At 42.8% G+C, this 576,716-nt stretch overlaps 16 protein-coding genes and 1 long non-coding RNA gene across 32 annotated transcripts in view; 7 read left to right on the forward strand and 10 right to left on the reverse strand.

Moving 5' to 3' along the window:
- The window catches only part of cpt1ab (carnitine palmitoyltransferase 1Ab (liver)), an 18,169-nt gene extending 14,894 nt beyond the window's left edge, over window positions 1-3,275 (reverse strand). For both annotated transcript variants that reach the window (XM_086163030.1, XM_086163028.1), the window contains exons 1-2: window positions 3,120-3,275; window positions 90-254 (exon numbers count right to left, since the gene is read on the reverse strand). In XM_086163030.1, the coding sequence (XP_086019156.1) occupies window positions 90-230 (141 nt within the window). In that variant the 5' untranslated portion in view covers window positions 231-254; window positions 3,120-3,275. The remainder of the gene's footprint in view (window positions 1-89; window positions 255-3,119) is intronic.
- A 3,070-nt stretch (window positions 3,276-6,345) lies between these two features.
- LOC147224873 (uncharacterized) lies at window positions 6,346-30,656 on the forward strand. Of its 2 annotated transcripts, none has more exons than XM_086163008.1 (14): window positions 6,346-6,588; window positions 17,445-17,518; window positions 18,218-18,303; window positions 18,429-18,468; window positions 18,564-18,644; window positions 19,664-19,771; window positions 19,874-19,983; window positions 22,098-22,146; window positions 24,409-24,529; window positions 25,263-25,357; window positions 25,605-25,670; window positions 25,822-25,921; window positions 26,316-26,468; window positions 26,543-30,656. In XM_086163008.1, exons 2-14 carry the CDS (start codon window positions 17,453-17,455, stop codon window positions 27,973-27,975), a joined length of 2,508 nt encoding a protein of 835 aa, XP_086019134.1. In that variant the 5' UTR covers window positions 6,346-6,588; window positions 17,445-17,452; the 3' UTR covers window positions 27,976-30,656. The 2 variants fall into 2 exon arrangements, with proteins under 2 accessions (XP_086019134.1, XP_086019135.1); XM_086163009.1 differs by having other exon boundaries at window positions 6,361-6,470.
- On the reverse strand, window positions 29,901-34,572 carry uevld (UEV and lactate/malate dehyrogenase domains). Of its 2 annotated transcripts, XM_086163011.1 has the most exons (12): window positions 34,395-34,572; window positions 33,260-33,344; window positions 33,096-33,161; window positions 32,836-32,999; window positions 32,603-32,744; window positions 32,429-32,523; window positions 31,999-32,104; window positions 31,662-31,832; window positions 31,385-31,549; window positions 31,119-31,206; window positions 30,841-30,964; window positions 29,901-30,653 (listed from the first exon to the last, which is right to left on the reverse strand). In XM_086163011.1, the coding sequence occupies exons 1-12, from the start codon at window positions 34,434-34,436 to the stop codon at window positions 30,489-30,491; spliced, it is 1,413 nt and encodes a 470-aa protein (XP_086019137.1). In that variant the 5' UTR covers window positions 34,437-34,572; the 3' UTR covers window positions 29,901-30,488. The 2 variants fall into 2 exon arrangements, with proteins under 2 accessions (XP_086019137.1, XP_086019138.1); XM_086163012.1 differs by lacking the exon at window positions 34,395-34,572 and having other exon boundaries at window positions 32,831-32,999; window positions 33,260-33,333.
- A 109-nt stretch (window positions 34,573-34,681) lies between these two features.
- On the reverse strand, window positions 34,682-40,120 carry spty2d1 (SPT2 chromatin protein domain containing 1). The gene is made up of 6 exons (XM_086163010.1): window positions 39,622-40,120; window positions 38,689-38,806; window positions 37,065-38,582; window positions 35,610-35,763; window positions 35,449-35,526; window positions 34,682-35,367 (listed from the first exon to the last, which is right to left on the reverse strand). Exons 1-6 carry the CDS (start codon window positions 39,682-39,684, stop codon window positions 35,274-35,276), a joined length of 2,025 nt encoding a protein of 674 aa, XP_086019136.1. The 5' UTR covers window positions 39,685-40,120; the 3' UTR covers window positions 34,682-35,273.
- Window positions 40,121-41,364: 1,244 nt separating this feature from the next.
- Window positions 41,365-52,683, forward strand: tmem86a (transmembrane protein 86A). Its single transcript, XM_086162589.1, has 3 exons — window positions 41,365-41,489; window positions 46,826-47,090; window positions 48,138-52,683. The coding sequence occupies exons 1-3, from the start codon at window positions 41,469-41,471 to the stop codon at window positions 48,563-48,565; spliced, it is 714 nt and encodes a 237-aa protein (XP_086018715.1). The 5' UTR covers window positions 41,365-41,468; the 3' UTR covers window positions 48,566-52,683.
- Window positions 52,684-53,911: 1,228 nt separating this feature from the next.
- On the reverse strand, window positions 53,912-77,247 carry LOC147224877 (immunoglobulin superfamily member 22-like). 4 transcript variants are annotated; one of them, XM_086162591.1, is made up of 26 exons: window positions 76,535-77,247; window positions 68,467-68,638; window positions 68,016-68,150; window positions 66,861-66,997; window positions 65,977-66,076; window positions 65,815-65,851; window positions 65,382-65,553; window positions 65,002-65,115; window positions 64,713-64,875; window positions 62,800-62,912; window positions 62,545-62,707; window positions 61,568-61,852; window positions 61,334-61,458; window positions 61,111-61,252; window positions 60,751-60,958; window positions 60,564-60,652; window positions 60,187-60,489; window positions 58,385-58,558; window positions 57,947-58,075; window positions 57,567-57,863; window positions 57,408-57,496; window positions 57,084-57,276; window positions 56,664-56,966; window positions 56,158-56,306; window positions 55,882-56,062; window positions 53,912-55,795 (listed from the first exon to the last, which is right to left on the reverse strand). In XM_086162591.1, exons 2-26 carry the CDS (start codon window positions 68,594-68,596, stop codon window positions 55,728-55,730), a joined length of 3,999 nt encoding a protein of 1,332 aa, XP_086018717.1. In that variant the 5' UTR covers window positions 68,597-68,638; window positions 76,535-77,247; the 3' UTR covers window positions 53,912-55,727. The 4 variants fall into 4 exon arrangements, 3 of the variants coding, with proteins under 3 accessions (XP_086018717.1, XP_086018718.1, XP_086018716.1); XM_086162592.1 differs by lacking the exon at window positions 76,535-77,247 and adding an exon at window positions 70,497-70,619 and having other exon boundaries at window positions 65,382-65,550; XM_086162590.1 differs by lacking the exon at window positions 76,535-77,247 and adding an exon at window positions 70,497-70,619.
- A 37-nt stretch (window positions 77,248-77,284) lies between these two features.
- Window positions 77,285-232,255, forward strand: b4galnt4a (beta-1,4-N-acetyl-galactosaminyl transferase 4a). The gene is made up of 20 exons (XM_086162593.1): window positions 77,285-77,510; window positions 131,458-131,570; window positions 164,038-164,136; window positions 173,180-173,275; window positions 175,425-175,515; window positions 177,325-177,425; window positions 189,208-189,275; window positions 205,368-205,446; window positions 220,680-220,746; window positions 222,277-222,441; window positions 222,586-222,695; window positions 223,095-223,195; window positions 224,947-225,020; window positions 225,126-226,638; window positions 227,067-227,440; window positions 227,544-227,697; window positions 227,782-227,854; window positions 228,672-228,825; window positions 229,133-229,259; window positions 229,795-232,255. The coding sequence occupies exons 1-20, from the start codon at window positions 77,369-77,371 to the stop codon at window positions 229,907-229,909; spliced, it is 3,816 nt and encodes a 1,271-aa protein (XP_086018719.1). The 5' UTR covers window positions 77,285-77,368; the 3' UTR covers window positions 229,910-232,255.
- Window positions 232,256-234,526: 2,271 nt separating this feature from the next.
- Window positions 234,527-275,841, forward strand: abtb2b (ankyrin repeat and BTB (POZ) domain containing 2b). 2 transcript variants are annotated; one of them, XM_086162595.1, is made up of 17 exons: window positions 234,527-235,962; window positions 259,891-260,040; window positions 262,980-263,190; window positions 268,783-268,935; window positions 270,217-270,382; window positions 270,495-270,584; window positions 270,703-270,804; window positions 271,008-271,104; window positions 272,089-272,224; window positions 272,885-273,162; window positions 273,249-273,427; window positions 273,527-273,632; window positions 273,770-273,872; window positions 273,964-274,051; window positions 274,175-274,243; window positions 274,735-274,848; window positions 274,933-275,841. In XM_086162595.1, exons 1-17 carry the CDS (start codon window positions 235,056-235,058, stop codon window positions 275,161-275,163), a joined length of 3,180 nt encoding a protein of 1,059 aa, XP_086018721.1. In that variant the 5' UTR covers window positions 234,527-235,055; the 3' UTR covers window positions 275,164-275,841. The 2 variants fall into 2 exon arrangements, with proteins under 2 accessions (XP_086018721.1, XP_086018720.1); XM_086162594.1 differs by having other exon boundaries at window positions 273,249-273,632.
- Window positions 275,842-277,798: 1,957 nt separating this feature from the next.
- On the reverse strand, window positions 277,799-465,392 carry brsk2a (BR serine/threonine kinase 2a). Of its 6 annotated transcripts, none has more exons than XM_086162599.1 (20): window positions 465,120-465,384; window positions 357,414-357,508; window positions 336,862-336,947; window positions 330,846-330,986; window positions 317,301-317,417; window positions 311,649-311,682; window positions 310,286-310,354; window positions 308,737-308,883; window positions 302,115-302,146; window positions 300,642-300,806; window positions 299,543-299,640; window positions 297,880-298,030; window positions 297,650-297,715; window positions 290,646-290,706; window positions 288,500-289,259; window positions 288,371-288,419; window positions 287,373-287,496; window positions 286,210-286,390; window positions 284,310-284,399; window positions 277,799-278,268 (listed from the first exon to the last, which is right to left on the reverse strand). In XM_086162599.1, exons 1-20 carry the CDS (start codon window positions 465,211-465,213, stop codon window positions 278,246-278,248), a joined length of 2,583 nt encoding a protein of 860 aa, XP_086018725.1. In that variant the 5' UTR covers window positions 465,214-465,384; the 3' UTR covers window positions 277,799-278,245. The 6 variants fall into 6 exon arrangements, with proteins under 6 accessions (XP_086018725.1, XP_086018728.1, XP_086018726.1 ...); XM_086162600.1 differs by lacking the exon at window positions 277,799-278,268 and adding an exon at window positions 278,487-278,807 and having other exon boundaries at window positions 288,500-288,707; XM_086162597.1 differs by lacking the exon at window positions 277,799-278,268 and adding an exon at window positions 278,487-278,807.
- Window positions 465,393-481,843: 16,451 nt separating this feature from the next.
- Window positions 481,844-488,833, forward strand: ldha (lactate dehydrogenase A4). Its single transcript, XM_086162604.1, has 8 exons — window positions 481,844-481,966; window positions 483,839-483,964; window positions 485,457-485,574; window positions 485,662-485,835; window positions 486,173-486,346; window positions 486,519-486,636; window positions 487,510-487,633; window positions 487,732-488,833. The coding sequence occupies exons 2-8, from the start codon at window positions 483,839-483,841 to the stop codon at window positions 487,894-487,896; spliced, it is 999 nt and encodes a 332-aa protein (XP_086018730.1). The 5' UTR covers window positions 481,844-481,966; the 3' UTR covers window positions 487,897-488,833.
- tsg101a (tumor susceptibility 101a) lies at window positions 488,107-497,249 on the reverse strand. The gene is made up of 10 exons (XM_086162603.1): window positions 497,012-497,249; window positions 496,257-496,344; window positions 496,092-496,157; window positions 494,739-494,902; window positions 494,476-494,602; window positions 493,978-494,035; window positions 493,657-493,751; window positions 490,901-491,103; window positions 490,558-490,797; window positions 488,107-490,453 (listed from the first exon to the last, which is right to left on the reverse strand). The coding sequence occupies exons 1-10, from the start codon at window positions 497,051-497,053 to the stop codon at window positions 490,364-490,366; spliced, it is 1,173 nt and encodes a 390-aa protein (XP_086018729.1). The 5' UTR covers window positions 497,054-497,249; the 3' UTR covers window positions 488,107-490,363.
- Window positions 497,250-498,061: 812 nt separating this feature from the next.
- Window positions 498,062-500,658, reverse strand: LOC147224883 (tumor susceptibility gene 101 protein). Of its 4 annotated transcripts, none has more exons than XM_086162607.1 (7): window positions 500,528-500,612; window positions 500,109-500,230; window positions 499,795-499,879; window positions 499,492-499,557; window positions 499,249-499,412; window positions 499,066-499,168; window positions 498,062-498,456 (listed from the first exon to the last, which is right to left on the reverse strand). In XM_086162607.1, exons 3-7 carry the CDS (start codon window positions 499,805-499,807, stop codon window positions 498,338-498,340), a joined length of 465 nt encoding a protein of 154 aa, XP_086018733.1. In that variant the 5' UTR covers window positions 499,808-499,879; window positions 500,109-500,230; window positions 500,528-500,612; the 3' UTR covers window positions 498,062-498,337. The 4 variants fall into 4 exon arrangements, with proteins under 4 accessions (XP_086018733.1, XP_086018732.1, XP_086018734.1 ...); XM_086162606.1 differs by having other exon boundaries at window positions 500,000-500,230; XM_086162608.1 differs by lacking the exon at window positions 500,109-500,230 and having other exon boundaries at window positions 500,528-500,658.
- LOC147224884 (uncharacterized) lies at window positions 498,877-499,066 on the reverse strand. The gene is made up of 2 exons (XR_015107335.1): window positions 499,012-499,066; window positions 498,877-498,953 (listed from the first exon to the last, which is right to left on the reverse strand). It is a non-coding gene; the product is annotated as an uncharacterized LOC147224884 (long non-coding RNA).
- A 71-nt stretch (window positions 500,659-500,729) lies between the features above and the next one.
- Window positions 500,730-518,445, reverse strand: LOC147224885 (GTPase HRas). Its single transcript, XM_086162609.1, has 6 exons — window positions 518,130-518,445; window positions 509,069-509,216; window positions 507,211-507,389; window positions 505,203-505,362; window positions 503,557-503,681; window positions 500,730-503,428 (listed from the first exon to the last, which is right to left on the reverse strand). Exons 2-5 carry the CDS (start codon window positions 509,177-509,179, stop codon window positions 503,562-503,564), a joined length of 570 nt encoding a protein of 189 aa, XP_086018735.1. The 5' UTR covers window positions 509,180-509,216; window positions 518,130-518,445; the 3' UTR covers window positions 500,730-503,428; window positions 503,557-503,561.
- Window positions 518,446-522,287: 3,842 nt separating this feature from the next.
- lrrc56 (leucine rich repeat containing 56) lies at window positions 522,288-532,537 on the forward strand. The gene is made up of 12 exons (XM_086162611.1): window positions 522,288-522,453; window positions 523,107-523,194; window positions 523,959-524,019; window positions 525,418-525,514; window positions 525,765-525,962; window positions 527,958-528,129; window positions 528,197-528,418; window positions 528,614-528,681; window positions 529,858-530,000; window positions 530,632-530,816; window positions 530,999-531,341; window positions 531,557-532,537. Exons 1-12 carry the CDS (start codon window positions 522,289-522,291, stop codon window positions 531,693-531,695), a joined length of 1,881 nt encoding a protein of 626 aa, XP_086018737.1. The 5' UTR covers window position 522,288; the 3' UTR covers window positions 531,696-532,537.
- A 4,772-nt stretch (window positions 532,538-537,309) lies between these two features.
- LOC147224887 (dual specificity tyrosine-phosphorylation-regulated kinase 4-like) lies at window positions 537,310-543,543 on the reverse strand. Its single transcript, XM_086163672.1, has 8 exons — window positions 543,471-543,543; window positions 541,216-541,379; window positions 540,769-540,905; window positions 539,394-539,534; window positions 538,692-538,830; window positions 537,722-537,806; window positions 537,454-537,626; window positions 537,310-537,384 (listed from the first exon to the last, which is right to left on the reverse strand). Exons 1-8 carry the CDS (start codon window positions 543,541-543,543, stop codon window positions 537,310-537,312), a joined length of 987 nt encoding a protein of 328 aa, XP_086019798.1.
- Window positions 543,544-564,646: 21,103 nt separating this feature from the next.
- rassf7a (Ras association domain family member 7a) overlaps window positions 564,647-576,716 on the forward strand; it is a 20,930-nt gene continuing 8,860 nt past the window's right edge. Inside the window, exon 1 of the mRNA XM_086163046.1 lies at window positions 564,647-565,070. The gene's annotated coding sequence lies outside the window, so the exon portion shown is untranslated. The remainder of the gene's footprint in view (window positions 565,071-576,716) is intronic.

The raw sequence follows: 576,716 nt of genomic DNA on the forward strand, positions 1-576,716 counted from the left end.
CATTTATTATCCCAGTAAATGTTCGACTACAAATATCTATCATCCTGTTATAGAGAATTCTCTGCTGTGTGCACTGAGCGCTTTTTCACCTTGAAACGAATGAATCTTTTCTTCCAGGAGTGAAGCCCAGACAGGTAGATTTGTCGCAGAGCCTCATGGCACAGTTGCAGGTCGATGCCATCGGGGGTGACAGTGAACTGAAAGGCCACCGCCTGGTGAGCTTCTGCCATTGCGGCTACTACTGCACAAGGTCACTAAGGACAGGGGAATGAAAGTCAAATGAACATGAAAAGGCGGTACACCATTAATCACCCCCGTGCCCCCTCCCCACTCCTCTACCTGTTGAAGGGCCTGTTGAGCTGAAATTAAGTAAGAACAATACACACCCTGGAGGGCAATGAAGAATCTTGGGTGGTGAAGAATCAGAGGGCTCTTTCAGACAAAACTCTCAAATCATCTGTCCTTGTTTGGAAATTGCACAGCTTTATCAGAAATTTATAACATGGGCTGTAACTAGTATGAGAATATAATGATTTCCATCAACTTTAAGACCTCAGCTGCTTCATCCAGGAGTGGATGAAGCAGCAACGCCTTCATTTGTCATTACTGTCAAACTTGTCTAACAAGTCCACTTTATCTATAACTAAATACACATTTCATCCCCTCAGCAGTGTCCCCTTATTCCAATTTACTCATAACTGCTCCTTTCAGTCAAATGGCTTCCTCTAATGGGGGTTTGCGCTACTACAATCTCTGTCAAATCCTGCTCCATCAACTTCTCATAATTCCTATTCAGCCTCTGACCTTCCAGAAAAATAGCCTTAGTGGTGTGTTGTCAAGTGACATCACACACTGTGTCCATACCCTGTGTGACATCACAGCTACCATGCAATTTAACCCTCTTTGTGACAACATAAGACTTATTAGATTGTTCACAGACGGCGTAAAGGAAAATGCAAAACATCACCAAAACACTACCCGCCCCCACCACCAACACAAAGTTTACAATCACGGAAAAGCTTTACATTGCAAAGTGCAAGTTTTTAAGCTTGGTTTTCTTTTCACAAGGAAGGTCTGGTTTTAAATTGAGGGGTGTGTTTTCTCTGCCCTTATCCTGCATTCGAGACATGGTTCATGTTATGACACATTATTTACTGCTGTCACTTTCAGATCACAGAGCGGAGGCACGACGTTATACAGCTATTGCCCAAACGCACCACAAACGCACCACAGTTTCTGTAGCACAGAAAAAAGGATTCAGCAAGACGTATCAGCGTTTCCATTAAATATTCAAAGCGATTTACGGGGTTCCGTTCAAAGGAAGACCCCTTTTATGTTCATGGAAAACACTAACTTACAGCCTCAATTCAATATGTGTATACTTGAGATTAATCGTTTGGGCAATGACCACATTTCACCTTTTTCTGGGGCCACAGAGGTTTTATTTACAGTCAATGTAACAGCACTGCAGTACATGACTGACAACAAGCTGGATGATGACAGAGGCAGTGTGAGGGACCTGCTGCTGCTGATGCTGCGTTCACTGACCAGTCGGAGATTTCAACGTTACATGACCAATTTTGATCGATTGTGGCTATTTGACACTCGAATACGGTCCGTATAGCGCTAACTCTCGAAAAATATGTTTCTAACACCACGTCAGTAATAATTGTCCTGAAATAAGTGTTCTGTTATTTTCAATTGGTATGATTTCCGTTGTGGACCGGCGGTTATAGCATCGTGCCTTAATATGCAAGTATGTGGTATTTTGAAATGTAAAAAATGAAATATATTGATCTAAAATATCACTTATTTCCACTAGGTGAATACAAATCAAACGGGGGTAAACGCCATTTTAGGCTTTTCCATCGTCAGGCGGAAGAGCATCGGTTATACAGAGTGTCAGCAAGCTACTACCGCCCCCCCCCAGCGGCTCTCTGTCATCACATGATCCACCCTCGGCTGCAGAAAGTAGGGGAAAGGTCGCAGTGTTCTGCCGCTTGGATACCAGGTAAAACTGGAAATAGTAGGCCCACTCCCAAACGTAATCGTGCAAACGAGCGCATCCCATTGTGGTTACGCGGAACTTTGTTTGGAACAGCAACAGACCATTTGTATTCTTCCAAAAGCGTGAGCAAAACACCACGTCTAGGTGTCTGACGTCTCTGGGAATGGCAACAACCCCTACCCACCCCATCGATTCTTTACGTTATTGAAAAAAAACAACTCATATTAAACTCTATTCTTGTAATACGCCGCCCTAAAACGAATGTAAAACTCTTAGCTGACAGATACTCTATATGCACAACACATTTGACTAGTGTTGTATCGAATATCCTGCCCACGTGGTCTGTGTGAAATGGGGTCACTAGTGTGAACATCAGATGTAAATAAACTAATAAAATGCTTCATCTGTTCGCCTATTTTATTAATCGCCCTTTTGAATTGAAGTGGGGAGCATCGTAGCGTGGCAACAACAGAAGGGACACTGTGACAAAGTGTCTTTTATTGACCTTCACAAGCATGTGACAGCTACAAGTCAATATCAAGTTCACATCACTGCTATCGGACCAATAATGCACAATTGGGTGCGTTCATAGTGCAGAAAAACAGCCCGGTATTTGTCACCGATTGATATTTACTTGCACTTTTGCCAGCATTGGCATCGACAATCTCACCTGCGGCATTCAAGTTTCCGTGTGATAGTAAAACAAACTATCACTGGTATAAAAGGTAAACAATATAAGCAAAAGCTTTGGTCGGGGGAAAAAATATGTAATGACCGTTCAAACAGACGGAGAGCGGAAAAATACTTTCGACTTTGATGATCCAAGGTGAACCCCCGGTGGAAAAAAAATGACTTCTATGCGATCGATGTCAACTCACAGGTAAGTCTTTCGTTAACGCGCGTCATTAAACGCGTCAAGGTCTGACACGCTGCGATGAAGAGAGAAACCAACAAACTTGAGACGATCGCGTCAACTTTACCAGGAATTAAGCGAATCCTTTTACAATCAAAAACCCCAGCAGCCATTTTTGAAGAGCTGTTTTCAACAACCGGGAGGAAATGAGAAAAATACAGACGCGTAAATAAATACAAAAATAGGACGACTACTCACCGAGCTTTCCTGTGAGTCTCGCAGAGCGGTTGCTTCTGGTCTAGCAATGACGTGACACTGGATGATAGCGCGGGCTGCTAACGTTTTATCATCCTACATGAATGAGAGCACAGGCTTGCATACACCGCCTTCTCTTTTGCTACGTCATATTCCATCTATCGCCGAAACAGCGTCATCTTGCGGACGGTTGTTTTGCTGCAATGGCTTCACCAGGCTACTGTGGAACACTCAAGTTCCTCTTACGTCACAGGGCACACAGGGCCTGGGATACTGAATATCATCCCAGATTCATAGAAAAATGCATTCAAAAGGCGTGAGCTAATTATTCAGAAGGCCTCTGTAAGTAAATCCATCTATGCATCTTATCCTGTGCTAAGGGTCACGGGGATGGATGCAGGGCACATGCTGGTCTGGTCGCAGGTCAGTTGCAGGAGCGCATATATAGACAAACAACCATTCACTCAATCAGAGTGAGGAAGTAAATCCATTGAATTATTGTTGGAAGTAGGAATCCATAACACTTGCCTCACCTGCAAGGCCCTCTGTATTACAGGTGATCCCCCGCACCAGTCTCACAGCTTCTTCACTCTGCTGCCATCAGGATGGAGACTGCGGAGACACATGCAATCCAAGTTCTGCCCCCCCCCTCCCCACACACACACACATATCATGTCATCAAGTATCTGCCATAGGAACTCTTTCATGGACTCACTTACACAATCACTTAAATGAAAAATGCACTGTAAAACTGTTGATACAACTGCAATTTCAAAACTGCTATCACTATTTTCTAACTCTAACCCTAACTGCACCTTAGCACTCCTGTCACTTTAAAAATCAAACCCTACAATATCTACCTGAGTATAAGTTGTTGTTGTTCCTTGTTCTCTGTGTTATTTATATATATTTTTTATACTTCTGCACAACGGGTCTTAGAGTAACGCTATTTCAATGCTCTGTATGAGTGAACATTTGGCAGTATTGACAATAATGTTGACTTAAGATGTGCTTGGCAAAAAAGTGTAGAGTAATTAGGGGGTAGCATTAGCATATTTGTGTGGCTCTGTTTTCTTTCTGGCACCAATACATCTGGTGGACTGGAATTGCAAACAAAAATTTTACACAAATCTCTCCGGCCAAGAGTACAGCACAGAGTACAGTTGTGTAGTACTTAAAGTTGGTGCAGTATATTCTGGCATCTTTTCAAAGCTGCAAATATTTAGACGTACCCAGTGTTATAGTGTGTGTCTGTGTGGCACCTGTGAATTGCATCCAACATTTATTTAATCAAACTTGACAACATCATTTATTAATACAAAGCAAAAGGTGCAGTAATATGTAGAGCGTGAGAGTATACATGAGGATAGGACGCAATAATTTGTCGGTTGTCAATTTGATTATGTAGACCATACATTAATCACTGTTGAATAACCTAACCTAAAATTATGATGATGTCCGAAAGTAACCAGATGAATATCCACAGTGTGTTTCTCATGATGAAATTGATTTATTAATGATTTTTTTATTTATGATAATTCATATTTGTTAAACATATCAATGTAAACTGTTCCCCCACTGCCTGCATGGGTTCCCCAGCTTCTACCACAGAGATAATACGTCTTTTTCTTCTTTTCTTCGTCTCCTTTCGGCTGCTCCCTCCAAGATTCAAGATTCAAAGTGTTTATTGTCATATTGTAGTATTTTAGTCAGGGAAACACTTGGGTGACAGTAAAATGTCTGTTTAATGAGAAATAGCTGTTGTTGGCCACAGCCATGCCACACAAGCTTGCAATACAACTAACTGTTCCTGCTCAATTCCAGGTAAAAGCCCACAGAATTCATTGCACCCCAAACCACACCCACAAAATTCTCAGCAACCTCAAAATCACACAGAAAACAAGCATCAACATAAATGCCAACAGTCGTGACTTGCTACAATATGTACAGTGTGAAAACATGTTTCCCTATCCAATGAAATTCTTACTTTGCTGTCACAGTGCATTTGAATTTGTACTGACAATAAATAGGTATTGCTATAAATATGAACTGTGTTGGCAATGCAAGTGAAACATTGAGTGCAGCTTGGTGTGCAACTAACAAAGTGCAGGTGCAAGGGTGAGTACAGTTTAAGTCAGGGGTGGGCAACAATTCGGGCTTGCGGGACACATTTCTTATCTAATTTTTATGGCGGGCCAACTAGGTATCTAGTAAATTGAACAAAATCAAAATTGCAATTTAAATATTTAAATTCTTTGGCATTTCATTTCAACTTTAAAATCATTAATGATCATACAAATGTACCAATATCATTTTGTTTGTAATCATCCATACACAATTAAGCAAAAGGAAAAAATAAGGAGTTTCTAAATTCAATATTGATTGAAAATATTTATTAAAATATTCAAAGAAAAAAGTTTGGCGGGCCGAATAAAAAGCAAAACGGGCCGGATGTGGCCCGCGGGCCTCAAAGTGCCCAAGTCAGGTTTAAGTAGTACATGTGCAGTGCTGTATGTAAAGTGCAGAAAAAGGAGAAAGAATGTCAGCTGATTGGTGTCTTTCAATGTCCTTCTACACAAATAATTCACTATCTCTCCTCTGTGCATGTCCAACCCATCTCAGTCCAGCCTATCTGACTTACTCTCTAAACATCTAGCATGTGCGGTCCCTCTGATGGACTCATTACTGGTCCTATCCATCCCCCTCACTTTCCTCACGAACCTCAATATTTTCATCTCTGCCAAAGACAACCTCAACATGTTAATTTCTGTCAGAGATAATACATGCAGTGGGTTAAGTGAAGACTTAGTTGTCTGTATGTGAGGGTGAACGTTTGTTTTTATCCTCATCTGACTTTGATTGACAGGTGACCTGGCCAGGGTGAACCCCGCTTTTCCAACTGTACCAACTGCCATGAGCTGCAATCCTCTTTCATCAGCAGAGGGCGCCAGATATCATTATTTGAGAAAGAATTTGCTAAATGAGTATATTGTTTTTTGTTTTTTTTTTAACTTTACAGATGTTAAAACGGCGTGTGTAAAAGTTGTCGCATCCTAATTGAAGAAAATTAATGAGCAGGCAGAGTAAATGAAGCAGAAAGAAGTACAAAAACCTCAAATATCAGTGATTAGCATCCTGTCAGCGGCTAACAACGGTGCCCAATCAGAAGTTGTCGTGCGCCCCCCCGCTTGCCTGTTGTCAGTGAAGCGCCGCTCGGCCCGGACAGGCACACAGCTGCGGCAGCCACAGCATGTGCTGCCCGACCGGAGGACTAATCCGCCTCTACCCGCATCCATTTCAGCTGGCGGAGCCTGTCGACGGACCGGGGCGAGCCTTTAGCACGGAACCGGCCAGGTGACCAACCCTCACAACCCCCCTCCTCAACGGAACCGGGGAGGAGAGAATGAAAATAGTATATTGGGGCTCTACTTGTCGGTTCAGCGCAGCGACAGAAGGGAAGTCATACCTAAAGGTAGGAAACGACGACGACGGTTTGCCTCTGAACGTTAGCGTCCAGACGACTGAAGACCGTAGAATATACATAATACTTTTTATCAAAATTAAGCTAAATGGGTTATAAATACATGTAGCCACGAAATAGACGCATCCGGCTCCTCTTTTTTGGCTTTCTTTCGTGTTTTTACAACTTAAAATAAATCCGCTACTCAGCCGCGAACGGAAGCCCTAACGGCTCCCTCAGCTGCGGTTCGTCTCAAACGCCGAGCCGAGTTTTGATTTATTTTTTGTACTGCACCCAAAGCCAGATGTCCCTCACTATATTTGGATAGCTCAAACTCACCCCTCTGTGGCGGGCATGGTGAGTGAGTGCTTCTTTCTTTATTTTATTTGATTTTTTTAATTACTCGTCATTCTTCATTGGCTTTTCCCAGCTGTTGATACCCCACGGAAACCCCGTGGCGAATGCGAGACGTGTCTCAGGTAGCGGAGACTAGTTCACTGTCAGGTCTTAAAGATGCAATGTGCCTAAATCACTCATTTAAGAAAAAATCCTGATCCAGATTAAAACCAAGTCCACTGAATCACAACTGCATGCCAAGATATTCAGAATAAGACAGAAGCAAGCACAGATGCTCAAGTATCCAGAATTAGGCCATACTGCTCATACTATGCACCCCCCTTTTTAAGGTTAACTGGCTGTCTCCCTATTCCATTCTGTGTGTGTGTGTGTGTGTGTGTGTGTGTGTGTGTGTGTGTGTGTGTGTGTGTGTGTGTGTGTGAGACAGCCAGCCAGGGAAATACTCTTGCATGTCCCATCTTTGTTCCCCCTCACCAATTGTCTGATGCTTATCCTGTCACAGTTATTGTTAGTGTTTTTGTTTTTTGCGAGGTTACATGATATTTGTTCATGATATCTTCAGCCACTTTCACAAACATTGGCACACATCATAAGTTCTTTTTCTGGTTGTAGTATTGCTTGTGACTCACAGCACTATACACTGTTGAGTGATGAAGATGCCCTGGATTATTCAGCATGAGACTCAAGAATACAAATGTTGTACTTTGGTCAGGTGTGTTCCCGGATGGAATAACCTTTCAGCAACTCCTCTTATTCTCGGGCATGTTTATCCAGCCCGGATGGCCCAGAATTTGAGCTTTGATTACCACAGATTCAGTCATGAAAGCTGCTTACCTGGACCCTGATTCAGAAGGAACAAAGTGAAATATCAACTTTTGGCTGGGAAAGGGCAGTCAGAAATCAAGTTGGTTAAGCTCTTCGCTCATGAAGTCTGATGTTGCTAAAACACCTGAGAACACACATTTTGTTTAACTTTCCACAGGACTGTACAGATTCTAGGAGTGGATGTATGTCAGCCAATCTGCTTCTACGGCCCCATATAAAGCCTCATATAGTAATTATTTGCTTTCTACAAGTTGTACATACAAAGTTCCAGTCCATCTACAGGCTCATAGAAAGGCCACACTAAAATAGCAGTCGCAGCTTGTAACTTGTTTGTTTGTCACTCTGTCATGCAGGTGACTGCATTGCTGCTTCACTTGGCAGTGTGTCTGTTTCTTTTATATTCTCGTTCAAACTACAGCTCAGAGTTGTTTTGTCTATTATAAGTAGTTAACCTTTCCTGCCACAGATGAAATCATCATCCTTTATGACTAGATCATGACATCACAAAATGTAGTCACATTTACCCCAGCTGTTTGCACTGGTGTTTTTATCTAAAATAACATGAATCATCACATGTGAAGGAATCCATGTGCACAGTCTCCCAAGTCTGATCATCAACAGGCTCGATCAGGATCCACACTTCGGACTGAAGAAACCAGTTCAAATACACCTTTTTGTTGAAAGTCTTGAATCACTTGAATGTGCTAATACACAATGAACTGAATGCTCTTTTTGGTGATAAGGATATGAGCCCCATGTACTCAGAGAATCATGTGACTGTCTTTATTTTTCATTGATGCTCTTGAATGGGCTCTATTCAGCAGTACTAATATTTTTGGTACTGTGATGAAGATAGTCCATCCTTTTCATTTATTTTGCACTGTAAGCTGATTCAGGGCATGAGTCATTGTTAGAGTTTTATCATGTCTAAACACTTTTCAGTTACAGGTTTGAGCATGTTCATTTGAAATGATATTTATGGGAGATTAATACAAATCCCTCTTTTAAATTATGAATAGGAGCTCTATGTTTATATCAGTAAAATCACCTCAGAGTGAAGGCTTTTCATCAACCATAACAGAAATGTATTGTCACCACAGAATTGTGTCTTCAGAGATGAAGTTTTGCCTTTGGCACACATTGGAAGTGAGACAGTCAGACAAATGTATCACAGTGCAGAGAGAGAGAGAGAGAGAGAGATAGAAAGAAAGAAAGAAAGAAAGAAAGAAAGAAAGAGACAGACAGAAACATCTCACCCTCACATTCACAGATGCTATTTTGAGTTTCTAGATCACAAACCAGTATGTTTGGACGTTTTGCAGATGCTGACAACATTCACACACAAAGGAACATGTTATTTTAATGGATGTTAGTAGCACCTTTAAGGGGGTACTTTTTTGAAAAAACTAAATGTGTTTAAATGTTTTGGCCCATTTACATTAGCAGGATAACTGGAGAAGTGGCATTCTATGGTTTTTACAAACGCTTAAAACCAAAATATGGTGACTGAGCTTTGCGCTAATACACAATACACAATTGAAGATGTAGGAATGAAAAAAGAAATTATGAATTTGCTTCCACTTGCACACAAATATAGGTTTGGATATTAATTGTTAGTGTTCAGTCAATATCTGGATGTCCAATCACATTCATTTAAATAATAACAGGATATGACACTTATCGTTGTAATTCATATGTGTACATTTCTTCCCCTGTATTAACATTAGTCCTGTTTATAATAGACTGTCATGAGTTAAAAACTGAAACTCCCAAGAAAATCTGAGTCTATGGAATACTATCCCAGATTGTCTGTATTTTGGAATTTGTATAAGGACTAAAATCGTCCATCCTGGAATTTCCCCTCAATGACATGCCTTTCGCTTGCATCATTTTAGGTGCCACTTCAAATTTGTTTTGCTTAGAATGCTTAACCTCTTCTTGTTGAGCCATGGTCAAATTATGTTTCCCCTGCAGTCTAAAGATTTCCATGCACCATAATCCTCTTCCACCGCCTATAAACATTAATTGAACATGAAAACTGTAATGACCACAACTGCAGTGTGAACCAGATGAACCTTGCCGAATTTCTGTGAAGCTCTTTAGAAGAGCTGACTTTGGCAGAGGGATGTTAATACTGTGTAACATGACCTATTAGAGTTCCCTCAGCCATGTTAGATATTTCTTCTCTTTTACACTGGAAAATAATTTAACGTCATGATAATTCAACATGTGTCGAATTTTCAGCTTAACTTTTGATTTTCACTGTAATAGTCTTGATAAGAAGACATAAACTTGAAGAAGTCTCCACATTTTGATCTTGAAACAAGTTTTTTTTTTCTAATATAGGGCGTCTTTTTTTATTTTTCTTTATTGAATTATGGAAATTGATATGGCCACAGCATTAATTTCAATGTGACTGATAAATGGGAAGTTGATTTTTTTTCTTTTTTTTTCACATTTTTATTTTCAAATGTACAGAGATGAGAGAGGTGATAGAGTTGCACGATCAAATCCGAAAAGTTTAGCACAATTTTAAACAACGAATATTGATTCAAAATATATCTCAGCTGAACAGAATATTAAATGTTAGCTCTATCTTTACCCCCGTTTTGGACAAAGCAAAGGCCTAAGGGGCCTCCCCAAAAAGCATATAAACGGGCAGAAGCTACTCAATTAAACAAATGGAATTCTAACATGTGAACAAGCTCATACAGCATGTCAGTTGGAAATTGGCTAGTAAATTCATGCAGATTCATCCAGACAAATGTTGCGTCCAGTGAATGAGTTGCAGTCCTTTATAACTTTTGTTTACTTTAAAACTCTTTACACAGAGAGGGTGAAACAGCTCAGAACAGACGACCCCACCATTACCATGCTGTGCTTGCAATGAACCACATAATGCTGGTGTGTAACCACTCCGCAAAGTCAATTTAAAGTGTTCCTGTAATATATAAACAAAACAATGTTTTTTGAATGTGCCGCCATGCAGTTCTTTCAGCCCCCTTACACAGATGTTGTTTATATGGCGCTGCCAATTTGGGGGCAGAGCAATCCGTTCCACCATTCTGCCTCCATGAACTTTTATACAGATGGCAAGACCTAATGATGGAATATTATTCCTGGCTTGGAAACCATGTAAATGTGGCTTAGGTTTCACTGTAAAGGTGGTGCACATTTAGGGTGTCTGCTCTAAAAACTGCCACCTCCATCAGTCAGTCTGCTGATTGCTTTTCCAACATTTAGGTCACTTTAACACATAATTCTTGTTGTCTCTTTTTCTGATCGCTGACGTCTTGTTTTGCTTCTTGGTCCTTGCCTTAATACATCTCTCACCTGAGCTTGGTGCTACAACCCTGTTCCTACTTCTGCTGCCTCAAGAATGTTTTTTGGCCTAATAAGCACTTATTCAATTCCTTGGGATTTTTTTTTTTGGACTCCTCACCACCAGTCACACCTACCACTTCTAACAGACTGTGAGTAATGGACCTCAACTCACTGCCTCTACCATAACTCTTATCACTGCTAGGAAGAAGAGCCATTTATGAGAAAGTTGCTTTTCTAGCTTGGTCTTGTGGTTTGTGTCCACGAATAATGTTCCCTTGACATTTCTGCCCTTCTCATACCACCCCTCCAAAACATGCTGCCCGTCTGGGAAACAAGGCCTCTCCGGCTGTCCTGCCCAGCACTCCAGCCCTGTGGTGATTGTTATATTTAGACAGTCCACTACTCTCCCCAAGGTAATCATACGAAGCCCAGGGACTCCTCAGGTTAACAAAAAGCTTGATATACAACCTCCTTTCTAAAGGCTCCAACTTGTTTCCTTTGTCAAGAGGGGGAGCCATTCAGGTGATTGTAGGTTGGGTTGTGTTGGTTTATTTTTGCTTTATCATCACTTTTAGGAAATGGATAAGGCAGAGTGACAGTGGCAACAGAGTGTAGGACGACAGAAAAGCTCTTTGGAGACAAGAAGCTATTCTGAGCTGGTCTACCCCCCGCCCCCCCTATCGTCTAGTGCATGTTTTGCCCCAGGGTCACACAGTCTCTCTGTTGATATTATTTTCTTTGCATAAACACAAACACAACAGCCACACAAAAGAAGCCAGGGAAAATTGAGAAAAGAGGGTCTCAGATAGCAGAAAAGACAAAGAATATCCGATTAAGGAGCCTGGCTAGTTGTCAAGGCATCCCAGTAGCTTTACAGTGACTCTTGTTGACCTAATTTGGTATCATTCATCTCTTTGTTTACTCCCAGTTTACAGTAACTCATTGGATACTAATACCCAGTTTTGAGTAGTTGCTCTGTGTTTGTCATACTTTTGCTGGGTCAATAGTCACTTTGTACGAATCCCGAGAGGAACTGCTGGGCTCAAGGAGACAAACCTATATTGCCCGGGTTTTGTCACATCTGAAAAACATGCTTTTGGGAGATACTATGACCCTGTCATGGTACCTTCATATACATCCCTCAGGATATAATATGCAGCCAATCTGGAATATCTGATGCGTATTCAATCCAAATTTTCATATATACCTGGAAGATAAGGTGAATTAAACCACTTCCTTCATCAGGATAACATGATAAAGTAAGAAGGCAACAATTTTCTCCCCCACTGCACTGTTGAAAGCCCACACTTTGTACTTTTACCGTCACAAGTCAATGCTCCAAATCAGTCAACCACAGAGGTTTATCCTTGTCAACATTTACTCTTGGTCACTTTAGCCCAAATAATGATCCATCTCTAAACCTTACATTTTCAAGCTAACCAACCAGACCCAATACAACCAAACTCACTGCAGTGACCAAAACCACAAAAGGGAAATGATGCATCGTTGATATAGGGTCACAGAATGGTAGCAGGTATTTCAAGGGGAGGCATGATACTCATAGTGTGTGTGTGTGCGTGTGTGCGTGTGTGCGTGCGTGCGTGCGTGCGTGCGTGCGTGCGTGCGTGCGTGTGCGTGGGCGGGCGCGTGTGTGTGCGCACATGTGTGTGTGTTTCTTATTTGCACTATTTTCTCACCACTACTTGGAGGGTGTGTATTGCTGGAACATATTGTAATAATTTTATCAAAGGCTTCCTCTGGAACGTACCAAGTGAAGATCTCTGTCACTCGTTATCTCCAGTGTGTCCGTTATGTACAGGTCAGAAAAAAATAAAAGAAGTGCAAATAACAATTCTAAGCAATTTTTACAGTCAGATATTAATTATTTAGAAAGTACCAGACTTAAATAAGGCTTTTGTTTTGGCCTTTGTTGTGCTCATTGATGCCAGAAATACTTTCAGCGTTTCCTTGTTGATGGTGACTGTAGTTAGTGCCACAAATATGAAACAGCGATCATGCAATAGTGGAAGCTGCCTGACAAGCTTTGTCACTTCAGAACACAAGGAAAACTTTGCCTCAAATTTGGCACCGATGATTCATTTTCATAAAACCTTCAAAAAAAACCCAAACATTTCCTCCTGACACAGCAAGTGCCATCACTCTTCCGTATTTCATTCTCTTTAGGACACACGTTTGCTTCCATGCACACTGTGTGGGTCTGCCACCCATTAAATGCCGCTCTGTAGCCATCTGGGACTTGAGACTGTCATGTGAAAATTAGAGCCATGTGTTCTCTTAGTCTTCCTTTCTTTCCCGAGCTGGAAATACTGCCTGTTCTCCAGAATCACTGTGTGTGCAGCATGGCTGCAAGATCCTACATTGACTCAAAGCAATGTAATATTTATGATAGAAGTCAAAATAAGACATAATGCAAAATGTGTTTAATGACTATAGAATGACGATGACATCTTTCTGTTTTTGTAATGATGCTGGGCCTTTGTTAACACTCATTTTGAAATATGGATGGCATGGAATGTAGGCATATTTCAGACTGAGGAGGACCCAGTTTCACAAATAATAGGCATGTGGACTGTTGGTTTGCTGTTTTCAGATGTGAATATTTCAGAACAGTGGATGGTGTCCTCATAACCCCAAGTAAGGCTATGTCTGCACAGGAAAGATGGTAAAATTGGTAAAAATGAAGGATATGGGCAAGGCTCTGCGTGCCAGTGTGCTTTGTGAGGTTATCCAGGGTGAACGAGTTCATGACCCAAGCTGGTCCAACTGCAGCATTAAGCTCAGCCAAGAAGATCACCCAGTGGTAAATAGGAAGCAACTGTCATCCTTTCCTTTGTCATGCCATCAGCAGCCTGCAAGGTTGTGTGCGCCTGGCATAAATTGACCAGACCATAGCAAAGGACACTGTTTTTATTCTTATTTAGATGCTTATCTCCAGCTCTCGGACTCCACCCACATTTCCTTTTGTCTGGCAGGCTGCTGACATAAAATTTTGTAGCCAGATGAAGTTTTTCGGAATGATTTCGCCCAGCAAACCCTCAACTGCTAATTGAGATGTGGCTTGCATGCAGAGGATCCAGGGTCCATGATTAGTTTACAAGTAATCTCAGACTTGCATTGTTACTCCGCTCTCAATAATCCTTTGCTGTAAATCTCCTGCTACTATATCAGGTTTTTTCTACGGACCCAAGAGGGATGGGTATTCAGAAATTTATCGATAATGTTTTTTTAACTTGTGTTATATCGGTCTTAATCACTGAATGAATTTTGTCTGGATTAACAAAGTAATTTAGATATTAATAATGTATGCAAAATATAATATCTATTAAACAAACTGCCTTATACTTTATAAATGATCTTGTCATACATGATGGTACATTATTCATACATCTTATCACCATAACAAACCTTCAAAGTGTAATCCAATTATTCTTTTTATTTCTGGAAAACAGTAGCTTAATCAATAAAAAAATCATTTTCAAATTAATAGTACAACAAACATTATTTTGGGATTAACAACCAAGTCAGATCATGATTCTATTTGATATACTCACTATATTCAAGAAAGAATAAATGAGAAAACAATATGTGACGGTTTGCAGGAGTTACCTGAGTAGTTCTGTAACTGCGCTCAGAGCTCTATGGGTACGACAGTATAATAAGTGTATTAAGCCATAGCCCTGTTTGTGTGTATCTTAATCGATTTCATGCGAGAGGGTCAGTGACAACCAAACCCAGTCTGAACATATCAGGCAGACAGAATGTGTTGAGGTATTTTGTGATAATCAGTCAAATACACTTCAACTGCTGCATCTCTTTTTAAAACCAGGTTATTGCCTGAATGCTTTTCAGACCGTTTGCGGTTACAATGTTCCTCTGACATCTTATATACGCAAGCTAAATTTAAACCGTTGTTTCACAATAGGATGTGATCTCACCAAGGCCCCAGACCCATGTATCATCATTGTGGTTTGTGACTGAAGTCTGCCAACCCCCCTGACTTGGACTTAATCTTGCCCATCTTTGCCTCACTATCTCCTCATGTTGACCATTACAGGAAGGATAAGTTCTTTGCAGAACCTGTTGTGTCTCCCAACCTAACGGGAGGTTTTAATTTAGAAAATAGTGGGAGTAAAAATTGAAACTTGTTTTACTCTGGAACCTTATTTTTCTAATTCCACACTCCAGGATCCACCTACAGTTGTAATGCTGTTCACCTCCCACTCAGTGACCTTCCATCAGGCTTAGTCACTTTTTCTTACAACAGCATCCTACATTTCTGCCCATCATGTGAACACGGCTAATCAAACTACATTTCTATTTGCTTTAAACTGCAAACCGAAGAGACAGCCCCCTCCCCCCATGTCTTACAAAGCAAATACCGCTAATATTTTTGAGAACTATGGTGTCACCCACATCTTTCTCACTCACAACAGAGAAACAGGTCAAAATCATTTGACCTTAATGTCAGCCGAAGGATGTCATTGGATTTTTGATATTTGGTTGTCACCCTCCTTTCTCGAGCTCTTGCTAAACCTGTTGAAGGAGTGGCAGTCACAGTTTCCTTTTCTTCCTGAACCCTACACAATACTATCTGTAGCCAGAGACTCAACACAGGAAGTAAGCAGCTTGAACTTTAAGATGAAGTGCTGTGGACTTTTTTACACAAATTTGCCCAGGGGACAGTTATTTAAAAAACACTTACCGTCTTCCCTAGTGAAGCTTGCATTGGGGAAAAAAACCCCAAACAAACCAGAAGTGCCCAAAACATTGTCTCCAGGTTGGGTCTTGGAGTCTGTAACATGTGGTCATATTAAAGATAATTCATCGGAAAAGTGTTGCCATAAAATGAGAAGAGGTATGTTGATGGTGACCCGTTACATAAACATAGCCATGATTATTGGTTCTCTTCTATCCAGCATGTTAGGCAATGATTATATTCTTTAGTGCCATCAAACTGCTGGGAATGATTCAAATGTTCCAAATGGAACATGCGTGAATACACCCTAAACTCTTCAAACTCTTGCAAATTGTTTTGTGTTGCAATGTAGTTGACAATCGAAGTAACAGTGGCTAAGTATGTAAGTGTGTGCACCAATTGTACTTTACATCGTTTTTTTGTTTTTTTTTTTGTATCCCAGTGAAACCCATCAGTATAAATTCACTTTCCTTTGAATAATATTGTCTGTTTTTGACTGCTTCTTCAAACAAGCAGTGAAAAATGCTGATGCCACAGCGAACCTGAAAATAGCCTTGCCTGAGGTATACGAGAAAGGGAAAATTGTCAAAGAAAGCATAGTTCATTTGCTCGGTGGTCTGGTTTCACTGACCACCTGTTGGCTCAGCTGTTGGCTAGATTGTTGGGTCTACCATCCAGAGACTTGGAACCTGGTGAAAACTTGAGTTCCACAACTCACTCTCTTACATTTGACAAGATTATATGAAGACAAAAGACATTTAACACAAACACTGTCTTATTCAGGATGCAGCAACTTTTTCAGGAGCGCAGACCCATTTTTTTACGATTTTACGATCAGTTTTCATCTAAGATTAACCATCATTCTACTTGTCATTTTTCCTGACACTTGTTTTTTCTGAATGAATCTGTCTGGAAAAGTGATGCCGTGAAATGAAAGTAATCTGGCAGCATAATGACTTCCAAGAAGACAGCAAGAAGGCCATCACCGATGGCAGCTGGCTGATGTTATCTAATAATGATTTCTGATATCGAAGTCTTCTGTACGTGTGTTGAATAGTGGACAGATTTTTAGTAGAGTAATAGCAGCAAAGGAACAAAGCAATCGTGACTGACATTCACCATAGAACAAATAGGTGTTTTAATGTAATATCTTTATTTCTGTTTGAGCATTTATAATAACAAAGGCTGAGTTGTATCACTACTGACTTTGACATTTTCATTGCGTTTGTCTTTCTGTGTTTTATTTTAATTCCCATATTGTAAAGGTTATACATGTAAACAGACCCGCCTCAAAATCTGATGCCTTGCAAACAGCCCCAATAGTCTGCCCACCAGTGCTGCCCTAATCCAGGTTCAAGCTGGGATTTATGAAGGCAAGACGTCACATACACAAGTGTAAATAGTCGAAAGATTTTTGTAAAGTAGCAGGTGTGATGACACCTGCCGCTCAAGGAAAGACAGATGTATAGTGAGAGGCCAGGCAGTTTTATCTACTGAAAACATAACATTCAGTTCCTCCCTTTCTGCAAAAATTATTTAATTTGGCCACATTCTTACGTATATGTAGATTATGTATCAGGACCCCCTCTATTCAGAAGAAGGCCAAGAATTGTAACCAAACCCTATACCCTTTCATATCTTTCAGATTCTGACATGAAGAAAGACATAGATACACTGATAGCAGAGGAACGCGGTGAAATAATTTCTAAATATGACAAGGTAAGTGTATCGGAGTATCAGTGGGGGTAACTGTGACTTGAGTTGGTAGAGTGGCTGGAAAGTTGGCGGTTTAACTCTTAGCTCTTGCCTGCATGCCAAAGTGTCCTTGGGCAAGACATTGAACCCCGAGTTGCTCCTGATGGCCTGGCTTGCGCCTTGCATGACATCTCTGCTGCCATTGGTGTGCGTGCGTGTGTGTTGAATGGGTGTAATCCAGTGTTAAGTGCTTTGAAACCACGATGTGCTTTGAAACCACAAAGCGCTATGTGAGTGAAGACCATGTACCATTGCTGATGATGATGTTACATACCCGTGCAGGAAAGTTGTTCATCTGTCCTTACATGGTTCATGGAAGTCAGAACAGATTATAATCAACAGGCACTGGACTGGTAAGGGGACATTAGGAATAATTGATTAATTACACAGTGACTGGGAGCAAAAGGGCCTCATGAACTGAAGTGACGTTTCCTGTAAGGAAACATTTTAAATAGAGAATATCTGCATGTTGAAGAGCTGAACCTCTTTGCCCTTTTTAAATAAAAAACAAATAGTGCTGTAGAACAGAAAGAAATATGCCCCTGTCATAGCCTGTCAGCTGGCTCTATGTTTTGCGTTCAACAGGTTTTTTTTTTTTGTTTTTTTTTTTACAATCTGTGGTGTGTTTGTGTGTACGTGCGCGTCCATGTGTGTGTTTCACAGGGAAGGCAAGAGGGTGTCAGCATTGACCCATGGGAGGATGCTGACTACAGCATCTACAAGTTCACTGACCGCTTTGGCTTCCTGCAGTAAGTTGTTCTTCTTATGGTCTGTTATCTTCCTTGTTGTGGATTAGAGTTCTTGATACATGACTTCTGTGGCATCATCTTTGTTCTCTCACATTTCTTGTGTCATTTTTGTATTGTTGTTCCAGTGAGAAAGAACTACCAACACCTACTGCACTTGAAGAGAGGGTATGGCTGCCGTTTGCTTCCTGACTTTAAACCATTCCCCCTGTGCCCTTTCCCACTCTTTTTACCACTTTAATATCTATCCTTCTCTTCCCCAGCAAAAGCATCAGGAGATAGAGCGAGTGGAGAAGTGGCTAAAGATGGTGAAAAACTGGAACAAGTATAGGAACAGTGAAAAGGTGTGTTTCACACATTGCACTGGGCCATCTTAAGGGTGCATTCAACACTGCATGAACCACACATGACATCCTGTGATGCATTAATTATAGCTACCCCAGTATACACAAGCCAAATGGAAGATGACTAGAAGTAGTAATTATAAATAGTACAACACACATCATAAGTAGTTGAAAACATGATGTTCTGTGATTTGCTTTTTTTCTTTTTTGGAGTCAATGGATTTGCAGGAAAATCAAATGAATTAGACAAAAAATAGGATTTGTGTATTTTCCCTGTATCTTGAATTAGCAATCCTCTTGAGTAAAAAAAAAAAAAATTGCTTTTGCTTATAGATCATTTGTCTCTATGGTTTCCTTCCTGACTATGTTTGGAAGCGAGTAGGGCACTGATCATTGTTGTGGCTCATTGAGTAGAGCTCAAGATGCAGTATTAAAAAACAAGCAAAAAAACCTCAGTATTGGGGTGAAAACTCAGTTGCCCCTCTCCTCTCCTATAATTTCAGGTACATTAGACTCAATATTCTCATCATTGTTCTGAGCATGTAACCAGAGAATACAGATTTATCAAATTATAGCCGTGACTGTTATGCACTGTGGATAGTACACTGTCACATTATGCAGAGTGAGTGGAGTTTCCAGCAAAAAAGCTGTCAGACTGCTGGTTTTGCCTTTACAAAGGACCAAGAGTCTTAACATAGCTAGCTTTTCTTCTCATTTTATACAACTTTGTGGTATAATTTGACTGTAACTGTTAATAATTTGTTTTCCATTCCCTCTTTTAACCACAACCCATTCCTTTATTGGTCTCTTCTGTCTGGTCTAGACTTTTCAGACAAGTCCATAAGTACGTGTGATAATTCCCTGTCAATCATGAGAGTTTTAACACAGCCATAAACCACTGAGAGCAGCTTTTATATCTGACTCTCATAATTCTGGTTGTTGAAATGGATACAGCTCTTCATGGTTCTTAATGAGAGTCCCTATTTTCTCCTCATATGTCTTCATCACATCTGTTTCAGCTGATGAAGCGGGTTTACAAAGGCATCCCCCTCCAGCTCCGAGGCCAGGCCTGGGGTTTACTACTGGATATTGAGAAAATCAAAGAAGATAACAAGGGAAAATATGAGGTAAAAATTGAAATCTGACTCATTAACAATATGGGAACTGAGAAAAGGTACATTTTAAGTCTTGGCCACTTTGTGCAACAACGTGTTTTTCTTTTTGTACAGAAAATGAAGCTGCAGGCCCGCAACTTCTCTACGGAAATCAAACAGATAGATTTAGACGTCAACAGAACCTTCAGGAACCACATCATGTTCATGGACCGCTTTGGGGTCAAGTGAGTCATTGACTTTATCAGATGACTGAGAACAACAACTGTTTTCTTTTTGACATAAGAGTAAGAAAGTCAATAACTAAATATTACCAATTTGTATCTTGTCACTAATTATACTTGAAAAGAATTATGATTTATGATGAAGAGAAATGAAAACAATAGGACGTGATTTAATTGATTAGGTCATTCCTTTTTTTTTCTTTTTTTTTTCGATGTATTGCATCATTGTCACCTGAAAGTGTAACTGAGATAAACTATGAAATTTAGCTTCCAAGTTGTTTTTTCTTTAGTTAAGCAGAGACACTGCTGATTTTCCTTCAGATCACATGAATCCCCCCCTGACTTGATGCTTTGAAAATAAGTCATGAGACACTGTGGAGTGAACTTTCACGACAAATGTCTTTGGTTCTTTGTATTTTTGGACCTCCAGAGTTGTCAGTTTTGTTTTCTTTTGTCACCACCTATGCTAAGATTTGTCCATGCTCAGTCTCGGGCAGGGTGTGACCTCTGACTTAAACCTTGCCGTGGCCCCCAGCAACTCACAGGGGTACACAAAACCCAAACGGTGGTTTCCTCCTCCTTGTATTTTATTAGCCTTCCTGTCAGTGCAAGAAGCCCCACAGGAAACAGCATTCATACAGAAATGTGCACGGACATCAAGTGGACATACCAAATAATGCCCTCGCTTAGCCCTGACACAGGCACACAGAAATAATACCACAACACACACATTAATAAATTAAAAATAATGATTAATAAGAGAGATGACCCTCAAACCTCGTGGTTCTCACTTCCCCACTCTGAATGCCTCTTGTGTTTATCGTCACTTCAGTGAGTGTTTGACAGGGGACTCTCATCTCAACTGAATGTACTTCCCCCCCCTCAGTTCAAAGCAAGGGAGTCCAAACAGACCAAAACACAGCTCCATCCTGCTTGGCTGCCCACTCTTTCCCCGCATGTCGACAGCTGTCTCACCCGCACCGACTCACCCTGACAGCTATTTAAAGCTACTTTCCTGTCTCTGTCAGAGTCTATAGGACTTGTATTTACTATGGAGACATAGAGGGGAAACATCCTCTCATGTTGGCTTTATGTTTGTTAGTAGGCAGTACTTCACCGACACCCACACATGCACACAAACACAATAGCTGCCAAGTGTTAACTATGATAATCGAAGCTCCAGATGCATTTAGTAGACATAACCCCATGGTCATAGATACCTCACTGCATTATTGCTAGTTATTGTGAAGGTAACATTTCTTTTTCTTGTAACTTATTCTCTCATTTCCTGCTACAGGCTGGTGTCCTACTGTGACAAATTCCTGTGTACATTGTACTTTTGGCGATTAAAGATAATTCTATTTCGGATTAAAATAAAATGCAACAAAAACCCTGTTCACATATGGCAGGATATCTACATGGCACTGAAAGAATGAGGTTGGACTTTGTTTAAGCCTTTAACTACTTGACAAATCATGAACAAAACCGGACTAATTTTGCCCTGGCATTAATAGGTAGAGCAAATGAGAAAAAGATACCTTGAACAAATACAGGCAGTGTTTCAAGGTAATTTACCTTGTTTCAGAGATCAGAGTTCAAATATGTATTGACACACATCCTATTGGTATGATAAAGTACCAGCTGTACAAACAACATCTTTATTTTTATCACAAAATTTCACAAATGTTCAATTTATATGGCGTTATATTTGAGCCTAAAAAAACAATCAAGGAGAGTTCTTTTTTAATGAATTCTTGCCAATCATAGTGGTTTCGCTTATCATGCAGCACATGATCCTGAAATGCAAAGCTCGAAAGCTCATGTGTCTACCTATTTACGGTATTAGAAGTATTTGTGCACAGATTTAGAGAAACCCTGCTGCAATGACACCGTTTAGCCCTGGATTGTCACCCTGCTGAGAGTGATATTTGCAGCTCTTTTGAATCTGTCAGTGTTGATTCATGGGATTAATTTTGGGAAACGGTTGTTTTGGCTTGAGACATCATTAGCCATGTGGCCTCAGGCTGTTGTCATTTAATCCACCCCACTGTATTAGACACAGTTTCAGCTTGGAATTGTGCATGTGTTTTAACTTCCAACTCTGTTCCCTTTTCTAGGCAGCAAGCGCTCTTTCATGTACTGGCGGCCTACTCAGTCTACAACACGGTAGGTCTGTGTGCTTGGATGGCTTTGTATATTTATAGATATGTTTAACGTAATCTGTATAAATTGACTTCACAGAAAAATACAGTGCAATAGTTTGTCAGTTGAGTATATTAAACAGCTATGGAAAAGTGCAGGCCAGGCTTTCCAAACCCTACCATTCTAGTTCTTTTTTAGAGCCTTGGGTGAGATGTTTTATTTATGACTGTGGCTCTGCCTGCATGTTCAGCAACACAGACCACCAGTGAAGTCATGGCTATACTCAGGACTCACATCTTATGAAAAAACGTCCTTTAACTCATGATGGGCTTAAACTGCCAATGCTAATGACTGAATAGATTTCTGACAGCCTTAAACAAAGTTATACAGCCTGATAAATGGTGAAGTGAATACATACTTGTGTCTTTGAAAACCCCTTTTTAAGTTTCAAAAACTTTTAAGGGAAGTGGTAGGATAATAGACTTTCAGACCAGTCAGTTAACCATATCAGCTAAATACTGTTAAGTCCATCAAGCAATGACAAAATCCACGGACCATTGACCATAGAGTTGAAGGACTTGTAACATGCACATTTAAACCTCTCAATGCTTGGTTTGTTTTGACCTACCATACAAATACTAATAGTGAGACTAGCAGTTTAGTAGAAATGTTCCTGTTAAATCTAGTTTTCAGTTTAAAGATCCCCTTCATGCATTAAGACAGATTTACTTAAAGTACAATATGTGTCTGTACTGGTTATTGCGGTGTTAAATGTTTTGAAGATGTGTCCTGATTCATCATTAAGTCCATTTTGATTTTTGATCACTTGGAACAACATCTGCCAAAAAATTTGATAAGCAACAGCGTCACTATTTTGTCACAAATATCCTGCTTATCTGCATATAGAGGCCCACTTTGACCAAACACAGAGGAAATGCGGACTTTGAGCTTTACTTTGTTGACCAGTGACTGTGTGTATATCCCAGTTATTGCTGTAAAACATGCAAATTTTCACTTCAAATGTTCTAAAATTACATAGAAAAATAATTAGGTTACTGAAACCTTTGACCCAAAGTAGACACCAGCAGTGTAGTTGGTACAAATAAAGAAATTATGTGTTGAACTCCTCCTTCATTACCATCTACTTTCATAGTTTGTGGAGTGCTTTCACACTGATCTCAGGGAGAGCACCCGATACCAAAGATTTCACATCTGTGTCACAGTACCTTTCCAAACTATTACTGCCTAAATCATGGAAGAGGGGAATCACGAGCCAAACTCAAAGTTCTCAGTGAAGTTTCTGACAGATTATTCAGGCTCACTGAAATGACAGACTACAGTGCGATAGGACGGCGGGAGTCCTTGTGGGGTGCGGGAGCTATCTGTATCAGAACATTTACGAAAATGCAATGAATATTGTTGCAGACGTATGCGTATCTTTTTATGCATGCACGTTTTATTAACTTGTATGGGAGCCTCTTGGTGACTACCGTCTCTGCTGTGTTGAACAGCCTCTGAATGAGCAGGCGCTGACTTACCTACAGTACATCTCTGAACACACACCACTACTGTCCAGATCTGTTTTTCTGTTTCGGACCAACCGTCAGTTCCTGTGTGGGAGAGGTGTTTCAGCCAAAGGAAACTGGCATATGCTATTCCCTCTTTTTTCTTTTTTTTTTTTTTTTTTTTTTTCCATTTCCCTGTTCTCCCAACCCAGCTCATGAGAAACTGGGTCAGTGGGAGAGCACAAGAGAGAAAGGGAGGGATAGAAATGGGGGGATGTTTGTCCTTTCACATATGTGACTGTAGAGAAGAATTTAGAGAATGTTTAGTGTAACCTCCGTGTTAGCCTACTTTAAGTTTATTGTTTTTTCCTGAACGCGTAGTTTGAACGGTCCGCTTTCTGTTTCCATAATAAATCGGCCTTAATATGGACACGGAAAGCGGTTGTGTGTATGCCATCCTTGCCAGGGGCGAATAGCCAAGTGTAAATCATAGCATTATCATAGAAATAAGGAAACTGGCTGTGATACAAGATGTAGACGTGGTCTTACCAAGGAATGTATATCTGACTACAGTAAATATTTGAACAACCTTTATCAAAACGTTTATATCTTAGCCGCATGTACCGTGAGTCTGTTTCCCATGAGTGGAGCACAGCGACGCACATCCACATCAGACATTCAGGTGTACCCCCACCCTTGCGTGCCATATTAAATAATGAATAATTTCACTCGTTTGCAAATTCTGCTCTAATTGAACTCGTCTCTCCTGTTACATTCCCAGGAAGTGAGTTACTGCCAAGGGATGAGTCAGATCGCTGCCATCCTGCTGATGTACCTGAATGAGGAAGATGCCTTCTGGGCTTTGTCTCAGCTCCTGACCAACAGCAAGCATGCCATGCATGGTGGGTTTGGAAAGGGGGTTATGCACATTTTGAAATGTAGCTATGCAGACATGTGCTCAAATTAAGTTGAACAGTGATGTATAAATACATGCTTAGCAGGATATAAGTGTTTTGTAGGAGTCTACAAATATTTTCAATACTGTTTTTGTAAATGGCATTCCATCGCTGTGCGTCCACAAGATCAAAAGTTGACTCAGCCTGCTTTTCCAGTGACACATTCTGGGAAGAAGACACTATATTTATGTATAAGACTAAACTATGTAATCTCCACCCTAAAAGCAGAGAAACCCCTAATTATAATTGGTCATTGTTTTAGCTCTTTTTCATTAACTTGGCTCAACTCAGGGCAAGGTGATGTAGAAATACCTGTAGATTACAACTGCGTATTTGGATATGAATACTATTTTCCTTTCTGGTAAAATAGTTATGGGAGCCACATGACAAAGAATTTATGATTAATAATTTAGTTTAGAGCATTATTTGACAGCACTTTTCTGTACTTTCTTTTGAATTCACTGAACATATTCCTGCTTATTTCGGTGAGATTTTTTCTTGTTGCCCTCAAGCTACTTTTCCTCTGTCTTGCTAATTTTGAGGGAGGTAATTGTTACTAATTATCTATTCATTGCCACCACCATTCATCTTGTGTTTAAGTAAGAGTATCATTTTAGACAAATATTTTTTCTCTACTATCAAAACACACCAGCTGATATATTTGTTTTGACTGTGTCAGGATTCTTCATCCCAGGATTTCCCAAACTGCAGCGCTTCCAAGCGCATCACGAGCGCATCCTCTCCAAAATGCTGCCCAAACTCAGGAAGCACCTGGTGAGTTTTGATGCTTTTCATACAGCTGATGCTTTCAGTCTACGCTGGAGGTCTGGAGTTGAATTATTGCTTGGAAGGGCCCTGGCTTGTGTTCTATTTATTGCTACATTTTTAATTTTTTGATTAGATTTATATCGCTAAAGGCCACTTGTTCACCATGCTAGTGCAGAGTTGCAGGTCTGTATGAGATTTATAATGGCGAGGATTAGGCAGTGATTCCCTAATGAGACTGAAACCTTCCCCTCAGGAAAAGGAACAGATGACATCTGGGATTTACACCACCAAATGGTTCCTCCAGTGCTTTATAGACCGAGTGAGTGTTTTCATTCCCTCAGTTGCGCAAAGACCTCAAACTACTTCTCATATGTAACCACCAATGTCATCAGTATTTCTGAGCCCAAAATCACATCTGGCTTTATCCCATCATTTATTAATCAGACTTACTGCTGTGTCTTGCATAACAGACCCCCTTCACCCTCACGCTGCGTTTGTGGGACATCTATATATTGGAGGGAGAGAAGATGCTGACTGCCATGGCATATACAACCCTCAAGTTACACAAGAGTGAGTATGAGGCTGACTTGTCTTCCGTGCCATGCTGCACTGAATGAGTCAGGGACACCGGCTTCATGCCTGTGGCTGCTGTTGCTACACCAGTGAGTGTTACCTTGTGGATTACATCTCAAGCTGCCTCTTGGTTGGCTCTCTCTGCACTGGGTGGCTTACATAATGCAAGCGGTCGGTTGCTGCGGAGAAGATTTAAAGACTGACTTTTCATTGGCCGCCTGTGCAAGCATCACCACAGCACATTGGTTGCTTTAAGGGGATGCTTTCAGCTTTTGTTTGAACACACTTGTGTCCTACTTTGAAAAGTTTAACTCGCCACTGACCTTACGTCTGGTCTCCTCCGTCCCTCGAGTTAACCTGCCCGCTCCCTGTGTGGTTTGTGTCCAAACAGAGCGCCTGATGAAGTCTCAGTTGGAGGACCTGAGAGAGTTTCTGCAGGAACAGCTGGCTGCTTCCTTCTTTTTGCCTGATGATGTGGTGGTTGAACAGTTGCAGGTTGCCATGACTGAGCTACGCAGTAAAAAGCTGGATCAGCCTGCTCCAGGTGCAGTTTTGTGTCACATTATCTATCCCTTTCTCCTTCATGATGGGTTTCTAATCTTTCAACTCCTCTCATAGCCAAGTCAGAGGAGCTGCCAAAGAAACCCCTCGGTCAGGAGAGACCAGTTCTCATTTTCCCTCTGCAGCCAGACTCTCCCCTGGAAGTAAAGGTAGATCTGCAGGCCAACAGCCAGTCCAGTACTCAGGCATCACAGACAGATTGCACTGTCATTCATCAGACCACCTCTCCTGCTGAGCCCGAGGACTCAACCAGCATCAGCAGGTCAAACACACCCTCCCTGCCTTCGCCTGACCCAGTTGCAGCGCATGAGCAAGAAAAATCATCTCCCATAACGCAGAGTAATAGGCCGCCATTGCCTCCCAAACCAGGGAATCTCTGCGCGGACAGAGGTTTTATCAGAGACGTTAGCGATTCCGTCCCAGCTGTAAGCCGAACGGAAGATTTGGGAAATCCGAAGATGCAGCCTTTAGATGCAGAAACCCAGGAAGAGTCTCTGGATTGGCCTCCACCGTATGATCCCTCTGCTTTGGATCCCCTTACAATGCACACTGTGGAAGAGATATTGGACCTTCCAGACCTGCCACCACCACCATTATTTTACTCCAATCAGAGTAATCAGAAGCCCTCTGACAGTCACACATCCTCTCCACAGGCCTGGACCTACTCTGAGACCCAGTGCTGCTCCTCTTCCCAACAACCTCCCCCGCCTCCAGCCACACAAGTGAAACCAAAACTATGCCCAAAACCCCACCTACCACTGGAGTCGACACAGAAAAAGGCTTCGGTCTCAAAAACGTCCTCCCCCCATGCTTTCACCACGTCATCAGCATCATCGGCATCCAGGCACCCTCTTTCAAAGCCGACCAAGTTCCCAGTCTCTCTTTACGTCCCAGCGTCTGCCGGAGACAGACGGCCTTCAAACACCTCCCAGTACGACAACCTGTCTGAGGCGGACGAGGAGGACCGCTGCCCGGACAGGCTGAGCTCCACGCCCGAGGAGGGTCCAAGCTTGCACTGCTATCCGCTGCCTTCCTTTGACAGAGACTACGACCCCACCCTCTACCCCCTGCCTCCGCCTCCCGTCTTTATCCCTCCTTCCCCTTCTTCTCCTACTCCACTCTCACGGCCGGCACTTTCCAGTTTGCCTCAGGAACCAGAATATGAAGGAGACGTCAGCTGGGTGGAGGATACGATCATCCCCCCTCCTCCGCCTAATTTCGCCGACAGACTCAGTCCTTTTCAGTGCAATGCCACCACCTGCTCAGACCAGCACAGAGCCGCCTCACCCACCACCTACTCTAAGCCTTTCACTCGGGGCCCCAGGGACCATTCTGCCTTCCCAGCACCACTGCTGTATACAGGCTCCCCCCCGGGCCACCCGCGGCCCTCAGGACAGTCTGCAGTTGGGGTACCTGTGATCCGAACCAGCCCCGACTTCTGCAGGGTGCCTCAAGGTGCGCCGCAACTGCCCAAATCAGTGACCTTTTGAATTTGGAGAATGCTCCTTTGAGTATGCATCAAGACTTTTTATGTATAATTAGCCATTTTACAGTCTAAAGACCTTTAAAGGCCAGTAGCTTTCCAATGTCAAAGATTTTTTTATGTGTGTGTTCGAGCGCGCGGGTGTGTGCGTGTGTGAAGGAACTTTTTATTGCTTTATATAGGTATCAGTGATGCTTTTTGGCAAGGATAGTTATCTTTTCTAAGTGTCAAACCTCTATTCAAAACCGTTGTCCGTGTTACTGTTTGCTGCAGACAAAGTGGGTGAGTAACCCCAACAGTTTGTTGTCATTTTTACGTTTGTGACACCAGACTTTGTTTTGTATTTGTATGAAAAAAGTGTCAAAAATACTGCCATTTCTTTCTGTCCAGTCAGTGTTTCAGAAAAGTGTCTTAATGTGACTGCAGTGCACTGAGGGCTTCGACTCTCACAAGGGCTTCTGTGGGAGCAGAACAAGGTCACCTTTGCTGAAGCACCCGAAACCTCTACATTTGTATTGCATTGACGGCGAACAGTGAGCCGGCTCACATAGCGTGCCACATAGCGCTGAAAAACTTCTATAGCAAAGTTTATCAACTGTATCTGAAGGTCAGTGGACCATAACACAATGTTGCACCGAAGCAGGTTGCAAACTTGAACTTGTGAATGAACTAAGTCGTGGCCACCAGCAGCAGGGATGTCTTGGTGCAGCACATCACGGTTGTAAATACTGAAGCGAGCATCATTCTCATGTAGTACAGTCATTCTTTCCCCAGGAAGGCAGCAGTGGTCACTCCCTGGGTTGCTGCTTTTCTTTTTTGGTTACATTGTAATTTTTATGACATCAGTTCACGAGAATTGGTTTCAGTGTTGTGTTTATCCTAAGTCATTTCACAGCTCTAATGCACCACACATGCATGGATCCAGGCTAATGATGTTGAGAAGACTAACATGGGACAAAAGAGTTGTCAATAGTATAAATGTTCATATATGAAGAGTAGCTGCCCAGTGGTGAAAGTGTTTCAGACAAGACGGTAATTCAATCTTCCTCCTCAGTTAAAAGGTTTCTGAATACAAAGCAACTGCCAATCACTTCATGGAAATTTTTTGTTTTTTGTTTTTTCCTGGTCAGATGTTTCATCTTGTGCATTTTAATTCGATAAAGAGAAATGGAAATTGAGCCATACTGTTACTGGGCCTTTGGGACAGGGCATCGTTCCAACACCAGAGGGATGCTTTTATTTCCTTACACAAATATATTTCCACGACTTGAGCATAATCTGCACTAAATCCCAATCACATTCACGGATGTTACTGATGTAAATATGCCAGCATTCTTTCTTCACAAAAGTCTTGTTGGCTTTTTCTTGGAAATCGATGAAAAGCCACCAAAACTGACAACTTTGATGAAGGTGTGTTCCTCCTTGGGTAATGTTGCAGCCATGACAAGGTGTTTTTAGAATCTGCCTGCTAGTTTGGACAAAATTGAAGGAATAAAAGACAACTGCTTTTGTAGAAGTAACCAGGACGTACAGTATGTCAAAACCAGTGTCTCACAGCTTTTTGTATCCTTACACCTGTTTCTCTTTTTGGACTGACTTTCTCATTGCAAAGGTTTTATAATTCTATATTGTTATTCAGTCATTTTCTAGTGCAATTACTGCAAAAAAAAAGTTTTGATTTTCATAATCGGATTTTCATCCTCCAGGTTGTTAAAGAGTTTTGGTCTGAATGCTGCATTCATTTATGGAATAAATTCATTCCCCAGGAATTGACTATTGAAAGACATGTTTGCCATCTGAACTTGATCTGTCGTGAACTCTGCTTCAGATTGCCCCAGACATCAGCCTGACCATAGGTTCTCTTTCAACTGCATTGTCTTTTTTTATAAACTCACAGACATCTCTTGTCTCATTTACCACAGAGAAGCCTGATCTCTTTTATTGACTTTTATTAAACATTCATTGTGTATCACTGTACCATAGTTATGCTCCGGCGGTGCGCGGGCTTTCCAAAGAACATTTAAAGACAACCAGTCCCACCCCGCGAAAAAAAAAGCTTTAAATATAAAGGCTAATAAGGTATTTAAGATGTGCTTTAGGCACTGATTCCCACAACCTTCATTTTTTCCTTATTTGTGACCACTTCATTACAGAAGCAATCAAGTGCATCAAGGAACAAGTTCATATTTACTATATAAGTCTTTACCATTCATACAAATGAAGATTTTACATCTATTTCAGATGTCCCATTTTATGTATCGTTTGTGAGTCACTTCATATGCTGTCAAAATAACAAATGTATATATATATATATATATATATATATATATTCAAGATGGGTATTTTTCATAGCTATAAACTTTTCAGTATAAAGCATTTAATTCAAAGTGCATTTAGCAAGATACTGTAGTATCTGCTGGTGTTTACTCTGCTGGTGTTTACTCCTGAGCCGTCACTACACCAGTGAGCGGCACCCTCCGGCTGGACTGAGTGTATTTGTGTGTGCTGCCATCCAATCCCTTATATCCTCAGCTGACCCATAAGGTTTGACAGGGAGCTGACACTGTCCATGAGTTTGGCGTCGTCCTGCTGTCCCAGTGTGGCTCCAGCCAAGCGTGTGGTACCGTTGGACCCGAGGATACACGGTAGACTCAAGAAAACCTCCTTGCTGATGCCCCCCCAGCCCTGAAGCAAGATGAGACAGCAGCATGAAACATAGAGCCAAACATCCACAGTGACATACAATTACATACAACATACAAAAAGTGAAATCACTTCATAGAAGCAAGATTCAATGAGATGAGACACAACTTCATCATGTGACAGGATGAGTTTCAGTAGATGTACTGTCGTGCTGTCTGGGCTGCGCTACCTGGGCCAGTGTGGAGACGGAGTGGATTTTCTTCTTATCCATCAGGATGCTGTTGGTGATGTCGGCCAATGATAAGCCCACCGACCACGAACGCTGGCCTCGGTTCTTCATGATGTCGAACGCTCTACAAGAAATGCTTGGGCTGTAAATTACATAGTAGCACGTGTATATAATGTACATATGCTACATTTCTGTGGTTGAACTAATTATTGATCCGTTGGACAAATTGTCAAAGTTTTAAAGCATATTCTTTCTAAAATATTCATTGCTGCTGGTACCTGTCTAACAATGGTTTAGCAGAGCTGGATCCTTGGCTGATCTCTGGCACCCTGGCGAAGCTCATCTGAGAGTTACTCATTACTGCTACTGTAAAACAAAAACATAATTATGGCACATGAGATTAAGAAGCAGAGTAGCATTAATATCTGAAAGAAGAGAAATGACAAAGGCTGGGAATTAAGAGAAACCACACTGGGGAGAGATGGAGATGTTGAAGAGCATGTGATCTTGTCTTTAAATATTTAATGGTTCCTTTCTGGCTGACCTTTATTGTCTGAAAGTTCTCCAATAACCCAGGCTTGTCTGTGCGTGTTGAGCTGGATATCCAGGACGTGAGTGAGCCGCTCTGAGTCCAGATTGCAGCCGGCTCCAATGACCCTGGTCGGTGGGAGGCCACTCTGCCTCCATGCGACGTGGCTCATGACGTCCACTTGAGAGGAAAGGTTGACAAGCTTGAATTTACAAGTCTTTTTGTGTCTGTGTGTGTGTGTGTGTGTGGGGGGGGGGGGGGGGGGGGGGGGGGGGGGAGGTCTTCAACTGACCTGGTTGGGAAGCGATGAGCATGACAGCATTTGGACTAAAATGGGCCACACTTGGAATGATTCCTCTGTACAAGTCAACGTTGGTTTGAACCACGCTGACATAGGACTGCTCGCTGCTCCAAGCATTGGCGGTCACTATGACAACCCTGGAGCCCGCAGAGGCAGACAAATCTAAATAGAAAAATTAAAAAGGCATGAATGGTGTCGGGCCAAGAAGAGATGAGTATAAAGAAAGGTCAAAGTGCAGCAAAACTCTAGAACCTGGCGGCCATTCTTAATGCTCAGTCTTCCAGAGCACAACGACCTGACCGCTTGGACAGTGAAGAATGTGACACACCTCTTGATACCTCAACCTTGGGTAGACTGAAAATATCCAGATCGGAGCTGCCGCCTTTGGTGGAACTCTCAGCGACGTCGATAAAAATAAGCTTGTCCACAACACACTTGATGGAAATGGAAAAACACAATCAACTCTCAGCTTTAGAGGAATGTTACATCCTGCCTCAAATACTCAGTATCAAAGGACTAGTGTTTGCGAACTAGTGACATCTAGAGGCTCACTTAAGAACTGTAACCCCACAAATCCAGTACAAGTTCAAAATAACAACACGGCGGCAACAATTCCTGGCAAAATATAACAAGTACTCTATGTCAACCAAGTACAAGATGACAAGGGAACCATCTTCAAAAACCATCTCTTGTCTCTTGGATGGAGTAGGTAAGGGGAGCAGGTGAGGGGATATGATATTTTGGAAATAAGAGATTACCTTCGCCAAAATGCTCATCACTGACGCCATTCCTAAATCACCTGCCCCGATAACCGAAACTTTGTTGACGGGAAAATCGTGATGTCTAATACTCCCTGACAAAGAAAAAGGATTATAATTATAAGTAGTGTTTATGGGAGCGCAGAGAGTCGGGCTACATGTCAAATCAAGCACCGTCGTTGAGCTGCAATTTTGAGACGTAAGCCAGAAGCTCATGAGGGTCTTTGCCGTCCCCTGTGGCCTTCATGGACAGCGGGGGATCCTCCTGAAACTTGGCAATCATCTCCTTCAGAAGAAGAACTACGGATGACTTGGGCTGTTCAAAAACAAAAACGAAGAGGAATGAAAATGTGACATGGGAACCACAAACACAGAATATCGACGGACTGTAAAGTAGAGAACCTTACAAAGTCCCAGTTGTGAAGCGCCGGCAGATATATCCTTCCCCTGGCGTCTACATGCTTGCCTTCCCTGATCACCATGTCTGTTGTTGGCCTCAAGAGACATATGGGTGGGGTGAAGGGGAACGAGTCCAACAGCCACAGCTGAACGGGGAAGTTGTAGGAGCGGCCTTTTAGGATAAAGCGACCGAGTTCAGTACAGAAGAAGGACAACATATTACAAGTACGGTTTAATCCATCGTGAAAGCTCTGAATGTGAATCTTACCGTCATGCTGGACGGGAATGTTACCCACTAATTTGAGAAGCTCTTTCTGGGAGCCATCATTAAACGCTGAAATTTAGATGGAAGAAAAACACACATGTACACTATGGCTGGGGCATGTGGGAGAGAAACCAGAGGAAAAGTCATCTCAAAAAGAAACAACTCACTGTACGTCCCCAAGGACGGGATCATCCCGGGAAAGAGACGATCAATTTTCTGCAGCTCGTTCACAGCAACATCGTGAAATTTGTACTAAAATAAGCAAAATTAAAATAAAATGAAAAAAATAAATATATAAAACTCACATATGATTTGTGAGCCATGTAAATATAGACTGCTTAATGGGAAATGTACATCTACAATAATCTACAATATGGACTGTTAATCCCGGCCAGTAACTTAATGCTTTTGATTGATCTTTTGTATTGTTTTGACATTTTAAAGGAGGAGCTCAGTTGTGATTTGAGTATTTGCCCAGTATTGGTCCATTTTAATCAGCTTACATTGCAATTTCACAGGTTTAGCAGAATCAGCAGCAATATTGACGAATGTGCCCCAGTATGGGAATTTTTTTGAAGTTGATGTCCTGTGTCTCAGATGAATACTTGCTGAATAGAATAACATTTTATGTGAGCAAAACTGTAATAAAGGACAGAATCCACTGCCAAGCACTTAATTGAAGCACAGATTAGAACCTATGCTGATACATAAAAAACATTTGTTTGCTATGTTCAAAAATCAAATGCTTCCGAGAATCCTAATGTCTTATGCGACACACGTGAAACTTTTAACATTGAATTCAACATGAACGCTATCGTCGGCCTATTTTTAACATTTAATCCCCCTTGCAGAGTGCAGTCTGTTCCTAAGGTCAACTGACTGACAGTTGGATCTTTCATTTTATTGTTTTTTTAATTGAATGTTTAGGTTGTCTACTAGAACTCAATTTCTGCCTCCGTTCCGACTCTTGTGAAAAAGTGATTGGCACTCCCCAGTTTGCCGGGAGTCGTCATGACTGAGCCAAATTTCAGGTGAATGCGGCCGAGAAATTCAGCGATTTCGGTGACTCTACATCGCCTAACTATACTTTTAAATCAGTATCTCGTTAGAAAGTAAAGCGAGAAATAATATTGTCCTTGGCATTGAGGCACTTTATGACTGTCACAAACATATGCGGCACAACTGGTTTGGCGAGTTGGAATCCTTCGGTGACAGAGAAGCTAGTTCTCGTTAACATGCTAGTGGTTTTTAACATCGTTCTCTCGTCTTCCTTTCAGTGTTCCGTACTCCTTTTCGACTGACCTTAGACAGGATACGCTGAATCTTCTCCGAACTGAGATCCATCTATACAGGTAAACTAAGACCGCTCTCCTTGCCGGCAATTTCACGTCACTACCCCGATTGTTTACTTCTGACTTTACAAACTTCCGCGAACTTTCTGGAGCTCCATCAACAACTCCCGCCTACCTGCAAAGTCAGCCACGGTGTCTGAGAAGGGACAAACTACCCCCGAAACCGATTTGAAATAAAGCGAAGCCAAAATTCATAAAAACACAGCAAACAGAATTCAACACATCATACAACACAAATTGATTTTCTTTTTGCTTCATTGGAAATACACAACCGATATGTGATTGTCATACTCAAAAGATAATAAATAAAAGACTTGATACATTTTTTTCAAATCCTTTTAAAGAGAAACAACAGAACTAATTTTTTTGTCCTGCATATTACTGATTTTATGATCAAGGTTTGTGTGTGGGGGGGGGAGAAAATGCAACATGTTCTGTTCAAAAATAGCATGTAATTAGCGTTTGACTCTGGATGTCATTGTTAGTCTAAAAATCACTCGCTCACACTCATGTCAATTTGTAACCTTGGACTATGGTAGTGCATTCTGCCGGGGTTATAAATAACGGGTGGAAGGAGCTAACTTTAAATTACCTAATGACTCATGCTCGCAAGAATTGTGCATTTAAAGTCTTCAGAGCACTATCTGGTCGACATAGACTTTTCAGTTTTTTTATTTCAGTCAATTTAGCGTCACTCCATTCAGCTGTAGTCCGAGCACAGGGTGAGAATGGAGAAGGCAACATAGTCCATGTGTGGTGAGGTGGACACAGTCAGTGGGCCGTCCTGCCTGCCAGCAGGGCTTCGATTCAGCCAAATAGTTCAAGGGCGTCAGCTCATTTTTTTCCTCTTGGCATTTTTTCTTTTCATCTCCTCTTCCTCTTTTCTCTCTTCCTCCAGATCTTCTTGTACAGCCAATCTCAGACTGCCGTTGCCAAGCACAATAGTAATGTTAGCGCAGTAAATATGGTTGCTTAAAAGAATTCGAAGCGTATTGTCTACTCACCTCCGAGCCTCTTCTTTCTGCATGTCTTTCCAGCTGCTCTCCATGAATTTAAGCGCATAGTCACTCTCATCTTTGTATCTAAAAGGGTAAACAGGACATTTTGACATTTTGTTGACGTTGGTCACAAATACACTGAAATGGCCTGTGGGTGGGAGGCTTACTTGTTTCGATCATAACCAAAAATTTCCCGAATGTGTTTTGATACTTCCTCCTGATCATCGCCACTGTCGTCAATGAAATCATCCATTTCAGAGTCATACTCTTCTTCCTCGTATTTTCTCTTGTAGGCAGAGGTGATCGGCGGCAGCATTGTACCTGGGGGGTAGGCATGTAATGGTATGGTCAGCATGTTCATTTCAAAATTTTACCTATACTAAAACTTGAAAGTTTAAACAGTCACCCTAATGCTAAAGGGAATGAAATTTCAGCCCCTATATCCCAGTTTAAAGCACTGTGTAGGGCTCTGTTGAAACTAAAAAGTCTTGGCATAGATGTGAGGCTACAAAAATGCAGAAATATAATCAACCAACCTCTTGTACACTCACCCTTGTTACCAAATACGCCAAACTATTTGTTTTTTGTCTTTTTTTTTACCCCTCACTACGCTTGACCACCTGGCCTTCCAACAGGAAGTGCAAGTAATTTGTGCAGCAGGTAAAATGATAAAAAAAGAAAGTCTGAGTTAGTCAGAGCAACCACATACTTCAATTGGAAAGAAGTCTCTCGTTAAAATATTTTTCTTCTCAATGAGCGATAAACTGCCAATGTGCTTTCAGGAGGACCAAAGAGGAGATTTGTAGATGTGGAATAAGAACTTGAAGTTACAGAACAGGAGGCAGAGGACAAAGTTAGATGAGGGCAGATGAATCGCTGTGGCGAAGAGCCGAGAGGAGGAGGAGGCGGTGAGGTGTTAGAAAACGGACCTTTCTCGTTCTATGAACAGCTATGTCTTACAATAATGCAGCCTCAAGAGACACCATGGAAAAATATTCAAGAGGGATAGGAAAGGCGGTGAGAGATGGAGATAATGAAACAAATAAAGTGACCCGAAAGCTAAGATGAGGAATTATGATGAAGCGTTTGCTGCCCTTGGGTTCACTGTGACTACGGTGGGAGACAAAGAAAGACCAGTATGTTTACTGGGTCTAAAAATGTTGGCAGCGGACAGCATGAAGCCAAATGAATTAAGGCATCACTTAACGACATTACACCCCAATTATGCTGATAAGCCGCTTGAGTTTTTTCAGCGAAAACATGCCCAATATTGGCAACAATCATCCTGCTTTGTGAAAGCTACTTCAGTAAACTCGCGAGCACTGTTATGTTATTACATTTTAAGAAAGTTATTCTTTGCTGCAAGTTGATATATATTTCTTTTTCTTTTCTTTAATGTTAATAAGAATACAGTGTTGTGCAGGGGTGTACATATAGCAATTTTATAGACAAATGTGGTTACCGAGTGTAAACGCCCACATTTAAAGTGTCCACTTGTGATTGGTGGGGTCTCGTCTGAACAAGGCATAGAGGTTGGGGTTAAAATCCTTGCACAGAGACCACCAGGGTGTGGTCACCTTTAATCACCACCAGCCAGATATATTTGACTTTTTTTCTTTTACCTGGGGGTCTGTTCATAGGTCTTGGCGGAAATCCCGGGTAAGGTGGCATGCCTGGTCTTTGTGGCATGCCTGGTCGAGGAGGCACTCCTGGCCTGGATCCACCAACGTTCTTAGACGATATGGTCTCTGAAACCACTGTACACTTGGGTCTCCCAGGTCCTGACACAACATTGCTTGTGTGTTGTCCAGGTATTGGTCGACCGGGTGCCATCCCTGGAGGTCGGGCTCCACTGCCTCCAGGGTGACCCAGTGAGGTACCCCTGCCTGGTCTTGACTGTGGGATACCCCCTACTTTTGCCTGAAGTGTTCCTCCAGGCCTTACAAGAGGTTGGTTTCCTGATTTTAGAGGGGTGCCTGATGAAGGTCTGGCAACTGAATTACCACTTGGTTTCACTGAATAACCTCCGGGCAATTGGGGATCACCTCTTCCTGATTTGTGGCCTCCAGCTGTTGGTCCCTGCCTTACTGGGCTTTCTTGAACGGGCCTGTTCTGTTGGAAGTTCCCGTGTTGAAATTTCTGAGCAGCTGCAGGGGGAGGTCGAGAGCCAGGGATACCTGAAGGTCTTCCTGGAACTGATGATGATCTCTCTTTTTTCACAATAAGGTCACTTGAGATGCTGGATTTGTGGCTGGATGAAGGTTTAGGGGGACCATGTTTGGCTGAAACCTGAGAAGATGTGGGTTTTAATGAAACTTTGTTCATGGCACTGGATGAAAGGTTTGTTTTCGATCTCTCTCTTTCAACATGAGACATCTTAGGCCTTTCTTTCTCTTTGTCACCAAAATGCACCTTTGGGGTGATTCCTTTATCCATTGGCGCTGAGTGTGGCTTCTTCTTTATCCCACATGGCTGGGCTGGTCTTTCTGATGAGTTCTTCTGTGCTTTGGAATTTTTCTGTTCCTTTGCTGAAGTACTTTTTCTTGCTGAGCTGGAACTCGACTGAGATTTGTGGTCCTTTTCTCTCTCTGCCTTTGTGTCTTTATCCCTTCTCTTAGCCTTCCGCTCCATCTCTAATTCTTTTATCTCGTCAGCTGTGCGTAGCCGCTCTTCTTTTTTCACAACCTTTGGTTTCAGCTCAACTGGCTCATACTGCTTCTGCTCCGCTAATTTGAGCAGGTCTGCAAAGTTCATTGATGAAGGAGGCTTCGGTGGTCCACTAGGTTTTTTAGAGGAGGGCTTGCTGCTACTTGTAGTAACACCATAACCGAGGATTTTGCTAGGCCTCAGTGGCTCTGGCTCCTGCTGCTCCTCCTCTGAGTCAGTCTGTTCATATTCATAATTATCCTCATCATCCCCTGGATCGCCTGAACAATTTCCAAATCCGTCTGCATTCATAGCTCTATCTCTTTCCATTTCCTGCTTTGTTCTCCTCTTTTTAGGAATATCAACTACAGGGATCCCATTGTAACCTTTAAAATTGTCTTTCGTCCTGGAAGCCATGGCTCGTGCTTTACGATCCGACTTCAGCTCCACTCTCTTGGCAAGAAGCTCCACCTTCTGCTTCTTCATTTCCAATTCTGAAATGTGTAAACAAATGTAACTGGATTATCATCAAACCACGTGTACACTTTATACATTTATATACATATATATAAAAGGAATATGTGTACTATATATCAATACCCTTCTGTTTGGTCTCAATCTGTTTTTTCTTGAGCAGCGCAGCCACAGCAGCTGGATTTACACCTTTTGACCTTGGGTCCTTTTTGGGAGGGCCAGCTTGTAAACTGTATCTCTTTTGCTGAAAATACAACACCACAAACAAATAGACATCACCAAATATGGTAAATACTTGAAATCCCCTTTGCTGTACACAAGAATCCACATGAAAAAAACAATACAGCGTAGCACCCTTCCTATTAAGCAGTCACTCATTTGTACATCATTGTGCTGTGGAATTGGTCTACAGCATCACCACAGTGGACGTTGACAAGTGAGAAGCACTGATAGGAAGGGCAGCCTACTTGATCTGGACAGAGTCTGGAGGTGGGTGAATAAAAAAAGAACGCGTAAGGCCAAAGGGGCTGATCTGGGGAAGGACAATATGGCACAAGCCATTGGACTGTTATCATTGCACATTATGATAATTAGTATGATGATCATGATTGCTCTTATTCTAATGGTGATTATTATTAATACTACTAGTGGTACTATTGACTGTTTTATTGCGTTACGTTTTTGTTAAATTTAGTGTAAGGCTGTCTATTATTTACACATTTGCCGATCTTTCATCTCCTCTGTACTTGCTGCTGAACCATAGAATTACCCCTTTTAGATTCAAGAGGCTCATTTCACTCAATTTTCGAAGGAATCGTGTTCGACACTTCAGTAAAGAAACAAAACAATCTTAACAGTGAGAGCCATCCTTTGAATTAGTACTTATTTTGGCTGAAACATCTTCACGTTCTTCGCTAGCAGCTAAATTAGCCGACAGTTAAATTATCTGAACCTCGCTGACAGATGAGCTGGCACTTGTGATCCCACAAGGTTGCATATGGATTCCAATTTTCAGTCCTGTCTGAGAATGTTGGATGCAAATAAGAGTTTTTTACTTACCTGTGTGCAAGTTCCGCCCTGGTTTTGCGAGGCGATGTTCAATATATTATCGAAGTCCATCATGTTGTCAGCAAGAAGATACTATAAACTTGCCTTCGATGCGCTTCGAACAAAACTCCAAGTGTGCTAAGGTTTATCTTAGCATTTACCCCAGAATCAACCTAGGTTTCAGGTTTTAAAAACCACTTATGTAGCTATAAAGAAATCAATTTGCCGAATAATGTACGGTGATTAAACATTTATATTCAGCACTTTGACAGACTTTGCCTCATCAGCCTGTGTTAGCAAAGTTAGCTAACCTAGCGTTGAGCAAACCAGGCTTATATTAGCCAACCAAGACGCCTGTAAGGCAAAGCTCCTTTTTATACTAGTAAAACACAGCGTACTCGAGCAAGGTCCATCAGTGAAAGGCATGTTGACAAAAAAAAGACAGAAAACTAAGCCTACTCATGATAAGATAGACTAACAGTACGTAACAGCGAAAATTAAAGGGTTCTGAGTGTGGTCTGAGGAAGTGAGACGTTCACCGTTACGTACTTCCGGTTTCTCCCTGCGCTCCGACAGTCCGCGTGGAATTAGTCATCGAACTGCAATACCATTATTCGCATGGGACTATTTCCTCAAAAATTACGATATATGAGGTGATATTACCTTTTTTTGTATCCATTATGAGTGTTTTAGTTTGTAAAAAAAAATGAGCCGTGAAAGAGGACATTTGGATAATGACATTAAGTTTGCAGGTCTGTGCTGTATAGTTTTAAGACAAAATGATCGAGATGAATTGAATTTAAGGAAAGATATCCTAATTCGGAACGAAAATGGACGAAAGTACTCAGGGTGACTGGTCCCGTTCTGGCTTTCCTGCTCACCGCACGATGTCGCCATCAACGCGGATATTGAAGTGATCGACTCCAACGAGAACACTCCAGAAACCCCCTGACACACGCACACACTGTGCCCTCCACGTCTGGTCGATTTGCAGAATGAAACATTCACAATACAGCGTTATGGTCTAATCTACTATTTTAGGATGCTCTACAACAACACTACAGGAAAAATATCCTTCCACAACGAGTGCCCCACATACATGATTCTATTTCCCCATTCCTTTTATATGTAACCCAAGTTTAGTGGAGAGAAAAAAATAGAAATCTAGCAAAGCGAACGTCGTATAGTTGTGTAAAACACCGCAGTGAAATAAGGGAAGTTTGAAAACTGTTTGGGGTGAAGTTGTTTTTTTTATGTATATTACATATCTCAATTATCATTACACTTAAGAATTGCAGAATCAGTGTTTACAGAACCAGGTTTGCTATAAGCTGTGGTGCTTCCCGATTAAAACGGAACAGCTAATCACATCGAATAGTTAAGAACAGTGGACTGGCAGCTGTTCTTCATTACAATATTGCAACGAAGCATCTCACAATGGTGGATATCACGTGCTTTATTGGATTTCTAAAGTCAGTGTGGTGCCATTAACACTGAATTGTTCGGCGAACAATACAAAAAAATCTCGAAACAGGCGCCTTCAACAACGTCCACGTCTCTGAAATGTAAATACAGGCCATCTGCTCGGAGATGTAAACAGCAATCTGGCTCCTCCTATATCTGGGCGTCCCTGACATCTAGTCCCGCCCACTAAAGGCCCGTTCTCAGATGCGATTGGTCGACATCAAGAGTTTTGACGCGTTATGGTTGGCCTTTCGCCGCCCACCGAGTGTCGGCCCGCCCACTGGAGAGAGGACAAAACAATCGGCATCCCTTTCACGGCAGAACACAAACCAGCCCATAATAACTGTCCTAAATATCCCACACATTATTCGCGACACCCTCTTCGCCGAGGAGAAATGGTTTCTCCGGTTACCGTGGTGAGTATCAGCTCTGAACCGACCATACTCCGTCCTGAAGACTCATAACGGATTATCTAAATGTTCCTTAACTAAAATTACATACTTGTAAAGGCGGAAGCATATTAATTTTTGACACCCATGACCCATTCTATGTTTTCTCTAATTTTATTAGCATTTTTTTGGTCGCCTTGTCGTTCAGCATACGGTGTCTCTACTTAGAGCGTCTTCGTAGGCCGGCGCATGCTCTGTATGTGATACTCGTATAAAACGAGAATGTCTGTTAGCTTATTTGAAGAGGCTTGGACACAATGCATACCCTGGCTAGCTGGCATTGCGTTAGGAAAATAGAAAAATAATGGCATGTCTGTGTTTTGTTTTGTTTTGTTTTGTTTTGTTTTGTTTTGTTTTGTTTTTGACAGCGGCGCCTTCAAGTAACTGACATATAAACAAACGTCTAACGGCAGACTCAGAAAAAAAACTGTCATGTGATTACCTTTTGCCCCCCCCCCTCTCCTGGGGACCTGCGGTGACGCATGCGCAGAGCGCTGCTCTCCCGTGGTTGACTTTTCTACTTCAGTGTATCAGGGCTTCCATTTAATCCTCTCTCTATTATTCCCATGGAGGGCAAGTCAGTGATGAAAAAAAGGCAAAGACACATAAACAAAATTTCTGAATAAATCGGGACAGTCACATGACTAATTTAGCAACCCTGTACTTGTAGCAATTTGACAGGCATGAAATTAAACACCGTTATGATGTTATAACTGCTCCTGACCATACCCTGGTGTAAATCCTGTGTAATTACTGACAGGGGCCTGGGTGGAGGAATGCTTGCCATACAGAGTGGTCACCATGGTGACGGCGATGCTGTAAGGGTGTCGGGATACTATTGAGAACAAATTTTGACTGTTCTCAGTCATGACCTTCGGTTTAAACACTATTCATTCTCTGCCTTGCACTGTCGGTAAACTGGACTATGAATTGTCTGCTGCCGTCCATAATTAGCCAGAGTGTTTTTCTGTTTTTTCATATATATTTTACTGTATATTGCTTGCTCACGTAAAAACAAACAAAAAAAGTGGAGTATTTACACATAGATCACTTGTTCAAAATGGTAATTTGGGAGATGACCTCCTTTTTTGTAGGTTTACTATTGCCTCAGGCATTTTAATGATAAATTGAATGATAATGTCATTTTAATTATTAATAGAAACATGGCATCTGATGCTACAATGAAATAATATTGTAATGCCTGTGACTTGCATGCCTGCTATCCTGCCAGACTCATGTTACAGTCCCTCTCAGCCAAATTAAGTACACAGGTCTCCTGTATGTTTCCTTGTATCATGTTTCTGACACTTCAGCAGAGTATGAGTCATAACGACTGAGTAGAATTCATTCTGGAAGGATATTATTCAGGGTTTCCACACAGGACTTATATTTGTTCATAATTAAAAACCTTCTTCTGCATAATCCAGTGGTCAAGTGGAGATTACAATCCTCACCTGATCACACCCCTTCCAAGCAGGCAATCTCCACTGTCCTGCAGGATTCACCACCTATAATCCCACACGAGGCAAATTTTGGGCTCACAAACTTGTCAGCCAACACTAGAATCAGCTTAATCTAAATCAGATGAAGCTTATAAATTCCCACAGGGAATAAATTTGGTGGCCCAGAGAAGCTCGTGATCTAATAATCTTTCCTCTTTTCTCTATTACATTTTTCTTATTATGATTTATATTATTGGATGGTTACTTCATCAGCTTGACACAGCTTGAACAAACATGTCTTATTCAGTTTTGCCAATAATGTAATACAATATTTCAGGATTAATCTCCCACTCCCCATAATATTCAGTCAGTGATGTAAATATATATTGTATTGCCAGTTCAGAGATGTTGTCACATAAATGGCATGTTATGGAATTGAAAAAAGGAAATTAGCACATAATTGGCACTCGCTACTTAAAAAATTGCTTCGTGTCGCAAAACTTAGTTGGTTATAGGTAAGTCCTTTTTCAGTGTCATTTGGCCAAAGTACTCAAAGATCATGAGAAGTAAAGTGCAGGGGTTCAGACTTTAAAAATCTCATCTCATTCATTAACCATGGCAGTCTATATATTGTTGTTGTTGTTGTTGTTGTTGTTGTTATTATAAATACCGGGCTGGAAAATAAGGGGCTGTTATATCCTCGGTCACTCATTCCAAATAAAGCCCCCGTGTTTGCTGGTGACCATGCAAATAAAGTCAATCATTACCTCTATCTTTGGGGATTGAGGCAGGTGCTTACTGCCAGGCTGCTGTATGTAACACAGTATTTCTAACAACCGCCTTTTTCGATAATTCTGTCTGGCACATTATAACACAGACATTAATATAATTTGCTTCACAAATGAGTTAGTATGTTCTGTCCTTTCATGTTGTTGACACAGCTGTCTGTCACACACGGATCACAGATGTTGTTAACATCCCCTCAGCCACTTTGACGCCTCCAGTCAGGGTGACTGGAGTTTACAGGTGGGATGTTGAGTGTTGATTAAAATAGGAAAAAAAAGAAAACGTGATACATTAAATTGCTGGAGTGATACCATTTGCAAATCAAATTCAACCGAGTATTAAGCTTCTTGATGAGGCAATTCAGACAATTGTATTTCTTCACTGTGTTTTACAGGAGAAAAACATCAGAGAGCAGCAATATATATTTATCCTTATTATTTAGCAGAGTTGTTTCCCATGTTCTCAGAACTGCATGCCCCCACTTTTTTTCTTTCTTGTAATGTAGTGCTGTCTTTGTGTAGACATTTTTAAGTTTACACAAACAACAATGGAAGGGGAGACTGCAGTGCTCCAACACTGCAGGAATAGGAGTAAAGGTTATGGGAATCTCTAACTTCCTTCCACCTCCTCCCCTATAATCTTTATACCCTGTGATTGTTCAACCCCATTTGAAGCAAAGAAAATATTCATATCATATGACTGTTTTCCCTACAGAAAGCAAACTAATTGTGATCTTTGTTCAGACTTCCCCTCTCTGCTCTTTATTTTTTGTATGGATCGGCCTTATCTGTGTAAGAGCAGAGCTTAACATCAACCTTTTGACAGTAAAACTATTGACAGTAAAACTCCAGTATCTCCGAAATAGATTTGTGATATCGTCTAGACTGTGGTTTTGAGATCTGTATGTGAGACGGAAAATTGCTCACACACACAGATACACAAGTGCCATTCTATCACCCTTATTTATGTCTCTTTTGTTTTATCAATGCAAAATGCATAGTGCAAGGCTTGCATATAGGAAGTGGCTATCAGTTAGGAAATCATCCCGGGCAGCTTGCTGTTGGAAGAAATTGTCGATGTGAGAAAACAGCCCGACTGTAAAAATGTTCTACCTTGAAATTGAACCTGCTGTGGAAAACATTTTTGTGCCTGTTTGGGATGCAGTGAAAAGTTAACAAGACAAGTCCAAACAAATACAATCAGCGGGACAGGAAACTCAGGAATATCAAAACTTGTGTGTTCATAAACCTTGTTTTGAGAATCCAGTTCAAATGACACAAAAACAGGCTTGTAAACAAATATGGTTAAAAAAACATATTCTTCAAGGCATGTAAGACATCTGTTTTTGGATATACTACTATGATGGTGGCCCGCGATGCAGGATCAGTGTGATGTATTAGTGAATAGTGGCACTGCGTTCTGGTTTGTTTGAGTTTTATCTAAATATTTGTCAAATAGTTGTATAAAATACAATGAAACTCTTCCTCATGATGTTGGAGATATATTCTGTTACCGGTAATGTATCTGTGCTGCGTATTTGAGACATGTCAATATCGAGAAAAAGGTCGCAGCATGTCTTGATGGTCATCTTTTTTCCCCATCAGCTTTATAAACATCTAATCCTGTTTTGCCCTGTGTGTTTAAATGTGGTAAGGATGATGGATGACTTACAGCATCATATATGCCCAGTCTATTTAGGTTCCAAGTAGATCAGTAGTGAACTGGATTTTGCCAGCTTTTTTGTCATGTGAGTTCTGGGAGCGCAAATTGTATGATCCATAATGGTTCTTCCTCTAGCTCCCCCTCAAGCCCCCTCCCTGAGAGCTTTACTTTCCCATGCATTCTCTACTTTCTTTTCTTCTGCTCCACTTACTCCTTTGTGAGGAGTGCGGTCGTCACCGGAATTCGCGTCACTTTGATGTTTCCTGCAATGTTTTCAGTGAGGGACACAATTGACCCCAGGAATATAGTCATTTTGGAAATGGAGTTGCTGCTCTTTGGCTTTTGTGAACCCCCCGCTCCTCCAATTGTAGCCTCTTCATTTTCCACTCCGCTCACCATGTCCCCTCTTTTCTCTTGCCCATTGCTCTCTGCCCCAGACCTTGTGATTGCCAGAACTCCAGGTGGATCCTCATTCCAGAGGTGTTGTGAAACCTCTTTTCTGGTGTGTGTGTGTGTGTGTGTGTGTTTGCGTGAGAGAGCGCAAACAAGTGGCCCTTGTCTGTTTAGACAGAAAGGAATATGGACCGTGACACGGCAGGGAAGGAGAATTGGAGACTTGAACATGCTAAACAGATCTCAACGAAATGAGTCAAAGGTGAAGAGAGGAAAAGAGGAGGAGGTTACAAGGAGTCAAAGGGATAAAAATGCAAGATCATCCTTTGAATAATGGTTTTGCTGCTTCTGCTGTTTTCACTTCAGTTACAGAACCCTTGCATGTCTGACAATGACCACAGTGGAGGCTATTTTTCACTCAGAACCCAAACCTAACCTCCCAAATAAGGAGAACTACTTTGCTTCAAAAACGCTGATTATTTTAGGATGTCTTTTTTTCCTGTTAAATTTGCTCTTACTTTATCCTTTTTTACAACCAGTTGCTATAATGGAGGATGATATGTTGCGTAAAGCTAAACATGAGTGCACATTTACATGTTAACCGCATATGATTATTAAGGCCTCACTTTAAACTCACTGATTCCTCATACACATACATAAATACAAAATATTTCCCCCAAGTTGTAAAGGATTGAAGTCCTACTGCCCATGGTTCATCCATGATGGGTTAATTGCAGAGAACTAATTTCCCTACAGGGATGAATAAAGGATCTATCATTATTACTTCCTTTATTTTAAATGATTGATGTTCTTTGTATCACTAGTGACTCATATCTTTTTTGTCAGTATTTATAACTATATTTTTTCCAGTCACTTGCACTTACTTGTTGGCAGTATTGTATTTAAAGGCCTTATTTTTATTGAAATGCTGATATGTCCTCTATCGTGTGATAAGAGTACAATCAAAATGTCAACAAGACACACGTGTTACATAATGATGTCAATATTTAACCTTTGCAGGTCAAGAGTGAAGGCCCCAAGTTGGTGCCGTTTTTCAAGGCGACCTGTGTGTACTTTGTCCTCTGGCTGCCGACCTCAAGTCCATCCTGGTTCAGCGCCCTGATCAAATGCCTGCCCATCTTCTGCCTCTGGGTGTTTTTACTGGCCCACGGCTTCAGCTTCCTCGGTGCTCGCTCCAGTGCCCGCAAGATCCTGGCTGGCCTCATCTTCTCTGCTCTGGGTGATGCCTTTCTCATCTGGCAGGAACAGGGCTACTTTGTCCACGGTGAGGGGGAGATGGTGTACGTCTCCGTAGGCAGTGGGGAATAAGTCCGACACTTTTAATGGCAGTTCGGTTTCTTTTGTATTTTGATGTAAAAAATCAAACAAAACAAAAACATGAATTTCTCACACAATATTTCTTTACATTTAAATTAAATTACCAGGTTAACAAACACTTCTCAAAAGACAATGGGGATTCGTAACTGCTTAATCTAGACAAATGTTGTCAAAACATCTAACCTTAAAATGCTGGAAGTCAAGGAGCAGGCAAGATCACAAAAATTTATTGTAGCCACGACAAACATCGAAGGCACTGAAAGAGGCAGTTGGACTACACATGGTAAACATGAGGGCAAGAAGGTCCTGAGTTCTAGCATGATAAAATTATCAACAGAAACTATCAGGGTGTCAAAACAAAACTTCTGGAAGGTTGATAAAACATAAGAGTATCCAAAAGAGGCTCATAAAATTAAACACAGAATAGCCAAAACAGGATCCATCAGTATGGCTCAATGTCATGGAGATCATGAACAAGGTGCTGGGGAAAAACTAAGTAGACAACAGGGCCGTCAGGTGGAAGGATAGGGTAAGGCCAAACTCAAAACCTGGAACTTACATAGCAAACCTAAATGTGACCACCAAACAAGTATCATGCTGTACAGTACAAGTAATTGTGTTTATGAGGTTGTATTGTATAGTGGCTGGTTCATTTATCCATGATTAAAAAGGATCCTCTTAAACTAAGCTGGAGGTCCCAGAAAGAAGGCAGACATGTTCTTCCTGTGTCAACATGGATCACCGTACATAGTCCAGCTTCCTCCCACAAACCAAACACCTGCGACAGGTCAAGAGAGTACTCTGAATTGTCCGCAGATGTAAACAAGTGATTGAATGAATGGTTGTCTGCCTGCATATTTGGCCCTGCGATTGACCGGGAACCGGTCCGGGGATTGGTTTCAGCTGTCCTCACTGCAACCCAGTGTTTCAGCTAAGCTATAAAGATGAGAATAAATGAAAAAATTATAAATTTAATGTTTGTGATTCCCCTCAGGTCTTCTGATGTTTGCCATCACCCACATCCTCTACTCGTCCGCCTTTGGGATGAAGCCCCTTAATGTGCACGCTGGTCTCGTAATCACCGCCGTTTCCGGTCTGAGCTACATCCTGCTGTATCCCTACCTGTCCGGTCCTTTCACCTACCTGGTCGCGGTCTACATCGCTCTGATTGGCTTCATGGGCTGGAGGGCCATCGCAGGTCTGCAGCTAGCCAACGACCTGTGGACCTGGACCAAGCTATCAGCTTGCCTGGGAGCTGTGCTCTTCATGGTGTCTGACCTCACCATCGCCGTCAACAAGTTCTGCTTCCCCGTACCCCATTCACGTGCCATCATCATGGCAACCTACTACGCCGCCCAGATGCTTATAGCCTTGTCGGCTGTTGAGTGCCAGGATGTTGAGGTGGCCAGGAAGAGGTCATGAGGTGCCACAGTATGCAGAAAGGCAATAGTCGCCCCCCTCAATCCGCGAGTGATCATGAACACATATCACTGCCAGCCAGATCCCTAATCCTCAGCCTCATCTCAGTGTGGCAACGCCACACACCTGTTACCATGGCAACGGGTCAGACGCAGCCTTCCAGTGTAGTCTCACACCTCTTACCATGAAGCTGTGGTAGTATTATCTTCAGACTCTCCCGACAACAGTCCTACCTTCCTCAACAGACATTAAGATGCCTCTCATAATCAGTTATTATGGAGACCAGTGTAATAATATTAACCTGAGAAATAGGGTTTTATTTTACTCGTGTTTTAAGTTAGGGGCAGCATGTCATTGGGGACCCTCCCGTGTTGTATGTGGGAGAGCGATTGTGTGCGTGTGGACGTGTGTTTGATTAACACTCTTACCTCGCTTCCTTTGCTGACACACTGACTCCCAGCATACACATGTGCTCAATGTGGTCCAATAATGCAATTCAACCTTTTTTGAATATTCCTAAAGGTTTTTTTTTTTTTAATCTTTTTTCTTTTCCTGATGCCTGAAAAACCTTGTTAAAAAGGGATATTTCATTTTTCAGTTTGGCTTTCCACCCTCTGCTGCTCTGTGTTCCTCAGATTTAAGGGTGCTATTTTCTTTTCTTTTTTCATGAAATCAGCTGATTAATTCCTGATTTATTATGTGCAGTCCCTTCCATTTCATCAGTGCTGCTTTTTAACGGTTGCCATACAACATTTGCCATCAGACTGCTCCAAGTCCTGCTGTCATTTTAGCCCAGAATGCCCATAAATTCCTGAATGTGCAGAAATCCTAACCCTAACAGAAAGCAAAACACTAAGGGGAAGAGGCACTGCCCTTAGGTAAGATTTCCTGACTGAACAGCAACTCTGCATTAATTCTGTTACGATTAGAAGCTTGTTATTGGCACTGTTCTCCCGCCACAAATACAGACACTCGAAACTTTATTAAGCACTGTACCCTTTGGTGTTCAGTCCTCTGGGCACATTACAGTATTATACTTGTACACACACCTGACACCTCCAGCTCCTGCCGGGTGAGTTACGATGGAAAGTCCACAGTTTTTTTTGTTATGCTACCTGGACTCTGTCAGCCCCCCTGCTATAACTGGCAACGACGGCCGAACAGAAAGGGCTAAAATTCTTATTCAGCTCTGTTTATATCTTGATTTCTTTTATGGATATTATAACAGCACATACGCAGGAGTTGACATAAATATGCATCCACGCTTAAACATACATTGGCCAAAATGTATGTAAAAAAGCAACCAGAGACAAAGCTTGTCATGAGATGGAACAGTTATCCCATTAAACCCAATAATACTCTTTCATAGCTCCTTATCAGCTTTAATCCCACTAAATCCACTGCATTTCATCCAGGACAGGTCATCCGATCCTCCATCCATCACACGGTAGCCCTTCCATTTCACCCAACCTGAAAACCTTTATAGCTTTACCGTGTCTTTCCAAGTATTTATGAGGACTGCTGTATCTGTCTTCAGATGTTCACATACATGCATGATTTTTGAGTGGTGCCTGTGTCTCCTGTGTGAACGTGCACGTGGCACACATAGGAACTGACTCGAGGCCAGAAATGCTTTGAGCGATCATTATTTGAAAAGAACACTGCTGATATCTTTTCACGCGGCTTCAGTACACTCTCAAACCTGTGTCCACAGCCCTGCAGAACGGCCTCTGTTGGCTAAGCAGCCTTTTGTTCTTGGCACGACTTCGAGTTAACTCTCATTCACTTCATGTTCATCATTTTCAAATTAACCTTAATCTAGGTCCCCTCAGTGGACATGACTCCGTTAGCATATTACAGCTTTGTGTGTGTGTGTGTGTGTGTGTGTGTGTGTGTGCGCGCGCGCGTGTGTGTGTGTATGCCTTAATGATGAAGCTCACTAACGATTTGTACAATGCCACTGTGCACATGTAATTACAGAGTATTAACCGCTTGCATAAAATTAGCTAATAGGTTTGTTATTAGGACGGCCAATTACCGTGTAAAACAAACTGGGGTGGAAGAATCTCCAATTCGCTAACCCCAGGAGTGGTCAGTGAAGCACTGTCATGCGCACAAAAACGGACCTTTAGTCACCATGACAAATCTGCCGGTAGACTGTGGTGTTAGCACTCATAAAGCTTTCATGAATATAATACATATATGTGTGTGTGTGTGTGTGTGTGTGTGTGTGTGTGTGTGTGTGTGTGTGTGTGTGTGTGTGTGTGTGTGTGTGTGTGTGTAAGCAAGAGTGCAAAGTTCAATAGGAAGATTCAACCCAAGGAGATATCACAAACTGCTGTTTTGCAATTCCGTCTCCTTTTGGCCCATCAGTATAATCTTTCTGCTCCGTTAGTGAAATGCACTCTGTCAGTCCGTCTGTATAATCATGTGGTTCCTCGCTCAGCGGTGGTCTCAGTCCCTCTTTCTTCATCTTATTCGCCCAGTCATTTCAGCATAAAGAGAGGCGCTGGTAAACAGTGCGCTGCCTTAAGTACAAACGTGACACGAATGACAACCTGTTTTTCTAAAATTCCCCGCTGTATGAAGCCAGCTGATATTAGTTTCCATGTCAAAATGGCCCTAAGCCCAGTGACAAGCTCTACTGTTGAGTATTTTGGACGAAATTTGTTCAGTAAAAACCCCCTAGTCCAAAAAAAGCCCTTGATTTAGGAACTAAAGTCGCTATTCTGAAAGCAAGAGATAAATGATTGCCTTCAAAGCAAGTTGAATTTCAAAAAGGAAACCTTACGGTTTTACACATAATATTCCCATTGTTTCTCCTCCATTATATCAATTGCTTCTATTTTAGTCAGTACAGACAACCAAAGCAAACAGGAAACGCATTTCACTGTGTGGAATTTCTCCGATGACAAAGTTGTCAGCAGTGGAACCCTCTCATGTATCAGGCAGGCCTTTGTTTTTTTTAGGGGGGGGGGGCAGAGGACCCCCTCGTGGGTATTGAAGTGCTCTGGATTCCTACTGACGGAGCAGGTGGGATGATACTCTTGCTGGAATTAGACGAGGAGGTGAAATACGACACAAAGGGGAAGACCTCCCCTCCACCCCGTTTCCATAATTCCGCACAGCTCATTATCTGCCATCCGGCCCCAAGATGGCGGGTAAACAGGTGCACCACTTTACCTCAAGCCTGCCAGCTGTCCCGTTGTTTGGTGCTTTGTATACGCAGAAAGACATTGAGGGCCAGCATGGTGTGTCTGCGCTGTGAGAAAAGAGACAGAGCCAGTAGCTTCATGCAGCAAGAGGAAGGGGCCCCTGGCTGGTCCTCTGTATAAGTCAGCACTTTTTTAAAAATTGGCATTTTTGCCCGCCTTTTTCTTCTTTGCCAACCCCCTCCCCCCCAACTGTACCAAATGTCAAACCTTTGCTGGCTGTGTGTTTGTGAGCACACACAGTTGACATTAACAAAGCTGGAACATTTATGTGTTCACACATGCGCATAAAAACTAGGTGTATGATGGAAAGTTGCATATATACTCATATGTTTTCGTCCAATTAAACATGAGCTTATGAGTAGTATGTCAAACAATTCCATCTTCTCCTCATTGTTTAAACCACTCTGTTAAACACTGCACTTTTCTGCACTCAAAGCAAACAATCAGTCACTTTCATTTTAATAGCTGTCGCCTTTTTCTTCTTTTTTCTTCACGTTTTCTGGCTCATTTGAGGAGAAAACATTACTGTTAAGCGGCAGTTTTGATGTTGATCATTGAAGCACAAGAAAGTGACACGTTGACGTGAGAATCAGCATTTTTATCAAAAATGTATTAATTGCTCTTGAAGTGTTACAAACCTCGCATGTGTTCAAAAAAGTTATTTTTCATCGGATCGGCCAGTCCCCGAGGGGAAACGCTACCTTTGCTTTCCACAAAACCCTTTCTTTATTCCACTCGAGGCCCATTTTTATTTTTATCCTATGATATATTTTCCCCGGTCATTGATTTTCACTTTGTATTACATTTCTTTAATGGCTGTAGAGATGAAATAGTTTCTTTGCTGTAGTGAAACTGCAATGAATGTGAATATATCGAAGAAATAAATGCAATTACAATGCAACTTAACTTCCTTCCATGTGTCTCGGCCTCTTCTTGTTTGTTTCCTGGAATCTCGACCCAGAACCCCCCCCCGCTGAAGCTTCCTTTCTCTTCCCTTCACCATCTTCCTCAAGCCTTCACCCTTTTGTTTGCAATTTTCTCCCCAATTTTCCTTAAAAACACATAGTTTATTCAGTTTGTCGGCGAGGGAGCCTTTCCAGTCGTCTCCAAAATGCAAGCCATTCATTCACTGCCAAGGTCTCACCATCAAAGAGCGCCACTCTCCATCGAAAATTAGGCATTTCTGAAATGACCTTTCAGCTGAAATTCTGCGCTCCGATGAGACAATCTTCAAATAAAACTGAAAGGAGTGCAGAGAACATCACCGTACAGGACCTTTGCACTAGCTGAAAAGCGTGCATCGTGTCACGTCGAGCCAATGCCAATTTCAAAGGGTCTGAAATGCTGGAGCAGTGTGTTCCCTTTGGTGCAGCCTTTAGTTTCCACCCTGAATATTCAGGTTCCACAACGAAATACTTCCCACTTTGTGTGCGGGAGCCGGGGAGTGAAGGTACTGGCGGATCTCAGTTTAAGTGCCAGTTGGCGCTCAACTTATTTGAAACTGCAAGCTGATAAATCCAGTCCCCCGGTGGCTCCATTGACATGGAGATTTATTTATTTTTTGACGTCAGGAGAGCTCCTAAGTGGACCACACGCCGGTAGTTGTTGACGTTCAGGAAGTCATCATCACACACTTCTGTCTGGACGTACCATTATATTTATTTGCTCCCAACTCACGCATTGTAGTTTGTAAGGGAAAGGGACTTGCTTTCAAGTTTTATTTGGAAAGAAGAATATTTTCACATTCGCTGAAAACGTCTTATATGTCATCTGCTAACATTACACGTATTCATGTAGTCACCTCATGTCTCTGTTCTTCACACATGACCCTGTAATTTTTTCATTATGAATGTACTACGTTTGGAGCAATTCTTTTTTGGTCTAAGTAGAAATATATAGGCCTTATGTAATTTTAAAGTTTTGTCTCTAATGAAAGAGCTTAAAAACAAAGGGCTTCTATTTGTCCCCCTTCTGCTGATCATTTTGTAGACAATATATGCAACAGTAGTAGATGTGAATTTGAATAAAATCCAGGTTGTTCACAACTAACACAATCCAAAAGAATAGAAAGTGAAATGAATGTAATTCCCAAGTAACCATTTAAGTAATGTCTTATCTCTTACCCCCAGGTTATGGTCAAGCCACATATCCCTACCCGTCCTCTCTGAACTGCCACGTCTGGGCAACTGTCCACCCCATCATTCAGAGCCCCCGGCTGGCGATAGAACCGGTCTCGGCTCTTGGTCTTGGCTCCTCAGTGGTGGAACGAACTCTCGAAAAAGGTCAGAACAGCGGGGTGTCTGCCCATCTTTCGCCGTGAGCTGAAAACATACCTCTTCACCGAGCACTACCCTACTAATCGCACGTAACCTCCCCCTCAAAAACAAACAAACAAACAAATGGTTGAAATGAATGTATATATGTATATGGTTTCGAGATGGCTATTTTATTGAGTGTTCACTTCTGACTCCCAACTGCTTGTACTTCGGATCTTCGGTGACTGAATTGCACTTCTTGTAAGTCGCTTTGGATAAAAGCGTCTGCCAAATGACTGTAATGTTATGTAATTTAATGTAACGTAAGTAAATGAACTCAGTTGCTTTCCCAAACTGTAATAACATGTAACGTGTTTTAGTTCCAGGCATCAACCTTGAAAACATGACCAAACCAATATGAATTGTATTGTGAACACTGTAATAATCTTGATACGCCAACGGGCAAAGAAGTCTGTCCTCTGTCAAAGAGGTCATCATTTCATTCCCCCAAAAATGATCTGATTCCAAAGACTTCACTTCATTTTTCTTTTATCCTTTTTTTTATTAAATGTCAGCTAAAACTGAGAGGGTATTTCAAGACGCAGCCCTTTAGATGTAACAGTGAAGAACCTCAGATGACTTTGATTTAGCGCTTAACCTCATTGTTTCATTTCAAATCCAATCATGTGGCAGATTATGGAGGCAACAAAAATGTGTCACTGTTCTAATACTTTTCTGGCTGCACTCTATGGGCAGTAAATTCCATCTTTTCATTCTTTTTTTTCTTTCATACTTGTGCACTTGTTCAGAAGTCCAGGGCCATATCAAAGTCCAAATCAAAACTTGTGGCCAGAATTTGATACATAGGTTTAAAAAGTGATCAGGACATTCAAAAGATGTGTTGAATTTGGATTAAATGCATATTTTAATGCATTTAATTCAATATAAACAACCAAGGATGTAATGAACTTAGAGACCATCCCTTTGTAGTTACTACCGAGGGAATTTTTAACATTCATATTACCATACAACTTTACAACTCTGACTAATCACTTCTTCCTTTTGTTTTCATTAATAAAGCAGAATGAACATGGTGACTAATCACTTCTTCCTTTTGTTTTCATTAATAAAGCAGAATGAACATGGAAAAAAAGGACATTGTGAGCGAAACCCATCCAAACGCCTGTTGCAGAATAAAAGCCTGACCTCTAGTGTTCATTTTGTGGACAATCGTTCAAGAAAATGGACACATAAGTTGAAGGGGAAAAAATAAAGGGTTCAGAATATTGAAGTCTCCTAAACAGTCCTCAAGAGAGGTATGTTCAAACATTTTAATTTTGTATTTGTATTTTTTTTTTCTTCTCCAACACAGACACAAAGCAATATTGAATGGAAGATTTCTCATCATTTGTGGTGCGGGGGAAGAGGTTGGGTGTATTTCGTATTTTCACATATTCCTAAATCGGACTGGGACCAGATTTTTCTCAACACGAACAAATGAATCGGCTGTTCTACGTGTGACTGTTAAAACACGGTAGATTCACTGGTCAGCAGTTGAGATTTTTTCATTCCTGTGTGGATGTTATTAGCTGTGAGGCCCTCATGAGGATTCAATCTGAATCTGAATGGATTGATAAAATAAAATGAATTGTTACAGAATTGTTGCAGGAATCACACGTTCAAGTTGCACCTGAATTAGTAAATGAGCTTCTCCTGGTTTGCCTGCTTGTTTAGGCTTTCCAGCACCCCACTGTCATCCTCGTCTAGACAGGACGGCGAGGGGGAAAGAGAATTACTTTACGAAAATGAACCTGCAGCGCGACTGTTTTAACACATCCATGCAGCTTACCAAAGACCGCCAGGGTGCACGAGCACTTTGCCGTCCCCAAAGGGTTCTCCAGCACCAGGGTGTACGTTCCGCCATCACCCGCTTCGCAGATGGGAATCACCAAGGTGCACACTCCGTTTGCGGTGCTCTGCCACAGACGGGGGGTGTCGAAGATTTTCGAGTGGCCCTTAAACCAACAGGCCTGCACATTGGGAGATGGGAAATTGGAAAATCGCTGGAGGTACAGTATGCAAAAAAGGGAGACGTTTCTAATCGTAATTTCAGCATCTGGCATACCCGTGGCTTTGGCAGGCCCTGGTAGGCGCAGCTCATGGTGCAGTCGTGGCCTCTGACCACAGCATGATTCTTCAGCGGCAGCAGGAAGGAAGGCTTCACCTGACGCGGGGGTGAAGCACTTTTCTTCGAGCCCAGGCTGCTGACACAGTCTTGGACAGATATATTTACAGACATTGTATATTTAAATATGTTTATATCAGTGACGTGCAGTGAGGTTCGTGGCTGGTGCGACACTGACGTCATTACCGCACGTCTCTTCTTCATATTTGAATGGTAAATATGAATTTTTTGGGGGGGATTTTGAGAAAAAAAAACTAAAGATGGTGAAGCTAGGTGGAAATCACTGAATAAATATAACCATTTAATTTATTTTTTCATTTTGCATTTTTTTCTTTATGTGATGACAGGTGAGGCCCGGCCCCCCCCCCCCCGTCTCTACTGACTGCACGTCACTGGTTTATATGACATCTGCAATTTATACGCTAATACCAATCAAATGAATGCACCTCTCTCCTTGGGGATGATGAAAGGATCCTTTGTGTTTAAAGGCTCACTATCTCCAGTGGAGTTACGCGCTATGACTCTGAAGTAGTAGCCTCTGCCGGGGAGCAGCCCGGTGACCGTGTACTTGCAGCTGCAGACGCGTTCGGCCATGGTGAACCACGAAGACGTGCCCGTGTCTCGTTTCAGGATTACATAATGTACTCCCTCGCCATCGTCGCTCAGGTCTGGAGTGTGATCCCACTGGAGGGTCACCGTCCCCGGGACCTCCTCCACAAGGCGGAGGTTCTTCGGGGGTCGTGGAATATCTGACGGGAGGGAGAAGCAGGGAAACAAGGGTGTCAAGAGTGTCTATGAAGGCAGAGGTGAATACATGATTCGCTGCTCATGCGATCCAAGAAACAACATTTAAAGATGATCTCCACCTTTAATGGTGACATTCACATCATAATGAGCATCTCCATAGTCGTTCCTCAGGTAGGCACGATAGATGCCGGTATCTGACCTCTGGGAGGAGGGGATGAAGAACTGGGAGTGGCTGTTGCTTTGGGTGATGACATGCTTTCCTTGAGCGACAACGCCATCCTTGAACCAGGTCACCAGTGGGGGAGGGGAGGCCTTCAACGACAGGTTGATAAGTTATTGTGATTTTCCTCAGCTTGAGATACATTTTGTTGCATTTTTAAACTCAGAGATACGGCCACAGAGCCTTGCTACGTCAATTCAGACGGAACTTAATTCAGACGCACGGTAAAGCTTAGGTGGAGGCAGAGCGCCGCTCCTGCCTGGACTACCATCTGGTTCTTCAATTTCCCTCGGATATCAAACCTCGGTGGCACTGTGTGAGGGGGAAAAGTAATGAACAGGACGGAAAACGCAGAGAAAAAGATGAGAAAAATAGGCATTACCAGGCGGGGGCATGGCCAGGACCCCCCCGTCCAGCTCAGTCAGCTCCCCCAGACCTCCTTCGTTGACAGCTCGGATACGAAAATGATATTTCGAATGTTCCTGGAGTCCTCCCACCGTGAACGCCGTACCGCCGATGGGGATCTTGGTGGCTTTTGTCCACTCTTTGGACTCTTCAGGGCGGAATTCCAGGATGTAGCCTGAGGGACTATCCCCCTCCCCTGGAGGAGTCCACCTCAGAGAGATGGAGGAGTTGGTGGAGTCACACACGAGGAGGTTCCTTACGAGGCCCGGAGATCCTAGAAGGAGACGATCGAAGTCTTACTCAAGGTATCCAGCAAAAGAAAGAGAGGAAAGCTGGAAGAGGAAAGAGGGGACTCACTCATCGGGTCTTTAGCCAGGAAAGCATTGGAGACAGCGCTGGGACTTCCTGCCCCCGCCTTGTTTACACAGATCACCCGGAACTCGTACTCCGTTTCACCCACCAGCCCGTCCACCACGCATCTAGCATCTAGACATAACAACAGACCCGACCGTCAGAGCGCAAGGCAGGATCACTCGGGTCGGATCCTCTGCCTGGTCACAGCGCCGCATGAGCCGTGATACACCTTGACATCCTCGCTCGTTCATTTTTTTAAACACTCACCTGCGATTCTGTGCCTTTTTCAATACATTTCAAGGTGTGGGAATACCACAAGACTTCAAACACCACTGAATTATTCATTATACCGTATTTTAAATCACCAACATGGCGCTGCAATCGCCTCAGCGTCATTGTCGGCAGTAGCTGACGCAACAGTGCCTGTTTTTCCCCTCAGACCTGTGAGCGGCTCCTTGTTGACTCGCAGCCAAACACCGCTGCCCTTCTTCCTCCTCTCCAGGTTGTATCCCAAAATTGGGGCTCCTCCGTCATGGACTGGTGGGGTCCAGGTCACTGTCATGGCATCCTTGCAAATATTGGATGCCTGCAGCTGGGAAGCAGGGCCTGGAGGCTCTGAATGGGTGGATTCAGACACATTAAAAAAATGAAAGACAGTGAAATTTAAATATTATTTCAGTACCATATAATAATGTGTCTATGACTGTAAACCCCTTTCATTCCTTTTGGCTGCTTACTTCAGGGGCTGTGAATCATCTAACCCAGACCTGGGCATTTTACAGCCTGCAGGCCACATCTGGCCTGCAAAACTACTTTCTTTGAATATCTTAATATTTTCAATCAATATTGAGTTTAGAAAGTCCTTTTTTTTGTCTTATTTTGTATGGATGATTACATACAAAATAGTGTCAGTACAGTTATATGATCATTAATGATTTAAAGTTGAAATAAAATGCCCCAAAAATTAAATATTTAAATTGCAATTTTCATTTTGTTAAATTTACCTGATACCTTGTTGGCTTGCGCATAAAAATTAAATTAGAAATGTGGCTCGCCAGCCAAAATAATTGCCTACCACTGATCTAACCCTATCCTCTCCTCCCAAAAAACTACCTTTATGTGCCCTTTCACTCCATCCATAAATCCCCCCTTAAGCCTAGCAGTTCCAGCCTCAGCATCCCTCCTCTGTATGTGTCCAAACCACTTCAGTCTGACTTTATTTCCAAAACATCTAACATGTGCTGTCCCTCTGATGGACTCATTCCTGATCCTATCCATCCTCGTCACTCCCAAAGAGAACCTTGACGTCTTCACCTCTGCTCCCTCCAGCTCCGCCTGCCACCTTTCCTTCAATGCCACCGTCTCTAAACCAGACAGCATCTCTGGCCTCATCACCGCCTTTAAACACCTTTCCTCTCATTCTAGCTGATACTGTTTTATCACACATCACCCCTGACACTTTTCTCTACCCATTTCCAGTCTGCTTGATGCCATTTCTTCACTCCTTTCCACACTCGTCATTAGTCTGGTCTGTTGATCCCAAGTACTTCAACCCCTCCACCTTCATTTTCACCCCCTGCAGCCTCACCATTCCACTTGGGTCCCTCTCATTCACACACGCATTCTTTCTTAATTTTCATTCCTCTCCTTTCCAGGGCATCCCTTGTACTGTCTGTTACTGCAGACACAATCAGTTCTGCAACCCAGTTAAATTAGTTGCCAAGTATTCAGTTAAAAATTCAGAAAAATGATTTCCAGGAAAAGTTAATCTTCATCTTCCGACATGTGAATGCTCACAGGCTTCTTTAGTTCTTTAACCATAAGAATCCTAAGCTGATAAATATGGCTCTGTTTCTGTGTTTATTAGACATTTGAGATTGCATCTCAGGGTTTGGGAAAATAACGTTTTCCACTGTCTTGTATTCAATCACGATTGATTAATCAAAAGAATTAACGGAAATACTATGGGAATTAAGGGATAAGGGAAAGGATTATTGGGCTTGGATTTTATCACTTCCTGGATGCGAAAGCATGACGATGGCTTTTAAAACTGAATGATACCAAAGGTTTCAAGACAGCCCTTTATTTTTGTGCAACAAATTCAGACAGTAGATATAAGTCCACAAGGACAATTCTCCATTTCCCCTCTCTTTCCCATTCGACATTTTATAATGTTTTTTTAACAGGATGATAGAATTCCCCGTGACGATAACAACGACTCCCGTGTTTAAATGAACGCTCACCTATGGGTTCTCCTGCGCGTGCCTCCTCCGTCTCGAGCGGATCGCTCATCCCCTCCGTGTTGACGGCCCTGACGCGATATTGATACGCCTGTCCCTCCTCCACGTCGTCATCACCGAAGACTGTGGCGGAGGGTTCTACCTCACCCACCCTGAACCAGGACTTCTTACCCGCCGCCCGACGTTCAATCACAAAGCCGCTCAGCTCCTTTCCCCCGTTGTCTCGGGGCGGCTTCCACTTCATCTTGATACACTTTCCTGAAAGCTCCAGAAACTCCACCTTCCCTTGTGGAGGCTTGGGATGATCTGTCGGATGTTTAACGTTACACGAACATATCAAATATGCACCGCAGTACTTTAAATTGTACTTTTAATAGTACCGATTACGTTGAGTTGCACGTTGGCCACTGCAGTCCCACACGCACTCTTCAGACGAAGGACAACTGTCCCACTGTCCTCTCGCACACATCTGAGTGCACAGTAACATTTTAATGGACTTCTGCATCCTGGTGGTGTTCTAACTTTGAGAAGGATAGAAATGACCTCCAAGTCCCTCCCATCCCCCACCTGCTGAGCACCAGCGTGGTACACTCGGCTGTCCGCTCCACCTTTGTCCTGTTGTCCTCCATGATCTCTACGCCATCCTTGTACCAGGTGATCTTGGGTGTTGGTTTCCCCTTGAAGGGAATCCGAATGGTAGCGGTCTGGCCCGCCTTCACCGTGATAGGCTGGCACTCCAGGGAGTCCAGCACGGAGGGATCGATCTCTGGAGGGTCTGGGAAATACAACTTTGGCATTAATTTTTCGGATTTTTTTTTCTTTCATCTTTTCATTTGGGTGTTGATTTTTTTTTAATGATAATCAATCAAGTGAGGAGATTTAAAAACATCCTCTGATGAACTGTGAACAAACACAAACTGACGGTACCTGCAACGGTGAGCACAGCCTCACTTTCTGCTCCTTTGGCTCTGAATATGTACTTGCCCCCGTGGGCATCGGTCACACCAGTGAAGACCAGCTTGTGGACGGCCCCCTGTTTGACCACCTGAACCCCAATCTGATCAGTCATCTGATAAATGCCACAAAGAAAACAATTATTTCTAATGTTTATCGTTCATTCTCTTGGTCACTAATCGGATTTATCTTTTACCTCCCGTCCATCTTTCAGCCACACGCCATTCACCTTCTCGTCGTCGAGGACGACGCACAACTCTGCGGACGAGCCTGTCAGACACCGGGTGTCTGACATGCCGCTTTTAACCGAGGCAAAGCGCTCTGTCGACATAGCAGGAAAATGCGGGGAAAACAAGATTAATGTTGTTGGGGGTTGGATTTGAAGACACATCCGATACACACAGACACACACACACACACACACGAGTACCATCCACGGTGAGAGTGGCAGATGTGACGTATTGGTGTGTGTCATTGTCCTGAGTGCAAACAACCGAGTAATCTCCACTGTCGGTCAGCTCGCAGTCCTCGATAATGACCTCCGCCCTTTTCCCTTCTCTCAGGAAGATATATCGGGAGTTTCCGGTGATGTCCACGCCGTCTTTCAGCCACTGAACGTGAACGTCCTTGGAGCTCATCTCGCACTCCAGCAGGGCCTTGCCTCGCTCCTGCACGCGGACATTCTTCAGGTTGCTGCAGAACTTAATGGGAATCCCTGTGATGGTGCAGGAAAACAAAGAAAAATTGGTGTTTTTTGTCCGTTATCCAGATGTGCTTCATTCATTTCGGCCTTTCAACCCCATTTAAAGGTGATTCATCAAGAATCACACTGAATTAAAAAAAGGTTTTATGTGAAGACTAAGACAGGAGGAGGATTTGAAACAGCACGACTTATTAGTTCTATATATTTTATCGAGTAATAGATCAAGCAAGAAAAAGAAGACTTTGCTCGTTCTGGATGGCAGAAGTGAACATGGACTCAATTACTTTGCTTTTGTTATCTGGAGCCCAGAGGACAGACCCATGTCTTTGTGATGATATTTACATGTCCCCGCTCGCACCTTGAACAAGTAAGCATCTTGTTATACGGGGCTGTTATAAATGAGCTTGGTTTCGAAGGGGGATTTGCTTGGAACATTTTCAGCCCAGCGGTAAAGAGGTAAGATTTATTACGCCGGCCATATGTCTTCATTTGGAAGATCGAGTGAAGATGATGCTGTTTATAATAGGGATGAAGGATAGAAACGTCGAAACAGGCAGTAGCTACCAGTCAGGTATGAAGGTGGGGTTTCTGCGTTTGTCTCCTCGGAAATGCCAGGAAGGAACAGCCACTTTGGGAAAAAGAAATGAACCCCAACGAAAAAAACCTTTCTCCGATAGCGACCCCGTGAGGTATTTTTCCCGTACGGGCGATGAAGAGCGGCACAGTGGCAGTGAGGTCCCCGATGCTGACGGTGTAGGCGCCGGTGTCACTGACTTTCACGTCTTTAATTTTCAAGGTGTACGTCAGGCCGTCTTCAGACACGGACATATCAAACTTCTCGTCTCTTTTCACCTCTTTTCCTTTTACCTGTCAAAATACAAACCCCAACCCCCGATTCAGATGCTTCCTCATTCGCTTTCATTTGGATTTCTCACACGGATATCTTTTTGGTCAACTACCGTCCAGGTGAGCGGCGCGTCCGTCCTCTTGGAAAGCCGGATTTCAAACACAGCTGTCTGCCGCTCTGTCACCTTCATGGGCTTGAAGTCAGACAAGAATTTCAGCGGCTCATCTGAAAAATAAATAGAGAGAGAAGGAATTGATGATGAAGAAATAAATAGAAATACTGACATGCTTATGTTCTGTCTCGGTCAGGCAAAACTGACTTTTGATCCATAAACGTATATATCGTCACCTTCTTGAGACAACTGTTTCAAGAAGAAAACGTTATTTCTTTACCACTTTTTGGCTAAATCAACACCATATTCAACATATGGCTCAGTTTTTGGAGTTTTGCAAAAAAATGACTAGTGTTTATTTTAAGAAGGCGATGATACGTTTGTGGGCAAAGTCTGTCGATGATCTGCTGACTGGGTTGGGCGTTCAAGGCCTGAAACCTGCGGTCAGCAACATGTCTCTGGCAGCAGAACAAGCACGTGAATGATTGTGGCGAAGGAGGAAAATGGTAGCTGGGGAGGTTGCTGAGGAAACATTGTTTGCTTGTTGATCAGCTATGTAGCACAGAGTGGGGGGTTTCAAGGATGCCGGATTTCGCTGTCAAGCCTTCTGTCTTCGTCTGTTGTTGATAGTTTCTCTACAGCCTGAATTTAGCTTCTAGGTGTGTTTCACCTAGGATCTTGGCACAAGGGACAGTAACAGCTTGTCCTGTGTATTAATGAATGTGTATATATATATATATGTATTCATTTTATGTGATTGCAAATTTGTTTTGATTTTTTTTTACATGTTTAAAATTAATTCTTTGACTCTAGGTCAGAAGCATGTCTTCTCAACTCAAAGCAACCCTGACCTTTCACATTTTTGACATCAAATTTCAGACACAGATATACATTTCATAAGAATGAGGTGCCGCAACCTTGACTTTTTTTTATGATATTGCATTCAGAGGATCAGGAAATGAAAGCTAGGTAACCACAAAACACGCTGCCTCTGACTACAGTTATCACTTGTTGAAGACTAAAGAGACATACACTATATGGTCAAAAGTATTTGCGCGCACATCCAAATAATTAGAATCAGGTGTTCCAATCACTTCCATGGCCACAGGTGTATAAAATCAAGCACCTAGGCATGTAGACTGTTTTGACAAACATTTGTGAAAGAATGGGTTGCTTTCAGGAGCTCAGTGAATTCTACCCTGGAACTGTGATGCCACCTGATACCAAGGACGCCACCTGTGCAACAAATCCAGTCGTGAAATTTCTTTGCTCCTAAATATTCCACAGTCCAGGCAATATTCCACATTCCCTGTTTGGGAATGACGGCAACTCAGCCACGAAGCGTGACTCTGAAAACTTCAGCATACCAAGACATTTTGGTCAGTTCCATGCTCCCAACTTTGTGGGAATAGTTTGAAGCTGGCCCCTTCCTTTTCCAACATGAACATTTCCAACATTGTGCACCAGTGGACAAAACAAGGTCCATAAGGACATGTATGACAGAGTCTGGTGTGGATGAACTTGACTGGCCTGCACAGAGTCCTGACCTCAACCTGACAGAACACCTTTGGGTTGAACAAGAGCAGAGACTGAGTGCCAGGCCTTCTCGTCCAACATCGGTGCGTGACCTCGCAAATGGACTTCTGGAGGAACGATCAAAATTCCCACAAACACACTCCTGAACCTTGTGGACAGCCTTCCCGGAAGAGTTGAAGCTGTTCTAGCTGCGAAAGGTGGACCGACATCATAGAAATGGGATTTCACTTGAGTTCATAATTGAGACAAGGTAGGTGAGCGAATACTTTTGGCCATATAGTGTATCTAGTGCACAGAGATCCAGCGAACAAGAAACAAAGAATAAACAAACAATAAAATGAGAATAAAGAATAAAATGAGGGTAGTTGTGCACCTACCTATGACATTGAGCTTGGCTGACAGCTTCTTGTCTCCGACCTGCAGAGAGTAGGTGCCTATATCGCCGAGGCTGACGTTGGAAATGCACAGCATGTGTTTGGTTCCCATCTGTTTTACTTCATATTTCCCATGAGAGTACTGAATCCTTAATGGTTCCGTGCCCTGAAATCGGAAATCAGATGTTTGGTGGGAGGGGGGGGAACTCCCATGCAGTTTTTATTTCACCTGAAACACCTGTAAACAAACATGGATGTGTAAAGACACAATAGACGGGTAGCTTTTCTTTACAAGAAACCACATCATCTTGATGTTCGGATCTTTCAGTTCCAGGATGGTGTCAAACACCACATTGGTGTCAGGTTTGGTACTGATGTCCTCCATAGGTTTCAGCACACGTACCATCTTGGAGAGAGCGAGAGAGGGGGGGGGGGGGGAGAAATAAACATTTAGTCACAGATTCGTAGCAAAACACAAATGTGACAGCACGGCGCTGCAGGGTATTTCTTCCCCTTCGTTTTGTTTCATTGCAAGGTACCTTCATTGTTGTGAAACATTAAACTCTATTTTAAGATGTTTTTTTTTTTTTTTATTATTATTGTACCCCCATTCTTTCCTGCCTTATCTGATCCTGCAGTAAGTGAGCATGTTGCGGGTACGACGGGCCCCACCTCCACCTCAACTTTCTTCTTCATCTCCTTCAGCTTCCTGAGGATGCCTCTGAAGTCGGTGAAGCCGTACTCCGCACAAATCCGCTCGTAGTCCTTCTTGTCAGCGCCAGCCAGGATCTTTAGCATCTCCTCCTCTGTGGGAGGCTTCTTCTCCTCTCTCTTCTCCACACTGCTGCATCAAGAAAAAGTATGCACACATGCACCGGTGAGCGCGTGCATCGACATCTTGACATTTGTGACGACAACTTAGAGGCACACTCCTCTGGCCCTTAGGCAGCACTAGTGCGCGGTGAAGCTCTTTAGATCTCGTCCTGCAGATATTTATGGATGCATGTAAAAAGTGATGCGGGGGCGGATGAGAGGGAGAGAGAGAGGGAGCGCTCCATCAAACACTGACAGCCTTGACTGTCGAGGCTAATATTAGACAACTTACCGTTTCTTCAGCATCTTTTTGAAGTCCAGAGCTGGATCTAGAAACACAAAGTGAGAATGTGCATCTGAGAGATTGGACGTAAAAAAAAAACAGCGCATTGCTTAAACTGAAAGCTTTTTCATAAATAGGGAGGGTTAACACATATCGAACGGTTAGACTTACTCTCCGTAATAATAAGAGATATTGAGTAGATTGCATTTCCATGTTCGTTAGAGGCAATGCATCTGTAGACATCCGCATCCTCCAGGCTGGCATTTTTGATCTTAAGTGGAGCAAATCACATCATCGCGGGTAGACTGAGTAGATTCAGGTGACTCACTTGATGCTCGAAGGGATATTAATGAAACACGCAAGTGAATAGATGAATGTCTTGTATTACTAAGTGATGAAGGCGCAGCCACACACATCAGGCTCTTCATTATTATCGCGTCGCGTCAGAAACGGCTGCAATACCGAGTTCTAACAGGGAGAGGCAGCGCAGTGCCAGTAATTCAACGTTAATGTTAGCACCGCATCTAAACAGTCATCCTTTACTAGAGAAACAGATGGCAAGGAGAGATGCATATGTCTGCACCCACAAGTTAATTGCTTTATAGTAGCTATTTAAGCTTCGCTTAAGTTCCCCGGCTGGTGAAGAGGAAGTACTAAAATATCCAACCCAGAGTTGGTTCTGAATGATGGGACTATATATTTTCCTGTCCACTAGTCCCTTGTGACGCTTGAGCGAAACGTCAACTATCATCGCATCAACTGGGGAAAAAAAAAGCACAGCTACATAAGATGCTACATTTGATTATTGTGACTGTTAAAAAGCCACTTTAAAAAGAAGTTCAAGTAACAGTTGCAATTTGACAAATATATCTATATACTTGTATTGTTTCATATTAAAATTATAATATTTTATTAATTATAATACTAATTGATGAAATGTAGGCAAACCAAACAGGTAAGCTCATTGCATTATTTAAAACAGTTAAGCTGGTGACTGCATGCTGGGATCACACATTAAGAAGAAACAGTATGACTGATGCATAAACATGTCATACCTTGAGTATATGCTGATTGTTCATGTTGTCATAGAAACACTTTGTGGTGTCAGACAGTGGACAGCCACTGGCTCGTTCCCAGGTAACAACGGGTTTTGGGGCCCCGGTCACCTTTGCCTTGAATACCCCGTTGCCCCCTGTGAATAAAAAGAGCAGACGTATTGAGTTTTTTTTTTACAAACGGTCGAGCAACATTTGGGTTGGATCATATTTGACCCAAGATTTATTACAAGCTCTATAATTAAAGACCGCTTTGTGACACAGTTACAGTTTTCAAGGTATCAGAGTTTCATATACTGTTCCGAGAAGGATCACTCGCGCGTTCCCTGCGGCCTACATACCGCCCACACGCCTGCGGCATATGCTCCCCAGTGGGAGTAAAGATTTTTGGGAGACTGTGGGATTTATGGAACAATCAGGAGCCATCTTTATTTGTCGGCATTACCGCGACACTCACAAACAAGGGTAGTGCAGTCACAGCGTTCTGAATGATGTTAAAAACCAGCCCATAGCATTTTTCAGGCTGTCTATATAATGACTATTTCTATGGCAGGGGGTTTATTGAAAACCAAATTCACTGAGATCAGTAGAAATGATTGCGGCCTTCATCATTTACTCTGCAAAGTCCATATTGCGATTATTTTAACAAGCTTTTGGGAATCGGGCATCATTTTTAACTGACACGGTGAATGTTTCTGTCCCATTTTTTTTCCCACGGCTAGTCGGCAGCATTCGCCATTCAGTGACAGGCTACCCTTGATTCATTTCTGCATTACTGAATCACAAGTCATCAGCTACTGCAGAACTGTGGCCCCTGCTCAGAAGCAGGAATGTTTTTTTGGCTTATCATCTTGTCTTCTTGCTTTGTTAGGTTGTTGTCAGGGCTTACGGTACATTTATAGTCTCCGTCCAGGGAAAACAAATGACTATCTTACGTTTACATGCAGCGGTAATTTGTTTTAACCTTAACCTCGTTCCCCCGCGGAATAAGTCTGTGTCATCAGGAGTTTCCAGGCAAACGGTGCATCTATAATTAACTCGCTCATAATGCTGATCTCCAGGGCCGACAGTTGTTTACAGTTCAACGGGAGCGGATTTATAAAGGGAGGGGGGTGTTAGCCCCCGACTGAGATGAAAATGGGCGGTTCACCTCACCCTCTTGGGCAGTGATCGGGTGCGGTTTCTCTTCGAAATCTGGGACAGATTCTCCCTCCGGGATGCTGGGGGATTTCTGTACCTGGCTGAAGGACTCCACCGCAGCTGAGGTCCTACGCTGGAGCCCCGAGCATTCTGAGGGCGCATGAAGGACACTCGTGTTAAAAAAAAATAAAACACGATCGCGTGCAAAAGCCCTAAAACTGGTCATGCTGCCTCATGTGTCACTACTGTTGAGCATATTGGCTTGATTTACATTCACATAGAGCGGTAAATTATCTTTTTCTCGTTTAGGTCCGCATTTAGGCCAGGACAGGATTATTATTTAGTCCTAAAAGCCGGAAATTCAGATAGTGTCCGACGCTGTGTGCGGGACTGGAAAGAGAGATTTCACTTTGCCCTACTTTCGGCTCAGCTCGAAGTTTCCCACCATCCGGAGTCCCCGACAAACCTTGAGAAACTTTTCTCAGCTTGGTAGAGCTCACAGAGGATGAAAGGTTGGAGGCGCGGTACATTTGTCCGATCTGCCGTCCCATTTCCTCCGATCTGCCCCCGGTGGCGCGAGGATATTCGTCCGCCATTGGGATGATTTAGCTCCCGGACCGTGTCTGACTTTTTGACAGCTGTAATCGAAGATGTAAAAAGAGACAACTTACGATCGCAACGGACAATGATCATTTGACATTTTCATCCGCCGGGTCTTGTTGAGTGCGACATCTTTAGAGCCTCAGTATATTTTCTCCAGAAGATAAGAGGGACGGGAGGAACAATCTTATCAGTCCTCTTTGAATTTACTCCCTGATGCAGCACAAACTGAACTCAGATAGCAGCAGAGGATGTGCAGAGCACAGATCTGGTATGTGTACTTGTATGTGCGCAAGCACAAACATGCTCCCGGTCTTTTGTCTCACTGGTAATTGGATTTATTTTTCCAAAGGTATGCACCAAAAAAAAAAAGAAAAAAAGAAACTCACCCCCATTACTCCGTTCATCCCCTACCCTTCACTTGCACTATCATCTCCCTTTTATTAGTGACTACCAGTCTTCTCCCTCAGCCCGGCTCATAAAAGATCCAATTAAAACTGCAATCCTTACACCTGCTGCGCAAGATAAAGCAAAACGTGTACGTCGGCGAGCTCTCGCTTTGTATCTGGACTTCTTTGTCATGCCCCGAGATCATGCCTTTTGTGTGTGTGCGTGTGTGTGTCAGCTGCTGTGTGCCTGGATATATCTGCGTTCCTCTTGGCACACACTAAACCAGTCGCCACATTTTAAAAGTTTAAAAGCCCGGCAAGCGCCTCGTCTCCTGCTCATTAAAAAGTGTTACTGGCTTTACGTTCTTATGAAACTCACTTGGAAAACTTCATTCAATCCTTCTTTTCTCCCTTTCAACCACTCCCTTCAGGGGTCACCATAGCAAGCTAACCTACTCCATCCAAGCCTATTCTCTGTATCATCTTCTCTCACGCCAACTAACTTCATGTCTTCTTTCGCTACATCCATAAATCTTCTTGTTGGTCTTCCTCTAAGCCTCCTGCCTCGCACTTCTAACTCCAGCATCCCCCTACCAATATTTCCGCCATCCCTCCTCAGTACATGACCCAACCATCTCAGTCTGACCTTCTCTCTAAAACCGCTAACGCAGGGGTTGGAAATAACTTTGGCTGGCGGGTCACATTTCTTATCTAATTTTTATGCGCGGGCTAACTAGGTGAACACAATGTAAATTGCAATTTACATATTTCAATTTTTTTGGTATTCTATTTCAATTTCAAAATCATTAATAATAATAGAAATGTACCGACCAACATTATTTTGTACGTAATCATCCATATAGAATTAAACAAAAGGAGAAAATAAGTTTCTAAATTCAATATTGATTGAAAATAGTTGGTAAAATATTCAAAGAAAATACTTGGTTGGGCCGGATAAAAAAGCAAATGGGCCAGATTTGGCCTGCGGGCTGTAAAATGCCCAGGTCTGATCTAACGTGTCCCTCTGATGGACTCATTCCTAATCCTGTCAGTCCTCGTCATTCCCAAAGATAAACTCAACATCACGCAATGCCGAGTGAGTATATTCAGTGAAACACCGATTTCTTTTTTTCTGGGCATCAGGAAAACCCCCCAGAACACTTAACTCTGTCATTCATGCGTGAAGGAGAAATGCATATGTAACATGGGCTTTGCTATATTAATGAACTAATTAACTGTATAGTCTTTGATACGCGACAGATTTGTTTTTAACTTGAGAATCGCCCTACAAGCTCCAAACGCTGCAAAGGTTGCTGTGTCACAGCAAGTCGGACATCTCTATTTTCCTCTCCTTTCCTTTTTGCTTCGTGTCCTTGATTCCTCCCCCAGCTCTGTTCTCTCAGTATCCAGCACCACAAATCACAAAGCGCCCCCCCCCCCCCAACCTCTCTCAGCACTATTATTTCAAGATGATAGAAGGAGAGCGGGTAGAACCCCACTTACTTACAGCAAAGCCACGAACTTCGTTTGCGCCACAGGTTTCTGCTTCCTCTTCTCCCTGCCCAAATGTCTCCTATGAAGTTTTGTGTCCACAATGTGCTTCCCGCTCAGTTGGGTTCCTGCTTGCTTAGTAGCCAGTGGTTTTCTGGGCTCCTTTTCATGGATGAGCCAAAACTAGGATGCTCAGCTTAATCACCTGCTGGGTCTTGTCTGTGTACAAATAAGGCTCTGATCTGGCTTGGGCTACACGAATATGTTGGCTAATATTTCCCAGCAGGGGGTTGCTTGAGGGGTGTTTTAGTCTGCAGAGGGACGTCTGTTAGAACATTAACATTCTCCATTTGATGATGGAGGTTTTTGAGCAGGCTGCCCCTGAAGCAAATCTTCATATAATAGTCAGCGCCATTGCAGTGATATTAAATGCATAAAATGAAAATGCAAACAGTGTACATTATCATTCTTAGTCAGACTGAAAATTTTTATAATCCACTTCCTGATCTAGGGGTGCTAGGCCTGGTTTAGCATCACCATTTAGCCCTTTTCAGTCTTACACACATTGTCCCATGTGTTGACATTTTCCTGCTTTTAACAAAAAGGGGTTCACGAACAGAATATTGACTTGCTGCTTAAAATATACCGACTAAAGTCAGGTGCCACTGAGACCAGAGGAATTACGATTTCTTTTTTGATATATTTTACGGGCTGGTACTGTGAAAGGGAAACGAACGGCAGTTACTGGGATGTATACAGATTCAATCCGAATACACTTCCCAACTGGAACAGGGAAGTAAAGAAGTTATTGAATTCATTTTTTTGTGAAATATTTGTCAAAACTGCTCCAGAATGAATGGCCGCTAATGTCCTTCACTACAAATCTACTAATAACTCATGACCGGCTGACTGTCTCTCATGTACAATTCGATTTGTTTACATTGAACAAATGAATGATTAGATCATGCTGCTTGTTGCGAAAATGATAAAAAGTGCTTTTATTCAAAGTGCACAGTCATCACGTGGTTTGGAGCCAATAGACAATGGTGTCAAAATTTTCAGCCAAATTTACTTTTTAATTGAAAATCTAATGGATGAAACATACATAATCGATGAAACAATAAACAGACAGAATGAATACTTATAATAATCTATCACTGTGCCAAAGAACTGCGTTACAAACGTTCTGAAGGAACGGACGAGGGACTGGACCTGAACCAGGCTGTAAATAAAGTGAATTATCAGTCTCTGTTCAGCGACTTCACAGAGGTACAGAAGACAAACACGCTCCGGCTTACTAATTGTCTTATTAAGAGACAAAATGATAGGACTATGTGAGACAAGGCCACGTATAGACGCAAACGATGCTCGGTTGAATAAGCCCTTTCTCCTCAACGCTGCGGCCTTCAGAATGCAGTTCAACGGGAATTGAGCGAATGTTGCTTAGTTAATGAGCTTGAAACAAGCCCAGCATTCAAGCGCCACTGCAAATGAATATTTTATTGCAGGCTTGGATTACTTGTTAGGAGCATCCTCTCAAAGGTGGCAGTGGGGAGCACTTAGGTGTTATTGTTTGGTATCACTGAAGGAGCGGCGGTATGCAGAGGAGGAGGAGGAGATAGACATACAGGGCCCCATTGGCAGTTCTTGCAACTAATCCTCTTTGTGCAACACCTGGCTGGCATACTAATGATGGAGAAATGACCTAGATTTCACTCATGGCACATTCATTCTCACTGCAGAAAGCAACATTTAGTTGGTTGGGTTTTCTATTTTGTGTGACTGCTATCTTTCTGTTGCTGCAAATTCTGGAAAAGAGGACAAGCGTGTTTATTCAATCTCGATAAAAGGCAGACTCTTAGCCACAATAGTCAATTTGTTTTTGAAAATGGCGACGCCCTCAGAACAAACACTCAGAGCACACCAAAAAAAGCTATTTTTAACCGCTGTAGTGTCAAGGCACTTCACAAGCTACCGACGGCAAGGTGATCTTGAAAGGATGGCAGAAAATGCTCCTTAGAAACATCGAGGTGGACGAGTAGAGGTTTAGACCCGATTACGGACAGCAGTTGTAAATCGTTGCATCAAGCGTGGATGTGTGATGTAATATTATCCCCTTAGAAAATGTTGAATTTTCCAATCGGCTCAAGTGTATTAACAGGAGAAACTTGCAGAGTCTTCTTTGGAAGAGCTAAAAGTTTATCACATATACTTTACACATTCATTGTGATAAGTGGAATGTTTTCTAGATGAAAGCATGGGATCTCAAAACAAAATAAAAAGAACAAATAATGGGGTCAAGAACTCACAGCCACAGGTGTCTACCACAATTTGTTGAGGCATAAAGAGGCTTTTTTTTTTTAATCCCAGTCATTTCAGTGATTATCTTTTGGGACAAATAAAGGAAAAAAAAAGAACTTATTGTGAGCCTTCCCCATCTGTGTGCTTTCCTCAGACAAATGACTTTGTAGAGAATCGAAGCGTTGAATATTCTCTTATATGGCTGTTGTTAAACACAATGAGCAAATAAAGGGGGAAAAAAAAAAGATTTACATCATTATGTAGGAGACCATGTTTCCCTCCCAGATATAAATTCAGTGGGCAGAGTGGAGGAGCGAGCTATCGCCCCCTGCACCTGTTTGGAGAGGTGGAGGCTTAGACGCAGGGGAAAAGTAGAAATGATCTTGCTGGAAGCAGGATGTAAGAACCCCTTAATCCCTGTGACATTTTAGCCCAAATCTCTTGTTTAAGCGAGCTGCCCAGGAACAAAAAAAAAAAAAAGGAAGGCTGGAGGAGTGGGGGAGAAGCGGCTAAAAGAAAGGGGGACAAAAGCGTGCGAGCGGATAAGCAAAAAGCAAAGATATTTTTGATCTTGAGATGAACAGCTGATGAAGACGACAGATGCTCCTCTCCGATCTGTCACCTTCTCTCTTTAAAATGCATGCAACCACGGTCTAGTTATGCTCTCCGTAGGGTAATTTCCATGTAAAGCCTTACCCCGCTCGCCCCTGGCTCCACTGACACTGTCTGACACCTGTTCGAGCCGGCAGGGCATCGGGTCTTCTCCGGGGGGCTTGTAATGTCCCGCGATACAGCTGTTCCTCTACCTTTATCGGTTCCTCCTATCGACACTCTCCTCCCTCATTCCGATTCAGACCGGCTCCTGCCGGACACACTGACACCCGGACATCTCTGGAGGCGCCAAAGTGTTTCTGCGAGCAGGGGAGCGTGCAGGGTGTGATTGGGGAAGTGGCTTTTGTCAGATTTGAACCTAAAACAGAGATGTGCATGTTTTTCTTGTAATACAAAACCAATTTAGAGCCAATTTACTCTCCTGTGTTCTGCTACTTATCTACAAAAGAAAGCACGGGTCTTGTGCGAACCCCCCCATCCCCCTTCCCCACTCACTCAGCTCTGAAAGCCTCCTGGCCCTTCTGTTTTGAGAGGAGGAGGATAAAAACTGTCCACGAAAAAGCATTTGATTTCAGTCTTTGGATGACTTTCAAACCCAGAGAGAGAGTGTGTGTACGTGTGTGATGAAATACCTCCAATTTTCCAGCAACAGCCTGTGCAAGGTGAATGGCGTGAAGTTTTAGGTTGGGGCGTAAATAATGTTTGCCAGAGGTCATTCAGTGAGTTCTCATTTCATTACAGCCCAGATGAATGCCTTAGCATTTCATTTATGCTCAATGTTTGCTCTGAAGATTACAATATTAATCCACAGAGGCAGGGGATTACGGTTTACGGCGGGGACTGATTCAGGAGGCGCAGCTGGGACAAATCGAGGTCATAGTCTCATAGGCCAGGTTGGTGTCTTTTGATCCTCTCTCTAGATTGTTAATGGAATCACCGGCTCAGCAGATTTGCACGTGGATGTTTAGTCATGTATTAAACCGAGGCTAAACCACATCTGTGATAGCGCGTCATTCTAAAGTGACCCTTGAACTAGAAGAATAACACATATATATTTTCCTCTCTGACTGTTTGCAACTTTAAACTTATCATCTTTAGCAACAGGCAAGTTGGATCTTCATGGATTGAAACTTTTCATACCTTTTTTCAATTTGACGCCAGAGTGTACATCAGAATCAGATTTATTGACCAAGTATGCTTACGTAAACAAGGAATTTGGCAGTTACGCAGCGCACTTACATGAAGGTAAACAAAAACTGCGCAAGAACATCATAAACAATGGAAAATTTCCTTAAAAGTTTCAGTTATATCACTCATCAAGCGAAAATGGGTCCGTCCAAAAAATGCAACTGAATATTATCACACATAGGATCATTCCTGTGTGTTAACCTGCTCAATTTGAGTGACAGTGAGTGGAAAAATTGTAGAAATCAACTTTCACATGTACCTTTAGTTTCCACATTTAGTCTCCACATCAACTCATCAGCTCCCTTCTTACTGAGAAGAACCAGAACAAGGCGTTTTGAATGTGGATGTATATAACACACTATGTTGTATATCACAAAGGCTTGCACTGCCTTCTCCCACTTTGCGTGATTTTGGCCAGACGGGGGCGGCCGAGCGCACGTCCTCCACGCAGGGTTGTCACCGGCACTGCGCACACCCAGTTTTGCTCACATGGACTCGCTTTGCAGCGAGCATTCGGTATGAAAAGAGAAATTAATACAAGGATCACCGGCAGATATAAATCGGTGATCTCTCAAGAGGAGAAACCTCAAAAAAATTTCAATAAAAAATGTATTGAAAAATAAACAAATAAATGAATGAATAAATAAATATTAATGATAATAATGATACATTTCACTTAAGGCGCCTTACTCAACACTCAAGGACACCATACAGACATGTACAAAATAGAGATTTAAAAGAAAAAATAAGAGTGATGAAGAGGTAAATGTAAAAAAAAAAGATAAACATACAAATAAATAAAATATACATCTCATTTAATCGCCTTACTTGACAATCAAGGAAACCATAAAGACATGTACATATACATAAAATTTATATTTAAAAGAGATAATAAAAGTGATGAGGTAAAAGTAAAAAAAGATAAACCTACAAATAAATGAAATATACATCTCATTTAAGCGCCTTTCTCGACGCTCAAGGACACTGTACAGACATGTTCATATACACAAAATTCAGATTTAAAAGAGACAATTAAAGTGATGAAGAGGTAAAAGTAAAAAAACGATAAACATACAAATAAATAAAATGATAATCTCATTATGCGCCTTATTCGACACCATACAGACATGCACATATACACAAAATACATATTTTAAGGAAACAATACAAAAAAAACAATGAAAGTGACAAAGTGGTAAAAGTTAAAAATAAATAAATAATGAAAACAAAATAAATAAAAATTCAATGCTTAACAAGTTTCAGGCTATAAGCTCAGCTATTGGATGCCGGATCACACTAGTACCAAGTGACGGTGAGGGCTCTCGCCACGGCCCCGCCCCTCGCCAAGCCGCTGGCGGCACTCTGATTGGCTCCTGGACCCGTCACTCTCCCATCACTCCCAGGGTAGGTTGCTCCGCAACATTCAGCTGCTCAATTGATGGGCGTCCTAGGCGGTGCGGTGGACGGAGATACCCTTGCGTGGCTTTCTCTCGTAACAAAACAAAACAAAAAAAACATGTTCCGTCCCGGAGCCGGCCGCCGCTTCTCTCCAGGGACCACCTCACCGGAGCGCGGCCGTGTTTCCTCCCCACGCGCGGGGACCCGCGGCTCGGAGCAGACTGTTTGCGGCGTTTTGTTGGAGAACAAGCAAACCATGAGACAATAACAACACACGGCGTCGCACCGCCGCCAGCGACGGATCACCGTTTTTTTTTCCCCTGCCAGTGGACTTTGAGCGGGATGCGGCTCTCTCTCCTTCTCCCCTCTCTTTCCTCCCCGCGGGATCTGAGTCACACGCACGGTGGACATCGCGGCTACTTTGGGACCGTCGGTAAAATGCACCTGCCGTGAAATACCAGAGCGCATGGACATCATCACCATCCGCTGCATGTGTGTGTGCGTGTGTTGCCCACGGAGCATCCACAGTTTTCATTCCACGTCGTGTTTACTCACCGCGGGGCTCCGGACCAACCCGAGCGGGAGGATGACAGCTGATCGCCCCTCCTCTCCTGGGACTTCCATAAAAACGCGCTCCGTCTGACTCCGCCGCTTTCCGGATCCGAAGCTCCGCTCGCAGGAGTCTTACACGTGTGTGTTTATTCCCCCGTGAAAATATCCACTACCGAATGACATCTCAACCCCCCTCATCAGCAGTCAGAAGACTTCATCTTCCCGATCGGATTAAATGAAACTTATCCATCTCTCCTGCTTCGCGCACGCCGCTTTCCCGTGGAAACGAACCCTCCTCTTCCTCTCTGACACAGAGAGACGATCCTTCACCGGAGGAGAAATGAGCAGCATCATCGCGGTGTCAGCGAGGGGATTGAGCTCTGGGGGATTTATGTAGATTATCGCCAGACTGCTATTTAGTCCCTTCGGTCACACTCCTTTTTTTTTTTTTAAACATCCACAAGAGAAAGAGACGCGGGGAAGAGAAAGAAGCAAAAAGGAAGAAGGAGGTGCGCACTATGAAACTCGCAGGAGTGTTTGGACACCGATCCGGGAGCGACCCATCCCCTCCCTGATCCCCCCCCCACCCCGGGGGATCAGCAGACGCGCTTCCCCGTGGACCGTGGGGGGATGCTGCCGCTGTGACCGGGAACGGACGCGCCCCCTCCCCTTCCCTCTCCTCCCCTCTCTCTCTCTCACCTCCTATCCCAAACTCATCCGAGGACAGTTGAGGAACTCTTTGTGACTTCCCCTCACCTGTTTTTTTTTTTTTTTTTTTTTTTTTTTTTTGTTTTGTTTTGTTTTTGTTTTTACTCACCGGAGGATGTTTCAGCCAGCATGCTGCGCTTCCCCGTGAAGAAGATCCGGAAGCAGTTCAAGCTCCTGCTGCTGCTGGTGCTGCTCACCTCCGCCGTGTGGTTCACCTACCTGCACATCAACCAGGGCAAGACTATCAAACTGCACTTCAACTACGGGAAAGGTAGTTTTGTTCTGGGGGAAGGGTGGAGGGATAGGGAGGGTGAGGGAGTGGGGCGACCTGGGGGAAGACAGGAGTAGATCTTTTTGTGCCCTGGAGAATGTTTAAAAATTCAAAAAAAAAGAAATAAAATAAAAAAACACATCCCGGCACAGGGGACTCCTTCGAGGGTATGATGTAACAGGGAGGCAGATTATTTTGCCACCAAGCGTAGCCACGGCTGCACTTTGACTGGCCTCAACATGGCAGATTAGAGGGGATTTGCAGTCATAGGAGTCAGTGACACACGCAGACAAAAACTTCATTGTTACCGTTATTTGAATGAATCTGTGACCCCTAAACTGCCGATCCGCTGAGGTTTTCACGTGGTGCGATGCGCGCCTTGCAGATTCGCCGCAGGAAGCGGCCGTCAAGCCGTCTTCATGAATTAATTGCAGGCCAGAAAAAATGAGCAACAAGGTCAATCCCAAGCCAAGCTAAAAGTCACCCCCCCTGGTCCTCCTCCTCCCCTTCCGCTCCTTAAGCATAAATAATCAAAGGGCTTTTGACGAAGGTGGCGTCGGAGGTCACAGGCCTGGCAGTCAGACCGGGGAAAATGTTGTGATGGGGGCGGGTGGACGGCCGGATCTCCACCTCCCCACCTGCTGCTGTCGTGCCTCCCGCCCCTGCACTCATAGGCTGAGGCAGAGGTGCTGTTGAGCACCAGGTAATGTGCCATTACCCACTGCAAACCTCAACGCGGTACGGTTGGAGTATATCAGCCGCGGCTCTCTGTGTAAAGTGATATCCGATGACTATGATGCCCTCGATGTGAGCCAGTGCACGCGCTCACACACACACACACGCACACACACACACACACACACACTCACACACTTACAGGCACTCAATGTCACACAGGGGATCATCATCTCATTGTCTCTGATCTCAGCCGTGGAGATCTCCCAACAGCAGACCAGGTTTAGTTTTCAGAAGACAGGACCCGAGGCCAGATGTAGAAATATTCCCGTACCATCATAAAACAAGCAGGAGCCACTTTTTTTTCCAAAAAAAAAAAGAAAAATGAGATTTAAAAAAAAAGGATTTGTGGTACTTTACTTGAAACCATGTGTACTCTTACTTTTTGTTGCTGCAGGCGGAGGGAGCAGGAAATAACACCAATGTGACAAATGAACAGGGTTTTCTGTGCAAAACATTTTAGATCCAAATCAGATTCGGTTGAGTGCCCTTTGTACCTTTTTTTTTTTTTTTTCTTTCGCAGAAGCTCATTCATTGACTTTACGATTGAAGCATCATGCGTGACTCCAGAGTGACTATGGCTGGAATTGTGATCAATCAGTAGCCGCCACTGCGAGGGTCTATAAATAGTCCGAGCCCCGCGCCTGACGAATGTGTGTGATGACAGCGGCGGTGGCTTAGATGCTTCCGGTGGGTCGTGCCAATGCACACATTGACTCGGGAGAAGGTAGTTTGCCTCCCCACCACCCCTCCCACCCCCCCCCCCCCCACCACCTGGGGCTTGCATGCTTGCGCAACTGATGTGCTTCGGTGCCTCAAACTTGACCCTATCTAATTCATTCATTCATTCATTCATTCATTCAGTCATGATGTAATCCGCTTATTATGTACTCAAGAGAACCTGGAGCCTATCCCAGCTGTCAATGGGAGAGACGGTGGGGTTCATGCGGGACCTGTCAATCACAGGGCCGCGTAAACAGAGAAAAACCCAATCACCCTCTCATTCATGAGCGTGCGGCAATTCAGGCTCCCCTGCTGAACTACTGTGTGTTTTTGCATTGTTGGAGGAAAACGAAGAACATGTAGGAAACAAACTTGGATATGGGGAGAACATGCAAACTTCGCGCACACAGGCGTCCTGTCAGAATTGAGCCAAGGACCCTCATTTTTTGAGGTGGAAGCATTAACCATTCCGCCACCCACAATTCCTTTTAGTTTCTTTTATTTATTTAATTCTTTTTTAAAATCCAGCTTTTATGTATTTTGATTTTGTGGGTGGGTCCTAAAACCCCTCCTCGGATCAACTTCTCCAATCGACATTTCAGCTTCATGCTCGGCGGGGGGAGGGGCTGCTGTTTTTTTTCTCTGCGCTGTTGTAACCACGACAGCGGAGCCTATGAAAATGAGCTCATTAGGATTCTGTTGGAATCCACTCATGACTCTCCACGGGAGCGGAGGTTTTTCTTTTTTTTCCTTATTTTTTCGTCCGGTGCCGTCGCAAACAGGTACTGGACAACTGAGGGGGATTTTGAAAATCCGACTGAATTCTGATGCATTTGAACCAGTTAGCTCATTCACACACTCAGACAGGGGAAAAGTAGTTAAAGGCCACTGATGGAAATAGTAGGGAAACAACAGTTATCCTAAGAGAGTTGGGAATTTATGTTCCTACCCTATAGAAGTAGAAATTCACAGCAGGCAGGAATGTGAAGGTAATGTAGTGGATTGTCTCTCACCCTCAGTCCTCTTCTCCCCCTTTGCGAGCACAATCACTCAGCCTGTTCAATTTTGCTGTCAGAAGTGCAAATTTGCGCCAGCTAGCCAGGAAATACAATACTCCCTTTATTTTCCTCCTCCGGTGATTTGGACTCAGGGCCAATTGCGCGGCGATGTAGTCGCAAGCCTTCTTTTCTTTCTTTCTTTTCCTTCTTTAAGTGTTCAGCTAATCATCTGCCTTTGTGACTTTCCCACTGCCGTTTGATGGGGGGAGGGGGGTTCATGCTGACCGAGCTGTTAATTGACTGTCTTCCATTTAGTTGGCGTCTCAGCGGGTCAACTCACTTAACCTCTGATAAATAACGCGTTCCCTCGCACATCAAGGGGTTCCTAAGTGACATGTAGCCATTACTACGAAAGGGCTGATATGAAGTGTGTAAATATTCATACCGAGCTAGCAGGCGTCTCTCTATGCAGAGAAAGTATTACTATTCATTGATTTATTGTACAGAGGGGAGACAGGGTGAAATATTGTCATTAATTTTTTTCTTTTCTTTTGTTCTGAGTCTTATTTGAACGGGAAACGACACATTTTCCAAACGATTTTTCTTCTCGATGTCAAACCTTGGAGTTAATATGGTAAACAAGGGTGGTAAAAATGACAGGATGAAGACAGAGGGGGCCGTGAAGGTGTTTCTGAGCCCTTGCGAAATATCAGTTTTCTTTTAGGAGGAGGTTTGTTGAGATGCTTCACAGATGTTGATTTTCAACATGATCATTTTAGGATTACCAAGACTTACTCAGCCCACCTGCGTGTGTGCGTGTGTGTGTGTGCGTGTGTGCGTGTGTGTGTGTGTGTGTGTGTGTGTGCTGGTTGACTGGGTGAGGCTAAACTCCAAGAGGAGGCCTTCACACTTTGAAGACACCCAGGTAAACACAGTTTTGGCCCAAAGCAAGTTGAGTTTATTCCTCAGAACCACTAGACTAAATATATATATTTATATGTATATCTTCCTCATAGTGCTGCCTGTTTTTCCCAAGATGTATAAAAGTTTGTAAGACGGTCACGGTCTCTTCTTTGAACCAGCTTCGAATAGAAATGTTTGCGTTTCTTGGCCAGCCTAAGTTCAATATTTAAGAAAAAGGTCTAGCTGCCTGAAAGTAGACACCCTTTCAGACTATCACATACTCTATTCAAGTGGTGTGATGAACGTGCGAGAGCTCAGAGATCATTTCCAGACGCTCTCATTGGTGCTTCATATGTTGGCAGGCTCACGATTTTATGCCGGCGAATTATTCGGACAGACCGAGGATGATGAGCAATCCACTTGCATCTTAGTGATTTGGGATTTGAGATCAGGGGAGCCGCGCACCAGCACCTTCACGTGTTCATGTTGAGCAAACAAACACGGGAGACTGTGTGTTTCACTTACATAGCCCACGTGTTTTCCTACAAAGAAACCTAATTATAACACGCCGGGCAATTCTTGTGAATGTACATTGCATTTTTTCCTTGTTTTTTTCCTGGACATTTATTCTACCTTTATAAGTGGAGGTGGCTGGGCGTAGGTGTTTTGATGGGGAAAGCCAAAAAGGTATAATTAAATAATTTTCCGAACGCACACTGGCTAGACTGGCCTTATTTAATCTGAATTTCAATGAGGAAATGTGTTGGCAGGCAGCGCCGCCGTGCATATTAGATGAGTGCCACATTTATGTGGCCACCCATTTGCACAACAGCCCCCCTGTTTTCTAGCATCAACAGGTCCACTGAGGAGGAGGGGGCCGACCGCCACATACAGTGCCCTATTGATCAACTATGATCTCACATGCGTAGGTACACACAGGAAGCGGCAACCACCCTAACATAAATACCTGGCCACTAAATCGTAATAAACGTGTGAACAAACACAAACGCTACATGTCGTCACTGTTCTGGAGGGATAAAGAGGGTGTCTAAAAGGGGAAGACCCACGGGCTTAGATCCATCGGTTGCCGGGTTGCCCAGCGGGGCCAACATATGGGGGGATTTGAGCGTGTGCTTATGGGCTGGTGGGATGCGTCAGTGTTTGTTTTATCATGGCGATTCCATTTGCAGGTTTTTCTGAAGCCGGAAGGGTTTTGGGAATAAAAAACACCCTCAGCTCGTCGCTGTTTTCGTATGAATGTCTCTCACCGGGAAGGTGCAAACTCACTTCACAAAACCCCTTTACACCCACATCTGAACACTCGAAGAGTTGCAGGTCAAGTTGGATCCGGCCCGTTGTCGTGTCTCAGCAGCAACACCTTCAGGCTGCCTCGCTGTCATGGTAACCATGCCCTCTGATGACACTCCCCCTAATTTTAGCTCTTGTGGTTCACACGGCTGGTCAGCTTTTACCTAAGCTCGAGCTGCTCTGTCTGGGAAGTAGCAAATCACCATTTTGTCGAAGTTTTTAAATATTTATAGTGTAGCTTTAGATGCTATCATTTATTCATGCACCGATGAATATTGTCAATTATGATTTTAGATTTGTGAATAATGTAGCCGTCAGGTGCTTGCTTCTACCGCGTAATAAAACTGAGTAGGTGTAAACGGAGGAAGGAAGATAAACAACCTACATGCTCCGTAAAAAAGGTAATTTGTACAGTAAGTTTTTAATTCTTGGCTCTCTTGTAGCAATGGTAGTCCCGCCGTGGGCGCTGTCAACATGGCGAGAACACCGTGAACATTATTCCAGTAAATGCTCCCTTTGTTAGGTGACATAGAGAAAAGGTTCTCTCTGCAATGTAAAAAAGCATCTCCGCTTATTCAGACCATAGATTTCCTTACTGAGACTGATTCTTTGCCTGGGCACAATGGAAACTCTTCTGATATCAATTTTATATTTTTTATTTCCAAGTTGAAGTTGTTAATTTCTTTTCTGATCATGAAACTGAAAGCCGCAATCTCATTACCTCCTTGTGCAGGTCGACCGCCATCGCGAAATGAGGAGACGTGACAATAACCAATCCAAAGTAACCGCGTTACGTGGAGGTCAATTCGTTTGACGCCAGCGTCTCTCATTCAAACGGCTGTGCATGTGTGGATGTCAGGCCATTGTGAGGTGGTATCTCAAAAGGAGGCGGGGGAGGGCGGGGGTCTGTTAAAGGCTCAACAGTGAATCTACCCCAATGCTTATCTTCCCAATCCGGTAAATCTCTCTCTGTAATTTCGCTGTAAGGATGAAGGTTGTCCCAGTAACGACATGGGCCTTCATCCTCAAAATGCCTCGATGCCGTAGGACCTGTCTATTGGGACTGAAGACAAGGGAAGGATTAGAGAGAACAAAATAATACTTTGTCATCTACTTATGCGTGTCCTTTACACACAGCTTGGAAATAATGTCTGAGGAAGTTTGACCGTCCGACCGCTGTTGCAAGCCAGGATGATCAGCCATCGCGACCAGCTGTGAAAGTAACCCCTTTTTATCAAATCAAATGTTTCCAAAATGCATTCCACCAAAATTCCCACTCTTTTTGACCGCGGCTCAACCGGCAGCTATCAGAGGTGGCACGTAAACATCACTCAGAAATACAAAGAGGAGGGCAAGTGGTTGTGCAGCCAGTAAAGATTGTGTTAGCATGGAAGCAGAAGACATCAAAAACAGGGTGGGGGATGGGAAAGGGATAGGAAATCTGACAGTGTCTTGGGGGGGGCCGATCTGATCGACATCCGGCCGCAGACATCCGTAAAGTTAGAAGGGAGTTGAACCGATCAATAATAGCTGAAGAGCAGTTTCTTTTCTTTTCTTTTCTTTCTTTTTTTAACACCCCCCGTTTTCCCCAACTAAACAAACCGCCCTTCCAGCTGGATGAGTACAGTCTGCTGGACTGTTTACAAAGTGCTGCATTCATTTCGTTTCTAACCGAGTGCCAGAATCCCCTCAAACGTCAATGGTCTCCTGTTGGTTTCTTCACCAAGTTCAACACAAAAGGCTTGTATTAGTCGCTCGCAGGTGACTTTTCTCGGTCTTTTCACACATGCAGACCAACGTCAGTCGCTGGTCCGTCCTTTTGGGTGCGAGACCATGAACTCGACGGTTTGACCGAATTATCGGCCGAACTGTAGGATTGTTGGCGATTGTATGAGAATGACAAATTTTCCTTTCGGATTTTCGAGGTTTTGCTCGTCTGTTTGAGTGATGGCGTGAAATATAACAGCCCACGCCGCCATATTTAGTTTCATTAACAGGTGGCGCGGCTGCGATTGTCGTGCATCTGGTTTTATTGTCACATAGCAGCTATTTTAAGAAAGCGGAAGGAGGAAGGAGTGTCTTTGTCTTGTACTAGCAAGAAGAACAGTTGTAATAATTGTCTAGGAAGCGCTTTTACACCGTGACGGTGCTTTTCCCGTCTCATGCGCTACACATGAGATTTGCACAGAGCATCGGGGAAGGGGCTTTTTTTTTAAAGGTGAGCAGGAAAGCTGGGAAATCTGGAGTCCCGAGTGTGTTAACCCCGGGGTTAATGAAATTTGTGTTGGCCTACCTAACAAGCCACCATCAAGTTACCCGCTGTGTCTCATCCAGATGAGAGTCCTGGCATACTGCCACCGTTCCGCCGCAGGAGATTTGTCAGCGCGTTGAGAGTGAGCGAGCGAAAAAACACAGGGATTTAGTGTAAAAAAGATGGAAGTATGTTTGCGGATGTAGCGTTTTTCTCCCAAAGTGTCGCATGTTTGCGAGCGCGCTCTCTCGCGCACCCCACCCGGATCCCGCTGCCGTCCGCACTTTAGGCCCAGTGTTTAGCTGAGCAGAAGAGGAAGCAGCTGAATGTTGGCACGGCGTGCCCGCTGGCACGCTCGTTGCAAACAGGGGGAGGAAGGGGGAGGGTGGCGATGAGCATTTGGTGGAGAGAAACAGTGCCGAGGAAGGACACCCTGCTCGCACAACAGGTGGGACTCGGAACAGGCCGCACCAGGAGAGGAGGTGGCTGTGACTCCCGATGAACTAGTCCGCATCTTTGCGTCTGTGCTTGGTCAGCGGCTAATAATGCAGCAATAATACTGTAACACAACTGAGAGCGGTTTTCCTCAGCGCAGACACCTGGTATTTCAATGTACCGGAACAGTGGTGAAAGCAGAGGGCGAGCCGACAATGGTTTTGAAAATGAGAAGGGATGCGGAAAGGAGAGGAGACGGAGACGGAGAGACAGATGTCGGGTAGGGGTATCAACCGCGGATGAGCGTGATCCTCGTCGTGAAGGGATTCGTCATCCTCCCGGCGCCTGGGCTCGGATCCGCTCCTTACCCCCCACCCTCCGCAGGAGGATTTTCTTTCAGGTTTTTTTTTTTTTTTTTGTGTGCGGCGCTGGGCTGCCTCAGCCCCGGTGTTGCCTTACTGTAAGCGATCCTGAGCTTGCGGGGTTTCAATCAATCATCAAAGAGTGAGCGTTCACGCGCGCTCTGCTGTCGAGAATGAGCTCACCGTGGCGATGCTTAATGGAAAAGGTCACCTCTGCCCGAGGCTGTGCCGGTTTGAGCGAAGACACAGAAAGTATCAAAAGGCTAGGGACAACTATAACTAAGAGGCTGAACTTTGGAGACGGACCCACTGGTTTTGAATTGTAATTTACTTTGTGGATTTTCCTTTTTTTTTTTTTACAGCTCTGTTGAACAGTCATCGAAATGGACACATTCGATACAAGAGACTAAATGACCGTGAAATGCTCGTCCCAATGTGCCTCCCCCTCTATTTTCCTCCAAATGCGTTTTTCTTTTGAAATCAGCATTGCGCACAGTCCCTCTTTTCATTTGCGCCCTGATGAATATTTACACATTTGTGGGACCAGCTCCGGGGGTGGGATCGGAATTCATCCCCGCACATGAAAGCCAGCGGTGGCAAGAAGGCGAGTTTTTTTTCCCCTCGTATCTTTTTTGGTGGGCGGGGCCGGGCTTCCGGGAATATGTACACATACGGAAAGAATAAAACACATCGACAGTGAGCGTCTTGGCGGACTGGTTCCCCGCTGTTCGGCAACAGGTCTGGTGTGAACCCCCCTGCTGATGGTATTGCTTATGTGAAACTGTAGGGGTGCTTTTAGTGTTTGTCTTGGTCTTGCAGGTGTATGCCTCCCCACCACTACCACCCTGACAGCTTTCCTTTTATCACACTGCAATATTTCTCACCAGAAGACACACACGGGGAGTACAGGTTGATGTGGTCCATCACTGTTTTTACTCCAAGCGTCTGATTCCCTATTCACGAAGGCTGGTCGCGTCTCTCTCCGAGGCCCCTTCGAACAGTGATCCCTTTTAAGAGGCGAGGCTGGTCCGGAGGAGACGGACGCCGGAGGAGAGGGAAAGTTTTTAGTTTACTCTGGATCTGTTTACATGTTTATACAACTGCGTATACCTGCTTTAAACGGCGCCCCCACTGGTGTGCACTGAATTTTAAAATCTCTTGATTAATTTCTCACACCAATTCAGGATGAATAGATGTCCGTTTTTTTAGTATTCTGTGTGCCCGCGCTCTCCGTAGCGTATCTGTGCACTCTTGTATGACTCCCAGTCCAACAAACACAGTCGGTTGAAAATGTTTGGATAAGAGCTCAGTTTTGTAGTTCTGGCAGTTGCAGTGTGGACTTGCTATGGGCCAAGTGAATGTTACAAAGAAAGCTGTGACAGAAAGTCAGATGCAGCCTTTTTTTCAAAAGTAATTTTATATAGTACTATATTATTCATTGTAGTATTTGCTTTTTGAAGCTCCTCTGATAATTTCCGTCATCATCACATGTTTCTGAACCACACAAACCATAATTATATCATTATTCATTATCTATAGTGCTTGTCCTGCACTCATGGTCACGTGGGGGAAGATGGAGCTCATCCCAGCTGTCTTTTGGCAAAGGACGGGGTTCACACACTCTACACAAGTCTGGGCAATTAAGATTCTAATGCATGTTTGTGGGCTGTTGGAATCGAACCTGGGACCTTCTTGTTGCGGAAGTGCTAATCACTGTGCCACTGTGCTACCCATCACTATTATTATTATACTTAATATTATTATTATTGAAATACACTACATGGACAAATGTATTTGCTCACCTGCCTTGACTCACATACTGTATGAACTAAAGTGACAGCCCATTCCTAATCCATAGGGCTCAATATGATATCCGTCCACCCTTTCCAGCCAGAACAGCTTCCCTTGTTTTGGGAAGGCTGTCCACAAGGAGTGTGTTTATGGGAATTTTGATCGTTCTTCCAGAAGTGCATTTGTGAGGTCACAAACTGGCCTGGCTCTCAGTCTCCGCTCTAGTTCATCCCAAAGGTGTTCTATCGGGTTGAGGTCGGGACTCCGTGCAGGCCAGTCAAGTTCATCCACACCAGACTCTGTCATCCATGTCTTTATGGACCTTGCTTTGTGCACTGGTGCACAGTGATGTTGGAAAGGGAAGGGGCCAGCTCCAAACGGTTCCCACAAAGCTGAGAGTATGGAATTGACCAAAATGTCTTGGTATGCTGAAGCTTTCACAGTTCCTTTCACTGGAACTAAGGGGCCGAGCCCAGCTCCTGAAAAACAACCCCACACGATAACCCCCGCCTCCACCAAAGTTTACACTTGGCACATTGCAGTCAATCAAGTACCATTCTCCTGGCAACTGCCAAACCAAGACTCGTCCATCAGATTACCAGATGGAGAAGTGCGATTTGTCACTCCAGAGAACTTGTCTCCACTGCTCTAGAGTCCGGGGGCGGTCTTCTTTACACCACTGCATCCAATGCTTTGCACATTTGGTGATGTGTGGCTTGGATGCGGCTGCTCAGCCGTGGAAACCCATTCTATGAAGCTCTCTGCGCGCTGTTCTTGAGCTAATGCCACATGAAGTTCGGAGGTCTGTAGCGATTGACTCTGCAGAAAGTTGGCCACCTCTTTGCACTATGCGTTTATGTGGCCTAACACTCCATGGCTGAGTTGCTATCGTTCCCAAACACTTACCTGTTCTCATAGTACAGTTGACAGTTAACTGTGGAATATTGAGGAACAAGGAAATTTCATGACTGGATTTGTTGCCCTGGTGGCATCCTATCAGAGTTCCAATCTTTTCACAAATGTTTGTAAATCGTCTGCATGCCGAGGTTCTTTATTTTATACACCTGTGGCCATGGAAGTGATTGGACCACCTGATTCCAATTATTTGAATATGTGAGCAAATACCTTTGGCCATATAGTGTATGTCTCTTTAGTCTTCAACAAGTGATAACTGTAGTCAGAGGCAGCATGTTTTGTGGTTGTCTAGCTTCAATTTCCCGATCTTCTTCTGAACACACTATCGTAAAAAAGTCAAGGTTGCTGCACTTCACATCGGACCCATTCTTATGAAATGTACATCTGTGTCTGGAATTTCATGTCTAAAATGTCAACAATCTATCTATCTATCTATCTATCTATCTATCTATCTATCTATCTATCTATCTATCTATCTATCTATCTATCTATCTATCTATCCATCTATCCATCTATCCATCTATCTGTTTACTTGCCGGTCAATTAATCCGATTGTGTTCAAAATCATGGGGAAACCCTTCATTTCAAGAACAACTACAATGAATACCGGTGTTATGGAACGGTATCTGAATATCACCTTGGTCCGATCACTTCGTATTGCATGACTGCGATTGTTCCACGTTATCCTTACTATCTAAATCACGTTTGATAAGTCTCCAAAACCTGTTTTAAATTCCAACGTGATCTTTAAGTCCGTTTCTGCCGGCTTTGCCTCTTGCACATCATATCTTGGAATATTTTTTTTTTGTCTATTGAGATAACACCAGCTACCAAGGGCACTGCTATAAATTCCTCCTATCTGAACAACAAAAAAAATAAAAATAAAATTCAAGGCTGACATCCTGAGACTTTACCCGATAGATAATAAACCCATCATGTTACCCAGCGAGGATTGTTGTGCAGCATTTGTGATGGTGAGCTAACATCCATCCCTGGAATAGGAAAAGAAGCCTCTATAGCGAGATGAACTGAAGTGAAGTGGGGAGAACAGTTTGGACTGAGGACAGAAAAAGGAGGAAATATGAGTGGGCAGGCCGTGGAGCCGACCTGGGTGTCACATCTCGAGGCGCGCCGCCGCGGGACTGGATAACTGCGATGTTCTCCTTTTGATGAGACACTCATCTGTGGCATTACACGTCTAATTTTCTCTTGTCCTCTCCTCCGCGATCCAATCGCCTGTTTCACTTTTATTCGGACCTTTTTCCTTTTTTCTTCTCGCTGCTGAAATTCCCCACTTTTTCAGAAAATGACACATCTGTCATTTTCATATTCATTTATTTATTTCTCATGCAAGTGTAGTGCATGATCTCCCTCAGGGCGTATTCGACACAGAGATTTGCCTTCCTTTGAGAGGCAAGATGATGTGGCTCCATCCATCGCATTAAACACGCCGCTTCAGCCCACCCTGTGGATTGCAGGAAGGTTCTTCTACTGGCGAGGATTCGAAGTTTGATCCCAGGATTGTTCTCAGTGTTTCTGCCACATAGACTTCTTTATTATTATTCTGCATATCGCTAGTGTCATTTTTTCAAGATTTTCAGAAAATACACAAAAAAAAAAACTGAACCATATGTTAAACAAAGAGTTGATTTGGGCAGAAAAATAATTTTTGTCAAAAAGGTGAGAATATATGAGTGTATTACAAAAAACCAGATCCGTTGTTCTATCTTTAATATATGCCAACCTATAGGGCAATACGAAAAGTCCTTTCTTTTGAAGCTCAACAAAAAAAAGAGTAACACCTCAAATGAGGTAAAAGTTTGGGCTAAAAGAAAACAAAACAGATATTTAAAGTGCTTGAATGCATCCCTGGAGCAGGGGTCCGTAAAAGGCCCTCAGGTTATGTGTCAGTCAGAATCTGGCTCTCGAGTTCACATTCAGAGACAAAAAAAAATAAAAAAAATACTGAACTCCCTGAGGACTGAATTTTCAGTGGTAGATAAATTCCCCAGACAGATTCAGTTTGATGCTTACTGAAAATATCTCCAATCCCTTTTTCAAAAAATATTAGATTGGCAGTGGTTTTGTAGTCTGTGAAAAGTATCATCTAACAGGTAAAATAAAAGCATGGGATTGAAGAAAATGAGACAGAGCAGAAGAGTTTCAGTCATTACTCAGTTACAAAACAGTTCTATCGTGCCACCAGCCAGTTGGCTGCCGCAGTTTCTTATTGATTGGTCACATGGTGCAATGAAACGTCAGCAGTAGCAATGGACAATGGCATTTAGTCATTGTCAGAACTGAGTATTCTTAGCATCCCCCCCAATAAGACATTTGGGGGGATAAATATGATGTATATAAGACAAATAAAAAAGATGGAATGACAGCACAGCAAAGCAACTCATAAATTAGTGCCTGAATGGTTGGATATCTCTATATGTGATTGAGAGGTTAAACCCCACCTTCACCCAGCGTCAGCTGAGCTTGACTAAAGCTTGGCTGAAGCCCCCAAAACCAGTAAAAACAGTACAGAGAAAACATTCAAGAATAACATAATAACATTGCAAACGTTATTTCAGTGAATATTAAATAACAACTTCTCAGTTTATTATTACTAAATCCCCTGTATTACCGAAGTGACACCTGAGATGTGAGGATGAAACTTGATGAATAGCGAAATTAAAGAGAAAAAAAAAAGACATTTCAGTTTGCACATGCAAACGCCAACCAGTTTTCCATGGAGATCCTTAAGTCCTTGCACTTCAGTGTCCTTGAGCAAGACTGCAGCAGAGCGGATGAACCAAATACGCTTATTGTGTTGCCCTCACCGTTTTCAGTGGGGATAGTTCTCCTCTGTTGGTGGTCCTCACTGCTTCATCGGTGATACCTGGTCACTTACATGGCTGCCTCAGAAGCTTTCCGAGCATCCCCATAGATGCCAGTGCGCCAGTTGGATTCTCCGTCGCTTTAAAAATGTTCTTGGCACAGATGACATTATGCAGATAGTGAAATTAAAGCTTTCGGGAGAAAATAAAAAGAAAAGAAAATGATTTCCCTCAAGTAGCGCATCTGAAGCGAACCACTCTACTGATTCCTGAATTGGGTAATGACTTTCAGTGGGCTCGAGGGCGGGGGTGAGTGGCCAGGGAAACCCTTACTGTATGCTTTACAACAGTGTTTGTGCCCTGGCCACTTGAACTCTGATGGAGAAAATTACTGTGTGTTTGCGGTTACACCTTCTTATTTCCATTGTTTTTTCCTCTGATGGTGCAAACATTTGCCAATCAGCTTTCCACCGGCCTGCTTTTTTTCATTAAATATCAAATGCAGACACATAGGGGTGGATGTGAAGAAGATGAAAAGTCATTTCCTTCCTTCCTTCCTTCTCGACGACTTGTCTGTAAAAAATCTAATCACACACTAAACCGGATCTGTGTAAGTCTTCAATCAGATTATAACTCAGTTAAATAACTAAGAAGGTAAAATGCCTCAGCTGGTTAACGTCAGTGGGAGCGCAAATGTACATTTTCATCAAAGCATTTTATAAACAGAACTATCGCATAACTATCGCAGCACTGGCTCAGAGAAACTTTCCTTTTTTAGTACCGCTATTTCAGTCTCAGTCCAAGGTTCACAGATACACCCGTTGGATGAGTCGCTTCGTCCCGTTTTTATTAGAATGCTGCTAAGTTGCTGATCAGAGTTTTCAATAATCTTTCAAATTAACTGATACTTTCCTCATCATTTCCCTGGAGGTGTTTTTACAGCACAGGGGCTCTGATTCAGATGATGGCTTGCAGATATTCATGTGATTCCGCTGTAGTTTTTATGGGTAATTCTTCGTAATAAGCCGGTTGGTTGCTATTTTACGCTGTTCTTTTTTCTCTTTTCTAGCCTTTTCTAGAATTTTTTGTGATGGACCAAAACAAACACTCACTCACACAAGTGTATATGCAAAAGAACAAAAAAAAAAAAAAAAAAATCAGGATTTTTACCATACAATGGCAAATTGATTCACAGCTTTTTTTCAAAATTTTATTTATTCATATGTATATATAATATATACGTGTTTGTGTTTGTGTCTGCACTGCAATTTAGCATTTTTTAGGCCGATATTAAGGGAGAGAAGTAAGATGTGGCCTTCTGCAACCAGAAAAGGTGTTTACACTTTATCACAGTAGCAGTAATAGGAGGATAATTAAGATAAAATGTACTTTTTAACCAGTTCTGACTCGTCAAGTCCCTTGTTTGTTGTGTCACGATGGAAATCCAAACCCATGGGACATTAGAGTTCATAAGTAAGTGTGAAGTCTGTGTTTGTTTGTTGTCCAGAGCGAGAGTGAGGCGTGGCCTCTGTGTTGGTGGTCTCCTCCCTCTGTCACTCAAACCCCCTAACATACACACACACACACACATACACACACACATATGCAAGCAACATACTGCCCATCATTGTGTGTGTTGCAGTGACAGTAATTCCTATATTTGATGTCTTTGTAGGATTTAACACCTGAGCCCAAATGATGTCCCCACCGGTTTTGTTAGGATCCTTGCCCCTAAAATTCATTGCATGTACACACACACACTTGCTGGCATATATGCTGGCACACATGCCTTCCACTCATTCATATGCTACCAGGGATTCTTATTTCCCTGCCATGGGTCTATTCCTTCCGGGGTTTTGAGGGTCTGCACCTGTGGGGATGGTCTCTCTCTCTCCCTCTCTCACACACACACATACACACACACACACACACACACGCACACCCACAGACACTCATAAACAGACACTCTAGCATTGATGGAGCAAAAATTCGGAATTTCATTCTAAGAAAGCTAAACTCAGTAGCATTCACAGTGGCTTCCTGAGTGAGTAAAATTATGTCTTTGCTTTGAATTAGAAAGAGTGGACATGAGGGAAGGAAAATAGCATCTGTTTTTCGTTGCAACACAAGTCCAATTTTAATGATGACAAATTCAGACTTTTCAGAACCTTTTAAGGCCTGAGAAATCACTAACAGATGTTTTCTTCCTTTCTAAAGAGAATACAATTATTTCTGTGGGTGTCTTCTTGTATATAATATTGTCACGTACATATTTGGTTGTGTGAACATTACCCCATAATATCAGCCGGTTCTTGCTAAACAAACAAGAAAAGAGTTTACATCAGGAGTCAAATCAGGCTACGTGTCACATAATTCGGGTGCATGACTCTAGGGTTGCCGCAGGTGTGTGTGTGTGTGTGTTTGTGTGTCTTTGCGCACAGAAGCTGTTACATAAATGACAGTGAAACTACCTGAAGACTATATCAGCTTTCTGCTGCAACATTTTGCTGTCAGCGGGTTGACTCACACAGCCGCCTTTGAGTCAGCCCAGTCTGACACCGCATCCTGGTGGACACGACACACAACACACACAGACACACACACACACACACACACACACACACACACACAGACACACACACACACACACACACACACACACACACAATGCAAAAGTCGCTCAACATGAGCAAAAAAGGTGACATTAATTTTTACTGCCAAGCTAAAGTGCTATTATCGGTTAGCCCTTTCACCCCAGACAACCATGTAGTGTTTTGTAGGGGGAGAGACCGAGGATGGGAATCGTGCTCACTCTGATTTGGATTAAAAAAATGCAATTTAAATTACCGCTGTAAAGTGAAAGTAAAATAAAGTAAAATATTGTATCTAAAATTCAGATGATAGATAGTCTTGCTTGTTTAAAATTCTCCTCGAGTAGTAATTCGCTCATTAATTCGGTATCTCAACAAGTTTGTTTAATTGTCTGTTGTTCAAAACCACCAGAAAATGCTTGAAGTAAATTGGCAACTTTGGTCAAATTAAAAAAACAGCATGAAACCAAGTCGCTTGGAAATAATCTCAAAAACACAGTGCACAAAGTGATAGAAGAAGACAGGCTGAGTATGAGAGAAATAGCTATGGAACGTTGTTAAAATGTTAGAAAAATAATTTAGAAATTATATAAAAGGTCAGATCTGGACCTCTTTTACTGGTGCCTTTGAAGTGGAAAAATAGAGAGATTATGCTGTATTAATAACACAATGGCCAAAATGGGGAAAAAAAAAACCATCGAGAAAAATTACAAACATCAATGAATCAATTCAGCCTAAGCTGTTTCTCCCATTTCTTCTTCTCTGTGTGTATGCGTGTGTGTGTGTGTGTGCGTGTGTGTGTGTGTGTGCGTGTGTGTGACAGCCATTTTTGTGTTCATGCTATCCAGCACAACACACTCACACACACACTTACAACACAATCATATAGCCAGATAATATTATAGAAATGCATTTTCTTTAATATTATTATAATTTCATAATAGAGGGGATCACGTTTCTACACCATACATATGAAAACAAACACTATTACACTCGAATCTTGAATTTGAATTCATACAGCACCACAGTGTATAGCGGTCAACAAATCTGAATAGCAAAAATAAAAAGAATAAAATAATAAAAAAGTTTGTGATCAGCCCAGAGCGTTCGAGCCGCTCTCCGGTCCCTCTGGTGTTTCCTTCTTTAAAACACACTCTCTCTCCCAGCAAGCCTCGAGTGTTTCCTCTTCACATTCCTGTGATTCACTTAATTGCGAGTGAGGCTGAATTTGGTGTCGGAGGGTTTCAATAGTAGACAGACACATGCAGTTCATGTGTGTGTGCGTATGTGTGTGTGTGTGTGTGTGTGTGTGTGTGTGTGTGTGTGTGTCTGTAAAACACCCTAACATCCCTGGAGCTTGATGTGCAGTGTATAAGCAGTAAGTAGTATTTCTCTCAGGGCTATCTGGGGAATTAACACATCAGGATGTGTTTGTAGCCCACTCAAAAAAAAAAAAAAATCATGTAATTAGACTCCTCTGTGTTCCTGCAGGCATGCATGTTGATGTTTCTGGGGTTAAGAGACGTGACTTTTAATGACTCTCTTTACAAACTTTCTTTTCCTGCCCACTGGGATGATGGGATGTACACCCGAGCAACGATCGATATTAGTGGCTGTGTTACCCCGTTTGAAGTGATCTTTTTCGAAATGTCATTAAAGAAAAAAAGAAGAGAGTATGTGATAATCGGGTTTTGTTGATCATGTTTCCTGCGATGTTTATGCGCTTGCTTCCCCTTCCTGTGCGATATTGATACACATGTGTGAAATGTTCACATTCTAATTAAAGGATTTCATAACTATGTCATTACAAATTTCAGAGTTGTCTCCAGCTTATCACACTCTTAACCATGCACAATAAAGAGTGTTCACTGTAGTGGTCATACTTTGTTTAAACATACATTTTCCTCCGTTTTACCGATGGATCGTAAATAATCGTCTTGCTATGTTGAGTTAATGTGCAAGTACGCTTGAATTGTAGAATTGTCAGTATATCATCATCTTCACGTCACCTTGTCCTCGCCACGGCCCGTGCTGTCCAGAGACCAAGATAAAGAATATAACCGGGGGAATCAGCAGAAATAGCCCTTGAGTCACGTGACTTCATTGTTCAGTTTGTCAGCAGGTATTTTATAACTTCTATATTAAGAAGCTCATTACCTCGTCTCAGCAAGGTCTCTGCAGTAATTAATTTGTTAATATTAGAATGTGTGAGCATGTGGATGTGTGTGTCTTAGAGCAGTTTTAAATCAGTCTGTTCCGAGTCTTGGGCTTACGGCAATATCAGATATGTTTGATACCATCGCAAGTCCTTCAGTCTTACCGATGATGAAATGCAATCAACAACCAATAGATGATCTCCAGCAATACCGGGAAAAGGAAGCCCAGTAGACAAACGATCGCCAGCGAAGTATAGAAGGCAGAGACGGTATATCTTTGCGGTATGTTATGAACAGGAATGGCGATGGATGTCCTGATCAATATGGACCGTCCAGGAAGAGGAGTGGAACAGAGGAGAAGGAAGAGAGATGGACTGAAATAGCAGAGGGCTCTGCAAATGTGTGAAAAAATTGGTTTGGAAACAATTGCTGAATCAATCAAGTTGTAGTTTTCCACGAGTGGTTTGCAAATTTTTCAGTCTTCAGATGTCAGACCCAAAGTCTTTGTAAGACTTCAAACTCTGAAAGTCTTGGAATTCTTTTGACAATTCTATTCTGCGGGTTCTAGGAGGACAGGGGAGGCAGCATGGCCCTCCTCCTCGGGTCACTTGTTGTGTCCTTGTGTACCAATAAGGAATATTAACACTGTTGTTACTCTTCTTATGTCTGGAAAGTTCATCATTAAGGATCACAATTATGTCGTGTTCCACAGAACAGGGTTCCCCCGTGTAATTTCTCTGTTTCCCATGAGCGAGGCTTGCATTATTACCTTGCTTCATAAACTCAGAGGACAAGTCACTTGTTAACCGGCCTTTGGCCTTGTCACACGGAGAACTGCGCAAAATGCTGTCAAAATATGCACACCGATAAAGCGGCGAATATTATTGTCATATTTTAATTCCCCAAATTGCCCACTTTGAAAATATAATGTGTCAGCACAGCTGCCAGTTCTAATCATAACAAGCACATTTTTTTTTTAATGCCTTTATGCAGCTTCTGAGTCTGCTGGATTTTTTTGACAGAGAGGATGATGCACCAAACAAATGCACCCCCTTCTATCTATACAGAGGCATCTCCTCTCCATTCATTTCTGTCTCAATCTTTTCCCTTAATCTTTGCTAGGCAACTGTTGCTAGGCGCATTTTGTTTGATGGTGAAAAGTCTCTTAAATAAAGTGCCCGACGCGACATTCTGCAAGCTCTCCTGTTCTGTCTTTTTCCCCACAAAACATCCTACATACTCCCAACCTTTTTCTGAGGCTCTGTGAATTCCCCCTGACTAATAATCCAAAATTTATCATTTTGAATTTTCGCTTTTCTCTCTAAAGCCAGGTTTAGCAGAGGCGCAGAGGAGTGTGTGCACCGATGTGTGGACTCTTAGTGGGAGCAGGAGGGCTGGAGGTTTTGCAGCGTGGGCTGCAATGTAGAATAATACGCCAGTTGAAAAACAACATTTTCCTTTTTTTTTCCAGGTGGCACTCTGGTTCCAGACAGGTTCCTTATCTGCACTTCATTTACACTCTGAAGTGACGGGTTGAAGGGACTCGCCTTTTTGCGCGTTAAAAGGATTTATCAACAAACGTTGGTAGCGTAGACGTTCCCCTTAATCCTCCCTGCCTGCACGTCGCTGAATGACATTGGGGTTTTGTGTAGATTATTGGCACCTTTTAATTAATAACTTGTCATCTTCACCGTGTTCTTTCTGAGGTAATCGGGCCCACTCGCCCCGTCTCTTCCTCCTCGTGTGTGAAAGTGTTTAAACCGAACACGTCAGTGTGAGTGTGTTTGTGTGTGTGTGTGTGTGTCCCCGCTACGCCTGGTCTTAATGTCTGAGCTTGGCATCCACACAAGCGTGATGCGTGATATTGACTCACATAAAGTGAGAAAAAGCTCTGATTTCACTGCCGGGACTGCAGGAAACCCAGATGAAGTCCAGGACTGCTGGGGAGGAGGTCAGGGAAGGGGGTGGGGGATGGTATCACGTTAAGACATGGTACGGTCCGGTAGTCCTTTATTTTCGGTCGGTGACACTTTTTTTTTACCAAGTCAAGGTCATGAAATGAAATTTATCATGGGCTGTTGATCATCAAGGAAACCCATATTTTCATTCATGCTTTTTTTCAAGTTCTGTCCTTGAAATCTTAAACCAACCGCACTGCGTTGCACGAGCCCGCCGGCTCAGTGAGTGGCTAACAGAGCGTCGATGGTGCAGATAGACTTGTTGATGCTAAAGGCGGAAGCTGAGGCCGGGGCTAATGATTCCCGATCTCACAGATGCATTAAGGAAGTCATTCTTAGGGTTAGAAGGAGAGACCTGCAACCTTTTGAGGCCAAACAGAAGTCTTTTGGGGCATCTGATCCACCGGTGGATACTCATGGCAACTACTTTAACTTCATTAAATTCAAATACTTGTGCAATAGTCGTGGAAAACTCACTGTGTTAAACATTCCTTTTCCTGATGCTCTTCTGGACTACTCTGAATAAGTAAATCAGAGTCTGCTAATGCAGGCTAGTTTGAGGATGAGGCAAAGTTTGAGAAATCGAGCTCCAGACACACACACACACACACACACACACACACACACACACACACACACACACGCAGTGATTCCCCTGTCATTCGCCTTGGCCTGCTGTGTTTGATTAGTAATTCCAGTCATGATAGGAAGCTCGCTGTCCTGTGTCACACCAATGCACGCCTTCGGGGGGATTCATTGGAGAAGTGTTTCTTTGCGGTGCTTTATTTTACCCCCCACAACGGAGGTGGCAGTACAAATCAATTGCTTTGAAACCAGATGAGCTGTAATTCAGACAGGAGCTAGACATCTTTGCGGTATCCCGTCTGAGACACGCTCGGTCGAACCATTTGACAAAAAACAAACGAACAGGATCTCAGAGGGTGTCTTTTCACCGTTACCCCTGATTTACACCGCCATAACACCTGTTTCAAAGTTCATAGTGACATTTCAGCCCCTCAGACCGACGGCCATTTCGTTTCCAGCTGCAGATTTGGCTCAGTTGTTCAATCTGTGCCAAACTAGGAGCTTAACACCGACCCGGCATGGAAGGGAAATCTGGATTTAGAGACAGCTGTAAACTTGAAAATGGAAGGAGTGTGCATGTGGCTGAAGACGAGAAAGCTCTGCAATTGGTGATTGGTCCTAATTCGTATTCATCTGCTGAGCATCAGTGATACCAGTGAAGTTCCTGCAAGGACCTGAAGCGATTTAAACCCCCCCCCCCCGGGCTCTGCCCGCTGCCACCAGGCAACAGAAGTATCCTCAGAAGTTAAAAACACACCAAAACTCCACAGGCTGCAATACTCCTTAACCCAGCTCCTTTAACATAATGTTCTGTTGATTTATTATTTAGTGTTCGTAACATTTATTTTTATTAGGATATAGATTCTTTCTTCATTTAATTCTTCCAAGTATTATGTGCATCATCCGTGGTGTCTTGCTGAGTGCCTTAATGTAACGAACATGAAGTCATTAAAGCAATGTAGCGGAATTATTTGCCAAAAAAAAATAAAGAACAGTTAGGGATGAAGATAATTCCTCTTCTCATGCAGTCAGTGCTGCCGGAGTGCTCTTTTATTGGCAAATAATTTCCGTCTGCTTATTGCCAGTGTTATGAATCCATGCATACAATGTTTGATACAGTGTTTAATAATTACTAACATTCTCTGGGGAGAACCCGCGAGTGCGCCGAGTGCGTAAACACGGTGGGATTGTTTAGAACGGCAGACGGCGACTGACCGATTTTACGCATTCAACATCTCTGCTGAATGGCACTGGCCACGTAGCATGAGGGGCCACTCCCAAACCAAACATTAGCCCTGTGTGTACGTGTGGAAATAAAATTCAGGAAGTATCTCACAGGATAGACCAAATTGTTGGGAGTAAATAGTCGTGTATGCAGCCCAGCAGCACATCTTCTATATAATTGGCTGCGTGCTTGGGGTTTGTTTGAAAAACGGAAAGGAGGCTGCTGGAGAGCGTTATTGGTTGTTGTAAATTGCTACCTCTTGGTCTAATTTACCTGCTGCATTATTTTCTACGGCCTTTTCATATGCTGGATCTGCTGAAGGTTTGTTCCACTTGTTTTAGAATGTCAAATCCTCTGTTGTTTTTCACATAAACTCAATATTTTCAAGCCCATATTTTCGAGATTGTTGGCGTGAGAGCCCTTCTAGTGCCCCTTGAATAGAGACCATCCATCCATCTGACCATCTATTATCTATTGCTTATCTTGCTCTTAGGGTCATGGGGATGCTGGAGCCTATTGAATAGGGACTGTATAATAAATATCTATTAATTCCTAATCGCTGACGCCTCACAGAAAGAGATTCCCTGGTTTAGTTCCAACAGAGGTTATCTGGTTTCCTCCCACAGTCCAAAAACATACAGTATGTCGCTATTTGTGACCCTGCGATCGACTGAGGATCGGTCCAGGGTGAACCTGCCTGCCACTCAACGACTTGAGTGCAGGATAGACAGTATAGTTAATGAATGAATGAATTTGGTTGATATTACCAATCTGTAAAGTGAGGCTGGTGAAACAAAAGAGAGATATAATGACTACTCTCAAATATAAACTGCTCCAAAAGGTCCAAACTGGGCATAATCGTACACTGACAATATGATTAGGAGGCGAACGGACTCCAGTCTAGACGTGTAACCTCAGGGGCTTTGTCTTTCAACCTTTTCCACGTATAATGCTTCACAAAACCTATTTTCATGAGAACTGAGCAGCCCTTTTATCCGTCAGTGACAGCAGAGGCACCGCAGAGACATCCATGCCGCCTCACTTTCAAAATTCCAAGCTCTTTGAGGTCACCGCCACTCTGATTTGGAGACATTTAGACCCCCTCCTCACTCCTTGTCTCCTACCCCAACAGATCCTCAACTCGGAGAATATACTGGAATTTTTAAAACAAAGGTCACTGCTCGGATGTCAACTTCTTCCAAACATGGTCATTATTTTGGTACACTGTCTGCAGGGTCAATTCTTGGTTGCACTGTGATTTCGATGTGTATGTAAATATCGTAAATGTGCCGGGATTCAATCTACGCTACGTGATTCAGAGCCATTCACATCTGTTCTAGTTGTTATTTGTAAGAGGATTATTTTAGCGCAGCGAGGCAGCACTGGCCCTTTTTGACTCATGGAATTACTTAGTTCTTAGGGAAGTCGTTGTAGCATGAAGGACTTGAAGCCATGCCAAAGATCTGCACCTACAGTATATTAATAGAGTTTCTGGTAGCTAGCCGTCTCCAAAATTTATTTTGCTTACTTACAAAAACTGTCACTGGTAATTATGGATTGGCCATTTGGACAGTTTATACCAAGAAATTAAGTTGTTTCTTTGTAAGAGTCTGCACAATTCAGCGTTTGTTGTTGTTTGGGTTGAAAATCCTATATAGTTGATATTTTTGACTAGTTGAGACTTCAGGCAGCAAATTCAAAGCGCTCTTTTTGTTGTTATCGTAGAGCAGATATTATCATCGATATGTTTGCACAATCTTTCAGCTGAAAAAGGGAAAAGCCTGAATTCTTAACAAGGCTGAGCGAGAGGAGTTGTGAAAGTTATATGTGAGTTTTGGGGTTCTCCATCCTAGTTCGCTCACCTTTCGGCAGCAGGACCGAGACATAAAGGCCGAATCGAGTGTTGTTCATTGGACCAGCTACATGTGTTCGGACTGTGGGAGTGTTCGGTCCTTGTCTAGGGCTCTGAGACCGAACAAAAGGTTCGGAACAAAAGTATGCAGACACAAGTTACAGAGATATATCATGTATTTATTAAGAGCACACAAAAAAAAACACAATCGAAAGCGTAAAGTGCTTGACTCCTAGCATCTCTCCTTGAATGACATTATGGCCAGTATTAAAGGGCCACCACCCTGGCCGCGCCCAATAGGAAACTGCGGTCAATTATCAAAACGCTCCCAGCTGCTTGGAATTGCAACATATAAAGAGGGAAAACAGTGTCATAGAAGAAGCCGCCAAAAACACACAGCGACCCCAAGGGACTTATAGGAGGAAGGCGGACTACCCAAAGAGAACCTGTGATAAGAGACCCCTCAACCTCCACAAGAAGGAAAGGTTTCAGAATGTGAATATGAAAATTATCTGCTTTCTGCTTCTTTACATGTTGGATTGGAGGGAAGGAATATTGGTCACAACTTATTTTTAAAAGTTTTTTTCTCCTTAAAGGTGAATGAGTGTTGTAGAGAGTAGCTTTACCAGCACGATCGCTACTCGGGGTTGAAGTAATGTACACATTCCTTTTAATTAGACACAATTGTTTATTCCATTGTCTTCATGTGTGCTTGTGCTAATACTGAAACATCCCACACAATGACAATTACAAAAAAGGACTTGGGCGAAACCCCAAACCTCTAACAATTCACTTCTGGCCACCCGGGCGCAAACACACAACGCTGACCCTTGTTACACTTCCACTTGGGTTTATGGAGATTGCTTGTGCTTTTCATGACCGAACAATGGGCTTGAGTGGCATCCTGAGAGTTGGAGCAGGATTAGACCTAACCTCCGAGGGCTCCCGCCAAAGCCCCTTTTGTGTTTGTTTGTGAATAGGAACATGGAGCAGTGAGATTGTCTGTCGGCCTGCCAGCCAGCCGTGTCCTACATGCGGTCTGCATCTTTTACTCCATTTAGGGGAAAAAAAAAGCATCAATTTGCGTCGGTTGTGAGTGCAGATGTGCTCTCGTGGCATTTAGGTGTTTTTTTTTAATTTTATTTTTTATTTTTTGTGTGAACAAGCTTAGATACAACACTTAATTTCACATTAGATTTAATCTGCCACTCCTGCCTAATGAATGAAAAAAAAAAAACTGTCTGCATCTCTCCAGTCTTTAGCTCTCTAATATTTTTAAATGCAGCATGGATTGTGAGCTGAGGTGATGGATCCGCTGAAATCACTAACGCCACCCATGCACCCTATCATTTTGGGCTTTTTACATTTGAGGAGTTTGCAATTGATCAATGATATCAGTGCATCTCCTCTTTCCTGTTCCACTTTAATGATCACTTTCAATTGGACAAAAGCATCCGGCCATTTATTTATTTATTTATTTTTTTCCCTCTGAGAAAACACAGAGGGAATCAGTGAATCATAGCAATCAGGGCTGCTGCGTAATTGGCTGTCTCAGACAGTAATCATGGCACAGCACTCTGATAATAACAGTGCATCTCCTGTCCCTGATTGTCTATGGGTTGTCTTGGTAAGAAGCCATCTTTCTCCTCCCAGTCATTTTTACAGTGAAGGGACTTTGGGGGGCGAGGGCTTCACCAAAGGGTGCAGCTGCATACAGATAGAAAATCCCCTCACTTTCAATTCTTTTTGTGTGTGTGTTTGTTTGTGTTTAATTAAATCAATCCATTTAGAGCCTAAATAAAGATCAGGAGTTTTAAGGTTTAACAAGCGATTTAATGCCTGTTAGCTCTTTTACAATGTTTCTCAAAGAATTTCCATAAATCAAATGATACAAAATCAAACCTCAAAAAAAAAATGGCTGAAGTTCTCACCAGGTGAAAACAGCACATTTTTCTATCAAGTTAATAAAATCTTCCTATTTGCCTTTAAAAGTTTACCTTGAGTCAAACCAGGTCATCAGCAAACTTCCCTCCGTAAGGATGTCCTGAGGCGAAATGAATTTAGCCAAGGGCAGCCATATTTGTAGTTCATTAGTCTATCACAAAAAAAAAACAAAAACTGCCCCGTGGGCGGCACATTGCTTCCATCTTACAGCAAGGAACAACCAAAAGCATGCAGTAGGTCTTTTGGAGACCCCAAATTGCCCAGATTTGTGAATTACTGAATGGTTGTATATATGTGGCGCTGCGAGCCCAATGACAGATGGGGGATAGATGACCCTGACCGTCAGATTGGGGGCGTAGATAATGATTAAAACTGCTTTTCTTCTGTGTTGCATTGATTTATTAATCCATTTGAATGAAAACGGTTTGAATAATGATCTTTTGGCCACTAATTAAATGAACTTTAATACTTAATTCAGGGAAATAATCGCCCGCGTTGTGTTAGTCTCCGTGGATTCTAAAGAAATTCTCAGGCAAACACTGTACGTGTACTCTCATGCACTTCAATTATCTGTGTGAAAGCGTGTGCTTGATCACAAGCTCTCGCCATCCTCTCGGAACCTGACCCGCTCTTCGATGTCAAGTGTTATCTCGGCCAGGGTTCTGTGAGTGGTCGCTCCATTCATCCCCTGTAGTGGGAATCTGACATTATCTCTCCATCATTAGACCTCCTGGTGGACGCTTTGCCTCGGACGAACAGGTGCGAAATGGACTCTGGTTGTGCTGCGCAAACACATCCATCCTGTGGCAAACGCGTTTGCGCCGTCTTGCGGAGAACGCATGAGCGAGTGGTTGTGGATGCGAGTTAAAAATTACAAGGAGCATCGGAGTGAAAACACAGCGATGCATCGGGGTAGATTTTTTAATTTGACAGATTACCCACGAGTTTAACGCACCGTGCCGTGTAAATTTTTTTTCCCCCGCGTCAAACCGTATCATCGTGGTTTGTTTACTTGCTTGGAGCGAGGAGCCTGCAGCCCCTGCGTTTGTGTTTGCTCGGTTGCCCCCCCCCCCCCCAACCGGTGCCCAACCGCCTTTGCACAGATGAACACAAAGTGAGTTGAGTCATGGGTGGAGGTGCAATTGGGATTAAGATCCCCAATTAAACATGCAGCACATCGCTGCTTTCCTTGATATTTGTCATGTCCCTCCAAACATGGCCGTCATTCCGATTTGGTTTTGTGTCATGGATCGGCTCCCACTCTCTCCCACCCCACTCCCGCCACCCCCCACCCACCCATTTAACCGCCAACTGAAGTCTGAAGCACTGCCAGTCTTTGTGCATCATCATTACTACTTGTTTTTGGTTGATTTAACCCTCAGGTCAGCCTCGGGCAGTTTTAAATTTGTGTCTCCCATCTCTCTCCAAAGGCTCAGGTACTATTTTTTTTTTTCCCATCAAATCTTCCTGCCGCCGTATTATTCACCCCGCTGCCTGTAAACGCTCAAGCAAAATGTCGGAAATTACTCTTTTGCATCCCTCAGCATGTCCTTTAAGCCAACGTCCGCTCCTCTTCCTCTCCTCCCTTTCCGTTTTCTCCCCAACCTGCTCTACCGTTCGTCGCTCCTTTCTAGCGTCTACCCCCACCAATCTCAAGCTCACACCTTTGCATTTGCACATGGTGGACCCGGGCTTATCTTTGCTCTGGCAAACATTCATTTGCCGGCACTGTCCTCTTCTTCTCCGTTCGGTCTTTTTTTTTTACCCTTACCCGCAGTCCTTCTCACCTGTCCGTGCTCTTCTCCTTTCTCCTCTTCTTTCCAATTTCCTCTGCTCAAATGAGATGTTGTGTACCGAGGAGTGTGTACATTCCTTATCACCGGCTCCCGTCGGGGCATTAGGTAGGGGAAATGGCCTCGTAATGAAACAGAAAGAAGTACTGTGCAAACACACAGTTGCCGGCTTTCGTAGGCATTTTGTGTGCGTTTGCCGGCGCGCCGGCACACGCATACATGTGCTTGTGTGTCGATTCTACTGAGTGGCTGATTAAGGTCATCCTCCTTCTCATCTCATTACTTGTGCCTCTCTCCTCACCGCCTCAGTCACTTTCTCCTTTTCTGTCTCTTGCCATTTATCTCCGTTCATGCCTCCTACTGTCTGTTTCGCGGTTTGTCTTTCTCGCCCTGCATTATCTCGCAGGGCTCGCCGTTCATTTCCTCTTCGGTGGAGGTTTGTCGAATGCAATTGGCGCTGATGTTAATTTGATCACAGGAATTTGTCTTTTGACAAAATACGTATTAAGTCTGTTGTTAAAGCAACATAATTACTTGCCTCAATAAGTCCGGTGGTGAATTTCAAACTAAGCCTTCCGATCTTCCCTTTCACTTCGCATTACCGCTCTCCGCTGCAGGCCAGGTGCTTTTTCCGAGGTTGGATTCACTCACCGCTCCACGAAACCATTCATCATCTGAATTTCTCCGGTTAGGAGCTAAAATATAATAACCTTGCAATATTTCTTTGGCAAACAATGAGAAGATTACGGTTGCAAAGCATCGGTACTAATCCTGAGATGATTTCATAATATCCATCAGTAAATGGATTGTCGTGATGGTATTGCTTCCAAGTTTTCTTTTTATGTACTTTGTTATGAACTGTTTGGAAACGCCTCACACACAGGTAACATGTGCAAATCTGATGAAATGAGCAGGGAGGAGCGCCGAGCCGGTGTTATTATCGCCCGACAGAGATGTTGATAGCACTTTTTTAAACAACTGTTGGCAGACATATTAACTCGATACCGCAGTAAAAGACACATAAACATGTCGGAGAGTGTAAACCTGCATTCTTGACGGGCTATTTAACCTGACACACCGCATCTCCTGCTATCTAAATATTAGCTTGCATGATGTTGGATAATAAAAACTTGACGACGACAATGGCTAGTCTCCGCTTTAAAGGGGTGGTATTGGAGCAGCCGATCCCTTCAACATGTGAATCGGAAATGGGTCCGCTTATTCTCGTAAATCTCTTAACTAATGGTTTTGGAGATATGCAAATATACCCCCTTGACTGAAGTCACCCGGGATGTGTTTTTGGTTCTATTCATCATAAAATACAAAGTCTAGCATTCTATGATCAGCCTTCATTAAGTATTATCAAAAAAAAAACAAAAAAAAACGGTAATGATGTGCAAATTGCATGATAAGACGATATAATCCTCAAACAAATGAATACATTATTCAGATTAAAATGTTGTTAAACAATTATTAATCAGTTCTTCCGCAAGTGAGCGGGGGTCTTTCAGCGGTGCTGTTTATACCCACGGTAAACCCCGGAAACGCCAGTTACGCAGACAGGAGGTTGGACTACCCAAGCTTAAATTGTTTGCTTTAAACAGAATGGATGGCTGCTGAGGTTCGGCCATGTGAGCTAATTGGAATGGCGGGCAGGAACCGGCTGAACGCAGCAGGCGGGAGGCCGGCGTTAGACAAAGATAACTTGACACAAGACAAACACGGGCGGGAAAAAAAAGCAGGTGGCCCTCTAGCAGAGAGCGCGCTGGAGGGCCGGGGCGCCGAAACTGCTCCTCTATGATTAGAAAGAAGGCAGGTGTATGGGGTGAGGAGTGTGTCGAGCTGATAGCACCTAGCTGAGCCACGAGCACGCACGCACACACACACACACACACACACACACACACAAAGAAACAAACAGCAAAGATGTACATTCAGAGAGGGAGGGGAAAACAGAAGAGAACCCAGGGATATGAAAGCTATCGGCCGGGGCAACAAGGCATTGGATCTAATGTACTTCGCTGTTAACATTTTGTAACTACTGACTAATTAACAGTTTGGGGAGTGGCTCTTTCCAAATCTGCGATCAGTGACGGTAAAGGTCAGAATATCAGGTTGTTCCAAACAGAAATCCTAGACAGCCCTGCAAAAAAAATCTTTACTGATTGATGGAAAGATTTTTAATTTGTATATATTTATATTTTTCTGTATGGAATCAATCCTGAAGAAAGAAAGAGTGGAGTTGGCGTAGACGCTAATGCACTCGGTCAATTGAAGAGCCTCTCTACATGAAAGCTGTTTGATTTTGAAGATGACGTCGCTGCTGGAAATGTAATTAGCTGGCGCGTCTGCGACTCGCTGTGCCATTATTGCACAGCACCACTTCTGTCATGACACCGCGTTGCTAAGTAAACAGCTGTAACATTACTCCTTATTTACAACCCGCCATTGCCCACACACTCTCTCAACTCTGCACCTGCTAACCATGCAAAACCAGGAATTGCCTATTCCTTTATATATATATGTATGTAATTGAAATGGAAATAAACAGAACACTGCAGCTTATACATAATGTAGAATAAGAACAATTCTTTACCCTCGCAAGAGCATAATGTGCACGTTTTCCACGTGTCTGTTTTCCACCTCTGTCCCGTTTACATACCCGACTCTGTGCTGAGGGACTGTGACCTCTTTGCTCCAGTGTTCCTCCTGCATAGCAGATGAGTATTTACAACAATAGAACAACACACACGCCATCCTTGTACACTGCTGCACTTGTACACTTCCTACACTGCTGCTCTGTCTGGAAGGATAATCAAATGTCTTGTGCACGAATGAAATTTTTGCTGTTGACAAATCCCTGTTTAACACATAGAAAGTACAGCTGATGTATTTGGACCAATGACACACTTTGCTCTTTGCTAGGTCTGTCTTAATACAATGATAGCATGAAAACTTGTGTTAAACCTGCGCTACACATGTGCTATACACAATTCATAGCAGAACAAATATATCAATAAAGGTAGGTTACTGCATCATTCTCCTTCATTCTGATGTTGGAATGATATGTGACCCAGCATTCACGAGCCCCCCGACTGTAATTACTTTATCATTACTCTGTGACGATGGGAAGATTGAAAGGTTCAAACATCCGACGACCTTTTTGATAGCTTTTATACTTTTGAAATTCTCCTCAATACAATTTCGACTTTCGCCTTTTGTGAATGTTCAACAATGTTGTTTTTTTTCTCCAGGCAGCTGGGCGCCAAAGACTTGTGAGGGAAAAAAAAAATACAGAATCTGAATCAGAAATTCTTTTTTGACCCGGGAGGAAACTTAGTGTTCTCAGTTGCCTTATACGGTAAAGAAGTACTCATGAATAAACTAAGATAAAACAGACCTAAATAAATAAAGATAACGATAAGCCATAAATAGTGTCTAGAAATATCAATAGGTAGAAGATAAATTGTTTAAAACAAGCAAACTACAACCAGATACAAGTAAGAGTATCAAGATCGTGTGCTGTCATAAAAAGTGTCAGGAACTGTTTTTTTTTTCTGGAAAAAAAAAAAAAAAAGGTTTTTGAAGACAAAGATGAATGACAGTGACCACGGCGCTGCTGGAGCCGGGGATCAGTATGGCACGGCTGAGTCGATTTTAGAAGCTACGTTGCTACCTGGAGCTGGGCTGCTCTTTCATTAAATGATATGCCCCTTTTTGCCCAACATGACGGGAGCTGAATGCTGTCATGGCAACTTGGGACCCGATCTGCCAGGTATTGACCTGCATCCATGAATTAAAATAAATAATTAAAATGAAAAAAAAAAATGTTTAACTGCTAACTGCGCGGGTGAGCACTGAATCATGTATGTCATTAAAAAAAGAATTAATTAGTTGCCTGTTAATGGGTGTTGGGCTCTTGAAAGCCAAATGAAGTGAGACAGATGTTCTTTCCCTTTTGGCATCTACTGATTGTTCTTCATGCTTGAAGTCGGCTGATAGCCTAATTGGATAAAGTTAGGCTGGGACTGTTTAATTCTTATCAAAGTGTGTCAGATTAGAGACTCAGGTAGTCTTACTTTCAACATGATACCCTGCGACTTCAGGCTACTTATCAGAGGTTGGGATTGAAAATGCTCTCCCAACAATGCCAACAATACGTGGATATTTTGCAGAGCCAAACTGCGTTAGTCGTCCCTTCTGAATTTGATTGGCAGGTGTGTGATGCTATCTGATCACTGATCAGTGGCAAATCAACAAATAGCACAAATACTGGCTATTGATTTAGCTCTGTTGGACTCCCCTCTTTTCCCCCACTGCTCTGAGTGGCAAATATCTCATCTACTTACTTTTCTTTACACTTTTTACACTTCAACATTTAGAATAGTATTATCGTCCCATATTCTAGTCAGTATTAGTCTGATGTCAGCTGTACTGAAATATCTCACAAGCTAAATTTAGCTTGCTCATCACATATTGAGTCAAAATGATGCAAAAAAATTACTATCAGTGACTGTAATCTTAAAAAGAAAAATGTTTAGAAATCATAGAGTGATTGACATTCCTCTTAACTCCGGATTCCACAGTCTACAACAGCGACGCTGACACGAGCCACTAGGTATTCATTAGTTATAAGGGCAATAAGTTACAGCCAATGTCAGAAGAAAAAAAATTAAAAATAAAAATGGCAACAGAAGCCATTGTAGAATAGCAGTCTGGCAGCATTAAAATTAACAGCCCGGTCTCCTGACACCTCTGCCTCATCCAGCTGTGACTGTAAATCTGTGAATCTGAATATTCTCCAGACCAGCAGAGGATTAGGAGCTGAGCCTCTCCATAGGGAGCAACCTCGGCAGCTCTGTGAATTGAAGCAAGATGAAATTCATTATTGTATTGGAAATATCAATGGGATATCAGGTGGAATTAATGAAATTTATTGAAATTTTTCCAGTATGTATAATTTGGATACAGAAATGCTGTGGGGATTTAACTGCTTCTCATTTCTCATATAATTTTCCATGAATCAATGACTCAAGTCAGACCCTTTTTCATGTACATTGTGTAGGGCACAGTTATGTCAAACACTAATATCACGCTACCCCTCATCCAAATAGAGGGTGTTTCTGGGGTCAAATAACATCATCGTAATCCTGAAAGCATTCAGGAACTTTCTGAAACTAAGCCAGGAAACAAAGAAGGGAGTAAATTCTCCACGCTCTGGAAACCCCTGACTGTCAATGCAACACTGTTATGATTACTGTTGCAATGTGATATCTGACATATAATTTGAGTTAATTATATACATAATAGATCGAAATAATTATGATAAACAGAAATGTTTGCCGCATATGCTTTGTGCTGCTCCCGTACACCGTTCCAAAAAGCCCTATATAACTATATTCAAATGTATTTGTATATGCGCAAAAAACAGAAAAATGTGTCAAGGATAAACAAATAACCAGATTTTTTTAGCTTAAATCATCTTGTGTGTGTATGTGTGTGTGTGTGTGTGCGTGTGTGCGTGTGCGTGTGTGTGTGTGTGTGCGCACTGACAAAGGCAGGATCCTCTCCATTCACTCACTATAGCAAAATTGCCAATAATTCCCTTATTTATGTGTAAACCTCCCATGGCCTCCGATCATTCTCACATGGAAATGAAAAGAAGTGGCGCTCTGAGATTTTAAACACTAGAAGAAAAGCAAAATTATCAAATCATTTAGTGCTGAAAGCCGATGGAAAAAAAACAATAATGAATGAGCTGCCAGTAGCAATAGATTGCACAGTCGCTACTACTGTTGTTATTATGCACAACCGTCACGCGCATCTCCTCTCATTAACAGCTACTCAGGGAGTGATCGAACAACACCTGAAATCTCATTGCTATTATGTGAGCCACAATGCATCTGATGCGATTCTGCCAAAAATAAATGATAAGGGCACAAAGTTAATTGAAAAAATATAATCCAATAAAGACCCAATAAATAAAATTCCCTCTCATTATTTTTTATTTTTCTGTTAAACTCCGTGTCTGATCCTCTAATACTGACCTCCATACAAAAAAAAGTAAAAAAATAAATAACAACAACCCCTGTGTGCGTTTTCACGTGTTTTCGATCCAAAGAGCATCTGAGTGCATCTCCCCAAACCCCCACCTGCTGCAACTCCATCCCTTTTGTTTTCATGACCTTTGCTGTGTTTTACGGTGCAGCATGAATTAAAGTGCGATAGTCATCGTCCCGTGCCTGTAAATGCCATGTGCACTTGCTATGTAAAGAGGAGTTTGAGTAAGATTGCGAAAAGGTGTTTTTGTCTGTCATGCACGTTACTGGAGTCCCCTGTGTCTATTTAAATTAATAACCACATTTTATTCACTTCGGTTGGTTCATATCCCCTGAGTGAACGCTTTAGGGATGCGACTGCCTGCAAATGGAAGCAAACGTTCATGATTACAGAAACAGATTGTTTTCTTGAAAAGTAACAATCAGAAAAGCAACCAAATCAATAAAACTCAAAAAATGAAAATCATCTGGAAGTTCTAAATAAAAAATAATACATTGTTATCTGGAAAGCAGTTTCACTATATAAACCTTGGCTTATCATTTGACCTTTTGTGGCCGTAGAGGAACATGCAATATTAATTGCAGCTTGAGTTTGATCCATCTTGTTAGTGTTTCCGAAGATATAACCAATCGATGAAGTCTTTGTGCTTTGCTTCATACACAAAGAACCTCCTGAGGGTATACGCACACGCGGTATTGAACAGACGGTATGTGGAATCAGAAAACACACCAACAGATGTCCTTGTGTCGAAGCTGTTATATTGTACACACAATGTAAATTTGTAAATGCGTTTCCATGCACACGCTATTGTTGATATCGAAGTAATACCCGTTCTTTTTTGTCTTTGTTTTTTGTCAGTCAGGTGTGTAAATGCTTGTGCAGCATCGTGACAGGGCTGCTCCCACGATGCACCTGACCAAAACCTTTACTTTGTGTAAAAATAAATAAATAGATGTGTGATATTGTGCAGATAAAGGTACTAAACCACATTTTTGTCATTATAAGGAAGGTAGACGGATTGAAATACATATTTGTTTCTTTACAGCGTGTAATTATTTGTAACATGAAACAGAATGTTTCGTGGAATTCAATATGCGTTCTTTTATTAGGATTTAATCCACACCCTTTGGCCAGACTCCAGTATTCTGTGAGAATATGGTGCAATGATGGTATAAGAGTATAATAATAGATATACGATATTCCAGATAGTGGAGAAAATGAGAATTTGTGGAAAAAAGTTACAAAACTCGATTTAGTGTCTATAATTGAGTCCAGTCTGTATATAATGAATGGATATATAGTAAATGAATATGGTTTTGTGAGGTCATCTCCGATCATATTAAACAGCATCATCTTACCAGAAAAGTGCGGTCAATGCAGCAGAATAAAACTGATGAAAAATATATGCTTGAATTATATATTTGTCTTGAAAAAAGCCAAAACAACCAAAAAAAAAAAAAAAATTATGGTCTTTCAGTTAGCCTGAGGGTGTTTTAGATCACAGAGATGAGAGAAGAGACCGCCTAAAATGTCGGCAATACGGATTTAAACCAAACTGACACACTAATGTCATAAGAATATCAAGGTCATGTCCAAATGAGGTAAAGTGAAGCAATGACCCAATTACCTTGACAGGCCAATTTGAAACCAGTAGCCTCTAATGTGGTTGGTGCCAGGTGGACGGCTCGCCTCGGAGAACACATTCAATTCCATCCATGCGCTTAAAACAATAACAGTTGATCAAAACACTAAAGAAATTGGTAGAGAAAGAACGATACACACTGGCAAGTATAAGATGGAAAGATTGTGCAGGTTAATATGAGCTCAGGACTCAGGGGAGGTGCTGCTCTACCTTCACCATAGGTGTAGTTACCAACAGGAAGGCAGGGTGCGTGCTACTAATATCAGAGATTGATGAATGTATCTGTGCCTCAAGATCCTGCTCCGGTCAGCCCGGTTGCCTAAGGCAATGTTTATTTTACATTAAAACCTCCCACAGGGTGAATGACTGGTTGCCCAGGGAAACAACGGCAATACTCCGCTCTGGCAGGAGGGTAGAGGAGGCTGTATCTTTCCTCATATTAGCCGGAAGCTTCGCTCCTTCTAATTTAGCCATAGCTGGTTGGTCCGTACTGTATGTAGTAAAGACAAAAATAAAACTTGTAAGGTCCTTTGAATGTGCTTTAATTAGTGGTGGAGGTTTTGCAGAAACACTACACTTCATACTGTATATTTAAAAATATTAATAACCATCAACAGGCGAATACATTTACCACTATGAGTTATTTGTGAAATGTATCATCTAAAAATAATGATCACGTATGGAAAATATTGAAACAGAAATAAGAGATGACTAAACTGCAGCTTGATTAAAGTCTGCTGCTGGAAGATGTTAATCTGACCGTGGGATTAGGAAACATCTTTCAATGGAATTGATTTCTGGTGCAGTCGACAAAGATATATAGAGAGCAATTGCCAGTAACATCCCTGCCATCCCAGATCTCGGTAAATGTTTCCCCCCCCAAAAAAAAGAAAAAAAAAGAAAAAAATGCCCGTCGTGATTTGATTCAACAGCATATCTAATAGTTCTTCCAGAGATAAGTTTGGATATAGTTTACGCTTCGTTACACGACCACCCGCTGCTTTCTGAATGTTGGAAAAATAAATCACTATCTCTTACTATTTGAGTCTCAGCAGTGCAAGTGTAAGAAGCCTTTAGAGATTACAAATTTACAGTCGGTCGGGATCCTGAATGGACGATACTTCGAGGCACTCTTTTTTTTGTTCCACGTCTTTTGGATTACAGACTTCAGGAAGTAGCAGGAGCACGAGAACCGGACTCAAAGAGCGTATGTTGCCGTTGCATCATATGGATTTTCCAGGACTTGCCCCGAATTTATTTGAGATGGAATATACATTTCATTTTTCCAAAAGACAATCAAGGTGTGTCAGGGGATTGGATAACACAGCAGATCCCGCTCCAGTTCCACGCGTGTCTGACGATGATCAGTGTTCCGACTGTTTTGAAATGCACCTGGTCAACTTTGACCTTCAAAACAAGCGTTCATTTCACTCTGAGAAATACTTTTGGAGACCAAATTTTGGTCCTTCTGCTCTATTTGCGTTATCTCTGCTCTGTGTATTTAAAATTCTGAGGCTTTTCATTTATTTTAAAAAACGTTGGAACCTTGTATCTGTGTTGACGAGTTTGATCAACAGTCTTCTTTTTCTCTCTGCTGTTCCTTTCAGGGTTCGCCACAGCAAATCCATCCATCCATCCGTCCATAGTACTATCAAGAACACACATTATATTGTCAGTGACAGTAAATATTTCCCAGCTATTCCGATCCCTTCTCTCAGTCATTCGCCAGTCTCTTTCTCTTAATCTTTCTGTGCTCATTTTCTTTCATTTTGATTTCTGCTCCTCCACTAACTGGTGAATCATTTATTTTTTGCATCTAAAATAAAGGGTTTAAAAAATGCAACAAAAAAAAGGTGGATGAACAATAGCAATCATTTACGTGCATCTCTAAATTTGTCAGTCACATGAGAGATAGTAGAAAATAAAAACCAGTGTTACTGTTCCCGAGTGAATTGAATCTTCTTCCTTTAATAGTGAACCCATGTTGGTTGGTTGTTGAAATTTTTGATGCTGTTACAAAGAAGCCAGTGAAATGATTGTGCAATGAAAGGATCACATATTAGAGATTTAAAAGGAAAAAAAAGAAGAGTAAAACAGTAGTTTTTGATTTTATGTCTGTGAGATCTTTTTTTTTTTCTTTTGTAATCAGAGACATGGAAGCCCTCCAGCCGTCTGACTTCAGTCCTTGACACATTTGAGCGGGATTCTTAGTTTAGTTTGGAAACTCATAGATCGAGGCCTCGTCTGTGCTCAAACACAGAGTAAGCTCCGCGTCTGTTCAATTAAGCAGATTAAAATGGGTTTGTTTTACGCTGCGCTCGCCCTGGTTGTGCCGTCTCCCATGACAATCGCTCAGAAAGCCGAACCATCAGATTTCTCTTCCAATTACTGACCAACAAGTAGCTTTAGTTTGATATATTTTGTTCTAGATTTTTTTTTTTCTTCTTTGACAGGCTCGTCCTGTTTGATGTCTTTCATGATCATAAATTCACAGTTGTTTTGGTTTTACATCAGAAAACTGATTATTACATAGAAAAGTTCACAGGGTCCAAGACGCGGGGAGGGATGAGTTTACAAACCCACTTTTCAATATGTCGCAGACAAAAAAAAACAATGGACTCATTCCTTCTTCCATTAAAAACTGAGCCAGCGGATGAGATAAGTGACATGGATTCCCTCAGCCTGCTATTTATTATAACTTTGTAAATATGTGAAATCATAATATTTGTATGAAAGACAACCAGATAGCCGGTAGGAAAGAAAACAAAATAAAATACTTTTTGTGATTATAAAGAGCAGCAGATTGAGTCCATGCATTCTACATGGTTGTTGTATTTCAGTGACAGCTGTCAGTCACAGTACACTGTAGCAGAGCACTGACTTCACAGCAGACCCTTTGTTTAACCATCTAAACTTTGGGATGTAAATGTGCTCAGCTGTTTTTGCTGGATCGGTCACCACAGTAACACGTATTGCTTCCATTTGACACGTTGCTTTGGCAGCTCCATGGCAGCTGGACATTTAAAATTCGCATTTGGCAATATAATTCATAACGCTCCACAACTATATAAATATTGCCTGATCAAATCTAATGCCGTTTAGTTGCCTGGCAACAGAGGCTAACCGTACTGCTGTCATTTTATGCGCTGAGACTACTGTAGTCGCGGTAAATGTCAAGAGTATGACACCTGCACGCTCAAAGAAGGGAGAAAAGCTCAAACTTCCATAAAGCTACCTGGAGTCTGAAATGATGGCTTTGTGTTTCATCTCCATGACCGATATTTCAGTAGTAGAGTCGCAGAGAAAAACTCAACTTGTCCAACACTGAAATTTATGAAACAAGGACAGGCGTTTTGTTAGGGGTGCAGGGCTGAGGAGAGTATATTCCAACCAAGATTTCAATTCTTTCTGGACACAGTAATTTTGCCGTGCTTATCGTGTACAAGCTTCCGTTGGAGTCGCCCAATGGCCGAGCGGTAGCAGCTTGACCAGTGTCTATGGGCGGTTGGGAGGAGAAGCAGCAGGGATTATATTGCCAGGACTACCAGTTAACACATTCAAGATGGAAAAATACAAACAATTGGAGAGGCTTTTATGAAATAATTCTACAGACATGTTGTACACACTGCACGTTGTGTCTCCGTTCCCTTGTTAAGAGTTGGGGATCCGGCTGCATTCTAGGGTTTTGGTCAAGATCAGTGAGTGAGCTGATGGCGGCTGAGCTGCTGTAGGTGTGGAAATTCATTAGTTCCGTAATTCTGTGCTGTCACTCAAGTTCCATGTGATTCTCTTTACTCAGTTAAACAGTTCTTTGCTTAATCTCAACTTTGGCAATATTGAATCTGTGTGTTTTATCTCAGGAAAGCCTAATCCCGTTTGCATTGCCGTAATTGGACTCTTCGTTAATGAGACGCTGACGGTGCAAGTTCCCTTTTTGGCTCTCGATCGGCGAATAATGAGGTTTACGCGCATTGTTATGTTTGAGCAGCCCACTCTTAAGCTTTTCATGAAATTAACACTGACTCCAGCCATGTTGTTATTTTTGGCCACTTTTTATTTTTCTGTGAAGACTCGCCAAGGTGTACCCGCGGGTCCAAGGGCAAAAGATGGTCGACGGTCCCGATCAACTCGAACCAAAAACCCTAAAAATGATCTGCGGAGGTGACCCTCGGACGTGAGGTTAGACGGTGGGCGGGCGAAAGGAGTCTGGACATGATAGAGTGGCTCCATTTGAGGATGTCGCCGGGTCCCGGGAGTGAGGACAGCCAACCAAGACAAATAGTGGTCCGGCCGGGTCCCTCGCTGCCTCCTATAAGACCCTCAGTCATAAATAGCTCGGACCGCAGCACAGGATGGAGATGGTATGTCATCAGGCGTGGTCCCGGCCGGGGCTCTGGCTCCCTGACGAAGAGGGTATTTATCACTGTAGAGTGATAAGGCAAGGCTATTATTGTTTCAGCCCTCTCCCTCCTCCTTTTGCTCCCACTCCTTTTTAACGCAACACATCATCTCCTCCTTTTTCTTCCCCTCGCACTTAGTCCTCCCTACTTGTTCTCTCTCCTTTATTTTCATTTTTTACCCCCACACCCTCCGCCATCCCGTCCCCACCCTTGTTTTTTCTCTGCGTTTTCCCTTGACTATCGTTCACACCCTTTATGTCTCTCAGCCGCCCCCCAATCCTCTTCTATCTATAGCTGCTTTTCTCTGCGCACAGGTGATCGGACTGGAGACACAATGACTCCTGGGGATGATGATAATCAGATAGTCGGTACATAATGACCATACTGGGGTTTGGCGCCGAAGCAATATTCAAATATTAATCGGCTGCGGAGCCGATTCGAGAGGAGAGGGAAGTTATAGAAGAAAGCGTGAAATGAGACTGAAAAAAAATGAGAAGAAGCATACATTTGTCCAAAAGGATGTGCAAAGAGTTTGTTTTTCTGTTTTCTTGAGCTTTACTTATATCATTGGATATTATAAATTCCTTTTATCCTTTTTTCTGACTTCCTGCAAAAACAATGCTGTTTTTTTTTTTTTTTTTACCTTTTTTTATTATTATTATTATTGCAATGCTTTTCCAATCTCTCAAAGCTTTGTGGCACCCAGACTTCAACTCCCAGGATTCCTTTTTTTGTTATCCTCTCCAGATGCGTGCGTGGCGCAGCAGCCAGTGCCGTCTCCTCTCCCTTTGTCTCCCAGCGAAGCAGCTCGGCTGTCAGGAAAACGGAAGATGGATGACTTATCACAGAAAGGTCGCCGCTGGCGCTCTCACCTCATTTAGATGCTCTTTTCATCTACGGCTCTTGCCAGCAGCATGCCGGCACATTAGACTAGCGTGAAGACCATCGCCGTCCCCATGTCTGTGTTTACAAATAAACGCTGATGAGCTCAGAAAGGGAGCAACCACCGCGTGCCTCGCTCTAATTCTTCCCCAGTGACACATCAGCTGTGACAGTGGTGGTTCTGCTGCATGTCAGGGTAGCCTTCTAATCATCGGCGTTTTGATTTGAGCAGCTGTTTCTTGGTATCACTAGCAGTGGGGATTGGTTAGTGGTATGTTTGTGTGTGTGTGCGCATGTTCGCACAGCATATCTATACTCTTTGGGGTGCAGTTAACACCCATCAGGCTGAGATGTTGAGCCACTATTAGCATTAACGTGATACGATGCATACGTAACTGTTCTAAATTGAGACTGTGCGCTTGTACATGTCAATGTGTATGTTATTATTTTCATCTTTTGTAATATAACATAATGATAATGTCTCTGCTTTCTACCATTGTCTCCTTAACGACCCAGTATGGAGCCAAAACAGGATTTTTGGCCTTCAGACCGCAGTTACTGTTCAGATGCCATAGGCCATGAGTAGCAGTAGGAGACAGACAGCCATTTAGAGGGCTGGTTCAATGCAGATGGATTATTGTTTCCTCCTCCGCCTTTGGCTATATACCAACCAGATGGAAATGGGACTTGATAAAATTAACAGAAATGTCCAATGGTCCAACAGCAGGCCAAAAAAATGATCTCCCATGCTCATTCAATAAATGATGGAGAAGAGGGAAAAAAAGAAATGTAATTTCACAAATTCTATGCAGCCGCCATTGTTTTCCCTTGTTTATGCAAATACAAATTTCCCTGTTAATCTGCAAATTGGCAGATGTTTTAAAATTTTAACTTTCTAGTCATAAAAGTCCTGGCTGGGTTCAGATGCTGACACGGGTGGCTCTTGCTTCCAGATGTCGCAGATGTTGTAGCTGTGAACGTTGCCATTTGATTATTTAATTTCACACCACATTTTCTGCACCGTGAGACCTTTATGAGCTGAGTTTATCAGATAGTGAAGGAGAGAGGCAGCTTGATGCAGCTTCTATCACTAAACTTCACCCCCAAGTCTACACGAAAAACATCGTTTTTTTATTGTTTGTCGTTAGGTTTCAAAACAATACCCTTTATTTTATGTGCACGCATGTGTGTTTGTGTGTGTGTGTGCGTGTCTGGGGGTTATCCCATTGTCCTCCAGGCACGCTGTTAATCTTTGAGTGCTTTGGACCTTTAGGCTTTGATTTTATGTTTGTCTCTCTCTAAGGCATTCTGTTTTTTTTTGTTATTTGAATTTTCCCAAGTGGCTGCCTTACTGAGCTATTAGCTGAGTGCAAAACATTACAGAGATGCTCAGTGACGAGGAGAGGGAGTGGGACCTCTATACCCCTGACCCATATTGTGGTACATTAAGCATATCTGCGGTTTCTTTCCCCTACATACGCTCAAGCCCACAAACACACCCTCTCTCAGCCTCATACTTTTTTTTCTTCCATTTCCCCAGCCTTCTTCTCTGGCTCTCTCTTCGTCATACTCATTTTGTCTTTATTCCCCTCATTTACTAAACGGCGTTTTTCTTTTCGTCTTAATGCACTCTCGCTTCTCCTCGGAAGGAAGCGAACTGAAAGCCGGGGAGTTCAGCACTCACGGGCAGGTTGTTCATCAGTGTCACAGCAGACCCGCGCTCAGCTTCATTACCGACTGGCTAATGGCACAGATCACTGCGCTTTATTTGCTATAATTAGCCAGCACCATTTGCCCATCATTGCCTTACTACACTTATGCTGGCCTCTTGCCTTGCCAACATTCCTACACACTCGTATGTATGTATGTGTGCGTGTGTGTGTGTGTGTGTGTGTTCAGCCATCCTGCACATGAACGCTTGGTCGTTGAGTCCAAAAGAGTCATTAAAAACCTATACCGGCTCATCCGTTTGACATCCTCCATTGCCTTGTGTCAACCCTGTCTCATAACGTCTTGCCTGCTCGCGGCAGGAGACGCCATGAGCCTTGTAAAACTTTATAAGGTCTGTGCTTGTAAAAAGAAATGTGAATGCATCGTAGAAGCAGTGAGAGAGAGAGAGAGAGAGAGAGAGACCCCAGTTAAGTGCTGACTGAGTAATGACTGACAGGCCAAGTGAATATATGCAGTAGGAAGTGGTTGTAGTTATGAATGTGGTTTCTTCTATGCTCGTCAAGGGCTCTCTTGAATCCACTTGAACAGCTATCTGGTTCTTCCAATGACCTTGACACAGTTGTCGAAAAATTATCCATCGGTGAGCATGTTTCGCTGTAGTGTCGGACCTAGTGTCGGATGTTTACGGCCCCTTGGACATGTTGAGGACAATTCTATAAATGTTATTTTTTCATTATTTTTCTATGTGATGATTAATAGGGTGCTGCAAAGTGGCGCAGTAGTTTGGTGCAGGGTTTGATCCGACTGCTCAACTCTAGAAATTTCCATAAACATGACAACCCTGGCACCTATGAAGACCAACTGAATGTCAAACCAACTGCACACAATTTGTTAACAATAGGTATCCCGATGCTGCTATTCTGCACTTGTACTGTCATATAATGTTCTTTTCATAGTATTACATCCCGAGCAGTCTAGTCCGTATAATGTATATGCCAATTCTCTGTCTATATACATTACATTGTGCTCATTTGTGTCTGTTTATCTTCTGGACATTGGGGTCTGGTGAAACACAGTTTTGAACTGTGCTATTACGTCACTAACTGCATGATCTGATTAACAATAATGTTCACTTTGACTTTGACTTTAACTTTGATTCCATCAGGGGACCTTTTTGTGGAGAGCGGATGTTCTCCCTGGGTCTGAGCGGGGTTCCTCCAATTTCCAACCATCCCAAAGCATTCAGCAAGTTCACCGGAGACCCTAAATTGTCCAGACATGAATAGGGGGAGTGAATGGTTATATGTCTATATGTGACCCTGTGATGGACTGGTGACCAGTCCGGTCCGCCTTTCACCCAATGACTGCTGGGATCCAGCTCTCCCGCGATCCGGAGTGCATGACGAGCGGAATATATATGAATGAGTAAAGGAATTCTTAAATGTTGGTGGTTACATGTTGTCACCGTTGCGGTTGACACTATACACCATGAACTTCTAGTTCACCCTGCCTATTTATTCTTTGAACTTTCCACAAATGGCAACACACCCTTCACACAATCTCCCCTCTTTCTCCCTCCACCCCTTGTGTTCTTAAAAGCTGCAGCATCTAGTTTTGTCCCATGCATTTTTAATCATGTTTCTCAATTGAGCAACCAAGGGGGGGGGGGTGAAGGAGGGTATTTTACGGTGCTTGGGATGTTACCCCGAGCCCGACTTACGTCACAGAGAGGCAGTCGGCGTACTCTCGCTAAGAGGTGGCGGAGGAGATCAGCCTCATCAAACATTTACAGCGAGCATGTTGTTGCTGCACACGTGTCCACTTAATGACTCCTCATTCTTTTCTCCTCTGCATACCTACTTCCCTGTCAGTGGCCCAAAAGGGAAACTTCAAGGCTACATTTTAACAGCATGTATATTGTGAAATAGAACAGATGAAGGAGATTAATTTGCCGTCGGATGTCAGAACTGTCGGGCCCACTTCAGCCATTTGAAAAAGGACAAATCAAAATTCAACCATGCCAAAGAAGCAATAACCACCATGTCTTTATTCAATAAATAAAGTCTTTCTAATTATCAACACCCATGAAATAGTTTCATTGCAAGACATCCTGATGGTTACCGAATAACTCTGTAAGTAAACAGCATGAAGGCGCCCTCAGTCCTGCTGCCCTGTGCTGTTGAAACACGCCTGGCGTTTCTGCGTGGGAGTGTTTTCTTGCACAAATTAGACCCCATGGTACCAGCAGCTAAGCCTCATTTGAATTGTTGCTGACCGCTAACTCTTTTTCTCATGGCTACCTTTAGCATGATAATGTTAGGACAATTTGATATTCTATAGAATATATATTTAAAAAAATGGATGGCATTTATGGCATCCTCACCAGCCTGCACAGGCTCCAAAGGGCCTTTTTAAATATTCTATGCTGCATAATTTAAGGTTTAAGGCGCTAAAGGCCACAGGTGCCTCAGGGGGGGTTGTGTCAGATGAGGTCAAAGGGCTAAGCTGAATATGAAGAAATGCAGTTGTAGTTGTACACAGAGCACAGCCAAATTTGACCACTGCATTTAAACCAACATGGATGCACCATGAGCAGAAGGCAGGTACAGAACAGCAACAGGGGAGCAGTTAGAGGTTCAGTGTCTTGTGCTCAACCACGCTTTGACATGACAGACTAGAAGGAGCTGGAAATGGAACCAGGAATGTTCGGTTCCAAGGACGACCGCTCTAACTGCCAGTGCCACGCCACCCGTGGCTCTCAGTAATCTGGCAAGGTCAGGGTCACTTGTATGAACTTGCTTTGTAATGTGACTGATCACATGTATAATTTATTATTTCTGATTATAAAGAGCAAAAGCAAAAGAATGTTATTTTTGTTTTTCAGTTATTCTATAACTGGACTTTTATCATATTGTCTTTCAGAGTCAGTGGGTTAAAACAAGCCTCCGTGTCTAAGTCCAAAAATTATTATCTTACATTTAAACAGCTGTTGATCCATGTTTGCACTGGATGTGTGCTGGATTTTCCCATAAAGGAGATTGTGAAGAAACTTGTTATTAGATAGTAAATACCATGGTGACACCACCTGCTGTGGAATTCAATATTTGCCCCTGCTTCAGGTTTAATGCGGATTTTGTCTTGATGGCGTGGTTTGCGAAAACTACCCACACGGCCGCTGTGAAGGTGATTTCTGACCTTTCAATACTCAGCAGGAAAAGGAAAGCCTTCTTATTTCATGTGAACACTATTCTATTGTATTCCTCCCTGTTTCAATTCTCCCCTCCCATCTCAGCTCTTATGCTTCTATTTCCATGACCTCCTCGACAGCATGGCGGCTCTCATCTTTCTCCTCTTCATGCGCAGTTCGACAAGCTGCAGACTCGTATGGAAAGAATATATCACTGTGAAGGGATGATTTTAATGCGGATTTCTCCCAAAGAGCTTCTCCCCGAGTGTGTTTTTTGACTGAGGCCAGTGACCTACCATCACGCGGTGCCACTGCAGCGGTTGATTGTCTCTGAGAATCTCAGACTGTTATTGTCCTGACATATAAATGACTTTTCATGTCCATTATAAACATCTGCGGGTACAGGAACAGATTTTCAATGGAATAACAGAATCTATATTCATTAAACCAAGATATTTTTGCTTATGCTGGCATATAACCCCGCCCCCATCCTTCAGTAACACTCAGTTGTTGTTGAAGGATGGCTTGAGCCGGCTGTGCGTCTTCAACCTGCCGCTCGTCTTTCACTCACTGTCCGTGTTCACACTGGGTGGACGACAGGCTCCTTATCACTGCCGGATGTTTGAAAAATAGTGAATCTAGTTTGTTGGCCGGCTTTTGTCATGACTGTTTGTAATACCTGTGCTATACGGACTTTTATACGCAGTTTTATGGAACGTCAGCTCATAATGCTTGAAGTATGGACATTATAAAAAGGGACGTGGACCCTAAACTAACTGTCTGGGCTCACCCTTTAACCACAATTGGTCCTATACCTAGTAAAGGCTGGAACTGTAGAGCAGTGGTTCGCGTTCAGCAAAAGAAGTTCCCTGGTTTGATTCCAGCAGGCCGTAGGAGGCCTTTCTGTGTTGAGCTTGCATGTTCTCCCTGTGTCTGCATGGGTTTCCTCCCTTTCCATCATCAGGACTAAGAATTTCAGATTTACTGTCACTCATTACCCAGTCAGCACTTAAATGGGGTCATAGCTACCCTAGAGGGAACTATAGGCATAAAGCCTAAAGTAAAATATTGACTCACACATCTGTTTAGACCTATTTGTTTTAAGTGCAAAAATATTGATATATATAAATAAATTCGGCTTTTTAGCTGATGTAATAATTACACTTGAATTATGCACATCATGGTTTCTTTAATTTTTTCGACATGCCGTTACAGTCTGGGGGACCAGATTATCGAAGTGGGTGGTAAAAGGATGGAGTGCCACAGAGGCAGGCGGATGAAGAATTCACTGCCAAAACTGTAAATGTTTACCAAAGTGGCCATTGTATGCCGCAGATCTTTAGGGCTTAAAGATTCTTATTCAGATTAAATATTCCCTCGGTAAGAGCCTTGGTATTCTCGGTGTTATTCGGGCTTTGTTTTTGTCCTACTAAGTCTCTTCCACACACACGTCTTCATTTCTGTGTTGTCCTATGAAATCTGTTTGCTACCAAATATACAGTGGAGAGCCCAGTGAGGAAACTGTCAGGGTTGTCTAACAAGGAGAAAAACAACATAAAACTTTTTTTTTTACCCACACACACCAGTTCTCTATGCAAAGAGTGAAATTTGTGTGGGCCTCTTAGGATTTAACACCTGTCGAACAGAGATCTGTGCGGGAGCAGCAAGTTTAAGGATATTCAGGAATTTATTTTAAGGGAGCAATAAGAAAACTTTTTTATAATCCTTGTCCCTATCCGCCACACACACACACACACACACACACACACACACACACACACTACTACCAACATTTAAATTAATGCTGTGAAAGAAACAAAACACCTCCAAAAACCGCAATGTGACATCTTGTCTCGCTCCAAAACCCACTTTTTTTTTTAACTGTCATGAATGGAATCTCACTTTTACATTTTCTCCCGAAGACATTATCTAAAACCAGGAGTTTTTTTTCGACGGGCCTTGGCTTTTTGTGGTCCACTCCAGGTTCATTGTTAGTTTGTCCTGTAGCTGGAATGCGATACTGGACCTTTTCCCAGTATCGCACTTTTTTTTGCCGCCGAGTGTACATTGGCTCATTAACAAAAAATTGCATAGATTTCAACTTCCGTCACCCACGCAAACCAAGATACGCTGCTAGCGTCCGTCACACCCCTTGGCGCCAAGACAGCTGGCTCTTTTAAAAAAAGGAATTAGTTTATGTCACTTTGATGCTCCATCAGTCCAAGTGTGAACGCACTGCTATTGTCACCTAATGCTGGCTTTCTTGCTTGGCTTGTAATTTACATGGCAGTTGTTCTTCTTATTTTCTCTGACATTAGCTAGCTGCTTACTCCAAAAAAAAAAAGAAATTCACACCTTATCTCTGCTTTGCAAATGTACTTTTATCATGCCTGTTTTTTTTTTTTTTTCATTCTTTCTCTGGTTTCTGAGGGTTCGTTCAATCGTTATCCGTAGCAGGGCCCGAGCTATCGTCCTTCAGCCTGTCAGGCTCCGCAGACACGACCATTATGAATCCCACCACTTGTATCACAACTTAAGGATGATGTGATAACACTGATTTATAAGGTATCGTGCAAGACAGAATGAAAGGAAACGTATACAAGAGAATGGCAAGACCAATGGTGCTGTTTGGTTTAGAGATGGTGGCACTGAGGAAAAAACAGGATGCAGAGCTGGCGTTGAGATGTTGAGATTCACTTTGGGAGTGACGAGGATGGACAGGATCAGGAATGAGTCCATTGGAGGGACTGAGATGTTTGGTCATGTGCAGAGGAGGAATAGTGAATATATTGGTAGAAGGATGTTGAGGTTGGAAGTGCCAGGCAGGAGGTCTAGAGACAGATCGAAGGGAAGAGCTAAGGATGGACTGAAAGAGGACATAAAGTTAGTTAAGTTGAGAGAAGAGGATACATAGAATAGGGTTAGATGGAGGGGGTTGATTTGCTGTGATGACCCCTGAAGGGAAAAGCCAAAAGTGCTACCAGAATAAATGATCCTCAAGTAGTAAGTAAGTTATCTTAACCCTCATATTATGTAAAGGGTCAATTTGACCCATTGGGTCAATGGGTGAAATGGGTCAAATTGACCCTTAACATAATATGAGGGTTAACAGCTTAGTTATATTTGTCCTGGGTCATCATCACCATCACCCAACACCAGATCCAAACCAGCCATATCTTTTAAATTTGACGTGCTACAACAGGATAATTATTGGTTTAAAACCAATGATAAAAACATGATAAAGACTTGCCAAGCAGCTGAATATTAACTTAAATCTGATGTCATAACAATGTAAATAAAATGGCACAACATCATGCTGGAGTGGTTCACGGTCACTGGCCCCCAAAGCTACAGGGTTGGATAGGACTCTGGGACTCTCTATGTGGAGTTTGCATGTTCCCCCAGTACCTGCGTGAGTTCCCTCCGTGTTCCGCCCATCGTACTAAACAAACAAGTCAAATGAAAATTCTTAATTATCCATATCTGTGAATGGTCCAGTGCCTCCCCCAACATGAGCTCTCACCCGCCCACTGTCAGCCTGGTTTGGCTCCAGCCCCCACTGACTCTGTGCACAGAGCAATCAGTAGAGATAAGGAATTTATAATGTCGTTCCAACATTAAAACATCATTAGTGAAGTGTTTGTAAATGCAAAAAAAAAAAAAATATCTGCACAAAGTTTATGAGTTTTAACTTTTAACACAGCTTCCAACCACCGGGCATCCATGGCAAAAGTCATGTCATTAAAATCTTTTTAATTTTCAATCATTCTGGCCTCTGCAATCACTGCATGAGGGTCTGCGGCTGTAAAAAGTTTCAGAAGGCAATTAAGGAGGTGCTGCACAAACTATAGTGTGCTGGAGGCAGCGCCGTCTTCTCAACATAATAGACTTCCCCCTTCGCTATCTTAGAAATCAAATCGAGCTACTGTCGTGGCGTGGCTGTACATTGATTCTGCTTTAACATAAGAGAGAAAGCTGATTAATGATTAGTATTCTGCCTGTACCTCTGCTGCTGGCAGAGCTCACCGTGGATTGGCTTCCATTAACCCGCCAGTCAGCTTGTCATTACTTCATTAGAGCCGGCATGGAGGCTGGAGGAAGTTCTGTCACAGTTCAAGAAGAGGGAGTGACTTCCGACTCCCCGCTGCTCACCATGGCTGTCGGATTCACCTTGGCTCCCCGCCATCAGTGAGCGTCGCTGTCCACACCTCCGGCCTTCCTAAAGCCCTAAAGACCGTGATAGAACAATAAAGAAGTGTTTTTTTGAGGAAAATTTCCTCCGCAGGGAATCCACTGGAAGTTTGAATGATGACAACCGTAGAAACGCAAGCCTAACAAGCTGCAAATAAGCGCACACACATAAATGGACTCTTAAGTATACCGCCAAAATGTTAAGAGCATTAAGGACTGGTAATGCATGTGTTGGTAAATACGGGAAAAAGCAAACACTTTGTAATTACAGCGAACAGTAGTGGTTTAAACCTCTTCCGATCCCCGGCCCGTCACGAAAAAGCACCTCTTGATCTCAATAGCTGCTGACAGGCCTTTGAGCAAGACAGTTAACCCTCCCCTGGGGATGACTGGTAATTGTTCAAATTGAGTTTTTACTCCCTTTGCTTGAAAAGAAGGCTCCTTTTAACGATGTGCGTATCACTATCACGATAAAAATACCTCACCGCATCATTTTTGCGTTTATAATATTTATATAACCAAAATGCTGCAGAATGTTGTTCAGTTAAAACGCTGTTCTCTCCGCTCCCTCTCTGACCGGCATCGGGAGAATTGTTTCAAAGACTCTCATGGGGCTTTTTTAACGCCATCATTGTTGTCTAATTTTAAATCCCTCACATTTTTCTTAGACATTGACTAAACATAATATTTCTTTGTGTTGAACACAAGAGCATCTCGGTGAAATACCTTTGACAACTGAAAGTGCTGTTGTCGAGAAGCCTCTGATAGGGATAAGCTCAGCTTTGATCATCGTAAACGCTTGTTGGACCAACAACAGAGCGACAAATATTTCGGCAACATTTTACGGAGCCATTTTGTGTTTAACGCTTTGACAGCGCCGAAATGGTTTCTCACTTCTTTTGCAAGAATCGTCGAGTAGCCGCCTTGGAAAAGCACCTCGCGTCAGCACTCGCTCCGCAGCCTATAGGGTATGGGCTGGCTTGTTTTTTTCTGTCTTTCTGTGAACATTTGCCAGAAACACATTTTTCCCTCTTGAAATTCTTTTCCTGCCAAGACTGGCCATGGGGATTCAGCACTTGCCATCTTTATGGAGCATCTTACACGCAGAGCCAACGCCTGAGTGAGCGACGGTGTGTGTTTGTGTGTGTGTGTGTGTGTGTGTGTGTGTGCGTGAGTTTAGATTTCACCCCACTGAAAAGACAGAGATCAACAAAGCTACCAGGGATAGTTGCCAGAGTTTGGACTATTGGTGTTTATATATAGATACTTCTTTCAGATATATATTTTTTGGCAAAAATATTCAATTTTTCTTGATTTTACAGATTTATGGCGCCCTACTCAGTAAGGTTAAAAGCTTCTTTTACTTTTCTCTATCAAGATTTAGTGGTTCAGAGGTTTCTCCCCTTTCTTTCTTAACACCACCGATAAGAGACTTTAGTCTAAGAGTACCGGTTTGAGGCATCTGAGGCGATATATACACAAACAGGCTGAGGTGAAGGAGCGTCTCACCTCCCTTTTCAGTGTGTCGGCTGCACGAATTAGACTTAGATAAACGGTTTTATCGAGATGCGCTGTCAGGTGATTCGTGCCATGATGTATTTCATGTTTTCTCACAGGAAGAGCAAAATTACAAAATGAAAAAGCAAACTCAATCAAGGGCTACATCTCTTCATGGGAAAATACACAGTTGCATCAACTGTGGGTAATTTGTTTGGAAGTAATATCTTTTTTTTTTTGGGGTCTTTTAAATAGCCATATTTATATGCACATTCAAATTAGCAGCTATTTTTGGTGTAACATTTAGGATACTTACTGCAACATGAAGATAAACATTGGAAAAAAGGTTAATTTATCCCCAAAAAATCCAACGCATTGGAAAAGAAGTGGTGTTTTCTGACTCAGCGTTGGTCGGGGAGGTTCAGGAACAATGCTCTTATGTTTACTTTTTGATCTGGTTGAGCTTTGATGGACCCTGGAGGCTGCGCTGAGACGCTCCATGTCGAACTGGACTGCTGCCTGACAGTTTTGAAAGCTTGACGCGGCTCAAGTGGCCAAGTGACATGAAAAGCGCGGCTGAAGGCCTTCCTGTTTTTCACTGGCTCTCACATTTTGTGATCTCAGGCTCTCCTTGAGGTTGCCCCGCCGTTCTGGAATTCTCCTGGTCCCTTTAAGAAGACCAGAATCTTTTCAGAGAGGGCCCAGATGACATTCAGATAGCTCTGAAAAACAAACTATCAATACAAAGTATATTTGCCTGAGACCTTCATTGTTTGCAGCTGCTCAGGAAAAAGCCGCTCTCTTTGTCACAGTCTGTTGTATAACAGTTACATCTTTTACATTCTGATCCTGCAACAACTCTGGTCTTCAGCTGTTATAACCCCCTCTGCTGGAGCGTAAATCACATTTTTAGTTTGATCCCTCGCTGATTGTCTAGGACCAGATATCCTATCACGCCATTTTCATTCCTTCCCTGAGCTCCACCTGCTCCTAAATTGTTTCACTGGAGCCGACAGGGTTGGAGACCCCCGGTAGCTCACAGCTTTGGATTCTTTCTGTAGAGGTTAGCTTGTAAATCTCAGCGCAAACCAGTGAAAGACATTTGAGGAGGAGGCTCAGACAAGAAAAAAGGAAAAGTGACATTTTTACCATTTTCCCTTTTGGGTAATTGTCGGCTGCACAGCAATAAGGTCCCTGATCTGATTCAGCCAGGGGGGCTTTGAGTGTGGAGTTTGCATGTTGTCCCCGTGTCTGCATTGGTTTTCTTAACGTTCCAAAAACACACTGGAGGTTCATTGGAGACCCCATATTGCCCCGACTAGTGAATGAGCGAGTGAATGGTTGCACGTCTCTATATGTGGCCCTGTAAACAACTGGTGCCTGATCCAGGGTGAACTCCGCCTCTTGCCCAATGACAGCTTGCACCCTTGCGATCCTGAATCTGCGTTAGCAGTATGGATAACAAATGAGCAAATGACTGTTGAATGCCCATGAAGCTCAGTAAAAGCACCTAATGGCCCTCAAACAAACACAACCTAATGCTAGCACCAACTCCCCCCTCCCCCCCGGTGTAAATCCAACTTTGCCCTGACGCCTTAAATCCAGTCATAGTGTTTAAACCTGTAGGAACATCTATTTAACAGCTCCTCGGGCAGCGCAAGTATTGTGGACTCCTGGTTTTCCGGTCCCATAAATATATAAACTGGACACACACACACACACACACACACACACACACGCACACACACACACACACACACACACACACACACACATAAGACATACCAAGTCCAATACAGCCTACTCAGACTCATTGTTAAGAAGACATATTGGAAAACCATTAGCTCTCATTATACTTTATGGCCACCCGTCCCCCCACCACCCTGTCTTTTAATCACAGCCCATTCCCCGGTGTGTCCGTTTGTCTGTGTGTACAACACGGCGCGTCTGGCTGCATGTTTGTGCACATACTACACCAAACCCCTACACTCAGCAATAGTAATGATCCACTTTCAGTGTAATGCATCTGGGATGCCGAAGTCCTCTCCCCCCTGCTTTTTATAGTGGAGTCGATGGCAGAGGCGCCACCTTTTATAGCAGCTCATCTCAGCAGTAGCGATGTTGTCAGCCAAATGGGATCAAATGACGTGCAATACAAATAAAAAGAAATTGGAGTGAAAAGAGTATGGATTTCCTTTTTATATGAACTCCTCGAAGAGCGAGAAACCAATGCGGGACCTTAGGAGTGTCCATTTGGTTCTTGTAACACCAAATAACCAGACGCCCGTAAAGAGTTGAATATCCTGTCACTGCTGTACATTGAATTGTCCCCCGGTTTGATCATCCGTGACAGGGCGTGTGCACGTATGTGCAAGCAGCAGGGAGCGGTGCAATTTTTGATCATATTGTCTGTAACAGAAAAAAAAAAATCGCACATAAACTCACACTCATAGAGAGTGGTTTTTAATTCCTATTGTTCTCCCCCTGGCCCTGGAAACTGTCACCACCGCGCAGGAAAACTCCCATAATCCATCTGCAGCATGACAGCATCCTAATATCTGCAGCAGGAAAAAAGCTATTCTTTATGTTTCTCAATTTTTGTTGACGTTCCCCTGTCCCCCCCCCCCCCCCCCCCCCACACACACACACACACACACACACACACACTCACACACACACACACACACACACACACACACACACACACACTTACACTCACTTTCTGCCTAACATCCCATTGCCCCTCCGGACTGATTATTACTCTTCTCAGTCTATCAGCTTTTCCAATTACAATCTTTTCCACTTAATCTGATTTTCTCCAGAAACTTTTATCTGGCTTTAATTACAGTGTAGAGGCTCAGAGAGGGGAAAAAGCAAAAAAACAACAAAAATCATAATTGCTGAAAATGATTGTTGACCAAAGCCCTGATGGTTACCAAGATATTATAATTATAATTATGGTATGGACAATGATAATGATAGAGATGAGTGATAACGATATTGTTAATGATGGCGATGTGGACGATAACTATTTGAGCAACATCATTTTTTTGTCACCTTGGCGCAGATGGAGAGAGGCAGACGGAAGGGACGGATGCCAGCCGCAAGAGAGACACCCGCTCCTCCGCCAGCCACCACAAGAGCGAGGACACCAGCGATAGCAGGGAGGACGAGGCGACAGTGAGTTTCTTTCTGTCTTTATTGGTATTGCTTGGCCGCCCCGCAAGGAATACTAATGCAACAGCACTACCGAAAGCGCTTGTCGATGTGATGATGCTCGTTGCAGTCCCGGAATTAATTATGATCCAGAACTTTGAGCACCGGGCGAGGGTCGGGGAAACCGATTGATTAAAAAGACGAGCCGGGATTCACTTTCAAATACTTAGCACATGACCGCAGCAACGTGAGTTTATACATTGACGGACGGTTTATTACGTTTATTTTGTTCAGGTTGCATAACGGAAGGGAAAAAAAAAATTCCACAATGTGAAATAATAAATTGCTTTTGAAAATAAGATAGATATTTGACTGAGAAGGCTGAAGTTTCTGGGATTTGCTCATGTGGAGGAGAAACTGGAAAAGAAAATGTTTGAACAAGTAAAGAGAAAAATTTGTATTGAAGTTTCGTACATGAGGAATTATTGATTAATATCTTGGTCGTGGAATTTGAAGCCGTCTTAACAACCAAACATGAGCTTCAGTCGGTTTTGCCAGTTTTGACCCAGCAGTGGATCTTTTATTTTGCAAAATGGCACAACTATCTGCACATCTCCAACATCACTGGGATTTTCAAATTCGGTGTTTTTATGTAAATTCATGCTGTAGTGCACTGGTTGCCACAGTCTTTTTAGACCAAACCACCAGGTGAGACCTGTTTAGATGCACAAAGTCCATGACACTAATTGACTCTTCAGGGCTGCGAGGGTCAAACACATGAACACAAACAGATTCCGGTGTAGTTTTTAGCTTCTCCCTCATGCAACAGAAATCCTCTCACACGCTCTCATCTCCACTCAAGTGTGTACTCAAGCTTAACAGGCTTTTGTTTCGTATCTCCCTGCCACCGTCGTACATATCGCAACCGTTTTTTCTTTAGAAGTACTCGCCAAGATTTCGGCCTCGTATGGCAATGAGTGGCCCTCCTGGCACCATAAGTCTCCTCCCCCGTCCGTTTTTTCCCCATTCCCTCACAGCAACCTCAGTTGGGTGAAATTGCTTGTGTCTTCCTCCCAGTAATTGCACTGTCATAACACTTGGAGACAACTCTCTGCCTCTCACAGGATATGAGAGCTGACCTCTGGAATTTTTTGGTCTGTGTTTTCCAAAAATCATACCCACAAGTCGGGGAAGATTCTGCGCATGACCCCTGGTCCGCGATGCCGTAATTTGAAACAGCAAAGTCCAGTATGACCTTCAGTTGACATAAAACATATCAGGTTCCTTGATTTGTTAATTCAACAATTCCACAAATCGTTATAAGAATCGAATAATTTTAGCGACTTGAGAAGGGGCGGCACAGTGGAGCTGTGGTTAGCAGCAAGAAGGACCCCGGTTCGGTTCCGACAGGGGGTCTTTCTGGGTGGAGTTTTTTGTGTTCCTCCTCTGTCTATGTCGGATTCCTCCAAGGGTCCAAAAGCAGGAGGTTCATTGGAGACCCAAATTGCTCAGACATGTGAATGATAGAGTGAATAGTTGCATACCTCCATACGCCGATTTGTGATCGACTGGTCCAGGGCGAACCCAGCCTCTTGGCCAATGAGAGCTCGGACAGGTCCCAGTACCACTGCAACCTTGAGTGCAGGATAAGTGGTGTAGATAACGAACGAATGAATGAATGAATTTATGAACAGCAAATGGACACTTGGGAATCTTAACCTTGTCCAGGACAGCAAAACACCTGTTACTCACGATGCCTACCTAGGAATGTGTTAAAATGATTGATGTGCAGGCGGTAATTAAATTCTCTCTGTATGTTTGGCAGAGGAAACATACAGATGCGAAGAGAGAGGGATCACAATAAATCAAAGGCATATTGTCTGCCAGAAAACAAACAGCTGCTATTTCTTTATCTGGTACAGGATTTCATGAATAAAGACAGTGGTGAGACACCAATATTATGATGTTTTAAAATACCCTATATGCTTTTGTGGTTAAGGTTGCCTTTGCACAAACTATGTTAAGGTGTGAGAGTTTCTGAAGACTTCAATATGGTTGTTGCTAACGCTGATTCGAGTGACAATTGGATGCACTGTTTACAACTCAGGAGCGTACACAACCATCATTGCTGCAGAAGCCGACAAATTCAAACTTCGAATTCAACTCGTTACAATATTACTGTTAAACCGCCGAAGGGTGCGGCGGAAAAGACGAGCACGATATATCTAATTTCATAAAATGCCGTCGTCCTGAAAATCGATTTACGGAAAGGCTTTTGGGAAATGTGCTTGCAGAGATAAGAGTCATGAGGAAAAGCCCGCTGTGGTTCTTCTGAATGGCCCTCCTCTGAACTCTAAACCTGAAGATAGAGTTGAGACTTCTTGGCTGTAACAGTCGAGCAAAAAAGGCGACAAAGAGGATGAGCCTGTCAGCCCCTGCGCCGAGCTCAATTTTCACTTGCATTGTAAGCATTCTGGCGAAGTCCATAAAAACGTGGATGAAAGTTTACAGCATTCTCATTATATAGTTTAATAGCATTGCTTTATCATTTGCTCCCTAAATTATAGGGAATAGATTTGTTTTGCTTCAAGTAATGTTCTCTTAGAAGTACTCTGCTCCGTACTGCGTACATAGATGGCAAACACGCCGTAAATTACAAGAATTATGACACGGGAGGAGAAAATGTTCCACGCTGCACGAGCTGTTTGGAATTGCGATGTGAGGTCTTTAAGATCGTGTTCGATTTAAGCTTGTCAATCAGAGCGTTTTACCCATAATAAGCCCATAGCTCTATGCGCCAGTGAATTTGCATGCTTTCCTTCATACTTCAACATCCAGCCCCTTTAACAACCACAATTTTCCTTATCTATAATTTATGCTCATTTACCGGGCCTTTGTTCCTGCGATGCTTAACCTCTGAGTCCTTGGGCGTTGCGCGTGTGTGTACAATAATGTGTTTAAGATCTTAAGTTTGCCGCACTCTCAACATCAATATATGGAAAAAAATTTAGAGCAAGAGAATTGATGCCCTCGGTCGATAAGGGACCGCCTCAGGAGGAGCCACCCACTTAGAAAATGTCAGCGCCAAAGGTTAAAGCCCGAGTCCGCGTTCCCGGGCGCAATGACTAAAGATAAGGTCTAACTTGTGCATGTGTGTGGTAGCAGTGACTCAGTATGCTCAGTGTAGTGCGATATGGGTCAGGGGGACGGAGGCTTCTCTCGCTTGTTTTCCTTCATGTTGAAGCTCCTCCGGTGCTTTGAGCTACACTAATAGCTTTCTAAATTCACCGTGTTAGAAATTTCAGACAATGAAACTGAAATGGGATGGATGGAAAATGTCGAAACCCCCCGGGGAGCTGTGCTCTCAGGATTAATAGACAACCTAAAAAAATAATGGGTTTGCAGCCAGGCTTGTATTTAGTGCAAACATTCATTTGGGTGCTGGATAGCAAGAACACACAAACAGCTGTCAAGCACACACAAACACACACACACACACACACACACACACACACACACACTCACACAAAGTGAAATCTTGGCCCATCACTCACGAAACATTTTATATCTCTCTATATCAATGACAGTCTATCCATTTTCTCTTTTTATTGTCATTTTTTCCACTACTGGTTTTTTATTTTGTTTTTTCCCAAAATAGCAAATACATGTGACAGTAAGTAAGTGATCCGTGTCTTGGTGAGAGTAAATTTTAAAAGCGGAGTAATAGTGTTTGAATCAACAAAGGGTTTTTATTTGGATGCATTTTTTTGTGACCAGTGTTAGTCTTATCCATCTTGGCAAAGGCGATATTGGTGACAGTTGAAACCGAGGTGAATGGTAGATTCTGAAGACTCATGAAGACCCAAGCATACTTGAACTCCTTCACCTCAGAAGGAGGGGAGCCAGCATTTTCCAAGACAGAATTGTGGTCTTTGACTCAAAGGTCACAAAAGCCAGTAAAACCACATCATTTGAAAAAAGAGAAGGAGAAGCAATGAATAGAAAAGTAAAGAAGCGATTTTCCACCCTCAGGTGATTACCTCATTTTTCGAACAGATGTGATTTCCACTTTAGAATAGAATAGGATAGAACTTTATTTATCCTGAAGGAAATTCTTTTGCCGTATGGCTCCAATATTACATTCATTCACCTGAAACCTGATATTGACTTTATTACTGTCAGGTTTGCTTCTTGCAGAAAGGGGAGGAGTTATAAAGTTTGATGGCCACAGGTAAGAAAGACTGTCTGTGGCGTTCTGTGGTGCTCCTCGGTAGTCTCAGTCTACGGCTCAAGGTTCTTTGGTAGGACCTCCGTACAGCAAGCAAGAGGTGAGAGGCGTTGTTTCTGATACCAAGCAGCCTCTTCAGCATCCTCCTCTCAGACACCTCCATGAATTGAGTCCAATTCAACTCCCAGGATGGAGCCAGCATTTCTGATTAGCTTATTAAGTCTGTTAGCGTCAGCTGCCTTCAGCCAACTGCCCCAGCACACTACAGTGTAGAAGATGACGCTGGACATCACTGTGTGATAAAACATCTCCAGCATGGCTCTGCAGACCTGAGTCTCCTGAGAAAGAACAGGCGACTCTCCCTTCTTGTATATGGCATCTGTGTTTTCAGTCCAGTCTAGTTTATTGTCACTCAGGTTCTTGTACTTGTCCACAATGTCCACGTCAGTCCCAATGATGGAGATGGGGTTTGGACCGGTCCACCACCAATTCTTTTGTCTTTGTTACACTGAGTTGCAGGTGGTTTAGTCCACACCACTCCACAAATCTGTCCACCTCACTCCTGTACTGAGCCTCCTGGCCTTCGCTGATACAGTCCAAGATGGCATAGTCGTCCGAAAACTTCTGCAGGTGGCAGGACTGTGAGCAGAAGCTGAAGTTCAGAGGTGTAGAATGTGAACAGGAAGGGAGCCAAGACCGTCCCCTGTGGTGCCCCTGTGCTGCTCATGATTGTGTCAGACACAATCTTCTGGAGCCACACATACTGTGGGCAGCTTGTGAGGTAGTCTGTAATCCAGGCCACTAGTGGAGCATCCACCTGCATGTCTGGTTGCTTATTCCCAAAGTAAAGTAAGGTGGAATGGTGTTGAAAGCACTGGAAAAGTCAAAGAACAGTGCTGCTGTTCTGTAAGTGTAAGCCCTGTGCAGCAGGAAGATGATGGTATCTTCCACTCCGTTATGGGGCTGGTATGCAAAGTGCAAGGGGGTCCAATGCTGGTTCGACAACGGAGTGAAAAGGCCTCAGGATGAGGCGTGCGATGTCAAGGCCACTGGTCTGTAATCACTGTTTGTGTTCGGGTGTTTTTTCTTTTGCACAGGACCAAGCATGAGGTTTTCCACAAGCAGGGGACAACCATCATGCTTAGGCTCAGGTTGAATATACGTTGAAAAACAGCACACAGCTGAGTAGTACATCCTTTGAGCACTCAAGGGACAAGGCTGTCAGGGCCCGCAGCCTTTCCCGGCTGAAGACGACGGAACTCTCTTCTCAAGTCGTCCACGGTGATGACGAGGGAGGGCAGCGGGTCATCAGAGAGCCCCTATGGGTAAGGGGGGCATCGCTGAGGTGAATAGGCAGGAGCTGGGAGGGTTGTTGAGGAGAGATGGTGTGAAGAGGATGTGGCTGGAAGGTGGGGTGGGCAAGGTGAATGATAGTGGGGGGTAGAGGGGCAATCAGGGGTCTGGGAGGAGGGTACACAGAGGAGGTTTAGGTGCAAAGGCATTGGAGTATTGCAAAATCTGTTGTCTCGCAGTGGCAGAGCTGATGATGTCAGCGGCTCGCGACGCGTCTGCTGTGGGAGGAATGTAAACACCAATAACAATGGACTGGGGAAAACTCTCTGGGTAAGTTGTATGAACGAAGACTTACCGCTTGCAGTTCGATGTCCGGGCTGCACACACGTTCTTTCACCATAATGTGCCCAGGGTTGCACCCCTTGTTGTTAATGTAAACAGTGACTTTACCTCCCTTTTTCTTCCTGCTGTTGCTGCAACTCCTGTCCCCTCCCACCAATTGAAATCGAGTTAGACTCATGGTTGTATCCATGATGTTGTCATGCAGCCATGTCTCCGTTGAAGAAATGATCGAGCTCTCACGAAACACCCCCTCGCTCTTTGTGAGTGCCGTTAACTCGTCCATCTTATTTGCCAGTGATCTTACATTTCCCATAATGATGGAGGGGAGATATGGTTGCTATCTCCTCTTCCTTAGCCATTGTTTCCTCCCGGCTCTGCAGCCCCAATATTTTTTTCTCTTCAGCTCCTTGGGGATTTCATGTCTCTCCCCAGTAACGCCACTGTATCCGAGTCCCAAAAGCTGATCCCTAGTGTAAAGAATGGAGCCCAGGATAAAAGTACTCCGAACGCGAGCAAAACGAGAAAAAACGCAGGGCACCACATTGTTCTACTACTAATAGTTGTGGTTACTACTTTAAAGAGAAGCGCAAGAGCGAAAAACAATGAAAATCGAGACTTAACAGAAAAAGTGAAAGAATGTATGGGAGCGATCTGGCAGGCTGCCGCGGGGGGTAAAGTTTGATGGTTGAGTGAAGACAATATGACTTTTGGTCAATAAAAGAGGAAGGCGATTAATTCAACTGGGAACTTGAATAAATATCAAATGCAGGTTTTGGAGCTGTTTGGCTTGTCAAACCAGGGTCTTAGTAATACAATGTGAAATGCTGGTGTATTTTTGTATTGATAACATAGACAAATAACAGGCAGGGTTGTAAGAGAAGGTAATATTGTTGGTATAAAAGTGGTGAAGCTTGCTGAAATATTAAAATGTGTCTTGCGGCGCACTATAACATTAGAGTGGGATGAATACACGCACCATCGTGCAGAAACTGAAGTGATTATGTTATCAAGCTGGGATCTTTCTAATTCACTTGACTTGAAAATGACTTTGACATGACGTTTTGGGGAATTTATCACCGTGTTTAAATACCCAGGGAATAAAAAGCCCAGATGCTGAGTTGTGAAGGAAAACTGCATAGTCAGTCCCAGTCAGATTAGGATGTGAAGGAAAATACCGTCCGCAAGCAGCTTGGCCAGGATGGCAAATCAAATCTGTGTGATCCCCAGCAGGATGTTCATTTCACCCGATAATGGACTGCATTATGTTGACGTAAATTTAGTAAGTCTGTCATTGACAAGGTAGGCCCATAATTTTAGAGCAGCAGGTCTATGTTAATGAGAAATCCCGGCAGACAGAATGCAAGGGTGTAAATTTTGCTATTGTATATCATTTAAAAGTTGTACTCCACTGACAGTTCTCTGATTTGAAACAGCAGTTTACCAAGGACAATATTAAAAGCAGATTTAGACAGGAAACACCCCTTAAATTGCACCTGCGAGGGACACATTTGTAATACCAGCATTTGTACTTGTTTCCTTGTAAAATAATTTTGTAGCAGCGTTCAGTGCACACAGGAAATATAGGGAAGTATTGTGTAATTGCCAAGATTGAATGTCACATTTTCAAGTCTAAAAATTCTGATTTATGTCAAACAGGGAAAGAAAAAAACCACCATGACCGCAAATTGACCTTTTGGCACTGACTGTGAAATGTGGTAGTAATATAAACCATTGTTTATGTCATAGTTGTTTTTTTTTTTTTTTTTGTTTTCTTTTGCAAGAAGGAAGGCTCTTAAATATTAATGTGTAGGCAGATCCAAGCCATATTATAAACATTTTTTGGGATAAGAAAAACTTAAATGTTGGGAAGCACCGAGAGTGGCTCTTAAAACTTCATTTCTCTGGTGAGAAGATGAAATGATTCCACTTTAACAAACCTCTAGTTTTATCAAGAATTTTTTGATATGTTTTTTTCTGTATTTGTTTGACAATTTTTCAGTAAAGGCAAAAATGTATTATGCATTTCGCTGAAATATAATAAATCATAAATTTTTGAAAACCACACACACACACACAAACACACACACACACACACACACACACACACACACACACACACACACACACACACAGACTTCCTTTATACAACACTTATAAGACTTGGGCTGTAAAAACCAAGGTAAAGACCTACAGAGGAGGTCAGGGAGATGAGGCAGGGGCAGTGTGTTTTTATGTGTGTGTTTGTGTGTGTGTGTGTGTGTGGGGGGGGGGGGGGGGGAATGGGGGTGTGAGGGGTAGAGGTTCATGAGAAGGTTGAGAGAAACTCTGGCATCATTGTCTTTCACCTGGTGGAGATTTTAATCATCATGGCAATTTTACGGCAGCTCATAAACTGCTGCAGATAGAGCTCATTGTTAACCTCCAGTTGCTTTCAGTGCTGTAAATATGGCCACCTTCTTTCTACGTGGCCTTGCGGATGGTTTATGGATGATGGGATGGAGCGCGGGGAGACTTGCCCGAGAATGAGAGCCAGATAGTGTGGACAGACTAGTAAATAAACACATGATGTATTAGCGAGATTCAACAGCCTCAGCTCTTAATGCTTCATCTCATCTATTAGACCTCGTGTAACTGTGATGGACTCAAAGATGCGGATTAGCATCTTAGCACCATTGCTCGGAACAAAATTTAATTTGACCAGAGAGATGACTACATGATTCATTTTTGCAGGTACTTATTATATTTACCCTTTCCAGTGTTGTCATGCAGACAGTTGATAAGTGACTCTGGCGGGGGGTTCTTTTGCTGGTTGATTGGTTCCATAGTCAGCCAAGTGGAAATGGATATCCCGTGAGGCATTTGGCCTATCAGCCAAAGTGCCCAACCCCTGGATGTTTATAGCAAGCACACGCCATTTATTTATTAAATTTCCTCAAGTGCACTGTCACCGCTCATAGAAGAAGTATTTAATTAAATGTGAGTTCTTAATCAAGAACTCCATTTCTCAGCTCCAACAGAGTGAAAAAAGTATGTGCTACATACAATACCGCTATGATGATGATGATGGACCCCTTTCTGTTGTTAACAACGCAAGGATGCGAGTTGTAAACACAAACCTTTATAGGGTCCGCCAGGTGGAATAGACTAAATGTGTCTAATTATGGCTAGGAGTTTATTTTGGACCCACAGCCATATCTGTATTTCATTTCTTGTCTCAGCATCACCATTAGCGTCCAACAGCTGGAAAATCACATGGAAGTGAACTACAATTCCTCTTGATTAGTTTTTCCTTTGAATGTGCATAATTACACTTCAAACAACTCAGGTGAACTAATTGTCTGGCTGTAAGCAAATGCAACCCTACAAGCCGTCAGCTCTTCCCTGTCTTGCTTCAAGCCTGCGGGTGTTTACAGCTCTGTTGGATGAGGCTGTTTGAGGGCTCAGCCCAGAAATGTTTTTTCCTCTAGGTACTTGTGCTTTCCCTCATCTGCTCAATCACCTTTCAGGCATTTGTCAGCTTGTTGCCTGTTCACAGAAGCTGGAGATTTGAGCTGGGGGCCCTGCAACAAACACCCAGGGAAGACTCTGGCACTTTGGGTCTTCGCTGTGTCGGTACCTTGTTTCCCACCAGCAGATGTTGATAAGGAAGAGAGAGAAGCCTGTTTTCTCCGCCCCCGGACCAGCAAACTTGCAGTCTTACCGCATAAGCATTTGCAGGATCGCAACACATGCCTACACGCACAAAAATTGCAAGTTTAGACTTTATCTTAATCTTCTAAATCCCAGAAAGGAAGGACACATTTTATTTTCTAATAAAGCCTGATGAAGTTTCACAGAATTCCTCATTTTGGTCTATTTCCTCTCCGGGCATGAGACAAAGCGCTTAACCAAACTCTTGTGGTCTTCCTCATCCTCTTCTCCACTCTCTCACGGACGAGTGACAATAAACGTACGGTGTGAAAATATAAACAGTCAAGCACAGCCGGTTGTTCTCTCAGCTGTTTCGAAGTCTCACAGCAGTAGGTTAGAAAGAGTTCTTCAGTCTTGAAATTCCATATATCATTTTTCTGTACCTTTGGCCTGAGGGTTGAAGCATGAACAGTCCATGCTGTTGGCGTCCGTGGTCCTTTGGGATTCTCTGCAGAGAGGACACTGGAGTCCAAGCGACCTTTTCTGCCGTCTCTGTGGTCTTCACCACCCGTTACAGGCATTTATGGTCCGTAGCAGTTTTGCTGCTGTATCACACGGTGATGCAGCTGTTCCCGATGCTCTGAAAAATGCAGCTGTAGAAGCTGCTTAGGATCTTCAGAAACATGCCAAACTTCCTCGGTATCCTTAGAAAGTACAGCCACTGTTAACCGGCTGTGTGGTGTTACGAATCTCTCACTGATGTTGATACCCAGGTGTTAAAAGGTGCTCACCCTCTCCGCTTCGAGATTTCATTGCCAGATGAAATCTCTCCTTCCTCATGTACGCTATGATGAGATCCTCGAGGAAGGTGACAAGAGTCATAGGTGAACAGGGTGAAGAGGATGGGGTTGTGGACGCATCCCTGAGGAGCACCTGTGTTTGTAATAATACTGGCTGAAGTTCCATTACCAATCCTGTCAGACTGCCAGTCAGAAGGTCAAGGAGCCAGACACAGAGGGATGCTGGTTTTACATTTTGTGAGTGAGTTTGTCGGGAATGACTTCATGTAGTCATGAAGAGCATCCTGATGTCTTTGTCTTCCAGGTGGGAGAAGGAAGGCACCTTTGTCAGAGAATTCTCTTTTGGTCTTTCTAGGGCTTATGAAATTGAGATTTTTCTGCAGCTGCATAGGCTACCTAATTTTTCAACCACTCTTTAGTCATTTCCACGAATCTACACCGTTGGAGACCAAAAAACAGGTTTGTACAATTACGGGGAACTGAACCTACGTCATCAGTGACACCTCATCTCAACAGTAAGCGTTTACTTGAAATTCGAGTTATCCTTTCTTTGAAAAGCAATCATTTCCGCCCCTCCAGTAGAGTTTGAGGAAGAAAGCAATTGTTAATCTTCTACATCTCAGTGACAAAAATGTTACTGGTAAATTTGAAGAAAAGGGAATGTTCAGTCTTGCTGATTTCGTTTCGTTTAAGACCCCCGTTGTTTTGCTATTTACTGCAGGAGACCCAGACTCAACCACTGACCACATCAACCACATCACCAACCACATCTCGTCGGGGTTGCGTTTCTTTGTGTGGTGCGTTTGTCGATCAAAACATTATTGAAACGTTCACATCTATTAAAATTCTATGTCACCCGGCTACATTTCCTGTGTATCTATTCTTTTTTAAGAGATCGCTGCTTTGCGTTTTGGAATCGCATTCATCAAACTGAGCATACCTGTGGTTGTACTTGCCTATGTACTGTAAAATAATGTAAAAAGTGGCAATAGAAGTTCAACAAACATATTTCGTACATACCCTCATCTACCATCCCGGCACAATATTGACCTGAAATCAAGAAAAAAGGTCCCCCCGTCATTTATGGTCAGAGCACCCTTTCAAAATTACACAGTGAGCCGACTGGACCCGCGGACCAAAATGAGCTGATGGTCGAAGCCCTGGAATGAAAAAAAAAGAAAGAAAGAACAAGATAAATGTGTTTAAAGAGGCAGTCATCAATATCAAAGCGTCCTCCGCTGAACCCGCTTCTGTGCCTGCCAGATTAAGTAGGTGTCGTTTCTGTTACCTTTTGATAAAGGCAACCAGGAAACTGAGCACACCTCCATTTTTCTTTTCCTCTTTAGAGACTCGAGTAAGCAGTTAACCATCGAAACACGTCCCAGAACAATACAGAACAACTCCCGGAACTGAAAGGAAAGTCTTCTGTACCAAATCTCCGAGCGCTTCTACATTTACATGGGACTTATAAGACGAGACGGCAAAGAATCAGCGCAAGTAGATTAGGTACGGCTGAGAAGCTCAAGTAGAAATACAGTCTTTGCTGTAGATGTGCTGTGGGTTTAAAATAGAGGGCATTAACATACATCCTTTCTCATGGGGTCGCTCCCGCTTTCATCGCAGTTCTTTGTTTTCCAGAATAACCGTGCGTCATCCCTCCGAACGTTTTCCCAAGGGGGTTTTTAATAGGTGTCGGCCCTCGTGTATTATTTTTTCCTTTTCATCGTAGAGGGGCCCTTAAAACACAGAGTATGGAAATAGGCTGTTCGAAGGCATCGTATGTGGAGCTTAAGACGACAGCATTTCGCTCATGAAGACTCGTGTCTGTATAAAGGTTGCTGATGTGTTTTAATCCCTTCGAAGAGAAGCCGTAACATTTGACTTCTTCCACAGTTCTTCCACTCTTTGCTAGATTTCATTTTCAATTTGTGAAAGACTTTTTTTTTCTTCCTGATCTTCTTTATATCGCTGTCTCATCATGTTCACCGCTGTGATGGACTAATTGACACTTGTACCTCGCGCTCTGTATTTTAATTAAACAGAGCACCTACCAAATTCAGACATTAATTCATCTTGTTAACTGCTATGGATTATGTAGACTGTAAGCAGACAGGGGCCGGATTATATAATTACATCACTACACTCCATTGCTATAACTCTCAATAGACATTGTTAAACATATTGGAGTAGGAGCCAAACCTTGAAAAGGGGCTTGGGGAAAGTGCCTGAGGAGCACTGGAGTGGCCACTTAGGCCAAGAGGACTGGTCAAGTTAACTGAAAATGAGTTAACCACACACACCCATGACCTAGGATATGGACATTTACATTTCTTCAAGATCTGTCCAGGTTAAAAATCCATGGCACAAGGTTAAGGGGTGGTTAATTTAGATTAGATTGGACTCAACTTTATTGTCATTACACATGTACAAGTACATGGTACAATGAAATGCTTTTTACCATCTAATCAGGAGTGCAAAAGAGCAGCAGCTGCAGAGATGATAAATAAATTAACAGTATGCACACTGTATATTATGTAAATATTTTACAGGTGATGTACAGATAAGGTACTATGAACATATTATACAGATCAACATGTACATTAAATGTAGTACACTATGGACTATTGACAGGATCTATGGACATAATTTACATGTAGATATGTGCAGTTTATAAATTATGCATATACAAAATAACAGTTGAAATGAATGTTAAAAAGTAGAAGAATAAATAGATATGGACAGTAGCTGCCCAGAGTTACTAAACTAGTATTCCTGGTTGGCATGTGAGTGTAGTTCAGTGCCAAGGTGAAGAGGGAGCCTACTTTAGTCCAGCGGCATACTTCATCCTCTTGCAATGTCTGTCCATCATTCCTCCACCTTAACATCTCACATGACACGCCTTTTTTTTTGCAGTCACGTACTTGTCACATACTGTACATAGTCACATACCACCTGTGTTAGAGGATAGATATTTATATTGCAAAGTTCCATTTGTAAAATGTTCCATTAAAAGCATAGCATATGGTATAATTAAAATGCCAAAACATTTTACTGAGTATAACCCCCAGGACTTCATAGTTCCAGATCACTCAACTGTAATTACCATGGAAACCAGAGTAAGGCATGCACCTTGAACAGAAAGGCGGCGACAGGCCTCATTAGCCTGTTTTCCTCATCAAGCCTCACGCCTCGGACATTATCCCGTCACTTGATGTGCTTCTATGACAACCTGCATGCTCCGGCTGTGCTCCAAGGGAAAAAAATGAATGGACGGAATTGTCCAGCGTGAAGTTGACCATGACTGTGGAATGGCTGACATGAAGGATAGGAGCTGGTTATTGTTCTCACATCTTCTCCTTGGCTAATGGCCTAAACTGGCTGACCAGACGGTCTATTAATCTTGCTACAGTCACAGGCAGACGGAGCTGCTGAAGCGCTTTGTTTGGTTCCGTAGTTATTGTCAGGATATCAATTCCTCCAAGCGTTTCTTCAAGCGCCCAGATTTATTCTGCCATTAAACAACCCGCTGCCCTGCTTTCTCCCGCTCCAGCCAGCGGATTTTGCAGGTGTATCGACGTGTGGGTCGAAGGAACAGACTGGGAGGCATGAATGGATCCAGAGTGGCTGCTTCAGTCCTGCGAGATGACGGCTAGAGAGAGAAACTCATTTTTTAATGCTGTTTTTTTTCCCCCCAATTTTGCCTTAAAATTGACTTAAGAAAACCAAATCGTAGTAATATGCAACTAGTGGAGCAGTGATGGCACGCTGGAGATCGTCAAATCGTCATAACTTAACACAGTCTGTTACCATGTGAGCTAAAATGACAGCTATCTTGTTCAAAGTATGTTGAATACAATGACAAAAAGAGAGAAAACAATAATAACATTGATTTGAGGGGAAAGAACTTTATTTTTGTCTGGGCTCGGGAACAATAAACCATTACGACTGCAGGAGAGAGCGAGGACGCAACCTGAACCAGATGGCGTGTAATATGGTGATGTCTGTCGGCTACGACGCCGTGTTTTTCAACTCCGAATTTTATTATTAGTGTCTGACAAACATCAAAGAAGGAATCACAATGGAGAAAGATATCTTGCTTTTTGTATAAATTTCATCCTCAGGATATCAGACATATTAACATGCACTGTCACTGTTCCTGAAACTAACTACTAAAACTACTAACCCACTGATTTTTTTTATGCGTCAATGATTGAGACCGCTGACTTTTGACAATTTTTCTCCCCCCCTGCTCGACAACAGCTGTCCTCTCTGCTTTGGGATTTTTCATGCAAAAAGTTGTTTGGCGAAGGACTTCGATTCCGATTGGACTGCCATCTGTCATCTACTTCCTCCAAATGGCGTCCGGTCATTCTGTTGTCATGCGTGTCTCACCGGTGACACGCGTGCAGTCAGGAGCAAATCTAGTATAGAGGTTTGTCAAGTGTTACGCATCATGTTATTGACACAATTTGAGTTGTACGAGCATGAACCGTCATTCGGCCTTTAGATAGCATTAAGCTTTTTCCTCCGTGATGATACCCTTGAGGTCGCCTGTGTTTCGGCTTGGGTGTTTTGTAGAATAACACCGACACGCCCCCACAGAGATCAGGCCGAGACTGCGGCTACATTTGCACTCAACTCTTATGTGAGCTTGTCAGACACAGTAATAAAATCCTAAGCTTGTCAGCGGCAAAAACAACCTTTTTGTTTTTTGTTTTTTTTTACCACACAGACTTTGCCTTGTACTGTTGCCCACCATAATTTCATTCTCACTCGATACTGCACTGATTGTAGTCATTTTGCTCCCTTTCAGTGCTTCCCATTTTTTTCGAGAGGATATAGTGTGGCTTGACGCACACAAACATACACACACACACACTCACACACACAAACACACACACACACACACACACACACGTGCACACAAAGACACAGCACCTGTAATCCTCCACTTATTAGAACTATCAGCCAATGAGCAGACACTTTGTAAGTCAAAGCTAATGAGTCAGCTTGCTGTGTTGTGAGACGGACAGACGACAAACGAGCACAGTTTGAAACTGCTCATCCGCAATTGTCACTTTTTTTTCAAATGTTTTTTTCACTATTTTATGAAACTTCAGTTCTATCTGTATTCTCTATTAAAGCTTAATATAGCAGAGCAAATGTTCAATTGTAGTGATGAAATAGCAAAGGGGCATTGTAGCATGGAGTTTGACTTAATACTTGCCAACCAGAACTTTTAAGATTGTGCATTTGCCTCAATAAATTCGTGATTAGGGTATTTTATTTTCCTCTGTGGCGTGCAAGATGACCCGAGAAAGGAAAATTCAATTGGGTATCAAGTGATTTTGATTGTGTTAGTAAAACAAAAGTGCTAGCTCGTTGGTTGGAAAATGAGGAGGTATTGATGGAGTCAGTGTTAATTGTACCATTAGGATGAATCATTGAAAAACTGATCGGTGTGTACTGATCGGCCGTGGACCGATGGGACGAAACGCATCCCTTTTGAGGTTTGCGCAGCGGTGGTCTCTGCACAGACCCTCTTTTCCTGACACACTGATTTGATGTTGTCATTATGCTTTCAGTGCAAACTCTTCATGGTATAAACCATCAAAACATTGTTTTCAGCCCCCAAAAAACACACCAACTATATATGGCTTTCAGGCCCACAGTGTTTGAGAGTTAGTGTAAAATGGCTGGAATGACTGATGGACATCTCAGTGTTTTTCCAATCAGAAATTTGGAATTTGCTTTTGATGAAAATGAAAATGTCTTGGCAAACCGGCTTTTTATATGATTTTATATCTATCTATATATATAAAAAGCCGGTAAAAGTGAAGTTGGAAGGTCATAGTTGGTTACAGACCTGAGTCCCCTCCTAACACAACAAGACTTGTGCCGAGGGATCAGGCACCCCAGCATCCTATAAATCCATGTCTACAGTGAAACTGAAAGATTTTCAGTGTTGTATCTGCTGTGTTTTATGTTGTCGTATCTCACATATTTTTTTTCTGTAATGTCAGATGAATATGGATGCCATAGGAGGGATATATATTGAGATTATAAAAGTAGCCCTTTAACTGCTATGATAAATGTCCCACTGTTTATGAAATTTGAAAAGAAAAATAGTCACGATTGACAAATGAACAAAAGAGAATACGAGACAAGGTGAAATCGAAGCTGACCCTGGGCCAACACCGTGTCGCAGCCTATAATACTCATAGGAAGGACTGCAGTAATGATCTGAAAGTTCACGGTACATGCATTTCATTGTCCTGTCAACCAACATGTCTGATGCGGATCAGCATGACGATTATATACGGACATCTAGCTCCCAAAGCAACCTTCATCTCCATAAATACTGGGGTATTTACAGGCATACCACCTCCAGAAACCATCTGCACGTAAGGCGTCTTACAGATTTTTATTCCGACATGTAAGAGTGAGAGGCTGAGAGGTATCTTCTTCCTATATCGTTCCTATGCAGCACTACAGGTGGTGCTGCGCCGCATGTCATCTATGATCAGACATGACGCCTGCAGGTGGATGAAATTACAACCCAGCTGCTTCCTTATTGATAGAAACGGCAGAACAATGTAGGCGTGCGGGTAAAAAGAGACGCGCCTCGTTTTCTGGCATATGCTATAAATTACAATCCCTCCTCCATCCAGGTGTCCAGAGACCCGTACAGGTGGACGGGTGGATAGATGGATGAATGGTTCGAAAATAAGTGAACATGAGTAAAAGGGTCGGGAGAACATAAGGCCCGGGATGCACAGAGCATGAAGACAAAGGAGCAGTTTGGGACTGTGGGAGTGGATGCGCCAGAAAGAGAGTGACGATCCCCGATGAAGATTCATTGCTAGTTTTCATGCTACCATCTATCTCTTTCAACGTGCACAACATACAAACACACTGGAGCAGATATATATTTTTATATATGTAGCTGATGCCAGGGAGGTTAGAATCTAGAAGTATGAAAAGTAAAAGTGAGGTAGTAAAAGCATATCCAAATCTCGAAATAGTGCACAGGTGATAAAAGGTGCCGTTCATATCAGCAGACACTTAAGTTGCTGTCATTCTCATGGCGGTGTGTTTGAGTGTGTAAAAAGGTTTCGTGCAAGCACTCTGCCAAAGCTGGTAGGTGAATCTGACATGACAAGACACAGCAGCCCCTTCTCTCAGCCCGGAAAAGACCAGACTCTCTTTATTCGGAGACCTGTATCTTGAATGTGAAGCAAAAGAATAGTTTTTCTCCGTCAGGCTTCTGTAGTTGCACAGTGTTCATTTTTTTGGGAGGGGGGGATTTTCATAGTTCAAACCGAAAAAAAGGAGATTGTCTAGACTCTTTTGCATGAGGAATAATATATCAAAATACACACACAAAGGACTTGCTGGATTCCAGCGTGTCCTCTCTCACGGTAATTAACTGGCATAGCATGCGGGAAACATGCTTTGAAAAGAAAAAAAAAAGTGATGAGAGTTCTATTTAGGGACGCAACAGTCAAACCATCATGTGGCCAGAACTGATCGGTTGTCAGGGCAACAGGCTGTGATCAGAAACTGACCAATGAGTTTCAGAGTAACCGATCCGTGCCGGTCCCTCATACAAACAGAGATGCGAAGTGATTCATGCCGTGCAGCTACATGGACTTGTGTCCTCGATGTGGACTTGCGTTCCGAGTGAAGAAAACATGTATTACAAATGCTAATTTTCTTACAAATACGCCATGGACTGTATAAAAAGAAAAAAAAAATGGAAAAATAAGCTACACTTGGTTTTACCCTTAATTCATTGGCTGGTGTTTTTCAAATTTCTAATCAGCCGTGTTTGTTATGATCATGGGGGGGCGAGAGGTTTGGATTCATCGACCTGTTGAACATGTTTTATTTGGTAAGGTTGTCATGTAAAAAGGTGCGCAGTCTCATGGTTGGCATTTAGTTTTGAAATATTTCTCCCAGGGCATGTTCATCGACCCCCCTAACCCCGGGGGGGGCTCATGGTTTTAACCACAAGCACCTAAACCCTCTGAAAACCTAGACGGAGCCCTTAATTTGCTGTATAATTTTCTCAATTTAACTGTGTAAACATGGCATTTCAAAAAAAAATGGAAAAGAGCTGTTGGACTGCATGGGTGCGGTGCGTTTGTGTGAAGTGCTCCAAGTTTACCGCTCGCTGACGGCAACATTAAACACAGAGCAGCGGGGGCAATTTTAATAACTCTTTGTCTTGTTGTCTTGGTGACAAAGGGGATGAGGGATTTTTTTGCAGATGGCTACACTACGTGGAGCAAAGGAAGGAAAAGAAGGCGCGACCATTTTTAATTTTTTTCTCAACGCAGACAAGGAGAGACTGTCGGAGCGCTTGTTAGATCTCCAAACAGGTGTTGAGCTGATGAAGTGTGCTGCGGAGGAGAAAGCAGGAGGAGACAGCGCAGGCCTTCTCCTCAAAGCCTGTCTGTCTGCCTGCTCTCCGCTGCACTGACGCGACCGTGGGAGGGGGTGATCTCCCCAAAGATCTGAGGACGCTTTGATTTGAGGAGAAACAGCACGATGCTCTAAACATGTTGAAGGTGCTTTATGAATCACCTGACGCACATGTGCTCTTATATAACATGAAAAACATTGCGCACGTGCTGAGAATGAACGTATATTTCTTTTAGTAGAGATTTCTCGGAGCCTACGAGCAGACTGTAATGAACGAAACTGGGTAAGTCAGAACGGGAAGAAGAGGAGGAGCTCAATAAAGTGGGACTTTTGAGGACAGTATTTGCATTTTTGCAAAGAAATGCCAATTTCCAATATCGCTGCCGGTTTGTAATGTTTTATGATGAGATTGAAATGAACCGTTTCTATTTAGTTGATACACATATACTGTTTTGGCAATAAAATGGCGTTCTATTGCCAATGCATCAACTCAGCTCAGCCGACAAGGTATGGAAGTAGCTGCATGGTTCGTTAGAGGGCTAATTTAATTATCAGATAAGCTGTAACGATAACCTCGTTGTCATGGAGAATAAATAATAAGGGCATATAATTACTTTCCAGTTTTGTGTCTTACCAACTAGGCAACAATGGAGTGTGAAATTTATACAATGGGGCAACCTTCCAAATTAGTAGCGCTAATACGAAGCAAAGTCAAATAATATTTATGTTTAACTCATTCATGTTTTCTGTTGAAGGGAATTCTGGGCAATAATCCCTTAGTTTATTAGGACGCAAAGGCTGAGGACAGGATTTATTTGGGTAGTTACTGACGTGGACAGTGTATTTGCAGGCGAAGGCGATAAGGGTTGGAGCTGGAGGACACATTCATAAAGTGATTTATTATCCACTACAACACAAGCATGCCAGACAAAACAAGAGCGGTCCAAAGTGTGCGCCAGCAGAGTGATGTTTCAAACTGCTTAAACATATTCATCATCTGACTTAATCATGCTGGATTAATCATCAGGCCTGTTTTCACTGAATCTTTTTTGGACTAAAGTGGGAACGGATGTAGATTGTACATGACCTGTTTTGTGTTGTTTGCACAAACCATTAGTGGTGTGACCTTTATACGAATAACAACACCGATAAAAGTGTCCAAAGGGATTTCTATTCAAATTTGAAAGATGGAAGGGAGATGGTCTATGAAATAAAGTGTTGTGACAATAAATGCTTTGAAATTTCTGGCCACATTTCTTTCTCCTCTGATGCCAAAAATACTGGATTTTCTTCAATTGTGGCTCCAGGTGCTAGAAATCCCTTATTTAGTACAAAAAACAGTTTTTACAGGAATGTTGGAATTATCTGCCCCGATCTCCCTGGAGCATCCTGGGAATGCTAAAGATACATTTGGCTGAATGAATAAATAAATAAAACAATAAATAAAGACAACAGCCAGAGAGAATTCCAGAGATTGGGTGAAACAAAAGTATTGCATGTTCATGGGATACACAGCTCCACCCTCTGTTTTGCAGTGTAATCCGGCCTTTGGTCTGGACGCTTTTAATAGTGGTTTTTCGGACGGAAACAGAAAACTAATGGAATATATGAAATTTGGACATCTAGTCAAGGTACGCCTGGCTTTAGACTTTCTTCTTCTTTTTTTTTTTTTTTTTTTTTTTTTGCTGTCTTTGGACTGAAACAGTCTGGTCATGCAGAATTAAATGAATTTCACCGTAGAGGGAAAAGAGGAGCATCTGGCAGATTGCCCACAGAAGGAAGGATGAAGGGAAGTAAGTCCCGGAGCAGAGCAGAAAAGTGGGGAGTGCCGGTCAGCAGAAATGCCATATCAAGAATACGGGCTTGTTAATGAATACTTATTGTAGATCCATTCGTCAAAGTTTTCATATTTCATCATTTTCGCAAATTATTTAATTAAGGATGTACTGTGCTTGCAAAACAGATCGTTGTTGTCTATATGCTTTGATATTGCCATGATCCGAAGTGTAATGCGCACAGCTGGGATTTGACAGGCAGGGGAGGGGAGAGAGATGCATTTACATTCAATAAAGGGAAAGAGCTGAAATACTGAGGCTGCAGTTCATGGTCAGCATTTTAAAGCTGTAGTTCATCTCGGATCGTGCATGATTCAGTCCACCGCATGTCTCATGCACAACAAATATGTATGTTTTCTGCAGGTTTTAAACAGCTATTGTGACAGGGCTTTTATTAGAAGAGAATCTTGAAAGGGTTTATTTGTTTTTCTTCATAAACAGGAAACTCACATACAGGATATGATTGGCCTCAAAATGATCCTTAAAATGGAGAAACTGTCTGATGTCATGATTTTGACCGTCATCGAGGTCTAATCCTCAAGTTTCATCTTATCAGTGAGATTTTTTTCAAAGATCTGTTTTCGTCACGTCATCTGAGGTCGTAGAAAAACAGATCGGTGGACATTTTTTCGTCATGACTTTTGGTTGAACGTCACGCATTTGGGTTGTAACTTTGTAAATGGTCTCCTCTTATCTGGAGCGCTCACACCTTGCAGTTTCAAAGCGCTTTACACTCGTAGCTTTCATCCTTTTGCACACACACTCGGACATCAATGGCAAATGAGCCGCCATGCAAGGCGCTTACCAGGCCTTCAGGAGCAACTGGAGGTTCGGCGTCTTGCCGCAGGACACCTCGATATGCAGGCAGGAGGAGCCAGGGAATCAAACTGCCAAACTTCCAATTGGCAGCTTAAAAAAACTACACGACTGACCCGGGCTACACAGTGGCAGTTCTGAAAAATACATTTGATTGCAGTTACCTCGCAGGAATGTCGTAAATGGTGAAATCCATAACTGACATCTGTAATAGTAAATACGCAGATAACAACACCAGCACTTCCCTGTATGAATCGGACGATACAATGCGGTTGTCCTTCATGGCCCATAATTTCATGATGGCAAAAAAGACACAGAAGCATGCGCCTTTATTGACTGCATTTCTATCATCCAGCCAACGCTTTTCAGAAAACATAGACATGAATCAGAGTATTATCATGCAATTTACAAAAATATTGCCATAACAAACTGCTTTGTCGGACCAAACGAGGTTTTTAAATATTATGAGAACAACAATGTTGACTTGAGAAATCGATTTCACCGGTAACTCCAGTCGCAGTAGGAAGAGTGCAGTTGCTTCCAGAGGTGTTTCCAGAGATATTTCCTGTTTGTCTCCACGTACAAATCGGCCAATTTTCCAAAATAATCTCCCTTGGAAATCAAAACTGCCAAAGATGCGGCTGCATCATTATTTCTGTTATATATTTGAACAAAAAGAGTGTGTGAAGCTGGTACCAGTGACTTGTTTTGCAGATCTGAGACAAATACCATATAGCCAATTTTTAGCTGCTCTTGGGTATTGTTGGATTTTTACCGTCCTCTGTGTTTTTTCCCGGGTTGTTTTCAGTTTACCTGTCGGTGATATTTGACGTCCGTTAAATGAAATACAATTAAGCTTCCATTTGGGGTTAACCCTGTCTCTCACCCGCCGCCAGCTGGGATTGTCTCCAGCACCCCTGTGACCCTGTGCACAGGAGAAACGGTGAAGAGAATGAATGAATGAATGAATGCTGACAGTTTTCCTTTCAAGACATCATTTACCGGGGAAAAAAAGGCATCACAATCTGTTGCATGATAATAGATTTTAAAATGGGGTTGTTATGAGATGACAGTAATCTAACTCTAAGCGCCAACTTGTTTATCAGAAGGATTTCTTTGTATTCCGTCACTGCCTATCTTTCTCGAGAGGTTTACAGACACCTTCTCTGTTAACCATTACAAAACTGTTTCCCACTTGAAACTTCCATCTTTCCAGGAACCCAGTGTGAAGGTCTCGAGTGGTGACCTTCATTGCATGGTGAGTCACAAGAGAACGAGATGAAAACTACAATAACCTGACTTTTAATGAGGCCTTTCAAACCAGATTTATTAAAGAATTGAAAACTATTGGAGTTGAAGGCTGTACAAGAGGGCCTGGCGGCTTAACGGACAGCGAAGGCGAACAACATTACAAGGGCCGCAGCTGTCAGAGATGACTGAAAGGGTCCTCCAAAGAGCCACCGAAGAGTGGGTACAGCTCCTTTGAAAAGGCGGCAGAGCAAAGTCTAACAGCCCCTCGGGGTCAGCAGAAGGTTCATCACTATTTCTTATTGCCACTCTGCACAAATGGTGATCCTGCTCCAAGGGAGAGGGCATCTCCACCCAAATTCTCCAAACAGACAAAGGCCCCTCCAAACATCCGCCGACTGCAAATTTATTGGGACAAATCAGAGCGTCACCATTAGAGGCTTTTTGTAAAGGCACAACAAAACCTTAAACGACCCATGGACTCTTTGTGTGACCGCAAACATAGTGGATCTGGAAGTAGAAGGTCATGGATACAAAAGACACTGGTAAATCCAAGAATAACAAAAACAAAGCAAAAAGACAAAAAACAAATTACGCAGTGGTGGAAGTGTATGGTCAAATGTGTTATTTAAACCTAAACTTTTAACCCTGATTCACAAAACATAGGATAAGAAGCCTTTTCGTCTCATTTGGGGACTTTTTTTAACTTTATTTCATAAATCAGAATAATTTTTGTTTACCCGCCATCTGTTACACCTTGCCGTATTTCGTTTACAGCACAGTTTTTGACCATGTCATTCAAAACACCTTAAAAAGTATCTTTTCGTATGATAATTTCATATCATAAACAAAAAAATGCCCAATAGTGTGCTTCATATGGACGAGATATGATACTATCCAGCCTCCTATTTAGTTTATTTATCATTGTTTCATCTGTAGAGTAAGAAACTGAGACTCAGAGACCCTGTGTGTGAGAGTACTTATACTGCTTGATTTATTAATTGGGCTGAGGTTGTAATTATTGATTAATATAGTAATTATAGGCTTATTATCGCCATCTTCAGAATAGCTGTTTGGATCCCCTCACTTTGCCTTTACTCATCATCCCATGTGGTGAAGCTGTGACCCCCGGGGGTCTGACTGATCACAAGAAGTTCTCCAAAAGCCAGTTTTACGCACAGTGGTAATTTTGTGTGTTAACGAAGCATCATTATATGAGTTAACCAATGAATACAAACCCGAAAAATAATACACACCAGTATTGATATTATCTTTCCCATTTAATTACTGTGAATTATCTTTTTTTGTTATGATTAGAGCCGTAAGGTATTTAGATTAAGTAATTTATGTTCCCAAATAGTTCTGTTTCTTAAACCTGCATGGGCTGTCACACTCACGAGTGCAAGTGTGTTCATAAATGTGTAAACTACTTTTGCATTTCATCGATTTCTTTTTCTCGGGTTGGGCTGAGAGGTGGGGCAGGGTTTTTTGGGGGGGCGGCGCTCTCCAGACTGCACAATTCTCATGTTTTCTCTTGATCACACCAGTTTAAACCACTAGTTCAGTGATAGAGAGCGAGAGAAAAAACACGTTAAGATTATAAAAGACAGAAATATCAATTTTTAAAGTTAACACGCTGTGGAACATAGTATAAAATTTCAAATTAGGAGTGTTTTATATTCTATGGAGTAATCCGGGTTTACTCTGGTGACTGGTGAGAGCTCCAGCTGAGGCTCTTTGGAAGCGACCTTGAGCAAGATAATGAACTCCTAATGGCTCCTGGTGGCTTTTAGCTTTTACCTGAGAATGTTAGCATGCTGGAATCTTCCATTTACAGAAAATCTCAAAGTGCGTTGTTAAAATCGCGTGTCACCGCAAGTAGCTGAATTCAACTAGAATTAAACATAATTCCATTGAACCTTTTAGCCCTTTAATATGTCAATTTCTGTGTTTTGTGTCCTTTCTCCGCATGTAAATAAAGGTAATAAATATACTGTAGTACCGCAGATTGCATTCACTCACTAACAAAAACTGGTGCGTGAGGAGCTGCTTCTCCATGTCCCTGTTGTTTGGGAAAAAAAAAACATCCGCCTACTGACTAGCTTTTTTTTTACCCTCATCATTTTTTCTGAGATGTAATACAATAAATGTCACATTTTCTGAAAGAATATAAAAAACGAAAGCCTTTATAAACTTTCAAAAGTGCCATGCTGTGTCAGAAAATAGGGCAGGTACTTTTGTAATTTTCACTGAAAAGATTAATGCCTAATGTTGACGAGCGGAGAAAAACACGATTCCATAGACGCCACATATTCTTTTCACAGTTGATTAAAAGCACAGCGAGGGTGGAGGAGGGGGGCATGTAGACGTCAAACATTTTTCCCGCGGACAAACAAAGCTGATTCTCTTCCTCGTCATTTCTTATACTTTGCCTCTCTGAATTCGCCCTTGGTTTTCTGGGAAGCAGGCGTGGCGATGATAAGGTCAGCCTTAGCATCAAGTAGGTCAGCTGTGATTGGCATTTGACTGTTTGCCTCCTCTGTTTGCCAGATGCTCTGTTTCAGACCCCATCACTAGTAATCGGTGTGGACAGAGAAACCAGGCCTAATAGAGATGACAAAACGTTTGGTCATTAATCTTGACTTTCCCAAAATCACTCTGCCAGAAAGTACCGGAGTAATGCATTTTGTTGCTCCATATATAAGATGACTTTACGGAGATTGCCTTTGGTGGCTGAAAGCAGGCTGGGCTGTAACTCCGTGTCTCTCTCTCTCTCTGCGAGCTTTTCTTCAACATCTTACATTGACGAGGGAATGAAAACATTTCAGTCTGGCCTTCTCCGATCTTAGACGGGCAGTCACAACGCGCATTTTGTCCAGATGTACAACAAGAAGGTGTATTGAGAATGATGCTGTTTAACAACAGGCATCGGGTGCCAGGTATAAATTCATTTAAATAAATTCAGCTAAATTTAAGAGGAGGTTCCCGATCGAGATTGCACGTTCTCCCCGTGTTGGTGTGGGTTCTCCGGTTTCCTCTCACAATCCAAAAACATGCAGGAGGTCCCCAAATTGCCAAGGTATGTGAATGAAGTGAATAGTTGTATGTCAATATGAAATTTGAATGACTGTTTGTCTCTATATGTGGCCCTGCGATCGATCCAGAGGGAACCCCACCAGCAAACACCTGGAATAGGCAACTAGAACAGGCTCCAACACCTGTGTGTCCCTGAGTGAAGGGTACGCAATACCAGAAATTAATAGAGGATACCAGCTCTTGAGCTAATCATTGAAGTTCTCTGAGATTTTTCAACTTACAGATTTGGAAAAAGTGCAACTTCTATGCAGATAAAAATAAATAATTCTATTACTCTCATTTATTTTTTTTTATTTTTACATTTTTCTGACATCTCTATTCACAGAGTCACAATTCTGCCATATTGTGATTTCCTTTCAATGTGTCCTGGTCAAGCAGCAATTACAATGTGTGAAAAAAATGAACAAAGAAGGAATGTATAATATGTCTCATGTCGAGATGCTAAAGTGTAGCTTCCTCCAAAAGGCGTCTTTCAAATGAGAAGTCCTTCCTGATCTCTCTCCTCCAGGTCTGTTCTTCAGCCCCTTCCAATCTTCTCTCGTTTTCCACTAATCTGACTTCTCCTTGTTTCAGCTCCTCTTACATTGAATTTATAATCGTAAAAGGCACCTTTGGAGGCAGTTTTTTCCTGCAGCCCTATAAAAAAGGGATTAAGCCTTGATGGATGTCTCTGCAAGTTCTCTCGTCATTCAGCTGAATAATTTTTTGGTATGGGCCGAGAGATTCGCATATCCTGATAATATCTCTTGTCTCTGTCCGCAAAGGATTATAATTGTGTTTAAAAAAAATAATAACACATATAAACAAATAGAATAATAGCTGATAGTAAGTGATAAGAGCCATAAATTATGTGAACAAATATATTCATTGTCCTCACACACCTCTTGGTATTGACGTGGGCTGGGGTGAGTCCAGGGAGTAAACCAGACACACACACACACACACACACACACACACACACACACACACACACACACACACACACACACACACACACACACATACACATACACACACTTGTTTAATATATTTTACAGTGGCTTTAATTTCTGCAGCTTGCAGATGTTTAAACGGGTGTGTTCAATGGGGTGTGTGTGTTCAGCAAACACGTGAAAATTGCTGCACGGGGACACAGACGCCTCCTTCATCGTCACATTAAGACTATAAATACTCATCCATAATTACTATTTATTTTATTTTTTCTTTTAACCCCCTGTAGTTGCTTTATTCCCATTGTGTCCGTCGTCATCCTCCTCCTCCTCTCCGTCTCTTCCTCCCTCTTCTTTTTCTTGTGTGTATTACCATCTCCATACTCTCCTACATCTCTGTGCCATTAATCTTTCAGCAATGAATTGAAGCCACTGACTCTATCACTCCTATTATCGACTCCAGCCGTCCCTTATTTATGTTCCATTTTTCTTCCCCTCTTCCCCACCACGCCGCTCCAGTGTTGTTCCATTGACCGGCATGTAATTTCTTACATGAATAATGCAAGGAGCAAGACAGAAATAGATGCACTCCCTCTTTTCTTTTGGCTTTTGGATTTTTTCCCTGCAATAGTTTAACCGAATCAGCTTTGGCTGATTTGTATTCAGAAGGCCCAGCCATTTTGTTCGAAGGACTTGGGCTCTGGATGCGAAGGTTCCCCGAACTCCCAAAGCCCCGTTCTTACTGAAATAGCCCAGAACGGCTGATGGTAATATCAGGGTTGGGTTTTATTCCACCCTCAGCAGGTTTGAGTGCTGATCCGGGATCACTGAGGAGGCACCAAAGGACAATCTCGCTCATTATCCAACACCCATGGCAGCCACTTGGACATATGGCGGTCTGTAAACAAAAAATACATATACATGTCCACCGGTGTTTGCCGACGCGCCAGTGGAAGGCGAAGAGCAAACTTTATCAGCTTTCATCTCCAGGCTTGCTGTGCCGCCCAATTTGCAAATGCATTGAAAGTAAGCTCAGGTTTCAAAGAATAGACACGGTGATTGGGACACTGACATAGAAACAGAGAGGGGAGGCAGCCTTGCGTCTGGCTCAAGGATACTTCACATTTTATTTTATTAATTGGCTGATTAATGTATTCATTGTGAATCAGAAAAAAGGCAACTTTCCTACAACAAAGGTACTTTTTTCAATCAAACTCCAACGCGTGGGATTTTTGTGGTAAAACAAAGTGATTGTGAAGAGCATGAGTCGGACCGTGTGACCGACGCGGGAACAGTCGTTATTTCCTTGGCAGTATTTCATACAGGTTTGTGTTGCCATGGTGAGCAAATGACCCATTTGTTGTGGTTCTTGTGATTGCATAACATCTTATAGGGATCGTTTTCCCACAGTGACGTTCAAAGCCCCGTGTAAACAGACCTCCGAAAGTAAATTGGTAGTTTTACGGCTTTGTGCCAGGGATAATTGTTCCTCTAAGGTTTTTAAGGCGCTCCCAAGGATCTGGGAATCAGCAAATCTTGACTTGAGCCGATATATATGTGCTAAAATCCTGTTGTCTAACTGCTTACCACAGTTTAGCCTGCGTGTTACACTGTGACTTCGAGCTGAACGGCATCACTTTCCTCTAGAACGCTCTCTTGTTGAGTGGCGAAAGTGAGGGAACAGTGTGGGAATGTGACGAATGATATTGGTACACTTGGGAGTGCATCTTAGTTCAGACACCGCGTAGGAAAAAAGCAAACATTGATCTGTGTTGTGTAGGTGACGGAGTGTGTAACTAAGAAAACAAGCAGAAGTCCACTAAAATAAGGCTTTGCAATGGGATATGAGCAAATAAACTGATCAAACAGTGGAGATAATAAAGGTTTGCTATAAATCCTCATTCTGTATTATCAGCCTTAGCTGACTTGTGGGGGTGCAAATATCTGTTAGTTCCAGTTATACCCTTGTATTTACAATTGTAACGTAGATATAACAAATAAGGAATTCCAATGAAGGCCTGTCTGGCTGACTGATGGCTCTTTTTCAAAGTTTAAATCGAAAGCGAAACATAACCTCGATTTGAGGATGTTTTTATTTGAGAGGACTCCTCTGAACCTATCAAATGTCTGCTCTCCCTTGGTCACCATATCTGTAATCTGTGTTTGTCTCATTTCATCTCCGCATCTAATGTTGTTTATTTTTTCTCTCCAGTGCAACTCTTTGTACGTTTCCATCCTGTTTCTCTGTCAGATTCCTCTTTTTTCATTCTTTGATGTAACTCCCCTCAGATGCCTCAAAGTTTGTGCTGTCCCATTTTTCGCAACGATTGGAGATGTCATGGTCGTAAATTACCTTAACACGATCGGATGTCTGCGAATACCTGATTCCCTCATTTGAATAACGCCGTCATTCAGAGAAAAGGCCAAATAGACAACATTTTGTTTAGTTGAACACATTTAGGTATTTTTATTTCTTTCAAACAAATGCCATTCATGTATATTTCTTAGCAGCCAGACATTTTCAAAACTGAACAAACCTGCTGATTCAGTGAGTAAGATAAAAACTGGAAATGTCTGTATCATTATGGTGGCAGAACTAACACGCTAAACTGCATATCTTGGTGGCTTAAGCGTGATAATACCAATCATATAGTTAATACGCTTTCCTTATCAACTTTCACATTATGTTTCTCCAGTATGAAAAGTGTGATTTGTACGGGTACCTTTGGACGTGAAGTTCATTTTCTGTTTTTCCCGTAGTGAGAGGGCGATGGCCAGTTTATAAAATAAGGCTCAATCTCCACTGGCATCTTGCCGTTATACTTCTCCTAGCAGGGCGCCACCTTGTTTATGTTTAATAAGAGAAACTAATTAAGCTCATTGATATTCTGCTTAGGACCCCAGCTTTTTCACCGGGCATCGATCGGCAAGGGCATCCTCTTAGATTGTTCTGTGCGCATGCAGGCGCCCATGGAGGGCTACAGCGACAATATCCAATATCCAGCCAATATCAAGGTAAAGCGTATTTGCATTTATGCATTTGACACATCTGACGATGTGTCCTGCACCCCGTTTCATCATTAGCGAAGCTTTCTGGGCCCAGGGACACAAAAAATACTGCTTGTTTTTGTAAGTTTGAGACAGCGAACTAAGTTTGCGCCGTTCCAAAAGACAACTTCTCGCCACAGGGTTATGTCGATACGAGCTATGGAGGGGGAAAAAAAAAAGGGACATGGCGGATGAAGGATGTAGTGCAGCCTCAGGTCAATGAGTTTAACTGCAGCTTTTTAGTACTGCATTGACAAGCAGACTTTGGGTCGGGTGGTGCTGAGCCAGCGCTTTGTGGAAGTGGTGTCTGCGTGAGTTATACTCAAAACCCAACAAGTGATTTAGAGTGTGATGTTTCAAGGTTGCCAACATGATCCCCCCCCCCCCCCCCCCGCCCCGACACGATTCTCTGAATTTACGGTCGGCTCACTAAGTCGTTCATTTTACACAGATAATCTCTTATCGTTTGTCATCCGGTCGTCAGCCTTTCCTGATAATAGAGCTGATTAGCCGCAACCTGAATGTTTGTCAAATGTCCGACGCAGTGCTAGTTTCCTCTGTATTTTACTTTTTTGTTTACCAGGATGTGAGGGACTTCCCTTGTCTGTACCAATGGTCAGATAAGAAATGTAGTAAACAGTAATGGACTCTTTTTTTGTTTTTAAGTCTTGATATTCCATTTCCGATTTATCAAATGCTTTTCGTCTGATTGTAACATCACCAAAGCCTCTTAGCGCAAATATTATGCTGTAGCAGAAATAAATCCATTATTTCTGGATTTTGTTTTTGTTTTTTTCCATCAATAAGAAATGCTTTTTCTTTCTCGGCCCGTGACTCCGATGTCATACTTTTACCCGTGCAGGTGAAATGAGCCATGTCCATCTGTTGGGATCCGCCAGTGACGGAGAGTCATTCCCCGGCGCGCGTCTACATGATCACGTGTGTTTGTTTGACAAAATAGCACAGAAGTGTGCCGTGAAACACAGCAGACACTTTGTGTTCCTCTGGTGGCAGACAGGAGGGAAGCATGTTGTCATATTCCCACACATTTCTTCATCCTTACCTTCCCAACCCACCTTCATCTCGCTCCCTTGGAAGTTAAAAAAGTAATCAAAGGCTTGGCATCCGACAGCTGTCTCTTTGTCTCTCCCGCTGTAAAAAATCATTTTTCCTCCCCTGATTATTTTGCAAACACCGGCGCCTTCTCAACCAAAGAGTCTTTCTTTTTTTTTTTTTCAAAGGTTGCTGAAAACCTCTCCCGCACGTCTCGGTGAATCGGTGCCTCCCTTTCACACGGTGCTAAATAGAAGATGCTTCTTTACCCATTTAATAGTCCTGCTTCCTACCTCCTTCTCTTCCTCGGGGAGCCCCGGTAGCATTTTATCTACTCGCTGCTGGCTGAGAACATCCCTAACCCTTCACGCTGCCACATCGTGGCTCTTGGCAGACCACAGAGTAGGTGCCCTGCAGCATTCCGGCTTGAGCAATGGACTAAATCCACACGGGGAAGGGAGTCCAGACTCCCCGGGGAGGAGGTCCTGACTGGCAGGGCAGATGGAGAAAGAAGGCTGGGATTACAGCTTTGGCGAGTCAAATGCTGGATTAGCAGTGAAAAGTGAAGCCCAATCTTTAAAGGAGGAGTAAACCTGCATTTCTTTGACCCGCTCCTTCATTGTGTGTGTGTGTGTGTGTGTGTGTGTGTGTGTGTGTGTGTGTATGCGACTGTGTGTCAAGTCCATTCAAGTCAGGTTTTATTTATAAAGTGCCAAATCGCAACATAGTTGTCTCATGACACTTTACATTGCTCTTAGAAATGATTGACAGAAACCCGACATTCCCCCATGAGCAAGCATTTGGTGACATGGCGAGGAGACACGGCCTTTTACCGGTGCAGAAACCTTGGAAAGAAACATCTGTCGATCAGAGACCGAAAAGAGAGAAGGAGTGGAAGAGAAGGACAGACAGATAGAAAGCAAGTGTCTGGTGGAGACAGGGTGTATGAGGGTTGGGATCTATTACGAATATTATCAGTAGCGCTAGCAGTTACATTACATTACATTACAGTCATTTGGCAGACGCTTTTATCCAAAGTGACTTATAAAAAGTGCAATTCAGTCACCAAAGATCCGAAGTACCAGTAGTTGGAAGTCAGAAGTGACTACTCTACCAAATAGCCATCTCAAAACCATACACAAACATACATTAATTTCTTTGTTTTTATTTTATTTTTTTTTTGGGGGGGGGTAAGCGCGATTAGTCAGGAAGTGTGTGGTGAAGAGGTATGTTTTCAGCAGTTACATGCTAATAGCTGACATGATACAATAGCAGCATACAATAAATAATATAATGTATAATATGATAATAAAATAATATTCATACAATAAATAACAATGATGGAAACGTGGGTGCCGTCGATGAAGCCACGTCCCCTCGGAACCTGTGAATTGAGAGAGTCCAGGGATTCTGGAGAACATATGAGGTTACTATCATACATTGATAAAGGGGCAAAAGTGCAGGTGGCATGGGAAAAGTGGGAGGAAGAGAGAAGTGCATCATGGGATATCCTTCAGCAGTGTAAGCTTGTGGCAGCAGCCACTTATAAGCTTTCTCAAAAAGGAAGGTTTTTGCCTGTTCTTAAACAAAGAGAGTGTCCGGCCCCACGGACAGAGATTTGTGTGCATGCAGGTGTGTATGTGTGTGTGTGTGTTTGTGCACTATCTCCACCGATAGATGGACAGGAAACCCATGCCGCAGATGTGCTGTAAAGTAACAAGCCCATCTCTTTCTTTTTTTGTGAAGGATGACGAGCAGATGGCAGGAGGGACCGGCGGCAGAGATCACACCCGCGTCCGCAAGTTCCTCAGCCAGCACCATAAGAAGTTACCATGGAAATCAGAGGTAGTAGTTCTTTTACGTTACTTCAGAGTCATCTGGTCAGCGGGCAGTCATTATACTTTCTGTGACTGACCAGCCGAACCTTTGTCATTGTAAAAAGCATCATCCAGGGATCTCAAATTCTTCTTTGAATTGTAAGTCAAGCGCATTTCACTCGTTACCTAAAACTAATATCTACAAGACAAAGCGCGCTGTGCAGTCAGGTCCATAAATGATAGTCTGAAGCCGATGTTTCATCTGAGACCATTAGCGGGTCACATTTGAAGACATCTTTGACCCCAGGATTAAAAGTCGACCTGATTCATCGCAATAATTCATCTAATTTAATGGTTTGCTTTGCAGAATTTGCTGCGACAAAGGGAGCAGTGCACCAGGGAATACACGTGCGGGTTGGTGGTAAAGAAAGATGACTAACCCGTTCCGTAGAGTTTAATTAAAGGGTTTTCTCCGTCTCCTGCACAGTGCACACACTATGCAGAAGCGGAGAATCCCTTCAAACGCAAACAATTAGAGGGACAGTAAAAAATGACAACTTAGTGGTGCATTCGTTTGCTTTGTGTACATCAGGGGCTGTTAATTGTGGACTTTTTATGCCGGGTTTTCTGACTTTCACAGGATTGTGCGTTACCTTGTTGCTGCTCTGAAGCATAGTGCATGTAATCTTCTGCAAGCTGTTAAACACTAAGGTTCTCTTCTGTGGCCTCCTGACCGAACTGCTCAGATGTTGCTAGGCTGGTGCCTGCTAGAAGTTTACACAAATATATATAACACACATAACCTGACATAGATGTATCATGATAGATGGATAGATGGATGGATGGATAGATGGATGGATAGATGGATAGATAGATGAACAGACGGAGGGACAGAGATCGGTTGATTACTTGATTGATCGAGTGAGTGTCAGACTGAATGAATGAAGTGCCTGTATTTACACGTGGACAGTTCTTTTGTCACAGTTTTCTTTAATTGTGTCACATAAATAATGTAAAAAAAAAGGGAAGCACCATGGTTAGAAGCCACCTTCGTCAAATCCCAGCCCCCCCCAACCATTCACACGAGTATGAAGTTGTTACAGGTCCGTCTCCCACTGCTGCATTATGCGCTTTGTCTATTTTGTCAAACTGTAAGTGAAATTGATTGAAACCCCAGGATTATTTTTTGCACTTAAAGACATAATTTAATTGGATGAAACACAATTCCTTATTTATAGTCTGGATTGGAAAAAGCAAAGCATCAGCTAAATTTTTCAACATCCAGGCCAACTGCATTTTACATCAGGCGTGTCCCATATCAAAGCTCACTTACACGAGTCAAGATGCAATTTCTTTCAATCGATTCCAACCCCCTCATAAAGCGGCATGCCATTTAACAACTTAGAATATTCTGCAAATCCGATATATTCTTTCAATTATTTTATACATTTCTCCCAACTCGCATCCTCAAAAGTCTTCCCTCCTCCCATCAGCTAAGCCTCAAAAAAGCAGAGGCTGTCAGATACCATGGCTTCCCCTTCCGCCTCCTCCACCACCAGCATTCTGTCCTTATTACCGGCACTAACTTGTTTTCCTGGTGCAGAGCCAAAATGGCAGAGGTCTTAGGGGCCACCAGGCTGGCGCTGTCAGAGGCGAATACTCGTGCTGCTGGAGGTGGAATGGCGCCATATGCCAGCTGTCACTGCCTGACAGAGGTCACGCGGGCATCCAGAAGCATTCATACACACCACACCATACTTCAAGGATAAAAAAAACTACACAAAACAGACAGAGAGGAGGGTGGTCCCATTTAAGAAAGGTATTTGAATGAGAAAGGTATTTGAATAGGGTGGTGAGATGCTGGATGACCGGAGGCTGTGTCCTGCTGTTATTTGTCAGTTAATGGGTACTCCACCCACAACCCGCCGGTGAACTCGCCCAGAGGTGATCCTAGATTAGCTTAGACATTAGGGCAGTAGGGTGGACACATTGTATGTGTCAAGGGCGGAGCATGTCAAGGGCACGGACGCGGGGAAAAGCTGACCCACATATGCGAGTCAAGAAATAGCCAGGGCTTGAGGGATCAACAGCTACTTGGTGCAAAGCTGACACCGGTCCATGGCAGGAACGGATTTATCAGTCGAAGAGGAAAGAGGCGGGAAATATTATTTATTTTTTATTTGTTACCTTTAGTAACATTGGGAGGTTTTCGGTTTGGTTAAGCTGTCACGCTTTAATCCCGCGGAACAAATATTTGGCTTGAATGAAACCGTCGCTGGAAGTGTTTTTCCAAATACGCGGAAGGTGCTGAACCTCATGGGAATTTTTGTGTGAAGGCGATGGACAGAGGAAGCTGACTCGTGTGTTTGCTTCTCCGCCTCTTGTGTAAACGGTGTTTGGCGAAAAAACCTGTGTGTGCTTTCATCACTGAAGCATCGCTGGGGAAAATACTAGTCGCTTTAGGACAGAAAAGTAAGAACTGTCCAGCTTGAATTGCATTCCAGGAATTAGCCTCCTCCAGGGGGCCGTTTCAGCTTTGCATTCCCCACAGGCAGTCAGGGACCACAGAACCTGCGATATGCACCTTAAGCATCACACTCAAAGACCAAACACCAGGAAGAAGACCCGAGCAACATGAAGAATGGACTATCAAATGGGTTGAGGTGTTTTTATTTTCTCCCTGCACTGAAAAACCCGTCGTTAGCAAAATCCGTACGTATTCTGTGGCGTAGCAGGCCAAAAGTGGTTGAACATCGTGGTCTGTCCATTTCTGGCCTCTTCCATTAATTTTAGCGCAAGTTGCTAGAAAACCATTGACAACAGTAGTTTTTAAAAAACGTCGTTGGCAAGACGCATCTAGTCTTGGCCATGGTTTATGAGTTCCACCAATTACCAAGCATCTTCATCTCATGACTTCCTGTGGAAACGCAAAAAGACCCTGCATCAACGTTGGAGCTTTCTTAGTTCTACCCAAATGCACGAAGAGGTCTAATACCTGAAAAACGTATCGGAAGAACAATAAGTTCCAACAGCACAAAATGAGCTACTGTCGCTGCATATACTGCTGGACGATGACATTTGAGCTCCACTGAGGTCTCCAGCATCCCCTCATGCCAATGATATGTCATTATGCTGTTGAAGCGTATGGGGTGTGGTCTCACCGTCTTCATTTGATACGTCCATCTAAACGCTCGAGAGACAAACAAAGGGCAGAAATGCAATTTCAGTGGCCGGCCGTGATGCTACGGTCGGTTGAACGATCAACAGCTTGCTGAAAGAGATGTTCTTTCTGCTCATCCTTCCCTCTCCGTCTCTGTCTCTCATTCCTCAGCAAGTCTCATCCACTGCAGCCATCTCCATCCCCCTCATGTCATATCCTGGCATGACAGAAGACATGTAATCGTAGAACAGATGGCAGATTATACAAACCCTCATTACAGTAGTTGATGAGACTAGAATCTAGATCATATGAACCTTGTCATCCATTTTTTTTGCCGCTCCCTTCCGTATAAAATGAGGTCTCATTATCCTTCCACGCATAATCTCTCCTTGCGTACCTTATTTTGAATAACTCATTCTATGTGTAGATGCCTACTTATCCCACTTTCGTTCCTTTCTTAAATTGCTAGCAGGCCGGGAGAGATGAGAAAGGTTGAAAGGAGGGATTCTAAGTGCCCTATATAAATTCAGACATGAAGGATTTATAAAATGGTTCGTTGTCGAAGCGCAAACATCCCTGTAGTAGCCGCAGAGGGAGTAACACACGTGTAGACTCATTTGATCATTCGTACAGTTCTTACTCTTTAACACGGCAGCTGAGCAAAACCTCAGTATGTGTTTTGATGTCTCAACAACAAGCTTTAAAGCCTCCTCCTATATGCCCTGGGGGAGCAAGCTGAGTGCGACTGAATACACCCTAGTGTGCCTTTGCCAGGAACATCATGTCTCACTTTTCTCATCCAAATGGGATTCACAATGTCAGTCGGTTGGACTCCTCGTCAGCGGGTTGCGCGTGGAGTGGCCGTTTGTCATCGCCTGGCTGCCAGCGGGGATGCAGGATGAGGCTGCTCCATATTTTGAGTGGAGGGAGATGAGGTCCCAAAGGGGAAGTGGGAGAAAAAGTGAAATTCTGATTTGTGTGTGCCCGGGTAGTGCAAGAGAGGACATATTGGCTAGGAGAGGAGACGGTGAGATATGCGTCACTTGCTGATGAGTGCTACTGTGAACCGCACTGTCCAATAAATATAAATACGCAGAACGTCATACAGGACTGCCTCAGAAAATTAGAATACTGTGATAAAGTTCTTTATCTTCTGTCATGCAATTACAAAAACAAAAAAGTCATACATTCTGGATTCATTACAAATCAACTGAAATATTGCAAGCCTTTTATTATTTTAATATTGTTGATTATGGCTTGCATCTTAAGAAAACTCAAAAATCCTGTCTCAAAATTTTAGGGTATCATGAAAAAGTAATTTTAGTTTTTTTAATTGCATTACAGAAGATAAAGAACTTTATCACAATATTCTAATTTTCTGAGACAGTCCTGTATATTATGGGTGGGGCTTGATAAAAAAATGTCTAATGAATTGAGGCTATTGAATTAATTCATCAGAATGAAGCGCATTGTAATCCCATGTTTTATTGACATGTGGAAAAAGACATTTAAGTTTGTTTGATGAAAAATCATTATGTGAGCTCAAACTTCAAATTATTTTTCCATCAGTTTACAACACAGGCTAATAGATGAATGCAGAAAACGCACCTGTGTCTCTTCACCATGACCTATTTTATTTCCCTTCAATCCTCGTACGCTCACTGGATTTGTTTTGACACTGTCTTTCTGGAGGCCGGTTCGTAATTCTCTCAGCTGGATCGATCTGCATGGCCGGTCTTCTACCACAAACAAGGGAGTAGTCTGCAGTCCACAGCGATCCGTCTTGCCAGCGTATTGGTCAAGTTGTCCAATGTTGACTTGTATATTTTGTTGCTAAACTGTAACCCAGAGTCACACGTTAAGTGGCGATACTCTGCATGCTTGTATTAGCAATCCTTTTAGCTTCTGCAGCTGCATTAACCTTATGACCCAGGAACTGAAACAAAGCTAATCGCAATTACAAGCCAAGCTAATCTAGATGTTTGGTGGTAACAAAAGTGGAGGTGCTACTTTGAGTACAGCATTTGTGTATACTTCCATCTGGAAGTTTCTTATCTATAAATTTACATTTAACCAGTGTAGTCTCATCTGCCTCATCCATCATGCTGACTTTGCGTCAGTGTAATCCACCCCCCTGGAGTTACTGCCACTGAAAAATGTTTTGCAGTGCAAATTTAAGTATGATTAAAATGCAACTTGTTATTTTTTCTGTAATTAGCCATTTGAAATGAACGCTTTAAAGTCCCCGCCAAGTAGAAATACATGGCATTCTTTCACCTTTTGTCAAAATAACATGGAAAAGACTTTTAAATCCCTTCTTCAATGGGGTAAAATACGTTAAAGTACAGTCAGTTATGTATGAAGCGGTCCTTAAGGGTGCAGCTATCACTAACTGCCATGCTAAAGGTATTGACTGACATTGAAAGGATTCCGGAGCTAAAACCTTGAGTTGCAGCTAAAGGAGAATACACACATTTTCTATAAATATGTTCAGCCTCTGAAAACAACCCTTGTCTGGCTTTTAGCATTTATTTAGGACAATGATGTCACATTCGCTAAGCTGTCACTCTCAGCATTCTTTCAAAAGTATCTGTCAGGGAGTGTTTCCGCTCCGTCAGTGTGCAAATGTTTAAAACCTCTTTTAAATGACGGGCTTTGGTGTCACTGACTGTCAGCGTGTAAACGGCGTGTCAGCCCTGTCCACCAACTGTGAACTGTCGGCATAGAGCACCTGTACTCGCAGTCAGTCATCCTGTTTTGCGGCACGGAGAGAATGAAAGAACACACACACACACACAGTCACACACACGTGCTTGCTGTCACATTGGCACAACACTGGAAATAGAACTCATACACTGTTTCAACCAGGTTAGAACACAGTGCTATTAGTACACAGTACCGATTCAAATGGGTATTGTCATTTCTGTGGAAGCAATAAAACTCAGTAATTCAGAGTACATACAGCAGCTTTATTACATTTTCGACACTCTGCAAGATCCTCACTATTATAGTATATTGAGTAAATTCCACACTTGAAATTCATATCTAGGACTCTTATTAACATTGCACACTGTTAAAAATAGCCACATTTTGTTGCTAGGACAGCAGCCACTCAGAGCTCCAATATATCATGCAATAAATTCAAAAACTGGAAAGATTAGCCAGCGATACTCCCACCGCTCGTCTTCGGCTCTAGGTCATAGCGGCTGCCAGCAAACAGGAAATCTGCGTGTACGACTACTCCCCCAACTTGCAGTTTAACTGCTTTGCCCAAACGTAAGTGGAGAAAACTCACCTCAAATCAAACAGCATTTCCAGACAGACAGCGCTTGTAGGATTTGGCTCTTCTCATTCAGCTGTGACCCTAAGTCTCTTTCGCTGGTGGTGAGTGCAGATACAGAGAACAGTGCTGTCAGTATATTCCCCCTCCGTGGATTAGACTACCGGTCCATGATGGCAGGACAACACAGAAAGCTGTGTTTAGTTTCAGATTAAGCGTCGGAGGATGGCAAATTAGAGTAAAGAAGGAAAGCAAAAACCGCGGCAGCCATCCTGTCTTTTCCTCAGCCAATTACCGAATGAATGTGAGCTGACAAGCTGTAAAAAATCCGTTATTTGTAAAGACACAAGCTGTCAAAGCATATCCGCGTCCCTGGACGTACTCCGGTACAGCCGAGAAAACTGGGGAAATCACAAGCAGCGATCCACCATTTGAAGAGTCTCTTAACATGATTACCTTTCAATTACGACAGAAAAGAAATGAAAACAGAGCAGGAAACTGCAGACAGGCAGAGAGGGAGGAATGGCGGGGTGGGGGGTGGGGGGTGGGGGGTCAGGCTGGAGGATGGCGGGAAGAAACCAAGATGATGGTGGTTTGGGCACATCTGAGGAGCAACAGACAACTTAACCTAACGACCATCAAGGACTTTCCATCATATACAACCGCCTCTCCATCCCCAGTCCAGTAGAAACACTGCTCTTTACAGCCTGTGGCCTCTTCAAAGCTACAACAGGAAGCGTGCATGTGTCTGTGTGTGTGTGTGTGTGTGTGTGTGTGTGTGTGTGTGCGCGCATAATTAGACATTTAAGGCCGTCTGCTTACTGCTTTTTGACAAGAGCTGGGGTGTGGAGGGGGCCAGGCTGATAGAGGTTTGCTTTTAAAACCCGCAGGAAATCTATTAAAAGGTTTTCAAGAGGGAAATTCAAACAGGGACCTGTAGTGTTCGTAAACTCCTGTCACCTCGCCTCGCCTCGCCTCGCCTCACCTCGCCTCGCCTCATCCCTCTCCTTTCTTTACACTTGGGCCATCCATCTTTTTGACTCGCGTCTGATTCAAGCCTGACGGTCGCGACAGTCCCGCTCTGTTTTTCATTTCCGTCATTTGTCAGGCCGCGTGTCAAACAAACAAACAAAACAGCAAAAAACGGCCTACACTCATGCATTAAAATACAAAATTAGTATTCCCAAAGCTTTGGAAACCAACTTGTTTGTTTAACAAACTCTCTTATGCTTAATGCATGAGCTGTAACTGCCGCAGTGCTGTCACTGTGTCGGGCACACACTTGACCGTAGTGAGCTGGCGGAGCAGCGGAAAAACACCTCTCCGTGTCAGGCCATCTGTGGTATACCGTAGCGGCGTGACATCCTCCGTCAAACATGTTTCTGCTTTAAATGTGACGGATGCCAAGTAGGTAGCCGAGAGGTGTTTATTTCCTGTATTCCCTCAGAATCTCTCTGATGAGAGGAGTTTTTTGGCTGTGTGTGTGTGTTTCCTGTCCCAAAGACTCTGTTAATTGCAAGAGCGGCTAGCATCTAGCAGTAGCAGCTATTCTCTCTAAGAATATCTGCATCTCCATCACCTGGTTTGAGGTTTAAGCGTGAGTAACCAGATTGCCCCTTGAACTAACTCGGCACCAGCGCTGCACAATCTCTCAATCAGTTGTGAAAAACATGTTCAAGGTCAGCGTGATGTTGTAAAGATCTGCGGCATCATTACAGCGGGAGCCCACTGAGTCTCTCTGGAGGCTGCTGAGGTGCATCACGCAAGATTGTTCTGACAATAACAAACGTATCCGAGTTTTTGGGTGCACAAGAATCCACGGGGCTATGCTGTTTGGTCTCGGGCCGATCTTTGTGTTCAGACTGGAACATTAAGCGCGTCACAGTGATGTTGGTACTCTGCGGTGCAATAGGAAAACATAACCACCCGTGCTTTTGTCAACAAAGATGTCAAAAAAGAAGACATAATTAATCCATGTATTTCAGACATATGTTGCATTCCACTTCCATTACAGTTGGACACGTGGAGGGACAGTCTTGTGGTGTACAAGCAAACACTTGTGCATACGTTAGTGTGTGTGTGTGTGTGTGTGTGTGTGTGTGTGTGTGTGTGTGTGTGTGTGTGTGCGCAGACTGGTTCCACCATCTGTCCTTGTGGTGTCCTATGATTTCCCCATGTAATTTGGACAAATGTCAGACTGCAGTCAAGGGATGAGCGCTATCAAACAGCTCTGGACATTCAGAGTTCGCACTTTCCCATGATACTACACCCCCTTCTCCTATTTTGGACATGGATGAAATTACATAAATTTAAAACTAAAACCTTGCAAAGAAATGATTCTTCTTTCTCCAAGGGGAAGAGATGTGAGAAATTCCTCCAGCACAAAAGAAAAATATGAAATTAAATCAGTGAAATTGAACTCTTGCCAGCCTACAATGAGCCCTGGCCCGATTTTAGAGCCCAGGAAACGTTTGATATTTACTTTTCATATATTTTGAGGGCAAACCTCTGGCTCTGGTGGTTGAAGCAGCCCCAGCCCAGAATCCCACGCCTTTAATAAGACGTGTAGCCGTTGTTACCCTGTGTGTGTCTTTTTCCCTCCTACTCATGTATGGTTTTGTGTTTCGGCAGTATAAGGGCCAGGCGAACCTCCACGTGTTCGAAGACTGGTGCGGCTCCTCCGTAGCTCAGCTTCGAAAGAACCTGCACTTCCCTCTCTACCCTCACGTAAGTACAGAGCAGACCGAGCGTACACCCCCGCGTCTCTCCCTTTTGCCAGAATATAGAGAAAATCACCTCATCCTCCGTGTCGCTACAAGATACTAGTTACAATCGGATGGATCAGGCAGTACTTCGGCAAAACAGACTTTGTGTGGGTCTAATTTACAGATGCAGACAGTGGAGTACCTTTTTCTTTCTCATTTTAAAAGAAGAGTCGGAAAATGGCCCGAATCCGTAGCGGGAGCTCAGAGATCAATTTGCTGAGAATGTGTCATCAAAACTTTAGAGGAAAAGTTCTGTCGTCTCTGTATAAATCGAGCTCTGAATTTTTAAAGGTTTGATCTGACATATCTAAGCGACCCCGTCAGTAGCCATAGTTCAGTTTGTTTTCCGTATCATAAACGCACCGTTGAGAAATCTGTCATCTTTTTTCTGGTTTCAACTTCTACCCTTCCCGGAAAATGTTCTTTTTTGTCGTATTTCTCTGCAGTAATTACTCAGTGGCCCCAGCTCCTTATCAGTTTTTTCGTCCACGTTTCACAATTGCATATTTGGGCCACGCGGTTTAGAAAAAAAAAATTGAATTGTAATGCGGCCTGAGGGCATTTTCAGACTGGCGGGAGATAATTTATTCGTCTACGTTAAAACGTGCGTCAGAAATGCTGTTTTACATTAAAAATCGTGGCGCTGCAGACACGCTCCCCTTATCACTCATGATATTCTGCGGGATGTAGAATGCTGATGCACCTCTGTAAAATCGGTCAAACAGAATCACGTATTTTCACAGAAGATCACATCAGTTTTGTTTTTCCCAAAACCTAGATAGGGTTAATAATTTGCCATAAAAATGTCGTTCATTCATTGGGCTCTCCAGAAAAAAAGCGGAGGCACCCTGCGTTGACAGTTACACTGACATGACATTGGAGAATTAGTAATTGTACTTTTACAAAGGGACCAAAATGGATCGGTGAGGTTTAGGGTCAACAGTCCAGAGCACTGGAGATTGTGGAGAAGAGGTGAAAAAATTGGTGCAAACAGAATGGAATGGGATAAAGCTAGCAGCCAGAATGAAAGGGCAGGTGTAGAAGACAGTAGGGAGGCCAGAGATGTTGCATGATTTAGAAACAGCAGCATTGAAGTAAAGACAGGTAGCAGAGCTGGAGGCAGCAGAGATGAAGATGTTGAGGTTCTCTTTGGAAAAGTGAGGATGATGGATAGGATCAGGAATGAGTTCATCAGATGGAAAGCACATGTTAGATGTTTTGGAGATAAAGTCAGACTGAGATGGTTTTGACATGTACAGTGGAGGGATGGCGAATGTATTGGGAGAAGGGTAAGAACTGCCGTCTGGACTGATGATGAAATTTATGGACGGAGTGAAAGAGGACATGAAGGTAGTTAGTGTGAGAGAAGAGGATGCAGATAATAGGATTAGATGGATGCAGATGATTGGCTGTGGGCAAACTGAAGGAAGAGAAAAGGAGTCATAGTTGTACATGCTTGGATGTCCATCAGTTACGGACAGGTTATGTATGAGTCTCTCTGCAGTCGCTGGACAGTAAATGTTACACACTGAGGCACTGAAGTCAACTTACACAGCTGTCACATTTCAGAAATAGCATCCACACAACACAGAAATATTATCCAGCAATTAGGGCTTTGCTGTCTTTCTTCTTCTTCTTCTTGAAGGGAAGAAGAGGAAGAAAGACATTCCTTCATTCTTTATATAAACTCCAGCACCGCATAATATTGTAGGGTGGCAGTGGCGCTGGAAATGACACAGCAGAGTCGCTTTGTAGCTGTGTAATTAGCTGGCTACGCTAACGTTTTAGCAGCTTATACTGGAATGCATAAAACCATCATTAGGTGTGTTTCTTGCAGTCTTTGGGGTTCTTTGTCATTTTTTTTTAATGTTTATTTAATCCTTTAAACTCTCTATGTAGAGTTTTGCTGGAAATGCCAAGCGCAACATTTTAACATATGTTTGCAAGACAAAGGCTGACTGGTCTGCCTTCTGGCCGGGATGCGCAGTCACGGCTCATGGAAGCGGTCTAGTGAGCAGGGCAGCTGGTTGTGGGTATACTCACAGGTCTGTATTCTGTTTTTATTTCTTTTTTTTACTATTCTTTTAATTCTGTTTTACTTCCCGCTGCAGACCAGAACGTCAGTGAAGAAACTCGCCGTGGCTCCAAAGTGGAAGAACTATGGCCTGAGAATATTTGGCTTCCTTCACCCTTACAGAGATGGTAATCAGCTTATCGTATTATCAAATCCCTCCTCTGTGGTCCTCACACCGTGCGTCCTTCAAAAAAAAAAAAAAAAACAGACAAATCCCCTCCACCTTCATCCTGTGAGCTCAGGAGAGCCAGTGAATTAACGGAGATTCAGTTTTTTATATGGGCTGAATGCCAGATCTATTGCAGTCCCCTTTACAGTCCCATCCTCTCGTTCTGTTGCTAAGGAAACCGAAAAGGCTTAACACCCTAGTGCCCCCCAGACAAATTGCCCAAAATTGAGTTATTAATTAGATTCACATTCATTTTGGTCCCCTGTGTTGCTTCCGTCGGCAGCAGGGCTCTCCAGCCAATGGCTCAAAGGTCACGCTATCTTTAGGATTCTAACAAGCTCTCTAAAGTTCCCTTCTCCTCACGCGGGCCGGAACGACCTTGTAAATGCCACCGTGACACTGACTGAGTGTTAGAAGCCCAGCATGCCAGGCTAATCAACATGTTAAATTCATGATTTAATTAACAGTCCGTGGAAGTCCATCGATTTCCATCTTGCTTCACACCGGAATTTTAACTAAACCTTGATTGAGAGCAAATGGCCATTCAAATACCCATCAGGCATCATGTACATTTAAGAGCGGTGGTTCTGAAATGGCCCGGCAAGGGAGCCCCGCCAACTCACTTATACATGTGTGCTGGAGAGTTTTGATGACTTGTCAGCATCTCTGACAAAACTTCAGAAAATTTTCCATTCCCAGTTAAAAATATGTATATACATATTTAATATGAAATATGTAATAAACAATCAAACCTATAAGAAGAAAATAAATTATGTATATTATAATTATTATTATTATATTACCATTGTTACTGTTATTTTTATTATTGCCATTATGACTGTTATTACCATTTATGTCATTATTGTTACTATACTTATTATCAATTGTCTGACCATTATTATCATTATTATTATTATCCCGGTTGCTGTTGTTGTTGTTATTATTATAAATCATATTAGTATAACCATTATAACTTTATTATTTTTGCTGTTGTTCTTGTACTTGAACTAAAGTGAATTTGAACATAATTTGAAATCTGTAGTTGCCTTTTTCCATTTTTGTACCTATTGAGTCTGCTAGCAGCTACAATGTCAGTCACTGAACTCTACATGTTCTGCATCAATGATTTTTTTAGACTTCAAATCCTCTCCCCCGAAAATAAATAAATGAATAAATAAAAAAATAAAATTCACACACACACACACACACACACACACACACACACTCTCAAAAACCTGCATGCGGATTGACAATCCTTAATACACTGCTCACTTCTGGAAAGTTCAAATGTTATTTACAAAAAAAAAGCAAAGTTAGCAACACACTCCCAGTTTTCTATTACAACAATTCCCATTGTGTTATTTGTGTAAGTAGATGGTTCTTTTTTTGCATTCCTTCTAATCAGTCACATAAATAAACACGATAGAAGTGTCGACTTTTCCCGTGTTCCTTGAATCAAAGGGAGGCTTTCAGACACGCCTCTTTTGTACGTATATTTGCCTTTCTTTCCACATTTCTATTTAAGTCGACGCCTGCGATGCACCCCTCCTCCTTGGAGTAATTGTCATTCACGCCGCTGTTACATATGTATCAGAAAGGTAGCAGTTGGACTTTTTGACTTGAGCCATGGCTTCCACAACTGCATCATATTTCAGAAGCATTTATACCTTAGAATTTATTTCTTGAGGTCATGCCTTATCTGATGTTAACGAAATCTCACATATCTACCTCTCCCAACGCACACTTTGATCTTGTTTTTCTCCCCCAGGGGATTTCCAGTTCTCTGTATCATCGGATGATAACTCGGAGTTCTGGCTGAGTCCTGATGAGAGCCCTCTCAACGCCAGACTGCTCGTCTATGTAGGGCAGGTAAGCGGCAGTGCTACTTTTTCAAATATCCGAACCGCGGAAGAAGCGTAGCACCACACTGGAAATCACTCAGGGTTCAGCTTTTTTTTATGATGACTCCCTTATGCGCTGCAAATTCACAGCCCCCTAATGGCGCGTAGCAACAAAGCTTTATTTTAATTTATACATCTGGGAAAGCACGAGAAATTACAGCAAAAGCACGTCAGGTCAGTCACAATTGGAAGACGGTTCCAATCGATTCATCAAACTGTTAGGACATTCAGATTGAGGTTGATACTTCTGAATGGACTCTTTCGGTCTGTTTTACATGCGATGTCTTTCGATCGTCGCCGAGATACGAGCTGCTCCTCAATTGACTTTTTGCTTTGTGAAAATGAGCTGAGATCTGAGTTACGAGTCAGCGGGATGAGTGTTTGATGCCAATGTGGCCATCTCTGTCAGTGAAGTGGCGTTTAAAACCAGTCTGACCCGCTACCCGGTAGCTGAGTGAAAATAGTTAAAAAACAGACACCGGCATTCAATCCGTCGCTAAATTAAAGGCCGTCATAACATGTAGTCTGCAAGTTCAATTTAGCAATATGTTGTGTCGTAAGTTAAGCAACAGAGCAGGACGTGAAAAACTCCCCCAACCTCCTCCACTGCTGCCACGTCCCATCTTCATGGTAAATACTCTTAATAATAACAGTATCTGTCTTTAAATTTATTTGTGTTATGTATCATTACTTTTTTTATAATAATTCTACAAAATAGGAGCGCTGGACTGGATTAATAGTGTATCAATGAATTTTTATGGGAAATTTAATTTGATAAATGGGAGGATTAAGTTACAAGCTGGGTCATGGAACGATCTAAACTTGTAAGGGAAGGTATTAAATGTTACCTTTTTACTGTTACTATTTACTCTTTTACTGTTACTGTTAACTATTTACTTTATTACTGTGCATTTTGTTGTGTATGGTGATCCTCGGAGACTACTTTGAATCTCGAGTAGGTTGTCATCAGTTAGAACACTGCTTCCTCACCAGCCAGCATGCTCCCGCTACCCCTCCAGTGTTCAGGGGTAGAACAACATACTGGGCCTGGAGTGCTTTGACCATGTTTATCCATGTTGACCTCCCGCTCACCTCATGTCACCAAGCACTCAGGATCACTTGTCTCTGACACCTGACACGCACATCTGCCTGTGGAGTGCACCGTGAAAAACAATTTCTCCTTCCATATCTCCTTGAAGTACCTCCCGCCTTCCCCGTCTCTCCTTACCTAACTCATTGTGTTTTATAGATGAAGCCTTTGAAAACATTTCAAGACTTAGATGTGAAAGCGATGCATAACGTTTGAACTGCGCTCTGTGATTGCTACAGTCAGATATGTGCAAAGAGCAAAGGTCCAACTACAGAGCCATCTGTATTCCAGCAAGATGTCTGATGTCTCAAGGTACCACGGGAGATGGGACTAATTAGCTGCTAGCGAATATTGATGTGACATTTAGCGGTCGAGAAATATCATCTAGGTAATGGCAGGGGAGCCGGGAGATGGCCAGGGATCATTCATTCTGCCAGTGGATGTTAGTCAGCCGTGCAGCCTTTCCCCGACTTCAAAAACACAATATGTTTCTCAGATAAAAATGAAACACTCCTCTCGGGCCCTCATTATGGGACCATATGTTTGAATGAGTGGAGGAAAACAGGAGAAGTCAAATAAAAATATGTTGGTTTTTTTTCACAGCAAGTACAGGTTTCTATTCAAATAATAAGTCGTGTTTTTTTTTTTTTTCCATGACAAAAATATTTGATCATGAAGGTGTTGATAGTTTATCACACAGTTTCGAGTATTGGTTAGCATTCTATACCTTGCTCTGCAACTTACAGTAAATTCACAGGTAAATAATACACTATTAAAATCGTTGTCTATACTGCTTATCCTGGGCTCAAGGCAGCTGAGACCTACCACAGCTTTCATTGTATAAGAGGCAGTGTTCTTCCTTGACAGGTCAACAGTCAACCGCTCATATATGTCTGCCACGTACAACAATCAGCGCCGTCATTCTCAAGTCTGGGCCATTCAGGGTCTCATGCAAATTCCAAACAGAAAATGTCCTTCATTGGAATCACGCTGCAGCGTGAAAGCACTAAACACTGTGCCATCAAACTGAAAGCAAGGCACTAACCTGTATTTGCAAAGTAGTGAAAAAGTTTTTTTGGATCTATTCCGTGTTTTTAAGGGTGTGTGTTTTGAGGCAGCGTGGCGCAGACTGTTAGTGCACTTGTCCTTGGAACTGAACATTTCTGTTTTGATTCTCGGCTCCTCCTAGCCTTTTACGCAAGTCACCGAATCCCTAAATGCTCCCCAGGCACTGTTCCTTAGCTGCCTTCTGCTCATGGTTCATCCATGATGGGTTAAATGCAGTGTTTAAATTTCACTGATATTGTGCTGACAATAGAGGCATTTCGTCTTCTTTTTGACTGTCAGAGGAAACTGGAGGAAATCTACGCAACACATGAAGTCTCTCTTTCAAACCAGAGACCCTCTTGCTGTGAGCCAGCAGCGCTTACAACTGCGCCCACTAGCAGGAATCAGTTTATGTGCTTGCATTACCCTCCTGTCTAAGGTTCATTCTCTCTCATTGCTGTCAAAATTGCCATTTAAAAAATATAATTTAAATTTCATCCTCTTGGCGCCATCCCTACATCCTCACACATGTTTATCTGTTTCCTCCGCCAAACCCTGCTGTGCCATTACACTGTGTCTGTCACACACGTTTGTTTCATGCAAGGAACTGCAAAACCTACCACACTTAGAGAAAGCTCCCCGCTTCTCAGGGCTCACCTGCCGGTCCAAATAAACTCTAAAAAACTCCAGCAAGCTTGTCAATCAGTAGATGAACGCAGGAAAAAAAAAGGCTTTTAATCTAAGTGGAGAGGAACTGCAGGGGAAAATGAAGGAGGGAGGTTGTTACCTTGGTGAAGATGTCTGGCAGATAGTGGAAGGATGGCGAAGCAAGAGGTGGGGAGGTGTTTGATTGGGAGTGAAGACGGGGGAAGCGGGCTAAGGTGCTGTATGTAGACAAAGAGACGCAAAGAGATATGGTTGCCTGGGTTCTGTGGGGAAAACGAAACAGTACATCAGTGTCGCTGTGGGAAGGCGTGGGAGCTGAAAAGGAAAATGCTCAGCAGATGTGCTGGTGCAGCAAAGAATCAGAAGAAGAGCCTTTTTTTTTTCTTGTAAGGAAGCTTGGTATCTGGCTGAAATTACCTACGCGTATCTCCACAGCAATCGTGATAAGAGCGAGTAAAATTTTCTAAATGCTTAAGAAAGGCACCTCGATTCTTCTCTCTTTTTTCATATCGCATTTACAGGAGATGAGAAGGGACTGTCCTTTTCAGAAAGGAGAGCGCATCATTCCACGATGTCCTGTGGTAGCAGCATTTTGGGGCCCTGTTAAAACGATCTAAGATGCGAGTGCCTTTAGGGCCGTGTCTGCTAAATTCAAATGAGTTAGACAATGAATAATCCGGGCAGAGAGCCCAGCGCCCAGCTCACGGGGGCTGTCATTTGTTTCTAAATTAGTCATAGGTGTGTTTTAGGCACAACGCGAATGTCACTATTAGTGTTGTCTCACGCTTACTCAGAAATCCAGGTGCACTGGCACCTGAGCGCATCGCTGTGTAAACACTTCCAGACTTGTGGCTCAGCGCCATATATATTTTTTTTCAGATTCAACACTTCGATTCTGTAATTAGCACGTTAGCTATAAAAACTTCAGCTTTGTTTTGTTTTGTTTTGTTTTGTTTTGTTTTGTTTTGTTTTGTTTTGTTTTGTTTTGTTTTGTTTTGTTTTGTTTTGTTTTGTTTTGTTTTGTTTTGTTTTGTTTTGTTTTGTTTTGTTTTGTTTTTACAGGGTTTAATTGTAAAGACTGATATGCATTGGACTCTATCGCCTGACATAAAATTAAATATTATACTCAAATAAAAGTTGCAGCTTTTAATTTAATTGAAATATATTAAATAAGATTAGTGGACCAGAGCAGCCGTGCTCATTGCTCATGCACGCTTTGTTTCACAGATGTAACTTTTCATGTCAACTAGAAGCTGGAGATTAATTAAGTCACAGTAATGTCTAACTGCAGGTTCCAACAACTGATAGGTCAAACAAAATGTCACGAATGTGGAGATAAAAATGAAATTCATTAATGTCTAAAGCGTTTGTTAAAATGTTTTTGATTTTTTTTTTTTGGACTTGGATTAAATATCTTTCAGTTAAATATGCAACCATTTGCAAATGTAAAATGCCAGGTCCTGGGCGAAGTTGTTTGGATAGCACATGCGATGTCATGTTCAACAACATCACTTTATCTTGCTTCCACCCAAAAACACACATGCGCACAGAAATACGCACACACACTAGCCTCGAGTTATCGGTGACTCCTCTCTTGGGTCTTATCTACTAACTAGACTGTCTCTTTCGTTGGTGTCTGGAGACCGGGCGGGTGTCTAACTGTGCCACTCTCCTCGCTCCTGCTGGGACATTAATAGTTCATGTATGAATACGCCGTGCACCATCCCTTTGTCCAACCCTCCCTATTAAACGTATTTTTTTGCCCTCAGCTAATCTGTAAAGACTTTCTGTCAATCAGCTTCTGCACAGCTCCCGCAGAACTTTCCACAGAACCACCAGGGCTTGTGTGATAATGAGGGAAATGTGTGAGTCACACAGAGTGTGCGCAAGTGTGTGAGATAGCAATTCACCAGCACAGTGTTTATGTTTGTCTGTGTGTGTACGGGTTTGTTTATGGTTTCTATAGATATGTACAGCTCAGGTCTATGTATTGTAGGTATATATTAGATGTGAAATAATAGGCAAACTGGAAACTGTGTTGAGGTAGGATTTATATGATTCTTGACAGCAACAATAGGTGCTCAGAAGGAGGAGACATAATAATCAGGAGTAGGCAGTGTTACACGACTGTTAGGGTTCACCTCTAAAACTATGACAAATATGGTGAATGAAATTCAGGGTTCAACAGAAATATAAGGTGTTTATATATATCTATATTCACTAGAAATCCAATGCGACCTACAAACATGGTGGGAGAATAAACAGAATGATACACAACACACACACGCACAAACCCTTGGCATGAGCAATGGGGCTTGCCGAATAAAAACCACCAAAAAAAAAACTAACTTGAGGCCATTTTTATTACCTTGAGGCCTTTTTATTCATTATTTATACTGTTTATCCTACATTCAGTGTTGCAGGGGTGCCGGAGCCTATCCAAGCTGCCATTTGGTGAATATTGGCTATATCTCAATCAACAACCTACTCTTAAGTTACAGGTTAATTGTATACTTTTGAAATTCCGTCATTCATTTCTTATCTATACCAGTTATCCTGGACTCAAGGTCGCAGGATGGTTGGGGCTTATCCCACCTGCCATTGGGCGAGCGGCAGGGTTCACCCTAGACTAGTAGCCAATCAGTCACAGGGTCAAATGTGGAGACAAACAACCATTCACTCTCTCTTCACACATCTGGGCATCTTGGGGTCTCATGCTAACATGCAAATTCCAAACCTTCTTGCTAGTGGGTAAAAGCGCTAACCTCTGCACCAACGTGCTGCCACTAACTTGACTCCATCTCACTGAAAGCAAGGGACTAACCTGTATATGCAAAGCAGTTAAGGTGTTTCGCAAGTTTGGTCAAAACAGCCTGTTCCATAAATGCTATACCGTCTGTGATAAAGTGATAAAATAGAAACCTTTAGTTTCCTAAAGGTTGAATTTCCAGCTTTCCAGTAACAGCTCGTGGGAGGGTGGCCGAGAGACTGATGACCACGTCTGGTCACGGTGACCAGTAACTTCCTGACAGAAGGCAGTTTCCAAATTGCAAATGATGATCGTGCCTGTCAATCCCAACAAAACGGCCAGTCCCTGTCGCAGCTCAGAAAAACGATGACAGAGCAAATCCTTACTAAAAATCCATCAAACCCAAGAAAAAAAAAGGCCCCTCGACCACTAAATGCACTGTAAATGTTGTAAATGAAATGCTACTGCTAAGCAGTGGTTGGTTATGAGGGCGGCGATGTGTGACAGAACCACAGACTTGATTATTGATTGACTGATGGTATGAAAGCAATGAGGTGAAGTATACGTTCGCAGCTCTGAGACGGAGCAAACCAGAAGTCATTACAAACTCATTTAACCACATGCTGTATCACATGTGTCAAACAATGTTGCGTAATATTTGTATTTCATATATTTGCTCTGGCTTGCGGTGCGATAAATTAAACTTGTACTTTATGTGCCAGGAGGATACATCAGCTATATTTTATTATTTATTTACATTATCCTTTTAAGAGTTCTCACTCTCAAGAAGCAATGTGAAAAGGAAAATCCGGGGCTTTCTTTCGTCTCTTGTCAAGGAAAAATCTCGCCGTACAAATCTGTATTTTCAAACGTCGCGGGGAAAAACAAACCGAAGTTTCGACCGGAGAGGACAACCGAAACCGAAATTACAATGCAGTTCGGCTTTTTTTCTATTACATCTCTTTTTTTTAACCCCCTGTACTAGCAGAAAATGACAGTGAGAAGAAAGCGAGCTCATCTTTTTTGTGTTACGCTTTTCCAGTTTCGGGGTCAGTGGATGTCTGAAATTAGTTTTCTCATGGTTCCCTCGTATGCTGTTTGCTCGCAGATTGTGTTTGTGACGGTATTGGGGTTCATATGTGTCTTGATGTTAGCTTATACTGAAATCAGACATTTGTCAGCTCGTTCCTGGTATGTGGGAGCCTAATTTTCACTCTTCGTTATCAAGTTGCAATTTTTCTTCTGACCTCAATGATATAAATAGTTTTCTGGATAACATACACCATTTTCTGTTGAATGTACTCACCTCTGCATATGTTATATCGATCATTAAACCCGGTTGCCCGCTTCACTTCTCACACTGAACCACGTGGCGTTTCCTGCAGAGATCTTGATAACTTTTCATGGTGCTGTTGCAGACTAGCGATCTCTGAAACTGGAGAAACTGATATTTTTTTTTCCTCTTTCTTCCTGATCTCCCTCGCTAAGCATGTCCTGCTCATACACAGCCATTATCTCATAACCAGGCCAAACCGGTGCAATGATTCTGATGATATGACGATATCTGATGACACTAATATCTAATTTCGGGCAAGCTCATAGACCTGTGAACGAAGCTAGAGTCCAAAGGGGGTTTGGTGAGTGAGCTGAGTTGTTCATAGTATGAATGAGTGAAGTGAGGTCGGGTCTACAACTCATATCTGCAGCTCTCCGGTCAGAAGGTGATGGAGCCGAGAGTGACAATCAATAACAATTAGCATATTGCAGTGTGATTTTTCGCACCATATATCTAATCTCACCCCCACTTGTATCACACCTGTTTGGACCACACTCCCTATTTGTTGTGTTCTATCAATTTAGCGATACGTTTTACAAAAAATATTCATATAACAAATACCTTATATGGTAAACTGTCTCTACTTTTTTTGTGCTTTATTCACTGTGCAGGTCCAAAGGGCTGGATAGTGGTTTATGTTCACACATTCAACACACAAAGAAAAGCTTACACACACACATCCAACGATGGCGTAAGAATGGCCATGCAAAATTGCCTTGCCCATAGACAATTTTGGTATGCAGACATGCCACTGCCACCACCAATGCTGAATCTCCTTTTGTTGTGTCTCAGTGCACAACAGGATAAGAAGAATGATGGATATTCTGCTTTCAGAGTGATTGGCGGGTCTGGCAGGATGTCTCCACCTTATTGACCAAACTGATGGTGAGACATTAAAAGGTCCAGAACATTCTTAAATATCCTACGATTTTATTGGCTTCTTCGCTGGGTGGTGAGGTTTTTCTTGCTTGTTCGTAGAACGTTAAGGATTCAGCTCCAACTGACATTGTATATCAGGTCCTGCTTTGACCTGACAAGAAATAATACAAAGTGCATGACCAGTAATGCGATTAAATAAAATTGAATAGAAACCGAAGGACTTACTGGCAGTAAGAAATGTAGTAAGCCGTTATGGACAGATGGAAAATCAAACCTCTGCTCATCAAAACTATAAATCTTGTACCCCAATTTATTTATGCTCACATATACAAGCAAAATGTGCATATTGTATAGATAATTTCACATATTCAACTCTTAATATCACCATCTTTCTCTGAAGAGGGGCCACTATAAAAGCACAATAGTATTCCAAATCATTGAAGACAGCTTTGATCCTATGGTTTATGTAAAAACCTTTTTGTTGACGTTGATGATTGATGGTGTGTGTGTATATATATATATATATATATATATATATATATATATATATATATATATGTGTGTGTGTGTGTGTGTGTGTGTGTGTGTGTGTCTGTGTCTGTGTGGATGTATGTATACAGTATATACACTATATGGCCAAAAGTATTCGTTCACCTGGCTTGTCTTGCAAATGAACTTTAATGACATCCCATCACTAATCCATAGGGTTCGGTGTGATGTCAGTCCACCCTTTGCAGCTAGAACAGTTTCCACAGGCTGTCCACAAGGTTCAGGAGTGTGTTTATGGGAATTTTGACCGTTCATCCAGAAGTGCACTTGTGAGGTCACACATTGATGTTGGACAAGAAGGCCTTGTTCTTAGTCTCTGCACTAATTCATCCAAAAGGTGTTCTTGAGTTGAGGGTCAAGGTCAGGACTCTGTGCAAGTTCATCCACACCAGCCTCTGTCATCCATGTCTTTATCACAGTTACATGCTGAGCTCCTGAGAGCGACCCATTCTTTCACAAATGTTTGTAAAAACAGTCTGCATGACTAGGTTCTTAATTTTATACACCTGTGGCCATGGAAGTGATTGGAATACCTGATCCTGATCATTTGGATGAGTGAATACTTTAGCCCATGTATTCATGCATGTTTATACAATTGTATAATAAGTACGTGGCACAGGAAAACATTGAACTTTTGTGGTTTGGGTCAGTGTGTGTGTGTGTGCATTGCTCTGACAGAATAACAGACATGCCTCCCAAACAGCAGAAGATGATGCACTCCATATTCCAATTATAGTCCTATTAGTATGTGAGGAAATGTTACCTACAGGTAGGGCTCTCTGTTCCCCGATGTTCCTCATATTGTGGGAGTCAAATTTTTACTCACTAATACAGAAGGGAGACTTGCCTCGTTTTTTTTTTAAAAGCCATTCCCCTTAATGTAAATAATTAAGTGCGACGGAAGCTTGATGTAAGGGGTGTGTTAGTCCCTTGAAATGTAATAGAAGTCCTCTTCAGTGACAGAAATAGGGCCGTGTGTTTGTGTGCGAGATGCAGTCATGGCTTCTGGCTGTCTGCCTGAAGTTACCTCACGCCCACACTGCCACTCTCAAGAAGCAGTGAGTCATCATTCAGAGGGAAATCATGTGTCTGCGTTCCTCCTGTCTATGCTGAAGAGCATCTTCCCCCACCTCAAAACATCTGGTTTCATTGGGGAAGTAAGGGCTTTATTTATTTATCTTCTTTTAAAAATGTTCCTCGGTACCGCCAGCCTACGTTTCCTGCCAGTTAAGTATCTGATAAGGAGGAAATGAGAGCAAAACAAACAAACACACACAATAAAAGGAAAGAAATATCCTTTGGCTGCAGGAGATTTTCATTTTTGAAATTTGTTTCAAGCTTTGGATAAAACTTTGCATTTTAATACCTCGATTAAAATTTTTACAGCGGTTCACAGAAGACCCGCGATAATAATAATAATGGGAAAAAAGAAATATTTCAACATATTTTTAATAACTGAGTTCATTGATTTTGCTCTTCAAACTTGATAAAATAAAGCACCGTCTGCAAAGCTGTGGCACAACATGCACTTGAAATGGTCTTTTGACTTGATTCATTTGAATTTATTTTTCAAAATATCAGAAAAAGTGAAATTAAATTGTTCCCACAGCTAGTGTGGATAAAATCTTGTCTTGATTTTCATTTTTTACTTACTTTTAAATTGTTTTTTTAAAGGTTTGCTACTGCCCCAGGACAAACAAAAAATAAATCTGATTCCCCTTTCACTCCACACAAAGATATTTCACTCAAAAGTGAGAGAAAAAAATAAGCAAAATAAATATAAATATATGAATGCGTTTTATTTATTTATTTTTTTTACTTGAACTTTACAATTAAAACCACTATTTTCCCTTTTCTGTGACTATTTGGCACCCACACATTATCATAGTGTGATGAAACACCGGCTATTGAAGAGACATGTAATTACAGTCTTATCACCAGTTTACAGTTTTGGTTATTTTTCACTTTCATTGGCCTAATTTTACTGTATTTATTTACTTAGTCTTAAGGTTCAATGTGTAACTCATTTATAAACCATCAGCTCATCGCAGTGACACAGATACTATGGTGTTGTAAGGGAAAGCGGGTTAGCAAAAATTCATCAACGCTTCTTAGTACAGTTGCTGCCACTTGTTAGGATGAAGCGAACAAAACATCATGAAATCTTAAAGTTGCATTCGACATAAATGAGCTGCTGTGCTCATTTATTTATGTTGGAAATAAAATGGTACGGGACGCGTGTTTCGTGTCAAACCGCACGCTCTCGGAGCGAAGCGGAGGAAAACAGAAGAGTGTTTGCAGGATGTAAATAACTATTTACTGCAGAGTTTATTAAAATGTCACAGACGGGATATTAATTAGCCGATTGAACTGTTATTCTCAGCTGAGACTTTCTCTGCCAGTGTTCTGACAAGGCTTTCTTCCCCAACTTCTCAAGGGAGGTTTTTTTGAAGGTGTGGAAATGTACCTCGGCGGTCTGACCTCCAGCTAACTGCAGGGCAGACTTCGCAGACCGAGCCGGGGGCTGGGTCGGTTTAGGGCCGATATTACTTCCTGTTTGTCTTTCCTTAGTGGCTCACTTTCCACATGAGGAAATGAACTGAGAGGTTGACATTTAAGGAAAGCTGTCTCATGTATCTGCATGTGTGTGTGTCATTATTTTGTAGGTAATGTATAATACACCTGGCGTGATCCACCCAGCGGTCCATTATGATGCCTGGCGTGTGGCTCAGGAGCTGTGTACAAAAGAACAGCCAGATCTGTCACCGCGTTGCGTTGCTTTGTGTCCTGAGCGCTTTCATTCCCAGAAGCGTCATCAGCACAAACATTTAAAGACATGCCCGCTGATGAAGCCTGAGTCTGATTCTTTCTTCGTGGATCATCATCAGCAGGGATTCTAATTAGTAAGGGAAACCAACGGGCGCCGATCTGACCACAGCAATGACAGAGTCCCTGAGGTCCTAATAAGAGTCAAAATTACCCCGGACGTACTCTTTAACATATCCCCTCCCTCATTAGCTCTCATTTGTTTGCTCACTTCACAAACAGGATCGGTGTCCAAGCCGATTTTCCTTCTTGTTTCCTGGTGCGCAATATTTTTTTTTTGTTTCACAGAGTGATCCGTCATCTGCTGCGCTGTTGGAACTCCAGAATGATCCGGATCACGGGGTGTCCCATTCAGACGGTTTAAATGATAGGAAAGCAAAGACAGTTGGAAAATATTTCCTTCTTAGTGTTTGTCTAACAAACCCTACAGCATATTAGCATCATGCTAAGGGGTCAAAGTGTGTAGGAAAACTGTCTCTCCAAGTAGCACTTAGTAGGTGAGGAGGGGTTTGCATTATAAAGGTGCTTGGAGCGAAAGTGTTTTAGCCTTATTCTTTTTTTTTTTCCAACGTTCTCTGATCCAACCTGCTGTGTCCTGTGTGTTGCAGCTGGGCACAGAGTGGACGGCTCCAGGCGAGTTCAACAAGTTCAGGTCTCAGTCCTCCAAGTCTGTGCAGTAAGTAGATATCTTTATTTCTCTGCTTTTGTTAAGGGTGATTGCAGATGTATTCAGGGTATTTTCAAGAATAAAAACCAACAGCGGTCCGTGTCCATTCATTTTGTCACTATTCTTACCATCAAACTACGTTATTAAGCTATTACATCAAATGGTATATTTCAGTTCATGGAATAGGTCCAGCTCTATATTTGGAACGCCTCCAACATTGGGTGATACAACAGATCAACACAAATGAATATGAGTGTGTGCGAGTCTTTTCATCGATGTTCTTCCTCCCGAAGGGGACCGGCGGTTTCAGGCGAACGTAACATACGGGATATCGATTCTTCTTTACTGCTCTGAAACACGGGGTTGAGCTGAAACAGGAAGTTGAACCGCAAAGCCGCTGGTTAACATCGCTTTGAAGTGGCGAAGAAGAATTGATTTCCTGTACGTAACAGTCGGACTTAGTCGGTAATTTATCAGCGACGTGGCAAGCAGTATACGCCGGAACAACACAGCAGTAAATCTGTTATGTGTTTTTAAGTCGGGTTCGTTAACTTTAAAGTACTAGTATGTACATTTATTACAGTAAATTGATTTTGACAGTTTTACCAAGCCATCTCCATAAGCACTATATATGATTGTTTTGTCTTTTCACCTTCTTCTGTTGAAGTGTCTCCCTATGCACTATGGAGAGCAACCTCATGCCTACCCATGCAACCGTCGCTATGTTTATGAATTAGCATCACATGGTCTTGCCCAAGTGTTAATGTGAAGGATTTTAATAGTTTAAAGGCTGATTATCATGTTTTAACCTGTCTGCTCCTTTCCGAGTCAAACACAACTAAATCTCAGGACGTCCGTGGGTAAAAACTTGCCCTTAAAATGCGGACTTACAAACAGCCATTTGGCTTTCAGCGTTATTATGTAGATGCCGTTAGCGTGTTAGAGACCAGACCAAGGGGAGCGGCAGTTCAGTTTCATACCATTTCTGTATTTGGGTGATTGTTTAAATGTTCAAATTTGCATTTTGAATTATTCACCCACACAGTCTCTGGGCAGTAATGAAGGTTCATATTATTTTAGAATTCATGACCAAGTAATAAGAAGCACACATACAAAGTGGGCCCTGTTTTTTTTTCCAGAGTGGGCAGAACTATTCAAGGCAGAAAAGCCATTTTAATTATTTCCCTCAATTAATCCATTAGCCGGCCTATTAAATGTCAGAAAATGGCACACATTTTGATCAGCAGACAGCCGTAGATGTCCATAATTCAAAACATTTCATCTGACTGCCATTTAAAGGTAAGGACACCAGGAAATAGTCAAGTTTATTGAGCTGGGATTGGAGCCTTTTGACATTTGATCAAAACATGACAAAAGCGGTCTATGGAATCATTAAAATATTTTTCCATTAGTAATGCTGTTTACAATTAATCGAGGCACTGACTCATCTGTGCAGCTCTTTGCATTTTCTTTGACTGTCCCTGAACTCAGAATGTCAGATTCCAAATGGCTTAAAAAAGGATGACAGATGAATCATTGCACCATGTTGAAGTAAATTGTGGTTCCGCACTTCTGTCTCTTTTTAAGTATTTGGTCTGCAAACATTAAAACCTAAACAACATTAGATTACTCTGGATAATAGCAAAACGTGATCGCCGCTCTTTTGTCCTCCACTGTTACCGTGTCCCGTGAGGATTTTCATCATTGTATCTTGTTTACGGCTCTGGAATGAGAGAGGAAAGGCGGGGAAATCTTTTTTTCTCCGTATTAGACTGACATTGAATACAGAAGTGAATCCATACACTGGTGGCAGATAGTGCTTTTGGAAACGTAAACAGACACACACTTTCCCTCCATGAATGAAGATCCATTAATCCCATAAGGAGCTGAATGCAGGCCAGGACCTGTTGGCAAGTCTTTGTGTGTGTATGTGTATGTGTGTGAGTGTGTGTATGTGTGTGCATGTGAGTGTGTGTGTGTGAGCTAGTGGGCGCGTGTGTGGGATTAACTGGGCCTGGGTTGCAAAGCAGGCACGGCTGACTATGAGAGAAAGAACAGAAACAAAAGATTAGGAGAGAAGAACAAAGAATTGGAAGAAACTCTTTCTATTTTGTGTTTTCCTGCCAAAATATAACCACAAGCACCCGGGAGGCTGCTGGTGTAGCAAAAAGCTGCAAATTTAAATCTGATTTTTCACATTTTGTGACCTGTTTCCATGTGCATGCATGTTAAGATAGTGATGTGTTTGACACAATATGTTTGCTCATTCATTCATTATATATACTGCCTGTCCTGCACTTAGGGTTTACTGGAGTCCATCTGATCATGTTTCAAAATAAGAACAGACTTTATCCCTTAAACACCAAACTGACGTTGACCATAATGACCCTGACCTCAACCACGTCCCAGCCCCGAGTCCTTTGGGGTGAGAGGAGAGACCACAGGCCTTAGTATCCGCCACAACACAACCATTCACTCTCTCGTTCAGGGGTCTGGGCATTATGTTGTCTCCAATGAACCTTCTGCATGTTTTTGGAGAGTGGGAGAAAACTGGAGAACCCAGAGGCAACCCATGCAGATGCGAGGAGAACATGGCGACCCCACAGAGAAAGGCCCCCTGTCGTACTCATGCCAGGGACCTGGTTGCTGTCAGGCAGTAGTTTTAACCACTGCATCGCAACCTTATTTTATTTGAATTGAAATGAAAAAAAGACATATAACCCAGATATGTACGGACTGAAGTGGATTGCTTCTGCGCCCCCTGACATGAAACACCACCCTGTCAGCTATAACCAATCATCACACTGATGGATATCCTTTTTTCTGTTTACCCCGAATTCCCCTCCTCCTCCTCCATCTTTTTAATTCAATTATTCACAAAAGCATCTTTTGCCACTGAAAACTTTCTATTGGTTGAAAGTCCTCCCGGGAGGATTGTAGAAAACAGACGCATCAATGTACATGTGTATATGGGCGTGGAAAAAAAAACAGTATGATCTTCCACACACGCCTACACCAGGCAACATTAAACACAATTTTGCCCAACTTATTGATGTCTCCAATACTCTTCCTCCCCCATAAGCGAGCGATTGGAGCTTTACCAAAAAAACAAATTTGAGTTAAGTCGTTTGCCCCCTTCTCTCGGGTACACGATGCTCCATGACAAAACCGTGGAATAATGAGACCCTCAGCTCTTTAGATGGAGGTCAGAGTAAAAGATCCGAGAGCAGGGAAGGTAAATCATTTGCAAGCAGCTCTTTTGGAAGGACTCTATCGCCGACAGTGTGACAACATTACAATGGAAAGTTTAATCATCGTAGGGCGGCACGCAGGCACGTTGGTTTGCGCTTCCACCTCACTGCTGGAAAGTCACTTTGGAGTTTGCATGTTTGTACCGTTTCCTCCAGGTTCTCCAGTTCCCTCATACAGTCAAAAAATACCAAGTAGTTGCACTGGAGACCCTAAGATGACAAGATGTGTGAATGGTTGCATGGCTGTATGTGTGGCCCTGTGATTGGCTGGCAACTGGTCCGAACCCTGCCTCTATCATCCCCCCACCACAACCCAGAGATATTGCATGAATGAATCATTGAGATAATTGACATGTAAACTGTGACCGTACTGTGTGCCAAAGTCTTCTTTTAACCCCGAGCCAATAACTCCTCTTTTCTAATACCCTGAATAATCGGGACAAATGACAACAAGCAGCTGCAGTGGTCATTTCGCTTTCACACGTAGCTTTTTTTTTTCTGTTTCTTATGTTCTTTGAGAAACTTGTTTTGCACAAAATGACTAATTGCCTGGAAGCCTCGCTCCTCACTAAGCACCCAGATACCTCTCGTGGGATTTTAATGCTGCAGTACGGCGCTGCAGCTTGATATACATCCTGTACTTGTGTCTTCATGAATAGAAAAACCTGCTACGCCGGCTCTGGATTAGCATTGACATCATTTATGAGGCTTAAATTGAAATACCAAATGCACTGTCAGCTCTGGACCTTGATCTAATGAGGGAGATACCACAGCTTCCGAAACTGCTTGTCTGTCAACACGCACAAACATGAATAATAATTCATAGGGTTGAATTCAATGCCCTCTCCTCCTTATCTGTATTTCTTATCTTACCAAGACAAAATTAGCTTGGAAGATCTGAACGATGACTCAGTGTTGGGAATTACTTAGTTGTGTAACAAGACACTACCGGCAATAAACAAATAAATACATGACAATTAAGGAAAAAGAAGTTTGAAACTTCAAACAGAGATACTATTATTACATGTTTCTAACACAAATGATTTGTTGCCTCTTGTATAGCTTGTTTGTATAGCTTGTTTTTCAGAACATGAAGATGATGTTTAGGTTTGGAGAAGGAGAAGTTATTAGTTTGAATGCTAAAATGGTCCAAACAAAATCATATATATACTGTATATAAATGGTCCAAAGGAAATAATGTGTTTATATACATAAACACATTATTTCCTTTGGACTATTTTACCATATAATTATAATAATACATTATTTATATTGTATTTTATATAATAGTTTTTCCCCATTTTTTTCTTACTTTTTGTTGAATGTCTTTGTTTAAGTTGAAGGGGAAACAGATGATTTTCGTCATGTACGCTCCACACAGAAACACTCTCTCACACATACAGTGTCCTTTTTCAGGTGGTACAGTCCCAGTCACTCAACCCAGGAACCTGAGTTTATGCCACTACATATAAAACAGCAACAGATGCAGTTTATTCTTAACATGCCACACCATTATATAGATTTATTTATAGAAAAGCTGATTTCAGCCTGAGCAAATTGTTTGCACAACAGGGTCTTAGCCAAAAAAAAGATATTCACCTATTAGATGCAAACCATAACACTTTTTTTCCGTAAATGCTTGCACGTCATTTTGTGTATATGTGTACATTTCTGTGTGTGTGTGTGTGTGTGTGTGTGTGTATGTGATTGTGTGTATACAGCAATTACAGTCAGTCATTAGATTTTATCACCAGGTAATTTAAATCATTTGTAAACCTGTAACAAGAAAGATTGAAGGGGATTAAAATGAATTTGACGTCTCCTGATCATTACTGTCAATTTTGTCGATTTAAAGCCACTGTGAAAATGATAAGTCATTACGCGTGGGGTTACGGCTAACCCCTGGCAGCACTACGGTCGGTGGTAATTTGTTGTCGGGTAATACGTTCAGGGCCACCGGAGGCCATTTAACAACCCCCTTTCTCCTTGCACGCCATTCTACAATGGTTAAGTTCTGCACATAGTCTAAATCAAAGCTGCCATTAAAAACATTAACGTTTATGTGCTGCTCTTCTCGCTTATTATCATATCCAACCAAGGGTAGGATGCCGAAGGATGCAGATGAGTAGCATCAAAGAAAGACGCAGAATGAGGAGAACATGACCTGAGAGCAGGCCTCAGAAACATAATTGAACCGAGAACAGAACGGACACTGGATCCTGCGAGGTTCTTTGTTCTTATTTTTGAAGCTTTGAACTGGTTATTTATCCGTTCCGGTCGATCGGGGGCTGTGCAAGGCACTCGGGTGGAGCGATGTGAGCAGTGACTAATGGCTGCTGCAGGGTCGAATCATATTGTCAGCGAGTGGAACATACAGTCGTTGAAGGGTTCACTAGAAAACACTTTGCCGGGCCTGCTCTCTTTGATGCCTGGGAAATGGTTTGGAGGTTGAGGGCGCATGGGGGAAGGAGGGGTTGCAAACACACACCAGAAACTGAGTGTAAATATGAAATCTGAACCTTTCAAAATCTCAACGGTAACTTCTGGTCATGAGCGATTATGTTGTGAGTTTTCTGGTTGGGCAGTCTCCTCTCGTTGTCCTCCCTGGTGTGGAGCCTACGCCTACTGAAGCCTTTTAGAGGAGATTAAAAAAAAAAAAGAAAGCTCAAAGGGCGAGGAGGTTAGTTAGGGCAGAGAAATAGCGTTGGAGACAGGTGGCAGTGACGTAGCAGAGTTTTAAAGACGGTGTTTCCGCGAGCTGCGGTGAACCTGCCCCGGCTGGCATTCGCCAAGGAGCTGAATCAGTGCACCTGTTATGGAGATATGGTGGTCATCCAAAGCATCTGGCTGTGACCACCTGGAGTTAATGACTCATACCGTGTGTGTGTGTCTGTGTGTGTGTGTGTGTGTCTGTGTCTGTGTGTGTATGTATGGCGCATAATGAGTTTTTTTTGCAACCTTTGCCTGAATCTGTGTGATTTGTTCTCTGTAAGTCTTTTGCAGCCCTCACTCTGCTTTCCCTTCTCTCCCCGTGCATATCAGTGGAAGGACTGTCTGTTGAAACCTATTTAATTTTTTCTATATTTAACTCTAGCATTATTTTGTCAATTATCCAATCCCTGCTGTCCCAATAAGTGCTCGTCAAAAAATAAAAACGTTGGGTTCTGATAGTTGGCTATATTTAAATTTAAGCTGATGATGAGGGTCAAAGTGCCTTTGACCTTTTTATAATTGGATGTTCAACTTCAGGAATCTCGGTTCGTTTTAAAGCGATTGAGTTTACAGAATGGAGACTTGGTGAGTTTTTTCAATTTATCTATTTGTATTTTTTTTCTCTTGCAAATATGTCCTTGCCCTCAAACACATCACGAAGGTCCAGCAAAAACACCCTCACTTGTGTGTGTGTGTGTGTGTGTATGTGTGTGTGTGCATGTGTGTGTATGTGTATGTGTGTGTGCGCACGTGGGGCCTGCACATGGCTCTGTGCTATATTGTACTGTGACATTGGAATTGCTGGTGGTCTCCTGAAGTAATCTTGTGTCCAGAACGTTCTAACTGCCACGGGTGACTGACGGTTCTGGCGGTGTCATCCGAGGGATTGGAGATCGCAGGTGTTCAGCTTTTAAGCTCGTGCTCTCGCAGTTTATCCACTGAAAATCATCCAGATTCCTTGAATATTTTAATTATATTACACAGCAGAGGGCGAGATAACCCCCCCTCCGCCCCCCGAATCCCTTCCAGTCTTTCTTTCAAAAATACCGTTCTCTCAATTTTCTCTCACATTTTTTTCAACTACTATTTGGATTCCCGCCTACTCTTTTTATGATGAAAAGAAAAGACCTTTCTTGGAGCGCTTTTGTACCAACTGAGGACAACAATCAGTTGTTACCACCTCCCTTTTCAAATTACATCATACTTAAATCATTTCACCTCGTAACTGCCAACTTTCTCCGAATGCGCAACAGAGCCGAGTGGCAGAAATGGATTTATATTCATGCATTGAAGTCGACCTGAAAAAAAAAACAATCTTTTGTTGATATCCTTTGCGTGGAAGCACAAGCCAGACTAAATTTAGAAACAAGGGATGTATTATCCCAAGTGTTTGGCATTTGCATTTTTTCTCTACCTCGCCTTGAAAATAGACTGATGTCAGTAGCATTTGTTGCCACGTCTGTTTAAAGTAATACCTGCATCCCTTTTAAACCTTGTCCGCCTTTAGTCTGACTCTTTGTCTCCACCCTTCCTGTGCCTCGAAGGTGCTGTCACAACAGCTTGATGAGTGACGGTTTTGTGGGTGGATGAGGAACCCAGCTTACCCCTTCAGCTCCGTATTTCCTCTCCGACATGGGCTCCAGTCCCCGGGGCCGTATAGACAGCAACGGGTGGTGGCGGTGTGGGGTTGGGGGTTGACGTTTGCCAAAATTCTATAAGCTGAGCTGCGTCGAGTTGTGTTTTGAGCTTGTCTGACTCCATGCTTGACATGGAGTATTGCAGAATCTTATGAGCAACTCAGGGCAGGATGATTGACAATAAGCTGGGGATTAGAGGAAAATATTGTCTGAAAGATATAGGAAATTAATGAGCGTTGGCTAAATCTTGTCAACACGTCGAGTCGAGGCCAAGGTTGAGAAAACATAAAGGAAGAGAGAATCTGGCAGTGGCCGCGATTTTGAAAAACTATAGGAGGGTTTTTTGTTCTTGATACTTTTGCCTTAGCGTTCAGGACTGGAATCTAAAATGGCAGCTGTCGACCTTTGACAGCTGCACGGAGAGAAAGGAAGGCCGGGGAGGATTGTGAGATTATCTGCCGTGCCGTAGTTGGCATTTTGGAAGACCGGCGTTCAGATCATAAACTGTGGGAAATGAAAATGACATTTTCGCCGAACCCCGCACAACCACGTGTGGGTGTCCACGTATGTACTCCGTCATCTGTGTGTGTGTGTGTGTGTGTGTGTGTGTGTGTGACATCTATCACAGTTTTTACCATTGTTTTTTTAAATTCCTCTCTACCTTTCCTTTTCCTTTCGCTCTGAACCTTTTCATATTCTTTCATTTCATTGTTTTTTTCCCTATTACATCTTCGCCTCTTATGCCCCGCAAACGCTCCCATTTGTTCACCAATTGCGTGATTTAATAGAAAACCAATAATAGTTGAATGGAGAGATTTAAACTGTGCCTTTTCCCAGCCACAGTGAGGGAAAACCTCAGGGAGTATGACCAGTTATTTCACTGTAAGATCGCAGTATCTATAATTGAATCACTTAAGGACTGCTGGCTATTAGCTAGTGAGAAGACTCTGGCGTTTAGAGAGAGGGAAGTGGAGTTCTCGTGGTCTTGACATCATAGGAATACTGATAGGGGATGGTTGGGGGATAAATGCAGTCGCGCACTGCCTCGTTCTTGTTGTGGGTTTACTACTATGCAGATGTAATTTTGCATGAATGCACACACACGCACGTCCCTGCCGGGTTCATATGAAAACCTGTCACTGCCGAAGGTAATCGCCTTTGAATTCAAATATTAACCTTGTTGGGGTTTGATTGCTCCGCCCTGTATTTTTTTCCTCGTGGGCCGTCGATTCCTGAAAAGGACGGAATTCCACTGAGACCCAGATCTACGCTGTATATTGTATAAATTAAAAAAAAAACATTCGATGTATATGAAATTCCTTTGCGTTTTTGACGTGCTGTGAAAGACTGTGGTATCTGAGCAACAGCGAAGTCTGCGATATTACTTGCCATCCCATCTTTTGTGAGGGTAGTTACTGCTCAGTGGAACGTTTCCAGAGCAACGCGGCTCTCCGGCCTCAACAACTGACCCCACACACACCTAGCTAGTGTGTGTATCCAATCCGAGATCTACTTTGGATTAACAAATGAAGGGGAAACCACTCCTTCCCGTGCAAGACCTTCAATGATCATAGAATCCCGTGACCGTGGAGCGTCACCGTTTCTCCCGTACTGGAGGAGATGATTGACTCAGGAGCTAGTGCGACACATTAACATCTAACACCAATCCTAATCCTATTCAATCTGTACTTCTTCTCCGTCTTCGCCTCTTGACTGCTCCCTTCAGGGGTCGCCACAGCCAATCACCTTCCTCCATCGAACCCCACACTCCACGTCCTCTCCTCTCATACCAACTAACGTCACGTCCTCTTTCGCTCCATCCATAAATCTCCTCTTCAGCCTCCTCCCTGACAGTCCATGTGTCCAAACCATCTCAGTCTGACTATCTCCCAAACAGAGAACATCTAATCTTATTCAATCAGCCGCCACATTCACACTTCGTCCAAATAAGAGTATTACGGTCTTCTCGAATCATTAGATATTCACCCATTCAGAGCCTTCTTTGACTGCTATTACAAAATGCCCTCTCTTCAGCGTGAAATTCATGACTAGACTTTAGAGGGGATTAAATGTACGGGGAATTCTCTATCTGGCATTTTGTAGGATTATTTATTTGAACGACTGTCTTTTTTTTAATTTATGGGAAAGGTTGTTAATATTAATGCCAAACTGCAATTTTCATGTGTGTCTCAGAAGTACAGAGGAAGGCTTTATTCATGAAAACACAGGGTCATAGATTCAGTGAACTACAGTTGGAATAAGAGGAAAAGAGCATTTCTTATTGTTGTGTATGTGCTCTGCAAAACACACACCACACACACACATGACTTCAGAACAGTCATGGTTACCAAGCCATGATTTCACCCCGGCATGAGCGCAGTCTGGAAAATGTGATTAGGCACAGAAATAACAGAATGAAGGTTAAAGGAAATACAGAAATTATTTCTGGCGAGCTGATGTGTAAGCTGCTTGGACACCGAGGTGCAGCGATGATGTGACGATGTTCTCATTTTCAACTAAAATCCATGGAAAAACTCAAACCGTCAATCCGGCTCTGAGCCACACCTCAGTCTCCTCGCTCCGCCGACCCCCGACCTACTCGCCTCTCGGCAAACCAACGCTTTATTCTGATGTCAGAGCCGACAACGTCTGCGAGATCGACATTAAGGGGCTGGCTAGATAAATTTTTGATGCCTCTTTCGACTTCAATTCTCTCTGAAATGTTTGCACCTCTATCTTCTCCAAATGACTGTTGTGTCATTCATGTGCCCTTCATTGTGCAACAATAGAGCAACTGCGGATATGAAATGCAGTCCTTTCTAAATATCTACTTTTCTACCGGCTGCAAGGATATACCAGATGCCCTCAGGTGCAGAGGCAGCTAAAATATGCTTTCTTTTAATGATATTGATAAAATAGCGGAGGTCTGAATTTTCATGAAGCATTGGCTACAGGGATATCTGTTAATGGAATCCAGACACTGGTCCTCGAATTTAATGAAAATAAGAAGAGCGTTACTCCTCAGCTTATCCATTTAATATCTCATACTTCTATGTTGATGCGCAGCCACGTACCCTTTACTTTCCTCCTGTCACCAACTCCTCCGCGTTTTGAACGCATGCCTTGACACGTTTTACTAACAATAGTTGTACTTGACCGTGATGAAGGCAGCATGTGCCTCTCAGGGTCTTAGTTTGGAAAGAAAACTCGGGAAAAAAAATTAAACGAAGCTTTGCGAGATACTCTCACACCGTCCACCGGCTCAGGCCGGGCAAGGCGCGCCATGAAATTAAAAATGGGGAAAGGGTTGAATTGGAGGCGTATCAAACAAAAGGCACGGAAGATAGTAATGGTATAATGCTATATTGGATAATTACATATGGGGGAATTGGACGCGGTAGATAGAAGAGACGGTGCGGAGAGAAGCTTCGGATGAGATGAGGGAGGCAGAGATGGCGAGAGAGAGAGAGTGAGAGAGAGGGCTGGGGACAAAGTGAGGGGAGAGGATGGAAGAAAGAGGATTTATTGAGGCTGCGGGGAAGAGCAGCATGATAGCTCTCTGATGGATTAAAGGGATGCATGAGAAATGGAGTGAGGATGGGAGAGAACACGGGGGAGAAAAGTGAAGTTTGTGCATCTCCTCGAGGCGGCTAAACACCGATCATTAATATAGTTGAGTCAAGAGCACTTGCTTAGCACCTTCTTTTATTTTAAGGCCACCTGTGGGTATGGGAGAAAGAGGAGTCGGCCAAAAGAGACGGGGCGGGAGCGACAGTCAGACGGCATTAATGAGAAAAGAGCGGAGAGGCTAGAATGGCTTGGAGGAGGAGGAAGTGGGGTGAGGAAGACAGCGGGATTTGAAAAGAGGACACGCAATGATTCCATTACACCCAGAGCTGCAGTTTGACCACTGATGATCAGTTTCGAGAAAGACCCCGAGGGGATATTGCGATGTGCGTGCACGTGCACGCATGTCCTTACGTCTGCGGGGTTATTCTACGTTTATTTCGACACAACAGCTCTCCTAAAGATGACTGGGAAAGGAGATCGAAAAAGGAACATTTGGGCCAAATTGATATTTTTCGCAGAGCAGGGCGGGGGAAAGTGTGTGTGTGTGTGTGTGTGTGTGTGTGTGTGTGTGTGGGGCGGGGATTCTCAGTGGCCTTGTCTGCTGTTATCCAGCCCAGTCAAGCTTCTTTGTCTGTGTCTATCCGTTAAGCCCAATGAAGGAAAACTTGAAATAAAGACTCCAATTAGTCAGGCAATTAGACTTCAGTTTTGTGTCCTCCACTCATCCTCTGAGTCACACACTAATAGCTATTCTTTTCCTCCTCTATCTCTCGTTTGTCCTTCCTTTGGTCTTTTATCTTTGCACGGCCTTCTGTATGAAATCATGTCTCATAGATATTAACTGCTGTGTATTTTAAGACACAGAAAGCAGTAAAAAGTCCCTGTTTTTTTTTTGCCATTCATTGCTCCTCCTTCGGATTCCTTCCTCCTCATCTCCACATCTTTTCAGCTCATTCGGCTGAAGCCTGCTGTGTCATCCATCACCAGGAGATCGATGGACACACACAAATCCAGGGAAAAGGGAAAAAAGAAAAAACACCCCAGTCTTTATTCGTCTTCCTCCTTTCTAGATCTCTCATTTTCTACCTTTCCCTTCAGATTTTCAATTTTTGTCAGATTGACCATCCCAAGCTGATCGGCACATCTCCACCCACTCTTATCCCACAGATGATAGCTAGGACCATCCAGAGTCTTTATATTTTCATTTTTTTTCCAAGAGTATTAATTCTCTAACACTAAACAGAGGCCGAAACTAAAACAAAATTAATAAAGAAACAAATTAATAAATAAAGAGAAAGGAGGCAATATACCACAGGACCTTCGAAACAAAAGGGTTATGCGTCGTAGAATCGCATCAAGCGGGCGTCCCTCCATTCGGAAGTTTGGCGTTCAGCCCCTCTTGTCGGCGTGCCTGAGGAGTCCTCTGGAAAGACCCTGAACTCCAAGATGGTCCGCCATCTCTTTATGAGTTGCTATACAAGAGGAGACTATATTGTCATCTGCAAGTATACCTTCTCAGTACAAACTGGGCACGGAAAAACAAAAAACAAAATCCAAATAAGAGCGTAAATGTGTGGCATGATGCTCCTCAGAGCGTTTATCTGTTTTACTTCTCAACGTGATGCCATCCTGTTTCTTTTTCCAAAACATGTACCTGCTATGTGTGTTTGTGTCTGATTCTGTATATTTATGTAAATGTGAGCACAAGTACTATATGTCATATGTCATCTCCGAACAGATAAATAAGTTTGAATCGTGTTCCGCAGTCTTTCGTACTTTAAATTCAATTCACTCTGTGTCTGTGTGTGTCTGTGTGTGTCTGTGTGTGCTTGCGTATGTGTGTCTGTGTGTTCGAGACAGTTCAATTGACTGAAATACTATATTTCTCAAAGTGCCAGCAGTATTTTGAGGGTACTTTTGAAAGATTTACGTGTATGTGTCTAAGTATGTAATCCCGCTCATTCGTGGCTGTGGACTTGCCCGGGCGGCGGCCTGCCTTGGCTCGGCTCTGACATTAAATTATCCCCTAGGGTGACTCAGATTATGGGCTGCGCTAGACAATTTACCGAAGGGGTCAAGAAATGTACTCCTATCATCTCAAATAGTCATCAGTCATCCGCTTAAGGACAGGAGCTCAATAAAGTGGAACCAAAAACATGTCACTTTCAGAAAGTTAAATGGGAGATGAGTCACAGAGGAAATTAGAGAGCGGCGTCCAACATGGACGCCTCTTTTGGAGAACCACCCTGTCCAATAAAGCAGTTCTGTTTGGTGTAGTCAATGGTGTGTTTAGTCTGAGTAATGTATAACATTTTATGCAGCGTTGCCTGGCCCTGTGAAGCGGGAGCAGGGCGGTATTATATTTGAATCAGCAGTGAAAGGGCAAACAGCGCAGCGGCAGCTGAAAGTGGCATTTGTGTTTGGTTGAGTGACGTTTCAACGGCGGAAGTGCAGGATGTTCCCTATTCATGAGAAAGTAACCTTAGAACACTGTCACCGCTTTCCCGCTAACCTGCAAATGATTTATTAGACACAAAACGCCGGGCGACGGGATGACGGGGTTACATACGCGCGTCAGGCTGCACGTGGTCAACCCGCTTCAGCCTTTGTCCTTCTCTTCAGGCTCAGTCACCCGCTTCAGGGATGAAAACACACTCGCTCCGAAGCATGTCAACAGCGACTACGATTCAGTAACGCGAAGGATTTATGCGCTTCCAATCTCGTTGCGATTAAGTGTCTTCCATCTCCTGAAATCACGGTCTGGCATTTCGACGACATCGTATTAGAAAAACAATCGGAGCGAGCGAAAAAAACGACACCAGCCTTTTTTAGAACAAAAAAATCATCACGCAGGGAAGTTTCTCTATTTAACCGCTCTCTGAAATATTTCCAATTTTCTAAAAAAGATCAGCCCATGTTTGTTTCGAGACAAGCGGGAGTATTGGGAACATCAAACAAAACAGACACAAAGATGGGGAATCAAGTGATCCATCACATCTCTTAGTGAATCAGAGTGCATGAATATGAAGTGCAGAACACACTCCAAAGTTCAGAGTAGTATTTTTCACCAAGTGTCAGCCCTACGCCGGCTCTGAATTAATGCAGAATTTATTTATAGGGATTTGATTAACCTTTTGCATGGTCTATGCATTCAATACAATTTTTTTCATAAACACACATACACACACATTCACACACAAACAGCACCACCTTTTATGCACCTGCTTTCTGCCGGTAACAAGCCGCTGACAGTAGTTGAGTTTAGGCAGTGAGGAGGAATAAACAAGCTTTTGCCCAGGACACTGGGGTTTGATCCCTGCAGACAACAAGTCAACACTGATATTTTGACAGGCTTTGCTGAGAGAGACTCGACAAAAACGCCTTACTTGAATCCACAGCGAGATTTGCCACGCCTTTAATTACTCATTTATTACTAGTATTTTATTTATATATGTATGTAGACTAATCGAAAATGGCCCCTGGTTGTGAATAAAGGAATGATTGGTTTTATCCCCATGTGTAGCCCTGTGATTGACAGGTGATCTGCTCAGGTTAAGCCCCGTCCCACAATCAATGTCAAGCAGCCCCGAATGCTGGATAAGCAGTATGAGTGAATGAATGAATGAATGAATGAATGAATGAATATGTTTGGGTTAGTGTCGTGTCAAAACTAGCTACACTATTCATAACCTAATCTTTTTTTTTAACCTAATCTTTTTTAATATTGTAGCGAGTTACAAATGTTAGGGTTTATGTTGATGCTTGTGTGATTTTGGGGTTGCTGTGAATTTTGTGATTGTAGTTTGGGGTGCAAAGAATTCAGTTTTGTTTTGTTTTTTTTACCCGGAATTGAGCGGGAACAGTAGTTATATACGAAGCTTATGTGGTGTGGCTGTGGCCAGCAACAGCTATTGCTTATTAAACTGACGTTTCACCGTCAACCAGGTGTTTTCCCTGAATAAAACGCTACAATATTACCAAGTACCAGGTGCAATAAAAAAATCAAACAATGCATGAAAAATAGGTTCATAAAATGTCTGAAAAAAAGAATGAAATTATGTATTAATATATATTTTTTTTAATTTATGACTGTACAGGTCATTTCCCTCAACTTTGCCTTCAGGCACAAATGATATTATTATCGTGGAATGAGGTTTCTTGTCATTGAAAACTGTGCTAACCATTAAGTAACTTTGGTTACCAGCTATCATTCAACCCCCCACTGATCATCTGTCGTATCAGTGGATGAGGACAGATACTCAAAAATAGTTGGTTGGATTTAAGGATGTGCTTTCTCACATACATTCATTTCTACACTACCCTGCAATTTGTGTGTTTATGCAAGTGTGTGTTTTGCAGTGCCTGTATGACGTGTATTTTGAGAGCTAATGATGTGCAGCTTGGCGCTCTGGTGTTTCTCATTCAGGGGCAGATGCTGGCGTATTATGGGAGATGTGTTTTTGATTGGAATAAAGTGTTGTCGCCCAGCAAGGGCTTTTCATTGGCGCGATGATGAATGTCAGATATCTGGTGGGACCCATCTTATTCCAAATCGGAAGGTTCCAGGGAAATATCGTACACGTGAAAGAATATTGATTTATATGAAACACAGATTTTGCTCCCTAGGTGTCTAAGGGGGGATTTGGATTCCTGACCCGAGGCTGGTAATATCCTGACTTACCGTTGAGTCATATTCTCTACCAATTAAACTCGTCTTTCCTAAGACCCCTTTGACATGAGTCTTTTTCTGATGGTGAAAGTTTTACATGACTCAAGCACAGTCTCATTATAGCCAAAAATCTATTACGGGTCAGACTCCCACAATGGTGCTTGCGCCGTGTTTAAATTATAGGTGGATATTAATAGTAACATTTTCTGTTTTTGAATTTTGCATCCGACGTCTAACTCGATCAACGTCTTGTCTCCCACAGCCTGATGTCATCCAGACGTTACTACTTTGAGATCCTCCACAAGCAGGATGACAAGGGCTCGGATCACGTGGAGGTCGGGGTGAGTGGATGCGATACGTTGCAAACTTTCTCTTCTTCCGTTTCGGTCCTTCTTTGCTTTTTCTCTCCGTCGCTTCCTTTTTCTCCAACCTCAGCAGCTCTCGTCGTGTGAAAACATCTTCAGATGTCTCGAGAGGGCCTTCGCGTCCGGACCTTGTGTTCACTCTTGTCTATAGTGAGTTCGCCGAACAGGCAGGAAATGAAAGAAAGCGTTTGATGTTTAAAGCTACACAGAAACACACGCTTATATACAGTACATTCATGCTGCTTTTTACTCCTTTTTTTTCTCTACTGGACGAAGGTGTTATTCTTTTCTCCATCACTCTGATGGTGTTGTTAACCTCGGGCAAAGCTTGGACAGGGCTTCTTTTTGCGATGAAGTTTGAAATGAGGGACCCGCGCGCTTTATGTGTGCTCGGACTGCTAGTGGGAGGGCAGCAATGAACAGAGATCACTGATGTGTGTGGAATGAAAACTTTGCGCGCCTCAGGTTATCTTCCTCACAGTGACCATCATCATCGCCCTAGCGGCTGCTGCCCCGATTTCAAAGAGCCTCCCATGTCATTTGTGCATTCTTTGAGGATTTTTCTTTTTTTTTTTTTTCCTAGAAAGTGCAGGCAGACTTGAAACTCTCTAAAAGTTCCCACAGCTCTATTGTTTTGTTATTTCATGTTATTATGCTGAAAAGATGGCGTAGAAAAGGCTGTGTGCCTCACACCGCAGTGAAGGGGACGTTCACCTAATAGAATTTGAAGTGAGAATAAACAGGAATGGAATTAACGGTAAGCCGAGCTAGCTGTTGCCTGGGAGCCGAGCGTAACCTGAGAAGTGGCGGTGGCAAACATCTACGTCGCTATAGGAGAAAATGTTTCGTAGAACATTTTGCTTCCGTTTGAGTTTTCTCACAAAACATTTATTTGGCAAAATATAATTGGAAAACAACGGCGCCCTGTATCTTTGTCCTTCATGTTGAATTACTCACCATGACATTTTGGCTCAGTTACTGCGAAGGGATCTTGCAGGATGTCTGCATTTGTGCATGCACGTGCGCACACACACACACACACACACACACACACACACACACACACACATGTACTTGTGTGTGCGCGCATGTGTGTGTGTGTGCGTGTGTGTATGTGTGTGTGTGTGTGTGTATTCAGAGGAGACATATCATCAAAAATGCAGCATCCCTGCTCCTTTCAATTTAGACTCTGCTGCAATTTAGAGTTCAGGGGGAGAAAAAAAAAAGAAAGAACTTCTAGGAAAAAAAATGTAGCTAGACTTGATGACGAAGTAAGATTGTGTAATTAAGCAGTAATTAAGTGGTGACCTCTACTCTTGATCAAAACACAAATTTTTCATATAGTGGTTTTGGAAGGTTTATTCAAGTCAATACTTTTTAATTGTATTACTCATATGTGTTTCTTATCTCAGCTGTTTTATAACGTTGAATAGTCTTCTCACCTTACGGTTTAAAAGTGCTTTACACTACATAGCATTCAAACCCTCATGCGCACACACACTCACACACACAGTCACACAACGATGGAGCTTTACCTAACCCAGAGGCTCATGGCTGCTCCAAGGTGTCGACTTTCTCATGATGGTTGGAGCTCGAAATCCTGGGGAGAATTTAACTTGTCTCAGCCCAGAGGGTAGACGTGTGTGTGTGTGTGTGTCTGTGTGTTTGTGTGTGTGTGTGTGTTTGTGTCTACCCAACAAGATGCTTTTTATTCTGACCATGACCATCTTTATTGTACCCTCCCGATATGGGAGCCCTCGGTCCGGTGAGCTCGCCGCCCTCGCTGCATGTGTTTGGGCGGGGGGGTGTATCCATGTGTGCTCGGCAATGGTCCAGGGCAGTCTAGAGAATCTCAGTTTTTCAGTTTCACTTAGTAAAAGCCCTTGCCTTTGGCATTTTAATGGCATCTACAAATCAAGTCAAAGCCAAGTTCTTCTACAGCTGTTTTCTTGGCAACTAATGAATCAGACCCCCCCCTCCTGGAAAGCGTGACATCACACTTAATCCTCTCTCCTTAATCCCGCCAACTCCAAGCTCCTCTCCTCCTCTAATATGACACCATCTTTTTTTTTTCACATTTGTTTATTCTGCAGCACATTTTGAAATATTTTTCAAGCCGCCATGTGTGTCTGCGCATGAGAGTGCGAGCGAGCCACATACCAGGCGCCGCACCTCACACATGGACCAATCAGAGCGATCCCTCATGGAGCGGAGGAGGCCAAATGTTTCGTATACACCATATCTTAATCTGACGGCGAATTAGAAATGGAGCGTGTGATGGTTACAGTAAAGGAGATACGAAACGCAGATAAATAAACTGTTCCCAGATGAGACTGAGCAGCATTTGCATTTACAGTTGTCTATTAAAGCTAGTATTTACCCCGGTTGCAGCAGTTTAAGCCAACACTTCGGGGAAATACCGAGCTGCTGTCAGCTGAAGGAGGTAAAAGTTGGGCTTTCTGGAGGCGAATCACTGAAAACGAGATGGATACAAATGACTTTGAGCTTTTAGGTGTTTGCAATTCCATCGCTGCTCCTCCTGATCCGGGGGATAAAAGTCTGCTCTGTTATGACACAAATGGCCTTTTTCTTCATTGTTATTGAAGGGAAATCAGTACGGTTGGTACTGATATGTTTATAGGAATCACCTAGAAGGGCATCTGGGCTCACTTGTGCTCAACGTTAAATATGTTCTTATTATGCAGTTGCGTAGCCAAAGTCTGCAAATGGAGCAGTGCCAATGGGGAGTCATGAGGAGCAGTGTTGCGCTGTATGCTCAAGTGCTACCAGCGAAAGGAACATACAAGAAGAAGATCACATGGCATCCATATAATCAGGGTGAAGAATTTCCACGTCCACTCTGACCGTCTGCCATGCTGCCTCTTTTTGTCTCTTCATAGACTGATCATTATCACCTGCTCCTCTGCCCCACACCATGTTTGTTATTGTCCGAAAGGGAACACAGCACACGGAAATTGGAAGTGACCCTTGAACTCGGTACCCTCTAGTGGACGTATTGCTGGATGGGAAGGGAAGGGACGTGCGTGACTGTTGACGCTTGATAACAACATTTGAAATGGACATACCTATTCACCAATGCAATGCTAGCACAAATGAGCCTTTGTCTTGCAGTCAGGGTCGGGAGGCGCGGGGGGCCGAGCCGATCGCAGTTGTCATTGAAAGGTGGGGTTCAATCGTCAATCCTAAGACCATATATAGAAACAAAGGAACAAGCAACCGTTCACTCTCTCATTGACACGTCTGGGGAATGTGGGGTCTCCAATGAACTAATGATGTTTGTATTGTCCAGGACTACAGATGGAAATTAGCTATGAGCTATAATCTGGTACAAACATCTCTGCCTCTGTGCTTAGTGTATTTGTACACTGTCCTAATAAACTTCTAAAAAAAAAAAAAACCTCCTGCATGTTTTTGGATTATGGGAGGAAATTGGAGAACCTGGAGGCTCACATGGGAAAACCTCCTTTGAGAATCAAACCTGGGACCTTCTCATTGAGTCACCACGCCAACGTGCTGCTCTGAAATTAATTAAAAAAAAATAACTTAATAGATAAGACAAAATAAATAAATAAAAAAAAAAACAGGCAGGTAAAAGTCACACAGCAAATCCCGGGTATGTCAACGTTACACCTTCTTGCTGCGACCCCCATGTTGAAATTTCACAGCAGAATAAATTTCACACCTTGATAAAAATAACAAATTTACTGTGACCGGCCCACAACAGCACAGGCCCAGGGCTCACATAAATCTGCAGAAACCCCGGTACTCGTTTGTTAAAGAACAGATAGCGGGAATTCACGATTCTTCCTACTGTGTTTCCGCGCTTTGGCTGCAATTGCGCGGTCAAAAGGTGGGCTGGTCCTGGAGGAATGCTTTTGTTTTGCGGTGGCTTGTTGCAAAGAAACAAGAACAATAAATATCAGATAATTCACAGGCGCAGCGTACCGTTTGGCAGGATAAGAAATCTCACTCTATCTGCCTTGCCTGCCCACTCCGGCCCCCCTTTATGTAAGCGAATCTCGAAGAGCGGCTGCAGGCATGCAGAAGTTAATGAGCATTAGTGAGAGGAAGAGGCAGGTTAGTATTCTACGCTTTCCCTTAAGGTATTGGAATAAGTTTGCAGGTGCAGTGCGTCCAACACACCAATGAGTGTGGAGGTTTTACAGATGTTTCAACGAAAATATTGCCAGACTTGCACGGCAGCTGAACCCCTTATGCGTCGGCCTGTGTAGACGTGAAGCATCATGACGGCATCGATCTTGCAACGTTGTAATGTCACGGTAATGAGCGTCAGAATCAAAATTGTCCTGTATTTGAAAGGCTTGTTAATGTTATTTCTCTTGCTAAATTTGAGTCTGTCCATCAGCACTCAAGAAGATGAATGACAAGACATTCATTAGAATTCAACATTTCTCGACTGTGACATGTTTTGGTGACTGCTGCCGAAACGACTTTTCTTTCCTTTTCAAAAACGGGCGGTTATTGTCTTTGGGCATTGTTGCTGATTTCCTTTGGTTGCTCTAGTGGATTGTTGACAGGCTTCTCAAAAGTCTCAACAGCTTCACCATGTATTTTAGTTCAGGGCTACCAGAAAAGGGAACTCAAAATAATGTGATTAGTCAAGCCGTGCTCTCACCATGGATTTTACTGGAGATCTTCAAGGCAATCGCTCCGAGCGTGTACACTTAGGTTTTTGACTTTATCATTTGATTTTTTTTTCCTATTCAAAAAAAAGGTCTTATTAGACACTTAAACGAACTGGAATCTATTAGGCAACCATGGCAATCAGCCAGGGACGGAGGATATGGGGGTAAATAAATACAGCAGGATCAAAAAATTGAAGAAAAAGACCTGTGGCTCAAGCTTTTCATTAGGCTGCTGCTTTTACTGTTTATTCACTTAGTTACAGATTGAGTCTCTTTCCATTTGCATTGAAGGTGGTTTCAGGGATGGATTTATGAATCACAACTCCTGTATTATGAGAATGCAAATATTTTTATTGATTTCTTTTCACCAGATGAAAGTAAATGGTTCCCAAGTGTTGCTTGGCAGCAGGTTGAATGGGAGTGTCGCAACAAAAAGAATTAGTGAAGAATTTGTGGTTGTTTTTCGTTTTTTGAACCGTCAACAAGTACGATCGGACATGTTTGTTTTTGATAGAGCCCCTTTGGCGAGTGTGGATTAAAGGGGAGGAGTGGCGGCAGTTTTACTCCCCATGGCTGAGGATTTGTTGGTATTTTTTCTTCTTTTTTAAATAATCTGTTTTGATTAAAGAAATGGGGCTGTTACTGTCGGGCTGTGTTGGGCTTTAGTAAAAGCGACTTAATAGCTGTATTATACATGTAAGGATTATGGCAAAAGTTTTTATTTCGAGCGTCAAGCTGTGAAAGCGCTGGGGATATTTGCAGTAGCCTCCAGGGGATCCGTCCCCTCCCCTTTAAATTTGAGCTTTACTGAGTCGATCCAGGATGATTAGCCAGGTCTTTGGATAGGGGATCGGGCCCAGATTAATTCTGGCAAAAGATTTAAGGGAAAGGTTTAAATTCATTTCTGGAGAATAAGTTGCCATAAAATGTTTAAAAGCTGTTATTTCTTTTCCATCGATCTTGGGTCATTTTCTCCTCCGGAATTAACTTTGATGTCCCATAATAATGACGACAGTATTCCTGGAGGGTTGTTCATCTCCATAAACGATGACATGATCGAAGTTAGTTTTTGAAGTAATGATCTGTTGAAACCCAGTCTGGTCGGGGGGGTGGTGGGGGAATAATATGGGATTGACTTTTTGATGGGAGATGCACAGGCCGAGGTTATGAATGGGAATCAATTGTGGTTTATGCATTTTAACAAAGGAAGTCAATATAGGAGGTGGACTAATGTATGACGGATGAATCATTTTACACTTGTTAATCTCTAGTTATTACATAGACAGTAATAATCCACGTTTTGGCTGCATGTTTGATGTTTGGCATATGTCATTGAACAGGGATTTGTGGGGTATTTGAAAGTGTGTGTTAACTTTACTCCTTTATAATTTGTAAATGAGATGGTGTATGGTTGTGTGTTTTTCTTATGTATTTATACAGTATGTGGCCTTTTAAATGACAGGCAACCGGTCAACGTGAATCCTGCCTCTCATACATTGACTAGAATAGGCTGCCCATAACTCTGAGTGCAGGAAAAAAGCTATATATAATGAATGAATAATGAATGAATGAATGAGAGAATATTTGAATTGTTTGAATAAATGGAGCTCTGGCTCTCCTAGATAGTAAAAAGTTAAAACCTCAGTTTGATATGACAATTGCAACTTTTGATTCTTTTTAGGCCGAAAGCCTAGCTTGCCCTTGTTGCCCCATGCCTTCATCGTCTGAAGTCGGTCAGTTTTGTGAGAATTCGCAACCTTGTGGGGTCATTCCTGTGCCACCTAGCGGGACACTTTCCTCACCACATCCCGCTCTCTTGAGCAGAATCACCATGTTTCTTTGGACTTTATAAATCCCCTAAAAACATTTTCCTGTGTATTTCCCCGCGGGAAAGAAGACAGTCAATAAACAGCACATGCTTCTTTCTTTCTTTCTTTCTTTCTTTCTTTCTTTCTTTCTTTCTTTCTTTCTTTCTTTCTGCAATCAGTTTCTGCTTTGGTCAGAGAAAGCAGCCTAATGGAAAATGCCTTGCTGGCCATATGTCAGAATAAAGTAATGTCAGCCATTAAACAGCACGATGGAGAGTGAGCGGAAGAATGGAAGAGAAGCCACACCTTAATTAGTCATGCCGAGTTTATGGAGTGGCAGAGGTTGGGGGTTTAAACGCAGGACTTTACAGCAGAGTTTTATCCCTCCTGCCAGACCAAGTGTCAGACTATCCACAAATTAATATTCACGCCTACGTCCGTTCACTCCCAGACCCTGTCTCTTACTCAAGTGCCCCACCCACACAGACCTCTGGGTGTAATCTCACACACACACACACACACACACACACACACACACACACACACACACACACACACACACACACACACACACACAAACTCTGGCCTCTCAACATCTGCCACCTTTATAAAGTAGTAGTTGCTGCTCTCTGGCCCCGGAGACAGCTGTTAAAGTATATTGTGTGTGTCTTCGTACTTTGAAAAAGAGAAAATGTTTTCCTGGTTATAATTCCGCCGGTTTCTTGACCAGCTTGCGGGCTCAAAGGTTGATTCTGGTCCAGACGTACAGAATCGTATTCTCCGCCTCAGTTCACCTATTAGTTTTTACTGCATTTGTCTTTCATGCCATCCACCTTTACCTTCCTCGAGCCGCCTTCTTTTCATCCGTCGTGTTATTATTCTTTGATCACTCTGAGCACATTTGTTCAATTTACCCGATCAGTGACACACATTTTCAGTTAGAGGCACTTTTTTACTTGCTTTTTAGCAGCGTTTGCTGTGCAGTCGATTTTTTTGTGAGTCAACAGTTCAGCTTGCCCTTGTCTTTTGTAGCTCCGTCATTCAAAAGCTAATTTTTGCCTCATTACCTCATCCCCGGCGCTCCAAGGTGATTTTCGCGTTCATTTTTCTCATCTTATCCTCTAGATAGGAGCATTAACGGCAAATAAAAGATGAGCAACTTTCATGCATGACCTCTCTCTCTCTCTTTATGAGCCCAATGAAAAGCGCAAAACACTAAAGGAATCTCAATTTTGAAATTACCTGCGTTTGTATCCCTGTTAGCAAGCCCGTGCCTGTGAGGGTCTCACACCAAACAGGAGTCATGCAGAAGGTTCATTTAAGAGTATGAATTTTCTGTTGGTGTAAATGACATAGCGAATAGTTAGATGTCAAGATGACTGGCCTTGTGATTTATATGTTGCCAAAATCTCAATGGCTCTTGACACTTTCTGTGTTGAGCAGGTCTTGACCATGCTCTTTAAAATGATTGACAGAAACTTAACATCCATAATGTGAGCCAGCAAGAGTGGTGAGGATACACTGACATTTACCATTATTGAAACCTTGCTCAATGTTATTGGGCTTTCTGTCGTGACTATTTGGGGTGGGAAGAGAGAAGGACAGAGAGTGACATGAGGGTTGGGATGGAAAGGCATCAATGATCTGATACTTGTAATAACAGCGGCTGCGGCGACCACAGGACAAGAGCTGATATGAAACATCAATAGCTCCAATATTCATGAAAGAAATAATAATGGTGGATTAGACTGCTTCAATAAATCAAGCCACGACCCCTGGGAACCTGCAAAGGTTCCTGTAGGTATACCAAAAGCTCCAAATGTTCTGAAAGTGATAATTAGAGAGTGAACAATGGCGTGCTTGTGCATGTGGCGCCAAGATTGACAGCTGACTGGTCGTTGACAACCCGAACTGCAGGATGAGAGGGTGAATGTCATGCAGATTCGTCCCTCCCCGACAAGTTGCCCTTGAACATAACCCTTCACCAGGGAGGCCTTACTAGTGATGCTGTTTTGTTCGGAATTCCTTCCAGCTATGCACGTGCAATAAACCCTTTAACAGCTAAAACGTAGCAAGAGTCTCAACAAACAAGCAAAGTAAGAGTTTTTTTTTTTTTTAAACCAACTGCGTACCCATTAGTTAGTTAATGTTCTATGTCATTCTCGAATAAAGTTTCATATGTTTACTTTATATTTCCCATTAGAAAATACCCCTTGGATGGCAAGTTTATTTTTTATTTATTATTCTAACTGCTACAGTTATAGTTTCTTGTTCATTGCACATGTTTATATTTCCATCCATCGTTGAAATACAGAGGTTTTCACGCAGCGTTAATTTTTTTCAATTTATCGAACATCATTCCAACCATGATGATTTTTGTCAGAATGGCATCCCGCAGGCGTAGTTCATCCTTCGAAGCTAATTGTTTATCTGCTTTTTAGACCAGATTTTCTCCACGTTCAGCCGGGCCCGTGTTATCAAAAGCATAGGTTTGATGTCTATTTTTTATCTCCATTTGTATTCACGGCAGGCCAGTTACTCCTGCGTTATCTATTTTTCAGAGGGTATTACGTACCTGTGCATCTTGTAAGATCGTCTTTTTAAAACAAAAAGCACACAGGGATCAACAGCGGGTGCCATTCCATACCATCATCTGTGTCTTTTTTTCATCAGCGGCTAATGAAAGCGAGTGCGAGCGCACAGGGGCATCGCTGTAGACTCTCTGACTCCGATGCTCCGGTAATTGCGGCAGATATTGAGCTCATTTGTCTTTCTGAAATGTCTGGTCGGAGAGACTTTGGCTAATGTTTAATGCAAGGGAGAAAAATCAAACACCCCGTTTCTGAATCCACCTCCTCATAACTCTCTGAATTGTGTTCCTTTGTCCGCAGGCAAGACATAATATGACATGAAAAACAAAGCCCTGTTTTGGAGTCAGAGTGACAGGGAATGCAGAGTGGCATTGATCCTCTGGCATGTAAGTGTTTAGTTCTGTTAAGCTGTCAATTGAAATAATAGCGTAATCACTCAGGAGCTGGATTGTTTCTGTGCTGCAGGTTTCAGTTAGATCCGATTTTTCTTGTTTTTCTTTAAAAGCTCTCGCAACTGTTCTTGACTGTCCTTGTCAGCTTCAATCATATGAAGGTTCTTTCGGCCAGGCTTCTTCTTTGGCCTGCTGGGGTTTTCCTCTCCAGTTCCAGGAGTCTTGCCGATGTTATTCTGCCTGTCAGTCTTGAAGTTAAAATAGTCTTTTCTCACCAGTCACTAGATACATTTTATCCCTTTCTCTCATCACAGTGATTGGACATCAAACCGGTTCATATAAGGAAATCATTCTCCAACACATTTTTTGTTATAAACCATGAAAATGATTGTTTAAATGGGCTAAAACCACAATAGCTATAGTAAGTTGACGACACCCCCAAATTATTATTATTATTGTTATTATTATATACACAAACATATATGTATATAAAAACAAAGCAATATATGTATATTTTTTTATTTATCTTTAATAGTTAATTCCCTTATCCAGCGGGAAAATGGCAGAACAGAGTTATATGTTAACAGACAGCAGTTTGGCTTTTGATGATAATATCATTAGCTGAACATCGACAATATTGATAATTCAGAATACACAAGGGTTAGTTTCTCAAGTCAGTCTTGAATGTATGAATATCTGACATGTTTCTCTTTTTCCTAAATCCTGCCTCATAGATGCACCTTTGCATAGAGAAAATAGTTTCCTGAACCGAGCTCAAGTAAACGGTTCTGTCATTTATAAAAAAATCCTTTCTTTCTTGCATTAAGATAATCATTTTGACCCATTCAGTCTTAGATGCGCAATACAGACTTTCTATAAGCTAACCATATGTGTAATCATTTTATGTAAAAGCCACAAGTGTTGATGATATCAACCTTGGTTTGGCAATACTCTGAGGAAATACTACATTACCCAGAAACCTACAGGAGATGCCACTTTTACCTGTGGATGTCAGGAAGCTGCTCACATTGAATTCCTAAATCCTGAATGAATCGGGTTTTTTTTTCGCTTTTTTGCGGAACCAAACTATCGTTTTCCATAAGTGGACTCATTATTACGTATGGATTGAGCGGAGCGGGGGAACAGGTGGAATGGATTTCCTCCAAATTTAGCATCAAATCCCCTGTTTGTGTCGCTTCCTTTCCACAACACAGTGTTTTTAAGGGCTGAGCTGTAATAACAAAACAGAGCGCCTCCATTTATCCATCTATATATTTATTTCATTGAAGACAACCAAAGCTTTCTGTTAAACACAGATAAATATATAAACGGGTGTTTTGTTTTCACAGCGCCAGCATTGAGTGCGTGTTAGGAGGGTGATATGACTCTTGAACACGGGGCTTATTAGAAATGTATCCAGTAGCCGCGTAATTGTCATGTAGGGTTGATGTGTGACAAGCAGACACAGCGCTCCCTATTTCCTGTCAACCTGCTTTCCTTTAATAAATCATCCGCCCAAATTATGCAATACAACACACAGACTTGAATTCCTTGAGTGAGATTTAACATTCGGCTTTCCCTGCTTCACCTCTGTCCAATGTGCCGCAGCGCGTTCCAGAAGAAATTGTCTTTTAAATGTCAAAGTCTGCAGTATTGTTTCTTTTTAATCATTCTAGAATTTCATTAGTCTCAGTTTTCTTTATTTATAGCACTCTCAGAATCATTCCTACCAAAAATTCACATGCTTTTCAGTGATGCCAAAACCCCATTTTTCTTAATTCAGCAATAAATTATCTGTATCTATTCATGTGTGTAGATTCTGCAAATGCCAGCACTCAGCTCTACAGCATCTAGATAGATAGACATCTAAAGTTCATTAATTCACTCATTATCTATACCAGGGGTCCCCAAACTTTTTCCTGCATGGGCCAACTAACTTTTCCTCTTCTCCCACGGGGGCCGAGCCAGTTTGTAACAAAAGTGTGACGATCGTAGAGGTGTATAAACTTCATTTATTGTTTTCCAGAAAGCCACACATAACCAAAAATTACCCCTTTCTGGGATCTTGACAGGAAAAAAAATTCAGAAAATAAATAATAACATTATAAATGAATAATGTCTTTGTCTCATCTCTTGACAGATGAGACAAACAGCCTTTTCTTTGAATTGAACAAAAAAATAATCGTTTGTCCACTGCAGATTAAATACCCTGCATTCTGAATCTATTTTTCTCTTACCTAATCTTTTCGCCATTATTCCGTTTTATTTGACAGGGGTGTGTCAAGGATTATTTTTTTTGAGGGAGGGGTTTCAGATAAGGCACAGACTACAGAAAGGTAGAATAGAATGTTAGGTTTTGTGTATCTATAAGTCACGATTACGTGGCCAGAATGAAAAAAAAGTCATAATGCATTTCTGGTATTGTTCAGGGGCCGGGCAAAATGCGAAGGCGGGCCATATTCGGCCCCCGGGCCGTAGTTTGCGGACCGCTGATCTATACAGTCTATCCTGCAGTCTGGGTTGGGAGTCAGCTGGAGCTTACCCCAGCTGACATTGACCAAGAGGTGGGGTTCACCCTGGATCTTTCACGGGGCCCCCTACACAGCTTTCTAAGAGACAAGAAGAGAAGAACAGAGTGGGAAATTGCACCAAGAAGAAGGCATCAATCCAAGGGATTCTTGATTGAATCAGCACAATGTGGCATTATTATCGTACTGAACACTGTACCATACAGAGCTAAAGTTGACACTAGCGGACAGCCTAAGTTAACATGAACGATCTGTATATATAATCAACCCAGCATACATTAAGCTAGTAAAACAAAGGCGGTACTTCTGTGTTAAAATATGTGTTTTGAATTGCACATGTTATTAAAAGAAATAATTTTTAATGCTTTTTTTAACAACAGATTAGAGTATGAGACAAACATTACCATATTTATGCCTATTAGCCCTCCCAGACAGGGCTCCCTTTAGAGGGAGGATTCCATCTAGGGTTGAGCAAATACTGTCAAGTTTAAAACCATGGTTGAAAATCTTGCCGTATCTGCGTGAGTCACAGAAACACACACTTCTAACCAGCCGAACAGCAGCAGGTTGCCATGATAAGTACACTGTTGTGTACCCATTCCTATGTTACTGTTGGATAGGTATTTTCTATTATTGCGCCCCTGGATATTGATTTTCTTTCCTGTCTGCTGAACCAGAGGAGCCAGCAAACAGGCCTCTTCCTCCTGCTGCTCCCTCTCAACGCTACGTCACGCAGCATTCATCCACACACACGGCCAAAACACATCTGTACCGTGTTCAGCACAAGCTCTGTGTGTCCTCGTGCATTAATGCACACACAGGATCACACCTTCGCCAGGTCAGTACCTTCACTGGTGGAATGAATCAGAAAATCCTCAGGACCAGAGGAGTTCAGAGGTGCACAGGTGCACCCGCAGCATGTGTGTGTGAGTGTGTGTGTTTGCGCGCGTGCGCGTGTGTGTGTGTGTGTGTGTGTGTGTGTGTGTCTGAAAGATGTATGTGTGTCTTGGTAGATGCTGTGAAGTGAGATTAGCTGTGTGCCACATGCCACTGCTTTTGGAACAGAAAGACTTTTTGCGACAGTTCTCATTGAGTGCACTAACACATGCACACAAAGTTACACACACTCAAACACACACACACTTAATATTCCTTAACCTTCAAATTTATAAAAACGTCCTTGCAGTTTTGGTTCCTCGGCTCAGTCACCCCATCCCCATTCTCCTGGTATATTTTTGTCATCTATTTACAGAAAACCTATGATTTTTGCATTTTTCGATAGAATATTTGTGTTGCATCTGTTTAAAACAGAACATACTGTCTCAGAAGACAGCTAGCTGAACACTTTAACAGCATTTGGGGTGAGACTGATGGTATAATCTTCAGGTTGTCTTTTCATCCACCCTTTTCCGGCCAGTGAAAACAATGGTCTCTGTCGGAATCGAAAGAAATATCTTGTCGGCTTCAAGGGTGAACTAATTAAATCTTTGGTTTTCAAAGGTGAAGGTCACCTCGACCTCCAAATGTAATATCTGCCAGGAATAATCACTCGGACCGCGACTGAACTGATAGGGCTTCTAAGGTGAATGGAGACTGTGACCGCAGAAATACATCATTTACGAGCAGTGGGTTCGCTTATATTTGAATGCATCTCTTCATTCTTCACAGGTTCTTTCTGGTCAGCCATATATAGAAAACCAAATGTGACTGAGGCTTGGAGTTGTGAGGCTGCAATACCGCTTTAACATTTTTATAGAACCATCCTGCCCCATGTGTCTAATAGAGACGCGGCAGCAAAGCACAAGGTTATAAGAATCCTACACAAACCGTGGAGCTGTTTTTTCAAACAAATGTGAAATGCAGTTTTGAAAATAGGGGTCATCTGAGCTGACTTCCCTGCCAAATCCTGTTCTCTTATCATTTCTGCACCCACAAAAAAAAAAAAAACATTGTTCCAGCTTTTTACCCTGGCATCGTCAGTGCCATATTGGAGGTATCAGATATTTTTAATGAACATTAGATCCTCTAAGGCTGGTCACGTGGTCGGCTCACCAGCTTCCTGTGGCTCTCCGGAGGTCACAGATGAAGGTCAGGAAAAAGTTATGACCCCTTTTTTTCCAATCTACTGCTGGGTTTGACCGTAAATCACCTGTTTCCATTGTCTTCTGACTCTTCGACTCACGTCTGTACCTTTATGCTTCCTCAACCGTCCAAATTTGTCATTACTTGTTGTTGCAGTTGTTGTTTGGCCCTCTCGCAGTTTGAGCGACGTCAGCCTTTTGACTTTACCTTGAGGACAATCTCAATGAAGTAAAGAGGAAAAAATGGTGGAGTCTTTAGAGACCCTGCAGAACAGCTCCTGCTGTTACACAGTTTGATGTTGCACTGTGTCCTTGCTTGCCTTTTTTTGTATTTGTACTCCTATGTGTGTGCGTGTGCCTTCAGGAACACACTCGTGTGTTTTTTTTTTTTTCCGTGAAGGAATCCCACAAAACAGGTGCAGAAGCATGACAAATGCCATAATTGGGTTTTCAGTATCAGCAACCTGTGTTGGCTTTTGCTGCATTCAGAGGACGTGGATTACTGCAGAACCCAAGACCTAGGATGTGCTTGTGTGCATGTGTGTGCGTGCACACACACGGGCATTTGCATGAGGGGCTCGAGGAGTGTGCTTAATATTTGTATTCTCGTCCAGAGGGCGGTAAAATGACCTGTCTCCTGTGATTATATCCCAGCTAACCAGAAGTGACATGGTAATTGTTAAATCTATTTAAAAGAACTGTAGCTTGTCTCTCTCTTTCTCCCTCTCTGTTTATTTGCCTCTCTCTGCGTTTCCCTCCGTTGTCACATCATTAATAGAACCTCCGCCCAAACGCCTACATCCTCTTATTCCAGTGGCTCTCTTCATGCTCTTTTGTATGGTCTATTTTAAAGTTTGTTTTTTCTTTTCTTTATTTTTGCTCACGCTAGCTTCTCCCCTCTCCTCGCCTCCTTCAGGCTTCCTCGGGTTCCTGTTCCCTTCTCTGTTCTCCCTTTAGGCAACATGGTGTTCATAGAAAAAAATAAATAAAAAAAAAATCGGATCGATCCGGCAGCGTTGCTGAGATGGATGGAACAGGGAGCGTCGGTTTAGCCTCGAACCAACGAAGGATTCCCGCTCGGCTACTAATCGCTGCGGGTCGGAGCGTCTCACTTACCTGTTTCTCACTTTGCTTTCACACAGTGGCGTCCGTTCCTTCCTGGTCTGAAATATGAAGTGATCGACTCCACCTACATCTCCCTATACACAGGTAAGTGCTACTCTGCCTCTCTCCAAACAAAGCTTCTGTTTAATCTCGTCTTGGCAGAAAAAAAACACCAAAAAAACACTTTAGATAATGATTTTTAAATGGATTTGCTGATGTTTGCCGCTAAGAGACACACGGGACTCTTAAATGAAATATTGAAGGTTATGTTTAGCCGCGGCTCAGCCTCATTAGTCTGCTATCGACCATCAGTTGAATGTCACAGAATCAGCCGTTTTGAAAATAAATGTTCCAGTGTTTTATCAATTGCCTTGATTTATATTCTGTTTCCAGTTTTCTTGATAACAGCTTCTAACGACAACATCCCTTTTCTCATCTTTAAGTTTTTTTATCATCATTGCTTATTTGGTGTTTGAGAAGAGAGACAGCCTAAGTTGCAGTTCTATTTCACTCTATTCCTGTGTAAAACTCCAATCTCTAATGCTTACAAAATACAAATTGCATTGAAAGGAGTGCAGCTACAAGGTGATTTGCCAGCAGCGCAGAAAATGCGTTGTACATTTCAGCAAAACGGCATGTTTTCTTTTATGACCTTTTTATAACAGGGGAATCGGAATTCTCCTGCCATCTACAGTATGAGGTCGCCATCCAGACACCCACCTATCCTGCCGCCTCCCTCTCCGTAGGCCTGTGCACGTGTTCTCAGCCCGAGAAATTGTTCAAATTGTCCCTTGCCCCTGCGATCTGCATCACATTACACTTTATATCGCATTCGAGATGGCTCGAGCTCTTTATTGGTGCAATTTCGCTTTTTTTTTTTAATTGCACCGTCTTGCCTGTGTGACAAATGAAAAAGCAAATAAAAGTAGGATGGCGAAGGTAGCTGAGCTGTAAATGCAGATTTTCCCACCCTACACGTACACTTGGATTTCTAACTGAGACAATGACGCTTTCAAATACGCATAAACACAGTAAACCATAATGCGTAACTTGAATTACAACACTGTCAGTTGCCGGGCTACTGCTATATCTCTTTAATATCCCGTGCAGTGACACTTTTCTGTGTCATTTTTCAGGAATCTGGTGACATATTTAAAAAAAATAGGTAGCTCGTCGACAGAAGTCCTCTTTCGAAAAGAAGTTAAAAATAAGAGATTCCCTGTGCGTCGCGTGTCCGCGCCCCACCCCTCCTGAGGACGGAACGATTCTGGCCACTGTGTTAATTATAAAGCATTTCTCCCGTCAGACCTCGGTCCTGACGTGCCATTAATCTCCCCGGCTCGCAGCTCCCTCCCCACTATCGATCGGCGTAATTATGAATCTCTCCCGCTCTGTTTTTTTTTTTTCAGTTTCCTCCAACTTCCTTCACATTTGTCGCCTCAGTTTCTGTCTCTATTTCCTCCCCTTCTTCATCCTCCTTTGTTTCCTATATTACTCCCTGCTTTCATTTTCAATGGGTTGCGGCACAAATAATGTGCATTTTATCCTCGCCGATATCTTGTTTTTTCATTACCTAGAACATCATACAAATGCTCTCTTTTTTTTCACTTGTCGCGCTTCTTTTGCGTTCTTCAGACGAGTCCTATCTGAAGATGAACAGCGTGGACCACATCCCCCAGACCCTGGCCAGCCATGTCTGTCTTCCGGAGCAGTCCCGTCCCCAGGCTCCGGAGGGCGGCAGCGCGGTACAGCACGGGGCGGACATGCTGAAACCGGACCCCAGGGACACCTTCTACAGCAGTAAATCATTTCATCCCCTTTTTTTTTTTCTAGCAAGACAATCTGGTTGACTGTATCGTCTCTGACCTCCACGTGCGATGGCGGCAGATGTTTACTTAACTTAAGCGACCCGCCCCTTTGTCTCAACGTGCTTCCCGTCCTCAGCCCCGATGATAGATCCATCCCGCCTGGAGAACGTCCTGCCCGCCTGCCTCTACTCTCCCACGTACGTCGTCAAAGATTTCCCCATCGCAAGATACCAAGGCCTGCAGTTTGTAAGTCACATCCTTGTTGACTTTCCTTCAGTAGAATCAGTGTGACGATTGTTTTCTTTATCGACGATGAAAAAAATAAAAACGCGCTCCCATGAGAGTGTTTGCGCTGCATTCTCCAAACGCCATCGTTTATTGTAACCTCCGACCTTTCAAAGAGTCCTCGCAGGCGGAGGCAGTCATGATAGTCTGCTTTATCCTTACAAAGTATGAGTACACGAAAATACAGAGGAAAATGTTGAGTACTGCTCCCCCCTATGGGACAGCACAGAACACTGCAGCGGTGAGGGGTGATGGCTCAATAATGAAACGAGAGAAATTATGGTTTTACCGGTCACCCGTAGAACTGTGGAGTTAGTAACGTTTCTCGCCCTAACGGGTCACCACTGTACTTTCCCGCAGGTGTATCTTTCCTTCGTCTACCCCAATGACTTCACGCGGCTCACTCACATGGAGAAGGAGAACAAATGCTTCTACAGAGAGTCTCCCATCTACCTGGAAAAGTGAGCCACATTTATCTCTTCTTAGGGTCGGGTGGGGAAAAAAAAATCCATCTCCGTCTTGTGGATGTGAGAAAGCGCACAGATTATGTAGAGTACCTGCGCCAGGTGTTTGGCTGGTGATTCATGCGAACCTTCGCCCAGAGATTAAGTATATTATCCTGTAAGTCACATTGAAATGTCAGCCGCCTTTTCCTAATGCTTGTGGTGTCCGGAGTGTGTGAGGGTGTTAGTGTGCGTGTGTACAAGCTGCTTTTTTTGGTAATAAAAAGCAAGTCTACTGGATATAAATAATTACATGTCCCCCTCTATACACGTATTAAGGCACATAAAACATGTATAAATACTGTCATTTCTATCTGAAATGAATTTTACTTTGATAGTTACTAAAGTAAGTAAATTGGAAATCAGGGCTGAAAAATGTGATCATTATGAACCTGATCTTCTGTTTGTTTTTCTCTCGAAGTTTTACATCCTCACTTAGTACTCAGGATTTTTATTGTATTTTCAATCAATCTTTGATCGGTGTTTCAAATGTATGTGTTATCTGGGAAAAAGTCACAGAGTTTTTCCTGCGGGAATGTTTGGATGTATCTGCGTCCACTTAGCGATAATATCATCAGAGGGAAACATTGCTCAGGATTTTTTCAGCCTCTGACCACAGAACAACTGCTGTAGCCTTGGGTTACAATGTTAATTGACATCCAGCTGAATCAGGATCTGGCACAGAAATTCATTCTATTGTTGCTCCCAGCTAAAATGTTGACGTTGGACCACCATCTCCTTTTCTATATTGATAATTTAATTCATTGTACATTATTTAACTAGCCTCTAAAAACAGGTTAGCATTGTGCGCAAAGAAAATGGACACTTTCTACACTATTTTGTGTTTACAATACACTACAATACAATACTGTACTGTACCTTGCTATACTATACTATACTATACTCTACTCTACTCTACTCTACTCTACTCTACTATACTCTACTCTACTCTACTCTACTCTACTATACTATACTATACTATTCTATACTATACACTGTACTGCACTGGACTGATTGACAGACAAACTAATGGATGGAGGACTGATGGATGGATTGACGTACAGACCGATTGACAGACAAACTGAAAGATGAATCAGTTGACAGATACTGTACTATACAATATTATACTATACTGCACTGAACTGGACTGCACTGTACTGTACTGTACTGCACAGTACCATATTATACCATAACCAGAACCATACCACTAGTGTACCAAATTTAACTGTAGCAGGAAGAAGATATTATCCAGGCTGAAGAGGAAGCTTAGCTCTTTCTGAAAAACCACAACTCCGTGTCAGACACGCCACTTTGATTCCAAGATCTCCTTGAATCTGGAATGGATTTTCCTTTCCCGGTCATCACCTGCCCTCGGAACCTGCATGGTCCGGTTATGGATTTGAGCGTCGTAAATCCGTGTGCCCACTCGCATTATGGGTCGTAACTTGAATCGTTACATTTTATCGGGGGTTGGGAGGTGTGGGCATGTGATGAGACCAGGGGAATCTCAGAATACGGAATTTGTGATGTCCTTTGTCCTTTGCACCAACTGAAAGACAGCATGGCCCAGGCGTGATTAAGGGTGACAAATTGCACTCCATGAGTTCACTCCATTATTTTACTCTTGGGTTGGAATTTCTCGTGATCCCCCCTCCCCCCGATCACCTCCCTATATACCTTTCTTATTCATGTGTTGGTTTGTTTGCCAGGTTTGGATTCTACAAATATATGAAGATGGATGAGGAAGAAGACAACAGACCGTTCTTTTTCCCCAACCCAGATGGTAACTGGGAATGAATAAACAAATGCTCGTACATGCATGTAGACACAGATTGATGTGCTCATTTGCGAACGTTCTTTCAACCGCGCGCCTCCTTCACATCTCTAGATTTCCTTGAGGAAGAGGAGGTGGTGGATGGCGAGGACGAGGCGGAGATTGTTGGCACGCAGTCACCCAAGAATCCTTCACACCCCAGCCAGAGCAGCCATACCTCCAACCCCTCCCGCCAACACTCGAGACCTGGGCCAACGCCAGCTGGCCGAGAGGAGGATGAGGACGAGGAGGACCCGGATGAAGAGGAGGTGGGAGGAATCAATAAAATTTTACACCACAGGACGAGAAGACGCTTTCCTCGCAGAGACGGTCGTATGGATAAGGATTCGGACCGAGGCTGGGAGAGAGTTCAGCCACGGGGAAACCCAAGATATGACTCCAGAGAGGGGCCTCCTAATCCGCACAGGCTGCCTCAACCGGACTCCGACAGTGTGGTCCGGGGTCGGGCCTTGACCTGGGTCCGCACCAGTCCTGCCGAGCTCAGACCCGGCAGGAAAGGAGGGGGTCAAGGTGGCAGGGGAGCGGGGGAGAAGGGAGTCGAAGCTCCGTCGAAACTGTCCAAGCCTTCGCTCCTGTTTGCCCAGAGGTCTTCTCTCTCTGCTCTCGCCAACCGTGCCAAGCAGATCCTCAGCAACTCCGCCCATAGCCACAACTTGCACGGCGGCAACAAGCTAGCAGGAAACAAGAAGGAGAGGAGAGAGGAGAACAAGATCTACATCACCCGGCCTCGGCCCGATCGGGAGAGAGAGAAGGAGAGGCTACAGCGTCGAGAGAGGAGGGAGGAGAGAGTGTCGCGCCACCCGAGGGAAGTGCTGCCAGGGGTTTTTCTCTACCAGAATGGGAAGACCACTAGGTTGGTGAACCTTGGTGCCAAAGGGCATGTTGGTAGAACAGGTGAGAGGAGCCTGGTCAGCTCCCCCATGCTGTGGCCCAATCCACCCACGGTCGAGGGCAAGACGTCTCACAACGGAAGCGCTAACATTCAGAGCGAGAGCGTGGCGAAGCCGGCAAACAGGGGAGCCGCGAAACAGTTGAACAAAAGCAGAAGAAAAGAGGACAACCAAGATTTCAAGTCTACCGCCGCTTCCGATGGACCTCAGAAAAGAGACCCTCTAACTCCCCTGTCTCGTCGCCACAATGCCGCTCTCCCAGCTCCTCAAAGGCCGAACTCCACAGAAGGCGTACTGCGTGGCCACCTGCAGGTCACATCTTATTTGAGAACCTCCGAGATCACGGAGTCTCAGCAACAACCCGACCCGGAGCATAACCTGTCGGATTTCAACCAGGATACAAACCGCTCTAATCCCGAGCCCGACCCCGAGCCGGAGCCGGAGGAGGGCGAGATGTCGGACTACAGCTACGAAGAGGTGGAGGCTCGGCCGGGCTGGGCGGAGGAAAGCATCAATTGGCAGAGGACCTTCTCGGTCAATCCCATGGACTTTGAGCTGCTGCGCTCCGATTGGAACGACCTTCGCTGCAACGTATCCGGCAACCTGCAGCTGGCGGAGAGCGAGGTGGTGGACGTGCTGGCCCAGTACATGGAGAAACTCAACGAACGCAACGGCGGGTAAGAAACGAGACGGGCGAGAGGGCAGGAAAACATGGGAATAAGAAAGGGTTTGTGCTTCCCTATGACCTTTGAACGTCCGGTGCTCGTTCAGTCGTCACGTCTACATCGAGAGGAAACACCTCACATAACTGAAATTGTTTTTGTCTTCAGACCGCTGATTACAATTCTCAGCACCGACACTTTGAACGCCTTCATTTCTCTCTATTAAGCTGCTTGACCGTTTTGCTCTGTTTTCATTTTGTTCCTGTAAAACTCCCTTGGCTCCTCAGTGCTCCCGATAATGAAGAATTTTTTTACAATGGTTTGCCTGCAGTCACGCAATTGTCTGTTCCGTTACGACAGTGATAAAAGGCAACAGTTGCTCTTACTCTTGTATTAAATTTGTGACGAGCCTGCGTTTTTATGACATTTTTCTCATGCCCAAGGATTTACACCCTGCTGCGAATCATCAATGTCGAGAAACGGCGTGACTCGGCGAGAGGAAACCGTTACCTGGTGGAGCTGGAGCTGATGGAGAGAGGCCGTAGCGTCGTGCGACTGTCTGAGTACATTTACCTGCTGCTCCACCGCAGCAGGCAGGGGGACGAAAGCCTGGAGAACACAGAGCCCGCTCCGGCCACGCCACCGGCCTCCGCCGTCGCCACGGCCAACATCACCACCCTGCCGCCGCCCCCCTCCACCAGGTCCCCCGCCCGACCCGCAGCCACACCCTGGAGCACGGCGTACGCTAAGCCTCTGCTCTGTCAGCCCGTCATGCTGCAGTGGAGGAAAGATGTCATGGTGCACTTTGTGGTACCAGGTCAGTCAAAACAATATTATAAATTTCAAAACAAAAAAAGCAGTATGTCAGACGGGCACATTTGTAGTCTTTGCATTATTCCGTCGCTGCGTTTCTCCGTCAGTGAAAAACCAGGCTCGGTGGGTGCAGCAGTTCATCTCCGACATGGAGAACCTTCATCGTCAGACCAAGGATGAAAATTTCAGTATCATCATCGTCGACTTCGAGAGCGAAGACATGGACGTCGAGCAAGCACTCAGAGAGAGCAGTGTGCCGAGGTGCGTGTGTGTTTTCCGATTTATCTGGATTCTAATAGTATAACTCCTCTTTAAGGGAATCTTAAATATGTTTGTTTTGCTCAGATACGAGTATCTTCGGAGAGAGGGGAACTTTGAGCGCTCCGCGGGACTTCAGATCGGCGTGGAGACCATCGAGGTGAGATGATTGAATGCATGGAGAATACCTGAGCTGGAGGGAGGAAGATGCTCTGTGGAGCTACTTGAAGGTCACTCCCTTCAGACTGGACGGATGACCTTTTACTCTTTTACTGAATGATAGACAGACAGGAAGTACACCCCCTACGAGATTAATAAATCATTGCCCGGCTGGTCCGCTGCCGGAAGACGGTCTCACCCCCCCCCGCCTTGGCCTTCATCCCCTCCCCCTTTGCCAGACCACCGATGACGGGGGGGGGCACTCAGACAGCTGGATTTCTTCCGTCATGCGTGTGTGTGTGTGTGTGTCACTCCTGTCACATCGCTCTCGTGTTATTTAGGTGCACACATCCTTCTGCTTCTCCCCGGCTCCCTCCCTATCACACCGCCATGTTTACCCTCCCTCCGGCAAGAGCGGGACCGCAGACAGACGCTGATCTGTCAGCTGAGTGTCACTTCTGTCACAGAGGAATGACAGGGTTGTCATTCACGTTTGAATGACCCGTGGGCTTTTCGAAAGCAAAAAAAAAAAAAAAAAAAACCTCCGATGCCTGGATTCTCCCCGTCTTGTTTTTTCTTAAACCGAAAATCCCACATTAGCTAGAAGACCCCTCTGCCAGGGAAGTGCTGCCCAAAGCTTTTTGTCGGGTGGTTGGTTTGCTTTTCCTCAGAATTAAGCGGTGAAACTGGTTTATCGATTTTGTCGGAGGTCAGGGTGCCCCTCCGCTTGAACAAGCCCTCAAACTGACACACCTTTGCCCCCGCAGTCATTTCAAAAGAATCCTCCGCTAAGTAGCACTCGACGTTTCCTCCCGCAGGATAACCACAGCATTGTGTTCCTGTGTGACCTGCACATCCACTTCCCTCTCAACATCCTGGAGAGCATCAGGAAACACTGCGTGGAGGGACGGCTGGCCTTCGCTCCCATCGTCATGAGACTTGGTTGCGGCAGCTCACCGCAAGAGCCGGACGGTAACGGGCGAACCTTGATAAACGCGGCGGCACGATTTGCCTTCATAACGATTATAACGATTTGCCTTCGTTATAATTTTCGTTTTTTTTTCCTCACAGGAGTCTCCCCCTTCACTTATAAGTGTTGAGCCATTTATTGGCTGCAGCTCTGAATTCACAATACAGACTTTCTATTTAGCTGTGTAATAAACAGACTGGAGCGAAAAGCCCGTTCGTGAATAATACAGACTTTCTACTCAACTAAATCCATGTTGATGCAACGGCATGCAATAACGCTCCTTTTTGAACTCTCTTGTTCTCACTGCAGGTTACTGGGAAGTCAACGGCTTTGGCCTGTTTGGAATCTATAAGTCTGATTTTGATAAAATCGGAGGGATGAACACGGAGGAGTTTAAAGACCGCTGGGGGGGAGAAGACTGGGAGCTTCTCGACAGGTAACGCAACAACAACAAAAACACACCGTTATTGCAACACTGAAGCTGAAAGCATTGTGCGGTATTCAATATTTGGACTTTTATGTCCTTCCAGGATATTTTGAGTTTCCCACCATCAGGAGAGTCCAGCCGCTAGCACAGAAAGCAGTAATGAGTCAGGTGGTCAGATGCTGCCACGCATAGCCGGGGTTTCATTTACCGGGGCTTTTCCACCACGGCTCAATAATAAAAATGAACGAATGCTATTACAGGGGCTTTCTGGGCGTTTTTTTTTTTTTTTTTTAATGTTCCAATCCTTTGAGCTCCACAAATCTCAAAAAAGAATAGGTTTTGGGAAAATCCCGCTCGTGAGAGAGTCATTAGATGCGCGAACTCCCTGTTTTTTCCTCGTATTAAGGGGAATTTAGCCTAGTTTTGGGTATGAGAAACAGGTCATATTTTCAGCAGGATCCCACGAGGATTAGCGGGCATTTGGAAAAAAAAAAGGACAAAGTGTCGCTTCAACCTGGTGCCGGTTCCTCGCTCTTGTCTCCAGGGTTCTGCAGAACGGCTTGGAGGTGGAGAGACTACGCTTGCGAAACTTCTTTCACTATTACCACTCCAAGCGAGGCATGTGGAACGCTCAAAACAAGAAAACTCCAAAAGGGTAAAACCCCCCCCACCCCTCCTGCTGGGACGGAGGATCCAAAACTACTCGCAGGCCAACTGTGTGTGTGTATGTGTGTGTGTGAGTGTGTGTGTGGTAAGAGAGAGAGAGAGACCTGATGGAGCTCGCTCACTGCCTGAACTCTGCCTTTTTTTGGGGGGGAGGGGGGGACAGGCTCTTTTCAGGGAAGCCTCTGTTTCACCTCCCAACTCCTCTCTTGTACGTACGCTCATCCCCGAGAGGAAGTAAAAGTGAAAATGTGAACTTGGGAGGAGAGCTGTTTACACGGGTAGTCCTGAGCGGAAGCCTTGCTGGCTGACTGAACTTCTGCACGGAGAGGCGAGCGCTCCTTTTCCTCCTCCCCCTCCTCCTCTCTGTTGCCGTTTTTTGGTGCAATGTTTTTTCCTTCACTGACTGGAAAGAAGCTGTTTGTGTGTTTCCATTTGTTTGTATGCGTGTGTGTGTGTGTGTGTGTGTGTGTGTGTGTGTGTGTGTGTGTGTGTGTGTGTGTGTGCGTGGATTTGAGTGTGTACATATGCGTGCGTGTAGGAAGAACCTAATTTTTCTAATGAGGAGACGTCAAGACAACCTAAGATTTCTTTGTTTTTTGTTTGTTTTTTTAAATCACACTCACACATCGGAGCGCAACGTGAATGTGTGTCAACACACACAGTACTCCAAACAGATTCAGACAGAGAGGCAACAAATCTGTCTCAACCAGATCAACTTCAGAGGTCGACTACCTGTTGGACGTCGCTGACTGGAATGACAGAGGTGCTGAGCTTCTCCTGACACGTTGTTGATATTAGGTGTCGCAGGATTTTCAAATCTATTTTCCACGCACACTGACAGACGCCTCATCTTTATATCTCTTTCTGTCGGGCTCGCTCTCCCCGTCTCCTTTTTTTTCTATTTATCTTCGACTACTTTCTGCCGATATCTTTTACGGTTTCTCAGTGTCACATCACTCTGTACAGTTGTGTCAGACAAAAAAAAAAAACCTCAGCCGTGACCGCCACGGCTGTTTTTTAACGCAAGTTTTAACGTGGTAGTCCTGCTGTATTTCGATTTTTCTTTCATTAACTGCAGTTTAGAGCTGCTGTCAGTTCTTGAACTGTTTATTTTTAGATCATGGCTGAGTGTGGGTCGGGGTGCTTTTTTCATTTCTAACACTGATTTTGTTTTCAGTTTACACATTTTACATGTACTGACGTGTTCCTCCATTCTCCCCTGTTCTCTAACCTCATCAACTGGAACCTAAAATTACATCAGGAGGGAAGAGGAGGACCTGTGTGTGTGCAGTCCCATCATCCCTTCATGCAGTTTCCGAGTTTACCGTGGCAAATACTATAAATTTGGGGGGTAGGGGAATAGCGGGGGTCGAAAACATTGCCTCTCATTAGAATTCTGCACAGACAGAAGATGCAGAACTCTCAACAAACACTGAAACTCTTCTCTAAAGCTCACACGAAGCTCTACAGAAGTGAGACCAGATTGGGTCTCGGACGTGACGCAGAAGGCAAAGCTGTTTCACAAACGTGTGCCTTCATCAGGGTTCAGCTGCGGGCAGTTTTTAAGTTATACTATTGACAGAGGAGAGCAGGGACAGAGAGAAATGTACCATTATTTATCAGCAGGCTGTAACATTACTGTAAATTCGGATACTCTGTATAAGACGGGAATATGGTTCTGTGCAATAGCTTAGGGATGTCTCTGTGAGTTCGTTTGTAACTCTGATGATTTAAATCCGCAAGTGAAAGGGAGAGGCGTTGAGGAAGACTACTGCAGGAGAACGGCGATCGTGATGGAGACCACTGGCAGCTGCAGTTCAGCAGGGCCCCGCCTTCTGCCATCAGTTTGGCTGAAGGATGGGCTCTTAATGCCTCCCTGAATGCAACATGGTACTTTTATAGTCAAGGAGTGGCTCTAGAATGGCTCTATATATATATGAATTAGAGATGTTGACTATATGATTGTCAAAATGCCCTCCGTCTTTGCCTCCACAGGACAAAAAAAAGGTCTATACTGTATTAGGTCATTTAACATTGACATGGGACTATTTAAATCATAAAAGACACTATAGACTAGTAATATATACATATATATGTGTATATACACACACACACACACATATATATACATATATATACATACATATATATGTGTATATATATATATATATATATATATTAAATAAGCCGAACAATGAAAAATAGGAATATACATTCCAAGGTAATTTCTGTGAAATTGTTTTGTAGAAAGAAAAAAAAGAAGAGGTTTTAAGAATGTATTGTTCTTTTATTTCAATGTTTGTTTTTTTTGCAAATAAACTTTTATGCTTACGCCCAAATGTCTTTTTAAATGTGTCTGTTTTGGCTGGTTGTGTCAGCTCGTGTGTTAACTCTCTAAATACCGATTTAAATCTCTGTGTGATACGGACGTCAATGATAGTAACTCAAACCCCTCTGACCACATGAGGGTGCTACACACACACACAGAATGCATATGTTTGCAAATACTGTATAGTTTTCGTCAAGGAAGACGCGCATACATAGTAATTGGACATTTGGATAGAAAAAAGTTAAGTATAATCACAAAAATCTCTACTTCACAGTGTCTCCAGTGCATTCCTTTATATTTGCAACTGTTATTTAACACCATGATGATGTCAGGTTACATGATGAAGAACACGTCGATCAACTATGACTTTTTCTCTTCAATGATGCATATTAGTTTACAAAAACTATTCCGAATTCCAGCAAGTCCAGCTGACACGTGTCTCAGTAACTTCGTGTAGTTCAACTTAAGATAACTGATGACTAATGACACAAGGCCTTTCAAAAGTAGACAAATAAAAGAGCTGGATGTTATGTTTCAACTGTGTGACCAGTACTGTGTTTACGCTGTTGGTATGACATCAGTATGTGCTTTCCCACATCAGAATTGACTGAGCGGTACATGTGTCGCATCGATGTTGGACCCTAAGGAGTTAATGCAGTTCTGAAATTAAAAAAAACCCAATCGTTTGTCTTTGCTCGTGGCAGTGTTGCAGTTTCATCTTCTGCCTGGAACACCCCCACAGAGAAACACGAGGTGAGTGCTGTCCACGCCACTTCCACAGTACATGGGGTTCCGGATGAGGCAAGCGTTAACCTCCCGTGATGTCCTCTTTTCTCATGAGAGCAGCTTTGAGTAACAGAGAAAACAGGGAGGTTAACTGGTCTTGAAGGGTGACTCCCTTTTCAATCGTCCTGACTCATTTATACATTCATGCAGCGTGATGTGTGAACACGCACATGTGTGTGTGTGGGGGATTACATCAGCCTTTCCACTCAAGGTCACTCAAAGTATACCTTCATCTCAGCAGCCTTCATACAACCTGTTTTGCCCATTATGTAATGGCGTTGGACTCTGTGCCACTGGAGACACACCCCACCTGTGTGTTAGTGCTGAGTGATGAGAAGCAGGTAGTCACACCCTTGCATTTTGGCACTCCTGCAAGTGAGAGAGACGCTTGTAGATTGAATAAATATATGAAATTATGGAGAAACAAAATACCTCCTTAATCCCAAAACCTTTCACAAGAGGACTTGCCAAACGCTTTGTTTTGAAAGTCGAGCAATTATGCGGGGAGGTCGTTCCCTCCTCTGAACTGTTGAGCAAAAACTCTAGGAAAAACACGTTTTCTTCTCTTCGGGGCTGCAGAGACCCTGAGACAAGCTGGACTTGTTCGAGTTTTTCTCTCTTCTTTTCCTTTTTTTCCTCTTCATTGCAGTTCTTTTGAAAGAGCTTTTGAAACGTTTCAGGAAAACTTTGGAGCTTAATCAAATCATTGTCAACTGACTCCACCCAAGGACAGACGATCAGGCCAACTGGGTCAGAGAACTCTTTTCTTTTTTTTAATCATATAAACAGAATTAACTCACTGTGTCACCAGCAAAATGAAAAGCGGTTTCATTTCCTTTTACTATAACCTCTTACAGTCTCCTTGTCGAAAAAATCTCTCAGAGTAGTTAAGTGGTAAAGTAAACTTGCTCTTCAAAGCAATGACAATCTTGTTTTCCATTTGTTAATTACATGATAAGATTCTCATAACTCTTTTCTAAAATCAGTCCATTGTTGCACTTTGTTCCCTGTATTTTTAGTATTTGTTGTGCTGCTTCCCTAGGTTTTGGGACCAATATCGTACATTCTATCCATCCATCCATCCATCCATCCATCCATCCATCCATCCATCCATCCATCCATCCATCCATCCATCCATCCTTCTTTCTTTCTTTCTTTCTTTCTTTCTTTCTTTCTTTCTTTCTTTCTTTCTTTCTTTCTTTCTTTCTTTCAATTAATCATCAGAGCATCGTATTTATGTCGAATAATTATTTCCTGGACAGGAAACCCCATCCTTTAAAGCAAATAGACACAACTGAGCGCCACTCATCCGGGCAAAATAAAGTTTAGTTTTCTCTCACGGTGGGGAGAGTGGGGGTGTGTGTATAGTTTTCTGATTGGCTACTAAAAAACCGTGAAGCCCTCCTATTGGCGGAGAACTACCTTATCTCGCTGTCAATCAGCGCCGGCCCCTCCCCTCGCACATCTGTAGCTGAGTGGCCCCGCCGGACTCGTCACCCCGCGGAGGACGGAGGTGAGACAAACTCCGGAGTTTCTCCCCCCGCAACTCGGTTTCCCAGAGCCCTGGTCCGCCGTCCTGCAGCCAGGCGATAAACTTTGTGTTTTTTCCAAAGAGAACGAGAGTACTTCGGCTTTTTTTTTTTAAATCTAGCCGGAAATACGAAGAGCTGGATCCCGGAGGGGAGCTGTGAGCGCTGCGCTCCCGGTGTTTGCGCGGTGAGGCGGCTGCTTCTCACGTCTTGAATCCTGAAAATCTCGTTTCAAAGTGCGAAGCACCTTGCACCGCGAGGTTTTCGGCTTTGTCTGTTTTGTTCTTGGCGAGTTTTCTTGCCCCGAACTCTTGTCTGTCAAGCAGGATGTGCGGCAGCCTCTCCGCGGAGTAAACCAGTCCGTCCGGATCGGCGGGAGGGTAGGGGGGGGAGTTCCTCGGCGCTCCACGTCCAGGTGACCCGCCGGCGGAGGGTCCGCGTCCGAAGCGCCCACGCCCACCAGCTCCCGCTCCCCCCTGGGGTAATTTCGCAAGAATGGCCGGAGTGAGCAATGCCCAGATGAAAACCCTGGAGGACCTGACGCTGGACTCCGGCTACGGGGCGGGGGACTCCTGCAAGTCCCTCAGCCTGTCCTCCTCCAAGTCCAACTCCCAGGCCTTCATGACGGCCCCCCATCGGGGCAACTGGTGGTACTACTCCGGCTCCATGAACAGCCGCAACAACAGTTGGGACACGGTGAACACCGTACTCCCCGAGGACCCGGAGGACATCTTCTCCAAGTGCCCGCGCCTGCCCGAGCTGGAGGAGTTCCCCTGGACCGAGGAGGAGGTGGCCAGGATCCTGCGCAAGGCGGCCACCGGTCCCTTCAGGGGCCCCGCGCCCGCCTTCTCCCCGGAGGCCGTGCGGCGGCTGTCCGCGCTTCTGCGCAAGGCGCTCATCCGCATCTCCCGAGAGGCGCAGCGGCTGAGCGTCGTGCACTGCCGGTGCACGCGTTTCGAGGTGCAGAGCGCCATGCGCCTGGTGCTCAGCTGGGCGCTGGCCGACCACTGCGTGTGCGCCACGGTCAAAGCCATCTCCATGTACAGCATGAGCGCAGGAGAGCTGCTGCGCAAGGGCAAGTCCGCCCGCTGCGGCCTCACCTTCTCTGTAGGGCGCTTCTTTCGCTGGATGGTGGACACACGCGTGTCCGTGCGCGTCCACGAGTACGCCGCCATATGCTTGACCGCGTGCATGGAGGCGCTGGCGGAGGAGATCGGCTCCCGGGTGCTGATGGCAGAGAGGGGCCACTCGGGCCCCGAGGCCCCGCAGCCGCCGCTGTCGGGGTCAGCGGGGGTCAGCCCGGTGAGCGCGGAGGCCCTGGAAGGCGTGGTGAACAATGACGCGGAGCTGTGGGGGGTCCTGCAGCACTACGAGCACCTGATCTGCGGCAAGAACGCCAACGGTAAACACACACAAACCCACATTACTCCCTTTGCACTACAAGATAGAAATGTTATTCTCCTCCTCCCCGTGGTCACGCTCTCTCCCTCTCCTGACCACTTTCCACTCTCTCACACACTCCCTTCCATCCCTGTGTGTGAAAAAGGTGAAATCTGGCCTTGCCCAAGGGCATAATAGCAGCTCTTTGTGTACGTGTGAGCGGTTTGCATGGATTTGTTGCTAATTTGACATGTCAGGAAAAAGTAAGTGTAAAGAGGCCGAAGTACAGGGACAAACACTCTTTTCTCTTTTTCCAAAGAGAAATGGCTCCCAGGTCTTGTTTTTAGTATCCAGATTGGATTTTAACTACCGCCCTCTCCTCCGTCTGCTGCGAGGTCGAGGCCTCGTCGCTCCAGCGTTCCACCGCGGCCCCAGTAATCGGGGTCGCGGGGTCGCAGGCCGGCGGCTTGTCTATTGACTCAACTTCGTGTTCACGCTGACATCACTCCTCATCCTCTAGCCTCCGTCCTCCTGTAGTACAAATCCCATTCACCCAAGATCTCTACATATCATCCCTGTGTTCCAACTCCAGCTGCTCCCCCTACTCCCCTTCCCCTCCCACCCCTCCTCAATCAACTCTCTTTGTCGAACCTTAGCGGACCCGTCGCTCTCTTTCCGTCCCGACACTGGAGGCCCAGTTGATTCATGAGCCGGTGTCGAGACAATATAACCAGCCTTTGTTCGTGGCCCACTACCAGCTCCCAGAGCGTGGTTTTTTTTTTTCTTCCTTTTTTTACACAATGGCCTTTTGTTGCACGACTGTACGGCTTAGCCCGGCGCAGAGCGAGGGAAAAACAAATGCCAGAGAAGCCGGGCACAAAACCGCAAGGGCGCAACAGACTGGCAGAAGGCGAAATGAAGGGCACATCCCCCGGCGGGATGTCAATGAGACGACTTTTCTCATTGATCCAACTTGAAATGTTGTCGTGTGTCCTAATGGGAGGTTGAAGGGGGTCAGGAGTCAGCTCACCTATAATAATAATAATCATTTATCCTTTATGAATCCCTCGTGGGGAAATTCGTTCGCTTCAATTATTAACCCATCACAGATGAACCATGAGCTGAAGGCTGCCGTCCAAAAGCGCCAGGGGAGCAGTTAGAGGTTCAGTGTCTTGAACAGTGCAATGATACCCTGTCCACTGTACCTTTAAAATGCCATATAATCCCACCCCTTTTTTAATAACTATTAAAGACACCAGTCCGTCCAAGTGAAAGAGACCTGGCTGCTTTGAGTTTCCGAATCCCTGTCAGCTGATTTTTAAACATTCCGGATGTCACAAACCGCGCTTGTGATTGGATTTAGACCTTGTTCGATCAATGCCAAAGCTGTGCAAATGTCATCCGAACCAATCAAAAGCTCTAACGATTATCTGTAGGAACAAATTGGAAAAACACACGATGGCAGGGAATGTATGTACGCACACACTTTTCTCCAGCGTACCTACCTTCGTCCCATTCCGTCATTTCAGCCTGTAAGTAATTAATGCAAAGGCGAGCAGTTTCATCCATTGTCATGTGTTTGGGTTGGCACAGTGTCATTGCAGGGTAAGTTAAAGAGCAGCTTTTGTTCCAGTAGTTCGCCAGATGTCTTTTTGTTGGGTTTGGAGCTGCTCATTTTGGTGGGTTCGGTCATTGGTTTTTTAGCAGGACCTGTGTATGTATGGTTGTGTGTGTGTGTGTGTGTGTAATAACAACAGACCATTATTCTGACCACCTCAGCTTTTTATAGGATCATGACTGGGTTGTGCAAGCCATCTCCACCACCTCACCACCTGACGCCCCACACCTTGGTTTCATTCCCAGCCCCTGCTGAAGCCCCCCACCCCCACCCCCCAATCAGTCCGTATTGAGGCAAACATTCACTGTCCCATCAAATTGGATTAGAGGAGGAGCCAACTGATCATTTGGAAGGCACCAATAAGATAAATACTCCTCCCATTCCTCTTGATTTCTCTCCATCCCTCCGGCTCATTCTCTTTCTCATGAGTTGCTTCACATCTGGAACTCTTTAAGACAGAAATGACTTCTACGGCTCCAATAACAATTCTGAAAAACTCCCTCCTCCCATCTCGCCCTGCTCACTCTCACTCTCTGCTCACTCCCCCCCACCACCTTTTTTGCGTTTACATCCACATCCACTTCATCTTTAACTGTTTATTTCTTCTGGTCCGATTGGATTGCAGTAGAGTAAGTTGGTTGTGATGTGCCAGGATCTTATTCATTACTCCTGCGTGCACAGATTATTTTTCCCGACACACAGGCACATGCAAACGGAGGACCTATTTAGTCTGCTCCGAGTTGAGACGGCTCCATGGCACCGGGTGAACTGACTTCGTAGTCTCGCCGTACCGAGGAATCCATTTGTCATTTGTTTCTCCTCACAAGCGTGAGTGAGGCCTTCCTGGTATTATTTGTTCGGATCGCACCGCGGAGCATTTTAAGTGCATAGTGGTAGCTTTGCTAATGGCAACTAGAAAAGCCGATGATATCATCGATCGTTATGAATGGTGCACAGATGTCTGCTAATCTCTGTTGTGGCAGGAAGACTCCTTTCCCTAAGTCCCGCCCCTTTTTCAGTCACATGACTGTGGTACATTTTGTTTTGGATGGATTTGATTATATTTTTTTGTTCCCACAATAATCCAAGTCGTAGGGTATGCAAAAATCTGATTTAAATAGTCATCTCTCATGATGTACAGCTATGACACTTTGACACCATCCATGGTGATAGCGGCCGCTGTAAAGAAAAACATCAGCCCGCAAGTGTCCGCAGCTTGTTTGGGAGCTTGTAAACAAATGAAAACCAAGTTATTCTAGCAATTCTGCAAGGCTTTTTGTGGTGTTTACCATCAAAGAGTGTAAAAACAAAAAGGCGGCACCCCTGACAGTTTACATGCCACGTTCTTTCACAACAAAACAAATTTGACAAGTGAGATGACATCACACACCGCCGCACACTGCAAGGGAATTCAATCTACACCTCCAGATTAGTGTTGATTAAGCAAAGTTTTGTTGAAAGAACACTCACGGTTTCCAGAGCTGACCTGGATAAATAAACTCGGAGCGTCCTCTATGCTTTTTAAAAAATTCTGTCCCCCTCTCTCTCTCTCTCTCTTGCTCCAGCTCTTTTAACATAGCCAAAAAGCCTGTTAGTAATGGGGTTAGGGTGCGAGCGAGCAGGGTATATGATTTGCTGCTCAGTATTTCCCTAAATATGTATTTAGCCCAGAAAGAGGCGTGGGAACAGCGGGCAGGGAGCTGCAGGGAGAGCAGCCCTGCTCTATGGTCGCACAGATGGGGAAACCAGCACTCTGAAAATACACTCCCCTCTCCACAAAGCTGGAGCGGGATCAAATACAGTTTTGGAAAACATATCAGGGTATTAATATTATGTGGAAATGGACTTAAGTTCATCCTTGGATGATGTACGTAAGTTTAGACGTGCTTCAATTTGGCCCCGGCGTCGACGGCGGACTTGTATCAGGCTGGAGTAACCGTACGATTAATTTGGGTTAACCTTGTGAACGCTATCACTTGATCAGTGTGTACAGAGCTAAGACCATAAGTCATAAAGCTTTAGTGGGTAATAAAGGGCAAATCCTTTTATAAAACATCCCCTCGCTAATGTTTGTATTATGTACCACCTCAAGCTACAGACATTCTGATGGCCCATGTCACTGTTTGCTCTGGCTTCTGGTCAAAGCCCAGCTGTAAAAACACTGACCTATTAGAGCACTGGTGTGCACATGTGTTTCAATGTGCTCATCTGTGGGTGCACGAATGCACTGGTGCGGGTTCGGACTATTCTTGGAAGACCATGGGAATTGGTTTCACAGATACATAACCACAGATGATTTGTTTGGCTATTAGAAAACCAGAGATGGATTCAGGGGTGTTGATTCCATTTCCTTTGCAGCAGGTCATCTGCTGTGTCAAAGCAGTTCAGATACAGGAAAGGGAACTTAAGTATTACTCCATGTTTTGGAGTTTTTAATAGTAAATGTGCTGCATCTCAGTTTAATAAGTGAATGAGCTGATAAGGGGGGAAGCAGGTTATTGTGTTGATGGAAAAGGATAAAGGACACAACACTGAAAAAGTGAATTTCTTCATCAGTCTTAGTCTTGGTCATTAATGCCTTTACTTGGCACCTTTGGGATTGATACTCAGCTTTCTTGGGTGTTTTCCTTTCAACATTGGAAACTGTTCAGCTGCCATGTTCTACTTATTTCCTGGCGAAAGCTCTTGTCCCGCACGTTACAGCCTTATGATGAAATAATGAAGATTAGCTGAAAGATGCCTGGAATCTGAGACTGATTCTTGTCGTTCAAAATCAAAACGTTGATGTCTGGCTGTGTACAGTGATCCTTGAATTGCCATCAAAAGTATCCAGTATAGAAGGTCAAAGGTTAAAGGTTACGTCTGGTCTTGGCATTCTGGGTGTTTTTACAGTAGATAGTTTGAAAATGTTCCCCCTTTTGCTGTGATTTCATGGCAGCCAACAGCATCCTTAGAGTTGATCCGTCACTCAGCCGTGTGAATGGCGAGCACGCGGTCTCACACGCCTCGTCTTTTTTTTCCCACAATGTTACTGTCTATATCTGTATCTGTTGGCAGAATTTATTTATGTGACTCTTTTTTTGTACCGAGTGAAAATGACTCAACTTCTCTGGTTGGCTTGAAATAAAATGCGGATTATAAAAACTAATGAGGAAACATGATATTTTTGAGCTTGGTCTATAAAACATGGCACAAACTTAACTCTGGTGTAAACATCCTGACTGTCAGTTAAAGAACATCGTTATCACATCTACAACCTACCCACTGACTTTTAAAATAGGAGCAAAGTTGAGATTTCAGTTTTTATTTTAGTCTCTCCATGGAAACGGGGGTCAGTTCCATCTCGCTGTCAATTCTGGATACACTTCGCTGCGACAGGAAAGACAACAGTGACTATTAGGCCATTTCTCTGCTGAAATAAACAATGACGTCACACTTCATCCTTGAAAATTCAATCTCGGTCATCTCGAAAGTAGAAAAAAACGCATTTGATGGCACGCATACGTTTCACTTCGCGCCCACTCCAGTAAACTCCAAGCCTATTATTATGTCAATAAAGAGCCAGTTTGCGGTTGATTTGGCAGCGGTTATCATCTTAATATTCTGCTTAGGATTTCCCTGAACGACTCAAGCTATCCATCAAGGGCTGCAGGGTAAATGCTGCGTGTCACTTGTGTTTGATCATCTTCGTCATGTCACTGGCACTGGCCGGTCGCGGAGTGATGTCAGAGGTTTGGAGTCGGACCATGCCAGCACGATTTTCACTGTTTCCTCTCTTCGGTACGTTTTCATATGAGGTAATAAAGTAACCGTTAAAGACCCAGTCGCATTATTGAAATGATGTGTTTGCTCTTCCTGCACATGGAGACTCTGTTGCTATGACGGAGGATGAGGTGCATTTGGGAGGGTCTGTGTGTGTGTGTGTGTGTGTGTGTGTGCGTGTGTGTGCCCCTGCTCGGTTCCCGGGCAGCCGTGGCGATCCCCTACCGCACTGCTTGGGACCATTGATTCCAGCTGCCGTGGAAAAACTGATTTTCTGAAGCCCCTCAGGTTCTCAGACAACAATGTTGTGTCTTTTTAACTTCACTCAATCAGCAGCACACCTTCAGAGATGAAACCTATAAATCTGAACTCCCAAGAAACAAGCAACCCGTCTCCTATATATATATACGGATTGGTCATGCTATCCAAGCACCAGCTATATAATTACACACACACACACACACATCGGTTGGTCAGACCGAGGGGGAAAGTGAGGAGCGAGAGCACGGAGAGGGATCAGGGAGTGTGCAGTTTAAGTGGAAACAGATTTGTCTGACCAGGGATTGGATGTAATAACCCCTTGCTGTGCACTCTGGTGAAATCTGTTGGAGTCATATTGACTTGGCTGGATGGAGTCCGAGAGAGAGAGAGAGAGAGAGAGAGAGAGAGAGAGAGAGAGAGAGAGAGAGAGAGAGAGAGAAGGAGAGCATTTAAGGGAAACATGGAGCTGCATTTCCACATATCCTCTCTGATTGGGATCTATGTAACCAAGCGGCCAAATTGCTGTAGCTGGGGAAATGTGGGTGTGTGTCTATGTGTGCGTGCGTGCCCTACGCATGGGCGCTGGATCGCTCCTGTGTACGCAAGTACGTGCGCCAAAGGAAGGGCTGTGATCACTTCCACCAGCCTCCCACTCTAAAAAAAGGACACGGCTCCCTTTGGATGTTTGTCAACCCAGTCAGGAAAGAGATGTTTTTTTATTTATTTTTTCTCTTCCTCCTTCTCCTTCTTCCTTTTAAGTCCAAACTGTTGTTTTTGTAAACGGGGCTGACAGAGAGTGCTTTTGTGATGCTGTCAGTGACCTTTTTGTCCAGCGGAGTCAGAGAGGCAGTGTGCAGGGGCTCAACTGCAGGGAGCCCTGATGTATTTCACTGAAGGAAAAAAATAAAATAAAAAAATTAAAAAAGAAACCCTCATCTGTAGGTGCACTGTTGAAGTTTAAGACATCGCTTGTTCCCAATTTCGACTGTATTCCCAGATAGTGGAATATATTATGATCCCTTAATAAATTTACAGAACACCATAGAGTGCGATTACTTCATTATATAGGACAGTGATATGAAATCGGTCATTCTTAACACATTGAAATGTCAACGTGCGCCCAGAGAAAAGATGCCCATCCGTGCAAGATTAGGGTTGTAGAAAAATGGAGGTGCAGAGGTGCTGCGGTGAGGAGGCTTTCTCTCTCTGTCTTTGTCACACACGTAACTACTTCTGGGCGGGTTCCGATAACCACTTCCTATTGTGAGAAAGGAGGGCTCGTCCTCCTCCCAGGTAGAGGAACAGTTTACACTTTACAGCTTACGAGCTTACATGAAGATTGGAGGCAATTTCTTCATCATACCCAAAAAGCTGGCCAATTTTCCAGAGGGATGGAGGCTTCTGGTGAGGTGAGGCAGAGGGAGCGGAGTAGAAACAACAAGAGACGTGGAAAAGTTGAATCTGCTTTAATGACAACATTTCTATTTGTGTGCCAGGTTCAATAGGCAAATTGTCCATTGTGACAGGTTAATAGGGGAAGTGTGAGTCTGTGTGCGCGTGCACGTGTGCATGCAGGGAGGGGAACATGTTGTCTTTCAGTTTTTAAGTAGGCCACTGCATTTCTTCTGCAGACTTTGATGTCTTGTCTCCCTCCCATCTGTCTCCCTCTCCGCCGACACCGATGGCGTCTTTGCCTCTGAAAGAGACGTAAATAGCCGTGTGCGTGTCTCTCCGCGTGTGCATGCGTATCGCATTTGTTTGTGTGTTTGTGTTGGCCTGGATTTTCCTCTTTGGTTCATGCTGCGTTAACACAGCCTTCCAGTCACCATGTGATGAATGGGGCTTGGCGGTGTCTTGTCCTGTTTTGCAAAACCGTGAAAGTAAAACCTAAGTCAGAGTTTGGACGCCTGGATAACCTCCATGGATCAGCCAGTAGCAACGTCCTGCAGTCATTGGAGAGCCTGCAATTATATGAGCTTTTTTATTTTTATTTTATTTATTTCCTCCGGCCCATGATGTGCCATGTAATTAAACGTCCTTTTCCAATCTTTGATAAATGATCACCTATGATAGAGGGCTTTTTATGGCTAGTTTAAAACGCAAAACACCATCACTAAATGGTGTGCAGCATCAACATGGGATCACTTCTTTCCTGGTGTTCTTTCATGGATACTTTTGTGATTGGGACAGATGGAATCTAATTATATTGTTAGCCTTCAATAGATGGTTAATAACAGTAGTATTTCTACATCCCCTTTCTACATGTTTCACCATTCCGCTCTCCCCTTTAGTCACTAATATGTGCATGTTTGTGCGACGCTTGCACCTCTGTCAGCAACAGCTTGTATGTAAACATCAGGGCTGAGCATCTTGTTTGAATCTGTTTTTGTCAGCATCCCATGTTTCCCCCATTTGCCAAATAGCGCATATAGCCTAAGCCAAACCGCTGTGGTTTGATGACATTCAGAGTGTTTCCCCCATTTACGCCTTCCAACCTGGCAACCTTCACCCCACCCCCTGACACCAGGCCAGACTTGTTTGTCAGAATCTCTCATTTTTTAAAATTGGATTTTTCTAAGTCGACGGCGGATGGTCGAAAGCTGGACTCTTGTTTTCACCTTCAGAGCTTCAACTCCAATGCTATACTTTGTATTATATATATTTTTTCATCGTCCTGTTAGTTCTAACCACCTGGACTCACTTGTAAAACTCACTTGTAAAAACTTTCTTGTTCTTTTCCATTTGCCGTCACTAAAATCGGTGCATTAAATGTCGGGTCAAGGTCAACCCGAAAGAGCAGCGGCTCCACACATAGCTCATTTAGACCATAACTGTGTACAGTAAGGTATCCTGGAATTCCCTTCTGGTTAGTGGAGCGAGCACGGCAACAGTTGCCATATGTAGAACACATGTTAGCAAAGGAAAACCGCCCCTGTCAAGACAGGACACTCTGGGCTTTAGCTTTTAGTCCGTGTGTGTCAATAATATTCGTTCGGCGCGTCCACCGCACGGACCGAAAATAAACAGCCGAGATCCGGTAGGTGACCAGGGGAATATCCCCTTTCAGGGGAAAGTAAGCATCAAAACCCACATGGGAGGATGAAGTTGTAACCAAAAGGATCCCAACATGTCAAGAATTAAGGTGTTAATAGATTATAGGCGCCAGGTAGGTTTACCTGCACTGTTGCTGTAGACCTCAGAGGTACGTGCAAAATTACCCATAGTCACCGGGTCTACCGTGTCTGTTTCCTTTCGTGGTAGGCAGAACTTCCAGGGTTTAACTGCTTGACCTCTGCGATAAGACCCTGACCTCACAGGGGGTTTGTTTGACTGTGTGTCAAAGCAGCCTGTGGAGAAACTGAATGTCTTTCAGCATGCTCCCACTAATTCAGGTGTGGGTTACCATATGCATCTGTGCTCTGAACACAAACTACACCCCCGTATGTGTTCTGTGTCTCTTCACCAACAGTTGTTCCAACCCGCCATCTGTATTCTGTCATTCTCTGCACCTCGCTGCGGGTCAAAACAGTTCTGGTCACGATACGCTGGCGAGGTTTCCTACCCAGCAGCGAGATAATCTCCCGCTGAGCCTTTGGGGAGCCCGTGGAGAAAACGGAACCGGATGGAGTGATACATGTTGGAATTTGAAACCGATAAAAAGATGCATGGTCTGGCTTTACCCCCTGAAACAAATTGTTTTTGTTTTTTATTTGCTTTCATTTTTCTCAATCAGCCAGATCTTCCTGAAGTCATGACTTCTACTCAAATGTTGGAGCTTCTCCTTTACCATATTTCCCGCACAAGCTGATGAATCTGCACCGAGCCCTGTATCTGAGTAATTCCAGTGACCTCGCACTGGCACTATGTGTGTGTGTGTGTGTGTGAGCAGAGACTGGAGAGGAAGTTAGTCAGACAGTAGTAAACTGAGCACAGCTGAAGTGCTGTTTAGTGTGTTTCCCACCCCTCCGCCTTGAAGATCAACAGCGGTGTTGCCGGCATGTTCATCAGCTCCTCACACCTGACAAAGTTCAACCCAGAGTCGAAAGGGGATTTCTTTTTTTGACAAAGTGATTAATTTTAGCTCTGTTGAACGAGCCTTTTTCATTACATCCATAGAGTTTCACCTTGTGTACGATACAGTCCGCATCGTCTTGCGATGTGTTCACATACCCGGGCCTTATGATGCATCTGCTACAAAAAAAATGGTGTGAAGGAGCTTTTAAAGACAACCTGACAGCAGTAAATCTATCATCCAAGAGCCAGCTCCGCCGACAGATGGCAAGGGCGGAGGTGGAGAGTCCGACACAACATTCCGCTCTCTGGTAAAAAAAAAAAAAAAAACACAAGTCCCAGCTTTGTCCAGTTATCACCCAGTCGATGGGAATGAGCATTTCAATCTATCACTGAAAGAGCCTCTCAAGAGTCCAATCAGGTGCTAGGAAGCATTGGTCCTTGTGTGTGTGTGTGTGTGTGTGTGTGTGTGTGTGTGTGTGTGTGTGTGTGTGTGTGTGTGTGTGTGTGTGTGTGTGTGTTAATGACACGATTGAATCTGAGAAGAAGTGTCAGGAGTGGGCAAGGGGGGATGGAAGGCAGCCTTGGGGTCAGCAAGTCATAAATACTGAAGCACCCACCGTGTCAGTCAGATGACCGAACTGAGTTGGAGGCCCAGCTGTTTCATCCATACACTAAAACTAGTTATTAGTTGAAACTTCTCTCCAGCACCGAGTCGTGGTCGTGACACGGAGGGTCTGCGGGACGGGGGCCGAGGCGCCAGTCTGACGACGGAACAAAGGAACGCGTGTGGTGGCAAAGAGGGAGACGAGCCCTGATGTGAAAACACAAGGAGACATCTTCATGCGTCTCCGTGGGCCAGATAACATTGTGTCTCCAACCCGGTGTCTGAATAGACACAGATAAGACACACAGTTGTGCACGCACACACACGCCAGGACAGAGGCCAAAATAAAGCTGATAAGAAGCAAACAGACATGTGAAGGAATTTACACTATCAGCACATTGTGGGCTTTCTCTCAACAATCAAGTGTGAAAACTTGTGTCTCTTAAGTCCATTAAGGTGTGTGTGTGTGTGATGTCTACCTTTTTACCACACACACAGAACAGGCATGTGATTTCTGATATGTTATCTAGATGGATTGCTATCATTTCATTTCTCGCTCTGGGCGAGAGTCATCCATCCTCTGAAGGTGAAGGTCCGTCCTGCTGTCTTGATCTGGTGAAAACCTCTCGGGCTCAATCTTTCTCTTTCCCACTTTCCTGACAGCCTCCAGCTATGATCTGCAAAGTTCCCCGTTGCTGAAATGCCATAATGTCAATCATATCGAGCATTCTTGTGCTGCATTTAACAGCAAATATGCAAAATTCACTATTATCTTTATTAATTTAGTTTATTAATTTCCAACAAATCTAAACAAAGCGGTCGGTTTAAAATATCCTCCAGGATGATGCTAAGACCTTTGAGAACGGAGAGATACAGGTTTCTTCAGCACTTCCGCCATAAGGATAAGTGTTTGTCCGATATCGAGGCTGATCAGTGCAAGAAACATGGTTGACTGTGATTTATTGTCCTGACGATAAAAAGGTTTTTGGAGATGAGGAAAGAGGACGTGGAGAGGAAGATGAACCTGCCTCATGGCTGCTGGCGCCGGAGCCCTTTCTGCTCCGAGGGCTGCAATTACCCTCTGGCCGACTCGTGTCGGTAGCCAGTTCGAGGTCGGCACTTCTGGCTCGCGAAAATGAGGTCAAGCGCTATTCATGCATCGGCTTGCGCGTTTCCTGTTTTGCGTGCATCTTTGGCACATGCTCACGCACGCGTTTATGCAAGGTGGTTTATGTGTCGCCAAGGTTCTGAAAATCAAATCAGGGAAATGCTAGACTCTTTGTCTTCTATCTTCCAGAGTATTTTGTTACTTCTTCTGCCTCCATCTGGCTTTTCCCTGCCAGGTCTCCTGGACAAGGGTGAGCCACAGGCTTCCAGCGCAAAGCTGCTGTTGCATTTGTGTTTTTTGGGAACCTGCAGCTGGAAGACAGCTGGGGAAAGCATCATTATATCAAGACACACGCCCCAGTTTTAAACACGCACTCTGCTCTCCCGGGAGCAGATGGCCGCTGGACTCACTCGAGCGTTCGACAAGGGAACCGACGAGTCCTCGTCTTCCTTTCTCAGTTGGCTTCGCGAAATCCCACCTCTGGTTTTCATGGGGAATTCTGCCTCCCCGGCTCATTCTCAGCTTCGTTGTCGTTTGCTGTTACCGCCCTAAGCTGCATCAGACGCGGCTAATTATCACAAGGCTGTTTTTTTCACACTCTCCCAAGATTTCATTGGCTGAAATCGGAAGATTTGAGCTGTCCCAAGGTAGAGAAACAGCGCATGTATGTTCATGTGTCTGTGCGTGGATGTGCATCCCTGGCTTAAAGCTCTCGGCAGTCCAAACCCCAGCGCCGAACACTTGGCAAGCGGTTGAATGAAATATCCCATGAGCCTCCACTTCTTTGAGTCTAGCCATTTGCGGTCACAGGGTTTCCCCAGTGAGCAGAGCAGGGCATGTTGTTTGCCTTGGATAGGGGCAGGAAGTATGCATACCCACTTCAGTTTTGAAGAATAGTACGAAGAAAAGAACGTAAAGGGGGTTTGGCCGAGCTAGACGGGTCATAACTGCAAGAGATGGGTACGCAATGAAGAACGGCACACATGTCAAGCAATCGTTGCTCCCCCGACTGAGCCTGAAGTAGGAAAGGGAGAATGAAAACAGATTTGTCACTCAGTCTGCTGTTTGTACAGGAGCTGTGTCTAAGAATACCCCGCCCCATTTTGTGACACACAAACATTCCAATAAAAAACTCACACACCCACGTAAACCACTGCTTTTAAAGGGTCTCTCCAGGAAGGGTAAAGGGATTTGTGTGATTAGTGTGTGTGTGTGTGTGTGTTAGTGTGTGTGTGTGGTCAGGATGTGGCTAGTGCCGTTCACTAGTCATGATTTACTAACAATACCCACGGTGGTTAGAGGCCCGACACTCAGCACATATCAGGGGTCTGAGTGGCTCTGCTGTACAAGGCGCCGTAATTTTTTCCATATTCTCCCACTTTCCAATCGAAAGTGAGTCTTGCTCAAGGGCTGCCGGTTGTGCACGGTGATTTATGCAGACCTGGGATCCAAGTTGGGTTCTATTAATTTCAATTTGAAGGGCGTACCCGGTAATGCACAATACGGGCATTGTAAAAATGTTGGTGTATATGCGAGGCTGTGTATTTTGTGTTACAGGAAGGGCTGCAAGTCTGTCAGCTAGCTATTATTTATCCATTGTGGCTTCGGAAATTGTTGTGGGAACGTCATCAAGTGAATTGACTGGGTCTTCTCCCTTACTCAGGAAGCAATACATTAAAAGCACACACACACACACACACACACACACACACACACACACACACACACACACACACACACACACACACACTGAACTTCCTAAGCAGTGAACAGTGAAAAGACAAATGGCCATTGGCTTCGATAGAGCATGTACTCCTTAAAGTGCTCTGTTTGTTAAAGTGCTCTGGTTTTATAGTTAAAAAGAAATGCAAGGGAATGGAAGGAAGCCCGGGCGGAGAAATATAACAGCCTCTCTCGACGTGATATTGTTTCATCTCGGAGTCTCGTTTGTCTTTTTCCATCTGCTGTTACGGTATTTAGTGGGTGGTCCGCAGAGACCCCTGGAACAGTAGCTTCCTATTTTGGCATACGTTTGTGCCACATTCACACCGTGTCGTGCAGAAACCCATGTGAAAACACGCCATGAAGATTAACCCCAGCCGATTCGGATTGGTCGATATTGTCGATAACCAACGCAATGAATTGTTTCATCGACGCAAAATAAGTCTGGTTTTCTGTCAGCACCTGCGAAGGCAACAGCTGGGAAACACACATGGGACAACAAACACACCCCCTGTACATTTGGACACACAGATCCCCTCACCTCCCACTATTTTATTTGTCTTGCTGCCTTTGCTTGAGCCGAGGAATGTAAGAGCAGGTGGCCCCCGCAGAGAAGAGGCAAACACTTGCAACTCTGGGAATTCCGCTAAAATGTCCCGCGTAACAATCACAGCTAACCCCTGCACGAAGTCCACGTCCGTGATGAGTCACATGACACAGGTGTTTGTCAGGTGTCGACCTTCTATCCGCGCCTCCATTCCCGTGTTTTGGTTCTGCATTATTTTCTCGAGTCCCTGTCCAAGCCCTCTAACACAGAAACTGAAAATGAGTGCAGTCAAATTTTTTTTTTTTCTTTGAGAGAAATAGAAAGAGGAGGGGAATATAATAGTTTTTATCTGACTTGGAACACAAAAACAAAAACAGGACTAGAGCTGGAAGCACGGAGCGACAGAGGGGTTAAGCGTAAGCCAAATACTTGCCGATCGGATTTGAACTTCTGTAGAATTAAATTTACTGATTATATATTCATTTAAAGTGTGTGTGTGTGTGGGGGGGCATTAATCTTGTGTCAGAATAATGTGGACCAATCCCCAGTTTGTTATGAATACTCCTGTCGCACAAAGAGGCTTTGTTTGATTTTTAGTGCATGTGATAAATTTAAGTGGCAACAACATGGGTACTTATTAGCTAAGAGGTTGGCATGTGTGTGTGTGTGTGTGTGTGTGTGTGTGTGTGTGTGTGTGTGTGTGTGTGTGTGTGTGTGTGTGTGTGTGTGTGTGTGTGTGTGTGTGTGTGCGTGTGTGTGCATGTGCGTGTGCTCCATTGGTGTGAAGGGGAGCAGGTCAAGAGGGGCAAATTACTGCATAATAGGATGGTCTTTTTCTTTATCGCTCTCCCTTTGGATGTAGACACACCCTCTGATTTTGCTGCGTGGGGGGTGTGTGAGCGCAGGGTGTGTTCGAGGGTCAGGGGTGAGCTGTAAACCCCCGGGGGTGTCAGATGGGGTCATACAGCCAGTTGAATAAAGAAGGACGTTGTGGTTAAAGGTAGTTTACTGCCTCGCACTCAAGAGGCGAGACATGATGACACACCCCGCAGCTCCTCACACACCCAGGTCACACTCTAAGCATGCAGAGCCGCTATCTCTATGCTGCTGCCATCGGCAAGACGGACTCACGGGGGAAAAGGGAGCATGATTTGTGATTCTGATGACACTTCGATTCTTGCTGTGTGCCATTTGTGGCAGTGTACGTGTGTGTGGTCAGTGCACATTTACACACATTTATGAAAGGATGGGTGGTCCCCGGGTTTATGACCAGTATGTCACCCACACATGTTCTATTTGTTGTTGATTTCTTGATTAATTGTATAAGACACCGCCCTCTCTGACCAGCCGGTGCTGGGGTCGCAGCCCCCCCCCCAACATCCAAACCACCCTCAGCGGCATCAACCTCGCTCTCTCGCACAACTCTTATCAACCATGGTGGAAGAGGGCCGATGTGGATGTACCAGGCCCCCTGCTCATTATCGCGCATGTGGAGTCTGAATCCATTCATCAACTGTGAAATGATGCAGAGCTCCAAAGATAATGATGACTCATGCTCTCGTACCATTCGAAGTACGACATGCACTAGAACCCTAGAAGTCTCCTCTCAATTCTGTTTCCATCGGAGTTTCATGGGAGCGCCGTCCTGACAAATACTCTTTTTTTATAAGGAGAACGTTAGCCTGCTGTTCATGCTGGGCTTACCTTAATACTAATAATTCACTGCAATGTAAATGAAAATGTTGTACTCCTCTCTTCACTGCACTTGTTTAATAGCTTTCATTACTATTAAGGTTAATTATAAAAGCTCTTTATGTTTAAAAAAAGGAACAACCTGTCCCAGCACATTTATCCACTGGTAAATATCCCCCCTTTTTAACACAGAGTCCTCTTACTTGTTACTTTTAAAGTAAATGTTGCTCCAAACGTTCATGTTAACTTTGTTACGTTTGCGGCGGAGCATTGCTAACCGAAAAAGATACTGTAATTGCACCACTGTCTGCGATGGATGTTAGTACGGGCCACACCTCGCTCTACACACACACACGCGCACACACACACACACACACACCAGAGGCACGCTCACAAAACATAGCAAAACACTTGTGTTTTTGTGTGTGTCCGTGAAAGACGGTGGGTTTATGCCCAGAAAAAGTGGTTTTCCTCTGCTTTCCCCAAGCTCCTTTTTCACTCCGGCCTTAAAACAATCTAAAGATTTAGTTTAAGAGGAGAAAAGGAGTAACCGAGAATGGAAGTCAACCTCCAGTCCTAATCATAATCCGTCGCCCTCCTCCTCCCCCACCCCCGCACTCCTCCGCCCTTGTGTTTTTTTTCCCCTGTCGGACTCCCTCTGCTCTGCATCGTGCCTGCGCTCCCTGCCCTGCCCTGCCCAGCATGGAATGTTAATCAGCAGAAAGCTGCTTTAGATTTACAAGGGGGAATTCGGATCCCGTTCTTTTGAAACTTCAAATTCTGACTCCCCTCTATCAAAGGCCCCGCTTGGACGGTGAGAACTGCCACAATGGCATGAACGTTTATGCCCCTACAAGAAAGCCGGGGAGGTTTGTTTTTGTTGCTGCGAGTTTATTTCCTCGCCCCAGGGCCGGGTTCGAATTTGGCAGTCATTCCCATCCCGAGTGATCCAATCACAGTTTGACAGTTCGGACCAAGTGCTATTCACACCTGGCAAAGCATCTCAGAGATCACTTTTGATTGACACGCCTCCTCCCTAAGCAAATAGAAGACATATATCATCTGTGTTTGCAAAGACCCGATGTGACGATTCTGACCGGCAGCAGGTGGTAGATAGATCTGCAACGGTGAACGTAATACTATTTTACTTCCTCTGACTGCTGTTTCACTTAACCTGAAATACCTTACATACAAGTTAAAGTTAAAATAGAAAAATAAAACTAAAAAAAATTCATGCATATATGTCAATGTCGGGTCGGAGCAGATAGAAGTATATCACTTAAAACAGCAAAAAGGAAGCACTGTAAGGTTTCTTTCCACAAATACAATCTTCTCCGGATGATCCGGAGGGGATTTTTATTTATATAAGCTGATTGCAGATGGAAAGAAACTTACTGACTGCTGGAGAAGTTACTTTTAGAGAAGTAGGACAACATGGCACTGTTCTGGTTTCACTGACTTTTTTCAGTCACAGCTGGACATTTGGGGGAAAAAGCCAATATAAATCAAGAAAGTGAATCTTTAACATAATAGGTCATTTTAACTTATATCAAGGTAAGTTTACAATGGATTTGGGTCATATTCAGCTTATTTATGGTATGAGGGTTTATTATAGCTGGAAAACATTCTGGAAATATAAATCTGTTTGCCAGTCCAACTTCTGTTATTTAATTGGGTAGTAATTTAGAAATAAGACTTTAAACAATATAAACTGGATCTTTCTTGTGGTAACTTTGGTCACAATAGCTATACCAGATCTTACAATGAAGCTTTTTTTTCCTTACTCAGTCATTATGCAATGAAAACGTGACAATTGGAGACGAGTGAGCACTTCCTCTTACAAAACCCGCCCACATATTATGAGTTGTTGACTCTTTTTATCGGAAAGAGTGTGAGGTCACCGCTCCGCTTCTGACTTGCTGAACCATGTGACCATTTAATGCTGGGACACCTGAGTGGATTCACACCTGTGAACTGTTCTGGTGACGCCACGCCGCATTCATGTGCTCACAGCTTGGTTAACATGAATCATTTATCGTGAAATGAAAAGGATATTTTCATGGAAACTCAACAGACATGTGTTTCTCACTTCATTTTTTCGTCAGTTTTTTACATCCACGTTCATTTTGCTTCCCTTAAGAAAAATGATAAAGTCCCTTTGACACAATCTGAAAGTTAGATGTGACTGTACTTCTTCTTGCGGGCAGACATGTGCTTGTCAGATTCCCCACCGGAGGGACGCCGTGCTGATTTCCTCGAATCTGCTCGATGACCATCGGGTTACGTCTTTGGATTTGGTTTCCTGGGATTGTTTTAGGACTTCGATTTACAAACAACTAATAATTAAGTTTTGGACTTGAAGGCATTTTAGCCCTCATCCGAGAGGCTTCTTCATTTTTTCTCCGAATACATGCCTCTTAGTCAATTCGAAAGATGTCGACAAAAATTAACCATGACTTGTATGATCGGCAACCCCCATAGACATATCGATTTAGTGAACTTCACCGTCATAGTTCAATGTGCTCAAAAACTCCCGATGTATGATGACAGGAAAGCGGGTCACAGTCACCCCTTTATGTCCGAGTATCCGGACCCGACCACATTGCAATGTACGCTTTTCCTAATAAATTCACAAAGCAACGCAGGTCCTTGAGTAAGGCTGCCCGGAAAGGGGGAGCAAAAAATCAAATCAGAAATTGTGAAGATTTGAATCCGGTTGAACGTCGGGCTGGCCTGAATAAATGGGGACTCTTATTGAAATTGTTTGTGGACCTTTGCATTTGGGCTCAGGCGAACACTCAATGAACGCGTTGTCCGCCCTCCAAACCGACAAGCTCCTGCTCTACTTCTCTAGGCGGTCCAGCTGAAAGAAAATGAGCTGATCACACGGACAGAGAGGGAACAGTAGGGGCTGAACACACATATACACACACAACCATACATACAATGCCCCTTTGCCCAGCCTGTGGGCCATAATGTTATTTTTCAGAGCACTAACAAGGGGGCGGTTTGTTCTCATGGCACTGAGCTGATGGAGCCGCTGATTTTAACAAACGGCGCCGATGACACTGCCGTCCGTACATTCGCTCGTCCGCATTCATCTCTCTTCAACGTTGCCGAATCGTCCCAGCCGGAGAGATTTTTTTCGGACGTCACGCAGTAAATGAGCGTGAAGAGCGTGTCCCCGCGCAGTGTGTGAAGTGGCATCACATATGGAAGCGGGGCGAATTCAGAATGAGACGAGATAGCCGCAGGCTCCTCTGTCGGCTCCGGGAATGCAAAATATAAGACATGATTAGAGAGTGAGAGGCGGGGAGCAGGGGAACCCTGAACGAGGGAGGCAAGGAGAGGAGGAGTTGGGGGGAGGGAGGGTCTGAAGTCATGTTTAGGATTAGGGTTAGATGTGTAGTGGAGCTTATGTGATATTTTTCAGGGCTGTGGGAAACCAAAGCCAGACCTCTTGAATCCCTCCACTTCTGATCTGTGTGTGTGTGTGTGTGTGTGTGTGTGTGTGTGTGTGTGTGTGTGTGTGTGTGCGTGCGTGTGTGTGTGTGTGTGTGTGTGTTGTTTGCACGCCAGACAAGCAGCCCCCCCTCGACCATCATTGAAGCATCAGTTTTATACCCATTGATGTTTGCAGTGTTGTTTTTCGGTGTATTCCCAAACAAGCGGCTCCTCCAACACAACCAGGTACGGCCTTTTGAAGGTTGAACGTACACTTTGTTGAGATTCCGGAATAATCTCCGGGCATTCCCGACAGACTTCGAGGAGAAAGATCTGTGAATCGTTTTCTTTTTTTTTTCTCTTTCTGTCTGTGGATGGGGTTATATTCTTTTCACACATCTTTGCCACAGACTTTCCTTTAATGAGAAATCTCATGAACGAACGAAAACGTTGGTTTCGTTTATTGTATTTGGACGTTTTGCGTCATACTTTCACATTTACTGAAGATATTTCCTGCCCGGTTTTGCGTAAACTTGTGTGATGCACGCAATGCCGGGAGTGTTTTTTGTTATGTGTGGGTGTTCTTGCGCAGAGGCTCGGGGCCCCCTCCCTTCACACAACTGATAAAGTTACTTCCTCTTCTAGCTCCAGCTGAGGGCCACCTCTGACCCATGACCCCTTCCCGGTCTAGGGGTCACCGGCGGTGTCAAGGGACAGCAGCCAGACTCCTTGTCATCGGTGTCTCTCGTCATCGGTGATTTATAAGGCCCTCACAAGCATGTGGACATCGCAGGAAGATAAATAATATTTTCATGCCTTTTAAATCAGTTTGCACTAGATATTTGTCCAATACAGTGGTAATTCAAGTACAAACTGAGGGGACTTTAGGTTAAAACTGGCATAAAATTGCCACAACTCCACATAGGAAGGTCCTATTTGGAAGTGCACTTTTAACTTGTCTGACTGGAGATTTTTTTCTAGCCCACATACTGGAAGACCACTTAGACTCCCTGAATGCCCCCTCTGTCCCATTTGAGCCGGGTCTAGATAGTGATCTGGGGAGGGTCCACCAGAGCGAACAAACACGAGGATATTTTAAGCCCAAAATTGTCTCACTCTTCCATGAGCACCATATGAATGAAACTTATGATTTATTCAAATCCCATTCATTCAATATGCCCATTGGAATATGCACTAATAACAGCCTATTATTCCACCCAAAAAAAGGCAAAACACAGTGAGAAGAATATGGCGTGGTTAACAGGTGTTTTAGAGCCTCCGCCCTGGGGGAGTAAGAGACACGTCCTGCGAGTGAGGGATCACATCTGGCCTAATGATTCCTATGAAATGAAGAGAACCAAGCGAGTGTGTGTGTGTATGTGCGTTGTGTGAAAGTCGGACACTATGTGGACATTGTGTGGGCGATACACACCCAATAACAACTCTGTCGCACACTGTCCTATTGTGCCGCTGCCCACTTCCATCTTCCACACAGGGGACAGGCCCTCCATCCTTCTCGTTTCAAAGCGGAGCCTCTGTCCGGGCCGGGAAGAAGCTTTGAAGCCTCCTTTTCCTTTGGCTCTCTGATCCATCCACCCTGTAATGAATGAAGAGGCTGTTAAAAGAGACAAGGCAGGTGTGTGTCTGTGTGTGTGTGTGTGTGTGTGTGTGTGTGTGTGTGTGTTTGGCGAACACACATCCCCCCCTCCAGAGCTAATCGCGCCCTCCTGTCTTTCACACGCCACCAGCACTAGACAAAACAAATCAACACATGCGTGCCTGTTATAGCCTGGAAATTCACTCCTATCAGGGTTGAGCCGGTGGGAAAATTGAAACCGAAAGTTGTGAGAGAACGCGGCGCCGCACAAGGCAATTTTCAAGGTCCCGAATTCTGAGCGTCATTACACGCTTGCTGCGTGTCGCAATCCTCGTTCAGCGCACAGGCATGACTTCCAGTGTGGGTGTTTCACTGGTTTCAGCAGTCGAGAATGCTTTTTCTGCACCGCCTCGGTTCTGTTTTCCTCGCTATGCTTGTTTATTGCCGCCTGTATCTTTCGCCTTGCCGGATCAAAAAAAAAATAAACCCTCCTTCCAGCTGCGACGTCCTTTGAGGTCCTGATAGAGTTGACCTTCGACTGAGAGGCATATTAGGCGTTGAGGTATTTTAATTCCAGCGGTGATAACAATCATTTGTAAGCATTTCTAGTGAACAGTCACGGTCTTGAATTCTCACATTCTTCTGATCCAATGTGAAAAACACTCCTGTTGACTTGCCTCTGTGACGTCGGGATGGTATTTTTCATTTTCTGAGCACGTATTACATGTCTCGACGGCAGAGATTCTCGAGTGCACCTCGAGTTGTTGATATAATGTGCTTCGCAAAGGCACCTAATTCAAAGTGACAGGTCGGTTTGGCTGAACCTTCGGTAAAACAATAAGAGGTAACCGGATTTCGGTTTAGATGTTGCCGAAGCTAAGAGGAGCCGTAATGATTTTTGAAGGATAGTTTGAACGGCCTGGTTACCGCCTCGGGCTCTGCGGTATGTTTCAACTGTGATTTGTAGCCGGGGCTCCCACAAGACCATTCGCAGGGTCAACCTCAGAAATGGAACCTTAATGGCCACAAAAGAATGAAACTCTTGTGTCACTTATCTCCCCCGCCCGCCTTTACGCCCTTCGCCGTCTTACATGTGCCCCGTCTTTCCTTTTCGCTGATATTCCCGTGATATTAGTGGTGGATGTGGGGACAGGCTTTGGTCTGCTTGCGGACCTACAGCAGGTCCAAATGACGCAGGCTGGGGTTCAGCGGTGGAGGAGGAGCAGGGTGGGACTCTGGGAACCAGGGAGAGTGCGGTGGTGTGTGAATATTTGCCGTGGCTTTGAAAGAATACCGCAGAATCAATTGGTACGGCGTTAATACTAATACGGTTTTGGAAAAAAAATGCAGGCAGATGTCTTTTACGATCTTGCAGGTATTGCTGTGTTCCAATTATCATTTAGTAAGGTTCTGGACACTTGTCTGTGTCCGTTAGCCATCAAGGCACGCACGTTCTATACGCGCTGGCAAGAATGCTAAGAGCAAGTGCACGGGGGGGAGAGGGAGATAGAGAGAGAGAGGGGCGGTGTGTTTAAACTTGTGTACAGTTTGTTTGTCTGACCCGCGCACGGTCTTTGTGGCCCAGCACTCTGCCAGAGGCAGCCGTTTCCATTGTCCTGGAACGGGGAGTCAGCACATATCCCACGGGTCAGACGGTTGCAGAGAAAGTACGAGAGAGGCGGAGGGAGAGAGCTGAAGTTACACTTTCTTTATCAGCCTGGATTCCATTAGGCAGCATTACGCTGTCGGGGGAGTGGGAGCGTCTCTTATCCAGATCCATTTTTCATGCGTGTAGTGTTGTATGAACTGTGGAGCCATTCCGTCACCTGTGTGTAATACTCTACCTGATTGGAAAGTGATCGCTGCGTGTTTGAGTTGACACCCGGTTCGCCAATTAGCCGCCGATGGTTATTGATGGGGTCAATAACCCGTAACCTTTTCGCCACAGTCATAAAATAATTGAAAGCAGCTATGCGTGGTTGCGCTCTTCGATTTTACCCGCAACCGGTCGTTGTTTTTGCCACTGACATTTGAATTAAAGTTGCTTTTGCTGCACATTCCCACACATTGACCCAAGTCATAACTTTATCTCCGAATGAATGTTCAGTCGAAAGATTTCCCGGCTAACTTGCGGTTGTAAAGTGCTGTGTGGTCCGCCGGTGCGGAGATCTGATTGTCGGCCGATGGAGGTTCTGTTTGTTTTTTTTCTTCACTACATCCTTTTCTGCTTGGAGGAAGCACATGGGAATGTCATCTTAGAGAGGGTAGCCCATCTCCTCCCTTTTGGGAGAGACAGAGCGGAAGATGGAAGGGAGGGCGCACCACCACCACCTCCTCCTCTGGCTTTGTATATAAATCCCCAAACCTGCTCTAATCATCTTTCTATTTTCCATTTTCTTTTCTATTCCCAGTCATACCCCGCTCATTTCCTGCGGCCTGGCAGGGCGGCTCGCCGCAGACACGCCGGCCAACATAAAGGTTGACTATTTGGCAGCTAAACACATTCACCAAACACATTAACTAACTGCCCAGTCCGGCTCCTAGACCTTTACTCCCAGCCTGAAAGCCTTACGGAGAGGATGCGTGTGCTACTAGATCACGGTGACCACTGTGTACTCACACCGTGGCTTGAAGGAGCCCAGCAACCGCAGGGGGGCAAGGGGGCACAGTGCCGAATGTACAGGATGACAACTATTTGTTACATAAGACAGATCGTATCCTCCTGCCGGTGGTCCAGCAGCCCTCACATCGGATAAAAGAGGAAACGTCATGTAAATTAATTTGTTTTTTTGATGTCTGATATTTTTCTAAAGGAGCAATTACCGACCGGGGGATTAGTTGATCTTGCACTTTGATGCAACTCGTGTTGTATTCTTCACACATCAGCCCGTGTGGGTCTAAATATGTGCCCGGGGCGACGACCTGAGCAGGAAATGCCAACATAAATCCGCATTGCGACAGAGAGATGACAGTAGATTGTAGAATTGTCGTGAGAGGTTTCATCTCTCTCTCCTTGGAAAGTCAAAGAGCTACACAGACCTTTTGTCCTCTCAGGTGATTTGAAGTAATTTGCATACGATGGACACAAATAAAATAATACCCCTCCCCTCCCCGTTCTTTGTTTCTGTCTTCATCTATGTGGATCCCAGTAGGGGGTCAAAGGAGGTCTCACCTCGCCTTCTACTGCAGTCATCATTGAGAGCAATGTATTTTCTGTAAAAAATCATATTCTGAGTTCACTTAAGCCCCCGAGGCACACATTGTGTTTGTAAATACCGAATCATTTCCACATCATTAATAGGGACGAAAAAGATACACACACTCTGTTGGAATTTCTTTCTGTGTGCGACACAGTCAGCATTTGTTTGCTTATATTAGCCTGATGTCACTACATTGTTTATGTTCTGGAACGTGTTGAGAGCAAGACTTACATTCCCTTCTGTCTGTTTATTTGCCCCTCAGCAGTGTGGATTACGCTTTCGCATGCCTATAAACAAGCGGGAATTACCCCGTAACGGCAGCCAGGGCGGGTGTCTCCAGATCTAGTCCGTGCTAATCATGAATCTCTCTGTCCCCCGTAGGTGTCCTGTCCCTCCCGGCTCATTTTAGCCCCTACACGGAGAACCAGCAGACATCTGTGGACTGCAGAGAGGATGCCTATGCCCAGCTGGAGCTGAGGACGCTGGAACAGTCCTTGCTGGCGACCTGTGTGGGCAGCATCTCCGAGCTCAGTGAGTAACTCCCAATATGTCACATGCCTTCCTGGGTTTACTTACGTTTAGATTATGCAGCTCCGATTTATTCAACCCCTCCGAGCGCCAACCGCACTGGGGAACGCAAGAAGACAATAGTTTAAAACAGTGATTATTTCTTTTTATTTTTGTCATTTCATTTTTTATCCAGTAAAAGGGTATTACCAAGGCATTATTTAAACAGATTTTATTTGCACCTGTGAAAGACATTAACCATTAACCATTTTTGCGATTCAAGCACATCATTTCACTGTTTTGAGTGATCATTCTTACAACATTATTATAACACAATAACATAAACTTATTTTTTAAAACTACTATTTCCAGTCTGGTTGGTCAGCACACACACAGACATAAGCTCAATGGTGCTTACATTTTTCATCATTAGATGGCGGGGAACCAAGGGAAGGAAGTTTGAAAATGAAAGGATTATGTTTGGGGATGGAGAACACAGTGGTTGGATTTATGTGTGTGTGGTGGGGATGGGGAGGTGGAAAGGTAGTGAGGTGAAGAGTGAGGTTGTTGGGGCTGGGGAGGAGGGATGAAGATTAGTGCTGGCGAGAGCACGGGTAGGTTTCCCCTCTCCAAACGATTTAACACTTTGCCATTTGTTCCTGCAGCACAAGGCTACGTTCATTCAGTGGGACCGTTAGCTGGGCATTAAGAAAGTGTACACACACTCCGTCAAACACAGACACACTTTCTCTCAACCGCTCAGAGGTCTCTTTGTGCCACATCTCCAGTGGTGTGAATTTGGGCCGCTACGGGCCGGGCTGGCATGCCTCACACTCATTCGTTTGGCTACAAACACACAAACACACACACACACACATAGGCGTGTTTTCGCTGATACAAATAGCAAAAACACGAAGCACTTGGCAATGACATCTGAGCCCAAGAGACCCGGCAGACACAGGGGCATCTGTGCTGAGCTGTCCCGTCCGCCAGGACCTCTGGACCGGACTCGGTCAACTTGTATTCACACCATATATCATCGATGGCAGGATACTGGCTATTTCAGCAAAAAATGGCTCAAAAAATAAAATAAAGAAAATGTTAACACATAGTGAAATATAGTGCACCGGCAAAGAAATACACCTTCGACTGCATTGCAGTGTTTAATCTTCAGCTCCTCTGTGGGAAACTTTATGTGACCCTCCCTTTTACTACATGGAAATCTGCAAGATCAGGATGGGGCTCACACATGATAAAATAAGCTTTGTGCATAAGCCAATAAGCACCACAGATCACACAGAGTCCATATATATATGTACAAGTATAATACAAAACAATATGAGCTTGTTGAATTTTGAGACACTGTAGTTTATAGTTTATAATAATGTTGTAATAACCTGTGCCTTCCAGCTTCAGCTTTTTGGGAAAATATGTTTAAAAAAAAATGTAAGGCTGACGACTTTCCCTGAAGGGCTGCAATATAATCTAAGAATGAACCACTTCATATCCTTCAAGCCCCCAGAGTTTAGTTTGGCCTCGGGGCACAATATGGGCCTGAAAGCCAGGAAGAGGCTCTCCATCTTAGGCTAAGAATTCCTGAGAGACCTCCTGAGTGGCCTGTCGGTGGTTAACACAAAGGAGGCCCTTCAACTTTAAGTGGGGTCTGTTTCAGGAGGGCTTCCCATAGCTCACCCCCCGCGAAGTATCCCATCCCCTTTTAATATACGCATCGACACGGCTGAGCCCCCGTGCATTCGCAGTAATCGGGTTAGAAATTAACCCACGGGGTAATTACACTAAATGACCATTACGCGATCCCAAGTTCAACTCGGCCCTCACCCCCCTCTCTGCGCCCGTCCTCCACCCACGGTCTTTGAAAAGCAGTCCACTCCCCTCTTTTGCTCACCCAGTCAACGTCCACATGCTAGGTCTACTCGCCGGAGTAATACCTCTGCCCTTGCAGAAGCAATGTATGTCCGAAGGAACACGTTTGATTATCTGTCCGGGTCCGGAGGACGCATCGCTTTTTACGGCATTTTTGGCGTTATTATTTGACTTATTTGTCATTATCAAACATAGAATTTATATTTGTTTCCGCACAAGTTGACTGTCATATTAAGCCCCGAAGTGGCAGGAAAAGCCATTCCAGTGGTTATGATTACTGTCACAAACTGATACCACTTCTTTTTTGTTTATTTTAACATATAAAATAATACACAAACAATATATTTTATAAGCAATAAAAACAAAATTTGAATTTAAAAAAGCTGTTGTTTGCTACATCTGCTATCATAAGGCAGTCAAGAATCACATTTATTTCAGCTGATGCACTACATTACTATTCATACTACATTATTAGATTTGCCTATGCATTTGTGCGCGCATCCTCCCGAAATTTAAACATGTATGCAAATGAATGCAACTGTGGTAAACACATTTGCAAGGGGTGTTTGCTTTTTCAGCAGCCAGCGTTCCAACTGCAAAGTCGTCAGAACTGGAATTCAGAGTTTAACAACCGATTCATTACAGTGCAGTTATAGGACAGAAATCACTTGATATGTTCAGCGAGGCCTCGTGACTTGTGTGCAAAGCCCTTTTTGCTCCTTCTGTGATTAAAGATGAATGGCCCTTTCGACCGGCATCTGGCTGCGCTTACTGATAATGACGCCTCCAATGGCAAATACGACCAAAGTCATGGAAGGAGCATAATGAGCAAAAGAGAGTTTAGTGTAAGTGGTTTAGGAAAAGGGGAAATCGGGTTTGATTGAGAGCCTTCGGGGTTTATGCTGAAATCACTTGTTAGTGTTTCCTTCATTTGTGCGGGTCCCGAACACACCCCAGAGGGATCCCCGGTCCCCTAACATGGTGTTGACTTAGCAAATGAAAGGAACGTTAATGTTTGACTTGTTTACCCAAACAGGTATCTTTGAACCATCTAATGTGTCCTATTTTCTGCTTTCTAGGTGACCTGGTGTCACGTGCCATGCATCACATGCAGCGTCTGAGCACAGTGCGTCCAGGCCTAAGTCCGGCCCGGCACGCCCGTCCCCTGCAGCCGGTATCCTGGTCGCCTGATGCGCTCCACACCCTTTACTACTTCCTGCGTTGCCCGCAAATGGAGTCCATGGAGAATCCCAACTTAGATCCCCCGCGCATGGCGCTCAGCAAAGAGAGGTGGGGGTTCACGCATGATCAGATAACTTAAGTCACTCTCAAAGCGTGTCACGGGCTGAGGGAAACCCCAGATCTCATTTTAGATATCGATCCTTTTTTCGGTGGCTTGATTTGGAGTTTACCACCGAAAACGCTCGTAATTAATTTCTTGCAAAGGTTATTTATCTGCATGTCGGTCCCCGGGCATCTGCTCCCAAGGGCGAGATTAAAAACACGTCTCTCTTCAGACCCTGAGAAGTCAGCTCCGACGGTGGGAACCATTTCTCTTTCATTCTCCTCGTGAAATTAACACTTCAATGAGTGTTAATTTTCCACATGTAAATTACAGGTAAGCCTCGGCCTCCAGCTGATCACAGGATTAACTGCACCTTTGCGCTGTGAGAAGCTGAAGGCCACCGGTTTAAAGGCTTTTAAGAGGCTGTTAATGGCTTGTAATTTTCTGTGGACCTTCTGAGATCCTCCAAACTTTTTTTTTCAGTCCCTTTTAACATTTTCATCTTAATGACCTGCAAAAATCCACCACTTTCAATATTTGTTTTTTCAGTTACGCTATATTTCCAGTTTCATTCATTTCCCCAGATAGCAGAGAGTGCAACCTCAGGATAGGTCAGAAAAAAAAAGTTTTTCAAATGAAAAAAAAAGCCACACATATAAATGGAATAATCTCACAGGTGAAAGAGCTGCATCGCTTTCAGACAGTGTGGTGGAAGGCCCTTCCATGGCTCTGCGCACACACACACACACACACACACACAAACCAGAAATAAGTTTTCAACTTATGACATCTTGGGCTAAAAATACAAGCCCAAACTGTCTTTAAGAGCTCAAACAGCTGCTTGAGCAAGCTGGCATTACTGTCAGCATCAAGAAAGTTTTAGGAGTCTTCCATCTCACCCAGACATAAGTCCTATTTGTTTATTTATAAGAAAAAGTATCTATCTGAACTCAACGTGGTCGTTTTTCTTCCTTTTTTAGCAAGCTGTGAACAAAACTCACATCAAACACCAAAAAAAGGTTCACATTTGGGCTACAGTTTTAATCAGAAAGTTTCGTCTGCGATAAGATCATTATGGCTCTGCTGGTAGAGCAGAAGGTTGGCAGTTCGAGTCCCGGTTCCTCCTGCAAGACACTGAACCCCAAGTTGCTCCAGATGGTCTGGTTAGCGCCTTGCATGGCAGCTCTGCCATCGTCAATGTGTGAGTGTTTGAGTTGTGTTTGAGTGCTGGTTTGAGTTGGTGAACGCTATCTAGTGTAAAGCTCTTTGAAACTGCAAGGTGAGAAAAAGCTCTCTTTAATTGGAGACTTTTTATTAAGAGTCACAGCTTGTGGGGGAAATAAACACATCTGCATGACTCAGCCCCAAAGTAACTGTCTTGTGTGACTGTCTTCATCTGTAAATTACACTTTTTAAATGTGTGTCCTGAGACCTGTGCGTGCTACGAAGGGGATGCAGCTTTAACTCGGGTTTGGATGGCGTTCGTCATGTTTTTTGGTGGTAAAGGTCAGCAGGGCGCCTGAAAACACGTGCATTCCTGTCCAGCTGGCTCCCATTCATTTAATGATGACGGAAACAGCAGAGGTTAGCAGGGGCTCATTAGCATCAAAGAAAACAGAGCAGCTCATATACACCCATCCCAGCTGGAAGGAGACCCTAGACAGGTCAGCCTGGTTTAGGACAGCGATGATAACAGCAACCTGTTATTTATACTCGCCAGGGCAGTCATTTATCAATTTATTTGTAATTGAAATTTCTGTGGCTCTTTGTTGCGGCGCCGGGCTGCTCAAAGTTTCAGCTAAGATTCTCCGAATAAAATGCTTTGGAATATTTTTGAATTTTAACACAGCATTTTCCTTAGGATCTTTATTTATTTATTTATTTGTTTGTTTGTTTGTTTGTTTGTTTGTTTATTCATTCATTCATTTATTTATATTTATTTAACTGTTAATTTATTTATTTAGAATAAACTAAGGACTGTGGTGCAAATAAATGATGAGGTTGTTAGTGACACAGAAACTTAGAAAAGTGTCAACCTCATAGTGAAATTCTCTCAAACAAACAGTCTTCTGAACAGCACTAGACTGAAGGCAGCTTTAAGATGTGTAACCGTGATAAGAAGAATCTGACGGTAAACGTTTTTAAACCCTGGTCCATCAGATATGGTCACATTCCCCCAGTTTATGAGAGTAATCTGATCCCAGATCACTGGCTCGGCTCGACTATTTGCAGCCCATCATGGGGTCGCCTTTGTGATCTTATTGAAGTATGATGACATGCAAACTGGTTTGCGCCGGCTTCAGAACACACACAAACACACACACGACACTGGACTCGGCATTTGTGACACTGCGGTCCTAGGAGAAAAGCCTCCGCTTCTGGTGTTGGACAATATTTGAACCAGACGAAAGCCACATTACTACCGGCCGTCTTGGGAAGACATGGGCTCCATGAATCAGAGTTGATATTTATGTGTGGGTCCGCCAGTAAATATGGCTGTCTTTGTGTGTGTGTGTGTGTGTGTGTGTGTGTGTGTCTGAAACCTGCTGTTCACAGTATGTAGCCTTAGCATGTCGGGTCAGTGGGGTAACCATTACAGCTGTCTGGTTTCAATATTAACAGGCACACAAGCTTTGATGTCGCACTAACACTGACGTCGCTGAAGTTTGTGTTACACGCTGAGAGGCACAACTCAGACGTGAGGCTTGATGGGGGTTGATTGCATGTATATGTGTGTGTGTGTGTGTGTGTGTGTGTGTGTGTGTGTGTGTGTGTGTGTGCACAGAGAGGAGAAAATATAATAAAATTGAGGTCACAAAAATAATGTTGCTGCAGGCTAAACAGAGTGCATTCACAAATTAAGTCCATCTTTAACATTCTTTCTTTCTCTAACCTGCTTGAGCACGCACACACACACAGAACAGTATTGAGCCACTCAGTGAATATAACACTTAAACAATAATGAGAGGAAATAGACTCATTGATTTGCTTCTGAGATTTTTTTTTTATTTTTTTAAGAAAGACCTTTATTGTCACATTCAGTCATACCCAGAGCACAACATCAGCAAGATTTTACCACTGTATTTAATCCATCATGGGTGAACTATGAGCAGAAAGCAGTGAATGAACAATGCCAGGGGTTCAGTCTCTTGCTCAACACTTCGGCAGATGAGGAGGAGACGGGATAACCCTGCCTAGTAATAACAATGATAATAATAATAATTATTATTATTATTAGATATTACTAAATAATAATAATAATAATTATTATTATTTTTATTAGTAGTAGTATTGGTAGTAGTAGTAGTAGTAGTATTATTATTATTATTAGTAGTAGTAGTAGCAGTAGTGATTTTGTTAACATATTTATTCATTTATTTTTAATGCGGATTGATAAGTAAAGCCAAAGTGACCTCTGATGGATTGATGAGTGCTCAGAACTTGCTGGGTGCTCAGTTGCTGCCTGTGGTCCATTAGCACTTTGGACATTTGGTCTCCATCAGACAGCAAACGTGCGTGGACATCCTGAATGTGTGGAACAGAGCCCATTAAGAAGGGTTAAACATTGATTCCTCAGTTCACTGCCCCTCTTCTCCTCTCTATGGCACTACTTATCACTCAACGCACCTCCCCCCCCCCATTTTAGCATACCACACCTGCCTCAGAGACTTCACTCCAACGCTCAAACATTCCTCGTGTTCACCTCTCAACCCGTCAGACAACTGCATCCTCCTCCTCCCTTGTTAACAGTTCTGCATGAGTGGCAACAATCGCCCCTCCCCTGTCAGGATGGTGTCACTTGGGAAAAGCCTGGCCCTCGAGCAACTACGTCTCAAGTAACTACATTTAGACTTTTAAGCCCTGGAAACAAAGGTCTATATAATTAAACATTTAACTTCCTTGGAGCTAAAACTCTTTGATATGTATTTTAATTTCCCCTTTTCTATTGGGACTTGATAAGAATAAAAAAATAAGCATCGTCAGTTGACCCGATTGTTCGTTTTTGAAAAAAGTGTCACCCGCTCACAAGGACGCCAGGTCTTCCATAGATTTTCCAATCCATAGAACACCGATAAAATAAAAAATTTGATGGCCACCTGTGGGGAAACCGGGTCTTAGGAGGTTAAGATCAGTGTTAATCATGTTATAACTAAAGAATCCATGATAACTCTATTTCTGCAGTGTGGTGCTAAAGTGCTGATGCGTTCACGTATCTTTAACCTTGAATGAAAACAGAGCCGATCTACTTGACATCCTTTAAACAGCCAAGGGATGAGAACCTGAGCGCTTTTATAGAAAATGAAGCAAAGCGGCTTTAATTCAGAGAACAAAAAACAGAAAGCAATTTTGAAAAAAGTTCACAGTTTAAAAAGATCGACTGAGGCGCATCAGTCAATCTATTGACGGAGGCGATCTTAGCAAAGCCCCTGATAGGTATGAAAATTAAATACAGTGAAAGAGATAAACCGCTCTCCAGGGGAGCCTCTGTTCAACAGCAATCGTGATACCTCCTACCGCCGTATGTGAAGACTGCTGTTCACGGTACGCATCAAAGAGTTTGCATCTCCTTGATTGAAAAAATAAATAAATAAAAATAAAGGTGAAGCAGTTGCTAAGAATAACACACACAGCACCGCAGGATTTGTGATAATAGATACAGCGTTCGAACGATTAACTCTGAGTCCTGATGCTCAGCGGCATCAAAAGCAGGCGGCAGCAACGCGCTATTGTCAATGGGCGCCTTCAATGCACAAATGGCGAGGGGAACGCATACAGATGAGAAGGACTTCATACTAGATAAGAGTCTAGACATTTGGGTGCTGATAACCAGATCACCATTGGTTACTAAATAGATTTAGGAAAGGTGTTGGGGGACTGTGGGGCAGACAAAGGCCTGACACGTGATTAGCCGAGTTGTAGAAATAACTAACCCAATGCAACATCGACTAACAGCTTGATGGTTCTTCTGTCATCCATTATTCGTGAGGCTTCTTGCCACAAATGAAGGCTCCTTTTCTCCCATTATTTGAGCAAAATGTCACCTGTCACGTTTATCTTTTTTAACCTATATATTCATATTCAATTTTATTAATTTGTTTTATTAAAATTTGTTTTATGAATTTGTTATTTTACAATAATGAGAAATACAATACAATAAAATACAATAATGACCACCTTTTATTCAGCTTATTTCATTCTGCTGCCAGTGGTTTAAAAGTAGGCTTTTATTCAATTTAATTCAATTTTACACCATTTTTTAAATTGTTTTATCTATTTTCCCAAAACCCTTTGTTTGACACAGTTGCTGGCAACCGATACACAAACAGAGATGAGTCATTACTTTAAGTGTGCGTCATGTCTGTGTAGGGTGATTTAACAGGTGAATGGTAGGTGAACACGGTGTGTAAAAGCTGGCAAGTGTGTGTGAGTAACCGGCAGCTGTGTGGGTATTGGTGGGGGCTTCCAGACAGAAAGCGGGGCATCATCATGTTCAATGGTTTTCCACGTATGTTCGAACATGACTGAGCCATGTGTGACTGACTTGATGCCAAGATTGTGGACAGATAATTCATGTCATTCATGTTGACGCCTCACAGGCCGTTCCTCCTGTTGCCGCCACTGATGGAGTGGATGAGAGTGGCCATCGTTCATGCTGAGCATCGCAAGAGCTTATTGGTGGACAGCGACGACGTCAGACAGACTGCGAGGCAGCTCCTTCCTGGACTGGACTGTGAACCGAGACAGTTGAAGTAAATAGGACAACACACACGCACACACACAAATCGAGATGATTGGTGATAAAACTGCGGTATGGTTTTTTTTTTTCATTTCTTAACAACTGTTATGAATGGCTGTGACTTTTAATGTCCGGAGAATTTTCATTAACATTTAACCTCTAACAAGCAGCTTGTTAGAATGAGATAATTCCGAACAATCATAAGGTAAAAAGACAAAATAGTGCCTTGCCCCCCGATGTGAGTTTTCACTCAGATGATCAAAATACATGTTTGTCAAGTCAATTAAAGTCAAGAGACATAGTCCCTCCAGCGTGTTCTGGGTCTTCTCCTCGTCCTGGTTGTCCAGGAGGCATCCAGACCGGATTCCCGAGCCACCTCATCTGACTCCTCTCCGCTTGGAGGAGCGGTGACTCTTCTGAGCCGAGCTCCTCAACCTATTTCTTGGGGAAAGCTCGGACACCCTGCGGAGAAAGCTCATATAATCCGCTGGGATCCGCGACATTGTTTTCTTGGTCACGACCCACAGCTCGTGTCCGTAGGTGAGGGTCAGAATGTAGATCGGCCAGTAAATTGAGAGCTTCGCCCTTTGGCTCAGGTCCTTCTTCACCAGGACAGACCGATGCAGAGTCCGCATCACCGCTGACGCCGCACGATCCACCTGTGGATTTCCCGTTCCATCCTTCCCTCTCTCTTGAACAAGAACCCGTGATACCTTAACTTCTCCACTTGAGGCTGGACCTCCTCCCCGATGCGGAGTGAGTACTCTACCCGTTTCCGGCTGAGAACCAGTCTCGGATTTGGAGGTGCCGATACTCATCCTGACCGTTTTTCTGGAGATCGCCGCCCGTTGAAGCCAACAGAACCACATCGTCCACAAAAAGCAGAGACCCATAAGTTTTATTTACTGAACTCCAAATCACAGCAAAGTTGTCTTGTGAAACTTGACAATAAAAGCAGGTCTGACTCACACTCTTTAAAAATTATGTACAGAAATCCAACATTCCCCCATGAGCAAGCACTAATAGCTTACTGTGTCATTTACCTTTTCATGAGAAATCCATTCATGCATAAAGCAAAGCCTGATGTGCAAATGCATGATGTGTGCAAATTGAGGAAGTATTTTCTATCCTCTTGGGATTTCACTGTGAAGATAAGATAATCCATTATTAGTTCCACAGCAGGGGGGCGGGGAGGATTTCAACCAGACTGTGTTGCGATAAAGACCGTACTAAATTTAAAACCACCAAGAAAAGAGATCTGACCGCGTGAGTGTTTCCTTCCTGCCTCTCTCAGGCCCGAGTGCTGCTTCAGCTCCTTCAAGCGCCTGGACTCCAGAGCCGCCACCGACAAGTTCCACCTGGACTTGGGGTTCCGGATGCTCAACTGCGGACGCACGGACCTCATCGGCCAAGCCATCGATCTGCTGGGGCCGGACGGGGTCAACAGCATGGATGACCAGGTGTGCGCACGTGTGGGTCTGCCACACACGTTTACGCAAAATAAGTGTGTATTTGTGCATCCGAAACCTTTTTTTCTTGTATCTTTAGAGTCATTCTGTGATCCTCTCTTAGGGAATGACCCCGCTGATGTATGCCTGCGCAGCCGGGGATGAAGCTCTTGTCCAGATGCTGATCGATGCCGGGGCCAACCTTGACGTGGCAGTAAATATCCTTCATCTTTCTTTCCCAAAAATGTTCTACAATTTACGATAGTGTATTATTTATTATTTTAGAAAAACATCTCTTGACAGTACGACCTTGTTGTGTCTTGCGCTATCAGGTTCCCCCCTGCTCCACGAAACACCCCTCTGTGCACCCTGACAGCCGACACTGGGCCGCCCTCACCTTTGCCGTGCTGCACGGACACATCTCCGTAGTGCAGGTTCGAAACAGGCGCACAAAGATGGAGTTACTGAGGAAAAAAAAAAACAACTTGATATATTTAAACAGAAATCATACAGCATTCTTGAATTAAGTGCAGATGCTGGAGCCTCTGAAAAGCAGGGTGGCAAATGCAAGGTCAGAGGTCAAGCCGGGAATGAGTTACGGGATGTCAAACATCACAGATGCAACGTCTCCCTGCAGCTCCTGTTGGACGCGGGGGCCAGTGTGGAGGGCGCCGCCAGCCGCAATGGGCAGGAGAACACGGCGGACAGCCCGCTGCAGCTGGCTTCGGCAGCAGGTGGGGGCACTCACGCATACACGCACGTAGGCCATATACACTGCTCAAAAAAATAAAGGGAACACTTAAGAAACACATCCTAGATCTAAATGAATGAAATATTCTTAAGAAATACTTTGCTCTTTACACAGTTGAATGTGCTGACAACAAAATCACACAAAAATGATCAATGGAAATCAATTGTATCAACCCATGGAGGTCTGGATAAGAATCACACTCAAAATTAAAGTGTAAAAACACACTCCAGGCTGATCCAACTTTGATGTAATGTCCTTAAAACAAGTCAAAATGAATCTGTGTTGCTTCCTGAGTGGACAGTATGATTTCACAGAAGTGTGACTGACTTGGAGTTACATTGTGTTGTTCCAGTGTTCCCTTTATTTTTTTGAGCAGTATATATTGGATACACATCAATACAAAATGAAACTGCAGTCAAATCAAATATGTACCAAATGTGTTCTCAAGAGCATCTTCTCCTTGACTTTATAACTATAACTAAGTAACAGTCAGCGATTTGAGCCACAAATACAGCAGTGTTGTGTTTTTCTGAAGCAACGCCAAGATCAGGCTGAGCTGTGATTGGACAGAAGATTTTCCAAATGAAGTGTGAATGAGTGGCAGGAGGAAAGAAGTGCTGCCTTTTTGGCTTTGGGGAAGCGTCGAGGCAACATTCCTGCGGGATAACCTGAGAGCCACGCTTTTTTTTTTTTAAATAGCTGCAACAGGAGTGTGTAAATAGGAGCTGATGTGAATGCGTCGCTTGTCTGGATGTGTAAAAAAAGCGGGATTGAAAACATACATGCAGCATCATTAGTAAGAGTGTGGCACTTATATTTAAAGCAAACTATGAATCCCAAAGCGGCCAAAACGGTGGGGTGGAAGTCAGAGTGAATATCACTTTCAGTTTGTGACCCAGATTCTCATGCTGATCGGAGCCGCTGGAGACATTTTGAGGGACCGTATTGACTCTTTTATTTTTCTCAGGAAACTACGAGATGGTGACTTTGCTCCTGGCAAGAGGTGCAGACCCTCTATCAAAGACCCACGATGGCAATGCTCTAACGTCCTCCCTCTATGAAGACATGAACTGCTTCAGCCACGCAGCAGCGCACGGACACAGGTGGGTGTGTCATGTCGAGTCCTATTGTCTTTTTGACACTTCCCGTGTACACTTATAGTTACATGGTAATAGCTGACATGATATGATAGCTTTATTATCTGTAAAAGAAATGACACCTTGTTAAGACCGCTGCTCTAGATCAAGCCACACCTCCTTGGAACCTGTGCCGTAAGAGAGCCCAAGGACTTGGGAGGAGATAGGAGGTTACGCTTATGCATTGATGAAGGGACTTAAGGGCAGAAAGGATAGGAAGAGTCAGAGAAATGACGGGAGTGCATCGAGGCGTGTGTCCCACTCTGACCTATGGAGCCCTGAAAAACAGATGCCGCCGAAGCTGTCTGACAAACTGCCTGCTAACTGCTGAGACGTCCGCGCTGTCAGCTCTTCATCACACTTAACCTCCCTTTACTCGCAAGCTTTGTTGTGCGAGAGAATGAAAAGCCTCGTCAGGACCTCCTCCCATCTGTCTCCGTTTACCAGCTGGTGGCATAAATCTCTCCACCTGTTCCCCGTGTGTACGTGCGAACACAATATAAGCTCAACGCCTCGCACTCGGAGAGGATTGGGTCTCAAGTCGGGATGCGCGTGTTATGGTGTCGATCTCCTGGCCTGCAGTCTGTTTTCCTTTAACACCTTTTTCCTGTCACTTATCTTGTCCAGGAATGTGCTGAGAAAGCTCCTGACTCAGCCTCAGCAAGTCAAAGAGGATGTCCTGTCTCTGGAGGAGATCCTAGCCGAGGGAGTGGAGGGTGAGGAGGGGGGGATCTGTCCTTTCCTCCCCCTTTCGCCGCTCTCCAACTCTTCCTCCGGTCCTGGGATGCTGGTGGAGGGGGGCATCCCCCGGCTCTGCAAGGCCAGGATGAAGGCTCTGCAGGAGGCCAGCTACTACAGCGCCGAACACGGCTACCTGGACGTCACCATGGAGCTGCGGGCGATGGGTAAAAAGCTGGAAATCTTTTAGAATAATGATCGACGCTTTGACCCCGCCGCCCGAAACCGACACGAAACCCTCCTCTGTAACCAGGCGTGCCGTGGAAACTGCACGTGTGGCTGGAATCCCTGCGCTGTGCCCAGCAGCAGTCCCGAGCCGGGGTCACGCTCTCGCTTCTGCGGGAGTTCAACACCATCCGAGAGGAAGATTACTGCGAGGAGCTGGTCGCTGCGGGCCTGCCCCTCATGTTCAACATCTTGCGTACGACCAAGGTATGCGTCGGCGTCCGCCTTCTGCTTCGCTTACGCTTTAAGGTCGAGGAGCGTTGTCATGACGTAACCCCGCTGTCTCTGTTCTTCATCCACTCCCAGAATGATGCTATTATTCAGCAGCTGTCAAGTATTTTTAGCCACTGCTTCGGCCCCGCACCCCTCCCAGCCATCCCTGAAATGAAGGCTACTCTCTCGGCGCAGTTGGGTAGGGACTCTGTTGTTGTTGCATTAACCCTTTACAACCCAGAATGCATGATGGTAGTTTGATATTTCTTTTAAACGACTGTGCCGGGAAGTGAAAGTTGTTTACGAATCGCTGTGTTGTGTCGTGCACATGCGCAGACCCTCACTTCCTGAACAACCAGGAAATGTCAGATGTTACATTTCTGGTGGAGGGTAAACCATTCTACGGCCACAGAGTCTTGCTGATCACGGCTTCGGACAAGTAAGAGCAGACACGCGTTCGGCCTTAAGAACAAGGTTCCCCATACGGTTGTGGATGAAGACATACCTGTTTTTTTTCTTCTTTTTTTAAGATTCAAATCTCTGTTGGCGTCCTCGGGATCAGATAAGATCCCCAACAGGGAGATCCAGATCAGCGATGTCAAGTACAATGTTTTTCAGGTAACACTACATTGTTATCACTGTGTTATCGCTTAATACGGTGCTAATTTTATGACACGGGGAATTGAGATGCTTGTATTACTGTACTACTGCACTTTGATGAGAACTTGGACATCTCTGCAGATGATGATGTCATACCTGTACTGTGGCGGGACGGAGTCGCTGAAATGCAAAGTGCCCGACTTGTTAGAGGTGAGAATTCATATGAAGGGCTGAGAAGTCGTCCTGCGTATTGATCCAGTGATAAACTGATCACGTCTTAGCGGTTAGACGAGCAGGGACATCAATGACGTGCATCCACTTAAATCAGAATAAAAAGTACTTTAAGAAGGTTACCAGATCGATAAGTCGATTAGAATGATGACGATGAAGTGAGAAAAGTTTTGCGGCCTTTAAAAATGATAAATAAATAAAAGAGAGGTGGCAGACACGCCGCAGATTTCCATTTCCAAAGGCGTTTTCTGCCATGATTCCGTGTCCAGGAGAAAAAGCAAAGTTTCCAGGAAAATCGTCACCCGTTTAGTTCTTTTAAAGGAAGCCTGTTGTTAATTTTAAGATATTTCTCTTTAAGTAGAGAGATCACGAAGGAGTGAGCACTCTTAAGAGTTAACTCTCCGTGTGGAAAGGATTTTTAAGTGGGTGTTCACCTGAACCATCTGACCTGACCGAGTCTCCTCCCGCAGCTGTTGTCAGCCGCTTGTCTGTTTCAACTGGGGGCGCTACAGAGACACTGTGAACTCATCTGCTCTCAGCACATCAGCCTGGATAATGCAGTCAGCATCTATAAAACGGCGAAGGTAACACAGACACAAACACACGCACACTCAGATCCAGTAAAGTGTGTACCGGTGTCTGGGACCGAACGTTGCGTCTCGCCGCAGGTCAATGGTTCGATGGAGCTGAGCTCATTCTGTGAAGGCTACTTCCTGCAGCAGATGCCCGCTCTGCTGGAGAGGGAGAGCTTCAGGAGCCTGCTGCTGGGCTCCGGGGCCCGGCAGGGGAACGGCCCCGCCTCCACACTGGTCCCCAACCGGGTGGACTCTCCGCTGGAGGAGCTGGAGGCCACCCTGGCTCAGCGGCTACGCTCCCTATACGTCACATCCCGAGTGTGATGGTGGAGGCTGAAGAGACGTGGGTGGAGGAGTGGGACGGCGGGGCTGCTCCGTGAACATTTGCTTTTGTGCGCCGGGCACTCCAACTTGACATGCTTGCAGTGCTCCAAAAGCTTCTTTGGAGGAGAAACAGGTGGGAACTCGGAACTGTTGAACACTGCTGCCCTCTGGTGCACAAACCAGGCAGCGCGCACACACACAAGCCCTGGATGATGAGAGTAGGAAAAGGCGGCCATGCTGGACTTTTGGCTACGACCATATCTCGCTCGATGGCAGAAGGGTAGCAGAAATGTACTCTTATGTATGTTTTTATTTTCTATTTTTGGAAAAAAAAAAAATAGTGTGACGACAGTAACAAAACACTTTGTGAAGCGTGGGATAGACGTTTTTTCTATTTAATGAGGAAAAAAAAAAAGATGTGAGAGTATTTAACAGGGTCTTCCCTTTTTATTTTGCTTTTAGCCGAGCAAATTATTATAAGTATTGTTTGAAAACTGCTTCTGTGTATCTATTTTTTTTTTTTATTAATACACTCCTAACAGTCCATTAAGCTTAGGTATACTGGTGTTGAATGCTTCTACACAGGTACAGCAACTTGATCCGCCATGGGATTTTGATGACAGAGTCTGATTTAATGCTGAATATTGTAATAAATATACAGTTGATAACAAAAAAAAAGTCCCTGTCGTATTTATTGACACACACTTACCTGAAATGTAGGAAAGCGCAGCGGTGGAAAAAATGGAAAAATGGGGACGGGGCAGGAAAAGACGGTCTAGTTGGAAAAAAAAAAAAATCAAAATTTTTAACTTTGATTTTTCACACACTCAAGCAGAAAGAAGTCCAACACAATATAACTGAATGAATTTATTTGTTTCAGCACTGAAGATGCTCACAGTTATGTTATATGGGGATTACATCAGTCTGTTTAGTTCCTGCTCTGTCAAAAGACCCCCCCAGGGTCCCCTGAATCATCAGATGTCCATAGCTCTGCTAGCTTTCCCATTGTAGAAAATAAAGGAGAGTGAACAACAGGGTATTGCTTTGTGTTTTGTAGTACTGGTTTCCTATCCCTGTGCCTCTTCTACTCGCAGGTACACGGCCCAGACCTCGGAGCCTTCCAGAGAGCGGTACAGAGTAAAAGGAAGCATCGTTCAAAAACGTTGTGCACGAGATAAGAGGAGGAGGAGGAGGAGGAGGAGGAGGAAAGGAAAGGAGAGATCGGCGGGGGAGAAAATAAAGAAAGGCCTGAAAATAAGAAGCGTAAAAGGATAATCGGGAGTGGGGTGGCAAGAGAATCGGGTCGAAGGCTGAGAGAAGGAGGGGTTCGGCATGGAACATCAACACGTAAGCCATGCAAAGAAAAAGCTCATGTCTGACATGCACACAGCAATACAAGCTAAACGCGTGTGGGGGGGGAGGGGGGGTCGGGGGGGTCCCCGGCGACGGCTGAGAAGGCGGTCAGGTACCGCGGAGGGCGGTGGTGATGGTGGTAGTGGTGAGGTGGGGGTTCTGTCTATTTACAAAGAGAAGTCGTCTGCGGTGTCCTCCTCCTTGGACCGGGCTTCTTACACGCACAATAATATGAAACTGACAAATACCGATAGAAGAGCATTCCCTCTTCAAAAAGAGGCTAAGTCTACATTCTTTAAATCACTGTTTATAGCTTTTTTTTCTTTCTTTCTTTTGTTTTTTTTTCTTAATCACCACTTCCCATAAGTCCCACCCCCACCCCCCACCCCCCTCCTGCGACGTGTGGGGGGGGGGGTAGAGAATCTGCGATGTCACACGATTTCTGTTAAAATCAGGTCGGGTAAAACAAGCTTGGGGTCAGAAAAATAAAATAAAACTTTTCTTCAAAACATTGTCCCCGTTTACAAACACATTAGAGGGTCATAAATAACATTCAACTGACCTAACAGCTTGGTTCATATAAATAGTCAAGTTATAATAATAAATTAGGGGATAAAACGGTGAGATGAACAAACACCAATAAATAAAGACAAAAAAAAAATACAAAAATATCCACAACTGCATTTATCACATCTTTTTTTGTTGTATTGTTTGTTCGTTTGTTCCTCTACTCCTACTGCTGGTAAGTGAGACTAAGAGAGAGGAGGTGTGGATGGAGAACCAGAGACAAAGTGCTGCAGATAAACGGGGATTAAACCGGGATGACGACGGCAATGAAGATGATGTAACAGAAATACACAGTGGGGTTTAAAATGAAGCAGGGTCACCAACCTGCCCCGGCGGTGTCTAAACATTGTGTCCCAACTAGACATTTCAGTTTGTTTGTTGTTGTTGTTTTTTTTTTGTTACATAAGAAATGATATCAGTCTGTACAACAGAATAGATCATTCATTTTTAAATACCCCCTTGCCCCTCCCCCCACCCCCATCTCTATCCCCACCCAACTCCGTCCCGGTCTGAAATCACAGTTCCAGTCCATTTTGCAGCAAATAGTACGAAGTCTAATAAAGTCGGTACTCGAAACCCAGTTCTTCTCAAAGAAAGCACAGTTAAAAAGCAAAAAGTACAATCCGGCGAAGCATCCGCGTCGGCTTTTTGGGATTTCCAGATAAACTCCCTGCCCTCTTCTCCTCCAACTCACTCTGTCCGTGTGCATGTTGACTTTATTTTTCTTATTTTTGTTGTTGTCGTTGATACATCCCAGAGTTGTCAGTGCATACTGGACCTGCTCGTGTGCTGTACGTGTATTTTTGCAAAAAACATGTTCCAAATCATGAGTGCTCCTGGCTGCAGGCGGATGCGTGCGTGTGTGTGTGTATATGTGTGTGTGTGTGTGTGTGTGCAACTGTCAATGAGGGAATGGGGAACACCAAAGGTATCTACTTCTACTGATGGCTGCCAGAGGTGAAGAAGGGGGCGCAAAGGGAGATGACGGTAGAAGCCTGCATGAAGGGTCTGTTTCCATGGTAACCCCTCCACCCCTCAGCACACCTCTACAGCAGTCCTCGATCAACAAATGTCCGTCTCTCTCTCTCTCTCTCTCTGCACACTGCTGGGAGGGGAGGCTGGGGCGTCGGGTGAGGGAGGATGGACGGAGCAGGGAGGGACTTTAATAGGTTTTCTGGATAATTCCTGGTATCAGAAACAAGTCAGGTTATCACACAGTTTAGCAGCATGGGACACACACACACACACACACACACACACACACACACACACACACACACAGGCGCACATACACGCACACACACTATGGGCCAGAAGCCAGTAGATGGCAGGGGTATGGAAGAGTGGACAGTGATGGGGGAATGAGTGGAAGGTGTGTGATCGTAGATGCTATTTGTAAAATATCACTGACTCTTTTAAATACATTTCTATCTCTGCAAAGTGACACTTTTTAAAAAAATTGTCCATAAATATGTACATCTATCTTTGTGCAATTACAACATAGCAATATTCCTTCTGTGGACGGGACCCTCAATGCCGAGTGTCTAAAACCTAGGACTCCTCCTGCATGGCAACAGACGCTACAGACAACCTGGCCCTGTCTCGGCCCACCGCGGGGCCTCTGCTGTCATTGAAGTCCGGTTCGTGCCTCCGGACGTGCAGAGGTGAGGAGCAGCGCTTGGAGGGCCTGTCCGTGAGGAAGGCCACCTGCCCGTTCTTCTCGTCTGGAAAAAACAGTTGCGTCATTACGTCAAGGGAGTAGCCGGGCGTAGTGCCGCCCGGTACACAGACAGAAGGGAAAAAGCAAAAAGGGGGAGAAAACTACTGAACTGAGGGGTTTGTGGGGAAAGAGACAGCCAGCAGGGGCGAGGAGGAGAAGCAGGAGAGGCAGGAGGGGCTACTCAAAAGCAGCGGAAGACGGTCCAGTATCATTCTACTTACACAACTGCTTTGGTTATAATGTACATATATGTGTATAAATATAAATAGCTGGAGCCCATCGTCTCACTTACATTCACATTCATCTCATTGACATGTCTCCAGTGAATCTACTGTGAGATTTTGGACTGTGGTAGGGAGAACGGAGAACCCAGAAAAAACCCGCGCACAGAGAACAAGGACGTTCCAAACAAAAGACCTCCTGTTAGTTGCAAACTATGAACCCTCACGCTTTGATACTACAGCCCTAACAACTTCACCAGTGTGCCGGTTCTGTAATAACATTCATACTTACATATATATATGCACACCATATGAGCTGTATGTGTGTACAGGGGGGAGAACAAGTATTTAATACAGTGCTGATTTTTCAGCTTATCCCACTTGCAAAGCATGTAGAGGTCTGTAATTTTTTATCATAGGTATTCTTCAACTGTGAGTGACAGAATCTAGAAAATAAATCCAGAAAATCCCATTGTATGATTTTTAAATAATTAATTTGCATTTTATTGCATGACATAAGTATTTGTTACATTGGAAAACCGAATTTAATATTTGGTACAGAAACCTTTGTAGGCAATTACAGAGATCAGATGTTTCCTGTAGTTCTAGACCAGGTTTGCACACACTGCAGTAGGGATTTTGGCCCACTCCTCCTCACAGATCTTATTCCAGGTCCTTCAGGTTATGGGGCAGTCGCTGGCCAATATGGACTTTCAGCTCCCTCCAAAGATTTTCTATTGGGTTCAGGTCTGGAGACTGGCTCGGGCACTCCAGGACCTTGAGATACTTCTTACTTAGTTGCCCTGGCTGTGTGTTTTGGGTCATTGCCATGCTGGAAGACCCAGCCGTCTTTAAGACTCTTACTGAGGGAAGGAGGTTGTTGGCCAAGATCTTGTGATACATGGACCCATCCATTCTTCCCTCAATATGGTGCATTCATCCTGTTCTCTTTGCAGAAAACCATCCCCAAAGAATGATGTTTCCACCTCCATGCTTCACGGTTGGGATGGTGTTCTTGGGTTTGAACTCATTCTTCTAATTCCTCCAAACACAGTAACTCCGTAACTCCGATTCCGTAACTCACAGTTGAAGAGTACTTATTATAAAAATTACAGACCTCTACATGCTTTGCAAGTGGGAAAATCTAAAAAATTAGCAGTGTGTACCATACTTGTTCTCTCCCACTGTATGTGTATGCATATGACTTCAAATATTGCGATGCACAATTTCAGCAATTATTCAAATTTTAAAGCCCATCGCATCCAGATACGACCTTAAAATCAACCGAAAAGTTATAAAAATAATTGAATGTTTACATGCCCAGCATAATCCATAAGGAAGTAGTCAATTTTTTTTTTAAATGACTTAAAATTGATACTGACGAAATCCAAAGTTTTCCTGATTTATACATCAAACTGCTTTCTGATTATTATTTTGGAAATTTTATTTTATTCTATTTATTTTAGTTTTCTTAATTTCCTTACTTTTTCACTCCTACTTTTGGCTGATTTGTGATCACAAGGTATTTCCAGCACGGAGTTTGAACCGATGTCGCAAACACACGTCATGTATTGATTCATTCGACTTTGTTTGAAATCTCGGCGGTGCTGCAGGACCAGCCATAGCCGGCGCCCAGGAGATCTGACCAGCAGAAGCAGAACAAAGAGGAAACGCTCAGTTCCAATATAAACTGGCCTGGGGATACAAAAAAAAAAAAAAAATCAGTTTCTTTTTCTTTTCCCTTTTGCAGATGTCGTGCAAGCACTGGGGGGCAGTGTGATGCAGGGACGATGGTCTCGCCCGTCTCCTCTCACAGCGGAGCGAAAGCGGGGCGCCGATCTTAGACTTAAGTATTCCGAGAGCAAAGAGACGACCTTTGATCAACGCCGTTTCATCATTCGAGGTCAGCAACAGTAAACCAAACATCAAACGCGCAGGGAGCTTCTCCCGTCATTGTGCGACACTTTGAAGAAGAAAGGAGAAAAGAAAAAAAGAATAACATCCAGCTGAATGCAAGGGTTAAATTTTGTTGAGATACTTTCAAGTAGCTGGAATCTGGAAAATACTAAGTAAATGTACTAAAAAAAATATTCCTCTTTGTCTGCTGTAAGCACAGGGCTGCTGAAAGCACGGCTGTCTGATTGTATACACACACGCACGCACGCACGCAGACACACACACACACACACTCAGACAACCAATCCTTCACTCATCTTTCTCTTTCTTCTGCAGACGACAAAACACACAGGTCCTGAATACAGGAGATGTGTGTGTGTGTGTGTGTGTGTGTGAGTGTATACTGCTGGTGCTCACTAAAAGGCCACTTTCAAATAAAATTTTTTTTATTAACGTTTGTGTTGATAAGCCTCAGAGGAGATGCATGTGCTGTGAGAGGGCCTGAACTGCTGTATGAGTTTGTGTGTGAGTGTGCGCGTGCGCGTGCGTGTGCGCGTGCATATGTGTTTCATATCCATGTTTACGTTTGTGCACGTCTCTTCATCTGTGAGAACAAATTTTAAATCAACACCATAATTTCAATAGCATCCGGAAGACGCAGTCAGCCTCCTGCGGCTGTGGATGGAGGTTTGAGGTGAAGCTGTGATGTCACTCTTGTCACTAAAATGAGTTCAAAATTCAATTTTATAATTTATTATTATTATTATTATTATTATAATATAATCTTATTATTTAACCGGCAGTAGCTTAAAAACTTCAAAGCTGATATGAGAGATGAATGCTACAGCTTATCAAATCTGAAAAACATGTCAATCAAATACCAATGTTATAAATGCTATATACTGTCTGTTGAAATGTGGACTTCCCTCAACTGGACATTATGTTCTGTCTAAGTACCATCAGCTGTGAATTTATCATCCAGATCTGCAGTGTTTATGTTCATAAATGTGTTGCTGTTGATATGAGTAGGGTGTCGGGGCAGAAGGACGCCCACATTGAGCCGGGATCTGAAGGTTTCTGCGCCAGTTAATAGCAGTATTTCCTCGACCTCATCTCTGCCTCTGACTGAACCGCTCTTCCTCCTTATCGTTGTTACCTCGCCCCTCCGCTGCCCTCCCATGTGCACTTATTATGGGACATAATGGCAGAACCTCAATGAAGCACTCTCCCTGACACACATTGATATGCGAAACCGATGCTATTTTTAATTCCAGTGGTCAGACATCATTGAAGATGTGTGAGCAACCAAGGGGAAAGAAAAAAAAGGTGTTAGTTTGTTTGACAATGCTTTCAATTACCGCCTGGAATATTAATCTGTTTTAAAAACTAGTTACCTTGATTGATACTGTGATCACAGTGAGACGTGACATAGATTTAATCAAATCCTGTTCAAAAACCAAAACCCCTGAAAAAACCTGTTAAATTAGAATTTGGGCCCATAGTAGTTAGACTCCCCTGGAGTGGAAACACGTTTTCTTCGTGTTTCCAGTGTTATGCTCAGCGGGTATATGATTTTTAACAGGCGGGCAGGAAAACAAACAAAAAAAAAAACATTAATAAACAAATTAATTAACTAATCAATCAATTTAAAAAAATAAAAAAACTAAGTAGGATATTCAAAATATGGAGTTGAACAATTATGGATACTAAATATAGTACATAAAAAATCCCAATAGTTTTTTTATATATACATATATAGGACACATATAAGCTGTACTGCAGGATCGGGTTGAAACTGATTCAAGCTGACACTGGATGAGCGGCAGGGTTTAACCTGTCAATCACAAGGCCGGCTATGCTCACATCCAACCATTCACTCTCTCATTCACATCTAGAGAAAACTCAGTCTTAAATTAACCTCCTGCATGTTTGGACCTTGGTGGGGGAACCGGAGAATACTAGGAGAATGCACGCGGGCATGGCAGGAACTTTGGGGGGGTGCTAGTCTATCCTTAATGTCACTGAGTGAGAGGCGGGGATTCATGTCGCCCAAAATGACAAATATGCTGGAAAAATAAAAATAAAATAAAAATAATTTATTTAAAGACAGAAAACCATCTTGCCAACCAAAGGTATACCTTCTCTTTGTCTGATAGATATAAGAATATTTGAATGATTTTTTTTTTTTTTCTTTTGAAATAAATCTTGATCCACGATGGTTTTCTAATGCTAAATAGTTACCTATTGTCCTGACATTATTGTCAGCTCCCAAGCAGCAGTCCTGAGACAATCATGTATCATTACAGCATTATCCTATTTGACTCTCAACTGCCTCTCAGTCATCGGCCTAATGATCAGCTCATCACTATCAAAGGTCAGTTGTGTGGGAAACACACTAATTGGAGTGATCGGAGCCGCTGCTCTCCTCCGAAACCCGGTGCAAACGATGATACTCAAAATACTTGCGTTGCGATTCAAATGATTTTTTTTCCCAAATATGTCAGAAAAGAAGAAATATATGAATCCCTTCATCCTATCAAACTACATCCTGTCTCGACTGTAACATTAAACTCCTATTTGATGCCAGAGTCACGCAGGCAGCCTGACAAAATAAAACCATTCTGAATAAGGCTGAATAAGGCTCTCCTGAAGGCTTAATATCATTTTGACAGAACGGCCTAGAAGAGGAACAGACGGCGTGTGATTGATGAAATGCAAAGCACATCGGGCGCGCCGCTGGCCTTTTCCTTGTTCTCCGACCAGCAGGTGGTGGTGTTGTCAAAAGGATGGAAAGCTATGGCGAGGAGCGGGGGAGGAGAAGCTGGCCTTCTCGCTCTCTTCTGGCTTCGTCAATGAGGACTTATGAGAGACGGCTCGAAGACTTAGTTCAACGGCTGGGACGTGGACAGGTCATTAATGAGGGTTTCACTAAACTGGCATTCAGACAGCTGAGGAGCGTTCATCGGATGTGGCGTTCACTGTGCGTTGTTTGAGGAGCGTTGAGGTGCAGTGCTGTTGCCATGGTGACAAGATTTGACGATTAGTGATGGCGATAGGTGCCAAAGAACATGCGTCAGACGGCAACACCTTTAACTCTTTGTCTCAAACGCTCGGGGTGGGGGGTTACCCGACAATGACCAACCATCAGGGCGACCCCTCTACCTCACGGCGGTTGCTGCGCAACAGGGTGGGAGCGGCAGGGGAAGCCCTTTTGACGAAGCGGAGGTTGTCTGACGGATTTTACGTGCCGGGAGGAGAGGGAGGAAAAAAAAAAAAGGAGGTTCTGGTTTGTCAGAGGCTGGGATCGGACGATGAGGCAGTGAAGAGGAGGGTGAAGGAGGAGGGTGAAGATGTCTGGATTATTGTTTGGAAGCGAAGACTTTACTCACCAGACAGTTGCTGGACGCCAGGCTGGTCATGTGTACTTAACAACTGGCTCTGAATCGTCTCCACCACTCGCTTAAAGCGGCGGCTGGGTCCTAGGGGAGGAAAGATCGACACCGTCAGCTGCCGTTACACATGGAAGACACGGTGGGGGAAAAAAACCAAAACAAAGATTCAATTAAAAGTAAAGGTGGGGAGAACAAGGTGGACATGACTGGAACTAATATGATAATGTCACAGTGTTACAGTGGATTCCTGCTGTCAAACGCTTGTATGTCAGGATCTGATCAGTGACATGGAAGATTCAGCAGGCTCCAGCCACTATTTCCACCCTGTTTGGTTGAAATCTGGATTTCACGTTCTGTGACTGTGTGCAATTGTGTGAGAGAAAGCAGGCGTGTGTTTCTGGGCGCGTTTGCGCACGACTGCCAAGCCTGTAAGCCTGCGGATCCACGCCTCGCTTTGAGCCGATCAATCTCAGATATATGAAATTGCATGAGCTTTGATTTCTTTTTCCTTCCCAACTTTGACTTGCATGTCTCTTAAAAGAAATCTCATCTTATATATTAACAACCTATGACATGAGTAAGAATATGAAAATGAATGTTCTATTGCCAACAGTCTACCTGGATTGGTTACTGTTTAATTACCATTAATGCTGGGCTTACAACTAATTCATTTTTATGGTCGCGGACTAAAAAACTGAAAGCTGGAAGGAAATATTAGGAGTTTTACTAGAGTCTTACTGGAGTCACGGCGCGCTTCCGTCATCTCGGTTGTTAAGTATGAGGTGGTAATCCGAGCAGTTTTAGCTCAGTCTTTTCCTAATCTTGGGTTTACAACAATATCAAATGTGTTTGATATTATCGCAGGTCTTTACAGTGACACAACCAATAAATGAGCCATAAAAAATCCGGAAATAGGAAACCTGGTGGACAAACAATCACCAGAGCTGTATTGGCGGCAGAGACAGTAATTCCTTTTGGTATGGATGAACAGGAAAGGTGAAGGACGTCCTGATCAGTGTGGACAGTCCAGAAAGAGGAGTGGATGGTGGATCTGTGGGCAGAACAGCCTAGCTTGCATGATGTCAACTCTCAAAACGTATGACGGCCAAGTAGAGAAGAAAAAACGATGGACTGAAATAGCAGGTGGTCTGCCAATACCAAGTGAAAACGCTGCATAGTGGGAAAAAATTGCAGAAAGAACCTTGTTGTAATCTTGTAAATAGCGACCCTGTAAGATTCCCAGTTTTGTCAAATCTCTGTCTGAGACTTAGACCTCTAAAAACTAGTCTTAAGATGTGAGCAGGTGTGAGAAGATAGTTTTCCATGAGTCTTTTCCAAATCTTTTCGAAGTCCTCTGATGAATGGGTATGTTAAAACAGGCTTCCAATCAACCCGCCACCGAGTCATACCTTTCTGCCCTGTCACCAGGCACCTCATGTACGCTGCGGCTTTTAGCCAATGAGAAAATACGCTCCCCTTAAATGGGTAGCTATTCCTCTTCCATAGAAGCATACGTGTTTTTGTCTTTGGTCATGAAACTCACATAAAGAAGATAAGATGGTGGTGAGGATGACGCTCGGGGAACATTGCAGAGGATGAATCAGCCTGTAAATTAGATCGCTGGGACAGCTAATTAATTATGACATGGCGCCTGTTCGAGTAATCTGCAGAAAAGCATATTTTGCCGATGCAAATACGATCCATCAAGCAGTAATAGATCACACTCCCTGTTAACAGGGGAAGTTACATCTAGAAAGTTTGTTCTGATGTACAAACGCGACTTTGGGGTTTTACTTCCTCTGCACCGATCTGTGTGTTGTCGTCTGTCGTCCCGCCGCGATCGACCAACTATGTGATCATAGTTCACATTTCAAACGGGCGTTTCATAACTCCAGACCTGAGAGCAGAGTGAAGGTGACGGAGTAGATGCCGTTCTCCTTGGTGGCGGTGGTGCTCTCCGTGTAGGTGATGTCCACCTGGAACTTGACCGGCTTCTGGAAGACTGTCGGACCGGCTGTGGACTTGTACTCGGCCCGGAAACTGGTCTGCGAGATCACGCTGTGGCTCAGGCTGGGGATCTGAGAGGTGAAATCGACATAAAAGTTAGAGATAGTGATTAAAAAAAAAAAAAAAAAGACGGGAGTAAAAGAGGTGGGTAATTGGATTATACATAGGATTCCTTGATGTTTAAGTTTTTTTCCCCGCACATGGCAAAGAGCTAAGTGAATAAACCCTCATTAAAATACCCTCCATACTCTACAAGGCACGGTTGCAGCTCTAAGGAGATTAATGCCTAGGAAGGTGGCCGTGCATGGCGGGGAGTCTCCAGCTAATACAGTTTTTGAATCATCCGACAACATTCCACTCTGCCTCCCGAAATGAATTTGTATGCCCAATGAACAGGTGAGCTCTGAAATTGTCACATTTCACCATACAGCTGAAGAGTGTGTGTGTGTGTGTGTGTGTGTGTGAAGGGGGGGGGATTGGAGGGGGTCGACGTTCCGGTAATGTGAATGTGCTTAAATGTATAATTCCAATGATTCAGGTGCCAATCCGCTGTCCGGAATACCAGCTCGCTCAACCCAGAGGGGATAATAGCCGGCTCACAGGCACGAGGGAACAGATTTGACATTGACCCGGACCAGCAGAGTTAGCATTTACTTGGAATGGGAGGGTGCAGGGGGTGTGTGGTGGGGTGGGGGGTGGGGGTCCGCAGTTCTTGGCGAGACACCGAGGCAGCTAACATAACTATATATCTGGATATCCACAACATAATACACACAGATAAACACATAAACACACACACACACATGGCAGAGTATCTATATGCTAATGATCAATGCTCTCTGTTGATCCTCTATTGACCTCAGCAGAGTCTGCAGCTGAGGAGAAAGCAGAAGCACAAGCAGTTTACCAACCCGGAGCATCAATCAGAGCCGTGTCTGCGGACACGAGGTCCGACTGATACCGCGGTGCAGCCAATCGTCGCAAACATTTGAAGGGGAATGACTCAGAGGGCAAAGAGGGGGTCAGGGAGGAATTAAGCGGTGATGTGTGTACCGAGAGAAAGGCCTGAACTATGTCTGCCTTGATGGAGCTGAGAGGCTTGTCCTTAATGACGATGAAGATCTGCTCCTCTTTCTCCAGGTTGATGAAGTTACCAAACCAGGATTTTTTGGCAAGTCTGAGGGAAGATAAGAGGAGAAAACATAGGGTTAATTCTTTTGACATCTTAAATGATCACTTGGAATACTAGTAGCTATATACAATATATACATATGTGTGTGTGTGTGTGTGTGTGTGTGTTTGTGTTTGTGTGTGTGTGGCTGATAGTTGCACAGATATTGATGATGCATTGGTGCATCCATAGCGGATGTACATTATTTAACTACGGCCCATCAGTTCACCCATCCAGCCATGGCGAGAGGAGGCAACTCGCATGGACGGAGAAGAGGAGGCTCTGGAGCTTCGGGGATCTCGGGAGATTTGGAAAAAGCAAACAGGTTACCTCAGGGGAGATGAGTTAAAAAGTGTGAAGAGGGAAAAGAGTTTCCTGACATTTCGCCATCTGTGTGTGTACGCGTGTGTGTGTGTGTGTGAGAGAGAGAGATAATTGCGCCTCTACATTAACAGAACTATAGGTCCAGAAGGGATTAATTCTGGGCTGGCCTTAGCCCAAGTGTACCTGCTGCCACTTCTCCCTTATTATTATTTCATAACATTCATGAAAATGTTGACGGTTTTGAAAAGGCTCCCCTTAAGCCAATATTTATTAAAATATGCTAAATGATGGATAATTTTAATGTCCAATGAGACCTCAAGGAACGCGTTATCCCGCTGCCAGGAGCCGGCAGCCCTCGGATCTAGATACCAGGAGGTATCTCCGAGGTAACCCTTCCAACAGTCACCTGCTTCGAGAACATCTTTCCCAGTAAGAGGGAAATACCAAATCATCCAAAATGGTTGTAATACCTCCACAAACAATGACCAAGTGACGCACGAGCAAGCAAAACAGGAGATCAGAGACGAGGAGATGGAAAAAGACAGTATCTACTCACTCTGGGGAAGACTCTGGTGTGAGGCTGGACATCTCCTCTTGTGTGGGAACTGTAAACGCAGGACATGTTCTCGGGTGAGGACGAAAAACGAAACAAGGGGATGCGCCGCTCTGTTAAATCTGCCGCTACCTTGGAGTTTCCGACGGTGGAAGCGTGGCGAGCCCAGGAAGCTGTTCTTGATGGAGTTGAGACGCGTCCTCCACGGCATGCCTCCGATGGATGGGCTGGGGGGCGGCGTCGGGGTGGGAGTCCCCGCGGGGCTGTCCTTGGGCGTGTGAACTGGTGTGCCCTTTGGGGTGGGGAGGGGGCTGCCTCGAGGGGAGGGGTGAGGGGTGACCTGTATTAGGGGGATAGATTTGGGCGGATGGTCAGTGTATAAAGAAGGCGCCACGGGGTGAAAGTGGTGCAGCCGGATGGGCGACAGCGGCGCCACTGGGCTGAAGGGCACGGAGAGTTGCGGGTTGGCAGCGAAATGAGAACGCCGTACTTGAGGGCTGTTCTGGGCCAGCGCAAAGGTGACCGGGGACGGAGAGGACGGCGAAGACGGAGAGGTGGGGGTGGGGGGCACGGAGGCCGAGGGGGGCTGCAACGGGAGCTGGCAGGGCGTGGATGGCTCGGAGTTCGCCGGGGTCGCGGGATCCGTGCAGTTTTCGGGCAGCGGGTTGGAACGCGTGGCTTGGAGGGGCTTCGGGGTGACTTTGGGCTTCGCAGGGAGGGTCTGAGTCTTGTTGAGGGCCTGCTGCGGCTCGTTGTTCGGAGACAGGGAGTTCGGAGTGGAGACACGTGGACCTGTGCGATTGGGGACGAGCTCTGGGGATGGACAGGGGCTGGTATTGGGGGATTGTGAGAAGTCTGGGGACTGAGGCGGCACGCCGAACTTTCTGACAGGCTGGGGTTTGAAGGAGCAGCGTGACACCGAACACAATAAAATCAAGCAGCAGGGCAGGGGCAGGAAATGAAAAAAAAAAAAAAGAAAAGGGAACACACAGGCAGGAACATGCGCACCCAGACAAACACATTAAGAAGGCACCAGACGACAAGCACGCAGTCGGAAGTAGACAAAGCAAAAGAACAGAGAGGCAGGTGGGATGTGTATATACACAGGAGAGGTGAAATTGCGAAAAAAAAAAAAAGAAAAGAAAAAAAGACAGAAAAGAAACATGCAGTTAGTGCATTCAATGACAAGAGTAAAAAAAAAAAGGGGATATGGGATAGAAAAAAAAAGAGGCAAACAATAGACACACTTCAAAAATAATAACCAAAATACAAAAAAAAAAGCTAAAACACGGCTCGGAGGAAAAACATGTGCAACATGCAACCAGAAGTGGAAACTATTGGAGTCTCATTGGGAAAAACGAAAAAACAGGTTTAGCTCAGAGCTATTATCAGTTTGGTTTGCAATGGTCAAAATTGGGGCCGCAATGTTTCATTGATAAACAATTTCCCCTCCTCCACCTCCCGCTTTATCCCGACACAAAAATTGTGAAAATAACCCCCGCGGAGAGCCTCTTGCAGAGAGCACAATCCCGGCTTCGGGGGGGCCGGGTCTGAGAAATCAATTTCCCTTTCAGATCAGCCTGAAGGGAAAGTGTGGCGCGAGGAGCTCGTCTCAGGATCTCGGCTAATCTTGAGCCTTCTCAGGTTAGTCAGCTGGATAAATTCCCTACAAGCCCCCCCAACACTCCCTGCCCCACGATCCAAGCAAGGAAAGAAGGATTTATGGTGGCGTTTCCTGAGCTGGATTTCCGCAGAGCTCAGGCCACAGAAAAATGGAAAAAAAAAAGGGGGATAATAAGCAGAGAGAGTGAGGGAGAGAGGAGGCTTTTGACTTTGAAGGAGGAGAAACTTTACTGTCATATCCTCTGTTTGTACTCATCAGTATGTTTCCGGGGTGTTAAGAGAATGATTCGATCCACGCGGACACAGCGGGAAGCGACACAAAGCCTCTAATAAAAAAGCAGATATGAAGAGCTTTTTAGCTTTCTGAAAAACCTCGTCGGTACAACTAAGCTGTGGATTAAAACTTGCGGCGCTGAAATACAGCAAATCTTGGACTAATAATGAAAAGGATCAGGAGAACAATATTACATTGGCAGAGATTTCAAGTGATATTAGTTGCGTGTTGTGCTTTGTCAAAGGTCAAAAGCTGTTAAAACGGGATTAGGAAGATTGGGGTCACCGGTACGTGGATGATTGGCGTCCAAAAAGTTGAACGGGCTGGGTCGGGGGAGGGGAGGTGCCGTGTACGCGCGTGCGTCCGGAAGTGGCGACTCACCCGTGGGCTGCTGAGGGGGCTGGTGGTAAGGCCTGAGGAGGCTCCGCTGATGGACCGTGACCTGTGGCGCAAACACACAAAGGCGAAGGAAGTCATTTGTTGCATCGGCGCATTACCTGGTTCTGTCAACAAGGGTTGAAGTGACAGCTGGAAGGTCACGTTTTGCACATGTGCACTACGGCGTACGGTGTCATCATATTGAGCACAGAGTTACTGTGTAGCTCCTTCGCAAACACAACACCTAATCTCACACACACACACGCACGGGAGGGGGGGGCGGGTTGAAGCACTAATGCACACAATAAAAAGCATTGACTTTACCAGCATCGATTTCAAGCAATTAGTCCAAACCAAGTAAGCCCAAACTGACATTTTAAAAGTGTTGATCTGACTGCGCCGTCTTTTGGGCTTTTTTTCCGCAGATTAGTATTCAAATGAGCTTTGTTTGCTCGCTCTTCTGTTTGCTGATAAATAAAATATGTTGACTCTTTAGGCTTGGATCAGTAAAGAATATCTGGAGGTGGGAAATGAAGTGGGACGCTCGGTTGAATGCCATTTGTCACCCCCCCAAGCCTTCCCCACAGATGCAGTCAATAACCCTACAAGGAAGAGCCCCACTCAGAAATGAACAATCACAGGACAATCTGTCTCCATCAAATGCGCACACACACGTGCACGCACACACACACACACACATACGCACGCTCACACAAACACAACAGTGCCTGTCACCACTCAAAAACACCAGCTGCTCACTGTCACAACACTGTTCCTTTTTGTCATTCAATCTAATAAGCCCCCCCGTCCCCTCTGTCTTTCTCCTCTCGCCCGGGTGTACACGAGAACATGTGACCGAGCCTTTTAGATCCTTGTCTATCATTTAAAAGATGAAGGAGGAGTAAAACTAGTGTTTTCCCAAATTGCTCAGTTGGATAGGACAATCTCAGGGGAGGATGAGGGCGTTTAGGAGTACTCGGGGGGTGTTGGTGGATGAATGGAGACCCTGAGGGAGGGGGTGGAGTAATAGAGACGGATGCTCCTTGCTGATGTTGGATCCGTCCCGCGGGAATCTATAAATGGAAACACAAGTGCGTGCACGTTTGAGGCTGGTGAGAATAGCCGTACGGATACCGTCAAAAGAACAGCGCGGAGAAGGTTTGGTATCCTTTCTAATTCAAAATCACTCGAAGTTAAAAAAAACAAAACATTTATAGCGTTGGCGTTGCAGCCATAGAAACGTGAACAGAACGCAGGAGAGGCAACAGCTACCGTGACAAATGATAAAAAATAGAAACACCCACGCTGAAGCTATTTTTGTCATTTTCTCACCGGCCCTTCTGTGAGCAAGTGTATTTGTGCACACTCACGCACACAGGAGTGGGCGAATCGGAGACCGCATTTTGCAAGGACTAGTCTCAAAGTCTGCCAGACAGTGGTTAGCGTTTACATTTGAACCCTGCAGTCCACCCAAACGCCCCCACGGCCACTCGCCACGTTACCACTGCAGTCGTACCTCATCTGAAAGCGGCCACAACAAACTGCATCCTCAGATGCGTACGAGCATATTGTTGCCAACATTCAACATCTGTTGGTTTTGGACCAGTGGGTATAAAATGCAAATATTTCAGCTGGTTAAACTGTACGTTAATGGGACGTGGGAGAATTTCGCCTTGCTCCGCAGAGATGATTAAATACTTGCGATGACTGACTTCTGATATTAATCTTGAAGCAGGATGTGAGAGGATTCTAAGCCAATTGACACGTCTAGCCTTTATTTTAATTATTTTTGCCTAATTTACCTGAATGGCAACATTTTTTTTAAACAAAGGCATCAGGAAGATTCATGGAATGACTTGATGGCGGCAAAGTTGACAAGACTATATGTTAAATTAAAAATAGAGGATATCGTAGTTCCCCATATTTGATACCAGGATACTTTCATCACCTCTCGGCTGGGACTTTAGCATGTTAATTTCAATCAATTAAATAAAGCGTTAAGAAAATGTTGACATTTTAATTGCACTTCAATTTGCTCGAAATGCAGAGAGTTTCTAAGTGCATGAGTTCCAGGGGACAGATTACACTCATGCACAGACAGATAGCATGATGGACTCGGCAGATGAGAGGAAGAGAACGGTTAAAGGGAAATGTAAAATAAAAGAAACGTTCACATGGAAGTATAAACGGAGATGCCGTTGCTTGCTTTTCATGTGAGATAGAGCCGTCAGTCAACACTCGATCACATGCCAGGGCTCAAATTCGGAGATCAAATGTCAGAGTCCACGTCGGATAAATTGGACAATTGATAGCAAAACTACTTTTTGAAACCACCAGAGTGTTTCTGATTGATTATATAATGCTATTAAAATGTGCTAAGTCGGTATGTTGATTAACATACGTGGATTTCTGCTTGTACTCAGGACAGCACCTAGAGGAGGTATACCATCAGCGTTTCATTGCAGGAATGCTCACTTTTGAGCTATAAAATGAGTTGCTGCACGGTAAACTAACTGCTGGTAAGTGAATCAGGCAGGCCCTTGATGCTGTACCTCCACTCCTTCATCATTGCTGCACAGCCTCTGGCTCCAAATAATAAAAGCAAGATATCTGAGTATCAAACGGTTTTTGGCCTAATTTTCTTTTGAAGACGGAGGAAAATCACATCAACCGGTTCCATCACTTTGGTCCAATGTGAAATTTCTAAACCGCTGCTAAATGCATTCCTACACATAGGATATGTGGTAGGTTATCAGAGGATAGATCCACCCATCTGTGTTGAAGAGGAGTTTTTACTTGTTTTTACAAGAAAAATCTTCACAAGATGTTGCAACAATCATGGATAGATGAGGACTTGATTGGTGATAAACTCTTCCGGCTGGTCCCTTTTGGGGGTGCCACAGCAAATCATCCTCTCCATCTAACCCAATTCTCTATATCTTCTACTTTTATACCAACTAACTTCATGTCGTCTTTCACCCCATCCATAAATTTTCTCTCTGGTCTCACTCCATGCTCCAGCCCGACAGTTCCAAGGTCAGCACCCTTCTCCCAAGATATTCCCTATCTATCCCTCCTATGTGCACGTCCATAGTTGGGCCTGACTTTATCTCCAAACGTAACATGTAGCATCTGATGGACTCGTTCCCGATCCTATCCATCTTCCTCATTCACAAAAAGAACCTCAATATCTTCATCTCGACCACCTCCAGTTCTGCCACTGTCTCGAAACCAGACAACATGACTGGTCTCATCCCCGTCTCCTACTCCTTAGCTTTCATTTGACTGATACACTTTTCCCCATTTGTTTGCCACATTTTCCATCGCTCTGGACGGTTGACCCTAAGAACTTAAACCACCTTCTCTATTTCTACTTCTTGTAACCTCACTGTTCCACCGGGATCCCTTTCTTTCACACATAAATATAACTTGTCTTGCTGCGGCTAACCTTCATTTCTCTCCTTTTTCAGGTCATACCTCCACCTCTCTCGATTTTCCCCCACCTGCTCCCTGCTCTCACTACAGATCACGATGTCATCTGCAAACATCATAATCCGTGGCGATTTCTGTCTAACCTCATCCGTCAGCCTGTCCATCACCACTGCAAACAAGAGGGGGCTCAGAGCCGATCCCTGACGCAGTCCCACCTCCACCTTAACTTCTTCTGTCGCAACTACCTCATTGCTGTCCGACACCTCTCTTACATGACCTGCACCAATCTAATAAACTTCTCTGCCACTCCAGACTTTCTCATACACAGTTCCTCTTTCGCCACCCTGTCGAGGCACAGTACAGCTCCTTCTGACCTTCTCTATTAACATTCTTAACAAAAATACTGCATCCGTGGTACTTGTTCTTGTCCTAAATTCACTCTTAAATATGCATAACTGTGTTATTTTTGCCTAAAATTCTTCTCTTTAATTGTCCCTTTCAATCATGCCATAAAGCTATTTTGGAACAGTTTGTGTGTCCGCCTGTGTGACTGGGGGCTGTGTCAGTGACACATCTGAGACACCCCAGGGCTTTCAATGTTGGGAAATTACAAGAGGTTCTGAGCTGTGGGCACGAACTGAAATAAAATCAACCCGAAGCAAAACAAAATGGATGGAGGCAGGAGTCAAATGGTGAACAAATAACGCTGCCAAAGCCCAAAATGCTGCGATGCTGCTCCGCTAGCATGATTTAAGGCAATTGGAGAAAATTTAAATTTGCACCCCCTCCCCGTTTCCCTCCTCTGTATTGACTTTAGCCTGCCAGTGAAGTTCCTCTATGTGAAGCTGATATCCATATAAATCAACAGACTGTTTAAATTAATTTCCTTCGCTCAGCCCATAAAACTCCCCGAGAATTCAACAAATTAATATTCACCGCTCAGTGCCTGAAATGTCAAGATGTGGTAAGACCCCCTGCTGTTTCTGCAATGGAGATCAATGCGAGGGGTGATTTATTTGTGATCATTTGAGTCTCTTAAATAAATGAGAGTCAATAATGAGCATGAAATCCCGAGTTGTTGAAAGCGCTCAGACTAGCCAAACAAATTCAACCTGCATCAAAACCTCGAGCAGATCCGCTCAGACGAAAATCAATTGATATTCTCTTCTTCACTGTGCAGCACTTTTCCATATTTCATTTACATATCATTAACCTCCCCTCATATCCCGTAGCTTGCCGTTAAGACTTGAAATTAAATTGGTGGGATTTCCTCCGCTCGGAGTTTAGCTGTAAATGTCTTCCGAAGATACTTTGGGGCATATAAAGGATGAAATTGGCATTTAAGTGAGAATGTCTGCACGCAAATTTCTGTTTTCCAATGGCAGTGGTTGTCAGGTCTCACGTCTATTGTCTTGTTCTTTGCACAGGTTAGAACCATCAGCCACAAAGGCACAAAAAGGCATGTGCCGTAACTGCTCACGCTAGATATGGGAGGTGAAACGCTCGATGAGCACGAAGGCCCAGGCCTTTTACTCATGTCATTTTTAGATAAAACCTTTTCTTCTTTCCTGCACCGTTTACATGAGTGGAAAATGTATCTTTTCAAAACACATGCTTTCAAGTCCGTCCCTTCTCTTCTGCCCTATGATCTGATGTTCTACAAATCTCCTGCACCGTTGACAAAAGTTTGCTGTCGGGGAAAGATTAGGCTACGTTTTTGGAGGAATTCAGTCTAATCGTAGGACTTTATTTTGGGCGCTTAAGCGCAACCCGGACACCCTAGTACACACACACACACACACACACATACACTCACAGAAGAACACACAATAATGAAATAAGTAAAAAACACAACACCCACCTCCCCTCCACTGAATAGCTGGACAGCAATATGCAGTGAGGGGGGGGGGAGGTTGGAGGACGCTGGGTGAGAATGTACAGCCAGAGAGAGAGAGAGATTTGATTTGGAGGTGGAGGGCGTGTGGTGTAAAACACCCCCACCCCCAACTCACCACAGCCGCTAGGAAGCCAGACAGAGAAGAACTAGCAGCACCACGTCCGTATTAGCATAGCGATTCCATACTGGGAGAGGTGAGGCTGAAGGTCAGCAGCAACACACGGGGACCACAAGAGGAGGGAGGGGTGGATGTCGGTGGGGGGGGGGGGGTGGGGGTGGGGGGGGGGGTGGGGGTCCGGCAAGAGATTTGGATGGAGGGAGTTAAAACAAGCACACTGTTTCGAACCGGGCTGAAGGAAAGATGCAGGGGAGCTTTTTTACATTTTTTTGCGATATTTACGGTTGCCGCTGAAATTGAATAACGTTATGAGGATGTGGCATCATTATTATGAACTATCAGACTGGATGCTTACTTTACGGTCCTTTTTTTTTTTTAACAAATGCAATTTAGCTGCAAAGTGCTGGTTTTGACACAAGTTTAGGAAGGTCTTAGAAACTCTTTGTAAACCGTCCCATTGTCGATTCAATGTCTGACTGAGACAAGTCTGAGGCGGAGGGCGGAAGACGGCAGCCTCCAGAACTAAAACAACCTTTAAATAAAGACGAGATAAGACTCGGATCGCCTGAAGGGAAGACGGAGAGGAGCTGCCGCGATGAAACCAATGAAGATGAATCTTAATCTGAAATTCACACCCCGGCACCAGAGGACAGTTAGAATCAATCAGAAGATTCTGAAATTGATTTAAAACCTCTGAAGTGGCTTCCCCCAGTGACGGAGGAACTTTCCGAAAGGCAAGAAATGAATTCCTGACGCTGAAAATGTAGTTGTTGCCAAAATGCGCGGGCGACGAGCCGTCCGCACGTTTGACATTAAAATTCATTTTCAAGTTTACAGTGATCTATATATTACAGCTGCTGCTGCCTCCGCATTCACGAGCATCGCCTCTCAAAGCGTTTTCGGAGCGCTCCTCCAATCTGCCTATCATTAGGGAGATCAGGTTATCACCCCCTCCGATTCAATCTTCCCCGCTGTCACAAATGTCACTGGGCTCTGAGCAGAAATGTGCGGCGCGATGATATACTGGTGGTTGAAATAAGACGAGGAAATAGAGTTTAAATCAGTCCGCTGTGCCTCGTGGGGCATGGGCTCTGGCTGGGCTCGGAGATTGCTAAAAAGGAGAAATGTTCTGCATCCGGAGAAAGTGGGACAGTTTGCAGGAGAAACTGATTATCAATGCATTCAGGAAGAGATAATTGAGCTCACACCAGAAAAAAAGAGGGTTGGGAGCACTGAGGTTCTGAATTGCAAATGAGCCGAGAACTTTAGTCTAACAATTAAATTAATAGTGTCAAGTAAAACTTTAAGAAGTGCGATGCTGGAACTGTTATACTAAGCTTATTACGATGATGCTTACAGGTAATAACCCTTTACGGTGATGTTGTCGCAAGCTGCGTGTGTCAAAGGTGCCATCTATCTTTTTTTTTTCTTTATTTATTTCATACTTTTAGAGAAAGCACTTCTGCATCTTTCTCCCTGCCACAAACTTATCCTTGCATGGGAGTGCGGCATGGAGCAGGAGGAGGAGGATAGAGCGAGGAGTGAGTTGCAAGCGAATACCTTTCTTCTTTGCTGCATTTTGTACTGGCATCGGGAATATCCAAGCTTTTACTGTACACTGACTTACTACAGTGAGACAGGAGAGAAAGCCAGCAGAGAGTCAGTCTCTGTGTACGTCGCTGAAAGACCACTGGGCTGCCAGATGCCATGAATCAACCCACATACAAAAAAAAAAAACAACACACATCTGGATTTGTTTCATTTTTGGCTAAATCCGTCTCCGCGCCTACCTCTGGCCGTGCTGCGTCATGTCGATGGCCCTCCTGGCTGGGACGGGCGAGCCTCCATCAGTGACGCTCAGGACCTCCATCGACTTCCTCTCCGGTCTCCTCTTGCCGTGACGGTTCAGCATGGGAGAATCCACCCGCTTCCTTGGAGGATCTGTATGGAAGAAAATGATGAATTTAAAAAAAACAACAAGAATCCACTGAAGCCCCGACTATTCACATGAACTCCTCCTAATTTCCATAGGTACACGTTATCTTCCCTTTTTCGGCCTGTTTATCCTCATTACGGCTCACTAGTGCTCAACATTAAACATGCCTTCCGACTAAGCCTCCCGTACGCTCAAGTGTGACCGGCGAAAGGAACAGAGAAGAAGAAGACCACACGGCATTGGTATTACCAGGGGGAAGAACGATCTGTCCGGATGCTGACATGAATTAACTGGGCTGCCTCATTTTGTGTATTTCTCTTGGAATGCACAACTAGAGCCATGTACCTCTTAAGTGATACTGTAATTATTTGTGCTTGTCGAAATCTTGGCAATCTTGATTCTTCTCCTCCTCTCCTTTGTTTCACATTCTGAGAATTTTGGCTACAAATATCAAATTTGAATCCAGGTAAGTCCCCAGGTTATCCAGGTAAGTTTCAGCGGATCAACACTCCCACTAACACTAACAACCCCCTTCCACCTCATTTTTGCAAAACGACTCTCTCATTGTCCGCCCTGCAGTCCATCCAAACTGAGGAAGCCTCTCAGATACAAACAGAAACATCTCCAAAGGAAGAAAATCAAGTTCAGTTGCCACGAAAAGAAAATTTTGACAAGAATCAACCATGACCTGGATGACTGAGAACAATCACAGACATGTTGCTATGACATGTTACTGAACAGAAAGTGTTATGAGGCAACTTTGTTGTGATTCTGCAGCATATACATAAAATCTGACTTGATATCATCACAAGGCTCCTCTGCGGTCACCATGTTTGTTATTGTTTAAAACAGAACAGAAAAGGAAACTTGGAATTCTGCACCACCCTTGAGTGGATGCATTACTTAACAACCACGGTAACTTAAAGCACGCAAGTGAAGTATGCGTGCGGTGACGTTTGACGCTTATTTCCGATTGTAACATGAGCATGGACGAGCCTTTAGTGGAAAAAGTGTGAGTGCAGATCCTAAAGCCTTTATTTGTATTCCTATGCTTAAAAAAAATCAAACTGGCTCAACTCTACAACGCAACTGACACTAATGCAAGAGAGTTTTACATCTGTGAATCTCCTAGTGATGTTTAAACGCCAATGACCTTGACGCTTTAACTAATGGTCAGTAAGTAATAGTTTCCTCCCAGACCTTGAACTAATGGCCACTCTATTGACCGGATCACATTCACAGAAGAGGGAGTTCATTCATCAAAATGTCGCTATCTACCAAACACGCATTTGCACACAGCACAGGTCCCTGCCGCTGCGCCATGCTTCAGAATGTGATCCCCGGCGGACAGTTTCTCTTGCCGTTCGTCTGCCCGTACAAACGGCCAAATGGCCCATTTCGGTGAAAACCATTATGTAGCAACTTTTGAATGGGAACCGTTTCTGTTTTCAATTAACCTTTTTTTTTTCTTACAAAGGATTCAATCTGCTGCCACTAGAGCCGAGACGATGCCTCACCTATTTCGTTGCGCGGAGGAAGGTTCTGGTCCTCCTGACTGGGGTACCGCTCCTTACGATCCAGTAACAGGAAGTAGATCATTTTTTCTTGGTTATCGCTGCAGAGAGGGGACATTAAAAACGACGCTGAGACGTCTGATGAGATATTGACTCCCACCATGTGTACAAACTAAAATGCACAAAAACATTTGCTAGAAGTGGCTCAAAAATGACATTGCAGTGGAAGAACTCTCACTGTGATCAATGCATTTTAAAATTTTTGGGGTTCATTTTGCATAACCACTACGACTGGAACAATGTTTTTGCAGTTGTGTGGTTGCACGACAAGAGGGTATAACGATCGACATCACAATCGTTTTTGAGCACATCAAGGCGTTTGGCTTCAGGCCGGTTTTCACAATGCAACTGATTTGCAGACGAGGGCCTTTCAAGGTAAGGACTAATAGGAAGACCGTAGGCGGCAGGCAGATGAGGAGCAGCAACTTAAGCTAAAACTCAACGGGGAAATTGAGATTGCAGAGTTTTCCTGGCAAGTCCGGCATGATTACGGCTCACTCCCCGGAGAGAGGAGACGGGGGAGATGCTCATTAGTATTACCCCGAAGAAGAAAATGTAAAGTAGAGTGAGGAGACATCGAGAGGGAAACTAAAAAAGACAACATCTCTATACTCGTATTAAAAGAAAGACCATTTGCTGCATAAATTCGAGTAAAAACACAAAAGTGCGGTGTAACACGGACAAAGATTAGGAGCGGAATATAAATTTAAGCGGGGGTGGAGGAGTTGGGTTTTGTTTATGGTGCAAGCCCTGATCACTTTGGGGGGAAATATCCAGGAGCGACTGTGCGCGGATGCTCGGTGATAACTGTTAAGTGATCTACAGATTCTGACATCCTAAGTGACAGCCTTGCAGGATTTCATAAGACAGGGAGAAGAGACTGCCGGCCGTGCACACACTCACACAAACACACATGCACGCGCACACACACAGACAAGCACAGCATCAGGTTTTTTTTTCCCAATTTTATCACGCCCTTAATCTTTCCCTTTATCTTCCTATTTTCCTCCCGCCTCGTCTTTCTGGCCCCTCCCGCACTCACTCGTCCGAGAGCAGGTCTTTAAGGAGTTTGTTTTTGTCCCTGAAGCAGCCCAGGGAGTGCATGCTGTCCAGAACGTCTGGGTCAATGTCGTCCGCCGAGGGCAGGCTGCGGATGGTCACCTTCCTGGGCACGGGCTGCTCTGGCTCTGGCTCGTTCTTCCCCCCTCTGAGAAGACCAGATAAAGCAAGAGTGAAAACACACACACACACACACACATATATATATACATGTATTTATATATATTGGTAAAAAAACATCTCGACTGTCATTAGTTTCATATAAAATCCTTTAGTTGCTGTGGTGGGATCATGCAGGACTTGACTACCTAGCATTACTATAACATACTACTACTGTAATGTAATGTTATAATAGCTCCTTTATCAGTTTTAAAGGATTGGCCATCCTGAAATGAGGAAGAATTTAATATCTTCCTATTTTTTTCCACAACTTTTTTCAAAACCCTATCTCCTCCTCGCTACCAGTTCTGTCTATTCTATTTGTCTCATTTTATCTCTGTGTGACTTAGAAGCACGCCGGCCAGGTATGTGATGAATCAGCGCCTGAAAGTGAGGAGCTTCTGCCTTTTTTTTCAGCACTGTACTGATAAATTGTCAATAAGCGTCTCTCTTTGTGTCCATCTCTTCCTCCTCGGTTGAGGTCAGTGCATTTCCGGCACTGATTCTGATCTCATCCGATGATTTTCAATAAGCCGCAAATTGCGCGTGCGATTAGTCCGCCCGCATCAGGAATTGTACGAAGCTACAGCTGATAAGAACACAAGTGTCATGAATGCTCCAACTTCAGCTAAAATTCCTACAAAAGGTGTCATTTCTAAGTTTTATAAAGAACTTCACCCACAAAATCTATCGATCGAACAGGCTCGCCGTTGCATTTTTATCCATTCATACTTTCGTTCACCGAGTTAGTAGGACTGCTTTTTGTAGATTAAATATTTATATAAGTGAACTTAAGAGCGTGCAGGTTCTCTAAGATAATACATCTGTCAAACAATGTATTCAATTTAGGAGATGAAAGTATCAATAGGATTAGATTGAAGAAAAAAAAAAATCAATTATCGTGTCTTTTTGATTTTGAAAGCACAAAAATGTAACCCATGTGGCTTAACTGAGCTATGAATCTTAGACTATTCATCTTCTCTGAAAAGGAGAAGGTGCCTTGCTATGATCTGCGGGGTGAAAGGCAAGAGCACCGGGGGTATCCGGGATCACCGTCCACAATGTCCCTCGCTTGTTCTCCCCCTGCTCCTCCTGCAGCTGGCCATATGCTGCACATCCAATTTACTGCCACATCCCCCGCCCCAGAGGGGAGTCAAACACGCCACTGCGTACAACGGGCCGGAGCTCGCGGTCGTTTATCATGTGGCGGCTGCCCTCTGGATGACAACACCCAGCAGACCGAGCTAAAAGGGAAGGGAAGAAGAAGGAGAGGCGGGAGGCGCAGGGGAGTACTTACATGTACCATGTGTGCTTCTGGATCTGTTCTAACTGTAAGAGAAAAAACAGACAGGAGGTCAGTTTTGTTTTGATTCGGGTGCCGACAGAAACATTTCGAGTTGACAGGAGATAGATGGACGCTACGGTGAGCTCGGCAGATCTGCGGGAACACGAAAGGGGCCACACCTACAGTCATGTAAAAGTTTAAAAAAAACAAAAATTGCCTTTCAAATATTGATTTGAAGAAATGGAGGGAAAGAAGGGTAGTCAGAGAGCTTCTGGCAAAAGAGAGGGAGAGACAGAGAGGTCAGACTGCCGAGCTATAAACTGAACATTATCTCCCTCGCACACGCAGCTGACCCTGCCAAGCCCTCCGGTCTGAGGGGAATCGTCCGTTTTCATTCTCTTACCGTCTCACTTACTAACACAAACACGCGCTCGCTTTCCCAACAAGCGGCTCCCGCCATCACACCGTTAATGCGCCGTGTTCGTCACCGGAGCGATCGAATGCCGTGTTTTGACACAGAGGTAGCAGAGAAACGAAGAGTAACGAGGGAAGAAGGCGTCTGGCGAGGTATGTCTGACTCTTCGAACCGCACGCACGGTGCAACACTGAACGCCGCTGTTGGGACTTTTTAATTTACCCCCGAAGTTGTCTGAGGGGAACCGCACAACGGCTCTAATTATGATCATTTATTCACGGGCAAATTTCTCGAGAGCGTCTCCATCAAAGTCTGGATGCATCCAACCCCGGTAGGGGAACTACCTCTGCCTTGACATCCCCCTGCCTTCATGTGTTATTAGAAGCCACAGAAGGAGGATCACTGAATATAGGTGACTCCTGTCTGCCTTCTCAGAGGTCACAGTATTGACGGAGACGCCCTGCCTGTCAGATACAGGCCAGTGGGTGACCTACTCTCTCCCACTTTTATTGAGGCGCCGGAGGCGAGAAGCGATATCGCACGCGGGTTGAAAGCGGATATGGCTGGGAATGCGGTTTCACATCAATCAGTCTTTAAATGTGACAGCGCCAATTCCAGCAGAAAGGGAAAGGAAAGGATGCTGTGGTTCTGGCTTGGCAAGGTGGTACTATGTGTGTGTGTGTGTGTGTGTGTGTGTGTGTGTGTGTGTGTGTGTGTGAGTGTGTGTGTGTGTGAGTGTGTGCATGTATTTATCCGAATGCAACATGGAGAAATTCTGATGAAACCTTCTCAAAAATGAATGTAGGGCTGGCAGAAAAAAAATCTGGCTCCAGCATGTTTTGGTAGATTCAGATGGGCGATTTGTGTCATTCAGTCATAATCTATATTGACAATCCTGCACGCCATGTCACGGGGGTGTTGGAACTATTCCCTGGGCCAGAGTTTTTGTCCACCCACATGTAGATACACACATTCATTGATTCTCATTGGCACTCAGTAAGGGGGAGAACCTGGTGAGAACCCACTCTAAATACACAGGCTCCACACTAAGAGAACCACTGGAATTGAACCCGGAGCTGCGGCACAGCCCGTCATTGGGCTACCCAGACACAAAGGCAGCTTCTATGTTCTTTAAAAAACAAGGCTATTTTTCCAAGAATAGTGATTTAAACCAATTACCCAATTGAAATCAATCAATAAAAAAAATTGCAGGAGCTGTTTTGTCATATTTACTGCACCATTGATCCAACGCCAATCCATGCTGTAACCACAGGAACTGTACAGGATTGCCCAGAACCTACTGTGCTACGCTAATTCACTGGAATGCTATATATGTACCGCTGTGGGTATTATGGATATGATGAACTGTGTGTTGTTGTTTATGTTGTTGTTGTTGTTATTGATGTTGTTGTCAGAGAGAGGGTGTCTGTTTTGGCTCTTGACATTAAAGAGTAAACAAAATGGTCTGTGAGTAATAAATAAAACTTTTTTTTTATAATTATGTTACGTCCACTTTGGAGAGGTGTTGTTTTTGAGTCGTTATCATTCCGGGGTCTATTGAATGAAAGGGTTTTTAATTGTAATTGAGTGACTATGACTGATTTATTGCGAAATTAGTGTGTCATAGATATTAGTCATGGTCATACAGTGTGAGACCATATATATATATATATATATATATATATATATATATATATAAAAGCAAATATCTTTAAGATCCAGCTGGTTTCACTTCATTGCTGCATCACTGTGACACTTTTGAAGACTCTCCACAGACTATGATTTTCCCTTCTCGCTTTACAAAATCCCTCCATATGAAGCCGCTGTTGTGTCCTTGTTCCATTCTCATGGCCGGAACATTTATAATGCTGGAGATCTTAATATGGCAAAAAAAAAAACAGACTCCCAGACAGAAATCCATGAATGTCACTCAGACCAATAAAAGAATATAAACATGCCGATCCAGTTTAAGTGTAAAGTGCATCCCAATACATTAAGTCCATTCTCACCAATTGTGACTTGTAAAGTTTCTAAAGTGTCCTTGCGTCTGCCGAACAGCGGAGCGGGGACGAATCGGAACATTTCTGTGATGTGGCTGCTCATGCTTGTAAGCCGCCGCTGCAAAAACCTGATTTTCTATGAGCGGCGACAAAAAAAAATTACACTTTGATCAAAAAATGTGAAAACAGCCTCCTGGAGTCGTACTGTGCGCATACATCACTCAACAGTGTGGAGCCCAATGCTCAACTGCAGCACCGAGACAAGAGGACACCCTGCCTTGGGGGAAAAAAAAAAATACTGACATCTTACAGGGTCTTTATATGCGAATGCAAATCTCTCAGTGATGCCGGGTTTATAAGAAATCCGCTCCCTCCACTAAAAACAAACTCCAGGACCTGGTCATTGGACCTCCCATTGACATAACATCACACAATAAAAACAAAAAAAAAAAATAGATTTAATAGAAAAAACTAATGATGTGAATTCTTAAAGGTCACTGGAGACCTTTGCACACTTGCTAATTGTTCCTCCCGACATCCAAGGCCCATCCATCTACTGTGAACTGCTCTTTAATATTATAAACCAGGCAATCCTCCTCATTAGTTGAGGATCACAAGAGGTAGATCTTCCCGAGGTGCCTGTGTTGATTTCTGGGGGGATGCGTGAGGAGGATGGCCCTCTGGAGTCTTGACAACACAGACAGGAAATGAAGCGAAATGCTTTTATTGGGCTAAGCCCCTTAAGCCCAGGTACGTGCCCTCCTACTCGCGCTCCCAGCGAGTCATGGTTTTGTGCGCAATTCATGAATCTGGGAGCAAAATCTAATTAACAGAAGATGACAACAGATACACCGAAACACAGCCTGCTGCTGTAGTCTTATTAACCTGTCAGTTTGACTCAATAAGCTAATGTTAACATTATTAGAAAAAATAATCCCGGTCACGGCAACAGATTGACATTCTCATCCTTTATGAAGCCTTTCCTGTCTACCCCCCTCCCGCGAGTGCCCGGAAAGCTCCGACCAACTGAGCTATTTGACATTCCGCCAGGTTACGATGCGTCCCCGGAGCTGTTTGGACCTCTCACACACGCGAGGAAGGGGACAGGTAGCATATTCCGTCCCGGCAGCTCGGCCTGCGTGTAAGCCTTTGTCCGGGACAGTGCCGGAGGCCGCTTGACATAACCAGAGGTTCTTTGGGTGACCTGTCCTTGTCAGGCATGGGGAGCGGAAAAAGAAAGAGTGCGGTGGTGCCACAGAATACCAAAGATGTGGCGACTGAAGTAGATGTAGTAGTTTTACCTCCACTGGTTGTGAGTATATGCCATAAACTCGAGCAAGTACATGCTGCAACACTATATATCAACATAATATGACTTACAGATGAGCAATATATATGTATATATATAGTATTATGAAACTGTGATGTTATTTTCTAGTTTTGCAGATGTGTGATTGTACTGAGGTGATATATTGTGTCAGGTAGTTGTTATGGAAAAGTTCCTGTTCTCGGCCGAAGACCAACTCAGATTATAATAAATCACGGGTGTGACACATCTCTGTCAAAAACACGACCTAATCTCCAACAAAACCCTCCCCACCGCGACCTCGCTGACAACTGTCACTCCGAATCAGGTCAAATCCGCCTGCTTGGATGACGATTCTTTCCTTTGGAAAAGCAGCTTTGGAGCTCCCGTCATTCTTTGGGAGGGAGACAAACTCTGCCAACTTTTAATGCAGAAAAACAACGGTGGGGCTGGTGGTTCTATGAGCATCTCCTGAACTCTGATGTTAAAGAGACGTTATGATTTGCTGTAAATAAACAATAATTATTCAAAACACTTCCCACTTTGCAGAAGGATGCGTGAGGCAGGATTCATCCTCAAATGGTCAAAGATGAATCCCCACCTGGAGACAGTTGGGGTAAGCTCCGGCACCCCCGCGACCCTAACTATAGGATAAGTGGTGCAGATAATGAGTGAATGAGTATATTACATTGAATTATATCATATATTACACAGCCATTGTGAAATTAAATATTGGCTTTTACACAATGTGTACTGTTGGCGAGATCTGCTTGCATCAAAGGCAAATGACTTTTTTGTTTGGAAATCCTTGTTTTTTTTCACTGAGCGCACAAAAACTTGATTCTAAATAATGCTCCCATCCACTGTCAGCCAGTATATTTGTTTGGTCATATATAAAGACACTGCTTATCCACTACTTCCCTGCCCTGGTCGTGGTGAGCTTTGTTTTACAGAAATCAATTTTCTTTTGATTTCCCTTATTTTTTCCCCATCTGTTTTGCATTTATTATTCATCAGCTGGACGGCTTTCTTGGTTCCAGGCTCGGAACGATCCTATAAGTGCTTGTGAAAAGTTTCTGGATGAAAATTAAAGGGAGAATTGACTTTAGGGAGAAAAGGTGACCTCTATAATGAGCCTGACTGCACAGCGACTTGAACTGAGATGCCCCTCTGCATGGCCGCATGTGTGTCTGAACGTGTGCGTGCACGCTGGCGTGTGTATCCGTGTGCCCAGAGAGCGCGTGTGATCTGAATTTGAACACAGAGCAAAAAAGAACAAAAGCAGGACCGTCTCTCTGTGAAGTGTGTTCTTTTTAAACCGCCGTGAGTCGACTCATCTCCTCCTGCTCGCATCCCCTTTAGAAACCGCCTCCCCTCTGAAAGCACATCCCAGAGTCTGAAGTGGAGGACATCTCGCCTAAGGAGCAGCAACGTATCCTCCGGCTATTTGATACTCGATGCACAAACATTTGTAGCGGCGCAACCGTTAGCAAACAAGAAACGCTAAAATAGCCCAAAAGGAACGCACACTTTCTGGAAAATGTAGCGGCACGGAGCTCTTTCCCATCCTTTCGTACTGAAGTTGAATTGCACAGCGGTCAACATATACATCCGATCACGCTTACTGATTTTTCGATCAATTGTTTTTGCTTGATTTAAATAGTTTTGTTTTATTTGTTGTGAAAATCTCCAATTGATGACGATTGCTGCCCTTCGCATACCTTGGCACGTCTCCGCTCTGCAGCCATCCTGCCAACGTGATCAGTTGTTTTGCAAAAAAGAAAAAAAAAAGAAAAAAAAAAGGGGGACCGGGATGGTGATGGGTAAACAAACAGTGCAGGGGAGAGAACACAAACAGCGGCCCTCTCCTGAATTCACATCCTGTACTCAAGCGGGGACTCAAACAGAATTGGGGATGAAGCAAACACAAGTAGGACACAGAAGAGAAAAGAAGAGACAAACAAAAAAGAGAATGCTTGCCAACAGGATATTAGTTTGAATGTATACCCCTGCTATTTTTTTGGAGCTCACTGCAAATCTGCAAAAGAATGACTTTTCCCTTTTTTTTTCTTCTTTACTGAGCTATTGGTGTGTCTGGAGAGTTCTATCCCCATGAATGCTCTCAAAAATATACTCCGGCAGTGTTTACCGCTCCTGCAATTTGAATAGTAAACAAATCAGTTACCAGACTTTGACTATTATATTTTCAATGTTGTTAAATTCCAGGTCTTGCTGAGGCTGCACGATAGCGGACAACAGGTGGGAAAGCGCCTTGGTACATGCGGATCTCCTCACGCTTTCTGGTGCTCTTCAATCCTATTCTAATACCTTGGTAAACACTTATTAACAGTTAAATAATTCTACCCAGTCCTATTTTGAGAAATCTGTTTGTGTTACGGTACTTTTATTTACCCTAAAGTCTAGGATCAGGACGAGGACAGGCTCCGTGCATGTAGTGTCGATCCACACCAAACTATCACTCGCCGGTTCAAAGATGTTAATCGGTATATCTTGCAGTATGAAGATAGTCTTTCCTGTTTTGCCCACCTCCATCTTTAAGTGGTTTATTTTGCAACCAGAAAGAAACGTGCTTGGAGAAGACCGAATGACAGATAATATCAAACCTAAACATTATACCTTTTTGTTATCAAAGCAGCTGGATGTTGTGAAAATGCACTCCCCATGTTTTTTCCCAAAGGTAGAAATCACCCGATTCACCGAAATCCTTTTTGCTGTGGAACTTAAAGATGTTTAACATGAAGATCTGCAGGGATAGAAATTGGGGGCTAAAGTTGCATTATCCCCCCGGAACAGCAGGACACACACACACACACACACACACACACACACACACACACACACACACACACATACACTCACACAGAGAGGCATGATCCAATTTACCAAACTGACCGTTAGTCTTTTGGAGGCGTCCACTTCGATCATGCCACGGAGGAGGTTCTGGCAGTCTGGCGGGATAAAGTGGGGCATGTGAAAAACTCCCAACTTCACTTTCTCCAGAAGATTCCTCAGGTTGTCATCATCAAATGGCAGAGCCCCCTGAGGAGACACGTTCAAGAGCCAGTGTGAGATATTGTGGACGGAAGAGATGTGAATTTTGAAAGAGAAATCTGCGCTTGCTTTTAATGGCCGCCAAAGAAGAGAACATGTGTCTCCACCAGTCTGAGGGCAGAGGAGAAAAAAATCTATCATGAATGACTAACAAGGCTCTCCAGAAGAAACAAAAAACAACCCCAAAAAAAAACAAAAAAAACATTTTGAATCTTAATCCTCCTCGACTGGGAGAAAAGGCACGTTTTCTCAACTTATCCTCAACTTCCAATTAGAGCCTCCTGCCCTCAGCAACGAAGCAAAATATATAATAAACAGCAGGGAGACGAAAAAGAGGCTCTGTTCTAATAATTACCCGGCTTTCTCATTTACCTCGTTCATTTAGCATTCTCTTATCGGAGTCATTTATCAGAGCGTGCTGACGTCGCACAGATGCGGCCGCGTGATGAATGTCAACAACCAGACGACGCGATGGGTAGCGACGGTGAAAGGTAAAGGGTGAGAGTGACATAAAGAAAGGCTGACAAATGAGAAGAGGTAACAAAAAAAATAAACGGCAAGGGAATCGACGCATCTACCGAATCGGACAAATGGTTTTTCGGCTTGTCTTCAGATGGGAATATCTTTGTTTTTTCCGGCGAGGGATGTACAGTCGTTACGGCGAGCACTTGGGTAAACAATATTAGGTTTCGGCTACATAGGAGAAAAGGGGACCGGAGTTTAAGCACATACAGACGTATTAGCCTGAAAGAGACGGAGCGAGGGAGAAAGAGGCAAAAACAAAGACAAACATGCAGGGCCTGTGGCCAAAGCCGTACAGCGTTGGTATTTATTTTGGGCTCTCTTCTCTCCGTTTGGAGCCATGAATTATTCATGAAGCAACAGTGTGTAGGAACTACAGTACAGCTGTTGATGAAACAAAGCTCCGGGGCTGCACGGCTGGGGAATCACAGACATAATGTTGCTGGAGAAAAGACCTGATTATGGATACAGCGGTGTGTATGCGTGTGTGTGTGTGTGTGTGTGCTCGCACGTGTATGTGGATGCAGGATAACAAATAAAGAGATGCTTCTATTCTGTGTTCTATGATTGTGTAACAATCACCTCTGGGGTGCGGGCGGGGTTTGCAGTGAGACCTTCAAAATGTCGGGGTTTCCTATACGGCTGCGTAGCGGCTCCACGCCGCCGCCCAACCTCTACTGTGATTTCGCTGAGGTCAAGCTGCAATGTGCATAGTCATGGCCACCGCGTCGCATTTGGCCTTTTTGAATGGTTGCGGTGGGTTCATAGGTCGAACTGCGTCGGCTACGACCACGGTTAAACCGCGTCTCTGTAAAGGATGCAAACCCAGGTCGGAGAGGGAAAACCACAGGAACAAGCTGACACTCACCACCAACAGGGCAAAAAGAATGACTCCGCAGCTCCAGACGTCTGCTTTCCTCCCATCATACTTCTCTCCCTGAGGACAAGAGAGTTTTGTTAGTGGGACCGGGAAGCGCTGCGATTGGCTGAAATAAAATTGAGGCCTCTAAAAAGGCTCTCATAAAAGAGCATACGAGACAGTTATGAGAGCAGAGAAAACATTAAAGTGGACCAATTATGCCTTTTGCCAGCTTGGTATCTTTATTCTGGGACTTCTCTGAGGCACCTGTGGATGATTCACAATCTATAAAAGGCCTCCGCCTTCTGATTAGCCCTGAGCTTCAAGCTGGAGTCAATGAATAAAGACAACCGTGAAGCAAAAAGGAGAAAAAGCCGAGCCCTCTGACTTTTTGTTTACTTGGGGACGCTGTCGTGTCACAATCTGGTCATGCATTTGACTCGAATATCTAACAATCAGTGGGCTTTTTCTGTTAAAACCATCAAGTTACAGGGACTTCAGCAGTGAAGGAGGGACTTTACCCTACAATGATCTGTTCCTCTGGCATATTGAGAATTTATCAGTTATTATATGATACAAAGGAAAGACTAATGGTACGTCTCAAACAAGAAGCAAACTCAAAATGAACATTTCGTCACACTGTTGCTGTTAAATCAACGTTAACTGTGACGTGTTTCAAAATGGAATTATACTTTCCGATGGGGATGTTATCCAAATGGTAAATGGTCTCTACTTATAGAGCGCTTCCACATTTGCCAGCAGATTCAAGGTGCTAAACAGACCACTGGAAGCAACTTAGGGCTAAGTGACTTGCCAGAGGCACGTCACAATGCGGACAGGTGGAGCCAGGAATGGAATCCTTCTATTGGAGAGGCCCCACTTTGGGAAAACACTTAGAAATAAATCATAGCTATTGGCTCCTTTCTCAAGGAACCCCTGATTATCAAGGAATTAACTTCCTAGGACTGCTGGAAAAGATTCTGTCAATGTTACACGGCACCGGGGAGAATTGTTTCAGAAAAAAATAAGGGGTAATAAGATACAAGAGGAAAACCTCAAAAAAGGTCTTTAAAGGTTCTAAGTCATGGTCGCCCCATTTGCCAAGATGAGATTTGACAATTCTCGTAAAAGGTCCCTTTGGATGAATCTAAGGTTCACTCCTGTATTAGAACCAGGAAAGATGAAATTAGTTGTTTTACTTTGGAATTTAATCCACACCTGTTTTTTTTCTCTGATAAATGATATTACCAAACCATGAGACCCGGATCTTGATTTGATGGTTGCATCCCAATCCACTGCATCTCTCCATAAGCCAGAAAATAAACATCTTACTCTTTGATATAACGCATCAGAAAGAAGCTCTGAGACTCACCCTAATGACCTCTGGGCAGGCGTAGTGCGGAGATCTGTTGGGACATGGAAAACACTATGTAAGAAGAGTCAAACACACTCAGAGAATAAAAGGAAATAGAAAAGTTACAGTTTCATCCTGTTCCTGATATTTGAACGCATGAAGGCCTTTACCATCGCAATACGTCAGGCATTAAGCGGCCATGCAGCGAAAACAAATCGAGCAGACAATAACTGCCTTTAGGGAACATAGATCAAGATGTGCTTCGGGGGGCTCCGACATCCTGAGGGTGTCGGGATGTCCTACCGCTTGCTCACTCAAGGGCATCCTCTTGCAGCAGACAGTGTACAGACCCACTAATCTTTACAGCACCTGGATGAGCTGACAGTAAACCCAATGACTTGATTGACACATCAATATTGTGCTGAGATTTATAGAGTACAGCTGCTTAATCCAGTAGCCACGGGTGAGCGGAGCCGCTGGGGAGTGACTCTTCACATCAGGCATTCTGAAACGTAAGCATCTTATTAAAGGTTTTTAGATTTTGAAAAGAGTGTCCCCAAACTACTTCATTATTATTATTATTATATTTTTCCATCCATCCATCCATCCATCCATCCATCCATCCATCCATCCATCCATCCATCCATCCATCTTCTTCTAATCGCAGGATATTCCGCTCTAATGAGAGTGTGTCTGCCATACGTAAACACATTGTCCATTAGCCCAGGCTGATGGGATGCACACTTGGCTTGCTCAAGACCGTCAGAGATACTGGCGGCATAACAGACGCCGCCGCCGTGTCAGCGGGGAGGTTCAAACGCGAGCCGATGCAAATTCCGCATCCTTGATTCAGTGTCATAGCGCATTATGCAGATGAGCGGGGAACAAAAATAAAAACAAGCCCGAGGTTTGCGCTAGTTAGTCTCCGTGAGCGACACAAACATGCAAACCCGCGGCCGCAGGCGGCAGGCCGAGCTTGGACTCATTATTCGTGGTGGATTTCATCGATAAACAGAAGGTGCAGATAAAGTCGAACATCAGCTGAACACTTGTTTGTCCGTAATTTTATTTGTCCGGGGAAAAAAAAATGACGAAGCGCGTGCCTGCTCATATTTGAATAAAAATCTATGGGTTATTTCTTTCAGTGACTTCTCAAATGTCAAACTCAAATGTTAGGTCCACTAACCCAGGGAAGAGAAGATCCTTTCACTGCATTTAAGGGTCCCATTTATTTCTGGCTGTAACAGCAGGAGGTTCTTGCTGAAAGTCCGTTCATCATTAAAAAATACATTTCACTGTCACAGCAGAAGTTCGGATCTGAATGTAAAATGTTTACCCTCTAAATTGAGTTTATTTATACGGCTCTTTCACGAAGGTACCTTGGTGTGTCACACACGACGATTGCAGAGGCCCTGTGTAAATTGCAAACGCTTTCATTAGTCAAAAATGTTCAACGTCTCACTCCGATGAGGAGAGACGCACTTGAGCTGCAGAAAAATAGACCCCAGAGTGATTTCTCTGCAATTTAAGAGATGATTGTGTTGAACCCCGTTACTGGGTCTTGCTTTTGCTTTAACGCATTTACTCTCATCATGACACCGGTGGGTGGAGCCTCCGCGGCACAAGATAGAACTTCCTAGCAGCAGAGCATCAAGCATGTGATTTGACTCAGGATTGGAAGGGTGTAAAATGATGCAAAGCTGAAAAAATCATCGCAAGGCTACGTCATATGCATGAAAATTTAGATGAATGTGTTATTCAATGTGGTGACACAGTGAGGAGTCTTGGTGTTCTTTGACAGGACCCTTTCGTTAGACCTCAGTATTAAAAAAAGTCACAAGAGTCGCCTTCTTCCATCACAGAATCATGTCTAAGATCAGACCTGCCTTTACCAAACAACCAACTCTATTACATGATCTGCACTCCAGATCCTGAGGGTGCTGGAGCCTAATCCCTGCTGTGATTGGCCGAGAGTTCAACCTGAACCGGTTGCCAGTTGATCGCAGGGCCACATATAGAGAATTACAAGTCTTTCACTCATCTGGAATATTTGGAGTCTCAATGAACCTCTTGTGGGTTTTTGGTCTGTGGGAGGAAACCAGAGAACCTGGAGGAAACCTACTGAGACACTGGGAGAACATGCAAACTCCTAGGTGAAAGGCCGCCTGTCGGAAACAATCCAGGAACCTTCTTACTGTGAGGTGGATGCCTCTGTAACAATATATGTTATTGTTATTCATGATTGTGTTTAGCTTACATTCAAGAAGCTTATGGTCCAACAGTATTTATCCCAGTCCAGGTTTGCGGGTCTCCTTGGTAACAAGATAATTGAATTTCCTCAGTGAGCGCAACATGACTGAACAATGCATGGGCTTGCAAACACATAGCATTGCCATTGTGTGTGTGTGTGTGTGTGTGTGTGTGTGTGAATGGATCGTATGAATGCACGTCCTCTGAGGCTCCTCCTTCCGCTCTACCTGGGGCTCCTCGCGTCTTTACCAGGCTCCATTACCCGTGGCAAATGGAATACATTTGTGTCAGGCCCCTGACTGCTGAGGAGGTTGGGGGGGTGGGGGGGCAGGTGGGGTGTTGGCAGATAAATGTGTTTAATTAAAAAATGTCATATCTACATTCGGAGACAGGACGGTCGGAAGAAAGTGAGCAATCAGTAACAACACAGAGAGCATGTCTGGCACACCGTGAGGGGCAGAAGCACAGGCATACACACAAACACACACCATGATAACATGCACCTCCACAATATTTTAATGGGCATAGGAACTATTTAGTTCCCTCTCTCTCTGACAATTTGGAAATCCAGAGATCCAGTTTGTATATATACAGTATATTTTTTATTCATTCATGATGTATGCTGCTTATCCTGCACTCAGAGTTGTGCGGGTGCTGGAGCCTATCCCAGCTGTCATTGGGCGAGAGGTTTGGGCTCAATCTGGATCAATAATAGGGCCACATACAGAGACAAACAACTATTCAATCTCTTAAGCACACATCATATAGCAATATACAAGCATTCACTCTGTCATTCAACACATTCTCACTCCCCAATGCGTCAACAGCCTGACGAATGGGGGAGGTTCCCTTAGCGTCACATATCCGTGCATTAGTCGTTTCCCTTCCTAGTCGTTTTTCGACAAACCTGGACCGTCAAGTCTAGATAAACATCCATATCTGTATCTATATATAAACCTAACCTAAAATAAAACCAGAGTTTTTATTTTCCACATCTTTCTGTTCTTGAAAAAAATACATTCCTCCACTGATGCTGCACCTGAAGATAGATGCTTCTCCAGCTTTGTCAAAAATGATGAGAAAGGAGTGCTTGGGAGTTCATTCGCACATCTGGCTTATTTATGGATCTTCATGTTTTTGGAATATGGGAAGAAATTGAACAAAGGCCCCTTGTTGAAACCAACCAGGGACCTTCTTGGTCCAGTGAGCCTTGTTTTATATATACATACGCATAAACAACTGCAAATACACAAACTGTAATTTTATTTCATGGTAATATCAGGTAATTTTTGGATTTTCATATTTCATGCATTCCATCTAATGAGGTTGCATCCTTCAAAATTCCATGACACAACACAACAGATCGGAGCCCTTGCTGTCAGGTGAGTCAGAGGGGAGGTGTACTGCTGGTGAAAACAAATTATACGCGACAACTGCGTTTGCATTATCGTGCGTGTGTGTGTGTGTATGTTTGTATGTGTGTGTGTGTATGTGTGTGTATTACACAGAAGGGAGCCATGGAGAATGACGGAGCGACACCATTGCGCTAGAGGCCAGCTGGTCCTTGGAGGTTCAGGCATGACCATGTGAGCTTGCTCATGTTGAATTGTGTGCACGAGTATGCGGAATTCAGTTGTGGCTGATTCGGAGCTGGAATCTGGACAGAATCGCGGCTGAGCTCGGGACAGATGTCACACGGCCTCTGCAGATCCTTGGCCGACACGCATTTTCAAATATCCAGATTACCAGGAACCTGCCACAGCAGCTCTAAGGGACTTTATGAATAATACACAATGAAGGCCACCTGATTTTATGTCATTTCCACTGATTGGGGGCAGACATGCTTGTATTTTGTTATGTAATCATGCAAAAATCTGGGATATTCTGTCTCAAAAAAGATGCTGTAAAACGAATTCACGCTCGTCCAGAATCCGATTATTTTAACCTTACAAGTGATTAAAGACTCCCCGGCTCATTCAGAAGGCAGCTCCTCATGTTCCAACAAGGACTATAATAGGGAACATATCTCTCCAGTGTTGGCTTTCTCACTCCTCTGTACAATTCAGAGAAGAATTACAATCCTCCTCCTCACCTTTAAAGGACCCAAATGGCCAAGCACTATCATATCTCAAAGAATTCTACAACTTGTGGTCCCTGAAGCGTTTAGGAAGCGAGCTCCTCTTTTGTGGAACCATCTTACCATCTCCATGAGGGGTTGGACACTCTCTCTTTGTTCAAGAAGAGGCATTCTTTGTGAAAAAAAAGCTTACAGTTAGCATAAGGCTAACCCCTAGTTATGCTGCCGCAGGCTTACTTTGCTGGAGGATATCCCATGATGCACCTGTCGTGTCGGCTCTCTTGCAGGGGGTGTGACTTCATCTACTGAAGCCAGGTTTCTGCCATTGTTGTTTCTTTTATAAATATAAAAGTTATTATTATTTCACGTCAGCTATTATCATGTGCCATGAGCAGTACTGATGTAAGAAGTATGAGATAATTTATGGCTCCCCCCTCCAACCCTCATACCCCCCCTAACTCTATCGTACCTGGCTTCTATTTCTTTGTCCTCCTCCCTCAATCTCTCTTTCTACCTCATCCAGTCGAGGCAAAAGGCCGCCCACGTTTAGCTACGGTCTGTCCAAGGTAGTTTTTCCCCCCTTTGTTGCTGATCCATTGCGCAAGAGTGCGGTCCAGACGTGCGCTACAAGGAAGGTGTCATATCTAACTGTGTTGTCATTTGGTGCCATGTAAACAAAATTGGATTTGACTTTCAACCCAGTGAAAATCGCAGCTAACATCAGGCTTCACCTATGTTTTGCCATAACCTGGGAACAATTTGAGAAGTTCTGTGATAAACCTTTGGTAGCGATAAGAAGAAGGAAGCTTAAAATAACGTAAAGCAAACCACGCTAACAAAGCGGTGTAAGTCACTGTAGTGCTGATAAGTGCTAAGGGGTGAAATTAATCTGTTTGGATGACGATAAAAAGTGTGGCTCTGGAATGTTCCCTTTAATCCACGCCGCTGCCCAAAACACGTCCTACAATGTGACAGTCTGACTTTCCTGCGAGCAAACTCATTACAGCCTTTGCAGGACCGATGGACCCCGATTTGAATCGGGACTCGCACATCATCAAAATACAGAATTGGTTATGAGACGCCGGAGAAGGGTAGCGAGTGGCGCTCGCCGCGGCCGGGGCCCCTGCTCACCGCCAGAGTTATCAGCTTTCCCTCCTCGAGAGCTCAGCCCGGTGTGATCACACTCTGAGAAGGAGGCACGAGGAGAAAGAGCTTGATAGCATCATCATCCACGACGCAAATCTCCTCTGTTTATCTCAGCCGCATCCTGGCGAGTCCACGCGCCTCCAGCGTTTCACCCTATTTACGCCCACTTTCGCATCCATCTTGAAAACGTTACTCACCCGCAGCTCGTCTCCAGCAGACTGTCTCCGACCTGAAGGGAGGCCATGCCGAAGTCTGCTATCCTGATGTTGTTCTTTTCATCTAGCAACAGGTTTTCTGGCTTCAGATCCCTGTGGCTGAGAGACAGGAGAATAAAGCGGTTAATGAAACATGAAAGAGCTCATGACACATCGTGTAAACTGCTGGAATTAAAGTCGAAGGGAATGATGGTTGAACACCCGCGGGTCGGGTTTGAGTTGGCGCAGACTCAGCATCTTAACCCGTCGTCCGACGCCCCTTCCCTTCGCTCCGCCACCGCCGCCTTTCATCTGTCCATTTTGACCGGAGGCTCCCACCTCAGCGCTGAGCTCACGCCAAGTGTGACAGCCCCCTGCTGTGTCCTTTTTTTCTCCTTCGCCCCTCCACCACCGCCAACTCCTCCACCCAGCCCCTTTCCTCTCATCTTCCAGACAGCCACCAGCAGACCGGGCGGAGGAGAGGGCGACGAGGGGAGCTGGGTGCAGAGATTGTGTTCATTAGCTGCCATTCATTACTACTAAGCGCAGCGAGGGGGGGGATGATATCCAGCGGACACCTTCTCCCTCCTCGCAAGGGGACACTGTAAGGAATATCTCTCTCACATCATGTATGCTCGCTGCCGCGTCAGGGGGTTAACATCTCAATTTTGAGCAGTTCAAAAAGCGGAGCAGCTCTAGCGTTTTATCCTACGTTTAACATCTCCTCCTCGAGGGTTGATGTTGAGCGTACGGGCGGCTCCAGCCGACGTTCTCCCTTACATTCATCGCTCCATGTAATAGGGGGCGTCGGGTTACCACGCCGTGCAACAGGACTCTTCCAACGCCACAAACTCCACTAATGATAGAAAAGGGGAGAGGAACAATCGCTGCGTGCATCTATCTTTGAAGAGACTCATCACAGTAGACGTTTAACCTTAGATGACATCAGTTGCGGCACAACCCATTTCCTGTCCAGTGGGATTAGCTGTCAGCCGGTGTATTATCACACTGGCAGTCTCTGTGATCCTTGCTATAATTGAAATAAAACACAGATAGCATCTAAAACACTTCTCCCCGGGCTAAAACTGTTATCAATTCACACAACCTTCATTTGGCAGCAATGTCAGGAGCCTGCGAGTTACTCTTTAACTCGTACTGTCAATGTACAGGAGGGAAGAAACAGCCAAGGGGACACCGGTGTAATACCTGTGTAGTTATACTGGTATTACAAGAATCCTCTTATTACACCTTTATGATTGAAAGGTGCATGTTTATGACTGATTTGGTGTCATCATCTACAGCAGGCGTGCTTAATACGTCGATCGCGAACTACCAGTCGATCGCAAAGGTAATACTGGTAGATCGCATGTCATTAAAAAAATAGACATCAGCCTATCATCCATCCCGTCACTTGATGGGCAGCCTGTCAGATGACATCTGATTTTTTCTGACACTAAGGTCACTGCACATACACAAACAATGGCGTGAAGTGCAGCAAAACTAACAAGCTAGTCAGCAAGTTATCACCAATTTTTAGCCCTCGGTTTTTTCTCTTAAACTTAAGAAATGGTATAAAATGCGTGGGGCAGCTGGACCAAGTAAGAAGACAAAAACTTAGCACTTTTATACGGAATAGGACGAGGACTTTTTTTCACAATGACATTTTCGAAGTGTGTTTGCCTCATCTGCCAGTCTAACATCGCACTACCTAAGAAGGGTAATGTAAAGGGCATTTTTGGACTGTTCATGGAAAATAAGCCACGGACATCCAGCCGAAAAGCAAGCTGAGAAAGAGAAAGGTGAAGGAACTAAAATCCCAGACCGGAGAGTAGTCACTTTTCACACAACGTACTTCAAAAGCGAAAGCCGCGACCGAAGCATCGTTCCGGGTGAGTCACGTCATCACTAATAAAGCTGGTTGGAAGCTACTGTCCAGACTGTGCATCCCTGGCTGATTCAATTCAGTGCAAATCATCAGAGTGACCTTGGGTAATGACAAAAAAATCTACATAATCATTTTGTGTTGTGCAAAAATTGGCTCATGCAGTAATGCAAGGAACGTCAACATACATTTTACATATAAAGAATGTTTTGCATTTTTGTTGTGGGTAGATCATTTTGACTTGGTCATTTTATAAGTAGGTTACATGCTGAAAAAGTGTGAGCATCCCTGACCTACAGCACCATGAACCCGGCGGTGTTTATATATTTGCTATAAGCTTTGGGGAGCCGTATTGCTAATTCGAGATGACCCTAATCAATAAGCAAGGCTAAAAAAAACAGAAATCTCTAAGTCCTAGAGGTAAAAAAAAGGGGGAGGGGCTGCAAGTTTGTATTAAAGTATGAACTTAGGCTGCCATCCATAATATCCTGCTGATATTTAACATGATGCTGAAGGTCATTCCCGGCTCGCGGAGCCTCAGGGGAGCTCAATCTGCCGAAACGCCCCAGAAAGTGTATTTTACAAAGAGGACAAATTCATACGCGTTTGTACCAAAAATGATGCACCGTGAATAACAACTGTGGCGGTTGAGTCTTCATCAGTCAGAGTAATATCCTCAAGTGACTTTAGAAAAACTTCTAGAAGAAATGAAACAGAAATTAAATATATCTGAAACTATTCATATATATGTGGAATATAAATGTAAAAAATAGATCCTGGCAAATCAAGCTGAGTAGTTTGCTATTGAACGGATATTTCAAAATGAATAATTTATAATGAGCATATAGAGGCTAAAAGAAAAAAAAAGGAGGTGGAAAAACAGCTGTAGAGGAGGTAGAGAGCAAACACTCGCTCAGTAATCTCACCAATTGTTATCTAAAAAGAAGGGACATGATCGCTGCGTGATCACATGTGGAAACACAAAACCAAATCCTCAGAAGCAAAGAGACAGCCGGCGAGTGTATTTAGCAATAACGGAGAAACATTTCTTCTGGGTGGTTTATTGGGCGCACAACCCTGCTGTCCATAAAAGACATTAAACTGTCCGGGAGACACAATGGATTACGGCTTGCGGCCGCAATCTCACTCACACAGCAGGTGGTGCGAGGGGGGGTATTTCTGTATCTCACGTCACTCAGGAGTGGACACAGGGTGAGAGGAGTCAACAGCACTAAAGCAGCCTGAAGGGAATTGGTTCTGCTCCGGAGAGTGGTGCTGGCAGACTGCCGCCCACGTTCTCGACGTCAATACCGCCGTGTGTCTACACACAAGGCTCCTACAGGATATTCAGTTTGTCCTATTAGGTGAAAACAGGGTCCCGTGTTGAAGAGAAGGGTCTAGAAGCAATTTGGGGATCATTACAAAAACTGCGAGTCATGTGGTCTGCCCGAAGTTCCAACACATCTAGCAGCTTGTGAACCCATATTTTGTATTTATATTGGATTTGACACATCCTCTCAAGGTTGTTAGCACTCCCGCCTCATAGCAAGAAAGGCCCTGGTCTTTCTGAGTGGAGTTTGCATGTTCTCCCCACGTCTGTGCAGGTTCTCCGGTTTCCTCCCACAGTCCAAAAGCATGTAGAAGGTTAAGATAGCCTCTCGTCCAGTGACAGTTGGGATCAGTATTCCCACAACCCTGACTACAGAATAACTGGTAGATAATGGATGAATGGAAGATTGGACATTCAGTTATTAGCTACTTGCACACAGGATCGCAGGGGGGGCTGAAGCCAATCCCAGCTGCCATTGGGCAAGAAACAGGGTTTACCGGATCGATCACCAGGGCATATACACATACATACAACCATTCATAAATCCACACATCATTTAGAGACCAGCAACCATTCACTCTCTCATTCACAGATCACAGAGGCAAACAGCCATTCACTCTCTGATGAACCTCCTGCATATTTTTTGGAAGCAGGAATCTGGAGGACCCGGGGGAAACAAGATATGAGGAGAAAATGCTAACTATACTTTATAACGGTTTGTTTTTTTGTTCTCCCCTCTCAAAATTTTTTCCTGTTTCCTCAGAGCAGCAGAAGAGTGAAGACATGGAAAATATCAAACGAGTGTAAAATCTGCAGTGTGATTTACTTCTGATGCTACACATTGTTATGATGCTGCTCAGGGTAATTTACAGGATGCATATGTCCACATTACGTTGCATCAAGGTCTACATCCCAGCGGAGCCGTTACAGGGGAGTCTCGAGACGTAACACTGAGTTTTTAATTGCCTGTGATCATCTGCACGTAGAAACGCTGATACCATTCTGTTTTACACGCCGTTGTAATCACTCTGTCCTCCTGGGCCAAACATTCCCATAACAACCCAGACATGTTTATGGTGATGAATAGTAACTTAACTGTCCCTCCCCTGGAAAATATATAACATATATAGTCTGTTTTTTTTCCCGGGGCCTCTTCTTAAAATTGTTACGGTGCCGAGATACGAGGCACTGATAAGCTTGAAACACTTGAAACAAACATTAATGCGCCGTTTGTATCTTTTCTGACATATTAACATGCCTTGAATTGCCACAATGCTGTCCCAATGCTAGCCAGATACTACAGCTTTTTCGCTCGAGCCCAGTTCTGCACCATTCACCTCTGGCCCGCCGAAACTTTTAAGCCTTTTAATGGAAAAGCTTTCGGCTAATATTAATCCCACAAGTGAAACAGGACATTGTGAATAAGCTCTTCAAAGACGTTCATTTGCAAGTGATGCAAGGAGAAACAGTCGTCTGTCATGTGACCTCTGGTAAGAAGGTCATCATGGTCCATTTATATCCGTCTGCATGTTGTCATGACAACCAGAGAGTTCCAGAGAGGGCTCATATTTACATATACACACATCACATAGTTACAAAGGCTTATATTTACCTTGACCCTTAAGACAGGGTCCTCAATTTACATAATGCAGAACTTCAAAAATGTATAAATAAATAGAAAACAACATGAAATCTACCACTGGGATGCATAAAGTCAGCCTCCGTACCGTCATCAACTAGTGTACTAAACTTTAATGAACTCTTCCATCACATCCACCATAACTATCAATGATATAATACAATTTTAATGAGCTCAGTTGTGACTAATGGCAACACACAATGTTGTCTTAAGTGTAATTGGTAAATTCGTTAACGGACCGTTTCGGATACTGCCAGTTTCTTCTATAAGTGAAGTCCTTCGAAGTTGAATTTGTTTTCTCCGATCATGTGGCCTTAATTTGATATTTGAAGGTTTGCTAACTGCAACACCGCCTTCAAGTGCCTCCCCACATCGACACCATACTTCAGCATCACTCGCTCATACCTCTTGCCCTTGAAATGGATTAGAAGTAAGTGGAATGCACACGTCTCCAGTGACAGAGACGTTTTTTTGTCAAATGAGGAGGCCTCCTCCTCCAAAGTCCCCTGATTACGTCTTTGAGTTTCCGCTGCTAAATAGCCTGTCTGTCGGAGGTAAACAAACCGATGTGGTTACAAGTTATGAAAGTAGATCACTTGTCCTCCATAAGGAGCAGGACGATGGAGATGTCCTTAAGTGGTTCTTAAGCTGCGTCGCCGGGCACCACTCTGCTAGCCGATACCTCCTTAGAGTCCTCACACACATTATCTAATATTTCATCAAACTAGAATAAAAACTGCGTGTACCCTTCATTGCCTTTCCAAAGGGGGCATCGAGAACATGACTTACAAAGCATACACAGTCCATGAAAGAATTCTTCCAAGACTTGAATATGTTGAACCCCGTTCAGGAAAAACATTCATGCGTGACTTCGTCACAACCGAGAGCCTCCAGCACAACCGTAGGATTTTCTTTTCTCGCTCCACCAACAATGGTTTTATCCTAAGCAGAACCTAAATTCTCCAAGTGCTGAACCAAAGCTACGGCTCCATGACGCTGGAGCTCCAGAGCTTCTGAGACAGAATGTGACAACATAACTGATTTGGTAACATTTAGTTTTCTCTCCAAAAGTTGAGCCAATGGGGGGAATCTTTTTTTGTTCTGTTGACATTTTTGTGCTTTTAAAAGAAAGCAAGAAAAGAAAGTTTCCTTATTGAAGCGAGCTTTACATCATTAGTTCCAGCTTTTGAGTTCCCCTCGTGTCCGCTCAATTCTGGGACTTTGCCCTTGTTAAGAACAAACCTTTTCCCGACTTATCAGGCCTTAAAATTGTCAACAACAGTCCGCTGCTGTGGAAAGCTTCACAAGCTTTGCCTCTGTATTCATAGTTAACTAAAACACGAACACAGGATAGTTTTATAGAACACAAGATAAAATTCATTTTCATTTCTTCTAAAAAATTGATAAATGTGTGACAAGTATTTTTTTTTATTATACTTTATAAATTCCTTGCAGAAAATCCTCGATGCAGTTAACTCATCATGGATGAACCGTGAGCAGTTGGCCGCCGTCAATTGATGCCAGGGGTTCGGTGTTTTGCAAAAGAACAGTTCGACAAAATAGGAGGAGCCAGGAATCGAACGAGGAATGTTCAGTTCCAAGGACAGTCGGTCGCCCCATGCGCCACATCAAAACGTTATCAATAGCTTGTGTAAGTAAGAGCTGAATGACTTCTACCATCACCACTTTGTGCTAAGACATACTGACTTATTTTATTTTTTAATTTTAACGAAATAGCTGTCCTAGTCTTAGAGGACACTGCGGAAACTGGTGCACTAGAAATACGGTTAAACAAGGACAAAAAAGGTTACGGATTTCATCCCATGGTCTAAATTTATACAAAAGTCCATATTAAAAAATATACTACGTGCTCCAGTAAAATGCTATTCAACCAGCCACACTTCTTTCCTCCCAATCGCCTCCCCACTTCCTCATCACCTCTATTTTTCAGTTACTACAATAAATTGAGTGCCTTAAAACAGCTCTCCCTTTGTTTTTTTCTTTCACTGCCTCTGCGCCCCTCTCCCCAAAAATGGCTACATTCTCCAAAAAGATGTAACCAATTGAATTTCCCCTCTTCACCTTGCAAATGCCAATAATGGTAGATAAAATACTGAAACACATGTCAATGGACAGTTGTTTCTGTTGACACAGTCCTCGGCAGATGAAAATAAGGAAAAATAAAATTATCCATTTTTATCCTTGGACAATCATAGCAGCTTACCTGTGTGTGCATGTCAATGTGCTGGATAAAGTAAGCTCATTTGGTCTTTGCAAATGGAACTAATGTGAGTACGTATTTGCATAGCGAGCGGGAGGTGAGATCTGATAACAAGAGGTTCGGTGGAGATGCATAATGCAATGCAAGGCGTGAATATATTTACTCCATCCACTTGTGATCGGATCCGCGTTAACAACATCCCTGAGCAGGACCTTGGTCGATTTGTAGCCCAAAGTGTGAGTGTAAAGCCTTCCACGCTGTGGTTATTAATTGCTCAGTTGCCCTGGTCTTCAATCACTATATTAGCTGGGTATTTTTATGTGTCGGATCAATCAAGTAATGCATCGTGGATGTGATTTTATTCACTGCCACAATTCACAATTACGCAATAAATAATGTGCCAACACTCTGAAAATATAGGAAAATAAAGATGATCAGATAAAGGAGGATGCGTCCTGGACCATCCGTCTCTATGAAGAGCGTTAGCGAGCAGCTACACATAGACAGCGGTGTGGCGGTTCGAGAACAAGAGGAATAAAGCAGCTAATAACAGAGAAAGTGTGGGAGACACTCTGAGGGAGGAAGGTGGATTTGGATAATGTGCAAGATGATCTTCTGTGTGGGTTTAATGTGACTTCGGGGCCAGGTGTTTGTTGGATCGCGTGTAGGAGGTGGCAATAATGTGCACATCGGTGTCAAGGACAGGGAGCGGAAGAAGGAAGTGAAAGAGCTGCTAAAAAAAGTTTTGAAGTGACTTAAATCATAAAGTCAGGCATGCAGTATTCTCCCCCCTCCCCAGACTCTGGACGTTTGTTGCTAACCAGAATAGAATTCTATTATTATTCCAGGGCACTAACACACACGCCGGGAGCTAACAACTCCACTAACAAAATTGCTGATGAAAATAACCCAGATAATTATAAACGAGTGGGCAATCAGGATTCATGAGTTCTGATGGGACCGAGTGGTCTGGTGTAAATTTGGTACTGAAATAGCATGGCGGGGGTCCGCACCTGGTCGTCACCACACTCGGTGGGGTTGCAAGGGGCGACATTATGTGACAGATAGTCTTTATCCAACACTCCCACACAGTCGCTTTGTTTCAAACGCACACACACACACCTACGTACGGTTGTTAACCGGCTGACGACGGACGGACCAGAGTCATTACCGAACGAACGGGGGTTGAGAAAGGACAAGGCGGGCTGCGGCGGGGGTGAAATCGCTCATCGATTTTTCTCGGCTCCTTTTCACTTGAATGGCTTGGATGCTCCCGCTCATGAAAATGTATATTGCAGTTTAAGCAAACCGCTGCATGTCCAACGTGTGACGGGAGGGGAGGACTAAATAACCGGGGTGGCGATAGATGTGCGTGAGCTGACATTCTCTATTCACTTGACCTCGGGCTGATCCCTAGATTAAGTCTCACTGCAGCTTTAAAAAAAAACCAAAGCAAAACAAAGCAAGAAATCAATAGAAATATGTCTTTGTTGGCGTGTCACAGAAAATCACAGCAGGATTGCAATTTTGCGTGGTGCAAAGGTATGTGGATGATGAACACCAATGTAATTATATTGTAAACTGTTCTCTTATCGGCTGACGGAGTTTAAAGGGCGGATAACAAGACGGGAGAGCGTAGGGATAATGTTTTGGGCCGAATAGAATTTTACCGTCTCAATCAATCTGTGTCTCCGTTGGACGCTTGCGACGATGGCTGGCGGCCACATTAACTTCTCTGGAGAGTGTGTGTATGTGTGTGTGTGTGTGTGTGATTGTGTGCAACAGCTCAGATGTAGATGTGTTCCGTTGATGTCAAAACTGACAAGAAGGAGCCAAGGTTGTTGTTGAAGGTACGCTCTATTTGAAGTACAACTATTACAACATCTGCGAGGACCTTCTACGACAAATGAAATTCGGAGCCCTTCCAGGTGTGCTGTACTGCCGTGACCTCCATCCTGCCCTTCAGATGGATTAAAAAACTGCAACATTTTGGGGTCAATAAAATAATGTGATGAATAGATGGAGGGTCAGCTCATCATCCACCCTTCATGCCTCAAAGTCTGGCACTATTAAAACTTTAGATAGCCGTCCACAAAACTCCCCCCTTCTTTGCTACCTTTTTCGTCAAGTGAGCAACTCATCTCGAATTTGCCTGTGGCGGGATCAGAAAAGTCTATCTTATCTTATTTACAGCTTGTAAACATAGAACTATGGTGTAAATGATGTCCTGTGTTGTCAGTAGCCAAATAAAGTCAAAGTAATCGATAGATCCATCCAGTTTGGCTCCAATTCGAAGATATGTAATTCGTCAGATGTTCGGACAATGTGCCATGAAATACCTCGGGACGATCAGATGCACTCGATTGTTTGGTTCTATGCGCTTGACACCCAGTGCTGTACTTAACTGTTTACTACACTGTTTGCACTCAACCTGCACATTGTGAGCCTGTACCCTCAAGCTTCACCCGGCACTTTTCTCGACTTGCACAAGAACATCCCCGTTTACATTTTAATTTGCACTTTGTCAATGTGCACATTCGATACTGTCATATTATATGTTTATTATTTATAAGTTTTGTCTACCAACTTATCTGGCTTCACTACGGGCAGTGGCGCAGGAACTGTTTTTCTGACTTATATTTCCCGACGTCGAACCGATTCCTTCAATCAACCCCAACTCTCTCTACGTCCATATTGCAACTAAAAACATGAAAATACGAGATCAAGTCTCACAGCAAATGAGCTCTCATTGACGACTCGGTATAGTAAGCAACCGGCTTAAATCGTTTCTTTCCGAAACTTTTCAAAGCCTCACACCCAGTGGGTGTCTGTGCGCGTTCCACTCAGATCTCAAGCAGACGGCGAGAGACAAACTTGCGCCTCGGCGTCTGATAAACGCTGATCTTCAGTAACCACCTTTGAATGCAGCACGGCTTTTGCGGTTGAGGGTCCAATATGTTCCACCTTCAGGCCTCTGTCCGCAGGGCCTCCTCTCTACCTCGCCCTCCACGCCTCTTCTCTAAATAAGAAAAGAACCACTTCATAAGTTGAGGAGAGACATAAACAGCTGCTTCCTTCCGTCTGCTTTCATGGATATTCAGACTCACATTCATCAGGCTAAATAGAGATATTTGGGGAAAGGATGTGGGTGGAGGACAGAAGCACGAGGCAGTGGTACGAGCGTAGAAGGAGCATGTGTTTATGCCCCTCTGCCTGGTGAGTCACACAGAAAAGGGAACGCTTCTAATGGCCCGTGTGGATCTCCCGCGCAGCCATAAAGAAATGAAAGAAATGACTGCGAGAAAGAAAGGCTTTTTTTTCGGGATGTCATTAGTCTGACTGAGGTGGGGGGGGGCTTGCGGGGAGATTTGAGAAACAGGAAGTGGGGGAATAAAATCTGCCGGATGGATCTCATAAGAAAAACAGCTGCGATCATCCGTGAACAACCGCGCACGGCGTGCCGGTCCCCGATGCTCTCTCGTGATTGGCTTAATCTGTGGGTCTCACTCTCGGTTATTCACCTCTAACTTCCGTTCCCAAAGGTAAGAGCATTGGGCTCTGTTTCAAGCGGGAAGTGAAAAGGTGTTTCTTCATATCTGAGCATCCAAGAGCCAAACCTTCATCTGGAACTAATTCTTAAAGAGGAAAAGTCACTTGGACACCAGGAAGTAGGACGCACAACAGCTTCCACGGTGGGACTCATCACAGACGGCATCGGACAGAATCGAAGGAATATAAAATGGATCATTGTTACATCCTGACTAATTTCTCTCCCTTCGGGTCCATTTCACAGCATTTGCAAGCACAACACAAGGTATAAAGAAATAAAGCGCCTCTGGTTTAATCAGCTTGATTTCCTGTTTAACATCAGCAGGAAGCTCTTCACAAAGTGCTGAATAAAACTAAATATGAAGAGGAGAAAGTCCTTGCTTGCTTTCTCACCCAGATACTCAGGTTTGGATGGAATCACCGCGAGTCACAGGACAGTGTAGAGTAGACTCTACGTTTATTTTTTTCCTTTCCTTTTTTTTCCCTACAGCCATTGTCTCTGGATATTATGGCCTTGCCAATGCAAAAAGTACAAAACAAAGGCCACCGTTTTGATTCTGTCTCACGAAATTCTCCTCAAAAGTTGTCACGCTTTTGCGTTCTTGCTGAATTTACATTCGAGGGCTCCTTTGAGGAAACAAATTCATAATGAAAGCCGTTGATTTTTTTTTTTTTCACTCAAAACCCATATGTGCGTATATATAAAGAAAAAGAAAATACAGTTAACTTTAACAGGATTTACATATATCAGAGTCAGGATTGCAATCTATGTAAGAAATAAATATATCTTAAATGGAACAATAGACTTATTCTGATATTGTGATGAGCCTGGCATAAAAAGACAAACAATTCTCTTAATCATATCAAGGGCACTTCCTCTCCGTTTTCTCTAGAGATATGAATGTCACTCTCGGTTGTAGGATCACAAATAAATACTAATTATCATGTAATTACATTGTCGCCACACTGTGTTAAAAAGACAGACATTAAAACACAAGAGTATCACAAACTCCAGATGAGTCCCGGGTGACAGGTTTGACTTTGAGAAGATGAGCGATATCCACGTCTGGTAATGAAACCCTGAAGCCAAAAAATAGCACGAGGGATTTGTTGCACCAGAACAACAAACAAGGTTGTGAATTTCAGTCAGTCTCTCACCATCACTGAGACTTTCTTGACCTTTCTTCCGTTATAAAGATGTACCTCTGCACACATCCTCCGTGACATTTGCAGACATTAGCTATTACAACAGTATAAGCCTGTTGGTGAAAAAATACCTCTTATCACATAAATGTAGACAGTGTTGCAGCGTAATAAAAAGCAGAGCAGCCTTTAAATTCATCGAGTATTTGCCCACGCTATAGTTTGTTTCTACACTGGAGTTAAAGGCGCTTCCCTCCTCTTCCTCAGAGGCCTTGAGCAGCTGGTTCAAGTTTTTGGGTGTCTTCTCTGCTGACTGTTTGAACAACCACTACCGCTGAGATATGGTTAACCCTGGGTTAATAAAATAAAACTGTTATTCTGACCTCTCTGTCTTAGTCAAGCCCATGAGATTGGCTGTAATAAAATTATTTTCTTTTTTTAATTCCATTATCAAAAAAAAAACAGGGCATAATCTTTGTTTGCCTATTTTTTTCTCCATTCACACAATTTTTATCATTATTATTATCATATTTTTGTCTGTTTATTTTCCAACTCTCAATTTCTTCCCCTCCATGGTGTCATTGTCTGGCTGATCCGCATGAGGACCATATTGCCTGGCAAACACACCATGTTTTCTGTAAAGAAAAAAAAAAAAAAAAAAAATACTATCTCTGCTACATTAACACAAATGGATCTATACATTATACACACATCGCTGAACAGACACACAAACACACACATACCATGTGTTCCAACTAAGCCCCAGACGACATGTTTGACTTTTAAAGTATGTGTTATTTTCTGCGGTTGGTGAACTGGTAATAATCCCCCCAAGCCAAATAAATATAAACAACATTTGTTACATGGGTAACGACATGGTACCTACATTTGAACAATAGAAAACGCAAAGCGAACAACACAACGCCTCGTGAGAGACGGTCTTTTAGCCAGTCGATGCATCTACGACTGAAGCATACTGCAGGAAAGCAGTTTATCAAAGTAATGAAAACAAAGAAAACACATTAAGGTGATCATGAGCCACAAAAGGCATGGCCTGAACGTTTGCCAATTGACCATCATCAGCTGTGAAATATCAAAAATTGAGATAAAGCAAAAACCAGAAACGTACACGATGTTGCAGAGTTGTTGTAATGGAACTATTTCAACAAGCTTACATACGCCGTCGAAAGTACTCAAACACAACAACACACACAACAAGTGTGTCATTTTGTGGCTGCAAACCATTATTTATCCTTCTGTTTAATTTAAGAAGACCTTATCTATTGTATCTCTCATTGTCAAAGTCCTGAAACAAATCTATATCTAGATGGCATTCATATTATCCATTGTGTGGATCGATTGTGTAATTACACAGCAGTAACAGTTTTGGGTACATGTTGCCATTCTTTTTGATTTTGAGGTAATTACTCGCCAATTTCTGTCCGAGTTTAAAAAATTGAAAACGAAACGATCGAGTGAACTTGCTGTGAAGGTACGACAAGCAAGAGAATCGAAGACGTGTCAAAAACAACACAAATTATTGATTTTTAATTATGAATTGAATAATAAAGTTCTATTATCTTCTATTAATAGTTCTATTTATCTTTTTGAATACTATAATGACTAAACATTATTAATTGGGGACCTCCAAGTGACCATGTGTCACAACTACCTGGATGTGACTGAGTCCCTAAATTAGGAATCCTTGGGTTTGCAGTTCATCAGCTCGATTCTGAATGAAGTACTTTAGCCAAATTAAATATGATTTCAGGTATGTTGCTTACCATATGGAATGACTGTGGCAGAAGTCCAGGGCAGACATAATCTGTCTGAAGAATTTCCTGGCCTCTTTGGGCGTTAACCTGCCTTTTTTCACCAGGTAGTCGAACAGCTCTCCGCCAGACACGTGTTCTAGAACGAGGTACCTGCAGAGGAGAAGAGCCAGACTGATAAAGCAGAGACAAGAAAAAGAACAGTATGGAAAAAAAAAAAATCTTATATTCATAACAAAATAAGAGATTTTATTTTTAAATGCAGGATTTATTATTATTTTGGTCGTTAAAGAGCCCTCTGGAAGAAAGAGAAAGCCGTGTGAAATGCCGGAGTGCTGCGCTTCCCCGGAACTTGCAGATACATGGCCAGAAACAACAGTGTGATTTCCCAAAAGCCATTTTACACCAAAGCATTTATTTTTATTTGTCATTGTGCAGCTGTCCCCGTGTTAAGAAAGAGAAACTTGCCAGTACTGTGGTACAAACAAATGCGGCGGCTTCTGAGATACTGTACGGTCTTGGCCTCCTGAGGGAGGCATCAGGGGGGGATAATGTTGCATTAGTTTACAAAAAGACTGAGGAGAAGCACGGAAAAGCCCTGCAACATAAAAAGAGTTTAGGACAAACCCGCACAGGTACCGACAATGTGACAGTTATTTTTCGGAATATGTGAATTTTTCTTGTCGTATTGGCGTATCTTTAACTGTCAACGTCTATAAGGTGTAAGGAAGTTAGATTTGGTATCATCTGGCATCGTACATCTCAGGGTAGTATCTGTAAGGTGACAGTACTGCAAGAGGTCTGCTAAGAAGGCTAATTTCCCACAAGGTATATAAAGTGTATCCATAAAAACACCAGCAATTATAATCATGTGATTTACCATTTATTGAATGCGCTATTCGGTAACGCGGTAAAATAAACTGCTTTGCATAAAACATTTAAAGCATTGAGACACTGTGTGAGATTCAAGAGCAAAAAGTAAATACTCTTCAAATAAATAGCAAAATAATGATCTTACAGTGTCGTATGTTTTCTAATTACATCAACTGTTGAGGCAACAGCTCATTGTTTCAATTATACACACATATATACAGTACTATATGTATATATATGTGTGTGTAGCCTATTTGTGTGGCTTCTACAACTTCCACCAACCAAGGGGAAACAGATGTCCATGACAGATCTCTCCATCCCTGTCATTCTGATACAGGCATCCAGTTTGATTTAGCGTCCATGTTTGCACAAATGAATGGAATTTTAATCTAAAAACAGTTGGTTTCACATGAATCTAGCACAGCTCGCCTTCCGTTGCCTCCACCCTTACCTTCTCTGGTGCACGGCAACGTCCGCACACAACACTTATCCAGTTCAGACCTCCAATTGCGTGATGCATGGGACACAACTGGTGTTGCATTCTCCTGCTCAGCGACTTGTTCAATCAGACCTCACTTGCTGGACTGGTTTATGATATTCACAAAAACCATCAAACCCTGCAGATTTTTAGTTGAATTGACACTTATTTGAGATAATTGGATTTTGCTATCTATTATAGCCTACTTCAATTTTGGGGTATTTTTTGTGAATTTTTCTCAAGATGAATATTTGAAATTCTACTATCTAGTTACTTTGACAGTATTTGTGAGGTCCACCAAGTTGATTTTATTTTTGTTTTTTTATCATATAGGAATACTTGATTTGTCAAGGTGTTGCAGTTGTTACCTCAAGTCAAAAAACAAAAATCTATGCGATTTAAATTGTCTACGCTTATTGAGCCCTTCACACTAGATAGTGTTGGCCCATTAACACACACACACACACTCAAGGCGATAACCACGATCACTTCAGACTGCTGGAGTCAGAAGCAAAACGGCAATCTTCCCATAGGAGGGACGCCTATTCTACCGAGCCACAGCCGCCTATGCAACATTAAAACTTCTCATGCTCAAAACGGACGTGTTCTTGCTCTCCAGAAAAGAAGGCATTAATAATTAACATAATTATGCATGGAATGGTCTGAGTGATGAAAGAAGGTTAGAGGAGTTTGACAATTTTATTAACAATGAAGCATGTAGGGCAACAGTGTGCGACGTGTTTGTGCAAGCTGTAGACAATTGTAACCCGCTATTTTGCATAAATGTGTCAAATCGTGCAACAAGGCTGAAAGACTAAGAAATGCAAATTTGGCTAATTGCTCAGAGATTTTAACTTTGCTGTTTTGAAACTGCAGAAGGAAATGCAATCATGAAAATGAAGAAAAGGGAGGCGAGAAAAAAAAGAATGTGTATCTTTCTTTTGTCGACTTTATACCCTGAAGATGAAATTGCGAGGTGAGTCTATTCTCACACACACACACACACACACACACTCACACTCTAGTTTTACTCTTCAGGTGGCCAACGAGGGCACGCTTGGCTTCTAAGTGCAGCAGTCTGTCATCGTAACTCTGCGGCCTTGCTTTTGGACTCCTTGGGGACAGCAGGAAGATGAATTTCCTCTCACCCGGACATGAAACAGGATCCGCCAGGCCAACAGCCAGCGGTGGTCTAACCTGTTCCGGATTGGCCCGCTCGTATATTCTGCGCTGAAACTCCCTCCATCTTCACTGGGAGAAATTAGGCCTGAACAGGCTTTGAAATACCGGCTCCTCCTTCACCATTGCGGATGTGCGTGAACATTGCCACCTTCATTTTTATTGACTACGCTTCCAGTGTTGCTCTGCAGAATTTGTGGTAAATACATCCACTCTGGGCTCAAAGCAAACATGAAGCCAGCTGCAGATAAAACCTATTTAACTTTGGCACATATAACAACAATCAACCGCGGACAAAGTTTGGTGATCATTGTGGATCACACACCCTTGGAATGAATGAGGTGAAAAGCAATATGATATTCATGGGATCCGTATTGTATGCACTAAGGTAGGCAACCCGAAAAGCCGAATGTGTTAAGTGCATTAGGCAAAATCCAATCAATTCTAGATTTTTGGAACCATAGTAAATTAAATTAAAATTTCAAATAAAAAATATTCTTGATATACTTTTAATGTCATCAAACTAATAAAAGAATCAAAGTGATTGTAAGTATGGGGCAAAAGTATCTAGCTAATGGTTTACTTATTTATCACCTATATCAAAAACTCACCGAAAGGCTCATTCTTTTTTCAGTTTATAACCAATAAGACAACTCATGCATGATTGTTGTCATGACAACTGGACTTGGAGTTCTAACAGAACCATGGGGGCGTTCCAGTATAGATGTGCTGTGATTGGGTTGGCTGCGCCATTGTGTGTGTGTGCGTGCGTGTGTGTTCGTTGGGGAATAAAAGTACGAATCCGGGGTCTCACCTGAGTTGTAATTTGAAGGGGAAATTGTATGGCTAACTTGTAAATAGCAAAAAATAAAAGAAAGCAGTTAGATCACTTGGGCTGATGATCGGGCGATGGTTGCCAGTCCCTGGTTTTGGTTGTGGATCTCTCTGGTTGGTTTGCAGGGTAGCTTGGACAGATCTCAACACGGCATTGTACATAGAAGAAGTGTGCCTAAGACTCCTGCTCTAAGACCCCTCCTCTATTTCTTACACTTTGAGAAAGATGGATTCTTGACTCCTCTCTAAAACTCCCTGTCTTGTCAACATTGGCCAACATTGCTGTCGTCACACAAGTGGCCCTTGTTTCTTCAGGTGAAAGTGGACGACGGAGTCCTGCCCCAAAGAGCTGGCTGTGCTTCTGTTAACCCACTTGTTTGCGCAAAGGTTGTTTTTGTCTATCCAATAGAGCGATCATCACGATCCTCATTGGACTGAGGATCAAATATTGGCGCATTGACACCATTTCAAACAACATTGGCAGCTGTTTCCTTTTGCTAGAGAAGTTGTATCGCTGAATTCAAATGTTGGTAATAGACGGTCCCCGATTACCTGCTGCTGCAACATCTTAAATAGATATAAAGCTAACTTGATGTCTAATGGGAAGGCAGATACAAACACGGTTCTTCATTTGCATATAAAACATCGATAGGAGAAAACCTGCTTCAGACACTTTGCATTCTGTTTTACTACGACTGTAATTGAACACAGCTCCTGGTGGATTCAACCTCCGGTTTAATGTTTGGGTCATAAAGAGTCCACTGCCTTTAGAAAATCGGGCTTCTTCTCATTGTGTAATACTTTTAGCTCGGTCTTTAATGGGCCAGTTTAAAAGCAGTAAATAGAGCCTCTCTGCTGTCACTGGGATTTTCTCAGACTTTCCATTTGAGTGAAAGGCCTTTTTTTTTGCAAATTGAGGGTGTTGAGTTACAGAGTCTGGTGTTTATGAGGCTGTGACACTAATAAAGACACGCACACCCACAAACACCCACACACACACACTTATATGGGTTGGAGATAGTTCTGCTGAGTTCTTCTCTCTAATAAAAATCGGGTTAAATGGCATTTCTCTAATGTGCTTCAAGTGCCAAAACATTTTGAAAAACTTAACGTCCGTGTCTATTTCCAGAAATAACAGCCCTGTTACTCGAGATAAACCGGGGACTGTTAGTAGTTTTTATGGAGTACTATTTCCTCTGAGCAGCGCTGCATCCCCATCCGAGCACACGAAAATGCTCCCTGTATGGTTTGTGGATGAACCTGAGAAACTGGGTCATGAGTTACTGTGAGAAAGAAAAAAAGAGATTTTTTTTGCAGCCAGTACCTCCAAAAATGTAGCAACTTACAAACTTTCCGAACAAGAGAAGTGCATACATATATATATATATATATATATATATATATATATATATATTATTTCTGGTGAACACTGGAGTGAACTTTAAATAAACCTTCTCTCAGATTATAAATCAATTTTAATTGCTAAGGATCAAAGTATTAGACTATTGCACTTTCTTAGGTTCCCATTTTTCATCACCATATGGAAACATCATCGTATTTATGATTTATATCAACATCACCAAGCTTCTTGGATGAGTGGTGACATGTCTTTAACAAATTAAGTAATTCCTCTTGCCACGAAAAGATCTATTCCCGAGTGCTTGTGACCCACCATGATGACTGAGAATCTTCAGACATTTTTGTGCGATTATTCCTTTACGGTGATGAAATATCATAAATAAAGCGTTATCGAGCGGCTATATCAGACTCAGTCAACTCCTCTTTCACCTTTATACACCCACTACCCTGCGTTGTGTGCTAACGCCGTCATAAATCTTCAGCCGAGAGACCGCCGGATCAACACGCCGCATCTATCGCCTGGTGAGTTTCAAGATGTCCAAGTAGGGAGAATCTCAATAATATTAAGCACAAAATTACATCTCTAATGTGACAGTTAGGAGTAACTCAAGTATGAAATGATTTTGCTTCTGTCGTGCTAGAAGTGACCGACCATCACACGTTGTAAAGCCATGGGCGCAAAAATGCGATTTCAATAATCTACTTATGTGATGAATCGTAATACTCTGCCGTGCACGTAATCTTAAAAGATTGCATGGCGAGTGCGAGGCATCAAATCCACTTTGGCCGCCAAAACTCAAGATGGGAACTAATTGAATTTAGCTGACAAACAGTCCTCGCTAGATCAAGCGGGCTGCGACGAATGACCGATGGGCTTGTCACTCAACGTGGTTAAAGTTAGCTAATAGATTTATGGATGTGTCTGCGTCTGTGCCGGTGTCTGTGGAGGAGGCAGCTGCAGCGGAATAATGCCACAGCCGCTCTCCGTGGCTAATGTTTCTTAATGGCGTTGCCTCTGATAAGCTTGTCATGGTGTTTACATTACGGAGGCTCCCGCTGCCTATTAGCATTCCCCGAGTGTGAGACACTAAATTAAATGCTTCATGCCAATGCTAATGGAGCGTCTGCCCCTCCAAGGCTAACATTGCTGCCCTCCAATAATACTAAACCAATTAAAACTGCTCCTCGGGCCAACTAAATGATCTATGGAGATTTTTCAAGAGAATACTTGTTAGTAATGATGTTTCTGAGCTGCAGAAAAAAAGTTTTTTCGAAACCGTCCCACCATCCGCCTGTGATACTTACAAATATTTTTTATTTTCGTAGACGTCGTGTAGCTTTAAAACGTGGGGGTGTTCTATGAGCTTCAGAATAGCTATTTCTCGCTCCACCTGTGTGAGAGAGGGACAGGTGAAGAAGAGTAGGGAGGGGATGAAAAAGAGTGGGGGGGGGGTGAAGAATAAGGAGGAAAAGAGGAAAAAAAACAAGATTAGATTAGTATTTTATCAATCGCTGTCATCTGCCCTCTTTACCAGCAACTTTGTTTTCACTCAAGACTGAATTTAAGCCCAGACGGAAAAAAAAAAAAAATTGCTTGCGATAAAAGTCTCGGCAAACCTTTTTCCAGAGAGTTACCGTGGATGTCTGAGAGATAGGAGCCCATAATAATGCTTTGCAAAAACTACCACGGGGCCTGAAGAGGAACAAGCAAAGAAACAAAGAGGAGATAGCCAAGATGAACTGCCACGCTGCGGTTTGCAGCCGGGGAGGAAAACAGCACTGCGGGGTCTCATGAGGAAATGATAGTTTTTCTTCAAAAATAATGTAGCTCATATAAGCAGAGACTCTACTTCTCTACTCCCACCTACACACGCAAACACACACACACACACACACACACACACACACACACACACACACACACACACACACACACACACACACACACACACACACACACACACACAGAGGTCTGCTGGACTAACACAGAAGGAAAACAGGTTATGTTAACAAAGTAAACTATGAGCAAGCAAGAGGATGTTCAACTCCTATTTATATAATGCCTGACATTTATAGCACTACTGAATCATTTGTCCGTGCAGGATTCACAGTTAGTCATCTCTTTGATCTTTGTGAAACAGAAAATTAAAGAGTTATTAACCCCGGCACACAGGGATATGGTTATAAATGTATTCTGAAAAGGACTGTGTTTTCAAGGTGCATACATGGCAACAGCTTTTAAGGTACAGAGTCTATAATAAAGATAAACAGGCAATGCTCTCGATATGCACGCGTGTGTGTGTGTGCTGTAAACGTATTTGGATTTCATGAAAACTTTAGGGAAATGTCAGATTTAAGTAGTGTGAACTGTTGGTAATGGGGCTTTTATAATTGAGCAACAGCCTGAGTAGAGTTTCATAAGCAGCAGGCAGAACTTGAAAATTAAATTTTGCTTTCAGTAAAGAGCAGAAATATTTAGTCCAAACATAAATAGCCATCTGCACATACACATAACAAAACCAAGTAAAAACTCTATTACTAAATACCATGCATTATCATGAACGGTGGATGACTTCCTGTGCTGTGAACTCCCCGTTCAGCATTTATTTCTTGGCCAATCTCTTGAAATTAACTTACCTAAACATCGCCCTCCATTTCCAAACTCCTCCCGATAAAAGATTTCCACCAGCCGGGATTATGTGATTTGATCTAAACTGATTTGAACTGTTGGTTTGGTTTGCCACCCTCTGAAACTGTAGAGCTCTCCATGGAGTTACAACATAGCCCACCTTTGTCTCCTTGATCACAAGCCTTTGCATACTGATTCTTTCTTTTCAGTCCAAAAATAGTCTTCAATTATCCAACTCTGACACTTTAAAGTTCCCGTGGAGCCTGTCACAGGTATCTTAGCTGATGTATAATTTAACTTCAGAGTAGCTAACATTTTAACGGTATTAATTCTTTCCCCGGAGGGTAAGACTGACTTGTTTCCATTTATTGAGGTTGCTCTTTATATGCTATGACATATTGGTGACACGCTGACTTTTAATTTATGATCAATGTGAGCACAGTTTCATCCCAAGATATTTCATCTGGGATGCATCCCACCTAAAATGGTATGAGCTACTGCTCCATCCCCCCGAACACCAGCATGACCTCTGACATGTCCTAGTTAATTTCTGAAGCCTTATATCACTGAAAACTTTTCGATTGCGACCAAAAGAACAGGAGTTCTAGATGAAGCGAGATCTGTGGAGAAACAGAGGATGTCATCACCGTACAGAGACTGTTTATATTCTCTGGCGTGGCTCCGGTTTCTGCCCTGATCGCTTTTGTAAGCGGTTCTAGACATAAAATAAACCAAAACACTGAAGGTGGGTGCCCTTGTTTTTCTCCCCCACAAAAGAAGCGAGACATTTATCTGCTGGAGGAACAAGATATTAAGCCCAAACATACATAGGTAAAAATGCCATCTCCCCATCAAGGGGGGACACTGCTACTCGAGCGCTGGCTTGGTGATTAATCTCCTCTACAGGGGAGCTAACATCTGAGGTTGTCTGATAATGACCTCCTTGTCCAAATGCCCCCTTGGCATTCATGAAAAATAGTACTTAGTATTCTCTGTTAGCAGGGTTTAGTCAATATCTCACAATGTACACTGAATAAACGACATTGATTATGATCTCCATGCATGCTATCATCGTGTTGTTTTATTCACTCTCTTGAGAACCAAGATCATCAGTCTACACTGTGACCTACTGTAAAATGTACAATAGACCTCTTGCACCATCTCTGTCAAGTTTAAACCCTTTTACATCGGTCCTTCTAGTTAAATGGATTTTGAACGAGTTCTCCCCTTTGCTGAATCTTACATGAAACTAGCTGTAAATACTTCCTCTTACGTCGCATCTAACCTCGAGACCCTCTGAAAACTGATAGCCAAGTACATTCTCTCTGGTCATGATGATGCTTCTATGCTGTATAACCTCCTCCTTGGGCATTTTTTTCTTTTGCAGATAGTGTATTAAACATACAGTGTTAAATAAATTAAGAGCAGAACAACGACACGGCATATAAATGAAGAACAAATAGAGCTGTTCACAATCCCCCTTTTCATTTCTCCACTAAGAAAGGCCCTCCCACAATCACCTCCGCCCTCCTCTCTTCAACTGCTGCAATTCAGCTACATCTTAAAGCATAATCCGTCACGCACTTGGTCGCATCAGCATCAGCACTGTGGGATATTCGTGAGGAATAAGTCGCAAATATAAGTGATGAAATGTTTTAGAAGGATTAATGATAAATCCAATATAAGATGACCAGTTACAGTCCACCTCCTGTGGAAGAACCAAAACATCACCTGCAGTCACCTGATCCGATTGCACTGAACATAAAATTGGGACTTTTCACACAAAATTGTGTTTGTGCCATATTTCGTAACAAAATGGTTATGAAAGGCGTAAACATAAATCAGGACTCTTTTATTTCTGTTCAGTCACAAAGGATTCCCTGGCTGTGCAGGGCTTAAAATAACACCGAGCACCTTGTTCGTAACAGACAGCTGAGTCCACACAAGTTTTCAAGTTCCTCTTTTCTTTGCTTACAGAACTGCTGAGAGGCTCCTACAGTACATAGGGGGAGCGGTTAGAGGAACTGAATTTCACCAGAATCGAGCAGATCACTTCAGATTTGTGTCAGGATCTCCGGGGGCTAGAGTTAGCGTGTACAGCTGCCACTGAAAATCAACGTGGAACCCACATCGACATGAGCCACCACTAATCTTCAGCCCCCGTGCACATCTCCTCTGCACTCCTTGCAGATATTTCGCTCGCCCCTCTCCAGCCCCGGCATTTCTCGGTGCCTCGCTCCGACAGACGACAATGGAGACGCGAGTCAATGTGAAGGCTCCCCTGACTTGTTTCAATCACTTCGAAGTCAATTACACAAAGTCACTTGTGTATGACGACCTTCACTTTGCTTCAAAGTAACAATCATTGTGTTTTTGTTTCTTGAAAGCTCACATGGGAGACAAAGCCGTTTTTTGATTTTGCTTAACCTGCTCAGTGTGTTTTGCCTAGCCAAGATACCACTTTCTTACCTTGTGTTTTCAAAGCACTTTGAAGCATTCACGCAAAGGATCAGACACCGATATCAGCCGAGCCGCTACGCAAGGAACTACCCATGTCATCCTGAGCAACTTGGAGTTCAGTGCCTTGCCAAAGGACACATCGAAACACAGACAGGAGGACAACGGTATCAAACCACCATACTTCCAATTGAAGGGCTCTACCAACCGAACCACAACGGCCCAATACGCCAAAATGTCCAACTCCAGACCTCTCCTCCTTATCAAGAGCCAAGTCTGGAGCAAAGTATGAGATGAAATTTGCTGAATTTAGCAACGTTGAATCTCATCTGGTGAAAGAAATAGGAATGCAATGCACTGCAGCTCTGTAGACTAGAAAAGGTCAAGAGACTGATTCTTACAAGGCTGAGCATACAGCTGGTCCCAAAAAAAGGAGGAAAATGGCAAATGTGATCCAATGTAATCAGCATGAGTGTGGCGTGCCGGTGGGAGTGACAGCCCGGCTGATCAGGGCTAATCCGCAGCTAATGAGGCCTATCAGAAATACCGCATTGTGCGGTTTTCTCACCTGAGGCAAAGGTGTGTGGTTAATGCCCGTGCCTGTGGTGGCTAGCTTGCTAGCCGCCTGCCAGGTTCCCTGCAGAGCAACGAGAGCAGAACTGGGAGAGATAAGCTGTCAAAATGCTGCGGAGACAGCAGCTGGCTTCTTAAGCCACCTCCGACTGTCTCCTTTTATTGTTAACTGAAATAAAAGAAACGAGGCTTAAGTTCGTGTAAGACTAAACTGTAAAACAGGCCGCTTATCGCGAGATTAGCCGGTAATTAACACACTAATGTAAATCAGTGGGAAAAACCCTTGCTCTTTTTTTAATTTATTTATCTTTTTTAGCAGTAAAGCAAAACACTTTGCCTGCATGACCTGTCAAATACTCCCACACCTCTGCTGCTTGCTGGAAAGTGAATAAAGTGTTTGGTTAACTCATGAATTGTTGGAGGGGGGGGCACACTACTCCACGCAAAGCAAAGATATTACAAAACGCCATTTACATACACAGGCCTTCTTATCAAAAGTCCGAAAACACAGGAATCAGATTCCATAACTTTATGGTATGCAGACCAGGTGGCCATCCTCTCTCTCTTGGCCTGGCTCCTGCACATGGCTCCACACTCTCTCATTAAGTTTCACATCTGTGCGTGTGGACAGTTCTCCGCGGTACTTCATTAAGCCTTTATTAGCAGGCACTTGGACATCGAGATGCACGGGCTAACACACCGACAGATGGACAGGTGGTCAGATGAACACACACCTTCACTCTTTCATCTTCTCAGTTGCTTGCACTCGTCTTGAGTTTGGCAGTTCAGTAGCAATTAGGCGGATCGCCTGATAACCAAAGCAGTTTCGTAGGGTGGCGGGTTGACGCAGAGGAAATAGACCATCAGGAAGATGAAAAACCGAACTGTTTATTTGACCGCAGAATCGTGTGTCCTGTAGAGTAAGAGGTTACTTTTGTAGTGGCTTCAGATGTCAGAAAGGAAGCCAAGTCAGATTTTATTTATATAGCACCAAACTATAACACTGTTGTCTCATGAAAATTTACGTTTTGAGCAGATCTTTATCACAATGATTTGCAGAAATCCAAAATACCCCCACTAGCAAGCACTCAGGTGGAATATTTGATGAGCATTAGAGGAACGGCACTGGACTGGATCAAGTACTGTCTATCCAAGAAATCTCAATTTGTACACATAAATGAGGCATCCTCTGTGTGCAGCAAACTAAGATAAGGTGTTCTGGAAGGTTCCCTGCTTGGACCAATCCTTTTTACCTTATACAGGAGGTTCTCAATTAAAAAAACAAAAAACAAAAGTACAACCAGCGAATGTAAACAATGTAAACAAATCCGTCTGCCTTGTATAGTTCTGCTCCGCTCACCAACTAGTTCCCAAGCGAAATTTGCTTTAGTGTTGCAAACCCTGAAAGTCGGAATGATGGAACAAGACTTTCTTAATGCATTTATGGGAGACGGCAATGTAACCACAAAATGATATAGGTTGATGACGTAAACCGAGAACCTGCTGCGTACGCTTCCTTTGGTTAATATCATTAGGGAGCACTCCATGAATATTTACTTCTATACAGATGACACACGGGTGTATCTCTCACTGAAGACAGATGCTCATCATTCTGGGCTCTAAACATAATAGGAACACCAATACTTAATGTTACAACTACTTTGGATGGAGTCACATTGGCCTCCAGCACCACTTATGAAAACCTGGGAGCTTCTAGATAAAAAAAATATATATATATCAAAGACTTACCTCTTTCACTTATCTAATCTAGCAATTCTGAGGCATATTCAGTCTCAAAAAGATACAGAAAAAGCAATTAATGTGCTTTAACCACCTTCTAACAAGAAAGTTTTCTAACAAGAACGAGTAATAGGGGCAATATTGCTCCAGAATTGGTTTCTCTGTCCTGGTTCCCTGCACAAGTAGAATTAAAACTCTTCTTCTCACCTGTAAAGCCCCACATTACAATTGTACCTTAAAGAACTCTTAGAACCCCGCCACCCAGTACGATCTCTATACTCCCAGGATGCAGGGCAGCTTTTGTGTTACCTAGAGTGTCTAAAACCTATTCTTAAACAAAGAGTGTCTGCATCCCCGAAATCAAGATAGGAAGATGGTTCCAAAGAACAGGAGGTTGGTAGCAGAGAAGTATGTTTATAGATGGGCAGATTGATAAATCGGTTTCCCTTGAGGTCGAGATTCTGAGATCTTAAACGGAGGATTGAGCTCTATTGGTGTTAAACTAAATGCTAAAAACACAAAATAACAGTTCAATAAGTATGAAATGTCCAAAGGAAAACATAAGCTTGTTCGTCTCACGTTAAAATATCTTTAATCAATGGCTTTTAGAATTTGATTCTTACAGACAAAGTGGGACAATGTTGCAGGTCACATGTATCCACATCCAAGTAATGAAAGTCAGGGAATGATGGACTTGGATGAACGGAAAGAAAACAAATATTGGAGGAAATGTATACCATGCACTACAATTTTAGTGGCAGAGAACAGAGGATCTGAACATGGCAGGCGACAACAAAGAAGCAAGGCCATCACACTCATGTTGCACATGTCACAGAGCGAGGGAGAAGCCAGCCCCGAATCTCAGAGGGGAAAATATAGGATCATAGGTTCTGTCATCTCCCACTTCTCAACTTATTGCATCTCACACTATTTGTCTGTCCGTCTCTCTCTCTCTCTCTGTCATGCACAGAGAGGGGAAAGCACAGACATCGCTGTCACCTCCCCCAGGCGAGCGACAGAAAGGTCCCTTGATACTGAGATCTGAGGATCAAAGTCAACAGGGCAGCCATGTGAGTCAGATAAAGAAAAAAAAATTAGTGCAGCGGCTATGCAAACACGAAAGATACAGTGCATGTCGGAGATGCTCGTTGCAAAAATACAAAGCAAGAGGGTTATAGCTTAAGCCGTGCAGTTGTCTACCATGGAAAAGTCGAACGATGATACAAGAGAGCGTATGAGTGAACGAGGAGAGGAAAGGTATGGGGGAGTTATGGCTGGAAAGCGTTTTTTCCAACTGTCAGTGAGCAGAAGGGGAAAAAAAAAAGCCCAGCTTGGATGTTGGCTCACCGACAAAACCGGTCAGTTTGTCACCCATTCATGCTTCTGCCATGTGGACACGTTAATGCATGATGCACACACTGGATGCACAGGCCACTGATCACGGCGAGCTGCCTCCATCCATCCATATGTCGGTCAGTGAGCCAGTAGGACAGAAGCGGCGTATTCTGCCAGTAGCAGAGGCTAGCCAAGCTAGTGTGTGTGTGCGTATGTGTGTGTGTGTGTGCGTATGCGTGAGTGCATGACCGCGTGTATGTGCTTACACATGCATGTAAATATGTTTGCTGGTTGTCCAGTAATATGTCAGTCTTTATAATAAGAAGGGACAGACATTGGTTTCAAGGGCAAAGCGGTGCGTAAAATGAACTGTGGTTGTCCCTGTGTGTAATAACTGCACGTCTTCACTTGGCGCGCAGTGCATGGACGCCACTCGGAAGATATTATTAACAGGTGTTCCTGGGAGAACTGACTAATCCAGATTTGTTTTAGAAATTGACAGGCTCTGGCTGCTGGATTTTTCCAGTGTTTAGTGTGGAGGCCTGCGCTGGTAAGGTAGCTGTTTTATCTCCCATTACTGAGCTTGTCCCGCAGAGAGCAAAATCAAATCATAGTTATAAGATTCCATTCCAGTCAGTTCTTCTCATAAGAAAAAAAAGAAAGTAATCTGTGTATTACTTTCATCTGTCTTTGTTTGTGGTATTTCCTCCCACCCTGTGGACCTCACACACACACACACACACACACACACACATGCATGTACACAAATACACGGGTACAAAGACGGCGGCAGGTCTCTGATAACCACTGTCTCAGTCATCCTTTGTGGTGAGGAGGTAAATTCCCCACACGGGGGGATTTTGATCAATGCCACAGCCATGTAAATCGATGTGGACATAGTCTCTGCGAGCGTGCTTGTCTTTATCATTTATCTATCTCCCGCCCCTTCAAATCTTACTCATCATCCCTCCTCACCGAGTGCCACCCCCCCCCCCCCCCTTCCCTTACTACGGCTCATCATTTCATCTGTCTTTTCTTTGGTCTATCTGTCGCGTTAGCGACGGAGGTCGGTGCCGCTGACAGATTCATCAGCCCACCACTTATATCAGCAACCGCAGACATTATTTCACCCTAACTGGCACGTCCCTGGATAACCTTGGTCATAATAGTGTCTAATGACCGAGGCCTTACAGACCCTGAGGTCACAGAGTTTAATCAGGAGCCACTTGGAACCAACTGAATGGGGATGAAGGGGGGAGCTTGAGTTTGACGGGTCAGGGTGAGAGTACAAATGGTGTGTGTGTGTGTGTGTGTGTGTGTGTGTGTGTGTGTGTGAATGGGGAGGTGCCAAAGCCATAGAAGAGATGTGTGATTTATGACCAATAGGCAGCCAGCAGAGGCCATTCGAAACCGTGTGTTTGTCTCGGTTGCCATCGGTGTCTTTTCGTCAAGCCGTCCATTCAGCTAGTTGCTCCCCTCGGAGAGAGATTTTTCATTCTGGAAGATGAGAGGTGACCTTGGATACGCGGAATAAGGGTTGCGAAATGACAAGAGAGATGGCGAGAACACACGAGAGAATTCCATGATGGACTCTGATCTATTTTGGTTGTAGACATGAATATCTAATATCTAAAAGTGCAAATCAAATATCCTCCATTATTTGTATATGCAAATATTTATAAGTGCTGAAAGGTAAAACTTTCATCTCTTGATTTTACTATTAGAGGAATCCAAATGGTGTTGTATTGACTTTTTGAAATCAAATGAAAAGAGCACTGAAATTTCCATTTATTTATAATAAGTAAGCTGTTATTTTAAAAGTGTCAAAACTGACAAGACTTTCCGGTCATCTGAGTGTTAGTCTTCTTTATACTGTCAAAAGCGGAGGAGACATAGCCTGGAGGTAAAACACAAGTTTACCAAACTCATTCCGGCATCGGGTAAGTGAAGTGAAAACAGCTCAAGTGAGCAACATAAGCGCTGAAAGAATAACAAATCACATCGAGTGCTGTGATCCACGCAGACACATCCCTCACTAATTATCTCCACATATGAATGCGTGGCCTGTCCGTTGACACGTGAGCCCAGTCAATATCTGGCCCGGGTAGATTATGTCAGTCAATGATGTTCAGTGAAGACAGAGGAAGTGAAACTAACCAAAGAGCTTAAAAAAAAAAACTTGGAAATTAGGATGAGAACTGATCATCTCAGCACGTTAATGAAGATGGAAAGTAAAGTTTTGATATACGCACTTATACGCACATATATACACACTCTTTAGCTGTATTCATTTACCGGCAAAGATATCCAGCTGAACACTCTGTTCAATATTGTTCAGATATTTAAAATGACAAACAAGAATATAAGGATGGGTGATTCTACAGAAATATCGGAATCACTTTTTTAAGATATCTATATTTTATAATATAGTGTATAATACATATATATATACACAAATTATATTGTAAATGAATTAAGTGATTTTACCGCCACCATAACACAATAGCTTCATTCAATTTAAATAGTAGATCTTTTAATGCAGATTTGAAATCAATGTTTCAACACATTTTAAGGACATTTCTTCCCGACTAGCAGGAGAACCTATTGCTGAATTTTGACTGCTATTTCTGTCTAATGACATTTATCTCTTGGATTTTGGGAACCGACTGAGGAAAAACATGATTTTTGATTGATAAGAAAAACAACCATCACCTTGCAGTGATGCATGTCTGGATGTATTACAATGTGTATCACAACTTCCAATATTCAAAAATGATATTATATCGCAGTCAGACAATATCAATATATATCTCGCTGTGCGAGCTCCGCAATTTCATTATTAGCCATCTGCACAATATAAAAAAAAAACAGGAGATGATTAAAATGATTCGCTTTAGTTGTTGAACATGATGCATCAACTCTTTTAAATTAATCAATTATACCATATTGACTTTCTGTGTTTATTTTGCAAAATGTGAAACCTGATTAAATTATGGCCATTTACAAATTAAAAGGCATTTTTTGCGTGTGTGTGTGTGTGATTGGGGATTCATCATGGCTGTTGAAGCGAGTTTTAGTTATGAAGCACAGGAAGAAATTGGACTGACATTTTGTACTGGATGTGAGACATGTTGGGATGTGGAGGCCTGATGGGGCGTGAGGGGTGGGAGGGTATTAAGCCGGTACATTTGAAAGCGAGCAGAATGATTAAGCAACACCAAACACAGCAAGATATTCCAAAGCAAAAAAACGAAATTAAAAAAATAAAGGAGTGGGGGTTGTGGAGGCAATGTACCTATTCAATTACTGTTCCATATCCAAACAGAATGCATGAAAGACTATCACAGTACACAAGGGTGTGATGAAACACACTTGAGTGGGTTCATGAGAAATATTAAGAAGTAGGAGATCCCAGTGCAAAACAAATAAAAATAAAGAGGCGTGAAAAAAAAAGGGGGGGGATCAACTGTGAAGGTGAACCTTGCTTTCCCCGTGAATGCGTCACCCCGCTTAAGGGAAGCACAGACAGATAATGTGGATCCTTCTCCCACAAAGGAAAAGCCAAATGAAAACACTACAGCAAGAACAAATAAAAAGCAAAAAACTTTCTCATCTATCTGACAACAAAGCGGCTTCGTCTTTTTTGAAGAGGGAGACGCACGCCAGCGCTTTGGATGCATGTCTGTCTCCTGTCGAGCTCAGCGGGGGTTCTCATTACATCTTGTGTTCGGTTATGCCCCGTTTCATTATTGTGCCTGCTCTCCATCCGGGTAATACATAAGAGAGGTAAAACCGTCCAATAACACAGTACGCGTTTGACGAGTTTAGTCACCGCAACCGGCAGCCAGCGCTAACCATGTTACGCATCTCTCTGGGATGTTTCAGATCCCCAGCCAATCATCAATAAAGTGTAAAACTCGATAGTCTGTCTTCAGTCAATAGCGTTTAGCGTAACACACCCTGTTGAGCAGTCGGACATTGTTCATAACCCCTGAATATTTTCTGGCCAGTAGGTAAAATCCATTTCCCATTTCCCATTTCCGTTTTAACAGAGACTCGTTCAGACCGGACATTGACCAAGGGAAATGTAACTATTGATTTAAGGACAGTGATCGGAAGTGAAAGAGGCTCTGGGATGCTAAGTGACCTTTACATTGACCAAAAAACCAAAGTGACCAAAGCACTGCACGAGGCTTGGCAGCATGAGGCTCAGGATAGATAGATTTATTTTACATTCTGCTCTGAAAGAACAATCGGAGGATTGCACCTCGGTACTTCTGAGTCCAACTGACATGACGAAACTTATCAGCAGCCCCAGATCAAAGGTGATTCCAGAGGCAGTGAGCAGCATTGCTATTTCGTGATGTGAATCTTTGGTGAACGAGTGGGGCGTGGAATTAAGAAGAAACCGCAATTATGAAATCACTGACTGTTGAGGACCGTTGTGTTTATTTATCGACTGATTTTGAGTTAAAGCAGACATCGGGATTGTCGAATTTGGAATAGTTGTCAAATACATTTGAAATGTTTTCCTTTTTTCTATTAATCAACTGAGTTGAAAGCAATTTTAGGTTTGTTATTCATAAAGACAGTTTAATTGAACAGTAAAGTAAATTATTTCATTAGCGAATGGTTTTGTTTGATTGCTCATTTGTATCATATTCATAACAATATGTTTTCAATTTTTCATTATAGTCTGGCGCAGCCAGCCGGTCACCATTTAGCTGCGGTCTTAGCCCTTTTGCTCTGGCTCAGCATCATACAAAGCTAATGGATGGACGTGATGGGCCGCAGCATATGAAACCCATTTATTTTACAGGGTGGCTGCATTCGCTCCACCAAACACACAGACGCACACACAGACACACACACACCCACACACAACATAAAGGTAAAAGGATGTGTGCATGTCGGGGGCAGTTCTATCCCTAAACCACCTGCGGCTCAGCAGAGATGGCCACAAATGGCTGATCTATAATCATTAGGAGTGAATAGCAGCGATGGCAGGGGAGGAAAACTGCTTCGCTGCCACCCAAGTGTCGGGTTAACAATATTAAACCAGCTGTGATTCATCTGTGCCTCCTCTTCGCCCACAATATCTGCCGCTTCCTCTACCCAGCCTTCAGCGCTTGCATTTCCCAAGTCATAAATTATTTTAGATATACTGTGCTTAAAATTTGGATGTCGTCGTTAAACTATCAGACTCTTATATTTTTGCCCACTGTACAGTTTTATTTCATGGAAAAGAAATTGCCTGCTTTCGGTTATAAATCTGTGTGCGGTCTAAACTTATGCTTATCAAGCAGCTTCATAATACAAACTCTATGCTGTATATTTGGTTTCTTGCATATTCTGCCTCACAGCAGGAAGGTCCAATGATTCAAGTCCAATTGGAGGCCTGTCTGTGTAGAGTTTGCATGTTCTCCCTGTGTTTGTGTGGGTTTCCGCCAGGTTCTTTGATTTTCCACTCAAAAACATTTTGCTCAGACATGCAAATGAGATGTATGTCTCTATATGGGCACTAGATGGATGAACCCAGTCATTCACCCAATGACAGCTGGTGCAGGCTTCAGCTCCCCCACGCCGATACAGTGTCAGATAAACCTTATATATAATAAACGAACAAAGGCTCTGCCAGCTCTGTTTTTTCAAAAATAAGCAAATTTTTTCAATGTCAACCGCTAAGTTTCAATTTCGATGTAAATTTGAATTGCAATGGAACAAGAATGTGTTTTACAAAGCGAAAGTAGTGAAATGAAACGTCAGTAAATTTGTTTTAAGATTATTGTCATGTTGTTTTTACTATCTTAATGCTGAGGTGACATCATATCACAAGATAACCTCTTTCGTACTTTCTACCTGATAACAATCGTGATTCCTTTGAGGGCAGCTGTGGATTTATGGGAAACAGTAATCCTACACCTTTTGGAATCTCGGATTTTTAATCCGTGATATGAAATAGCAAAAACCCGTGGTATGGTGAAAAATCTGCGATATAATCAGGCTATAATCAAATTATATTGTGTATTTTTTGCTTAATCACAGGTCTTTGTGGCATGAAATTATTTTGAGAGTAAAATAAGCACTTTCTAGGGTGGGAACAACCCAGGGTATGAAATTCAGTATCCCGGTCTCTGATTCGCTGAGCGACCGTAGCATTATTCCCTGCATCTTCTCAACAACATAGCAGGCATTCAACATTTTGCCTTGTCCATTTCACAACGATGTGCAATTGCTATTCGTTTAAGAGTATAGGAAGTGTTTATAAAAGTATGGGAAAAGTTAAAAGTTAAAAGGATGGTAAAGCTTTAAATTATATATAAATAATAAAATAAAAACAGATTGCGGATTTTCCTTTATCACGGCCAGTTCTGGAAAGTAACCCACACGATAAACGAGGGACTACTTTATACTTTATGTCAGCGCTTTATCGTGTAATGCTAGATTTTTTTTAAGTTTATTAGTTCTCTATAATACCCCATAGTTTTCTCTCCTAGATGGGGGGGGGAGTGTAACTGTGGAGTGACACCGCAGCCTTGGCTCGGACGGATCTCAAAGTCCCGAAGCGTGTGACTCACTCACTCCGTGCTTTGTCAAGGTTCTTCTTGAGTCTTCTGCAGTGGCTCAGATAGGAGCCTTCTTTCCTCAGTGTGTTTTTTTTTTTTGTCTTTGCCAACGGGGGACTCTGATATAATGTTCAATATATGTAGCCCAAGTCAGAGGTCAGGTATTAGGGTTCCTCAAGATGGAGATGATCACTCCATTTTTCATGTTTCCATTAGGCGCCATATAAATCTGGGCATCTTGATGTGCTGCCACCGGCTGCCGGGTATGAGGGTTCCCATTAATCTTCAGCTGTTGGCAAATGTTCTGTACAAAAGAGGCATTTTGGGGTATGTATAGGGCTACCATTTCTGCTCTGGATGCACTGCTTATTATATATCTACTAAGATTTGTACGCCAGGATTTTTACCCTGCTGTTTTCTAAGCAAACCTGCGCTTTGTTCACACGTCCATTCAGCTCATTTTTCGCTTAATTTAAATTAGATTGTAGATGGCATCACAAATGACCACGTTTTCCTTCTCGACTCAATAACCGCTAGATCTGAATTTAAGCTATTAATGTCAAACCAGTGTAATTTGCGTGTTGTCCTCTACAAAATGGAATATAATTATTTTTGGTGTTTTATTCATTTGCTCATTCATTTATTCATTTTAAACACAACCTGTTAAGAAAGAAAAACAAGAGAAACTAGCCTAGCAACATCGAAATATATAAATGTTCAGCATCCTCTCTCATCCTCCCCCTACTCACTCTCATCCCTTCTCTCTGTCTCCCGCTATCCTGCTATCCAGCCCTCCCTATCTTCTTCCCTCTCTTTGTGGGCTTGGGGACAGCAGGACAACTTTGAAGTTGTGCTGCTTCAGGAGAAGAGAGAATCACTTCGGCTAATTAGTCGTCCTTATTCCAACGGCGGCGGCCGCTACCAACTCGTCAGCTCACAAGGAGGAAGAAAAATAAAAGGGCGAGCATCAACAGTGACTACCGAGTGCTCCTTGTTGAAGACGCCCTTCTACCAGAGTTACTGTGGCGATGCTGCTGGCGAGCAAGACTTGAATCTGATGCGGGATTTAACGGCGAATTAAAGCAGGAATGATAGGCAATGTGATTGATTTGATTGATCCATCACTGTCAGGGAAAATGTGGATCCAAATGCAAAACTTTCTACATCATTCTGTCATCAGTGTCACTCGCGCCCTGACTGGAGGTTTCTGGAAGCCGTGGCGGAGTTTGTCATTTTCAAGACGGGGATATAGCATGTGTGACAAAATAAGAGACAATGTCAATTGGGATTAGCAGAGCTGGTGTAACGCAAATGAATGTTCATCCTGATTTAGCCAAACTCGGTGATAAAAATAAACTGTAAGGGGCAAAAAAAAAGAAAAATAATAATCCAAGATTAATCCCGGATGTACCAACTGTCAAGGTTGTTTGTTAGTTTTGTTTTTCACTGACCAAAATGCATCTAGAATCCAGTTTAAGTACCGCTTTTGAAAGTTTTATAATTCATTCATTATCCTATCCTGCACTTGAAAGGGCTGGAGCCTATCCACAGCTGTCGGTAACAAAGAAGTGGGGTTCGCCCTGGAATGGTCGCCAATGGATCACAGGGACAGACAGACAGACAGACAGATGGATAGATATCACTCATTTTGGTCATTTAGGGTCTCAAACCTCCATGTTCGTGGTTTTGGACTGTGGTAGGACAATGGTGAACCCGTAGGAAATCAAGACAGATACGAACTTGAAGACTCTAGACAGAAAGGCACCCTATTGGAAATAAGGACCTTGATGCTTTTTTGGTGAAATGTGAAACATCCACAGTTTAATATTGCCTCATCAATAAGGTAACATCTTAATGCCACTGTTTTGAACCCTCCTCTCTTTCACTACTTTGCAACACTTACTCCTTTGCACCACCAATTACTCTGGTCCTGATTTCACTTTTTTTAGCTACACATCGCTATGCACCAGTGAACCACGGCAAACTCTTTGTATTTGAATAACTATTTGTGATTAAAGAATTTCTGGTTGTGATAACAATTACGATATTTTATCATTAAACAACCTCACAATAGAATATTTTTGGAGCATTAAATTCTTTGCAACCGTTTGTTTGGTAGAAACTTCACACTGACATGTTACTCAAAGTTTGATCTTCATGAACTAATATGAAGGGCAACAACCTTGAAACACTGAATTAGCCAGGGTAGCAGATGGAGGATGCAGTGAGGCCCAAGTATAACAAATTACTTATAAATGTGTGTTTTACATAGAACTAGAACTACGGACACTGAAGCACATGTTTTTTTCTTTTTCCGATGTGAATGAAGCGGCTGTAAAAATGTATTTATACCTTTTTTTGAGAAAGTCACAACTATCATAAAGCGATCCATCCACATCCAAAGATTTTTTAAATTAGGGAGAGGCACAGGATTAAATTGTCTTATTCTCGTATCCGCAAGCTAAATGTAGCTCAGCCCGACTTCGGCCTCCAACAAGGTATCCAGTTGTCATTGTACCTTTACACATCAATGACACAAATAGACAACAGCAAACTGTTATGAGTCACAATATCACAAAATAACTAATATTAATCTCCCTAAAATTTCTGTAAGACTGATTTGGTAGCATTCAAGAACTAAGCAAAGACATGAAGGGGTTTGCGTGATCTTATCTCATCAGCCTCTCGACATGTGTTCCCTTCTCTGCAGAGTCTCGCTCTCCCTTAAGTCCCTTTTCTCTATCGACCCCATGGCCCTACAGCTCAGGTATACGGCAGCTGAAGAGTAAGAGAGAGCGATGGGATTCCGAAAAATAAAGCACTGCATTGAGAGACACACACACACACACACACACACACACACACACACACACACACACACACACACACACACACACACACAGGCTAAGGCAAACAGTTGTTTGTGGGTTTCCCCTTGTATCTGATCAGCACATTATTTTGCTTGGCTACTACCAAATACTGCTGACAGACTGTCACAATGTATGCATGCATACTGTGTGTGCTCGTGTTGTCTGTTCCTCTTAACATTCAAAACACGACAGATGGACACTCCCCACAGTTATATTACTGTTCATCTGAAGCTGTTTTTTTGGTTTGCAGCTGAGAAGTTAAGGGGGAGGAAAAAAGAAATAAAAAACACCACCACTGGCATGTGTTCTGTGAAGTAGTGGAAGCCCATTTACTGGTGAAAATGTTTCCTCAAGTTCATACTCAGCTTCATTATGTTAGACATTTCAATGTGGTTCTGGTCCATTTTGTCCCAATGTGCAGAGCTGAGGACTAAATACTTAAACACACAGAGTGCAGGAGAGTGTGTCAAGATGTTAAGAGACAATTAATTCTAGTCATCTCCTCATCACAGACCTCTGACTCTCAAGGCCACTCGATGCAAGGACACACATGCTGGGCAGGCATGTGTAACAGAGAGTGGATAGACATATAAATGTGAGCGCCCACTGGACATTTGTATAGACAGAGTTGTGAACATTTATTCACTCATTCATTCAGTCATCCATCTATATTCACTTATCCTGCACTGAAGACTGGAACCTATCCCAGATGTTATTGGGCAGGAACAGCGGGTTCAGTCGATGACATAGGAAGACATTTATACATTCAATATATATATATATATATATATTTATATATATATATATATATATATATATATATACAAAATCAATTGGCTCTTTTTTTAGGATGAAAGAATTGCATTGAGGTATAAAAGTGCTACAATAACATTCTTTTATGAAGATAATTATATTTGGTTTTTAGTTTTAGTGTCCACCTAATAAAGGGGTTGATTGTTTTTTACTGCCATTTCAAGGGTTGTAATCTGAACTGGCTGGTGCCTGCTTAACCAAAGAATTATTCTGGGATGTCTTCCAAAGTAAATATATGGGCTGCAAAAAATATTACTCGCACACACAAATACACACCTGTCAAGCAGACTCAGTTTGTTTCCCAGCTGGCACACAGGGACCTAAGAAAAGCTAAAAGGCTGACATTATGCAGTCTGACCCGAGCGTTCCAGCTGGTTGGCACCACTCATAGACTGCAGTGTGCATTATCTGTGGATGCAAAGCGGCATCTGGATTTAGGGAAATGTTTTTATCTGATGCACAAGGTTATCCTAGAACAAGATGGAGCTTGAATCCTACGAGTTTACCTCCTGTCCCTATGCTGTTCAGGATACTGGTCCAGGCTTCTATCGGCATATCTATGTACTCTATATACTAGAAACTGGACAATTTAGACACTGGACAAATTTACTGGTAAAGCAATATCTTTATGGAAAATAATTGGATGAGACACACACACAGATGTGCAGACACGCACCCGCACACACACACTCAAGCAAGACACTGGTATTGGCGAGATGAGTGACAATGAAAACGCCATAATTGGCTCTGAACTGCACTTTCAGCAAAAACTGCTGTCCTTGCCCCGCATGACACACGTCAGTGTTCAGCGTGTGCTACTGTCTCTCTCCTCGACAGGGCACCTAGTTGGGATATTATCTGCCACCTTCTTTTCTATTGTCACAAATTGAAGCAGCCAGCTACATCTGCTCCAACTAATAAGGCTTGTCAGCACAGAAGCAATACAAATGCTACGTGTCTCTCGAATAAAAATGCTAGTTTGCATGCAGGGCTGAGAAGAAGGGGGAAATCTGTTGCATGACAGCAGTAAGTACGAAAGAACTGGGAAGACACCGACACAAGAGGAAGATTAACACTGACTGTTGATCAAACGGCAACACCCAGGCTTGGATGGCTGTTCATCTTAACTTTAATGATTGTGCAAATGGAGGGATTTTCCCTTTGCAGATAATCTGTAATGCGAACAAAACCAAAACTCCTCTTTTTCAACAAAATTTGCAAACATTTACAGCAGCTCTGGTCCCTGGGAGACTCGTGAATGATACTTTTAAGGTTGTAGCATTGTCTGGTTTTGTTTTTTATTTTCTTCCAAAGATTCCAGAAACAAAAGTGCAGATTTTGCAGGGTGACAATTTGGTTCTGGCAAAAGTCATTGGATGGAACAAAACAAAACCTTAAGCTATCCATTGAATATCAGGTATATATTTCTCCCATGGGATTATCTAGTTTATTTCTGTAATCTCGCTTTTCTCGAGGCTCCGGGTGATGATGGGTGAGCAGAGACAGGTGATAATCATCACAGGATGGAAAGAACAGTGACAAACTCTAGCGATGTGTCTATGAAGGTTCTCAGTCACCCTGGCCCGGGTCGATAGTCGTCAAATCTCGTTGTGACATCTGGATTTTATTTTTTTTGGCTGTAGGCATCGTTTCGGGAACTCCAGGGACTCACCAAAGTTAGAATCTGAATGGCAGCGGTACAGCTAATGTTTAGACTCCGTGAAATAAAAAGACGTCAGTTAGAACAGGCTTGGGTGGTGGACACCGTGGCCTGGTTTCAGCTGTGTAGTCTCTCAATGATTTGCAAGGGGCAAATGGATTTTGTATATCTCTCAAACCATCTGTCTTCTCAGCCAGAATGCAGACATTGCTGTCTTCAAACGACAGGTGTAAGTCAACTGATGATTTTACTCACTATGACATTTATTATAACAATAAGCACATATCTTAAAAACTTTTTTTGCAAGAACAGCCACTCAAGCATGTTACCCTTCCTCCTTTTTCTGATTGTCAAGCAGTTATTGCGCATTTTCACTAGTGAGATGAGTGTTGTGGTTTTTCATAGACATCACAATTCAGTTATCTAAAATAACTTTAGATGCTTCTAGCAGTATAAGAAACTGGTAGTCTTCCAAGGAGCCGAAGGAGCGGATGATGATTTGGCTTTTTAACATTAAAAAATGTATTATCTTTTTTTGGTAAGCTACATTTTGACCAATAATCTTTGCTTTTCCTAAGCAAGAAAAAGAAGAGTGAAACAACATAGCCATAGTTGGAAAAACACAAGAAAGAAAAATTAAATCTCTTTTGCAAATAAATAATGGGGGCAAGTGTTTCTCTTACTCTTACATTTGTCACTCATTAGCAGGAACAGACAACGTAGTTAGCGTGCAGGCCACCAGAGGCTCTCCTGCAGAGCACCACACAGAAGGTACTGTAGATAGGTTGTCTAATACTAATTTGTATTCTGAGATAAACAGACTGTGTTCATTTAAATTGTATATATGAGTTACTTGAATTTGAAATATCCAGCATTATATGGTAATGCTACTATTAAAACTGGTAGTTCCTTGCTACCAGACATGACAAGGTCTCTCACTTCCAGAGAGCTTTTCTTGTCGTCCCTCCATTTATAATTATCCTTAGAGTAGCATCATCCGAGAGATGTGCATAACTGCATAAGTCAGAAATGTGAAATGATATAAATTCATAACCCATGTTCATGTTCAGTTAAGCAAGCATGTACTGCAAAGTAATAGCCAGAGAAGGTAAAATCAACAAGGTCAGGACCTCTAAGGTGCAAGGGAACAATTTGGAAAACAACTCTAACAAACTAAACAACAGTCAGGGAAATTTCAAAGATGACTGACTCACCTTCATTAATACTGACTCGCTGAGTTTCTCGCGGTTGACGATCTTAATGGCGACTTTCTGGCATGTGACACAGTGAACTCCGAGCTTGACCAAACCTGCAAAGACAAGAAACACGCTGTGTTTGGTGAAAAAGTTCCAGCACTATAGAATGTGATGCCTCGAGTTACATCCACAAATGATCCATATTCATGCGCTACACTGAACAGGGAGCGTCAATGAACGCATTAATGTTGGGAAATTTCAAGATAGATTCATTGTGATTACTGAGCTAATGTGTTGTGTGTGTAATAGGATTTTGGGGGCTGATGGCTGAAATGCATCAATGACAATGATGCGGAATGGCTCGACTTCTTGTACAGAACGCTTATGACTTCAGATGTGCAGACAGGTCCTTAAACTAACTGCCCCCTGGGGTGGATTTGAGACATAAAAGCAGCAAGTGAGTGGGTCATTTGTGGTATTGATTTCTATAATGCACTATACTGCTGTAATGCAGTTGACTTAGCAAAACCCACATTAAGAGGCAGCGGCGGCGAACACGATGCAACAGGAACGAACCGGTGAAGAGGTTTCGTTATTGACTTAAAATTGACTGGAAAGTGTCACGAAACAAGAATCAACCTAAACCGAGTAAAAGAGTTTAAGCGAAGGCGTTGCATCCCACTAACCACTGACTCACAGTCTACCTTTTCCTTTACACCACAAACACATTCACACGTTTGGGACAATAGCATTTGTCCTAAACATACACAGCACAGTAGTAGAAGTAGTTTTTGGCCTTCACGTAGAAACAGCTCGACACTTTCTGTTTGAAACCGGCATCAGTCAAAAAAAAAAAATCAAACCTTATCGGCAACACTAAAAACAGTGCACTACACTCCATCCTCCAATTTGCTTCACAGACATAAAGGTTGTTCCCCGCCGTGCCTCTGTAAATGTCCCCAGATAGACGAGAATCAGCAGTGTACAGTTACAGTGGAACAAAGTGGTGTGTGGCTGTGAATTTGACACAGGGAAGCCATGATAACAGCACCAATCAGTTTCCTGCCACAGACCGTGGAACAGAAAATCCTGTAGCGACGTTCACATTGGATACATTACTTACAAAGTGAAACGAACACACACACAAACAAATGTAACCTCGGTGTTATTACCCCCTAATGCACTTGCAGATATTTTTGGGATGGCAAAAGATGGTTTGTAATGTCGTAAACTGCCGTATTTCAACCCTCCTATGGCTGCCCCAGGCATGGGTAATTCATAAAAATAACCAACTCGGAATAATGCGAGCGCTTTGATTTCTCGCCGCTGTCATTTCTTCGGGCTTTCTGCTTCACAGTTTGATTCCTGTATGAAACGGCTTAAGGGGACAGTTGCCCCCGGTGCGAGGAGGCGCCGAAAAGCGGAGCGGCGTAAACAAGCGCCCATCGAATCATCACGCAGGAAGATGGGGAAGAAGGAGAGGGACCGGCGCAAGATGACAAAGGAAGTGGGACTGGGACTAAACTTTAGAGCATTTGGAAGATGAAGGGAAAAAGTAGAGATTGAGAGTCAGCGGCAGGGCCGTGGATAATTAAGCAATAATGGAGAAGGTTGTGTAGGAGTGCGGCTCTGGCTCGAGAGCCAGGGAGCTGCAGGGGCTAAAGCAGGAGGCTGAGTGGAAGAGAGTGACTTATGAATAGGAAGTCATAGAAAGTTTTGGAAAAGTGGTGTGGGAAAAAAAGACAACGTAATTTGTTCCGCGATGGTAGAAATAGTTAATAACTGCAACACAAGCTCATCATTCATGAGGAAACACATTACCGGCTAAATGTCTGCATGCAAACATATGCAAAGTTAACCAGGTTATTTTCTTCGCTATCAGTCTTCCTTCCAACCCAGTGTAATTGTGAGCAGATGGAGCAGGCTGGAGAAGTACACGGGGACAAATATCACAGTACCATTCTGCAGACACTTTGGGTCTAAAATGAAATTAACGCCGACATTTTACTCAGACACAGAGCAGTATATGGAGGATAGCAAAACTCAGCATTAGCTCTGTTTCACTCCTAAAAGTCATTTTCAAATATAGACAACGATGATGATGTAACAAACGTGTCGCATTACAATGAATCAGTAAGAAGCGAGTACCGAATTTCCTTCTGAACCATCAGACTTGAAAACTACTCTGGCAAGTAACTTGAAAGTAGTGTACAATCATCCCAACGATCCCTACCATTGTCATGTTCGTGATCTCCCTCCAACTGGGTGAAAACAAATGTAAAAACGCAAAAAACCTCATTGTGACGTGACCCCAAAGTCTACCGGGACCCAAAAAAAAAGATCAACCCATCCCTGTCTTTTGCTCTTCACCCCCACCGATAATCCGATTTGCGCCTTTCGTCGGTCCGGTAACACCACTCCGGAGTAACGGCACGAACAGCTGTGGGGGAGTCCACCGAATTGATCCTGGATGTGAGGTGTCTAAGAGGTACCTGCAAAGAAACTGGAGTTTTCCGTGGATCCGGCGGGGCTGAGCAGGTAGGCTGTCTTTGAACATGGCATCAAACATAAGGCTTTGAATGAGACCACAAAGGAACAGAGCCTCAATGGGGGAATACGGAGAAGATTACCACTGTGGCTACAACTCTCGCTGAATGACTGCGTTACAGACTACGGATTACATCTTATTTTTATTTCCTGTTTTGTAGCCATGCTGGCTTGCATTTGCCAATTAACGCCCATTTCAAATATTTGTGCGTGAATAAAAGATGCGAGCTGCTGCACAGATTACATTTGTCATTACGGTTGCATCAGAAAGTATACTGGAAAAAAACTTTAGCCCCACGCTACGAATTTTCACTGTCCTGTGGAGGCCAGTAGAACTGTTCTTTTGTCTGGCAAAGCAAAACAAATATCCACAAATGCAGTTAGTCATTTTCAGCCTACGGTACAGTACATTGTTTTCATAACTCTGGACTAACTAGAAAAAAATTAGCTGAAAGTACCTTATGATGAACAAAAGCATTAAAAAAAAAAGAAAAAACTATTGCTTGTCTTTTTGTTTTCACAGTACCACACAATGTGGCTCCGATAATGCAGTGAAGATTACAGGAACAGCCTCCTACAGTTTCCGTGCCAGCGCTTTACACACGTTCACAGGGATTTATACTTAACATTTAGTGCAGTATAAAGGTAACATAAAGAACTTTGTCAACCTTAATGCCTCCCTTAGTATTTGACAGAGTGCAACCTTGCAGTGAGTCAGGCAGGATACATCGCCGTTCGATATACTACACTAACTACTGCAAGAACTTGTACCTCATGTTTGAGGAAAGTTTAGGGAAATCAAAAGGGAAATAGTTCATTTATAGCAAATGCTGTCTGACGGGGGGGGGGGGGGGGGGGGGGGGGGGGGGGGGGGGGGGGGCTGACTAGTCCTCGTATCCAAAATAATCACAGATTTCTAACTCGAATTGTCAGTTGGTTCTGAATACCATAATTTCAAGTTTGGACATCTGTTGGAATTAATCAAGTGGACATACAAAAATATACAAATATTTTTTTTATTTAATCGTAATCGTAATTTTTATTTAATTTAATGATATTAACTTAGGAGGATAAGGACAGAAAAAAACAGATCTAATCAAATGCAAATGCAATCAGGCCAAGCCCACAAAAAGCCTTGTGTGTTTAATCTCAAATTAAAACCTCAGGTACGCGTCAGTGTGTGCATCAGTGTATGTGTGTGTGTATGTGTGTGTGCTTGCCCTCGTATGCGGGTGCATATAGCTGTATGAAAAAGAAGAGCAAAACATGACCCTGCCCCTGAAGATATTATTCTTCTTGGGCAAAGCTCTCTGTGCAGTTCCAAAGCGAATACATCATCCAGGTACTTCAGTGGGGATTTTAAAAAGTGAACACTTGAGTGCCCTCAAGCATTCTAGATGGTGGCGGTTTCATTCTCCATTGTTGCTATGTCCTGATATAAAACTCTCTTTGAAAAGACTGCTTGTGATTGGCACAGTATTTGCAAAACTGATGCAAATGGGAATGAATGGGAAGTCGATTGGACCTGCGGAGCGGAAACAAACAAGCCTGCAGGATGTTGCTGCGGTTAAAAAAGCTTTAGCAAGAATATGATGGCAATATGAGTGCTAGACTACACAGCAAATGCTGCACTGTGTCACCCAGGCTGAACTATGGATGCTGCGGGAGGAGTGTGTCGCAGCATCCGCGTCAGCTGCCCGTCCGGCCGCACACACCATCAGGTGGGACAGGAAGGAAGAAAAGGTGGGTGGCAAGGAAGGACACAAAGGCAGCTATCCAGGACCAAAGCTGGTAACTAATTGGCACAGTAAAGCACAGGATGTTGATCTTACCACAGACCCATGGCTAACACACACACACACACACACAGGACACAGGACACAGCACTTCAAGGCTAACCCGAGACTGCAACACCACTGATTCCAGCAAATGTCTGGTTTGTCCTCTCTTTCACCCAACTCGCGAATCAATAGCATCAAAAGCAGCTCCCCCGAACAACGTCAGAGGAGTGACAGCAGACGGGAGCCTGTGGATGGGGTGAGGTGGCGGGGGGTTTAGATCAACCCACAAGCTTTACTCTCTCCTCTGGTTTTCGTGTGATTAATGGCACCTGTGGAGGGCGGTGCTGGAATCAGGCACAACACGGGAACTTTGGTCTGGCTCTCGCCGAGAGTCACAGCAGCACACTTCTTTGCAGAGATAAGAAAGTGGCTGCAAGATTCCAATATCCTGAGGAAACTAATAAGGATGGATGGATGGATGTATTTATTGATGGGTAGGTGTGTGTGTGTGTCAAAATGACAGCAGTACACGCCATTCTTTCCCATCCATTCATTGCCTTCATGTGCATCATTCCTTTTTAAGAATTGCTCCTTCTGTGTCTGCGTCCACGACAATCACAAGCTGCACATTTAGCAATGGACAGTCTCTGCTTGTGACCTGGTGGAAGGACAGAAATGGCCGGATCATTGCACAAACTTTTGGCCCACTTGCTTAAAGCACTCACATGGATCTTCCTGACTGCACCAGTTAAAGATCATCACTCGGATTGGCATGATTTCCACCTGGAAATAACCCGGGGGCGGAGCGAAGAAGAGGAAGAAGAGATGTGGACACGGGCGCACCTCTCTCACTTTCAAACCTGATCTTTCTGAAGCCATAAGCCAATGCCGGCAGATGGTAGTAGCTTATGCTGGCTTAGTTTTTCTCTCCCCGAGGCGATGCCTCTGAGCAGCTTCTTGCCCCTGGGCGCAGATCTGTGAGCTGCTTTCCACTTCTCCTCTCTAACCCTGAATGCTCCACGTGGGGGCTGCAGCTCTGCCCTGGGATCAGCGTTTGAAAAGAAACACAGTGAGCTTGGGCTTATTCCTTCAGCCTCCTCTGGCCAGATTGAAAACTATTGCTACAGGGCGTGGGAATCCCTTCCACCGGGGCAAAGTGCAGAAGTTGAAGGTCTAGCACAAAGTTCCTTTGTCTCCAAATTCCATTTATAAAGCCACAGAGGACACATTAATAAGAATATTAAGTAATACATCGAAAAATCTCCATGCATTACAATATTAAAGAGGACCGTAATGAATAAAAAAAAAAGACGACCAAAAAGTTTTTGCAGGAAATGTGGGGAAAAAAAAAGAAAATCACAACACACGGTCATTACTAAATAAAGCACTCTGTCGCATTTCCTACTTTCTTTCTTTCTTTCCTTTCTTCCTTTGCCAAATCTCATCCACTCCTCCATTTCTTACATTCTCTTTGAATATGCAGTCATCCATGATGTGAGTCTTCCCTCGCTGAATTCCCCTGCAACCCCTTTGAAACGTACCAGGCAAAGCAAAAGCAACAACATCAGTAACAACAGAGGCCCAGACCAACAAAACAGCTTCAAAAGCAGGAAGAGCAATTTAGCCTGGGAGTGTTGGAGCCACACTGACGTTTGCATACAGAAAGTGTTTGCTTGGCAAGCTTGAAATAAGATATTTGCTCAACCACGACCTTATAATTACCTTACAAAAGTTGCAGCAAAAAAAAGAAAAAAACAACCTCAGAATATCTTTTTATATGTAATGGTTCTCTGCAGAAACAACAAGCAAAAAAGTTATTTTCCCCGTATTTCTCTTGTCATCGTCAGCATGATACAAATTCTCGCCCAAAGCCCTTGAACCCACAACAGCCATTTCTAAATTTCACTCGATTGTTTTGCAGTTTGGCTGTAATACTGATTCGATGTGGTTAAGTGGGCCCTGTGGTTCATGGCTGTTACTGAATAAAATATGACTCACAAACTGGTTCAAGGTGCTAAAAAGCCATTCCAGTTAGCAAAATGGGAATATCACCCCCCCCCCCTTTTTAAGTCATGTTCAGCTCTGATTCGAACATCAGGCCATATAATCCACCACTGAGATTATAATTTATGTAAAAAATACTTTATGTCGTCATAAACCCAATAACCTCTGGTTTTCTTCAACCAGTATAAAGGTAGTCCTAAAGCTATCACATTGTCGACGACATGTGATGGGTCTGTTGATTTCATTCACTATCCTCCGCTTTGTTTCCTGTATGTTTTGAAATTGAAATAAATTTCCAAAACCATATTGACAGGGAGGCATCATGGCGCAGTGGTGTTAACGATAATGAATTAATGTATTTATTTACAAATCCTGACTGAGAATGAATTACCTACTACACACAGACACATGCCCACACCCAGCTCTCCCAGACAAGCGCAGCCTCCACAGTGACAGGTTGGTTTCTCAATAAGCGAGGCTGATCACTAAGGCATTGCAGCTCTGGTGTATTTGCATTATCTGTATGTGTGCGCTCTGTTTGGATTTACATGTTTTGGCTCTTGGGATTAGGAGAAAATGGAGTACACAAGTATGAGAATACATTTCAGTATATACATGACATATTCGTGTTATAACTGTAACAAACACAAACAAAAGGGGAGGGGGGGAGTGATGACGTACTGAGGCTTCAAGGCGTTCATCAATTTTTCACCTTTGGAAACAAAAAAACGTGGGGATGTTTGAGAGTATTGTCACTGAATAATTGACTTATTTTTTTCTTAGCTCTCTGGTTCGCTGATCTAAGTAGTCCTGATGCCGCTCCCCATCACCATGTTCATACACCTGGAGTAGAAGCAAGCCTCACATGCTTTTTTTTTTTCGCCAGCAAAGCAAACAAGTCTCACAGCCAGATGTAAACCAATGCAATAAAGGCTGATTGAGAAGCAGAAAAAAGCTCAGGAAGTTTGGCTTGTCATGTGTTTAACCAAGCAAAAAATTTTGTGAATGGTGTTTGTGCCGGGTGTATATGAGAAACAACGCATCTGACAGGTTTGCTGAGGATCAGCACCACTATCTGTTCCGGTCCGGGTGCAGCATAAAGCCTGCTGTTGCAGATTTTTCAGTAGAAGGCTCCACTGCTGATAGTTGTTAACACGGGGTTTGATCACGAGTCGATGGTTTTCAGAACGCTAGTTCACGCGCGGCATTGGAATGCGTCTTCACTCAGGCGACCACTGTTTGATCGCATCTCTTGGCTCTGAAGCGCGGATATAATTTTTACCCGCCGCTGTTGAAAATTGCTGAAGTTCGCCGCTGTGTCATGAGGTCACAGCCCATTAAAGGGCTTTAAATTTATGGGACAAAATGGCTTTTTGAAAGGAAACCAAAACCATTGACTTCGACAGCATTGCTTTTATTAAATCTTGAATTTTTTTGTGCGCGTGTGTCATAGCTGGACATCCAAAATTGATTCATTAATTTATACTGTGTATACCACTTATCCTGGACTCAGGGGTCGTGTGCGTGTGTGTGTGTGTGTGTGTGTGTGTGTGTGTGTGTGTGTGTGCGTGTGTGTGTGCGTGTGTGTGTGTGTGGTGGAGGAGGGGAAGACTGGATCCTATCCAGCTGACACTGACATTGAGCTAACCAGACCGTTTGTCTTATATGGCCTTCCAGCCTTTGCAAAGTGTTTTTCAGCTTCCTCCCTCTGGTAGACATTTTGGTCCCAAGCTATTGAACAAATCAACCTAAAAGAGAACCAAGGCATCGTTCAGCCTGTGAGTTCTGAAATATTTGCCCCTAAAATTTCTCTCAAGTCCTTTATTTTAAAGCCTTGAGAAATCTTATCGGTTCTTTTGTCTGTGCTGTTCAAACGTTAGTTATATGATTTCTACCCGACTCCTCACCCTATTTCTCGCTTGAAATAACGTGCGAATGAGTAACACGTCTTTGGAAAAACTCCAAACCAAACCGACCTACCGATACAAACAAAATAAACAGACTCTTTGAGGCTGCAAGAAATTACAAAGAGAGAAAAAGAGAGAGAGAGAAAATATTAAAGTAGGAATCCAAAGAACACGTTCTTGCTTTACCCCTTGGCATGTCATAAATCAAAGTATTGGGCCAATTATACTTCTGACCTGGGGCTGTTTTCCCAAAGTTAGGCAGGCTGTAAAACAAAAACAATTTATGTCTAATTTTAAGGTTGATTTATACGTAACCATCTTAAATAGGTTGCGAGCATCACCCTTGCTCCAGTGGTGGTGATGTAGCTGTCGTGTACCTCCCTAGAAATGTAAACATTTCTACATCCTTCCCATAAAACCATCTCTTCCTTTGCTGTTTGTGTTTAGAGTAACATTAAATGTCAAATCTTTTCGACATTTATCGGTGTCGACTTGCCAGTGAACTTCAGTTAAAAGACAGAAATACGACTCCCTGTTTTTTGTTAAACTCACAATTTATCCACAGCGATGCAATGTGTGACTATGTGTGAGTTGTACATTTTGTATAACAAAATGAATCAAGCTATTTAATTGACAACCCCTGAAATGCATTTGGTTGAGCAGCAGATTTACTGCTCTAAATAAAAATGTTGAAAAAAATGATATTTCAGCTGACCAATGCATCTAAGCCATAATCAGCATGTATTAACAGCCGCTTACGGACAGAACATCTCTAAGAACTCAATACTCAGATCTGTCCAGCTCGAATTTCCTTCCAGGTATTACCCTTTCCACGGGAACCACTTAGCTTTGCATCCCACAGGCAGTCAGGATCGACAGTAGGGTCCACTCTGATGCAAGTGTCTGCAATGTGCACCTTAAGTGTCGCACTTGAAAACAAACCACCGTGTCGAAGAGGAAGATGACACAGAAAACATGGAAAGCAAAGCTGCCGCAGCATTTATATTCTGCATGACGAGAATGCTGTCTTTCTTCTCTCCTTGCACTACTTTGCCACAAGAAAAATCCCACTGTTAGTGAACTCTGTGTGTATTTTGGCCAAAGTGTTGATGTTCCGCTGTGAGCCTTGGAAACCCCACTATGGGGGAAGCAGGCCAGAAGAGCTTGGACATTCTTGCTGTTCATTTCTCGCTGGTTCTTTCTATTTTTTCACAAATCTAAAGAAACAGCAAATCATTGACCACAATATTCTTTTTTTAAAATGGCTCTCTACAGTCTGCAAGAAGTATCAGGTAATGGGCATGGCTTATGAGTTCCACCAATCACCTACATCACATGGAGCCGAAACCTTCCCTCGAGGGGGAGCTGAAATGGTTCTGGAAGCTGAGGTTCTCAGTCCCTGGTTCCTATGCTGTCCAAATGCACAGAAAACGGTCTCATTCCTGAAACGGTTCTCGGAACTGAAAAAAGTTCCTACTTAGGGGATTTCGGGGGGTGTCGGAGGACAGAAGTTTGAAATGTTGACTGATTATTTCGATTGTCTGTTTCCGGGGCGGCCAATCTAAACTCCAACAACGTTTCACTTTTAGCGCTTTAAATATTTGCCGAGCACATAATTGATCCATGTAAGATGGATTGTACTTTAGAGATAAAGGTAAACTTTTCAGCATTTATGCAGTACTACTTCATTTTGAGTTCAGATAAAAACCTTTTTGAAGTACATTTTCCCACTTATTTTCAGGTTCATACTGATGTCTTGATAATAGATTATACAGTAGTAGTCTACATAATTTTGGCCTCACATCCAAAGAAACTGAACAGCAACTGTGTGTTTTAGATCCTTGTCCAGCTGACCGAAATAGACACACTACATCTAGATTCATCAAGATCAGGGACATAACAAAATGCAATAGTTACATAATAGCTACGTAGTTGCTGGGGCAGTGAAAAACTCATGGTGATGCTGGAGGGAAACCAAAATCATTTGAGTACAGTCTACAAACATATTTGACTGACACCACTCAGCCACAAAGCTAGCAAATCATGGGGAACTTGTTGGTCAGAGATACTCCCTTTTATAGAACCGTCTTCCCATTAACTTGATTAAAGGCAGCGATCTCTCCTCTCCGGGTCTCAAACCGAGATGTCGACGCAGATTCCAAATATTCCCCTCTGAATCTTGGCCCCAAGTGACTTGAGGCAAGCTACCGTAATGCTGTCAGAGGAATGTTCTGCACGAATCCTAACCAGGAACATCAGAACAAACATGAATGAAGACACGGCGAGCGGATGTGGAAGGAACAGGAGGTGGGGTAATGGAAAGAACAAAAAAAAATATATTAAAAACGGGGGTTACAACCAGAAGGCCGGTGACGAGAACATCGTGAAAAAAGTGATAAAGAGAGAGAGTAAGTCAAAACAGGGAGAGAAAGGGAGGCTTCGGAGGGTGGGACAGGGATACTCAGATCTATTTTTAATGCCTCTGACTGGGGATCAGCAAAAGGAATGTATAATTACAGCCTCATGAATAATGCAAGCAGGCTTCTTTTAATTAGCCACAGCAGGCCCGCTGCAGCAGCAGCACACGAACAACAAACACGGGCATGCGTGCTTGTGTATACATTCGCACCTCCATCTACAGTATACACACAAGGAGAAGGGATGTCTGCAGAAAATGACGCCGCCGGCATTTGTGTGTGTCATTTCCGAAATGTACCGCGGGCTCCATTTGCATGCTAAATACTCACATGCTTCTCCGGGGAGGCGGCAGCAAATGAAGAGGTGAGGCGATGAGCTAAAATCGGGTGCTTCGGGGACGACTCTCTGATTGACGTCATATTGTGAAGAGACCCTCAGCACCCCAAAGAGCTAAACACTGCCTGTCATGAGTTAGATAACTCCGTTGAAAAAATTATGAATTATTAAACATCTGACTGGGTAATATTACAAAACCTTGCCTGAATCATAAAAAAAACATTTAAAAAAAACAAAGGAGCCACTTGTGACAGCTGTGTTTATGAAATGCAGGTTGGAGACCAGACAGGAGAGAAATCCGAACTCTTGAGACCAAACTCATCAATAGAGTATTTCATTAATGACCAGGATTCGGGTTGTCAATCCATGCAAGATCCTTGTTAACAAACATGGATCAGTCGAGTTCCTTACCGAGATGAAACTTCTCATCAGCCAGATTCAATAAAGACTCGTCCTTTACATGGCGTTAGGAACGAGCTCGGGGAGGAAAAAGAAAAAAACTTCTCTCTGCACATCAAGTGCAGACAGGAAGCTGGATCCGATTTGGAATGACACATCAAGACGCAGACCGGATGGTGTTTGGTTGTTATCTGGCAACTCTTTTTCTCCCGTCTTCAGGAGCATTAATTTGTAAGCTAATTTGTGGCTGCCAAAGATGGGGCTGAAGTGCGGGAAAGGATATTGGGTGTAATTCGATGTCTCACTCTATCTTCGTCTGTAGATTGGAGTTTAATTGGCAATGAAGGTGGTGCAGTCCCACTCTGGGGCGGTTTGGGGGGGGGGTTTGATCACATGGGCTGAAAAAAAGCACTGTAAGAGTTGTGGTTGTTTTTGAGTAGAAACCAAGGGGCACCATCAGAGAGGCGCTAACTTCAAAACAAGTAGCTGAATGAAAATTTGCAAAGAAAACAGAGAAAATTATCCTTTTATTTTGTAGCACGGGCTACAAAAAGCAGCACAGTATTTTGCTTTTTTTTTGCAATTTTCCTTTTTCCTTGCTTTCAATACAAACAAAACACATCGACAGGTAAAGTCAAGTTTGGGGACATCCTCCCCGAATACAAACACACACAAACACACACATTACCTCCTGCATGTACACAGAAAAGACTCGAACCATGGACCTTCTTGCTTTGAGGCAGAAGCGCTAAGTGCTAAGCACAGCAGCGCCGTGCCGCCATTCTCATAATGTGACTCATAAAAAAAATAAATAATGGACAATAACCTGAAAGTATCAGAAGTACAGTGCATCTCCAGCTTCGGTCCACCTGACCTTATCAGCAGTATATATATAAACATAGCCTGAGTCTGGGGAGGGGGTTCACATTGCAATTATCATAACTCAATTCAGAAGAAAATCAGTCCCATTCCTTTTTTTCATATCCCAAAGGCCCCTGACTGCGAGGAGGCAAGATAGCAGTAAGCCATTAATCATCATGTTGTATTCGTAGGAGCTGTGCCATTGAATGGAGGAATCCTTGGCTGATCTAGTACTGCACCTTCCTAACTTATGCAAAACACATAACATGTAAACAATTTGGTGTACTTACAGACTCGCCCATTTTATGTATAAACCCAGTGCATGCCTTAAGCAAGTTCACATGACTCATCTGATTCAGAGCATTCTTTTGGTTTCCTCTATTTTTACAACCTATGCATAATCATGTGTATTCTGCAGAGCCTGAAAACACACCCATCGATGATCCGTTTCGTGTTATCAACATATGATTTCAAAAGGAGCTCCCTCTAATTAGCAGAACGTGAGCAGATTTCCAAACCAGCTACTCTATTTTCCACAGAACCCACACTAAATCTGTTCTGCCTTTTTTTGACAGCTGCTCCTCAACATGGTGACAAAGTAGAGGTGAAGTTAAAATTTCAAGGAATTCATAAAAGGGATGTGAAAAATCAAAATGAATCATAAAACAAGCTATTACTCACAAGAACTATTCCAAAACAATTTCCCGGTAAGAAACGTAAACAATCACCTAAGATTCGTCATATTCATGTTCAAAATCAGCTACGGTTGTCATGAAAGCGCAAGATATACCTAGATATTAGCAAAAATGACCTGAATTGATGAAATAAAAACAGCAGCACGTAGATTTTGGATTTTTTTTTTTTTTAATTCCTACCGAAGCTCCTCACGCTGCAACCTACTCTGTGGAGCCTTGTGACATCTGAACGGAGATGGAAACTGCGTTGGCACAGACATTGTTGCAGAACGGTTTCAGCGTCAAGTTGTGGGAGTTGTTGTGGTTGTTGGTCGGTGGGAGGAGGTGTTGCTAATCAGCCCGGCAGCCATTGGTGGAGCTGCTGACATCTCTCTCAGGGAGAGGAATAATTTGAACAACTACTCCGGCTAAATCAATGCGTCAGCTATCGCATTACGAAAGCCACCACTGCATCTCAATAAGGCAACAGGGGAATTTCTATTAGCAGCTGAAACCCAGTCTTTCTCTTTGCGCTTCCGCCTCCAGGTCCTATCATTTTCACAGTGTCCTATTCCCCATGCTCGCTCAATCACTCACTTCTTTTACTCGCTCTCAATTTGTAGTTGTTTTGCAGAGCCAAGATACGTCTCTCTCCTTTGCGTCCGCCCTCCCCCACCCCGTTCCCGTTTCTCCCAGGGGACGCAGAGGATGGATGGCTCTCCCGTTGCATCAGGCACTCCGACCACAACAACAGTAGTTTCTGTTTGTGTGTCTCTGCCAAACTCCGTTTGTTGGAAAATTATTATTTTCCAAAGACAGAGGAAACTTAAGACTTGGACTCTCCCAAAACACACTTATCCGTGTATATTCCCAATTCTGAGTGTGTTTGTGTGTGTACATGAGAGGTGCACCTGTGCTCTCCACTTAGCAACATCCCACCGCTGAACAGAAACAAAGGAGGTCCTGGAGGAAAGCCAAGGCCCAGATTGTGGGCGTTCTCACACAGACAGGCCCCACGTCACGAGGCTTGGAACGTTGCCCTGCGTAAAAGGCAGGTATATATCCAAACCATACACACACACACTAGGATGTACCTGACAATTAGTACCCACCGCAGACCTCCGAAGTCACACAGCCTTTTAAACCGTAAAGACTGATTGAGGGTGAGGTGTGGAACAAATCTAGGGCAAACCTGCTCAAGTGGCAAATGGAGAAAAACAGATAAAATGATTAAAAAAGGAGCTTGAACCGAAGTCCAAAGAGTGTGTTGACAGAGTAAAAGATGGCAGACGCTTGAAAAGAAAGACAAAGAAGCGAAAGGAGGTGAAGGTGGAACAGAGTAGCACCGGAGTGGTTTATGTATTCTACCACCGGCCAAGAGAGAGCAGTGACATCTGTTCAACATGACTTCAGGGGGCTTTTACTCTGATGTCCGCCTGTCACCACATACAGGACTGCAGGAGTGGAAACACACAGGGAGCCGAAGTACAAATGCCACATACACACACACGCACATGCACGCGTGCACGCAAGCATGCAATATCTTGTCCTCTCCTTCTCTCCAACTCGCTCCCCTCCAAAGGCAGAATCCGTGGCTGAAGCGGTCTCCGTCTTGAAAGTCAAGACGGGCGACTTCAGTCCGTCTAAAGTGACCTTTCTGAGGCTCTCAGATGTAACCGTCATTTTGACTTTTAACCGCTTCCTGCTTCCGCAAGGTTCTCCTCGCTGAACTTTTCATCTGTACTCACATCACATTCTGTATCGCGTGTCAGAGGTAAAACCCCAGGATGGTTTTAACATTTGGCTCGTCGCATTCAGGCAAAACAACACTTTGCTTTTAAAAGGGAAAAGTTTTGATTATTCAATCAAATAATAAAGTGACTACAAAGCATTGCTTCATGACTAATGCCCTGGAAGGCTGACCTGAAAATCCCTTGCACAGTCATCACTCCCTGCAGGAGTGGGGTTCTCAGCTCAGTGAGGCCAGGTTGGGTGTTTGTTTGCTGAACTCGTACATTCTAAGGCTGTCTGCGAGTGAACACACATCTCTAAAAGCGCTGCAGCAGAGCCAAGGGCTGTGTGCAGCAATCCTGAGCAACACCCTGGCGCGTAAGGCCGAGGTCATCTTTTACGTCACCAACACAAACCCAAACATCTTGTCTTGTGCATGAAAACGATTTGTTAGTTTTGTATGACTGTTCGAAACAACCAGGTAAAACAAACAGCAACATGATTGTCTTACATCTCCATAGAAATCATATAATGTATTAATGTGTTGCACATTAATGTGTGCAGCTCCATGCTTGGGTTTCCTCCAGGTTCTCCAGTTTCCTCCTAAAGTCCAGAAACATGCAGTAGTTTTCATTTGAGACCCTAAATTACCAAGATGTCTGAACAAGTGGTTGTATGTCTGTATTTGTGGCTGTGACTGACTGGCGACAGGTCCAGGGTGAATAATGTCACCAAATGACAGCTACGATCGGCTCCAGCATCACCACAACCCTGACCACAAGATAAGCATCATAGATAATGAAAGAATGAATGAATCCCACCCATAAATGTACTGTTGGGAAAAAAATGAAGTCATCTATGCGTGATAAAACAACATCTATCTCTGCTTTTGACTGTTTTACTTGTATCTCTGCAGAAAGAAATGATAAATACCCAATTGCATCCATTTATCTCATTCCCCGAGAGTGAAATGGGCAGTAGGGATGGATGCGTTGTGATGAGCATCACCGCTCGATATTTTTCTCTGAAAGGGCAGGCATGTAGTTTGAGGGAACACGGCCCGCCCTCTTTTGCACCATTGAGAGCTTCAGGTTCTTATTTCTAGATGACGTGTGTGTGTGTGTGTCCACAGTGCTCCCTGGAATCAGCACAGTTCACTAATGAAAGTGTAAAGGAGCGTTTCACGTGTAAATCTTCTGACGGTATTTTAGATTCATTTTTTTAAGTCATCATTAGTAAACAAGCTTTTTAAAAAAAAAAAAATGTGGCTCTGTGACAAGTGACTGCAGCTGCTTGATGATTGATCTGTAGACCTTCAGAAACTGTTCCCTACAGGCAGGGGAGGGGAAAATACTGCTGTAGTTAAAATGATAATGATAAAGGGTGAGTGACGACATATTGATCAAGTGCAACCCCACTTGAAAAGATTCTTCTTCTTCTTCTTCTTCTTCTTCTTCTTCTTCTTCTTCTTCTTCTTCTTCTTCTTCTTCTTCTTCTTCTTCTTCTTCTTCTTCTTCTTCTTCTTCTTCTTCTTCTTCTCTTTCTTCTTCTTCTTCTTCGGGTACGCGAGTTAGAAGCGAACATTGAAAGCGTCTTTTTGTAAGCATGCAAACACAGCTAAGCACCCCTTACGTCTCTCTGGCACGGAGTACGGATTATGCCGCCCGACAGCTCAGTGTCGATGGAGGGTATACTGCTTGCAGTCAGTAAGCAGGTAGGACTCAACAATCTGACATGCACGTTCAGAATGAACCGAGTGGTGGTTGCCTTCCTGAAGTCAGAAGCGTTTGTCCACCAGCTGATTGCATGCGGCGCGGTCACTGGCGATGCCTTCGTGCAGGTGTCGCCCCTGTCTGCACCCTCAATGCGGATCACCGTCTCCGGCGTGCCGCCGTTCATTCCAAACAGTCAGTTGGAAAGTAAACTAAAAAGGTTCACCAGTGGCTTTAAAACTGTGAGCCTGGGGTACAAGGACCCTAGACTGAACCATGTTATGTCTCTGAGGAGGCAGTTCTTCCCGTTTTCAGAGGCGGCGTCACAGACCCTGGAGATCTGCAGGTTAATCACCCGGGCCTGCTGTGCCTCCTTTCCATCTCTATATTTCTGTTTTGCCAACAGGTATGGATCATTCTCTCCCTGCTTCCTGTCCAACCAAGCACACAAGTCATTGTACGCCCTTTGTTTTGCCTTTACTGTCTTGATCTTTACCTTACGCTGTATCTCCCGATACTCCTGTCTGTTCTCTTCAGTCCCCTCAGCGTCCAACATCTTCTTTTCTAACCGCTTTCTCTGTATGCACTCCTGCACTTCTTCATTCCACCACCAAGTCTCCTTATCTACTTTCCTTCGAGGTCATACACCAAATACTCTCCTACTCGTCTCCCTGATAGCATTAGCAGTGGTGGTTCAGTCATCTGGAAGCTCTCCTTGACAACCCAGAGCCTTTCTCAACTCGTACCTGAAAACCATACAACACTACTCCCTTTCCGGTTTCCACCACTTTGTTTTCTGCGCTGCTTTTGCCTCTTGAGCGACCTTGTCACCAGAGTCATCCTACAAACTACCATCATATACTGACTGGCTACACTCTCAGCTACGACTACTTTGCAGTCACTAATCTCTTTCAGGTTACCTCATCTATACAAGATGTAGTCTACCTGCATACTCCTACTTCTGCTTTTATAAGTTACCCTATGTTCCTGTCTTTTCTGGAAAAAAAGTGTTCACTACAGCTATTTCCATCTTTTTTCCAAAGTCTACCACCATCTGTCCCTCTGCATTTCTATCCTGTTAACCCAATGTGCCCAGAACTTCTTCATCCCCTCTATTGCCTGCATCAATATGCCCATTGAAGTCTGCACCAATTACCACTCTCTCATCTCTTTGGATATTCCTCATCACCTCATCTAACTAATTCCAGAACATCTCCTTCTCCTTTAACTCACATCTGCCCGGCAGGGCATAGCCACAAACAAGATTGAGCATCACACCATTTCCTGTTTCAGACTCATACATCCATTTCAGACTGTGACATTCTTTTCAACTCTAGAACATTCCCAACAACCTCCTCCCTCAAGATAACCCTTACTCTATTTTTCTTCCGGTCAGTACCATAATAGTACAACTTAAATCCTGCTCCTAAGCTTCTAGCTTTACTACTTTTCCACCTGGTTTCCTGGACACACAGTATGTCCACTTTCCTTCTCTGCATCATGTCGACCAACTTGCTACCTTTTCCTGTCTGTCTTGATATTCAAAGTCTCTACTCCCAGTCAAAGACTCTTGCCTTTCCTCTTCTCTCTCTGCTTTTGAACACACCTCTCCTTGTCAACCAACAGCAGACCAATTTCCACTGGTACCCTGTAGGTCATCAGTACCAATGGCGGTCGTTGTCAACCTGGGCCTCGACCAATCCGGTATGAGATTATTAGGTTTGACTTGCATGTTTGGTTTTGGCAAAAGTTTTTACGCCGGAGGCCCTTCCTGATGCAACCCTCTGCATTTATCCAGGCTTGGGACCAGCTCAGAAAGACATTGGCCTGTGCCGCCCTGAGGCTGGCTCAGGGAGGCACTGGCCCGTGCCGCCCTGAGGTTGCATTATATGCAGAAACGATGCAAGGATTGAATTGAGCCAGTGAGGGTTCAGCACAGAGGCAGCATCACAGCGCAGGGTATTGACGCCTTAGCTGTGTTTGCGGGCCTGTGAGCGTTTTTATATATCATGGTGACACGCATGAAGCTGTCATGGAGACATGGGAGGTATCCCTGACATACATACTACTGGTTATACATCACTGGACAGGAATATCAGTGGTGGCATAACAGCTAAGAATGAGTCTGTCACAGGGGGTGTGATTCACAACACACATCGATGATGGATGATGGTGTGACGCAGTTTCGGTCACGTGACGTTCCTTAAGGATCATAGGCAGAAACGCAGATGTGACCGACGTTGCTCCCCGTGCACCTGTTCGGTCCCCCTGCGACGGCAAGGGACCATCTTGCCAAGGTTTCTGCTGCCGAAGCAAAAACGAGGTCTCAGATAAATCCATCCCAGCACACGTATCCTTTGCGGGGGGCGTCTCATTTAGAGGCGATGCACTCTGCATGCATGTCTGAGCAGCAACTGTCAATCAACATGACAGGCTAGGTGATAGACAGCCCCTTCCACTCCTGATGACAGATGGAAAGGTTTGAGAGGGGTGGGTTGAGTTCTTCTCAAGGGCTGTGTTAGTGGCTGGCCGGGTCAACAGAGGGTTGCTACGACATTGCTATGGAGACAGCAGAGGAAGTGGCTTATAGGGACATGAATATGTTCACACAGACAGACTTTTTCCTTTTAGGGGATATAAACCCTCTATTATCAAAATGTTTACAATCCAGGCTCCAGACTTAAAGGTATAGAGTCAGTCTCCAGGTCATGAATGCAAGTCCTTGTAAAAGTGTAGGATGATGGAAGTACATGTGTGTGTGTGTGTGTGTGTGTGTGTGTGTGTGTGTGTGTGTGTGTGTGTGTGTGTGTGTGTCTGTGTGTGTCATGCCCCCCCAAATGCCTGCTTTTTTAGCATTTACAGGAAGCAAATGCAGCAGTTGGAGCTCAACACTCACGTACAAGGAGCTCCGCGGGCAAACACACACTCATACATGACACATACAAGACACACTTCAGAGCACATTATGCAAATAGCCTTATACTTCTGGCTCAGTGCGGCGCAAAAGTACAAACAGGAAGGGAACGAGGGACCGAAGAAAAAGTAAAAAAATGAAACAGAAAGTATGAGGGGTCATAGGTTTTCCTCCCTGTATAATAGAGACGGTAAATCACAGAGAGGTTAAGGTCATCAGGGGAAAGTGAGACTAATTAAAGAAAGTAAAATGTGTACATCATCTGCGACCCTATAAAGTGATTCCTCTTTTAGAGAGAGAAAGAGAGAGAGAGGGCTGGAGAGGCGGATGGGAATATTTCAGTGATGGGTCCAGTTCCAGCTCCGGCCAGCTGGGGGCTCCCTCTTACTTGCACTTTTGCCATATTCCCCCGTCCTCCGCTGTCGTCCCCTGACTTTTATTCAACGTGCTGCAGGTCCCGCTCATTTCTGTACAAGAGAGTACCAGCCTTTTTATACCGTGAAACTTTTTTTTTTTTTTTTTAAATCCGCTGCCCCTAAAATGCCATCTCTTTTATATTCTTCCTGCTATTTTCAGTCTTCTCCGTCGCCGTCAGTCTTGCGCCATTCCATCCCCCTCACTCCAGTTTGGCCTCTTTTTGCAAAAATCGCACTCCTGTCTTGCTGCTATTATTCCTTTTTTTTTTTTTTTTTTTACCATAGAGACGAACGGCATTGTATAAACCAGCCAGTGGAAATAGAAAGTCAAAAAGGAGGGAAATAAGAAACAAGAGATGATAAAATAAGCAAAAAAAAAAAAAAAATCTGATTAAAAAAAGTTAATAAGATGGAAAGTAAATATGCATAATTCTCTGCTGTGTGCTCTGAAAAGTATTTTACCAAGAAGGCGTCTCAGATACAACTCTCCCAGAGTCACTGGGATGCTGACACAGGAGGAGACGACGCTGCTGTTGCTAGGAGAGAAGAGAAGTAGCAAGAGGGGGGAGGGGGACCAGGAGGAAGAGGGATGAAATGAAGAGTTGATGGAGAGACAGTTGGACAGAGAGAGCAAGGGAGCTGGAGGTGAGGAGGGATGCGGAGCATGGAGGGTGCCCCTGTCGATTAGAGGACAGTGCGGCGGTGATTTCACATACCATCATCTCACTGTAGAGTCCCGCTCCACTCCATCTCACACAGGTACAGACACACACACACACACACACACATACATACACACAATTGCACACACAGCTTAAACCAGCAGAGAGGAACAATGCAGAAGTGGGGACGAAGGACACAGAAGAAGAAAGGGGGACAAGAAGTCACCGGCTGAGGCTAATAAAAGCCCGACAACGGGGATGAAAACAAAATGGGGGAGGAAAGAGAGGTGAAAAGACACACTTGTGAGAGACGTTAAGAATGGAATGAGATTAAGACGAAGAGAGATAGATTCGGATGGGGTTAAGATGGAAAAACAGCTACAGGAGGAGGTGTTACCCTTGCATGGTGAGGAATAGAGAGGAAATCCTGGACTAATTATTGTGGGGAACAAATGCAGTCACTTCCAACTGACACATTCAATGACCGATCATCAACCAACGTTCTGAATTCTCCGCTGGCCCAGTTGATGTGGATTTTGGATCAAGATGGCGAGAGGAGAAAAAAAATGAAAAAAGATCCGAAGGAACTGTGAAAGGGTTCATCGTTGGGCCACAGACAGCGGTGGCTGCAGTCAAGAAAACCCTCGCTCCTCTGAATTAGGTTCAAAAAGAGGAAGAGTGACTGAAATAATATCAGTATTTGAATCTGAGAGAACGAGGTGGAGAAAATGCGTGGGACGGCGGCCAATTCGATCTGCGATCTACTCCAGTAGAGCGACTCCTTCTTAAGGGAGAGGGGACGCCGCCTCGGGACACAATGGGTGTCAACAAGAGCACTTCTTGATCATTACAGAGAGGGATTTTATGGTTATTTTATATTGCCTGCAATCCCATTACCAAGATAAACACACAATTTGGACTTCTGAGCAAGCAGTTGTACAAATCTACAGAGATGCCTGAATATTAGGACACAAATACTGGAAACTAATAAAAGCGATGTCACATCACAGATGCTGTCACAGTGTGGGGGTGCTCCGGCAAATAAGTAAATAATTATAGGTTGGGTTTTGTTCCCCTTCATCACCTGGCTACAAGTTCAACCATGCTTGGAATTGGTGAGATGGACTGCATCCCATTATTACAGACCACTTTCCAGGAGCCGGGGGAGATAAACTCCCAATTCAATTGTCAGAATTTGAGGAAATTAAATTGCTTTTCCACAGCTTTACAAAGGATTTCAAGGTATTTAATGGTATTAATGACTTGAGTTATTCCAAGCAGTCATGTGGGCCGGAGAAGCCATTTTTAAATATTGACTTAACGCCAAGTAATGTGAATTTCCACTTTTGCCAGTGTGTGTGTGTTCATCATGTGTCATGGGTGTGACTCCCTAGATTTCCACCACCTGGCTCTCCTCCTCACCTGCTGCCAGCGATCTCATTAGCTCCCGCATTACGGGTCCTAATCTCTCGCTGCCTCTCCCCGAGCCGTCAGCGACAAACGTGTTGGTGCTTTCTCACTTTACACATCGGAGTTAGTCTTTTATCACACTTTAACAGTGCTCTGGCATTCCCAGACAACGGAGTCTAATTGTTGCTCAAGTTCACTTAAGTCTGGGATAAACCTCGCAACTTTGCCTCATCATCCTAGCTATTATACTTCTCAAAATAAATCAATAAAATAAAAGTCTTTCAGTCAACCTTTTTTTATTCCAACTACGTATCCCTCAATTTCTTGCCGATTCTAATTTCCTCAGATGTCCACGTATTTGAAAAAGCAGCAATTCAGCAGAAAACACTGATCTGAGTGGTGTATTGTCAGCCGTGACATCTTGGAAAATGATTTCCTTTCATAAAATAAGTCTGATCTTCACAACGGCCGGGTGTCGGTCATATTGCTTTGTAAGCAAAATGTCACGGTGATTCACGAACGGTCGAGTCCACTGTCTTCTGCTGCCCGTGGCCTCGGACAAAAAAGTATGTGGACGTTAACTTTACAGGTATAAAGATCTAAAGTTATAACGATATATTTCTAGTTATAAAGAATAATGAATAATAATAATAATAATAATAATAATGTGCTATATTTGCAATATCGTGCGAAAATTAACACACGATAATTAAGAAAATACCGAGATATCACAAAAACAATCAGTCAAAACATACAGAACCCCTCAAATTTACAATGTAAAGGCATGTAAAAAACACTATTATCTGTAAAATTCGAGAAGTCTATCAAAATGACTAACTATGCTGCAAATTTGAACACAAGTCCATTCTTTCCTTATCTATACTGATTATCCTAAAGGGTCAGGGTAAAGGGGGCAATCACAGGCCTACATATGGAAACATACAACCATTCACTCTCTCATTCACATATCCTTGATATTTACGGTCTCTAATGGACCTGCTGCATGATTTTAGACTGTTGAAGGAAAGCGGAGAGCCCAGAGGAAACCAAGGCCGGCACAACGTAAAAACTCCACACAGAAGCCCCCCTGTTGGAATTTAACCAGAGACCTTCTTGCTGAAAGGTGGAAGCACGAACCATTGCACCCGCGCGCCAATGCTACACAGGCTTAATAAATTACAATTCAGTTAAGAATTGATTTAAGAGACTCATGTTGTTCTTTATCTTAGGTGAACTGTCATTCAAAACAAGAAATCATTTAGTAGCTGCTGATTATGAAGTCAATTCATTTATGATGTGATACTATTTTTATCAAGGTTAGAAGTTATTTCTGAACATTCCCATGTGTCTTACCTGCCGTAGAGGACATGAAACACGGCGATGCCATCCAGCCAGGACGGCCACAGAAGGGGGAGGCGGGTAGAAGGGGGAGAAAGAGAGGAAAACAAAGTGAGCGGCAGGAAGTTAAGCAGGCACACATTTCTTCGCATGGAAATTTATGAACAAGCGGATCTCGTCGAAGAGGAATGACAGGAACAGGATTAAGGGGGTCTGTGAGTCAGCCAGAGAGGGAACGAGTGCTAGGTGGATTTACAGGGTATTACATCCCTGCCAATCACTGGACTTTACCCTCATGATTCCAGTGTGTCCTCACAATAACATCGCCCGCCGACCCCCCAGCCAACGCCTGCCTTGAAAAACAAACATATGCAAACGTGCATGGGCGCACTCCAGCTGACTTCTAAAATAAAAACCCGTCTGTTTACCACACCGGAGAATCCCAAATGGAATCACATGTTACTTTTCAAAGGCTGTTTGAAGTTCCTACACAGATGTTGCCGTCTCGCTTTTTTAATATATTTTTTAATTTTCATTTCACGTGAGAGGCATTACCTTCGCTCTCTCCTCCACCTTGCATACCTACGTGTCACTCTTTCAGCCGTCCTCCACCTTTCTTCCCTCATCCCTCTAAACTGTGCAAATGATCGCATGGATTAAGTATTTCACATGTTGCTAGGTAGGGATGGAAGCGAGAGGAAAACCCCGAATTTGAATCTTTATGGCACGTGTTCAGATGCTTATCTGTGACCATGAATACTTACACACACACACACACGCACACACACATACAATCAACTCTTATCCTACAGGTGGGGAATAAAATACTGACACTAATTTTTCTTATTGTCACTCTGAGTAAGATAATCCTGAGACATCATTGTCCTTAAAGAAACAAAGAACTAAACATCTACTAGTTAATGTAGAAAAAAAAAGTTTCTGGTAGGCATTAACAAAGTTTTATTATGCACACCAAATGTAATCGTAAAAGACATCCATGAATATAATTAGTTACAATTACTATGCCTGAATTTTTTCATTAAAATCTTGAAATAACCCATTAATAAACCAGCTGTAACATTATTCAGGGCACTGCCTACAAAATGTAATGTATTTTTATTAGTAAACATGGCAGCCTCTGTAGTAATTCTCAAAGTACCCTTCCAGGTTGGCCAAATGAAACAACACACCTAAATCAGATGAACGCCTCTGTCCCAGTAAAAGCCATTTCCCTGAGGCTCGTCTGATCTGGAAGCCAGACGGCGGGGCGGCGAGAGCGGTCGTGTCAGAAGATTTACACACCAAACAACCCTCGGCCTCTTGAGCTGTCACACTCAGGACCAGAGTACAACGCCAGCCCACTCATAGGTTAACAGTGTAGTGTCACACCGTTAAATTCAATTGGTTTTTTACGGCCTCTCCTATCTGTCCCCAAGGGCAGGCTGGAGAGCTGCTGTGAGAGATATCTGCAGAAACAGAAGGGGGATGAGTGACAGGTGCAGCGTGTTGTGAAGAAAAAGTGAAGAGCAATAGAAATGTGGAGGGATGATTACAAGAAGAAGGAGAAGAAGAAGCAGAGCGGCGGGGGGAAATAAAAAAAAATAACCGAGCAGTGGGGGAAAGAGAACCATTCATCCCTACCGACAGGAACTATATGTGTTATGATTCTGACGGAGTAAAATGAGGCCAGCTTTGATTATGCCTCTCTCTGCTATTAAAATGGAGCTTTGCAACACATACACACACGCACACGCACACACACACAAACACACACACACAGAATATCTGGTGGAGCAATGAAAGGATGTGGGCCCGTGCACGGCCCCGGCAAGATTAAGGCTATGGTTGAAAGCTTCCTACGGGAGCTTATTGCAATATTAGCGGTGCTGGCCACAGGGACAGGAAAAAGAGAAGACGAAGAAGAAAAAGAAGAGCAACACTGCTACTAATTAGAAGACGAGAGACGTTCTCTGATTGAGCAACAGGAGAGACAACGAGAGGAAGACAGAGATGCAACAGAAGTGAAGACAACAAAGAGGCAGGCGAGGGCGGAGGGAGCAGACCAAGAGGACACAGAGGCACAGCAGGGCCGATTGGGTGTTGACAGTGTCAGTGAGTATCTGAGTTTGCGGTAAGTGTGGTGCGTGTGTGTATGTGTGTGTGCGTGTGTGTGCGAGTGCTTCTCCGCTTGCGTTAGAGAATAATCCAAATGAGTCTTGTATATTTAGAGATTAATCCAAACCCGGTTTCAGACGTCACTCTCTAGTCCGCCAGGGTAAAACAGGCAGCACTCAGCATCTGGTTTAATACCACAATAGATGTCCAACTGAGGATCCCATGATCCGTCCAGGACAAAAACAGTTGTTTGCAATGACGTGGAGCGGCACGGACTAGCTCCTTCAGCAAATAAAAGTTGTGTTTAAAACGAGATAGTCAAAGTAGCAATGAAATATAACAACCCTGGAATATAACTCATTCAAGTCCAGAATATATTTGGGCAGCCCTCCCCCTACAAAACCAAGGGAGAATCATCTAAAAATAAAAATAAAAGCATTGGCATAAGCAATGACTGTTGTTATCATGCATGTTATAGACGATAAAAATTAAAAATCAAAATATATACATTTTGAATAAGAATAGGTGTTTGTGGGAGGCACCATTAGGTTTTGGGATAGTGTGTGTATCTGTGTCTGGGTGTGTGTTTGGGGGGGAGGGGAGGGTCATGGTTCACTGCAACCTTTATTTTGGCCAACCTCCTGTCTAGACCAGGGGTGGGCAAACTACGGCCCGCGGGGCACAACCGGCCCGTTGGTCTTTTTGAATGACTGAATGATTGAATCAATGGGTATGGGAACTCAAACAAGAGATTATTTAAATTTTTTGAGCTACTCGAGAACACTTGAGAATTTTTCCTGAGCTGAATGACACATATTGACCGTGGACATACTGACACACAAGAACGAGCTGGATGTAAAGTTAAAGGGAAAAAACGATTTGGGCATGAAATGCATGCAAACATCAGAGCCTTCAAAACCAAGCTGGTTTTATTTTCAAAGCAAATGTCAGACGAGTCTGATATGTATTGTTAACAAATGTGTTTTTTTTTTTTATATGTATCATATCTTCTGCTGACCCGGCCCGTCAGTCAAATTTTAAAAGTCAATGCGGTCAAAAAGTTGGCCCACCAACTGTTCTAGACAATTGATTTATTATCAATATCAATTATCTTGCACTTGGGGTGGGGCTGGAACCTATCCCAGCTGTGACTGGGCGAGAGGTGGGGTTCATTACAGAGCCAATCACAGGCCAGAGTATAGAGATGAACAACCATTCACCCTCTCGTTCACACATCTGGGTAATTTAGGGTCTCAAATGATCTACCGCTTGTTTGTCACCGTGCAACACCTGAGGCTGGGGCGAGCGAAAAGGCCCATTTATGAAGACATCCTACACTTGCCTTGACTGAAAGCCACTTCCACAGTGTAAAAGTACAGTGATAAAGTTCTAAGCCGGAAAATGGATTTGTAAATCTTAATGGTATTTATGCAGAAAGATTAGCAGTCCTATGTAAGAGGATGCAGGATTCAAATGTAAAAATAAAGCACTTGAGCCTCAATGTCATACTATCCTCCAGAAAGATACCGAATGTCGTATTTCCAGGAACAGAAAAGACGAGCCATTGTTATGGAAAGACCTTGAAGGTCCCAGTGGAAAAAAAAGAAAATGATGCTATACGAAGGTAATTCTTTTCTGCACTTTAAGTGAAAGTTCTTAATCTTAAGTGAGGCTCGGTGACAGGAAAAAGCTTTGTTTTTATTTGTTTGGAGGGTTGTTTTTTTTTGCATTCCTTGAAAAAAAAAATGGACGCAAGTGACACAATATCAAAAATTTTGTTCAAGGAAAAAGCTTTTTTTTTTTTAAAGAATAAGAGCGATACAGCAAAATTGTCAACTTCCACTATCAGGGACACTATGAAATAAACTAAAGTCTGACCTCTAAACCCTCAGCAATGAATTGGAGTTGTAGTAATGTAGGAGCGAATGGCAGGTCCGTGGGTGTCGAGTTTCTAGCAATGGCAATAAATCACGCTAAACCTGTGGAAAATAACACTGATGTATTTTTCGGGCCTCTCAGCCCGCCATTCTCGAAGGAGGCAGAAACTGCTAGGATCTCTGGCCAACTCCTATTTAGTTCTCTATCCTCTCCGATCAAGACTCCCTGTTTCTATCCCCCAACCTTCATCGGTGTCTCTGCTCCTTTCTGTCCTCACCTCCTCCTTCCTACCATCACTTTCAATTAGCTCAAGGCCCCTCTCGTGCTCCGGCCTTCCGATCGTCGCTCTGCCTCGCAGCCGTGTTGCGTGCCGTGGTCCGAGGCGAGGGTCGACGGCTGGCACTTGTCCAGGCCATGCGACGGGACGTGCTCTTCACGCTGAGGTGACCAGACGTACTAACATGAACTTGACACAATACACAAGACCCCACATCCTGGGGGGTTGCAGGTTTCTTTAAACACATTCAGGAGCCTGCAGAGGGAGAAAACTATTCCTTGATCTGAGCCCCAAGTAATGCTAGAACACTGGTGAGGAGGGAAAATGTGATGTTTGGAAACCAAACGTAATTGGACATTTTACCAACCAAATGGTTGCAAAACATAAAACTACAAGATATAAAACAAAAAGGAAAACAGATTTAATTTTACCCCAACTCTTAAGGAGTTTTGTTTGTTTTAAAATATCTTTAATCAAGCTTTTTCTTTCTAATTTGTTATTTGATGTTACTCTAGAAGTAATTATGGGTGATTCTACCAATTGTGAAAAGTACCTTTGTATTAATTAGCAAACAAAAACTCAGTTGTTATTTCATATTAATTTTTCACATAAATAGTACATTTAAAAAGGATTTAATAAGGAACCTCAGCCTCATAGCACCTTGAAAACACCTTGTGAAAGATAGATTCTAAGGCCTAATCTATTACTCAAGGTAGTCTTGAATTCAATGGTATGTTAGAGCCGAAAACAATTGGTTTATAGCATAGTTGTTAAAATTAGCTTCCATTAACTATCGGCTACAAGATGCATCGCACCACATATAGTCTGCACCATGCAAAACATGAAAGGTCTCATGGTCTCAACGCACATAGTACTTTTCACATCTTGCACTTTACGCTAGATAGCATTCGCCCTTTCTTGCAGGCACACACACGTATTCACACGCTCACACACACACCGATGACCAAAGAACTGCCATGCAAGGCATTAACCAGGCCATTTAGAGCAACTTGGGGCATTTTGGATTGACCTGCTCTACCAACTGAGCCACAGTTGCCCCATATACGGTTGTGGGTTAGCGGTTTGTTTATTTTGTCACTTTTTTGTGTGCATGTGTGTGCGTGTGTGTGTGCAAGTGCACACAGATGTCCAGCTTCAGTGCTGTGCCCCCTTGAGATGGAACTGATCACAATCAGCGGATTGGCTGAGGGCTAAACTAAGATACATCCTAGTGACTGCCAAGAACACCACAGGGACCCAGGATTCCCTGCCCTGTCAAAGACACCTACACACAACCACACAAGCCTACACCTTCACACAGCTAAAAGATACACACACACACACACACACACACACACACACACACACACACACACAAAATCACCAAGGTAGCTGCAATTACTTACAAGGCCTGTCTGTAAATCAATCCTTGTCAATGACACACCTCCACCTCCGACAAAGTGAAACCTCTCTGTTTCCTAACACGCCTGTGCCATCGTAGCATATGAAACACTCACACACACTCTCAAACACACACTGTCACACAAATCACAACACATAATAAGCTCCGTCTCCTGCCAGCACATCCTCTCAGGTTTTTGTGGAGAAAAAAAAATGCTATACGATTTAAACCAAATACGGAAATAGGGTAGCTGTGTGAACTTGGCTAAACATACACGACAATAATAAAGAAATAATCAATGTTATTCCAGGGCTATACTGCTCAAGAGCTTATTCAACAGTAATAACACGTGTGAAAAGCCAGTTAAAAAAATGCATTGAAGAAACTTTCAAGCGAGGAATGACGACACTCCCTGGGCCGTAGCTTTCCGACATCTTCTGCCTCATCACCTGCATTTCATGGATTCATTACCGTCTATTACAGCGCTTTCACAGGAAGACTCGCATCACGTGCACAGACGTGTGACTTCACAAGACAAACACGCTGTAAAGCCGGAGACAATTGGTTTCTGCTAATCATACCTCTGTCACATCAAACGGTGACTTTTCTTAGTTTAACAATAGTTTTTAATGAGCTCATTTCCTGCAGCGTCCTGACCTTGTCCGACTAATATGCAATATCTGCTCGTTTCTGCCTATCGTTCCCTCCGACCGTCTCTCTGCGGCTGTGTCTCATTCAGGTGTTCCTCCATGACATGCAGAACAAATCAGGTGTGCATGATGGGTCTTCATGGATAACGTGATAGCCAAATTTCACTTTAAATTCCCCAAACTGTGGATGCTCCCCGCAACGACGGCGGATTAATGCTCGACGCTTCCAACTCTGAATTGATTTGTAGAGGCAACATCATCCTGACAATTTATTCTGTGACTTCACGCCCGATGCTCTTTCTTCTCGGAGATGGGTTCGCTTGTTTTATGCGCGCTGAGACAAGTTCTTCCTCAAACACGATTAGAGGGGCTGACATCCCGATAACCTCAGCCGAGACAAACCTTTGGAAACAAATCTCGTTTTGGAGATGAGGAGAAAGATGGGAGCCTCCACTTGAACATCAGCTGCAGCTAATGCAGTCACTGGGTATGTTACTATTTGTTTTTTTTTCCACAATTTTAATACAAATACTTTGCGCGTGTGTGTGTGTTTGTGCGTGCGTGTCAGTGTCTGTGTGTTTGTGTGTGTGTGTGTGTGTGTTTTCCTGGGCATTCAGAGACTTGAAAATCTTGAGGAGCCTCATAACATGTGCTACTCCTGCAATGTGCAGAAGCATTGCAATCTCAGAGCAGCTGAAACGGGGCGATTATAAAAACAAATGATGATTTTCAGACAAAAGCCTGATCCACCATTACACACATCTGTGGTCAAATTTAGATTGACGTTGTGGCATTAAGATGCCAGAGCTTGAATCAAAGACTTTCATGCTGAGAGAGTTGTGTGAGTGGGCGGTGTGTGTACGTGTCTGTGAAAGGGACCTTTAAGACAGTGAGATGCTGATTGGCGGTAATGCTTTTTTTTGTTATTTTCCGGTTGTTTTGATCATTTGTTGCGGGGGGGGGGGGGGGGGGGGGGCATGTTTGGCACGTTCACGATGAGCTGAATTTTTTTAATCACCTGTGCGGCGTTGAATTTCATGAAGAGTAGAAGGGCTTATTATGCTCAGTGTTAGATACACAGGCAGCACTGTGGCACTGTGGTTAGCACTTTTACAGCAAGAAGGTCAATTCCGAAGGATCAATTCCAATAGGGGGCCTTTGAATGTGGAGCTTGCATGTTCTCCCTGTGTCCGCTTGGGTTTCCTCCAGTTTCCAAAAAACATGAAGGAAGTTGAGATCCATTTGAGATCCTAAATTGCCCAGGTTGGAGGTCTCTATAGGAGGCTCTGAGATCAATGAGTCTTGGGAAGCAGTGTTGTGCAGCAAGCTCAAGTACAACCAGCCAAAGGAACAGAGAAGAAGAAGAAGAAAACGCTGCATTGGTAAAACCAGGGAGATGAATTCTCTGTCCACATGCTGCTGTGTATTTGATGGACGTAGAGACATCAGCCTGCTGCGCTACCTCTTTTCGTGTCAAAAAAAAAGGCCATCAACCACAAGCTGCACACCTATTCAGTACTCTCAAGATGTTGTTTTTAAATGCATTACCTTCATAATTTGTATCGCCGGTGCCAAAGACCTCTGAGTTTAGACACACTAGATTAATGAGGAACTCTGCCAGGTTTACAAAAAGTACATTTACTTGAAAGTTCGAAGCACAACTCCAGGACCGTGACATTTCCACTTACACTCCGTAATTGGCCTAGGATGAAATGTCAGAAAAATTGAGCCTGTTGCCAAAAAATGTAAAGTTTCTCTGAAGCAAATGAGAATTCATATTTGATGAATTACCATTCATTAAGAGAACGGAGGTCCCGAGATAATAGCCCCGCGCGAAAAAAAGAAGAACACTGTCAAATCACTGTGTGAGGACCTTCGGAGTACCTGCGATGCTCGAAAATGATTTCTTTGCGATTCTCTACTCGCATCAAGCTTTTAGCTCCTCGTGTCGTGACAGATGAGTGATGGGAAAAAAACAAATGAGTGAAAGAAGCACAAGAACACAAGGATCTTATAGCACCTTTCCACACTTAGGCTGAGCGCGTCTGCCGAGCCCACCCCAATTTAAGTCAATCTCTCTGATTGAGGAAGGCATTAATTTTTTTTTTTTTTCGTTTTTTGTTTCCCCCCCTCATCAGATGCCCTAGCTACTTGTGGCAAATGAATGGCTAAGTGAGAAAAGTCTTTCCGGCATGCAACGGAAACACATCTTTCCAATTACACCATACAAAACTGTTATGACTGTGTGTGTTGACAACACAGGTGGAAAAGTGCAGGATACCTTAAGCATTACTTCCAAATGGATGTCTGTGGTTAATGCAGTACATGGCTGTGCTTACCCAGTTGTGACTTGTGTGTTGCAGAGGTCCACAGAAGCAGTGACTGGCACTAATGTAAATTACACCTACCAGCCCTGTTCAGCAGTTCCCTTCCATCCACACACACACTGGGTAACTCGTGCTTTGTCAAGCTGGAAATTTCCCATTAATTCCACGCAAACAGGCACAATCCATGAAGGTTTTTTTTTTTTGTTTTGTTTTGTCTTTCCGTTTTGTCTCAGTAAGCATTATATTCATTACATTTAGTTCAGGAGTGATTCCACCATTCAAATCGATTGAAATGTGCATACGACGAACGGCACTTTCTAATTTGGCTTGAGTAAGTGGGTGACAAATAGTCCAGCTAGAAATCAATGAGTGGAATTATGTACACGGAGGATGGGGGGGGCAATGCAAATGACTGTGCGCACTGACACAGCACAACAGCGCACACAGTCAAAGCCAGAATGCAATGTAAACAAAATAAGGATCTCTGGAAATCCCCAGTTTACTCATGTATATTGTTCCTGGGTACAATCTGGTACACAGAGAACACAGTGGTATCCCTATATGCACTGCATTATTGATGTAATGTATAATCTCGTACTCCGTCATCCCGCTCTGCAACCCGCATTCCGGCTGCTACAAAAAATAAAACCTAGAAAAGCCAGCAATCTCCATTGAATCCCTGCAGGAAACCAAATATTGGGAGCATTATTCTAACACCTGTGTGTAAACATGGCAATGCTGTGCTATGCGCCTTTTCCAATAACATTTCTCCACTCCTGATCCGGATTCTAATACCAGAACCACATCAGCCAATACACAGTACTGATCAAATTTGTCGAGCCGATCGGTATTGGTGTTATGTGACAGCATTATTGATATATGTCTTGGAAGATGTAACACCGTACACATACCAATATACATGCACGTAGGGAAGAAACACAGTGGAACATTGTTTCATGCTCTCTTATGACAGTCAGCTTTACTGGCATGGAATTAATAAAATAAAATAAAAATGACTATAAAAATAAAAAATAATGACTATAAAATACCATAAATTACTGCTACCAGGAAAACTATGCATCACACATGCAACAATACTCTGATACGTATTGATTCTTTGCCCTCCATGTCTGAATCCAGACCAATCACATCTTTTACTGGGAAGGTCTTTTATCACAGCGATCCTCTCTCTCTCTTTAAATCTACCTTTTTAACGTGAGGATATCGGATTATCGGCCATTTGGAACACAAAATGTTCACCATAATATATTCTCCCCCGAGAGTACCGAGAACAGAGGCATTCTGTCAAATGTTTAGCCCCAAACACCATGTAGCATGTGGAGGGGCCGCCTAAATGTGGAAGAAAACCGGATTGGATGACAACCGGTACAAAGTTGTTGCAGATCATTTATATGTCGTTTTCTAAAAAAAGAGATAAGAAAAGGTCTCAAATCTCAAATGAAATGCCAGAAACTGAGATGAGATTTAATTGCACTTTGTTGCAAAAAAAAAAATGTTGGGGGTTGATGATTTTCAAAACTAACGTACATAAAGAATACACAGTGATGATAACTCTAACAAAAAGGCAGACAACGACTCTCAAACGTGAATTATTCCCACATCCGCACTCCAGGCTAAATTGAGCCATCTCATTGACTCCCGCCATGTCAGCCAGGGTGTCCATTTGGCACCGAGTGGCTCCAGTCGGGGGGCTGCTTTCCAGGAGGGAGAGAGTAGATGTAATACGGTGGGAATCGGAGGGAAGCGGTCCAAAGCCCTTCGACTCAGAGCCCAGCCTTCGCAAATTAATTAGCGGGTACCACTTGTGGGACTGTCAAATACACGCTGACACACACACTCAGTCAAAGTTCGGGAATATGGGAATATTTCAGGTACTAAAATGAAAGGATACAAATGGACAAAAAACTGTTGTTGTGCTTTTTGCAAAAAGGGTTTGAGCATGGCATGCATGCCAGTGCGTATGAGAATATCATGCTCCCCATGAGATAACAACTTTGGTTACTTGGGAATTCATTCATTCATTTTCAATACCACTTTTCCTGCACTTAGGGTCACAGGGGGTCTGGATCCTATCCCAGCTGTCATTGGGCAAGGACAGATTCACCCTGGACCAATCAGAGGGCCACATATAGAGACATGTGACCATTCACTCTCATTCACATGTCTGGGCAATAAAGGGTCTCCAATGAACCTCCATGTTTTTGAAATGTGGAAGGAAACCCAAGCAGACACGGGGGAGAACACGGACACTCCACAAAGGAAGGCTCCCTGTCAGAATCGAACCAGGATCCTTCTTGCGAGGCGGAAGACTCCTTAGGGAAGACTAATCAGTTTAAAAGTCTTATGAGCTATCACATATGCACAAACACACACAAAAGCTGACTTCGCACCCACCTCCCGGACATACACAGACGCACATGCACATGCACACTCTCCCCCAAAATTACTTAATTTCATCTTTCAACATCTTTGTAAACTGAGCAGAAGAGGAAAAATACAAGAAAAATACTTCATGCCATCAATTCAAATCACAGATCTCCACATTCGCTGCCATCCCGACGTCCTCCCGGCGATGGACTTTTGTCTTTTTTGCTCGTACAAATGTGGGCACAAAACTTCTTTTGTCCATGTCACACTTTCAAACTTGGGATGACAAATTAACTTCTTGAGTATTAAATAAATAAATAAATATACTGGATCAAACTGTTTGGAAGCTACTTGGGGTTACTTTGCCTTACAGCAGTAACTGACAAGTTTTCGCAGTGATGTTGATGAAATAATAAATAATCACATGCGACTGCGCTGCTTGTATTTTGGCACAGCTTCTTTCCTGAGGCATGTGGAATGTAGCCCTGTTTTTCTGGTTCTTTCCTGTGAATGTGGTTTGGTGTGTGTGTGTGTGTGTGTGGTACAGCAATCATGAAATGTGGCCATTTTTGCATCATCACACGCAGTTCTTACAAGTCTCAAGCTAAAGCAAATATGTCCTGTAAACACCCAGGCTTGCACCCTAAAATGCACCTTTAATATCTCCATGTTAAAAAATGTTAAAAATTGTAATAATTTTTTTTGTTCGGACCTGACAACATCTCGGGAAAATACTCTGGGGACATCGTGGATTCTGATGAAATCATGCGGAAATTCAAACTCCTCTATTTTTTTCTTCTATTCTTTTATGTCATTTAAAATGCTGCAAAATTCTCTGACACCAAAAAAAAGGAGGAGAGAAAATAAATTATTGATTTTTGTATCCACGGTGTCAGAAAAACAAACAAACATGGGAACACCAAAGCCTTGCAACCGCTTGCACGGGACAAAGAAAGAAGAGGGAAAAGATCCTTTTTTTGCAGCTCCCAGAAAACAGCGATGAACCTCAGGAGACAATGGGCTCTTCACTGAAACACTTTTGCTTATTGTTTCTCAAAAGGTATTTTTGTCTTAAATAAAAACACAGAGACATCAGTTAGAGCTGATCTTTGCTCACTCAGCTGCCGGTCAGAAAACATCACACAGTATACGGACGCCACGGTAACAGACCATAGGCTAATTCCTCGGGTTGATTTTCACAAATCCTTGCTTGGGGACTGAGAAGCAAGGTGAGTATTTCATGCTGTACGGCAAATACCGGTACTTAAAATTATATTTCCTTTAAGAAAATGATAAAACTGGATAGAGGGGGTCACTCTGCTTGAGGGTAATAATTCAGTGTCATCAGTGGAAAAGTAATTGTTTATTAGGTTCCCCCAAATTGTATATTATCTACCACACACACAATCACCCACATAAACACACACAGACAGGTGAATAGCATGTGGCGTTTGGATTTGCTAATGGGGTGAAGTGACAAGCTGATGGAGAAAATGACACCTGACTGGTTTGTGAAACATTCAGGTGGAGCCGAGAGGTTCTTTTTTTTTGAACACCTCCACATTTTAGCGCTTATCATGTGCAAATTAGTGGAGGAACGAAAGGAGTCACACAGGAGATGTAATTCAGGAAAGAAAAAAAAATCATCATTCCCCTGTATCTAATATGAAGTTTTTCCCTTTTATTTGATTTTAATTTTTTATTTGTAGTGGTTAGTGGTCCTGCTTCAAGTCATCGGTTGATCAAAGGAGCGCATACAACTATCCAGATGCTAAATCAATTCGAATGTATACCATCATACAAATATGTGGAAGCCAAAATGGTCATTAAAAATTAAAATAAAACAACCTTCTACTCCCCTACACACTGGCTCTTTTGCTCCGCCAGGGCAGAAGCTCAAAGTGAGAGCAAGAACAAGCCAATGTGAAGAAAGCAACAATTCCAGCAGAACTGCTTTGAGGATTCTTAATAATGTAGACATTTCCATATGTATAGGATTAGAGCAGAGAGGGAAGTGTCGGGCTGGTAAGCTGAGAGGGAAAGTAATAAGGAGCGTGAAAAAATAATAATAAGAGCACCTGTTGTGGATGTTATCATTCAATTGAAAGGCGCATTATCAGTTCATTACCTCCAAGGTTTCTGATGCACAACTCTCAAATGCATTCGGCGATACCATTAATAAACCTGTGCCGGGGTCACCTCCACTTTCCGGGATGAATTGCCTTCCAATTAAATCATAAATCACCATAATTTATGTTGTGTCAATGGTGCAATTATGATATAGACACCAAAAGTAGAGGAGAAAGTACGAAGTCCAAGAGCGGTGAATAGTAATATTAATATGCGGACCATAATAGGAGATGAGATGGCAGTTTTGATCGGAATCCCAGACGGGGCTTATTGAACGCTGCCGTTGCAAACACTGCTTTTTTTTTCAAACGTGAGTCAGAGACCGCCTTTCATTGACCCAGCCTGCACCCCGACCCTGTACCCCCACGCCCGCCTGCTATATATAGATGGCATTTGATTTACTCCCTTTCTGCAGTCATAATAACTGCAGTCTCCAAGCGACCACCGCCTGAGCTCAGGTCAGCACGGGGGAGACCTCAAATATCGGATAACAGCGGTCGTCAAACTATTTTAAAAAATACCACTTTAAGGCCCTCAAAGTTTAATATGACGTTTTAACAGATGTTCTTTATACTGTCTTCCTCTCTCTTTTACACACGTTAGAAAAATATTAATCATACAGGATATATTTCGGAAATATCGGCATAGGTATTCCCATCGGTTTCCCGTCAGTGGAAAATATTTCTTGGCCTGTTTGAGGGAAAGGAGGTGTGCGATATTAAGGGCCCAGAAGACGCAGGCTCAGTCCACACCTTCCTGATGCAGTACATCAAATACACCTGACCTAGAAAGACAATAGTATCAACGTCGGAGTCTGTTTTATTGAAATGCGCACAAAAATACACACACAAAAATTGAGACGACCTCTAGCCTGAGACCATTGAGCGAGTCAGAAAAAAAAGCAGGGAGTCTTTGTCCTGAAATTCCATTTGAAGCTTCAAAAGCTCCTTCACTCTCGATGGCCGCCGCGCTTGTGAAAGGGCCGCGTGGACCCTCCACCTATCTCATCAGCGAACGCACAGAATTGGCAGCAACACATCAGCTGGGCTATAATAAAGTTAACGGTTTTCACAGCTGAGTCCAACACAAACCTCAACTCATCAGGGGCTTTTTTTTTTTTCTTTTCTCTTTCCATCCTCCCACCAGGGTCTCATGACAGACTCCCAGCAGAGATGCTGCTGGGAGTCCAGCGCATCTTTGTTGCCACCTATCTAATTTTGGCTCCTGATATGCTGTGGGGACCAATCACATTCATGCCTCTACCTGTACACTCTCCAACATGTTTTTCTTTGGATATTTATTTTTTTCAACCAAAATCCAGACCTATTTCTTTGAGAAAAGCACGCAAGAATTGGGATGTAAGTCAACTAACCAAACACAGGATTAGGTCCCGGACTATTTCAGTACCCTTCCTGTTTAAAATAATCAGTAATGGTGCCTTAATTTTGGTTCCAGGTCTCGTTTTAACCACTTTTTACTAACTCACGCCTGTAGGTGTTTGAGGGTGTTTGCATCCGGCATTTATTATATTTTCAGAACCAGCACAGGCGATCCAAAATTTGAATCATCCAGGCAGTGATGAATTTTTATTTCCCAAAGAAATTTCAACTATCAATCAATCAATAATTGATGGTCTATGGTCACATGGAGGCTGGAGCCCATCTCAGCTGTTTCGGGCGACAGTCACGGTTTCATCCTGGACCGCTCGGCAGTTGATCATAAGGCCACATATAGGAACCTGCAACCATTCACTGTCTCATTCACACATCTGGAAAATGTAGGGTCAATGTATCTACCACATGTTTTTGTACTGTGGGAGACAGACAAGGGGGGGGGCATGCAAACATCACATAGAAAGTGAACCGTAAGCGCCGACCACTGTGCCTCAATGTTGCCCATTGATAAGATTCACTTGAGCCTAAATTGGTCCCGTTCTATTCTTCAGTACAGAAGGTCCTTGACTTCGCTTTGAATTACATTCCTAAGGTGCACCGTATTGTGAGCACCATATATGCGAGTATTGTATATGTGAGTTCTCCTATACAGTACTGTACATAAGTTCACCTACAATAAAATGTTTCCAAAAAAACAACACAAATGAAACAATGGTATAGGAAGTATAGGTGGCAAATGTAAACACAGCCGTCTTCCTCGAATAGCGCCGCGTGACAGCATACTGTATTTGTTTGCTTTGCTTGCCAACTAATTCCTTTCTTAATAAATTTATGATGAATAAATGAGAGACGTAACCACGAAATGCCGAAGGTCAAGGATGTCGTAAACCGAGGACTTCCTTATTGTGATTCTATCAAATCAGAATCTGAATAGTTCTTTTATTTTTCCTAGTTTCCCAATGATAAATAAAATTATAAATACTGGAGATGAATTCATAAACGGCTAAGATGTAGGACTCCATCTCTCACCTATGAACACAAAGGGGGGGCAAATTTGGATTAAAAACATAAATATATCAAATCCTACCCACACACCTTGCAAAAGTCCAAACTGCCTTTCCTAAAACTATAAAAGCTGTTTCTGCACAGGCAGAGAAAAGACCACCCCACCCAACCATTAACGCCGACTTCATCGCACATTTCATTACATAATAGTGGTGAAGTGGGGAATTGCCGTTCAAGCATCTCCCTTCACAAGAACCCTAATGTTTCGGGAGAGTCAGGCCGAAGTGACAATTTGGAATGGCACACTAAGGAGAGCACGGGGATGAAAATACCTGCATCGGGCATCAGGTATCAGGGGAGTGGCGTGAGACAGACATGCCTGAGACCAAATGGGTCAGAAAGTTGTCACCTGTTGCATCTGGATTTTTTCAGCGGATGCTGCATCGTGGTGTGTCCTGCGGTCATGCGAGTCATCTGTCGCACAAGTGGGGAAGCGAGGCTAACACTCGTTTATGTTTTTATTCACCAGCGTGTGGGAGGGAATGCAAAGCAGCGCCGGTGGGAGGGTGGGGGGGGTGGGAGGGTCCCCCTTCAGAGCCTTTGCTGTGAGGGCTGCTTAATGCATTCACAGGCATGAGGAAAAGCTCTCCACCGTTACGTTTTCTTCTCTCCACCCCTCTATTCCTCCGTCCCTCGCTCCTGTCGTCATTTTCACGGAAACCGTATCTCAATGACACGAGGGTTTCCGCGTCCAAGACCCACTGGTGGAGAGATGATGAGGGAGGATGCTGAGTGGAGAGGCAACTGGCTGTTACTGTAGCAGGTGAGGGGGTGGCGGTGCAGACAGGAGCACGGAACGAGGTGAAAAAGGGGAAGAGGAGAATCCATGCAAACAGAGAGAGAGATATTGCCTATCATTATGGCACTGATGTGTAATAAACAGTGTGAAGAGGCCTTCAGGGAAGCACAATTTTCTTCAAGACACAAAATGCAGACACGCAGGCGCAGAGGCGCACAGGCACGCTTCTGCGCAACACTTACCGCTTTGTAATTCCTTGTATTCAAAAACACCATCCGGACACGCAAATGTTGGACAAACTTAGGCTATGTTTTCAGATTTGACCTTATCGGCATTTTCCAGGGGTACAACCAAAAACGTCAACTTCAAGAATCCATTTCATCAACCTTTATGTAGCAATGAAGGGCTTAAGAAAAGATTATTTGAGTCCGTTCAGACAGTTTGTCTAATTACAAGTCCTCTTTTTAAATACATTTTCTGGCTTTTGGGGTCAAAAAGAACTTTCAATATAGTATATTGTTAGTATATTGTAGTATATTAACAACAGGTTAAACCATAGCCAGTGACAATGCAGGTTAGCACTTACTTATTCATTCACATTTGTATACAATTTAAACAGAAGTCGTAACTTTGCTTTTTTTGCAAAAAAAGTAGTCAACATGTGCATAACTGTGAATAAAGCTCCTCTTAAAAGTATATTAAATTATATTTTTAACCATATTACACCATATTTATGACCTTTAAGATCACTGGCATCAAGCTAGTGTGTTACACGTAAACTTATGGCGTGTTTTACAGCGGATGGCGACAGGTTCATTCAGAGCATGTTGCCTGCCACATTTGTCAGCTGGTGAAATCCCTTTGAAAATAAAATACTTTTTTCCTGACAAATTAAAGTTGTGCTGCCATTATATTTTAATTTTCACATTGCCCCTTCAGGGGCAACACATATGTCATGATAAACCAATACATATATATATATTCAGCTTGACAATGTATATGCGATTTGAAATCAAGAAATTGGTGAAACCCTTGGCTATTTGTGATATATATAAATATATATAGTGAGTCTATATGACATATGTTTTCAGTTTTGATGCTTGAAAATGTACGTGTTTGATATGCAGTAGTCTCCATACTCTGGCCTTGTGCACATCTTGCTGGTTAAAGGTGGTAAGAACATTGACTGAAATTGGAGGTTAACATGAAAAGCAGGCAGGACATTTTTTTTCCTCAGGAATGACAAAGGCCTCGCTATGGTTGAACATCTTCAATAGTTTTGATAAGGATGTGTGGCACAGTCATTTTGGTATGATGCGGAGCACTTCTGATTTTGGGTTTGCGGCTCGCAGAGCCACAACCGATGTGGAAAATTGGTGTCAGCCTCTGGAACCTTTGCTTTGATTCACCAGCGCTTTAGAATTCTATGCTACGTTCTCTCTGTACTCATTAATCATGGCATTTTCGGTGTCAGTAACACTACAGAGTGTGTGGATAAGCAAAGTTATTGCAAGCATGTAGGAAACCCCTTTTTTTTTTAAAAATGTGATTTCCAGTGGGATGAACTTATTCTGGGTAAGTGAGAGTGGAACCCCATTGTTCCCCAAACCATTTGACACAAAATGCCCAATGAAAATAAAAAACTGTATTACTTGAATTATTTCTTACAGTAACATAAATAATCATAGTTTCATAGACAGACCTCATTTCAAAATGTATTTTTATGTTGTCAGAGCGCCTCCCCATCTTCAGTTCATATCTCTATATGCAGCCGATGACGATACAGTTATGGTTTGCAACCCACCGTTAGCATTTAATAGAGCACTGTCTGAAGACAAATGACTGAAGTAGATGAAGTCACAAATTATATTGTGAAATGAAACAACTTCTTTATGACTCTAGTAAATCAGTTCCTAATGATAGTGGATGTCATAAAGAACTCTGCAAGGTAGGGTGAGGATGGATCAAATGATCAAGAGGTTATGGCTTGATGATAGCCCCACTGTAAACCTGAATTTGGATCTTTTCCTAACCTGGAAATCTTTTCTAAACCTGACATTTAGTCAGGTTTAGGCCTGATTAAATGTCAGGGTCAGTCGTGGGTTGGAACACGTTACCTTTTCGGAAGCACCCTGGATCTCTGAGTTACCCCCCATTGTCTTTATCGTAGCGGTTAGCGGTTTGTAACGATGTCAGAAGCGATGGAGACGCGCGCAGTGTTAAGCGAGGGACAAATCTCAGGAGTCTCTGACGGCCCTTCAACCTCAGCCCCGTCTCGTCGCGGCGGGAGACACGATTCTATCAATGCGCCTCAGGTGCCGAGGCCCGGTTTGTCTCCCCGCTCTCTCACCCCGCACTTGTTCTTTCTCTCACCGTCTCCTTCTCTAATTCTCACTCTCCTCTCGGGCCTTCGGAATAATATCAGCAGGGCTTCTGAGCATTAGGAAAATCAATCGTGTAGACATTCCCTTTAAACACCCGCGATTTTGAGATCCGTCTTAAGTGCTGGAGTTTTGAGGAGAGTTCATTGATGATTTGGGCACCGTGTGAATCAACTCATGAATAAAAAGTTGAAGGGCACGGAGCAGAAGACGATGGAGGGTTTTGGGTGGGGGTGCTCCCTTGGATGCTGCAGGATGTAAAACCCCTCCGCCGCTCGTAGCGAGGAAGTGAAGGATGAAGGGAAAGGAGACGAACGCAGGGAGAGGAAAATGGTAAAAGTGGAGGTTAATTTTCCGAGCTCAAATGGCTCCTCTATCTGTCACTAGCTGTTCTCTTCTCCCACTTTTGTCACTCCTCTTCTCCTCGCAGCCTATTTTTTGGAGATTACAGCACAATGCTTCTGCCAATGGAGACAGCAGCAACACGTTGCATTGACCTAAATACAGCGGTGTAGTGCTATGATTGGCTCAGAGAGAAGGAGCTGGGGTGGGGGGTGCAGCGTGCCGCACATCCTTAGACGCACATCAGCAGCAGCAGCTTTAAAATTCAACATTTATATAAGCCAGACACGGACTGGCCTGTCTTTATGAGGAGCTTCTACTCCCACTACCCATCCCTCATCTCCTTCCCCTGAGTTGATAAAGATAAGGATCTATGTTTTTCCCCTCCTCGCTGTCCCTTTTGCTTTCCTCCCTCCTCTGACGTCTGCATCGGGTTCCCGCAGAAAGCTTGAGAGGGACAGAGGGAGAGAACAGCGAGGCATAGTCATCCATTCTTAATCAAAGCGGTGGCGTAAAATTCTGTGTTACTGCATGAAAGTCGAACGAATGCCAACACACTTGTGCCCTCATTTACCGCCGACTTCTCGGTCTCTCGACAAACCCAGTGTGGTGCTTCCATCATCACCTCATTAGACGGCAAGCGGACTCTTCCTCTCCACTTTGCTGTCGCGGTATTTAAGCCCTGGATGAGCCACATCACTGGGGGTTGAAGTCCATGAATGCCAGCCTTCGTAAAACAAAAAAACTTTGCTATTCACCCTCTCTCTATGGAAAGGGAGTATATGGCAAAGTATATGGTGGAGTCACTGGCTTTTATATTTGTCAAATTCTAATACTTAGGGTGGCAGAGAGAGTAGGGGTTTTAACCTGGACCGGCCGCAAGTGGATCACATGGCCGTATATGGTGACACTCAAATCGCACGTCTAGACAGCTTTTTTAAAAATATATCTATTGGATGATTTTTTTGGATTGTCCTGAATTAACGACATCCTTCAACATTCAACACTCCAGGTTGATGAATAACCGTAAGCTCGCATCGAGCAGTCGCTGCTCGAGTGTGTCCAATTCTTCATGAGTTCCAGACAACATGACCTGCAATTGTCCATCGACTGCCGAGCATCAGTGATTCAGACGTTCAGTGTGTGAATTTCTTGTGTCTTTGGATCTACAGGTGGTTGGGTGAGAGTTGCCAAGTTGAGTTTTTTGTGTATTTGGCCGATGTTCTTTCAGTGCATCCATATATGATTATAATGAATTAAAAAAACACTTAGTTCCAAGTATCCACAGTTTGATGAGCACTAAAATGTGATAAAAGTAAAAAGCTGACACCTTTTGACTTGAAATCTATCATTTTTGAACTGTTTAAATCTGAATCATGGCCTAAGAAAAAAAAATCTAAAGTTTTGCCATTGGATCTATCTGGATGGGAAAAAAGACGAATGAAATAGAAGTCACGGAGTAAAGATCGAAGTTTAACAATTTGGAATGCAGCACAGTGCACGCTAATAAAGCAACTATAATCTATATTCCTTGAAAAGCCATCAATCAAATGACAACGTCTAACATCAGGGGTTGTTAATAATGAATTATCAGCCGACTGTGGAGATGCCATCTGCTGTATGGGATTTTACAAAGTGTCAGTGCGGTCTGCTTGGCTAAACCACAGATGAGAGGGCCTTTCTTCACTTTGTTGACAATGACAATGTCATACAAGGTCAAAGCAGTCTGGTGTTTGTTTTATTTCCCCATTGTAAGAAAGTTAGCCGGAGGGAGGAAAACAAAAGGTACTTGAGGGCTCATATGTTAAGCACCTATAAGAAATACAAAAGTACAATGTGTTTTACAACAAGGAAAATACAGTTAAAAGAACAAATTACATGGACGGCAGGAGACGTAGGAAAGCCAAACACAAAGTGGGCTTTTCATTTCCTGCTTTCGGGAAACCTTAAAACTGCGTGTCATTATACAGTTGGAACTGCGTCAGTCACTTTGTAGAATTTATATACCACATAAACATTACATCAATACAAAAAGTGGGGAAAAATTCTGAGACAATTCTGTCAAATCAGACTGGGTCTCACAAGAGGTTCTCCAATACTGTTTTTAAGTCAGCGCCCAATTACTGTGATATTAAATATATTTAGGGATTGAGTGCCATACTCAAGCATTGCAGCTAATTTGCAATTTTCTGAAAACTTTGCCAACGTCAATTCAACTAATAAGACAGAGATCGCAGTTCGTTTCCAACGACAGCTTCCTTGGAAAAAGTGCATTTGTGCCACAACAAACAACTGAAACAGATCATTAGAGAACCTGGCAAGTACCAAATCACCTACTTGTTATTTATTTGCAAAAAAAAAAGATCAATACTTGCCATTTGTATTTCATGTGCAATATTTTTATAATTCTATATTTTTAGCTGCTCTTGCTCTCTTTCCCAAGCAAACCATACATATCATAATGTTCACAGCAATGAAAGGCTTTCAAAGTTTAAAATTCTATTAAAATGAAATAATTGTGATTATAACAATTAGAATTATTTTACAATCATGCTGTGGATGAAAGGTAGCACAAATTCGTCCAGCAGGTACTCAATACACACACGCACACGCACATGCACACACACACACACACACACACACACACATACACACACACACACACACACACACACACGGCCAGCATAGTTCTAAGCTGGAAACTGGAGTGACGCCACAGATTAAATCCTTCCTGCGTAATCTGAGGTCTGCTGTCAAAGTTGCCACAATCAGGGCGTGTGCGTGCACACACACATACACCCACACACTATTTATAGAGGTCTGTTTTTCTCCATTCCTTCATTTACTTTGCACCTCCAAACCACTTCTTACCCCCATGCTCTAAAAGCTTTTCTACCACTGAGCAATCAAATGACAAACTCTCTCAAAGTACCACGATGGATCACAAGGACACATTTTCCTCCTGTTTGCATCCCTGTTTCGCTCCCTTCCACACTTCTCCTCTCCCAGGGGAGGTAAATGAGGCCAAATTTCTCTTTTCTGTTATGCAACTTAATCAGAGCAGTGACGCTGGTAGCTGCTTATAGAACAGGAGGAAATTCTTCCCGAAGAGGAGCCTCTTCCTTGTTGAGTCTCTTTACATACTTCAGCCCATTCTGACTCACAGCATGTTCAGCGTTGCTGTGTCACACGCGTATGTGTGCACACAGATGTGAATCTAACCCACATTTCTACAAACGCCATTAAGGTTGCCATGACAGGAAGCTGCAATAGTACCCCTGATGCTGGGGTAGACAGCTGAAAGAAATAAAACTAATGATGCTATGCTGTCTAGCCTGTCTATACATCTGATCAAAAAATACTTGATAAAACAAGCAAAAGCACAAATAAAAATATTTGAACATTGAATATCCTTATTCTCCCAGCAAATGCTTGATAAAACTACATGAAAAATTAGAGCCACTACTACATGAAAAACTACTACACTACTACTAAACTACTACAAAAAACTACATGAAAAAAAAAAACACATCAGCTCTGTAATAGATTTAGTGAAGAGAATTGTTTATTTATTCATTATCTGTGCCTTTTATCCTGGACTCCTTATCCACTGGGATTTGCCAAGAGGCAGGTCTAGCCAATCACAGGAGCACTTATAGAGACAAACAACCATTCACTCTCTCAGTCACACATTTGGGCAATTTGGGGTCTCCGATGAACCTACAGCATGTTTTTGGACTATGGGAGGAACCAGGAGAACCTGGAAGAAAGCCACACCGACATGGGGAGAACGTGCAAACTCTGTGTGGAGTTTGCACGGGGGACTTCTTTGCTGTGAGGCCAGAGCTCTACCCACTCCACAACCGAATCAAAGATTTAAGGGAATTGAATTCCCTTTAAAAACAATGTGACCTACATGATTATGTGAATTGGATATCATCCTTATATGTAGTAACACATTTATAACTTTCCCTCATTCTCATATTAGTTCGGATTCATTTCACTGCAGCACAGGTTCTCAATGATTAACATTTATTTAAATGCAGCTTCACTATGGTAATTTCAATTGCGACACTAAGGGTGTCACAACCATCTTTCCATTTAATCATTAAGTCCTTTGCTTTAGAGGATCACTTGGTTCCACTTCCACCTGGCAACTTGCGTCTATGTGCATTTAGCATGGGTGGTCACACGATGCCTCGCCAACATGATGGAACAGACCATTTTACTCTCTGCATTTACACACCGATGTACAGTATGTGCGTTTTCCAGGAGGTGTGAAACAAGGCTGTGAATTGTAATGCAAAAAAAGGTGCCCAGAATCTCTGTTGACCAAGATGGATGATTTTGAGTCACATAACCCTCAAAGCAGGTCGTGCATGTGGGTTCGTGCGGCTGGTTTTGTTGGTGCACAACAAAAAAGGAAGACAGGAAAGATGGATAGAGCAACAAACAGAAATAGGTTAGAAATAGGGAACTCTTCATGTAATTCAAATTACATGACGCTAAGATGATGCACTAAAAGTGTGTCACGTTTTTACAATGTCCACAAAATCATGGTTTCCAGATAAGCTAGCCTGTGTGGGAGGTCTGCAGTCTGTAAAGAAAAAGGGCAGAAAAAAAAATAGATTCGCTCAAACTTCTCTTGACTTCCATGTCTGTTGTTGCCCCGAAGAAAGAAAAACTCAGGCTTACATTCACTCCATTTCGTCTGATCAAGCTTATCGAGACTGCTGGTGGAGTCTGTTTAAAACACACTACTGGCAAAACTTCATCGCAAATGAATGCAGTTGCAGCAGAAAGAGGGAGCACAAACCACAAGAATGGAGCAGTAAGAAGTGAAGACGAAACAAAAAAAAGAATCTGAACAAGCCTCCAAAAGAACACAGAATGGAAGAAAACAGACACAAATTGGATTTGAATGGCCTTCTAAAACATGGCAATTTCTTCTTTTTTTGGCCATGTTTGGGAGAAAATAAAGCTCACTTTTTCCCTGAGACCAAATCAATAGCGCTCCCCCACCTATTATTCTTCAAAAGGTTCCTGCAAGGAGGAGAAAAGGGAGAAAGGTGTGTGAGAACGTCATCTTCGGCACGGGGGCTGGAGGGTTGGGGGAGGCACACACACACACACACATGCAAGAGGAGACTCCGATTGAGACAAAAGCTGTATTCACACAGGGAATCAAACAAACCTGAAAAAACAAGATCTGGAGCGCATTTGGGATAAAATGGGACTTATCAGAAACCAATTCAAACCCCAAACCTTAAATGCTTTGCCAATACATCAGTAAGGCATTGATCTAAAGCCACGTATCACCGCGGCCAATGCCGGTATTACTCATTCAGTACAATGGTTGATGTTTGGTCATCCCGTATTTTAGGTGTATGTTTGAAGTTTTTCTCCGCTATAAAGCAGAACATATAGAGGCGCTTTGAACCAGCGGGCTGTTTGATGTGACTTACACCTCCTGCCTTAGAGCTCCTTTGTTCGCAGGCTTTTAAGTACATTGCACACATCTGATGCACATAAACATACGGAGAGATACCAACACACATAAAAAAACGATTCCAAAGCAGCGCTAACTCGCGGTTCGGATCAATCCCTTTGCTTTCATTTTTTTCCGTCGCAATCCTGAGCTCTGTCTCCGGCTGAGCCGCGCCCGAGCCAGATCATGACCTGACAGACGGATCACATCTCCTATGCCTTGGCAACCAAAACCAAGGAATCAGACAGGGTCACAGCTCCCAAGCTTTGGATAGGTCTCCTTTATATCTAAAGGCAGACTTGGGAAGCCTTACGAAGCTGATGGCACCAAAAAAAGGATAATTTTTCTTCCCCCTTTTCTTTCTGTGAACTTACTCATACGCTCCCTCCATTTACAATTAATGGATATTCAAAATTAAGATTAAATTGCAGTGCACTTAGATTAAGATTGGAAGCTCAGGAATTTACTAAATAACTCAGCAAATTCTTTTGGCAACTTCATTGACAACTGTTTCAAACAGTCAGCGTATTTGCATTTCTCTTCCTCCTTTCTTTCTCCGCCTCTCTCTGCAACATGTTCACTCCTTTGCGGCAGATCAAGGCGTGAACTTTATGATTTTTTTTTTAACCGAGCCCTCAGCCTCCATCTGAAATACTATTTATCTTAAGATACGACCAAGTCAGCATCGAGATGAGCGTGGAGCGGTTATGTAACAGGAGCCAAAGACGAGCTCCGCCAATGAACATTGTGAGAGGAGACTTCTGCTTAGTAACATGATCACACTGAAGACAGAAAAGACAGAGAAAGAGAGAGAGGGTGAGGGGTGTTACCAGGTGGAGGGAGAAAGAATTATATAGTGTGTAAAAGAGGACTTATGGAGTGAGACAGACAGGCTTAAAATTTCAGCCTCCGACTTATTGCACACTATTGTGTATATTTTATGAGCCTGTGACTTTACCCGTGGATGAATCCTTTGTTTGACACCAGCATGTGATCTCTAGACCTTGAGTTTCAGAGAGGCAGGAGGACAGCAACACCCATCTTTCCTACAAGCCACTGGTCTCCATGGGCAACAGGCAAAGAGTAACAGCAAAGAGATGTCAGGGTGATACCAAGCAATATGAATTGCACAAGGCAGGTTTGTGTGCCTGCGCAAATAAAAATAAGCGTTTGTGCACGGCTTGTGCGGCGAAATGTAAATAACAACAAGGGAAAAGCATTTACGTAACATATACAGCGTAAACTCAATACCAAGGAAATTGAAGGAGAGGGAAAGGAGAGGAACCAAATGCTAACAAAATTCATCCATGTTGTAACTTTGCAATCACAATTGCATCACCGCGGCAAAGCAAGCGTCATAGGATGAGAAAAGGCCTTGTTTTACCACTGTTTCTTCAATCTCGGAGTCGGACCATTCATTAGAGGACATTTAAGTCAGCTCTAAAGTCTGCGGACGAAAAAAGCAGCAACACCAGAGGAGAGTGGTTATATACACTTGAAGAGCGTGAGACGAAAAGGCTAATGCCACTCGTATTTTCTCCATATGACATGGTGTTAGGCCAGAGGTTGGTTACCCTTCAATGGCAACGTAGGTTAAATGCGAAATAAATAGAGTCCAGCATATGTGAAAGTTTACAGCATTTATTTTATTCATCAACAAACCGCACTCTTTGCATCTCTGCATTGGTAAGCCCTTGCCATATCATAGAAGAACGGTCACCCAGGCGACAAATCTGCAGTGAAAATTGTTGATTGCTGATGAAAATGAATTACTGACATGAAAATTGTTAAGATCGGAGTGAATGGTTGTCCATTTCCAGACAGCAGAATCCCGAAATGTTTCATGGGATGTCCACTTGCAGAGCTTCAACTACAACCAATATGGCCGCTCGTAGGGAATCTTGCACTACCAATGGCCAGTTGAGTTAATGACATGTCTCTCCAAAGACAGTTACAGGATAAAATGATTATCTTCACAGTAGTCTTTTGAGGTCCATGTTCAGATTGATAGTCTTAAGCAGGGTTGTCACATGACTTGCACCTTCTGTAACAGGTAAAGAGTTGAGGGGTAATTTTTTTCAGAAATATTTGATTCTGTACATCCTTTGGTTGACAGCCATTCTAGTTTTAAAGATGACAGAAACGGCTATAGAAACGGGTGTATTTTGATACAATTGTATTTTTTATCACATGACATGACTGAGTATCAAAGTGCAGATGCTGAGTGTGAAACCTTTGGTGCAGGGGTGGGCAATTATTTTGACTGGCGGAACACATTTCTTATTTAATTTTTATGCATTGGCCAACTAGGTATCACGTAAGTTAAACAAAATGAAAACTAAAACATTTAATTTTGGGGGCATTTTATTTCAACTTTAGAAACATTTATTATCATATAATTGTACCGAACATTATTTTGTATATTACATTACATTACAGTCATTTGGCAGACGCTTTTATCAAAAGCAACTTACTAAAGTGCAATTCAGTCACGGCAGATCCGAAGTACCAGTAGTCACATGTAATCCATACAAATTTAAACATAAAGAAAAAAAAAGGAGCTTCTAAATTCAATATTGATTGAAAATACGTTATCAAAATATTCAACGAAAATAGTTTGGCGGGCCGGATAAAAAAGCAAAACTGGCCGGATGTGGCCCGCATGCTGTAAAATGCCCAGGTCTGCTCAAACAGGGAGGTTACATAGAAACCACAGAAGATGAAGTTGTCTCTATTTCACTCTCACATAACTCAGGGTAGGAGGGATGGATGGATGGATGGATGGATGGATGGATGGATGGATGGATGGATGGATGGATGGATGGATGGACAGACGGAGTGATAGACGGAGGGACGGAGGGACGGACGGATGGATGGATTGATTGATTCTAACTGACATTCACTTTAAAGCTTAATCACTACACAATTACAGTTTAAGCCAAAGCTGGCATCATATGTTGCTGGGCAACAGCAAGGCTGATTTCACACTGTGGAGAAGTGAGTGCAATGCCAGATGTCAAACACTTCAGCCACACTCTCAGACCACTGAATATATTACTGAATAAGAAGCAAATATATATATCTATATAGATATATAGATAGATAGATAGATAGATAGACATACATACACACACACATACATGTGTATATATACACACACATATATACACATACACTCAAGTATATATACACTCACATACATATATAAAGATATGCATTGTAGACTGGTGATAAACTGGTGATTAAGCACCACGCTGATGATTACGGCATTGAAATGTTAGTCCTAGCAGCATTTGCTCACATTTATATTACATCTATATGCCTTTGAAATCACCCTAATAATAAAAGAGCATCATATGGCTCTAGCACCATGTTCATTTGAACAACTGGACTTAACTTCCGTGTTTCCAAGTACACCCTGCACATAGCGGGAGCCGGGCAACCTTTTCTCCCATTGATCCCTTAACCCGCTGCACTTTTCAAGAACAAGTAGGAAAATGCCTTGAGTCCTCCTTTCCTCAATTCTCTATTTTCATGCCCTCCTCCCCCTGTCCTTTCTGATTTCTCCTTATCAGCATGCCTCTCATCTATGACAGGACACAGGAGAACCGCTTCCAGGTCCTGATCTGTATCTCCCTGGCTCTCCCCTTCTTCCCTTCCGCGTGACTCTCCCTTCCGCCTCGTATCTATACGCCGGTCTGTACTCTGCAGCTCTTCGTCCATGTCAGAGTCAAACACACCCTGATATTTATCTCTCTGCTCTCTCTGCGGAGTACATGGTGTAAGACGGCGGGCAAATGGCATTTGCTGTCTCTAAAGGCTCTCACGTTCTCACCATTTTTCCTTTTGTTTCCATTTCTATGGGTATTTAATGTATTACCTAAGACTTCAAAGGGGAATATAGTAGCAACAACACAAACACGCGTCTATTTACATTTACAAGTATATAGTTTTCAACACAACAGTTCTACCAACATGGAGCAGACACACAAATCTCTCACAGGAAGGTGTGTTTAGACATGTCTTGCTTCTGAAGTTACGTGTTTTCCAAGGTGCACACTCAGATGCCACGATCACATGTGCACATGTCATTTTCATTGATATTTCTTGTTTATGCTTGAGGTGGGGTGTGTGTCTGTATGCATTACAGTATTGGTTCTCCTTTGTCCATCATTTTCATCATCAATGTCATGTTCATCTTCTGGTCCACTAAAACGCATGTGCACACGCACACGCACATGCACGCACGCACACGCACACACACGCGCGCACGCTTTGGTCATGTGCTCTGCACAGCTGGCTAGTTGCCGAGATGACAAAGCATCACAACATTAGGAAACAACCAGCCCATAATATAATTGGAAGCTGTAAAACTTGATAACAATGCGCAGCCTGTCCTGTTACCCTGGAGACCTCCATTCATACCATCATACTCTGCTGCACACACCCCTTGAGAGAGTGGATGCCAGGCTGTGATTGGTCGCTGCCGTCAGCAGTAACAGCTGAGAAATTAAAATAATTAAATGAATAGAGGATGCAGTTTCTGACATCAGGGAAACCAATAGTTTAGCGTTTTAAAAGAATTATATTCGAAAAGGCAGCTTTTACTGATTACAAAAATTAATTATTGTCGAAAAAGCACAGCAAAAACTAGGATTCCAGCGAGCCCCATTTATCACAAATACACTGACTTGCTGTGAAACAGAATTAGAAAATCCACAGGAAATAACGGTTGAAACAGAAAATGTGTCCTGTTGAGTGTGTCCTCGATTAATGTTGAAGCATGTCTGCGGATTGCCGCACATGTGCATATGTGTAGGAGTGTGCTTGTGTGTGACTGTGCAGTGAAACTCCAAGGCTCAACAACTGCAACTTGCTTGCACATGCAGAGCGTTTAATCTCTGGGTTTAATAAGGATCAATGTAAATGCAGAGTGATACTGTTCTTTCCAATGACAGGACCTGCTAGTGAGCTGAGAGGATCACCCAACACTTCCCTGCTCAAACCAACATTCACACTCCTCCAAGCTATGCGCGCCACCACCTTCGGTGTACACATGTAGGTATCAATGTGTGAAATCAGCTGATAGAAACTATATCATTTAAATGCAATGCCAAACATATTGATATTCTCTACAAACTCCCATATTAATTTCTCTTATCTGAATCATCAACATGCTACAGTCAACCAAAAGAAAAAACTAAAATGATAATAATAGTAGATGAAATCTTTGCTGTGCAAGGTGGGGAGATAGATTATCTGCAGCAATCTAAAAATCACAAATTACAAACACCGCACTGATATTATCAGATGGTAAATACGGCAGATTACTGTTACAGCTCAACAGCTGCATGTTAAAACCTCGGTTTATCCGAACAAAATTCACCGAATCATGGCTACCAAGTGTGTTCCACTGTGGGCACTGTTACTATGGAGACACATGCATGCCCTGTATCCTGTGGAAGTGGGGAAAAAAAAAGTAATCGGGGCAAAAAAAAAAAAGGACAACGCTGTGAATGGAACAATTCTTGCATTTGTTATAAACATGTCATGACTCATGTAAACCTTGAAAAATCATTGGTTTTAAATTGTGTACCTTGTGCACTGCTTGTCTTGACATGGGACCTGACTCGGGACTTGGCCGTGATGACCTGAGACTTACTTGACTTGAGAAACAAAGACACGACAAAACTTCAGATAACCATTTTTTTCCTTTTTCTTTCCTTGATGTTTTATAAGCAGGTGTTAAACTTTACACACCGCCATAGGCAAATACCCCCTCAACCCGACTCGTTCGAAAACCATTAGGCCAAATACAACTTCAGTTTAACTGTCCTCAAAAGGACCTGGCCTTAATAATGTATACAACCATACAAGTCTCTATTACTAAAAATTAATAATACATGGATTTCCTGCCCGGCTCGCCCATCTCACTGTTCTTCTGTCTTTCAATCTCTACCTGTTAACAGCGGCGGGCTGCACCATCTGGTACCTGAGAAGCCGGAGGTGAGGAGGCGGGGGCGGTGGGGAGGGAGGCTATGAGTGCTGGGGTTCACGGAGAGTGTGGAGCGAGACGGCAATTTCGAACACATCGAACTTTGCAAAGATGAGGAGACGCATCCGGGAACTCCTTTTGAGACAAGGAGCTGAGCTGATCTTTCCGCGACCTTTTCGTTTCGATGGGAAAAGACGTTTGTTTCCTCGTTACAAATGAGTGCACGGGAGAAATTAAATTTAGGCATGTAGCTATTTGTTGAGAAGGTCAGCCATCACGTTTTATCAGTGTTGATTGCACCGCCGCCCATTCCTGTGCAAGAACCTCAGCGCTGTAAGGATATTCAAGCTGCATTTTCCAGCAAACTATAGCTTTATCATAAGTGTGTCCTTCACTCTGGGCTCATCCTGATGTCCAATGGTGTATGGAATGCTGCTCTATGAGTCTGTCAAGCTATTCATGTGAACAGTACATGTAATAGGGGAGGGAGACAGGTATGAAAGACAAAACATTCTCAGGCTACAGCTAACTACTATTTTTGCTGATAGGAATACATACAAAACCATTATATTATCCACAATATTGGATTTAAAATTTGAGCATCCACCCAACTTTAACCCAGACAGGGTTACACTATAATTTATAGTCATGTTCCTGTGTTGTGTTTTTTTAATGTACTTTTAGCCTGTCGTACTATAAGGGTCATATCACAATCCAAATTCAGCCCCGGCAATACAGAGAACAGCATTATGTGCTATGTTGTATTTCCAAATATTTTGCAGGTTTTGTCAGTATAAATCTGGGTATTATCTGAAAGTCTTGGGTTGCAGAAAAAGGAGGCCCGGTAAGTGAACAAAGAGCAGAGGAGGTGGAGGGCACAGTAAAGGCCTGTGCACAGTGCTTCTGTCAAAGATGGAGTGTGATTAAGAGCAGCTGAAAAAAGGTTGTCTGCTCAGGGCCCTGGCATCACTCACTCTACTTGCACGCACACACACACACACACACACACACACACACACACACACACACACACACACACACACACACACACACACACACACACACACACACTGAAGCAGTCACTCAAGCAGCACTCTGGGAAATGAAGCAGCTGATTCTCAGAACAGGGTGACCTTCTCCCACCATGCATTGCTCTCCAGAGTGGGAATCTGTCAAATCGGTTGCTTTAATGCAGAGGGGCTTTTCCCTGGCTTAAAATGAGGTGGAACCATGCTGATCACATGTACACCCATGCACGAGTACTCCGACTTTAGCTGGCTGACATTTTTTATAAGGGGGCGCATTTATGGAGATCGACTTGAACAAAATACATAACAATGGCTCCATCAAACAATTATTTATTTCCTAAACACATGTACTATTATATCATTAATTCAATGGAGCATAAGATAAGGTATGCATTTCATCAACAGAGATTATGCGTTAATGTTGTTTTATTCTATTATGTACATGAGTAACTCTCAAACATAGACTTCAAGGTTTAAAAGCCTATTAGCTTGCACAGGGGCTGCGAGGCAGTGAAAACACACTTTACTTGTCCAGCGGTTCAACCTCTCTCTTACTGTGTTAGCTGTTTATCTACTTGGCCAAATTACAATCAGCTTTGGCTCCACAGTTATTACAATTTAATTATGAGTGTTTATGGTTCCAAATGATATAAAATCAGTTACCTGGAGTACTGTGTTACTAAGTGCTAATGTCTAAGTGATGAAACAGCGGCATTAATTAAGTTCTAAATCTTACACTTTGTTTACTACAACTCATTGAAGGAGCAAAGCAGTGTAATTATCGCTGCTAGGAAGACAGTCAGGTTGTAAATGAGCCCTCAGTGGTTAGAGACACTCTAGAAGCTTTGCTGTGATTGGCTGAGAGATGAGAGCAGGATGACACGTCAAGAGCTATGACTGACAGGACTATAGAATTGGTGTTTTACATACAGATGGCCTCTAAGAGCTGGAGATGGGATGATATTTGATAGAGGCAGTAGCCATGTATTTTCCAATGTAGAAAAAACCTTGTTTAATGATGACGTTTTCTGTTGTTTTTTTTTCCAATTCGAAATGTGCTGACATCAGCACTTGACCTGCATCCAGAATATCTCATCTAGTCATTCATTCAAAATTGATTTCAACTTGGGGATAACAAAAGGGTAAAGACCTCATTTACAACAGAGCTGAATAGCAAAAATAGAAAAAAAAAAAAGATTAGAGATTTGAATCAAACAGAGTTCACTGCGCATTGTTTTCCCCTAGGATGAAGCTGGAGCAGTGGAGGTGAAACGTTCATGTGTAAATATTCTTCTTTTTTCTTCTATTTTTTAAAACACTTGCTAAGCTCATCCTGCCAGAGGGATTCTCTGTGTGGCAACAGCAGAAAGAATTGATACTACATTCGACATTTAACAGCCATAATGTTTTTTTAGGAATACTAATAATTGATGTAAATATCTCCATCATGCCGCCAGTTGGCTGCGACCATGACAGCTTCTGCATTTCACCCTTGGAAAAATAAATATGGAAGCAACACACGCTGTGCACTTGGAGTACACCCCATCTCGGTAACTACAAACCTCTTCCAAATATTGTTTATTTCATTGATAGTGAATTCCTTTTGTGCTGTTCTAAAATGATTTGATGTCATAAGTCACGCTCATGTGAAGCTGCGGGACTGTTTTATCCTGGTTTTTATCATGTTTTATTTTTCTGTCCCAGAAGTGACTTCTCGCTTAAGTCGAAATACCATGTCAACCTTGAAAAACAGTGGCCCCAAACTTATGGTTCCGGACTTCAGGAGACATTCACAGCTGAAATGTTACTAAAATCATCATTCTCACCCTTTGGCATGCTTTCGTTTCTCCTTCCGATGTTGGATTTTTTTAAGCGCGACTTTCAGGTGTCTTTCAAAGGTAATGTTGAAAGTCCGGCAGCCGTGTCAGCACAGCACAGAATTCAAAGGCCCGTAGTCAAAGAGGACAACAGTATTGCTTGCAGTTCAGCCATTAAAATATCAGCAGTTTACATTTGTATGTGTGTGTGTATGAATAAATAAATGAAAATAAGCAAGGTCAAGACGAAGTGGACAGTCTGAAATGCCAGTATCCCCCCTCCACAGCACCCTGACAGCAGTAAAGACAATACAAGCTGATGTCTAATAATGCAAATGCTGCAGAGGGCAGCCTGGCCTTTGCAGCACTAGGGTATCCTGTCTGTTAGTGTTCATTTTACATAGGGGGATACAAATGCACCATATACATATATATATATATATATATATATATATATATATATATATTCCCTATGTGTTATACTTGTCCTGCAGCCCAAACTATATCTCTGTAGGACTTCTTTCCATTTGTTTCTTGTTTGACTCGATTGCTCCATCCCTCTGCACTAATGGAAGTCAGAAGACAAATTACAGCCCCGAGGCCAGTGTGTGTGTGTGTGTATGTGAGAGAGAGAGAGAGAGAGAGAGAGAGAGAGAGAGAGAGAGAGAGAGAGTGAGAGAGAGTCCATGGGCTCCTGTCTTCGAGAGCATAAAAAAGAATACATGATGCGTAACTATTCGTGTGAGTGTCTTTACCGGCTAAAACGTGTCAAAGTTGAGGTGAGGATATAGAGGGGAAAACAACGACCCCTTGGGCTCAGTGTGTGAGTGCTTGTGTTACAGATGTGCGCAGTGTGAAGTCAGAATGTGGATGTGTGAGAAGGGATGGTGAAACAAGCTGTTACTTCCTTAAAGCCAGCTGTGGACCTCCCCTGCTTAGATGCCTCACTTTTTTACTCTTATCCCGTTCATTATTCTTCTTGCCTCTGCTGTCTCCCATTACTGTTCAGCACTCTGACGTATTTGTGCTTATGCAAGTGCCCTTGTTTTACAGCGTAATATCAGGCCACGTTATTGGTTTGGGCTGACAATTTTGCATTTTGACAAGATTAAGAGCCAGCAGTCCAGGGAGGCTTTGTGTATACTCAGCGCGTTCGATGGCAAGTGGGAACCGTGAACGTTCAAACTACTAATATATATTGTCAATTTGAGACGTTTATGTCATTTAACATGGCAGCACTGGTAGTGAAACTATACAGTTCCAGATTGTTAATGGCTGTCCCATGTACCCTCACTGCTCTAAAATGTGACCAATTTCTCAAAAGTGCAGTATTCTTGTCAAATTCCTGAATAATAAACATTCATCTATTTCAGTCGTAGACTTAACTCTTTATTTTCAATGTATTTTATTATCTACTGGACTGCATATATAAATGGCAGACAGCTAAACTATATACAAAGAATGAAGCTCCAGGCTAGTAGTTGAACTGTTTAAAAGTAGAAAAACGTAACCTACAGCCCCCAAAGTCACCTTTTGGAGTCAGATGAGTGTATTGTTTGTGGATAAAATGGTTGGAATAGCCAATACAAGAAGACACGGGAGACACAACGTAAGTATTAACTTTGTAGACAAGGGTACCTTCGCACACAAGCTCATCCATCCTCTCAGCAAACAGGGAAGGGCAGACAAAGGGACCACACAAACAAAGAGAGCACGACTACGAGCGCGTGTGTGCGCGTGTGCATTTTCCTGTATTTGTTGGGGGGAATGTCCTGTGGAGAACTCCAGACACAACAGGCGTTTTCCCTGCAGGACGCTGTCTTAGCATGACAGCCAGATTAACATCACACCTACACCTTCTCATGCACACACAGATACGCGAGCCATCACACATCAGGAATCACATCTCAAGGGAACATTATCACAGGCGCACACAAGCGCGTACGCACACAGCCGTGCAGCAAATCACTCGAGCTTCAACTCCCACCTGTTAAGCATGTTGGCATACCTGCCTGGGCACATCACAAATATCATTCCCAACACAAAGGAAAACATTAATTCGGAAATATCCATACCAGGGGAGACACATGGCATTAAGAAAAGGACTAAGACTAACCTTTACATTTAACCAAGCCTGACCGTGATTAGGCAGCAATATGAAAACGGCAGTTATCTTTACCGACGCATCAGTTGTATTGATTCTATGATGGAGCCTGACTGGAATTTTGGCAAACCTCTTTCCTTCATCCTCACAAAGGGGTCATGCCAGTAACCCCGAAAGAGCAAAAACCCTCCCCCAACAGAGCACTCGGACTACAGACGGGCATGGAGCTTGACATTTTCCTCTGAATGAAAAAGGGGAGGGGTGCAGCTGGGATTAAAAAAGCAACAGGCAGTAAGAAAATGGATCAATACGCGGGGTGTAATAATGGGGGGATTTATTGGCATCTTGCAATAACATGAAATGTTGTCAATACAGCTCAGGAATTGTCTTCAAGAGGAGAGGGACTGGGTAGAAGGCAGTGGATTGGGCATATTTCTTTCAGCACCACGGAGAGCTCCTTGTGTCAGATTATGCAAAATAGCACCAGGACAGCTCCTTAAGACTGCCGAAGCTGACCTTTCACCTAGTTTCAAAAGAACTTGTTGCCACATTCAAGCAGCCTGCAGCCTCCATGCCCAAGCGTTGTTTCCATTCACCTTATGATATTAAAAGTAACACTTCGTAACACCTGAAGGGTTAACTAAAGGCACCTACTTATGCTTGAAACAGCCAGTCACACTTAAGAGAGGAAGGAAATCAAAATATACCTGCTTTTTATTGACTTTCATTGCTATATGGCTGAATAACTATGACCTGGATCATCCAGAATTTTGACTTCTCTGTGTAATTTCAAACCCTTGGTCAGAGCAGCTGGGAGGGTTAGTGCTCAGCACAATCAAACACCATGTGTACACGGCACCAACAACAGTTTGAAATGATTGTCTGACTTTCGTGTTGCATGTAGAACACTGCATTATGAGCTGGGGAGGGGAGGAGGTGTTGGTCAGTCAGTCTAAGTCAGCATGTTTTCAATACACTTTTATTGATCATTTTCACTTCATTTAAATTAAATCATCAATCATGTGGTTGAAATATGCTCTTATTGCTATTGATGGCCTGTCTTTTGCTAAGATATATATAAAGCTTGTGTTGCATCACCCATTCCAAGAATAGGCTCTTAAGACATGGGTGGGTGCTCTCTCTCTCTCACTCACTCACTTACTCACTCGCTCACTCGCTTGCTCACTCACACACACACAAATACATACATACACACAAAAAAAACTGTTAATAAGCTGCGGTCAGCAAAAGTCCTGAAGCTACTGTGAGCATGTAGGAATCATTAGGGTTCATCTCAGTCTCAAAACAAACACCAGGACACACACACACACACACACAGACACACACACACACACACACACACACACACACACACAGACACACACACGCACACACACACACACACACACACACACACAAACACACAAACACACCACGATGCCCGTGCCTCCCTGGGTTGTTACAATGTTAAATGCTGCCACTACAAGTCTGCAGAAGCAATCAAATAACCATTTGTATACATATGCATAGTCTTTCTACTAAATCGAGAGTGAATATTGGGCTAATATAAGCCATCTCCACTTCTGAATTTTCACATAATGTAAATTCACCATCTCAATCGCATGCACGCGCACACACACACACACACACACACACACACACACACACAGATGCCAGGGTTGACAGAAGACTTCCAAGCCTCTCTTTGATCAGCAGGAAACCCCCCCTCCCCTATCGCTTACACTCGTCTTCACATCCTGCCCTCCCTCTCTCTCTCCTTCTCTCTCTCCTTCTCTCTCTCCTCTCTCTCGCTCATCCTCTCCCCTGCTCTGCAAGGCCCAGCTCTCTTAGCTCCTTCACATTAGCCGTCTCTCTCTGTCAGCTCATTAAACTTGACTTATCTCGCAGTGCAAAGCGGAAATTAAATCCTGGGCCCTGAACGTTCCTCCTTTGCCTCTACCCCTCCATTTCCTACTCTTCACCTCCCCACCTTGCTCGCTTAACCAATTTAACAGAGTTAATTTATACTTTTGTGTGTTTTTAGAGGGGGAGCATTGTTTGGTGTGCCATGCAGGATCTCTACAGTGAGGCTGGCATACAGATGTTTTCAAAATAAAATAGTCAGGGAACCCATTTATATATCATGTTTTCCATAGTCAACCAACTATGCGTTCACTTATGCGTACATTCAACTTCCATTTCCAAAACCACTGGCCATTGAATTGAGACAGAAGTAAAAGTTAATGTTCGTGATAGAGAAGTAATCAGGGTATCATTAAGACCACGCTGCACAGGGTATCATGAGAGATTAAGGAATTGTATTTGGAAGCATTAACATGAAATCGTTCCATAAGCCCTGCTAATTCAGCTTTGCCAGAGGAGAGGGGATGTTCGCCCTTTAAATCAACCCAAACTGTTCACCAAAGACTCGCACTCTCTCCCCATGAACAAGAGGCCACTAATCTGGGCTCCTGCTTCTTTCTGTGTCCTCCAGCTCATTCATATCTGACAAGCTTAAGGTGTAGTTAAGCACTTAGCCATGTCTGATTCTGGCACTGTGCTGAGCGATGACGCATACTGCAGAATGTTGATGATTTGTCAGCAGCCAATAGGATTAGCGAGGTGTTGCATTGTGGGTATCCTCACGCCTGGGAGGTATGTGTAAATGCAGAAGGCAGACATCGGTGTTTAGCTTTTATTCAGCTACACAGAAGGGATGACAAACAATAAGGGCGACGAGAAGAGCATGACAGGAATGGTAAGCGTGAGCCGAATCTGCTAATCCATTCATCGGTAGGCACGGATCACACGCCAATCAAAGGAAAACATTTGCAGCGGGACAAGAACACGATCTCGGCGCTTATATCAAACGTGTCTTCTGAAGAGTGACTCCAGACCGAATCCATTCGAGAAGGGACAGAAGACGTGTCCAACGAAAACAACTGTAGAAAGAAATAAAAATAATTCACTCTTCAATGGATGGGATACAAGGTTTATGGTACACATATCAGTGACCGACTAGCTTTCAGTTCAAAACACCTGAAATCACAAATTTGCAGGTCACTCCCCCCAAACGATGGTGATCACAAATACTGGAGATGTCACACACTCACACACAGCAGCAGTTGTGGTGATAAACAGCAATATTCTGGATACAGTACACGCTGCGACAACATTATTTGTTTTCTCTGATCTAGAAATGCGTTGATCTGATTTTGCGCTCCGGTTTACCTTTAAGGGAAAAAAAAAGCTGCCCAACGCATTAACCAGGATGTGCTGGAATTTGTTTTTCATAAGAATTAGTATTCGTCCCAAGCTTTGTCAGGTAACCTGTACTACTTTATATGGGATTTATTGTACTTGTAACTTATTTTTTTATGAGGAACTCCAACATTGTTTGTTACCTTGCTGTCGACAAGGTTGTACGGAAAACCAGAATCTATATAAAGTAAGGCTCAGAACTCAGAATTAATGTTAAATTAAGACATTCTATTCTCATAAAGAAGCTTCTTTTTCTTTTTCTTTTTTTTTTTTTTAAACACATCCAATCTCTGGACCGTCCGGTCAAACTACATTAAATAGTAACTCATGGGAAATTTTTTACATGGGACAGCTAACAAGTTCAGTGTGTCTGCATATGTTTTCTTTTGGATACTTTATTTTCCACCCACAGTCCGAAAACATGCAGTAGGTTTACTGGAGTGTCTTAATAGCCCAGATATTTGAACGAGAGGGTGAATTGTTGTATGTCTATATGTGGCTCTGTGATTGACAGGTGTTTGGTCCAAGGATGAACCCGGCTGCGGACTAATAACAGCTGATAAAATGCTCCAGCTCCTACAACCCAGAGTGCAGGATAAGCGGAATGGATAATGAATGAATGAAACACTTTAAAGAGTATCTACACTGGAGGGCATTTGGTTACTAAACATCTATCCTTTCATTTTCCGTTTTTCACTAAAAAAGGGTTTTTTACAATTAATTTGTAATTTTGACATGTAGCATTTCTGAGCATTATCATATCAGCTACTCACCATTTGAGGTTAAGCTGAGAGTCTGTTCTTTCTAATCACTCATTTTGTATATTTAAAAAGTGCAATCAAAATAAATGAATCTGATTGTAATGGTAACAATAACAAAAAATAACAACAATTAGAATACAACAGAAGGTGAATAAGGTGTCTTCTGGATTCAGTAGCGTGCTAACTCAATCTAACTTTGATTTAAACTGCTGTTATTGCTAAATAAATCTAATCAAGTGATGTTTTATATGATAATGGCATGTTTTACCAAAGTCTCCCCTGTGTAAAACATCTTGCTGCTGCACTTGTTCTGAAATAAAACATGCCAACACCAGTTGAACAGTGGACCGGAATATGTAGATTGTTTTGAAAATAATAATGTCTCAAGACATTTCCATTGATTTCAGAGGAAATATTGTATGAACCTTGACAGAGGTCTTAGTGCACTTCTAGTTATGAAATTAGTTAGTATTCATGACTGGAGTGAGACGAGAATGTGCATGGTGTATCAGTTAAGTGTATTAAAACCTCCTGGTATGTGGCTGCTGGGTAGAACTGGCAGGCAAAAAATGCAGCGCACGCACCAGCCATGCAAACACAGTGACTGCTCATCCTGACATCAAACAGCCTGCAGAACTCTGGGAAGTAAAGACGGAGAGAGGAGAGACACCTGGCCTGCAGTGAACAAGGAGCACCCACTGTGGGCCACACACACACACACAGACACACACACACTATCCTACTCCGTTTTAACACGCTTTTACTTCCCACATGATAAGACACATCTCAGATTTATGTATGTACAGTACCCGCAACATGGCATGAACAACATTCCTCTCACTCACCCACACACACACACACACGCACACGCACACGTACACGCACACGCACACACAGCAAAAAAGGTTTAAAAAAAATATGGATAATAAAATAGCAATAGAGAGTCAGATTGCTATGGGGCAGCAAGAAGGAGAGGAAGGAAGATGACAGAAGACGGGAAGAACAGGTGAAGAGGAGTGAGGGGATGGATGACAATGACTGTGCACTCAAGCTTTCATATTGCTTTATCTTTGGCATGGATGCCAGCACAAGGGGAAACACAGACCACAAATATGCATAGATAAATACTTGTACTATTCGTTTAGTAACTGTCGGTGGCAACTCCTCCAATGCCACACATGCACACACAGTATAACACAGTACAGCAATCATAATCTCCCCTTCCTACATACATCCCATTACTTCCACCCAAACCAGCCTATTTCTCAACCAATGATTCCCTTTTTTAAACTCTGGTGTTTTCAAAGCTGGGTAATCTGTCTGGGGAAGCAACAGAAAGAAAGCAAAAAGTAGCACGGGATTAGATCCCCTCTCTCTGGCAGGCTTTTCCCTGCAGCCCCCCTTAGCTCAGTTCTGCCCCTCCATTCATGTCAGGATATGAATCATCAGGGTAAGCCGACCTTGAAAAATGGTTCATCTTAATCTATCCAAAAGTTGCATTGCATTTACAGCTCCTCATAATGAAATAAGGGATGACGACAACCCTGAAGTGCCTCGGTCAACAGATTAATACTTAGCTGGCATTGTATCCGGCTTACTCCTGTTCGCCTAGGTTGTTTTTAATTTTTTCAGATTTCCTAGAAAGCTAAAATGTTATATTAACATTAATAAAAGCTAATGTAGGTCATCTCCCATCTCTTTCCTCTCGGTTTTTCATTCATTTCTGAAAATGATCAAGCGTCACTCGCCCCTCTCCCCAGCCCAGCCCTGTGTCTGAGAATATAAAACCGATCACAAATCTCAGAATTGTAATTGATAAATTGCACAGTGTGCTTTGAAACCAACACAATCCTGCAAGTGCTTTGGGATAAAAACTGTCTATATCTTGTATAACATCAAGGGAAATGGATCAGGATTTTTTCTTTTTAATTCTTTTTGGGGTGGAAGTTAAACATTGACGAACCCATCCCCAACAAAATTAATAAAAGGAACCTAAACCCATGAAACAAGACTTTTGAGTAATTATGAAATCTCTAAGTCCCAAAAAACAAGCATCTTAAATAGTTCCTCACTGAAGATGTATTATGGTGTAGAGGTGTGGCTTAACAGATTACACTTGAAAGCTCTTTAAATTAGTTTCGTTTATTGTAAACGAGAGACTAAAGGCGGCGCATAAACACAGAGCGGAGGCCGATGAAGGGTCAGACTAAAGCGGTGATTTAGAACTGAGCAGCAGCTGCGGGCGAAAGAATTAGGTTAACCAGTAATGTTTGGTATTCCTGGAGAATTCAACGAGAGCGGGAGGCAAAGACGGGCGAGATACAAGGCCATTCTACGGTCAGATAACCCTAAATCCTATCCCGTCAAATGCATATCGAGACAGATTTAAAGAAATGGTGTCAAAATAGGCAATATAACAAATGATGTGTTGAGTCTTGTGTTAAATTCAAGTGGACTGAATTCCGTTTGATAGACCTGTGACAGAGAGCCTCACAAAGAGCTCTTCTTCACCTCAGAGTATCAGCCTCATAGCAGATACTGATATTATCAGCCAATTAAATAGCTTTTATCAGTAATAATCATACGTTTTGAAGTAACGGGGGCCAGAGTGGGGTTCAAGCAACAGATGCCCCCTCAACCAAATTAATCTTGAGCAGAGATAGTGAGAGAGAAAAAAAGAAAGTGTAAATTAGATATCTATTTTTATCATGAAAGTCTTGTGTGAGTGGGAGGCGGATGGCTCAACAAACACCAGAGACCAACGGTTAACTTTAGAATCGTGATTTTGAATAGCCGGTTATTACCGTAACCATGACAACGTTGTCACAGCACCACATAGGCAAGCAAGAGTTTAACACCAAGCTTCAAGTAGACTGTGAAAAAGACAACTTTTTTTTCAAGTTATAAAAGGTTTATTTTTTGAGGGCGCTGAGAATAAATCTATGTGGAATTACCAAAACTGATTAGCTATAAATATTCATTTATCCATCCGTCCATTATCTACTGTTTTTTTCCTGCACTTAAGAGTCGCAGGGGTGTATCCCAGTTGTCAGTAGGCGAGAGGCTGGTCACCAATCAATCACACGGATGAGAACTTGAAAGACCTCCATCTGGAATCAAACCAAGGACCTTCTTATTGTGAGGGAACAGCGCTAACCAATAAGCCACTATGCTACCTCAGATATAATATACTGTCTCCAAATACCCCATTGGAATGGCTGAAATGTAAATAATTACAGTTGGATAGAGGCAATTTGATGGAATGAGACATGCCATGGGTAAAATCCACCTTCCATGTCTCTCTCTCCCTATTATAATGATATAGATAGAGATGTATGTCATTAAAGAAAAGTGGTCCTTCACACTGTGCTGTAAAAAGGCCTTGCGGACTGATCTTTGGAAAGGCGCATCACACCAGACACAAATTGCTCTTTAACAATGAAAGTGTGTTTCCTCGAAATTCATTTGATATTTCTTGTTAATGCTTGCAAACTCTGGCAGGACTCTGGCATGGCGTTCAAAGAATTTGAATTTAGCTTTAATTTCAGCTGTGAAAAAGATAGCTCCGGTTCATAGCCATTAGCTAGCCAGCCTTTTTTTTTTGTCAAAAATAAATAAATCAAATCCAAAAAACCCCACTAGAATTATTCCAATACTCAAGTCAAGGATAATATATGGGCAGGGATTGCCAAGTAGCGAGAAGAGCATGAAAATGGTAATGCTGATACCCACTTGATAAACATTCACAGAACACAGCTGACTGCAAGTTTTTCGCAAGTAAATCTGAGTTACAATTAATTTTCTAGTGGCTACACAGTTAATGACAGCTGCGCAAGAATTCTCAGCTTTATTTTTGGGGGAGAGCTGAGAACACAAGCACAGTCTTGACGACCATTATAAGGACCTCAAAAAAAAAAAAAAAAAAAAGCAACACAGAGCCACCCTTTTATCTATTTCCATCTGCTTACCTGGGGCCAGGTGGCACAGACTGATTAAGTTAACCCAGATATGTCGAGACCCAGCGACGCAGGGTTCTTCTTCTTGCAGTACCTCAAGGCGTTCTCGAGCCACATAATCCTTTCAGCAAGCTCGTGGTTAAAACACTGGAAAAAAAAACGGCAACCGGAGGCGTGCCAGAGGCTTCCTCATTACATGCCTTAAGTACCTCCACTAGCCCCTTTTAACACAGAATAGGAGCAACCAGCTTTTCAAGTTCTATGTGGACATCTAAATGTCTCCACCTAGCTCCAAGGCTAACTCAAGCCATTCTTAATGAGGAGCCCATATCTGCAACATTCTTTTATTCATTATAAATGTAATGATGCCAGGTGTAGGTTGGAATAGACAGGTTAATAGTTCCCTTTCAAGCTCAGCTGCTTTACCCCTTGCATCATTGCTGGTGTCCTCCCCTTGAACTGGACCATGAGATACCTTAACTAACTCACAAGAGACAGCGAATCTCCTCCAGAAGGGAGGGAGCAAACCGCCGTTTTCCAGCAGAGAGCCGCCGTGGTGTCCGATTTAGCCGGTGCTGACGCTTAGCCTGACAGCTAAGAATTCTCAACTGCCCCCGAGGAGATATGAAAGCTCCCGACAGGACCGTATCATCTGCAAAAGAACGGAATCCTGCGGTTCTCTTACAGTCACATCTAGAAATCCTGCCCACAAACTGATGAAAGAAGGCATGATTGATATGGTCCAACATGCATAAAGTGCGTTTGATATTCTGCATTTATTATCGACACAGTACTCCACATGAGCCTGCTGTAACTACATCGAGGGACGAGTATATTTGCGTTTTCCAGCCCCACAAATCACATGTCACAGATAAGCATCCTCACACAATCCCTGCAGGAGCTATCCCGGGTCAAAAGTTCAACTGTGGGCCAAAAGCCCTCCTTCATGGCAGACAGAGCAGCGACATACACCTGTGGTCGGAGCACACTCCCCCCCGCCCTACTTTTTAGAAATGTCAACTATCGCCCCAACTTGTCAGTCCCAAAATGTCATGTTATGGTAAAGAGGTGTGTACCAAGACTGCCCCACATTGCCCAGGGCTATCCAGCATCTCCAGGAAAACCTCGTGAACACCTGGAGGAAAGAGCAACATGGGTGGAGGGGGAGGAGGCGATGCTAAGTGTCTCAAAGCTTTTCGTAATTCCTAATTGCCTGACCGTGTGGCATGTTGAGGCTAACAATTCTGCTTTCCAGCAGCCCCAGACAACACAAACACATATACACATACAGATACAAACTGAAAACATACCTACACTTTTATACAAAAAAAAAAGATTAAAGTTTAGTACGTGTTTATTTGGCTGTGATAAATAAGTAAAAAAAAATATAATATGCACATACAATTTTTTTTTTCCTGACCGTGTAACTCAGCTGGCAATATAAAAATTCTTCAAAATTCCCCTCGCTCTACAGAAAGCAGTTATGTAGTCTCTGTGTGTAACTGGTGTCTCTGACTACACAACCTGTATTCCATTTTTAACACGTGCAGTCATTCTCTCTGATTCTGTTCAAATTTCCTAACCTTTGCTGCTCTAATTCCCACCCCCTTTCTTCGTTCCTGCACCTTTCATCTTGTCCGTTCTGTCCTCCACCTCTCCCCTCATCCTTCACTTCCCTTGCATAAGCCACTCTGGATAAAGGTGTTGTAATATGCCATACAGAAGATGTCGTTTTTGAACACATACGCGGATAAATCCCACCTCAGTGGGACCATGACGGGAACTGAGGGGCTTAAACCTCCAGAGACACAGACACACAATAAACATGATGGAGTGTACAACCACCCACACATGAAAACATACGCACAAAATACACCACCGAAAGAGACTGTATAATCCAAGGAAGCAAGCGAGAAGGAAAGAAATTAATAGCCCGAGGACAGATCGGTAAAAATGATGTTAATGGAACATGTGCAATCATTAAAACGGTCATGTCAACAAGACACTGTGTCCTTCCCTTCTTTTATTCTCAGCCATTTACATCTAAAACAATGGGTGCTATTGTGTAAGTTTGAAGTTCACCACAATAACTTCAACTCATGTAAAGCAAAAAAGAGAGACAAACAGCAATTGACACAGAATCTGGACAAAAAGAAAAAAAAACGTGACATGAAAAAGAGGCGTACGCTATTAAAGGCTGCAAAGCTACGGTGTATTAACATCAGACTTGATTCGATAAATCAGTGTTGGGACTCCATCTGGAACAAAGTGGAGGAGAGAGGAGAAGAGGCATCAGCACGATGGAAAATAATGTCTTCCCACTAAAAATATTTGCTGATCTTAGGGGAAGGATGCATTTGGGTGTAGCTATCAAGTCAAGCCTCATACTGTGTGCTTTGCATACACAAGGAGGGGGTCCTCTGCACACATCAATATATCCACTCTTGTGGAATTGAATGGGATAAGAAATGCTGCGGTTTTCCATTTATCTCTTACCCCCCTCCCAAACAACCCGCACACACACACACAAACACACACACAATGCACTTACACACCGGCAAACGAACTCACATGTGCTTAGCTGCACACGCTTACTGTATGAAAGCGCACAAACACACATACACATACTGCCCTCCAGACCTGTCACTCAAAGGTAATTACCTGACCTCACCAACTGACAGGTTATGGCATCTATAGACCTCAGGCACTGGGAGTCATTAACCCTGTGTTTGCCAGACACACACACACACACACACACACACACACACACACACACACACTCACTCACTCACAGCATTGAGCACAATAAATATGAATGTTGGTCAAGTTCTGTGCGTCTACTCATGTTTAATTTCTTTTTCTATATGCTGGGGAGAAATCCCAAAGCAGCAGCACACCGCTAATAGGAGGGATAAGAGAAAGGAGCGGATGAAGCACGTGAAGTCCATCCTTCATTACTGATCTCGCTGTTCTCCATTGAACCTGCTTAGAATTATAGGATGTATTCACAGTACGAATGGGAGACAGATGGAAAAAAAATGCACGAATTGACAGAAAACAGAATATGTATGATGCAGTCAGAGGGTAATGGAGATGCACATATGAACCGTCAAAACACAAAAGTCTGCATGTGGTTACACATGCAGACTTTATACACCTACAAAAGCCTGTATGGATGGACGCTTTATATGTATGTCCTAAACCAGTCAGCACTTCCCATTATACACTGGATAAATGGGGACAAACCGAGAGGAGAATGGAAAGACCGTGACCTTGAGAATGACTGGGACAGTTCTGTGTATGGCTGTGTGTGTCTGTGTATGTGTGTGTGTTAGTGTGACAATTACATAGGCTCACAATGGCCTACATTTTGCCTGTGCATAAATGGGGTGGAGGGGGGGCTCTATAAAGCTCTTATAAGCTGTTATAATACAACCAAAATGACATGATAATTTCAATACATTTAAGCTCTTCATCTAATTTTCTTTAAGTTTATTATACACATTAAGATGGCCAAAAGTGTTTTAGAATATGTGCAACTGCTCCCCAAAAAATTTGAAAGCATAATAGATATTTTATATCTTTTAAACCTCAGATAAAGCCAGTACAATTCATATGAATGTCTAAATTATGTGATTATACATCAAGATGATGTCATCTTGAACTGTACAATACATTTATTCAGACCCACTTCACATCCCATGTGGTTTGTGATGACATTCCAGTGAGTGGGTTCTTCTCACCTCCATAAAAAAAAAAAAAACATTCATTGTGCCCTTGTTATATTTGCAACCATGTGATCCAAAAACTTATTTGCAAAAAACGCACCCCAGACTGACATTACATGAACAAGCTGCAGGAAATATTTAGGAGTAGACAGGCACAACGAAAGAATATCCAGTCTCTATGTTCTCTGCTCAGTCCCCCTCTCCTCATCCGAGTGTAAATTAGCTGGCTAATGGCTAACACATGTACAAGATGGGGAGGAGAGACTGGCAGGGGGAGATGGTAGGAGGGCACTGGAAGCGTAATGGGCTAAAATGAATTAATGCTGATTTGTGAACAGGGAATCTTCGGCTGTGGAGGAAATGGTAAACATATCACAACTAATTAACGTTGCCATGCAAAAACCATTCTCGCATGTACACACACACACACACACTCACAAACACACACATGAACACACACAAATGCAGAGCAGCTTTCAAATTAACCATGCAAAATTTCACATGAACTCTTTCCAGCATCCTTAGAGTTCCCCACCAATATTTCACTTGTTTGACATGCAGCGCCGAGTTAAGGAAGGAAGTGATTTGATTGCTGAATCCAGCAGGCCACAGTAAATATTTGGAGGGAGAGTTGCCAAATAACAAAGAGCTGCATGCATCAGAGCAGCTATTGCGGCAGATAATGATTATTAAATCTCTGTATAGCGGCAGCGTGGGTAATGTCTTTTGTAAATACACAAATACACTCATTAATATTACAGGCAGCTATATCCTCCTTGCACACACACATACACTCTATGGCCAAAAGTATTCACTTACTCATCCAAATAATGAGAATCAAGTGTTCCAATTACTTCCATGGCCACAAGTGTATAAAATCAAGTATCTAGGCATGTAGACTGTTTACAAACATTTGTGAAAGAATGGGTCGCTCTCAGGAGCTCAGTGAATTCCGGCGTGTAACTGTGATAGGATGCCACCTGTGCAACAAATCCAGTTGTGACATTTCCTCGCTCCTAAATATTCCACAGTCAACTTTCAGCTGTATTATAAGAACATGGAAGTGCTTGGGAACGACAGCAACTCAGCCACGAAGGCCTTGTAAACTGACGGAGTGGGGTCAGCGGATGCTGAGGCGAATAGTGCGAAGAGGTCACCAACTTTCGTCAGAGTCAAACGCTACAGACCTCCGAACTTCATGTGGCCTTCAGATTAGCTCAAGAACATAGCGCGGAGAGCTTCATAGAATGGGCTTCCACGGCCGAGCAGCTGCATCCAAGCCACACATCACCAAATGTGCAAAGCGTCGGATGCAGTGGTGTAAAGACCGCCACTGGACTCTAGAGCAGTGGAGACAAGTTCTCTGGAGTGACAAATCGCACTTCTCCATCCGGCCATCTGATGGACGAGTCTTGGTTTGGCAGTTGCCAGGAGAGTGGTACTTGATTGACTGCAATGTGCCAAGTGTAAACTTTGGTGGAGGCGGGGGTTATCGTGTAGGGTTGTTTTTCAGGCCTTCTTGTCCAACATCAGTGTGTGACAATCACAAATCCGCTTCTGGAGGAAAAATCAAAATTCCAAAAAACACTCTCCTAAATCTTCTGGGAACAGCCTTCCCAGAACGGTTGAAGCTGTTCTAGCTCCAAAGGCTGGACCGACATCACATTGAACTCTATGGATCAAGAATGGGATGTCACTTAAGTTTATATGCAAGTCAACGCTGGTGAGCGAATACTTTTGCCCATATAGTGTACACTCATGCACAAAGAGATTACTTTCTCTTTTATAATACATTAACAAGTCAAGTCTGAGTAGGTGTCTGTATTAGCGTGTACGAAATGTTGCCATTTAGTTTATAAAAGATCCCCCTTCTTTTTAAAAGACAGACTGACAATAAGTATCGTGGTCCAGAAAAATAACAAAATATGACTCTATAAGATAACTTCTTTATAAATATGCCATTGTTATAAAATGCCATTTTCTGAATTAAAGCGGATATGGGTATTCACCCACTGTTTGGTTGTTGTATCATTCATAACCCTGCCTAAAAATTGTATTAAGCCCAAACACACAAAAATATATCACTGTTCTCTTTGCTTGCTGTATGTCATGTTCACATCCCATCAACCAAAATGTGAATTCATCATAATTCCAATCTAAATTCACAACAGAAATGTCAGAGGAAGTTATTATTCTGGCTAAAAGAATGCTCTGCGGTGTTGGACAGATGGCGGTTGGTTGTTGTGGGTTTTTTTTCCGCACATCCCCAACCTGCCATGCACGTAATGTATTCTCAGGCATCTCTTACGACTGACACACGGTGACCCGAATGACACCGCCATGTATAGATGCCATCCTTTTCTCTCCTTTGAGGATGGTACTGTAGAAACTTCCCTTATCTGCCACAACCTGACAGGCTGAGTATCATCTTTACCCATTAATCCAGGCAGAGGATTTCTCTGATGCAGCATCATTCAGCTTCAAAGACCAGTGAGCCAAATGAGGAAAACACTCAGGGTTTATTGGCCTAAACACCATTTCAGTTACTGCCTCTTTTTCGCATTGCGATCATGGTTATTCATACACTTAAAAGTAAAAAAAAAAAGGTTCAAAAAGTAAAAACTGTTTTATCAGATAGACGTTTGCAGTATAAATATAGTTTTATATATTCATTATTGCAATATTTTCAATTGTGGTAAAATAAACATTTTCTACGTTGGCGACCAACCAGAGCATGGTGTTCTGTATATGAACATGCAATTGCTACTCGTGTCGTGTCGTGTTGTGTTGTGTGAATTATCCCTGATAATTCAGCTCAACCCCTACAATGATGCCCAAACATTCTGTACCTTCTAAGATGTCTGGCACTGAACCGAAACGTCAGAGGAAGATGTTAACCATCGTTGAAAACCTCTTCAGTTCAGAACTGAAGAGGCCTCTTGGATGAGGGGTGAAACATCTTGGAGTGATGATATTCAAGTCCAGTTTCCACGCCAAGAAGATTTCGACAAGAATTCACCATGACCTGGATGACTGAGAGCCTCCACAGACACATTGTAGAAAAAATGCAAGGATAAGATAAAAAAGAAGAGTTTGAGGAGCTTTAAAATAAATATGTAGTTGCAACTTTGGATTTCTGTTAAATGCGGCTAGCTCTAGCGATTAACCTACTCTATACTGGACAGATAAGTAGGCTTATTATCCTCACCGCCACTTGTGAGTACATAAAGGTTCAAAGCTTGATGGTAACATGAAGTAATAAAATGGGTAAATGCGCTACACTTATACACTTGGACTTCACTGTCTTGCATAAGAACCACACATGTAACTAAGAACAAAAAGGCATGTTTTTGTGCAACCAAATACGTTGGTCATGAGAAGCACAACCACAGAGCAACCATTCATATCCTCTGTCAGTTTGAGTCAAAGCAAAGCATTGAAAGAAATAACCTTTTTTTAGTTTGGCACCAAAGCAGGGAGGACGCTCAAGCAGCTTTTAATTAACCAGGAGACAATGGGCCCGTGCGTTGATCAAATTCATGTGACAAAAGAAATAGTAACCCGCGTAAATCTAAATACTGCTTATCTTGTTTAGGCCTTGTTCCTTCATTAAGGCTCCTGTCAAAGCCATTGTCATCAGACCGTAGTTTTCACAGCAAGGGAAGACAAACTCATTTGAATACATTCTTATCAATAAAGTATTATCCAAGTGAAACTTTTACACAATCCCCTGCCTGAGGTTTGAAAGTTTCTTTCGGGACTGTTATGAAAATTGTTAGCTTTACTTTAAAAGGTACAAAATCTCCAAACCAAACCGTCGATAAGATTTTTTTTCCACCACCCCCCAATTTTTCACAAGCAGCCATCCAAAGATATCGCACAGGCAGTTATCTCTCTGCCGTAAACACTTCATCCAACATGTGTTCCAAAATGACTGTTGCCTGTTTGGGTTTAAACACGACGAGGAACGGCCCTGCCTCCTGGGAGATATCGCAGAAACGGTCCCGAAGCGTTCCTTTACCAACTCCATCTGACATCATTCCGGATGAGTAAGCCCTTGTGTTCGGTAAATATGTCAGTGAGCAGCAGATGGAAAGGCTGTTCTGTCTTGACGGTGTCCAGGACATTTGTTTTTGTAAATCAAGTTCACGCCCATTAAAAATATTAAAATTGAGTGCAGGGTGTTTCACATAAGAGTTTTGGGTTGTTGTTTTTTTTTTCCTTCAAAAGAAAACAAAGCAGCAAAAAAGTGATGGGGAGGCATAATTTGGCCAAATTAGTCCAATCAGTGGTAAGCGCTTCTGCCAAACAAGAAAAAGGTCCCTGGTCCCTTCAGTCACTTCATCAGAGACCCTAAATTTGTCTGAGTGAGTGAGTGGATGGTTGCTCGTCTATATAATGTGTGAATGAGAAAGTGAATGGTCGTGTCTCGATATAACCTGTGAATGAGAGGATGAATAGTCCTTTGTCTCTATATGACATGTGAATGGTCCAAAAGTGGGAGAAATTATTTGCAAGTTGTTGATTTTGTTTCCCCCGCCACTGCTGAAAGTGACAGAATGCTTCCAGCTCCAACCCATAGCTCTTCTGTCAGCAGCTGCTTTATAAATGACAGTAAGCATGGAATATTCTAACTGCGCTCCACTTGGTGAAAGTCTTCCTCTGACCGCGTTGTTTCCGGGCTACCCAGGGCTGCGATCCTGCTCCCTCTACGGCAACGTGTCTGTTTAAAAGATGCTTCGAGTCCTTACTCATTTCTTCTCCTTATCACCGGAGTCGGGTCAGACCAATGTCACCGGCGCAGAGAGACGGCACTCGGCACTTGCGTGAAAGGTTAAGAGCTGCAACACCTCATACGGTGATGGAGGCATTGTGGGATTTTCCAACCTGAGGAATTACAGGAGTTTTACAGCCTCTCACTCGGGTGTTCACAAAATCATAGCATACGCTATTAACAAGCGGGTTAATACAAGTAGAATAGTCTTGTTAGAGGTAATGTATGGGTACCACTTCAACGCCTCCTCGACAAAGTAGGAACCTGCTGGAGTTATTTAATGTTTGTTGGCGTTTCCTTTTCTCTGCGCAGGTACGCTCCTAAAGCTATGAAAAATGCACAGTACTTTCATGTACTAAGAGACACAAAGCACAGCATCCATCAAATATTTTCATTTTGGAGGGAAAAAAAAAAAACAACACTTTGGAGACGTAGAACCGGGGCTGAGCGCGTGTGTGAACCTATCCAGCAGCTCGACAAGTACTTTACTTAGCTCTCCTTGGTATTTCCTGTCTGTTCCTCATCTCATTTCAATAACTTCAAAGTGCACAGCCTTTTCTTCTGCTACCTCCCTGGCTGCTCCCTAGCCTGGGGTCTCAGGTAAAAAGGGCAGAAATTAAAACGGAGAGAAGGTCTTTTTGCCTCCTAAGTAATGATCAAAGAAACACCTCATCCTCAGCTGAGCCATTTCTGGAACCTTCGTCGCAAGCAGAGTCATTTCCCTCTTGAAGGCCTGTTTAGTGGAAAACCAGGCAGAACTCTTTATACGAACCATCAATTTGTGTGGTGTGTGTGTGTGTGTGAGTGTGTGTGTGTGTGTGTAGTGTGTGTATGTATTCGGGACTCGCTACATATACAGGACTGTCTCCGAAAATCAGAATATTGTGATAAAGTTCTTTATCTTCTGTAATGCAATTACAAACACAAAAATGTCATACATTCTGGATTCATAAAAAATCAACTGAAACATTGTAAGCCTTTTATTACTTTAATATTGCTTATTATGGCTTACATGTTAAGAAAACTCAAAAATCCTATCTCAAAATATTAGGATATAATGAAAAAGCATTTTTTTTAATTGCATTACAGAAGATAAAGAACTTTATCGCAATATTCTTATTTTCTGAGATATATATGTAGCGAGTTGCGAATGTTGGGGTTTATGTTGATGCTTGTTTTCTGTGTGATTTTGGGGTTGCTAGGAATTTTGTGGGTGTGGTTTGGGGTGCAAGGAATTCTAGGTTGTTGTTTTTTTTTACCTGGAATTGGGCGGGAATTATTTGTATTCCAAATACAACTTGTATTGTATTGGCTTGTGAGGCGTGGCTGTGGCCAACAACAGCTATTGCTTATTAAACAGACGTTTTACCATCACCCGGGTGTTTCCCTGACTAAAAAGGCTAAAATATATATGTGTATTTGTGACACGGGTGTGGTGCGTGGAAGGTCGTAATGACACTAGTGTAAAAATGGCTGTTAGTCAAGCGAGGTTCCCTTGAATGTCTCATCTTTGTCAATGACAAATTGTCCTTTTCAATCAGTTGTTTTGATCCATCACACGCTACGAGGTTCACACCCGGTGCATGATGGTTCAGAATAAGGTGTGCGCAGCTCTGACAGCTGCAGCGGCGGAAGGAGATTATCACACCTTCGGTTTCTGACAAGCGCTGCTGACATGTTTATAGCCACATGCATAAAGAAACCTCCCCTACGCGTTCTCGCACCACCTCGACCGCACATATCCCGCTCACACATGTGGCAAGCTTTGTAAAACTCCTGACTTTTGATGCTCCTCGGCCCAGCTGGGAGAGGGAGATAAGAATGAGTTTGGGTTCTGAGGGTTAAGGAGCTGCTCAAGGACTCAGCCGCTGCCTTTTCAGGACGTTTCCCATTGATTTTTTTAGGACGTAGCCAAGGAAGAAATCACTGTCTTGTCCTCCCCCCTGCTGCTCTGAAACACTGTTTGCACTGAGGATGGGGAGAGGATGAATAGAAGAAGAGACATTTTGACCCATTAAGCTGGGAGCTCCATTAGAGCCACCCGGATCTCTCTGTCTTTTTTTAAACTATGTTTCAGTGTAAGCAAAGAGAAGGGCTAAAACAAGCCTCGCTGGCGCAAATCTAGAACACTGTCCCGAGAGAGCTGTTGAGAATAGATATACAAGTTTCCCTTACAGGAGGACACGAGGGCTCTGAACTTTTTTTACTCCCCTATAATCACTTTACTTTATCTCTCCGCTGAGGCGTGGAGAAAAATGGCCGTTCGCCTGTTCGTGTTAACAGCCAAATGTGGGAGTTGTAAAGGTATGCAGGAGTAGTAGTGAGAACAGTGAAACGCGGAGCAGAACGGAGGAAAAGGTGAAATGTTTCTCGAGCGGTACACAAAACCAATAGTCAAACCCCGAAGGCCATTCATCCACCCATCCATTATCTACCGATGCACTTGGGGTCGCGGGGATGCCGGAGCCTGTCCTGGCAGTTACTGGGCGAGAGGCGGACTTCACCCTGGACAAGTCGATCGCAGGGCCACATATAGACAGACAGCCATTCACTCTCTCATTCACACATCAGCAATTTTTCTAATTTATTCAAATTAACCTCCTGCATGTTTTTGGACTGTGGGAGGCAGCTGGAAAACCTGGGGGAAAAATCTCAGAAGTCACGATGGCCATGTCTTCTGCTCAAAAGAAGAAAAAATAAATGACAACGAGTTGATTTTGGCACGCACGTCATCATCAAAAACATTGAAATGTGTGATGTGACTGCTCTGACAGCACGTCATTTTAGTCCCAACTTTAAATGACAGCCAGATTTTCTCCTCATTGTCTTTGCTACAAAGGGAGGGGCTCAGTTCTGACTGGGGAAATAAGGATAAAAAAAAAAAGTTACTACACATACATAAGACACGCTGAAGTTCTTAGGTCAGACTTCACCACATTAAAAATCTACGCAGCAATTACAAAAGAGGATGAAGCTGAGAAATAATTTCACAGCATTTCATAAGGATTGACCCCCGGCTAAAACTGCGGAGGGCCCCGAAGGAGACAAATGTGAATTTGTGCATTGCTGTGTTTATGAGAATGTCGCGTATGTGTGTGTGTGTGTGTGGGTGTGGGTGTGTGTGCATGTCTAAGAGCAACAGCGTGTGTGCGGAACAATCTTCTTACAGCCCTCAGGCTTCTTCTCTACTTCATGTAGCCAAGGAAAGAGAAAAGGGGATGAAAAACAGAGGGGGTTAGACCCAAAAGACTGCCTTTTTTCACAGAAAATATATAAAATCATTAAGATATAACTTGTTCTCGTTTGCATTTTAAAAGTGACTGTCCTTTCCGCACCAACACTTTCAGCTTCTTAACGCAATAAACCAGTACCTGTTTCATAGAGACATTTGCTTTGTGACCGCTAGGAAGGATTCATTTACGTCCTCAAATAAAAATTCCCGAGGTCTCACTGGCCTCCTTTCACCATCCCAAACCCACCTTGACTATAAGGGCTCGGGGGTTGGAAGAGATGCAACACTGTCTTGGGACCGCAAGTGGAAATGGGGCTGTTTAGCACTTGTAATGTGTGTTTGTGTGTAACAGCGGCAGAACTGTTAGAGAGGGCAAAGCCTAGGATGTTCCAGCTGCAGCAATAAGCCTGTTCAAGGACATGGTGTCTTTAAAACACTCACACACTAAACCAAGGATCCACTTTCCAGTGAAATAATTCACTGCTGAATAATAATGTAAGTTGAACATATTAGTAAACATCCCATAAGCTTGGAGTTTCTGAACAGGAGGGACTTTATGGCTGATCCAATCACAGAGCCGGGAGTCTTCGGTCGAAATGACCTTTATCAAGGTTTATCACAGCAGACTGTTTTAATCCGATCATAAGCAGGAGTGGCATGAGTTACATCCAGATTTCATCCGAAAGCTCATCACAACCTCAAAAAACACCCCAGAGACCAAGGCAGGGACAGCAGCTGGATGTGTACATCCAGAAAAAAAATCTTCTTCTTAAAAACAGGTCATATAGAGATAGATGCACAGAAATAAAATCCCAGAAAACATAGAATTGGAATTCATCAAGAAAGTTTCAGTTGGTAATGTGTAAAGATGCTTTTTTCATTAGATAATCACCTAAGTGCAAGAGTCTGAGATTAGGAGCCACCAGGTGGTTGTTTGTCTGCTATGTGTCAACCCTGCACGATGGGACAGCACAAAGGCAGCCTTTGTGTGTGTGTGAGTAGGTTGGTGTTTGCGTGTACGTGTGTGTGTGTGAGAGAGAGAGAGCATTGCATGGGGTGCACAGCGTAAACAATGGGCTGGCGTAACCTGGATTAATGCATCATTTGGACACAAGGACGCAGGCGGGGAGCGGTCCAGATTAACCAGGACAAAAGAGGAATGAAAGGAAGAAGGAGAGAGAGAGAGAGATAAAGACAGGGACGGAGACAGAGGGATGAAAATGTGTAACAGACCTGGACAAAAAGAAAGATAGGTGCCGCATAAAGAAACCTGTCCCGCCGCCAGAGTAGAAAATCATGCTGACAGAAACAAGCAGGTGAAAAGGGAAATAAAAACACAAGAGGAAGAGAGGCAGAGAGGTGGAGAGAGGCAGAGAAGGGGACAGACCACAGGAGGGATGAGAGGAAAAGGAAAGGGAACATGTACCAGGGAAATTGGCAGATTGACAAAAAGGCTGCAAGTGAAGATGGTAGAGAAAATGAAAGAAAAAAAAAAATCACTTTGACCTTGGGCTGTAGGGCGGTGTGACACCCACAGCAGCATATGCGCACACACAAGCACGACGATGGCTACGAAAAATCACACGGGCATCTACTTGAAACCACCGTTTCAGAATATCCGTTAATACACTGGAAAAGATAAGTGTTTAATTAATGTTGTTGTGACTGTCGTGCAGCCAGCTGGTTGACTATGTGCTTTGTCTGCTCCAATAAAAGCTGTGTGTGTGTGTGTGTGTGTGTGTGTGTGTGTGTGTGTGTGTGTGTGTGTGTGTGTGTGTGATCCCTCCTTAAGCCCCCTGACAATCAAAACAGGAAAATACATCGCTACAAAATAAACACTCACAAAAACAAAAAAAAGTTAAACTCAAATCACCTCATTCAGTCCATTTCAGAGAGGAGAAAAAAGGACACACACAAAAGCAAACAAACAAAAACACACACATTCAATGACTGCCCCCTCACCACCAATACCGCCCCTCTACCTCAGCCACTGAACTGCACATTCACGAAAGCAGCATTTCTCAGGGTCAATGGATCCATTATCATTTAAATCTTGCGGTGGAAGCCCAATTTAAAAAGTCACATTTACACACACTTCTACACATTGGAAAACAAATAAACATGTGCACACTTGAACTCTTAACAACTCTGTCACTCACACACACAGATAAGCACACACACAGGCGCGCACATACACAAAACTCCATTCTTTTGTCGTAGTGGTCGACTGGCGTTCCCAAGGCTTCAGTTCCCTCAAGGCAAGCTGAACAGAGTCTCGCCCGCCATTCTCTACCGCCGCCGTCAAAGCCACCCTCTGAAGTGACAAGCCCCTCCGTCTCCCCCCTGCCCACTCCGCACACCCTTAATGGGACTTCAAGAGCACAGAAAGAACAAAAGACACACACATACATGCACACATTTCCTTCAAATCTCAAAGCTTCACAAGAGTGCATTCCGACCACAGAGATCAAGCTGACCTCCCATCTTGCAGACACACACACACACACACTTGCACCAACACCACCGCCCTGCCTCTCTCCCCAGTCACTTGCCATCTGCCCATCACCCATGGCAACCCATCCAATCATTCGCTCACTATCTTCATGTGGTTTCATCCCACCATCCCTGTCTTCCTCCAATCATCTTACTATGCTTGTGGAAGAAATAACTACCTCTCTGGTTGATGTGTGTGTTTGTGTCTGTCTGTGTGCATCACACAGCAGGATTCAAGGTTGTACAATTTACAACCCAAATTCTGTCTCACCTCTTGAATTTCTTCTCCATCTGATAGACGGCCCAACACTTTTGATGGGACAAATTGATTTATACATTTCATCAACTCAGATTACTACCCCAGATTAACAGCCCTCCGAAAGTAAACAAGTCTAACTTGAAGAACAGGAAGTGAGGTCATACGGTGTGTTGTGGACACAGTTGTCATACAAAAGAAGCATTCTGAGGGCTAAAGAAATAGAGTGGCCTTCAAGAAAGAAAGAAAGAAAATATTCATATAATGACAAAAATGTCAAGTTGCGATGATAATTGTGAAGTGACATTCTGAATGTCCACAGGTTTTTAACCCTTACTGTCTCGGAGCTGCTTGCTTTGGCAGATTTACTCACAAATGTGCACATGGTCAGACCGAGCACTTCTCTTTGTCTTCCGGTGTCTGATGATGTAATGGGCTTACGGTATTAGTATCAATTGTGCTCTGATTTGGGTTTTTAAATGTGAAACAGCATTTTTTTTCTGAAAAACGGCACTTTCATCTGTACTGTTAAAATAAAGAAAGACTTAAAAAAATAGTCCTAGTTGGATTGAAATTCTAGAAACAGTTTTAAAGGGTATGTTTGTGCTCCTCACTGCTGATCATGTTTTCAGCAGAACGTCAGTCTCACAAAGACTGTGGGATGTTTCAATTTTCAGTTTTGACCTCATAATTGAGCCCAAAGTTCACACTTGGCATTGGGAAACAGCTGTGTGTATGTGTGTGTGTGTATATGTGTAACCCCTCTGTTATTTGGTGTATTCTCATATTCTCATCTTCCACTGATCATCTTCCACACTGCTAGTACAATCAACTTTAATACTTTGAATCAACTCAACTTCTCCGCAGCTAGATTCCACCAATGCAATGCACATGCGCGCGTACACACACAAACATGCACACACACACAGATGCACACGTCTCACTGACGGATACTTCTACTCAGTTCAGACCAGCAGGGAAATCCTAGAGCAGTGTTTAAATGCTTGGTCAAGCTCTGTCTGACTCTGGTGCTGTGGGCTTGACAGGAATCAACTTCGGCAAGGCTCTGCGGTCGTGAAGTATACACACACACACACACACACACACACACACACACACATACACACATACACACACACACACACACACACACACACACACACACACACACACACACACACACACACACACACACACACACACACATACATACATACACCCAGCAACCTCCCCTATCCCTTTCTCCAGCACTGGCAGCCCTGATCTAGGCCAAGAAAACAAATCTGCGACAAGAGAATTGGCCTCTTTCAAGCTCCAGCCAGTTGCTGAGAAGGCGTCTTCAGATTATTTAGAGAGGGTTGATGATCGTCCGTAATGGCATTACATAGGAACGTTCTGCTCGAGCTGCCTTTCTGAGACTAGTATCTGGATTACCGATGACCATGTTTACAGTGTTTGGAGCCACTTAGAGCCATAACCAGAGATTATATTGTGTTTTCTCTGTTTTCCTTCACTTTAACCCCCCCTCATCGAACACACTCCTGTTGCCAGGGGCTACATATTGCATGCCCACGTGTCTGCACGTCCCGTGCGTGATTGTGTATTGTTTGTACACGCGCATACATCAATCCCAAGGTGCGCTTATACTACTCCTTACGTGTTCATGAGGACTGTCAGTTTGAGGAGCGCTCAGGGATCACTCAGAACAAGCGCCTCGGGGACAGATACTCAAGACCCCGCCTAAAAGCGGGGTATAGTTGGGGGGGGGCATCACGTCAACCGCCCCCCCCCCCCCCCCCATCCTGCGCAGTATCATCCTGGTTGATATAAGCGCACACAGGTCGGGTGTATGGCACACGGAGCACATGGATCAAAGCATTTAACTCTAGCTGAACCTGGCTCAGTGAGAGCGATGTATTAAACATAGATCTGTCTGACAGCGGGGGTCTGTGTGTGTGGGGGGGAGTCGTGGGGGGGGGGGGGGGGGCTGAAGAAGCATCTCCAATGAATCTCCTTGTGCGCTTTAATCTGTATATCTCTTTCTTGCCTCTTTCTCTCAGTCTTATAAATACATTTTGGAGCAGAGGCCCTTGCGATAGGAAGAGATTGAAACTCAAGTTGCCCAACCCCGCACTATATCCTATAGTGCAGCCTGACATGAACTAACAATGACTGAATTCATTCCAGACTGGGAACTTATTTTCCATAATGAATCAATTGAATTCTCCTTTCATCCATCAGTAATTCATATTGACTGCTGTATCTGCTACCTGGCGAACGTGTCTACCTTTAAACCAAAACACAAGTTTCTGTTTGGTCTCTCCTACAATGACATACCTCACCCCAACCCCTGCCCCATGCACACACACACACACATACACACCCCTCCGGCAACATGCCCAGCAGGACCAGCACAGGTTTGTCCTTCATGAGCTAGCACAGTTGACAGAGCAAAGGAGGAGGGTGAGGAGCGGAGAAAGAGGGCGTGCGATGGGGAGGCAGAGGGAAGCAGCGCCGCCTCTTTAGAAAGGCAAATGCGCTTTGCCTTCTATTGCCTCCTGGTTGACAGGCAGCCATGGGGGGCAAAACTACGGGGGGGGTCTGTCACATCAGTCATGGAGGGGGGTTAGAAGGAAACTCTAAATACAGGAGAAGATTGGGAAGGAGTGGCAGCAGCGAAAGTGAGACCGTGTCTGATGGCTGCTCATCAATGCATGTTTATGCATTCGTTTGTGAGCACGCGTGTCCACTGGATCATTTTCCCCTGATTTCAGTCCTCCCTGCAGCACTTCCTGTTCATCCACTAAACCCAACTTTACTCGAAAAGCAAAACGAGCCCGAAAACATCCCGATGTTGGTCAAGGCTTTAATGATATGCATGTTTACATATAAATAAGAGATGAAGTTGAAGCAGAAAGTAACTGAGTGGGAGACACGGAGGGAGAGGGAGAGCTACTGAATGTCTGTTTCCCAGGAGAACTCTCACTCTGAGATGAGGCAGACTATGAGCTAACCTCGGAGTAACCTTTGCTGTATTTATGTCCCACCAGTCAGCCCTTTTGTTCTGTGAAAGACTACAGATCAGATAGAAAGCTGCTGAGGTTCTGGTCTGGCCTTTAAAAGATTCCTGTCACACGAATTATTCAGCACACTGCTGTTTTTAAAAACCACCAAGTAAAACAGAATTTAACCCTTCCCCAGAGTGACTTCATGTAAAGAAGGCCATTTAAAAATTACGAACAGTTTGCTTTATTTTGTTTCCACTGGAAAACTTGGGGATCCACGAATATTACTTGTGTCAGAGGAGCAAATTAAAAAAAAGTCAGATATGCAGGGGGAAAAGGAAGGGCTCGGGGCTAAAAGTGTAAAACACTGCTTTATTTTTTACTTTTAAATATTATGAGAACAGCTCTTATTTTATTGACAATGCTTTGCAAATTTCAGCTTTTTGTTATTTTTCTATTCTTTATTCATTTCTTTCTTCTGCTTTCACAGAAAATCAAATTGTATCTATTTATTTATTTTAATCAGGGAAAATTACATGAAAAAAATTGCAATTTGTCACCTTAAAAACTGCCAGGAAATGAACTCAGATCAGCTGGAATCAACCAAAAAGTGACTAATAAAATGAAAAAATAAATGAGAAAATACAATCATTATTGAAAGTACATATCGAAAAGTTACAGTTAGGGGGTTTGTGTAGGGTTTTTTCACAAGCATTTGAATCAAAGGGGAATCAATCACTATTCCACATTATCTTGGGGGATGAACTCAGATGTGAAAATAGGACCTCTGGATATTATTTTCCTTATTTAAATAAAGCTGAGGTGTTCAGTATCTCTCCCAAACAATAAATAGATAAATCAATAAAATTTTGGCTACTGAGTCTACTTTCTACCCACACTATCTTGTTTATTTTGACAGTAGTTCTGCACCTTCACCCATAAAAAGCCCCCCACCCCCCAACACAGTTGAATTTCAGCTCACAACTCAGTCGAAAAACATATAATTCCAGTTCTGGTGCATCAAAATTCTAAAAAGGTCAAAGCGTTGTATTATTTCTCCATGCAGTTCATATCTGGCACAAATACAAGCGCTGTGATGAATGTGCAGAGACAAATAAACACAACTAAGCATCAGGCATCTGTGACAATGACGGATTTAACCGATGACTCTGCAAATGACATACATATGCGTGGGATGTGCAAGGGATTCCGGAGGTGCTTAATGTCCTGTGCAATTATTAAAGAGCGTGCGGTATCGTGCCGTGCCAAGGATGATGGGCAGATCATCCCGCCGTCATGGGGGATGAGTTTTGGACATGCAATGGAAACCATTGAGGGTAATTAGACCAAAGTCTCATTCTCATGGGAACAGTGCTGCTGGACCGAGGAGAGGAAGAGTTTATGAGCCCAATGCTAACCCGCTAACAGCTAATAATGAGGCACACACAGGCCAGCAGGGTGACAGCAGGACAAAGAAACTAACTGACAAAAGCCTGGGCGAATGAATGAATGCTTCAAGTACAGGCGGACTGAAATAGCAAGATGCAGTTGATTCATGTGGACGAGGATGACAAATTATTTCCTGTAATGAGAACGATTTTTCCACAAAAGCATTGACTATGACAAGCCGGCTCACAGCACCGAATCAGCAGGGAGGAACTGGAGGGAAATTTGTTTCGAAACAAGAAAGAGCTGTCACGTCATGAAAAGGGAATATTACAATATATATGCTGTGTGTGTTTATAACACAACTTAACTGGGGAAATACCAGAAGTGAACTACTTTACATGAAAAATAGCAAATTACCAACAAAACCATTAGCAAATAACGATAAACAGATTAAAACGGGGGGAGGGGGCATCTAAATATTGAACAGAGTACAAGCTATGGATCATCATATTAATATACTGCAAAAACAAAAACAAGAAAAGCACAAAAACCATTGTTGTCACAAAAACAAATTGTAATGTCTGTGTAATTTCTGAAATATTTATAGTCAAAAACAAAATTGTGTCACAACTCCCTCTTGAATATGTGATATGTGTGCGGGGTTATAAATAAAAAGTAGAAGACAACTATGCCTCATCATGCTGGTGACACATGATGTATCTGTGTTGTGTAGCTGATATGTGACTTTCAATATCTATCCGTTATCATGACATACTCCAATAAAGAGTGCTTCGGATTATGCGACGATTGTGTTTTTCCATTTCCCAATCACACAGTGCATACTATGCAGGAAAGTATTCCTAGGAAATCTGTTGAATTCAGCAACATGGTATTTCTCGCCTTGCCGTCTCTCATATCTGCAAGACGACCAAACACCCTTAATGGACTTCTTGCCCTACAAGAACCCCATGTTGTACCACACACACTTTCTCACTGTCAGCTTGTCAGCAAGTACTCTGAGGGCTTGACTCCATCTGACTCCCTCCCCAGCACACGCACATGCACGCACACACACACACACACACACACACACACACACACACACACACACACACACACACACACACACACACACACACACATAGACATATACACACAAGCCCCTGGCCAATAACCCTGTTTCCTGTAACTGCCAAGGTGACATCAGTCAGGCCTGTTGGGTTGGCACAGTGACCCTCATATCACCTTGTCCTGTCACCTTGACTTGCTCTTATTAAGCACTGGGTGTGTGTGTGTGCGTGTGTGTCTCGTTTTCTACGTTTCTTCTATCATTTTGATCACTGTGTTCACATACAAGCACTTTCTATTCGATGTAATCTGGTGTTTTAGCCTGTATGCACAACATTTGTTATGAGATTTATTAAAAGTGTGTTTACAGTGCATGTGGTTTTTTTGCACTTTTCCCTGAAATTTGAGCAATGCTTGCATGTGGAGTGCTTCTCATTGAGATTATGTAACAATACAAAGGGTAGCCATCTGCTTCACCCTAGCCTTTGGGTTAGCAGTGGAGAACTAATACACTGCATTGTTTGTGTGTGTGTGTGTGTGTGTGTTTCTAATCTGAGTGCAATTTCATAGCACGAGGGCAATGGCAAGTTGGTAATCTCCCAGGAGCTGGGCTAGAGTGAGATTTAATCCTAGCTGGTAGCCTCAATCGGCCCTTCGCTGATGGTTTATCTGTCCATCTTAAATCGTCTAACAGCAATTCAAAAGCAACATGTAGTAACTACAGCGTTACTCCTTTATTTCAGGCCATGTTTCATGTCAGTTCTGATGTCATCAGCTACCTTCGATAGCATATTTAATATCAGTATCTTTGTTTTTTATGTCTTTATTACTAACAGTACTCTTCACTCTTCCATTCTTGGACAACAATGTAGTGTCTTCAGTTCAGCCCCTGAACAGCAATGTTCTGCCGTCATAGTGGACTGTCCTGATGTTGCTACTGGCTGGTGGATTTTATCTAAAGTTTACTGAAAGCACAGTTGCTGTAATTACTTTAATGGACTGCATTTCAGATCATTGCGGAGCAATTCTCCCGTTGCATCTTAGATCGGATAGTGAGATTAAACCTACTCTGTAGCCGTTTTAAAACAGTTTTACCAATAGAAAAAGATTATCTTTGTTTAATGGGCAAAGACAAGCGGTTGCTATATTTCTATTATTGACTTTATCTGTTGCAGAACGCTCTCCCCCCATCGTAATGTGGGCTGGAGTTTCAAAGGAGGAAATTCATTACAGAGGAGGGAGTGGGGGGCGCCGTCAAACGTGGAATTAGCTAGAATGAGCAGAGACAGCAGGAGCTATTGCAAACTTCTGAGTGAACCACGTGCTGATTTGGTACAATTAGCAAGCGTTGCCATCCTATTCCCACAAATAGGTATAGATGGACCTATTCCATACGGTAGTTACCATGGTGACCATATGTGACCAGGTGCTGACGCAAACAGGTTGAGCACTCTAACGCAAGCAACGCAAACACACACAGTATATAAATAACTGGCTTTTCAACTATATGTGTTGAATATGTGTCATATATTGTGTGTGTGTGTGTGTGTGTTTGCATAGGTGGGGTTACAAGAGGATGACTGAATGCAAGCAGAAGGGGATTTGATATTTGGAACACTGTCTTGATTGGAACCTCTAGCTGTGAGAGGCATGACATGATGTCTGAACTCACTGGGTGTGCTCGATCATGTGGTGAGTGCACGTGTGTGTGTGTGTGTGTGCGTGCGTGTGTGTGTGTGTGTGTGTGTGTGTGTGTGTGTGTGCGACACAGTGTCTATATTTGGTATTATTCTAGTGGCTTCATGACAAACGTCTTCATCTCTCACAAACACAACTGTAGCTTCCCTATTGACAAACCAATAAAGCTGTACCAGATGGGGTGGGAGGACAGAAGTGTGTGTGTGTGTGTGTGTGTGTGTGTGTGTGTGTGTGTGTGTGTGTGTGTGTGTGTGTGCGCATGCATGCATGTGTAATGCACCATCCCATTTAACTTAAAGCTCTCTACCTGTCAGATATGTCATTGATGGCCTTCATTGATGTGCTTTGCACGTTTGTGTGCGTGTGTTGGTGGCGTGTACTCACTGATCTGTTCCTGCATGGTCAGGCTCATGATAATGCATATAAAATTTCAAGTTATTTAAAAAAAAGAGAGAAAGAGTGGGCGAACAGGTAAGATCAGCTCCTTCGAAGCCAACGTTTGACATTACAGAACGCACAATGCAACATTTTCAACAGAAGGCTGTCATATGTGTGAAACAAGAGTGTGGAATTACGTTGCATAAATTGTCCTGATTTATGCAGTATGTGAAATAAAGAATCCCAGGGACGAGAAAGAAGGAGCAAAAAATGTTTAGACAGATGATAGAGGGAACAGTTAGAGGAGGTGTGCAGCAAAAGATGAAAGGGGTCAGTCCGCTCCTCCGTTTCATTTGCTTCGCCGCGATAAGTGAGAAAATAGTCGAGAGCAAAGCGAGAGAGGAAGATATGTTTTCCAGTGAACCCATTAGGCTGAGAGATAGAGGAGGGGGGAGAAATAGCAGGGTGATGCTGAAAAGGACGAGTAGAAGTGGGAGGCTGCTGACGTAGGTTGAGGACATGAAAGAGGGATTTGACTGGCAAGGGGAAAAAAAAGACAGGCTGAACTGAGAGAAGACGGGGGGGTGAGTGAAGAAGAGGCAAATGAAAAAGGGAAAGTAAAATTAGGTGTTAAAACCACAGAAGAAGAGATAGACTCCGGGATTTCACTTGGTGGACTCAACCAGGAACGGCTGAGAGCCCCGCAATCTGATGGAATCATTCTAACAATTATTTTATCTTAATAAGGAACTTGAAGATTTTCAGAGTCTTCATTATGTGACTGTCACCCTCACAAAAAAATATTAATGATAGTGGATCTGAACCAAAAAAATAAGTGTATTGATTTGCCCCTGAAATGAAAAAATTACTAGGCTTAACCAGTTAACTATTAACCTTCTCCAGGCAGATGTTGCAGATTTGCGACAGCTAAATGCTACTTAGCTAATTACGCCACAACTTAATTTGAGCCTGAGAGGGTTAATGATCTATTTATAACAGTCTCTTGAACATTTTGTTTTTGTAATTTATTCATTGATTTGTTTTAACCAAAACCTGTTCAATGGAGGCCACCACAGTAACTTTGAGAAAAATAAATAAATACATCTAAAAAAAATAAATAAAAATAGAATTTATTGTAGCAGAAAATTCAAATTTCATGAAAAAAGAATCAAAATAAAAACAATAAAACATACAATATACCATTTATCTTCTATCAAATGAAGTACATAAACAAGGAAGAAGCAAATATAGTAAGAAAATGAGGCATTCCATCACTTAAAATCATGTATTGACTCTTTAACTACCTGTCAAGACAAAAGAGATCATTTCTTCCAGAAAGAAAGAAGAGGGATAATGCAGAGATGCAATCCATAGCTCTCGTATGATGTACAACAACCCTGAGCAAAATACATGTACATCTTTTTGAACACTTTAAGAGATATATGAAGATTTAGCACACCACCAGGACACAAGCCTAATCGCTCGTCCCTGAACCAATAGTTTGAACAGCTGTGAAACCTGGTTAGACCCCGATGGATCACGAAGCCCAATTTGGTCAAAGACCACTGAGATGTACGGTATATTAGGCTCCTTGGATTCAGGTGTGAAAAGCTGTCTCGTGCAATTGCTCCTCGATGGCCCCGTCCGTTTGGAGTCGGTCCGCTGGTCCTTCTTCGCGCTGCTCTGCTCATCACTGATAAGGTTACTGATGACCTGAGGGGGACAGTGCTTGCACAAGGAGAACATGATGAAGGTTAAGTCCCACCAACCTCTATCTTAATCACTGTCATTAGCTCCACATGCACCTCCACTGTGACCCCGTCACCTCTGGCCCACATAGATTCATCACAACCATATAGCCCAAAACACAGAGGGGAGGAAAAGGTGTTACACGTGTCCACTCATATGAGGCGCCACGCCAACATGACGCCGAAGCCATGTTGCCTTTATTATCTGTTGGAATGTCACAAGGATTTCTCCCCTTAATATCACCTCATTTCAAAAACGATGACTGAAACTCCATTGAAAAATGTCTGCTGCATTCTGATCCAATCCAACATCACATGATCCGAAACTGGATCGTGTCTTTCAGTTCAGACACAAGAAGCGAAGCCGCAAACAACGAGCCGCTCAGAATGAGTGTATTAGTGGTATGAGTGTTATTAATTCTGAACATTTTCGCACAAGAACATACAGCACAGAAAGCTGGGATCGGCTTCAGCCTCACTGTGACCCGGACTGAACCCTCACATGCATACAAAGTTCACATCTAAACACAAAAACCATATCGTATACTGTCCGTAACTCAATTATAGTAACACACAGTTGATGTTGTTGCAAATAATATCATGTGTTGCGGCAGATCTGTTAGTGTTTTTTTGGTGTCCAAAACAATATCAGGAAGAAAGAGTTGAGAAACCCACTGTTATTTTATGCACATTTGATTTTTTTTTTTTTTTTAGTTACATGAAGGTCCTTATCATTCTGGAGAGACGCTTCATTAATAAAATAGTGATGCCTCTCTTTGAAGTAGTTTTCCCTCATACTTGCAGGTATCATGATCGATATTAGAAAAAAGGGCTTCAGAGTGGCCCTGCCTCCCTTTTACATGTTCCTCATGGAAAGTCAGTGGAGAACATTGATCTTTAGAAACATCAATCTTTTTTATAAATTTTACTTAAATCACCTTGCTAGGATTGTGCACCATGTAAGGTTGACGGCCCAACCGCAAACTCATATTTCCCGGTTATAATTGCCCTGAAAAACAGCTCGAGCGTCACAAGAATGACATCAGCTATGGCGTAGCGACCAGGCTAAGCTAACACAGACGCATAAATCAAGCTCTTGCCTCCCTGCCGGTCATGAGAGGTACCCATATGTGCGAGATGTTGGCAACGGCCAGGGCCATGTCGAGCAGAGAGACAGAAAGAAAACCACAGCGAGGCCTGATGTGAGTCCTGGGACTGGCCTAATGAATCACTTTGCAGTCTGGACACATATCCTGGGCCCCGGGAGAGGGCCTCATGTGCTTTTGGTGCTTCTTCTTCTCTCACCCCTTTGCCCTCATACATGTGACTTCTTGCACATGATATAGAAACGGCAATATAATTCAGTGAAAGGTTCTTCATTAAACAAGTCCTGAAAAGGGTAGGGGGCTGAGGGATGGTCTCCCCCTAAAGTTAAACAAGATGGGGGATATACCATCCACCCTTCTTGGAGAATCAAGGCCATAAGGAATCAGTTGGTGCTTTGGAAGCTTTTATTGAACCCATTTGATTTACAGTACCGCCTATGCCACAGAAAGGCGAGAAGACGGAGACGTTGCATTTGCATCCGCGAGTAGCTCTGCCAGTTTATAGTGTTTTAAGGGCAGAGAAAATGCGCCTTTTAATTAAAAGGTCAACTTGATTTAGCGATGTGTTAAGAGAGAGACAGTACAGGAATAAAAATTAAAAAAAAAAAAAAAAAAAAAAAAAAATCAGGAGGCCCAGCCAACAACCGCCTCTCCGGGGCTTAATGAGCCTGATCTAACCTGGAATCATCATCAGCTGGGACGGCGCATTTGGAAACAACAAATCATCATGCTGACTCAAATGGTGTTTGTCTGAAGGAGCAAGTAAATCTATTCCTTTGTCTGTCGGCCCCCCGCCCCCTGCCCTCCAGCTGAGGCTGTCAGTACCAAAGGAGATCAGAAAGTGCTGATACACGTTAGGTGCTTCTACTCGTGTGTGTAGACACACACACACACACACACACACACACACACACACACACACACGCCACAGCTCTCTAGGTAAAAGTTTGAATATTTCATACAGTCTCATTAAGGCATGAATGCAAGAGGTTGAGCTATAATGACTCCAGTGAAGACAGTAATAAATTCAGGTCCCATGCAAGTGTAATCAGTAGGCTGTTCATGTGCAATCACGTCTTAAGGGCATTACATGGGAAAAAACAAAAAAAAGTGTTTTACAAAAAAAAATGTAAAAACTCATTTCCAGCTCAGAGGGCGAGTACCCCATCATTCCAAACATACATTTATAGAAGCAATGACTTAATTTTGTAAAATAAAAGCATCCTTCAGAGTATCCCTACTGTATTGTTGCCGTTGAAGGCTTTTAACACAAATGAACCAGGCCTGAAGACTGAAGATGTGCATTTTAAACTTGCATAATCCTCACTGACTCCCACCACTGGTTGAAAAAAAAATACATCTTACAAGTGTTGCAAAATGTGCTGATACTAGATGGGTATGCAAGAGCCTGCTGATAAAAAAACCTGCATAATACTCATTTTAACACTATTTGTAATGTCAACTCCAACCTCTTGAAAAAGGGCCAATGTTTTTTTTTTTTGTTGTTTTTTGGGGGGGAATCATTTTGTTATTTCACACTGGCCACCATCAATAAAAGACCTTGGCTGATGAGAACGCGATTTTGGCAATATTTTGGTCTTGCCATCCTTTCAACTATTTTCAGGCATTAACATTTGTATCTTTATCTTATAAGCATGGGGTGGCTACATGTTTGCCCAACTAAAAGTATAATTTGGTGACTTAAGTGGAAAAAGCCTAAGGTAAAATCTATAAAATAAAACCAATGTATACATTTTACAGTGTGTGTGTGTGAGTCTGTTTGATGCCAATGCATCTGTTGAATTATATGTTCTACCTTGTTAAATTTACAAATATGCAATCATTTTAACAGCTGCATTTAAAATCATGATGAATAATATGATCCCTCATCTGGCTTCACACTGACAGGATAACGCATGTTATAAAACTTTGGCGTGCACAATGCCAGTGAAAAAGGAAATGACTGATGATAAAAAAACAGGAGCAGATGTAAATTACCTATTCACTTGTGTCTAACGTGAAGAGTTTTAAAACAAGTGTATTACAGTATAGGAGCTCTTTATTTATGCCCATGCGGAAAGTGTGATGATGCATTTTGCTCATTCAGTCTTTTACAGGCAATTACCAGAGCCGGCCCTAAAGACAATGCAGGATCCAGTTCTCCCCTTAGTCTCTCGCTGCATCAAATTACCCCATTTATACTCATTGTCACACATGGTGGTATCTTTTATATATAATGCAACATTTCTCTCTCTCCCTCCCTCCGTCACAGCAGGAAAGATTTACTGTGAGATAGGACAAGTAAAAGGTAGGTGAGGTGCTCTGGCCGATCACGATAGCATTATTGAAAAACCCCGAGGACAAAGTCATAGGCAGGGAAACGTACATTTATAAATGTCAGCTGAATGCGTATGTTTTTACACTTATGTCCACTTGGGTGTCTGCATGAATATAACTGTGAGTGAATGAACAAGAGGGAGTGTATGTGAATAGGTGCGCGTGTATGTGTGTGTGCAGGCCATGCGGTATAAGTCTTGTCGTTGCGAGTACGCCAGGTTGGCAGGTGTATCACTGCTGCAATGGCAGTATATGTACACATTTAATTGAATTTCTCCTGCCATTGTACGTACCCTCCCAACACTCTGCCTTATCCAACCCCAATAGCTTCCTGTGAGATCTAATCATCCTGCATGAAATGAGCTCTACCTGAGTTGAGCGGCAATGTTAGGTCTCGAAGCTGCAGGGGAATACCACCATTAGGCATGAAGCAAGGAAGTGAGGGAGCATGAGCGAGCGGGGTCAAGGAGGAAGGGGGTGTCGGGACATGAAGGAAAGGGGGATGGGGTAATGGATAAAGAAATAAAAAGGGAATCGGCCACTGCAAGTCCAAGATTCAGGGGAAAGCTGCCATTCCTTGTTACATAATGGATGTCATTATGGGAAAGGGTTGCTATACAGGAGGTCAGTTTCATCAGCCGATGAGTGATTCACTTGGGGCTGAAAAATCACCTCTGGCCTAAACGGTGCCGGAATGCCATGATTGAACATTTTATAATAATCCTGGGACATTAAAAGCCACAGACAATTGTAGTCACCATCCCCGAAATGACCTTTGGCAATAGAGACAATGGAAGAAAAATAACAAAAGTAGAGAAATTAACAGATTTGCAAACATAAATAAAACCCTTATCTTCACACTGTATTACCTTATTCCAACAATAGCAGACAACATTGCACCGTCAGCACCGATTATGAAGATGCGGAGAGTAGAGTAGTTTGGGTGGTGCATTCAAAAATGCATTCAGTGAAAAAACAGAAAAAAAGTGAATAATTTGCGAGTCTTCCTTGTTCTAAAGCAAAATATTTTTTTCTGTAAAAGCAGAGGTATCCGTTTGCACACGCTCACACCCTTAAATTATTGTTTGTTCTCTTGGCACGATGCAGTGTTCTCAATACACAGATCGTAAAGCTCACAGAGACAAGATGTAAACCAGTTGTTTGTTTAGGTTTACTGTTTCACTACTATGTTTCATCCCTCTGACAATATATGTGTGTTTGACACCACACTGACTATCCATTAACATTACTATTTGTTACATTGGTCAGATATGAGGGGCCAATTAGTCTTGGAGAAGTTGCTATATTCATTATAAGACCCCACTCTGACACAATAAGAAATATTTCAGTCATAAGCATTTAAAGAACACACTTACTTGAGGAATGTGCTGTCAAATATGTCATCATTTCAGCTTAGTCCCGCCGTGTACAAACATGTGGCTCCGGACCCATTCATGCTGTCATAATACACATCACAATGCATCAAATGACGCTGAGGACAGCGGGCAGAGCTGACCACCCAAAATAATGACTTGCTCCTGCACAGGCACACTAACGCCAATGTGTCAGCATGTTGCTATGGCTACCGACTCCTCATATCAAAGCCTTGAGACTGCCAATCCATAAAAATGCAGAAACCAGTACCTGAAAATCACACTACTAACTGAGTCACAGACTTATTCTTTTTTAATTTCGTACTTTCCAAGGTGCTTCCAATGACAGGTAAACTCTGGTGAGGTGAAACAAAGGACATGACTAAAGAGGAGAAGAACAATCTCTAAATATCCTGAAGGCAAGGAGAACTGAGTGTGTTTTTGTCCTCGGGCTGCATTTCCTCCACTGATGATGTCAGAACTCTGCCGCAGTCAGAGAGCGAGCTGGGATTCCTCTAGAAAAGTCCTCACGGTAGCGGCTGCTGCAAAGCCTGAACCTCCCCGTGTGTTTGTGTATTGTGTTGGCGCAGCCATGGGCTTGTGTGGCGGTCCACGCTGGATTTGAATACTAATAGAGGTGCTGACCCTGAGAGGTGCCTTAGTGCTTTGACTCTTCTTTCTCCCTCACAAACTCTTTCCTTTTGTGAGACCCCCACCGCCGCACCAATCAAACCCTTCCACTCTGGCTCTCTCATGTTTACCAGTGTCCCATGAGTTACAGCTCTCAGGAGCTCCTGTTAATGAGTGGAGTCGGCGAAAAAGAAGAATGCAGATCTCACTTAAACACGCACACCCACACGCACACGCACACACACACACATACATACACACACACACACACACACACACAAACACACACACACAGAGTCACAACATTCACAACCACCTTGGAATTAAGCAGCTTTCAGATTAAAAACAAAAAAAAATAAATTAAAATCCAACATCTGTGAGAAATATGCAACATTCCCCCCCGTGTTTTTTTTTTCTTTTATGTAATCACTCCATCAACTGTTGATGTGGTGATTGAGCTACTGTTTCATGAAACAAAAAGAGATGACGAAAAAGACATAAACTGGAAAAAGATTTAATGGCCTGGAAAGGTACGGCTGGGCAATATTTCATTGTACATTAAATATCTAAAATTTGAATGAATAATTGAAAAAAATAATTGATAGAAAAGCAAAAAATTATTCCCTACAATGACAATACCAAAAAAATTTTTTCTTAATATATTTTGTCATGTCATCCACTTGCCTGGTAGCCAAATCATAATTTAGCTTGTGGATCTTTTTTGGGTCTTTTCTTTCACAAACTTTTTTCTTTCTTTTTTTTTTTTCACAGAAATTGGAATTGGAAACAAAGTGGATATAATGCATGGTAAATTATAAATAAGTACCATCAATTTTTCATTCTCTCTGGATATATCACAATATAAAAGAAGACTAAATACAGAGATTGGTGGACCATGAACAAGAATGGGGAGCATGCCGGTGATGTTAAAAAATTTATGCCAAAATACTTTTGCCTGAACCAGTGCAGCACGACAAGCCAGGGGGGGGTTCGGCAGACAGCATCACAGGCTGAAGCTACAACTCAGCCCAAAGCATGAAAATACACGCACTCGACCTGGAATAAGGGTCCCCTAAAAACAGAACCTCCCTATGATCTGGCCTGATCCAGATGCATAGGCATGACTGAGGATTTGATCTGGCAGCGAGCTCAAACGCTGACCCAACGGCTGATGAAGTGATTGAGAGAAAACAAACAGGAGAAACAGTTTGTCTTGGCCGCCCTGCTGATGCAAATAACACCTGTGATCCAGATGGGTTCAACAACGAACTGGCAGCGGCCGTACAAGTCGTCGTCAAAAAGCCTTGCGAGCCTTGCGCTGCCGCCTCTCGCCATGAATAACAGACTCCTTGATGTGGCGAGCTGACGCAAGCCGAATCGAGCTAGCGTGCGCGACCCGGTTCTTTCTAGTGGTGCCAAGTGTCAGATGCCGGTGCCACAGAGACACAAAGCCAGCGCAGGTTGTTGCTGCGTGCCCAGGCCTGCTCCTCTGACCTGAACTCAATCGAGCCTGTCTGTTTCGTTTCTTTATGCCAAGCTACACCTCAGGTGCGTTTCAAGTACGGGGGACACTGAGCTTCAGAGCCACAGAAGCAGACAACAGATTGAGTGGCGGTGAAAACTCTGAACGCATCACAATTACCCCGTTCTTGCCATCTGGGACGCACTGCATGAAGCACCATGAGCTTACATTTTTCCTTTGCACTTTTTCTTGGAAAACAGTCCGAAGGGAGTTGCCAGCAAGCCCAATGGAGCAAAGTTACCGTTTTGTGTAATTCTACAGGTATTAATCCACTGATTGAACATTTGACAATACAAAATAGTTCATACAATAACAATATGCCACAGTGCCTTATTAAGGCATTACATCTCAGGAGAAAAATAAATATATATGTAAGATTTCCTTTTAATCTTCATTGTTTTGATGCGTGTAGAAAATACCTGCTATATATTGTTTGATCTGAATTAGCAAATCACCTTATGTTGTTGCTGTGAGTTGGATACCAGTATCTGTAATCTCCTCTGATACTGATATAAATGCAGGGCCCTTATCTCTGAGTATGACTCACCGCACCAATCTGATAACATAATTAATCAGCCTTGAAATGGGACCCTGCAACTTTCCTATTAGCTCAGTCGTGTCATTCATTTTCCTGTGCTGCTCTGAAACGGCAACTGAAGCCAACAGCGGGGGTTGGGCTGCTACTAAGAAGCTGCGAAAAATAAACGATCGTTGGTTCGTGCAAATGGACAAGTGTATCGGCTATTGGTGTTATATTGTGGCGTTCTAATCGACAAGCAAAGCATCAGAAAAGGATGGAAAAGGCTGGGAAGACCTGCTAGTTGAACCAGTTACACCGTGGGGCACAACAGCGGCAGACAGTCGTGGGGGTAAAATTGCCCCTTCTGATAAAATGGCATCTCGTTGAACATATCGTGGAAAAAAAATAAATAACCAGCAGTGCCCAGCTAATGGAGGGCAGTGTAGATCAGGGGGTCACACTGGAGTGACGCCGGAAAGGTCACCGTTAGAAACGGACTCAAAATCTATCGATGCCACTCGCTCACCTCAACATGTGAAGATGTCATCAAAGTGAGCTGTTGTGACGCGCGCGTGGGGGGGGGGGGGGGGGGGGGGTAACTTGCAGTTTAAAAATGTCAACAGCGTGGCGATGATTTAACCTCTAAGGTCCAACCCAGGAAGGAAACCATGAGTAGGGCATTTAACCCCCCTGACCACTCAAACCCCCCAACACACACACATATTTGGTCAATGGGGCTCAATATATAAGTTGAGGTGTCAATAGAGGAGGGGAAAATCTGGATAAAACTCATGTGATAATTTTCTCAAATTGAATCATTTCTGGAAAATTTGTCATTGGGCCAAGTCATGGGAAAGAAATTGAAAAAAAAAATGTCCAAAAATCCATTCAAAGTTTCCTGTGATGTAAACTATAAGATTTCTGTCGTGATGTGACCTTCTGAGACACCATAAACTTTTATTTTGGACCTTAAGAATCGTGTAAAAATGCCCATATCACCAGACGAAAATAAAAGAAATCCCATAAACCACGCTACTTAAAGTCGTGTCCTATAAAAGCGGCCTGTGACAGACTCCGCTGTGTGAATTGTGTAAGTGCAATGCAGCAGTTAGGAAACTGTTCCAAAGTCAAGGTCACCGGCCCACCCATCTATTTGTTAATGGATAAGGTGCAGCAGGACAGACAGCAACGGGGGGATGAGAGCACAGCTTCCCCCCTGATCTGAGCACAGCCTGCCAAGGCAAGCTGAGCCGACAGCGACTAAAGCCGAGGCTCCCCACATGTGCTAATCTCCCAGATTTAAATGGGAACACAGCACACAGCACAGAGCAGAGAGCAGGGCAAGCCTGTCTGATCCACGACCGTATGTCTGAGCACACACGCACCAGCACATGGGCTGCGCACACACACACACATGTGTACATGGGAAGCGCACACACACACACTTAGAGTACGCATCCCCTCGCACACTTATTTCAACCGTCATATCGAGACAAGAGAGATAAAGAGAAATAGACCCAGTCGGATCAAGACAAACTCCGCACACATGGAAAGCTACAAAAGATTTCACAGCCAGACTGCTATGATGCTGATTTCAGATTGCAGCCACTTGCAGAGTTTGAGAGCGAGAGGCTGAGAAATGAGAGCAAAAGGAAGAAAAAGAGTGGGTATTAGTGGAGAGAAAGAGAGAGAAGGAGTTCTCAAAAAGGCAGACTGGGAACCAGCAAGAAGTAGGGAAACCATGACAACCAGACAGCCAAGCATGGCAGCCAACCTGGCATTCTCACAGTCAGAGCCAGCTCAGACACCCATCAAGGGTTAATCTAACTTAGTAAGGAAAAAGAGAGAGAGAGAGAGAGAGAGAGAGAGAGAGAGAGAGGGAGGGAGAAACCGATAGAGAGCGAGAAGGACAGTGTGTCTTCGATGTTCCACATTGACAGAGACTAAAAGACATGGCAGCTGACATAGTGGACTGCCTGAATGCATCAAAACAGCGGCTGGGACCAAGATGTCTCCGAGCAAAACACAACACATACTTTATTGAAGCAACAGCTTGAAGTCATTTATAAATGTAACAATTTGCAGCACCAGTGAGGGGAGAAGTGGTGTGTTTCTGCCCGCATTCTCTTGGCTGTGCTCGACAACGGCATGAGGAAATAACACATTACACAAAACGGCGGCAGAGTGGGGCCGGACTAATCAGCGATGGAGAGAAAGACACAGAAAGAAACACAGAGATTATGTTTTATCAGCAGATGTGTGCGTGTGTGTGTGTGTGTACCTTGTCGTGTTATAACTGAAATAAAATGGTTCATCCCATCACGTCACCCTAACCTGATTCTCCACACTCTGGCAGAGAAATACAGACTTTGCAGTTAATAGAGAGATATTGAATATCCAATGATGTCATTAAATTATTAAATATAAAAAAAAGGAAAAAGAAAAGATTTTACTAAAGCGTGTACATGTGCAAGTGTGTGCAATTCAGCCAATCCCATAGTCATTGAGTCCAAATATAGTCCGAAAAAAATCCCAAAAAATCCTTCCAATGACCGGAGTGATTGAAAGTCAGGCTTGGCGACGGAGCCTTTCTCATGCATTTGAATACATTTGGAAATCAAGTACTTTTTATGACACTGAAAACACTCATTTGATTTGTGTTAGAACCTGAGCATAGGCAGTTACCAGTATTCCGAAACCACGGCTGTGTACGGTACCCCTACACACACACACACGCACACACGCACACACGCACACACAAAATCACAGCGCAGCATTTCAGAATTTAAATCACAATTTACGCACACAATAAATACTCATTTATGAAACTGCCCCCACAATCCTTCACTAACTCACTGACTACAGATCGACCTTTTCCTCTACGGGGGTCACCAATAGAGAGATGAAAATAAGGGGGAGGGGGATAATGAAGAGGGTGATCAATACTTTGCCTTAATTAATAACCTCCACTGCAGTCAGGACATTCAAGACCTCTTTATGCAGTTGCATTCAAAGCTCCATTCAACGTCTGCGCCTCCTCCCCGCTTTCATCCTTTTCCCCACTTCCCTCCAGTTCTCCACCCCTTTCCTCATCATTAATCTCTGAAAATCGTTGGCTACATACATTCCCCCCAATCAATACAATTCCACCAAGGTCTTGTCTGATTTACCACATGGCTGAATCTCTGTATGAATCTTGACGGGTCAAGAGAGGAGGGACAGCGAGGCGGGGAGGCGGAGAAAGAAGAGGCGTGCTGAATGATGCAAATATCAGTGGTTGGGGGAGAGAGAGAACCTATATATTCATATAGAGCTGGATATCATTAATGCATTAATGAAGGATATATTAGTACTGTAGGAAAACATGTACTGAACAGCCCATACGTGGCTAATTTATCATGCAGATATACGATTTGATTTGTTTCATGGGATCAGACAGACTTAAAACTTGAGATAATTATTGAGTAAAATATCGGCGCTACGTGAAGGTTCCACTCCTGATTTTAAAAGAAAATATAAATTTTACATACTGTCTACACATACAAGTCTACACACCATGGAATTTCATGGTGTGTAGACTTGTGAGTTCAAGCATTTTATCATAAACTGAAGGATATACTAGGATTTTGTGTTTTGATTTTAATGATAGGTTGGGTAGTATGGTATCATTTCTTAACCAGCTTTCACTGTCAAAGTTTGTAAAACTGTGGAGCAATTTTTCATTTTTGAAAGTGGCTACTATGCCACTCTTAGGCCAAGCTGTTGTAAATATGCTATTCAATAATAGCTTGATTTTTGGTTTTTGGACAACCACAAAAACAAATTAAAGTGAGAAATGCAGGAAGATTAAAACACAAAGAATAAGGTCAATCACTGATGCTGCATTTTATTATGATACCCTTAAAGGTTTACAATGTCTGTTCAATGCTGACAGCAAATACAGGCCGGCCTGCCCAGCACTGAATCCAACTTTTGTTGTTGCAACTATGGCTGGTGGCTGCGTAATTGTATTTATACCATACCAATAAAGCTGATGAGAGCCAACATCAGCTGGCAGATATAGAATAGCTCACTCTAGTTCATGGACATTGCCTTGCCAAAAAAAAAAAAAAAAAAAAAAATGACCGCGCGGCACAAAGACGAAAAAAAAAGGGAGAGCACGTATATTCAAATAAGCTCATAAACATATCAGCCGAGCCAGTAACACAAGTTCAGGCACCAGGCTCCCACCATTTAGGATACATTTCAAAGCTGAGGGAGCGGGGCTTTGGCTCGTGCCAGGCAGTCAAACAGCTGGGACCACGCAGGCTTGGCTTCCTGCTCCACAACTCTGATCCAGCTTGCTGACACAGCTGGAAACAACCTTTGGGTCAGGGCTTGTCTGTTCTGAATCTCTGCACAGGTTCACCAAAACACAGGCCCATCATTGAGTTTTTTTTTTATTTATTTCTCATCCCCCAACCACAAAACAAGGCTGGCAGCCCTTGTCTGTGTAATCATGAGAACGCATTGACAAATACACACACACATGCACCTGTATTTGAGTCCAACCTGGGTATTCAGGTGCTTTTCTTGGCACGTAGGCTCTAGGTCACTGAGAATTTCAGCACCTGCTCACTCACAAAGTACACACATCACTTTGTGTGCATTCGCCAAGTGGATTTCCATCGACAACATTGAGCGGATGTCCCCCCTCTCACTTGTCATCATCAGGAATATCATGAGCTAGGAAACAGGATGGATCCTTTCCACTGGACAGGAAATCTTTGGGATTGATCTGAATCAACCACCACCGGTCACCAGCTATCAATCAATGACAAATTAACAGTTTTTACATTACCATGCAATGTTCCAGACTCCCAGTGCGGTCTCGCTAATGTGCCTGTGTAAATGCCAGTGACAAATAAGTAAACTTTTCCTCCTCTCTCATTCTAAAAGACACAATAACAAACCGGAACAGAGTAAAATCCACAGTAGCAACACCGACCAGTCTTTTGCTGACTGGAGACAGCACAAATTGTTGCTGGACTTTGGATTAAATGCTTTTCAAACCCCATTGAAACCAGAATGAGAACTCCTCACTAGCAGGAGGGAGGAAAAACAAAGATAGGAAGAGCGAGAGACAACATCACAGGGAGCCTTTGTCAGATGAACAGTCAATATGAAAGCCCCTGAAGCACAGATGATTTCACTCTCTAAACGTCAATCAAAGAGTCAAGGAGCCTACACATCAACCTCCATCTCTCTGCCTGTCAATATCCAAGTCTCGTAAAAAAAAAAAAAAAAAATAGGACTTACACTGGATTAAGAGGCAGTGTTTTCCAGACAATAGGCCTCTATTCTGCTAATCAACAGCCTTCAGGAACAAAGTAAATGCAAAGCATGGGTTTGTTCTCTGAAGCATTAGGGTACAGAGCTTTGATTCATCCAGACTTAAGTCAATGCACTGGCAGAAATGCAGCTCCGCAGTCTTCTGTTTTGCCAAAGCTGAAACACAAGGCAGCCGCACTGACGTACTCTTGTAACCTTGCACTGACGGAGATAGTCAAGGGGAATTCTACACGAGCGTTCCCTCAGTCCCTAACTTGCCCAATCATGGTGACATTGATTATCTCTACAAAGTCTCATGAGGATGATAATAAGACGTTACACAACCTAACACAGCATGCATGAGTGATGAAAACAACCCCGGACTCGTGCCTACACAAAGCCGGTCAATCGAAGCAAAAAGTGCATTAAACACAAGAATTCATTGACATTGGAATCACCACCCCTATTTGTTTTTGCTTTTGAAGACCTCCTGCCCAAACATTACTTGAATTTATCCTTGGTGTGACCGAAGGCTCACGAATCCAAAAAGATGACAATAACGGAGCCCGAATAACACAGAAATGAGAAATGTTACTGAAAATACATGTTCGTGTCATGGCTCTGGATCAGGTTGTCATATTCCCAAACAATTCCCACATACTATGGGTGCGATATGAATCTCCTCACAGGGACTATACCCCGCTCAGGTTGTGCCACTCAAGCACAAGAACCGTCATTTGCTCAAAAATGGCCTCTATGCTTCTGCAGCTTCAGCTCCAATCAGTGGTCAGCCATGCAGACCCACCTTATCTGAAGACCCCATCAGGCACCGCTGCACATCTGGCAAAATATGTAGACGCTAGAAAGAAAGCAGCACAAGTCCAGGAGAAGAATGGGGAGAATTATTGTAGGACAGGGCTCTGGGGGGCAGTGGCTATAAACCGAGCAAATACATATTTATCTGTTCTTATGGGAAACAAGCGTTAAATGTGCTTCTGTGTACGACTTACAAAAAGGACAGGCATGCCGTACGTCTGGTTTTGCACCGCAGTACTGAGTTGCAACACCGCTAATCTGGAACGGGCCTGTCCACGCTCTTTTTTGGCCACGTGACTGTGAGAGTGAGAGCTAAGCGGACATTGGCTGCGTAGGGGATTAGATCAGGAAGCCAAACCAGAACCACTTTGGTGGCTGTGTGTGTCAGGACAGGGTCTAATCACTTAATGAACACGGAACAGCACCGCTCCACTGAGCAGGGCAGCAATATCAACGAGAGCACTTTCACTTTTACCCTTAAATAATACCCGGCCGAGGGAGATTTAAATCCGTTTCACACCAGTGTGGCGCAGGGAATGCAAAAAATAAATAAATATTAAAAATGCGCATGTGAATCCATCCCATGAAAATTAACCAAAGGGGTATAAGTATCAGTGCTGCCAAGCTGCATTTCCATAAAGGTCCGTATAATGTTTTCCCAAATTAGTGCCCATGTCCCTTGACATTATCAAAACCATGCAGAAAATGCCTACAAGGTTAATGTCTGCTTGATAATGCAAATCGGAACAAAAAATTGATGATAACGCTTTTGGCATTATTGTTTTGTAAATATAAGCAAGAGGTAATCAGTGACTTTCAAGCCCTCTTGGTTTTATGCCTGACCTTCAAACATACTGCACAGCTACTGGGCCCGATGGTGGTGAGGCGAAAAAGTTAATTTAAAAAAATACGAATTTCATTGGTCAGACATATCTCTCTACAGGTGGGCCTTCGGTAAAAATACAGGACCAGTTATTTTCCCAATATGAATTTCTTGCAGTGAAAAGTTCAAGCTTTAATGAGAACCAATCAAAATATTCATGAAATTTTAAGTAATATTTTTGGGTTTCATGCTCTAATTTTTGCGTTGAACACATTTTCGCCCTGACGCTCTTCGCCTTATCTCTTTTAGACAGAGCTGGTAGTCAGAGGAGGCACATGGGAGTCCTCGAAGCCATCTGGTTCCCTTTTGGGGTCCATTTTTTGACCACAGCTAATGGAGTGGTATTAAAGCGTTACAGGAATGTAAACTGGCAGCTTATGAGAGGATCTGGCCGCAAACATCCTCCTCTTAACTCCATCTCCGTTCACACTACTCACGTCGAAAGACGAAGGGCGCATAGAAGGGCAAAGAATAAGTGATATCTGCTGACTGCGCTGGAACAAAACAAATTTGGCATCGGCCCCTAGTGGCTCCCAGATTGACGACGGGCTCCGAGATCGCTCGCACCGAACCCATAAGGCCCCCACAGCTGCAGCTCCCCTCCTCTGTCAGCTCCCAAAAGAGGCATCTGAAAGACAGAAGTCTGACTTCTGCAGCAAGATGGTTCTGTGTCACGGCAATTAAGAGGCCATCGCAAGCTGTAACAGGTCCCGTTAGGTGCGTTTCTGTTGTCGCTACGATTTGAAACATCTCCCTCTAAGCTTACCTCGCTGAATTTCGGCAAGCACATGTTTAGGTGCAAGCTGCATCATTTTTACATGGATTCATCCCGACTTCAAAAATAATCTGCTCACTTTCAGCCTCCATTTTTGAAAAAAAAAAATGAAATAAAAAAATTTTACAGAGCAGCATAAAAACCCTGCTGCTAAGTGGTTTCTCTGTGTTGTACTTGCACCATCACACCGCGGCAACAGTATAAGTGCGTACAGTGCTTGTATTTGTTGTTGCTTAGGGCCTGCGCTGAGCCAGCGCAGGAGTATAAATCCGTGTTGACAAATGCCTCACGGGGCACGAACTGTCATTAAAGCGAATGTGAACAGTAAAAAAGTAAAGGGTCCAACACAGAGCGTTGGCCTTCCTTTTGAAATATGAAAAAGTGATTGATAATGGACAGCGAGTGGCCAATATGGATAGTTACTGTTAAATCACTCCCCACATTAAATACCAAAAGAGTGTGACAGCACAGGCGGCAAGGGAGCCGGACTCAAATTATGATCCACACAGTTGCTTATCTGCGGTGACACGAGTCTGATGTAGAAGCCTTGTGAGAAAAATGCATTAAAAAAATTCAGCCCGGTGCTCATATGAATACATCATCAGCCACGGTTGATCCCGACGATACTGTATGATTACAGGGTCTGTACCCAGTAGACCGAAATGCCAAAGCCACACGGCCATCAACTGCCATTAGACCGACTCCCTCTCCCACGGCACGATCCGTCCACGAGAGGGGACATCCTCCGACGAACACAAATGATTATGTGTGATCAGCCGGGGGGGACAGGGAGAGGATACAGCATTCAATCCCGCGTTAGGCCCACGCGGGTATCGCCGAACACGCTGAGGTCACCACAAGATCACCGTGGTCTGGAGTTCAAGTGTTCTGACACAAAGCGGAAGGTTGCGTTCCCGCGGTTAAACAGGGCCATCAGACGTGCGTGTTCACACCGAGGGAAGGCTACGAAGAAGACCCTGTAAATGAGCCCTGGGGACCAGCCATGGGGGTAAAATGAGGAGGAAGCTTACACACAGCTCAGGGATGACCGGGGAGGGGAGCGGCAAGAATGTAGACAGCAGATGAGAAGGAGAGGGGTGGATGATAGTAAAAAAAAGAGAGGTGAGGGAAAGAGGTCTTCCTCTCTTCAAAGGGGTCACAAGCACCGCCAGTGTGCTGCACCACTTCTGCCATCACAGGGCTGTGCCTGCCGCCCCTGTCTCACGGTGTCTTCGTGACTGTAACCCCCCTTCCACATCGTCACACCGCCCCGTGGAAATAACCACAACAACAACCAAGTTCCACGAAGAGAGCGTCGAATAGGATGCTCTGAAACCACCCGGTTCACGCAACGTTAATGTGGCATGTTGCAAAGGAACGGCAAACTGCAGTGTCATTGCCGCCTGTGAGCAGCTCCCGGTGGAAGGAGCACAACTCCGTTACATCCCCAGAAGGGTGTGTGTGTGTGTGTGTGTATGATCATAATGATGATTCCCCAGCTCTTCTCCCGGTCTAATCTGTCAAGGTGGGACCCTCGGCTGGCGTGGAGAAGGGAAACCCACGTATTGCAGGGAGAGCCTATAGGAGAGGCGCCTGCCAGCTTGGCTGCCTGCAGACTAAGAATAGATCAATGTATCAGGCAAATCGGGATTAACGGCGTTGCGCTCAACCTCAAGACACACACACACACACACACACACATGCACGCACGCACAAAACAAGGGATTCGGACACGGGCGAAGGAAAGGGGGGGTGGAAAAGTTGATTTCCACAGCTCCTTGCCTCGCACCGGCGTCCACCCCACTGCGCTTCCGGACGCACACGCTCGCCCGACGCCGACGCACAGCCGAAACCCACATAAGGCAACGTTACCTAAATCCACCCCCTCCCCCTTTCTCCGTCCCATTGTGTGAGCGACGATTACTGTCAATGCCAAAATAAATTAGAGGGGGGGGAAAAGCCGAAGAAGAAGTGATCCACCCTCCCACCCAGCAGGGTGGCCATGTGTTCGGGACCAGAGCGGTGCGTCCGCTCGGCCGGGGAAGCGGGCGGGGAAGCGGGCGGTCCAAACTCACCTGTCTGTCCTTTCCCCAGCGTCTTCTCCAAGCGGTACGGTCCCACGTAATTGGCGTGTTGGGCACCGCTGTTGTCTTTACCGGACGATGACATGACGAATCTGTGTGTGTGTGTTTAGGAAGGAGGGGGGGGGGATCGGTGACTTTTGTGATGAAGCGTGGACAATAAACACTCCTCGCCGGGTGCTCCAAGTAACCGTCGCTGTTTCTTTTTAAACTCCACGGCCCGTCACTCCTTTCAGCCGATTTATGTCTCCTTTCTCCCGACCTCACTCGCTGTTTGAGGAGGTGAGGCGCTCTCTTTCTCTCCCCCTATTTCTCCTATCGCCGCAGACGAGCTGCAAGTGCCTGGAATATCATTGTCGGCGGAGCCTGCGCTGCCGCTGTGCGTCTGTGGGCGGTGCTGCCGAGCAGACCCCGGGGGGTTTGATTGACAGCGGCGACGGCCAATCAAAGACGCGGACGCCCTAACGCGCTTGTTGCTGAAGCGTCTTTGCAGAAGATTTGAAGGTTGAATCGCGGGTTTATGTCTACGAGAAAAAGTAAGGTGGACGTCGATAGTTCACTGCACAGAAACGGTTTTTTTTTTGTCGTTTTGACTAACTGGAAACCATTTGTTATTGTATTAACAGGCAAATCAAATTTTGTGAACCCAAAAGAAAAAAATACACAGTACATTTTCTTGAATTGAAAATAAAAGTGAATCTCAACAACTGATTTTTTCTCTTGAGAAACTTCGGGAAATGTATATACAATCATGTTTATCACTTCAAAAACCAGTACACTGCAATATTTTTGCACTATACAAAATATTAAATACTAAACTTGTGGGTCGTTAATACTAATGCAACCTTAGTTTGAGAAATAAAATGACACAAAAAATGTCCCTTGTTGAAATTAAAACAATATTAAAAGAAAAAAGAAAAAACATCCCTTGTTAGCTCATTTTTGAGAATGTTTTATTTATTCAAGATTGAGAAAGATTGAGATTATGTCAGATTGAAAAAGATATGGACCTATTAACTTGCTAAATCATCAGTGTTACGAATGTACAATCTATAGATTTACAAATATTCAATGTTAAATTCGGGGATATGAATTCTAAACTGTGATACGCGTGTTTTGGCGTCTTATTTTAGGCCGTTGCAGAATCTTCTAATCTACAGATGAATGCGAAAGCAGCCTTTTTTTGACATCTTTTTTGACAATTGCCACGTTACCTTTTTTAATTTGTTGTATACCTTCATCAGATGTGTTCTGTTGTTCCCATATTGAGCATTAATAGAGAAATAAATGAGCACCGTTCCTCGTAAAATAATTATATCATATTATTAGCATTATAACACTGAATTTTCCAATAAGAATTCCCATTTAATTTCTCAGTTGCAATATGTGCTTTGTGTGTTTTCTTTCAGGTTGTTTGTGAATGTTCCCTGATAGGCAATCAAATCAGGATACCTTATCAACATTCACCACCCCTTGGGTTTGGCCAATTTTTACCACAATAAGCAATCTAAACTTAAGGGCTTTAAAACCTAGACTAAACCCTAATTGTTAAAGCTAAATCACCAGTGGTCCTAAATCTCTCTCCAAACAGTGGTGCAGCACTCAATATGTTCTGGTGACTTTATAAACTGAGGTGCTTCTCTTGAAGTTTCTTTTCTCAATGCTACATTCAGTCTATTTCTCCCCTGTAGTGTTTCTTTTCTTCCCTCTTCCCCAAACACATGCATACTCACACAAACACAGCCACAATGTCATTTTGAGTGTGTGTGTGTGTGTGTGTGTGTGTGTGTGTAGAGCAGGGGGCGGGTGGTCTGTTGGACCTCTAATTCATTTCACACCCCACTGGTCTGAGACCTGTGACTGTGGCTTGGCCTCAGTCTGTTCCTCACACCCTGAGAGAGAGCACAGATGTCAGGGGACGCATGTAGGAGAAAGTCACACACACGCACACACACACACACACACACACAAATACACACTGTGACCTCTAAATACTCTTAAACATGCAAGTTTGATGGAGCTGCCGAAGTATTATGTAGTAGGAATTGCATCAGCAAGACCCCGCCCCCACGCCCCCCAAAAAAGTGATCACATTAAAATGTCTATTATGCAACCTCTCCCGCAATATCACTTCTTCCAGAATTTTATATACTAAATATAAATACTAAACATGTGAACATAGCTGGATTCAAAGTACTTGTCACATCTGGATTTATGATTGTCAGCCCCTTCCCATAAAACTAGATTTCACTGAGTGCGGGGAAAAATTTATACTTTGATCAATGAAAATGAAAAACTGCCTTCCAGTCAAACATAAATTATTCCGGAGCCAAAACATCCAATGGCTGAAACAAGAGAAGCCCAGTTGGCGTAGAAAATAACTTTTATTTTTCTCAGTATGGAAGAGTGCAGTGGAAACATCCCATGATATTTCATATTTTCAGCGAAAATGACAGCAAATTGCAAAAGTCATGGGGGGCAGAACACAATAGTAGCTAATGGTGCATCCAATGTCAAAGTGCTGTACTGGAAAGTTAAATGAGGGAGGAAATACTTTTCAAGTTCAAGTCATAGTACTTTGCTGTTGGTACAATAAATAATCCAACGATAAAACATCCTGCACTAAAATGAAAGTGAGAGAGGAAATGCATCCCAGTGTTAAACAAGAGCATTTCCTGCCTCGGCACATTTCATTGATGAAGATAAGTTTACCAACAACTTGTGCCCCAGTTTAGCAGCTTTGAGGTCTGTGTAGAGCATGTGTGTCTTTTCCCCTGATGCCCTTCATCACATCGGGAGCCAGGCTGTGCTGGGGAGGTGTGACCCACGGTGTCACCCACGTGACTGCGTGCCGCCAGGTGGACGGGGCATGTGATGTCAGCACCAGGTGCCAAATGGGCACCATCTCAATAATGCATCACGCCCGGTTCTGGCACTGGCAGGCGCACCACTTTGAAGTGTTCCAGAAACATCTGTAGCTTGAGTTTTTAATCACCTTGCCTGTACAGCCCCGCTTTCCATCAATCCGTCTCCACTCCTGCATTCCTCTGTCTCTCTTTCTCAGCAAAGAAACTGATGAGCAGTCTTGTTTTTTTGTGTCAAGGGCCGCGTGAGCCAACTGGTGGTTATTGGGCGCTTTTACAGAGCGACTGAGCTGCAGAGCCCAATCAGCAGGAAAAACAAAAGATTCCTCTTACTTCTGGATGCGTGGGGGATAATCAGCAAAGTTAAGCGGCAAATTTTTGTGTTAGATGTCGCAAAAATTCCCATAGGCAAAGCATGTTACTGAAATTAGAGGTTTCCAACGCACCACAGGCTGGACAGTGATACATTATTCTCAGAACATTTTGTAAGAAATGACAGGACATCAATCAGGTCTTGAAAAAAAGGTCAAAGTAGAAGAGATATTATCAAATGCGGGTTGTTATGTTTTCTTTTCTTTTTTGTCAAGTCTGTTTGCTAAAGAGAGAATCAATTAAAGATGAGAGGGACTGGAGTTAGAGAGAAAAAAAAAGACAGATATTCAGACAAATTGCAGCAGATGTTTCCTAAAGTGAAGCACGTTTGATGCGTGGCGCAAGTCCAATGTTGGTGTGCAAAATATCTCCGCCATAACATTATATAATTCAAAGCATCAGGGTCCGACTGAGTAAGCACATTACCGCACACTGAATGTGTCCAAGTGCCACAACCCCACACAGTCATAGTGCACTATCACAATGTTTCTGCAAAGGAAAAACCCTCCACATACACACAATCCCATAAACCCCAGCCCTTCAGGGTTGTACAAACTGGATCAGTTTGCTGGAAGCTGTTAACGGATTGGCCGCATGGCGTGCCTGATTAATTAGTGTGTCATCCACATACAGAGGAGACTATTAGTGTTCATCTGCAAACATTTACAAACCTGGTGGGGAGAGGGACGGATGAAAAATGAATGAAGGTGGATTCTCCAACTCTGCCCCCGATAGAGATAGGGGTCATATTTCAACCATTCATTTTTCTCAGCTCAAAAAAAAAGGTGTGGTAAACGTGGGCGGAGAGCAGCAAGAGAGAGAAAGAGTGTATTCATATTTTGTTTTATATCAGGTGACACCTTATCATGATACAATTTCTTTATACAAAGGATGGCATGGGGTAAAAATGGAAAGCCAAAAGGGGGAAATGGGACTCGTCAGTTTTCACGTGCAGGTGCATGTGTTGCTGAATGCATTGTGTTTTTGGGCTCCCTACTAGATAGGTTGAGCAGATCAGATGTCTCATTGTGACAGACAGACAATATGGACGGGAACATGTGTCATCTGGTATCTGTACACATATGCACAAGTATAAAGTGTCAAAACTCATTGGACAAAGGGGGCTATTTGAGCACATCTCACTGTCTGTGTGGATATGTTTTAGTCAGCTAAAATCAGGTATGCAAACAAGTGGACCAAGTCATACATGCACACATTCACACCATTGTTTCTGGGTCCATAGCCAGTTCATTTGAAATGTGACACACCAGACTGACATGAACGTCAGTGAAGCTGCGAGGGCAAAACTCACAGGGGGAACCTGGCTCATCACCCTCTCCTTTCTTTTGCTCTCCTTCTCCTCCTCTCTCTCTTACACGACCACATAGCTGCAGCTCCACTGCCGCCTGCTGGTTACAAAAAAAGCACATTCCTTTACTTCTCTGCTCTTTTTCTGTGGTACTGTTCACCGGAGGTTCAGTCCACGGTGGAACATGCACGGCTCTAAGTGCATCCATGGATTTCATGTTATTGTTATTTGTCATACAACAGAAAAGCAGATCCCTCTGAAACAACCGGGAAATTTCCCTTTTTACAAAGTAGCAGAGCAGAGCTTGACAAAGCAGATGCCACTGTTGTAGCTTTGGAGACAAACAAACACGCACACACAAAAGCAAACACTGCCTATTTAAACATGGCTGTTTGACAATGCAAAGAACAGTATTAGTAATCATGTAGTGGGTTTGGTTTTGGCATGGGGTAATTACGTTGAATGTGTGTGTCTCACTAATCACCCGGACATTTAATAACAACATGCTGTGGAAGACTAAAATAACTATTGCTCAGTCTGATATGTTTGCTGATCCGTCATTCAGAGTTTTTAAAAATCCTCACTTTCTCACAGCCACATCATTAACTTTAATTCAGGAGAACAAAATCTACACTTTAGGTGTCACTTTAGGGCAATCAGCAATTGGGATTTTTCATCCGTGTGTAATGAAAGAGTGAATGAGTCCATAATGCATATCCTTATTTTGGATAATCACACTCTTCTGTTTTGGGGGATGAACATATACAATTCCTTTTCTATTGAATTCAGCTGAAAACTAAGCCAGAGTCATATTTCCTACATGATGGTGCTCGATTACATTAATATCTGCACTTAAGAAGAATTTTACTTAATTGTTAAAAATGTAAGTCAAAGTCAACTTTATTGTCAATTCTGACATATTTTTCACACAGACAGAGGATTGAAATAGCTTTTCTCTTAGACGCACAGTGAAAAAAATGTGAATAATACCACAGAAAACAGCAAGTTAAGACAAGACTGTAACATGTACAACATGTCTGTATGTGAACGTTCACATATTCTGATAGTGTATTTCAAAATGCATCAAATACGTATATGATGGAGTCAGGGAGTTTTTGCACTTGGGCAAAATGTTATATAATGGTGCATTTTTTTTTAAATGCAGAGTTGAAAACTGACATTGCTAAATAAAGAGTCTGAATAGTCAGTTCTGTGTTCATTCATCTGATGGTCAGCTGATTTTTATAGTTCTGATTCTGTCATATCTGGACCACTCAAGCAATATAGCTTATTTAAAACACCAAAAAAGTCCAAAACCAATTAAATTGCTATTAGGAGCAGTTGTTGGCGGGGTGAGGGAGAGAGATTACCTTTTACCTTATTTGCGGTCACACTGGCTCTACCAGTGTGCCTTTGAAAGTGATTCACACATGTTCTGATGCAAGCGTTCCTCTCCAGCCAATTGTAGAAAACGCTTCTGGCAAAGTCACCAAATATGTTCTGCAGGACTCAGTGCTGCGTGCTGGCTGGCTTGGACTGGACCGACTGGGAAAGAAGAGTAAGGCTTAGACTCTACAACCCAAACCACAGTACAAACTGTTTCACATTCTCAGACTCTCCAACAGAGAACACAAGCCGATACAAACAAGGGTGGGAGGCACACATATTGCTGATGTGCCGCAAGCAATCAAAGTATTTAATATTTATGTACTTAGACTTTAACAGTGTAAACAATTGCCCTGATTTATTAATTGTAGCTCATTATATGCATTTGCTCCTTTTTTTACATGGTGTTTAAGAATATGTATTGTGTATTTCATGGAATGCTTAATATCAATATCCAATCAGGGCTGGTGTCACATCAGCTTTTTGTGAAAGCAGCAGTAAAAATAATTGTAAGGTAGGAAATTCAGAGCATCCCCATCAATGTTTCTATGGGCATCACAGACTTAAATAGCCTGCAGGTCAGGATGCAGAGTTCAGATGGTCCACGACCCTATGGAGAGCAGTAAAAAAACCATTAATCATCAAATAAACACAAGTACCCTTTTATCAATTGACTAATGTCTTCTGGATGTCTGCCATTGTTCTTTTCTAGTGTGCAATTGAGAACAGCAAAGAGTCTCTGATAAACAATAAAGTATCCCTTTACTGTCCACCAAGGACTTGGTCAAATTCTCAGAATTTAAATCTAAATTCGAAGCACAACTCCCTTCACTGTTGCTCATCACTCAGAGTAAAAGCATTTTGTTTGCCACGGGAGCGAGTGTGATAATAGCTTATTATGGCCTTTATAATTCCAAAAAAATCTGGATGCTGTCATTGAAAATGTTCCATTTTTGAAATTGCCTCCTTGGGTAATGTGTTTTATATGCTTCTCTTTTTGTCATAACAGTTTGTAACGTGAAAGTAAAGGGGGTGTTGGAGCTGTAGAATGTTCCAAACAGCTGTACAGCACGAGCTCGCTTGAAAGTCGCACTGTGGTCAATTTGTCTTTGTCTCAGAGGGAGGGACGGAGAGAGACGGAAGCGGAGAACGGAGGTGTGGTGCAAGAGGAGAGATGGATGGAAAATAGGATGGAGGCGACAGACGTGGGCGATGCAGGGGTGGCTCAGGCTGTCAAGAGCAAGCGACAGCAGCAGATGCATTACCAACAACGTCTCCATCGCTCGCCAATGCTTGACTCCCTCTCTCTTCACTCATACACGCACATGCAATCTACATTTGATTGAATCCAGCAGTTTGGCCCCTCACCAGGCATAGGGGAAAGGGGCTGCTACCCTTTTTTCACCATATACTCCTTGCCATAACCAACACGTGCCTATGTACATATTACATAGGTGCATCTATGATGTGCAGATCCACCGCACTATTCTTTTAGCTCTACTCTCCTTTTGTGTGAAATGTCAACCTGGCAGGGGGTTGCACGGGGTTCCTCCGAAGAGCAATAAAAGCTGATTGGAGTTAAAACAGTTGGTCAGGCCTCCCCACCCCGGCATCTGTTGGATTACAGTCAGCCAACCTGTCATCTGTGAAATGAAAGCTAGTACAGGAGAGGAGGAGGGAAAGGCCACATGAGGGGACCGACAGACAGAAGACAGAGAGACAGAGAAAGAGCTAGAGCTGTCTGTGTGAGCGAGAGAGAGGAAGAGTAGGTGCATAGATTGGTTTATAAAGGTAATAGTTGGAATTAATTGGACATACTGTAGAAAAAAAAGAGTCAATTTGTCCACATTTAGCTGTAGAAAAACAAGCAAAGAGGGCTCAGGGATCACAGAGAAGAGTAGCAATGGGTGAGGGGCTGCTTGGAGGAAGGGGTGGACACACCTGACCTTTAGATGAATCATTTTGTCTCTCTATCCTCATGTATCACTGCCTCTGAGCAACAGGGATGAGGAGCAATCCCTTTGGCTCCCTTTCCCTTTACCACACTACCTCATCCCTCTCTCCCCGACACCCACTGCTGAACCCACCCGCCACCCCCACCTGCTATTCCCCCCCTGAGGGGATAATTTTCACTCTAACAACTTCCATTAACCTTACTCCTTCATGCACGCAGCTGTGCGCATGTCCACTTGCACATGGGTACAGACACACACAGTGAACGGTCCACGTGTCCCTACCATATCAATCACGGGTGTTAAGGTCATCGGACATAGTTTCTCTGGTAATGTCTCATAGAATGAGAAGCCAGTTGCAAGCTGCAGTGCAACGAATATTTAAATGGTCTTGTTAAAAATGGCAAGGAAAATGTTTAATATCCTAAAAGATGGGGGGGGCACCCAAACAAATGTGGTTAATTTCACGCTTAAAGAAGTATATTTCATTTTATACCCTTGGATTAACTTTTGGAGGTCATAGCTTTGACACCTCAAGGTTGAATAAGACATATGTTTGGTGCGTGTGTGTTTTTATGTGTGTGCGATGAAAAGAAAGTCCCTGTGCGCTGCACCGGTTAAATCTGGAGTTACAAACAGCCTTTTGATCTTCAAATTATAAAAGTGTTCAGCAAAAATCTCCTGTGCCACGCTGGAATCTTGAAAGAGCCAAATTAAATAAGCACAATCAGAAGTCCACTTTTATGCATGACTCAGATCATTGTTTCAGATGCCAGTTGGGGGGACTAATCTGATACATCCACACACATGGTTAAGCAAATCAAAGATTGGAGGACCTCCCATTTTCAAAACAGTTGAGCCCATTCCAAAATCTCTGATCTGCCATTACAACAGAGCTCATGGAAGTGTTTCTGGACTCAAAAGCAAATACGCGCATGCATGTTTGTATATGCGCACATGTGATCATGTGTTTGTGTGTTCAAAAAACAAGGGATGGCCACGAAAAACCCTCGCAGACGTTCTTGAAATCAAACTTGGCTGGTTTTTGCCTGCAGACAGCAAATTCATATCTACCCCTCGACTCATTTTCATCATCATTTAGCTGCTCCAAAAACAATGCCAGGCGGGTGCAGGCAGTGATGTCCAAAATAAACAAGTGCCAACATTGTAAATGAAGTGCTTTAATATGCTGTTATGATGGGAGAAGAGATATCTTCAATCATAATACACACTCAGAGAGTAATGACACACCATATTGACTCAAAAAATTTAATTATTCCGCTGCTTTACAGTTCTTGTTCTTATATTTCAAGAATAATTTTGAGACGTCGCAGATGAGGATGCAACCTGCCGAATCTGAAGGGGTGATATGCAGCTTCAATTAACACCTGATAACAACCAGGGGAATAGAGCTTTATGATACACCTGATTATAATGAAGGGATTGAGAATGTGGGTAAAAGCTATGTATGCTCAATTTAAAATACTTGTATAACATGCACAAATGTATGCACAGTCACACCGGCTTTAATCCTGCATTAAACACATCCAATCATTCTACAACTGCCACATCCCTTTCTGCACTCAGCAGCGCTCTCCCTGGGCTTATCAGTGTGTAATTGCTGTTGATTGGTGTATTATTGCTCCGGTTAATCTGCCTGTGGGTGGCTAATAAAGGAGCTCCATCAGGGATGTTATCAATTGTAGGCAGAAGGTGCACTTGGAGTTAGTGGGGAAAACCAAGAAAGGGAAGATGGGAAATGAAAGAATGAAACAAAAGTGGCAGTGGGAGCAAGGAGATACAGCCAACACAAGCGCTGTATATCAGTGTTACTGTAATTACGACAGAACAGAAAAACATGTATACCTTAGTATTTTAACATGCAAAGACTGAGGTAATACTCTCTCTCCATAAGTACTAGAGGTATCCACAGCAAGACAGAAATTCATATTCATGGGCTACATATTGGTCATGATCACACAGGAGCATCTGGAGGCTGTATATCACCCCCTCAACTCCTTCCAGTCAGAGGAGGGGCTGACACTTCATTAAATCTAAATACAAAGCTTCCCACAGAACACTGAATCTTTTCTTGAGAATAATATTATATCATTCATCCAAGGTGCATGCGGAGGTGTTTGCTGTGTCCAGATTATTTAACTTGAAATTACGTGGGGGAGCAAATCTCCCTTGGATATGGACAAATGTCGTTGTCTGTGAGTGGGTTGGGTTCTTGCAAAGTACAAGGAAAACCTCATGCATGACATTGAAGGTACTGCAATTGTGCATAACTACATTCTGTTACTTCTTTCCATTTCGGCTGCTCCTTTTACAGGGTCACCACAGTGAATCATCTACCTCCATGTAATCCATCTTCTGCATCCTCTTTTACCATACATGAGTATTTCCATTTTGTTGCTACTTTAACATTCATAATTACTTAATTCTCAACACTTCACATATTGAACTTCAAACTGTTCAATCTTATTTGTATTATTATTAACTTAAGGCTTTTTCTTATACTACTATACTTTGTAATAAATATTATGAGACTCTTGAAATTGTAAAGGAGCCTATCCCAGCTGTCATCGGGCGAGAGGCAGGGTACAACCTGGACTGGTCAACAGTGCAGAGCCACATACAAAGACAGACAACATTCACTCATTTGGGGCCATTTTACCAATTTTGTCCAATTAATCTGCTGCATGTTTTTGGAATGTTGGAGGACACTGGAGAACCCGGTGGAAACCCATGCAGACATGGGGAGAACATGCAAACTCCAAAAAGATCCCCTTGTCGGAATCAACCCAGGGTCCTTTTCGTTGGTTGTTAGGCTGAATAATTTGAATGATTAGTTTTCTCATCAGAAATGGACATTTCTTATTTACAGTTAATCTGTCTATTTTTCTAATCTACTGCTCATTTTCTTGTTAAATCTTTACTTATTTAATTTTTACTTATTATCACATTTTTTCACTTTCATTTCTATTTTTACCTGTATGAATGCATTTTTACAGTAATGATAAGAGTTTTTAAAAATACTGATCCCATGCTTATTTTTTTTTTTTTTATTTTATTTTTTTTTACTATTTAAGCTAAATAAACAGTAGGGCTGCATGGTTTTTGTATAATGTGATTCTTTTTCTCTGTGCATTAAGACATGTTTGAGTTCTCCAAGCCTCGGACATTATTGTTCTCTGTCTAAATATTAGATCAAGATCTGAGTCAGAATTTGAACAGAAGTAGGAGCTTGTGTTTCTAACATAGTGAGACAGACTCAGATAGGTCTGATATAAATAAAAAAAAAAGGGTAGCTCAGCTGTATGCAACACTTCTAATAACCTTACCCACCACACTGGTTTCCTTTAAAGGCTGCCAGGTTGCATGGGGCCGAGAGTTTCACGTTTGTTTTTAAGGGATCCATCCATGGTAATATTACGTCAGAGAGTTGGTCTGACAGAGTTGTGACAGTGATCTTAATCTCCAAAGAATACCGCAATGATTGATGCACCGATGTTCCTTAGCCTCAGCTCTTTTTTCTAACCAGAGGCTAGCAAGGGATGTTGAGGGGAGGTGATTGCATTCTTACACAGCGGCTTGAGACAGGTAGAATATCAATACACAGACACACTTGGGTCCAAATACCGTCTGCAATAACAGCTTGTTGGCAACCAGCCCTGTGGTGTAAAAGGCATGGGGGATGGGTTGAGAACTTACATGAGAAACTGGTGTTTATTTATTCCACCGAGGGGCGAGAGATGATTGAATAGGCACACATTTCCCCACAGCTGGCACAGTCATAGCAGTTGCAAGGACAAGAGAAATACTCTCAATGATCAGATGACAACACAATACTCAAGGCAAACTTGGGACATTAAGCATGAAGAAATAAAGTATCATCTCACTTAATTGTACATTACCCCTCCAGAAATCTTCAATACTCCTAGAACAACACGCTAAAGTGTCACATACATATACCTGTAAAGGCCTTTACATGACCGCAAATGCACAGACCACATGATAGGACTGGATGGTGTTATGGCACATAATTGAAAGATTTTGCACGTAAACTTTGTACGATAACAAAACTAAGTAAGTGTTGGGAGTCCACGCTAAACCTACCTGAATCGTGTCAGCCACATTAGGAGCAAAGATTCAACTCAATAGACAAGTTAGCCAGATTGATCAGTGAGATTTTAGTAGGCACGACAAGAAGAAGATGAAGATATCACTAGCTGCTTTCGGCCTCTATTTTAGCAGTGTAATATTAAAGGAGCACATAGCCATTACATTATAACATAAGCCCAACGACAACAGTCTAGAAGTGGTTCCATTATCATTACAACAGTGCTCTCTGCTGGTTAGTTGCGTGATAAAACAATATCCGGACAGAATTTTTGCCAAGGGGTGTCAACGCAAGCACGCAGTGAGCCAAAATTTGAAATTGGTACAAATCAAGGGGCGGAGGGATTCAAAGTTTGTTGAAAAATGTCTTCTTTCTTCTTAAAAACGTATTGGAATTAATTTATTGCACATATTGACCCTGAAACTAAAAAATATCTTAAATTATTGAATATTAAAACAACATTAAACATTAAATAAATTGAATATCAATGGCAACAATTTCTTATGGCTCTATCTGCAGCATTTCCAAGGTAATTTGTAATGAAAACTTTCTCCACAGCCAAAAAAAAAAAAATTGCTTTGAAGAAAAATTCGACATGCCTTGTGGTAGCAAGAAGATAGTACAAAAAGGAAACATATTACAGCTCAGTTTTCTGATCTCTGATGCTCTCCAGTCTAAGCCAGAATCTTGAACTGACAAAGCCTCTAGGTTCTTGCCCATAGACAACAACATTAAATACAAAAGAAAAATCTGTTGCATTTATTTCTCGTGGCTCTTTTAGCACCACATTCTCATTCCGATGTGTCAACCACCTGACGAATGATGAAGCTTCTCTTGGCACCACATACCGATGAATAAGCCGCCCCCTTTTCGTCATTTTTTGACAAACCTGGAAAAGCATCAAATTTTTTTTCCTAATTTTTCAACAGCACATTCCCATGCATCACATACCACCACATTAGGAACCCCTTTCTCATCAGGATTTCTCATTTAGAACACAAACATCCATCCATCTTCCCTCACAAAGAACAGTCAGAACCCATCCCCTCACCTGAAGGCGGAGGGAAGCTACCCTCTTGTCCACCGGGTTGAACCCCAACATACAGGTGCCAAGTTGGGGGACAATCATTATGCCAACACCTGCCCATGCCTCTCACCAGGGGGCAACTCCAGAGAAAAAAAAAAGAGTCCAGCCCCTCTCAAGAGGCCTGGTTCCAGACCCCACGCTGTGCGTCGAGGTGCTATCTAGCCGGAATCTCTCAGCCTCGTGCACCAGATGGCCTCCTTCCTCGCCAGAGAGGTGACATTCCATGTTCCAAGAGCCAACTTCTGCAGCTGAGGATCAGGCCGCCAAAGTCCCCTGCTCCAGCCACCGCCCGGCTCACAATGCACTCGACCCCCTTGGCCCTTACTGTGGGCGGTGAGCCCAGGGGAAGAGGGACAAATGTCAATCCTATGGGCTGTGCTCCGCCAAGTAGATGAAGGCCCAACCACCAGGCGCTCGCCATTGAGCCCCGTCCCCGGGCCTGGCTGCAGGAAGAAGCCCTGCTGTTCTGCATCCGGGCAAGTGAAAACAAGGTCCAAAGTTTGTGTTCTTCATGAGGGCCTTGTGAGCCACGCTTTGTCTGGTCCCCCCCCTTGGATCTGTTTGCCTTAGGTGACTGGGTTGATGGCTCTTCCTTCTTTTAAATTCAGAGGACTTTTTAAATGCTGTTTACAAAAGGGACAGCAGCTCCAGGTTGGCAGGGACACAAGGGTCAGTCAGTCAGTGACTGGGTTAGAAATTTAAATTGTGGGTCGATGAGGTAAAGAACTGGAATTTCTATTTCTTTAACATTTATACTTTAAGTGGCACTGAGAAAGTCCCGACTCTCTCAATGACTGGACCAACACACGGTGTATTTGTTCCTCTACATGTCTCCATGTTCAGAACAGGTTGAAATCACCGAGCTGAATAAAGTATACCACACATAAATAAAGCGAGGCAAACTGCAAAGCATGCAGCTCTTAATTTGTGGCAGTATAAAAACTCCCAGTAAAACACTTGGCATATCAATACTTGGCAAATTGTTTTGCTTAAAGCAAACCACTGCATACTATCAAAGTAATAATTTTTTATGCCTCAGAATATGACTGGTGCAAATTAGCATATTACTGTCCCGATAAAGTAGGAGAGGGAGGCCCCGACTGCCATCCAACCCTTTCACTGCGCTATGAGCTGGAACTACATGACAGCCAAAACTCATCAGACAGATGGCTAGTAAACAACTTTTATTTGCTTAATGTGACACACTGAAGGCTCACAATACACTGAGCTTTGTAGAGAAGTAAATGAACATTGGGTCTTTTGTAAACGGAATATAGAACAATGATAAGAGCAGAAATGGCAGTTTGATGACACATGCCTCATTAAACAGTACCTAATTGGAAAGGGATTGATATCAACGTACATGAATGAAACATCAGCAAAAACATTAACTTAATTAACTAGAACTTTTTTCTCTTATGTTTAATGTTTAGTTTAGTTTAGTTCATCAATACTTCATTTAGTTTAAGTAGGCTAATAGGAACGTAGCAATGACCAGGCGACATGTCCTCCAGCAGAATCAGATGGGATGTTGCAGCACATTTGATTACTGAGAAACAGATCCATTCACAATGCTATAGAACAGCCCAGAAACAAGATCCCATTTCCCTGCAGCGCAACAGAATATCTGCATGGTTTCCATTCATGTTCAAAGTCTAATTTTATTAAAGGATCTCTAAAAATCCTTCTTGAATACAGAATATGTTTATCCAAAGGGGTACTTGAGAATAGCGGCTTTACTTTAGATTATTTCTGAATCGAAAACAACCTCACTAATGAGAAAGCACACTGTGAATTGAAATAAATATTTAGAACTGTGAAGTTGGATAGAAACCTCCCTCTGTCCAGGCCCCTGAGATTAAACTTTGAGATTTGTCTAAATGTTAACTGCTTAATTGTTCTCATGCAAAGAGCATAAACATTCATAAGCGCCAACATCGCAGCCCTGTGACTGCAGTAGGTTGAGACAGCTTTCTCATCCACGAGAAATTCAAAAGTAAAATTGAGGAAAAAGGAATCAGCATTTTAGTATAACATAAATCTTTTGAAAAAGTGTTAGAATAAATATTTTTGGACTCGTTTCAAAATTACATTCAACACTGGAGGCTGCTCTGGAGGCAGTATTCTACTGCCCGTGGCTTGTTTAAACTATGTGCTGATTTTTTCATAACAACCTGCTGCTTGAATAAGATTCCTCATTTCTTGTCCTCCTACACTGAGTTACAGAAGACAATTGCAAAATAAAGCTGTGACTATTGCACTGGATGACTGACTATTGCAACCGCCCATCTGCGAGAAAAAAAAAAAGTCAGGCGCTTACAAAACGTTTTTTTTTTCCCATAAAAATGTTTTGATCGTATTTGGCAAAAAATATTGATCCACGTCTATATGTATTTTCTATCTTTTGACGGTTCAGATGGTTCTGTTCAACCTTACTTTTTTGACGGGAGAAGCAGGTTATGTCAGCAAATGGAGGTTGAGTAATGAGGCCTTATGTTGTAATAACACAAGTCCGACAAGGGGCGGCGCCAATTGCCTGATGCTCCAACGGATTATTCAATATTCCAGATACTTTTATCTATTTTAAGGATGCACCATAAGTTTCAATATTTTTATGTTCTGGGCGGTTTGGCATTGTTAAATAACGTCAAATAATGTCACATTCTATAGAAACATGACTGCGGGTGGTGCCACTATAAAAATCCTGTGACCCTCATACAATGTATACAGTATGTGTTTGCTTTATTAATCCATTTGTATGTTTTCGTTTTTAGTTGTTTGGGATACAACGTTACGTGTCTCGTGAAACTGGAAAATTTGATTAAGCGGAAATATTTACTGCAAACACGAGGGTGTCCGGAGGTTCTCGGTCATCCAGGTCATGGTAAAGTCTTGTCGAAATCTTGTCGTAGCAACTGGACTTGGATTAATTCGCTTAAAAACGTTTCACCCTCATCCGAGAGGCTTCTTCCGTTTATGAGAACTGACTTCAGAACTGAAGAAGCCTCTCGGATGAGGGTCCAGTTGCCACAAGAAGATTTCGACAATAATTCAACATAAGGGTGGATTTATTGTCTATGGGATATCAAATCAACCACAAGACAAATAACTCATGGCCACCTGTTAAGGTTTTGCCTCGTAATTTATACTTTGGTTATTGTTAACGGCTGAAGAAATTATTACACAATTACAGAATTATTAAGCAAAGGAGGACATTCAGCTCATCCTGACTTTGCTGTATTTTTAAGCGTATTTGTCGTGAAAATAAAGATGGAGAAATTACGGACCTACACGAGGAAACTGCGGAAGAAGAGAACCAGCTCATTGACATCTCGGCATCTTCCGCTAGCAAACGTGTGAGCTAAACGATGCTAACAGTGACATGCTAACACACGAAAACTAATGAGTTTTCTTTTATTCTATTTTAATGGGAAGGAGAGTTCGGGATATGCGTCCGTTTGATATTTCTAAAAGAAAGGCGCGAAAGAGATTCGTTTTTTTACAATAACGATGCTGTGTGGGTGAGTGTCAGCATACGTGACTCCAAACACGGAGGCAGAGCCGCAGACACTTCATCTCATTAGCATGTTAAAACTGTGACGCCGAATGACGGCGCAGGGGAGGCTACCTTTAAATACCGGCCCGCTCCCCTTCCTCACTCCACCACCGCTGCGGAAAAGGCTCGCTTTGGGGGAGCAGACACATTCCAGCTCGCGTTTCCAGCATTTAAACCGAACCCTTAAAGGTAAGCCGGGAGTTACAGCGCACCGTCGTCTTGGGAGTAACGTTTGCTAATAGTTCATTCACAGCGGTTATCCAAGCCGGAACGGGGGGAGTGATGCGCATCCAAATAAGGGTGGGAGTTGCGATTTTTATCGATACATTTAATCGCTTCCGTGTGACCTGTATTTTTTTCAAAACAATATAACTTCATCTCTTTTGGTGCGACTGAGATGAGGCCACACCGGCGACAGGATATAGTGTGTGTGTGTGTGTGTGTGTGTGTGTGTGTGTGTGTGTGTGTGTGTGTGTGTGTGTGTGTGTGTGTGTGTGTGTGTGTGCGCGTGTGCGTGTGTGTGTGTGTGTGTGTGTGTGCGTGCGTGTGTGTCCTACTTGTTGCATTCACGGTCGCCATCCTCATCACCGGTTGATGAGTTGTGCGTTAAATAACACACGAGGAAATCCCGTTATTCGGACGTATGAAAGGAACGGTAGCGTAAGTGCTTTTAACACATTTTGAGGAGCGGTGTCCTCGCTGCCCGGTACAGGAAACCTAATAGATCACGGTCTGTTCCTCAGTGATGCAGAAATTCTTGGGGCAGTTACCGCATCACAACGGAGACAGTCAATATTTCCCCGCTGTCACTTGTCTGGCCCTGAGGTTCGAGGTTTCCGGTGACTCACAAGGCTGACATTCAGCAGCATCACTTCGAGCCATGATCTTTGAAAATACACCTGGATTAGAATAAGAATATTCACTTTTTATCATTAAGGTGAATTGTGTTCTGAGCGCCTAATATTGCTTTTGGGTTTACTTGTTTTTTTCAGACCAACCAACTCACAGTAAATACAATTATTGTAATAATTATATGAAATAGCTAAAATGATAGTCCTCATCGCTGTTTTTTTGGAACCTATCCGCATTTGATAACACAATGTGTTGTATAACACCAGAGATTGTTCAATACAGCTGGTTAGGGCCGCAACCACCAAAAATGAAATAGAAATGTACACAGAGCAGTTACATACACCTGCTTATTAAACGGCTAACATCTTAAAATCTCAGAAATGGCCATAATCCAAAGCATGACTCACATCATTCTTTAACTATATTGTATTAGGCTGTTTAAACTACTAATAATCCTTGTAATCCGCTTTTTGATTTGCTTCAATGGAAAATATTTGATCGGTTTTTGCTGAATAGTTAAGACAGGATTAGAAAGAACGGCTAATCCTTTCCCGCAAATTAACAGTCGTTCCACTGGTTAGGAGCAAAACAAATTCATTTTAGGGGTTAGGCCGGTGAATAGTGACCTGGAGTAAGATACATAAGTTAGAAGGACAAGTGTTTATCATGATAGTGTGTGTACACACATCACAGAGATGCTTTCGTTGATGTCTTCAGGCTATCATCTCAGCATTTAAATCATGCCATGCACCAGGTTGGTGAAAATCAGATGAGTCATTCTGATGAAATGAAGGAGTCTACAACCACGTTTACTCAACCAGGAAGCAGAAACAATGTGCTCATGAGGGATGGGCCTACTTTCACTGAGACAGGGGGGTTGTACTTTCCCACATGTTGGTTGCCACAGAGACCTTAGCTCTGTTTGTGAGAAGTTTAGAGAGGGTGACCACAAGTGCAAGTTACGAAGTGAAACATTGCAAATTTTTTTTTTTTTACAATTGCAATTAAGGGCATTGAAAGGTCAATGGCATAATTCTGTAATAGTGAGTCATTCTGATGGACTAAGAGGAAATTCCATTCTTCAATTCATCCTCTTGCTAAATGAGGAAGTAGATGCACCATAGTCTAACGTCTATATTGCACGTACCTTCCTTCCCTTTATCCCCCCTGGAACATCACACATCCGTTTTATTGTCTTGTTTCACTCAGATGTCCACCAAGGAGAAACTCATCACCCATGTGATGAAGGAGGAGCCTGTTGGCAGCAGGAACAAGGTTACGGTGGTTGGTGTCGGCATGGTTGGCATGGCGTCTGCCATCAGCGTCCTGCTTAAGGTGAGACCGGCTATGTGCAGTGAAGTGGTGCTTCATCCTTTTGTCTAGAAAGAAAATGGTGAAGTAGTTCAGCATAAAGACCCTAACAAAACCTCATCTGCAAAGAGGCACACAACATTTGAATTCCAACACATCTACAGCACATTTGATATGTTGTAACACCGTGTCAACTCACATGGCTTTCATAAGGTCTTTTTCTTACCTAAGTCACCAAGGTATCCTTTGAGGAAAGACTGTGATATTGGCAAAGTAGGCAAACGTTTTTTTTTTAATTTTCATTCACTAAAAAAAAAAAATTCTGCCCATTCTGGTAAGAATGTCATTTGCTACTCCTAACATTTTCACTTTGCTTTTCATTTTCCCGACTGAGCCATAACAATCCTCTCAGTAGCACTGCTATGTTTAATCCACCTTCATGGAATGTGGGAGATTTTTGGATTATCAGAGTTGTTGTTATTATTATCATCTTCATGAGTATTTGTAATTTGTATTTTATCACATTCAAATGCATTTCAATACACCACCAAATGTTTATTTTAGGAAAATGGACAAGAAGCACATGCATTGTGCTTAGCAGGGGTGTACAATGGGGACAGAATATTTATCACTACCGGGAGTGGTGATCAAGAAGTTGGAGCATTTCATGTACTTGGGGTCAACAGTCCAGAGCAGCCGAGAGCGTGGAAAAGAGATGAATAGATGAGTTCAAGCAGGTTAGAATGGGTGGAGAAAAGTGTCAAGGGTGCTATGAGAAAAAAGACTATCAGCCAGAATGAAAGGAAAGGTGTGTAAGAGAGTGGTGAGACCAGCGATGCTGTATGGTTTAGAGACAGGGACATCGAAGAAAAGACAGGAGGCAGAGCTGGAGGTCACAGAGATGAAGATGCTGAGGTTCTCTTTGGATGTGATGAGGATGGATAGGATCAGGAATGAGTCTGTCAGAGGGACAGCACATGTTAGATGTTTTGGAGAGAAGGTCAGAGAAGCCAGACTCAGGTTGATTCGCTGTGGCGACCCCTGAAGGGAAAAGCTGAAAGGAGAAGAAGAATGTAGTATATACTATAATACTGTTGTAATCAATGTCTTGAAACATTTTGTAATAGTATTATAGAATTTGGGTATTTCATTCATCTAAATCAATTGACTCACACAACACAAGATTTTCGTTAAATATAAAAGAGTAAAATCTGAAAATAACGTGAAGAATATGTATAGATGAATACGTGTACCGGTAAATATTTACCAGTCTGACTTCAGTGAGAGCAATGTATTAATCACAGCATCCCACAATTGTTTATTTTTAAGCGTATACAGGAAATACATTTGTCTTCACACAGTGAAACACGGTGTGCCCGCTTTTATCGTTGTGTTCTGCTCACAGTCATGTTAGCTGACGGTGTGCCAGCTGACGATCAACTCAGGATTACTTTAAGATATAGCTGTTTCAAGTAGTCAGGGTGACATCAAGGTGTTTGTGCTGCATGTTCAACAGGACTTGTGTGATGAGCTGGCTCTGGTTGACGTGATGGAAGACAAGCTGAAGGGTGAGGCCATGGATCTGCAACACGGGTCCCTCTTTCTCAAGACGCACAAAATTGTGGCGGACAAAGGTGAGAATTCCGGCACAACAGTACAACTAACCTAACATTACAATCTGCCGTTACATTAGAGGTTTTTGTTTTTTTTCCTGGTGCCAGACTACAGCGTCACAGCCAACTCCAGGGTTGTGGTGGTAACTGCCGGTGCTCGCCAGCAGGAGGGAGAGAGCCGCCTCAACCTGGTGCAGCGCAACGTCAACATCTTCAAGTTCATCATCCCAAACATTGTCAAGTACAGCCCAAACTGCATCCTGATGGTGGTCTCTAACCCAGGTTAGACTGAGTGAAATCGGAGCAGTTGCGTTCAGAAAACAAACAAAATAGTTGGGCAGAACTTGCGGTACTCACACTATCTCAGGAAAATTTTGTGTATTTAAGAACCAGTTGAAACTGACCATGTCCTTACTAAACCAGACTGCAGCTGAATAAAAGAATTAGCCTTGAATAAATGTCAGCAAATAAGCTTAAAATAGATAAGCACAGTTTTTTTGCTGAGTGTCACTCCAGTCATGAAAATATGTGTCTTTCTAAGTAGGACTAAAGTTCAGGAAACAAGATTAAAAATAAACTCTTGTCAGGTCATTTCTCACCCACTGTTATGTTCTCTTAGTGGACATCCTGACCTATGTGGCCTGGAAGCTGAGCGGCTTCCCCCGCCACCGCGTCATCGGCTCTGGCACCAATCTGGACTCTGCACGTTTCCGCCACATCATGGGGGAGAAGCTCCACCTCCACCCCTCAAGCTGCCATGGCTGGATCATCGGAGAGCATGGAGACTCCAGTGGTATGCAGCATAGGCCAAAAATAAATCTACACTGGTTATTTAATGTCACTTGTTGGTCTGGAGATCACCCTGAATTTAGGCCCATCACTACCTGCTTAAGCTGCATTTGTGTGTATGACTCGTACTATTGTTTAGCTAATATAATTAATTTGCGTCTGCTTGTTTCTCCCAGTACCCGTGTGGAGTGGCGTGAATGTGGCCGGAGTTTCTCTGCAAGCCCTCAACCCGCAGATGGGGGGTGAGGGAGATGCCGACAAGTGGAAGGAGGTTCACAAGATGGTGGTTGCTGGGTAGCTACAATTTATTCATTGACTTCCATAAACCCCTCCATCCCATCACATTCCCTCTTTCACATTTACCACTGGAGTCTGTGTGCAGGCTGTTGGTTGAATAAAGCTCCTGCCTCTGGAGAAAAAGGGGCTTTGTTTTTTTCAAACTAAATCTCTACCATCACATTTTGTTTTTTGTGTAAAGACCAAAACATCCAAACAGGCTCAGGCACATTCAGTGGTACTGGCCATCCAAAAGGGACGCAGGGCCTCTATTCAGCGCAGCAGCATGTCGCTTGTTCACTACAGCCTGGCAGCCAGTGCAGACAAAAAACTGTGCTTCTATCTGTGACATTACACTGTATAATTGCACTCACAGCCGCATGTGTATTCCAGGTCGGCATGAATGGAACACCTGAGAATTCCCAATTCCAAAAAAAAAAGATTCCTCCTTACAAATTAATTTTTCTTAGGAACTGTAACCTCTAGATTACCTCACTCACTCAGGCTGGTGGTTCTTGTTCAAGTGAAGTTGTTTTTCCTGTTTATAGTTGAGTCATGCAGAACTTGGTTTCTGTTTTGCCTCTTTATTATTTCGTTGGAAGCAGGGATTATCTTGCACAGACGAGCGAGGGCACAGTGGCCGTGTACAGCACAAAAGGTGCTTTGCAGGTTTTCGTTTCAGAAAGATAAAGGGATAAGAGAACTGTTGTTTCCCCACTAAAGAAAACATGAAGCCATACAAGTAGGGGAGCACCTTTATCTTGAATAAACTCTGTGAATTTTAGATACCGGATTTTTTTATTTGGTTAAAAAAAAAACATTGCAAAAATCCAGTTTGATTGTCACTGCTGTTACAGTCTGATTGTGTGTGTCTGTGTGTTTGCTCCACAGTGCCTATGAGGTGATTAAGCTGAAGGGCTACACTTCCTGGGCTATCGGCATGTCTGTGGCCGATCTGGTGGAAAGCATCACAAAGAACCTGCATAAAGTACACCCTGTCTCCACACTGGTTCAGGTAAGGACCCCTTCTTGCACATCCTGTGTGACCGTACCAATGCCATGAGATTTCCTCTAACCCTGTCCTTGCTGTCCTCGACCATCTTCATTCGACAGGGCATGCACGGAGTGAAGGACGAGGTCTTCCTCAGTGTCCCCTGTGTCCTGGGCAACAGTGGTCTGACAGATGTCATTCACATGACTCTGAAGCCTGATGAGGAGAAGCAGCTGGTGAAGAGCGCTGAGACCCTGTGGGCTGTACAGAAGGAGCTCACCCTGTAAAGAGTGGCACTTGCAGTTGCTCCTAGTCTCTCCTGAAACTGCACCAAACACTGTGTTGTAGATTCCCCTCATACCTCCCGTATCTCATAGCAACAGAGAATTAGACCTCTGCAATGAAGAAAAAGGCCAAGTGTTTAAAGCTGAATTACTGAAGACTAGATGTTGATATGAGATGCCTGTCTTCATGATGGAAACCTCAGAAACGTCCTTGTTGGGGGGGGCATATCTACCTGGTTCCCTGTCAAGTCAACAAACCCAAGGCCTTTGCATATACTCTGTACTGTATGTTGTAACTGAGCAACCTCACAGCTTCCTGTGCACCTCGTGTAGTTCGTATTTATTCTGTGTATTCTGTTATTGTTGCCTGTTGGGATTTTTCCAATGGTTAATCTCTGTTTACTTTTTATTCAGAGTATAATGGAGACATTCCATTCTCTATGAGGACGGCGTCCTAACCAACCTTAAGCTGGAACAACACAGCGCATATCATGCGATCCAAAAGTACATTCATTTCAATAGCAACGTTACGGCTTCTCTCTGGAATTGAAACTATCAAACGAAACTCGATCAAATGTTTAGACAGAGAGACCTGACGTGCAGTTTATGGCACTGAGAAGAAGGGATACACCCCATAAATAGATAACAGAGAGCCAATGGAAAGTCCATAGCATCATATACTGTCTTGAGTTATGACAGGATAAAAATCCTAAAGGTGTTCATTGCGCACCCTAAATACCCTGAAAGAAGAAAACATTTTTATCTCAATCCCATTCATCAAAAAGTATGTTAAAATAAAATTGACTACATAAAGCTCACCTGTTAATACTGATGCAATCTGTGTTCATATTACAGTATTTATTACCATAACTTACTCACTCAGATGCTGTACCCGGACATGGATTATTTGTTGTTATCAAATAAACCTGCCAGAATGAGAGCGGAGTGTTATGTTGTTGCCTTTTTGGTCAGTGGACGTGTTTTCAACAAAGAGCTGAGTCATCTGTTCTCGGTGTGATCCAATGCAGACCCAGATGGTTTTCACACATAACAACGTGGCGCCAGGTTTTACGCACAGCGCAGCAGGTGAACAGGAGCACATTCAGGTTGAAAGGGAGGCACCTATGATTTTTTTTCACAAACCACCTCATCCATTACTGAAGAGTGATTTGTATGCCTTGTATTTTTGTGCACACTAAACTTTGTATCTCCAGTAAGTGTTCCAACCAATATTTTAGCATTCATCATGTCACTGACTAAGGGCAGTCTGAACTTCTACAGAGAAGTTCACCTTCACTGTGATAAATGAAGTGCGCCATTAAATCAGATTTATTTTATTTGAACTGATTTACATAAATCTACAGATACAAAAGAACTGGTGGTCTATGGTTGAATAAGAAATGAAAAAAAACAGTATATATTCTATCATACATTTCAAAGTGCATTTAGTAGAAGGCTAATTTACTTAAATGAGACCTGTCTGCAGACTTTACATAAGTTAAATTTTTGATTAGTACAGTATTTATTTTGTACCCTCGAACACTCCTTTATACAAAATACTCTCCTTACTTTGATGGAAAATGTCAAAGTACGATGAACAATGCGAAAGACTGGACAGCACGAGAAGAACAGTGAACTATAAATGACAGAATTTCAACTGTGAAAGCAAAAGAAGAGATCCAAAGTTGGCCATCATATCTGAGGATTGAAACTACAACAGTGGACAATTGGGTAACGCAACCTAAAGAGTGGGTTCTGACCATCTGACAATGATGAAAATGTCCACATCAGATTTCAGATATGGCAGCACGACCACAGATCAGGTCAATGATGGCTGGTAATAAATATAAAATATTGTGTTTGTCTCAGTGGCACAGGAAGGTGACTCATGATGATCTAAATCCCGATTCTGACCTCTGTTCTTCCTGAATGGTCGCCCAGGGTATTTATGTCAGAGCGCATCCTTTCATAATGAGGGGCGTGGGCATATTTGACTCTGTACAAAGCCTCTCTCTACTCGCCCCAAAATATTTGTGCTTACTAGGCCAATGACATTGTATGTGATCGTGAAGTGAAACATGTTCTGGCCTCCACGCTGACCCTCTGTGTCCATTAACACGTGAGAACAGGACATATGACATGTCAAGTGTGTCTAGAATCTTCACTAAAGGCGCAGGGTCAGGAGAACAGGATAATGGCTTTTGTATAATATTTGGGGGGAAAAAAAAAAGTAACAACTTCATGTCTATGTCTGCTCAGATGTTTGGTCTGAACACAATACAAATTCTGTCAGTGACTGGCTATATAGCCAGAAAGGGCCAACAGATCTTTGAATTCAAGAAGGGAGTTGTTTAAACTACATGAATATATAAAAAAAAAAAAGTCAAACAAAAAAATAATAAAACAAGGAAAAGGAGCGAGAAAAGCGTGAAGATATGAAAGCTATCAAATTTGACAGTGCAGGTGCAGGTCAGTAGAGATCACTGAGTCCAGCAGTCTTGCGGGCTTTCTGCATGAGAGCACGAAGCTGAAACTGCTTCCTGGAGAGGAGGCGAACGTGCTGTAACAAAGAGAGATGAAAAGTCAACAACGGTGAGACCTGAAAACATGGATAAGCTCATATCTGCCTTACAGGGTGTATATTCTGACTGGTGAAATTGTCACCTTGAGAAAGACCTCCAAATCTATGACACCCCGGCGGAGAGCCTCTCCCAGATAGAAGATCGTGTCCTCGATTGCGTTTTCCTCAGCGTAAAGGTTCAGGATCTGCTTGTAGAGCGGAGCCGTCGGCACAATGACGTCATCAATGTCGTTGTTCTCCGACTGGTTCTCCATCTTCTCCAAGGCGTCACTGAGCTCATCATCCTTTCTCTTCAGCAGCTCAATGTTCCTGTCTACATCAGCCTGGGGGAAACAGCCATTGTCATTCCAACATTGAACTCTACAGTAGAAAACATGCAAACTCATGGTATATTGGCTTCAGACAGAGAATGAGAACCGTTCTCACCACTTCCTGATCCAGTCTTGAGATCATCTCCTCCAGCTTCTGATGACCCTTCTTCAGGTCTTCCTCTGTTCGCTTCAGGGCGTCCAGCTCTGCCTGAGCTCTGTCCATCTCCTCCTTCATCCTCCAGCGCAGCTTGTCACTCACAGCAGAGATCAAAGATGCGCGGATGGTGTCCTCTCCAATGGTGCCATCTCTGCTCTGGCCTTAAGGGGAAAAGACATAACATGGTGATGCCACACTGACGAAAAAAAAAAAACATGCTGGAAAAAATAAGTTGTGTGAACAAGAACACAAGTGATTGACGACTAGAATCTGATGCTGGCTCCATCTACTTGAATCGGAGTAACTAACAACAGTGTATATCACTGAAGAACTTATACTGCATTTTCAGTTTTGCATGTTTTTGCACATTAGCAACCAAGAATAATTTATTTTTTGTACTTTGATTCACAATTTCTGAAATAACACAAGTATACAAACTGTATGGTATCTAAGCCCCTGGTTAACGTCACTTACATGGGCAGTACCTCCCTGTGCTTGACATCTGAAAGAGTATGTAGATTTGGCCCTAATCTGGAGCAACTTTGCACCTGAGGCTTAATGTCAGCAATATCATACTTATTTGTCTTGAATGGGTGGGTATTTCAGATAGGTGGGGGGTGTAAATTTGGAGGAGCCACTCTGTCTGAACGGTGGTCAAAAAGAAGAGGTAGCTTTCTTTTGGATTCCACTGTATCTTCTATTCCTTTCGGCTTTTCCCTTCAGAGGTCGCCACAGCGAATCAACCTTTTCCATCTAACACTTTTGAATTGTATTTATTGTATCCTCCTTTCTCACACCAACTAACTTCATATCCTCTCTCACGACATCCATAAATCTTCTTTTTGGTCTTTCTCTAGACCTCCTGTCTGGCAGTTCCAATTCCAGCATCCGTCTATCAATAAATTCACTATCCCTCCTTTGTTCATGACCGAACAAATTCTCTGACCCTCTCTCCAAAACATCTAACATGTGCTGTTCCTCTAACAGACTCATTCCTGATCCTATCCAACCTCGTCACTTCCATAGAGAACCTCAGCGTCTTCATCTCTGCAACCTCCAGCTCTGCTTCCTGTCTTTTCTTAAATGTCGCTGTCTCAAACCATACAGCATCACTGGTCTCACCACTGTCTTACACACCTTTCCTTTTATTCTGGCTGATATTTTTCTATCGCATAATACCCCGACACTTTTCTCCACCAATTCCAACCTGCTTGAACCAGTTTCTTTACCTCTTTTCCAAACTCTCTGTTACTCTAGACTGTTGACCCTATTTGAAATCCTCCAACCTCTTAATCTCCACACCTTGTAGCCTCACTGTTCCATCCGGGCTCCTCTCATTCACACACATATATTCTGTCTTGCTGTAACTAATCTTCATTCCTCTCCTTTCCAGAGCATACCTCTACTTTTCAAGATTTTCATCAACCTGTACCCTGCTCTCACTACAGATTACAATGTCATCTGCAAACATAATGGCTCATGGAGATTCCTGTCTAACCTCATCGGTCAGCCTGTCCATCACTACTGCAAACAAGAAGGGTCTCAGAGCTGATCTAATGAAGTGCCACCTCCACCTTGAACTTCTTTCTTATTGGATGCCACTGTATGATTATCATTATCATTATGATTATGCGATGGAAGTTTATTGGATGCACAGGCAGCGGTGCCATCTAGTAAAACAACAGACACTAAAAACCATACGGTTAAACATGAGGTTGCAGCTTGGTTTTTGGGTAATAAGAATGACATTTTCATTAATAAATCATAATAAGATAGATACTGAACACACATCAAAATCCTTGGAGGAAAATGGTCTCACACACACACAGCACCTCCAGTTGTTCACAGACACCATGTTACGCAAGGGTAAATGCACCATTGGATTTTTTCAGAGTCAAGACCGCATCATGTACTCCAGTGAGGAGTCAGCATTACAAATGTCAGAGTTGATGCAAGTTGTCTTGAGGCAAAGACATTTCTTTACCTTACTAATTATAAATCGCCACCAGCAGGCTGAAGCTTAACCAGGCATTCACCTCTGCTAAAAGGCAGCAGACGGATCCATAGTCTTTGTGTGGAGTTTGTGTTACTGTCCTAAATATAGCTTTGTGCGGTCCTGGTTCAGTGTGTGGTGTGGGGATTGGAAAGGCCTCCTTTCCCCTGCAGGTCCATTCAGCCCTTTGGCCTTTAATGCTCCCAACTCGTGTTACAACTGATGACCCTTCACTGGCAACTCAGCATGCCACAGAAGTCACAGAGGGTGAAAGTTTGGAAGTCAGAAGGTCAGCTGTAATCGAGTTCACTAAAAACCATAGGAAGACGTAAAGATATCGTTTCTCATCAGTCTCCTATTCTTTTGCAATTACTGCAAATATAGTATTAAAAGTTTTCTTACTAGCATATATGGTGATTGCACATATGCAACTTATGTTACACTAGCATTCACCGCAGACAGCAAAGTAAGAATTTATTTGTGAAATTTTTCCTTAATGTTCACATGAAATTAAACACTGGATCCTTTGAATCTTTGAATTAATTAGGTGTGGAATAAACTATATAGACGGGAAAATGCAAGATATTACTGTTTCTGAGAGAACAGACCCAACTCTGTCACAGAGTTCACTCCAGATTTAAATGCTTGTGAACAATTCACATTAAAAATTTGTATTAATTTTCAGGGAAAAAATATCTTTGACATGATATGTAATACATACCCACTGTCGAGACTGGAGTCTGGGTGGGGTACTGCCCTGGGCCAGCAGTCGCAGGGTAAGAGTTGCCTCCTGAGTACTGGTAGCCTGGGTAGCCTCTGCAAAGTCACATGGTTCCAAAAATACAATTAGTAATGCTTTTCACAATATTTTAGGCATCTACTTTTAAGATTACGCAAACTAAGAAGTGTTTGAACAGGTCTTTCAGAAAAATACTTCTGTGAGATATCACGCCAAGATTGTATTGAGACAATCATGTCAGAACAGGATTGTTTGCACGAGCGCTCCAACATAGTTGGAAGACTGTAAAAGTAAATATCTCACCCTGGATTTGGACTGGGACCATAGGCCGAGACTGTGGGCATGCCTGGCATGTATGAAGCTAGAGGAAAAAATGGACATTAAACAATCAGAGTGGAAAATACTGTGTACTTTTGTGGTGTTGGAGCGCCACCTGCTGAAAAAAGAGCCACATGTGTGATTTTGAAATGCAGCCCTCCAATACATAGCTGCAATAAACTTAAACATTTTGCTATGTCATTATTCATTATATTAAAATATCAAAACCCTCATTTGATGGGGTTAACCATAAACCCGATCAGGATAATATACATTAGACAGCCACTAAAACCCACGTATTCTTAAACCATGACAATAATTTCTGTTATTGTGCAAAAAGTATTCATATAATGATGTGATGAGTATGTTAACGTTTACGTTAGCTTCCCCGGGCAATACTGCTTCAATGCATTCAATGGCTCACATATTATCTGATTGCCTTGAATATTCAGTACATCACAGAGTAGTGACAGCTTCACTCACGGTTTGGTGGTCCAGCAGCTTGGAAGGCCTGGTACGGTGCTTGTGTTGTTGGCCGAGAAAACACGGGCGGCTCCTCTCCAAACACCACAATCATCACCTGAATGAGGCCGTACAGGTCTGACTGAGGCTAGAGAGTGGATAGAAAAAAAAGGTCTCAAATCAAAATCACATTTTTTCTTCAAAGTTTGGTTCAATGTTTTTGCATATCCCAATACAAATATCCTACAATATATTCTATAACACTGATAAAAGATCTTACTCACATGCTTCCACTCATGCAGATAGGGCAGATAGATCTTTCCATTTGCATCAATGTGTTTGCCTGTCTTGATCATCATGGCATTGGTGGGTTTGACAAAACATATCGGAGGGTTGTAGGGGTATGTGTCTACCAACCACAGACACACTGGAATATTGTAGACATTTCCTACAAAAGACAGTATTAAAATGTTTGTTCTGTACCATTACTATCCCTGGTATGTTTATAAAGGTACCTTCTTTAAATTAATTAACTATAAATTATATATTATAGTGTTGTACTAGAATTTGAACAATGCAGCTGTTGTCTTTTATAGTTGGATGGTCATCAGGCAAACAAGGTGCATCAGGCAAACATTGCCAATCTGATTTGAGAGGTATGTAAGAAAAGCTATTTTAACCCAAAAGAAAACACTTCATATGTACATGTATGTAATGACAGGAACCTAGATATTGTGAACTGCTAGGATCAAGATACAAATAAAATACGGTGAGTTAATCATTTCAAATGACTCAATTATGGTAACTTCAGAAACTCAGGAGTCAATATGGCAGTTGAACTTCATCTGTAGCATGTTCTCTCCAGTTAACCTCATTCCCCTGCGTTTCTGGTATTTTCCTAGGATTTGAACCAATGGGCTGCACATTGGCAGGGAGCCACTGTCTCGTTCAATTTATTAGTGTAAAACAATTATGCGTTTCAGCTACTGAGGACACTGAATGAGGAACTAAGAAGTGCAAAACGTTAGTCATTATAAATACATTACACCAGGAAAAATATAGACAGTTTGTTCAACGATCCTACAGTATGGCTCTGATGGAAACCTCTTTACATTCCTGACTGAAACCATATTTACCAATGACAGAAGACCCTCAAAGGTCGGACTAAAACTCTGAGTTGGGTTTGAACATCTGTAGATTATGTTTTTTAACGACTAATAGCAGGAGAACCTTTGGAAAAATCAAGGGCGTGTGACCTTCAGGTGATCTGGCAGATTCATCTCCCTTGCTGATGGTCAACAGGGCATTTGCCAATTTGATCCAGAAAACAATTTTTTTATGGACAAAATGTTGGACCAAGGAGACGAGCACTTAAAAGATAGAAGACCTTAAAATTGTGTAATTATCCTAAAGGTCAAATGTTGCCCAAAAAAATAAAGAGCAATTTTGATACTACATGCAGGCATCTATCTGTGGAGGTTTTCAGTCATCCAGGTCATGGTGAATTCTTGTCAAAATGTTCTTGTCGTGGCAACAAAGTCAGTCTGAACTGAGGGGTGAAAACATCTTCAAATGAAGAAATTCAGGTCCAGTTATCACAACAAGAAGATTTTGACAATACATGCGGGGATGTTTACCTCGGTAGCTCACAGGAACTGTTCCGGTTAAACTCATGAGGTCTTTTGTGGAGCCATCATTGAACACTGAAACACAGAAACATCAAATGACAACTAGAAAAACAAACAAGACCTTTTCAATAATGTGCAAGTGAAACCATGCAGTTGACAAAAAGATCAATTTACCATAACCATCCATAAGTGGTTTCAAGTCTTTGTACTGGGAAATGACGTTAGTAATCTGTCGAACAGTCAGTTCTCTGTACTTGTATGGCTGCACAAGAGGACAGAAGAATGCTAACAATGAATGTTGCAAGTTCAAAAATTGAAAACAGGCGCAAATGTTTACATTTTCATGCTTTGGAAATTAAATTAATTTTACCCATAAGGTACGAACAACTTTCATTAAATTAAGCTAATTTACATAGATTTGTTGTATCTACTAATGGAGTTCAATGCATCGTATCAGTCTTATTAGACATACTTTTAGAGCCTCTAAAATCGCCCTTCCGTCTTCACCCCCCCCACACACACACACGCACAAAAACTAAAGACGTGTTAATGACTATGAAATGACAAAATGTATGAACTTAAAATGGCGATCATATTCTCAAAGTTCAGAATCCTCTTTTCCGTGAAAAATCAGAAGTCAAAAAGACAGCAATAAAGCCATAACGAATTTCACCACGTAGCGTTAAGAGTGTGGAACGTCAGAAATTGGTATTGCCATTAAATTGGCAGGTGAACCTTTTACATAGAAGCCAGTGATTTCAAAATAGATGTTTGAGAAACTTTAGCTTGCCAGAACATAGTAAAACAGGGAGTGTGAGTTTTAAAATTCTAGGAATTGCCAGAACAGCTGTCATAGTAGCATTAGCTTGCTTTCTAAATGCTCTAGTGCCATGCAAGTGTCTGTCCCGGTAGAATGTTAGCAAATTTACCTTCAGCATTTTCTTCAGGACGTTTTCGTTCACAACGGCCATTTTTATGAACGATTCTTTAAAATGTCCCAAGGAAAGCGATTAAAGAGCTGGGTTTCAAGCCAGCTGAGACCAGCTAATACAAGCTAACGCTAGATAGCTGGGCTTCAGAGGCTAAGCTAACACTGTAAGGAATTACAGGTCATAAAACGCTCAAAATGATCAATTGTAAAAAAAAAAAAAAAATCCCAGTTAATTACTGCAATGCTGCTCTAGCTCTCACAAACGTCAAATAAGGTATTTAGCTAAAACGATTAGAGTAAAATACAAAAGGACAAAAAATTCAATCGTCTTCTAGAAGAATTTCCGGCATTCCACCTGGGTTTCCGGTCTTTCGGTGACATCGGATGCACGAAGGCGTGGTTTTCCGAATAGTGCAGTTAACAGCAGCGGCGATCTTGATAGGTGATATAAATTAATTTACGGTTCAGTTACTTATGTATTAAATTAATATGTATTAAAATAATTGAAACTAGAGTTTATAGTTTAATCTTATTTAGTCCCGACCCTATAGAAAATGGCAGCATCTTAGCCCACTTATTTCTGTCATCATTTCTGGCATTTAAATGCATTTCGATGAAATGCCAAATATGGCACCACTACTGAGGCAAAACAGTTTAAAACATCTGTTTGCCAGTGCGAATCTGTTTTATTATTGTAATCATTTTGTTAATTCAATTGCCAATAATTTTTTTTTTTGGTTGTTTTATATATTTTGTCTAATGTTACAAAGCATATTTTTTACCTCCAAATCATAACATTTGTTAGACATATACATACTTTAATGTAGCAAAAAATAAATTCACCATGCCTTTTATCTATTTTTAATTTTTCCCATTAATGCCAATCGCAGAGCATTGACTGCATTTCTACCTTATGACACAGTAGTGTTTCAGTGGGGGGGTTGTATTTTTTCAGATTCATTCAATTCATCTTGCTATATAGATTTGATCATATGTCAAAAGTTGGAAGCATCAAGTCACAAAAAAAAAGCAATTCCAAAGAAAAAACTAATGAAAAGTATTTATTGGAATCTTAAATGCTTCTGACTGCTGATTTATCAGCTTGTAATGACTGCCAAATGCTGAATGCCAAATTTATTTCTGCACCTATTCAAACATTTTCAAGGAGTCAATATGATTAAATACCTTTTCATCATATCTTCAAAGCAGAAAGCGCCAAAAAATGGATAGACTTGAAAAAATGAATAGACGCCATCTCAAACTGTACACATTATTTAAAAAACATCACAGACAGAACAAAAGAAAATATAAGGTCTTGATTCCACTAACAGTTGGTCTCAGTCTCTGAGTGGAAAGGTTGACCATCGTCTCTGGGTAAAGATAGATAACGACTGCCGTCGGGGTTCGAAAGAACTTCCTCCCTCCTTTGCACCTGCAACCGGCCTAAAAGGACATATCAAAAGGGTCAAAGTGTGTGAGTGCCAAACAATCTTGCACTTTATCAAATGTGACCCAGTTACGAATCATGACACGTCATATAGTATCAATACTCATATAAGCCAAAACAGTCCAATAGACAATAAGGTCCATAGAAAAGTAAAAGAGAAAACGAATGATGGCCCGGATATTTGTGGAAACAAAAAATGCAATCAGGAATAGAAAAGGAAAGAGATAAATCCTGAGATTATAAGCATGAGTTTGGGACAAAACTTTCAAAAAGTTAAAACATATAAATAGAAACAGATTGCGAATCATGATTTTAAAGTAGCAAATTAAAACATACATTTTTGTTAGAGCAGTACACCCATAATTTTTTATTTGAATATTAAAAAGGAATGCTACTTGTTCATTAATTCGCATCTGTTGTTTTGTTTTGTTTTTTTTTGTTTTTTTTTTCAAAATCAGGTACTATTATCTCAGTTCAATATGTTTTTTCATACCTTGACTTTATCTCCCACTATTGATATTGAAACTTTTTAAACTCAAAATTTTCCATACCTCCTGGCACCCTTGAAATTGAACCTGCCCTTTGTCTGTCCAAATGTTACTTACAATAGTTTGGTTCAGTCTCAGGATGATACTTCACACATACAGGAGGGACATCGCCAAACATCGCAGTCATCACTTGAAGCAAACTCACCAGGTCACACTGACCCTGCGATGTGGATGGAACAGTCAGCTATGCATTTGTATCTTCATTGCGCTGCTGTCATTCATACATCTGGAGTCCCTCACCTGCTTCCACTCCTCTAGGTATGGCAGCAGGACTTCTCCATTGTTGGAGATGTACTTTCCTCTAAGTATCATCATTTCCTTTGTGGGTTTGACGTAGCAGATGGGAGCTGTCCTTGGGTAACTCTCCTCCAGCCACAAGCAGATGGGAATGTTGTAGATCACGTCTTGCAGAAGAACATGGAAACTATTTAATCATGGAATGTCTGTGAGAGATGTTGTGAATGTAAATAAAATGTGACTCACCTTTGAAAATTGCAGGTATAGTTCCTGTCAGTTTCACCAAGACCTTTGTGGTTCCATCATTATAAACTTCATGGAAAACAATCAGAGCCAAATGTTGACATTTTCATCATGTCAGATCAGCAACATGATTATGAATTTTGCAAGAGTGGTTGTGTTTTATGGATGTGGTAAAAGGGGACATGAATTTAGTTGGTGTGAGTGAAGGAGATACAGAGAATAGGGTTAGATGGAGGAGGCTGATTCGCTGTGGCGAGCCCCGAAGAGAGTAGCTAAAAGGAAAAATAGTTGTGTTTAGGTTTGTACCGTATTGATCCATGCAGGGTGTGAGGCTGTTGAAGTGAATCAGCGCAACATATATTTCATCAGCAACGTGTCTCCGATGATATGTCTTCATGGAAGAGGATAACCAGAATAACAAAGAATGAGAAAATAAGACACTGGAAACCAACATTATATCACAACTGTAGTCTGCAGTTTTTATCGACAACAGCACTCGAGCACTTCTTACCTTAGGCAGCATTTTCTTTATGGTATCTAAGCAGAATGCCATGACTACCGTGGGTCTGAAAATAAGTGTATTTTTCTTTCTACTGCCTAAATCCCCGACTCAAACTAACCTTTGGTTCTTCCTGTGTCTCATACTTATAGATGTCTCCCAACTTTATGACCAATGGAGGCCAATACGAGTGTCGGCTGTGAGAATCCCACGCCCTGAAACTTTTGATCTAGGGCACACACTCTGAACAAGCATCACGGGTGTCAAAAGTGAAATTTGTTTTCTTACAGTAACAATTACATGTCTGTTTTAAATTGCAGGCCAAATTATAGTGAAAACACGACACAGATAATTCAATTGTTTGCTTTTAGATTAGTACACGCAACTTGTTTTTCAAACCTTCTTTTACATTTAAATCAGATTTCTACTGGTGTGTCAATAGTTACTCTTTTAAACCAGTACACCAAAGTTACAATCATACATTTTTGTTTTTTTGACAGGTGATAATGAACCCAGGTAAATACAAGTTTTATGACTTACCTTTGAACCCTTTTCCTGGCTGTAAATTGTGGCAATAATACCATACACAACAGCCTGCCTTTCTGGTTTACAGCCCTGTAACGGTAAATATACCCATTACTTCATCTAACGAGCCCTTCTCTGCTGGGTGGGGTGTCATGGTCATTGCCATGGTCTGGCACAGCCTCTAGGTGGCTGCAAATGACAAATAACTAGGAGCGAGTCAGTTCAACTTGACATCTTTATTCCTGTCCAGCAATACATTTGACGCATTTTTTTTTTAAGAGTAAATACATCTTAAATAGCTAGACAGCTAACATGTTCACAAATTACTTCTGCACCTTCATTCCATTGTTTCAAAGGAGAAATCAGCCCTTTGTGTCTTTTGAGTAAAAACCTTTGATGGTCCATAAAGTGTCTGTCACGCTTGCCTAGTTTGAGCAGATATATCTATGGTTTCTGGCTAAGTGTCTGCACAACAAGACACTGATATTCTAATGATCATTTTATGCATAGATTCATGGAATTGTTGTGTTATTTTAGATTTGCTGCTTTAAGTTTGACAGGAAAAGTGACAAGCATATGACCAGGACTCTTACAAACTAAGAGATTTCAGTATAATGGGTAAAAGTGAAAGGATTTTTTAAAATAAAGGAGGGTCATGGTGCAAAATTTAGACGTCTGAAAATCCTACATTATTTTTACATCTTACATTCCTCCAAAACAATATCAAGACAAAGTTACAGTTTGTGGTCAATTTCTTAAATATCTGATCATCCAAAGAATAATAGAAATTGTTATGTAATGTAAAAAAGAAAGTCACACTTACTGTACAAATATCAATTAGTCCAAAATCAAAATGTTTTTAAGTGTTTTAAACATCCATGTTTCCCGAAACCCACTTCAAATTGTCTGGAACATCAGCCATTTTTCATGACTTGTCATCTGCACAACGTGACCTGGGAAACTAAACTCAACACGTCCAATAAATTGATAAACGTCATTTTTTAAAAGGATATTCACCCCCAAACCATCGTACAGTAACATGGGAGTAAGGCAAACTGGCTTTTATTGGGCTTTGTCTCGAGAAACATCTTTTTTTTCCTGTTCAGTCATGAACAATCACATTCAGATGAGTGTCAATACAGAGAAAACCCTTTAAACATTCTGACTAGTGTTTTGGGGAAGTTTGTCCTGTCTGCAAATTATGTACACATGTTCCAACTCAACATGTATCAATCTTTCTGTTGCACACAAATAATGCAGCAAAAATAAAATATAAAAAAAGACAACATGCCTCCAAGTGGAGCTTGCTGTATTATGAGGTACAGACTAGTTAAAAGATGAGGTGAAGTACACACAGAGCAGTCTCTTGTTTAGGCAGAAAATTAACCCGGCAGTGGGGAGAGCACAAGCAAGGCAGAGCTGAAAAACAAAGCGCCTGGTAAATCACCACCTATCAGACAGTTCTCCCAGGTATACAGTAAATATGATTCTGACATGATCAGCTCCTGTTCTATTTCCAAAGAGCAGAGAAAGAGGAGCACTTTGAAGACAGTATGATACGTGGAAAAACTGAGGTCTGATGAGGCAGGACTTGTGTTTTACCCTCTGCAAAGTTCTCTGGTAACATGTAGTTTCCAGGACCTTCCGAATCCCTGTTTCCTGAGCCTTATTAACCATGAGGAACCATTCTTGCAACTGAAGAATAGTTGTAATAACCATGAACATAACAGTTGTAAATCGTGCAGCTGCTGAAACAAACCAGAGAAATATATGTCTGTTTATGTCTAAAACCGTAATCTTTCACAGCATAATTGCACCTATTATCCAAGTTTTCCTCCACCCTCCAGCTATGTAGATGACAACTGCAATGTTTTATTTATTGTGCTGTACCTCTCCTTCATAAAGTCAAATAGAAAAAGGAGATAAGTAGTCATGAGTGGTGGTTTATTCCCAATACTTTGTATATTAGACAGTAAAGAATCCTATTGCACCAGCACCTACACACACTATCCATTACTATTATTATCATCATCATCATTATTATTTCACAAAGACAACTCTTAGCAAAGAAACATGTAAGGATAAAACGCAGCTGCATTCTGAACAAAAACTTATTCCTCCATTCAGTTAATTAGAATTCCAATCACGTCAGGTGGGTCTTGGAAATATCAAACCATCTGAAATTGACAACCTTCCCTCTCATAGCGCTCAGTGACTTTTACATCATCCACTCACTTAATGTTCCATATCAAAAACAAAATACACCATTTTTTTCCTTTTTTGACGGCTAGGCAAACTGTTAAAAAAACAACAAATTAAAGTAATTCTGATATGTCAGCCACTACCCCCATAGGCAGGTAGGTGGAATAGGATGGGCTGTGGTGATGGGGGGATGTGAATGGGTCCATTCCAATTCAATCCATTTTAAGCCAGTCGATCTTTCCAGTTTGAAGCCGGGGGGAAGGGGCAGTTGAGGGATGGAATAGGGGTTTCAAGATGGGAGGCATTCAGACGCCCCCCCATTATGACCAGTGTTGAGACTGAAAAAAAAAAATAAGTTAGCAGAAACTGATACCCAGTGAGACCACACTGGAGGGGGCATTAGTCATTAGTGGTGTTGCTCACAGGTCTGCATTGGACCAACAAAAAGAAAGCGAAAAGGGGCGGAGGGAGGGGGGGGGGCATCGGACCAGGCTTGTTCAACGAGCCACTTGGGCATCCGTCCAGATCCTCCTCTTCAGAAAGGTCTGCGCTTCCATCAGCTCTTTTGGTTTCCTTGAGAGCTTTTGCCTTAATCACTCTTTTTTTTTCTTAAAAAAAGTTTATATTTCATCATTGAGAAGTTTCATCTTTCTTTCTTCAAGTCCATGCTGTCACTTCGTGCAGTAGCATTTCTCTACAATGTGCAACAGTGACCTGTGGGAAGTTGAAAAGTCACCATTAATACATTACTGCTGTTTTAAGACATTAGCACTGAATGATATGGGTTGACTACTGGCACTGAGACACCATGCTACTAAAGAGAAGAAAATAATATATCTGACCTGCATCAAGATACCACGCAGCGACAGCTCATGCAGTCCTGGCCACTCTCATCTGGAGGGTTCAGCTTCCTCAGCTTATGCTGTCTGATTTCCCTGACCAGTGTATAGAAAGCATCCTCCACTCCCTGTTACCATGAAAACAAATAAAATAAATAACTGAGAGAAGCGCCTTGCAGTTCTGTACCAGCTACACGACTGCAGTTTCCATTCATAGCTGTGCACAATACAAGCACCGAGGACACAGAGGGTTTTCCTAGAGGTTTATTCCTTTAAAGCCCAGGGTGCTAGCCGACGAAATGTTTCATCTAGAACATTGTAATGTTATACCTTTCAGGTTTGAAAGGTTATCAGGTCATCTTTTATGCGAAATGTGGCGCTGATTAGTAAGCCAAATACTTGTTTATTTCCATCACATTTTGAACTGGGTGTGATGACTTTAAACAAAGAAACCTAAAAGAAAGCCTGTCCCAAACTTCAACAGGATGTTTCTGGCAGGTAAAGACAAATTCAAAGTACTGCAGACAAGTCGTCTTCCTCTTTTTCTTTGAGATTTCTCTTCAGGGGTCACCACAGCCAATCAACCTCCTCCATATATCCCTATTCTCTGCTCTGTATCCTCTTCTCTAACATCAACTAACTTTATGTCCTGGACAAGTAACTGAAAAGATTTATTTTTTCCCCATTTTAAAACAAATGATGTGAAAAAGACTTCACTTGTTGAAAATCTCTAAAAAAAATTGAAAGAAAATTGCCTAATATTTGTATGCAGATACTGGAAAAAGAAACACATAAATTATTTTAAAAAATTACCTGATTTAAAAATAAATTGTCGAAAACAAAAAAGAGAAAAGCAATTGAATAAGAGCAATTGAATAAGTGTCAAACAAGTTCGAAACACTTTATTAGCTGCTTCCTGCAAAACAAGAGACAAATAAAATTTCACTTTTAGTTTTTAACCTTTTCCATTCATTGTGAGAATATTGAACTGACAGTATTATATTGTTTTTCAGATGATGAATTAAATCCCAACATGAATTATATTGCCACAAGTAAGAGAAGCAAAGTGGATGCAGCTCAGCTCTTAGGTGCTCTTTCACTATTGAGAGACTTACCATCATTATGATGAAATGCTGTTTTGTCATTTAGAATGATTTCTTTACAGAATTATGTATTGAATTTATTTAACTTCCTTCTTTATAATGACATTCTGCCACATCGGTGATAAATGTGTGAGTTTCTGCATTGCTACAAAATGTGTGACAATGAGTCACATAGCGGGGACTGTGAGGCTACTTGTACTTCTGAGGTCTTTTACGTCGAGCTCTGCTCTGCTTTCAATCCAAGGTAACCTGACTGAGTCATTGCCTGCAGCATAATAAAATACTAACAGCTATACACATTACATAATGCTGCAGGGCTCTTTGTGGACATGATTATTATACATGTGCATCAAAATTGAACAGCATAGGTGGACCTTTTGTTAATGAGCAAAAGCGGATAGTCTTGAGGATATGGTAATATGTGGAAATTCACTAGCTTTTTTCAGGTCTTTCAAGGACCGGAAAATGATCACACAGAGTGTAGGGACATCAGTGCATGTACAGGTGTCAAAATATTGGGTTGGACACTTGTTGTCCTGCACCAACCTGTCGTGTCTTAGCTGAGGTCTCGATGTAGGGAATGCCATAGGAGCGGGCGAGTTCCTGGGCTTGCCTGGTGTCCACTGTGCGAGCTGGGAGGTCACATTTGTTTCCCACAAGAACCATGGGAACATCATCTGAGTCCTTTACACGCTTAATCTGTTCTCTGTAAATGTCACAAAAACATTGTGAAGCTGAAAAATGATATACAATATAAATTCAACCAAATTGCATGTCTTAACCACTAGAGAGCACTGTTTCTCAAGCCATTTCCTTAAATGACCTGTTGTTGACCCTTGCCTTAAACGGATTTCATTAGAATAACTTACTTTTCAATTTTGTAAATTTTATAGTACATTTAGTTAAGTCTATGGAGTAACAGTGCAAATGCCTTTTAGCTGATAAATGTATGAAATTCAAGGCCATGAAAGGTCATTGTGTTCCTTCATCTGTGACTTTTTAATTCCTCTTCCCTCAGCCGCAGGGAATCTTCAATCTTTGTAGTTACAGTTAACAGTTTAGACAATTCATATTTCATTGTATTCTTATTCTTCCTCCTTTCTACTATTATCTATTACTGTTATGTTTTTTTACTTGAAACTCTGGCACAACAATTTCCTTCGGTATAAATAAAGTTGTTCTCATCTCTCATCTCATCTACCTTTCCATAATAAATCCTCAGAGTCTCTCACATTGTCTGCAGAACAGATATATGAATTCACATATGACAACACCCACAAAGTATAAAGTCCTTGATTTTGCCAGCTTCTGCTTGAGGTATAACTCCAGGATTTTAGTCATGTTAACATGTTCGTCTCAGGGATCCTCCCTCCTTTATAAACAACAGCAGCTCCACCGCTGGGCGCCAACCACCCAGGGAGCTCTAGGACCCTGAGGGTGATGCAGGGGCTGCTGGTGCAGGGTTGTGCTGCACTGACGAGGGAGGGAGGTGGAGAGGAAAGAGGGAGGGGTAGGGATGGACAACAGGCAGGCGGCAAACAGCATTACCTCATCACTACAGCAGTCAGCGACAAGCAGCAGGCAGCTAGGGGGAAGTGACTGCAAGGAGCTGGTCAGATCAATCTGAGCCCCACCACAGTGCAGCAGGACACAGCAACCTCAGTCAGCAGAGACCCATCTGCCATCAGCCCTGCTTACTGTGTTTACCCACTTCAAAATTATGGACTAGTTACATGCAAGTGAGGGAGCTCTTACCAGGGTTTTTAAATGGTAAACAGCAAACAATATAAATTGATGCCATCCTGAGCATGGCACAACAAGGATCTTATGTTTAGATGCAAAGAAATAAATTTGAATACAGGGTATCAGAAGGGGTATTTAGTTAGTGTTCATGTATGCTAGCTCATATAGTTAATTTAAATTGTGGCTTTCCATTGGAGCAATATATCATACTTAATAATGTACAGTGATTGATATGTTGAGTAAATTTGGTCAAAAAAGCCTGTGAAATGGAAGTAAGCCAAATAAGTCTATGTAATTAAACCTGCAAAAGCTGGCAAAGTTAATATGTTGCCTGTTTTACTTCCTACCTACAATGATGAACACAGTTTCCTGATATGTCCACACAGAGAAAAATGGGCAAAGCGGAAAAAAAACAGTCAACTGCTGTTGGAAGTTTCCCCCTCCTCCATGCCTTTCTCCTTCCCTGTCCTTGGGAGCACTACCTCTCCCTGCTTGTCTAATTGAGTCAGGATCGATTTCATTGGCATCGTGCTGTAATCCTCCTGTTTGGGGCTAAGCTTTCTTTAGCCATGTTAAATGCTACAGCATGACATCATCCAACTACTGCAGAAAAATAGCACAGACATGCACATGCACGAACCCAAGGGAGTCCCTGTAAAACAAGCACACCAAATGATTTAGGATATAAGTCTACCCCTGACTGTGCTTGACCCAACCAGCAAATATATGTGTTACGGTTTATAACACTTGATCCCATAAACCTTGAAAATCAATATCATGATTTCAGGTTGCCCCAGTGTCTATGCCGAACCTGTATTGGTGAATGTCCTCAAATGACTTGGTGTTATTGATGGCGAACACACAGAGGAAACCTTCCCCTGTCCTCATATATTGGTCTCTCATAGCACTGTACTCCTCTTGACCTGCAGTGTCCAGGATATCTAGCAAGCAGGTCTCCCCGTCAATCACCACCTGTTTCCTGTAAGAATCCTGCAGAGAGTGAGAAGAGGTCAACATTTAGGACACATGACAGATATCAGTCTTATCTTAAAACAGTCACAATATATAAGACTTAGACAGGATTACCCTTTGGCTGACAAAGGCAACTGTGTGTCTGTCATTTAGAATGCTGTCCTGGTCACTCCAGCTTATGCAGCAAGTGCACACTTACAAAGTTGTAATTTATCATTCTGAAGCTTTTCTGGCAAGGCCCTCCATTGCCAAGACTCCTCCATTACGACACAACTTTGATCAATTATTTATAGTAGTCAAACACACTAATCAAGAACAATTTAAGCTCTACGTTAATAAATAAATTCAACATCATCAGTAATTTTTTTTTTTAATAATTCAAGCGTAACATGTATTCAATGAGCTGATTGTCTCTTTGGTCCTCTGAGCTTCACACCCACTTTGCCCCTCCAAAAGGCCTCACCGCTAAACTCAATAACCACTAGTTTAAGTAGTTGGTATTGGTCATCCCTTTCCTACTACTTCCAGTTCAGATTAATACTAGGAAATCATAGTAACCGGGTGGTGTAGCCTGTATTTAGCCTTCCAGTGCGAAGCCACAAAAATAGGGGAGTGCCCTCCCTTTGTTTATTAGAGCATAGGGGCCAGGAATGCAAATACACAAAAAGGACATTGTCTGGCCAGAGGCAGGCGTGGTGAGAATAAGAGAGAGAAACTAGAGAAAAGTCTGGGGGGGGGGGGGGGGGGGGGGCAGGACAAAACATTCTCATTTGCAGTTGTTTTTTTTTCCAAACTCTGCATTGTCTCACAATTTTTTTGTATATCTGAAGAGTTAAGGCAAAAAATTTCATGTGAAAGTTTATTGAAATAAAAAAAAAAATACTAATTTTTTCCAACCCCATCTGAAGGGGCAGTGCCAAAGCATTTTTTTGGTTTTAACAGCTGTGCATAAAACTGAGCCATTCATTATGGCCATTATGATTACAATACATCTCATTATTTAGAAAGAGTAAAACTTCAGAAAGCCCTTGAGTGACATATCACATTAAAATTCTGCTTGCACTTTTGCATATGACAATCAATATTCTTTAATAGCATTCACTGAAATTAAGAAATTTGTTAAAGTTGAACAGAAGTTTATTTAGTACTATAAAGCAGTTCCAAAAAAAAACCCAACATTTCGTCAAATCATGATGTGCCACATTTATTTCATTTACATGCTAATGAAAATCTCCTGGTTGCAACTGAACATTACAGTCAGAAGGTTTTAATAAACATTTAATTGTATTTTCAGTTTAAGTCAAACCTTAGAAGCCATCTGTTCAAAATTGTCTACTCTGTAATCTCTATTCTAACTTCTGTTAAAAAAAACACTACATTTTTTTCATCTTTTTTAACTTGTTAGATTGCTATAAGATGACACTGGGTTTAGAAAGACAACCCAAAATAAAATCTCAATTCAAGGACCCTCATCGTGCTGAAGACAAACTATTAGTGCTGATGTGAGATTAGCCATTTAATCTTTCATACCCAGGCATATATATATATATGTATATATATATATATATATAAACACAAACATACACACATACATGCATACATACATACATACATACATACATACATACACACACACATACACACCTTTCCGGTTATTTGTTTACCCATATCGCCATTTGCAAGTAAAAGACTCATACCTCTATGGTAGGGTCATATTCATCCACAAAGTGGTTTTGGATCAGTTGAATGGTGAGTGCACTCTTGCCAACACCTCCAGCCCCCACCACCACAAGCTTATACTCTGTCATCTTTGTTGCTGCTACTGCTGTTCACCACACACCACTCCTGGAAGGAAAAAGGGAGTTGTTTAACACAACAACCTGAAAAGGAGCATAAGTATGTTAGGGATAATATTCAGCTTGAATATGCTACTCTGCCACTGGGCTAACATAAAGATGAAGCAAGCAGTTACAGTCCAACGGTAAGAAAGATCAGTGGTTTGAGTTTGTGTGTGCATGCACGTGCGTGCATGCGATAGGGGCTAGTTGGGACCCTTAAGGGGGAATGTTAAAAATGTGCTGAAGGTACTCAATGTTCTAATCTTCTCCTGCTCACTGTGCGTGCATGTGAGTGTGTATGTGTGTGTGGATGGGTGTGGGGGTGAGGGGGTTGTTGGTGATGGGACCCTAGGAGCCTGAGTCTCATCACTTTGTCTTCACATTAAAAAAGCCAACCCTTGAAATCAGATGGACACAAAACAACAAAGCCAAATTGGAAGGCAGAAATTAGAATATGAAATCTAAATGAAAAAAATAAATGGAGGAATTCAAAATCAGATAAACAAAACATTTACATGCTAAAATGTCTTTAACATCTTCTATTCAACAGCTTTTGGAAAATTTTCCTTGTTTTTAGATAAGTGAGTGTTTCATCCATAACAGACCAACAAACGACCTAAAGTATGATTTGATGCCTCAAGTTGGTCCCTGTGGACCTGCTGAACCCACTTAATGGGCCTAATCCACGTAACAAGGGGACCCTGGTTATAAATCTGGGTACATTATTAAAGGTACATGTTGATCTCTTGAGAAAATATGAAGAAATATCAAACACAGTTTAGATGATGATATGCACAATTGGTCTACAACAGTGCAGCAAAAAGTACGTCAAGCACTGTGATGGTTTGGATTTGAAAGGACATCAGAGAGCAAAATACAGTCATCTTACTGTCTTAAGAAATGGTTGTCCTTCAATCAGAAAATTAAATCACACATTCAAATGCTGTTACAATAGATGGCAGAAATGGTGACAACTATGCTAACTGCTCAGGTTATCGTTATAAAATCATTATTTTTGATATTGCACAAATCAGATAGTTCCATGCGTAGATCTATCTTTTTCTTCTCCTTTCCCTTCAAGGGTCGCCACAGCAAATCAACCTTCTCGATCTAATCCTATTCTCTATATCCTTCCATGGGTAGATCTATGGTCGGGAGCAAGTATAAAGACACACAGAACGCCTGCATCACCGCCATCTCAGCACTGCTGGCCAGTGAAATTCCAGAAGTGTTAAATCAGTGGATAGAGAAACTAGTCATATGGGTGGTGTTGCTGCAAACTGTGGCAATATATTACTCATCTTACAGCAAATTTACCAGAAAATTACCAAATCTCTGACCTGCAAATGCCTCAATGCCAGCCCTGTATTAGACATGATGACAGATGAGTCAGTATAAGAAAGCCATGAGGCTATATTTGACGTTTTACAAGATTAAGTCATATGCGAGCTAGGGCTAGTCAGACTAAGCCCATGGCTAACCACTAATGTAGTGTGCTGGAGGCCCATAGCAACCACATAAACCTCCCATGGTTACGGTCTTGGTTTGACATCATAAGGACGGCAATGAATGGCAAGGTAATGTCATCAAGGTGAGATCACTGGAAAATCACTAGGAACGCCAGTGCAACATCCAACCAACCAACCAACCAACCAACCATTTGTAACCATTTACTTTCACTTTCAGTTTGACAACAACTATAAATCTTGCCACAGTTGTAAACCTTTTTCAGCAGTTAATTCAAATATTTTGCCAAATGTACCACAATTTCATTTAGTGACATGAGCTGCATCAAAATAAGTGGTCTTGGTTTAAAACAAATGGTCTTGTTTTTTTACTCAATATACTTTGTATTGCCCCATATGATGCAGACCAAAGAGAGATGCACCATTGACTCACAGTGAGACAGTTGACACATCAACCCAGAAGACTCCAATGCAGGTAAGAAAGAGTTGAGAACACCGACGAACAGAGCTTTTTGGGGATGAATTTACCCCGTATAACACAAAACATGAACCTATATTTCAGACCAAGCAAATATTCAGTCATTTTGAATTCAAGGAGTCTCCAGAGAATCATGGTCAACATTCAAAATGAGAAAAATCACAACTATTGTTTTATACAACATCATACAATCCTACTGCCCATGTTGCAATGAGGTTGATCCTGAAAGTTTTTATACGTAACATCTGTCTTGCTTTTCATTGTGATCCCGTATCAGCAAAAGGAATTTCTGAGGGTTTGCCAAAAACCTGATTTTGGCATACACATTGACCAAAACCTTTGACAGTCAAATTCCAAAGTTAATTCATAAATTCCTGTGGTAAATGTGTCAGGTGTTGTTTTCCTCCGGGAATATTATTCACAAGAATGGGACAGATATGAGGTTGCAATAAAGTTAACCTTCGACCACTGAAATTAGTGATACATTTGAGTGGATACTAGAGCAAAATTTGAAAAAACGGACCTCAGTGTTTGAGGAAAAAAAACAACTTTCACATCCCAAACAAGAACACACAATACCTTCAGCTGCAGCATTAGAAACAGCTACACTCACCACCAATTTCTCAACTTGAAAATGACACGAGTTTTATGTAAAATTTGTATTCTTTTGAAAGAGCAGCATTGCTGCTATTTCATATATTATTTTCTGAAAATGGTTGCTCTTATTATTTTTAATTTAGTTTAATTCATGAATCGAAGCGTGAGAAAGACAAACATTAAAATGTTAAAACTGGCTCACATTTCACTTCCTCAAAAAAAAATTAACTTGTCATTTGTACAGTCATACCGCATCAGAGTGAAACTTAGTCGCCCAGATTTAAAGAATCAAACATGGCTCACACAGTTTCTGACTTTGCTGCATGTTCCTAGACTAAAAAAAAAAATCATGAAACCTTTGTGAAGAATTGATCAAGATTTCATAAGAAGGGCATAGCACAAACTGTTGCACACTTGACAGGATACCTGGGGCCATCATTCCTTCACTGGTTAACATCAGTGTTTGTTTTAGTTTGCCTCCAGAAAACACATTTGTGGACTTTATCTTGTGCTTTGTCACCCAAATTTACACACAAAACTGAGGTGAATACATTTGACTTGTATTTGACATTTGACTTGTAGAAATCACATTACAAAGACAAAAGGGGACATTAATACAGCCACCAGACAGTTTAATTAAGAGGGGGAGAGGGTCAAAGTTACAGATGTGCATTCTATAGTTGTCCTTGGGTGATATGGTGTTGTTTATACAACAACTCTGCAAGGACCTCTATGTTATTTGTGTCTGTACGCGTACTGATGAGGGAACAGACAAGATCAGTCAAGACCATACTGGCCCATCAATATTAACGGTTTAAAGAGGCAAACTTTCTATTCTAGCTCTTCCTCTCTCAAACTCTCATCAACCGATTTCCTGAGCTTAAAGGGACAGGTAATTGTGAACATCGTCACCAATATCAACAATCGCTCCCTTGTAAAAGCACACAACTTATATTTATGAAGCACAGCATTGAGGGAATTATCCTAACCCCTTAAACAAGACTGAGGGGTTAGGGGATAATTCCCTTCATGAAATCATGATCAATACCAAGTATGACAACATAGGACTGAATGGTTCAGATGGGCACCCGACTGCCAGTGTAATTGAAGACAGCCATATAACTTAGAAGAAGTACATCATGTGCCCTCCACTGAGCAGGCAACAAGACAGATGACCTTAAAAGAAAAATATTTGTGCATGATATTTCAGTTTCAGTGTTTACATTGGGATGAACAATAACATGCAGGTAGGATCATGAATGTGATATCTAGATTTCTATACTTCTTAATTACTTAGTCACTAAAATGTTGCTTCTATGATTCTGTAGATTTCTGAAGGTTTGAGCCATCCCTAGTCACACATACGTCTTCATGATCAGACAGTAGATTATGTAAGTAAAAAGACTGAATACAGTTATCAAAATGACTTTATATATTATATTTACAAGACACAGACTGACTAGCTGATGGTTGATTGATGCTTCAATTGTTTATATGGAAATATTGTTTCCATAAAAACAATTGTAACTTGTTTTAGATGAATCTCAAGAATGACTTTAAATGAGCCAATAGCAACACGCACACAAACACAAATCTAGAAAGAGAGAAAGATCAGCTGCTTGTTAAGGAAGATTTACTTTATACCAAAGAGAACGCAGTTCTGGTTGTAAATTGATTAGATAAAAGCATGTACACACCCACACACAGACACCACCTGTATGATGCCCAGCTAAGTAAGGAAAGATGGAAAATGTAGGACACAAAAAAAACACACATGCACAAGAGTCTGATAACTTCACATTATACACACTTCAGGGACCACTGATATTTTCACATCTTAAGTGCACATCTGCCACACAATTGAAATTTCCTCAGTAAAATGCAAATTCAACATGCTTGCTGCTGGGAGGCTGGAGGCAGGAAAACAAGACAGCTTTGCCATCTCCACTCAAACTAGGCCATGCTAGAAGCTGATTAATAATCCACACATGCATATGGACATGAATAGCAAATTTAATCATTGATAAAGATACTATCACTTTTCTAGATTCATTTTTCACACATCTAGGCTGCAACTGAGCAAATCGTTATTCGAGGTTAGGGCAAGTCCACCAGAGTTAACAGTTATTAGTACAGTTAGTATTAGTACATTTTCCTTTCTTCCACACAGGAAAAAACAATGAGGATATTTTAATCAAAATCTGTGTTCTATAAATACTGACTCCACCTCTACTATGGTATCCAGATTTTTATATTGCAATTATTGCCATAGGCATGCAATAATAGAACACATTTGCACATGTAAAGATATCAACATGTGTGTATGGGTAAAAATACAACCACAATGAGCAGTCACCAAGCCGTTTGTTTTCAACTGCCTGCTGTGTGCTTCTGTCAAACACAATGATCGTATAGCAAGGAGTGACTCAATTAACAGAAATCAGCTTTAAGGAGCCAAGCTCCATCTGCAATGTTATAGTGCCCTTTTCATTCAAAGGTTCCAAATATCTTTGCTTGGCGGCGGACTTTATGAACATGAAGCACTATACAGCAAGTGTGTTGAGTTATTTATAGCATGCCATATCCAGTCTGGGAAATTAACAGTTCCTATTGAAACCCAAGAGCCCAGCCTGGTCCAAAAGGATAATCTTACATGACAGCTTATGGAGGGGGGTAATACATAGAAGTGAGAGAGGTGATGGGAGGAGAGTGGCTGAGGGCTACTCTTACTACTTGTGAAGTGCATATTACACTATGGGCAGGAACTGTTGTCCTGGAAACTGTAAAAATGAAATTGAAGTATCAATGGTAAAAAAAAGAAATACAACAACCCTAAACCCCATTTATGACTAGATTAACAAAACGATTTGATTGTATGACTATATTTTTGTTGCGTATATACAGGGACCTCCTCAAATTGGTTTAATGACAGCAACTCTTACATATAACCCAACTAGTGCTGGACTTTCTTGGAGCCATGATACCTATCAAATATTGGACTTATAATTGTCAATGCAAAGAGACACCCCATTTGGGTATTTGCCATTAAGATGTTGGCACTAGAGACCCTGACATTAACATCAGATTGTATAAAGTATAGTTCAGACATGTGAAGTACCAAAAAGGCGATTTTCCCAAGATAATTACTCCCAGTGAGGGGGTTTCTTTAATGGGACCAGCACCTAGACATAGACTAATGGCAACATGGGCATTAGCCATCACAGATGCATTTATGTGTTAAGAAATAAAATATTTTATTCAGAGCATTTAAGAAGATAAATACAGTAGAATCAAATGATGTCAAAGATTTAAAATTGATAACTGAAAAACCTGACACCCAGCCTTGGTATGCAGGTCCTGTTTAAACAAGCAAATAAATTAGGATAAGATTATTTACAGCTTTATAGCATTAAAACAATGCAAGCTCATTGATTTGTGTATTGTATGGCAGTGCTGCTATATGTCAGTAAGGGGTAATTCAGGGCATTCATTTAGTGACTTACAGCCTCTAAGAATCTGTTGCGTTAATGTTGTCTGGCTTTAACACAAGCAACACATACATAGAAATGCATTTGAAATGTATTTAAACCAGTACATTCCTGGTAAGCAAGAGTAGAAACCCATACAGTATTCATTAAACTAATAAGATGCTTCAAACAGATCTTACCCCAAATATCAAATATAGCCCTCCCTTTACTCGAGTAGGGTGGTGTTTATTCATCTTTATATACGGCTTCAGTTAGAGACGTGAGCCTCGACCTGAGTCACCTAATGCTGCTGGATTGAAGGAGCTGTAAATGAGCAATCTGTAACAGAGACTCACGACCACTGTTTAACTCATCTCTCAAAAGGATTTTTAATCTTTTAACTTAATTTCAGGTGTTTTACAAACAAGATTGTCAAGTCGAGTTAGTGTGAGTACATCACATGTGATTCATTGGTGATGGTTAGCTGTATAAAGTGTCAAGGATTTTCAGTTTGTTTTTTTTAATGAAGAAAACTGACTCCAGACCCATGGTTTGTTTTCGGGTTAACCTAGGGATGTCACGAGTGATTTTTCTAGCATCTACAGTATTTCTCTAGCTATACAAGTGTACCGTCAAAAAAGTCAGCATTGCGCAGTGGAGTGATATAATAAAGATGGGTATTCTGAAAGACTTATCTATAGTTAAGTTTTCATATCAGTCAATATGTATACTGATGCCAGTTTTATTGGTAATTGAACAGGCTGATATCAGGTGTTGCACCCCTAGTCCATACAAGTACATATAATATGAGAAGATGGCCCATGAATAGTCATCTTCCTCAACAAGCAGACTACTCTCCATTAAAGTGCTTAATTGGTTAAAGAATCCATACAAGCAGAGCCACAAGCCTGCAACAGAGATAATAGATTTTTAATGGCGCTATGATGGTAAGGAGACCCTCTCTTGGGAGGTATCACAGTCAAATACAGAGTCACCACGACATCCCACCGCACCCTCCTACTGCACTCAAATGACATCATACTCCTAAACAGCATCCAAACATAAGTGTTGACCAACAGATGAGGTATCACTGTACTGCTCTCTCAGGGTTAATGACTCAAAGTGTGTCAATGTAGCGGAATGGCTTCTTGTTTCACATTTTGAACCAGTCCTGTACAATTTACAGCTGTCCATGGCATCCTTGAGGGGTTATAAGCCATAGAAATCCGGAAAACATTAATGAAATTACAAAATTCCAGGTGACCTTTTCCCTACTGGATCGCTGTTTAAGCTATTTAATCACAGTTAGACAGTGGAGGCATGCAGCTGAGTTGAAAAGGCCAGCTGACCTCCTCACACAGGACTGACAGCTAGAGGAACCGCAAAGTGTCATCTGACACCAAACACCCCCAGATTCATCCTTGGTTTCATTAGTAATCAGGGTGGCTGTTGAAGAATCGTACTAGGCTGTTTGCAATGTAGCGTACGCACAGCTTCAGGATCCTACTCTATTCAACCCCTGCACCTTACTTAGTTAACAAAAATAACTCAGTTTAACCTTCTTGAAACATGTGTCGATGGGAACAAGGTAAAGTTTTTCCAAACCGCCTGTAAAATATGACCTCCGGGTGAAGCCTGCCAAAGAAATCTTCCCACAGACCTATCAAAGAGTAAAATACTAAGGGATGAAAGCAGTATATCCGATGCAGAATGGTGGGGAGGCAACAGGCTCCGGCTGCTCGGAGAAGCGGACAGCAGATACATCACACCTATGTCACCTGCTGACCTAGCTCCACCTGGTTTCCCAGACACTTCAGTCTTCCAGAACCATTTTTTGATGTGGAATTGACACAACTCACATTGCGCCACTGAACAGTTCCACCTCGAACAAAACACGGGCTACAAGACCTACATTATTATTAATAGGTAATATTTTGGTGCACAAACAGAGGCAGAATTTATTCGGCAATCACGTGGTTGCCATGAAAATAAAAATCAGTATTAGTGAAATAGTTGCAGGTCTTGTTTTACTTCAGGAGGTTCGTCTTTGGCGCTTCAGCGTCCACGATATGTGACGGGAGAGAGGGTGACACGTCCTCTCGCACACGGCCACACAGACACTGTTGTTTGCTTTCAAACTCCCCAAACACTGCTGACCAGCTGCCAGTCACATTTTCGAACGCCGAGTGAAGGAATCTGACTTCCGCAGTGATACATTCATTTTTTTTTACCCCGAATGACGGGGCGTCACCCTGCCTTAGCTCTGTTGTGTGTGTGTGTGTGTGTGTGTGTGTGTGTGTGTGTGTGTGTGTGTGTGTGTGTGTGTGTGTGTGTGTGTGTGTGTGTGTGTGTGTGTGTGTGTGTGTGTGTGTGTGTGTGTGTGTGTGTCAGCGGCGACCTCACGCACAGCCTGCGTGGACCGTGGCCAGAACACAGGCCAAGGAGGGCTAAATAACGCCCCCGCGACACGTATGTCTATTTCCATACCTTCGCTTTCTTTATCTAAGAGCGTTGCGGGCGGGGAGGCGGAGGAGAAGGAGGGCGGGGGTGCCGCTCTACCCCGCTCCCAACCCCCCGAAACCAAGTTTAAACACCTAAACAAGCACGTTAGTGGAGGATACCCGTGGGGTTTCCGTCGAAATATACCACGTCGCGGGTTCAAACCCCGAGGCACGGCCAGAACTAACCCCCCCTCCCCCGGAACCCCACGGACGTGTCAACGTTAGCCTCAACTCCAGCGGCGATCGGTCAATAAGGCTCGCCGGGGGTGAATGAGATGTTGTGGTTGCTAGCTAACACGCGTTTGCCGAAAACACCCAAAGGGTTTTTTTTTGTTTGTTTATTTTTAGTGTCGTTATAAGACCGAAAACAGCAATATATCCTGGACGCGAGATTGCGGAGGGCATACTTACCAACCAGCGAGGCTCTAATTAGCGGCAGTTGCGTTCGGTTGGCGAGCCGGGGTGGGGAGGGAGGGAGACCTGGAAGATGGTCCAACTCGGTTCGAATCGCGCGGAAGCACGGCGGCGGTCAGGAGATATCCGTGCCGTCTTATCTCCCGGGACGACCTTAGTTTTCCGCCGCTAAAAATGCACCAGGCGGCACCGAGGTTCTCATTGGTTCTGAGTGAAAGCGAGCCCGCGTTGAACAATGTGCCTCCAGTGTGAGAGGAGAGAGGATGGGGAGTGTCGAGCCCACGCCCAGGTCTAGTAGACGTAAAACCGCCCCGGTGTTGTGACGCGCTGTGCTTTCCTGCAGAGAGCTGCGTGCAGGGAGCGCGCACGGCTGGAAGGGAAACTGCAAGATAGTGGCTACTGGGGCAAACACAAACAGATATACTGTTGGAAAACGAAATACTTTTCTGTGCTGAGCCAAAAATGTTGCCATAAATGTATGCTAGAGTCTAATTTTAGCTTGGCACAATTGATTCACAAAGTTGATCCATGTTCCTTTGAGATCATCTTCAACCAAAAACAGCTCAAAACTTACTTTGTTTGACATCCTGCATCCATATCGCACAAAAACATAACCTACCAAATCATACTGACCATAACCATAACTCAACAGACGTGGCCTGGCTGCACAAGATAATCCATGGATCTTGTTTACACGTTTGTTGTTGAAGAGCTATCTCCCATTGTCCAAACAGCAACAAACATTTGAAAGATAAATTAAAAAGCGCGGATTGAGGTTTTCGGATTATCTTCAATTAGCAGGCCATGATTTCTGAAATTAGACTGGGCCGTTACAGTTTTTTATCTGGCGGCAGACGGTGGAATACAAATACTATCCAGATGTACCGTACTCAAGAAAGGCAAAATCACACCCCTCTACGGTCTATCTTATGAATTCACCTAATCACAATTAATAAGGCTACGGCTACAGTGACTGTTTACAATGAGGACACAGAATCCGACCAATGTCTGCATGCTGTCTATGTTTATAGCCTCTATTATGGACATGGCTTCCTGGAGCTGTGGTTAGAAGGACCATCAGCATTTGTTGTGGTGGCAACCTGAGAACTCACTGGTGGTAAAGGGCAAACTCTTGGTAAAATCATTGGTAAAGGGCAGTCAAGCATTAGGAGACATTTCAGACATGGCTGTCCCAGGGGCTTCTGAAAACTGTTGACAAGTAGTTTAGACCGAGAAGGGCTTTGGTGGATGCAGAAGCAAAAACCCAGGTGTCGGAGGAGTTCCCCTTGGCCACAAGGAGGTTCTAGAAAACTGTTAGATGATTCAGAAAAGAGAAGCAGAGCTTGTTCCAGGTTGTTTACAGTCAGGAAGGAGACCTGTTGACCTCAACTGGAGACATGCTCATTCAATGGAAAGAGCACTGTGAAGATTTCCTCAACCTATCTGGCATGTCCTTTATGGAGGGCATGGACTTGGAATATTTCTGCAAGCCTTTGCTCATTTGGGGGAAGTTACTTACATAATTAGGAACCTCTCCAATGGCATAGACATGTTGAAGAGCATAGAGGAGCTAAGAGTAGAGTCATTACTCCTTCAGTCGGTTGAGGTGGTTCAAACATCTTATAACAATGATCAAATCATATCCGTCTGCTTGGAGGCCCACTGCTCAACCCAGAACTCGCTGAAGGTGTTTTACATGATAACTGGCCAGGGAACACTTTGGGGTCTTTAGGAGGAGCAAGAATGCATTGCTTTGAGACAGAAGGCACCTGGGTTGACCTCCTTAGTCTGCTGACACCACTACCCACAGTGGTGGGACAATAAATGAATTAATGTTTGTTAGTTTTTTACTTTGTCAAACATTTATTTGAGTTTGGCCTCACCCATGTAGAATGTAGGCTTTTGAAATTGGAAATTGATCTTCAAAATCAATCAGTCATAAGAGATTCCTTGTAAAAAGTCTAAATTTAGAGCCCATCAGCTTTTACTGGACTATATTCCAAATAATGGTGCCTTAAAGGCCAGGCAATTTATTTCATTCTGCTCTATTTGTGTTTGTTTGTGATAGAAGGCTGGCATGGTGGCACAATTTTCAGTGGTTCTGCTTTGCAGCAAGAAGGTACCTGGTTTAATTCTGCATTTGCATGTTCTCTTTGAATCTACGTGGGTTTCCTCCAATAGTCCAAAAGCATGCAGCAGATTCACTGGATACCCTAAATTGCTTGTGAATGAGAGAGTGAATGATTGTATTTCTCTATATTTAAACCCTGTGATCGACTGGCAACCTGTCCAGGGTGAACCCTGTCTCTTGCCCGTGACAGCTGTGATAGGCTCCGGCACATCCACAACCCTGAGTGCAAGATAAGCAGTATAATTAATGCATGAATGTTTGTGATAAAAATAGAAAACCAACACTGGATCTTGAATGGAGTCTGGTAAGGGGGAGAGGGACAAAGTAGTTTGCATTGGATTGCCAGGTGATTCATAAACTATCACTGTCATTTTTAAATAATTGAAAATCTACAGATCCCATTGTTTTACAGTTTTTTTTTTTCATTGTTGGAAGAATGTGATTTAGTATTGACGTAAAATAATTAGGATTCTGTGCTTTTTCACACTAAGGACACCTCTGTCCCCTGCTTATAATTTATTTAATGGAAGTTTAAAATCCTGATGACCTTTTAAAAATACTGCATACATTCGGTATTTGAAGACCCAATTAGACACTCTGCAATTTCCCAAAAATAATACATGAAAATAAAAACAATAACCACAGAAGCAGTTCCATGTCCTTTAAAAGCTAAGGTACCTGACCTTCAATGAACTACCTACAGCCGCCGCTTTCACCTGCAGATTGTGGATCACAACCTAACCCTCCACCTATAGCCCCTGCAAGGGACCTGCAGCTGTCATTTCCACCTGCTGATTTTGTGTGATACCTGAAATACAAATGTTCATATGCTGCCTCTGGCAGACACTTGTAGCCCCCATTTCTGTCTGCAGAGTCTGGCAGGCAGTTGCTGATCAACCTTCCGCCTATAATTTGTGCCAGTAACCCTGACTGTCTCTATGCGTACATTTTTGAAGCCTCTCACCGAAACCACTCCACCTTTAGCTAACTACATCTGATATATCCACCTACATTTTTTTTACAAACAGCAGGCTAAACCAACAAGGCACAGGTGGACATTTGGGCTGCTTCTTCATTCAGCAAACCGTACATGCTGCCTCCACCTGAAAATTCTGGCTTGCAGAGGGAGTTCATATCCTTGCCTGCAGCCATCACCTGTTGCTGCCTAAACCCAATTTAAGCAACCAACACGCAGTAGGTAGACATTTGGACTAGAGAGTCTGTGGGTGGAGGTGGTACATGCAGGTGTCTGGAAGAAGCTTTAGGTTGAGGAATCAGGTTTCTCAAAGAGGCTGTGGGAGGATTGTTTGAGGTGCAACTGGCTGGTACTATGTGCAGATGCTACCAACAGATTATTTTTTTTGACACACAGTGTTAGTGGAATCTTCTATAGCAGCTTTGCTCCTCTACAGGCTGCAGGAGGAGTTGGCAGATAGGATAAAGTGCATATGTGTGTGGGATTTGTTGAATCTTCATAAAAGCACCGTTATGAGTTTTCTCTTAAATTTAACCCTTGAAATTCTATTTTATCACCAGGAATGATACATTACATTTCAAAGCATTTTAAAAGTCGATTAAAAATCCCTGTTACTTAGAACGCTCAATAAAAGTGCGTTCAGGCTCAAGTTTGTAGCTGCTCTTTGGGCTGCGTTCGTCATGTGAACTACATATCCCAACATTCCAATGGCCCTCATTGTCGTATCTAGGAAGTAGTCTGCGGTTGCCAAGCAAACTTTTGGTTAGAGAAGGGTGTTGCAGGGTAACTCTGTTATTAATTTTCTACATGTACTGCAGTTGGCTGGAGCAGGTTGATTTCATTTTTAATAACATCAAACGCATCGGATCACACATTGTCGGAATTATAATTTCGACCATGTTTGATCCTTTTTTATTCGTGATCTTTGATTTGCTTCTTTGACCAGGCGCCTTGGTAGGTCACTCGGCTGTTGTAAATACCTATTTGTCGTCATTTCTATAGTTCTATAATGAGATAATTGTTTGCTTCTCTTCTTGTAGCCGGGAGAGATGAGTTGCCACGACACGCCCGTGGGGCAGGACGTCCGGCCTGGCACGGCAAGGGTTGTCGTGACAGAACTGAGTGGGTCAGGCCCCATCAACCCCACTCCTGCTTCCAAGCCCGCTATGGACCCTGACACGGAGCAAGACTTCTACCTCTCCCCAGACAAGCTGGTAGGCTCTCAAGGGGCCCTGTTTGTGTAACGTATCTGTTTTTTTTTTTTTATCTGGCTCTGCTTAATGTGAAGATAGTGTCGGGTTATCAAACAAGCCATTGTGTTATGTTATTGTTTTAGTTCGATTGAATGTTTTTATCATTTTTTTTTAATCAATTGAGCTATTTGTTTCACTCATGCAATGTTGTTTCACTTGTACCAAATGAGGGTCCAGCTAATTTTTTTTTACCCTGGCATGGATATTTTAGCATTCAGGAAATAATGCATTGGTCAAATGAAATGTTCTTAGATACTCACTGATAGAAACCCTGATATTAATTCTCAAATAATTTAGATCAGTGTGTTAACACTCTCCAGACAAACTGTAATCTTTGGTCTCTGAATGGCCTTGGATCAGTTTCTCTATTCTCTAGATATGACAAAGCTTATGAGGCTGAGTTTTGATCTTATCTAGACCCAGTTAATAAACAGATACATCTCAAGTATGAATTTCACCTGTACTATAATGTGATAAACTTTTGCCTCATTGTTAATGTGTGACAATATCTGACAGCTTAAAGAAGCCATTTATTTTTGACAAAGAGGAGCTGGATCTACATCAGCTAGATGGATCAGCTGCAGTGTGCTTGAGATCATGTCTTTGCCTTGCAGGAATTACTGTGTGGAACTCAGGACCTCTCGCAGGTGACCTCACTGGAGATGCGTGTGGACACACAGGAAAACACACTGGGTAACTTTGGTAAGATGCACAGTGCATAAAGGCATCAGATACTAATTTTGTGTTTATGGATGTTCTTTTTGTGAATATTTTGTTTTCTTTGTCTGGGTGAATTTATGTACGCAATTATACTCTTCACTTCCATGTAATCTTAAAATTCAATCTTAAAATTCACAATGGTAATGCTTAGCATTACATGCAGGCCTGGGCTCTTTGTCCATCAAAAAATACAGATACTGACAGATACAAAAATACATAATTGTACCACACTTGATGGCAAAGATGATGCTTCTGAAGATGGAGAAAATAACTCCTCACTCAGTATATTTGTACGGTATATATTATGTGATTCCCTTTAACAAAGCAAAAACAATGATATATGTCAATGCATAAACTAGAGGTATATGAATATAATTGTCATTTTTTGTGTGTATATGAGATTTTTTTATAACTGTGAACCCAAACTTTTATAAATGTCAGGGGAGGAGGTTACCACAGTGCACACTGCATAGCATTGTGTCCATTTATAGTTTGTACAAAAACACTGATGTTTTTTATAGAGGAACATCCTTATTGTCATCTTTGAGAATCCGAGATTTGTACAATCAGCCAGGGCTTGACGGGGCTTCGTCTGTACACGCACAGGCACCCTTCTTCCAAGAAAACAACAGCTAAACGCTTGGTAGGACGTGTTTGAAATCAAACCAGAAGACCAGTTTGTGACTGGCTGAGATGATCTTTACATTGTGACACAGATAGAAACTTCTTATCTGATTTCATTTTAGGTGCCTACTTGCCCCAGCTTTCACAACTCAAAATGAACAACAGTGTGATTCCATCAGTGAGGTAAGAGTAATAGTTACATAACACGAGTTCCATCCACATTCTGATTGAGATTCTGATGAAAATAGCCTTTTTTCGTCAGACCTCACACTTATACATACGCACACAGAATATACTTGCGTTCTGTTTGTGGTATCTTACAGACTATTCTACGCCACACAATCATTAAAATGATTCAAAGCATTAAAAGGAAGTATATCTATATTTTTTCAGGAGAAGAAGAAGAATTGTAGTGACATGTTAGGGATTTATGTCATGATTCACACTGGTCACGCGAGTGCTCTACTGCTACGAAAGATTTCCATTTGGGAATTTTATTGAAGGGATTAATTGGAAGAAGATATATATCGCTGCTTGGGAGGGAGCAGCAACAAATTTGATGGTCAATAGAATCAAAGAGATGCAGTAAATTAACGGAAAAGAAATCCCTCCACCCTTCTCTGAAAAAGACAGGCTTTTGTAACACATTAAGGAAGTCCTATTTTAAGGAAATAGGACAGTTTCTCTTGAATCGTCCTACCAGTTTATTGTTGCTGAGCCATTAAACTAAGAGTGAGGTAAAGCAGGAAACCTTCAGGATGAGACAAACAAACACAAGCCTTCAAATATCATAAATTGTTCTCCTAACAAAGCTGGTGGTGAACTGATACCTCAGTGACTAACAGAAAGATAATCAGCTGTCTACTCCACCCATGGAGCAGCAGAGTAGAGCCAGCGGACATGCTGATAGCATTTCCTGCTCTGGCCTGTGGGAGCTGTAGTATTGTAGAAAACAGTTGTGGATACACTGGAGGGTTGAGAAAGGGTGTGTCAAAGAGCTGGGGTTCCTGTAGTCAGGGTTGCAAAATAACATTGGGGTCAATCATTATTTCAAATTAAATATTCCCTCATTATTATCCCCTTTATTTATTTGTTTTATTTAACAAAAGATAAAACCATGAAATGACATAAAAATTAAAAAAGAATTCAGAGATTCTGTAATTGGTTTAATTATAGTCAGATTTCACCCCCAAATAATCATAAATCATCCAAAAAGTAAAAAAATACCTAAAAATAAGAAAACGGTAAAAAAAATTATCAACATAATTTTTTTTTAATTATGCTGAAAATGCAAATATAAAACCTAAAAATTGGTTCTTTTACAAGTGATTAAAAGTAGCCTGCTATTTCCACAACTATTAAAAATGGTAACTGTTGTGTTGTTATACAGTTAAGATAAAATTAGACACATTCAAAGTTTGGTAACTGTATTTGTGTGTGATTCAGCCCTGATCCATCAACTAAGTCATTAGTGTGAGGCGTCTTTTTATGAAGTTTTGATTTATGAACCGCAGAAGAAGAATCTGCTTCTGCAGCCAAACTGAAGACTTTATTTGTTTTTTTTTCTTTATGTCATGGTAGAGACCTGGGTACCACCCTCTCCAATCTGCAGGTGCTGTGGATTTCTTGCTGCTGCCTAGAAGACTTAGATGGCATTTTAAGTCTCTCCTCTCTGAGGGTAGGATTTTCATTACACCAATTTCATCGTGTGCTGTTATATAAATGTTTTTTTTTTTTTCCTTTTAAATGGGTCATTGAATATCAATCTTTCTTACAAAATAAACATGCAAATGATCTTAAGATGTGTTTTTCAATCACATTTATCGAACATAATAATGTTAGAAACAAAACACCAAATTATTTATAGATATATTAAACAAAATCTACTGATGTTAAGTTTCATCTGTACATCTCTGGCTCTGTTTCAGGAGTTATACTTGGCCTTTAACAGAGTGTCTGACCTGAGTCAGATTGGCATGCTGGAGAACCTACAGCTATTAGACCTGGAAGGAAATGACGTGAATGATCTCGTCCAGGTTCAGTATCTGGGACTGTGTAGCAAACTCCAGACACTCACCCTGGAGGGAAACCCTGTATGTGTACGTCCAAATCCCACAGCCAGCCAGGTTGGTTAATTATACGTTTATGTTGCACTGAAAGTGAATCATGGGTGAATTTGTCACCACCTGCAAAAACAGCTGATTCACAGGTGTTATTCTGGTGGGTGGCGGGTGGGCTGAGTATCGAGGGTTGTCAAGAAAAAATGAAAATTACCACATTAAGATGCCCTTTGTTGGCTGTAGATATTGTATAACTTTGATAAACCTACTTGCTGTCTCTTGTCCTCTAGAATTCTGCACACACAGACTTTTTAATAATAATGTATTGTTCTGAAGAGACTGTACAGGAATTGGAGACATCAGGGGGTTTGGATTGCCAAGTCTGAAATAATTCTAATCAGCAATTGTGACATTATTCTGGATTCTGGTAGAATAATGCATGAATCATAATTCTGTAAAAACTCTGATGGAAATATGAGTACTCAGCGTGTGTGTTTGTGTGTGTGTGTGTGTGTGTGTGTGTGTGTGTGTGTAATTTAGAGGAGTAATAGAATACAAAGAACACAGAGTCAAAGGCCGGTGGAAGACGTGAAGAAATAGACAACGGTTGAATGGCACTTGAGCAAGAAGCTGTGCAGGGTTGCTGAAAAGGAAGTGTTTTATTCCGTTGATGTTGTAAAAGCCAACAAGTAAATGTACCCTGTGGTTTTGATATATGTAATACTCACGAGCAGCTTCTTGCTGCTGTAGTAGAAAGCTGTCAAGCCTAATGCCTCAAAGATAACAACTGAAATGTAATTACCGTGTCTGTGTGATCTCTGTGCGCTGTGAGTAGTTTCTTAACACACTGCACAGCAAAGTGGGAGGCAAAAGTCGGACAAACTAATCAGCAATTCAGGTATCTGGTACAATCTTTACCTGTCGGTCCCATTAAGCGGTTATGAAAATCAATCTATTAATGTCAGGTATCTATGGGGTGCAGCTCCACAATATATTTTTCATTGAGCAGAGCTGTATATATTTGGTAGAATCTTCATTTCCACTGCTTATTTGAGACCCAGAACAGAAAGGTTTTTTTTGGAGGTGGGGGGGGGGGGGTGCTCGGTGAATGTGTTTATTTACACCCACAAGCGGGGAATTAATTAGGAAACTGGGGCAATGAGGGGAGATGCTGAGTTGAATATGCATTAGGCCTGTGCTTTGTAGCGACTGAAGGCTTCTTGGGTTTGCTCTCTTGCCAAACTATCACTCTCTCTCTTTCCATTGCACACGCACATCCGCTCGATTCCTCTCACCCCGGCCCTCATTCTCCTCATCTTTTCTCTCACATGTATTCACTGCCAGCTCTTCTCTCCCCTCCTAATTCACTGCATCTATGTGGTTTGGTGAGGCTCTAATTTGATCACTCAGTGTGGCTCACTAATTTAATGGGCTTCTCCTTTCTCTATGCATTGATGAAAGCCCAGATCAGTGGCATTGTTATTACATACTACCGCCACAATTTTTAGGTTCGTATAACACATATTCATTTAGCAGCCACCTTGGCAAGTTATGTAATACTTGTAAAGCTCAGCCAATAGTGGAGATTTTGGGGGGCGGGTTCAGAATCTTCAGATTCAAATTTCAAATATTACCAGTATTATATTTCTGCTAATATTATCTCAATTGGTGATTCATTCATAACTCAAAAACTTAAATTCTAGTTGGCATTGGGCAAAAGGCGGAGTTTAATCCAGAATGATTGTCAGTCGATCTCACATCTGCTCTCATGTGTCCCAGAAGGGGATCTGGAGTAACAGTATTACATAATTGCTTTCTGCAAATTCATTCAATATTATTTTCAATATTTTTTGTATTCTAGTTTGTCTAATTATGTGAGATTGTACAATTTAGACCATGCAATAGATTACTGATGCTTTTTTGACAGATTGAGCAAAGCCACTGGCACGTCTACCTTCATTTGGCAGGTTATTCCTCATTTCTGGCCCAACTTTGGATCTTCAAACACCTGTCATATCCATTTCATTTCCTCTCTCTCCTTTGCCTGCCTCATGTCCTTAGATGACACACTACAGTTATCGAGCTGCAGTGAGGGAACTGGTCCCTCAGCTGCGTTGCCTGGACGATTTAAGTGTGGGTGAAGACAGCCTGGGCTGCAGCAGTGGCATAGGAGAAGAGTTGGCCATTCTCCGAAACGCGATCAGAGACCCATCCCAGGCGACAACTGCAGATGGTAAATCTTAAGAGGCATTCTGGGTCGGTTACCTACAGCTCCTTATAACACCAAGTTATGTTTGCAGAGGTGACAGAAGACACCGCTCGTCTCCCCAGCAGGCCCACCTCTGTCAGGTGTGCTGCTTCTAGAATCAGGCCCCTCTCATCTGCGGCACCCAGACCGTTCACTGGGCCAAGACCTGCTACAGCAACCAGACCTGGGGTTTTCTCCTCATCCAGTTCCAGACCTGGCTCTGCGGATTCAGAGCTGGCAGCCATGGAGGCAGACACCAGCACGCTGACACACGGTGAGGTATTCCTTCTTGATGTTTTCACGCTGAGGTTGACACGCAACACTAGATCTACTCGACACTGCCATCAAGAGGACCTTCTTGTTATAATACAGCTGTTTAAATCACTGCAAGATAAGCAATGTGGAGAATGAATGATTGAATGTTGAAACCACTTACATTCCTCTGACGTCTCTTTGTTTCTTTTCGCAGGAGCTGGAAAAATCCTGTTCTGTGGAAATCCTGTTCAGGCTATTAGAGCGAGGCGAGAAAAATTAAAGGTAGGGGGTTTCTGTAGAAAGTGGCTCATATGAAAAATAAACCATGTTCTGTAGCCCTTTACTTGACATCTGTATAAACTGCTCAACAAAATAAAGGGAATGCTAAAATAACACCTCCTAGATCTGAATGAGTGAAATATTTCTATTAAATACTTTGTTCTTTACATAGTTGAATGTGCTGACAACAAAATCACACAAAAATTATCAATGGAAATCAAACGTTTTAACCCATGAGGTGTGGATTTGGAGTGACACTCAAAATTAAAGTAGACAAACACACTACAGGATGATCCAACTTTGATGTGATGTCCTTAAAACAAAGTCAAAATGAATCAGTGTTGCTTCCTAAGTGGACGGTTTGATTTCACAAAAGTGTGATAGCAGTATATATATATTCCTTTAGATTTGCTTTAGGTATATAAAATAACATGTCACATTCAAAAAACATATTACATCACTGGATTCCACTTTCAAGAGCTACTTTTCAGGCAAAACCTTTTGATCAGATTTTATAATTTTCCTTGGTTATTTCCTGCTGATTGTTTTGCTGATTGTCATTAAACTTTTGCTGTGAACCATTTTCTGGTCAAATTACATATCATAGTTTTATAGAATAAAAATCTGAAACAAAAAATTGAATTACAATTTGTTGTTGATATTTAGTTTTTACTGTATGTTTCTCTGTCTGTGTTTAAAAGCCCAAGATTTTCAATTAGGAGGAATAACAAATGATAAGAAAAATAGATTCTGTTATCAAATAATTTTTTTTTTTTTAATTTATTGTGTGCAGCTTCCTACACAGGACAGAATTTAGTCACGATCAGAAAGGAACAAGGAGGTTTATGGGATTTTATGGGCTGTTCATGTTGTCTTGCATCTTTTTAATGCCCTGTCATTTTAAAAGGCAGAACTCGTTATTTTGACAGAAGTACAAGACAACGACCATCTACTATAGTCATTGTTCATTATATGAGATCCCAGCACTGAGTAATCAGCTGTATTTTCAACAAAGGTTGATATTTATTTTTAGGTAACCACACCCTTACTTGATAACAGATACCAATCATATTGCTGTACTATCATATAATGATATCACAATAACCTTAATCTCTTTCCTTCCTGGTCATTACTCAAGTAAACATTCATAATATCAAGTCTCCCTCTCTGTCTTAACAGACGGCTCCCACCAGGCCTACTTTCACCTCTTGTGATCTGCCTGTCCATGTGCCAGAGCATACGTATGACCTTGATTTGCCAGATGTGGCCACACGTGGAGATGTATTTGCTGATCTGAGAACTTGGAGGGAGCAACATAGCAGGTACCGATTTGTGGGATGACAAGTCATCTGGTGCCAGACTGAGAAGCTGAGCCATGATCTTGGGACTTGTTTTGACGTTTGAAGAGATGGTTGAAAGGGGAAAAAGGTTAAATGGAAAAATAATTAAAAAGCAGAATATATGTATTTCTGCACTCAATCAAATATTCAAGATTTTTTTACATCCTGCATATTTACAGCATATTTAGAAACATGCTCCATAAACAAGAGAGGGAAGCTGTTTTCAGAATCTGGCATTGTTATTTATAATATTTTTCCAGTTGTATGATAAATCGGTAATTTCAGTCAGTAATTTCATGCTTAAAATTCTAGGCTAATTCAATTGATTTGACAAAATTCCAAGATAATGACATATAGATTTAAAGAATTTCTCGCAAATTTTCAAGTCATTTCTTGAATATTTCACACTCTGAATAATAACTGAAGCCAATTTGCTCATATGAGCAATTTATCAAACGAGGTGTTCTGTGTGTGTACTGTTTTATACAGTGTAATAACACCATGCCAGTTTTAAGTATATTAGAAAGGCCTTGAGATACGGACCATCTTCATACCCAATAATGCTTTGACTCCGCCTTCAAATGGTTTTTATCTGGCTTCTGCTATTTTCTAGGTTTCTTAAGCTAATAGAAAGAGAACGATTACCACAAGTGCTGGCTATTCATCACAGTGAAGAAGGAGAGGATGATGAAGAAGAAGGCTTTGTCGGTATGGGGACTGACAGTGGTGACGAAGAGGATAGTGAGAGTGATGTAGAACCCGGTTCGCCAGACTCATCTTTCCAGTCTCTTTCCCCAGGTAAATATTTATAGGAACAAGAAAAGAATGGTCAAATGTGATGATTTTATAACCACAAATAGTGGTTATATCACTTATCTAATCACCAGAAAACAACAGCAGCAACTTGCTTCCCAATTGTTACTGGATGTCTGATGTGCTTGGAGTCAGAGATACTAACCTATTTTTGGATTTATTTCCAGAGGTGCTTGACAGAGGGCCCTCGATAGTGGAGGCGGCTCGTCTGTCCCTATCTCCAGACTCTGCTCTTTTTCCTTCTCCTCCTCTGAGTGCCAAAGCGGCTTCTGCAAACAAGAGGCCACAAGGACTCCGTGCACATCAACTGAGGCTCAAGCAGGCCACCCCAGGAACATTACTTCATTCCAGCAGTAAAGAACACCACCGTGGTCCAGAGGAGGTCACTGCACACACAGACCTCGCAGTCCAGGGTATTCAGCAGGTTACCAGGAATACTGAATCTTCAGATCCTCACACACCCCACCCACCTAAGTCTAGTAACATGCACAAGGGTCTCCTCGATTCATGGTAAGAAACCCAAAAGCAATTTTCTCTTCAATCTCAATATTAAGTTGGCTGTTTAAATTAAAGTCCACAATTTGAATTTCTTAAAGGGCCTGATAGAGCTGAATGCTAAGGCCCCAAAATTATGAATGAATCAGGGATGAAGCTAAACGTCAATTTCCAGGTACTTTTTACAATAAATGCAGTGTCGTCCTAAAAGAAGGGTCTCTTTCTTACAGCTCAGTGTGGGCAGCGGAAAAGTATCATACATCCAAACTCCGAGAGAGACGGCCTATCACCCGTCCTCACACAGCGAAGGCAGCTTTACAGAAACACTCTGTATCCCAGCCCTGCAGGGGGCGCTCCCACCCAGCCTGACGCCAGATGTTGCGCTGCAATGTCAATTTTGCTTTGAAATCATTGCTCTCTCTGCCCGGGGCTCTTTTCTGATTACACTGAACTTGCCATAAATTGTCTTGGATTACGGAAAGATTACTGAAGCTTTTTTCAACCAGTGCTGTCAAACCTATTCTTCCACCTGTTCGTGTTATACTGTAGTAACCTGTTTTAGAAATACTAGATTGCTGGCCCTCACTATTTTAGCTGGGTTCTAATGTGAAGGATATTTAGAGCCTGGTCAACCTGATCTTATCCTTGCATGGATATGTCTGAAATGGCATATGAAAACTTGCTTGTTATAATGACCTAACTGGCAGGTAACAAACAGGACATCAGGACAACACTGATATTTGGTTGTATCGTCAAATCCCATGTCAGCAGGTTTAATGCTAATTAACTGATTCATGTACTCATTGCAGAGATTGTGATATTATGCTGTGCTGTGGATACTTTGCTAACTGTCAAAAATCCTGTGTCTGCTGATACTGTCTACATCATGTGATAAGCAATCTGTCTTTTATATTTATATTTATTTGGTTTAAAGTCCAGCTTTGGATGTGGACATGAACCTCATTTTTATGTCCAGCTGAGGTAATGTCTCTGTCTGACATCTGCCAGATGTTAGAACACCGTGTGTGTGCTTTTTTATGTTGAATAGGAATTTACTATTTGATATACTGTGTTTATATTGGTTTTATTATGATAACTATTCTGAAATTCTTTTCCCTCAGAAATACACTCTGAGCCACCATAACAGTCTGAACACCTACAGGTGATCATTGATTAGCTGCATGCGGTGGCACCCTTCAGCAGATGGAATATATGACAGCAAATGAATGCAACAATACTCAGTTAATGAGTAGAGGTAGGATAAACGGGCAAACGTAAGTACTCTAGTAACATTTACAAGGACCAACTGGTAATGGCTACCAGAGCGTCTCCAAAACCTTTAACGTCTTGGTGTCGGATATCACAGCACATCTTCAGAGACCTAGAGGAGATAGTGTCTCGATGAGTAAGGAGTTTTTGAGACCCACACAATATTAGGCAGCGGTTAGTAATGTTTTGGCTTATCAGTGTATATGATACATAATAGATGCATAATAGCACAAATTGGGACATTTTGCAATTTCTTCTACTGTTAATACTCTTCATACATTTTCTGACTGTATTTATATGTGTCATATTTAGTACACCTGCCAAAGTGTTAGTATCATAGTTTTTTGGTTCCATAAATCCAGCATCGGTCGTGCTTTTGAATGTGATACCTCAGTGACTCTGAGATTCTCAGGTTATACTCAGTATTCAGTGACTACCTAATTTGAATCCTAGTCTATTCTACACAATAAAAGTGTTTAGAAAATATTGCGAGAAATGTTGTTTTAACTACATTTTGCAATAACAGTGGTTGTCCTCATGTATTGAGTTTTTAAAATTGTTGAACAATGTCTCAAGTCCAGAGTATGTGGGCCCTTTGTATTTGCAGTGAATGCACAAACAGTGCGTGTGATGCAAAATTAGATACTTCTAATACTGATTGCGTTTTAATTTAATTTATCACACATTGATGCTTATCCTGGACTCAGAGTAGCAGGGATGCTGGAGCCTATCCCAGGTGTGATTGGGCGAGACGCAGGGTTAATCCTGGACCGGACGCTAGTTGAGGGTACACAGAATGCATTTGCAATAGGACGCTTTTTCAAAAATAGGTAATGGAGTGGCCATAGATAAAACATAAAATAATGCACAAGAGGCTAACTTGCATATCAAGATATAAAACAAAACTGATGTCATGTTTGTTTCTTACAAGTTTTATTTTATTGCAATACTTACAATACTTTATACAATATTTTCTTGGACAAGTTTGACATCTGTAACTCCAGCTCTCTCTAAGCTCGCCCCCCTCGCCTCCTCCAATCAGCTGCTGCCGGGTGGTTATTTTCGAATACTCTTCTCTTTCAACAATAGACTTTTGTTGTTGTTGGCCACTGTAAAATTGGAGAAAATGTGAGCAAGAGAGAACATAGAAACGGAAACATGAATCAAACAGCTGGGAAAACACACAAGTCCAGTGGAGTTGTTTTAATTACAGATTTGTGACAAATTGATTTTATAACCCATTATTATCACATTATCCACATTCAAGTACACACCAAAATCAGCAGTGGCCCTTATTTCTAATGCTTGTGGTCAGCAATAACTGTTCGGATGTGGTGCTAATAAGTAATTAATAAAATATAGGGAAACTTGTGTCATAACATTAATGGAATATTCCAACCTTTGAGCAGAAGTTTGAGCCAAACTACTGAAAAGTAAATTTTCCAAGGCCAGGAAATCATCAGTGTTCAGGATTTATCGGTGCAAGTACATTTTTATAAATGTTAGATGAGTGAATGTGAATGTCTCTACCATAACTTGTGTCATTTTATTTCCTAGATGTCAAATAAGGATAATTAAGAGTTTTAATGAGATACTAAAGCAGGCCAATTCCTTCACTGTAAAATATGAATCCACCAAAATTCAGAGAGGAACTTCTTCAGGTAGTCAGAGAAAGAATTCAATCTAATAACCACCCTTTCGCTACAATCTATTCCACAATAAACGTCACCAGAAAATGACTGGCCCTCTGATGTGGTTGGAGTGGACTTACTTTGATGCATGGGCTTAGTCCAGCCGAGCTTCAGAATCCATGGATGGCGTAAAGCTTCTGCGGGTGTTATACGCTTCACTGGATCATATCTGAATAGTGACAGATGATGCACTCAATCTCTCACTAACCTCAAATTAGATTAGTGATGCTAAATCAGCTTCTAACTGCATGTGAGTTACGGTCACAATCCGCGTTAGTTCTTGAGAATTATGTCAAAATGTTATATTGTCACGGTGAAGGTGTCATTGACTCTTTGGTGAAGAGTTGACACAATTAATCCATGAACAGGCAATTTATGGTGGAAAATCTGATTTTGCAAAGTAACAATGACCTCAAGCATTCACCGCCAGATTCAGATCACTACTTTGATCAGTACAGGTGGGCATTTTGAGATTATGGGGATATTTCCCCTCGCATTCCTGCAATATTGCTTTTGTTAGGATATGTATAGATGAGGATATGTATATGTGTGTATGTATATATGTGTATTTATATATATATGTGTATACACACACACACACACACACACACACACACACATACACATATATATATATATACATATGATGTGTGTACGGAACAGTTTCTCCCTGAGCCGGTCCCAAGCCTGGAGAAATGCAGAGGGTTGCTTCAGGAAGGGCATCTGGCGTAAAACTTTTGTCAAAACCAAACATGCGAATCACACCCAATAATCTCATACTGATCAGTCGAGGCCCGGGTTAACAAAGACCACCACTGATACCGATGACCTACAGGGTACCAATTCAAACTGGGCTAATGTAGTTCAAAGAAGGAGAGGGGGAAAAAGGGGTGTGCAGAAGCAGAGAGAGAAGAGGAAAGGCAGGGTCTGGGACTGAGAGTAGGGACTTTGAATGTCGGGACTATGACAGGAAAAGATAGAGAGTTGGTCGACATGATGCAGAGAGGGAAGGTGTATATACTGTGTGTCCAGGGGACCAGGTGGAAAGGTAATAAGGCTAGAAGCTTAGGAGCTGGTTTAAGTTGTACTATTATGGTACTGACAGGAAGAGAAAGGAGTAGGAGTAATCTTGAATGAGGAGTTTGTTAGGAATGGTCTGGAGGTGAAAAGAATGTCAGATAGACTTATGAGACTGAAACTTGAAATTGAAAGTGTGATGCTCAATGTTGTTTTTGGCTGTGCCCTGAAGGTGGGATGTGAGTTAGAGAAGAAGTTTTGTAATGAGTTAGATGAAGTGATGTAGAATATCCCCAGAGATGAGAGAGTGGTAATTGGTGCAAACTTCAACGGGCATGTTGGTGCAGGCAATATAGGGGATGAGGAAGTGATGGGCATATTTGGTACGGGATAGGAACGCAGAGGGACAGATGGTGGTTGACTTTGCAAAAAGGATGGAAATGACTGCAGTGAACACTTTTTTTTTTTTTCAGAAAAGACGGTAACATAGAGTAATTTATAAGAGTGGAGGTAGGACCATGCAGATAGACTACATCTTGTATAGATGAGGAAACCTGAAAGAGATCAGTGACTGCAGAATTGTTGTAGGTGAGAGTATGATCTATACAGGTTGGCGAAACAGAGAGATAATGATGGAAAGGATGTACAACAGGTCTGGGTGATTAAGGATGGAGAGGGAAATTTGTTGACAGATGCTAGAAGAGTGATGGGAAGATGGAAAGAGTACTTTGAAGAGCTGATGAATGTGGAAAATGAAAGAGAGGCAAGGGTAGAAGAGGTGACCATTTTAGACCACAAAGTAGCACAAATTAGTAAAAGTGAAGTGAGGATGTCATTGAAGAGGATGAAGAGTGGAAAAGCAGTTGGTCCTGATGATATACCTATGGAGGTGTGGAAGTGTCTAGGAGAGGTAGCAGTAGGGTTCCTGACTCAACTATTCAACAAGTTCTTAGAGAGTAAGAAGATGCCTGAAGAATGGAAATGAACTGTGATGGTGCCTATTTTCAAGAATAAGGTGGATGTGCAGAATTGCGGCAACTATAGAGGGATAATGTTGATGAACCATACAATGAAGTTATGGGAAAGAGTAGTGAAAACTACACTGAGAGCAGAGGACAGCATTCGTGAACAGCAGTATGGCTTCATGCCAAGAAAGAGTACTAGAGATGCACAATTTGCTTCGAGAATGCCAATAGAGAAGCAAAGAGAAGGCTGAAGGGAGCTGCATTGTGTTTTTGTAGACGTAGAAAAAGCATATGATAGGGTCCCAAGAGAGGAGCTCTGGTATTGCATGAGGAAGTCTGGAGTAGCAGAGAAGCATGTTAGACTGGTGCAGGACATGTATGCTAGCTGTGAGGTGAAGAGTAACAGAGAAGTTCAAGGTGGAGGTGGGACTCCATCAGAGGTCAGCTCTGAGCCCCTTCTTGCTTGCAGTTGTGATGGATACGGCCTATCAGATGAGGTCAGACAGGAATCTCCAAGTCAGACTGAGATGGTTCGGGCCTTGTGCTAAGGAGGAATAGTGAATATATTGGTAGATGGATGCTGGAATTGGAGCTGCCTGGAAGGAGGTCAAGAGGAAGACCAAATATAAGATTTATGGGCGTAGTGAGAGAGGATATTATGATAGTTGGTGTGAGGGTGGAGGATACAGAGAATAGTGTTAGATGGAGAAGGTTGATTGACTGTGGTGACCCCTGAAGGGAAAAGCCCATAGGAGAAGAAGAAGATATACATATATATTTGACATCAGGAAAAACTGCATTTGTAAATGTGCCATTGTGTCCTGAGAAAAGAGCACTTACTCAAGACAACGTTCAATGAAGTCCAGAAAATAGGCATCTTTTGGTTTCAGGTGTGCTTCCAGGTTGCTGCTCTCTTGTTGTATTTCAAGGATTTTCAAAGGAACCCCCTTCTCATCTAAATGACAATAAGTCAGTTTTTAAGCTTCTTGGTGCAGCTATGGAAACAAATTGTTCAGTGGGCAGTGGGAGTTGATGTTTTGATCAGCCTAGCTCACCAAAATAGTGTCTTCTGCTTGGCGCTTCCATGACCAACTTAACAGGAGGCACACCCAGTACCTGAAACAATTCGGTTTGAAACATTAAGTATTTTTGCCGAAGATTCCCTAGATTATTGTAATGTCTTACCTTCATTATACAGCTGAACTGGTCTATGTGGTTGCTTCCTTGGAAAAAGATTTTGCCACAATGGAGCTCAGCTAACATGCAACCCAGGCTCCATATGTCAGTTCCTGTGCAGCACTTTTTACCCAGAAGCACCTCTGGCGAGGCATAATCCAGAGTGAAGATGTTTGCTGCGTCTGCAGAGTCATATAGAAGAGAGATTTAATGCATCATCCTTTATCTGCTATGAATCGCAACCTTAGTTAGAAAAAGTAAACATTACAACACTCACTGCTATCTTTGACATAATGACTGCCACCGAAGTCACTCACTGATGCACTGCTTGTTCTTTTAATGTTGTGGAGCAGAATATTGCCCTGAAAACAAAATAATTTTCGTAAAACGTGAACAGCATATGGAAAAAAAGAAGGTTCAAAGTGAAACTGGGAGAGTGGTGTGATCTGATTGAATCGAACATCATCCAAAGAAGACCAAGAAGAAATGTCTTTCATGCTGGTAAAGAGAGGTGAGGAAGGCTGGATCAGAACTGAAATTCTGAGGCTGAAAAGTTGAAAGTGAAAGACTGAAATAAAGACCTGCAAAAGAGAAATCAGTGATACAGTATTGCAAAAAATTAGATATAAATGAAATGAAATGGGAAACGCGCTGGAAGAGCAGGTCGGTAAATGTAGGCAGAGGAAGACGATTTTCAAAAATGTTCAATAACGCTGGATGAAAGCAGGTCTGAAAGTAACTGGAAATGTGGAATCACAAAAAAAGAAAGAAATCAAAAGGATCAGAAATTAAAAAGTGAAAAGCCAACGCAAGAAGGAAGGCTGTGATTTAACAGGGAGGTTCTCAATGACGCCCCTCTCTATTAATTTAATACCAAAATGAAAAGGAACCTACTAAAAAAAAATTTAGAAAATTAAAGTTCCTTAAAAGCTGAGAATTAAACAATGGATCTGAGCTGCCGTGTAACTAACAATGCACTAGGATATTTAATAGGATATAATACAGGTACTACATTTACCTGAAACTGCTATAAACTTTAATGGCAAAGGAATTTCTGGAAAAAATACATGGTGTGCTGTGTCATAATGTGAATATATAGTTGGGTTTTGTCAGTTTCACAGCCAGTGGCAAATGTTTCTAATCATCCTAATATTGTGACAGAAAAGGACGGAACACTGAATTTCAAAAGTTTGGAATCAGACTTTCAGGAAAGCAATTATAACAGACTTGTCTGAAGCAGCACCCACCGGTTTCAGGTCGCCATGGATAATTTTCCTCTTCCTGAGAAAGTCCAGACACTTCAGCACATCTTCGGCGTATTTTCGAATTTCCTCAGTGCTGAAGCGCATCCGGGGTTTCTCTTTTGCAGCTTTATTGAGGTCCTTTCTGAAAATGTATTTGAACGATTGTTAGATGACATCTGCTTTTATTCACGTTTCATCTCGACTCCTCCCCTTATGATTAGCACCAAACCACTTATTCATTCATTCATTCATTCATTCATTCATTCATTCTCAGGAGAGCAGGAACTTATCCCAGCTGTCATCGGGCATCGGGATCGATCTCAGGGCCACATAGAGACGAACAACCATTCACTTTCTCATTTACACATCAATTAAGGGCAATTAAGTCTTCCCAGAATCAAACCGGGGGACCCTCTTGTTATGAGGTGTATAACTTTCTGATTAGGTTTTTTGTTTTTTTATCGATAATTACAGATCTATTCAATTGATCTATTGCATGTACCGTTAAAATGAATTTATTATCATTTATTGGCCAAATATAGATAAATTCCTATTTTTGACAAAAACTTTGAGATAAAAATGGCAAGTATTCAGTAGTTCATAAGAATTTAATAGCAAAAAGGAAAGCCTTGATGTTTTGTGAGTTCGGCGTTCTTTGTGCCGAGAATGCAGATCAGTGAGCATGAAGATGTTTCTGAAACATACTCAAAAAGCTCAAAGGTGATGCAGAGGTGGTTGCGGAAGGTGAAGTGTGACTTCATGTGAACAATATTGGCTGCATTTTCTCTGTCTGCCTTCCGCAGGTCCTTCAACATCTTGACCTCGGCCTCTCCCAGCTTATGGATGCTGAAAACAAATTGTGTCAAGTCAGTGACAATATACGAAAAATACTTGACAATGGGAGTTATGAATGATTCAGGATGAAAGGAATATTACAGTGGTATTCATGTCAAAATGGATAACATGGGGCCTAAAAAGACACACAGGAGACATTTTTTCAACTCGTTCCAGGTAAACTCTCGTAATCTGTAGGAAAATACCAGAACTACTACTACTACTTCTACCAATACTGTCTCCATGCCCCTTCATCCTCTTCACCTCTGACTTTCAGTGCAACTCGAGGTCCTGCCGCCTCCAGAAGTTCTCTGATGACTCTTCCAGTTTTGGTGCATCAACAATGACGACAACGAGGAGCACAGAGGTCTGGCTGCGAGTTTCGTTGAGTGGAGCAAACTGAACCACTTCCTACTCAACATCTCCAAGACCAAGCAGGGGGTTGTGGACTTCAGGAAGAATCGGCGGAGACATGTACCAATGACCATCCAGGGTGAGGAGATAGTAGACTCCTACAAGTACCTTTAACATTAAACTGGACTTGTCACACAACACAGATGCACCCTACAGGAAGGGTCAGACCCTTCTTTGTGCCCACGGCCATCAGACTGTATAACAGCAGTCTGGACGGCACACAACTCTGACTGGCCGGAGGTGCATCTGTGCATTTGTCGTTGTTCACTCTGCTGTCTATTTATTTGTGGATGTCTCTCTATTTAATTGTCTCTGTATTCATATTTATTCCTATATTTATTGATCCTGTAATCTTACTACTACTACTACTACTACTAATACTTCTACTACTACTACTACTACTACTACTAATAATAATAATAATAAAAATGATAATAATAATAGTTATGTTTATAATAAATTGAAAACTACCAGTAATTAATAAAATCCTTCAGGAAAATTCCTTAGAAAATTATAAGATTTTTAAAAAACAATTTAGAATTGATTAGCTGCACCGATAAAGTTAATAGATAATCGGCCAGACATTTTGGGAACACTGGGAACCACGCAACCTTTTAAATGACAGAAGAAATATTTACATAATTGTTTTAAGACATAAACTTTGATAAATATGTAAACTTAGATTTTGTTATTAAAATTTACTGACATCTAGAGCCTTAAAATAAGTATTTACACAAGTAGGTGGACGTTATGTTGAGTGGATCTTTTTTTTTAATTTCTTTTGACATGGAGCTCTCAAACAAATATCATGATAGATTCACTTCAGCCTCACCTCGGTGTGTTTCGTGTGACCTTGATGGCGACCAGCTCTTTGTTCTTGTGGTCTTTGCATTTGAAGACTTGTCCAGAGTAACCTTTTCCCAGCACCTCTCGAATCTCATAGCGGTATGCCAAGTGGTCACCAATGATCTTGAGTGTACAAGGTTATACTTAGGTGAGGGTGACAAATCAAATGAGAATAGGCTACAGATTTCCCCTTAAACATGAGATATTTACTCTACTGAAATCCAAGAAAATGAACAGGTGTGAGAAATAGAACATTCAAGGAATAGTTTGATATCTGCAGCTTTTTTTTCAAGTTTAATGAGAAAAGTTTCTCCTTGTCAGATTTGCACAGTGAGAAAGACTAGAAAAAGGGGGCAAACTTTTCAAAAGGTAACAAGTATTTATCTCTAGTGCTTTTACGTATGTTCTATTACATAAAGAGTTGAGCATTTACCGCTTTGTAGAATCCACGTGTGTCGTCATAGCCAAAGTTGGGGTAAGCGTTTGATTTTATGATTTTTAACTGGAAGGCCCTCTTTCCAAGATACCACACTTCTTCATATTGTTTTACCTCCTCCAGCTCATACGCCGTTAAGTACTGTCTTTCTCTCACCACAACTTCAAATGAGACAAATGCATTTCTCAGATCTGTCTTTGTTATTATTATCCAAAGCAGTTGAGTGACACTTTCAAAATTTCTTCGCTCAACAAGCGTCTCTTACCATCGAGAGTCTCCTTGCAATCTGAGCCATTGGTGGTGCTGCTGCTTTTCTGAACACTCAGTTTTGGCTGCGGATGGGATTGAATGGAGACACGCATGAACACTGTGTCAAAACGAATCATTACTTCATGCTTGTTTTAGTTGCCGTGGCACAGGCGGTAGAGCAATTGTCTTTGGAAGTGAACATTTCTGGTTCGATTCTTGGCCCCTCATAGCGTGTCGAAATGTTGATGAGCAAGACACTGAACCCCTAACTGCTCCCCTGGTGCTTGTGGACAGCAGCCTACTGCTCATGGTTCATCCATGACGTGTTTAATTGCTTGGAGCGAATTTCCCCAAGAGGGATTAATAAAGGATAAATCATTATTATTATTATTATTATTATTATTATTGTTGTTGTTGTTGTTGTTGTTGTTGTTGTTGTTGTTGTTGATGTTGTTGTTGTTGTTATTCAGATCAGTTTGCGAAGAATCACTAGCGGGGCAGACGCTCAAAAGCAATAAAGGAGCTAAAATGGAAGACCGGCAAGCACTTTTCATCGTCATGTATTTAATGATGTGAATTCGTCCCAAAATAATCCTCTCCGTTTGATGAGGTGAATATTGCATTGTCTCTATGTGTCTTATTTAAATGAAATTACTCTCAACAAAGTGAAGATTTGATAATCTTCTATTCTTTCATCCATTAATTATCTATTCCTATTCCACTTCTCGTGCACTGAGGGTCGTGAGGGTTCTATCCCGGCTGTCATTGGGCAAGGGATGGGGTTCACCCTGGATCATCACTGGGCCACATATAGAGACATACATTACAAACATTCACTCACATGCCTGAGCAATCTAGGATTTCCATTGAACCTACAGCATATTTTTGGACTAGGAGGAAACCAGAGAACATGAAGGAAACCCATGCAGACACAGGGAGATCATGCAAACACCACACAGAAAGGCCCCCTGCCAGAATCGAACCAGGAACCTTCTCCCTTTAAGTGGGAAGAAGGGCACACATTTGGAGAAATTTGGAACACTTTTAAATGAATTTGATCATACCTTTTAATTACACCAACGCACAAAATATAAGCCTGTTCAATTGCGATTATAGTCAACAATAACAGGTGCAGTTCAGCATTGCTTCAAAATATAAGACAGCACATCTCATGACATCACCAGAACTTTCTGACCTTTGTAAATCGCAACCGGAGTGAGGAAGAGGGTCAGACATTTTATCACTTTCATCATCATTTGTAAATTCAAAGTCATATCGGATACACCGAGTATTCTCAGAGAGTTTAGTTTAGATTGTTTCCCATAACTTCTATTTAGTTTTGATATAATGTTATGTTTTATAAAGTTGCGGCACTGTCAGTGACACAGGAGACGTCTTTACCTCCTGAATGATAATTATAGATATTAGGAAAATATGAAACGAGCGTCCAGCTCTCGGTCATCAAACTGTATTGTTATCTGTCTTAAATGCTGTGCAATCACCCTGCTGCATCGATCAATTACCCACGCTCAAGGTCAGACTTGTATTTTTAAATTATGCAGCTAATCGCAAGGTGAGAAAGGCTGAATTAAAACTATCTGCTACTGTTTCCTCGCAGTCATCACCAACATTAGCTGGGATCCATCAACTGGCAGGGTCGCGCTTATGAGCCAACATTTTCCTGTGGTTAAATGTGCGGGAGGTGAGGGGAGGAGATGGATCCAATGCATTTGTAAACATTTCCAGATGGGGCGTGATTTATAAACACGAAAAATTTGCAAAAGTTCATACCCACATGACATTTTAATGTGCAGGTAGTTTTCTGGTGTCCATCAAAGATTAGCCATCATGTATAGTTGTATTATGGATCAGTTACACACCGGTGTGCTTTTATTTCTTTTCATTTCTATTACTAGGTTGATTCAAACTGGAATGGATCATTTTGGGGGTCTTAAAGTTGTTAGAGAGCTTTAAAATGGTTTAGCTGTTAGCCGCTGAGTGACAGCAGTACGTGACCGTTGTCATGTCAAAACTAAATTTCTTCAAAGTGAAAAAAATAGGTTGGCGAGGCTCCATCCAGGCGTCTGCTTTGGTTTGTGTTGCTCTTTACTGAGGATTGTTTCCAAAATAACGGGTGAGCAAAGTCTGGGGAAAGTAGTGCTACATCTACCATGATGAAGATTATGCTGAAATTGTGGACATACATGCCTTTGCTGTGACTCTGGATTCATTGGAGGCTGGTTATTACTCTACAATGACTTTCATTATCTTTTATTACAGCTCAGTAGCATCCTGTTCTTGAACCCGCCATAAACACTGGGTTTTATGTACTCACAAGGCCCTTCGTCTTTGGCTGTCAACAATTTCATAACTGTCTTTTATTGCCAGCAGCAACGACATCTAATGAGAATTCATAGATTTGCATGGCAAGAAAGCAAATGAGTTCACCGGGAATTTTTGGAAAAGAATTAGTGAAGAGTCTTCCGTCACTGACTCTCAGGAGAGCCTGATACTGGCGGGATCTTAACAGGGAAAGCGCTCAGAGGCGCTCAGACTCAAAACCATGTTCCCCGAGTTATGTCAGAGGCAGTGCACGTTCCTGAGCTCCATGTCTGTGTGAAAGTCCTTCTGTGTGAAAAGAAATCTCAGTGGCCGCTTAGGCTCAGACTGGCAGACCAGACTTTAGCTCTCTCAGTGCTGGTAGATGAAGTTAAGGGACTTTCAGAGTGTAAATGAGATCTTCTCACGTTTCAAATCAAAGTAAATCAGTGGATGATAGTTGTTTGGTAACTTCTCATTCATTTATCCAGACTTATATTGCTGGGGTTGCAACCATTTGCTCCTTTACTCACTCCTCTGGGCAATTTAAGGTCTCCAATTACCTACCCCATGTATTTGGACTGTGGGAAGAAACTGGAGGAAACCCACGCTTAGAAGAATCAAACTAGGGACCTTCTTTGTGAGGCAGAAGCATGAGCCACACCACTGTGCCACCCACTTCACATTTAGTGAATCCAAAAAGATGGAATAGCCTTTAATAAAACTATTTTTAGTCCAACAGAAAAAGCGCCAATTCTGAACTTGTAATTCATAGCAAAATCTCTAAAGATCTGACAAGAAAATGAGGTGAAAATGACATTCTTTCACTGACTAACATAAAAACATAAATCTTACCTTGTTTTGCTGTAGTGTTGGTTTGGCAATGTTTTGTCTCTTGGATAAAAGCTTCACAGAAGCTGGATCTACAGGTCTAATGTGTGCCTGCTGGGAAACCTGACGGTCATCTTGACACATGATGCTTTTTGGAACACTTGATTTTTGCTGGACACAGGATCAATACACACAAGAAAATATGCAAGGGAAAAAAAGAAAATCCTCTGACATGCCAGACCATTGCAGTGCGAAAAGAAATCTGTAAACAGACACAAGAGATACAGACCTGTATAGCTGGTTTTTGGCACCACAGATTTATTTTCTGAGGGCTGGCATGTTGAGTCATTTCAACATCTTTGCAGTTTTCTCTGACTTTCAGAGGGCCTCGAGAGATGGGCAGGACAGTCTTGGGTGTGCTTTTCACACTGTTTCTACAGACTTTTGACGTCTCCAGTAGGTCAATGCCGATTGTGAGGGTACAATGATCCTGGAAATGAGAAGACAGGACTGGTTTGAGCTTTCTCATTGCATGAAACGAGAGAAAGTGAATGCTCTTTGCAGGTGCAAAAGTTTTCCTCTCAAAAGAATCTATTTGAAGACCGCGGTGCTTAGTAAAGAGAGCCGTTCTGTTCCCCATTAATTTTCAAACAACTGACCTTGTTTTGTTGAAATGTTGGTTTGGCAATATTTTGTCTCTTAGATAAAAGCTTCCCTGATGCTTGCTCTATAGGTCTTAGTTTCACTAGCTTGGAAGGCTGGCGGTTCTCTTGAAACATGTTGGATGATTCCTTTATTGGTAATATATTATATAGGCCATGGTTGAATGTTGGCACCTTGCGATCTGCCTAACACAGCCTAATACCTGCAAATATAGAAGATGCTAACATTCTAATGATGTCACATAGGCACCAGAGATTTCTCAAGTTCATAGTAAAAGCCTCCCAGGAGGTACTCGGAAATCCATCTACTAATTGAGAAAGAAATTAGAGGGTTCACATTTCCAAAACATCTAAAGAAAAAAAATCTGTAAACTAAATAGTGTGGATTTTATGCCAAAAATGCAATTGTGTCGAATGTCATGCCCCCCCTCCTCCAAAAAAAAAGACAGCTAGCGCAATTCTTGAATCTGCCCTAATGACAGCAGCGTGTAATTCCAGCATGGTTGCCCTGGTGAGCAGTTGCATCACATCTGATTCTGGTGACATCATTGCAGATTTCAGTGACATCATCCCTCTCCAGCGCTGATGTTTTCCAGACAGTTCCCAATTCACCATATTTGACATGTGTGTGTAGTGTTCAGCTGCAGAAAGAAACAGCAAAAAAGTATATGGGTGTGTTGAGACGGCACTGAGGACAGGAAATCCATGCTTTTCTTTTCTTTTCTTTTTTTTTTACTTAAAGGCAAAGTGGACTTGAAAGTGAACTGTGAAAGCAATAACCACTGATGGAGAATTGACCTGAAGGGTGGTGGTAATGCAACTCCATGGACGTCAAGCATTGTTAAGCCATCCAGATAAAGCAAAAGAAGATGGGGAAGGAAATGAAGGAGACGAAAAGGTACGCAAGGTAGAAATGTCAAACCTCTTCGTTTCAAATCCTCAAACCGCTATTTGAATTTGAATAGCATCTTTGTCTGAAGGTATGTCCGAGTTCAAAATAAGGACAGGAATGAATGAAACAGATGAAAATTGTAAAATTCTTATCATGAAAAAGTCATACATGCTATTAAAGTATTACATTATTCTGTTTTCAAGTCACTGATGGTGCAAATCTTACTGTATAATTTTGGTCAATATAATCTAATCTTTACACTTCAATGAAGGGGCGAGTTTTTGCATTTGGTGACTATATTTACTTTTTACTTTGAAATGAGAGTGAGATTGAAAACGTGCTATATCAAGTGCATTAAAGTGTTACTCATGACATGTCTTGTTTTTAAGCCACACAACTGCACCAGAGAAACAAAATTTATTAATCAGCATTTATTTAAGTACTGGATTTTTGGACTAAAGCCATATCTTATTGAAACATTTGTTATTGGGAATGTCAGTTTGGTGTGGATCCCAGCAGGTTCCCATTGGAGCCATTCATGGGGAATGAAATATGTTGAAGCCGTGTGTGTGTGTGTGTGTGTGTGTGTGTGTGTGTGTGTGTGTGTGTGTGTGTGTGTATTTCTACAATATGAAAGGGAGACATGATGCCACATCAGGGAGGCTCCCTGTCTATTTTGTCCACATTAAAGGTCCACGGCCCCTTGATCCCTCGATCCAACAAATATTGAGGCAATTGTTGGAAGACTAAAGTATGACATATTCTGTGAGATACAGAAATTACGCTCTTGATGCAGAACATGATGACACAGTTGCAGAGAATAAGTCAGACGGATGAAGGAGCACAAAAGGATGCTAAGTTAGGAAGATGGGACGCAACGTATGTGTCGGTCTAGACTTGAAAGATGACTTTGAAAGCAACGAACGCCGATGAAAAATAGAAATTTTAATTCGTTGGTAAGGCAATTCTATAGATGCCAACTGCCATAAAACTTTGCTGAAAAAAAAGGACCTAGAGGAGGATGAAGAACGGGAGTAATGTTGAATGGAATAATCTCATCCTATTTTTATGAGCTCACATGTCCCGTGAGAAAGAGGTCACAGAATCAGTCAGTCTCCCACTTTGATTTAACTTTCACTTTATATTTTAGAGTGGAAAGTCAATATTTGCCTAAAGAAGAAAATCTCCATAACCTCAAGTGTGTCTGTGACTGAGCCCACTGAATTGGCAAATCATACAACATTATCCCAACAGTAAATGTTTATTATAAAAAGTTCTTATCAGGGATTTTATCTGTTGAGCAGAAAATCACCCTTTAATGTCATGCGTAGATATTAATGTTGTAGAAGGACATTTATAATTTAGCTTGTTATACACTTATCGTTCTATGACAAGCCCCGGCAAAGAGTTGACCAGGATGTCATTGCAGTCCTTGGGCAGCTGAGGGCAGAGAAGGACAACCCTCTCAGTGACTGCGTTCCACTGACGGCGTTTACAAAGAGAGATGGACAACCAGACCATATTCTGGAGTTTTGACTGTTGCAAGCTGAGGCATAAAAAAGACACTGTTCAGAATCAATTATTCACTATGACAGTCGACATTGCTTTAACTTTTCTTGCCATTCCCAAGTTCAAACCAAGTTTACTCTACCAAAGAATGAGTGTGTTTATTATCGGTTCGGTGCCCTTCACATGAAAGGAAAGTTCTTACAAAATTCAAATGATGAGAACAAAATAATAAGAAATATGTCAACAATAAACTGGGTTTTAACGCACCCCATTATGTATTGATGGTACTTTGGACCTGCTTATGTATAGACCTGGCCCAGTCTGTCTGTATTCACTACGCTGCAGGTAACTTATAAATAATATTCTTCTGACATTAGATTGTTTCATGATCATAGTTGTGCTCATACATGCATTTTTATGCAACTGTTTATTTGCAGCATCAGATTATGGTGCTAAGTGAGAATATTATCCTCTTGTGTAGCCACATCTTGCTCTCCAGAGGCATTGTTTTGGTCGAAATGGGAAGTTGTCACAGGTTACCATGGCAATGCACTACAAATTGCCCGACAATCTCAGGAAGTGTTCAGATAAGCTGCAGCATACTTAATCTTCATCAAAAGATGCATTCTCATGTTTAATACAAATGATTGCAAATATTGACTGTCTTGTGCATGGTATGTAATTGTTTTGGTTTTTAAAACATGACCATGGTAACACATGCAGGTGAGCCCCTCCAGCTGGTTCAGATCAGCAGATTAGACAGCCTCTGTCAATCAAACTCTGCCTCTGTGTTCATCTCTGCTCTGATTATCTGGCAATTTTCAGAAATCATCCAACCCGACCTGAACAAACTGCTCAAGCAAAAATGTAATTTAAAATGTGTTTCCTTAAATCCCTCCGTTTGGCATTAAAACCTGAGATGGGATATAAGTTTACCTTAATAGGCTGATATGTTTTCACCTGTGCTGCTACTATACGTAGGTGTTCATATACCCGTCAATCAAACTAATACGGCTAAAGCAACATTTTGTGTATGTGTGTGTGTGTGTGTGTGTGTGTGTGTGTGTGTGTGTGTGTGTGTGTGTGTGTATGTGATTGGTGATTGGTATCTTACATACCTCTAATGCAATTTGTAATTGGAATGAAAGGTTGTGTGCTTATCAAACACAGGATTTTAACTTAAAGCTGAAAGGGAAGTTATAAATAAATTCAAAAATATAACAATTTGCTTTGTTTACCAAAGGTTAAGATAAGGTCATGCAAAATGTATTCTGAAAATTCTATTCCAATGTCAACAACTCTCGTACTTACAATTTAAAAGGGTAAAAAATTTTAATTTTTTACTGTTTTCCCTCAAAACTTTATCCATAAGATAAGATAAGATAAGATAAGATAAGATAAGATTAAATAATGTATTATTATTGCACATTCATTCACAATGAAATTTCATTTGATAGCAGCCTTTTCAAAGCAGCACAGCTGTGTTATAAATTACAAAGTACATAGCACATAGTATAGTTATAAAGACAGACATAAATACGTTTAAATTTGAAATATAATTATTAAGAGCAAATTACCTGTTGATTACCCCCTCTCTCAGCGAGAGAGGGACAGACAAAGAGATCATGTGACACAAATTAAACACAGACAGTAACACACAGAGTACATACAGAGTACTGACAGCCAGTCAGCCTCTTGTCAGTTATGGATTTATGTGTGTAAGCATGTCCCAGGAATGTTTGGTGTGTAAAAAACATGTGTATGTAAATAGCCACTCAACCATGAAGGAGCTGCTACGTAACACAGCAGGTTAGTTCTTCTTTACCTTTTACATAGCGGGACATTGGTGTCTCCTCCGGAGCAGCCAAGTAACCAGTTCCCTGGACATTTTTGCTTTCGTCAAGACTTTAAAAAAAATACCTGCCACCTCCCAGTTGAGCACCTCAATTTTTGCACATCCCTGAGGGACATGGTGCCTGCTCCGCTGTCCATCTCATTAATAGTGTGAGGCCCAGAAGAGCGATGTAAGTGTCTCACACTGCTTTGCACCTCCACAAAGCAGCGTGAGACAATGATGCAGGTAGACCTTGAACATAGGTTTGCCTCTTAGGGTTTGTGCCGGGGTCAATCTGGTCCCAGTCCCATCTACTGTCGGGGAAAACTCAACCCTCAAGGCCTTCACCTCAGACATAGAGATAGAAATAGTTTTGTACCTGCATGTGACTCCATTTTTATGAGTGTGAGTGAGTGCAAAGATCTTTTTTATGTGTCAAGGCCAAGGCTTGTATGACGGATTAACCAATAAAAAGTCCGTAAGATGGATAAGAAAATGCTCATACGGCTGGGGCCACATTCAGGTAAGGACTATTTCAATCATTTTCTCGCGAAGGTAGTTTACTGTTGAATTTCTCGATTCTGGCTTCCTTTTTGGATATTTACTGGCTGGTGCTGAGGGGACAGAAAGAAAAGAATGGAATGGAAAGAACAGAATTGTTTTTCATGGTAGCAAAATGGGAGTGTCTACACACTCACTCATATCAGGACTGACAATGGGACATTCCCTGAAACTAAGGAAAAAGTAAAAGGCTTGCTCTTCATGTGAAGACTGGAATGGAAAAGAATGAAGGAGTGAAAATATGTCAGGATTGTGCAGTGATGACGTGTAATAAATCAATTAAAAGGACTTATTTCTGACACACCAAAGTATACAAAACTTATGTCAGGACTTGCTACAGACACGAGGCTAAAATAAATGTTTGACTTGCATAATGAGTTAACGTTGCTTTGCTGAAAGGCAAAATAATTCATTTTGACTTTATAACTATCAAGTAAAACAGATAGTAATTAAATACAGGTGCAGTACATCATGATTTTGGATAGTGACTGCTTTTATTTCACTGTAATTAAGAAGTATCCTGTTTTGACTTGAAAGGGTTAAGTTGCCCTTTCAAATATTTTCAGTAGAAATGCCTTCAGAATGAGTACAGACACGTCTAGCAGTGCCGTACACAAGACCGCAAGATCCAGAGACAACCAATACTTCATTCACGGCGAGATTAGATGGCATAACAAACTGTGTTGACATGTTTGCCAGCAAAATCCAACATGAAGTACATAATAGTATGTAAAGGCATGAATCTAATCACAGAAACAAGATAATGAGTGAATGGATTTTCTTTTCTTTTATCTTATTTCCCTCTTCTATTTCCATTCCACATCAGAGGCCATAGGTGATGGAAAGGTAAATTACCGCTGATGACAGGAAGCACCTGAGGCAGGGAATCAATTTTGAAGATAGCATTATGATTCCTATACAGGTATAATCAGTTGTACACAACCACAGATTTTGAGCAGGAAGCCTGGAAATTGAGACGGTTAACTAAAACAAGATGTGACAAATTAGTTATAGTTGACTTAAGAATTGAAGAGTTTAATAATTATATTTGCAATAATACTTCAAAATAAAAACATTGTTTTTCAATATTGAATTAACACTCTGCAAGTGCATCATTCATATTTTTTTCATCTAAGTGCCCACTTACTTCTCTGACCTGCTGGATCAGAATTTAAGTGAGCTGATATTCTTTGTGCTGCAGAAAATCTTTTTAAAAAGATGGGTGCTTTGCAATCTCTTTTCAGATCTCACTTCAGAAGGTCTCATTGAAGTGCAGTGAATGTATTCCTAATTTAGTGCATGCTGGCACAGCCACGTGTCACCACAAAAGATATAATTCATGCAGCACGGACAGAGCGAATGATGTTAAAGCACTTCGCACTTCAAAAAAACATCTGGTATATGAGGGGTGTTTGTGAGTGTAGTTTTATGTGTATCATGGAGATACTGAGAACGGTGCTTATCATTTCTGGATTAGTTGGACAGGAGTGATCATCCAGTCTACTTGAAAATGAGGTTAACTAAATTTGTATTCCATTGCAGGAGAGTCATGTTTATTGTGTGCTACACTGAAACCCAGTATTCACAGGAATTTAGGAAATTCTATCTCCCTCGTCTCCTTCTTTCTCGGTACTTGCCTACATATTTATTCATTTAAACATAATTTTTTTGGCTTGATCACTCAGGTAAGAAACAAATGACAGGTATGGCACAATAATAGTGTGTTAACCACAGGATTTGAGGGAGTGGAGGCTGATATGTGAGGCAATGATTAAAAACCAGTTTTTTTTTTAAATCAAATGAACAAGATGGGAAATCTAAAATTAACCCTAGCCTTGTTTAGAATCACTTGCTGAGACCAGATAATTTGTTTTTTGTACAACTTGAAATTTGGAAGTTTTTGCCTGAACATTAAACACCTATTTTTTTTATTGTTTTTAAAGCGGATTACCTTTTATGATGTTTCTTGCTTATCAGAGCAAGACCTGGAAACATGAATGACCTTATCTGCCAAGTCACCGTCCTTCAAACTCTCCGCTGCGCCTTCAGGCTTCAAACTCTGCGTCGCCTTTAATTTGAAATGTCGAACCGGAAACAGTATCCGTATTTTCTATTTAACTTGACAACGGCATGAGTCGTTGACAAGGGAGACAGACAAGTGGCGGACGGGGTCCGATCTTCGGCGTGTCTCATCCGGACAAGCCACCGCATCCATTGTAAGTGTCGTTGGTTATCCTGTTTTCTGTGAAAACAATCCCCGAAGAGATTAATTTGTTTATTCGCATGCAACAAGTGCAGCGGCTGCAGGTCTGCGGCACCTGCGGGGTCACTAGTCCTCTGGGGCTTTCAAAACTTTTTTTTTCTCCGACTTAAACATGAACTCAAATTCGCTTCCACTAAAACCGACGACGAGAAATCTCAGTTAGTAAAGATTTCCATTTTAAATTATAGAAAGAGTCTGGGTTATCGGGAACACCGTCAACTGAGGTCATTTACAGCGGAATCCGCACGGAGTTCGACGTCGTGCTAACATAGAGCGAGCGCATGCGCAATAGTCACGCCGTACACGAAACCAGTGTATTTGGATTTGAAGAAGTGTGGTCATGTCAAATAAAATGCAATCAAATCCTTATTTAAAAAAACACCTTTTTCATCCTCAGCTGATGTATGTAGTTTTACAGATATCTGCAACTTACAATAACAAAAAGTGACACATTTTGGAATCTACACAAATACATATGCACACACACACACACACACACACACACACACACACACACACACACACACACACACACACAACTGATCATTATTCGGAGCAAATGAGCTACATTTAGATAAAATAGTGCTGAGAGCAACCTGTTTTACCTGGCTGTGTGATAACATTTATTTCCTCTTGGCCTACTTCACTTTCCCCTGTCGCTTTTTGTTCATTTTGATGTCCCTTCCAATTGTTCTCTGATGTTTCTACATCCTCAATCCTCCTATTTTCTACTTTTTTTCATCATGCTTTCTTCCTCTTGCCTTTCCACCTCACGTAAAAAACGAGTTGTTGCTTTTTCCCGTATCTCATTTAACTTCCACCGAGACATTGAGGACACATTTATTTTTGAGCAGCAGAAGGCGAAGCCTTTTGATGGGCCGGGAGGACGGGGGACTACAACATACATCAAGAGTTACACGACACCAGCAACATCAAGATGTTCCCAACACACTGTTACTTACACACTAACACAGCAGACATTACATAGGACATGAATGACATGCTGTCTAGTCAGCAGAAGACGCTGAGCCATTAAACAACAACAATAACAACTGAGAAGAGCACAGACGGTACAATGAATTTAAAAGGGAGAAACAATTACACACTGGGGACAAGGAGATGAATGAGTGTTATGGACTATTTGTAGCCGGAAGAACGAGTGAAAAGCTAAATTAATTTCATTAGAGTTCTGCTGATATATCAGTCCACATCTGTCAACAGGAGCACATTTTATTTAAGTACAGGCTATATGATTAGTTTGTTATATAGGAATAACATGATTTGACATAATTATATATTACATTTGAAATTAGCTCTGTCATAGTTGGGGATTTTGCAAAGTAAGCACTTTCATTGCACTTTACTCACCATACCGTGAATGTCTCTTGAGGCCATCCAGAAGTTTCTTGAGGTGTTATCACATACTAACATATTTCCGTAAGGCTTTGAAAAGTCGATGTGATCGGCCCCAATATATGGGATGTTATCATGATATTCCTAAATGATACACCAGGATAACACCACCAGGTCAATTGGTTGATTTGTGGTAAAAGATTCTCCAGGAGTTTCAGGATTAGTACCTCATCCTGAATGAGAGGATTAGTGCCTCATCCTTCCCAGGTAGAGCAAATACCTGGGTATAAGGTGTATCAGGACAAAAAAACGTTTTCAGTACTTGGTATTAAGTTTTGCGACGATCAATTTGGCTCTACAGACAGCTTATAGAGACAGACACATGCAGGCAGATATAGTCCAGTTCAATACAATGGATCTGCAGTTATGATGCAGATGTGGGCCGCAATACAAACAGGATACTGACACCTGACTTAGAATGATAATTTTTTTAATTTCAAATTTTTCTTTTTTTTATATTTAGATAAAATCTTGTGCTTCAGTGTTCCAGTAACGAGAGTTTGCTGATCTCCTCTTAGGCTTGCCTCCCCCCTAACCTCACTCCCAGGTGTAGGCAGGTAAACCTGTGCAGCCTTCGAAAGACTTAGACTACCACTGTAAGGTCAGACACGAGGAAGAGGAGCTCTTTAGATGTTTTTCATTGTCTTAGAAATGGAATATAGAACATCTTGTCAGGTGGTTGTTTGTGAATAGTTATTCAGTCGTCCCCTGGTCGTCCTCTCCATTACCATTTTCAAAAGAAATCAATGGCGGAGACTTAGACTTGTCATTGCCGTCTATTTGCAGCCTCCTGCTCGCTTTGTCACCCTCTTTGGCCGATGCTCATCAGCTGCCCTGTCACATTCTCACTGTAGAGAGGTAATTTTACCAGTTTTACTCAGAAAATGCTTTCCTCTGGAAGAGGATAATTTTCTGTCAAGGAGACAATGTATCATCTTCTTCAAGTACAGCACACGGCCGAGAAACTGATAGATTTGTGATATCAGTCTCTGAAACAACCTGCTGCCTAGCATTGTCAGTAATGCCTCGCTGCTCTGCTTTGAATTTACACAGGGATGCAACAGTATAATTTAGTTTACTGCTCTGGGAAGATGCCCAGGTGCATGTAATAACATTATATAGACTTCACATTCAAAGGGATTCACATTTAAGTGGAGCAGACAAGATGAAGGTTAAGATAGAGGTCCATTGCTAGCAACTGGAACTATATACATGCAGTTAATATATGTTTGTAGTGTCCTTTATTATTTATGTTTGTAAGTAATTTAAAGTGAGGTATGTATCATCGGTAGTATTATGATTCAAACTTAGAAGAATCAGCCAGATGCCATTGGATGATTTTTTCATTTTTACAATGACATTGGCGGAAATAACTCTTCGTCTGCGAGTCCCCGTTCGGCCCACTGCGCCTTCCAAATCAAATTCATTAACCTGAATACGGAACTCTGCATCTCTGTTTTGTGCTGCTGATTAGCTGTGCAGACATTGCACTTGTGTTTTCTCCCTAACAACTTTGAAACCAAGTTTAATGTTCGCCTGTTCCTAAAAGACCGTAACCCAGAGGGTCCAGACAACTTTAAAATAGTTTTGGATTAACAGTTTCAAAAACTGTATCCTTCAAAAGCACGATGTTCTTTTCTGTGATTTGGTGCAGTATGTATTCTTCATTATCTGTAGAGTGTAAAATATGTAAATGCATGAGTCATGTGTATACATGCTGCTATTGCGTCTATTTATAGCTTTGCCTATTTGCAGTGGCCTGTCTTTTGAAGTGTGTTGTCTGTAATTAAAGTGTTGCGCCTTATCCTAAGGTGTTTGCCTTCTGAAGCCGAAAGCTACCGATCAGAATTTCATTGCGCTTATGCATGAGGAGAATAAAGATTCTTGATTCTTGGTACAACAACAGCTGCCACCCTGCTTGTTATGGTGTAATCTTAAAACAAACAAAGATGCCCCTGATTCACTGTAAGCAGATGTGGGAAAAAATAAAAGTGTAACATAATTCTGAGCTGCATGATAGGCCTTGAATGAATTATTAATTATTATTTCAATCAATCTAGAAGAGGTAATAATGATGATAATTAGCAACGATCAGTAATTATTCTCGGTGGTTTGCTGATGAAAAAAAAATCGTTATTTCAAGATCACCTGTCTTTGAATTACATGACTAGACAAAAACCTCTTAATAAGGAAGGATGGAGATAAAGAAATATGATGAATAAATTTCACCCAAGTGTTTAAATTTTGTGTTTTTTTTCCAACAGCTTTGAGTTTGATTACTGTCTTTTTCACTCAGTTTAAAATTGAAAAATGTATCGCCAAGTGGTGGGGGTCAGCTTGATTATAAAGATGTGTTTAATCCCCAATGACTATTTTGATTCATAGATTTACTAGAACAAAGAAAATTATGTTGTTTTTTTTTTGTTTGTCTGTTTGTTTTTTTAATTAAAGTCATGATACATGGATAGGTGATGTCCTTATCCCTATTGTTGTGAACACTAGATTGCTGGCATCCTCCCACAAAGCGCCCTTACCAGTTTGTTCCTTAAATGATACCATGATATATAGTTCAGGCCTAATCAACCTGGGCTTTCTTGCAATGTCATCCAGCAAAAACAACATAAATACAGGTCAGTGATAACAGCTGTGCCCTGAGAGGCGGTCATACCGGGATGACTGATCACAGGGAAAGTCCAAGACGACAGAAAGCTGTCTCCTGCCTGCACCGGACAGCCACAGCCACGTAGTTTGTCCAATTTGCATTGTGTTGTGAGACCAGGGAGCGAGTATCAAATAGTCTTTTAATTGAAGCCCATAAATCTGTTGCCACTGTCCTCTTCATGTATATTGGGGTTCTGTCACCTGATTGATGGTGGAATGGAGTGTCTGAGAGGCTGTTATCAATCCTTCTGTTATCAATCCAACTCCTTGGACAGTAATATCATTTTCCAAAATGAAAAAGCGTGACTGAAGCTTCACTTTCCTTCTGTTTAGGTACCCCTGCGTTGTTCTTGGTCAATATTTACTCATCAGTGATCAAAAAATGGGGTTAGGGATGGGGGAGTGTTATTTTGAGGCAGCATTTATGTAGTAAACTTGAAGAAAAATTTTGTGTAATTTTAACATATAAAAGTTTTGTAAAGGTTTAGATTAGGTTACCACATGGCACAAGAATTATAAATCAAAGAAATCCATTGGATTAGCTTGTCTCAACTTGGTATTGTTTGCTTTTAGGACCAGGACAAGTGCTTCCACTCCACCTTTAGCTTCCCTTTCATGTCTGGTCGACAAAGGGACACAGCTTTAAACTAGCATGATATCATTGTCAATGTGATAAACAATATGCTGTATATTCTAGTGCAGATTAAGTTGGTTATTCACTGGTTTTAAGGCATACATCAGGGTGAATAATCTCTAGTTATAATTACTAACTACAGTCAAATTACATTCATTCACATCCAGTTTACGGATGTATTGCCCATTCCTATAAGCAATCAGATAACGTGTCATTTAATGTAAAACATTAAATATGCTTGGTATCAGTGATACATAAAATATTTTGGCAAAAAAGTTGATGGTGTGTATTTATTTATCCGTTGGGATTACAGAGCGAATATATTTCAGTAGAAAGGATATAGTCTACTGAGGAAATATGACAGGTCACAGGTTATTTAAAAAAATGGGGGGTCAGGCTGAGGCGTGGGCGACTGGAATACTTCATGTTTGACCATCATGCATGTAATTTGATCAGTCACGGACAGTTTCATATCAGCGGTCGCCCACACCCACAGACAGGAAACCAGTCCTAATGTGGTTTTCAGGAGCATGGTAATGCAGATGTGAGAATGTTGTCTGCGCATTGGAAGTTCACACTGGGGTCACAGCTGTAGACATTGACCAGTGGATCAGTGCGAGGTTGCGGAGCATGATGGTGAAAAAGTGTGGCGTCAGCGGACTATGATTTGTTCCCCTATCTGAATTGTTAAAAGAGCAATGTTTCAATTTTTTTTTAATTGATAGAAATCAGCTCCTTATCTTTGTCTAAATTAATTTCACTGGATGGCCACAGGATAAACTGGACCATTTTAATTGCAGTATAAGAGTTACGATATTACCGTTTCATTTTCAGGGGACATCAGGCAGAAACTCAAGAGCTGGCTGTTTGAAGATGTTTCTCGGGGGTGGGGTTCAGTCATGGGATCATTCTGGCCTGATGAGCCGCACCCTTGCCTGGATTCAGACTCTTTCACAACTGCTATCCCCCCCCCTTTTTTTTTTTCTATTTTCCCTCTCTTCTCACCCTCCACAACATTGCACTTCTGTTTCTCTTTCCTTCTGACTCTGGGAGTGGTGTCATGTGACTTTTTTGTGTGGACACAATTGACGGTGTTTGCCATTGGGTGATGTCTTTGAAAAAGCGTTGGTTACCAGGACGACCGGCAATGGCGGCACCACTTCACTTTCTCTCTGCAACTACCCCCCCTCCCCTCTGTGCCGTGCTGAGCGTATCTCTCTCTCTTCCACAGGCTGTTGTGTATCAGGTAGCCCATGGGCTCCCCGCAGTCACTCAGTGACTGGCTTGTGTCTCTTGTCTTCCGCTCCTTTTCCATCCGGCAGGCCGTCACCGAGACAATTATGCTGCAGTAGGTGAGTAAAACAAATAACTTTGTTTGCTTCGCTCACTGAATTTCCATTTCAGCTTGCCGATGTTGTCATCAGTTGATTTAGTCACTGTGATGTCATGCGTTCTAAGAAAACATGAATAAAGTATGTGCTACTGATCTACAAGACAGTATGACAGTGTCATTACCAACTTTTCCAAGTTCTCCTGGACTTTGTCAACATTTATTTGTGGTGTGGTATAGAACTGAAAAGAGTTGCGGTAGGTTTAAAAAGTTTTAAGAGTTCACTGTGAAAGCTTGCATTAGAGCAGTAACGTGGTTTCAAGTTTTCTGTACTCTGTAACAAGAGCAGTACATTGGAGCTCTTTTTTTTTTCTTCCCATGAAAGATTCAACAGCTGTGTGTGCCCTCTGCTCAGCTCGGCTCATTGCGGCACGCACACAGTACCGGTTGTGTTTGGGATTCGGGCCACTTATTGTGGATTTTTTGGCATGGTAACCATTCTGAAGTGGTGCCCTCTCCGCTCCTTATCCCAGGGCTTTACCGACCAGGTGGTTGCTTCTGCGTTCGGTTTCTCTGGAAACGGCAAAAAGCAGCCTCTTCGCCCCACCCACAGGTGCACTCTATCAGATGTATCCGAAAGGTCCTCTGCACGCACACACAGAGCATCTGTTTGTTGACACTTGACCCCCACAAAGAGAGGGGATGAGTCCGATATTGATGAAAGGGACAGTTTCTGAGTAAGATACTGCAGTTACATATTGCTTGGGTCACGTTTGTCGCTTTTTGTTGATTATACAAAAACAAAGTTGGCTTAAAGTGGTTTCTGGGCGGACTTTGCCCCCGCCCAGGCTATAGTGTTGTCCCTTCACAAACAAACAAGCCATTTCTGTCAAGACGCACCTTAGTCTACCCTAAACAAGTGAACAGTCTGGAGTCTAAGGGGAGTTATGTGTAAAAGTCACTCAGCCAAGGCTGATATTGAGAGAGCGAACTCACAAGTGAAGCGTCAAAGAAGTCTCAAAAATTTCACGTCTGTTTGCAATCAGCCAGCATAGTAATGATATTTCAGACTGTACATGCTTTGGTGATGAAATCCAACCATTGTTATTAACATGACATTTGAATATCTCAATTAATTGTTGAAATGGGGTGTGGGCTCAAGCAGCGCTGAAGTGGGTGTAATTGATCCAAAGCCTGTTATCATGTGGCTGATGCAACAAGGGGGAAACTGGTGCTAAGGCCTCGCTTTCGCTTCTGACAAGCTGCCATGATGTCACTGTTGCTGACCCGACAGTCCTAACATTCCTGCTGATGGCGTTATGCAGACATGGGTGGGGGCACACGTGGGAGACATTCGGGAGAGATGTAAAGATTTGCGCACATGTGCCCTTTGTCTAAGCGCTAATTATTAATCTGGCCTATCCGCGGACACACATACACACCATTAATTCAGTCTCACGCACATGCCCACTCCAGCACACATTTTCAAACCCTCCACCACCTTTTAAAGCTGGAGATGACAATCTCATTGGCCTCTTTAAAATTCAACAGGTTCGGAAGCGTCTGTGCTTGAAGTACTGGCAAATCAGTTTTTGCATATATCGTCTCCTTCAGTCTGAAACTTCTATTGTTGCTAAGGTATAATTAGAGAGGTCCAGCTCCATTATGCACTTCTCTAATCATATCTGTATGTTTCTGCGCATGTGTGCATATATTTTTCTGTTTGTGTGTATAAACATGTGTGTGTGTGTGTGTGTGTGTGTGTGTGTGTGTGTGTGTGTGTGTGTGTGTGCGTGTGTGTGTGTGTGTGTGTGTGTGTGTGTGCTTAATGTGCACCATCCAGAGCTACAAAAGACTTTCTTACATTAATAATGCTATAGCTTTGCTTTGATCCTGTGAAGCCATGAGGGAAAGAGATGAGAGACTGGGTGCACTGGGAGCTTTTAAACATTGCTGTTCCTGCAGGTGTTTGGACAGTCCTTCTCCCCGTGTGCTTATTCAAAAAAACAGTAGTGTTGAGTGTTTGGACTACCGAGACAGAAGCATGACAGTGCGGTATATTTAGAACATAAATGGGAAATCATTTACACTTGGCAATTGGATGCAAGGAAGACACTGTCAAACACACATTCGCACACACATGCACACGTGTGAGCTGCGGTCTGAGCCATGTAGTGAAAGATGCAGACACACCAGTTGAGCAGTGAATGCATCCGGGGGCCTCTCCATTGCTCTGTGTGGGACTTTACCAAGCTTTTGTTCACCTCTGACCCTTGACCTGCAACCACCTGACAGCTCCCCTGTCACAAACCCACATTTCCTGCCCATCCAGTAAGACCCCTCCCCCCCTTGGCTTTTGTTATTATCGTCCATCACAAAAATCGTCAGTTCAACCCCCAATGCAGGCCAATATCTTGTCTTGCACGGCTTTCTTTTTGTATTTGTTCCCTTGTCTCCACTCAGCGCACACCTGGTGTTTGGTTCCTCATCCACCATAACAAATCCCTGGGAAGCATGAAAGCTGCGGTGATGGGGGATTTATCTTGTTGACATCAGTTTTTTGACTTTATTCCTTGGCTCATTTGAGAGCCCCTTTGAAAAATGTATAGTGACACAAATATTGAAACATACAGAGTTGAGTTCCAAAGGAGATGGGTAGTAAACACACCATTTGGTCCACCGTCATCATCCCATCCAGCTTTGTAGTAGGATCACGTGCAACAGGGAGGGTCTCCCACTTAGCATTGCTATAATTAAAACTTTTTTTTTTTACAACACTGGCCAATTGTAGCCTAATTGCCTTCCCTGGTAGAAATGACACAGGGGAAGAGGGTCTTCTGGTAGAACTTTATCATAAAGTACAAAGAAATTACAAAGCTGGAATCAAGGATGAAAATGAGCTGGTTCAGCCAGAGGGTTTAAACTTTAAACTTTAAAGGAAGATGATAACTGATATCATAGGCACTCGTTAGTAAACAGAAACTCTTGAAAGCAAGAAAGAGCGACAGAACTAGCAAGTTAATATCTAGGCAATATGTAGAATTTGGCACGAGAAAAGTATTTTTTATGCCTCTGACTGACCCTGACCGGAGTGATACAGAGAGAAAACCAAGAATTACACTTGACGGATGGAGTTTGGCAAAAGTCCCGACAACTTGGAACATGAAAATCCAAGTCTTGACCTTTCTGTTTTTTGCCAATACTCCATCAGAACTATTGTTCATCTATAGGTTGTATTACATTCTTATCTAATGGAGCATTGATGTACTCAAAGTATGAGTGCATATGCTGATTTGCTAGTTTTATTTTCTGTTCCTCTTTCATCAGTTTGTCCTCTTGTTCACCTTGGAAGTGACTTTTGAATAGAGCCATTGTTGTTGTACAGAGATGAGACGGTGACATAGATTTGCAAACTAAAAAAATGAATAATATTCCTGGAAGAAAACAACTGTCTTTGTTTTCTCCTGGTGTAGGATGTGCTATATTTACAGTTCAACAGTGCAATTACCTTCACTGGCAAGCTATCTTGCCTGTCATAATGATATACCAGGCTAAGCTGCAATACTGAAGCAATTCTATTGGCCTGACCATAATAAGTTAGCTATGCTATAATTAGGCGGGTTTTGCAAAAACAGAGCATTGCTACCTTGCTCGCTTGGCACGAGCATGAAAACCGATGTCAACAAAAGTTCAGGTTTCTGTAGGTTGTTTTGGTATTTGAGAATAGAGACATCATAGTATATTGCCATTTCATTCGCTGTCCAGGCTTTAGGTCTTGACCGACCTGTTGTCCATCTGTTGGAGCCTGTTTTCAGTGAAAGGCTGAATAAACACAGAGCGGTGCAGGGGTGGGGGTCTCAATGGAGAAGATGGGGTGAGCCGTAACCGCAACTTAATGCTATTCATTCCTGATGCATAATGGTCAACAAAGACACTATCAGCATGCATTCCCCGGTCTCTGCTACCCTCCATGGAACATTTTGAAATGCTGCCAGACTCAACCAGTTTGAGGACCATCTCCTTGTTTCCTTTTGGCGTAGTTATGGATGGCTCACCACTCTCTGGGCAGGTTTGCACCCAAAAACTTGTTGAAGTATAAACAGTTGAGGTGCAAATCAGTTCTCTTTGGCAGTTTTGAAAAAAGACTCCATTTGTATGAGATAATCGTACAGAAGTACAAAAGGGTGATGGATTCATTTTAAGAATTCAGTTTTTTAAAGCCTTTTAGGCCTTGCTTTTTGTTTTTTTTCGCTTCACTGTTGAGTGCAACGGCAGGGTTGGAGGACAACGAAGATGGGGGGTTGCAAGAATGTTTAAGCTGAACAAGAGGAATGATGTGTGGGGTTAGACATAGGAGGGTGCACTGAGGGAGGCACAGCAGTGGGAGGTGCCCAGAGGAATGCCTGGAAAGTGTTTGCAAAGTCCAGGAGGATTTTGACTGATAATCCCCCACATAACAATACCGTCACCCACAACGCTGATCAGTCTTTCTGTCTTCAGTCTCATAAACCTTCAGGGAAGACTCACTCCTTCTCAGACCCCGCTTCGTCATCTCTCGCAAAGAACAACCCTCGAATAGACTTGGTGTGGATATGATGATGGACACTCACATGAACCACCGTGGGGCAGCAGCCTGTCAAGATCTATAAAATGTACTTACTTCTGTGCTGCTTTTAAAATGTCACTCCTCTTTGGCACCTCAGCCTTTTCTCACTATGGCCTTTGGTACCTTACCAACGCCTCGGGAGAGTTTCTCCTTTTATTTTAGATTGTTGTTTAAGTGACTTGTCAGACAACACAACTCTTAGATGTGCCAAAAGCCTTGCTTTATGGGGAGAGGAGGAAAAACAGTTCACATAGAAGTGAAATGACTCTGCGGACCTGGGTGACTCAGTCCTGGTAAACGCCGAAACAGTTGTCACTGTGGTCTTTTGTTGCCGTGATTTAAGTCATCACATTTATACAATTAAACTAAGACGTCTATTTTCAGAACTGCTGCTTTACACAATGTGCACACTAGTTATTTGATGATGCGGCTGGGTGTCCTCATTTGTCTGTTCAAAATACAATATGACTTCAAAATGGCGTCGTATTTGACCACGTTTGTCCGACTGGTTTTCAAACACCGTTATTTTCCGCTCTGGACATTTTTGTCAGAGAAATTGGAGAAGCCCTGGTACAAGTAGTGTTTGGTGTTTTTGTTGAAAAGTTCACACCAGGAAAATGAACAAACAAATGAGGGTAACAGGAGCTGGCCTGAGAGTCAGAGAAAGTATTTCTATAATACATTTGCCAGAAGGAGGTCTCGAATTTGGGTTGAAATTCAAACTGGAGATTAGATTATTACAGATGTATTGGCATTGGTTCCTTGTTTGGCCAGTGATGAAAAATAAATAATTAGAACAGTAATTCAAATATGTGCCTTTAGTAATGAGGAAACAATGAATTCAGAAAAAAGTGGACATAAACTTCGCAGGAAACTTTTGTTTTTATTTAAAAAAAAGTCCAGTTCCCTGCTAGTTGTTGTCCATTGAAACTGTTATCTGCTTGTAAATGAATACTGTCTTGTCATAAAATATCAGTTTCCACCTTGTTTGGATCAAATCGTAAAGTTTGAAAGGCTTTTGTACAGAACCGACCAGCCAATTCTTCAGATCCAAAACATTCAGCCTGACCTGCAGGTGAAGCTTGACCATGTTCCATTTGTGAGAGGGAGGGAGTTGTGGCAATCTAACATTTAGTATTTTGTCTCAATAATTAACAGCAGTCTTCAATGCAGGTTTCCCCAAGTGGGGCCGTGTGGTCCGATTTAGGTTGCATCGTTCTCTTCATAACCCGCAGAGTGTTATTGAACTCAAAAGCAGACAAACGCACAAAAAATACTGCACCTGGTCTGCCGAACTATGACCTCATTCCAGGAAAAGGAAGAGAAAATCACCTGACAGACTCATTTGTATAATCAGCTGTTCATGTGACTGGAGGCAGGCTCAGATGTCTAACGCCCCGGGTCATAGAAGACACATCTGCCTGCAAAGAGATCGTTGTTTCCTCTGATCTTATCCCAGATTTCTCTCATGCCCTTGACTAAAGACTACAGAACACAGAAAACATTCTCTTAGAAAACCGATAGCAAGCGAGAACAACACCGAGGCAAACAAGCGTCGTCAAACTACCTGAGAAAGGGGGAGGTACCTGATCTGTCAGCACAGCAAGGAAGGGTGGGGAAAAAAGAGAGAGGAATGACTGATAGGGTGTGTTTCTGTGTGGGTGAGAGAGAGTAGGAGGAGGGCTGTGGATAGAGCGAGAAAGAGAGAGAGAAAGAGAGTGAGAGCGATAGAGAGCAAGAGGAAACTTGCAGTCCCTCAGATCTTGGCTGTGGTGAGGACACCCAGGAGAAGTGCATTCCTGAGGCAGCCAGCGAGGAGACGGCACGAAGGAGGGGAAGTCGCGACATCCTTCAGATCTCACCGTGACCACGTCTGATTGCCAGTGACCTCCGCCGGACTCAAACGCTCCTCACACACACAGACGCACACACGTACCCAAACAGTGCATAGCTTCCACACCAACAGCTGAACCGGCTCTGCTGCTCTGTCAGAAGGATTTCCCTCAGTTAGCCGGAGAAGTGGCGAGAATTATAACAGACCCATCCGCGTTTACAGGACCGAAAAATAAGCCGAGGTCCACCTCCGGGGTGAGTACAAGGATTACCTTGGGATTGTTTAAATCTGTCCTTTCTCATCTGAATTCTAGTGGGAGAGAAGTTTGTCCCAAGTCAGGTGTTCAGCCTAGGGTCTTGCTTCACCCTTTGTTTGGGATATTATTTATAAGTGTGAGCTCATGTGTGCATTTTTCATATGACACTGAAACTAATAGAATTTTATTTCTTCCGGGGGGAGGGGGTGGATTGGGGTTAGAGGGGTGGGGGGGGATACTGAGATGTGGTTGATACTTGATCCACTACCTGGGTGTGAAACAAAAGGACTCAAACCTGTTTGGTGCTTTTGTTTTTAAGCCATTTATGTGGATTTTTGTTTATGGATCAGCACATGCGTGAGACACAGTCTCCTTGTGTCTGCATGTGTGTGTTCCCAAGAAAACATTTGCAAGAAGAACCGAGAGGCGAGTGCAGGAAACCTATTGCACGAGTCAGGCTGCTCCGTTTATCTCTAAGAATTAAAGATTCATTTATGGAGAGGCGCGGGCAGAGTTCATTTCACTCGCCAAGGGTTTCAAGCTGTCAACATGCTACACAAGTCAAATTAAAACATCATGCAAAACCAATGTACCAAACCACACAGGTTATTTAAGCGTTGACTCATCATCATACACGGTGTGTATCTCATTTAACGTTTCTCAGTATGCCGTGTGTCAGACGGAGGAACTCATTAGCGGGCTGTATTTGTTATCCAATCAGAGACATTGATTGGAAAACCTCCCTCCCCAGGGGAGGTGATTATTTTTTTTCCTGACTGACTGTGGGAGTTACAGTAATACTTCACATGCTATCTCTGTTGAGTCTCACACTGAGAACTCCGTTCCAGAGCGATAACGTCAGCATACGGGATGATTTTGTTTTTTTTTTTTAAGGAAATGATTCAAAAGGGCAAATTCCACCTAAGCACATCATCATCCCAGGCTGCAAGTTATTAAGTGTAGCTATGTATGCTGTTATTGTCCTTTTCAATTACCATTGTTAAAATTTACCAAACATAGTTGACCTTTAGGTCGCCGTATCGGTGATTTTCACTGATTCTCAGCCGTGTCTAGTAATAACCTCTTCTCTCCCCCTTTGTGTATCCATCGCTGCCAAAACATTCCTTATTTTCTATCATATGGATGAGCCAGTTTCAAAGAAATGCAATGCCTCGTTCTTTGCAATCTTTATTTTACTGTCCTCTTACCACCCAAATATTTAGACTCCTGTCCTCATTTGGAGCAGGATAGTCTGCCCGTCTCTGTTTCTATAATCAGGGCTGTCTCTCATTCAGCTCTCCTGGCGGGGAACGCAAGGCCGTCCAGTCACAGTCACATTTCTTGGGATTCTCCTTGGAGATTGTTTTTTCTTCTTCAAAGCAATCCTTCATGCTGTGAAGTGACTTCATTTCTGGCTGCCTGTGTCAGGAGTGTCTCCCAACTCCCGCAGATGCGCTCAGAGCCAGAGGTAATTGTAAATGCCATGACATGTCAGCGAAATAACATGTTTGCATGTTTTGGGGCTGTAATCATTTTTTGGGTCGGTAGTTTGAACTACTTTCTCCCTCCGTCTCTCTCTCTCTTCATCTCCCTCTCCCGCTCCGTAGATGTCTGTCCCACTATATTGCTCGGTCTTCGTCTCTTCCTTACTCTTTCCGTGTGTCCTCCCTCTTGCTCGTGCAATGGGATGGAAGCTAGCGCTGCGCTCACTTCGGATCCATTAGGGAGGGAAGCACACTGCAGTGATAAAAGATTGATCCAAAATCCTCCTTGCGTTGCATTCGCATCCCTCACGCCTGTCTCCCTCATCCTCTGTCACACCTGTTTCCAATCCAAAGTCAACCCGCTTTTCAATTTATTAAATCATCTGCTTGCCTATAAATAAATCACCCTTGCCAAGTTTACTATGCTGTACTACTGTGCATAATTCTGTCTTCCAGTAGAATGCTGCACTCGGCCCACAAAGACAATTAGATATCTTCATATCAATTAATAATTCCAATGTGGTAAATAAGAAAAAAATAAACGAGGAGTTTCGATTTCCCCGGAGACTTCCTGTACCCGGATTGGCAATCTGTGCTTGGCTCATGGAACCACTAAGAGACTGGCTGCCGGCCCAGCATATTTAAGCCCCACTTCACCTGTTGTGTCCGAGGAAGCAAACACAAACACAGCAAACCTTTAGTTTGTCAGCTGGAAGGCTGTAATTACAGAGAGGAAGGAGGGGGGATTTGGAGAAAGAATTTCACTGCGGTTCTGCTTTTAGATCTCAAGAGTTGGAACTTTTACGAACACCTGAAAACACATTTTTGTGTGCTGTAAAAAGAAAGAAAAAAATAACTCTGAAAAAAAGTGTTTCAAGTCTGATTCCAGAGAGCAGTTTGAGAAATAGAGCCCCGAGGGAATGGCTTGTTGCCAGGTGCACAGCATTCTGCTTGTTTTTGTCTTCATTGGGATTGTAGCAGAAACTGCTAAAATGGTCAAGTATACAGTACCTGCCATGGAAATTAAGTGTCAAAACTGGGGGCTTATGAAATAATACACAAATATTGCAGCTTGATGACATGCTTATTTTACTTTGAATTAAAAGACAGTGAACAGAACACAGTAATGCAGAAGATTTAGGAGGAGTTTGTATCACTGGCTGGCTTTTACATGCATTTCTCATTAAAAGAAATCCCTTCTAATACCATTCACAGCTGTCTGCATTCAATTTGATCTGATACACTCACATGCACTCACACACTGTAGAATATTAGTTAAATTCACGCCATCTGCCAAATACTTGCCAAATACTCCCTTCAGGGGTCGCCACAGCGAATCAAACTCCTCCATCTAACCCTATTCTCTGTGCCCTCTTCTTTGTATCCTCAGCCAAATAGTTGCTCATCACGAAAAATAGTGTTTGTCCCTCCAGTGAATATAATTTTGACTAAATTTACTTGACCTGCTGTGTTTATCATCCAATGTATTCTCAGTCCAGTCATCCAATCTGGACCACAGACCACAATTGATAGTGGCCTTCCTTGTATCATGTTTTACATCATGTAACAATGTTATCACTTGTTTGCGCTCTCATATTCACCACGTATTTGGTTTTATTTTCCATTAAATGTTCAGTATTTCAATTAAAGTCAAGGTCTTCAACTGTCATACACGACAAAGCAGCATAATGTCTGGTTTGTGCCGTCTCAGAAACGGACATCTAAGATATGTGCTGAAAAATTTCATTTGGACTTTTGAGCTGCATAAAACCCTAAACCTTAAACCCTGCTCGTCAACCCACTTCCTCAACTTCTGTCTTCGCTCATGCAAAGGGGTTTAACATTATTGATGCTTAAAGACAGTCAGGCAGTCCACCAGGAGGCAGAGTGAGAAGCCAATAAATCATCCAGTGCTCAGGAATTGTTACAGAAGCCTCAGGATGTCGTTTTCATCCATGAGAGGACTCGTCCAGAAATGTGTTATATAACCCTGGTGACATGTGGCTACACAAATTCTGTCAAAATGGGAGTGACAAGAGCCTTGTCGAAAAGATGTACAGCATAAATCGCCGGGAATCTATATAGATAATTAGACATTTATTTAAAGTAACTGTACTTTCTCGTACGTTACAAATCCTCACTCCTCATCCCTTTCCATTTGTCAGGCGTGCGCAGGTCAGAGGTTTGACTGAACCATCTTCTCTTAAGAATGACATTTCAGAGCTCTTACTACCTCAGGACACGTTCCCAAGTGAGCCCAGCTCACCGTGAAGTCCCTCAGAGTGAATGCTGTCTGGGTGAACTTACTTGTGCCCTCATGACTCCATGGATGTTTGCTGTCTCACATCACCGAACCACAGCCTTAAATCTCCTTTTGTGTTCTCACTGCTCAATCAGACAGGCAGGTCACAGTTTTGGGGGGGTTATGGATGGCCTCGTCTGTTTGTCTTTCTGTCTATGACTCTACTCTTACGCTGTCTGGTGATTGTAGCACAATAAACATCCCTGCCAACCCTTGGGGATGCTCATGTGACTGTTTGTGCATGACTGTGTATGTCCTGGGTATGCCGTGTGTATATGCGTGTGTGTGTGTGTGTGTGTGTGTGTGTGTGTGCGTATGCAATCGCGTATGAGTGCGTGTGAGCTGCAGGTTGCTCCCTTGTTCAACCAGCCATGCCGTGTTTACCCTCTGCACACAGAGCTCTCTTGGCAGTAAATAACTTGGCGCCTCAATCAAGGGCCCAGGACAGGGCGGCGGGGGCGGTCAAGACGCCAGCGAGAAAGAAAATGTCTGCTTTAGGACTTGAAAATACTAAATCAGCCAAAAGGACAGGGGCAGGTGTGTTTGACAGCCCAGTACCTCACTCTTGAGGAGCCCAATGTTGGACATGTCACTGAACACAGATGAGTGCAGTTGGATTCTTTAGAAAAAAATCAAATCTTTCTCAAGAATAAAAATTACTTGATGCACAAAAAAATCTTATGCAATCAATCAGATCAGAGGGTTTTAGCTTTATTTCACGCATAGACAGTAAGGGATTTTGCTGTGCCAAAGAGCTGAGGATGTTGCTCAGTGTACGCAAAAAAATTTTACATCCTCACTAATGTTGTGTTAAAGCAACCGAAAAGTCGTGTGAAAAAATGTCACGCTTCTAAATTGCTCCCCGGTGCTCAGTGTTTTACTGGAGCATCTGGCATTTTTCAGCTGAGAAATGGTGCACAGGCGGTCACGGGCCCCTAGGAATTAGCCTAATACACGCTGCTCACTTTGAGTGATGTGTAACTATTATACACAGGAAAGAAAAAGACCCTAATAGACAGGTTGTAGCTTTTAGGTCTTGAAAGATTTTTGATGATTTATCAGGCAGCTCAGGAAGTCTTCAAACATGCTTGGAGATTCATCCGGTCCATCTTTTACTTTGCAGATCAGAGGCAGTTTGAGATCAGTCTGTCCCGTGAAAAACTGTGTGTCTTTGTTTGAGAGTGTTTCACCCAGACTAGCATGATTCCCAACGCCCCGTCGCACAGAGACCAAAGCACATGCATTTTTTCATCTATAGAGATGGACGGATAAGCCGTACATTCACTGACATGTTCCCCGCTTTTTTTAGTGGCTTAAGCAGTCATGTTAGACAGAGAGCCGGGCCCTGTTCCAAAAATGCAAGTTTAGGGGTTGCTGGGATACTTTGCTTCAGACCTCCCTTAACTCTTTAATATTGACCAATCCCTAAGACAAGCTTGAGATTCTACCCCAGCGGTCCCCAACCTCTGGTCTCCGGTACCAGAACCGGTCCACGGATCATTAGGTACCGATCCGCAGAGAAAATATTTCCTGGTACAAATTATAGTTATTCTGGAACTTATTTTGAAAAACGACTGTTTCCGCCCTTGCCTTACTGCCTCACTTAATATTGGAATTGCCTCATGTAAATTGTAAACATTGTATTTGGATTAAATACTGTTTTTTAAGATTAAGATTAAGTTTTAGTTATTTTAACCCCCACGCCTCTAATTGGGCCATGGAAACATTTTCCGGCTAAAAATGGTCCCTGTTAAAATAAAGATTGGGGATTACTGTTCTACACAACAAAAATGTACACTCGGTAAAACAAACCGTGCTTTTTCATCAAGTGAGTGGCACAAATTGTTATCTCTCATGGAGTACTCTCATTAGAGTAATGTGGCAACAACAAACGTTGTAACTTTGATCCATTTCGATTTGGCATATCTCAGACATTTTGGTTTGAGCACTGTTGAATATTTTCCCCTTTAACAAACACTCATCTTTTTGCCGTCCAGCCTCCTTTTTTCTCACTCCTCCCCCGCCTCCTTGCTCTTTTTTTCGTTCCCTTGGGAAAGCTGACTTATCTGTAAAGTGTTAACTCCGCAAGAGCGGTCTTGTCACCATTAAGCTCCGTGTGTACATTTGTATCCATGCCAAACGTCACCTTGGTGATCCTGAGGCAGAGGAAAGAGCGATGTGTTCCTAAGTGAAGAAGCACCTGTGACTCTTTTTAAAGTATTCCTTAATACTGGGAATTCGCTATAAATCTGCACTGTACCTTTCCTACACCCTGTTTCTTACCCTCCCGAACACACACACACGCTGCTTTCATACAAGTGATCGTTACTCCTCCCCTGAGTAATGACAGGGAGAGAGAGTTGTGTGTGACACCTCTAGATCAAACCATAAATCAGGCTTATAGAGGGGCCCACCCTAAGCCTTCTGATCCAAATGCAACACAAACATCCCACCCTTTACTTTCAGAGTATTTTAAATGCATACATTCGAGTTGGGTATCAGATGTCAGTGTTTTCAGTAGTGGCAAAGCTCTGGGATTTGAAAACCACTTTGTTCTGAAAGGTTAAACTGACTGGTTGGAGTTGTAATTTTTTTTCATAGAAGATTTTTTTTACTATTCAAACTCCACATCTCCACATTCTTTTGATTGTCACAGTGACATTTAACTAATTGCTCTATCGGTTTCGTCTATCTCTCATATCTCTGTTTCCAGAAGAGATAAACAGTGACTCCATTTATTTCTTCCAATGCGTTTTCAGTTTTAATTAATTCATTTATGTGAATCTTTTTTAGCCGGTTGTGTTTTAATTATCTTAAATATATTACACCGTGGATTACACAAAACAACTATGAAACTTTCCCGAAATGTTTGTTGGGTGTTGAGCAAACCAAGGAAAAACCCATTAACCTAAGGAGCACATTTGCATCTGTCCGGCGGGGATCTGCGGTTCCAGATGGAACCTCATTATTTACACTAGAATACAACCGTAAGGCCTCTCTTCATGATGAAAATTGTCATTTAAAATGGCTAAAAACACACAAAACACTTATCATCGAAACACATGAATATGTTATTCTGTAACATATTTTACATTCCGCAGTGCTTGTCTGTTTACAACCGTCCAGACTTTACCTTATGTCCGCACGGTCGAATTAAATCACTTAAGTGATAACGGAAGCACCATATCTCATCTAAAGCTGCGTTTTGTGTCGTTATGTGAAAGGGTAACTACAGGTCTGCAAACTTGTCTTGTCTTTGTATCCCTCATTCCAAAGGCCAGGTATGCTGGAACTCCCAAGGTAAATATTATCTGGGTGTGAGAGGAGATGTGCATGTCAGACTAACCTTAGCATTGGAGTAAGATTTTATTCTTTAGAGCCTGTGGTTTTCTTAGAGTTCCTGGCAAGTGCACAAAAAATGTTACAGTCAGTAACCCAGGCTCAGAGAGCTGAAGTTGAATCAAAAGAAACACAGTGGTTAGCCACAGTAGTGGCTAGTGCATCGACGTGCTGGGAGGAAACTACCGGAATTCTCCATTATCACCTGTATAAACATTAATCCCGCTGACAAATCAATGTTTACTCTTAGCTTGAGTCATATATTTTTGCTGCAATATTATCATTCCAGCCCCGCTAAAGAATGTGCACCTGCTTTGTCTTGTAGTGGCAGCAACCCATGGCTGCAGGGCTGAACTGAAGTCCGTTCATTCAGGCACACGTGTACTTCAGTGGAACCTGAGCATTTTAGTTCTTGCAACCCCATCTACACTGCACATTCATCATTCTGCAAAGGGAGGGTCAAACATCCAACTACCCCTAAAAAGCCCATTTAGAGCAGGGTAGAACCTTAGTGTTTTCTATCTTATATATATCACACCCTCTATCTGCCCCTTGTGTTGACTGGGACAGCTGTTAAGCTTTTGAAATCTTTATTAGGCAGCACTCGAGGATTGCGCGTTGAGGAAATGAAATATGGTGGGGTTAAAAACCAGGAGCAAATAATTAATATTAGCGGATGTGAAAATGACTTTTAAATTACTCATGAGGTCAGCCTCCAAGCTCAGGCTCTCTGAGGATTTGTATGATCACGTCAGCAGGACGTTTGTTATACAGGATCTCCTTCTTGTGCACCTGCTAAAAGCGGAACTATAATGTCCTTTTCAATCTACCAACTAGTCGTGGTTTCACTTTTTCCGTTCATTTCCACGTCCGTCCCAAATTAAACATTAGGCCTTGAGTTGAGTCAGTCTGTCTGGCGTCTTTGCTGCACCCATGATAAGTTGTGTTGGCTCGGCGAGGGCTGAATATGTCCCACTATCTTTAAGTGTGCATCTACATGCATGTGTTGTCTGCTGATATGAGCTGTGTGTGTTATCTAGTGTCTGTAATTTTGGCTGGGAACAAAGCAATGTCCCTCTTCCCTGGCAAGCAATGCTGAGTCAGGTCAGGAGTATATAATTACACATGGGTGCCCATCAGCAGTTTGACAGCCTTCTTCTCTGGCTCACCCAGCGATAGCAACTCCTCTGCTAGCAAGGCTACGCCTGCACGCAGCCAACCCACTCATCCACAGCCGAGCTCTCTGTGGAGGCCAGCGCTGCCTGGACTTCCAGAGGCTATTTGCAATTCTGCATTATCATTCTCACCATTAGCTGCTGGCACTATGGGTGGATCCATGAGTCAGCGCAAACAAAGTCCTCGTTTCTTATGTACTTCCCCCTGCTCGGTTTCCGGGTCAGATGCAAACAAGTAAATGATGACTACCGGGGCAGGTATGAGTAAGTCTTTTTTTTCAATGAATAATATATTGTTATTTTATTGTGGCAAGAGCTATATACACTATTGTCACCACATGCTTGCTGAAGTGTACTTCATGCCTTCTCTGTGAAATTCAAAAGTGTGCTAGGTTTGTTACTATGTCCGCTGTGTTAAGAGTTATACAACTATACTGCTTTTTCACCCCAACTTCTCTCTGATTTTCACGCAAGGTCACAGTCTTGTTGATTTTTTTTTTACAGTGTGAGTGTAGAGGAACTGACAAGCACTGGTGATGGATAGACTCTCAGTTCTACCTTCCCAGCGATCACATTCAATCCTGAACCCTACCGTGACCTCGCCAATTCTCACTTGCATTTAAGCGTTTATTTCCATAGCATTTTTGGTGTCTGCAGTTCAGGATGAAAATGGACATGTTTTTCTCGGCTTAGCTATGATTTTGAGCTCGCAACATTATAATTCCGAGTGCCCTTGATTTGGAGGCAGAAGTGTCCCCTGATTTAATGAACCACCGATTCACTCTCATTGAGATTTCACACTTGGAGGAGCCCGTCATTATAATGGAGAAGGCTGAAGGCTGCAGCAGAAGATCTCCCTATGCAAGTATGACGACTAAAGCTTATTAGCGCTGTTTCTCATTTCTTCGCGCTCTATCATTAGCATGTCAATAGAGAAGAGACACAGATGGACTGGGGACATTTTCAAAGAGTTAGTAGGTCACAAACATTTGGATTTTGTTCTGAGAAATATTTGCCATGTTAATGCGCTGTAAGTAAATGCATTATTCATCAGGTGTACTGAAGCTTCAGTGAAGGCCTTTTAGTAGAGAACCGTGCGTTCGTTGATTCTAATTAACAAGCTGTATATCAGAAAAGCCAGGCTTTCGTTCATGTGGAGGAAGAAACATTATTCGCATGCATGCAAAAACATAATTAGTGTAATCATGAAATGCATAGTTTTACATGCATATTTACTTAACAAATAACATGATATCATCGTAGAAGCCCAAGCAAAAAAAAAAATTTGACCTAGTTTGCTGGTTCAGAGGTGGTAGCTCCCGGTGCTGGCTGATGTTTTGATGACGTGTGACACAACTTGTCCAAATAAACTGTCCTGCTGTGAGTATTATTTTTCTGTTTTGTCACATACTCTTAAGAGTAATGATCTCAATGTCAATGGAAAATCACCAGTATCTTCCAGTAAAATGCCTCTGAAGACCCCCCCCCCTCATGTCCAGTCACCCACTCCCTCCCTTCTCCTCAACCTCACAGCTGGAGTCCTGCTGATAATGACTCATGCATGAATGTTGTGATGATTTGAATGCTGTCACTGCCTCTTGACCTACTCACATACCCACAGAGTATTTGTCATCTGTTTACAGTGGATTTGGAACCAGCTTTTTCTTTCAGAAATTCTAGTATTTGCTAAATTATGATCGGGCTTATCGGTTTTATCGTTGCAAGTTTCTCTTGAATGAGGTGTTGAGAAACGGGACTAGTCTTGTGTGCAGACATTAGCCTATTTAATTCCACAAATGAAGCGGCTGACTTTTTTCAGTTTATAAATATATGAGCTTGATAAATAATTCATTGTGTAAAAGAAGTAGTCAAAGCCGCCATCACCAGTTTTTGGAGTCCGGTATTAAAGTTTCATGTTTGAGATGTTGTCATGTCCTGTTGTGGTTGTGGAAAAAAAAACAACAAAAAAACGTTGAGACGTTGGTATACATATACCGGTAATACTGAAACACACTGATAATTTTTCATCTCAATCGAAGAGTCATTGTGGCTGTGAATCGTCGGCTATAAGTATGCAAATCTTTTTTTACCATTCTGTTGTTTATGTTGAAATTTGACAAGTTTTTGCTCCACAATGTATTAACAGTGACCTAAAAAGTGATCAAGCCTTGAATCTGAATGATGATTTTTTTTGAATAATATGAAGGAAAACATTAGGGTATTATGGCCAACTTCTCTATAATCATACTCATTTTGGTGCTAATGGTTCCTCGAGGATGAATGTATTTTTTTAAAGAAGGCCCGCGGGTAGGGGAAGACAAATGGACTATTTTTGTACCCATTTGGCAAGTAGGAATAAGTTATTTCTTGATGATTACGGAGGAATACCCTCATGATTCACGTCAAGATTTACTCAGAAAAGCTGTAAGTTCTAATTGCACAAAGCATGAATGATCTGGTTCCAGCATCTGCTGTTACTTTTAAGTCTCATTGGTCTTTGAACAATTAAATTAAGCTCATATGGTGGGCTGAACACATCGGATGAGGAAAAGAGATGGAGTGGAGTACAGAATGCGACGCAGAAGAAAAATGGCAATTTTATCTTTCAAACTTTATTTATTTATGCCGACACAAGAGATACGACAGTAAAGATGACGCCAGAGGCCACATTGAGGGAACATTGTCTGCTCAGTGCGGACGTATAACAATGGTGTCTGTGCACGAGCGCAGATGAGACCAGGCCACTCGGTGCCAGAGTGTTACTGGCTCTTTGAGAGTTTTTCTGTCTCTGCCAACCTGGAGCAGAGTGGCACAGAGCTTAGAGCTTCTCCCTGCACTGTTCATTGTCCTCAGAAAGCAATGTCTAACCTATTATGTACACATTAACCAGTCTAAGCCGGCTCATTTTTTTTTCCTGCGTATACCGATAGGGTTTTTCACAACGAGTGCCGTGTGTTTAAATTTGTTGTTTGTTTGCCAATCTGGGGTATGGCTCTGATTTAGAGTGTGATGCAGTCACTGCTGTTGACTCCAGTCATTGTTTCTTGGATTCCTGTTGCTACAGAGATAGTTCTCTGAGCTAGAGCAACCGCTCATAAAGATAACGCTAGCAGCGTATCTGCTCGCAAACACACCCGCACATGCAAGCTGGTACATGATTGCATACATGCCCAGCCCTTGACCATTGTGCTAGCGAGTTCTGCACTTGCATACACACGCGTGTTACACACCTACTATTACTCTACATGTAGCCTGAAGGCACCATCATTGAGAAGCTATAGTACATTCATAACTCTCCTTTGAATTTTTCTAGTCTGGTTTGGTATTTTACTGCATGTCCAAGT

This window comes from Fistularia commersonii, chromosome 17, assembly GCF_037954325.1.
Source record: "Fistularia commersonii isolate RoL2024-O1a breed Wild chromosome 17, RoL_Fcom_v1.0, whole genome shotgun sequence".
NCBI lineage: Eukaryota > Metazoa > Chordata > Actinopteri > Syngnathiformes > Fistulariidae > Fistularia > Fistularia commersonii.

Bases quoted from the DNA above. Each gene is read 5' to 3' on its own strand.
- LOC147224873 (XM_086163008.1), top strand. From the start codon at position 17,453: ATGAAGAAAGACATAGATACACTGATAGCAGAGGAACGCGGTGAAATA. The intron at 19,772-19,873 runs GTAAAAATTGAA...CTTTTTGTACAG, and splicing joins ATAACAAGGGAAAATATGAG to AAAATGAAGCTGCAGGCCCG. The intron at 25,358-25,604 runs GTGAGTTTTGAT...CCTTCCCCTCAG, and splicing joins CCAAACTCAGGAAGCACCTG to GAAAAGGAACAGATGACATC.
- brsk2a (XM_086162597.1), bottom strand. From the start codon at position 465,213: ATGTCATCGTCCGGTAAAGACAACAGCGGTGCCCAACACGCCAATTAC. The intron at 299,641-300,641 runs GTGAGTGCGGGA...CCCTCTCTGCAG, and splicing joins AAAGACCTGCTCTCGGACGA to CGATAACCAAGAAAAAATGA. The intron at 287,497-288,370 runs GTGAGTAGATAC...ATCTTCCCTCAG, and splicing joins ACACCAGAGTCTTCCCCAGA to ACTTGCCAAAAAATCCTGGT.
- tmem86a (XM_086162589.1), top strand. From the start codon at position 41,469: ATGGTTTCTCCGGTTACCGTG. The intron at 41,490-46,825 runs GTGAGTATCAGC...TAACCTTTGCAG, and splicing joins TGGTTTCTCCGGTTACCGTG to GTCAAGAGTGAAGGCCCCAA. The intron at 47,091-48,137 runs GTGAGGGGGAGA...GATTCCCCTCAG, and splicing joins ACAGGGCTACTTTGTCCACG to GTCTTCTGATGTTTGCCATC.
- LOC147224883 (XM_086162605.1), bottom strand. From the start codon at position 499,942: ATGTTGGTTTCCAGTGTCTTATTTTCTCATTCTTTGTTATTCTGGTTA. The intron at 499,169-499,248 runs GTGAGGGACTCC...TCCACATCGCAG, and splicing joins ACCTAGAGGAGTGGAAGCAG to GGTCAGTGTGACCTGGTGAG. The intron at 498,457-499,065 runs GTAAGTAACATT...ATGTCCTTTTAG, and splicing joins TGAGACTGAACCAAACTATT to GCCGGTTGCAGGTGCAAAGG.
- tsg101a (XM_086162603.1), bottom strand. From the start codon at position 497,053: ATGGCCGTTGTGAACGAAAACGTCCTGAAGAAAATGCTGAAG. The intron at 496,345-497,011 runs GTAAATTTGCTA...CCTCTTGTGCAG, and splicing joins TCCTGAAGAAAATGCTGAAG to CCATACAAGTACAGAGAACT. The intron at 490,798-490,900 runs GTGAGAACGGTT...TGTTTCCCCCAG, and splicing joins CAAGACTGGATCAGGAAGTG to GCTGATGTAGACAGGAACAT.
- LOC147224877 (XM_086162591.1), bottom strand. From the start codon at position 68,596: ATGGCGGACGAATATCCTCGCGCCACCGGGGGCAGATCGGAGGAAATG. The intron at 65,852-65,976 runs GTAAGTCTAACC...TTGTGTTTCTAG, and splicing joins ATCTCTTATTATTACGGAGA to ATCCAGCTCTGGACTTCAAA. The intron at 62,913-64,712 runs GTAGGTGCACAA...TTTATTTTTCAG, and splicing joins AGCCAAGCTCAATGTCATAG to ATGAGCCGCTGAAATTCTTG.
- abtb2b (XM_086162594.1), top strand. From the start codon at position 235,056: ATGGCCGGAGTGAGCAATGCCCAGATGAAAACCCTGGAGGACCTGACG. The intron at 271,105-272,088 runs GTGGGGGCACTC...TATTTTTCTCAG, and splicing joins GCAGCTGGCTTCGGCAGCAG to GAAACTACGAGATGGTGACT. The intron at 273,163-273,248 runs GTAAAAAGCTGG...CTCTGTAACCAG, and splicing joins CATGGAGCTGCGGGCGATGG to GCGTGCCGTGGAAACTGCAC.
- b4galnt4a (XM_086162593.1), top strand. From the start codon at position 77,369: ATGCTGCGCTTCCCCGTGAAGAAGATCCGGAAGCAGTTCAAGCTCCTG. The intron at 177,426-189,207 runs GTAAGCGGCAGT...TGTGTGTTGCAG, and splicing joins TGCTCGTCTATGTAGGGCAG to CTGGGCACAGAGTGGACGGC. The intron at 223,196-224,946 runs GTGAGCCACATT...TTTGTTTGCCAG, and splicing joins TCTCCCATCTACCTGGAAAA to GTTTGGATTCTACAAATATA.
- LOC147224885 (XM_086162609.1), bottom strand. From the start codon at position 509,179: ATGACAGAGTATAAGCTTGTGGTGGTGGGGGCTGGAGGTGTTGGCAAG. The intron at 505,363-507,210 runs GTTCGGCATAGA...TGACATTTACAG, and splicing joins GAGGACATTCACCAATACAG to AGAACAGATTAAGCGTGTAA. The intron at 503,682-505,202 runs GTTGGTGCAGGA...TCATGGTAACAG, and splicing joins CCTCAGCTAAGACACGACAG to GGAGTGGAGGATGCTTTCTA.
- uevld (XM_086163011.1), bottom strand. From the start codon at position 34,436: ATGGATCTCAGTTCGGAGAAGATTCAGCGTATCCTGTCTAAG. The intron at 33,345-34,394 runs GTCAGTCGAAAA...TGCTTATTTTAG, and splicing joins TTCAGCGTATCCTGTCTAAG to TACAAATTTCACGATGTTGC. The intron at 30,654-30,840 runs GTAGCGCAGCCC...ATCTTGCTTCAG, and splicing joins CCGTCTCCACACTGGCCCAG to GGCTGGGGGGGCATCAGCAA.
- ldha (XM_086162604.1), top strand. From the start codon at position 483,839: ATGTCCACCAAGGAGAAACTCATCACCCATGTGATGAAGGAGGAGCCT. The intron at 485,836-486,172 runs GTTAGACTGAGT...ATGTTCTCTTAG, and splicing joins GATGGTGGTCTCTAACCCAG to TGGACATCCTGACCTATGTG. The intron at 486,347-486,518 runs GTATGCAGCATA...TGTTTCTCCCAG, and splicing joins AGAGCATGGAGACTCCAGTG to TACCCGTGTGGAGTGGCGTG.
- LOC147224887 (XM_086163672.1), bottom strand. From the start codon at position 543,543: ATGGAGCCTCGCCAACCTATTTTTTTCACTTTGAAGAAATTTAGTTTT. The intron at 537,807-538,691 runs GTGGGTGCTGCT...TTTTGTTTTCAG, and splicing joins TCCATGGCGACCTGAAACCG to GGCAATATTCTGCTCCACAA. The intron at 537,385-537,453 runs GTAAGACATTAC...GAATTGTTTCAG, and splicing joins AGTTCAGCTGTATAATGAAG to GTACTGGGTGTGCCTCCTGT.
- lrrc56 (XM_086162611.1), top strand. From the start codon at position 522,289: ATGAGTTGCCACGACACGCCCGTGGGGCAGGACGTCCGGCCTGGCACG. The intron at 528,130-528,196 runs GTAAATCTTAAG...TTATGTTTGCAG, and splicing joins CCAGGCGACAACTGCAGATG to AGGTGACAGAAGACACCGCT. The intron at 530,817-530,998 runs GTAAATATTTAT...ATTTATTTCCAG, and splicing joins TTTCCAGTCTCTTTCCCCAG to AGGTGCTTGACAGAGGGCCC.
- spty2d1 (XM_086163010.1), bottom strand. From the start codon at position 39,684: ATGATGGACTTCGATAATATATTGAACATCGCCTCGCAAAACCAGGGC. The intron at 38,807-39,621 runs GTAAGTAAAAAA...TTGTATTTTCAG, and splicing joins AGGGCGGAACTTGCACACAG to CAAAAGAGATACAGTTTACA. The intron at 35,764-37,064 runs GTAAAAGAAAAA...CCTACCCCCCAG, and splicing joins ACCTATGAACAGACCCCCAG to GTACAATGCTGCCGCCGATC.